This window comes from Pagrus pagrus (assembly GCF_965226575.1).
Source record: "Pagrus pagrus genome assembly, chromosome: 24".
Classification (NCBI taxonomy): Eukaryota; Metazoa; Chordata; class Actinopteri; order Spariformes; family Sparidae; genus Pagrus; species Pagrus pagrus.
In genome coordinates, this window is record NC_140206.1 from 16,267,038 (window position 1) to 16,810,838 (window position 543,801).

Below are 543,801 nucleotides of genomic sequence, written 5' to 3' on the forward strand. Positions count from 1 at the left end.
AGCACTGGTTATCTATGACTCTGGATGAAGATGGGACTTGGACTTTTTTTGATTCTTATGGATTTTCTCCTGATTTTGACTACTACCAGGGTGTTCCATTTTCGTGGGGCATATACACCAAAAGCTGCCTCCCCTTCTTTGGATCTGGTGTGAGATCTTTGTGGAAAATCGTTCCGACCGTATATTGTACCACAACCTTCAGCTTCAACACCCTTTTTCCAGAGTGTGCGGTCATCACTTTTTATCTGTACCATCGATCTTGCGGTCTGTCCTTTGAACAAGTTTTGTCTTTATACGATAATGATGCGATAAAAAATGACCTTGAAGCATTTGCCTTGGTGAAAAAATGTCAATGTTGTACTAGTTCTAATAATAATAATAATAATAATAATTGTGGTGTGCAAGATGCCTGCTCTTTAGAAACTTTTTGAACCAATGTTAAAAAAATAAAAACGCTGTACACGCTGCATTTGGCAAATAATAACACTTTGTTGAAAACAAATGATTTTGTCACATTATTCAAGGTTTAACCAACGAGGGGACAACGTCACTCTTTTCTTTTTTTTCCTTTTCATCACTCCAGACTGTTGTTCAGGGGTTATCCATCGAGGGGACAATATCACTCTTCTCTTTTCTTTTTATTCTTTCTATCTCACCACTCGGTTCTTCTTCAGGGTTTGAACAACGAGGTGACAGCGTCACTCTTTTTCTTTCTTTTCTTTTCCTCTCTCCACTCGGCTCTTCCCCGACGGTTTGAATCCCACGCTCAGGGGTTAGAAATAATTATTTTTCCACCGTACTTGGACACTGCCTGGGGAAGGAGGTCGATGCTCCCCCGCTTTCCTCCCCATTCTGGTTTAAACTCCCGCTCCGCTTTTAGACGTGTGTATTGATCCCGTGCTCTGGGGTTTTGAATGACTGATGTGGGGATGTTTAACTCTGTCAACGCAGATAAAAAACTTCTCCAACCGTTGGGTGTGCGGGTTTGGGTTTTTTAGACCACTGCATCAGGTGTTTCAGTAAATCAATCATATGAGATCCTTGCACTGGTGCTCCGGCCTCAATTTAGTTGTTGCGGGGATAGGAGAAACATTTTCGGAGCCTTTTTCATCCTCAACCTCTTCTGACCAGTCCCCCGATAAGATCCCCTATAAACGGCACGACTGTGGAGAGCAGGGGTAAAAGAAAACCCCCCAACTGTTTCATCAGAGTCTGTCGTTTGCGTGGCAATCCGGTCCTTTTATCGGCCAGCAGTCTGATGATTTTCTTTTGTCTTTTAAGTTATTGTATTGACAGCAAGATAAGGACAAGTTACCCTTCAGAATGTTTAAAGCAATTTCACACAGAGTCTGGATAAAGTCTGGAGAGCCATAACTCAGAATGTCTCGACGTTTTTGAGGCGTGGCATGGTACAGAGCTTTTAACATGGGAGCGTTCCTTTTTATTCGCTTTGACATTTTTAAAAATGTTTTTGGCAGGTACACAACAGGCCACTGCTGAGGTAGTACACCCGATCTCAGTCTGTATTGTTCTGGACAGAAAGGTGTCAGGTCGACCAATAAATACCCGTGAAGCTCCAAAGTAGCATCCGCAAAACTTTCCAAGAAAAATACTTTTTGGGTGAGGTACATTTGCTGAGTTCTTAAACAGAATCATATAATTGCAATTCAGGCTAATGGTGCGTGAAAATGTACCCTGGTAAAATACATTCTGGGTCAGCATCATAACGCTTATATTTTTATGATGTCTATACTGTGTGAAAATTTTGACCACTTCAGGATGATTGGAGGCCTGAAAAATAAAAATCATCCAGAATGACCAGATGAGTCTGATTGGATGGAAACAAGTTTTCATCTTCAAAAGAATCAGGCAGTCCTTCAACAAATTTTATTTTTTTATTCATCTTTTGCAGGTCAGCATACATGGGCTGAAACGATGTATAAATCCATACAATGTTATCGGGTACAGAATTCATACAATAATCAATACAATCAATACATGTTCACAATTTTCCAATACAGATTTTACTAAAAAAGTATTTCCACAACCACTAGGCCCTACAATCAAACATGAAAAAGGTGTACAAAGTCTAGGATCAAAGTCTACTATATCCATTTATTTATTTATTTTTTATATCCGAAAGGTGCTACCGTCAGGAAAGAGGCGCCTTTTGTCATACACTACTCTAAACTTTTTTTCAAATGAAGAGTTTTTTAAAAGAAAACCCCTTTTTTCACGAACAATTTTTTGATGAGGCGAGTAAATCACTCCTTTCTTATCTCCCTCAAGATAACCCTCCACCAGATCTTTAACGCTGTCAAAGTTGACCCGTTCGCAACACTCGCGTGTTTGAGTAATTCCCTTGGCTCGCTGCACAGTTTGGTAGGCATAACTCTTTTCAAATTCATGAATGCTGTCTCCCCCCAATTCATCTGTCAACTCCCCTAAATAGGCCCCGGTCTCCAGAGGAGCCTCTCCCTCTCTCACCGTGTAGATTAGACTATCGGTGTCTGTGTAAAGAACTCTCTCTTGCAGTCTTTCTAGGTAGCCGTACATTTTCAAGCGTGCGTAAGCGGTGGTAAAGGCGGCGATAAATACATTATTTGCACTACTGGGAAGCACCAGACAACCCTTGCTGTATTTCCACTGCACCATAGCAATTTGCTCGCTGAGAAAGGAGAAATACTCAACCTGGTACTTTTTCCTGAAAACACAAAGTAAAAAAATTCTTCACTTGTTCTCACCAGGGTGGTGTGAGTTCTATAATGCCTCTCTGCAAACTTTCCCCAAAGGCTATTTAAACAGAGTTTTGACATTTGTCTCTTGGCCGGATTTACCTCAATTTTTGCAGCATCCAGCTGTATCCCCTGATTTTCACGATATTGACGAATGTACTTTTCCCTGCTTTCTGCATCTACGGCTACTTTAGGATACCCTGAAGCTTCCTGCTTTCCCTTCAGAAAAGTTTGAACATACCCCGTAAAGATGGTACTGCTCTGCTCCTCAAAGTGCCACACCTCAGTAATCTTACCGACTCTGTACCCCAGCTGAAGAGCTTTGTTGAATTCGACCGTCACCCAGATCCCCGTCAGTGCCCTGGCTTCCTCATCGTGCTCGCAGGGTCCCTGCTGGTTATTGTTTTCGGCACATGTGCGACAGAGTGTAAACACTAGTTTACCTTTAGCCGTTCTGTAGGGTAACGATGGGAAATAGAGACCTCAAGGAGGGTGAACGACGGCCCTGATCAGACCGAAATAGTTTTGAACGCCAAAATCTCTGTGGATGATAACGGGGTGCCCTAAAGGATAAGGACACGCGCTGTTGACGTAGAGATAGAGAGATGTGACATCCGCATATAATACACGCTCACCCACCCCTGCTGTTTACCTCAACCTGAAGGCACTCGTCCTACCGCCAAAAAGAGCCTCTCGTGGGCTAAGAGGTTCGGGGAAATTGAGTTTTGAGAAAGTCTATTACCCTAGGGTGTGACTTTTTCATCTCATTCCACTCGTGCTCTCTTAAGACGATCGTGTTTGCTCTCTCAACATGCTTTAGATTCTGGTTTTTTTCCTCGGTAGCCCTGTGCAACTCCCCATAAGTAGTATTTGTCAGAGGACATACGGCGCTGGGTTTGAAACACGTTGGGCACCCGTAATAAAAACACCCCTGAAATTCCCAGATGTGCTCCTTACCGTTAATTACAGCAAACTCATCTACAAAGTACGTCCCCACCTTTTTTTCACCCTTGTTTAAAGTGGGTTGAATGGAAATCCCGCGTGTGTGAGACTCCCATTCTAACCATTGAATGCTGGCTAGGGAATATTTTTTACACTGGCGCATGTAGTTATCAGGCGACGGTATGGCTAAGGAGCGCTGTAGAAGGAAATTACAAACACCTTCATGCAGGCTGAAGCTATGGTGATACGGCTGAAAGGATCGACGCCTGTCTCACGCATAAACTCTTCTCTAAATTTGATACACTCTGTGTGGAGAATGTCGACGTCATTTCTGCAGTAATGTATCGCTTGTTGAAAATCAAAGACCCCTCGGCTCGCTTCCTGATACCACGCCTCAAACTTGTGCTGCTCGACGGCTGTCATGCGTTCTACACCGTAATTGTTCATCGAGGGGTATTTTCCAACGTACTCTGAATGTTATCTCGAACTCAATTTGTGTGGAAAATACCCTTTGGACCGATCGTTGAATCCCAGCGCTTTAGGCATGGCGCTGAGAGGCATGGTGAGGAAGGACAGCGAGTCAATGTATTTTAACCTGAAATCAGGATCTTCAAAACAGAGAACTTTGCTCCCCTGCATGATGATAGAGGGTGTTATGCCCAACTGCACCATACCTCTCAGAATCAAGTAGCTGTCAAAACCTCTCGAATTGTGGGCTACAAATAAAAATTTGTGAGAAACTTTGTGACGCAGTCCAATCCAAAAGCACACCACTCTTTCCCTTGCAGCGTCTTTGTACAGACTAGAAAGGGGATGTGTGTGTGTTTATCATCAACAAACGTCTCAAAATCATAGAATATGATTTTGTTCTTGTGCTCTAGCTCGCGTGGAAGGGTTTGGATGTAGTAAAGATGCTTGGTATCGGTTGCCTCCTTGCGGGGTAACGCCTCTCTACATATTTGACATTTTAGCGTAGGACACTTGTGCTTTTCGATACCTGTAGCCACAGGTATATAGTAGAATAGTTTGCATTTAGGGCATTTTTTTCGCCGATCACAAATGCTGACAAGCTTATCGTTTATCATTTGTTTTTCTTTATTTCTGAGAAGACATGTGGGGGATCGACACCACACGTTGCAATCCTCGCAGAAGACCGGTTCTCGTATTATTTTTACGCATTCAGAATTTGTGCAGACCAAGCAATACCCGGCGCAACTGTGTCTGTCGGGTTTGTCATACCCTGTGTAGCAGTAGTGGCAAATTTTCTTCTTCACCAGAAATCCTTTAACGTCGCTGATACCGCTGTAATGATTCTGAGATAAAAACAGATACAACGGTTTGTCTGATTTGGGAAAATCTGTCTCGAATCGTGATAAGGGATGTTGACCCTCTTCTCTACAGTATCACAATTTTACGTTGCACGTTTTTTTCAGAACTTGAAAATTAATGACATTAAAGATGCCCGGCCCACTAAGCAAAATCCCTACCGCGTTATTCCGGTAAAGTGAAAATCTATTTTCCAGAAAGACAATGACCCGAAGCAAACAGAGAAAGCTACACAGAAATGGTTTAAAGACAACAAGGTGAATGTTCTGGAGTGGCCCAGTCAAAGCCCAGACCTCAGTCCAAAAGAGAACATGTGGCTGGACTCAAAAAGTACTGTTCACACCTGAGCTGGAGCAGTTTTACAAAGAAGAAGGAGTAAAATTGCAGCGTCCAGATGTTGAAGCCTGATTGAGACTCCACACAGACTCAGTGCTGTGATCGATCCAAAGACTTGAAGGGCTGAATTCTTATACAATCACTTATTTTACATTATATATGTTTAATTCATTGACATCACTGTGTAGGAATCTGTTTTCACTTTGACAGTAACGAGGTTTTGTTTTGTCTTTTGATCATGACTCCATTTATAAAAGCAATACAAGTGTGAAACATCTAAGAGGGTGAAAACTTATCGGCTGTGTGTCTCTGTATCACTGATCTTCAGCTAAAACAACAGTTACATTTAAACTGTGTCTGTGTTATAAAGACAATAAAGCTGAACGTTGAGTCTTGATAAGGAGCTGAAATTCAGCGTGGCTGTTAAACTTTAACTTGAGACAAACTGATGAGGCAGCAACATGTTGATGTGAGCGTCTCCTCTCTGTCTGTTATATGACTGTATCACTGTGTCACTGATCTGGAGTCAGCTGAAGTGTTTCTTCACTCTGAGCTCCTTTAATGCTCAACACTCACATTTCATTTATTTCACTTTTCATCTCATAAGTAACTAAATGGAGTAAAAAGTCAAATATCTCCTCTGAGATGTAGCGCAGGAAAAGAACAACAGAGCAGAAATACTTCAAGTACTTCAACTACAGTAGTGGAGTAAATGTACTTAGTTACTTTCCACCTGTGGAACAAATCCTTCAAAATAAAAGCGTGTCAGTTGATGTAGAACAGACTGATATAAAGTAAATGTGTCTGATTTGATTATTGATCACATTTCAGTGAACAGTGACAGAAAGAGGCGACACTTCCTGTTGGAGGAGTGTTCACAGCTCTGACAGCTCATTTAGTGACACACTTACATTTTTATTCTTTCATTACAAAATAAAAGCTTTCATCTGCTCACCGTCCTCCGAATGCTGCTTCCTGCTGTCTCCACATCAACTACTGAAGACCAACTAACTCCACCTCTGCTCTTCCTGCACCGTTCTCCTCTCAAAAATGGAGGATGATATTTGTAATGGCGGCTGTTTGACCTCACAGCTGTGAGTTTGTAAAAATGAACAGTGGAGCGGCAGATTGTTGCTGTTTCTAGTGTCGCTAAGCTAACGACAGCTTGTTGCTGTTTCTAGTGTCGCTAAGCTAACGACAGCTTGTTGCTGTTTGGTTACACCCCACTTTTCCGAAACCCCGCTGTTCCGAAAATAGACTTCCATTCATCGTAATGGCGTGGTTTGTCATTTTTCCTAAAGACCCCGCTATTCTGAAAAGGATATTGTGGTACCCCTGACCCTAACCCCTAACCCTAACCATATTGGGAAGTAATTGGAAGTTGAAAGTCTGATTCGGCACAGCGGTGTGTCGGAGTGGGATGTGTCGGGATGGAGGGGTTTTGCAATGGAGGTGTTTCGGAATGTCAGACTGTTCCCTTGCTGTTTCTAGTGTCGCTAAGCTAACGACAGCTTGTTGCTGTTTCTAGTGTCGCTAAGCTAATGACAGCTTGTGTTAACGAGTCAAACATTTTAAATGTGTTACATTACCTTCAGCTCGAGGTTCACACGGACACAACTGTCTGCGCCACAACGTTCACAGTGGATGAGACTTTGGACCGGCGCAACCCAAAGAGGCTGTTAGAGTTACTCATTAATCACATCGTATGAATCATAGCTGTGAAGTGTCAGTGAAATCTGATGACGTGTGTTTAATGAGAGTGTAAAGGTCAAATACATGTTCAGTTGTAGTTACTTTAGTTCAACAAAGCAGCTTTAGAGACTTTTAAAGAGCAACATCACTTTAACTATTAGTTTCTATGAGGTCACTACACAACAACTCATACACGGGAGGCAACCGCCATTACGACATTAGGCCCTAATTGTCGGAATGGCAACACTTAAACCTTTAATTAAATGTCCCATCATTCCGACATTTTTTGCCTCCTAAGGTCGGAATGGTGGTATTTATTTCTTTTTTAAACGTGTTGCCATTCCGACAAATCTTTTAATAGGGTTAGGGTTCGGGTTAGCCTTGTTGGAATGCCGGGACGAAACTTTGTCGGAATGACGGCATGTCCTAATGGCGGTCTGTCAGAATGGCAGCATGTAACCCTCACACACAACTCACAAGTTGTCATGAAAAAAAATTCAAGTACAAACTTGTGTTATAAAATCCTTCAATCAAACACACAGTAAAGTTACATGTTAGTGTTTGTGACTGTGGTTCAGTTCAGGTCCAGTTTGAATGAAGTGTGTTTGACGATGAGTTAACGAGGCGATTAAACTCATCTCAGTTCAGTCACAGAGAGAAACTTGAGTTCAGACGGTAGACAGTTGGATTTTTGTGTTCAGAAGGAAAATAGGTGCCAGAATATTTCCTTTCTTGACATTTAGTGAGTTTATCTTGTTGACTTGTTAGACTCAGTAGTGAACTGGCTGCTTTTACATCTCCAGCTGAAACTACAGGCTGTCAGACTGTCACCTCTGAGCTACAGAGTGCTGTTAGGAGACAGGACGGACAGAGACAGAGACGTCTTTGACAGGACATCAACACTGTTGTTTCTTCACTCTGGTCAGAATGTTAGCTTGTTAGCTGAATGTTAGCTCATTAGCTGAATGTTGTTGTAAAGTTAAATCATATCTTACCTTTAAAGGACTGAAAGCAGCAGGTGAGAGCAAACACAGTCCGTCCTCAGCTGCTGACGGTCTCTCAGGTGTGCTTCATCACAGGAGGAGGATCCCAGGTGAGCTCTCACACTCTGTTTACACGCCCTGATGCCTGCTGGGTCCTAGTGCTCAACCCAGTGCACTTCCCCTCCACAAAAAAGTCCTGACTGTTGTGAAACACATCAGACCTCAGATCAGACTGAACTCACCTTCTTATCACAGTGTCATCATTCAAAGCACCAGGACTATTGTGGTGCTTTCAGACTTTTAACACACTTGAGGGTTTTTTTTTAACATATGTATATATATATTAAAAAAACCTCAAATGTGTTAAAAGTCTGATAAACATGTTTATCAGACTTTTGCTTGTTTTAAGTGAAGGACAAAGTTCATGTGAAACATGATGAGGAGCTAAAAAGGAGAAAATGTGTAAATGCAGTAAACATGAGTGATGCTGAGCAGTTGCCGTGGTTACAGATACATGTGATGTTCTGGCGCCGTTACTTTTGGTTGCACTGATCTGAACTCACAAACAGAAAGGACTCTTCCTTCTGCTGTATCTGTGTCAGCTGTTAGAACTTCACATGTCATCACATGTCAGGCATACAGTAAAATAAGCAACATGTAGAAGGATCAATACATTCATTAACACGATGGCAGTGTTGTCATGTCTTAGAGACAATCAGTGAACAGCTCTGTCACAGTTAGCAGATAACAAGTGTACATTTATCTCAGAATTCTTTGTCTCTGTGTGAATATGTGTTTTAAGTCAAAGCTAATCTTTGATGTGTTCTTGTCTCTAACTGGCGCAAACGTTCTTCCTCAACATGGCTGTCCTCTGAAGGTTGAGCTGCTCAGTTCTGCTTCTTTCAGCTTCTTTGTGTCATGAACACAAATAAAAGTCAGGACATTAAAGATGCATTATTAGTGATGACAGTAAAGCTTGTTGCTGATGTATTCATGGATTATTTGACTGTCTTCATGGAGCTCAGCTCCCTCTGGCTCCCACAAAACTCCAGACCTGGGGCCTCAAGTACTGTACATGTAAGACTTGCGTGGATTTCCTACTGAAACATGGCGTACGCTAGAATCCAGAAACTGTCATACGCACAAAAAAATCAGATGTATCAAAGTGTGCGTACACATGGATCCAAGCACTTCTCCTTTGTACATCCCAATCAACGTGGAATTGAGCGCATATGTAGAAGTGCTAAACTCCTCCCTGTCGACGCCCCCATTTAAATATGCAAATTAATTTAAATAGGGCCTGCACCAGGTATTCCCCTCTCTGCACCATCAGCTTTACACCATGAGTAAAGGGAAGAAGTGCAACTTCACTGTGTCTGAGCTCGACACTCTATTAAATGAAGTCGAGATGCGAAGATCTGTATTATTTGGTAGCCTCTCGCCAGGGATAAACACCAAAAAAAAAAAAGAAATGTGAGTGGGAGCGTGTGTGTGAGGCAGTGAACGCTGTGGGGTCGGAACAGCGCACTCTCACTGAAATAAAAAAAAATAAAAAATGGTCCGACATGAAGGTGGAGGTGAAGAGGTGGATTTCGGCCCACCGTCGAAGCTTGACCACAACGGGCGGGGGGACAGGAGGGGAGGAACTGACCCTCTTTGATCAGAGAGTGGCAGCTATTGTGGGTGACACAGCTCTAACCGGAGTTGTGGGGGCCCATGAAGGCGACACAGATCATCCCCAAGGCAAATGTGTTAAACTCAGAATTGTTGTCATTATACTGGTCGTACACTAGGCTGCTCACATTACACATGCTCGTGCGTAAAATTGCCGGGATATAAACACAATGACTCATGTTTAATTACTTAATTTTTTTATTATCATTTCTGAATAGACGATGAGCCAGGAGAGGGCACCTCCACCAGCACCGCGTGCCCTGGTGTCTGCACCGACTCCACCACCTCCACCGGCACCTCCACGAGCACCATTCTCTCCGGCGTCTCCACCGGCGCCTCCACCGGCTCCTCCGGCTCAACCAGCACCTCCACCGGCACCTCCACCAGCACCATGCTCCCCGGCGGCTCCACCGGCTCCACCAGCACCTCCACTGGCACCTCCACCAGCACTATGCTCCCCGGCGTCTCCACCAGCACCTCCACCAGCACTATGCTCCCCGGCGTCTCCACCGGCACCTCCACCAGCACCATGCTCCCCGGCGTCTCCACCGGCTCCACCAGCACCTCCACCGGCACCTCCACCAGCACTATGCTCCCCGGCGTCTCCACCAGCACCTCCACCAGCCCCATGCTCCCCGGTGTCTCCACCGGCTCCACCAGCACCACGCGCCCCGGCAACTCCACGGCAGCTGCTGACGTCAGCCCGACTGGCTGGTTCCTCACACAAGCTATACTGGAATCACAGGAGGAAATTGTGAGAGCAATCCGTGGCGTCAGTGATCGTCTAGATCAAATTATCAATGTCCTTGGAGATATTTGCAACGCAATAAATGCACTTAAAAAGTAAATTGTGTCCTTGCCTCTTTACATCGTTGAAATCAGATGCTGCCGGGCCCTTATCGCTTCCCGGAATGGGTCAAGGTTGACGGGTCCGGCATCCGGTTCCTCAGGTGGGGGGATGTGTTCTGGCAGTGGTATGCCATGGCGGTGAGCCACGTTGCGCAGGACACCACAGGCCAGCACAATGCGGCACACCTTCTCCGGTGTGTACAGCAGCAGCTGTGCAGCAGATTGGTCAGCATCTGTGTGGGCACGGACAACCCCTGGCTCCTGGCTGTGTTTCGTTCTAGAGCTGGCCGCAGCTCTGCGCACAGCTCCAGTAACACTGGCCTCGGCAAACTCAAACGACTCATGAGCCAGTTGTCGTCATTTGACAACAGATCTTCCCATTCTCTAAACACCCTCTCACGTCTGATATTACCATTTGCGATGTCTTCTAACAAGGCCAAGGCTGCTATTATTAATGCCATTTTTTCATCACTTTGCGCATGCTTTTATATCCATCCATATGATCGCAAACACGTGTGTGTTAGTTGTCCATTAATGTGTCTCTAATGTGCACATTACTCTAAGGACTAATTGTTTTCACATAATTAACAGTTTCCGAGCATCACCTCAAAGAGTCGCCGAAGGAACAATAGCTGTAGAAACGTGCGTACGCCAGCCATGAAGCTGGCGTGGGGCACCACACATTTCCACGGTCATTTCACTTTTGATACATCTGACCGTTGGCGTGGAAAATGATGTACGCCACGTTTCTGTGCGTACGCAACATTGATACATGAGGCCCCTGGAGTTTAGTTTTTTGTCTTTTAGGCCAAAAACTGGCAACTATACTGAATATATGCAAGGCTGTGATTTGTCAGTTTACACTTCATATACAGTGTATGTATAAATTAGGGCAACATGGCCTCAAAATAACATCATAATATTCTGAGGTTATATCCTGATACAGTATAACAGTATTTTAAAATCCCCCAAAGTGAAGATGATATTTTTGACCCAATAACTCGAAATCAATGTAGAGATGGTACTGTGAGGATGACTGTTGGTACTTTGACTACAAATTAATACAATCAGATGAATGAGATGAAATAATTATCATTTTCCAGATTCAGATTCAGATTTTTGTGTCTGATTGCTGATGAAATTAATTGATTTAAACAACAGTCCTTTGGCTCTAATGCAGCGTCCTATCTATGTCTGTGTTTGGCTAAACCAAATGCTGAACTGAAATTCTTACAATTTCTACAGAGCACTTTCAACTTGAATCGATAGCAGCAGTAGCAAATGGCTCAAAGTGGCAGTTAATAACCTCAAAGATTTTGGTTAATCAAATTTGGTTATGAATTTGATTGATAAATCAATTCTCACCACAATGCAACTGTTTGTAAGTAGAAATCATCGTCTACACCTGTAATAGACTAGTAGGGTCAAATGTAAAGACTTTTGGCTAAAAAGTTCAAGATGTGAAACTCAGATTTCAGCACTGTCCACATTATGCTGAAATTGATATTGCACGATTATGAATGATTGCCAACAGTACACTGCCTCACACAGGGCACCATATGTAAATATGTCAAGCAACATTATTAGGGAGTTTAGGGTTAAATTTGTCCATCAATAATAATTAATGATTATCAGGAATAATTATTAGTTATGATAAATAATAAGATTCAATTTTCATTCGATCACCGGTGTGAAGACAGAGTCCATTTTGAAATCCACAATGAACAACTTCATCTGTGGGTCCCAACACTGCTCTGAATGTTTTAATCAGCTCTCACTTCCTGTTATGTGATGTCGTCTTCTTATCGTCCTTTACTGGTCTCATTCTTTTATTGATCTCTTTATTTGCATCACTTTTTTCTTTCTTTTTCTGTGATGTTTCCTGTTTTATCTCTTTTATTCCTTTTGCTTGTGATGACTCATACTGACTGTGTTTGCTTTGACTGTTTATTCTGTAATGTTCTTGATTTTGCTTGATTGTCAGAGCACTTTGTAAACTGTGTGTTTAAAGCTGCTGTATAAATAAAGTGTATTACAGTAAAACTCATATATTTGTGTGAAGCCTCAGCTTAAGTATTTCTCAGTACTTTCTGAGTTTTCTCTGCCCTTTATTAGAGTTCTCAATGGGTCGGGTCGGCCCGACAAACCCGACGGGACCCGCGGGTTCGGGCCGAAAATATAAGCAAGTGACTCGGGTCGGGTCGGACCTCGGGCTTAATTTTTTCCACTCAGTGAAAAAAAAACAAAAAAACAATCGGGTTCGGGCAGATAATTCATGTTGATGGGCCGGGTCGGGTCGGGTTGTAATTTTCAGGCCCGTTGAGAACTCACACAGCAGCAATAATCACACAGAAATGAACAGATGTTGACAGTTTATGACGTCACTATGGACATAATTACATGTGTTAACCAACATGATCAAACTTTTTTTTCATCATTAGAAACACATGAAACAAGTGAGTCGAGTGTTTCAGGTGGAGTGTTGAGTACATCTGATCACATTTTACTGTCCATTTACAACTTTGTTCACAATGACTCTTTACAATTAAAGCTACAGACGAGTCAATGTTTTCTGTTTGTGACAAGAGCCAGAATTCAAAACACATGACAGAGAGTACAAGTCAACGCAATTTCCACAATTTAATGGAAAAAGTTTAAAATGTAAATGAAGAATCTTTACAATCACTTTGAATAATTTTTCACCCAGCTAACAGAAATACTACTCTACACCTAGCTAACAGTGCCTCTGCTCTACATCTAGCTAACAGTGTAGCTGCTCTATGCCTAGCTAAGTATAACTGTACTCAACACCTAGCCAACAATGTTTCGACTTTATAAATAGCTTACAGTGTGTAGCTAGCCAACATTCAGTTTGTAGCTAGCTAACACTAACCGCAGTCTGTAGCTAGCTAAGGACACACACATGAGCAGAGTGTTTCCTCCTCTCCTCCAACAGGTTGGTTTGTCAGCCTCCATAGTTTAGGTGCTGGGGTTGTGTTATTTTAGTTTACCGTGTTAGTTTGGGCCGGAGGTTTCTGCTGGTTCAGTTCTTCCTTTTCTTTGTTTTAGGATCAGTCTTCATCGAGGTGGTTCAGGGGGAGACGCGGGGAACGACGGCCCACTGTCTGGTTGGTCCAGCGTCTTCCCATCTTTTGTTCCTTTCAGCCCGTTTTTGTTTGTTCCTGGGTTTCTTTTGGGAATAATTTGAATGATGTAATAAAAGCTGTGAGTTAACTATGAACCTTGTGTCTGGTGTCCTTCACATGTTGCATCCTCCAGCCCCTTCTGAGCCTCAGCTCTGACTTTTATGAACGGAGGCCGTAACACTCACACAGAAACATTATGAAAGCAGCTAATTCAACATCCTGCTGCACGACTGCTGACTCAGACCAGAAGGAGACGCACGTTACGCCTGTTTTAAAGTCTTTACAGCGGCTGCCTGTTAAAGTCCTTCCGTGAGTCACCAGCTTTATGCTGACGACTGTCAAATACAACAAGTGCAGAACAAAGTGAAGTGATGTCTCAGTTTTAATGTGCAGAACAGAATCATTGATGACGAGGAAACGATCGATCTTTACAATCAGTTTGAATCATTTTGTACAAAGTTCACTGATGAATTTATTACAAGAAGCTGAAAGATTGATGTGACTGTGATCCTGTACAGACTCAACTGTTCAGCACTGACAATGTTTCTGTGACAGGAGGAGACTCTGCAGACTAAACACCACACAGACACACTGAGGAACCAGAACTGAACCAGAGCCCAAATCCAGGATAAAGAGGTTCAGTGAATGTGGTGTTGAAGGTGTGGAGGTGGATCAGTGAGTCAGAGGAGACCCTGTAGAAGGACAGAGTGCCAGCAGGACAGTCCACATACACTGCTACTCTACCAGAGGAGGAGGAGGAGGAGGAGGAGGAGGAGGAGATGTTTGTGTGTCTGTTATTGTGCCAGACATAGTAACGACCACCATCATTAAAGCACCTCAGACTCCAGGACTGATCATTCCGTCCAAACTCACAGTCTTCACTGTCTCCTCTCCTTCTGATTCTTCTGTAACTCACTGATATAGAAACTCTTCCTCTCCACTCGACCTCCCAGTAACAGCGACCAGTCAGACCAGTTCTACACAGCAGCTGAGGCCACCTGGTCTCAAACCTCTCTGGATGATCAGGATGTGACTGAACCTCCTCCACACTTGTCATCTTCCTGTTGTTGTCAGACAGTTTGATGTGTCTGCCGACTGTGTTTGTGTCGACTGTGAGCTCACAGGAATCTGATGGAAAAAAAAAGAAACAACACAGCTGCAGTTATTAATGTATCATCAGTGTGGTGATGACATCACAGATGTGACTGAGTGATGTCACAGTGTGAAGCTGAATCAAAGTAAAAACACACTCACACTTCCTCAGACCTGGTGTCAACCATCGGACTCCAGCAGGCTCCACCCTGAAAGGAGGAGGGGGGTCAGAGCAGCACATCCTCTTTCAGCATGCAGACATGGACATGACATGACTCTCATACACAGAAACACAATATGTCCATCAGGCCTGCTTCTCCCTGTTCTCCTGAACCTCTTCACCTCTGCCACTCTCCTCACACACTGAGAGAGCCACAGGATGTTGGTGTGTGTGAAAGAGGACAACAACATGTGAGGACACACACAAACCTCTTTTTGGATTCATGACTTCATCTTTATTTTATTGGATGTTGGTGCTGTTTCCTGTGGGCTACCTTACGCTTGCTGTCTGATCCAATGTCAGCTTGTGCTCATGTTTATATATTACAGGACTTTTGGATTTGGATGTCAGAACCTTTGAGGTCAGATTCCTGTTTGAAGCTTCCAGGGCTTTTCTGAATTTCACCTGCACAGTCTGCTTTTTGTTCTCGCTGTGTTTCTGCTACTTTGTTTTACTGTGCAAATAAACAAATTAGGGCCGGGACTTTAACGCGCTAATTAAGATGAATTAATTACACAAAAATTAACGCGTTAAAAAAATTAACACATTTTAACCGCACTTATTTTTGCACCGCGGAACGTTTCTCACTGGATGAGTTTCAGGCGTACTGATTATACTGGAGCACAATTATCTAACGAGTTAAAAAGCTGCCAACACTGATCACTGCCCATGGATCAATGAAGTTTTAATGTAGCCTGAGCGCAGCTCAAACCGACCCGGTGCCTCAGCACTGCCGGTTTACAGTATCCTCCTGTAGTTTAGCCGGTTGCTACTGTTTAAAAATCGCTCGTCTCAGTGGAGCTGAGAACAGCGGAGTTTCCAACTAACCCATTAAATCCATTATAAAAACAGCTGCCGACCAGTTTCACGATGGATTAGTTGGTTGACGCCAGCCAATGCCATGCCTGGCGTAGCTCAGGTGATGAAACAGGAAGCTACTCGGAGTCGCGCCGTCTCCTTTCTGAATCGGCTCCGTTAGCATTTGCAACATAGCGGAGGCCACGGAGGCAACGGGAGCTACACATGTTACAGAAGAGAAACGTGTACGAGCCAAGTCATCAAAAGTGTGGCAGCACTTTATATTAAAGTGTTCAAAGAAAACAGCTACAAGATGTGCAGAGCTGCTCTCACATGGCAGGTAGCAGCACATCAATGAGCACCTGAAGAGAAAGCACGTCGGAGCCACTACGGGTGAAGGAGACTCGGCACGGTAACTTAGTAAACCTTTCAAACACAGAACCTGTCTACACTGATCCGTAGTGTCTGTCCCTTTAGTCACTTATTGTTCAGTGTTTTAATGAGCAGCAGTGTTTGTTTGTTGGACAGCTGACTGACAAAAGTTTGGACAGGATGAACTTTTGGAGCTGATGAACTTCATCCATTAGTAAACCTGTTGTTCCAGCAAACACAAGATTAGGGCCCGGCTACATTACAGCTTTCAATTTAAAAAGCAGCGTTTAAGACAGAAACACCTTCACCTGTGCTCTCAGGTCTGTGATGGATCAGTGTCGCCCCCTGTTGGGTAATTAGCTGAAGTACGCTCAGAGACACTGGAGGACATAAGAGGAGTTTTTACAATATATATTTTATAATATATAATATTTCATGTCATAGTAAGAGATCGTCTGAAGTCAAGTCTTTATTTCTGCACAATAGAAATTTTGAGCATATCTGTTCTGTTCAAATATATATTACATGTCCTTTTTATTCTCAGTGCATGGCTCAGGCTGCCTTCACAATGTCCATTTATTCTTTTATTTCATTTTCTAAATTAAAAAATGTCTATTGGCACCATGTAACACAAACATGTGGCCAAAGCAAGCGCACAAACATTGAGAAGACAATGAAGAAGAAGATTCTGGTGTAAAGACGAGTACAGTAGATCAAAACACAACAGAGACATAACTATAACCAAAGCTGACAATAACAGCACAACACTAAATAATAAGTGTCATCACATATAACATGAACAACTCTCAGCTGACTGTCACTCACTGTCCCTCAGTTTGTGGCAGCAGAACATAGACTGCTGCTGGATCACAGCTCTTTGGGTTCTCCCCTAGTAGGACTGTTCATGTTTCTTCATCTACTGGCTCAACAAACCCTTTGTAATCTATTACATGTTGAACATGTGTTGATACTTTTCACATGTTGTGAGGAAGTGCTGCTCTGTTGTTGTTGTGTTTTATTGTACAGGCCTGATCTGTATTTGCCCTTTACATCAGCACATATTACCTCAAACAACGAGGCATGTACTGAGTTCACTGAGCTTCATGTGAATTGTGCTACTATGCATACTGATATTATATAATATTGTGTCTCTCACTTCACAAAGAAACAAGTCAACATGGGCGACTACGTTGTGAGGAAGGACGCCCCATGACACCACAGCCAGCAGCTGTTCTGACTGATGCTATCCTCAGTATGCTGCCAAACACACATGAGGCCACTATCAATGGTGGAGGATGAAGGAGTGCTATGTGCACTTTAGAAAACAAACTATATTTTACTTTTGCATTCTTCATGTAACAAACATTTTAGAGGTGTGAATCTTCACCGGCCTCACGATTCGATCACGATTCAGCTGTCCACGATTCTTGATTCATCTCAGTGTTCGTCATCCTCGATGATCTGTATCACTGCACACGGCTACTTTTCATCATTTAAATTCCCCTTTTATTCTGAAAGTCCTTCCAATAATCAGACTACAGCAGGCTACAAAATAAAAGCTGCATCTTTTCAGTAATCAAACAAAACATGTCTCCATCTGCAGCGTCTTTCACGTGTGTCTACAATAATATAGTTTTCACATGGCAGCTTTAAGATGAAACATTTACTGACTCTGCTGCACACACCTCTCTCAGAGTTGGACAGCAGAGTTGACAGCACCTCCTCAGATCTCGGCTGATCAGCTGGGCTGCTGTAACACTTATTATTTATGGCTGCAGACGTTAGCTTCAGGTGAAAATGGCCGACGTGATCAGTGATTGTTGTGAGGCAGAAGTCTCGTCCAGTTCCTGCTTCACAGCAAGTTCATAAAATCTGACGTGTCCCGAGATGTCCGTTAAAAAAAACACTCTTTTTAATCCCTCTCAGATGATCTCTGCATCCCTCCAACATCCCTCCTACATCAGCAACGTTAGTCAGAAGTCCTCCCACAGTTCAAAACATGGGAGCAACGTCACAACGTAACTTTATTGTCCAGCTGAGGCCGAACAATCAACAATCAACATGAGCTGCAGACTCTGGATTCTGCTCTGTCTCTGCATCGTGATGCATCTTATAATGGAGACATTTCCACACCTCTAATACATTTATGTTGCTTTTACAGTTTGAAGTTGTTTGAAAGTGAACTGAACAAGACTAAAGAGGAAAATGTGACAGCAATGTTTTATTTTTTAATAAAATACTGGAAATGTAAAATAAATCAGCTTTTGTCTTTTTATGTGATTAATGGGTTATGAAAATAGTTGTTAGTTGCAGCCCTATAATTAGTGCCAACAAACACTACTCTGTGTTGTGTTGGTAGGAGTGAGTCTCTCCGGTATGTGACAGAGCTACGAGCATGTTGCTGCAGTCACAGTAAAGTGCACGCTGTTATTATTGTAGTCGGCCATAAAGTGTGTGGATAGACTCAGTTAGTAACTGAAACCATGTGTGTTGTTTGCTGCCACAGAAGAGAAATTAAAAGTCCATTCATGCAACGTCGTCACGCCATCTTCCTGCAACACTTCCTCTATATCCTTCACAATAAAGGTCCTGCATTAAGTAGTTATTTGAAAGCTTTTATTTTGAAGCAGCAAAATCAGGAAACACTGGATTTCCACCAGCAGAACCTGAACACGACTCCAGAACAGCTGAAAGTGAAGCTGAGTCAGCAGCTACGAGCCAGGCTGAAGTACATTACAACAACATTAAACCAGAGGTCCACCAGCTACTGTAGAGAGCTGCAGCTCTGCACAGGTCACATATCATATTAATCAATGGAGCAGATGATTGATCACTGAATGTTTTCTTTTCTTTTGTCATTTCATTTTGCTGACGGTGCAAAACAATGAAGCTTTCCTGCCCCTGCAGGCTGTTATAATGAGAACTACCCAAAACAGCCCAAACTCAGCTGGAGCAGCAGTTTCCTCATGACAGGAGCCAAGACGGCACCACTGACCCATCTTAAATTCATCTATGCACTGCTGCTGTTATGGTGATGTGACGGGAATGTTCCACCTTGTGTCATCTAACGTTGTTATTGGACTGTTTTATATCTTCTGTTCACTTTAAACTGATGCCACAGACAGTTGTTACAGTCTGTAAATGTTTCACATTAAGGCACAGATACACTGTCAGTGATGATCTAGAATGCAGTTACTCCAGTGTTGATAAAGATCCATGTCAGAACCATTTTAAGTTCAAAGTCAAGCACTTTGGCAGAAACACTGATTCTCAAGTTCAGGGAAAGAGTTTCTATGACATTCAGTGATTCAATTCATTTATGTGTCACAGAAATCTTTTGAATTTGAGGTTCAGTATTTTCTGATCAGACATCTGACACAGAGGGTCTATTGTTATTATTAATATCATAACACAGCAGTGACGTGGTGGAAATTAGATTTAATGTTCATATTTTGATAACCCTCTGCAATCAGTGTGGAGTGTGAAGTAGTTTGGATGATGGTTCATCAAGCAGCAAAACCAGAGGCCAACAAATCAAACAGACACATTTTGAACAGGCACTAAACTAGTCTGAAAAAAGAGGTGTAACTTTAGTGTTTGTGCCAAGACTCTCCTGGTCTCTGATCTTCACCTCTCTTCACTTGTAACTCTTGGCTTCGTGCCATGCTGCCTTTTCTCCTGAACTGAACTGAACAACTGGAGGTGGAGTAAACGAAGCAGACCTCTCGACACTGAACCATCTACACTTGAGATACAGAGTCTCACACTGACTGTCTGTGGCTGCAGCAGGACTCTTCATACCTGAGAGTGTCCAGTCTCCAGCCTGGATCCTCCAGTCGAGCAGACAGCAGCTGCACTCCCGAGTCTCCTGGATGATTGTAGCTCAGGTCCAGCTCTCTCAGATGGGAGGGGTTGGAGTCCAGAGCTGAGGCCAGAGAAGTACAGCCTTCCTCTGTGATCAGACAGCCTGACAGCCTGCAGACACACAAAACAACACACATCACAGATCAGCTGAGGGTCCTGATGATTCAGTGCACATCTGTGTTTAAGGGTTTAACGTTTATTATATCCATCATCTTAGTTTTCACGAATTTACTAATCAGCACTAAAAACAGAGTATAACTGAAGCTGATGGAAATGCCATAAGTTTTGCTAGAATTTGGTCATGAGCCAACATATTGTACAGATTAAAATGATGACCTGATGATGGCACCACTAGTAAATTGGGACCAAAGTGCAGAATAGACTGACAGACCCCGTATATCCCATAATTCATCCCACTCCGTCCACTCGTCGTCACTCTAATGTTAGATGGAAAGTTCCAGTACAACAAAAACAAAGATGGAACAATCAATAAACACATTGTGATTTTCACACACTGCAGGAAGGAGTTTTTGTTTCACCAAAGCACCTCAAGCTTTAAGTATAATCTCAACGCCAAGCATGTATTTGTCAGGGCTTCAACTTCAGGTGTAACGCCTGGCTTGCAGCAGACCACCCTCACAGAACACACCGGCTTCAGAGTTCTCAAAGATGCAACTCTCGACGCGTTCTACAAGACACCGTCAAGAGGCACAGCAATGACTTAAATCCACGAACTCTATGAAGCTAAAAAGAAAACTAAGGAAGAGGATTTGGCTTCAGTGGATTATGTCACCCTGACAGGAGACCACTGGACCTCTGTGAGTAACAGTAATTATCTGGGTGCACATCACATCACTAAAACCTGGGAACTGAAGTCGTTGGCGCTAACTGTAATGAAAACAGAAGAGCATCACTTTACAGAGGCATGTGCACAACAGTTTCAAACAGTAGCACGCAAATGGGCAATTGAAGGAAAAATCACATCTATAGGGACGGACAGTGCACGCAATATGATAGCTGCGGCTAGATTACTGCCATATGAGCACATGGCCTGCATAGCTCACATTCTACAAAGAAGCATCACTGTGAGCCTCTCTGACGGTAGATTTGCAAATGTTTTGGCCAAGTGTCGGAAAAGCCACTGATACAGGACTCAACACTGGAAATGGTCGAGCATCTGCACCGCAATCAAGCAGCAATAAAAGCAACCCTGGACCAACAACACAACAAACTAGTGTGGGAGGGTAGAAGACACATGTCACATGACAAGATCAGGTCATGTGACCACCTGCAGTCAGGAAGTAATAAAAGTCAGCAGGCAGTTGTAGAGAGCCCTTTGGCTCTGGAGGAAGTGGCTGGGCATCTCGGCTCACACGGTGTGATAGATAGATTTCAAGGTAATGCAGGAGTTTGTGGTTGTTTCTGGCGTTTTAATGCAGGTACATGTAGTGGGCTGGTTGCTGTTTAACTTGTGTGGAAGCAACGTCGCGATTGAAAGCTTATATCCGTTTTCATATTTGTGTCTTCCAGTCGAGGGGTGACCACGAGAGCGACTGTGGTAAGGTCCGGTAATTAATGTATTAAGTTATGTTTGTATTGTAATGTATGCCCAAGTCCTGATATTTATAATGTTCTCTTTTTAGAGTCTCATAAATTGGGACCTGCCCTCTGCCCAAGCAGAAAAATTGCCACGTGAACAAGGGTGTGTTCATTTATGGATGGCAAAGTAGGCTTATATGTTATTAATCTTAAGTGTTTTTATTAAGGATGGTGCCTGGGATGTGTACTAATAGATTTTATGTTTCCCTTTTTAAGGACCAGCCCAGCCACTGTTTTCTACAGTTAAATTTCATTTTTGTGTGTTCATTTATGAGTTTAGTTCCTGATTTCTTAACGCATAGGTGTAGGTTTGAGGCCCATTTACTTTTTGGTTATGAAATGTGTGTTATTTTCCTGGATGGTGACTTGCAAGTTTAATTTTTTGTCTCCCCTCTTTGTCTGCAGCGTGACTGCTAAAGGCTGGGTCTGCACCGACACACTGCTCCTGTCTGTGGTGGGCCTGCACTGGGTGACACATTGTAGTGGTGTGTATATATATTGCCTAGTGACACTGCATGATATCTTAAAGTAATTAGATGTAGAGTTTGTAGTGCATGTTTGTGGTGCTAGACTTGTTGTCCCCTCTTCCTGTCTTCCACAGCCTCTACTTTCAGCTGGTGAGCACAGCAGGCCCGACCTTTTGAGCATAAGGAGACGTAGTCTGTCGCCATCCAGATTTTGTTTGTTATTTTGCCTCATTCCTATATTCTATTGCATTTTTGATAGACTGATTAGATTGTAATAAAAGTGACTATTTTCATACCGTACCAGTTTCTTAAGTCGTTCCTGTTCTGGGGAGGTATGGGCTACACAACACAAAGAGAAACCTATTACTAGTCAAGGGTTCCTCCTGTCCCTTAATAGGAGGTGGCGTTGTCGAAATGTTTGAGTAATTTGCAGTGCCAGGCACTACACTAGTTATGCTGACGCCACCAGAATGGGACAAACTGCGGAGACTAAAAACTCTTCTAGAGCCCTGTAGGTAAGGAATCCACATATAATGTGACCATTAGTGTAAGTTAAAAATTAAATTGAACTGATTACATTCAAATTGAATGTTAATTTATTTGTAAACATAACAACGTGTGTGTGTGTGTGTGTGTGTGTGTGTGTGTGTGTGTGTGTGTGTGTGTGTGTGTGTGTGTGTGTGAGAGGCCTACATCTCCTGCTCAGTAGTACTGCTTGCCCTCTGTCACTTGCGTCATGTAATGGAAGTCCGATGAAGACCCTGCATATGTGCTGATTTAAGACGACATTCAAGGAAGACCTAGCCTCCCGCCAAGAAAATACCAACAATGCATAGCTCAAGCTTGCAACGGGGTTGGATCCACGCTTCAAAGACTTGAAAAGCCTGCCCAAGAGTGAAAGAGAAGAGGTGTGGACCACACTTGGAGGCATGCTGCATGAACAATCACCCAGAAGGTCCCTGCAGACCTCAAGATGGGCCACCCAGAAAGACAATGAGCCTTCTTCTACAGATGGGCTCAGAATCAGATGAAGAGGTGCAGCCTGACAGAGCCATACAGTTACAGAGCAGAGCCGAGCATCAGTATGGAGGACTGCCCCTTGCAGTGGTGGGCTGCTCATCCAGGCCCCCATGACAAGCTGGCCCTGCTTGTCCACAAATATCTAACCACTCCTGCATCCATGGCTCCATGTAGAAGACTCTTCTCAGTTGCAGGCCACATTGTTCACAAGAAACGGTCAGCTTTACATGCAGAAAATGTTAACCAGTTAGTTTGCCTCAGCAACTGGCTGAAAGAAGAATAGGTACAGTAAAAGGGCCACATTTGATTGATTTAATTAATCTGATTTATATATATAAAAAAATTCTGAATAACACATCATGTATTCGCTAAGAGGCATAGGAGATAGCCAAATTGAGTTGAACAAATGTTAAATATATATATCCGCCTCCTGTCATTTATCTTTCCGTTCCAACAACAAAATGTGAAATTTATCCAGTTACCCTGTGATTAATCAGATTAAAAATTGTAATCATTTGACAGCCCTTTGTTTATTTATTTATATATATATATATATATATATATATATATATATATATATATACATACACACACATACATACATACATACATATAGTATATATTTAGATCTATATTTATATATATATGTATGTAAGTGAAAAGTGACAAAATGTTTTCTATTCCAAATAGCGGACCCTGTCTGGAGTAGACCTGCTCCAATTGTAAAGTAAATAAAGTAATGAATCCTGACCTGAGAGTTTCAAGGACACAGTGTGGACTCTCCAGTCCAGCCGACAGCTGCTTCACTCTTGAATCTTGCAGGTCATTGTTACTCAGGTCCAGCTCTCTCAGACTAGAGGACTGGGAGCTGAGAACTGAGGACAGAGCTTCACAGCTTCTCTCTGAGAGGTTACAGACACTCAACCTGGAGAGTGAACAGTGAAAAAAAGACATTTGGTGATACAGTATTTATAATATCATTGTATGCACATGTGAACTTACTTTCTGTTTTACTCTAAACATTTTGGAGATATGAAAAATCAACAAGCCTAAAACTAGACTAAACAGACATGAAACAATAATAAGTTGTATGGTGTCAAAACATCTTGACACCATAGTTCTGACATGAGAGACACTGTTTAAATTGAATGGAATTCAGACTTCGAAGAAATAACAGAAATAATTTGAGGCAAATTGAATTATCTGACCTGAGAGTTTCAAGTCTACATTGTTGACTCTCCAGTCCAACAGACAGCTGCTTCATTCCTGAATCCTGCAGGTTGTTGTTACTCAGGTCCAGCTCTCTCACACTAGAGGACTGGGAGCTGAGAACTGAGGACAGAGCTTCACAGCTTCTCTCTGAGAGGTTACAGCCACTGAACCTGGAGAGTGAACAGTAAAAAAGACATTAGGTGATACGGTATTTATAATATCATTGTAGCACACGTGAACTTGCTTGCTGTTTTACTCTAATATGTTGGAGATATGAAAAATCAACAAGACTAAATGTGGACTAAACAGACATGAAACAATAATAAGTAGCATGGTTTCAAAATATCTTGACACCATAGTTCTGACATGAGAGACACTGTTTAAATTGAATTGAATTCCAATGTTAAAGAAATAACAGAAATAATTTGAGACAAATTGAACTATCTGACCTGAGAGTTTCAAGTCTACATTGTGGACTCTCCAGTCCAACAGACAGCTGCTTCACTCCTGAATCCTGCAGGTTGTTGTTCCTCAGATCCAGCTCTCTCAGACTAGAGGACTGGGAGCTGAGAACTGAGGACAGAGCTTCACAGCTTCTCTCTGAGAGGTTACAGCCACTCAGTCTGGATAATGAATAATGAGCAGAACAAGAAAAGTGTTTCTATTTGGGTCAATAACAGACATTTACTGCATTCTGAAAAAACTTCTCCACACTTACAGAGCTTTGTTGGAGGCTTTGACCACTGGCAGCAGCCTCAGAAGAGCCTCCTCTGAAGCAGAGTATTTCTTCAGGTCAAACACATCCAGATCTTCTTCTGATGACAGTAAGAAGAAGACCAGAGCTGACCACTGAGCAGGAGACAGTTTATCTGTGGAGATACTTCCTGGTGTCAGGTACTGTTGGATCTCCTCCACAAGAGAACGATCGTTCAGTTCATTCAGACAGTGGAACAGATTGATGCTTCTCTCTGTAGACAGAGTCTTACTGATCTTCTTCTTGATGTAACCAACTGTTTCCTGACTTGTCTGTGAGCTACTTCCTGTCTGTGTCTGCAGACCTCGTAGGAGAGTCTGATTGGTCTGCAGTGAAAGACCCAGGAGGAAGCGGAGGAACAAGTCCAAGTGTCCATTTGGACTCTGTAAGGCCTGGTCCACAGCACTCTGGTAGAAATGTGTCTCTGTAGATTGACAGTCTGCTGTTTTTTCTTCTGACATCAGATTGACACCAGAGTTGATGAATGTCAGATGGACATGAAGAGCAGCCAGAACCTCCTGAACACTCAGATGGACGAAGCAGAACACCTTGTACTGGTACAGTCCACTCTCCTCTTTAAAGATCTGTGTGAACACTCCTGAGTACACTGAAGCTGCTCTGATATCGATGTCACACTCTGTCAGGTCTGATTCATAGAAGATCAGGTTTCCTTTCTGCAGCTGATCAAAAGCCAGTTTTCCCAGAGACTCAATCATCTTCCTGCTCTCTGGAGTCCAGTGTGGATCCGTCTCAGCTCCTCCATCATACTTGACGTTCTTCAGTTTGGCCTGAACCACCAGGAAGTGGATGTACATCTCAGTCAGGGTCTTGGGCAGCTCTCCTCTCTCTCTGGTCTTCAACACATCCTCCAGAACTGTAGCAGTGATCCAGCAGAAGACTGGGATGTGGCACATGATGTGGAGGCTTTGTGATGTCTTGATGTGGGAGATGATTCTGCTGGCCTGCTCCTCATCTCTGAATCTCTTCTTGAAGTACTCCTCCTTTTGTGGGTCAGTGAACCCTCTGACCTCTGTCACCATGTCAACACAGTCAGGAGGGATCTGATTGGCTGCTGCAGGTCGTGTGGTTATCCAGAGGCGAGCGGAGGGAAGCAGTTTCCCCCTGATGAGGTTTGTCAGCAGCACATCCACTGAGGTGGATTTTGTGGCATCAGTCAGGATTTTAGTGTTGTGGAAGTCCAGAGGAAGTCGACACTCATCCAGACCGTCAAAGATGAACACAACCTGGAACTCTTCAAACCTGCAGATTCCTGCTTCTTTGGTTTCAGTGAAGAAGTGATGAACAAGTTCCACCAAGCTGAACTTTTCCTCTTTCAGCACATTCAGCTCTCTGAAAGTGAATGGAAATGTGAACTGTATGTCCTGGTTGGCTTTGTCTTCAGCCCAGTCCAGAGTGAACTTCTGTGTTAAGACTGTTTTCCCGATGCCAGCCACTCCCTTTGTCATCACTGTTCTGATTGGTTCATCTCTTCCAGGTGAGCCTTTAAAGATGTCTTCTTGTCTGACTGTTGTTTCTGGTCTGTCTGGTTTCCTGGATGCTGTTTCAATCTGTCTGACCTCATGTTCATCATTGACCTCTGCAGTCCCTCCCTCTGTGATGTAGAGCTCTGTGTAGATCTGATTCAGAAGGGTTGGGTTTCCTGCTTTAGCGATCCCCTCAAACACACACTGGAACTTCTTCTTCAGGTTAGATTTAAGTTTACGCTGACAAACTCCAGAATTAATTCCTGAATAAACACACAACAAAGATCATCAGGGTTGGCAGTTCATGTGTCGGGATGATCTGTAGCATTCATTAAAAAAACAAATTAAGAGCTTTAGAATATCAGATAATTTAATACAACCCTGATTCTTCAAGGCTGGTGTTACGGCCTCCACTAGCAAGGATTAACCTATAGCTCAAAAACCAGGGGTTTGGAGGCGCAACATAGAATGGACACCACACAGAGGATTCAGATTTAAATCGAATGCTTTCATTGAATCGGTTAACATACAAATAAACAAACAAAAGGGGCTGAAGGTCCCGGCAAAAAGGAACAAAAGGATGGTGAGACGGTGGACCAGCCGTGCAGTGGGCCGTCGTTCCTCGTGTATCCCCCTTCACCTGCCTGCGTGGAAAACCTCCAACCCAAACTAACAACATACACCACCACCACAAAGCCCCCGCACCCTAGCGTGCGTGGAGGCTGAGAAATCAACCTTTACAAACAAAAGGTTCAAAGAAACTCCTCACCAGTGCGCTGCTGCTCGTGTGTGTGACAAGGCTCACCTGTCCCTGCGCCCTCTTATCCCTTCCCCCCCACTCCAACCAATCACCGATCACACTCAGGTGTGCTCAGGTAGAGAGGAAGGGGGGAATGAAAATTGGGGAGAGAGAGAGAGAGAGCGAGACACACACACTCCAGAGGCACACATAACACCCCCACCCTAAAATAGTGAATGGCGGGGGAGCGCCGCGAACCTCATTCACGCCACGCCTCATAGACCATGACAGCACGACAGAGTGTCGGGCAAGGCATTTTCCCGACCCTTAACGTGCCGGATCATGATGTTAAAAGACTGCAAAAACAAAGCCCAGCGCATCAACCTCTGGTTGGTGTTACACATCTGATTTATAAATACCAGAGGATTGTGGTCTGTGTAAATGATGATTGGTGCACTAGCAGAGCCAACATAAACCTCAAAGTGCTTGAGGGCCAAAACAAGCGCGAGAGCCTCCTTTTCGACCGTGGAATACACACGCTGATGTTGATTAAACTTTCTGGAGAAATATGAGACGGGGTGCTCAACGCCATCATCTCCATCCTGGAGAAGGACAGCATATAAAATGCTATATAAAGTACCACTAGTGGTACGTGGAGGAATATCCGAAATACCCTGCTTTTAAAAAAATTAAATAAAATGTATTTAAAAACGTATAATACTATCAAAATACTATGGCAAATGAAATGAAAACACCATAACCGTGAGATAAATGGAAATGGGTTTAAAATAAATTTAGCCCCAACTGTATTTTTTTTGTTCATCCGCTGGTCACCCTGCTACGTAGTTGGGTTGTGGCGCTCGCGCCAAGCCGTTACAGGGTCAAGAAAAAGATCGTAAGTGGAGAAAGCTAAAAAGAGTTAAAAACAATGCAGTCGTGGCTCCAAACAGGATCTCTTCGAGACAGATGTCTGGATCAGCGGGATAATAATGTTACGGCAGCAACGGCAGTGGATGACAGTGATCACAGCAGCATCCCTGAGGTATCCACAGCACCAACAAGCTGCAAACGGCGAAAAACTGTAAGAAAACATGACGCGGGTTACATTACATTTGGATTCAGCTGGTGCGGGACAGAGGAAGAGCCCAGGCCCAGTGTGTGGTATGTGTTGATGTTTTGTATGTTTGCTTTGATCCATTTTAACGCACAATAATAACCTCTGCGCTCTCAAACTCTTGCTTGCTACATGCAAATATATTTATTGAGCACAAAATATATTTTTGTTTGCTCAAATGAAATTGTGTTTTGCTCGTGCATAATTTGACTTCAAAATATAATTCATGTGCTTGCAAGGTATATTTTCTGTGCTCAAAATCTCCCATTGCTCCTTCGTGAATGTGGCACAAATATCACACCATAGTGGAATAACATTCCACTATGAAGTTACTTAATGGCCTTTCAGTAAGTTTTGTCTTTCTGTTATTTGCCTAAACTGTTTGTTAATAATCTGAATAGTCGTCACCAACATGACACTTAATCTTGTGTCAATGTCTCAGACACTACTGATAATGGGCCTCATTCACCAATATCTTAGGAATCTTCTTAGATTCTTTCTTAAGTTGTTCTTCAGAGGTTCCTTAAGAAAACCCTATGTCAGATTTATCAACGCGTTCGTAAGCCTCAGAATTGTTCGCAGCTGTGTTCCTACATTGATGAATGCCACCTCCTCGTAAATTGAGAGCGCGTGCAAGGTGAGTCTAATTAACATAGGATTAGCATAGGTAACCACCCATTAATGCCCATAAACGAAACTGCAGGGCCGTGTAGACACTGATGTCGTAGTACAGAGCAAACAGCAACAAAATGCCAAAAGCAAAAAATAAACCAGTTGGAGCGCAGCAGGTGAAGCGGAAAAAAAACTTTAAACGTGTGAAAGATGTGCACTGAAACTGGTCTGACTTTTTGTTTTGTTTATTTTTTAAAGTGAATTAGACTGAAATTGTGATATTAATGCATTTTCTTCACAAGCGGGCAATTAATTGCGCTCGAACATGAACAGCGCATCTGCAGTCTGGTCCCATCATTGCGTCAAGACGCACATCCTCACGGTGTTGGGGCTGAGGGGGAAGTGGCACACCACGCTTCATAGCGATGTTGTGCAGAACACAGCAGGCCATGATCATCATACAGACCTGTAATGGTGAGGGAGAGTCATAAGTTAAGATGCAAGGTGTTTTAATAAACGTGACCATAGTCCAAGCAGATTTTATAATAAAATAAAATATAAAAGACACTTTTATGTGAAATTATAATTATATTATAAAAGATACGTACCATGAGCCATGCGTCACCAGCTGCTCCTTGCTCAAGGTGTGTTCCCACGGAGCTGTTTTGGAAAATATAGGAGTTGTGCTCCTCCTGGGAACCGGGAGACCACGTTCAGTAGGTGGTTATTTGAGTCGCAGATAAGTTGTACGTTTATCGAATAGTATTGCTTGCGGTTGAGGTTTGGGAAGGAGTCTGGAGAGGGTGCCTTTATGCGTACGTGCGTGCAGTCTATTGCGCCAATTAGTGTTGTGACGTTCACGAACGAACCGATTCTTTTGAACGGCTCGTTAACATGAACGATGGGAACTGAGTCGCAGCTGGGAACCGTTCCTTTTCTTTTTTTTCTCTTATATATCACTGTGTGTTTCACGAAGATGCACACAAAAGCTCCTCCTTTGCTCCTCCCCTGAGTGGGACAGAGAACAGGAGGGGAAAAAAAGTTACATGGGGAGAGCGCAGCTCAACTGCATGGTGCTTTTTAGATATGCAATTGTAGCATGACGCCACCTGAGTTGTGCACGCTGCCTTTGCGTTAAGAAAAATAAGTCAAATGAGCCAGTTTTTTGAACGGGTCTTTCAAAGGAACGGCTCACCAAGATCCGGCTCCCCTCAAAGAGCCATAAATCCCATCTCTAGCGCCAATGGTGTTAGGGAGGCCAGCGATGTTATGAAATCCTATCTTAACTGCGACTTGATCTTCTGCTGTGTATGGAAACTTTATGTATTGTGTGGCCAGTTGATTTATTGCATCCACGACTCGAGGGAGAGCACGGCTGATGGATGGCTGTGATGTGCCCACCCTGTCCCCCAGCTCCCGTTGAAATGTTCCAGTGGCCAAAAAGCCGAGGGTCGACAGTAGGCTACCTGCACATGTGGGGGGACAGGGTTGGACCGAAGTGTGTGGCTCCGAAGTGGTTGCATAGATCTATAAGAACTGGTCGTGGGAGCCTAAAGCGTCCAAAGAGGAACTCATCGCTCTCTGAAAAAAGTTCTCTATCGTCTCGAGACTATCTCTCCACTCTGTTACATATTCCATATGTACGGGATATGACCCCCGCTGCTTGTCAGGGTATGTGGAAATTTCTTTAAGACACACCGGCTTGCCCGGCCACGCCCTATTGCGTAGCTATAAAGCACCTGCGCTGGCGTGTAATCACTGATTGTTTGATCTCCACTTGTACGTCAGGGTGCTGCGTCTCACAATCCAAATTGTTTGTAAGAAAGAGAAGCAAGGATATAGCTGTTGAATCCGCTTACCTGTGTAAGTCGGGGCGTCTGTCATTGGCAGCCTCCCTGGATTGCTGTATCTTGCTCTTTCTGTCTGTCTTTTGCCAAAACACCATCCTGTCTGGTCGAGCCGGAGGTCCTCTGGCTCCCAGCAGCAGTGGCTGTGTTGCGGGCTGACGCGCCTGGTCGTTCCACGGCGAGCATTGTCCGTGTGGTTGAGCTGGAGCTCTTCGGCTCCCGGCCTCGGCAGTATTCCTCACCGGCGTATTGTCCCCTCTCTCCAACAGTCAAGCACTCTCACCCCATCATAAGCATAGGGCTCATACAGCGGCAAAAACAGTTAGCTGCGGCGCTACGGGCTATCTGTAAACAGGAAGTGCGGTACTTCCTGTTTCCTGTCCCTGGCAGTACGGCACGCCAGGAGGGTCATTGCTGTGTGGGCTGTGGGGTGGCCATGCCCCTAGAGGATGGGCATGATAGCAGTGTGCTATGTTTGCATGAGCGTGCTTTGGCTCCAAGGGAAAAGCCTCAGCTATGCATGGACTGCTTTATTCCGCCTGCACATACGAGGGAGGCTCGGTGTTGCCTTTTTGCCTCGAAATGTCCAGGCTCTCAGGTTTCTGAGGGGCCTGGCGGAGTGGCTGCAGCCTCAGAGGGAAGGGCCCCCCCCCCCTTCCCTCCGGGGCTGCAGGTGTCTGGCAGGCTTCATTGCTTCCCCTTCAGCCCATGGTGATCCAGCCTCCTTTCAGTTCTTTCCTGCCCCGTCTTCAGGGTTGGACAGGAAGAAAGAGGTGGCTGAGGAGGAGGACGTGGATATAGAAACGGTCGCCTCCTCCGATGACAACGACCTCTCTTGTGCGCAGCAAACAGTGGGCGAAGCCACGAGGGGGGAGTTAGCCCACCACTTTGAGGCAGTGATGAAAGGGCCTCCAGAGCTCTGGGTGTGTCCCTCCCTGTGACTCCTAGGTCCACGCCATCTAGGTTTGAGGAGGATGCGGAGGTGCGCCCTGCATTAACCCAGGTGCTCCTCAAATCAAATCAAATCAAATCAAATTTTATTTGTATAGCCCAAATTCACAAATCACAGTTTGCCTCAGAGGGCTTTACAATCTGTACAGAGACGACACCCTCTGTCCTTCGACCCTCGATTCGAGTGAGGAAAAACTTGCCCCCAAAAAAAGGCCCTTTTAACAGGGAAAAAAAATGCGGAAGAAACCTCAGGGAGAGCCACAGAGGAGGGATCCCTCTCCCAGGATGGACAGACGTGCAATAGATGTCGCATGTACAGAGCAGATCAACGAGATCACAATGTATTCAATTATAAGCGATGGTTGACAGGAGTGAAAGTACATAAAGATGTATTACAGCAATAATGATGAAATGCACATGGAAATGTGATTACTAGTGATAACAGTAGTAGTGATTAATGGTAAGGATGGTATGTAGTAATGCATTACGATAATAGTAGTGGAATGTATGTAACAGAGATGTGACTAATATTAGCGACAGTAGTGGTGGGTGTCAGGCAGGGTCATGGCAGTAGGCGCATCCACGATCAGGCAGGGCCATAGCAGTAGGCGCATCCACGATCAGGCAGGGCCATAGCAGTGGGCGCATCCACGATCAGGCAGGGCCATAGCAGTGGGCGCATCCACGATCCACGACCCGGGCGCGGCCAGGATCCATGGCAGCCTGTAGGACTAGAAAGCACAAGGACTCCGGGGAAGAAGTAAGTCAGTGACATGCAGAGATGGGGCATGTATACAGGCATAATGTATACAGATGGAGAGGAGAGGAGAGGGGAGGAGAGAGAAGCTCAGTGTGTCATTGTCCCCCGGACTAGGCCTATAGCAGCATAACTAAGAGCTGGCCTGTCCTGGCCCAGCCCTAACTATAAGCTCTATCGAAGAGGAAGGTCTTAAGTCTACTCTTAAAGGTAGAGAGTGTGTCCGCCTCCCGGACCAAAACAGGAAGATGGTTCCACAGAAGAGGAGCTTGATAGCTGAAGGCTCTGGCTCCCATTCTACTTTTGGAGACTTTAGGAACTACAAGTAATCCTGCGTTCTGGGAGCGTAATGCTCTAGTTGGGTGATAGGGTAATATGAGCTCCTGGAGATATGATGGTGCCTGACCATTAACAGCTTTGTAAGTGAGGAGAAGGATTTTAAACTCTATTCTTGATTTTACAGAGAGCCAGTGCAGAGAGGCCGATCAGGAGTAATATGATCTCTTTTCTTAGTTCCTGTCAGTACACGTGCTGCAGCATTCTGGACCAGCTGGAGACTCTTTAGAGACTTGTTAGGGCAGCCTGATAATAGAGAATTACAATAGTCCAGTCTGGAAGTAACAAATGCATGGACTAGCTTTTCTGCGTCTTTTTGAGACAGGATGGGCCTGATTTTTGCAATGTTACGTAGATGAAAAAATGCAGACCTTGAAATTTGTTTTATGTGGGAGTTGAAGGACATATCTTGATCAAAGATAACTCCCAGATTCCTGACGGTGGTGCTGGAGGACAAGTTAATGCCATCCAAACTCGCTATATCATTAGATAATGCATCTCTAAGGTGTTTAGGACCAAGTACTATAACTTCGGTTTTATCTGAGTTTAACAGCAGAAAATTGCAGGTCATCCAGGTCTTAATGTCCTTGAGACATGCATGGAGTTTAGTAAGCTGATCAGTTTCATTTGGCTTTATTGATAGGTATAACTGTGTATCATCTGCATAACAATGAAAGTTTATGGAGTGTTTCCGAATTATATTTCCTAGAGGGAGCATATATAAGGTGAATAGTATGGGTCCAAGCACGGAGCCTTGAGGAACACCATGACTAACCTTGGTATACAGGGATGACTCATCATTAACATGTACAAACTGAAATCGATCCGATAAATAGGACTTAAACCAGTTTAATGCGGGTCCTTTAATGCCAATTAAGTGTTCCAGTCTCTGTAGTAGAATGTGATGATCAATGGTATCAAATGCAGCACTAAGATCTAGTAAGACCAGGACAGAGACAAGTCCTTTGTCAGAAGCGATTAGGAGGTCATTTGTAACTTTCACCAGTGCCGTCTCTGTGCTATGATGTGCTCTAAAACCTGATTGAAAATCCTCATATAAACTATTTTTATGAAGAAAGTCACATAGCTGGTTGGCGACTGCTTTCTCAAGGATCTTGGAGAGGAAAGGGAGGTTGGATATAGGTCTATAGTTGGCTAAAGCTTCTGGATCAAGATTAGGCTTTTTAAGGAGCGGTCTAATTACAGCTAGTTTAAAGGATTGTGGTACGTATCCTGTTAATAGAGACAGGTTGATCATTTCTAGTAAAGATGTGCTAATTAAGGGTAAAGTTTCTTTCAGCAACCTAGTTGGGATGGGGTCTAGGAGACAAGTTGTTTGTCTAGATGAAGAAACCATCGAAGTTAGTTGGTGGAGGTGGATGGGAGAGAAGCAGTCTAAATATAAGTCAGAATTTACAACTGTTTCTGAGGTTCCTGTGTTTAAAGATACAGTAGTGCCAGTTGAGGGCAAGCGATGATGGATTTTGTCTCTAATAGTTAAAATTTTATCATTAAAGAAGCTCATGAAGTCATTACTACTGAGCGTTGTAGGAATACATGGTTCAGTAGAGCTGTGACTTTCTGTCAGCCTGGCTACAGTGCTGAAAAGAAACCTGGTGTTGTTTTTGTTTTCCTCTATTAATGACGAGTAATAGCTTGCTCTGGCATTGCGGAGGGCCTTCCTATATATTTTAAGGCTATCTTTCCAGGCTAAGCGGGATTCTTCCAAGTTGGTGGAACGCCATTTCCTTTCAAATTTCCGTGATGTTTGCTTCAATTTGCGGGTATCCGAGTTATACCAGGGTGCTAACCTCCTGTGCTTTATAGGTTTCCTTTTCAGGGGGGCAATAGAGTCCAGTGTTGTTCGCAATGAGCCTGCAGTGCTATCAACAAGATGATCGATTTGTGAGGAACTGAGGTTAGTGGAGGAGTCCTCTATTATATTAAGACATGGCATTGAGTTTAGAGCCAGCGGTATAATTACCTTAAATTTAGCTACAGCACTATCAGATAGACATCTAGTGAAGGAGTTTTTGCCTAATGGTGTGTAGTCCAGTAATAGAACTTCAAAAGTTATTAAGTGATGGTCTGATAAAAGAGGATTCTGTGGAGAAACTGTTAGATTTTCAATCTCGATACCATAAGCTAGAACAAGGTCAAGGGTGTGGTCAAAACAGTGAGTTGGTTTATGTACACACTGAGAGAAGCCAATAGACTCTAATAATGAGATAAATGCAGTACTAAGGCTATCATTAACGACATCCACATGAATATTAAAATCACCTACAATAATTACTTTATCTGATTTGAGGACTAGACTTGATAAAAACTCAGAGAATTCAGATAAAAATTCTGAGTAAGGACCAGGTGCTCGATACACTACAACAAATAGAACTGGCTGTAAAGTTTTCCACGTTGGATGTGAAAGACTCAGAACAAGGCTTTCAAATGAGTTATAATTTAATTTAGGTTTAGGAATGATTGACAGACTTAAGTCATAAATAGCTGCAACACCACCTCCTCGGCCGGAGCCTCGAGGAATGTGAGTATTAATGTGACTGGGTGGAGTGGATTCATTCAGGCTGACATATTCTTCAGGATGCAGCCAAGTTTCAGTAAGACAGAATAAATCAATATTACAGTCTGAAATTAAGTCATTTACTAGTACAGCTTTCGATGACAGGGATCTGATATTTAGGAGTCCGCATTTAATTCTCTTGTCTTGTTTTGAGATTGCAGAGTTGCTGTTAATTTTTATTAGATTTTCATGCACAACTCCTCTTCTGTGGACTTTTGATTTGATTAATTTGATTAATTTAGGTGGTCGGGGGGCAGACACAGTCTCAATGAAGTTTTGGGTGTGCAACTGATCTAATGGAAGCTCAGAGAAGCGTGTAAGACTGCAGCTCTGCCTCCTGGCCTCAACTCTGGGTTGTCAGGCTGGTTGTTGGCTAATGAAATGGGTTAAATTTCTAGAGATGAGAGCCGCTCCGTCCAAAGTGGGATGGATGCCGTCTCTCCTAATGAGACCAGGTTTTCCCCAGAAAGTCCGCCAATTATCAACAAAGCCCACATCGTTTGCTGGACACCACCTCGACAGCCAGCGGTTGAATGATGACATGCGGCTGAACATGTCATCACTGGTTAGGTTTGGCAGGGGCCCAGAGAAAACTACGGAGTCCGACATTGTTTTGGCATAGTTACACACCGACTCAACATTAATCTTAGTGACTTCCGACTGGCGTCGCCGGGAGTCATTACCGCCGACATGTATTATGATCTTACTATATTTACGTTTAGCTTTAGCCAGCAGTTTCAAGTTTGATTTGATGTCGCCCGCTCTGGCCCCTGGGATGCATTTCACTATGGTCGCTGGTGCCGCTAACTTCACGTTTCGTACTATGGAGCTGCCAATAACCAGAGTAGGTTTCTCAGCGGGTGTGTCGCTGAGTGGGGAAAATTTGTTTGAAACGTGAAGCGGCAGGTGGTGTAACGTGGGCTTTGGTTTGGTATTATGCTTCCTTCGTTCAGTCACCCAGCCGCCCTGCTGTCCCGGCTGCTCGGGAGTTGCCGAGGGACGGCTAGCTGAAGCTACAGTTGCTCGGTCCGCACTAGCTAAGTGGCTAACTGCAGCAGTTACAGTTGGAGTTTCCATGCTGCGGAGCCGAGCCTCCAACTCACTGAGCCTCGCTTCCAACGCTACAAATAAACTACACTTAATACATGTACCAGTATCACTAAGGGAGGCAGAGGTGTAACTGAACATCTGGCACACTGAGCAAGAGAAAAGAGGAGAGCGAGAGGGAGAGAGAGAAGCCATCGCTAGCTGATAGTGGCTAAGCTAGGGCACGATAGATTAGCCAGCAGAGCTAAGAGAGCTACAAACAGCAGCAAGCCCGGCGACCAAGCTATAAACACAGAGTATTGTTGAATGCCTTAGTGGACCAGCAAGTGCCCGATCACAAGCGGGATCTCGGTCGCTGCAGAAGGAATACAACAATAATCTGCTCGGACGAGCCGGAGCAGCACAGTTACGCTATCAGTCAGTAACACAACAACAGGAAATGACGCAATGACGCAACACGCTTACCGTAGTACGTAGCAGCAGAGTTCAGAGGAGACGGAGTGTCCTCTGTCCTCCTCCTACCTGATTTTAAGGAACTGCTGTGTCAGCAGTTCCACTCCCCAGCTTCTACCCACAAGTGGTCTGCAATCTCTAACATGCGTGACAGGGACCAGGTTGCTTGTGGGACGCTTCCGCCAGTGGACCGAACTCTCATTCCACTGGTTTCTCCCTCCAGCTCCATCCTTGGCAACGCCACCTGCTCCAGCAAGAACTGCAGGGTAATGGATATTCTGCTCGCTAAGCTACATAAAGCTATGGCGGTGCAGACCAGGTTGGCCAACACTGGTGCTATCCTGTCTCTTTACCTCCGTGACTTGTCTCGGCAGGTTAAAGATGACACCAGCATGGGGGAGGAGCTACAGATGGCCTCCTCATGCCTCCCTTCCGTGATGAAGGAGCAGGCTGAGGCAGCAGGCAGTGCCTTAGCTTCTTTCTGGGTGGTTAGGCGCCACTTGTGGCTGTCTCAATCCCAGCTGCAGCAAGGGGATAAAGACTGTCTGCTTAAGGTGCCGGTAACCTACCGCTATGTCTGGGCCCCATGCTACTGCTTTGTTGCAGCAGGCACAGGAGAGCCAACGCTGTGCTAAGGAGGTTTCAGTGGGCCTTGCCAGGCGTGCTACAGGCTCTAGAAGGTCTGGATCTCGGTCTCAGCCGGCACCAAATCCTGAGGCCTCAACATGGGGTTGTGGGGACCTCAGACTCCAGTTGGATGCCTCCCGGCAGCATAGCCACCACCGTCAGAACAGGGGGAGAGGACCACCTGCCAAGGCCGAGGGGTCCTCCAAGCACCCTCAGCCCTCCTGACAATTATCAGGCCCTGGCCTATCTGCCTCTCGCAGGACGGCCTGGTTGGCCCCGGAGGCCGACCCATGGGTGGTCTCTACCATGACCCAGGGATACCATATTCAGTTTTTGCGCCGGCCACCGGTAACACGGCACCCACCTTTAAAACAGTGGCCAATCCTCACCAGAGAACAGTCCTGCAGGCGGGGCTGTCCACTCTGCTGGAGAAGGGAGCGATAAGGAAGGTGGCCCCTGGAGATCACCAGGCCAGGTTTTTCTTTTGCTACTTCCTGACCCCAAAAAGAGGTGGGGGGATCTGTCCAATTCTGGACCTCAGGGGGCTCAACCGGTATCTTCGTCCCCTGCGATGTCGGATTCTGACAGTCCCCAGGGTGAGGCAGGCAATCACTGCAGGAGACTGGTTTGCCACCATAGATCTCAAAGATGCTTATTTACAGATACCCATCTGGAGGGGTCACTGGCGGTCCCTGCGGTTCAGCTTCGCAGGCATGGTGTACGAGTTTCGGGTGCTGCCATTCGGTACTTCTCTGGTACCGCGGACCTTTTACTCGTTGCATGGATGCTGTTCTCTCCCCCCTGAGGTGGAGAGGCATCAGAATCCTGAACTACCCTGACGACTGGCTGGTTTGCGCAGTCTCGGAGGAGCAGTGCCGCCACCACGTGTGCGCTCCCCGCTCCCCCTCTCTCTCAGGGCCGTGCATGTGCCGGGAGTACTGAACTCCGCGGCGGACATCATGTCGAGGGGGTGTCCCCAACCGGGAGAGTGGAGACTGCGTCCTCATTTCCCGGTTTCTCCGGGGGGCCCAGAGACTTACTGTGCGCTCCATGGGTCCCGCGGTTCCTCCTTGGGACTTGGATGTTGTCCTTGGGGCCCTTCAGCGTTCCCCCTTTGAACCGAAGCTCGGGGGTGCTGACTTGAAGTGGCTTTCTGTCAAGACCGCCTTTCTGCTCGCCGTCACCTCGGCCAGGAGGGTGGGTGAACGAACTCCAGGCATGGTCAGTCCATAGTGACTGATGGTTCGAGCTTGGTTCTCCGCCCCAACCCAGCCTTCCTGCCTAAGGTCCTTACTGAGTTCAACCTGTCTCAGTCGGTTGAGCTTGGGTCTCTCTCCTCTCCAATTTCTGGCGAGGAGGCTGAGCAGGGCCAGTCGGCTCTGTGCCCTGTCAGGGCCTTAACAGAGTACATTGTCACCTTGGTTCTCTGAGTGAAGACACTATCTCTCAAGTCCTTAGGCCGCTCGGAGACCCGTTTCGATCAAACTATCAGTGATTACACGCCAGCGCAGGTGCTTTATAGCTATGCAATAGGGCGTGGCCGGGCAAGCCGGTGTGTCTTAAAGAAATTTCCACGTACCCTGACAAGCAGCGGGGGTCATATCCCGTACATATGGAATATGTAACAGAGTGGAGAGGTAGTCTCTTCACTCAGAGAACCAAGGTTACAATGTAACCATACGATCTATGTGATCCCGAAACATTTGCTCCCTCCGTAGGGCACGATCAGCAATCTCTTGCAGCAGCAATATGCCAATAATTGATGGCATGGTTTCCAATTCACTTGATTAATATTAAATCATTGGCACATTTAATTTATTTTAAAAATTTTAATTCTCTGTAAATTACCAAAAATATGAAATGAATAAATAAATAAATAAATATGACAGAATTATCACTGTAATATTGCATTTTATTGAACTGCACGAGAAGAAAACACAACCATGCCAACATGTCGGCACTGAAATGTGCGTAAGAGTACTCCTGAGAACACACCTAACACACCTAAGAATAGATCCTGGATAAATCTTCGTAAGTGGGACTTAAGAACAAATTTGTTTGTAAGAACGGTTCATGAATGAGGCCCATTGTTTGCTCCTGTAAACCAATTGTAGCCGGTAGTGAATGCCTCCTAGGCTACCGTAGATGTAGGTAAGCGTGGCACCTCCTATTTCTGCGTTTTTCAAATTGGTTGGGCGGACATATACGCTGCACTGACCTGATGAGACAGACTGCAACTGCTACAGCAGAGGCTGTGTGTGTAGAGTATGTGTGTTTTAGTTAAGTTAAACATTTAATGGTGTACATCCTCACCCTCTGTGTTGTTGTTGTTGTTTTTAGGTCCTGCTCCATAGCGACTCCCCCTCCCCTCCGTGTCCACATGTTGCGCGCTGCGATAATCAAGCAGTAGAGGTAAAGCCAACTCAATGTTTGATTACATTATGGAACCGCGACTATCACTTCGTTTTGTCCATTGTCATTTTTTTCTTTTGTCGTCAGGTTACTTTCATTGTTTCATTTTAGTATTCCTGGTTTAGTTACATTAGGTGGTTTTGTTTAGTTCCCTTTTGTTTCTGTTTTGGCATTTTCTGTTTTTAGAGATAACACTGTAGTTTATGAGCGATGTGTTTTTTTTTTACATATACTCTGTAAGTGCTGTCGGGCCGGTGGTGAGCGTGGTCACATGGACGGTGGAGGGTTTTGGTGGTAAGAGTCTCTTACCTGTGCTTCACACACCCCCAATCGTGTGTTTGATTATTTTTGCATGCCCTTCACAATTTACTTTATTCCCTTTTTTTGCCTTGGTGTGTGTGTGTGTGTGTGTGTGTGTGGCATGGGAGACTGGTGAGTACTCTGTCCCATTATAATTGTTTCCCCTGCTGTCTGCGACCACAGCCACTCGTCTTACTTCTACTTTTCAGTTTTGTGGGAGGGTTTCAAGTTTCTCGAAATAAGATAGTAGAGGGGCCCATGTATCATGGAATTTTTGGGTCGACCCTCCAGTGCAATATTTTATCTTTTCTAGTTTAAGGGATAGAATCAGGTCTTTCATCCAGGAGGAAGCTTTGGGTGGATGTGCTGATTTCCACTCCAACAGGATTCTTCTCCGGGCCAGGAGAGTTGAAAAAGCAAGCACATTTTTAATTTTATTTGTCATTGATATACCCTCCCCTGGGACTCCAAATATAGCCATTTCGGCACTGGGTTGGATATCTCTGCTAAAAGCTTCAGATAGAGTTCGAAATATCGTAGTCCAAAAATTATATAGTTTATTACAGGACCAGAACATATGGGCCAGGTCGGCCTTAGCAATATGACAACGTTCACATGTTTCACTGACGTTAGAGTATATCCTAGAGAGTCTGGCTCTACTATAATGGATTCGATGGAGAACCTTGAACTGAATCAAGCCAAGGCGAGCACAGGAGGTTGACCCATTCACTCTATATAATGCACCATCCCAGGTTGCATCTGAGATATTTATTCCAAGTTCTTCTACCCAATCTGCTCTGATCTTATCGAGCGTCACTTTATTGAATGATGTGATACTATTGTAAATTTTTGAGATGAGACCTCTATGGTGCGTGGGAATTTGCAGAATGATATCTATTCCTTTTTTTGAAGGTAAGTTAGGAAAGCATGGGCTGATGGTACGAACAAACTGGCGAATCTGAAGATAGCGGAACAGGTTAGAGTAAAATTGTAAATTAAATTTGGTGGAAAGAGAATCAAATGTAGCAAAAGTTCGATCTATGTAAAGAACGCTAAATTTACTTAATCCTGCCCTCTGCCACTGGACAAAGACGGGATCTAATTTGGCTGGAAGAAAGACATGATTATTGCAGATGGGACTATAAAGAGAGAAGTCTGTCAGATTGAAATTTTGTCTAAAATGTGACCAAATCTTTAAGGTGGAGATTACAATAGGACATGAGGAGTATTGTTTAGGAGAGAGGGGGAGCTTCGAGGAAACCAATGCAGGGAGTGATGATGATATACACGCATTAATTTCTGGTTGGCACTAATCAGCATCTGGTCTTTGAATCCAATAAACAATTTTTTGTAGGTTTGCTGCCCAGTAATAATACATCAGGTTAGGCAGAGCCATACCCCCCTCTGTTTTATACCTCTGAAGAAATATCTTACGAATTCTAGGATGTTTGTTACCCCACAAAAATGAGGACAACAGTTTATCAACAAGCCTGAAGAATGACTTTGGAAGGAAGACTGGAATACTCTGAAAGAGATATAAAAACCTCGGCAATATATTCATTTTAATACATGCTATTTTGCCTGCTAAGGATAGGTTCAGAACACTCCACTTCTGAAGGTTGCATTTAAGATTATTTATCAGGGGGGTAAAATTTTTGTCAAACAGACCAGAGAACGAACGGGTAATATTAATTCCCAGATATTTAAATCCTGATCTAGAGAGATCTATTTCGGCTTAACCACCAGGGGTGCTCCGTTGCGTGCGACCCTCTACAGCGTGCACCGTCTTTTAAGTGTTTTTTATTGTTTTACGTCAAGTATATGTTGTGAAGTTGTCTGTCAGCATCGGGTGAGTGTGCAACTACTTTCAGGGATCAAGATGTGGACCTCGGGATGGATTATGCAACTTTTTGCACTTGTTTTTATCTTGGAGCTTGTCTGTAGCTTCTGCCAAGGGGAGAGGGGTGCTCCTCGATATGGCGATCGCATTGTTGTCAACAGGAAGCTTCTCCTTTCACTGCAATTCTCCACGGAGGGGGAGATTCCGACCTCTATACCTGCGGAGATTTTTGTCGCTTTTCACCAGGGCTCAGATCTCCAAAGGCGACCCCCGCGGAGGAAAAGGGGCAGGAGAGGAGGCATTAAGCGCAGAGCGAAAAAGTGTTGCCTTGACGACCAACGCCGGCTTCCTGTCAAACGCGCAGTCCCTGAGGCGCAAAATGGACGAGCTGGAGAGCCTGGCAAAGTACAGACGTGAAATTAAGGAATGCTGCCTGCTTGGAATAACCGAGACATGGCTGACAGAGAGTGACCTGGACGACAAGATGGCGCTCACAGGATTTGGCTGCCCCATCAGGCTGGACCGCTCTTGTGATGTGACGGGGAAGAGTCGCGGAGGAGGTGTCTGTTTCTATGTAAACCAGAGGTACTGTAACACCATCACTGTGAGGGAGAAAATATGCACTCCTGACATTGAACGACTCTCCATCTCTCTACGTCCCTTCTACCTTCCACGGGAGTTCCCCCAGCTGTTCTTCACTCTGGTTTATATCCATCCCCGTGCCAATGCCACTGCAGCCATCCAAGTGATTGAGGAGTTAGCACATAGGCTGGACTCAATTTGTAGTGATGCTCCCAAGTTCTTCATGGGGGATCTAAATCATGGCCGCCTAGACAAAACCTTAAAAACATATGAACAGTATGTGGATTGTCCAACCACACAGAAAAATACTACACTTGAAATATGTTATGGAAATGTAAAGGATGGCTATAAGTCCATTCTCATGCCTGCACTGGGGGCTTCATACCATAACAGCATTTTCTTATTGCCAGTATATGAACCATGTGTCAGACGACAGGAGAAAATGATAAAAGCTGTTAAGCTCTGGACAGAGGACAGCATATCCTCCCTCCAAGCCTGTTTTGAATGTACAGATTGGCAATGCTTCTTTGACAGTTGTGGTGATAATATTGATGAACTCACTGATACAGTTTCGTCATACATCACATTTTGTGTGGAATCAGTGATTCCAACCAAGCTGGTTGTTGTTTTTCCAAACAATAAGCCATGGGTATCTAAGGATCTTAAGTCAGTCATCAATAAGAAGAAAAAGATCTTCTTTACTGGCGACCCTCACGAGATAAAAGCTGTATCTAGAGAGGTCAAGGGTGAAATAGCCAAAGCCAAAAGTAAGTATAGGGAAAAAATAGAAAATCAATTTGCAAATGGTGACCTCGGGTCAGCCTGGCAGGGAATTAAATCCATGGCTGCAATTAACCAGTGTGGGAATGAGCCCAAAAAGGCTATCAGTGTAAATGGGTAAATAGATTTTAGGAAAAACAAGGCAAACACCACAGTCAGTAGGATTCATGATGAGGATGTTGAGATTGTGAACTCTTATAAATACCTCGGCACCGTGTTTGACTCCCAGCTTAAGTTTAACTTCAATACCGAGTCAGTAGTCAGACGGTCCCAACAGAGAATCCACTTGTTGCGGAGGATCAGCTCCTTTGGCGTCTCAAAACCCATTCTGTGTTCTGTGTATCTGTCCTACATTGAGAGCCTCCTTACTTTTTCCTTCATCTGCTGGTTTAATAGCCTGGCAGTGAAAGACAGGAACTGTCTAAATAAAATTGTAAATGTCTGCTCTAAAATCATAGGTACACAAATGACAGATCTAAACTCTCTTTGGGAGAGACGTGTCCGTAAAAAGGCAAAAGGCATTATTTTTTTTTGTGATCAATTTTTTATTTCATTTTATTTCATTCCAACTCCATTCATCCATACCCATTACCCGCACCCTTTTCTCGGGGGTGACATTGATTAAGGATAGTTACATAAAATAGTAAATAAACAGAACAAAATAAAACACACAGTAACAGCAGTACATGGACACATTCATGAGGTTTTTGTTTGCTTGTTTGTTTTGTTGTTGTTGTTTTGTTTTTTTTGTTTGTTTTTTTTTTAAAAGTAAAAGGCATTATTAATCAGGAACACGCCCTTCACAAAGAATTTGTGCTGATGCCATCAGGACGGCGATATAAGCAGCCTCTTGGGAAGACCTGTCGGTATTCCAGGTAATTTGTGCCTTCATCCATTCGGCTGCTAAATGCAGAGAACTGAGCCAGAAATGTGTGCAATGAAATAGTGTTCTGTTTTATTTATTATAATATGTCTATGTATGTATGATTTATGTTTCATGAATGTTTTTCATGACGGTGACATCCACTGTAGAAACTGAATTGCCCTTTGGGGATAAATAAAGTATTCTTCTTCTTCTTCTTCTTCAAATCTGTTTCTGCAATTTGGAGGGCTAGGTTATTGATTGGAAAACATTCACTCTTTGCAAAGTTTAATTTATATCCTGAAAACCTGCCAACTCGGTGTAACATATTCACAATTTCAGAGGCAGATGACACTGGGCCTGAAATGTAAAGCAATAAGTCGTCCGCATATAGGGACACTCTGTGTTCTAACTGTTTTCTGTAAATTCCCTCAAAGCATTGTGAGGTTTTCAGCATAATGGAGAGAGGTTCGATAGCCAAAGCAAAGAGAAGTGGACTAAGCGGACAACTTTGCCCGGGTACCCCTGGACAGTGTGAAGGACTTGGAACAGAATTTATTAGTAATCACGCATGCTTTAGTTGATGCATATAAAAGCTGTATCCAAGATATAAGTTTGGCCCCAAATCCAAATTTTCCCAATACTGCAAATAAATAGGGCCACTCAACCCGATCAAATGCTTTTTCCGCATCCAAGGAGACCACCACCTCGGGAATCTCCAGGGATGCGGGAGAGTGAACAACACTGAGGAGCTTGCGTATATTAGAGAAAGAATGGCTCCCCCTGATAAAGCCTGTCTGATCTGGCAATATTATGTCCACCATAGCAGTATCCAGCCTAATAGCAAGAAGCTTGGCTAGTATCTTAACATCTCCATTCAGAAGATATATGGGCCTATAGGAGCCACAATCAGCTGCATTTTTGCCAAGTTTTAACAAGAGTGTTATATTAGCTTCTGTGAGGGTCTGTGGCAAGGCTCCCTGATCCAGCGAATGATTAAACATATCAAGTAGCAGAGGGGCTAATTTGGATAATTTTTTTTGTAAAATTCGACTGGGTAGCCGTCTGGTCTGGGGGCCTTGCCACTTTGCATTGCTGAAATAGAGCTGATCACTTCGTTAAGTGTGATGGGCTTATCCAAATCTGTCCTCTTATCAGGGTTTATAGAAGGGCCATCTAAGTTATCTAAAAAAATTAGCATGTCTGAGTCATCCTCTGGGAATTCAGATGTGTATAAGTTTGAATAGAATACCTTAAAAATATCATTTATTTCAACAGGATCAACTGTTAACTCACCAGAAGACTTCTGGATCTATGGAATGAGCTGAGCTGCTGATCTACATTTAAGTTGGTGGGCCAAAAGACGGCCTGCCTTTTCACCATGCTTGTATATAAAACCTCGAGACCTGAGCAGACATTGTTCTGTTTTCTGTCTTGATATTAGGTTATATTGCATTTGTAAGTCTAGTCTTTCTTTATACAGTTCAGGGGAGGGTGATGTGGAGTGTCTAAGGTCTAATTCAAGCATTGATTTTATGAGTTGTTCCTGCCTTGATTTCCTGGCTTTATTGCGTGTTGCTGTGTAAGATATTATTTCGCCCCTAATTACCACTTTCAGTGTCTCCCACAAGATAGACGGTGATACTGAGTCTGATTTATTTGCCTGTAAGAAATTATCTATAGCTGTCGATATTATTTCTAAAAAATTTTCATCTGCCAGTTAACCCTGTAAGACCCAGATATAGAAAAAAATGAGCAAATTTTTTTTTGACCTCTCAGATATTGTTTTAGGGGGCCTCTGATGTAGAAATTAAAGAGTTTTCAAATTTTTTACACTTTAGTAAGTTTTTAGGGAAATGTTGCAAATTTGCCACGCTGGGGATAGCTGGGAGCAGAATTTCTGTGTTTGTACTCACTTAGTCTGAACAGATATACAGAACATTTAAGTAGCCATGGTCTGAGTTTCCAGAGTTTGTCCTTCTTTTCCATCTCTGACACAGTCAAGTTGTTTGTAAAGTGTAATGAAGTCAACAGAGATTGGAATCTGTTGCGGGACATCACATCAGAAACAGAGATGTACTGTGTGTGATGTCTGTCTCCCAAAACGAACTCCCTGTATCTTTGTAGTTTTTTGTTTGTTTTTTAACTTCTAAATGATCTTGAGCTATTTTCCTCAGTGTTGCCCAAGTAGCAGTTTGTAGCATTAGGAGATAGAAAAACAGGTTCTGAATGTTCTGGAGTTGTTGGGGGGATGCCTGTTGCATTGTTCAGGGACAGGTGTAAATGGTCTTGAATGTGTCCCTGTCCCTGAACTCTAGCCATTTGCATTAGGCCCATCTTCAGGTACATGCCAAGCATCTTCTCAATTCCCCTATTATTGGTGTTAACAGATGTTCTATTTTTTTTGCAAGCTGTACTCATTTGTGTTTCTTGTCAGAGCCTCAATCATGTCTTCTGTCACAAACTTTTGGAATAGACAGGGTGGTAGACCATGTGTCGAGGGTAGAGATCTAAGTATTTCCATTAGTATGTCCATAAGTATTATCATTTCAATACAAATGCTAATCAAAATTCCACTACATTCAAACAATACTATCTGGCTGGCCTATTATGCTCTCTACTTATCATACTAAAAGGAACACATGCATCCCCCCAGAGTACTTACAGGTTCACATTCAAGACCATTTACACCTGTCCCTGAACAATGCAACAGGCATCCCATCCAACAACTCCAGAACATTCAGAACCTGTTTTTCTATCTCCTAATGCTACAAACTGCTACTTGGGCAACACTGAGAAAAATAGCTCAGGATCATTTAGAAGTTAAAAAACAAACAAAAAACTACAAAGATACAGGGAGTTTCAAATACCCTATACATTTTATTCATGTGTTTAATTTTGGTCTAAGCTAAACTAACTAAACATTTAACAGAAAAACACATTTAGAGCTTAGTTACATTGAATCATCTAACACTTTAAATTTCTACTACATTTTTTTTCAATTTGTGACCATGTGAGAAGTGCAGTGTCCTTATGTAATGTGTAAGGAGCACAGGCTATTTTGACTACCACCCTGATCCAACGTGGCAGAATTGCAACATGGAAGCTCTAAATCAAATTTAATGAATGTTTTCCAAAATAACTAAATATGTACACGTTCTACACATTGTAATAGACACAAAAAAAAATATCTAAGGAATTTTACTTACTTTAATCCTGACAAATCAAGTCATGCAAAAAAAGGAGATGAGCTCAGCGGGAAGTTTGCAGATAGAGTGAGTTCATGGCCAGATGACCGAACCTATAAACACTTATTCTATCCAATAGCATTGTGAGGACAAACAATAGGACCCATTAACTATGTAAATGTGGTCTTGAGAAAAAAAAACATTTGTAGGCATTTTTTTAGAATTGTTAAAAGTGATGTGGCAAATTTGCAACAGGGGGTCCTACAGGGTTAAGTTAAGTCCAATCTCCAATTAAGAGGAAAGCCTAAATCCAGCAATACTGGCGAGTGGTCTGACTCCACAATGGCCGAATATTCACTTTTCTTAACGAAAGGAAGCAGGGTTTTATCTATGAAAAAATAATCGATTCTTGAATATGATTGATGTACATGTGAAAAGAATGAGAACTCTTTATTACGTGGGAAAAGAAAACGCCAAGGGTCTATACAGCCTGCCTCATTCATAAATGTAGACAGGGCATGAGCCATCTTGGATGGAGACACTGACTTGGAGCTAGATCGGTCCAAGGTCGGATCCATAACACAGTTTATGTCACCGCCAAAGATCAAACGGTGAGAGTTCATGTTGGGTAAAACAGAGATCAGCCTGGATACAAAACTGGCATCATCCCAATTAGGAGCATATATACAAGCAAGTGTAACTTGAATATTAAAGGGAGTGTATAATGTTTTTTTTTACAGTTGTCTTCGTGTGTTTAATACATTTTATATATAGTGAATGTTTTTAACATATTGTGTTATTTTTAAACCAAAGTTTGGGCCTTGTGACAGCCCTGGTCACACAATACATAAACTTATGCAACCTGTAAACATTGTTGTTACTCAAGAGACTGTTACAGTAGTTTCACAAATTGTATCTGAAACAAATTTTGTATTTCAAACATATAATCATAACATCTAATAGTAAACTATTCAGAGCCTCTGAGATGACCTAACAACTGAAGGTGGACATATCTTTGGTTGTTGAACATAGATTTGTTTGAAAACTCTACATTATGTCATGTTAAATAAACAAAATGTCAGATATTTAAAGAAGGAAAGACTCCTGATGTCCCTGCAAGAAAGCAGTCCTGTTGTTACTGCAGTCAAACAGCATCTCCAGCTCACATGCTGGGAGTCCTGAAGTTCACTAATTATTAATGTTCTAGATGATGCAGTGATGTATTCTGCTTGATTTTGTGCCATGAAGCATCTCATACTGGTTTAACTGCTCCTGAACAAACACATTAACATCACTGTTATGTGCGGGCCTATGGGGGTGATCTTTGTGCCCGACTGGTTGCGTCCTCTCTCTCCCTCTCTCTCTCTCTCTCTCTCTCTCTCTCTAGTGCGCTCTGCGCCCTCCTTTTCTGTTTGTATCTATTTTTCTTTCAGGAAGACACACCTGTCCAGGTGTGTCTCGATTAACCTGAAGGCATATAAGGAGGAGCGGTGGAAGTTACGGGCGGAAGTCCCTGCGCACCTGACATCGAATGGAGATTCTTTTTCACTTTGTCTCCTTTGTTACTTTTCCCCACATGTTTTTAGTGTTGGGGTTTTTTCTTTGCTAATCTGTTTGTAGTTTTGTTTTGGAGATCACCAGCCGTCCAGTTTTTTCGTTTCTTCTTTGGTTAATTTAGGATTAGGATAATTTCCTTCTTTTTGTTTAGTTTAGAGGGGATAGCTGGGTGTGACGGCCCATTGCGTTGCTGGCCCGGCGATTTTCCCTTTTGGTTTTTTTGGCTGGGTTCGACCTTTTATTTGTTGGTAAGTAGTTTTACTTTGTCTTGGTTTATGAATAAAATTTCGTATATATATTGATTTGTTTATCCAAGTGTCCCTTTGAAAATGCTACACCCTCTTTACGAGTTTTTCCAATTGAGGGTCCGTAACAATCACAACATCTCATTGGTTATTTAAGGAATTCATAAAATACCACACTAATTATAAAACCATCCACATTAGTCAGTGACAGAAGAGTCTTCAACCAACGAGTAACATAAAGAGAATAAATCAGGCAGCTCCATCATGTCTCTGTCCTCTTAATAAAGAACAATGATTGATGACTTCAAACTTTTCTCATAAAAACAAGTTGTGGCCTTTAATTTTATTCTCTGGTGAATTCAATGAGCTTCCCTACTGAGACTCTGCTCCTGCACAAGTATTGTGTCACCAGTTTCCACCAGCTGTCTTTTCTCTGAAAATACAAAAAGTATAAAACTGTGACTGACCTTCTGATCCTGAGCTGGTTTCTTTCATGGGTATCTCCTGTAAAACCTTCTTGGTCACCTCCACAGCTCCATGAAGTTCATAGTTGTTCACCATCAGGTCCACTGTTTGCATCCTGTCTGCATTCTCCAGTTTGGACACTTTGATGGATTTGTAGTTTTTCAGGAAGTCGTGCTGCTGCAGAAACCATTTGAACTTCTTAAATTCATCTTCTGTTAAATCATCCAGAGTATTCAAGAGGTCCACTTTCTTCAGTGTGGCTCCCTGCTAATAAAAGGCAGTATTATCAACCTGAAGGAAAAGAAATATATCGGAGCAGCAACAGGAGTTATGATTGGCCGACACAGCAGTAGAGTCTGGCCAGTCAGAGCTGCTGCTGCTGCTCCGTGGGCTGGACTTAATGTAACTCTGAAGTGGTGCTCTGCTTACACGTCCTTCTGTCCCCAGATGTAAACAGCTGAACATCTGTTCCATGTTCCATCAGCTTCTGTTCCACCAGCTGTTACTTGACATGTGTCTCATGACACCAAACACTGTACAAGAAAGATGAAAACATGAAAGGTGGTGGAGGACAGGATGCTGGCAGAACTGCTGGCTATCACGGACAATGTCTCTCACCTCCTCCACAAAACTCTGGACAAGCAACAGACTCATTCAACCTGCTGCCTAAAGGAACGGCACAGGAAATCATTCCTACCTGCTGCCATCAGACTTTATAACGCACAAATACTCTTAAATTATTATTACTGTAAATACTGCACCTTATCCCCTCACACCTTATGTTCCACTTACCTTTACTCCTCTACTTCAGTATTTTATTTTATTTTATTTTACAACCTCTTGTTTTATTTTATAGCCACTTAAGTATTTTATTGTTTCTATAATTGTCCTTGTATTTTGATTGTATTTGTATTTAAATGTACCCGCTGCTACGATAACCTAATTTCCCTTTTGGGGATTAATAAAGTTATCCGTCTCACTGTATCATTGATCTGGAGCCAGTTGAACTGTTTCTTCAGTTGTAGTTACTTTGGTTCAACAAAGCAGCTTTAGTGACTTTTAAAGAGCAACATCACTTTAACTGACTCTTAGTTTCTATGAGGTCACTACACAACAACTCACAAATTGTCATGAAGAAACATTCAAGTAAAATAATTGTACATTTGACTCTTTACATGTGAAACACAGATCATTGATGTGCACATCACCTGAGATCATGGTTTACATCATGTCTCCTGTCAGAGATCAGCTGCTCCTCCTCTGATGTTCTGCTTCATATCAGTGTCAATTGAACGCAGCAAGACAGCAGAGGAAGCTGCCATCAGCTGCTGCACTTCTGCCATCAGTCCACTAGATGGCGTCATGGAGCTGCAGTGACCTGAAGTGATGCGTTCACAGACACACTGACTGAATCTGACAGGAAGCTTCAGTTTCTTTAATATTCAGTCAGTTCAACAAGTTTCAGTTCTGCCTGAATGATCCTCCAAATAAACTCTGAGATGCAACAGTTACATTTAAACTGTGTCCGTGTTTTAAAGACAATAAAGCTGAACGTTGAGTCTTGATGAGGAGCTGAAGTTCAGCGCGGCTGTTAAACTTTAACTTGAGACAAACTGATGAGGCAGCAACATGTTGATGTTAGCGTCTCCTCTCTGTCTGTTATATGACAGTATCACTGTGTCACTGATCTGGAGTCAGCTCAAGTGTTTCTTCACTCTGAGCTCCTTTAATGTTCAACACTCACATTTCATTTATTTCACTTTTCATCTCAAAAGTAACTAAATGGAGTAAAAAGTCAAATATCTCCTCTGAGATGTAGCGCAGGAAAAGTACAACGGAGCAGAAATACTTCAAGTACTTCAACTACAGTACTGGAGTAAATGTACTTACTTACTTACTTTCCACCAGTGGAACAAATCCTTCAAAATAAAAGTGTGTCAGTTGACAGAGAACAGACTGATGTAAAGTAAATGTGTCTGATTTGATTATTGATCACATTTCAGTGGACAGTGACAGAAAGAGCCGACACTTCCTGTTGGAGGAGTGTTCACAGCTCTGACAGCTCATTTAGTGACACACTTACATTTTTATTCTTTCATTACAAAATAAAAGCTTTCATCTGCTCACCGTCCTCTGAATGCTGCTTCCTGCTGTCTCCACATCAACTACTGAAGACCAACTAACTCCACCTCTGCTCTTCCTGCACCGTTCTCCTCTCAACATGGAGGATGATGTTTGTAATGGCGGCTGTTTGACCTCACAGCTGTGAGTTTGTAGAAATGAACAGTGGAGCGACAGTTTGTTGCTGTTTCTAGTGTCGCTAAGCTAATGACAGCTTGTTGCTGTTTCTCGTGTTGCTAAGCTAACGACAGCTTGTGTTAACGAGTCAAACATTTTAAATGTGTTACATTACCTTGAGCTGGAGGTTCACACGGACACAACTGTCTGCGCCACAACGTTCACAGTGGATGAGACTTTGGACCGGCGCAACCCAAAGAGGCTGTTAGAGTTACTCATTAATCACATCGTATGAATCATATCTGCGAAGTGTCAGTGAAATCTGATGACGTGTGTTTAATGAGAGTGTAAAGGTCAAATACATGTTCAGTTGTAGTTACTTTGGTTCAACAAAGCAGCTTTGTGACTTTTAAAGACCAACATCACTTTAACTGACTGTTAGTTTCTATGAGGTCACTACACAACAACTCACACACAACTCACAAGTTGTCATGAAAAAACATTCAAGTACAAACTTGTGTTATAAAATCCTTCAGTTTTTAACTAGAACCTCATCAAACACATAGTAAAGTTACATGTTAGACGGTCTCTCAGGTGTGCTTCATCACAGGAGGAGGAGCCCAGGTGAGCTCTCACACTCTGTTTACACGCCCTGATGCCTGCTGGGTCCTAGTGCTCAACTAGTGCCTTCCCCTCCACATCAATAAAAGTCCTGACTGTTGTGAAACACATCAGACCTCAGATCAGACTGAACTCACCTTCTTATCACAGTGTCATCATTCAAAGCACCAGGACTGTTGTGGTGCTTTCAGACTTTTAACACATTTGAGTTTTTTTTTTTAAACATATATATGTAAAAAAAAAAAAAATAAAAAAAAAAATAAAAACTCAAATGTGTTAAAAGTCTGATAAACATGTTAAATTGATTGTTTTAAATGCAGGACAAAGTTGATGTGAAATGAAGTGAGGAGCTAAAAAGGAGAAAATGTGTAAATGCAGTAAACATAAGTGATGCTGAGCAGTTGCCATGGTTACAGATACATGTGACGTTCTGGCGCCGTCACGTTTGGTTGCACTGATCTGAACTCACAAACAAAAAGGACTCTTCCTTCTGCTGTCTTTGTGTCAGCTGTTAGAACTTTACATGTCATCACATGTCAGTCATCCAGTAAATTAAGCAACATGTAGAAGGATCAATACATATATCAACACTTTATAGAAGCAGAGTGGAAACAATAAGTGGAGCTTCTGCAGCAGCTTCTTTACTCATTGTGATAAAAATACTTTCTCCGATTCTCCACATGATCAGTAGATGGCAGTGTTGTTACATGTTAGAGACAATCAGTGAACAGCTCCGCCTCCGTCACAGTTAGCAGATAACAAGTGTACATTTATCTCAGAATTCTTTGTCTCTGTGTGAATGTGTGTGTTTTAAGTTAAAGCTGATCTTTGATGTGTTTTTGTCTCTAACTGGCTCAAACATTCTTCCTCAACATGGCTGTCCTCTGAAGGTTGAACTGCTCAGTTCTGCTTCTTTCAGCTTCTTTGTGTCATGATCACAAATAAAAGCCAGGACATTAAAGATGCATTATAAGTGATGACAGTAAAGCTTGTTGCTGATGTATTCATGGATTATTTGACTGCCTTCATGGAGCTCAGCTCCCTCTGGCTCCCACATAACTCCAGACCTGGTGATCCTCAGCTGAAGCTGCAGACTGTCATCCTTCATCAGGTGGATTTAAATCACCACGGCTTCACCGTTCAGATCCAACCACAGCTTCTTCCCCTCATCGTCCTGTTGACCTGCACAAAGCTCGGATCAAAGTCCTGACCTGAACCAAAACAACACACCGGTCCGGGCTCATGCCACCACACTGATTGTATTCAGGTTCAACTCGTCAAGCAGCAGGTCTGTGGAAACAAGCTGAAAAGAAACCTGGAGTTTAGTTTTTTGTCTTAGGCCAAAAACTGGCGACTTTACTGAATATATGCGAGGCTGTGATTTGTCAGTTTACACTGTATATACAGTGTATGTATGAATTAGGGCAACATGGCCTCAAAATAACATCATAATATTCTGAGGTTATATCCTGATATACAGTATTTTAAAATCTCCCAAAGTGAGGATGATATTTTTGACCCAATACCTCGATATCAATGTTGAGACGGTATTTTTGAGGATGACTGTTGGTACTTTGACTACAAATTAATACAATCAGATGAATGAGATGAAATAATTATCATTTTTCAGATTCAGATTCAGATTTTTGTGTCTGATTGCTGATGAAATTAATTGATTTAAAGATTCAGTCCTTTGGCTCTGATGCAGTGTCCTCTCTCTGTCTGTATTTGGCTAAACCAAATGCTGAACTGAAATTCTCACAATTTCTACAGAGCACTTTCAACTTGAATCGATAGCAGGAGTAGCAAATGGCTCGAAGTGGCAGTTAATAACATAAAAGGGACTTCCGGTTATGGCGTTGAGGTGAACAGACGTGCTGAGCAAACGCTCCCAGTCTGGTCTGCTAAATCCCCTAGATTAGAGCTGTTTAAACCTTTTGGAATTTCAAATTTATGATGTCAGGGGATAAGACACGAAAGACTAGAGGCAAACCGACCCAGAACCAAGAAAAAGACGTGCTGTCTCAAACTTTGATTAATCAAGACCAAATCGAAGCCAAACTGACTGATTTAGAGGCACGCTCACGAAGAAATAATATCCGTGTACACAGGATTTCCAAGGACGTAAGGAAGGAAGGAAGCAACTTACAAGAGTTTATTGAAAACTTTATTAAAGCTGAGCTGTCGCTCCAGGACACTGAACTTGGTATACAGCGCTGCCACCGCGCACTGGGCCCTAAACCACCACAGAACGCCAGCCCCCGATCGGTGGTGATTTATTTTCTGGAGTACAGAACCAAGGAGCTGGGGCCTCATGTACTAAGACTTGCGTGGATTTCCTACTGAAACATGGCGTACGCTAGAATCCAGAAACTGTTGTACGCACAAAAAAAATCAGATGTATCAAAGTGTGCGTACGCATCGATCCAAGCACTTTTCCTTTGTACATCCCAATCAACGTGGAATTGAGGGCACATGTAGACGTAAGAAACTCCTCCCTGTCCACGCCCTCATTTAAATATGCAAATCAATTTAAATAGGCGGGGATTCCCCTCTCTGCACCATCAGATTTACACCATGAGTAAAGGGAAGAAGCGCAACTTCACCGAGTCTGAGCTGGAAACGCTATTAAATAAAGTCGAGACGCGAAGATCTGTATTATTTGGCAGCCTCTCGCCAGGGATAAATACCAAAAAAAAGAAAAAAAAGAAATGTGAGTGGGAGCGTGTATGTGAGGCAGTGAACGCTGTGGGGTCGGAGCAGCGCACTCTCACTGAAATTAAAAATAAAAAGTGGTCCGACGTGGCGGTGGAGGTGAAGCGGAGGATTTCTGCCCAATAACATGTGAAATAGATTTAGTTTCCTTCGTTCATGCACCACTTGATTGAATCACTATTACTTTTTTCAAAAGGAATAATATATATTTATATATTTATTTTATAATATAAGTGCCACCGTTAGTGGGAAACAAACAGAAGGACAAAACAACTTCATTACAAGGATTGACGAGACGGATCACACTTATATTAATGACTGCAGAAGTGCGCCGTGGCTACTGCAGTGTGACCAACTTTACGCACACGTTTAATGACACAAATACTGAACACAACGAGACAGTAAAGGGCTTGTTAGATAGCTCTGCTGCTCTATTTTCACCAGGGAAAAACAAATGCACATATTTGAATGCACGTGCCCAAAGGCATTGTGCTGGTTTACATTCGGGGCGCAATTAAACGGATTTACTCACCGAGAAGTCACCCATCGCGCACCGTGCCAGCCTCCAGCCTGTTACCAACCATGCAATTGGTAAGAATGAACGAGTCATGTTGAACCAGGCCACCTTGCCACGATGTTGGTGAGCTGCATTTGCGCATCACATATTTGAACATTTATTGAATGAAAATGTTTCCTGTTGACAAAAACAAATTCTTCCTGTGATGGCGCTTTTATAGCAACATGTGTGCAGTCAATAGCTCCAATTACATAAGAGAAACCGGCTTTTGCTGCAAATTGCGCTTTAATGTTGGCCTGTTCAACAGCATTGTATGGGAATTTGATGTACCAGGATGACATTCTTATGATCCCACACCTGTGTGGGCACGGACAACCCCTGGCTCCTGGCTGTGTTTCGTTCTAGAGCCGGCCGCAGCTCTGCGCACAGCTCCAGTAACACTGGCCTCGGCAACCTAAAACGACTCATGAGCCAGTTGTCGTCATTTGCCAACAGATCTTCCCGTTCTCTAAACACCCTCTCACGTCTGATATTACCATTTGCGATGTCTTCTAGCCGTTGTTAATGGCATTTTTTCATCACTTTGCGCATGCTTTTATGATTTATGATCCATATGATTGCAAACACGTGTGTGTTAATTGTCCGTGTCTCTGATGTGCACATTACTCAGAGGACAAATTGTTTTCACATAATTAACAGTTTCACAGCATCACCTCAGAGTGTCGCCAAAGGAACAATAGCTGTAGAAACGTGCGTACGCCAGCCATGAAGCTGGCGTGGGGCACCGCACATTTCCACGGTCATTTCACTTTTGATACATCTGAACGTTGGCGTGGAAAATGACGTACGCCACTTTTTTGTGCGTACGCAACATTGATACATGAGGCCCCTGGTGCTTCGCTCCGCGTGGAAAAAAGGAGATCCGCCTCGATCAGCAGAGGTTGTACTTTGACCAAGATTATCCGACAGAGATCCAAAAGAAGAGGAGCGCTTACGCCCCTATCAGGAAGCTTCTAAAGGAAAAGGGCCTCCATTTCCAGACCCCGCCACCGGCTAAGCTTCGGGTGTTTTTTGACGGTGGTCCCGTCATTTATAACAGTGCAGCAGAGGCCATGGAGGATCTGAGAAAGAGGGGGCTCGCGCCGGACGATAACATCAGGGAGAGACCCTCTACGGCGACACAGATGGAGATGCTGAAGAAATTATCCTGGGTGACGGTGGATGCCAAACGACGGGACCTGGACACACACGGCGAGAGGGCACGGAAGAAACTTAGCGGATTTCGCTGCAACATCGCGGACACAATCTCCACAGCAGAATGAACTCCACCCTAACAACTATTTATCATCCCTGTGGTAAGACCTGCCAACACAGCGACTTAAACCAGCATAACTGTAAAAACTGATCCTGCTCAAAACGAAGCACTGTGCCCATGCTTTCTTTTCATAACCCTGTCTCCCGTAATCTCTACTTATGTTTATCTGGGAGGAATGCTTTTGTTTACTGTTAACAGATCAAAATATCAGACCATTGGACTGGGAGCCTGTTTAAGCTATTCCGGGCGTGCACTGAACTGATACTCACTCCTGAGCTATCCCAGTTGGCACTGGAGAGCCCCTTCACACACTGGAGGTTTTTTCTCTCCAATTAGGACCCCTCCTTAAGAGGAAATTTTGATATGGAAGCCGCTTTTTCTTTAATTTCCTTTATCTGTGTATTCTCAAGTTATACGTTCTTTGTTACTATATTTGTTTATGTTCAAATGTTAAGGTCACTGTGAGTGCACATAATGGAGAGGACAACTATAGTTAATGATAAATGTCCCAGCAAGAATATAGAACCTTAACACTTAACGTTAATGGACTACGGAATCCAATTAAGAGAGGAAAGCTCATAGCTAAGATGAAGAGGGAACATCAACACATAATCTTTTGGCAGGAAACTCATCTGGTAAAAACTGAACACGAGAAATTAAAAAAAATGGGTTTTAAAAATACATTCTTTTCTTCTTATGCAAGTGGACATGCGAGAGGAGTCGCAATACTTATTGCAAATACAATAGACTTTCAACTCTCCAAACAGATCGTGGACAAGGAGGGACGTTTTGTTTTGGATAGGGGAATGTTAGACTCAAAAGAAGTAACATTATTTAATGTTTGGGGACCACCAGGACAAGATAGGATATTAATTAATAGAATATTTGATTTGATAGCTACAGAGGTATCCGGTGTCTTGATCTGTGGGGGGGACTGGAATGTACAGTTGCACCCCACCCTAGATTCCACGAACCCAACAAAGAGAATGAACTCGGAGTCTCTGTACATTAAGAAAATGATCAATCTGTATGATTGATGTATGGAGGGGCTTTCACCCATTTGTTAAACAATTTACTTTTTACTCCCACCCCCATGCAGTATATTCTAGAATTGATTATTTTTTTATGTCTAGAATAGACAGACACAGAGTCCTAGATTGCAACATCGGTGTTAGAGATGTATCAGATCACTCTGGAGTTTATATGAAAATAGATTTGGATGTCCCGCACAAAAATACCATTTGGAGACTTAATACTTCCTTGCTGAATGATAATCATTTTCAAGACCTCATTAAAAAAGAAACTAGGGATTACATAGAACTTAACAGTAATACAGAGGTGTCATCAAGTATCCTATGGGATGCTGCAAAAGCAGTATTACGCGGGAAAATTATAATGTGGACATCACAAAAGAAAAAAGAAAAACTTAAGCAACTCAATGACTTGACTAATAAACTAGACTCACTGAAGCAGAAGCATATAGAGACTAATGAGCCTGCCCTACTGGAACAAATATCTGTTGTAAAATCAGAACTAAATAAGAAACTCAGTGACCAGGTGGAATTTAAATTGAAGTGTATTAAACAAACTTATTATGAAAATGGACCTCGAGCGAAAACAATATTGGCTTGGAGACTAAGAAAACAGCAGTCTGAAAGATCCATTTATAAATTAAAAGACCCTGTTACCAACCAGATGTGTTTAAAGCCAGAAGAAATACATTAGGCATTTGAAATATATTACAGGTATTTATATGCTCAGCCCAAATTAGCGGAACCCACAATAATAGAACATTTCTTAGACTCTTTAGACCTGCCATCTATTGGCACAGAACAAAACAAGTGGGTAACCACAGATATTACAATAGCAGAGGTTGATAAAGCCATTTCTAAACTGAAAACAAACAAAGCAACTGGGGGAGACGGACTACCTGCAGAGTGGTATAAAACTTTTAGGGACTCCTTTACCCCACTGTTATTAAAATGTTTTCATTATGTGCTTAAGGGGGGCGAGACTCCACCATCTTGGAAACAAGCTATAATATCTGTAATACCGAAACCAGGAAAAGATAAGACAGAGTGCAGCTCATATAGACCTATTTCTGTTTTGAACACCGACTATAAAATATTTACCTCAATTATAGTAAGTAGACTAGAAAATATTATCCCTAACCTGATTGACACGGACCAGACGGGATTTATTAAAAATAGACGCACACAAGACAACGTCAGGCGAGCAATACACTTGATAGAGACTATGAGCAGAAGTAACACAAAGTCCTTAGCAATTAGCTTTGATGCAGAAAAAGCTTTCGACTCCGTGCGATGGGAATTTTTATATTTGGTTTTACAACGCTTTGGCTTTAATGATACAGTTATAAGATGTTTTAGATCCATATATAACTCTCCAGTGGCCCGGATTCAAATAAGTGGTAGTCTTTCAGGCACAATTTCTTTGGAACGGGGATGCCGGCAGGGCTGTCCACTGAGCCCCATCCTGTTTGCTCTATTTATAGAGCCACTTGCTCAGAAAATCAGGGAAGACCCAGAAATTATGGGAATTTCAACTAAGGGAAGAGAATATAAGACATGTTTATATGCGGATGATATTCTGGTGACTCTGTCTGATCCTGATACCAGTCTCCCTAAGCCTCGACCAATATGGTTTCTATTCAGGATACAAATTGAACATAGAGAAAACTCAAACTCTCCCTTTTAATTACTTATCCCAGGAAAACATACGTAAAACCTTTAAATTTAAATGGGAAGCTAGAACTATGAAATATCTAGGTGTTAATATCCCCAAGACTTTTGAAGACATATATGACGTAAATTATGGTATTATCACAAACAAAATTAAAAAAGACTTGGACGGATGGACCCCTCTGACACTTGATTTGTATAACCGAATAGAAACCATAAAGATGATTATTTTACCTCAACTGTTGTTCCTTTTTCAATCGCTGCCTGTGGAAGTGCCAACTAAACAGTTCAACATTTGGAATCGGACTATCTCTAGGTTTATATGGCAGAACAAGAAACCAAGGATACGCTATAAAACATTATACATGCCAAAGGATAAAGGAGGGATGTCACTCCCATGTTTGGAGGACTACTACAGAGCAGCACAACTGCAGTATGTAGTCTACTGGTGTAAAAGAGGATTACGATGCAAAATGGAAGGAACTAGAGTTGAACCAACTTGATATCCCACTTCAACCTTTGCTGGGTGATAAATCCCTCAAGACTATATACTCAAGTAAACTAAGTGACCTTACAAAAAGTCCCCTTAACATCTGGTTCAAAGAGGTTTGTAGTTCACACTTGGAGAGGAAAGCACGGTTACTAAGGTGGGTTGAACATGATAGGGATTTCAGACCAGCACAGCTTGATATGAGATTTAAGGAACTGACACGAAAAGGCATTACTTCGTACTGTGTAATTTCATCTGACACTGGCCTGGACAGTTTCCAGCAATTACAGGAAAACCATGATTTAGACAAAAAAGATTTCTACAGATATTTGCAGCTTAGGTGCCATTTCGATAGAAATATTAAAATCCCAAAGGAATGTGACTTGGACCTCATTGACATTCTCATTGATGCATATAAAGGTAAAATCCATAAGAAAGTGGTCTCTAGAATATACTTATGCCTGCAACTTCACAAAAAAATGTCAACATCACATATCAAATGTAACTGGGAGAGGGAAGCAAATATAACTTTGACAGAGGACGATTGGTTGAACATATGTGAAATAAACTCCTCGGTCACCAGTTCAGGGCAATGGAGGGAATTCGCATGGAAAAATATTATCAGGTTTTTTATCACCCCAAGAAGAAAATATCGACAGAGTGGCAGAACAGAATCTGGGCATTGCTGGAGACAATGTAATAATGTGATGGCTGACCACTGTCACATCTTCTGGTGTTGTCCAGTAATTCAGCCGTACTGGCTAGTTGTAGTTAAAGAAATAAATTCAATTCTTGGTTTTGATATTGAGTATAATTTCCAGACTGTATATTTGTGTAATCTACCAGCTGATCTAAATTCTCAGGATAAATATCTTCTTAAGATATTACTGACAGCCAGCAAGAAAACGATAACAAGGAAATGGCTTAACAGGGAGTCACCGATGGTGGGAGAGTGGTCAGCCACTGTAAAAGAAATATATGAAATGGAGATGTTGACTTTTTCTTTAAGATTGAACCGTAATAAAGCCCAGAAGTATTGGTTGAAATGGCTGTTGTATGTAAATGAGAAAACAGAATAGAACAGCTCCTTTCCTTTTTATTTTGTTTATTCTCAGCGCTGTGACTGATGTTTTGATGGACTTGCCCTGGAGAGACTTCCTTCCCTGGCCGGCTGGCCTTTACCTGCCTCCCTCTTCATCTTTCACTTATGGATTTTTGTAGCCCTATAGTACATAGAGCAATACTATTGTATGTTTCTTTTCTTCCTGGAACAATATATTTTATTTCCCCCGGTGACCTGTACAGGTCCTTCTCAAAAAATTAGCATATTGTGATAAAGTTCATTCTTTTCCATAATGTAATGATAAAAATTAAACTTTCATATATTTTAGATTCATTGCACACCAACTGAAATATTTCAGGTCTTTTATTGTTTTAATACTGATGATTTTGGCATACAGCTCATGAAAACCCCAAATTCCTATCTCAAAAAATTAGCATATCATGAAAAGGTTCTCTAAACGAGCTATTAACCTAATCATCTGAATCAACGAATTAACTCGAAACACCCGCAAAAGATTCCTGAGGCTTTTAAAAACTCCCAGCCTGGTTCATTACTCAAAACCGCAATCATGGGTAAGACTGCCGACCTGACTGCTGTCCAGAAGGCCATCATTGACACCCTCAAGCAAGAGGGTAAGACACAGAAAGAAATTTCTGAACGAATAGGCTGTTCCCAGAGTGCCGTATCAAGGCACCTCAGTGGGAAGTCTGTGGGAAGGAAAAAGTGTGGCAGAAAACGCTGCACGACGAGAAGAGGTGACCGGACCCTGAGGAAGATTGTGGAGAAGGGCCGATTCCAGACCTTGGGGGACCTGCGGAAGCAGTGGACTGAGTCTGGAGTAGAAACATCCAGAGCCACCGTGCACAGGCGTGTGCAGGAAATGGGCTACAGGTGCCGCATTCCCCAGGTCAAGCCACTTTTGAACCAGAAACAGCGGCAGAAGCGCCTGACCTGGGCTACAGAGAAGCAGCACTGGACTGTTGCTCAGTGGTCCAAAGTACTTTTTTCGGATGAAAGCAAATTTTGCATGTCATTCGGAAATCAAGGTGCCAGAGTCTGGAGGAAGACTGGGGAGAAGGAAATGCCAAAATGCCTGAAGTCCAGTGTCAAGTACCCACAGTCAGTGATGGTCTGGGGTGCCATGTCAGCTGCTGGTGTTGGTCCACTGTGTTTTATCAAGGGCAGGGTCAATGCAGCTAGCTATCAGGAGATTTTGGAGCACTTCATGCTTCCATCTGCTGAAAAGCTTTATGGAGATGAAGATTTCATTTTTCAGCACGACCTGGCACCTGCTGGTAAATGGTTTACTGACCATGGTATTACTGTGCTCAATTGGCCTGCCAACTCTCCTGACCTGAACCCCATAGAGAATCTGTGGGATATTGTGAAGAGAAAGTTGAGAGACGCAAGACCCAACACTCTGGATGAGCTTAAGGCCGCTATCGAAGCATCCTGGGCCTCCATAAGACCTCAGCAGTGCCACAGGCTGATTGCCTCCATGCCACGCCGCATTGAAGCAGTCATTTCTGCAAAAGGATTCCCGACCAAGTATTGAGTGCATAACTGAACATAATTATTTGAAGGTTGACTTTTTTTGTATTAAAAACACTTTTCTTTTATTGGTCGGATGAAATATGCTAATATTTTGAGATAGGGATTTTTGGTTTTTCTTGACTTTTTTGCCAAAATCATCAATATTAAAACAATAAAAGGCTTGAACTACTTCAGTTGTGTGTAATGAATCTAAAATATATGAAAGTCTAATGTTTATCAGTACATTACAGAAAATAATGAACTTTATCACAATATGCTAATTTTTTGAGAAGGACCTGTATGTTCAAGATTGTTTGTTTGATTTATATGTTCTGTTTGTTTTTGTAAAACTTTACACTTAAAAATAAAGTTAAAAAAAATAAAATAAATAACAAAATATTTTGGTTGATCAAATTTGGTTATAAATTTGATTGATAAATCAATTCTCACCACAATGCAACTGTCTGGAAGTACAAATCAATGTCTACTCCTGCAATAGACTAGTGGGGTTAAATGTAAAGACTTTTGGCTAAGAGTTCAAGATGTGAAACTCAAATTTCAGCACTGTCCAAATTGTGTGGAAATTAATATTGCACGATTATAAATGATTGCCAACAGTACGCTGCCTCACACAGGGCACCATATGTAGTACGTCAAGCAACATTATTAGAGAGTTTGGGGTTAAATTTGTCCATCAATACTAATTAATGATTACCAGGGATAATTATTAGTTATGATAAATAATAAGATACATTTTCATTAGATCACCGGTGTGAAGACAGAGTCCATTTTGAAATCCACAATGAACAACTTCATCTGTGGGTCCCAACACTGTTCTGAATGTTTTAATATGCTCTCACTTCCTGTGATGTGATGTCTTCTTATCGTCCTTTGTTTTATTTATCTCTTTATTTGCATCACTTTTTCTTTCTTTGTTTTTCTGTGATGTTTCCTGTTTTATCTCTTTTATTGCTTTTGCTTGTGTTATGACCCCGGCTCTTGGGAAGCAACACAGAAGTCAAAAAACAATCAGTGCAGCCAAAGTAACATTTATTGCACAAAAGAACAAACCATGGATAACATAGAAAACCCAAAGATGGAGGCTGGTGGCATTGCAGCAGGCCCAAGCTGCAGTGTGTGAGAGAGAGAGTGGGTGGAGCTTCCCAGAGCTCTTAAAGGCCTCCCAGCAGGTGCCAGAGATCAGGAGGGAACAACGGGGAGGAGTTTCTGATCACCTGAAAATTAAGAAAATAGCCTTGGACATAACACCCCCTCCCATAAGCAGGTTGCTCTAAAGCAACCTCACAGTTCGACTACCACATAAATGGCCACATTATAGCCTAAGATAACTATACTTACGACCTTGAAAGGGCATATTCGAGAACATTATCTTTCCCGCGCACATGCTGGATATCCATTTTAAACTCCTGCAAAACCAAGCTCCATCGCATTAGCCGGTGGTTGGAAATTGTCATCCTGTTAGGAAAAACCAAGGGGTTATGGTCGGTGTAGACCACTAGGGTCTGGCTGGAGGAAACATAGATACCAAAATGATCTAGAGCTAGAATAAGGGCCAACGCCTCCTTCTCTATAGTAGAATAGTGTTTTTGATGCAAATTAAACTTTTTGGAAAAGTAACACACAGGATGCTCTACCCCCAAGGAATCCTCTTGGAGGAGAACAGCTCCAACACCAGCATCACTTACATCAACCGCTAGTTTGAAAGGCCTGCTGAAGTCAGGGGCAGCAAGAACAGGAGCGCTAGCCAGCAGTGCTTTCAGGCTCTCAAAGGCAAACTGACACAACTCTGTCCAACAAAAAGGAACCTTAGGACTAAGCAGATAAGTCAAAGGGGACGCAACGGTGGCAAAATTCTTGCAGAAACTCCGGTAATAACCTGCCATACCAAGAAAACGCTTCAAGTCACGCCTTGAACTGGGCACACCAAAGTTCACAATGGCTTCCACTTTGGCCTCAATGGGACAAACCTTTCCACGACCAACCACTTTTCCCAAATATGTTACAGTGGCCTGTCCAAATTCACATTTGGCTAAGTTCAGGGTCAGTTTGGCAACAGCCAGCCTGTTGAACACCTCTTCTAGCTGAGCTACATGCCGAGACCAAGAAGAACTGTAAATCACCACATCATCGAGATAGGCTTCACAATCTGTGACTCCCTTCAGTACCTTATTAACCAAACGCTGAAAAGTAGCTGGTGCATTCCGCATCCCGAAAGCCGTGACCATGTACTGACAGAAATCATCTGGTGTCACAAAAGCAGAGATTTCACGAGCTCGCTCAGTAAGAGGGACTTGCCAGTAACCTTTTAAAAGGTCTAGCTTGGTAACAAAAATGGCAGATCCCACCCTGTCAATACAATCATCCAATCGGGAAAGAGGGTAACAATCAGGTTTGGTAACAGAATTAACCCTGCGAAGGTCAGTACAAAACCGTGGTGTATGATCTGACTTTTCAACAAGCAGGCACGGGGAGCTCCATTAGCTAGCACTAGGTTCAGCGATACCATGTTGCAGCATATAATCTACTTCATTACGCAAAAGCTGTCGCTTGACAGGATTCGCTCTGTAAGGATGCTGCTTAATAGGAGCAGCATCGCCTACATCAATATCGTGCTGAAGAATGTTTGTGCGTGTCGGCACATCAGAGAACAGGGCAGGATATTTATGTATCAACTCAGTGATGTCAGAACGCTTGGGGAAAACCAAATAAGAAAGATGGTCATCCAAGTTAGACAAAATTTTAGAGTTTGGCAACCTACCCTGAGAAAATTCTGGACTAACAGTAACATCAAGATCCTCTGGAACATCACTGTCCTCTGAAACAACAACAGTGTCTCCACCTACATGAATTGAAGTACTCAGCACAGCAACAGTTTTCACATCCAAGCGCATGGGCTGGTTTCTCTCACAGTAAGGTTTCAACAGGTTCACATGGCATAAACGCGTCTTTCGTTTACGATCTGTAGTCTTAACCAAGTAGTCACACTCACCAACCTGGTGGTCAATCACATATGGTCCACTATATTGAGCCTGCAGAGTGGAACCGGTAAGTGGCAAAAGCACCAAAACATTGTCCCCTGGTGAAAACACTCGATGCCTCGCCTTCTTGTCGTACCATCCCTTCATCTTTACTTGAGCCTCCCCCAAGTTTTGTTTAGCTAGGTCACATGCCTTAGATAGCTTAGACCGGAAGTTGCACACAAAGTCTAGGAGGTTTGTAGGAGGAGCCTGGTTTGTCAACCACTTTTCTTTCAACATTTTCAAAGGACCTCTCACAGTATGGCCGAACACCAGCTCCGCTGGGCTGAAACCAAGGGATTCCTGGGTCACTTCCCTTGCTGCAAAAAGAATCAAAGGGGTCCCATCATCCCAATCTTTCTCAAACTCCTTACAGTAGGCTCGCAACATTGTTTTGTGAGAGTCTGGTGGGACCTCTCCAGGGTGCCCTGAGACTCTGGGTGATAAGAAGACGAAGTACAATGCTGGATCGACAACTGTTTGAGCACTTGAGAAAAAATACGAGACATGAAATTTGACCCTTGGTCTGTCTGAACAAATCTGGGAAGGCCGAACACAGTGAAGAACTTTATTAGAGCCTTAGAAACCGCTGAAGCTGTAACCCTGCGCAGGGGAATGGCTTCAGGGTACCGAGTAGCCGTACACACGATGGTCAATAAGTACTGGTTACCTGACTTGGTGCGGGGGAGTGGACCAACACAATCAACCAGTATTCGCTCGAAAGGCTCCCCGATAGCAGGAATAGGGTGTAAGGGTGCAGGTGGGATTTTCTGGTTAGGTTTACCAACCGTTTGGCACACATGACATGTTCTACAGTACTGGGCAACATCATTTTTCACACCAGGCCAAAAAAATATGCCTCAACACACGGTCCAAAGTCTTCCTGACCCCCATATGTCCTGCAAGACAATGATCATGGGCCAAATGCAAAATGTCAGGACGATAAGCACTTGGAACAACAACTTGAAACACACTGCTCCAATCATCCTGACAAGACATTTTAGGAGATGTCCATTTTCTCATCAACACTCCATCATTCACAAAATAACCACATGAGGCAGCTATAATCTCATCCTCAGACATAGCCTCCCCAAAAAGGGAAGACAGAGTCGCATCCTTCTCCTGTTCAAGCTTAAGTTCTTCTCGAGAGGGGAACACTTTACTAAACCCTGGTGCCTCAAGCTTTACCAGGAAGGTGTCAGAAAGGGCAATCTCAGAATCCAAGTTTTTACCTTGGTCTTTCCTAGACATGGCACGTGTAGCAACACACACTGGGAAAGTGTCTGGAAATTGCTCCTCAAGCTCATCTGGGGTTTTGACAGCTACAGGGGATGGAACTACTTCAGGGGCAGCAAGCACCCTACCCCCAGCCAAGTCATTCCCTAGGATGAAGGACACACCTTCGATTGGGAGGTATGGGCAAATGGCCACAACCACCTCTCCCGAGACCAGAGCTGTTTGAAGGTTAAGAGTATGTAAAGGACAAGTCAGATAGCCCCCTCCAAACCCCTCAACAAGGACGCTAGAGCCCAAAGCAGACTCATCGGTAAACTGGAGGAAGTCCTTGAGGATCAAAGATTGAAAAGCTCCAGAATCTCTCCAGATCTTAATACATTTCCTGTTTGAAGGATCAGAACCAAAGGAAACAAAGCCATCCATAAGAAAAGCTGAAGAGCCAGCTAACTCTCGCTTTTCAGTTGGATGGTCCATAACTGGAGCTACAGCAGGACCTTTTACAGTTTCTATCAGAGCTACAGGCTTACTGGACCTTTGTTTCCTACACAAGACAGGACAATCAGCAATGAGATGGCCAGGCTTTTTACAATAGAAACAAGCCTTCTCTGAAGAAGCGCCCCCAACAGTTGGTTTACTAGCAAAGGAGGCAGAAGTGGACACAGGCTTTGAAAAATGAGATCTATGAAACAAAGCTCTCCCCTTTTGCTCGCCCTGTCTTTTGTCAAAGTCAGTCTTATGGGTTAAGATGAACTCATCTGCCAGAACAGCAGCTTTATCAAGGGTGGACACTTTTTGCTCATTTATATGTGTACAAATGACATCAGGCAGACAGTTTTTAAACTCTTCCAGCAGGATCAATTGTGTGAGATCCTCCTTGGTTTCAGCCTTCTGAGACTTGCACCATCTACTAAAGAGAGCCTCCTTTTCTTTTGCGAGGTCAACATAAGTTTATTTGTCAAGTTTATTGAGACTCCTAAAGCGGTGGCGGTAAGCTTCAGGAACGAGTTCATAGGCTCTCAGAATTGCCCCTTTATCCATTTCATAATTCGTACTTTGCTCAATGCTTAAAGCAGAGTAAGCCTCCTGTGCTTTCCCCACCAAAACACTCTGTAAAAGCAATGTCCACGTATGCTCAGGCCATTTTGAAAGTGTAGCCACACGTTCAAAATGTGGAAAATACTTCTCAACATCTTTCTCTACAAAAGGAGGAACCAGTCGAATGTTTCTAGCCACATCAAATGCAGACGAGTCAACATGAGAGGGACGCAACAAAGTAGCATGTTTAAGTTCCAGTTCCTTGAGGAAATGCTCATGCTCTAAGTGCATTTGCTTTTCTTTTAGTACCCGCTCCTCTTGCTTATCCTGTAGTTGCAATTCTTGTAAGGCCAATTCCTTCAGCCTCAACTCAAAAGCAACATCTGTTTGAGGAGGTTTTGAGAAACTTTCTTGAGAAGCTGATGGAGGCACAGGCTTTAACATGCCTTTCTCAATCAACATAGCCTTAAGAGCCTCTTCAATGTTCTCTTTCAACCGCTTCTCACCACTGGCAATCTCAAAGTCATAATAGCTGGCAAGTTTTAGGAGCTGATCTTTAGTAAACTGCTCAAGCAGCTCCTCTGAAGGTGCACTAACGAAGTTGTCAAGCGTTGCCATACTGGATAACTTCCTCACATTTACCAAAATTGGTTAACCGCACCAGAAACCTTATGCTAACCAATACACAGTGCACACAGCACTACTAAATGTCCCATACAAAGCAGCCAAATCACAAATGCTCTCTCTAATGGCCACCAAAGCCATGGTCACAAATATGTAGGCCTAGAAATAACCCATCAAGCTACTAATGTAGCACCAAATATTACTAAAACAAATACCATTAATTGAATGGCACCTGCTAGTAATCAAAACCTAAGGCAACTATCTCAGGGAAACTAGCCTACACAAAGTCAAGTTATACACCAAAACCTGATAGAACAACAGACTGCAAAACACAAGTTAGGGGACAGGACACTTTACCACAACAGTACCAAGCAAAGCACCATCTCTAACACCCCTAACTTAACAAACCCCCCCCAGTGAGTACAGCAAGCAAGCCTCTGAGTGTACTGAATATCAAAAGCAGCCCCCCTGGTACCTGCCTAACCCTCACTCAACCCTGAATATCTTCCGAGGCGTGCCGGGTTCGAGGCTTCTTTAAAAGCAGAAACTCAGTGAACCACAGCCAGATGGCCGGGAACCTGAACGCTTACCCCCACCAGAGAACATGTCTCCACCCAGAATTACCTCAAAAATAAGAAAGGCAAAAAAACAAATGAGTGAACCGATGGAGGAACTGATTACTCAGTCCGGCTGGCACACTCCCTACCTAACCAGGGAGATCACTGAAACTCAACACTCAGACACTATACTCACCGCATACTCACCAAGAGGACAAACACAGCAGCACACAGCCACAATGCTACACAGCACACCACTCACAGTATTACAAAGTCTAGGAGAAAGCAACTCCCGGACGAGCCCCCAATATGTTACGACCCCGGCTCTTGGGAAGCAACACAGAAGTCAAAAAACAATCAGTGCAGCCAAAGTAACATTTATTGCACAAAAGAACAAACCATGGATAACATAGAAAACCCAAAGATGGAGGCTGGTGGCATTGCAGCAGGCCCAAGCTGCAGTGTGTGAGAGAGAGAGTGGGTGGAGCTTCCCAGAGCTCTTAAAGGCCTCCCAGCAGGTGCCAGAGATCAGGAGGGAACAACGGGGAGGAGTTTCTGATCACCTGAAAATTAATGCCCCATTTACACGTTACACTGGATTACAAAACATCAAAATTACAGGACAACGTGGACTGGGAGACGTGCCAGAGCAAATATGCCGACATACTGGACCTCCTTTTGGATCAGTATCCGGTCGTGTCTCCTGAGTTCCCCCACCAAAAGGAGGACATTACCCGCGCAATAGTGACGACAAAGCTGAAGGCAGTACGGGGCAAGTAGAGGGGCATGGCAGGGTAGTCCTGCTGTATTATGAAATCTGTGAGCAAGTGTGGGGTGGTTCGCCGGCCACCACCACGTTGTCCAGTGGTGTCGAGACCAACGACCTGGAGCCCCCGTCCCATGCCTCGCCCGTGACCTCGAGTCAAGCCCCGTCGTCTGTCAGTGATGCCAGCAGCGTCTTGTCCGAAGGAGATCCTGATGAAGGTGTGTCACCACAGGAGAGGAGAGATCTTCTGAACGTATGTATATAATTGTTAATTCGTTAGTAGCGTATGTGATGTGGTGTGATACGTTTGTGTAAATGTGGCCTGCTCGACATTGTGTGTGTGTGTGTGTGTGTCTGTGAGCGAGAGAGAGAGAGAGAGAGAGAGCTTGCTAGGAATTCTACAGTCCATACTCCCATTACTGAGGTTGTACTACTCTTGTGGCAATGCCTGACACTGTTTTGTTTTTTTACCAGAGCCAACTACATTTGTGCAAGTACACTAATCTTATCCACTAAATGAAAAACAAGTTCCCTAGTTCCATTTAAAAGGCCATTCTCCAATCAGTACATGTAATCAAAGTGGACACTGGAATAGAATAGAATAGAATAGAATAGAATAGAATAGAATAGAAGACTGATGTTTGTAACACAGTTTTTTCTGCAAATTATGCTGTTGTAATTAATTTTGTTCTGATCTACCTTGTAAAGGCCAAACTCAGAGGACACCGCCAGGATCGTCAAAAACTTATCAGGCAATAGAACACACACACACAATGTAATGCCACTTACCATTAACACTGCAGATTTGTCCTTCACACCTGTTGAGGGCGCAAGGCAGTTCTCGTACACCAAGCACTTTTCAAGGAAGATTAGTCAAAATTTGACTTTGTCCTTGTGGTTGTTTCTGCAGGCTACAGCTACTTTTTGAATGTAAAAAGGCAAGTATAACAGCTTGTCTAATGTTTCAGCAATTACAATAACAGTTTACACAAAATGCACTGTGAAATTATAAAGGTTTGTCTGATGTCTTGGCAGCTGCAATAAGAGTTAACAGAAATTGCACTTTTTGTTGTTAAGTTTACAGTGGCATTTTCTTTTTCATACTGTACCATTGAGGTCAGTTGTATGGCAAGCACTTTGAAATTAGTTAATTTGAACAATGTTTGTATGCCTTAGAACTGCCTTACAATTTGTTTATTATAATGAAGCCTCCTGGAAATGGTACTTGAATGCTGTTTCATTTGTTTTGTAATACAGATATATGCAGTACAGAGGCATTTTATTTGTAGTGTTTACTTTAATGCCATGATAACAAAAAATTATTTTGTCTGATCTGAAGTAAACTGGTTGAAAAGCATTCACACTTGTGTGTGTAATTGTGTAACACTCGTATGGTAAAGTATGCTGTGGCAACTACAAAACCACTGACCATTTGGCCGGATTTAAATGTTGTCATTGTATGTTTCTCACTCATTCAGAGCGGAGATCAGAGCGGAGCAGAGCGGAGCAGAGCGTCAGAGCGAAAACTCAAACTTTTCTATAGTTTCAGTCCAATATCAAGGCTAATACCCATGCTTGCTCCCTCTCCATCTCATCGTTGATGTATGACTTTCTTTTTGTAATCGGCGGCCACACCATCTATCATCTCCACTCTGTTTGTACCAGTACCGGGACACTTGTAGCGGCGCCGGCTACGCTAATTAGCTCACGCCGCTAGGCTAAGCACCATAATCATGCCTACCTTCGCCGTGGAGCCCTGTGATGGGGGGTCTCTAAACTCCTCGCAGGGGTGTGATAGCTGTCTCCAGAAAACCCAGAAGATCGCCGAACTCGAGCGCCGGGTCTCCGATCTCTACTGGATACGGAATGAGGAGATGCTTCTGGACTCCTTGGTCACTGTAGGTGCTGGTCCTCCCGCTGGCCCGGCCGAGTTGGACTCCACCATCCCCGCCGCGGGCGCCAACCACCCGGGTTGGAAGAGTGCGGCTCCTGCTGCCGCACTTACTGTTACACCGGCAGGGCCGATCACCGGCACCCGGCCCCCCTCACCTCTCTCGGGGGCTAATCCAGCGGTTGCAGCGCCAGCTCCAGCGGTAGCAGCTCCTACTGCTACACCGGCAGCGCCAATCACCGGCATCCGGCCTTCTTCATCTCCCCCCGGGGCTACTCCAGCGGCAGCAGCGCTAGCTTCAGCGGTAGCAGCTCCGGCTGCTACACCGGCAGCGCCAATCACCGGCAGCCGGCCCTCTTCACCTCTCCCCGGGGCTACTCCGGCTACTCCAGCGGCTCCTTCAGCCCGTCATCTACGACTCCAAGCTGGGGAACCTTGGGAATCGTTGGGAGCGAAGCCAAAAAGGTTTCCCGCTACTTCGCTGGCCTTCACCCCAGACCACAGACTCAGCAGCTCTACTCCGAGGCACGGGTCCTGGTTTGCGGTGGGCGGAAGGAGGCCTACGACCCGCCCGCGACCTCCCTGTGAACTCCAGCTGTCAAACAGGTACAACATCCTGAGTATGGAGGATTTTCCTCAGCTGTCTGCGATCACCGACCAAGCGCCTCAGGCCGGCTTCCCCGGATCGGCAATTTCGACTCTTTCGAGCCATTCAGGTCTCGCCCTGGGTGAAGTGCCTCCTGACACCACGGCTTCTGGCGCATGTCGCTCCGGTCCGGCCCAAAGTATTCCAGCTGTCGGTGATCGGGCGACTGTCCAGTCCTCCGCGGGGAAGCGACATCATAAGGGGGGGGAATCCTCCCTTTCCCACCGACAAACAAGGCAGACGGAGACCGTAAACAGGTGCTCAGGAGGTTTCCGCCACTGGCAGCTGACAGGAGAACAGCCTCCAACGTCCAAGCACGCGCCTCAGCACCGCACCATCCCCGGCCGACTGGGAACCTCGCCCCGCCCCCTGGCTGCCGGCAGCGGTCAGTCCCAAGCCCCTCGTCCACGTCCCCCTCCCGCAACACTGATTGTGGGCGACTCAATAATCAGAAATGTTCATTTTTCCAACGCCATCACTCACTGTTTCCCTGGAGCCACAGTCCCGGTCATTCTGACACAACTTCCGGAGCTGTTGCGCTCTCTCCCGCCCTCCATCAAACGAGTCATTGTTCATGTGGGAACAAATGACACAACCCGTATGCAGTCTGAGCTGACCAAATCATTTTTCAATGACCTGTTTGGTCTCCTGAAAAACTGTGGAAAAATGGTATTTGTTTCTGGCCCAGTCCCCACGCTGTCCCGTGGAACCGAGCGTTTCAGCAGGATCCTCGGGCTCCACACGTGGCTTCAGTCTGCGTGTAGAGCGCACAATTTTAACTTCATCGAAAATTTTAATCTTTTCTGGAACCGTCCCTCCTTCTTTAGAGACGACGGTCTCCACCCAAGTGGCCTGGGTAGCCGCACTCTAGCTGCTAATCTGCAGCACGCAGTAGAGACCACTTCATCAGACTGACTGTCCTCCCCTGACAAAGTAGCAAACACCACGCCCCTTGCTCTTTCTCCTGATAGCACACACCTGTCAATAACTCCCTCACCAGCTGCGTTTCCGATCCAGACAGTTATCTCCACCAGGTTTCCCCATCATCACCACACATCACTGAGGGGATCACGGGACCGCAACAGGTGTCTGCGGGCAGTTCCGGCAACACCAGCTCAAGGAGAAACTGCACTGCCATCTCCCAGCCCACATACAACCCTCCACATGGCACTTTTAAACGTTCGCTCCCTGTCAAATAAGTCTTTTATTATCAATGACCTTATTTTAGAAAACAAACTTGACTGTTTACTTTTAACTGAAACATGGCTCAGCACTGATGCACCAGCCGTTCTCACTGAGGCTTCCCCATCAAATTTTAGTTTTTTATTTTCTAACAGGAGTGGTAGAAGAGGTGGCGGGACTGCAACAATAATTTCTAACTCTATAATAACAAAGGACATCACTTTTAACAACTACACATCATTTGAACATCATGCCTTTGTTTTTAGCAGTCCTCCGATTTTATGTATGACTATTTACAGACCACCGAAGCACCATCCCTCTTTTTTTAGTGAGTTCTCCGAACTTTTATCGATTTTACACTCAACATACAATAGGGTCTTAATAGCTGGTGATTTTAACATACACACAGATGATAATTCAGATCCCACTGCGACTGAATTTTTAAATCTTTTAAACTACCTGGATTTTAAGCAACATGTCACACAGCCCACCCACAACAGAGGACATACCCTGGACCTGGTCATAACATATGGCCTGTCCACTGGTGTGTCCTCTGTTGTCGACCTGGCTGTGTCCGACCATCACTGTGTGTTTTTTGATATCTCCATTTTTATCCAACGGGAGGCCCCGGTGAGAACAGTGAGGAAGCGCTACCTTACCCCCGAAGTGGCTGCAAATTTTATTGAAATTTTACACAACAGCACTGCCGACATTTTACCTGCACCCTGCGATTTTATTGTTGATAATTTTAACAGTAAACTGAGGTCAGCCCTAGACACAGTGGCTCCCATTTCCACAAAAACAATATCAATCAAACCTACATCACCCTGGATAAACACTGAAATAAAACAACTGAAAAGAAATTGCAGGAGCGCAGAGAGAAAATGGAGGCAGACAAAGCTAACAGTTCATTTTGAAATATTCCGGGACATACTCAAAACCTACAATAAATCAGTAAAACAGGCAAGAACTTCCCACTTCTCACGACTCATCTCAGACAAAAAGAACAACCATAAATTTCTCTTTTCCACTATTTCTCGTTTAATTAATACTGATTTTAAGAAATCGTCCACAGTTCCAACAGACGATCTATGTGAAGACTTTGCAGACCACTTCAGAGGTAAAATCATTGACATTAGATCCACTCTTTTAGAACAGAAGAATGCTGCTTTTAACAGACCTGAACCATCGCTTTTATCTGTGGAGACAATGGAGCATTTTGTCCTGGTTGATGCAGAAACGCTCGGTAGAGTTTTCTCCCGAGCTAACCCAACAACCTGCCTTTTAGACCCAATTCCCACATCACTTTTAAAACAATTTTATGCGTTCTTTGAGTTTGAACTTTTAAATATTGTGAATTGCTCTCTCCAGACGGGTGTCTTCCCCACTGCCTTTAAAACAGCAGTGGTGAAGCCCCTTCTGAAGAAGAGAAATTTGGATCCTGACATTTTTGCCAACTACCGACCTGTGTCCAACCTACCCTTTTTAAGTAAAATTGTAGAAAAACTAGTTTTTATCCAATTAAATGATTTTTTAAAGACCAACAATATTTTAGAACAGTGTCAATCTGGTTTTAGGACGAACCACAGTACCGAGACAGCCCTCGTGAAGATTGTGAATGATCTCAGGTGTAACATGGACTCTCAGAAACTCTCTGTCCTGGTTCTACTGGATCTAAGTGCTGCTTTTGATACAGTAGATCACCACATCTTATTAAACAGACTTAGCCACCTAGTGGGCCTCTCTGGTACTGTTCTTAACTGGTTTTATTCCTACCTCACAGATCGTCACTTTCTTGTAAATATGGATACATGTTCCTCAGGAACGCATAAACTTGAATGTGGGGTGCCCCAAGGATCAATTTTAGGTCCAATACTTTTTAATTTATATATGCTACCGCTTGGGGACGTCATCAGGAGGCACGGCATCAATTTTCACAGCTACGCTGATGATACACAGCTTCACATTGCCGTCTCTCCTGATGACTCGGGACCTATTGATTCCCTTTTAAACTGTATTCTTGATATAAAGTCATGGATGGCAGAAAACTTCTTACAGCTCAACCAGGACAAAACAGAGGTTTTAATTATTGGTCCTGAAGGCAAAAGAGAGAAACTTTTACCAAAATTAAATGCTTTTAAACATTCACAATGCGTAAAAAACTTGGGCGTTCTTTTCGACTCTGAGCTTAATTTTATTCCACACATTAGAAACTCTACAAAGATTGGTTTTTACCATCTCAAAAATATAGTCAGAGTCCGCCCGTTTCTCTCTCTGGCCAGCACAGAGGTGCTAATGCATGCTTTTATCTCCAGCCGATTAGATTACTGTAATGCCCTGCTCTCTGGTCTTCCAAAAAAGAGCCTTTCACACCTTCAACTGCTCCAGAACTCAGCTGCACGTGTGCTGACGAAGACCAGAAAGCGGGCCCACATTACACCCGTTTTAGAATCGCTGCATTGGCTCCCTGTGCGCTTCAGGATCGACTTTAAGGTTCTTTTATTAGTTTTCAAGTGTCTTAACGGCCTTGGCCCTTCTTATCTGTCTCACCTGCTTTTACCGTATCTGCCCTCCCGGACCCTGAGGTCCTCCGGTACTGGTCTTTTATCTGTTCCCAAGGTTAGAACCAAAACCTTTGGTGAAGCCTCATTTTATCATTACGGCCCTCGCTTGTGGAACAGCCTGCCGGAGGGCCTCAGGGCCGCGGAGTCTGTTGATGCTTTTAAACGTAGGCTCAAGACTCATCTTTTTAATCTAGCTTTTAACTGAGCTCCCTTTTATCATTGTTATTTTAGTTTAATTTAACTCATTTTACTCCATTTTATTTATTTTATTTATTTACTTTTAGTATTACTCATTTATTGTCTTTTATTTTCCTCTCAAAAGTTTTATTATTTATTTTTTATTTATGTATTTATTTATATTTTCATGTATCTATTTTAACACTGCATTTATGGGTTTAACATTCATTTATGTTGTTTTAGGACGCTCTTCCATCTCTTTTAATAGTTTATAGGTTCTTAGTTTCCAGCTCCATTGTTCTCCTCATGGGGGCCCTCCACTCCGGGAGCTCTGTCTGGCCTGCCTGCGGGGGTGCCATCCTGGGGATAGTCCGGGCCTGGATAGTCAGGGAGTCCTGCCCCAGGGCTTTATGGCCGTGGTAGGGGCCCCTGGCTGTCTGGGTCGGGATGGTCTCTGTGGCGGCGCCCCCCCTGTGGTCGTGGCCTTGGGGGGCTCTCGATGGGGATGGCTCCAACAGGTTGGCGTTTCCTCACCTGGTCTATCGGTGCTCAGCCATACTACATTTTATTTTGTATATATGTGTGTGTGTGTGTGTGTGTGTGTGTGTGTGTGTGTACGTGTGCGTGAGTGTGTGCGCATGTGTGTGTGTGCTCATATGCGTGTGTATCTGTGTCACATGAATGGGGATGTTATGCGGGGTTTGTTTCATTTTTCTTTTCTTTTAATGTACAGCACTTTGGGCTGCATTTTAACATGTATGAAAGGTGCTATATAAATAAAGTTGATTTGATTTGATTTGATTTGTTACTGTAAACCTGGCCAACTGAAGTGTTGAGTATCACATAAAGGGTCAAATACTAAAAAACAAAAATGTAAACAAGAATGCTGAAATACAAACATTAGCCTGTACAAAAATGTATAAATTTAAACAGAGTAGGCTACTTGTACATATTTGTTAAACCAGTTTAACACAGAAGCAATCCCTCCTCAGCATTTTCAACTGTAGGTGGACAATAATATATTTTAATTCAAAACAGAAAAATCTGGCTCTGTAAATCTATTGAACTTCTGCATGTTTATCCTGCAGGATGGTTGAGACCAGTAATTATCTTTTAGCAATCTTATCAACTCAAATTTTGTGGGGTCTATTGAGAGAACAGTTCCTTAAATCAAAAACTGCTAATTTACCTCACAACATTTCCACTTTTTTTTTTTTTAGAACAGAGGACGAAGTGTATGGAGAAACGAGGTGCTTATAACCTGCATACACACACAGGGTCCCTTTATGGGTCAAGAAACACAAACACACACACACACACACACGGGGTCATCTTATGGGTCAAGAAACTGTGTCAGGACTCTCTTGACTCTCTTCCCTTCAGCTGACATTCCCTCTCTGACAGATGGTGGATGGTCAGGTTGGTTGTCCCGGTCATACTGGATGGCTTCGTTAACCCTGATGTCATCCACAGTATCCATAGCAGCCTCACAGTAATTATGCAGGACGAAGCATGCATATACAACAAAGGGAAGGTCATTGAGGTTGATGTCCATGGCTCTCCTCAGGGCTCTAAAACGGCCTTTCAGCCTCCCAAATGCGCATTCAATAACCATCCGTGCACGGCACAAACACAGCCCAAAGTACTGCTCCTGAGCATTGTTCCCCCCATTCACATATTCTTTCATTACGTATGGCAGCAGGGGGTATGCAGGATCTCCAAGCACGGGTATGGCATCTTCATTCTCAACTATCTGCTTGGGACATGGTGGGATTTTTCCATCTCTCAGGTGGCTGTTGAGTGTGGAATTGGCAAAAATGCGTGCGTCGTGAACGCTCCCAGGCCATTTAACCACCACATCAATAAAATAATATTTATAATCACAGGTAGCCTGGACATTCAAACTGAACCTCCCTTTCCTGTTAACATAATCTGTGGAATTAACAGATGGCTGCTTTATCTCCACGTGTGCCATCCACAGCACCTAAGCATTGCGGGAGACCGTGCACTGCTTCAAATTTCTGCACTAATTGCGTGACAGAGTCTTCTGATGTGGGGAGTTTTATGTACATGGGACCGAGGTGGACAGCTATTGCCTCACACTTCTTACTATTATTGAAACTGTCGATCGACAGAGACCGAATGCGTTGGCTGTTTTGTGCAGTCTGCCCTCGTCGGACAGATAATACAGGGTGCAGGCAACTCTTTTTGTGACACTGACACAGGACCGCATGATGGTGTTCTCAGCCTGGATGTAAGGGCGCAGCAACTCGGAGAGTGACAGCAGCGATGCCCGCGACATGCGGAAATTTTCACGCCACTCCTCCGGGAGAACCACTTCATTTTCGAAGTTATCCCACCAGACAGCAGTGTGCCCAGGTCGGACCCAAAACCGGCGAGGCCGGCGGCGGCGACGCGGACGCACTCTCCGTGTCGGAGGGAGAAGTTGCTGCAACAATGCTGACCTTTGAGCACTAAGTCGTCTCCGCTCCTCCACATAGTACGGCACTTGTTTTTGTAAATGCAAACAAACACAAAGAGATTGCACCAGCATAAATATGACTGCTATTCTGCATGCATCCACGTTTTTCTTCCGTTTTTCTCCGTTTACATGCAAACGTGAAAACGAGTTTTCCAAAATCTCCACCCTGGCCGGAGTTTTTAAAAAGCATCGTTTTCAGGGGCGTTTTCTCTGTTTGCGTGTAAACGGAGGGTGCAAATGATGGTTAATGTCTCCGTTTCTAAAAATAACCGGGTACGTATAAACGGGGCCTAAGAAAATAGCCTTGGACATAACACTTGTGACGACTCACACTGACTGTTTGCTTTGACTGTTTATTCTGTAACATTCTTGATTTTGCTTGATTGTCAGAGCACTTTGTAAACTGAGTGTTTAAAGCTGCTGTATAAATAAAGTGTGTTACAGTAAAACTCATATATTTGTGTGAAGCCTCAGCTTGAAGTATTTCTCAGTACTTTCTGAGTTTTCTCTGCTCTTTATTCAGCATTATTCTGCTGGAGTTGGAGGACGTTGACGCCCTCTGCTGGTGAAAACAAACAACAGCTGTTGTGTATCCAGTGAGCTCATATCACACTGTTCAGTCTGTATATATCTCAGTCTGTTACATTTCACTGCACATATTTCATTGTTTGTCGTCCTGGAATCAAATGAGGGAAATGTTCAGTGGTGTTCTGAGGCGGCACAATCACTGACATCTTTTAAATCAGCAGGAAGTCTTTTATTAATGCTGCCACCACGCTGTTTCATTTCAACATGTCTCGTCTGTTTGATTATCCTCCATATTGCTCTTTATTTATTTTTTATTTATACATGTCTGCTGTTATTGGCCTCTAATCTGACATGTTTTAATTTTCAACGTCGTAAAGCCCTTTTTAACTGTGAAAACTGCTGTATGAATAAAGTTTATTATTATTATTATTACACATACAGAACTCAGCACCAGTGTGCTTCAACTAATAATGCAATGAACCGTCTCAAACAAATGGACGTCAGTGATAATTCATATTTACAGATTCAAATCCAACAAACATCCACAAAATACAGCCGGACTTCAACAGCCACAAAACACTGAGAGAAACACAATGATTGTCATTAACATGTGTTTTCTTCTCATATAATAATCACACAGAAATGAACAGATGTTGACAGTTTATGACGTCACTAAGGACATAATTACATGTGTTAACCAACATGATCAAACTTTTTGTTTCATCATTAGAAACACATGAAACAAGTCAGAGTGTTTCAGGTGGAGTGTCGAGTACATCTGATCATATTTTACTGTCCATGTACAACTTTGTTCACAATGACTCTTTACAATTAAACTACGGACGAGTAAATGTTTTCTGTTTGTGACATTTCACTAATATTTCTGGATTTTATTGGAACAAGAACCAGAATTCAAAACAACACATGACAGAAAGTACAAGTCAACGCAATTTCCACAATTTAATGGATGAAGTTTAAAATGTAAATGAAGAATCTTTTCAATCAATTTGGATTATTTTTCACCTAGCTAACAGTGTCTCTACTTTATACATAGCTTACAGTGTGTACTGTAGCTAGCCAACATTCAGTGTGTAGCTAGCTAACACTAACTGCAGTCTGTAGCTAGCTAAGGAGACACACACATGAGCAGTGTTTCCTCCCCTCCTCCAACAGGTTGGTTTGTCAGCCTCCATTGTTTAGGTGCTGGGGTTGTGTTATTTTAGTTTACTGTGTTAGTTTGGGCTGGAGGTTACCGCTGGTTCAGTTCTTCCTTTTCTTTGTTTTAGGATCAGTCTTCATCGAGGTGGTTCAGGGGGAGACGCGGGGAACGACGGCCCACTGCCTGGTTGGTCCAGCGTCTTCCCATCTTTTGTTCCTTTCAGCCCCTTTTTGTTTGTTCCTGGGTTTCTTTTGGGAATAATTTGAATGATGTAATAAAAGCTGTGAGTTAACTATGAACCTTGTGTCTGGTGTCCTTCACATGTTGCATCCTCCAGCCCCTTCTGAGCCTCAGCTCTGACTTTTATGAACGGAGGCCGTAACACTCACACAGAAACATTATGAAAGCAGCTAATTCAACATCCTGCTGCACGACTGCTGACTCAGACCAGAAGGAGACGCACGTTACGCCTGTTTTAAAGTCTTTACAGCGGCTGCCTGTTAAAGTCCTTCTGTGAGTCACCAGCTTCATGCTGACGACTGTCAAATACAACAAGTGCAGAACAAAGTGAAGTGATGTCTCAGTTTTAATGTGCAGAACAGAATCATTGATGACGAGGAAACCATCAATCTTTACAATCAGTTTGAATCATTTTGTACAAAGTTCACTGATGAATTTATTACAAGAAGCTGAAAGATTGATGTGACTGTGATCCTGTACAGACTCAACTGTTCAGCACTGACAATGTTTCTGTGACAGGAGGAGACTCTGCAGACTAAACACCACACAGACACACTGAGGAACCAGAACTGGACCAGAACCCAAATCCAGGATAAAGAGGTTCAGTGAATGTGCTGTTGAAGGTGTGGAGGTGGATCAATGAGTCAGAGGAGACTCTGTAGAAGGACAGAGTGCCAGCAGGACAGTCCACATACACTGCTACTCTACCAGAGGAGGAGGAGGAGGAGGAGGAGATGTCTGTTTCTCTGTTATTGTGTCTGACAGAGTAACGACCATCATCACACCTCAGTCTCCAGGACTGATCATTCAATCCAAACCAACAGTCTTTTCTGTCTCCTCTCCTTCTGATTCTTCTGTAACTCACTGATATAGAAACATCTCCTCTCCACTCGACCTCCCAGTAACAGCGACCAGTCAGACCAGTTCTACCCAGCAGCTGAGGCCAGGGGTCAAACCTCTCTGGATGATCAGGATATGACTGATCCTCTAACACAAATGTCATCTTCCTGTTGTTGTCAGACAGTTTGAGCCTTCTGCTGACTGTGTTTGTGTCGACTGTGAGCTCACAGGAATCTGATGGAGAGAAAAAGACACAACACAGCTGCAGTTATTAATGTATCATCAGTGTGATGATGACATCACAGATGTGACTGAGTGATGTCACGGTGTGAAGCTGAATCAAAGTAAAAACACACTCACACTTCCTCAGACCTGGTGTCAACCATCGGACTCCAGCAGGCTCCACCCTGAAAGGAGGAGGGGGGTCAGAGCAGCACATCCTCTTTCAGCATGCAGACATGGACATGACATGACTCTCATACACAGAAACACAATATGTCCATCAGGCCTGCTTCTCCCTGTTCTCCTGAACCTCTTCACCTCTGCCACTCTCCTCACACACTGAGAGAGCCACAGGATGTTGGTGTGTGTGAAAGAGGACAACAACATGTGAGGACACACACAAACCTCTTTTTGGATTCATGACTTCATCTTTATTTTATTGGATGTTGGTGCTGTTTCCTGTGGGCTACCTTACGCTTGCTGTCTGATCCAATGTCAGCTTGTGCTCATGTTTGTATATTACAGGACTTTTGGATTTGGATGTCAGAACTTTTGAGGTCAGATTCCTGTTTGAAGCTCCAGGGCTTTTCTGAATCTCACCTGCACAGTCTGCTTTTTGTTCTCACTGTGTTTCTGCTGCTTTGTTTTACTGAGCAAATAAACAAATACAATTTATAGGTAATAAATCATCAGAAAACGCTGGACGTTGCCTCTGCCGCAAAACCAAGTGACAGAGACTCCCGGACTGTTTCCCTCCAGAAGCTCACAAGTGTCACTGAAGCTGTTTGTGGTAGAAACAGCATCATTTCATGTGCTGACATGTTCATGTTACTGTAGTTTGGTGCTGGATTGATATCTGATGGATATTACAGCAGTAATAGTTACTGTGAGGAGAACTTCATGTCATGTTTGATGCCATTAAAAGCAGAACAAATGACAGAAAATGTCTCTTAGTTTGAAATCTGCTGTGGTAAACATGATGTGTCCAGATGTGACAGAGGAACATCTGACTATGAAGCCAGGAATCTGTCTTTCTGTCTGTCTGTCTGTCTGTGGTCCACATGTCTCCAGAACCGTTCATCCAATCTGCTGCTCTCACATGGCAGGTAGCAGCACATCACTGAGCACCTGAAGAGAAAGCACGTCGGAGCCACTACGGGTGAAGGAGACTCGGCACAGTAACTTAGTAAACCTTTCAAACCCAGAACCTGTCTACACTGATCCGTAGTGTCTGTCCCTTTAGTCACTTATTGTTCAGTGTTTTAATGAGCAGCAGTGTTTGTTTGTTGGACAGCTGACTGACAAAGGTTTGGACAGGATGAACTTTTGGAGCTGATGAACTTCATCCATTAGTAAACCTGTTGTTCCTGCAAACACAAGATTAGGGCCCGGCTACATTACAGCTTTCAATTTAAAAAGCAGCGTTTAAGACAGAAACACCTTCATCTGTGCTCTCAGGTTTGTGATGGATCAGTGTCGCCCCCTGTTGGGTAATTAGCTGAAGTACACTCAGAGACACTGGAGTACAGAAACTTGAGCATATGTGTTCTGTTCAAATATATATTACATGTCCTTTTTATTCTGTGCATGGCTCAGGCTGCATTCACAATGTCCATTTATTGTTTTATTTCATTTTCTAAATTCAAAAATGTCTTTATTGGCACCATGTTGTGACGGTTCGAGTTTTTGGGAGCTTTAATTGATTTATTGTATTATTGGTTTTAGGCGTGCCAGCCAGGTCTCTCTCCAGGCATTTAAGATGCGGCAGTCAGTTAGTCTTGTATTGGTTTGATTTTTATTTGTTTGTTTTAGTTAGGCCTATTTGATTTTTTAAGTTGTTGGCTTTGCCTCGAACCCACACAAAGGATGACATTAATACTAACACCCTGCACATTAAATGACACATACGGAAAAAACACACACACTCATATCAGTTTCAATGCAAAATCATATATTATCAAAAAACTCCCAAATTTCCCCCCCAAAGTCCAAACTCTGAAAATTCACACCAGGGCAAAAATCCAACTCAAAATTCCACTCAGGGTTTTTCAACAGTCCATTTTTCTCAAAAAAAAAAAAAAAAAAAGAGGGGGAAAAAAAGAAAAAAACAATTCCTGAAAACAACCAGCGCATTCGCTCCAAAGGCCTTCAAAATAAAATAAAAGTTGTACTCACTCACACACTCTGATTGGCTGTCACAGTCCTGTCAGTCAGTCCGTCAGTTCGTCAGTCCAGTCTAGTCAGTTCGTCTTCCGGGTTTGGCTGCTGGATGTCTGGCGTGAGATGATGACCGGCTTCTAGTAACAGCTGAGCAGTGCGATGGTGAGATGAATGGCCCGGCAGGAGAACGAAAACGGAATGAGATGGCGTGTGAACCGGAGCGGCTGCATGCGGGTGATCAGACGTGAAACAACGGGATTATACTGCCGTACTTTTCTCGGTCGATATGAGCTTCATGTGAATTGTGCTACTATGCATACTGATATTATATAATATTGTGTCTCTCACTTCACAAAGAAACAAGTCAACATGGGCGACTACGTTGTGAGGAAGGACGCCCCATGACACCACAGCCAGCAGCTGTTCTGACTGATGCTATCCTCAGTATGCTGCTAACACACATGAGGCCACTATCAATGGTGGAGGATGAAGGAGTGCTATGTGCACTTTACAAAACAAACTATATTTGACTTTTGCATTCTTCGTGTAACAAACATTTTAGAGGTGTGAATCTTCACCGGCCTCACGATTCGATTACGATTCAGCTGTCGAAAATTCTCAATGCATCTCAGTGTTCGTCATCCTCGATGATCTATATCACTGCACACGGCTACTTTTCATCATTTAAATCCCCCTTTTATTCACAAAGTCCTTCCAATAATCAGACTACAGCAGGCTACAAAATAAAAGCTGCATCTTTTCAGTAATCAAACAAAACATGTCTCCATCTGCAGCGTCTTTCACGTGTGTCTACAATAATATAGTTTTCACATGGCAGCTTTAAGATAAAACATTTACTGACTCTGCTGCACACACCTCTCTCAGAGTTGGACAGCAGAGTTGACAGCACCTCCTCAGATCTCGGCTGATCAGCTGGGCTGCTGTAACAGTTATTATTTATGGCTGCAGACGTTAGCTTCAGGTGAAAATGGCCGACGTGATTAGTGATTGTGGTGAGGCAGAAGTCTCGTCCAGTTCCTGCTTCACATCAAGTTCATAAAATCTGACATGTGTCCCGAGATGTCCGTTTAAAAAAACACTCTTTTTAATCCCTCTCAGATGATCTCTGCCTCCCTCCAACATCCCTCCTACATCAGTAACGTTAGTCAGTAGTCCTCCCACAGTTCAAAACATGGGAGCAACGTCACAACGTAACTTTATTGTCCAGCTGAGGCCGAACAATCAACAATCAACATGAGCTGCAGACTCTGGATTCTGCTCTGTCTCTGCATCGTGATGCATCTGATAATGGAGACATTTCCACACCTCTAATACATTTATGTTGCTTTACAGTCTGAAGTTGTTTGAAAGTGAACTGAACAAGACTAAAGAGGTAAATGTAAGAGCAATGTTTTATTTTTTAATAAAATGCTGGAAATGTAAAAAAAAAAAACCTGCTTTTGTCTTTTTATGTGATTAATGGGTTATGAAAATAGTTGTTAGTTGCAGCCCTATAATTAGTGCCAACAAACACTACTCTCTGTTGTGTTGGTAGGAGTGAGTCTCTCCGGTATGTGACAGAGCTACGAGCATGTGCTGCAGTCACAGTAAAATGCACGCTGTTATAACTGTAGTCGGCCATAAAGTGTGTGGATAGACTCAGTTAGTAACTGAAACCATGTGTGTTGTTTGCTGCCACAGAAGAGAAATTAAAAGTCCATTCATGCAACGTTGTCACAGCATCTTCCTGCATTTAACACTTCCTATAAATCCATCACGATAAAGGTCCTGCATTGTGTTGTTACTTGAAAGCTTTTATTTTGAAGCAGCAAAATCAGGAAACATTGGATTTCCACCAGCAGAACCTGAACACGACTCCAGAACAGCTGAAAGTGAAGCTGAGTCAGCAGCTACGAGCCAGGCTGAAGTACATTACAACAGCATTAAACCAGAGGTCCACCAGCTACTGTAGAGAGCTGCAGCTCTGCACAGGTCACATATCATGTTAATCAATGGAGCAGATGATTGATCACTGAATGTTTTCTTTTCTTTTGTCATTTCATTTTGCTGACGGTGCAAAACACTGAAACTTTCCTGCCCCTTGCAGGCAGCTCAAACTCAGCTGGAGCAGCAGTTTCCTCATGACAGGAGCCAAGACGGCACCACTGACCCATCTTAAATTCATCTATGCACTGCTGCTGTTATGGTGATGTGACGGGAATGTTCCAACTTGTGTCATCTAACGTTGTTATTGGACTGTTTTATATCTTCTGTTCACTTTAAACTGATGCCACAGACAGTTGTTACAGTCGGTAAATGTTTCACACTGAGGCACAAATACACTGTGTCAGTGTGTCAGTGATGATCTAGAATGCAGTTACTCCAGTGTTGATGAAGATCCATGTCAGAACAATTTTAAGTTCAAAGTCAAGCACTTTGGCAGAAACACTGATTCTCCAGTTCAGGGAAAGAGTTTCTATGACATTCAGTGATTAAATTCATTTATGTGTCACAGAAATCTTTTGAATTTGAGGTTCAGTATTTTCTGATCAGACATCTGACACAGAGGGACTATTGTTGTTATTAATATCATAACACAGCAGTGACGTGGTGGAAATTAGATTTAATGTTAAAGTGCGTGTAAAGCAGCAAAACATTTGTGTTATGAGTTTGTCACACCACAGTAACATGTATCATTGACCACTGAGATAAATTTGATGAAAGATTAAAAAAATCCCTAAGTATATAAAATTACAGTAGGTGTCAAAATCATGGAAAAACAAGCACTTCTCTCTGCTGTGAAATGCTGGGGGCGTGTCAATTACAGGCGCTGGAACCACGGCCACGCGCGGGAGGGGAGCCGCCTCCGTGTACTGCACAAGGACGTAACCTACAGCAACAATGGAAGCTAGTGCTAGCAGCATCATAGGAAGGACCCAGCCCTACCTGTTTGAGCCATCAGAGCCAGAAACTGACTCTGAGTCAGACACTGATAGTGCATGTTGTTGTTAAAAATGAGCAGATTCGTGCAACAGTGACAGTAATCCAAAACATCATCTATATAATATTGAAACGCTAAGATTTTACAGCAATGAGTACTCTTACTTTCCATACTTCTTTCATACAGTTACTTTTCTGATAGTTATTTTCATCAGTTGTGAGGGATAATAGCAGCTGTGGAGTAGCTTTAGTTTTGAAATACTGTAACTGAATCATGTATGCTGCATGCACAGAAAATGATAACTCAGATATTGACTCCGTCTAAGCTAGCTGCTCCCATCCGAGAAAAAAAAACGCACTTAGGGAGCTCATTTTATGTGTGTAAAATCACTTTCAGGATTTGCACCTTCAGCAAAATGCATTTAATTAAACGAATACAATATTTATGACGTAAGCACACACTTACACTCTCTGGCGGGCACGTAATGCCGGTGGCGGAGATGAGAGCACCTGCTGTCAGCGGGACGGAGAGGGTCGGTGGCAGCCACATAATGCCGGTGGCCGTGACGGTGGCAGCCGCTGTCGGTGGGACAGAGAGGGTCAGTGGCGGGCACATAATGCCGGTGGCCGTCATGGTGGCAGCCGCTGTCGGCAGGACAGAGAGGGTCGGTGGTGGGCACATAATGCCGGTGGCCGTCATGGTGGCACTTGCTGTCGGTGGGACAGGAGGATGCAAGCCGGGGACGGAGAGGGTCGGTTTGGCCCCACTGACCAGCATCGACGGACTCTTCAGAAAACCAGACTTTACCCGGTGATAGTTGCTGTAACTATCGGGGGTAAAGTGGACAATGCAAAGACAGGTGTTGGTGGTGATTTTGAACTGTCCACAGTAGCTCCTCTTGACAAAATCGATCCACCGTTTCCTTACGTTGTCGTCAGTAGGAAACTTAAATAAGCTAACTGAGCCGTTACCCTGCACACTGTGGCATCCAGGAAAGATGCACGAGCGACGTGGAGGAGACATGACTGGCTAGCTGACTGGTTGACTGGTTAGCTAGCTGCAAACTATTGTAAGCAATGCTATCCGAGACTCGAGAGCGAGCAGGAAAACCACCGAAGCTAATCGCTGAACATATTTATACTGCTTCTGCAGCAGGGCGGGGTTTATGCTAATCATAGCCGCGTTTTCTGACCCGCCCATTAAATCCTGAATACAGAAATTTTGAAACACAGTTTGGAAGCCTAGCTCCACAATTCAATTCCAAATGGTTGAATGGCTTTTTACATGTTTTAAGGAAATACATTTATGACCTATTTAATGTGTTTAGAAGAAAATGGCTGAATTTGCTTTACACGGACTTTGATGTTTTGATAACCCTCCGCAATCAGTGTGGAGTGTGAAGGAGTTTGGATGATGGTTCATCAAGCAGCAAAACCAGAGGCCAACAAATCAAACAGGCACATTTTAAACAGGCACTAAACTAGTCTGAAAAAAGAGGTGTAACTTTAGTGTTTGTGCCAAGACTCTCCTGGTCACTGATCTTCATCTCTTCTTCTCATCTTCCTCTCTTCACTTGTAACTCTTGGCTTCGTGCCATGCTGCCTTTTCTCCTGAACTGAACTGAACAACTGGAGGTGGAGTAAACGAAGCAGACCTCCCGACACTGAACCATCTACAGTCGAGATACAGAGTCTCACACTGACTGTCTGTGGCTGCAGCAGGACTCTTCATACCTGAGAGTGTCCAGTCTCCAGCCTGGATCCTCCAGTCGAGCAGACAGCTGCTTCACTCCTGAGTCTCCTGGATGATTGTAGCTCAGGTCCAGCTCTCTCAGATGGGAGGGGTTGGAGTCCAGAGCTGAGGCCAGAGAAGTACAGCCTTCCTCTGTGATCAGACAGCCTGACAGCCTGAAGACACACAAAACAACACACATCGCAGATCAGCTGAGGAGAGGGTCCTGATGATTCAGTGCACATCTGTGTTTAAGGGTTTAACATTTATTATATTCATCATCTTAGTTTTCACTAATTTACTAATCAGCACTGAACACAGAATATAACTGAAGATGATGGAAATGCCATTAGTGTTGCAAATATTTGGTCATGAACTAATATATTGTACAGATTAAAATGATGACCTGATGATGGAGGATCACCAAAGTAATTACAGTTCATCCTGAGGGGAGCATGAATGTCAAAAACCTCATGACAATCCATCCTATGGTTGTTGAGATACGTAAGTCGGGACAAAAGTGTGGAATAGACTGACAGACCCACATTTTATATAAAATGCATTCATAATCCCCTCAGGATGAAATGTAATTCTTTGGGTGATCCTCTGACTTTTCCTCTTCCATATATGTGGCGGACCCTGTCTGGCTGAGTATGATCAAGACCTGCTCCAATTATAAAGTTACAATGAATGAATCCTGACCTGAGAGTTTCAAGGACACAGTGTGGACTCTTCAGTCCAACAGACAGCTGCTTCACTCCTGAATCCTGCAGGTTGTTGTTACTCAGGTCCAGCTCTCTCAGACTAGAGGACTGGGAGCTGAGAACTGAGGACAGAGCTTCACAGCTTCTCTCTGAGAGGTTACAGTAGCTCAGTCTGGATAAAGAATAATGAGCAGAACAAAAAAATTATTTCTATTTGGGTCAATAACAGCACATTTACTGCATTCTGAAGAATCTTCTCCACACTTACAGAGCTTTGTTGGAGGCTTTGACCACTGGCAGCAGCCTCAGAAGAGCCTCCTCTGAAGCAGAGTATTTCTTCAGGTTAAACACGTCCAGATCTTCTTCTGATGACAGTAAGATGAAAACCAGAGCTGACCACTGAGCAGGAGACAGTTTATCTGTGGAGAGACTTCCTGATTTCAGGTACTGTTGGATCTCCTCCACTAGAGAACGATCTTTCAGTTCATTCAGACAGTGGAACAGATTGATGCTTCTCTCTGGAGACAGATTCTCACTGATCTTCTTCTTCATGTACTCAGTTATCAAGTGATTGGTTTTTGAGCTCCTACCCGTCTCCGTCAGCAGACCTCGCAGGAGAGTCTGATTGGTCTGCAGTGAAAGACCCAGGAGGAAGCGGAGGAACAAGTCCAGGTGTCCATTTGGACTCTGTAAGGCCTCATCCACAGCACTCTGGTAGAAACATGCTGATTTGCCTCCGAACACTTCCGACCACCAGGATGCTGATTGCTCTTCTTATGACATCAGATTGACTCCAGAGTTGATGAATGTCAGATGGACATGAAGAGCAGCCAGAAACTCCTGAACACTCAGATGGACGAAGCAGAACACCTGGTCCTGGTACAGTCCACTCTCCTCTTTAAAGATCTCTGTGAACACTCCTGAGTACTTTGAAGCTGCTGTGATATCGATGTCACACTCTGTCAGGTCTGATTCATAGAAGATCAGGTTGCCGCTCTGCAGCTGCGCAAAAGCCAGTTTTCCCAGAGACTCAATCATCTTCCTGTTCGCCGGAGTCCAGTGTGGATCTGTCTCAGCTCCTCCATCATACTTGGTGTTCTTCAGTTTGGACTGAACCACCAGGAAGTGGATGTACATCTCAGTCAGGGTCTTGGGCAGCTCTCCTCCCTCTCTGGTCTTCAACACATCCTCCAGAACTGTAGCAGTGATCCAGCAGAAGACTGGGATGTGGCACATAATGTGGAGGCTTCGTGATGTCTTGATGTGGGAGATGATTCTGCTGGCTTGCTCCTCATCTCTGAATCTCTTCTTTAAGTACTCCTCCTTCTGGGGGTCAGTGAACCCTCTGACCTCTGTCACCATGTCAACACACTCAGGAGCGATCTGATTGGCTGCTGCAGGTCGTGTGGTTATCCAGAGGCGAGCAGAGGGAAGCAGTTTCCCCCTGATGAGGTTCGTCAGCAGCACATCCACTGAGGTGGACTCTGTAACATCAGTCAGGATTTTAGTGTTGTGGAAGTCCAGAGGAAGTCGACACTCATCCAGACCGTCAAAGATGAACACAACCTGGAACTCTTCAAAGCTGCAGATTTCTTTGGTTTCAGTGAAGAAGTGATGAACAAGTTCCACCAAGCTGAACTTTTTCTCTTTCAGCACATTCAGCTCTCTGAAAGTGAATGGAAATGTGAACTGTATGTCCTGGTTGGCTTTGTCTTCAGCCCAGTCCAGAGTGACCTTCTGTGTTAAGACTGTTTTCCCGATGCCAGCCACTCCCTTTGTCATCACTGTTCTGATTGGTTCATCTCTTCCAGGTGAGGCTTTAAAGATGTCTTCTTGTCTGACTGTTGTTTCTAGTCTGTCTGGTTTCCTGGATGCTGCTTCAATCTGTCTGACCTCATGTTCATCATTGACCTCTGCAGTCCCTCCCTCTGTGATGTAGAGCTCTGTGTAGATCTGATTCAGAAGGGTTGGGTTTCCTGCTTTAGCGATCCCCTCAAACACACACTGGAACTTCTTCTGAAGGTTAGATTTAAGTTCACGCTGACAAACTCCAGAATGACTTCCTGAATAAACACACAACAAGCAAGATCATTAAGTTATTTATAAAAGACAATAAGACAATTTCCTTCCCCTAAAGATTGCACATACAAACAGATTTCCCATCATCATCATCATCATCATCAGACATCAGTAAATGTCTCATTGATCCATCATGTTAAATCTTTAGAGAAATCCTCTTACTGCTCTGCAGACAGTCAGCCAGCTCCTCCTGCTTCATTCTCCTCAGGAAGTGAAGTGTGATCTTCAGAAATGCCTCTCTGCTGCTCCTCCTCTGCTCTTCATCCTCACCATCCAACACCTTCTCATCCTCCCTCTGACTCTCTAAGCATTCTGAGCGATCTGAACTCAGAACCTTCTGGATCTTCTTCAGCTCGTTCTTCACAAAAGTCACAATGTTCTCCTCCAGCAGCTGGAACAGAATATTATGTGAATGACAACATTTAACATCATGGAGCCAAACATTAGATCCATGTTGGACAGATTCATCACTGGTCTGTAAAGTGCAGCATGGAGATTATTGTGAACAGACTGGATGTAAAAGTAGTTGTTGTTCATGTACAGACCATAAATATGGAGTCCAGGTGTGTTTGATGCTGCTGGGCAGACTGACCTCTGGGAACCTCTGAGCTCTCCTGGTCAACTCTGTGGAGGAATCATGAAGAATCAGCCACATCATGTCTGTCCACTCAGAGACAAACACAAGCTGAAGGTCCTTTGAGTTAAAGTGTTGATGACATCATTGAATTAGATGGTTTCCCCTGACATCAAAGTGTTGGTCGTACTGCTGATCCCACTGTGAATCAACAGTCAGTCAGTTTACTGGGTTGGTTCAGCAGCTTGTCTGATTTAGTCCCTCCAGCTCTTGACCCCTAAAATACTGTGGACAGCAACACACAGCTAACACAAGCTAGTTGGGTGCTAACTGTCCAGTGCAAATTGGTGAAAAGTCTCAATAAACTTGTATTCAGTTGAGATTCCAACATTGGAGAATGCAGAAATGATTCATTATTTATTTATCTATGAATCTGATACCAAAAAAACAGATACTGGTTTGTTTTTCGTACCTTTGATTTTATGCTCAGATCAAAAACAGGACATGAAAAACCGGGGGCCCAGGCCAAACTTGATATTGATATTTAATTTGTCTGATTTGTGTGACCCGAAAGTTACTCATCGACTTTTTCAACGGCCACACTAGAACCTACAGAAGCGTACTGCATTGCAAAACAAAACTGCTGTATTTCTGAATTACTGAGAAACCCCAACACCCTGTGAGGAGAAACTATAAAAGACAAAAACTGCCAACTGGGGATTTTTGGGTGAAAGGCACAGGGGGTGGGCATTGAGCGACCACAAAGCAGAGCTGAAGGGCCAGAGGGGATAAGACCTTGGACCTAATGTATGCCAAAGTTGAGGAGGCCACAGCTGCAGTGTTGTGAGGATCATGTTCTTTGACTTCTCCAGTGCCTTCAACACTGTCCAGCCACACTAGAAGGCACTGAAGCTCTGAAGGATGCAGGTGGACCAGGACTTTGTGGCACGGATTACAGACTGCCTGAGAGACAGGACGCAGTGTATCAGGCTGCAAGGCTGCTTGTCTGACATGATGACGAGCAACATCGGCATACCCCAGGGAACTGTACTGTCAGCATTTCTGTTCACCCTCTACACCTCTGACTTCTACTTCAACTCAGGAAAATACCACCTGCAGAAGTTCTCGGATGACTCCTCCATTGTTGGCTGCATCACAGGTGATAAGAAGGAGTACAGAGACCGAGTCGAGGACTTTGTGGGATGGTGTGACAGGAACCACATACACCTCAACATTGGGAAAACCAAGGAGCTGGTGGTGGATTTCCAACGCCGAAGGAGCCCCCACATCTCTGTTACAACAAATGGGGAGGGGGTGGAGATGGTTGACACCTACAAGTTCGTAGGGGTGCAACTGAATAACAAGCTGGACTGGTTAGACAACAGCCTTCGACAGGAAAGGACAGAGCAGACTGTTCTTTCTGAGGAGGCTCGGGTCCTTCATTGCAGCACTAGGCTGCTACGGATGTTCTACCAGTCTGTGGTCCAGTGTCATCTTTGTTAGAGTGAGCTGGGGAGGTGGCATCAGCAGCTGTGGTACAAACAAACTGAATATGCTGGACAGGAAGGCCAGCTATGTGGTGGGGATGGAGCCTGGACAGTCTGGAGGCCGTGACAGAGAAGAGAACGAGAGGAAAGCTGAAAGCTATCGTGGACAATCCCTCTCTCCTTTCTATGCTGAGCTGAGGTGGTTCAGGAGTTCAAGTCTGACCTGTGGCCTTTTACTGCACGTCTTCCCCTCTCTCATCCTGTCTCCTGTCATATATCAAGCTGCCCTATCAAATAAAGGCCAAAAAAATATTTAAAAAGAAATAATTTAATTACGTGAAATCCCAAAACTTAAAAAGGCAAAGCAGTCAAAACAAAACAGAAATCCACAAGTGTCAAACTAAACAAACCAGGGAGAACAGGTGAGACACGCTGGAGCAAAACAGACGCACCAAAGAAAACACTGGAAAAACATGCAAACTGGTGTTTGAAAAGGAAAAGTCTGAACTTCACATCGACTACAGCAACTGATTTAACAGTTGAGGACACTTTAAGAAAAGACAGGAGGAGTCGGCTGCTAACACAAACTGTCAGAGACTGAGACTGAGCTCACAGAGCTGATGGACACACTCCACCTTGAGATGATCCGGTTCTTCATTCAGGACAAAATAAAAGACAAACCTGCAACATCTTGCAGTCCTGGGCGGGTTGTTGTAAGTCGGGATGTGGGTCTCTGTTTATCCTTTTATTTATTTATATTTTTACTTTTTGTTCATGTCCTTTTTGATATGTTGTTTATATAAAAAAAGAAGCATTGTAAAAAACAATTTTGTGTCTTGATATTTTGACATGAAGCCTCATAATAAACCTATTTGAAACACAAAGTGTTTTAACTGAATTTCACAAACAAACACTATATGAAGTAAAAATTTGAGGTCCGACTGATTAATCAGCTGATTATAGCCGATCTGATAATAATCATTATTGGGCAGAAGTTGACCTTTAGACGCAAATGTTAACACTTTTATTTATTTTTGCATATTTAATAAACATTATAAAACAGTAAAATGTTCTGCCTTCAATTCATATCTTTGTCTCAAGTGTTGAACTATATTTAAGAGATCAAAAAAGAAGTTGTTTGTTTTTATATATTTTTTTAATTTAAAAAGTTTAATCGCCGATATATCAGAGTTTTTTACTCATTAATATGGGAGTAGGAGCCCTGAATGAATTAGTAGGGGTTAATATAGTTTATTAGTTATTAGTTAATATAGTCACCTGTTAATTTCTCATGGTCAGAGAGAGAGAGGGTGAGCTGGGTCGCCGTATTTTTTGTTGACCGTTATTTTTCTTTGATCACTGTGATTACTTTGATTATGAGTTTGTGCACTTTATCACGAGCTGATCATCGTTTTTTCGTTAATAAAAGGTTAAACTTATTTTCAAATCTCAGTGACTTCTTTGGTGAAGCGCGTCAGACAATCAGGCCCCACCTCAGTCTCTGAGCGACTCCTTTGGTTGTTGAAGTCACTACAATGGGTTTCGGTACCGTCCCCATGAAGTCCGGATGGGTCGGGCCCTTGTAACGTTAGATATAACACACAGCCTCTCCTCTCCTCAGCAGCAGGGGTCAGATCTCAGCAGGAGGTGAGTCACCGCTGTTTGTACACAGGAGGAACACTGTCGTCAGAGTTGTTGAGGGACAGACATGAAAAACTGTGAACCTGTCCTTTAATACTGATCCTGCTCTAACCTTCACCATCACTCTGAGGACATGAAGACCATCAGGACAACTGGTCAGACTGGATTTAATGAGGACAAACATCAACAGAGAGCAACATGAGGACAACTTACTGTCTGTCTGATGAACGCTGTTGTTTAAAATTAATAATAACATCCTTTGACCGGTCACTCTTGAAGGACACACAGCTGGGCTCAGGTCCATGTTCAGGTCCAGTAGAGGCTGGTCTCCTGTTGGACAGACAGGAAGACCACCAGAGAAGTTAATTCACTTTTTATTCTTCAGACACAGAAGCTGCTGGAGAAACTAGCAGCTATCAACAAGAAAAGGATCAACACACCAGAGTTCAGTAAACATGAAGCTGAATGATTTTAGTCTGTGAATCATGAATTCATTCTGACAGACAACAAACTTTACTGTCGGTACATCAGACTAACAAGTCTTTGGAGGATCTCCACTTGTTCTGTGTAGCTCAGACTTCTGAAGCTTCATATTATCCTCAGCTGAACTTTATAAAGTATTTTTACACAGAACAAGGACTGTGAAGTTTGTCCTCCATCATCACTCTGAGGACATGAAGACCATCAGGACAACTGGTCAGACTGGATTTAATGACAAACATCAACAGAGAGCAACATGAGGACAACTTACTGTCTGTCTGATGAACGCTGTTGTTTAAAATTAATAATAACATCCTTTGACCGGTCACTCCTGAAGGACACACAGCTGGGCTCAGGTTCAGGTCCAGCACCAGGTCCAGGCCCAGGTCCAGGTTCAGGTCCAGCACCAGGTCCAGCACCAGGTCCAGGTCCAGGCCCAGGTCCAGGTTCAGGTCCAGCACCAGGTCCAGCACCAGGTCCAGGTCCAGGCCCAGGTCCAGTGGTTTTAGAGGGAGGGCCTCCCTCCTCTCTGTCCTCACACTGATTCATGCTGCTCAACTCACACACACTTTCATCTGGGGAGGAAACACAAATCATTCATCTGCACATCAACTGAAATCAGCCTTTCCATCATGTCTCCTGTCAGAACATCAGCTGCTCCTCCACTGATTGGCTGCTTCATATCAGTGTCACATGAATGCTGCACTTCTACTGTCAGTCCACTAGATGGTGTCATGGAGCCATCAGACTGGAAGTGAGTCGTCTGCTCTGAACACCAGTTTAACCAGCGAGACACGACTGGACTCACTGTTCTAGAAACACCAGTAACAGTGGAGGAAAGTACATTTACTCGAGTACTACACGGAACTACGATCCTGAGGTACTTCAGTCACGTATTTCCACTTCATGCGGCTGGTGCTGAGGGCTCAGTCTATATGATGACGTCATAGTAAATGGTGGGCCACATTCATGTGTTTGGACTCATGTGAATCTCCAGGATAACATGTATCTGATCATTATGAACAAGAACCTGAACACCAACATATTATAAGTCACATCAGCTGCAGTCAACAGCAGCAGGGAGAGGAGGAGGGACAGGAAGTCCCCAGACTCCCTTGAAAAATCGCTCCATTTTGTGAGTTGTTGAGTTAAGAGGACCTTTATAAACTGTGTGAAACGCTGTCGATGACACATTCTGAATGATTCGGGCCTTCTTGTAAGTTCGGCCCATGTTACAGCCTCGTTTTAGGGGGTGCTGCAGCCCCCTCAGCACCTCCAGCTCCCGCATCCAGGCGAACAGCTGCTCTCCAGCCGCGTTTAGTGCGTCAGACAGCGGGAGAGCGGCGGCTCGTCTCAGCCTCCTCCACAGGCTGATTCAGGATGGAAAAGCTGCCTTCAGTCATCAGTAAGTGGAGCTACACAGTGACAACCACTCTGTGTTCACATACTGACCAACTAACTCCACTTCTATTCTTATTTCACAGACAAAATGGCGGAGAGCCGCTGTGAGGTGACTTTTATGAAGTTTGCTCAGTTTGAACGAGGATTTCTGCTGTTTTTAGCGCAACAAGCGGACAAAAGTGAACAGTGACAAGATGAGCAGAGTCATTAAAGTGTGAAACATCTCAAATGTCCGTTAAATTACCTTTAAACGGAGAGAAGAAGCTGCTGCGACACGAGGAGCAGTGAAAGTGAAGTTAACTTGAAACCTGAAACAGCTGGGGGAGGGGTTCGTTTTTTTATTATTACACATAAACAAATATATATATTCATACAATAAACAAACAAACAAAAAAATATATACATATATACATAAATATACATAGATAGGGGTATTAGCAAATCATATAATTGTTTGTAATAATAATATTATAAGGTTCTTATAGCTTTTCTGTCTTTCATGTTTTTTAGTAGCTGCATGTAAAATCTGGTTTCTATTTTAAATTCATAAAAATGTGTTTTTTTGGATGACCATTTGCATTTATGGATGTAATATTTTCCTTGTAAAATAAAAAGATTCAACAAAAACAATTCCTTTTTTTTTCATCATAAGTGAGAATTATATCTTCTTCTTTTTTTTAAGTTTAAGCTTGATGCCTGTCAAAGATTCAAACATGTTTTCCAGTTCCATCCAAAACAAATAAGTATAACGACATTCAAAAAAAAGATGACATGTTTTCCTCCTCCTGTTCACAAAAAAGTACAGTTGACATTAACATAAATCTGGAGATGGCCTGATTGACAGGATAAACTGAATGTATGATCTTAAAAGAAACTTCCTGTATCTTGTCTGTGACACAGTATCTGCTGCTTGAAGTCCACACTGAGTTCCAGTTTATGCCTATAAATGTTGAGTTCCAGAGTAGTTTAGTTGGTGGGGTTATAATTTCTTGGTAAAGTTTCCTTATGTGTCTATTGGTGCACTTTTTGTCTGTTAAATTTATGCCATCTAACATTTGCCTCAAAGTGTACATTTAGCTGTCGTCTACTATCTCCTCCCAATAGCATTAACACTTCTGCAGGTATAGCGTCAAATATTATGGCAAATTCTTTAGGTGTAATAGGAATTGCATACGTTTTTAAAAACTCAGTGTAGTTGTACAAATGTCCATTTTCATTCAATAACTGTGTCACAAACAAGATATTTTGTTCAAACCATCTCTTGAAAAAGAAAGATTTGTTCTTATATCGAATATTTTGATTATTCCAGATCAGACACTTGTGTGGTGAAAAATTATGTTTGTGGACTAACATCCAAGAAAGTAAAGCTTGTTTGTGAAAACTTGCCAGATTGACAGGAAGTTTATCAACACTATAATAACAGTTTAAAAGAAATTCAATCCCCCCGATCTTCTTGAAAATAAGTTCTGGTATAATGTACCATCATTTACTTTTTCCCTGCAAATATCTCTTCATCCAGTTTATTTTAAAAATTGTGTTAGATGTATTAAAGTCCAAAGCATTTAAGCCCCCTTGACAGTATGGGTTGCACAGTACTGTTCGTTTTAATTGGTGGGGCTTATTTTTCCATATAAAGTTGAAAATTTTCGTGTCAATCTGTTTAGCTTTTTTTGGTGGAACATCCAATACCATAGCTGTATAGACCAGCCGAGATAACCCTTCACTTTTAGATAACAAGATTCGGCCACTGATTGACAAATCTCTTAACAGCCACATATCATACTTTTTCAATCAGTCAACCCTTTTTTCTTGATTCTTGCATATCTTAATGCCCAGATATGATATAACATCTTTAATACAAATACCTTCTATTTCTGTCAGGTGACTCGTTCTGTCTTTTAAAGCAAAAAGATCACACTTTTTAATATTAACCTTCAAACCAGACACCAGAGAAAATGCATCGAGACAGTCAATTGCTGTTTTTTACCTCCTTTTCATTCTTTAAAAAAATAGTAGTGTCATCTGCTAATTGACATTCCAATTGACTTTCTGCAAGTTGAATGCCTCTAAAATAATCTTTATTAATGTGAAGTGCCATAGTTTGCATGATTAGAAGAAATAAAAAGGGTGCAATAGGGTCTCCTTGTTTAATGCCTCTCTCTATATTGAAGCTACTGGTGGTTCATTTAACAACTTCACTGAACTGCTGCACCTTTTATATAATGTCTGAACTGCAGATTTAAAATAAGAGCCAAAACCAAAAAAGTCCAAGGTATTAAACAAGAGTGTTCTATGGTATCAACAGCTTTATAGTAATCTATGAATAGTATAAGGCTGTTGTCATCAATAAATTCATGGTAGTCAATTAAATCAAGAATTAAACGAACATTATAACTTGTATGTCTACCACTCATAAATCCAGACTGGCACTCATCAATAATTGTTTGCAGACAAGGTTTGAGCCTTTGAGCAAAAATAAGTGATAATAATTTAACATCATTATTAATTAAAGTAATTGGCCTCCAGTTTTCAATACACACTGGGTCTTTCCCAGGTTTGGGGATTATTGTAATGAGGCCTTGAGACTGAAGGCGGTAGTCTTCCCACAGACAAAGCTTCCTTATAAACATTGAACAACAATTCTGAAATCTCTTCTTTGAAGATTTTATAAAACTCACTAGTTAAACCATCGTTCCCAGGAGACTTATCATCCTTTAACTTAGAAATACATACATTGATTTCTTCTTGAGTAATATCCTGATCACACATACTTTTCTGTTCTTCGTCTATTCGTTTTACATCCCCATCTATAGAACTGAAAAATGACAGGTTGTACAGGTTTTCATAGAAATTCTTGACAAAATTAGATATTCCCATGGCGTTGTCTGTAATCTGGCCATTGATATTTAATTTAATTATTGAGGAGGTTTCTGCATTTCTTTTTTCCAAATTGAAAAAATATTTTGTGTTCTTTTCACCTTCCTCCATCCATTTTCTTCTAGATCTTACAAAGGCCCCTTCGCTTTATCTTTATAGATCTGATCTAGTTGTAATTGTAATGTAATCAAATTTTCTCTATCTTGTTGATTTGTATCTGGATTTTCATATATCATAATTATCTTTTTTGTTATATTATCCTCCATTATCCGCTTGTCTTTTGCCATTTCTTTCCCTCTGTGGGTTGCTAGTCTTCTAATTTGATATTTCAAAAATTCCCATTGCTCTCCAAAGGAGTTCAGTGCTTTAGCCTTTCTCCAGTCTTCATTAATAGTTAACTTTGCCATGCTTAGAAATTGTTTATCTTCTAAGAGAGTGTTATTTAATTTCCAATAACTTGTTCTAATCCTTTGATCCTGATCTTTTGTGTTATTAAGATTAACCTTTCTGTTGTTGGAGCCAGAAATTAAATTAATATAATGTACAACTTCATGGAGAAAAGGTACAAAATCAGGTTTTTTACTGCTGAATTTACATTCATGAATGTGGCATTTTGCCAACAGAATGAATAAATTTGTAATGATGTCCATATTTTCTTTACTTTGACTTCTACAAAAGCAAAATACCACATTCTCCCACAATAAGGCAAAGTCTTTATGAATATGGTCGATGACAAATCTGCTGAAGTTTTGCCAAAATGTTCTGGTGTGTAAGCAAAACCAAAAGAGGTGCACAACAGTTTCTGGGTGGTCTTCACAAAAAGAGCAGTTTGTATTAATGTCTCTGTTAAATGTAACCATGTGATGATTAGCAGGGTGATATCTGTGAATTATTCTGAACCACACTTCTTTCACCTTGTTTACTATCAGGTATCTGTGAGGAATCATACAAACTTGTTTCAGTCAGTGTTGTTTACAGATCGGGTCCAATAACACGCAGCATTCGGAGCAGATACAGTTTCTTTCTGAAACAAAGCACCTATGTTCGTATTATTTCCAGGAAGTTTAGAAACACAGATTTTTCCAACAGGTGATTGAGCCACAGCGGGGAGGGAGACAGAAGTGGGTGGAGGTCTGCCAGTATTTCTAAATTAAAACAATTGCAAATTCTCGTGGCGTTACTGGAATATTATATGTTGATGGAAACTCTCTATAAGAGAAAAGTTGCCCCTCTCCGTTAAATCGCTGGCCCACCAGCAGAAAGTGATTCTGGACCCGACTCTCAGAAAAGAGCGACTTGTTTTTATACAGAATATCTGTTATTCCAGATTAGATACCTGTGAGCTGAGAAACTGTGCTGATAAATGAGAGGCCATGCTAAAAGGACCTGCTTATGGAAAGTGGACAGTCTCACAGGGAGTTTGTCCACATTGTGATTACAGTTCAAAATAAAGCTCAGACCACCAAAGCCAGAGAATATATAGTGGGGAATCAAAGTCCACACTGAGACAGCAGTGTTTTTTAACAAAGTGCTGAGCCCAATGTATCTTAAAAGTCTTGTTCAGTGTGTTAAAGTCCAAAAAGTTGAGCCCACCGGATTCATAATTATTCGTAACAACACTTTTTTTGATATAATGTGTAGGATTTTTCCAGATGAAGTCAAAAAGGTTTTTGTCAACATCTTTACAAATGTTAGTGTCCAGGTGTAAAGAGAGAGCTGCGTATGTGAGCCCAGATATCCTTCAGCCTGCTCCGGAACACTCTGCCTTTTAGAGATAAGTCCCTTTGCAGCCACTCATTCACTTTGTTTGGAGTTTTTTAATGATGGAGAAAAGTTTAAAGGACATCTCGCCTTCTGATCTTTAGCAAGAAGAATACCCAAGTATGTAACTTCTTCCTTGATCGTAATGTTGCAAATACTTTGTATATTACGATCTTTTAAAGGTACAGTTCACATGTATTCATATTCAGACACAGACCAGAGGCCTCTGAAAACTGCTTCATTACATGAATGGCGACAGGTATCTGACTGGCATCTTTTAGAAAGATTGTGGTGTCGTCAGCGAGCTGACTGATGATATCCCTACCCGCAGTAGAGATTCCTTGTATACCTGTTTACAACATGACATGTGAGACTTTGTGTACAAAGTAGAAACAGATGAGGTGAAATCGGGCATCCCTGACGAACGCCCCGCTTCAGATTAAATCTAGGGGAAGCTCCATGTTTCAGTTTAATAGAGCTATTGCCATTAACATATAAAGTTTGAATTGCTTTGCAGAAAAACATTTTGTGAGGAGAGAAAAATAAATTAGTGTTGTGTTGTATCAAAGGCCTTATAGAAATCTAAGAAGAGGATGAAGCCATCTTCAGATATCAGGTCAGAGTAGTCAAGAATATCTAATACTAGTCTAATATTATTAGAGATGTGCCTATTCCTCATAAAGCCTGACTGTGTCTCATCTATCATTGTGTCAAGAGGTACTTTTATTCTCCTGGCAAATATTAACGCCATCATTTTATAATCATTATTCAGCAGACAAATGGGTCTCCAGTTATCAATAAAAAGCGTCTTTTCTAGGTTTGGGGATCAATGTGAGCAGACCTTGAGTGAGACCAGGAGGAAGGGCATCATTCTCTATCTCTAAATCAATGCGAGACTGGCTGGATCCTGATCTGTTGCTCCAAGTGAAGGATCTTTCATCAGGGCATTTTTCTCTCCATACATCCACAATGTTACATTTTCCCATCAGTGTTTTAAGGTTTGTGCTGAGGGAGGAGGGCCGCCCAGGAGGCCACCTGTCAACAGCCTTATCTAGAGCAATATTAAAGTCTCCACCAATTAAGAGCAGAGAGTTTGGGTATTTGGTGAGCCGAAATATAATTCTTTCCTTTATTGAAAGATTTATTGAATCAACTTCCTGTTTTTGTTCTGACATGTACTTTCTGATTTTTCTCTGCTCTTTATTTATTGCATTATTTATACATGTCTGCTGTTATTGGCCTCAACTCTGACATGTTTTAATCCCGTTTCAACCTCGTAAAGCCCTTTTTAACTGTGAAAACTGCTGCATGAATAAAGTTTATTATTATTATTATTATTACACATACAGAACTCAGCACCAGTGTGCTTCAGCTAATAATGCAATGAACCGTCTCAAACAAATGGACGTCAGTGATGATTCATATTTACAGATTCAAATCCAACAAACATCCTCAAAATACAGCCGGACTTCAACAGCCACAAAACAATGAGAGAAACACAATGATTGTCATTAACATGTGTTTTCTTCTCATATAATAATCACACAGAAATGAACAGATGTTGACAGTTTATGATGTCACTACGGACATAATTACATGTGTTAACCAACATGATCAAACTTTGTGTTTCATCATTAGAAACACATGAAACAAGTCAGAGTGTTTCAGGTGGAGTGTCGAGTACATCTGATCATATTTTACTGTCCATTTACAACTTTGTTCACAATGACTCTTTACAATTAAAGCTACAGACGAGTCAATGTTTTCTGTTTCTGACATTTCACTAATATTTCTGGATTTTATTGGAACAAGAGCCAGAATTCAAAACAACACGACAGAAAGTACAAGTCAACGCAATTTCCACAATTTAATGGAAGAAGTTTAAAATGTAAATGAAGAATCTTTTCAATCACTTTAAATCATTTTTCACCTAGCTAACAGAAATGCTACGCTACACCTAGCTAACAGTGCCTCTGCTCTACACCTAGCTACACATCTTTTAAAATGGTTAAGGTTAGGGTTATGAGTTGGGGGTTAGGATTAGCCTTGTCGGAATGCCGGGACGAAACTTTGTCGGAATGGTGACATGCCTGAATAGTACAATGTCGGAATGGCGGTATGTCGTATTGGCGGTATGTCAGAATGGCAGCATGTAACCCAGAAATGCTACTCTACACCTAGCTAACAGTGCCTCTGCTCTACACCTAGCCAACAGAAATGCTACTCTACACCTAGCTAACAGTGCCTCTGCTCTACATCTAGCTAACAGTTTCTCTACTCTACACCTAGCTAACAGTGTCTCTACTCTACACCTAGCTAACAGTGCCTCTGCTCTACACCTAGCTAACAGTGTCTCTACTTTATACATAGCTTACAGTGTGTAGCTAGCCAACATTCAGTGTGTAGCTAGCTAACATTAACTGCAGTCTGTAGCTAGCTAAGGAGACACACACACATGAGCAGTGTTTCCTCCTCTCCTCCAACAGGTTGGTTTGTCAGCCTCCATAGTTTAGGTGCTGGGGTTGTGTTATTTTAGTTTACTGTGTTAGTTTGGGCCAGAGGTTACCGCTGGTTCAGTTCTTCTTTTTCTTTGTTTTAGGATCAGTCTTCATCGAGGTGGTTCAGGGGGAGACGCGGGGAACGACGGCCCACTGTCTGGTTGGTCCAGCGTCTTCCCATCTTTTGTTCCTTTCAGCCCCTTTTTGTTTGTTCCTGGGTTTCTTTTGGGAATAATTTGAATGATGTAATAAAAGCTGTGAGTTAACTATGAACCTTGTGTCTGGTGTCCTTCACATGTTGCATCCTCCAGCCCCTTCTGAGCCTCAGCTCTGACTTTTATGAACGGAGGCCGTAACACTCGCACAGAAACATTATGAAAGCAGCTAATTCAACATCCTGCTGCACGACTGCTGACTCAGACCAGAAGGAGACGCACGTTACGCCTGTTTTAAAGTCTTTACAGCGGCTGCCTGTTAAAGTCTTTCTGTGAGTCACCAGCTTCATGCTGACGACTGTCAAATACAACAAGTGCAGAACAAAGTGAAGTGATGTCTCAGTTTTAATGTGCAGAACAGAATCATTGATGACAAGAAAACGATCGATCTTTACAATCAGTTTGAATCATTTTGTACAAAGTTCACTGATGAATGTATTACAAGAAGCTGAAAGATTGATGTGACTGTGATCCTGTACAGACTCAATTGTTCAGCACTGACAATGTTTCTGTGACAGGAGGAGACTCTGCAGACTAAACACCACACAGACACACTGAGGAACCAGGACTGGAGCACCAGAGCCCAAATCCAGGATAAAGCGGTTCAGTGAATGTGGTGTTGAAGGTGTGGAGGTGGATCAGTGAGTCAGAGGAGACTCTGTAGAAGGATAGATTGCCAGCAGGACAGTCCACATACACTGCTAGTCTACCAGAGGAGGAGGAGGAGGAGGAGGAGGAGGAGATGAGTGTTTGTCTGTCATTGTGACAGACAGAGTAACGACCACCATCACACCACAGACTCCAGGACTGATCATTCCCTCCAAACATACAGTCTTCACTGCCTCCTCTCCTGCTGATTCTTTTGTAACTCACTGATATAGAAACATCTCCTCTCCACTCGACCTCCCAGTAACAGCGACCAGTCAGACCAGTTCTACACAGCAGCTGAGACCACTTGGTCACAAACCTCTCTGGATGATCAGGATATGACTGATCCTCCTCCACATATCTCATCTTCCTGTTGTTGTCAGACAGTTTGATGTCTCTGCTGACTGTGTTTGTGTCGACTGTGAGCTCACAGGAATCTGATGGAGAGAAAAAGACACAACACAGCTGCAGTTATTAATGTATCATCAGTGTGGTGATGACATCACAGATGTGACTGAGTGATGTCACAGTGTGAAGCTGAATCAAAGTAAAAACACACTCACACTTCCTCAGACCTGTTGTCAACCATCGGACTCCAGCAGGCTCCACCCTGAAAGGAGGAGGGGGGTCAGAGCAGCACATCCTCTGTCAGCATGCAGACATGGACATGACATGACTCTCATACACAGAAACACAATATGTCCATCAGGCCTGCTTCTCCCTGTTCTCCTGAACCTCTTCACCTCTGCCACTCTCCTCACACACTGAGAGAGCCACAGGATGTTGGTGTGTGTGAAAGAGGACAACAACATGTGAGGACACACACAAACCTCTTTTTGGATTCATGACTTCATCTTTATTTTATACTGCCACAGACGGTTGTTACAGTCTGTAAATGTTTCACACTGAGGCACAGATACACTTGTCAGTGATGATCTAGAATGCAGTTACTCCAGTGTTGATAAAGATCCATGTCTGAACCATTTTAAGTTCAAAGTCAAGCACTTTGGCAGAAACACTGATTCTCCAGTTCAGGGAAAGAGTTTCTATGACATTCAGTGATTAAATTCATTTATGTGTCACAGAAATCTTTTGAATTTGAGGTTCAGTATTTTCTGATCAGATATCTGACACAGAGGGTCTATTGTTATTATTAACATCATAACACAGAAGTGACGTGGTGGAAATTGGATTCAATGTTAATGTTTGATAACCCTCTGCAATCAGTTTGGCGTGTGAAGGAGTTTGGATGACGGTTCATCAAGCAGCAAAACCAGAGGCCAACAAATCAAACAGGCACATTTTGAACAGGCACTAAACTAGTCTGAAAAAAGAGGTGTAACTTTAGTGTTTGTGCCAAGACTCTCCTGGTCACTGATCTTCATCTCTTCTTCTCATCTTCCTCTCTTCACTTGTAACTCTTGGCTTCGTGCCATGCTGCCTTTTCTCCTGAACTGAACTGAACAACTGGAGGTGGAGTAAACGAAGCAGACCTCCCGACACTGAACCATCTACAGTCGAGATACAGAGTCTCACACTGACTGTCTGTGGCTGCAGCAGGACTCTTCATACCTGAGAGTGTCCAGTCTCCAGCCTGGATCCTCCAGTCGAGCAGACAGCAGCTTCACTCCTGAGTCTCCTGGATGATTGTAGCTCAGGTCCAGCTCTCTCAGATGGGAGGGGTTGGAGTCCAGAGCTGAGGCCAGAGAAGTACAGCCTTCCTCTGTGATCAGACAGCCTGACAGCCTGCAGACACACAAAACAACACACATCGCAGATCAGCTGAGGGTCCTGATGATTCAGTGCACATCTGTGTTTAAGGGTTTAACGTTTATTATATTCATCATCTTACTTTTCACTAATTTACTAATCAGCACTAAACACAGGGTATAACTGAAGATGATGGAAATGCCATTAGTTTTGCAAATATTTGGTCATGAACCAACATATTGTACGGATTAAAATGATGACCTGATGATGGAGGATCACCAAAGTAATTACAGTTCATCCTGAGGGGAGCATTAATGTCAAAAACCTCATGGCAATCCATCCAATTGTTGTTGAGATTAGTAAATCGGGACTAAAGTGCAGAATAAACTGACAGACCCACATTTTATATAAAATGAAATGTAATTCTTTGGGTGATCCTCTGACTTTTCCTCTTTTCCTCTTCCATATATATAGCAGACCCTGTCTGGCTGAGTATGGTCTAGACCTGCTCCAATTGTAAAGTTACATGAAATAATGAAATAAAGTAATGAATCCTGACCTGAGAGTTTCAAGGACACAGTGTGGACTCTCCAGTCCAACAGACAGCTGCTTCACTCCTGAATCCTGCAGGTTGTTGTTACTCAGGTCCAGCTCTCTCAGACTAGAGGACTGGGAGCTGAGAACTGAGGACAGAGCTTCACAGCTTCTCTCTGAGAGGTTACAGTAGCTCAGTCTGGATAAAGAATAATGAGCAGAACAACACAGTTATTTCTATTTGGGTCAATAACAGCACATTTACTGCATTCTGAAAAAACTTCTCCACACTTACAGAGCTTTGTTGGAGGCTTTGACCACTGGCAGCAGCCTCAGAAGAGCCTCCTCTGAGGCAGAGTATTTCTTCAGGTCAAACACGTCCAGATCTTCTTCTGATGACAGTAAGATGAAGACCAGAGCTGACCACTGAGCAGGAGACAGTTTCTCTGTGGAGAGACGTCCTGATCTCAGGTACTGTTGGATCTCCTCCACTAGAGAACAATCGTTCAGTTCATTCAGACAGTGGAACAGATTGATGCTTCTCTCTGGAGACAGATTCTCACTGATCTTCTTCTTGATGTAACCAACTGTTTTCTGATTGGTCTGTGAACTACTTCCTGTATGTGTCAGCAGACCTCGGAGGAGAGTCTGATTGGTCTGCAGTGAAAGACCCAGGAGGAAGCGGAGGAACAAGTCCAGGTGTCCATTTGGACTCTGTAATGCCTTATCTACAGCACTCTGGTAGAAACGTGTTGATTTGCCTCCGAACACTTTAGACAACCAGGATGCTGATTGCTCTTCTTTTGCCAGCAGATTGACACCAGAGTTGATGAACGTCAGATGGACATGAAGAGCAGCCAGAAACTCCTGAACACTCAGATGGACGAAGCAGAACACCTTGTCCTGGTACAGTCCTCTCTCCTCTTTAAAGATCTGTGTGAACACTCCTGAGTACACTGAGGCTGCTCTGATATCGATGCCACACTCTGTCAGGTCTGATTCATAGAAGATCAGGTTGCCGCTCTGCAGCTGATCAATGGCCAGTTTTCCCAGAGACTCAATCATCTTCCTGCTATTTTTATTCCAGTGTGGATCTGCCTCAGCTCCTCCATCATACTTGACCTTCTTCACTTTGGCCTGAACCACCAGGAAGTGGATGTACATCTCAGTCAGGGTCTTGGGCAGCTCTCCTCCCTGTCTGGTCTTCAACACATCCTCCAGAACTGTAGCAGTGATCCAGCAGAAGATTGGGATGTGGCACATGATGTGGAGGCTTCGTGATGTCTTGATGTGGGAGATGATTCTGCTGGCCTGCTCCTCATCTCTGAATCTCTTCTTGAAGTACTCCTCCTTCTGTTGGTCATTGAACCCTCTGACCTCTGTCACCATGTCAACACACCAAGGAGGGATCTGATTGGCTGCTGCAGGTCGTGTGGTTATCCAGAGGTGAGCAGAGGGAAGGAGGTTTCCCCTGATGAGGTTTGTCAGCAGCACTTCCACTGAAGTGGACTCTGTAACATCAGTCAGGATCTCAGTGTTGTGGAAGTCCAGAGGAAGTCGACACTCATCCAGACCGTCAAAGATGAACACAACCCGGAACTCTTCAAAGCTGCAGATTTCTTTGGTTTCAGTGAAGAAGTGATGAACAAGTTCCACCAAGCTGAACTTTTTCTCTTTCAGCACATTCAGCTCTCTGAAAGTGAATGGAAATGTGAACTGTATGTCCTGGTTGGCTTTGTCTTCAGCCCAGTCCAGAGTGACCTTCTGTGTTAAGACTGTTTTCCCGATGCCAGCCACTCCCTTTGTCATCACTGTTCTGATTGGTTCATCTCTTCCAGGTGAGGCTTTAAAGAAGTCTTCTTGTCTGACTGTTGTTTCTGGTCTGTCTGGTTTCCTGGATGCTGTTTCAATCTGTCTGACCTCATGTTCATCATTGACCTCTGCAGTCCCTCCCTCTGTGATGTAGAGCTCTGTGGAGATCTGATTCAGAAGGGTTGGGTTTCCTGCTTTAGCGATCCCCTCAAACACACACTGGAACTTCTTCTGAAGGTGAGATTTAAGTTCACGCTGACAAACTCCTGAATAAACACACAACAAACAAGATCATTAAGTTATTTATAAAGACAATAAGACAATTTCCTTCCCCTAAAGATTGCATATATAAACAGATTTTCCATCATCATCATCATCATCAGACTTCAGTAAACGTCTCATTGATCCATCATGTTACATCTTTAGAGAAATCCTCTTACTGCTCTGCAGACAGTCAGCCAGCTCCTCCTGCTTCATTCTCCTCAGGATGTGAAGTGTGATCTTCAGAAATGCCTCTCTGCTGCTCCTCCTCTGCTCTTCATCCTCACCATCCAACACCTCCTCATCCTCCCTCTGACTCTCTAAGCATTCTGGGTAATCTGAACTCAGAACCTTCTGGATCTTCTTCAGCTCGTTCCTCACGAAAGTGACAATGTTCTCCTCCAGCAGCTGGAACAAAATATTATGTGAATGAGAACATTTAACATCATGGAGCCAAACATCAGATCCATGTTAGACAGATTCACCACTGGTCTGTAAAGTGCAGCATGGAGATTATTGTGAACAGACTAGATGTAAAAGTAGTTGTTGTTCATGTACAGACCATAAATATGGAGTCCAGGTGTGTTTGATGCTGCTGGGCAGACTGACCTCTGGGAACCTCTGAGCTCTCCTGGTCGACTCTGTGGAGGAATCATGAAGAATCAGCCACATTATGTCTGTCCACTCAGAGACAAACACAAGCTGAAGGTCCTTTGAGTTAAAGCGTTGATGACATCATTGAATCAGATGGTTTCCCCCGACATCAAAGGGGATGTCAGGGGAACTGTTGGTCGTACTGCTGATCCCACTGTGAATCAACAGTCAGTCAGTTTACTGGGTTTGTTCAGCAGCTTGTCTGGTTTAGTCCCTCCAGCTCTTGACCCCTATAATACTGTGGACAGCAACACACAGCTGACACAAGCTAATACGATGCTTCCTGTCCAGTGAAAGCTGGTCGAGTTACAATAAACTTGTAGCAGGCGAAGTGAGTGAAATGTGAGCTGACAGCTGAGACAACTTTGTTTATGAGTGCAGTTTGACACACAGACACAAGAACACACAATCAAACATGAACATCTCTGATGTTTTTACTTCATCAAGCACTCTGTTCAACTTATATCTGCTTATTCATTATTTAAACTGTAGACTCCATCAAACCATGGCCCAAGTCTTTCATGCATTATGAGGTTTATTCAACTCCTCACTACCATTCAGTTCAATTGAATCTTCCTAACTACTAAACTCTCCACAGTCACTCAGTTGCTTCTGCATACACATTCAAGTCAGACATGCAGTTTAGCTCGCCGTCACTAGAGGACTGGGAGCTGAGAACTGTGGACAGACCTTCTAAAGTTGAAAGACAGCAGAGTATGCAATGATGAATAAATTGTACTTACATAGCTTTGTTGGAGGCTTCGACCACTGGCAGCAGCCTCAGAAGAGCCTCCTTACGTTGACAAACTCCAGAATGACTTTCTAAAAATAAACACACAACAAACAAGATCGATTTTTGATTTATAAATAAAACATGACAATTTCCTTCCCCTAAAGATTGCATACATAAATGTATTGTTGTCCATCTATTGAGACTTCAGTAAATGTCTCATTGATCCATCATGTTAAATCTTTAGAGAAATCCTCTTACTGCTCTGCAGACAGTCAGCCAGCTCCTCCTGCTTCATTCTTCTCAGGAAGTGAAGTGTGATCTTCAGAAATACCTCTCTGCTGCTCCTCCTCTGCTCTTCATCCTCACCATCCAACACCTCCTCATCCTCCCTCTGACTCTCTAAGCATTCTGGGTAATCTGAACGCAGAACCTTCTGGATCTTCTTCAGCTCGTTCTTCACAAAAGTGACAATGTTCTCCTCCAGCAGCTGGAACAAAATATTATGTGAATGAGAACATTTAACATCATGGAGCCAAACATCAGATCTATGTTTGACAGATTCACCACTGGTCTGTATAGTGCAGCATGGAGATTATTGTGAACAGACTGGATGTAAAAGTAGTTGTTGTTCATGTACAGACCATAAATATGGAGTCCAGGTGTGTTTGATGCTGCTGGGCAGACTGACCTCTGGGAACCTCTGAGCTCTCCTGGTCGACTCTGTGGAGGAATCATGAAGAATCAGCCACATTATGTCTGTCCACTCAGAGACAAACACAAGCTGAAGGTCCTTTGAGTTAAAGTGCTGATGACATCATTGAATCAGATGGTTTCCCCTGACATCAAAGTGTTGGTCGTGCTGCTGATCCCACTGTGAATCAACAGTCAGTCAGTTTACTGGGTTGGTTCAGCAGCTTGTCTGGTTTAGTCCCTCCAGCTCTGATTATCTCAATAATACTGACGACACCAATGCACAGCTAACACAAGCTAATACGATGCTACCTGTCCAGTGAAAGCTGGTCGAGTTACAATAAACTTGTAGCAGGTGAAGTGAGTGAAACATCAGGAAACCAGAGAATACTGGATCAAACCAAAGCTGAGGATGATTTCACACTGAACTCAGATTAAAGCTACAACCCTCTTCTACATGAAAGCAAACAGTCACAAATATCCTGACTGGACTTCATAGACTCTGGTAGCTGAAACATTTTACAACAAAGTCCATTTCAGAGTAGAAAGACTTTGGAAGATCCTCTCTTGATTTGTGTCAGTCAGACTGCTGAAGCTTCAGATTATCCTCAGCTGAACTTTACAAAGTGTCTTTACACCGTACGACCACTGTGGACTTTGTCCTCCATCACTGCCACTGAAACCACACAAGGAATCATTATCAAAGACCATGAACATCATGAGGACGACCGGTCTGACTGGATTCACTGAGGACATACATCAGCAGAGAGCAACATGAGGAGGGAACATCAACATTTAGATCATGTTGTCCAACAACTTACTGTCTGTCTGTATCATGCTGTCCTTTAGAATCAATGATAGCACCCTTTGACCAGTCACTCTTCAAGGACACACAGCTGGGATCAGATTCAGATTCAGGTCCAGGTCCAGGTCCTGCAGGGTCTCCCTCCTCTCTGTCCTCACACTGATCCATGCTGCCCAGCTCACACACACAGTGATCTGCAGAGGAAACACAGATCATTGATGTGCACATCACCTGAGATCATGGTTTACATCATGTCTCCTGTCAGAGATCAGCTGCTCCTCCTCTGATCTTCTGCTTCATATCAGCGTCAGCTGAACGCAGCCAGACAGCAGAGGAAGCTGCCATCAGCTGCTGCACTTCTGTCATCAGTCCACTAGATGGCGTCATGGAGCTGCAGTGACCTGAAGTCTGTGTGTATGAGTATGTGTGGTTCTGTAGGTGTCTTGGCATAGTGCTCATTGTCGGAGCCATTTTTAACCAGGGTGGCGCTGTGGGAACCAAGGTAGTCTACTTAAGTGTAGGACTAATTGTAACAGGTGTAACAATGAGGTCTATGTTTTATGACCAAGAGACAGTGAAGTTGGTGTGTTTATTTTGAGAGATGTTCTTTTTTTTTGGTTTAATGTGAAAATAAATGGAATGACATATCAGACTATAGTTTTTGGCAACTTGACCATTTTTTCATGACAAAAGCCGACACAAAGAGCCATGAAGAACGCCATCTACACCAGAGCCACATGTACATTACTGACCAAACAAAACAGTGGGTCAACACTTGTGTTAGCTGCAGTGTGCGGCACTATTTTCTAACAGTGCTCACATATTGTCTGTGTCTTGTCTGTCACTATGTCGCCGTTTATTGTTTCCACTGAGTAACCAAAATGCTGCCACCAAAACCGATTTACAAGTGCCGGGGGCATCTTCTCTGCTGATTTCGAGTTCAACACAAGGACTTTATATTACATCAGTTCGTCAGACTCTGTGATGCTGGCTGCTGCTCTGCCTCTGTTATGCCACATTTTAATATCGCGAGATCTTGTGGCACCAGATCTCGTCACACCCCTAGTATTCAACATCACTCATTATTAATTGGTTAATAAAAATTACTTACAGTTCGGTCCAGATGTGGACTGTAGTCCAGACTTTGATAAGTCCAGCAATAAAGGACCTCTGAAACATCTCCGGCGCTGTCAAAGTTACCTTCGTACCAGACACTTGGTCTGTCTTCCTGCACACAGGAAAACTGTGCAGTTGCATGTTACCAGTAAGCTAGCTGTGTCCTTTGTGATTTGGAAGTGTTTTCTTTTGGACACGTGTCGGATGCGCAAGAGTCAGCTTAGCTGTCTGTCTCCTTTTAATCCTGCCTGTCCTGAGTCCAGCACTGCTTCTTCTCCTCACCTTTCCAAGTCTGCTGCTCATCCACAATCCCTGCCTCTCTGCCTGGATCCAGGTTTAACCAAGTACCCCAGTAAAACCTCTGTGGAAAAGCTCTGTCGACCTCCACCGCTCAACCCAATTTAGCCTCTTATTAGCTCTACTCTCTGGTCCTCTTCACCCAGTAATCTTCACAGTTTTTGCAATAAAAACCTTTACTGCTCTTCTGGGTTTCTGGTTTGTCTGAATCTGGGTTTCTAGTCTATCACCCCCTTAACAGCAGCAGCTTTACCTTCAGTCTGAGAGGAGGACGCTCCTCTGCTCTCTGAAGCTTCTCCAGCACCTTTCACATCCACTGACACTGAGAGAGAAAGAGACATTATGTGATATATTTTCAGCTTGACTTGTTACTTCTACTACAAATAATATAACCAAAAAGGGCCTAACTCAGAAGAACTTTCAATAGTAATGTTTCATGATGTCCTCTAGCTGTCTTTTCCACACCTCAACTGTGTACAAATTGTTCCTTTCAGATATATGTAAAAAATCTATGATGTCATCAGTTGTTATAACTTGACTCGTATGTTTGGGATCACAGAGCGGGTAAACAAAGAGTTGGGTTGATGTTGAGATGTGTTGAAACTCTGAACATCTTTACTCTTCTTACATTATTTGTTAATTCACTTAAAGGAGACACTACAGTTTATTGTATTGAATGTTTTCGGCCTGCAGATCCTCTGTGGGCCTCCCCTCACACAAAGTCTGGACACCCCTGCTTAGTTTGGCTTAATTCCTGGATGTCTATGACATCATCATGTTATTCAATTCAAGAGACATTCAACAATTGAGCAAAAATATCCTGTTATTATTTATATTGTCTGACATGAATTCAAACATCACCAAATAGACAGCAAAGTGAGAAAACAGGAACCGATTCCCCCAAACGACTGTAACTCTGAACACTCTTTAACCAGATCACACAGATTTATCATATTCTTTGTGAAGTCCTTTTGATAACTAAGACAATAACTACTGTTATATTTTTCACCTCCATTCACTGAGCCTCTCCTCAAACTGTTCAGAGCCTCCCTGAGAAGATCCACCTCTCACTTTGAAGCCTCTGCTGTAGCTCATATGATTGTCTCCTCTAGTCCGGTGACACAGATCCTACAAAATTAATAAAACCCGTTCTTCCTGTTTCTCGTCCAACTGTGTTCTCTACTATTAACTACTCTCTCAGTGCTGGTTCAATAACTGGCTATTCAGAAAAAGTCCAGTGTTCAGACACCTTTAAAGAAAAGTCTTGACCAGCCCTTTCACACAATTATAGACCAATGTCAAAGATAAACTTTTATTCAAAATCCTCGGGAAAAAAATGTCCCAGACCAAATCCTGAAGTTGGTTGATGAAGTTTTTCTACCTTTGCTTTCACTCTGTTATAATTGAGTCAAACTACACTTGGTCTTTCAGGGCTTCCATACAAACCAGAGAAAACAGCAGCTTTACCTTCAGTCTGAGAGGAGGACGCTCCTCTGCTCTCTGAAGCTCCTCCAGCACCTTTCACATCCACTGACACTGAGAGAGAAAGAGACATTGTGTGATATTGTTTCAGTTTGACTTCATATTTGTTTTTTAAACGTGCCTGTGTTACATACTGTAGGTTACATAGTTTATTCTTGGACAGTTGATAAGTTACAGTGTGATCTCCACCAATTCATCTTCTTCTTCTTTAGATCAAATTATTCTGGACTGTGGTTGTTAAAAAAGTCTGTGAATAAAATCATTCAAACTATGAAATAATAAAGACTGAGATCAACTATAAAGACAAGTGAGCACATCTGTAGCACAGAAACATTTCAAGTCCCATTGATAAATCACTGAAATGTGATGAATCATAAACATCTACTGCACTTTAACATAGAGTTCAGTTTACTGACGTACAAATACTCCTCACAGTCGGTCAGTAATTTATAAGCATCACTCTGCTAATGATCTAATATAGTTCCCATGTTTGGTCTGTTCAGACAGCGAGCGCTGCACCCAGGAGCAGAGCTTCACAGCCAGCTCGCAATCTGCAGCCATAGTTTGTGTCTCTTCTATTTGTCCTGCATGCTGTGAGCGAATCTGGCCAGAAAACACATGATCATCTAATAGAGTTGTCACTAGACTGTCACTGCTGTTTGTAATTGCGTTTTTACATATTTATTCCTCAGAGATGAGCAAACACAGACACACAGGCAGCTGGCAGCAGAAAAGCTCCTCCTTGTAAATCATCACACGAGTCTGTGGACTTTTTAACTTCATTGTTGCAGACGAAGCAACGTCCTGCTTTTCCAGGAACACATAAAACGCCACATGCATGAGACTTTTCTAAAGATCAGCTGTGTGATTACAAAAGAGCAGGAGAGCAAAGAGATGCCCTCTGAACAGCAAGGAAACCTTTGATTAGAGCTCGACAGATTATCAGCCCAGCTGCTAACGTGAACTACTGCTGCTCTGCTGCAGCTTCCCCTCTGTTTGTATTCACCAGTCTGTGGTCTCACTTCATGTCCCGCCTATAACAATGTCTGACTGGCTGCACTTCACACGAGTAATAGCCAATCAACACCGAAGGCTTGGTGCCACTGCACAGAGGAATAGCTCTGCAGCCTGGAGCAGGGGTAGAAGCTCCGGTGAGGTAGCAGGTATTTACAAAGTTATAAACATCACAATCCTCTACAGCCAGTATTCCCAAACTGGGGTACACATACCCCCAGGGGTAGACGAAGTGACGTAGGGGGTACGTGAAGAAAAAAAAAAGTGGTTTGCATTATCAAAGTCAAATAGTACGATTACATTTAAAAATGTGTGAGCATCGGAGTGGCCACGCACTTCCAGGCAGTTGCTCCTGACGCCACTGCAGCATCCACCAGGAGGCTCTTGCTGCCAAGGGGATGTCTGCCACCTTGAAGGACGTTTTGGACACTACAGTGAAAATGGTGAACTTTGTGAAAGCCAGGCCACTGAGCTCTCACATATTTACTGCATTATGCAGTGAAATGGGCAGCGACCATGAGACGATATTACTGCACACAGACGAGTGCTGGTTGTCAAGAGGAAAAGTATTGACATGTTTCTTTGAGTAGAAAAATTAGCTTTCTTGATGGATCAAACTCTCCACCTGTCTGACCATTTGCATGATGAGGAGCTCCACCTGTCTGACCATTTGCATGATGAGGAGCTTCTCACATGACTATTTTATTTGGGGGATTTTTCTTGCTGGATTAAACTTAATCTCGGATTACAGGGGCTCTCTGCAACCATATTCAACTGGATTCATTTCTTGTCTCCTTTTCCTTCACTGAGGGGGTCGGGGAGTCTGGGGCCACTGGTCAGGTTGCCCTCATTTGTTTTGGGTGTGATTCTGTCTTTTTCATTGCAGATTGGTTTGGCAGTTTGGGTGGGGTCTCTGGGGTGTGCATGAGTCTTGGGATGTCCCCCCTTTGCTTTGATGGCAGCGTGTGCTTGGCTGGGCTTGAGGCCCCCCTGTTGGTGCATGGTGGGGTCAGGGTAGGGTGGGCTGGGGCTGTGGAGGGAATTTGTGGCGGTCCTGGCTCCATTGTATTCTTTGGTCTACAGGTGGTCCTGGGTTTTCTCCGCAGTCGGCTGGCCTCGGCCTTACTGGACCTTTGCGGGGTTGCTTGGAGGCCGAGCGTTCTGTGGCATCGCAGGAGTCTCTTGCGACGGGAATTGTAGTATTGTTCTCATTGTGGTAAGCACTTTGTGTATGAAAAGTGCTATACAAATGAAGATTGATGATGTTGATTGATGTTTATCTTTCTGAATGCTAACTAGGAACACAAAGACGACAGAGCAGGAGAGTGAGAAGATAAAGCAAATAAAAATTTTGCTTTACTTTTCCATCTGTACTCAGGGTGGAATAACATACCACCATGACGTTTCTTTATGGCCTTTCAGTAAGTTTTGTGTTTCTGCTGTTTGTTAATAATCTGAATAGTCGTCACCAACATGACACATACTGATACATACATAAACTTTATGCAACCTGTGAACATTGTTGTTATTAAAGAGATTGTTACAGTAGTTTCACAAATTGTATCTGAAACTGATTTTGTATTTCAAACTAAACATATAATCATAACATCTAATAGTAAACTATTCAGGGCCTCTGAGATGGCCTTCTAACAACTGAAGGTGGACATATCTTTGGTTGTTGAACATAGATTTGTTTGAAAAATCTACATTATATCATGTTAAATAAACAAAATGTCAGATATTTAGAGAAGGAAAGACTCCTGATGTTGCTGCAAGAAAGCAGTGCTGCTGTTACTGCAGTCAAACAGCATCTCCAGCTCACATGCTGGGAGTCCTGAAGTTCACTAATTATGATCGCAGTGATGTATTCTTGCTTGATTTTGAGCCATGAAGCATCTCATACTGGTTTAACTGCTCCTGAACAAACACATTAACATCACAACATCTCATTGGTTATTTAAGGAATTCATAAAATACCACACTAATTATAAAACCATCCACATTAGTCAGTGACAGAAGAGTCTTCAACCAACGAGTAACATAAAGAGAATAAATCAGGGAGCTCCATCATGTCTCTGTCCTCTTAATGAAGAACAATGATTGATAACTTCAACCTTTTCTCATAAAAACAAGTTGTGGCCTTTAATTTTATTCTCTGGTGAATTCAATGAGCTTCCCTACTGAGACTCTGCTCCTGCACAAGTATTGTGTCACCAGTTTCCACCAGCTGTCTTTTCTCTGAAAGTACAAAAAGTATAAAACTGTGACTGACCTTCTGATCCTGAGCTGGTTTCTGACAGCTTCTGCAGCAGGTCATTCCTGGGTATCTCCAGTAAAACCTGCTTGGTGACCTTCAGAGCTCCACACAGTTTATAGGTTTTCACCATCAGGTCCACTGTTGTCAACCTGTCTGCATTCTCCAGTTTGGACACTTTGATGGATTTGTAGTTGTAGTTTTTCATGATGTCGGGGCGCTGCAGAAACCATTTGAACTTCTTAAATTCATCTTCTGTTAACTCTTCCAGAATGCTTAAGAGGTCCTTATCCGTCCGTTTGGCTCCCTGCTAATAAAAAGCAGTATTATCAACCTGAAGGAAAACAAATATATCAGAGCAGCAACAGGAGTTCTGATTGGCCGACACAGCAGCAGAGTCTGGCCAGTCAGAGCTGCTGCTGCTGCTCCGTGGGCTGGACTTAATGTAACTCTGAAGTGGTGCTCTGCTTACACGTCCTTCTGTCCCCAGATGTAAACAGCTGAACATCTGTTCCATGTTCCATCAGCTTCTGTTCCACCAGCTGTTACTTCTTGAAATGAAGCTGTCGTCTCATGACACCAAACACTGTACAAGAAAGATGAAAACATGAAAACACAACTTAAAGATCAACACAAATAAAAGTGAATAAAACAAAAGTTCTTAGATGTTAACCAATAAAGCGTCCAATGTTCCACGGAGGACGACACGAGTCAGTTCTGTGCTGAAAAACATCTTCCTCAATGATCCTACAACGACGCTGCATTCTGACTATTTAAGTTGCGTTGGGCCCCAGAAATGATGCAACACGTCTTCCCCTCGTGTGAATGCAGGTGTAATTGTTTAAAGCTTTGATGGCAGGTTGTGCTTCGTCCTCTCATCCCATCAGGATCCTTCTGGTCACCAGAAGAGGAAAAAGCACCGTGACACTGAGCAGTAAACATTAGTGTTAGTTGTAAGTTTTTGAACTAAATGTCATCATTTTAGTGATTGTATTGTCTGTAATGAGTCCACACTTATTGTAAAAAAAAAGTTATGTCAATAAATTAGAAATAAAATATATATATATATATATATATATATATATATATATATATATATATATATAAATAAGTGATTGCGTAAGTATTCACCCCCTTGTGACTGACCTAATTCAACAGAGGTCCAGTTGGTGCTAGTAGTGTCACACTTAGTGAACTTGAGATCACCTGTGTGCAGTGAATGTGTCTCAGTGACTGTAGTATAAAGACACCTGTGTCTGAAGGTCCAGTCACTGTTAATCAGCATTCATGGCTACAATTACACCATGAAGACAACAGAACACTCTGTGAGAAGGTTACTGAGAAGTATGAGTCAGGGGACGGATACAAAAACATTTCCACGTCTCTGAACATCCCCCAGAGTTCAGTTAACTCCATCATTAAGAAATGGAAGGACTATGACAAATGTAAACCTGCCTGGAGCAGGTCGTCCTCACAAACTGAGTGATGGTGCAAGAAGGAGACTCGTAAGGGACCCACCAAGACACCTACAGTATGACTCCTCTGAAGGAGTTAAAGCTTCAGCAGCTGAGATAGGAGAGACTCTGCATACAACAACTGTTGTCGGTAGGGGTGTGAATCTTTGGGTGTCTCACGATTCGATTCGATTCGATTCCGATTCTTAGGGTCACGATTCAATTCAGAATCGATTCTCGATTCAACGGATTCTCGATTCAAAAATTGATAGTGCATAGTGTGTTAAGGCAAATTATGGCATCAAAACAATACAGTTTGTATAAGATAATGTGATTTTTAAGCAAACTGATTCACACAAAGGCAAACATTAAAAAAAGGTAAATTTTATTCATGCTAAACAAATAAAAACTTACTTACTGTACAAGAAATAACTTGCATAAATGAAATTGCCTAAATAAAAGCTTAGGCCAGCTGCCTTTTTCTCCCAGAAGTTACAAAAATAAACTGTACACAAATAACACAAATTGGTGTTTTGTGTGATTTTTCAAAATAGAAAAAAAAAAAAAAACATTTTTGAAGTTTATGAATCGATTCAGAATCGTGGATTATTAGAATCGTGATTCTTATGTGAATCGATTTTTTCCCCCACCCCTAGTTGTCGGGTTCTTCACCAGTCAAAGCTTTATGGGTGAGTGACAAAGAGAAAGCCACTGTTGAAGAAAGCTCAGCAAAGAGGTTTAGTTTTGTATATTTTTGTATATTGACCATGATTCCATTCATAAAAGCAATAAAAGTAAGAAACATCCAAGAGGGTGAAAACTTTGTATAGGCTCTATATTACACCTCTGTATTACACCTCAGTGTGCCCATCACAAGACCCCCTACAGTTCATATATCAGCCCCATGTTGGGGTCAACGATGCAATCATCTACATGCTGTAGGATGCCTACTCCTCCCCGGATAGACCCAACACCACTGTCCAAGTCATGTTCATCCAGCCCAGGCTGCTGAAGGCCAAACTGGAGAACATGCAGGTGGATTCTCCCCTCGTCACATTGGTCGATGACTATCTGATGGGCAGACTGCAGTTTGTGAGATTACAGAACCATGTGTCTGACCGTCTGATCTGCAGCATCAGCGACCCCAAGGGAACTTTGCTGTCTCCCTTCCTCTTCACCAGCTACACTGCAGACTTTAAGTACCGCACAAAGTTGTGTCATCTGCAGAAAGTCTCTGATGACAAGGCCATTGTGGGGCGTGTAGAGGGCGGGAGGGAGGATGAGTTAGTCAACTATTGTGTTAAGTGGTGTGGGGAGAACCACCTGCAGATGAATGTGGTGAACACAAAGGAGATCGTGGTGGACTTCAGGAGGAACAAGTCCCCCCCCCTCTCCAGTCTGCATCGGTGGGACAGATGTTGACATTGTGGACTCATACAAATACCTGGGTGTTCTGGACAATAACTGGAGTGGACTACAAACACAGAGGCAGTTTACAAGAAGGGCCTGAGCCGGCTTTACTTCCTGAGGAGGCTCAGGTCCTTTAATGTCTGCAACCGGATGCTCCAGATATTCTATCAGTCTGTTGTTGCAAGCACCGTCTTCTTCGCTGTGGTGTCCTGGGGTGCGGGCATCAAAGTGAAGGACGCCAACAGACTGAACAAACTCATAAAGACAGAGTCTGTTGTTGGCTCTGAGCTCGTCACCCTGGAGGAGGTGGTGGAGGACAGGATGCTGGAAAAACTGCTGGCTATCATGGACAATGTCTCTCACCTCCTCCACAAAACTCTGGAAAAGCTTCAGAGCAGCTTCAGCAACAGACTCATTCAACCTGCTGCCTAAAGGAACAGCACAGGAAATCATTCCTACCTGCTGCCATCAGACTTTATAATACAAATAATCTGAAATTATTATGACTGTAAATTTACTGCACCTTATCCTCTCACACCTATCTATCTATCTATTTATCTATCTATCCATCCATCCATCACTGTATCATTGATCTGGAGCCAGTTGAACCTCAATTTCCCAGCTTGGGATCAATAAAGTATATCTATTCTATTCTAACTGTTTCTTCACTTTGAGCTCCTTTAATGTTCAACACTGACATTTCATTTATTTTAACTAAATGGAGTAAAACAGTCAAATATCTCCAGCAGACAAATCCTTCAAAATAAAAGTGTGTCAGTTGATGTAGAACAGAGTGATGTAAAGTAAATGTGTCTGATCTGATTATTGATCACATTTCAGTGGACAGTGACAGAAAGAGGTGACACTTCCTGTTGGAGGAGTGTTCACAGCTCTGACAGCTCATTTAGTGACACACTCACATTTTTATTCTTTCATTACAAAATAAAAGCTTTCATCTGCTCACCGTCCTCTGAATGCTGCTTCCTGCTGTCTCCACATCAACTACTGACGACCAACTAACTCCACCTCTGCTCTTCCTGCACCGTTCTCCTCTCAACATGGAGGATGATGTTTGTAATGGCGGCTGTTTGAACTCACAGCTGAGAGTTTGTAGAAATGAACAATGGAGCGGCAGATTGTTGCTGTTTCTGGTGACGCTAAGCTAACGACAGCTTGTTGCTGTTTCTAGTATCGCTAAGCTAACGACAGCTTGTTGCTGTTTCTAGTATCGCTAAGCTAATGACAGCTTGCTGCTGTTTCTAGTGTCGCTAAGCTAACGACAGCTTGTTGCTGTTTCTAGTATCGCTAAGCTAACGACCGCTTGTTGCTGTTTCTAGTGTCGCTAAGCTAATGACAGCTTGCTGCTGTTTCTAGTGTCGCTAAGCTAATGACCGCTTGTTGCTGTTTCTAGTGTCGCTAAGCTAACGACAGCCTGTTGCTGTTTCTAGTGTCGCTAAGCTAACGACAGCTTGTGTTAGCGAGTCAAACATTTTAAATGTGTTACATTACCTTCAGCTGGAGGTTCACACGGACACAACTGTCTGCGCCACAACGTTGAGAGGAACTGAAGCCAAACTTTAAACAGGAAGTTAGTCAGAAAGTCAGATGACTGTTAAACATGAATCATGTGTGAAATCTGATGACTTGTGTGTTTAATGAGAGTGTAAAGGTCAAATACGTGTTCAGTTGTAGTTACTTTGGTTCAACAAAGCAGCTTTGTGACTTTTAAAGACCAACATCACTTTAACTGACTGTTAGTTTCTATGAGGTCACTACACAACAACTCACACACAACTCACAAGTTGTCATGAAAAAACATTCAAGTAAAAACTTGTGTTATAAAATCCTTCAGTTTTTAACTAGAACCTCGTCAAACACACAGTAAAGTTACATGTTAGTGTTCGTGACTGTGGTTCAGTTCAGGTCCAGTTTGAATGAAGTGTGTTTGACGATGAGTTAAAGAGGCGATTAAACTCGTCTCAGTTCAGTCACAGAGAAAAACTTGAGTTCAGACGGTGGATGTTTGGATTTTTCTGTTCGTAGGTGTCAGAATATTTCCTTTCTTGACATTTAGTGAGTTTATTTTGTTGGCTTATTAGACTCAGTAGTGAACTGGCTGCTTTTACATCTCCAGCTGAAACTACAGGCTGTCAGACTGTCACCTCTGAGCTACAGAGTGCTGTTAGGAGACAGGACGGACAGAGACAGAGACGTCTTTGACAGGACGTCAACACTGTTGTTTCTTCACTCTGGTCACAATGTTAGCTCGTTAGCTGAATGTTACTGTAAAGTTAAATCATATCTTACCTTTAAAGGACTCAAAAGTCCTGACTGTTGTGAAACACATCAGACCTCAGATCAGACTGAACTCACCTTCTTATCACAGTGTCATCATTCAAAGCACCAGGACAAACCACAGCTTCTCTCTGCCTGCTCACACAGGCAGCCATCTTGGCTCAAAGACCAGGCAGTTTCCCAGCTGACGTTTATGTGTGAAAGCAGTACAGGCCTTAAAGCAACATCATGTCACTGCTTTACCTTCAGATAACAGCTTCACCATCACTCTGATGCTGCTCTGACTTATAACAGGGTGAACCCTCATCGCCTGTTTCTGCACAAAGTAACTGGGCTGAGCAGGTAGCACAGGAGCCATGCTACACCTAGCTAACAGTAATGCTACTCTACACCTAGCTAACAGAAATGCTGCTCTGACTTATAGCAGGGTGAACCCTCTGGGATTTTAAACGTCTGTAAGGGAAATTGTCCTTGTTGAAGTTGGTTACACCCCGCTTTTCCGAAACCCCACTGTTCCGAAAATAGACTTCCATTCATCATAATGGCGTGGTTTCTCATTTTTTCTAAAGACCCCGCATTCCGAAAAGGCTATTGTGGTACCCCTGACCCTAACCCCTAACCCTAACCATATTGGGAAGTAATCGGAAGTTGAAAGTCAGATTCGGAACAGCGGTGTGTCGGAGTGGGGTGTGTCGGGATGGAGGGGTTTCGCAATGGAGGTGTTTCGGAATGTCAGGCTGTTCCCGTTGAAGTTTGACAGTTGCTGATTCTCTGAAGAGTTTCAAACTGGCTGTGATGAATCAGATCTCTTCCAGAGAGAAGAACCACAGAGTGTCTGGACTTCTATACAACAGAACCATGGGTACATACTTCATGACAGTTGTTCACAATGATCCTCTGATGTTTGTGTTGATGGTGTCTTCCAGCGGTCCTGTCGTCCTCTCTACCTTCCTGTTAACACCTCATGATCTCCTCTCACATCCTGATATGTTCCAATCCATTCACTGATACCTGAATCCAAAACCGTTTCATTCCCACAAGACGCCAAACTTTTATTTTCCTCGGAAATCTTCAGATGAATCAATAATATTGAGACTTTATTTCTTCCTGATGTGAAACAGCGACCTGCCTTCTTCTGTCTGGTTTCAGGATCAAAACTCATTCTGAGCAGATTTTTGAAACAAAAGTTGTTTTTACACTAAACTGGTCAGAATCTCACGGCTTCAACGTGTTTTCATTTGTTTCAGAAAATGTTTGTGTCGCTCAATAACAGCCATGAATGAGTCCATTCAATGTGTTTCTGATTTCTATAACTACAGTGTGAATATGTGAAGTGACTGAGAAACATTTTGATTCATCATTTGGGAAACAACGAGTCATTCATATCATATTTATCATTTATTGTTAATTTCTGATGAAACTGCAGTGAAAGAGTGGAGATAAAGCAGCAGTTTGTGGCTGTTAGTGGACTGTTAATAACCAGGAAGGAGAAATAAACCCGGCTTCCTCTGGTTCTGCTGCATCCATGTGAACTGTGATCGGACCATGTTACAGAACAACTCTGTGACTCAGTCTGACCACAGTAAATGTTCATTATGTCACTGAATAATGGACTTTTCTTTTTCTCACTATTATGTATGTGACACTGTGACTTAAAGGGCCTATTTGTGAAAGTGAAAGTAATCAGTAAGAGTGATGTGACTGCGTGAGGCTCCACAGCAGCCTCAGTTCAGAGGTAAGAAGACACGAGACGCTGCTGATCTTCACTCAGTCGACGTTTATGTAGCGTTTCATGCAACATTAATAAAGAGTTTTGGGTTAAATTTGGTTATCAGTAATAATTAATGATTAGATTAGATGGACTTTATTTATCCCACAACCGGGAAATTCAGCTGAAGATGCAACAAGTGCAGGAAAAAGAGTCGGACAAATACACATAAAGTTAAATAGAAAATAAATAGCAAAAATAAGATATTTACAAAAAACTAAGTGAGACTCATAACGGCAAAAAAAGTCATTGAGAGTATTTACCTCTTGTCTCTCCAGTCCTGGTCTCCACCGTCTCTCTCTCCCTCCACCTTTTCCATGAGCAGGTAGTGTCTTCAGTCGTCTCCAGACGTCCCTGGTGTTGTCCTGCTCCAGCTGCTGCTCCAGCTTCCTCTTGTAGCTGCTTTTCTCCTTCCTTATTTCCTGCCTGAGCTCCTTCTGGACTCTCCTCAGTTCCTCTTTGTCCCCCGATCTGAAAACCCTCCTCTTTTTGTCTAGTAGGGTTTTGATCCCAGAGTTCACCCAGGGTTTGTTGTTGGGAAAACACTGCACCTTCCTGGAAGCTCAGTGTTCTCCACACAGAAGTGTATGTAGTCTGTGATGCAGTCCGTCAGGCTGTCGATGTCCTCCCCATGTGGGCTGCAGAGTGCTTCCCAGTCTGTGGTGTCGAAGCAGTCCCTCAGTCTTTCACTGGCCTCCTCAGACCAAACCTTCACTGACTTTTTCTGTGGCAAATGTTTTATTCCCCTTCCTTTCCTCTGACCGCCCTGATGATCTGGAAGCCTTCCAGGGTCACAGTGAGTCTGGAGAAAGTCCGTTCAGCCACGTCTCCATGTAGCACATGAGGCTGCACTTCACGATACTCCCTCTGCAGCCGGGTCAGCGCCGTTAGTTCTTCCATCTTATTAGGGAGAGATCTGATGTTACCCATGATGACAGACGGTCAACATGGTTTGTACCGTATTTTCATCGCCCGACGCTTCACTCCAGCTCTGCAGCCTCTTTTCCTCTCGAATGGCTCTCCAGCTGAAGTTTATGATAAATAGCAGTATGCAGACTGCTAATGTTACAAACTGACCATCCATGGTTCCTCACCTGCAACGTGGGTCAGTGCAGCAGAAACAAAGAATAAAGAAATAATCTAAACACACTCAAAACACTAGAAAGACAAAGTAAAAGACGGAGCTGCTCTAACTGGCTGCCGATCTTGTGGCGCCATCTTTTGTTACATTATAACATATACATTACATTATCAGGGATAATTATTAATTATGATGAATAATAAGATCCAGTTTACATTAGATCACCACCCATGAAGAAGGGAAAAGAGCCAAGTCACCAAATCAGTCCCATAAAAAAGGTCCTAAACTGTTTGTAACTCTGTTTAATAATTAACTAAATAACTACAATCAAAATGACCATAACAGCTGTCATGGTCGAAGGTGTGTGTGTGTGTGTGTGTGTGTGTGTGTGTGTGTGTGTGTGACGTGATGCTATGTTATAGAAGTGTGTGAAGCATCATTCAACTACCGTCAAATTAGCCGAGTAGTAGCAAAGCAAACTACCAACAACCTGACCTGAGATTGCAATAACACCAAGCACATGTGCATTACACCCAGGGGCGTATTTAGTCATTTGGGGGCCCGAGGCAAACCCAGTCATTGGGGCCCTCCACGTCCTCGTACTGCAGTGACAAAAGTTTTATTCTCACCTCAACACAAGGTCTTCAATGTGGGCAGCAGCAGGTAGGTTCAGCCTGGATATTGTTGGATCAACACTGATCAACGTGACAACTAAACTGCTGAGTGAGTGATGGAGTCTCACAATCCAACTCTTCATCATCCTGAGGATCTGAGGAGAACCAGGACACCAGTGACCCCAGTTTCCATCCTGGGGCATAACGTGGACATCGTTGGACACTACAAATATCTGGGGGTGTTCATCGACAATAAACTGGACTGGACCAAGAACACTGAAGTCCTTTACAAGAGGGGACAGAGCCGCCTCTATTTTCTAGAGGGTCCGCTCCTTTAACATCTGCCGGACTGTGCTGAGGATGTTTTATGAGTCTGTGGTGGCCAGTGCTGTTCTGTCTGCTGTTGTGTGCTGGGGCAGCAGACTGAGAGTAGCAGATGATACAGACTCAACAAGCTGATCAGAAAGGCCAGCGACGTTGTGGGGGTGGAGCTGGACACTTTGACAGCAGCGTCAGACAGGAGGATGCTGTCGGAGTTGCAGGCGATACTGCAGTATGGCTCTCACCCTCTCCACAACGCTCTGGTCAAACAGAGCAGCACCTTCAGCCAGAGACTAATTGCTCCCAAATGCATCACTGAGCGCCACAGGAAGTCATTACTACCTGTGGCCATTAAACTTTACAACTCCTCCTTCTGATGATCGGACTCAAAGGGCTATATATATTTATAGATGTATATATATGTGTATCTATGTATATTTCCCATACCATATATATATTGCACTGTATATCTGTAAATACTTGGAGTGGTCATTGAACACTTGAGATTGTCTATTTTATTATTTAATTTATTGTCTACTTTACTATTTTATATTAATCTTTATCTCTTGTTTCCATTCATGCTATATTTCTATTTCTACTTTGCACGGAGCATCTGGAACAAAACAATTTCCCCCCGGGATTAATACAGTATTCTGATTCTGGTTCTGATTCTGATCCTCAGAGCAAGACTGGCTTTCCCCCGGGTCCAACACTGTCACTGCCACTTTGTCCTGCTTTTGAAATCTGTGACAATTATCTGACAGCTTAAGTTACTAGTTACATAAGCGTTTTTATACGTCCCCCCTGTCCAGTGAATAACATTTATCACCAAACAAAGATTTTCAATCAACTAAAAAGTGTGAATTTGAGAAAATTCTCCTATTTCCTGAGCTAGATAAAGTCCTTAAAATCCTTCTTGAGGATTATTATCTAACAAGTGAATCATCTCGACGCTTTTACTGTAACTAATAAGAGCATTAATCAACATTTAATATAGTTTACCATTCTGACCGCTTTAATCCTCACATCTCTGTGATGAAAAGCTTCACTCGTGTCACTCTCCACTTCATCTCCTCCTCAGCTGACACTGACGGCAGTGCTACTACCGACAAGAGCGTCTGGCTCTTGCTGTTGTCGAGTACCTACATTCGGTGTCACTGTGAAAAAGGTTGACACCTTTGGTAGTTTTGATAAAAAACTGTTTACTTTCCTCTCGCCTTTTCCTCTTCTCCGCTCCACTGGGGTAACTCTGCTTCATTTTTCTCAATTCAAAACCGGAGAGGCAAAACCGCGCTCACACCTTTGTTTTGCTACCGTCTTCCTGAGCCTGCACATGCGCAGTAACATGGACTAGTCCATTGCATGAGAAGGGAGGGGGGAGCAGTCGAAACGATCATGATAGATTAAGCATTTTTATGTATTTTTAAGCGTGCGAATTAAGACTAATACAATAATAATTGCTTTAAATCGAAGACAACTTTATTTATCAGATTTTATGAGATGTTTGGGGGGCCCTGGAAATCTCGGAGCCCCAGGCAATTGCCTGTGTTTGCCTAATGGTAAGTCCGCCTTTGATTACATCAACCAGAGTTAAACAGTACTGTGCTTAGCCGTGCTATGCTATGCTGTGTGCTATCTAGGCCCAGTTCAACGTCACCAGTCTTTGAAGAAAAGGTGCTGGTGGTTCCTGGCTGATGAGCCAAGCAGGAGAAGGTTGTAATTCCAATGTTGAACAATGCTGTTCTTTTAGTGCAAAGTCTGATGAAAGACAGACGACGGAGGAAACTGGTCGCTCCTTTCCTTTGCAGGGATAGCAGCTCTGTGCTAACTTGCTTGGTGTTCCTTGGATTGTGGAGTTAGCTGGTAAGCTTTGCATTGCAGCTGCTGGCGCTAACTAAGCTGGAATACTACTAATTCCTAATTCTTAGACTGGGAATTCAGGAAATCCACAATGAACGACTTCATATGTGGGTCCCAACACTGCTCTGAATCTTTTAATCTGCTCTCACTTCCTGTGATGTGATGTCGTCTTCTTATCATCCTTTATTTTATTTATCTCTTTATTTGCATCAATTTTTTCTTTCTTTGTTTTTCTGTGATGTTTCCTGTTTTATCTCTTTTATTGCTTTTGCTTGTGACGACTCACACGGACTGTGTTTGCTTTGACTGTTTATTCTGTAACGTTCTTGATTTAACTTGATTGTCAGAGCACTTTGTAAACTGTGTGTTTAAAGCTGCTGTATAAATAAAGCCTCAGCTTTAAGTATTTCTCAGTACTTTCTGAGTTTTCTCTGCTCTTTATTCAGCATTATTCTGCTGGAGTTGGAGGACGTTGACGCCCTCTGCTGGTGAAAACAAAGCACAGCTGCTGTGTATCCACTGAGCTCATATCACACTGTTCAGTCGGTATATATCTCAGTCTGTTACATTTCACTGCACATATTTCACTGTTTGTCGTCCTGGAGTCAAACGAGGGAATGTTCAGTGGTGTTCTGAGGCGGCACAATCACTGACATCTTTTAAATCAGCAGGAAGTCTTTTATTAATGCTGCCATCACGCTGTTTCATTTCAACATGTCTCGTCTGTTTTATTATCGTCCATATTGCTCTTTATTTATTGTATCATTTATACATGTCTGCTGTTATTGGCCTCAACTCTGACATGTTTTAATCCTGTTTCAACCTCGTAAAGCCCTTTTTAACTGTGAAAACTGCTGTATGAATAAAGTTTATTATTATTATTATTATTATTACACATACAGAACTCAGCACCAGTGTGCTTCAACTAATAATGCAATGAACCGTCTCAAACAAATGGACGTCAGTGATGATTCATATTTACAGATTCAAATCCAACAAACATCCTCAAAATACAGCCGGACTTCAACAGCCACAAAACACTGAGAGAAACACAATGATTGTCATTAACATGTGTTTTCTTCTCATATAATAATCACACAGAAATGAACAGATGTTGACAGTTTATGACGTCACTACGGACATAATTACATGTGTTAACCAACATGATCAAACTTTTTGTTTCATCATTAGAAACACATGAAACAAGTCAGCGTGTTTCAGGTGGAGTGTCGAGTACATCTGATCATATTTTACTGTCCATTTACAACTTTGTTCACAATGACTCTTTACAATTAAAGCTACAGACGAGTCAATGTTTTCTGTTTCTGACATTTCACTAATATTTCTGGATTTTACTGGAACAAGAGCCAGAATTCAAAACAACACATGACAGAAAGTACAAGTCAACGCAATTTCCAGCTAGCTAACATTAACTGCAGTCTGTAGCTAGCTAAGGAGACAAACACATGAGTGTTTCCTCCTCTCCTCCAACAGGTTGGTTTGTCAGCCTCCATAGTTTAGGTGCTGGGGTTGTGTTATTTTAGTTTACCGTGTTAGTTTGGGCCGGAGGTTACCGCTGGTTAAGTTCTTCCTTTTCTTTGTTTTAGGATCAGTCTTCATCGAGGTGGTTCAGGGGGAGACGCGGGGAACGACGGCCCACTGCCTGGTTGGTCCAGCGTCTTCCCATCTTTTGTTCCTTTCAGCCCCTTTTTGTTTGTTCCTGGGTTTCTTTTGGGAATAATTTGAATGATGTAATAAAAGCTGTGAGTTAACTATGAACCTTGTGTCTGGTGTCCTTCACATGTTGCATCCTCCAGCCCCTTCTGAGCCTCAGCTCTGACTTTTATGAACGGAGGCCGTAACACTCACACAGAAACATTATGAAAGCAGCTAATGCAACATCCTGCTGCACGATTGCTGACTCAGACCAGAAGGAGACGCACGTTACGCCTGTTTTAAAGTCTTTACAGCGGCTGGCTGTTAAAGTCCTTCTGTGAGTCACCAGCTTCATGCTGACGACTGTCAAATACAACAAGTGCAGAACAAAGTGAAGTGATGTCTCAATTTTAATGTGCAGAACAGAATCATTGATGACGAGGAAACCATCAATCTTTACAATCAGTTTGAATCATTTTGTACAAAGTTCACTGATGAATTTATTACAAGAAGCTGAAAGATTGATGTGACTGTGATCCTGTACAGACTCAACTGTTCAGCACTGACAATGTTTCTGTGACAGGAGGAGACTCTGCAGACTAAACACCACACAGACACACTGAGGAACCAGAACTGGACCAGAGCCCAAATCCAGGATAAAGAGGTTCAGTGAATGTGGTGCTGAAGGTGTGGAGGTGGATCAGTGAGTCAGAGGAGACTCTGTAGAAGGACAGAGTGCCAGCAGGACAGTCCACATACACTGCTACTCTACCAGAGGAGGAGGAGGAGGAGGAGGAGGAGGAGAAGAAGGAGGAGGAGGAGGAGGAGGAGGAGGAAGAAGAGGAGGAGGAGATGACTGTTTGTCTCTTATTGTGACAGACAAAGTAACGACCATCATCATCACACCTCAGACTCCAGGAATGATCATTCGCTCCAAACACACAGTCTCTGCCTCCTCTCCTTCTGATTCTTCTGTAACTCACTGATATAGAAACTCTTCCTCTCCACTCGACCTCCCAGTAACAGCGACCAGTCAGACCAGTTCTACACAGCAGCTGAGTCCAGTAGTCAAACCTCTCTGGATGATCAGGATATGACTGAACCTCTAACACATATCTCATCTTCCTGTTGTTGTCAGACAGTTTGATGTTTCTGCTGACTGTGTTTGTGTCGACTGTGAGCTCACAGGAATCTGATGGAGAGAAAAAGACACAACACAGCTGCAGTTATTAATGTATCATCAGTGTGATGATGACATCACAGATGTGACTGAGTGATGTCACAGTGTGAAGCTGAATCAAAGTAAAAACACACTCACACTTCCTCAGACCTGGTGTCAACCATCGGACTCCAGCAGGCTCCACCCTGAAAGGAGGAGGGGGGTCAGAGCAGCACATCCTCTTTCAGCATGCAGACATGGACATGACATGACTCTCATACACAGAAACACAATATGTCCATCAGGCCTGCTTCTCCCTGTTCTCCTGAACCTCTTCACCTCTGCCACTCTCCTCACACACTGAGAGAGCCACAGGATGTTGGTGTGTGTGGAAGAGGACGACAACATGTGAGGACACACACAAACCTCTTTTTGGATTCATGACTTCATCTTTATTTTATTGGATGTTGGTGCTGTTTCCTGTGGGCTACCTTACGCTTGCTGTCTGATCCAATGTCAGCTTGTGATCATGTTTGTATATTACAGGACTTTTGGATTTGGATGTCAGAACTTTTGAGGTCAGATTCCTGTTTGAAGCTTCCAGGGCTTTTCTGAATCTCACCTGCACAGTCTGCTTTTTGTTTCGTGTGTTTCTGCTGCTTTGTTTTACTGTGCAAATAAACAAATACAATTTATACGTAATAAATCATCAGAAAACGTTGGACGTTGGTTCCCGACCTCTGCCACAAAACCAAGTGACAGAGACTCCCGGACTGTTTCCCTCCAGAAGCTCACAAGTGTCACTGAAGCTGTTTGTGGTAGAAACAGCATCATTTCATGTGCTGACATGTTCATGTTACTATAGTTTGGTGCTGGATTGATATCTGATGGATATTACAGCAGTAATAGTTACTGTGAGGAGAACTTCATGTCATGTTTGATGCCATTAAAAGCAGAACAAATGACAGAGAATGTTTCTTAGTTTGAAATCTGCTGTGGTAAACATGATGTGTCCAGATGTGACAGAGGAACATCTGACTATGAAGCCAGGAATCTGTCTTTCTGTCTGTGGTCCACATGTCTCCAGAACCGTTCATCCAGTCTACTTTATACTTGGCAGGTTTGTTGCTGAGGACTCACAGAAGTGCAGTGTTGACTTTGATTTCAATGTTAAAAGTTTTTAGGGCTGCGACACCTAACCCATTAAATACATTATAAAAACAGCTGCCGTGGCACAGAGCGAGCTGTTTCACTTCATAGTCAAAGACGGTAGAGTGAAGATACGTCAGGAAAACACATTCAGTGCAGCAGTTCTGGTCTCCTACGGTGGGGAGCAGTAAGCCAGCCAATGGTGCGCCTGGCGTAGCTCAGGTGATGAAACAGGAAGCTACTCGGAGTCGCGCTGTCTCCTTTCTGAATCGGATCCGTTAGCATTTGCAATATAGCGGAGGCCACAGAGGCAACGGGAACTACAAACGTTACAGAAGAGAAAAGTGTACGAGCCAAGTCATCAAAAGCGTGGCAGCACTTTATATTAAAATGTTCAAAAAAAAACAGCTACAAGATGTGCAGAGCTGCTCTCACATGGCAGGTAGCACCACATCACTGAGCACCCGAAGAGAAAGCACGTCGGAGCCACTACGGGTGAAGGAGACTCGGCACGGTAACTTAGTAAACCTTTCAAACCCAGAACCTGTCTATACTGGTCCGTAGTGTCTGTCCCTTTAGTCACTTATTGTTCAGTGTTTTAATGAGCAGCAGTATTTGTTTGTTGGACAGCTGACTGACAAAAGTTTGGACAGGATGAACTTTTGGAGCTGATGAACTTCATCCATTAGTAAACCTGTTGTTCCTGCGAACACAAGATTAGGGCCCGGCTACATTACAGCTTTCAATTTAAAAAGCAACGTTTAAGACAGAAACACCTTCCACCTGTGCTCTCAGGTTTGTGATGGATCAGTGTCGCCCCCTGTTGGGTAATTAGCTGAAGTACGCTCAGAGACACTGGAGGACATAAGAGGAGTTTTTACAATATTTCATGTCATAGTAAGAGATCGTCTGAAGTCAAGTCTTTATTTCTGCACTGCAATAGAAACTTGAGCATATCTGTTCTGTTCAAATATATATTACATGTCCTTTTTATTCTCATTGCATGGCTCAGGCTGCATTCACAATGTCCATTAATTGTTTTATTTCATTTTCTAAATGCAAAAATGTCTTTATTGGCACCATGTAACACAAACATGTGGCCAAAGCAAGCTCACAAACATTGAGAAGATAAAGAAGAAGAACATTCTGGTGTAAAGACTAGTACAGTAGATCAAAACACAACAGAGACAGAACTATAACCAAAGCTGACAATAACAGCACAACACTAAATAATAAGTGTTGTCACATATAACATGAACAACTCTCAGCTGACGGTCACTCACTGTCCCTCAGTTTGTGGCAGCAGAACATAGACTGCTGCTGGATCACAGCTCTTTGGGTTCTTTCCTAGTAGGACTGTTCATGTTTCTTCATCTACTGGCTCAACAAACCCTTTGTAATCTATTACATGTTCAACATGTGTTTCTCTAATATGCTGATACTTATCACATGTTGTGAGGAAGTGCTGCTCAGTTGTTGTTGTGTTTTATTGTACAGGCCTGATCTGTATTTGCCCTTTACATCAGCACATATTACCTCAAACAACAAGGCATGTACTGAGTTCACTGAGCTTCATGTGAATTGTGCTACTATGCATACTGATATTATATAATATTGTGTCTTTCACTTCACAAAGAAACAAGTCAACATGGGTGACTACGTTGTGAGGAAGGATCTTCATCTCTTCTTCTCATCTTCATCTTTTCACTTGTAACTCTTGGCTTCGTGCCATGCTGCCTTTTCTCCTGAACTGAACTGAACAACTGGAGGTGGAGTAAACGAAGCAGACCTCCCGACACTGAACCATCTACAGTCAAGATACAGAGTCTCACACTGACTGTCTGTGGCTAAAGCAGGACTCTTCATACCTGAGCGTGTCCAGTCTCCAGCCTGGATCCTCCAGTCGAGCAGACAGCAGCTTCACTCCTGAGTCTCCTGGATGATTGCAGCTCAGGTCCAGCTCTCTCAGATGGGAGGGGTTGGAGTCCAGAGCTGAGGCCAGAGAAGTACAGCCTTCCTCTGTGATCAGACAGCCTGACAGCCTGTAGACACACAAAACAACACACATCACAGATCAGCTGAGGGTCCTGATGATTCAGTGCAAATCTGTGTTTAAGGGTTTAACATTTATTATATTCATCATCTTAGTTTTCACTAAATTACTAATCAGCACTGAACACAGAGTACAACTGTTTGAAGTTGATGTAAATGCCATTAGTTTTGCAAATATTTGGTCATGAACCAACATATTCTACAGATTAAAATGATGACCTGATGATGGAGGATCACCAAAGTAATTTCAGTTCATCCTGAGGGGAGCATGCATACAGTATCTGTGTAAATAACCCAGGTTGTGTTATTTGCTGAAAGTTTGTTTTATTGTGTAATATTTGGGTCATGCTTTTATTTTGAACGTGACTCCCATGTATACTTTTGGAGTTCCTGTTATAGCGGAAGGAAAAATGAAGTTGATAAAACGGCAAAGTTGAGAGAAATTAACAAGGTTTAAGGCATTAGCAACCCTCCGAAGAGGCACAAGGTTAGTATTTGTTGTTTTGTTGTAATTTTAGTACATGGTTTGTGTCTCTAAATCATTTAGAAGTGCAGAATTTCTTTGAATTGATTTGGTCAATGAATTAATGTTAGCTTATTTTACACTAGTATCTCATGCTAATATATTGCATTTCATTTTCGTTTTATGTGCTTTATTTCCAGCTCTTACGTTGTTGATTAGATTTGTAATAAATCTGGAAAACATCAGTAAGTGTCTGACCATCTTTCGGGGGATCTGCTACAATCTGAATCAAACCTCAGAACTATCCATCCAAATGTTGTTGAGCTATTTAAGACAAAGATGTTTGCTATTCCAAATAGAGGACCCTGTCTGGGTCTCAAACCTAGAGAGGGATGCTGTTTTCAGGGCATAAGTTCACTGAGGCGTCAGTCAGGAGGGCTTACCGTTGTTTAAATTATTTTATATACAAGTTGTCAGTGACAGTAACAACAACACAATGGTGGAAGGAGACAAAGACATACTCATCTTCAGTTAACAGCAGGAGCTGTCTGGCAGTTTTTCAGTGTGGAAGTGTGACGAGTCGGGTAGGACAGACGGGATGACAGAAACTCTCCCATGTATACATTTTTTTTTTGTTTTTCTCATTTAAGATGCTGATGACACTATCTGCTATCACAGTACTGTTGTTCGGTTTTGGGTCAGATTCTGGTTAAAACAAAACGCAGTGTGAATGGGGCTTCTGTCTCTCTCTCTCAACCCAACCAGTTGAGACAGATGGCGGCCCACCACTAGGTCCGGTTCTGCTTGAGGTTTCTGCCTGTTAAAAGGCAGTTTTCTTCTCACCACTGTGTCAAGTGATTGTTCATAAGAGAAAGGTTGGGTCTCTTAAATAAATTGAATAATATTACGAGTATGATCCAGATCTGCTTCAATTCTAAAGTTACATGAAATAATTTAATAAAGTAATGAATCCTGACCTGAGAGTTTCAAGTCTACAATGTGGACTCTCCAGTCCAACAGACAGCTGCTTCACTCCTGAATCCTGCAGGTTGTTGTTACTCAGGTCCAGCTCTCTCAGACTAGAGGACTGGGAGCTGAGAACTGAGGACAGAGCTTCACAGCTTCTCTCTGAGAGGTTACAGTAGCTCAGTCTGGATAAAGAAAAATGAGCAGATCAAGAAAATTATTTCTATTTGGGTCAATAACAGCACATTTACTGCATTCTGAAGAAACTTCTCCACACTTACAGAACTTTCTTGGAGGCTTTGACCACTGGAAGCAGCCTCAGAAGAGCCTCCTCTGAAGCAGAGTATTTCTTCAGGTCAAACACGTCCAGATCTTCTTCTGATGTCAGTAAGATGAAGACCAGAGCTGACCACTGAGCAGGAGACAGTTTCTCTGTGGAGAGACTTCCTGATCTCAGGTTCTGTTGGATCTCCTTCACGAGAGAACGATCGTTCAGTTCATTCAGACAGTGGAACAGATTGATGCTTCTCTCTGGAGACAGATTCTCACTGATCTTCTTCTTCATGTACTCAATTATCAAGTGATTGGTTTTTGAGCTCCTACCCGTCTCCGTCAGCAGACCTCGTAGAAGTGTCCGATTGGTATGCAGTGAAAGACCCAGGAGGAAGCGGAGGAACAAGTCCAGGCGTCCATTGGGACTCTTTAAGGCCTGGTCCACAGCACTCTGCAGGTACTGTGTCACTGCTGATTCATGGTAGATTGACTGTTCTTCGGACATGAGATCGACACCAGAGTTGATGAATGTCAGATGGACATGAAGAGCAGCCAGAAATTCCTGAACACTCAGATGGACGAAGCAGAACACCTTGTCCTGGTACAGTCCTCTCTCCTCTTTAAAGATCTGTGTGAACACTCCTGAGTACACTGAAGCTGCTGTGATATCAATGCCACACTCTGTCAGGTCTGATTCATAGAAGATCAGGTTGCCACTCTGCAGCTGCTCCAAAGCCAGTTTTCCCAAAGACTCAATCATCTTCATGCTCCCTGGAGTCCAGTGTGAATCTGTCTCAGCTCCTCCATCATACTTGACATTCTTCAGTTTGCACTGAACCACCAGGAAGTGGATGTACATCTCAGTCAGGGTCTTGGGCAGCTCTCCTCTCTCTCTGGTCTTCAACACATCCTCCAGAACTGTAGCAGTGATCCAGCAGAATACTGGGATGTGGCACATGATGTGGAGGTTTCGTGATGTCTTGATGTGGGAGATGATTCTGCTGGCCTGCTCCTCATCTCTGAATCTCTTCTTGAAGTACTCCTCCTTCTGTGGGTCAGTGAACCCTCTGACCTCTGTCACCATGTCAACACACCCAGGAGGAATCTGATTGGCTGCTGCAGGTCGTGTGGTTATCCAGAGGCGAGCAGAGGGAAGCAGGTTTCCCCTGATGAGGTTTGTCAGCAGCACATCCACTGAGGTGGATTTTGTGGCATCAGTCAGGATTTTAGTGTTGTGGAAGTCCAGAGGAAGTCGACACTCATCCAGACCGTCAAAGATGAACACAACCTGGAACTCTTCAAAGCTGCAGATTCCTGCTTGTTTGGTTTCAGTGAAGAAGTGATGAACAAGTTCCACCAAGCTGAACTTGTTCTTTTTCAGCACATTCAGCTCTCTGAAAGTGAATGGAAATGTGAACTGTATGTCCTGGTTGGCTTTGTCTTCAGCCCAGTCCAGAGTGAACTTCTGTGTTAAGACTGTTTTCCCGATGCCAGCCACTCCCTTTGTCATCACTGTTCTGATTGGTTCATCTCTTCCAGGTGAGGTTTTAAAGATGTCTTCTTGTCTGACTGTTGTATCTGGTCTGTCTGGTTTCCTGGATGCTGCTTCAATCTGTCTGACCTCATGTTCATCACTGACCTCTGCAGTCCCTCCCTCTGTGATGTAGAGCTCTGTGTAGATCTGATTCAGAAGGGTTGGGTTTCCTGCTTTAGCGATCCCCTCAAACACACACTGGAACTTCTCCTTCAGGTTAGATTTAAGTTTACGTTGACAAACTCCAGAATGACTTCCTGAATAAACACACAACAAGCAAGATCATTAAGTTACTTATAAAGACAGTAAGACAATTTCCTTCCCCTAAAGATTGCATATACTGTATAAACAGATTTTCCACCACCATCATCATCATCAGACTTCAGTAAACGTCTCATTGATCCATCATGTTAAATCTTTAGAGAAATCCTCTTACTGCTCTGCAGACAGTCAGCCAGCTCCTCCTGCTTCATTCTCCTCAGGAAGTGAAGTGTGATCTTCAGAAATGCCTCTCTGCTGCTCCTCCTCTGCTCTTCATCCTCACCATCCAACACCTCCTCATCCTCCCTCTGACTCTCTAAGCATTCTGAGCGATCTGAACTCAGAACCTTCTGGACCTTCTTCAGCTCGTTCTTCACAAAGGTCACAATGTTCTCCTCCAGCAGCTGAAGCAGAATGTTATATGAATGACACAATCAGACTAAAATGATGGAGCCAAACATCAGATCCATGTTTGACAGATTCACCACTGGTCTGTAAAGTGCAGCATGGAGATTATTGTGAACAGACTGGATGTAAAAGTAGTTGTTGTTCATGTACAGACCATAAATATGGAGTCCAGGTGTGTTTGATGCTGCTGGGCAGACTGACCTCTGGGAACCTCTGAGCTCTCCTGGTCGACACTGTGGAGGAATCATGAAGAATCAGCCACATTATGTCTGTCCACTCAGAGACAAACACAAGCTGAAGGTCCTTTGAGTTAAAGTGTTGATGACATCATTGAATCAGATGGTTTCCCCTTACATTAAAGCACCACATTGTACTGTTAAGAGGTTCTGGGGAAAGTAAGTTGAATGAGTCTCAGACCAGACCATTGAATACGCTTTGGGTTGATGGATTTGATTGACCTTTATTTAAACTCGAAAGAACCATTGAGGTTGCCCTCATTTACAATGATCTCAAGTTTCAAACAAGTTTAAAAAACAAAAGAAAGATTTAAAAGGAGAACACAACACAAATGAAAATCAGTTAAAACAGTTACAGCGAGAAGCACGGCCAAATGTCAGCCAAGAGCAAACAAAATAAACCAGAACTGCTCTGAGTCTGGGCCAGAAGCAGCCCACCAGAATAGAATGAGTTGTGGCCCCGATTTGGGCCAGTTCTGGTTCATTTTGTTTGCTCTTGGCTGACATCTGGCTATGCTGGCCAGGAGCTGACTGCCCAAGTACCATCATTCCACGTGGCATCTGGGCCAGATGAACGCATCTGTTGTTGGCCAGATCTGGGCAAGGTTCTTTGCTGGAAAACCATGGATTGTTCCCTCTGGGTTGGGAGATCCTGCCACAAGTAAAGTCTCAAGGTCTTGTTGACTGCCGTTATTTACTTTTAGGGCATTTAGCAGACGCTTTTGTCCAAAGCGACTTACAGTAATTCATACATTCATACACTGATGGTGGTGGCTGCCATGCAAGGTGCCGACCAGCACATCAGGAGCAGTTTGGGGTTCAGTTTCTTGCCCAAGGACACTTTAACATGCAGACCAGGGGAATCGAACCAGCGACCTTCCGATAACAAGACGCTGGCTCTTGTTACAGCATTTACTCCACTAGTTGCAGTTTGGTTGTGTGTCAGCAGACAGCCTCCTTGTATTGATGATTCCTGTGTTCTTTGAATGTAATTCCTGTGGTAGTAGTACAGCTATGTTGCAGTGACGTGCAGGGGCACTGGTTCTGGAGGCCTTGCAGTGAAAGCGCTCCTGTTTTTCTCCAGCTGCTGTGTTTCTATTGGCAGTCATGCATTTACAGTGGCTCTGACTCCCTTTGCCAGCAAATTGCTTCTGCGACTCTTGAGCTAAACCGTAAGCTGCCTCTTGTGACATCAGTTAGCCAGAGGTGATAAGTAGGGATGCCCAGGTCACAACATGCTTTTACTTCAGTGCAAAGAACTCCCAAGGAGCAATGCAACAGTAGCTTACAGTAAGTCTGTAAGGACAACTGATAATTACATAGCCTACAGAACATTATGTGACTTAAATAATATCAATAACCCGCTGCGGAGTAGGGCCAAGCTGGGCCCGCGGTGACAACTCACGACTGTGACCGACCCGTAAAGAGCACCGTCTCCCACACATATCAACACTCAACTCATGTCTGTGCCGGAAACATGAGGGAAAGACGTTTTTAAAGTCAGTGTGTTCAGCTCTCAGTGATTTTGTAGCTTCTGACTGAAACTCTAGTTTCTTTCATCTTGTTTGTACTCCCAGACATCTGCTGTTTTACTTTTTCGTCACGTTTGCTGTCAGATGTTTCAGGAGTCGTGTTTAGTTACTGCTGGTGAATACACAACTTTCCTGTAATGCTGCAGAAGAAGTAACAGTAAATGAAACGTGTTTATAACTGAACCTAAGTGGAGCCACTTTGTTAGCGGTCAATCAGTCATTCTGGTCCGTGTCTCTGTGATGTGTAGTTACATTTCTGGGAAGGTGTTTGGTGAAACCAAATGTTAAAAAAATCAACAGTAGAACTCACGGCTAGGTTTAATAGTGAAAGTAAGACACACTGAATCTCTTTAGTGTGTGAAGAGGACTAACCAGCTGTGTAGCTTTAAGAAAACCACTTATCAGTGAGGCTAATCTGAAAAAAGGCTTCAATTTGCTAGGGTGTGTGACGATTGGACTCTGGAGGGATGGGAAAAGGTCATATGGTCTGATGAGTCCAGATTTACCCTGTTCCAGAGTGATGGGTGCATCAGGGTAAGAAGAGAGGCGGTCAGGTTTAAGTTCAGCATCGTTTCTTCCCTGACGGCACGGACATATTCCAAGATGATAATGCCACGATTCATCAGGCTAAAACTGTGAAAGAGTGGTTCAGGAAGCATGAGACATCATTTTCACGAGTCCAGACCTGAACCCCATTGAGCTACTTTGGGATGTGCTGGAGAAGACTTTACGCTCCGGCCCAACTCTCACATCATCAATACAAGACCTTGGCCACAAATTAATGCAACTCTGAACAGAAAGAAATGTTGTGACATTACATTAGCTCATCAAAACGATGCACAGCAAATACGTGCCCTGATGAAAGCTAAAGACGATCCAACAAAATAGAGTGTGTGACTTTGTTTTTGGCCGGCCAGTGTATAAATCAAGCTTTAGAGCAGTGTGCTTGTGACTGGAGGGTCGTTGGTTCAAATCCCCGGACTGGCAGGATAAATGTGGGTGGGGTTTCTGAAAAAGCGAACATTTCTCTCTAAGATGTATTCTAGTGTAATCTAACGTTTGCATGACTCAGCACAAATATCCTTAAGTTATTTATATATTATCTTACATCAGGTGAATTCTGTACAAAAGTCCAAGAGTACATTTTAGAGTAAAAAGACATTTTGGAAGATCCCCTCTTGATTTGTTTAAGTCAGACTGCTGAAGCGTTATATTATCCTCAGATGAACTTTACAATGTACTTTTTAGACAGAACCAGGACTGTGGACATTGTCCTCCATCATGCGAAGCACAGATATCATTGCTAGTTTGAGACCCATGCAGTTGTCATTTTCACGCCACATTGTGTACATAACAAAAGTACTTGCACCACTCTGTGCACCAATGGTTGGTCTTATTGAGGTTTGGTCATGTGCATTGTTAGTGCATTGCTATCTCGAGGCAGAAGAAAGCCAGTGCACCATTGACCAAAAAGAAACCTGGTCTACAGTCAAAGATGCAGCATCTTTCCTGCTATTTACTCCCACATTATTCAGATGATACAATGCCCTACAGACCCTTTCCAAAAAATTTGAATATCATGGAAAAGGACCAAGGTACGTTTTATCAGTCTGTTTTCTGGAAATAATTGACACAAGCAGAACCCATTAAACAAGCCGTTTTTTCGTTTTTTCGTTTTGGGGCAAAAAACGAAAATCTAAAGTTCAGCTCGTTTTCTTGTTTTTTGGTTCTCACTTACAAAACAAATTTACCACTCAATATTTTGTTTCCGTTGGCGGCGGGTCCTCTGACTGGCTAATGTGCTTCCTTGCCCTGTGCTTTTCAAAATAAAAAAGTTCTTCCGTTTGATAATGTCCACAAAAATATTGCTGTATTATAGACACTAGCAGACACAGAGGTCCCCAACACCCACAGTCAAGACTGACCCGGCTTCAAATAAAAATAATAGTATTCATAATCATTTGAAAATGAGAACGAATGAAGTTATGATGACTTCAGTGCAGTTGATGTTTAGCCACAAGGTGGCGCAGTTGTTACATGAAGAGTAGACCTCAGGCCTTTACTACGAAGGAGGCTCAACATCGCCAGGCTCTGTGTTCATAACCCGGCTCAACAAAACCTAAAGCCCCGGTCAGAGCTAACTGTATCACGACGGTGGTCATTGTCCGGCTCTGAGCTTTGTGCTCTGTGCGCGTTCACATCAAAGGAGCTGCGATCGCGGGCTGCTGAGAGCTGAGAGCTGAGGAATAGGAGTGATCACAGCCAAATATGAAGTTTTTTAATTTCTGACAGCTGAACATTGCGCATCTTTTTTCTTGTTGAAAGTTATTTTATATTGTTTTCATATTATTATTTACTGACTGTGATTACAGAATGCAAGTGTGTTATATTGAAAGCGAGGCTGGGTGTGCCTATGAATATAGGCTACAGTGAGTTTTTTAAGGTGCTGTACAAGCAAATCATATCGTCTACTCTGTACAATGACAAAGAGCAAACTTACCTCTCTCAAATGCACATTCATGGAAGTCTTGTATTGTCATCCCAGGACAAAACACAAACAATGCAATAATGTAATAATATGCATCTTTAAATGCACAATAATGAGTCATTCAGAGAGTTATTAAATGTTTTTATTATTTAATTACACAGAAACCACATGGCAGGTGATATTTCCTTATCCATAGGCTACTCTAAGTACAGCAATGTGAGGGTTTCATACATGTAGGTTGGATCACTCTTCAGGAGGTGTCCTTTACTCTACCAGTAGAGAATGCTTTCCTGAAATTAGTAAGTAAGTAGAGCATTGCCTCCCTGGAAGTACAGACTAAAAACGGGTTAGGGGAAAATCCTAGAGGAAACACTGCATATATTTTGGAGAGGGGCGTCGAGCATGTGTCTTGTAAGTGTAAACAGTGAGTTACTTTTATCTGAGGAGCACACGTCATAATTGTGAAGGTTTTTTCAGTTGAGCTTGTTTTTTTCTTTTCTTTAATGTGTTTGGAAATTACTTGTAATGATGTTAACTAGATCTTATAAATGGCCTAAACACATCAAATGTGTATATACCCTATACCGTGTGACTATAAGACTTGAAGAATCTCCTCTGTGCAACTATTCATGTAGTCAGTCAATGATCAAACTAGTAGCATGAATATGAATTACAGTCCAAGCGGGTTAGGCAAGGCAAGGCAATTTTATTTGTATAGCCTGTTTTTACAAACAGTTTTCTCAAAGAGCTTTACATAGCATGAGCATCATAACAACATCCTCTTCCCTTAAACCCTCACATCCACTGAGGAAAAACTCCCAGGAAACCCTTTTAACAGGGGAAAAATTGGAGAAACATCAGGGTGAGCAACAGAGGAGGGATCCCTCACCAAGGACAGGCAGACGTGCAATAGATGTTGTATACGGACATGAAAACAGTTTATAACAGAGAATATGGAAAAACATGGAAATGGTTGACAGGAGCTGAAGAAGGCAGCTTCTGGTGGGCAGGAAAGGCAGGGAGAGCAGGCCAGCTTAATGGGAGTAGTGGGTGGCAGACTGTGTCGTGAACAGGGAGGGCAGGCTGGCTGACCCATGGAGAGAGCTGGTTCCACAGTAGAGGAGCCCAGTAACTGAAGGCTCTACCTCCCAGTCTGTTTTTAGAGATGAGTCGAAGTAAAAGTACCTGTGTAAAAAACGACTTTGGTAAAAGTGAAAGTACTGATCCAAATATCTACTCAAGTAAAAGTAAAAAGTACAGGCTCTGACACGTACTCAAAAGTATTATTAAAAGTAAAAAGTATTTCTATTGCACAATTCACTGCAAAGCGAATAACCACACCGTAATTTATCTGGAATCCATTTCATCAATTTTATTGTTTGAACAAACATTGTTCACTTAAGTTTACCTGCCAAACACATGATGTATCCTAATGTACTTTACTATAGTCAATCGTAGGCATTTGTATTGTACACTTCAGGTTTACACATCACACTTCTGAACATTAAATCTTGGACCGGGACTGGCTACTAAACTGTGGTGTCACAAATCATGCTCATAGGCCCAACTCTTAATCAACTTTTTTAATAGCACATCAGGCAACAATTGTTTCTCACTGTACAGGTGGTGTGTCATTGTGAGTGGCCAGGGACTACGTATGAAAATACTGTTTCCCTGCCAAATAAAATAAAAATGAAACAAATTTGCACACTGTGTAGTCAGTGAAGCTCAACTGAAAAACCCTTCATAATTATGACGCGTGCTCCTCAGATAACAGTAACTCACTGTTTACACTTACAAGACACATGCTCGACGCCCCTCTCCAAAATATATGCAGTGTTTCCTCTAGGATTTTCCCCTAACCCGTTTTTAGTCTGTACTTCCAGGGAAAGTATGCTCTACTTTCTCACTAATTTCAGGAAAGCATTCTCTACTGGTAGAGTAAGGACACCTCCTGAAGAGTGATCCAACCTACATGTATGAAACCCTCACATTGCTGTACTTAGAGTAGCCTATGGATGAGAAAATAGCACCTGCCATGTGGTTTCTGTGCAATTAAATAATAAAAACATTTAATAACTCTCTGAATGACTCATTATTGTGCATTTAAAGATGTATATTATTACATTACTGCATTGTTTGTGTTTTTTCCTGGGATGACAATACAAGACTTCCATGAATGTGCATTTGAGTGAGGTAAGTTTGCTTTGTATTCGAGCCGGCCTGTTATGAGCAAATTTCTATACTATAGATCCATTTCATAACATGTTCCAAGTGATACAATTAAGTAGGCTATAGGACAAAGCATAATACATCCCTGGAATGAGTGAAGCTTGCCTGCTGACATGTAAACAAAAATGACTGTCACAACTGCCATGAGCAAAGAGCAAAATCATTTGTTTCTCTGTCATTGTTCAGAGTAGACGATATGATTTGCTTGTAAAGCACCTTAAAAAACTCACTGTAGCCTATATTCATAGGCACACCCAGCCTCGCTTTCAATATAACACACTCGCATTCTGTAATCACCGTCAGTAAATAATAATATGAAAACAATATAAAATATCTTTCAACAAGAAAAAAAGATGCGCAATGTTCAGCTGTCAGAAATTAAAAACTAGCCTCATCTCTTTTCATATTTGGTTGTGATCACTCCTATTCCTCAGCTCTCAGCTCTCAGCAGCCCGCGATCGCAGCTCCTTTGATGTGAACGCGCACAGAGCACAAAGCTCAGTGCCGGACAATGACCACCGTCGTGATACAGTTAGCTCTGACCGGGGCTTTAGGTTTTGTTGAACCGGGTTATGAACACAGAGCCTGGAGATGTTGAGCCTCCTTCGTAGTAAAGCCCTGAGGTCTACTCTTCATGTAACAACTGCGCCACCTCGTGGCTAAACATCAACTGCACTGAAGTCATCAAAACTTCATAAGTTCTCATTTTCAAATGATTATGAATACTATTATTTTTATTTGAAGCCGGGTCAGTCTTGACTGTGGGTGTTGGGGACCTCTGTGTCTGCTAGTGTCTATAATACAGCGATATTTTTGTGGACATTATCAAACGGAAGAACTTTTATTTTGAAGAGCACAGGGCAAGGAAGCACACTGGCCAATCAGAGGACCCGCCCACCAATGGAAACAAAATATTGAGTGGTAAATTTGTTTTGTAAGTGAGAACCAAAAAACTAGAAAAGGAGCGGTTTTTTCGTTTTTTCCATTTTGCCCAAAAACCAAAAAACGGCTTGTTTAATGGGTTTTGCTTGTGTCAATTATTCCCAGAAAACAGACTGATAAAACGTACCTTGGTCTCAGAGGACCCGCCCACCAACGGAAACAAAATATTGAGTTGTAAATTCGTTTTGTAAGTGAGAACCAAAAAACAAGAAAAGGAGCCATCTTTTCGTTTTTTGCCCAAAAACGAAAAAACGAAAAAACGGCTTGTTTATGGGTTCTGCTTGTGTCAATTATTCCCAGAAAACAGACTGATAAAACGTACCTTGGTCTAAAAGTTTATTTATTTCCATAATTCAATTCAAAAAGTTAAACTTTCATAGATTATAGATTCAGGGCCCACAATTTAAACGATTTCAAGTATCTATTTGTTTATTTGTACATAATTTGGGCTTCCAGCTCATAAAACCCACGAAAACAGGAATTCAAAAAATTAGATTACTGTGAAGAAATCAGCCCAAAATTTAAATTGCTTCACTTTAGTTCAATTGTCTCAGTTCGGTTCAATATGGGGAAGACTGCAGACTTGACAACTGGCCAGAAGACCATCATTGATACCCTCCATAGGATGGGTAAACCACAAAAGTTCATAGCTAAGGAGGCTGGCTGTTCACAGAGTGCTGTGTCCAAGCATATCAATGGAAAGTCTAGTGGAAGGGCAAAATGTGGCAGGAGAAGATGCACCAGCAGAAGAGATGACCATGGGCTTCAGCGGATTATCAAAAAGAGAAGATTCAAGAATCTGGCAGAGATCCAGAAAGAGTGGAATGAGGCGGGAGTCACAGCTTCAAAAACCACCACATTCAGATGCATCCGGGAGATGGGCTACAACTGTCGGGTTCCTCGGGTCAAGCCACTTCTGAGCCTCAGCCAACGTAGGAAGTGTCTCAACTGGGCCAAGGAGAAGAAGGACTGGACTGTTGGCCAGTGGTCCAAGGTCCTCTTTTCCGATGAAAGTAAAGTGTGCCTTTCATTCGGGAATCAAGGTCCAAGGGTTTGGAGGAAGATGGGTAAGGAACAGAACCCAAGCTGCTTGAGGTCCAGTGTGAAATATCCACAGTCAGTCATGATTTGGGGTGCAATGTCCGTTGCAGGTGTTGATAAACTCTGCTTCCTTAAATCCAAGGTCACCGCAACAGTCTACCAGAATGTTTTAGAGGACTTCATGATTCCTTCAGCTGAGGATCTGTATGGAGATGCAGATTTCATCTTCCAGCAGGACCTGGCCCCTGCCCATACCGCCAGAAGCACCAAAACCTGATTTGATGCCCATGCCATCACAGTGCTTGACTGGCCAGCCAACTCACCGGACCTAAACCCCATTGAGAATCTATGGGGTATTATCAAGAGGAAAATGAGGGGCACCAGACCCAAAAACAAAGAAGAGCTGACAGCAAGCATCAAGGAAATCTGGGCTTCCATAACTCCCAGGCAATGCCACAGGCTGATTGCAGTGATTAAGGCAAAGGGATTCCCAACCAAGTATTGAAGATTGACATATCGTTTTGAAAGTACCATATTTGGATTGATTTGATGTGATCCTAATTTCATTCTTTTTTTTCTGCAAAAACTGAGAAGTAAATGGTGACTTCTTCACAGTATTCTAATTTTTTGAATTCCTGTTTTTGTGGGTTTTATGAGCTGGAAGCCCAAATTATGTACAAATAAACACATAAATACTTGAAATCGTTTAAATTGTGGGCCCTGAATCTATAATCTATTAAAGTTTAACTTTTTAAATGGAATTACTGAAATAAATAAACTTTTCTATGATATTCTAATTTTTTGGAAAGGGTCTGTACATAGGCAGGTTTCACACTCTGTTGAGAGAGGCTGCTTTCAGTCAGTTTAAACATTTCCATATGCGCAGTATGTCACTGCAGAAAAAAAAAAGCTGTAGTTGACAGGACAGAGGAAACTTTCCAAAGGGAACGGATTTAAACCTTAACTTCTGAAATTAATATTTTTCAGACAGCAACGATGGAGCTGCGGATCTATCAGAAGGACAGCTGCTCTCCTCCTCACCTTCTGTCAGCCAAACGCTGTCGTTTAAAATCAATAACAAAATCCTTTGACCGGTCACTGTTGAAGGAAACACAGCTGGGCTCAGGTTCAGCTTCAGGCTCAGCAGAGGCTGGTCTCCTGTTGGACAGAGGATAAGACCACAAGGGACAGAAATTAATGTTTTATTCTTCAGACACAGAAGCTGCTGGAGAAACTAGCAGCTATCAACAAGAAAAGGATCAACACACCAGAGTTCAGTAAACATGAAGCTGAATGATTTCAATCTGTGGATCCTCACTTTTCATAAAATAGACCAAACCAGGATAAAATGAGCTGTTTCTGAGCAGATTCTTCTGTTAATGACAGATAAACTGTCAGCTGCATCAGCACCAACACAGTCCACCTGTATTCTCACGTTTGCATGACTCAGCACAAATATCCTGACTTTTATTTATTAGGGATTTAATGACACATAACGAATTACCGTCATGGGACTGTGACGATATCAGCCAACCCATCACATGGTTATTGTGTTTATGGATTTCATGGATTTTACAAGAGAAATCAGTGCCACTGCATTCTACTATCCGTCCTGACTCGGGGGGGGTCACGATCTCGATTGTAAGTCGGAAATCGATCGAAATGACAATTTTGACCTCAGAAATCAAAGGTGGAATTGAGGATTTAGCCACACCCCCAGTGTCACGTCCGGCAGGCGTGCCAAATAGGAAAAAAAACAAACTACGGCTTGTTGTAGCGCAGCGAGTTAACGTTACCTCCTCTAACTTTAATCCGCAGCCAATTAAAAGAAACCATGGCAACTGCTGATATCAGAGAAACATCAACTGAACTCGAACCCCCTCATGCTTCTCTGAAATCACCGGTTGGGAAATATTTTGCATTTCCTGTGAGTTATGTCAAGAAAACCATAGTTTGTAAGCTATGCTATGCACGTGTAGCATATGTGTCCACTGGCAAATATGGCAGGACATCTCGGCAGTCATCATAAAGATGTAGACTGAACTGAGAAAACAACAGCTCTAACACAGCCAACTCTTCCGTCCTCAGTTAGAGACAAAATTCAACTCACGCTAAAGCAATAACTAGTGCTACAGTGGTATTTGTAGCATCAGACATGTGACCTCATTCAGTGGTGGAAAACCCCAGATTTAAGCATTTAATTAGCAAACTGGAACCACGCTACGAAATGTCAAGCAGGTCGCATGTTACCACAAAGGTGTTGCCCTCCATGTGTGATCATGTGAAGGAGAGTTATTGGAGGTCTGAGCAGATTTAGTGTCTTTAACGACAGACTGCTGGACCTCCAGAGCAACACACAGCTACATGACCATCACAACACACTACAGTAAGTGTGCACACTGCAGTTACAACAAGGAGCCACTAGGTGACTTCTCCTTTTGTCTACAGTTAGTTTCCAATTGACTGGTGAAACAAGTTATTGTTACATTTATATTGTTAATAAATTATTTAAATTAGACAATAAGGCCTGCAAACACTGCAAACGAATAACGGAGGTCATATCACTCATGACACCATGTAGACCATCTTTTGAAATAAGAATGAATAAATTAAATGAGTTTTCATGTCATAAAACTCACCATTAACAAATAATTACATTATAGTATAACGGAAAAGTCCATTTCCAGTAGTTCAACCCCAACTAAGTATTGAGTGCATATAGATGAACATAGTTTTCAGAAGGCCAACATTTCTATATTAACAATGCTTTAAAAAAAATTTAAAAAGTTCCTTAAATTTGTAATATTTAAATTTTGGGGGAATTGAATTTTAGGTCTTCATTGAATGTTAGCCATAATTATTACTATTAAAATAAACTGAATAAATAAAGACATGGGATGTTTCATTCGGTGTGTAATGGACATATATATAATGTATTAGTTTCACTTTTTGAATTGAATTAGTGACATAGGCCTTAATAAACTCTCCCATGACATTCTAATGCACCTGTACATCAGAAACAATAGGAGTGATAGGGACAGTAGGATATGCAATAATTAACTACTGCATACATCTTGACAGCTCTACTTTACACTGTTGATTTGTATAATCCCAACAGACATGTCCAGTGATTTTCAGCTTTCTGTGTTTACATTTGTCTGTTTTGATGATACAAGTCAGCGGTCCTGAAATGTGTGTTTCTCTTCTATAAAACACATTCTACATCGCGGAGGCAACGTCTTTCCACTTAGGGCTTCCTTCACCTTTGAAACGGGGCAGAGCTCCGTGGGAAACACCTGCCTGACACAGCAACGTAGGGAACCGGGGGTTGTTGTCCTTTAAAATCAATGAGACGAGGATTTGACCGGTCACTCTTGAAGGACACACAGCTGGGTCCAGGTTCAGGTCCAGGTTCAGGTCCAGGTCCAGGTTCAGGTCCAGGTTCAGGTTCAGGTCCAGGTCCAGGTCCAGGTCCAGCACCAGCACCAGCACCAGGTTCAGGCCCAGGTCCAGTTCCAGTGGTTTTAGAGGGAGGGCCTCCCTCCTCTCTGTCCTCACACTGATTCATGCTGCTCAACTCACACACACTTTCATCTGGAGAGGAAACACAAATCATTCATCTGCACATCAACTGAAATCAGCCTTTACATCATGTGTCCTGTCAGAACATCAGTTGCTCCTCCACTGATTGGCTGCTTCATATCAGTGTCACATGAATGCTGCACTTCTACTGTCAGTCCACTAGATGGTGTCATGGAGCCATCAGACTGGAAGTGAGTCGTCTGCTCTGAACACCAGTTTAACCAGCGAGACACGACTGGACTCTCTGTTCTAGAAACACCAGTAAGATAACGCCAGAGCGGCAAGAGACTGCTTTGTTTGGAAAACTGAGTGGCGCGAAGCGAGGGATCTATAGGTAGATATACGTCTGCCACATAGACATATATACAAAGACGCCTCACTGAGCGGGTTGGTCCGCTGCTGCGATACGTCGACGTCGTTGTCATATTGGAGGAGGCAGCTCCGCCCCGTGAACTTATACAAGTCAATGGAGTGAACTTGCTCCTTCTACAAAGTGCTGTAAGTTAATGTCTCTCATTTACACATTCACACACATACGAATATATTTGAGAAACAGACTGGAACCAAAAGCAATGTTTGTAATGTTCTCTGATGATTATAAACGTTAACTCCTTACATGTTGTTCAGTATACAGGTAGGCACCAAACCGACGTATGTATTTTTATAATGAGTGTTTACAGCTGCCAATGTATGTAACTCAGTTACTGTGATGATACGTGACAGTTAAATATTGAATTTGTGTCTATAGCCCTATTCGCACGGGACTAGTATTACCTGGGGACCTCATGTGATTTAGAAATTACCCCACCACGTCTGTGTTTCGTGCGGCGCATTCGCACGGGATAAGCGAAGTCTGTGTTTTAACTCGAATTTACTGACATTATTCCCCGGATATGATGTCAAGGCTCTGCGTGACCTATGTGTAACGATCACACCGGAGCCCTCGTTCGAGCAGTACAACAGTTAGATATGCATATTTTTATTAAAATAATAACTGGTGAGCCTGTTGAAAGATAGAAAAATCTTCCTAACCGCATGCCACCATGCATGTAATCATAGACGTCGGAACTAGGGGTGCGGGGGGTGCGGCCTCCCTACACACTGCATTACGCTTTAAAAAAATAAAAAAACTGAATTTAAACTCAATTTGTCTGACTTACATTTATCGCTTTCATATAATTAATGCATAGATCTATGCTTTTGATGTGCAGCCTGCCTGACTACATATAGTAGCCTAGGCATCTGGCATAGGCTGCTGTATGGAGTCAGGCTGCATATGGACCTGGTGCGCTCCGAAGTGGAGCGCAATTTGATCAGGAGGGACTCCGCATAGCTGCAGGGCGAGAGCAGGCAGTTCTTGAGGCGGCTCAGGGGAAACGAGTGGATGTGGGTTCCCCGGAACTGACCCCCTTTCCACGAGAGCGGCTAAGCCTTGAGCTGGACATACTGAGGGCAGGCGCGTAGGCAGGAGTGGGCCTGGCCGGGCCAGTGCCGCCCACATGAATCACTGGCCCACCCATCCACGTTTGAGGAATTTAAAAAAAAAATACATTTTTGAAAGAGACCAATTATGCTCATCAGGGAATTTTAATTCGACCTATTCTACAGTATACAGTACAGACCAAAAGTTTGGACACACCTTCTCATTCAAAGAGTTTTCTTTATTTTCATGACTATGAAAATTGTAGATTCACACTGAAGGCATCAAAACTATGAATTAACACATGTGGAATTATATACTTAACAAAAAAGTGTGAAACAACTGAAAATATATCTTATATTCTAGGTTCTTCAAAGTAGCCACCTTTTGCTTTGATTACTGCTTCGCACACTCTTGGCATTCTCTTGATGAGCTTCAAGAGGTAGTCACCTGAAATGGTCTTCCAACAGTCTTGAAGGAGTTCCCAGAGATGCTTAGCACTTGTTGGCCCTTTTGCCTTCACTCTGCGGTCCAGCTCACCCCAAACCATCTCGATTGGGTTCAGGTCCGGTGACTGTGGAGGCCAGGTCATCTGGCGCAGCACCCCATCACTCTCCTTCTTGGTCAAATAGCCCTTACACAGCCTGGAGGTGTGTTTGGGGTCATTGTCCTGTTGAAAAATAAATGATGGTCCAACTAAACGCAAACCGGATGGAATAGCATGCCGCTGCAAGATGCTGTGGTAGCCATGCTGGTTCAGTATGCCTTCAATTTTGAATAAATCCCCAACAGTGTCACCAGCAAAGCACCCCCACACCATCACACCTCCTCCTCCATGCTTCACGGTGGGAACCAGGCATGTAGAGTCCATCCGTTCACCTTTTCTGCGTCGCACAAACACACGGTGGTTGGAACCAAAGATCTCAAATTTGGACTCATCAGACCAAAGCACAGATTTCCACTGGTCTAATGTCCATTCCTTGTGTTCTTTAGCCCAAACAAGTCTCTTCTGCTTGTTGCCTGCCCTTAGCAGTGGTTTCCTAGCAGCTATTCTACCATGAAGGCCTGATTCACACAGTCTCCTCTTAACAGTTGTTCTAGAGATGTGTCTGCTGCTAGAACTCTGTGTGGCATTGACCTGGTCTCTAATCTGAGCTGCTGTTAACCTGCGATTTCTGAGGCTGGTGACTCGGATGAACTTATCCTCCGCAGCAGAGGTGACTCTTGGTCTTCCTTTCCTGGGGCGGTCCTCATGTGAGCCAGTTTCTTTGTAGCGCTTGATGGTTTTTGCGACTGCACTTGGGGACACTTTCAAAGTTTTCCCAATTTTTCGGACTGACCGACCTTCATTTCTTAAAGTAATGATGGCCACTCGTTTTTCTTTACTTAGCTGCTTTTTTCTTGCCATAATACAAATTCTAACAGTCTATTCAGTAGGACTATCAGCTGTGTATCCACCTGACTTCTGCACAACACAACTGATGGTCCCAACCCCATTTATAAGGCAAGAAATCCCACTTATTAAACCTGACAGGGCACACCTGTGAAGTGAAAACCATTTCAGGTGACTACCTCTTGAAGCTCATCAAGAGAATGCAGAGTGTGTGCAAAGCAGTAATCAGAGCAAAAGGTGGCTACTTTGAAGAAACTAGAATATAAGGCGTATTTTCAGTTGTTTTACACTTTTTTGTTAAGTACATATTTCCACATGTGTTAATTCATAGTTTTGATGCCTTCAGTGTGAATCTACAATGTCAATAGTCATGAAAAGAAAGGAAACTCATTGAATGAGAAGGTGTGTCCAAACTTTTGGTCTGTACTGTATATCCTATATATGTTTCTTTCTTTCTAAAAAACAAACAAACAAAAAAAAAAGATATTGAACCCCAGAGCACTACTCGCTGTCGTTGCCATGGTTGCCAACAGTTATGCGCGTGACGTGCAGCGAGCGGGGCAAAAAGCCTAGCAACTATGGTCAGTTAGCCAGCGGACTTTTGACTCTAGTCGACGGCTAGGAAAATGATGAAACAAAGTAATTTAAATGTCATATTTTAAACGACCCAGACTCGAAGAAGATGACACACCACTGCCTCCAACATCCGAGCCCACAGAGCCCGGTTTTACAGACTTTACCTGCAATACGGTTAGCCCACCAAGCCCGGTCGCCTGCTCCCCACCACCAGTGCTCTCTCCCGGCCAGCCTGACGTGGCTTTGCCTACTGATTTATCAGCTATTGAGGAACCACCTTCACAGCCACAACTGAAGGAATTTCCCTGCACAGTTAAAAATGGAAAATCACGGTGTTTCTCATCCAAGTGGTATGGAGAGTTTTCTTGGTTGGGATACAGTGTGAAAACGAACGCGATTTTCTGTAAAATGTGCAGACATTTTGCCGGCGGAGCTGACGGCCCATTTGTCAGAGAAGGGTTTGTAGACTGGAAACATCTGCGTCAGGCAGGCGAGAAGCACCAGAGGAGCAAGCCTCACTCCCTTTCACTTGAGAAATTTCAAAGCTACTGGGCTAATCAAAGTTCAGGCCGGGGAAATGTGCTAAACCAAATGAACCGTGATGCCATGGACTATTTGTTCATTGAGAGGAATCGAGACCATCTAAAAGTCGTTTTGGATATTGTACTGCTTTGTGCCAAGCAGGACATCCCCCTAAGAGGTCACAGGGAGGATGCGGATGCGCTTAATAGAGGAAACTTCCTTGAGCTGTTCAAGTTCATGTGCAAATATGACCCACAGATCCAAAGTCGTCTGGAGCAGCTGCCCAGAAACGGAACTTTGATGAGCCCCGATGTTCAAAATGAGCTGCTCGAGTCAGCTGCTTCTTTGTTGTTGCGCAAGATCAAAGCAGATATATGTGAACCGGGCACCTATTATGCCCTCATGGCAGACGAATACAAGGATGAGTCAAAACGTGAACTTGTAGCTGTTTGTGTGAGATACATTAACAGAGGAAAAATAAAAGAACGGGCAATTGGATTTGTGGACACAAATGACATGAGCGTGTAACCTAGATGAATAAGACAATAAACTGATATAACTTAAGATCAAACCTAAAAATAAGCAAACACAATAATTATTATGTTTAATGTAACAGGATGTCATAAAAGCAGTTTACTGTTCAATTTATTATTATTTTGTGTGTACTGCTCCTTTAACAAGTGCTGGTCAGGTGACTACAGCGCCGCTTGCAGGAGAGAGGGAGGATAATTAGAGCAAGAGCGGAATGCTACAGACGGCAGAAGGAAAAGTCGAACGAGAGGAAAAGAGAACGTAAATAGGAGTAAAAGCAGACTATTTTGAGGTTTTACACCTTGTTTTTCTTTTATTTCGGGAGGATATTGTACCGAACTGCTGTTCACCTTGCTGGATTCAGTTTTTTGCACTTTTGAATGAGGATTTGGTGAGTGGGAAAAAGCTATTTTTTCAGTGTGTGTATTAGCAGGTATTCCTTTGTCATATAAGTTCAGTGTGAAGACGATATTACTCGCAGCTAAGCTAAAGCAGCCTGAACAACTGTTATGCTGTGTATTTTGTATTTTCATTTGTGTAATGTGTAGCTAAGAGCTAAAAAAATAGCTTACACGGTCAAGTTGTCTCACGGTGGAGAAAAAGCGAGAGCAGAGCCGCCATTTTAGGGTGCGGTTTGTATTTAAGTTGATAGTTAATCTGTATTTCAGTACTAGTACTTTCTTTTCATTTAATTTCCTGATTTATGTGAAGCTAAAATGCCTGCATGTGCGTTGCCTTGTTGTATGGCAGGCCAGGTTTTTTAGTCGGGATCGCTGGTGTGTGAATACACCTTGGAGTCGTGGAAACAAGATGGCGAGCTTCCCATAGGAGAGAGAGTTGGAGTGGAGGATCACCTGTGCTGCAAAACTCACCTACACACGTGGACAAAGACACTGATTCTGACACTGGGATCGTGGTAGGACAGAACTGACAGGTTTTGCAGCAACACACAGTGAATTTCATTTGGACTGAGAAAGGACTTAACCAAAAGACTGGTCACATCAAACTGAAGAAATCTGAGTTATTGATTATATGGATCTGCGAGATCTGATTGAGTTGTATTGTTGATACAATTTTAATTTTTTTATTTGCATTTTCTTTTCTTTTATTTATTCCCTTTTCATTATTGTGTGCCAATTTGGTATGACATGAATGGGTTTTGTGAAAGTGATTTAAAGCTTAAATAGAGCTGGTTAAGCACATTAAAGAGATAGAAGAAAATTAGAATTAAAACTCATAAATAGGCCTTAACTAAGATAAAATTAGAACTTAGACTGAGTAAACTCAAAATAGATACCAAGAACTAAACAACCAACATAGGAAACCTAAATATAAAATTATATCTCAAATCAAATAGGTTGGATTGAATCCAAATAAGATAAATAGGAAAAATAACCTTATTTTTCTGAGGTTGGGTTTCATTTTGAATGGTTGGAGGGAGATTGAGCAATTCATGTTGTGTGTGTTTGTGTAAAAGTGTTTTGGTACCACTGTTACTGTTTTTCTAATAATTTTTCTATATAAAGTAGCCGGCAGTTAAAACTGACTCACTGGTCTGTGGTCTGTTATTTTTAAACACTAATATCACCACTCTTCCTGAACCTAGACTCTAGTCCTACACCTAAAGTGCTACAAGCGCAGTTGCTATTGCAGAGAAAATACTGCAGGTGATTGAACCACTACAACTTGACCCATCTCTGTGTGTTGGCTTCAGTTTCGACGGGGCCTCCGTTATGTCAGGAAACAAGGGAGGTGTGCATGTTATTTTAAAACAAACGTTTCCTCAGGCTGTGTATGTCCACTGTAATTCTCACAGACTGAATTTGGTGCTATGTGCAGCATCAAAGGTGTCCGGACATGTCAGCACATTTTTTGATACAGTGAACAATATACATAGTTTCATGACAGGCAGCAGCAAACACGCTCGGTTCGTTGAGGTGCAGAAGGAGCTCCATCCTGACCGCCAGTGCCTGGAACTCCAGCGCTCCGTGGACACGCGCTGGAGTTCCAGGTCTGGAGCAGTGAGCAAAATTTTAAGTCTGCTGGACGTCATATTAGAAGTCCTAGCCTGCTCCTGCAAATACAAACAAAAAAGTTTTTATTCCTCCTCGTCACGTTCGGGAAATTATTTCAGACGAGTGACTTCGCTACAAGGGGATTTCAAAGCCCGACACTTTGTGTCACTGAATGCATTGACCTCATTGAGGGACTAAAAGAGAACTTTGCTCAATTCAGACACGATTCAAAATGTGGGTATGAAGCGGTGATAAAGCTGACTGGAGAGTTGATGAGCAAATACGACATCACGAGCTGGGACATAACTGCTGGGAACAGAAAAAGGAGACTTCCTGCGAGGCTCACGGAATCTGTGGTCACGACAAGCCTGGGAAAAGCAACGAGTGTCAAAAATGATGATGACCTGCGACACCTCTGGAACGATATCCTAGACAGAGAACTGACAGAGTTGAACACTCGTTTCCAAGAGGACCAGTATGGGATCATGAGGACAGCAGCCACGTTTCTCCCACACTCCATGCGCACCACATGTGATCACTATCACATCTCAGTTGAGGATGCTGAATTAACAGTATTCATTGAGCAATTGCGCCGGAAAGTTGCCAACGGGCTGGAATTTCCATCCCTCATGGAAGTGTTGGACATATGTGCTCCTGACATTTTCCCTAACCTCAATAAACTACTGCGAGTCATCATCACACTTCCCATGACGTCTTGTAGCGTTGAGAGACTGTTCTCCACTGCAGGTCGGATTAAAACGCACCTCAGAGCATCCATGAGTACCACCCGTCTCAACAACCTGTCAATTTTGTCCTTTGAAAAGGAACTCTGTGACACTTTGGACTATGATGAGATCATCTCTATATTCAATGCAAGACCCAGGCGTTTGCGCCTTGTTTTGTAGGTCATGAAAACAACAAAGGTAGGCCTGCTTCATATTTGCCTGTGATAGCTGAGTGTTTCATTCTTTTTTCTTTTTCTTTTCTTTTTTTTTTTTTTACTGCTGATCGGTGAGCTGTCCATGGTGCTTAAGATTTAAGTCTGACAGTTTGTTTAATTGTTTTGCAGGCCATGAAAACAACAAAGGTAGACCTGTTGTTATAGCACTGCTTCATTTTTGCCTGTGATGTGAAGAGATTGCTTTGCTTTAAATAACGTGTAGAAATTAAGGAGTGTGTTATTTCGTAATTCAAGTGATGTTTAGCTGGGTGTTTGCATTTTATTTTTTTAACTGTTGATCGGTGAGCTGTCCATGGTGCTTAAGATTTAAGTCTGACAGTTTGTTTAATTGTTTTGCAGGCCATGAAAACAACAAAGGTCGACCTGTTGTTATAGCACTGCTTCATTTTTGCCTGTGATGTGAAGAGATTGCTTTGCTTTAAATAACGTGTAGAAATTAAGGAGTGTGTTATTTCGTAATTCAAGTGATGTTTAGCTGGGTGTTTTCATTTTATTTTTTTAACTGTTGATCGGTGAGCTGTCCATGGTACTTAAGATTTAAGCCTGATGAATTTTGTGTGATACAGTATGTTTAAGTGTTTTGGTAGGCCATGAAAACAACAAAGGTAGGCCTGTTGTTAGCACTGCTTCATATTTGCCTGTAATGTGAAGAGATAGTTTTGCTTTAGATAACAGTGTCTTGTAGCCAGTTAGTAGATTTTTTTTATTACTGATTGGTGAACTGTGCCTGGTACTTAAGATTTAAGCCTGATGTATGTTAAAGTATTCCCTGCTGTTTGGTTCATGTTTAGTTGCCAACTTTGTGCAATAAAGTGGTTAACAGTGCTGTGCGCTGTAAATTAAATGCACTGTCCTTTTTTCTGAGAAAAGATGGCCCATCCAATTTTGTACTGGCCCACCCAAGATAAAAATTCCGCCTACGCCACTGACTGAGGAATGTGTGTAGGGGACGAGAAGTAAGCACCATCCAGGATGTGTCCATCCTGCATACCTTGCAGCCCCAAACCCGCTCCATGCTGTCGGAGGTGGAGAAGCTCATTAAGCTGTGTCTGGCCCTGCCAATATCTGTCGCGGCATCCGAGCGCTCTTTCTCAGCCTTGCGCAAGCTGAAAAACCTGTCTGCGCACCATGACGCAGGAGAGACTAACACATTTGACCGTTATGAACGTTCACAGTGACCTTATGGATGAAAACAATGTCTCGACCCTCCTTAAAATCTTCATCCGTAGGTCAACTGACTTGTTTGAAGAAGGTCCACTTTTGGAAATGCATGAAAGCCCTGAGTCAGGAGCGCAGACTTTTCTTTTTTTCATTCAAGGGTACAAATAATGCTGTGATGTTCCTTAAATGGCTTGATTTAGTTATCAAAGTTTCATTTTCTTAACAATAAAGATGCCGTGTTCATCCATTCTAGTTCTCTTATAACTGCCTGCTATTATAAAATAACTTAAAATCAAATCCTTAATCATTGATAAGTGTGCGTGCTTCCCCCGCCCCTCCCAACAAAAATCAGCCCCCCCCCCCTCAAAAAATAGTTCCGACGTCCATGAATGCAGTCAAAACTTTCATTTATAATTGCCAACGCAACCTCAATAATTCTCGACCTGGAAAAAAATAAAAAACGACCCCAAATCACAGAGATGCCGATTCGCACGGGACTAATATTATCACATGACCTCTGTGTTAGGCGTAATATGTAATTTGCGGTGGAATTTTTACTTTACAAATTACGGACATGGCAGATTTGCACGGGATTAAGATCACAGACGACCTCCACAATTATTACAAATTACTAGAGGTCCCCAGGTAATACTAATCCCGTGCGAATAGGGCTTATGATAACCAGATCCTGTAAATGTGACATCTGTCTACCATACTGTCAACTTAAATATGGACAACTAACTGCATAATATATGAATCAGAATCAGAAATACTTTATTAATCTCCGACGGGAAATTGCTTGCGTTACAGCTGCTCCCATTCAAAGTCAATATGCAGAAAAATAGTAGTAGTAATGATAATATCTATCTAATATCTAATATCTTGATTTGCGGACTTATAATTTTTTGTCTCCATGATTGTTATTACTAGTACTTAGATTATCAAAAATCACTGTATTTATAAAAATGACGTTGGTGCTTTTTATTCTCACAAGCATCACATTTACATGTCAGGATCTGGTTATCATAGACACAGATTCAATATTTAACTGTCATGTATCATCACAATAACAGAATTACATACATTTGCAGCTGTAAACACTCATAAAACATTATAAAAATACATATGTCGGTTTGGTGCCTACCTGTTTATTAAACATATGAGGAGTAGTTAATGTTTATAATCATCAGAGAACATTACAAACATTGCTTTTGGTTCCTGTCTGTTTCTCAAATATATTCGTGTGTGTAAATGTGTAAATGAGAGACATTAACTTATAGCACTTTGTAGAAGGAGCTTTATAAAGTTCACTCTATTGATGTCTATGTATATATGTCTATGGTGGGCCATATGTTGCCACCCCTCAAAAATTCCTGCCCCCCTCTTGCCACCCCATAAATATTTTTCTAGATCCGCCCCTGTCAGTCACGTATTTCCACTTCATGCAGCTGGTGCTGAGGGCTCAGTCTATATGATGACGTCATAGTAAATGGTGGGCCACATTCATGTGTTTGGACTCATCTGAATCTCCAGGATAACATGTATCTGATCATTATGAACAAGAACCTGAACACCAACATATTATAAGTCACATCGGCTGCAGTCAACAGCAGCAGGGAGAGGAGGAGGGACAGGAAGTCCCCAGACTCCCTTGAAAAATCGCTCCATTTTGTGAGTTGTTGAGTTAAGAGGACCTTTATAAACTGTGTGAAACGCTGTCGATGACAAATTCTGAATGATTCGGGCCTTCTTGTAAGTTCGGCCCATGTTACAGCCTCGTTTTAGGGGGTGCTGCAGCCCCCTCAGCACCTCCAGCTCCCGCATCCAGGCGAGCAGCTGCTCTCCAGCCACGTTTAGTGCGTCAGACAGCGGGAGAGCGGCGGCTCGTCTCGGCCTCCTCCACAGGCTGATTCAGGCAGGAAAAGCTGCCTTCAGTCATCAGTAAGTGGAGCTACACAGTGACAACCACTCTGTGTTCAGATACTGACCAACTAACTCCACTTCTACTCTTATTTCACCGGCTACACTCCCACAATGATCCTATAACGACGCTGCATTCTGACTATTTAAGTTGCGTTGGGCCCCAGAAATGATGCAACACATCTTTCCCTCATGTGAATGCAGGTGTAATTGTTTAAAGCTTTGATGGCAGTGTGAATAACAGTAAATTGTTTTAGGCTGTCACCTCAGCCTTTCTGTGTAATGTTTGTGGAGCCAGTAAATGACCGTGGACTGCCATCTAGTGGCCAGTCTTGATGAGGGTAGCAAGGTATAAAAGGGAGGAGACTATGAGCCCTGTAAGCTCACCTGTGCATATCCTCACCTGTGCGCATCTCCATCACCTTTCTCCTTTGTCTCTGCTGGGTTGGCACGGCGTCTGTGCTGCTGAGTAGGGCTGGGCAAAACGATTATTTTTGTAATCGATTAATCTAGCAAATTTTTTTTCGATGCATCGATTAATCTAACGATTAATTTTTCAATTCGATTCTATTCCGATTCGATTCGATTAGCAATTATTTCCCCATAATTTTACCTATATAGCAATTTACATATGCTAATTTATGTATCTCAATGAAAAAACACAAATTTCTTCATTCCAATACATTTTTATTGCTCTTAATTACCAAATTCCAAAATAAAATTCAAGTAATGAATAGCAAGCGGCCTCATGTCTTTCAGCACTTTGAGGTGCTGGTGCATAGCCATCGTGCTTTTATGATTGGCCATTTCCATTTTACAAAGCTGACAAACAACAGAGTTGCTCCCTTTTACTGTAAAATAGTCCCATACCTTCGAAATACGTGTTCTTTTTTTGCTGAGTTCAGCGTCAGCTGACTCAGTAGCCCCATTCACACTGCCATTTGCATGCGGGGATCCTGCGCCAATTCTCGGCATCCGCCTCTGTGTGAAAGTTTCAGATGCGGCGAGGGGTGAAATTTCCCTCCGCCTCTGATGCTCCTCCGGAGGTATCAGAGGCGCATTAATGGCGAACCGAACCAGTGTGAACAGATAAGCCGGCGGCACGGAGTGAGGGCGTGTCGGTCTGATGGTGTTCACTGTGTGATAACTAAACAGGTCCAATAATACCGCAGTTATTCATGGATAAGTGTCTGTCAGCCTGTCGGTCCGACCGACTCTTCGTCACATTTCTGGCCGAAAAACAGCATCTGTCCCCGGCAAAAAACTTTTAACTTACCAAGTGTTTGTCACAGTGAAAAAAATCACCGGGACGGTCAGCCCTCCACCGAGACTTCAGTGAACTTTCCCCCAGAAAACAGCCTCCCTCCCCGGGAGTGAAAGAGTCAGACAGCGTCCTGTTTACTGATGGTGATTATTTAATTATGTAATTTAGAGAAAAACGTAACTTTGTCACTTTCCAGGATGTTTGGTGGGTCAGGATCTCATCACAGCACATTATAGCAGCATCCATATGATGATAACCAGTCAGCAGGTACATGTTTAGATTAACAGGAGGACACCGGGGAAACACGTTGAAAAAAAACACGTCATCACCATGACGTGTACCGTCACGCCTCTTTTGGAGCCGCGGCGCCGGCTTTCTGTGTGAATTACACTCTGGTTCGTCTTTTACGTCGGAGCTGCTTGGCTCTGTGTAAACAACCAACGGCGGAGAATTGGCGAACCGCCGCTGCGGCGATAATACGGCGTCTGTGTGAAAAGGGCTACTGGCGTTGCTGCTACTCGCTGCCACCATTTTTTGTTTTGGTCGGTTGACGCGTCGACGTACAGTTTTTGCGTCGACGTATTTTTTGCGTCGACGTAATCGATGACGTCGACGCGTCGCCCCAGCCCTACTGCTGAGTTTCTCTCTGTTTGGATTATGCGTGGCTCCCCGAGTAAGTTTGCTTTTAACCACGCAATGTAATCACGTACCATCTTTATGTTGATAAGGTGCTGCGGTCTGTTTTAAGTTTGTTTATTGTTATTAGGAGGATGGTTCTTCAGACGGCACCTTCAACACAACAAACAAATAGCTCCCTTGGTATAGTGGAACGAGGTATGTTGACTCAAATTTAGAATTACTTTTATTCTTGGGTGGTCTGGATTTATTTATCCTGAGGGATGCCGCCAATACTGTTTGATATGGTGAATGGAGTTAGTAATGATTGTAAATGTTTCCAATGAATGTATCTTTTAATTTTTCTGTTGAATGAGGGCTTGGAAATTGTGAATTAAATGTTTATGTATTTAATCTAATCTTCCTTTTTTCTTTCTGTATTTTTCTTTAATAGTTTTTACGGTGCTACAGCAGGCAATAAAATTTAAGCACCCGTTTGAATCTCTCCGCCTCATTTATGGACGCCAAGGGTCCGCTACAGTAAAAACTCGACCATCATGTCCGAGCCATTCTCCTTTGTCACCTGACGTCAGCAGCCGACGCAGCCTACAACCTGGGCATATGGACAAGACCAGTAAAGGAACAGTGCTCAATCTTTAAAGGTACAGCGAAAAATGCAGTGAGAGACACTGGACTGAAACAATTAAGAAACGGGAGAAAGAAAGAGAATGGAGCAACACACTGCATGTCGCCTTTTGAGTTAAATGTCAAGAAATAAACCCACAATCAGCTATAGTTTCAAGGGTTTAAGAGTTAAATGTCCAGTAAAGGTTACAGTAGCCCACGTATTTTCCATCCCTGAATGATACATTTATAATGTTTCTTTAAAGGTTGAAAGAGTAAAGTGCAATATAACCCTTTATGATTGTGGTAATTGAGTGTTCATTTTGGTCACAGTTTGATACATTTTTGTTAAGAATTTTGTGAATGTGTGAAGGGATTACTTTGTGAACTAAAAGGACCACAGCCTAGAATTCTGAACACAATCTTTTAATAAAACAAGCATTCAAAATGTCACTTAAATCACAAGGGATAGATAACATCAAGGGTCAACCATCCAGGTCCAGCTCCGGTGAAAGAACTTTAACAGACAAGGGTCGAGAGTTGCGGGAAGAGAAGGCTAAACAACATGAGAAAAACTTCAGTAAGGGATACAACTCTTGGAAACAAACAGCAAGGGACTCCAGAATGAAACTGAAGGTGTTTTGTGCACTGGATGACCTTGATAATATCCAACAAACCATAAAAACCACACATGACACAGTGTGCGAACTCTATGAGCCTATTAGACGCAACTGCATTTCCACCCCAGAAATTACTAAGAAAATGGATGCCTGCATCTCCCTCACAGCTGAGATCTGCGGCCTCGCTTGTAAAAGAAAAGAAACTATCGAAGAGGCGTTTAACGATGAATTGGAGAAAGAGAGGGTGAGGGAGATACTAAACAAAAATAATCATGGCTCCATTTTTGGATACACCAACACGGAGACAGTAATCTCAGAGGCATCCTCAGTCCATTCCTCTCCTCAATACAAACGAGCTGAGGCCAAAGCAGAGCCTTCACTAAAACTGGGAAAGGCAAAGGCAAGGCAGAAAACAGAGACATCCTCAATCCACTCCACTCTCTCCACAGTCTCTAGCAAAAGAGCCGAGGCCGAAGCAGAGCTTGCAGTAAAACTGGAAAAAGCAAAGGCAATGCACAAGATTCAAGCTCAACAAACAAAATTGTGCAAAATGGAAAATGAATGGAAACAGAGTGAAGCAAAAATGTTGGCAGAAATGAAACAGAAGGAGGCTGAAATGCACTTAAAACGAGAAAAAGAGAAGTTGAGGTTAAGACAGCTAGAAGCTGAAAACGAGGTGGAAGTGGTGGCAGCCCGGGTGAGAGCCTATAAAAATCTTGAAGGCAGTGTGAAGAATCATGGAGAGGAGAGTGAGCCTGCTGAGATCCTCTCTGTGCACCAAAGGGTGGAGTCCAGCTATTCACTAAACCCACGGGCCGTGCCATTCCAACCTCAGACACCTCCTGAAATAACAAACCAAGACACAGCCAATCTAGCCCAAGCCATTGCAAGCTCTTTAAGTGTAAGCAGGCTGTCTCCCCCTGAACCGATAACATTCTCCGGTGACGCTTTAAAATTTATTGACTGGAAGATCTCCTTCATGGCCCTTATTGACCAGAAGCTCCTCCCTGTTTGTGAAAAGATGCTTTATCTTAAACACTATCTTGCAGGAGAAGCACGCAAAGCTGTGGAGGGATTCTTTTACAGGAATTCTGAAGATGCCTATTACAGCGCTTTGGCATTGTTGGAGGAAAGATATGGAAATCCTTTCATCGTTCAAAAGGCCTTTCGTGACAAACTTATGAAATGGCCCAAAATCAGTGGAAGTGACCCCCCAGCCCTCAGAGAATTTGCAGACTTCTTAAAAGGCTGTGCTGAGGCTATGCCCCATGTTAAAGGGTTAGCCATCCTAAATGACTGTGAGGAAAACCATAAATTACTGAAGAAATTACCAGACTGGATCGTGCACCGATGGAGTAGGATTGTTGTTGATGAGTTGGATGCATCTGGTGACTACCCAAGCTTTTCACGTTTTACAGATTTCATGCAAAAGGAAGCCCGGATAGCATGCAATCCCATCGCCTCCCCATTTCTGATGAACTCCAAAGCCATGGATGACAGATTACCTAAAAGAGCAAATACTCTGAATACTAGCACCCAGTCTAACAACTCTTCTGCTGGGATGCATAGAACAGCCTATTTCAAATTAAAACCATCATTAAAACCACCAACACATGGCATAGCTAAGTGCCCTACCTTTGTAGAAAGACCCATTGAAGACAAAAGGGCATTCATTCGAGAAAACCAACTTTGCTTTGGCTGCCTGTGGAAGGGACATGTCATAAAGGATTGCAAAAGGCGACACACATGTAGTACATGTGGCCGACATCATCCAACCTGCCTGCATGAAGAGAAGAGGAATGTATCCATGGCAACCTTGGAGCAAAATTTTACCCCCACAGAAGATGGCAGAAGTCAGGAAGTCCACAATGTATTGTCCCACGCCGTCACTCAAAGTTCTTCCTCCACCTCTAACATCGTACCTGTATTTTTGTCATCAGTGAAAGAGCCACACAGAGAGCTGCTCACTTATGCTTTACTTGATACACAGAGTGATTCAACTTTTATTTTGGAAGATTTGCTCAAGGAACTTAATGTGAACGCGTCACCTGTTCAATTGAAGCTAAGCACAATGACAGCTGTCAACACCATCATAGCAAGCAAGATTGCACATGGTTTGCAAATTAGAGGAATCCACTCTGAAACTCACGTTCAGCTATTTAAGGCTTACTCTAGGGATTTTATCCCAGTGGACAGATCTCATATCCCAACTGACAAGACAGCGCGGCAGTGGCCACACCTGAGACACCTGGCTGACCAACTTTCACCACTGCAAGACTGCGAAGTGGGACTGTTGATCGGATATGATTGTCCATTAGCATTAGCACCTCTGGAGGTCATCAGGGGTGATGGAAATGAGCCCTTCGCACAGAGAACCGAGCTTGGGTGGAGTATAACAGGATCATCTAATCCTCATCTTGACAGACTGGGAAGCCAGAGCTTTGTACACAGAGTTGCAGTGAAGGAAATGCCAATGCCATCAGCCGCTGATGTTCTTAAAATTCTTGAGTCAGACTTTAATGAGAGGGGATATGAAGACAAGTATGTGTCACAAGACGACTTCCGCTTCATCCAACACCTTAGCGACAACATAAAGCAGAGAGAAGACGGACATTATGAGCTCCCTCTCCCCTTTAAGAGTAGCAATTTGCCCTCACTACCAAATGACAAAAGGCTTGCCATTGTTCGCCTGCAACATTTAAGGAAGAAACTGAAGACCAATAAGCAGTATTATGATCATTATAAGACCTTTATGGAGGAAATTATCAGCAGAGGTGATGCCGAGCCAGCCCCTCCCATGGCTGAGGGTGGGACTGTGTGGTACATACCTCATCACGGTGTATACCATCCGCAAAAACCAGATAAGTTGAGGGTGGTTTTTGATTGTTCAGCAAAGTTCCATGGAGTCTCCCTCAATGACACTCTCCTGACTGGTCCGGACCTCATTAACTCACTGGTGGGAGTCCTTTGTCGCTTCCGAAAGGAAGCTGTGGCCGTGGTATGTGATATTGAAAGCATGTTTCATCAGTTTTTTGTTCCACCCAGAGTACGGAACTATCTGAGATTTCTCTGGTGGGAGCATGGAGATTTGGAAACAGAACCCCAGGAATATCAGATGGCAGTTCACCTTTTTGGTGCTGCCTCATCCCCTGGTTGTGCCAACTTCGGCCTTAAGTATTTAGCACAGCAACACAAATCTGCTCATTCTTCAGCCTCAGCTTTTGTTGAAAAGAACTTTTATGTAGATGATGGCCTGACCAGTGTTCCTTCGATCAAAGAAGCCAAGGACTTGATTATTGAAGCTCAAAGGTTGTGCAAAAGGGGAGGTTTGCGTTTGCATAAGTTTAACTCAAATAGGCAAGAAGTTCTCAGCTGTGTTGATCTCTCAGAAAGGGCGACAACTGCTAAATCCCATGATCTCGGTCTAGATGTGACATCAGTAGGGTGTGCGCTTGGCATTCAGTGGTCAATAGAAGATGACACCTTCAGTTTCAAGGTCAACTTCAAGGACCAACCTGCTACTCGCCGTGGTATTCTTTCAGTTGTCGCCTCCTTGTATGACCCACTGGGCTTCGTTTCCCCTTTCGCTTTACGTGGAAAATGCATTTTACAGGAATTGTGTCGCATGGGTAAGGGATGGGATGAACCCCTTCCAGAGGATGTATATTCACAGTGGGAGGAGTGGAAAGGTGGTCTCCAGAAACTGAGAGAAGTCATGATACCCAGATGCTATCACCCACACAACTTTGGTGACATCATGAGGACAGAACTGCACCACTTCTCAGATGCCAGTCAAGTTGGTTATGGTGCATGTTCCTATGTAAGGTACATCAATGACAGAAATGAAATCTACTGCAGCCTTGTGATGGCCAAGGCAAGAGTAGCGCCCACAAAAATCATGAGCATTCCAAGACTGGAACTTTCTGCTGCTGTAGTTTCTGCCAGAACAAGTGCCATGTTGAAAACTGAACTGGAAATGAAAATCGATGAGGAGTTCTTTTGGACAGATTCTCAAGTTGTGCTGGCTTACATCCATAATGACTCAAGAAGGTTTCACGTGTTTGTGGCAAATCGCCTTCAAGTAATAAAGGAAAAAACAGATCCTGGTCAGTGGCATTATGTTGACACATTAGAAAACCCAGCCGACCATGCCTCTAGAGGCCTTCATGTCTCTGAAATCTCCTCAACAAGCTGGATGTCAGGACCCAAATTCCTGTGGGAGCAAGAAGTGAAACCTAGACCCAACTTCTCTACTGAACTGCTGGTGGGTGATCCTGAAGTTAGAGCAGTTCAAGTGAATGTAGCCACTACCACCACCAGTGACTCGAACAACACACTCAGCAGTTTGAGTAGATTTTCATCTTGGATAAGGCTCCTCAAGGTTGTTGCAAGAATTAAGAGGCTAGCATCTAAGCGAGGGCATCAAGGTAATCATGTGACTGTTGAAGAACGAGAGAGAGCAGCTGAGGTGGTCATTAGGCTTGCTCAGCAGCAAGCATTTCCCCAAGAGATAAAAACACTTGAAAGAGGAGGTAGTCTCCCTAGTTCTAGTCCTCTTTTCCGCCTTGACCCTATTGTGGATAAGGGCCTACTTCGGATTGGTGGGAGGCTAAAGCAATCATCTCTTAGTCGAGAACTAAAACATCCAGTCATCCTTCCAAAAAACTCTCACATTACTAAGCTCATTCTGTCCCATTACCATGACAGAATTTGTCATCAAGGTCGAAGTCAAACTCAAATGGAGCTCAGAGCCAATGGGTTTTGGCTTATTGGTGGGAGTAAATTCTGTCGCCCAGCTGATATACAACTGTGTAAGGTGTAGGAAACTCCGACGCCCAGTAGAGGAGCAACGTATGGCTGAGCTTCCAAGGGAACGAGTCGAGGTGTCAGCACCATTCACACACTGTGGTATGGATGTGTTTGGCCCATTTATCATCAAGAGAGTACGCAAGGAATATAAGAGGTATGGATTGATCCTAACTTGCCTCTCTTCCCGAGCTGTTCACATTGAAATGTTGGAGGATCTGTCAACAGACACATTTATCAATGCTTTAAGGTGTTTCATTAGCCTCAGAGGAGCGGTACGTCAACTCCGTTGTGACCATGGAGCAAATTTTGTGGGAGCCAGGAATGAGCTTAGAGAGGCACTCAAGCAGTGTGACATCACTCAACTTGAGGTTTACCTGGCTGATAAACAATGTGAGTTCATCTTCAACGCTCCCGCAAGCGAGTCATACCGGTGGTGTTTGGGAACGCCAAATCCGGACTGTGAGAAATGTGTTGAGGGCCACTCTTTCTCTCTGTCCTGGTAGACTTGATGATGCTTCACTTCGAACTTTGTTCTATGAAGCTATGGCCATTGTTAACAGCCGCCCGCTAAATACAGATGGAATCAATGATCCCACATCACTAGAGCCCTTGACGCCCAATCATCTTATTCTGATGAAGTCCAAAGTTGCTCTCCCACCTCCTGGGAAATTTGTAAAGGAAGACATGTATGCGACAAAAAGATGGCGACGAGTGCAATATTTGATTGAGCAGTTTTGGAGTCGTTGGAAGAAGGAATACCTTTTGAATATTTCTACACGGCAGAAGTGGCATGTGCCTCGGCGCAACCTCAAAGTTAATGATGTCGTCATCATCAAGGATGACTTTCTCCCCAGAAACCAGTGGCAGTTGGGACGGGTGGTTGAACCCATGGAAGGAAGTGATGACCTAGTTCGTAAGGTCAAAGTGCAAGTGGGAGATCGAAAATCATCAGGGAAACTTTCAATTATTGAAAGACCCATTCAGAAGCTGGTGCTCCTTTTAGAGAATGAGTGACTTGGTGTTTGCTATTATTAGACCAACCTGTTAACATTTGTGGTTCAATACAAGGATGTCAGAAATTATGAACCTGAGCTTTAGATTTGTCACTTATTATTTAGATTGATTGATTGGTGGGAGTGTGAATAACAGTAAATTGACTGCCATCTAGTGGCCAGTCTTGATGAGGGTAGCAAGGTATAAAAGGGAGGAGACTATGAGCCCTGTAAGCTCACCTGTGCATATCCTCACCTGTGCGCATCTCCATCACCTTTCTCCTTTGTCTCTGCTGGGTTGGCACGGCGTCTGTGCTGCTGAGTTTCTCTCTGTTTGGATTATGTGTGGCTCCCCGAGTAAGTTTGCTTTTAACCACGCAATGTAATCACGTACCATCTTTATGTTGATTAGGTGCTGCGGTCTGTTTTAAGTTTGTTTATTGTTATTAGGAGGATGGTTCTTCAGACGGCACCTTCAACACAACAAACAAATAGCTCCCTTGGTATAGTGGAACGAGGTATGTTGACTCAAATTTAGAATTACTTTTATTCTTGGGTGGTCTGGATTTATTTATCCTGAGGGATGCCGCCAATACTGTTTGATATGGTGAATGGAGTTAGTAATGATTGTAAATGTTTTCAATGAATGTATCTTTTAATTTTTCTGTTGAATGAGGGCTTGGAAATTGTGAATTAAATGTTTATGTATTTAATCTAATCTTCCTTTTTTCTTTCTGTATTTTTCTTTAATAGTTTTTACGGTGCTACAGCAGGCAATAAAATTTAAGCACCCGTTTGAATCTCTCCGCCTCATTTATGGACGCCAAGGGTCCGCTACAGGCAGGTTGTGCTTCGTCCTCTCATCTCATCAGGATCCTTCTGGTCACCAGAAGAGGAGAAAGCACCGTGACACTGAGCAGTAAACATTAGTTCATGCTCCAGCCTGCAGCTTCTCTCTCGTCAGTCTATCCTGCTTAGCCGGACACTGCAGCTCCTGATCCATCTGTTCTGCACTGCAACTTTATTCTTCCACATGTTGGAGGCAAATATTTTACTTTTTACTCAACTACACCTGTTTGATAATTTTAGTTACATTACAGATTACATGCTGCATCAGAGCCGAGACTGAAAACTGGTTTTCACTGACAAACTGAATAGTTAACAAACCTGAATAAACAGGTCGACTTGGTTTGTTGGCACCAGTTCAGTTTTAGGTTGTTTTCGACTCCAAGACTCAAAAACAAAATTGTTGTTTCTTCACTAGTTCCTTTGATTTTCATGAAGAAAGAAAATACAAGTAAAAACTTGTATTAAAGTAATGGACTGGTAAAATCCTGCAGCTGCACTGCAAACACTGTCAGTTGATGTAGAACAGACTGATGTAAAGTAAATGTGGCTGATTTGATTATTGATCACATTTCAGTGGACAGTGACAGAAAGAGGCGACACTTCCTGTTGGAGGAGTGTTCACAGCTCTGACAGCTCATTTAGTGACACACTTAGATTTTTATTCTTTCATTACAAAATAAAAGCTTTCATCTGCTCACCGTCCTCTGAATGCTGCTTCCTGCTGTCTCCACATCAACTGACGACCAACTAACTCCACCTCTGCTCTTCCTGCACCGTTCTCCTCTCAACATGGAGGATGATGTTTGTAATGGCGGCTGTTTGACCTCACAGCTGTGAGTTTGTAGAAATGAACAGTGGAGCGACAACTTGTTGCTGTTTCTAGTGTCGCTAAGCTAACGACAGATTGTTGCTGTTTCGAGTGTCACCAGGGTCCGAAATTAACACCCGCCAAGCGCCAATGGCGGGTAAATTATCTGTTTGGCGAGTAAATCGCGGAGGTTATCCGCCACTCTGGCGGGTAAATGTTTGTACCACAATAGTACGTAAAACTAAGAGTCGCACTCTTGGGACGCACACACACACAAACACACACAAAAACTGTGTGAAAGTCTCAGATGCTGCGAGGGATGAAATATCCCTCCGCCTCTGATGTGCCTCTGGAGGTGGTATCAGAGGCGCATTATTGGCGAACCGAACCAGTATGAACGGATAAGCTGGCGGCGCAGAGCGAGGGTGTGTCGGTCTGATGGTGTTCACTGTCTGATAACTAAACAGGTCCATCACTCAGCAAAATATAGAGAATTGTCCCACAAAGCAACGTTACAGGACCAAACAACCGTAGCGTAGTAACTGGTCGTGTCTTTGGCAACTTATATGAGGAAAAAATACCGCAGTTATTCGTGGAGAAGTGTCTGTCCTACTTACCCTTCGTCACATTTCTGCCAGAAAAACAGCGTCTGTCCCCGGCAAAAACCTTTAACTCACCAACTGTTTGTCGGGTGACAGTCAGCCCTCCCGATCGAGACTTCAGTGAACTTTCCCCCATAAACAGCCTCCCTCCCCGCGAGTGAGAGAGTCAGACAGCGTCCCGTTCATTGATGGTGATTATGTAATTATGTAATTTAGAGCGAAAAACGTAACTTTGTCACTTTCCAGGATGTTTGGTGGGTCAGGATCTCAATCACTACACATTATAACAGCATCCATATGATTATAAACAGTCAGTGTGTACATGTTTAGATTAACAGCTGGACACAGGGGGAAACACGCTGAAAAAAAACACACGTCATCACCATGACGCGTACCGTCACGCATCTTTTGGAGCGCCGGCTTGCTGTGTGAATTACACTCTGGTTCACGTTTTACTCCGGAGCTGCTCGGCTCTGCGTGAACAACCAGCGGCGGTGAATTGGCGAACCGCCACTGTGGCGATAACTCTGACTCTGTGTGAAAAGGCCTCGGCTCTGGTGATGAGCTGTTTGGTGCGTCTCCAGTATACCAAAGTAAAAAAACCGAGACATAGAACAATTGATTGCTTTAACTCCTGTTGATAGCAGATACATTCATCAATATATTAAAAAGAATTACGCTTCAACTTTGCTCTGGCCTCTTCTTTAAGTTTGTACTTTATCTCAATGAAATATATGGAAATTAATGTTTATGTAACACAAAAAGGTAATTTATTTTGGCCTGTAAAAAATATGCTTGGCTGGTGGATTTTTTCATCTACCAGTCCACTTGGCTGGTGAGTCAAAAAGTTAATTTCGGACCCTGAGTGTCGCTAAGCTAACGACAGATTGTTGCTGTTTCTAGTGTCGCTAAGCTAACGACAGCTTGTTGCTGTTTCTAGTGTTGCTAAGCTAACGACAGCTTGTGTTAACGAGTCAAACATTTTAAATGTGTTACATTACCTTCAGCTGGAGGGTCACACGGACACAACTGTCTGAACCACAACGTTGAGAGGAACTGAAACCAGACTTTAAACAGGAAGTTACAGTCAGGAAGTCAGATGACTGTTAAACATGAATCATGTGTGAAATCTGATGACTTGTGTGTTTAATGAGAGTGTAAAAGTCTAGAATAAAGAATATTTCCTTTCTTGACATTTAGTGAGTTTATTTTGTTGACTTATTAGACTCAGTAGTGAACTGGCTGCTTTTACATCTCCAGCTGAAACTACAGGCTGTCAGACTGTCACCTCTGAGCTACAGAGTGCTGTTAGGAGACAGGACGGACAGAGACAGAGACGTCTTTGACAGGACGTCAACACTGTTGTTTCTTCACTCTGGTCAGAATGTTAGCTCGTTAGCTGAATGTTAGCTCGTTAGCTGAATGTTATTGTAAAGTTAAATCATATCTTACCTTTAAAGGACTGAAAGCAGCAGGTGAGAGCAAACACAGTCCGTCCTCAGCTGCTGACGGTCTCTCAGGTGTGCTTCATCACAGGAGGAGGAGCCCAGGTGAGCTCTCACACTCTGTTTACACGCCCTGATGCCTGCTGGGTCCTAGTGCTCAACCCAGTGCTGCCTTCCCCTCCACATCAATAAAAGTCCTGACTGTTGTGAAACCCATCAGACCTCAGATCAGACTGAACTCACCTTCTTATCACAGTGTCATCATTCAAAGCACCAGGACAAACCACAGCTTCTCTCTGCCTGCTCACACAGGCAGCCATCTTGGCTCAAAGACCAGGCAGTTTCCCAGCTGATGTTTGTGTGTGAAAGCAGTACAGGCCTTAAAGCAACAACATGTCACTGCTTTACCTTCAGATAACAGCTTCACCATCACTCTGATGCTGCTCTGACTTACAGTATAACAGGGTGAGCACACACACACATGAGCAGCAGCACACCTGTGAGGAGTGTTTCCTCCTCTCCTCAAACAGGTTGGTTTCTCAGCCTCCATGCATGTTTAGTATGGAGGACTAAAAGTGCCATAATTAAATAAATAAATACACCATTAAATAATTAATTAAATGTGTCATTAATTCATTAAAATACCAATTCATTTTATGTAAAAAAACATATATAATTATTTCACTATTCAATTAATGATGTCATGGTCCTGTGTTGCAGTGCTTCATGAAATTATTTTATCTGTCAAACTCGCCCATCAAAGTCGGTGGGCGGATCCTAACACCTGATTGGTTACCCTGCACATCAAGTCAAGGCAAATTGATTTCAGATAATGGATTGATGCAATCAAACAAAACTTTATTGGCAACCTCTAAAAGTCAGGTGGAAGGCTCGGCCCCCTGCTGGCCCCAGTGTTGATACAGCGTGCGAGGTGCAGGACAAAATGTCAAAATCTTGCCCGGAGCTGCCGAGAGAAGCAGCGAATTTGATTGAGGAAGCTCTGAGCAGAACTCCTCCGGCTCCGGCAGCTCAGTCACAGCAGATACCTGCCGCTCCATCACGTACGCCTGTCCAAGGTAAGCTAAATAATTTAACGTTAGCCAGGAAAACGAAAACGATCCCGTGGTTATAACAAATAAACTGATGGAAGTGTTTCTGAAGCTCCAAGAAGGGGGAGGCTTTGAATTTCTAATTTCTATTTCTTGAATTTCTAGGATCTACTCGCAGTGGAAATCTTGCATTGCTTCCGTGTCCCAGCACTGGATACACCCTCACCTATCTGAAAGATCCATCGACGGTGATTGGACAGGCTACAATCTACATACGTCCACTTGAGCAGGATCGACCCTTAGATTGCTCACATCACGCCTCTGGTCCAGTCATCCCCTGCATCACTTGTCAGAAGGAAGTTCCCTGTTCAGAGATTAAGCTGCACAGATTGAGCTGCAATGGCTATGTACTTCCTAAAGAAATGCAAGGGTAGCATATTCATGTTTCTCTGGGAAAATCTCTCTAATAGAGTGTTGTGCACACAAATAAAGGAGTACGACCATCATTTCACCCATGCAGGAATCAGAAGGAGAACAAGAGGGAGGCCGAAGTGAAGGAAATGATAGAGACAGCCCAGTTAGTGACGGTGTTACAGTGAGGCCTGGAACATCAGCTGAGAGTGCAGGAGTACCAGCAGTGGCTGACAACCAGGAGCTGGATCACAAAGAAACAGACAATGTTTGTGTCATCACAAGAGGGTTGCTGTAAGATCGTGTGTAACATAAACTCAGCCAATAGAAAAGTAACACCTGCCAGATATAATTAGAGAGATAAGATAATGTAATGACACACAATAACATGCAGCTGGGTTATATATTCTAACTGTGAAACATATTTCCTTCTTGTTCAGAAGGCTGTTTTGCTGTTTTTACGTCGACTCAGCTTTGTAACAGATTGTGGAGATGTTGGGTCTCTTGTTTGTCAGTGACATGGACATAACTTTCCTCCTCTTCTGTAGACTGAGAGGAGATCTGCAGGTAACATGCCAGCTCACAACACGTCTCTCTGGAGCAGATGACTTTATTATTGCTGTTGTTGTCTAGAATGGACGCTTCTTAAAGAACCAGCTCAAGCTGCCAAAGGTTTCAAAGACAATCTGCATCTGGGAAACCACTGAGGATGAAGATGGATGTCAGGGACTCTGAGGAGGACAGGGAACGGGACCTTCTCTTCTTCTACAAACAGCAGCAAGAATGGGCATGTCCACTTCATTGTGCCCTTGTTGGTCAGTAGTATAAAGTGTGTAATATGAATGTATCAGTGAAGTTTATACCACTCAAGTATCTTATATGGAGTTGTTAAATGGGAGAATGGGATCCAAACAATTATATAATTGATGAGCACAAATGAAATGCACAATATTCTGCTGTTATCTGGAATAGTCAATATTAAGGATGCTCTTCTAGAATATTGACTATTTTTCCCCTTGCTTGTTAAATGTTACCTGATCCAGTTACCTGCATTAGTCAGCCACCGTTTTTCCACTGTTATTATCAACATCTTATTTCAGGTGATGTTGCAGTCGGAGAGGGAGTGATGCGCTACAAACTCCAGGTTGGATTCAGTCTAGATGTTGGTGAGTCTTTGACCATGTTGAAGGTTAATATGTCATTTTTAAATGTATTTCAGTGGTTAATTGTTGTGACTTTATCCGCTGCTCTCTTGGTACTTTACAGGAGGAATGGGCCCAACACTGCTGTTTGAGGGTGAAGCTGACCATCTTGTTCCAGCAGCATCACAGGTGCTTATTGAAGCGACCTCTTCCGGGTTGCAGGAAGGATGTCGGCCCACAGCTTTCTGCACGACGGCCCCCGTGTCACAGGATGAAGTCCTGCTGTAATTTATGTGCTGTTCAATGGGACCCTGAAACACCAACTGTTGTTACAGATGACTGTCCTGACCTGCACATCAGGAGCATCATAAAACTGCTATGTAACATAAAAAACCTTTGCCTTGCTAAATGATTGTTTGGGCAAATGTAATAACTTTTATGGTCTTGATTTGAGCTTGAACATGAAGAACTTACACCAGAACAGAAGGACACAGTTTCAGATCTTTGCATGTCTTGGGATCTCCCAGCAGTCACCAAAACAAATCGGAGACGGCCACATAACAAACTTCTGCTCCATGCAGGGAGTTCCTGCTAGTTAAGTGACAGAATTCATCTGTAAGTGATGAAATGATAGAAGATGTTGTGAACCCTGGCTTGGTATGTCGACACTGACAGAGATGGAAAACATGGAAAATATTAAAAATGATATTTAGTCTTTGCCCATAGTCGTGTTAAAGTTCTTCAGAACCAGCGTTTAATGCATATACAGTTTAAGTACTACAATATTTCTCACTCCTGCAAGTGTTGATAGAACAGCGGCAGATTTAACAAAACCCCAATTTCACAAATGTTGACACAGTAGGAAGAATTATTATAAAAACAAAATGTAATCTTTACTAAGAAATCCCACTACAGTACACTGAGAGCAGCTCAACAACACACATCTGCTTTAGTGAATGTGCCTTTTGATAATATACTTTAAAAAGCTGATACAGTTCACCACTGTTAACTTCAAGCTGCTGAAATTTAGAAAGTGGAGTTTCCCCATTCATCCATCAGTTATGTCTTAAGCAGAGCAGTTATGACAAGTGTGCATGAAGCACCACATATTCTCAATCACAGGCAGACTGGGCCTGCAGACAGGACGACTAGTTCTCCTTTAACTTGTAATCTAGGCAGAATGTGACATGTTGTCAAATGAAGGGACGTCCCAGGAAAAGACACATCTGAATAGCAGCATACATTATTTTACAATGTGTAAATGTCTTATTAAGGGTTGATATATTCTGTACTAGAGTTTGAATGGGTTTTTATAAAGCACTTCATTGTGCTTTTATGAACAGGATTCGGTCTGTAATATGGGTCGGGTCTGTCTCTTGGGTCATTGGACCATGCTCCAAATTAAACAGTTGAGAAAGGGACTGAAGGATGTGATGGTGAGGCCCCTGCTGACATCTAGGCCACATGTTGTCCCACTTCTTTTCACCAAAATGGCTGAAATGCAGTTCACAGCCCAGGTAAGTCAGTCATTTGATTATATTTGTGACTTTATTTAATGAATTTAAAGTATTTTCAATGACTGAGCTGGTTATTTTTCCGTTTACCAACAATGTGATCTGCATATTCCTTCACCAAAATAATTACACTGATGTGTGTTTAAGATGCTCCTAGAAAACATCACATGGCCAGTTGAGGACAGTGATGATGAAGACTTTGACGTAGAGTCCACGTGCCGCATCACTGGCTTTCTAAGGATGTTTTATTGAAACAGGTATAAACACCTTATTTGGCTCATGTATTGCTCTCTTTACAAATGCTTCCATGTCTCATGGATAGATATGATCAACTGAAGTTGAACTAAACGTTGTCTTGAATCCATGTTCTGACTTTTAGCTTCATCAGGTACACTGGCCCAGCTGCTGACACTCTGGGTTGGCTGGGAGAGGCTTCCTCCTGACCTGAACGTGGAGATGTCTGGTGGAAACCTTCCTACGTCCTCCACATGCTCTGAAACACTGAAGCTGCCAGCTCATTTCAAAACCTACATGGACTTCCAGAAAGCGCTTGTCTCTGCCATGAATAGTGCACAGACTGGATCTGGACTTGTTTCAGTGTTTTTCAGACAGATGTCATTGAATGCACTGTTCAGTAGGTGAGGTCAGCTGACACAAGTCCAGTGTCTTTGAACACATTTAACATACTGTGCAGTAGTTTACAATTGTTTTATTCAACATGTGTTTTCCATTGACTGAAACCAAACAGTTGTGCATCTTCAGGCGATTGTGAACACACAAAAACCACAACTTTATTCTAAAACAACTCTGATGACATCTGTAGAAAGATCTCTGTTTATCTGCTAATATCACTGAGCTGATGAGCTTATGGCTGCCATCTATAGGCCATAAAGAGTTTGGGCCAGGAACAGAAGACTGCCTTGGCCTTAATACATACAGCCTGAGACGTCTCATGTAGACTCCCTCTGCATCCACTCTGCGTAAAGACTCTTGCAGTCTTGAGACTGAGGGGAGGAAAATAAAATAAACAACCAAACACTCACTGGCAACTTCATTACAAACACCTGTTCAATCTACTTGACCAGTACTGGAACAAAAATACCTGCAGAGTCACTTATTGTGAGGAAAGAGTGGCGTCATAATAAAAGACAATATAGTGAAGTGTGTCAAACTGCGACACTGCAGAACCAGCACAGCCTCAACAACAACCAGAGTTCACTTCACTTTCTGAAAGAGAATAAACAAGTTGCTTAACCAAACTTCAGGATCGGATATGTTGATGCACGGCTGCTGGCTTCAAGTAAACTGCAAATAAAATGACTGATGCATTGCAAATGGAAACGTACAGGAACATTATCTTAACATTAGCTCGGCTCACTAATTTATAGTTCATATTTTAATAATAAATACATTAAAATACATTTAAATAATGCCCATATCATGATACTCACTGGGAACACACACACCTCCTGCATTCAGATGAGCACGCATTAGCTTGTAGCCGGTGTCTGGATGTCTTCTGTGGACTTATATATATATATAATATATATATAATACGGTCCAACTCCTCATCATTCACAGCTGAATAGAGGTCAGTCTTTGTGCACAAACAACAAACATCAACATGGAGTAATGTTACACTAAACGTAACATCCTTTCTGAGTGGATGAGATCAGCTCATCAAGTGGAAACACATGAATTTAGTGTAAATACCTTAAAGCGCTTTGTTTCATGCGTCTCCTGATGGTCCTCTTTGACACTCGAACATCGCTGCAGTTTGACAAGCTGGTAATCCACAAACAACTTGATGGTCCAGAACTGCACTCGGTCTGTCAAAGCCAAACGCCCTGGTCCCTGTGTGTGTTGGTCCCAGTGTGTGTTGGTCCCTGTGTGTTGGTCCCTGTGTGTATTGGTCCCTGTGTGTGTCGGTCCTGTGTGTATTGGTCCCTGTGTGTGTTGGTCCTGTGTGTGTTGGTCCCTGTGTGTGTTGGTCCCTGTGTGTGTCAGGCCTGTTGCGCCCTGGTACCAGAGAAGCACTGGAGTACTTCTTCTACATTTGCAGTCACTGTACGGTCAATATCTTGGTCGGAAAGTGCGGAAATAACTCAACAACTTCAATAAGTTCCTCTGCTCTACACGCTACATGCTCTGGGTCAGAGGGTCCTGCTTTCACATACTCTGCAAGCTCTAACATATCTCTCAGCAGTTCACTACAAAGTTCATGGGGATCCTCCATCAACGTAGCCACCATGTTTTCAAAGACTTCTTCTTCTTCCAGACCAATGAATTAGACTAGACTCAGTTAGCCCCACCCACTGACTTTGATGGGCGAGTTTGACAGATAAAATAAATTCATGAAGCACTGCAACACAGGACCATGAAATAATTCATTAAATAGTGAAATAATTATGTTTTTTACATCAAATGAATTGGTATTTTAATGAATTAATGACATTTAATTAATTATTTAATGGTGTATTTATTTATTTAAGGCACTTTTAGTCCTCCATAGTTTAGGTGCTGGGGTTGTGTTATTTTAGTTTACCGTGTTAGTTTGGGCCGGAGGTTACCGCTGGTTCAGTTCTTCCTTTTCTTTGTTTTAGGATCAGTCTTCATCGAGGTGGTTCAGGGGGAGACGCGGGGAATGACGGCCCACTGCCTGGTTGGTCCAGCGTCTTCCCATCTTTTGTTCCTTTCAGCCCCTTTTTGTTTGTTCCTGGGTTTCTTTTGGGAATAATTAGAATGATGTAATAAAAGCTGTGAGTTAACTATGAACCTTGTGTCTGGTGTCCTTCACATGTTGCATCCTCCAGCCCCTTCTGAGCCTCAGCTCTGACTTTTATGAACGGAGGCCGTAACACTCACACAGAAACATTATGAAAGCAGCTAATTCAACATCCTGCTGCAGGACTGCTGACTCAGACCAGAAGGAGACGCACGTTACGCCTGTTTTAAAGTCTTTACAGCGGCTGCCTGTTAAAGTCTTTCTGTGAGTCACCAGCTTCATGCTGACGACTGTCAAATACAACAAGTGCAGTGATGTTGATAGGTTTTCAATGTAGTGAGTCTCCGGGACCCACAGGTGGTGAGTTGAGTGGGTCCCTGGGAAATTCAATGGGTCCTGACTCCCCAGTTAAAAGAAAGGAATTCTTTCTTATATTATTCTATTTCTTAAATTTTATTGAGTGTTAAACTCCTTTGATGGTGGTATGATATGGTTATAATAAACGGATATATTCATGTATGTTCAAAATGTATCTGAAATTAAACAAATAAAATTCCAAATCTGAAAAGTTTATAGCAAAACAACTGTCACAGTGGCATGACATATGACATTCAAATCAAACAGCATTTTTGTAGCAACATAAATAGCACCAAAATAAATTACTAAAATTCAAATCAAAACAAAATGGTGTCTCTATGGTCTGTAGTACCAAAATAAAATTTCAATAAAAGTGCTGATTTTAACAAATCTGAACAAAACATTTTCATCACCATGACAGAGTCAATAAATTAATTGTCACCAAAATCTTTTCATCTGAACATCAGGGATGTGATTGGACAAGGATAAAGCAGGAAATTATACGGACCCATAGCACAACACGGCAAGAGTGCAGCCATTACACACAATGACATAATTTTGTCACTTTACATGAAAAGTGCAATATGCAAACATAGAAAACAATTAATTTAATACGGAAAAAAAACTAAAAAAGGTGCAGATATTATTTGTGTGTGTGTGTGTGTGTGTGTGTGAGAAAGAGAGTGTGTGTGTGCATGTCTTCATTTTGATCGTTCAAAATGTATGTCTGAGACAAAGAGTCTTTCAGTGTATTTTCACACAATGCATTTTAACTACAGTATCACATAAACAGTGTTGTTTTTGGCAACCATTTTAGATTTTGTCTTAGTCTTTTGGAATAAAATGCTTATTAGTTTTAGTCAAATTTTAGTCATTTCTAAATGTGATAGTTTTAGTTCAGTTCTAGTCGACGAAAACTCAAACAGGTTTTAGTCAGTTTTAGTTAAAAAAACAAAAGAAGAAGTATAGTCTTTTAACAAATTAATTTAGGTCAATAAGTATTGGAGAGTGCTGTTGGACAGAAACCTTTTATCTCCATATTTTTGCGCCCCCCTCCATGTTACAGGGCGTTTTACTTGACACATGCTAAAAAAAAAGGATGAGATATACAGCCTCACCCCACACCATGTTCTCTAATGCAGACATCAAGTTTAAATATTTGACCAACAGTGTTTTACAGGAGGATGATCTGAACAGCTGTTCTATTCACACTTGAAATGTTTTTTTGTCTTTTCAATGTAATTTTCAATCTATGAAATCAATCTGTGCCTTTTGTTGCCAAGCTTCTCTCAAGTTTTACTCTTTCTAATAATCAACCATCTACAGAACTTTTCAGTACGCTATTTTTCTACTTCTTCTCATCATCATTATTATTATTAAAAATAATATTGTTTACAGTGAGCCTCTTATCGTTTAACAGAAAAATACATCATACAAGCAGCAACTTTTGCAGCCTTGTCAGTCTGATGGCGAGTTATCACCTTTCTGTCATCACTAACATGTAAATGATCAAAGAAGCTCTGAGGCTTTGTTCTATATGTTATAATACAAGATTTCAGCATTGAGCTACAATCAGGCAACATTCATGACTCTGTACAGTCAAACTAACCAAAAACTTCTTATTGATCATCATTATAAAGTTTCAGGGCGTTCCTGTAACCATGGTAACTCACAGTGCCAGAGGGGAGGGAGAGACGCTGAATGAAGCCGTTTACACAGATACACTGCAGACAAAGTCCAGACTATAGTTGTTATTTCACACATGTAGCACACAACAGGAGACTCTCCGTGTCAGACGAGTTCTCACGTGCTGACTAAACTCAACTGATGACGTAGCAGCGCGACGAGTCCTTGCTAGCTAAGCAGCTAAACGTTAGCGCCGCTCCGTGTTGAGATCCCGCCCCGTGTGGGTCTCTACACTGTCATTGGTCAGGCAAGCACGCTGTTATCGATACAATTGGCTGTAGAGTGTGACAATCTGTCAATAAACATCAGCCAACAGTTCTCCTCCGATCTACGTTGATCTCACAAGTCGCCTCTGTGAAGTTTGAATGACGGAAATCCGTCGTAACGACGGAGAACTTTAATCCATGTTTTTAGGTTTTGATTGACAGATCACACGCACATTTAGCAGAATGCAATTTGAACGTTTGACAGCGCTTGTCCGGTCTGCTAACAACAAGGTTTCTTTTGCCAGTTACTGTGATTAAACACGAGCTGTTTAATGTTCACAATGTATCGTTTTTCATGGGAAAAATGAGGTGCGTCCCCGGGACGCATGGATGGTGAGTATAGTGCGTCCTTTCAGATTTTAATGCGTCAGGGACGCAGGACGCGTACCTAGCAACATCACTGCAAATACAACAAGTGCAGAACAAAGTGAAGTGATGTCTCAGTTTTAATGTGCAGAACAGAATCATTGATGACGAGGAAAACATCAATCTTTACAATCAGTTTGAATCATTTTGTACAAAGTTCACTGATGAATTTATTACAAGAAGCTGAAAGATTGATGTGACTGTGATCCTGTACAGACTCAACTGTTCAGCACTGACTATGTTTCTGTGACAGAAGGAGACTCTGCAGACTAAACACCACACAGACACACTGAGGAACCAGACATGGACCACAAGAGCCCAAATCCAGGATAAAGAGGTTCAGTGAATGTGGTGCTGAAGGTGTGGAGGTGGATCAGTGAGTCAGAGGAGACTCTGTAGAAGGACAGAGTGCCAGCAGGACAATCCACATACACTGCTACTCTACCAGAGGAGGAGGAGGAGGAGGAGGAGGAGGAGGAGGAGGAGGAGATGACTGTGTGTGTCTTATTGTGACTGACAGAGTAACGACCATCATCGTCATCACACTCCAGACTCCAGGACTGATCATTACATCCAAACACACAGTCTTCACTGAGTCCTCTCCTTCTGATTCTTCTGTAACTCACTGATATAGAAACTCCTCCTCTCCAGTCGACCTCCCAGTAACAGCGACCAGTCAGACCAGTTCTACACAGCAGCTGAGGCCAACTTGTCCAGGCGGTCTCAAACCTCTCTGGATGATCAGGATATGACTGATCCTCTCTCACAAATGTCATCTTCCTGTTGTTGTCAGACAGTTTGATGTCTCTGCTGACTGTGTTTGTGTCGACGGTGAGCTCACAGGAATCTGATGGAGAGAAAAAGACACAACACAGCTGCAGTTATTAATGTATCATCAGTGTGGTGATGACATCACAGATGTGACTGAGTGATGTCACAGTGTGAAGCTGAATCAAAGTAAAAACACACTCACACTTCCTCAGACCTGGTGTCAACCATCGGACTCCAGCAGGCTCCACCCTGAAAGGAGGAGGGGGGTCAGAGCAGCACATCCTCTTTCAGCATGCAGACATGGACATGACACGACTCTCATACACAGAAACACAATATGTCCATCAGGCCTGCTTCTCCCTGTTCTCCTGAACCTCTTCACCTCTGAAATGCCGCGCTGGTCAAAATGGAAAAAAAGGAGTGCTGAAAAGCAGAGCACAGGTGGCCAAAAACTAATCTCCAGGTTCATTTTGACATTTATAAAGAGAGACTTTACATTTTTAATTTAGAACTGAAAAAGTCAAGGCAGTCCTTCTTTTCAGACATTATCACCAAAAACAATAACAATGCATGTGCCCTGTTTGCTACTGTTGACAGGCTAACAAACCCTCCTGTGCCAGTAGCCTCTGAACATCTATCTACCAGGGCCTGTAATGAATTTGCATCCTTCTTCACTGACAAAATTCAGAAAATTAGACAAGCGGTCAGTGCTACCGTACCTGGTACAGGAGGCGTGTTATCCATGTGTCCACCGAAAACCAACTCAAACACCATGACACAATTTGACCAAATCAATGACAAAAACCTGCAAGAAATAATACAACATTTGAAATCTTCCTCATGCTGCCTTGATATTTTACCAGCAGAGTTCTTCAAAAAAGTTTCAGACTGCATGACTCCAGATCTGCTACAGACTGTCAACATGTCTCTACTTTCAGGCGTCTTTCCCCAAGCCATGAAAACTGCAGTTATTAAACCACTCCTGAAGAAGAACAATCTAGACACATCAGCAATGAATAATTATAGGCCCATATCAAACCTCCCTATTTTAAGTAAAATCATTGAAAAAGCTGTTTTTCAACAGCTGAACAATTACTTAATAGTAAATGGCTGTTTTGATGTCTTCCAATCAGGATTTCGACCACATCATAGCACTGAGACTGCTCTAGTCAAGGTCCTCAATGACATTCATTTAAACACAGACAATGGCAAAATTTCAGTCTTAGTACTACTGGATCTCAGTGCTGCGTTTGACACAGTCGACCACATCATACTACTGGACCGACTGGAAAACTGGGTGGGACTCTCTGGTACAGCACTAAGCTGGTTTAAATCCTACCTAAATGATAGAGACTTCGTTGTGTCTATTGGTAATTACACATCTTAACGGATGAAAATGACAAGCGGAGTACCCCAGGGCTCCATTCTGGGGCCTCTACTATTCAACATTTACATGCTTCCTCTAGCTCAGATAATGGAAAACAACAAAATATGTTACCATAGTTATGCAGATGACACACAAATTTACATAACCGTCTCACCAGGGGACTATAATCCCATACAAACGCTAAGTAGATGCATTGAACAAATCAATGATAGGATGTGTCAGAGTTTTCTTCAGTTAAACAAAGATAAGACTGAAATAATTGTTTTTGGAGCCAAGGAAGAACGACTCACAGTCTCTGCTCAGCTTCAATCTATAATGTTGAAAACTGCAAACCAAGCCAGAAACCTGTAATCTTCAGCAACCACATTAAGTCAATTAGAAAGTCAGCCTACTATCATCTTAAGAATATATCCAGGATAAAAGGACTTATGTCTCAGCAGGATTTGGAAAAACTTATCCATGCATTTATCTTCAGCAGGCTCGACTACTGTAACGGTGTCTTTACAGGACTCTCTAAAAAATCCATCAGACAGCTGCAGCTGATTCAGAACGCTGCTGCTCGAGTCCTAACAAGAACCAAGAAAGTAGATCACATCACTCCAGTTCTCAGATCCTTACACTGGCTTCCTGTCAGTCAAAGAATAGATTTCAAAATCCTGTTGTTGGTTTATAAAGCACTGAATGGTTTCGGGCCAAAATACATTTCTGATCTGCTGCCACGTTACGAACCATCCAGACCTCTGAGGTCATCAGGCTCAGGTCTGCTTTCAGTCCCTAGAGTCAAAACTAGACATGGAGAAGCAGCATTCAGTTATTATGCGCCACATATCTGGAACAAACTCCCAGAAAACTGCAGGTCAGCTCCGACTCTCACCTCTTTTAAATCAACCTTTCTGTTTGCCACTGCCTTTCACTGACGCAATTTTAAGGCTTTGAACTGCACTGTGACTTTTATTTTCTCTGTGACTTTTATTCTCTATTCTTGTCTCTAAGCTGGCGTAGGCTATTTTAGCCTACTTTCCTATTTCTTAACTTGTTTTAATGTTTTGTTTTAATGTATTTTTAAATGTTTCTAATGTAATGTTTCCATTGTAGCCTACTTTCCTATTTCTTAACCTGTTTTAAAATGCTTTTAATGTAATTTTTATGCACCTGTAAAGCACTTTGAGTTGCCTTGTGTCTGAATTGTGCTATACAAATAAACTTGCCTTGCCTTGCCTTAAGAGACAGAAGCCTCGTGGTAGCACGTTGTTCAAATCTCGTGTGTTCGTTCATTTGACGAGCTTTAGGTGACGTATTCACATCCACCATTTTTGGAATTCTAGACATATGATTCAGCAAAATCTATTGTCCTTGTTAGGGTTGTCAAAAGTATCGAAATTCAAAAAAGTATCGATACTAAAATGTTGTATCCGGATACGATACTCATTTTCAAAAGTATCGATACCACCCCACACACGCCCCCCCGGCGCCGAGCCGCCGACGCTGCATCCTTCTCGCTCTCTGCCTTCACACACACAGCAGCAGGCACCCTCCCCCTCACCGTGACGTGCACAATAACAACAGAGCATGGCCAGTGCTGCTGCAGGAGGGCCAAATCAACCAGTTTTGGTTGAAAATGAAAGAGGGAAAAGTGTTGTTTGGAGGTATTTTGCCTTCGAGTCTAACGAGCACGGAAAGCCGAAGGACGTGCATAAGCCTGTGTGCAAACACTGCTACAAGGCGGTGGCGACCAAGTCAAGTAATACTTCCAACTTCGCGAAACATCTTTAGGACCGACACCCTGGCCTTTACAGTGAATTTCAACAAGTTAGTGTCTTTCGTTTCAAACTTATTACTGATGTTATCGTGGCCGGTGGCCCGCATTGTTGTTGGCCGTGTTATTATTAGCCATTAGCCGCAGCTAGCGATTAAAGGCTGACGTCACGTTAATGATTATAAACAATGTAAAAAAAAAAAAAAATGAATCGGGCATGCCCATATCATGTTAATAGACACAGTGTCAGTATACTAAGTTAACATAGATGTTGGTGACTGAAAAGTGTTATTTTCTCTGTTAAAGTCCCAGAATGAAGCAGAGAAAAGTCAACCTGCAACCAAACAGCAGCACACACAGCCGACTCTACCATCTGTGTTTGACCAACAACGAAAATATGATGTCAAGTCCCCAGAATATTTAACGTGTGGTTCTGTTAATTGTTACATGTTGTAACAGAGGTTATTTTTGCATTTTTCTCGTTAATAAAAGTATTTCTTTTAAATTTTGGGGTCTTTTTTTTTATCCTTGAGGTATCGAAAATGGTATCGAGTATCGGATATTTTCCTGAGTATCGGTATCGAGTTGAAAATTTTAGTATTGTGACAACCCTAGTCCTTGTTGAATTCGTATCCAAGCGTGACTTCTCCAAGTCACGTTTCGGCCATTTTTGTAGTCGAACGAACGTGAGTTCCCCATTTCTGTTTCGGCCATCTTTGTAGTCCTTTCAACGGAACACTCTGGCTGCGTTCCAAAAACAGTTTGAGTCGCCATCGCTCACTGGCCCTCAGCCCTTGCTATGACGTCACACGGAGGCCACTTGGAGGGCGGAGGGAAAGTGGGCGGAGGAGGAGTGAAAGAGGTAAATGGAACACACCTGCCCTCGTTCACTAACAGACCAGACAATCATGGATCAACCACACGTTGTTGGAGTAGCGCTATACTGCCTATTCCAAATTACACAAAATATGCGGAGACTCATTTCATTAAGACGAAGACGTATTCTGCGCTTGATGGCAATACGTCGGCACCTGGTAATTATCAGAATTATTAGTTTTGTATCAAGTTTTATTCAGGCAATTCATTATTTATTTATTTTTCTTTACCTTATAATTTGTAGACAGTTTTGTTATTTAAATACATTTAACCTACTTTAAGTTTAGATGACATTAGTTTTAGTTTTAGATTGTTTTTTTTTTTCCTGATACTCATTAGGCCTGTTACCACCACCATCCTCCTCCTCCTCCTTCTCCTCCTCATTGTCTTTATGGCCTTAATTGTTAAAGATTGTTGTCGCCACCGCATGGACATATTTTTCGTGCACCACTGCAATGCATTGTGGGTGATATACAGCTCTGGAGGGACCATCGTTGTTGACTCGATCACTCAGCCCTCAAGGGTCGATCTCACCGGAGTTCACTTCGGCTGTTCAGAGAAATGGAACAGCCCTTATGATGGCGGTGGGGATTCCCCCGAGGGCAAGTGCTTAGGGCAAGTGAGCGAGGGCGACTCACAACCTGTTTTTGGAACGCAGCCTCTGTGACGTCACCCTCCAAGGGAATGTGACCACCATTTTGGCTCTCCGCCATCTTGTTTCTTTGACTACAACCGCCATCTTGGCTCCTCTTTCTTAGTCTCTGACACACACACACACACACAAACGCGCAGACACACACACACATTATTGATTACATGATTATTTTGTGCATATGTTTTGTAGCATTTATTGGTTGTGATGGTCAGTGCTCGGATTCATTTCCTTCACTGTTCCTTTAATTGTAAATATTTTACAAATATTTACATTTAAAGTGAACCCTTTTTATGAGACTAATTTTGGTCTGGTTATTGGTGCCCCGTTTTTAACGATTTGAAGATTAATTTTATTAATTTTTATTTTATTAATTTTAATAATTATTTTCAATAATTCCTAATAACCACACCTGCCCTACCATCCATTCCCAACACTTGATATTAGCAAATGTTAGAGAGACGAGTGAACTCTTTTTTTTCTTTCTTTTTTTTCTTTCCCCCTCTCCGCCTTGAAATAATCATGTATCATTGAAATAATAGAGGGGGTGGGTGGAGGAGAGAAACAATTGTTAAAAAAATAAATAAATATACAAATAATAAAGAGGGGTAAAAACCCTAGCGAATATGCAAAGAGGAATATTTTTGTTTTATTTTTATTTGCAAAAAAATTGTTATGATGGGGTTGGGCATCAACCGCTGGGCCTTGCCAACTTTCTCAGTGTCAAGTGTCCAAGTAGTTAGGATTTTAGTTTGTTGTTTTGTGCCACTCTATAGTCATGTTTTGTTGTTGTCTTTTTGTTTTTTTCTGTTTTGCCTTTGGTTTTATTTTGGGGGGGGGGGCAGTAAGGGTGGTAAATGTTTATTTCTTGATGGGCATATACACAGACAGGTTTGTGTCCTGTTTTTGAAAGCCCTGAACAACTTACGGTCTCTTTACATCTTCCTGCACTCAGAAATGATATTTTTAAAATGACAACATTACAATTTGCCAGCTTTAATACCAATGGGCGAAACAATCCTGTGAAGCGCACTGCTTGCTTAGACCTCTTATGTCGGCAGCAAGTAGATGTGGCGTTTATCCAGGAATCACATCTAGGAAATAATGATGTTAACCATTTTAGTAATAAAACATACTATGTAGCAGCCTCTAGTTCCTTTTCATCTAAATCTAGGGGCTCTCCAGTGGTGCTAAAACGCAACCTGTCACTTACTGTCTTGGAAAACAATGGGAGTGATGACGGTCATATAACATGTGTTAAAACAATTCTATCAGGCATAAAGGTAGAATTCTTATCCATTTATGCTCCAAATGTTTATAGTGCAGACTTTTTTACTTGCTTAATTGATTTGTTATCCAACATGCACGATTTTGCTTTAATTCTCGGTGCGGATATGAATGCCACCTACCTTACAATAGATCGTTCAAACCACTTAACTCAGCACTCAAACAACGCTTCGCTTCCTCAGACAGTCTTACTAAACTTTTGGCTGACTTCAGCCTCATTGACACCTTTCGTGCAATCAATCCAACATTATCTCTATATAGTTCTTCCCCTAATAGGCATAAATCATAGTCTCGTATTGATTATATTTTTATTTCTGCCTCACTGATAGGTAAAATCCATAGCGCAGTGATTCTACCTACTTCTCTTTCAGATCATAATATTGTACTTTCCAAGATAACTCTTAAAAACACACCCAAAAAAAACATACGGTGGCGTTTTAACTCATCTTTGCTTTGTAATGTTGACTTTTGTCAGTTTTTTAAAAATGAGTTACAAAAATGTATAAGTATAAATGAAAACTCTGTTAATGACCCGCGTTTTTTTTGGGGTGCTTTAAAGAGATTTATACGTAACACTACAATATCATTTTCAGCCTATCAAAACAAAACTAGATTAGAGAAAATTAATCAGTTAGAGACCAAATTATTTGATTTAGAAAACACACATCAAGTTTGTCCTTTTGATGATATTAAAGTGAGCCTGGATGCCACACGCTCTGAGCTAAACTCACTGCTGAGGCAAAGGGCAGAATTTTTAATGTTAATGTTTAATGGACCTAGGCCCAGTCATCTACTTTCCTTAAGGATCAAACAAAATGAAAAACTTTCAAATATAACAACTATCAGCTCCTCGGAGGGGATATTAACAGACCCACAACTTTTATTCTAACCTGTATAGCTCAGAGTTATCATTAAATATGTTGAAATGCAGTGAATTTATGGAAAATCTCAATCTCCCCTCCATAACTCAAGAGGAAGCAATTAAGTTGGAGTCCCCTATTACCCTAGATGAACTTAAAAATGCTGTTCTCAATATGAAAAGAGGAAAATCCCCTGGATGGGATGGCATCCCTCCAGAATTCTATGCTATGTTTTGGGAAGAACTTGGACAATATATGTTAGATATGATATTAGCGTCAGTTAAAAATGGTTCTTTCCTTAATGATGTAAATTTGGCTCTACTGATTGTTCTTCCTAAACCTAAGAAAGATCGCTAGATCTATTTTGTAATAACTGTAGGCCCTTGAGTATCCTGTGTACCGAAGTGAAGGTGTATGCCAAAGTATTAGTGTCACGAATTGAATCTGACTTAAAAAAATTAGTACATTAAGACCAGACCGGTTTTGTGAAATCCCGCCTAGCAGGTGATAATATACGCAGGCTATTACATGTGATACATTTCTCCCAAGATATCGAGGACCCCTGCGCAGTGCTGTCTCTCGATGCCGAGAAAGCCTTTGATCGGCTCGAGTGGCAGTACTTGTGGGAGGTCCTTAGTAAATTTGGCTTTGGGCGGGGTTTCATTGAAATGGTTAAGGTTCTATATTCTAACCCTACAGCTGCAGTTACAGCTAACAATATATTGTCCACTCCTTTTCCTATTTGTAGAGGTTCACGCCAAGGCTGCCCTCTTTCCCCACTCCTTTTTGCTCTTTCTCTGGAACCATTGGCTCAGAGTATTAGACAACACCCATTTATTGAACCTATCACCTTTTGTAATACACACCACCACATATCTTTGTTTGCTGATGACATTTTGTTATATGTTAATAATGCTTTAATTTCCATTCCCCATGTTTTGGAAACTTTTGCTCAGTTTAGTGCCCTCTCCAGTTATAAGATTAATCTCAACTAATGTCTTTAAATCCATCTGTTAATTTATCTACACTCCCATCTCTTATCCCGGTGGTTAATTCTTTCAAATACCTAGGTGTTGATATTTATCCCACCTTATCAGCTATCTCTACCAAAAACTTTCAACACATATTTAAACGTGTTGAGGAAGATATGGAAAAATGGACAAAATTACCTATTTCAATGTCAGCAAGAATATCCATAATTAAAATGGATGTTCTCCCAAGAATACATTTTTATTCAAATATGATTCCTCTCGCACCTCCCAAAAACTAATGGGACAATCTGAACTTCAAACTTTATATGGGGTGGTAAAAGACCACGTCTCAAGTTGTCTACACTACAAAGGAGCAAAAAGGATGGGGGTTTGGTGTACTCTCTTGGAATTATATAGGACTCTTGGTCCTATATAATTCGCCCAATATCTGTTTGGTTTGATCCATCTATGGTGGTCTCTTGGAGACCGATTGAAGAAAATTTGGCTTACCCACATAGGCTACAGGACCTTGTTTTCTCTGGTCTTCCTTCCAAGAGTGCTCAACGCCCACTTTGGTCCTATTATGTCTTTTTTATTGTCAACATGGCGAGCAATAGAGAAACAATGTCAGATTTCTTTAAAATGGCACACTCTCATAGCCCTCTTTTCAACAATTTTGACCTCACCACGGGAGGAGCCCATTTTAAGCTCCCTCAATGGTCTACTAAGGGAATCAATATTTTAATGGATATTTGGGAAGAAAATGGGATGAGATCTTTTGATGATATATGTTCCCTGTACAATGTCGCAAAGAGTTCTTTTTTCTTTTATCTTAGACTCAGACTAGCTATGCGCACTTGTGGCGTTCCATGGGGTGAAAATTTGGCAACTCATCCACTTTACTCTTTACTAAATGTCAGAGGTAAAACTAAAGGTCTAACATCCAAAATGTATGCTCTTCTAAATTCTGTTTGTAAATATTTAAATATTAACCATATTTGGAGTAGAGATCTTGATATTTCTGAGAAGGATATATGTTGGACAACTGTTTGGAATAATCTAGATCATGTTTCCAAAAATCCCAATCATAAATTCATATACTTTAAATGTTTACATAGGATGTATCTTACACCTAGAAGACTCCATCTAATGAAACTTGTATCCTCCCCAAACTGTGGTCTCTGCCTAAATCGTAATTTCTTTTTTCTTTTCCTTTCTTTCTACTTTTTCCTAATTATTACTTATTTATTCTAATTAATGTTATTGTTACACTGTCCAAGCATAGTCTGATGTTCTGAGCCTGTCCTTGTATTCATGTGTCCTTGCTGCCTGGGTTCTTGCCTTTTTTCTTTCTTTTTTTTTTTCTTTTGTCTTGTGTTTGTTTTGTGTTATATATATATATATACAGTATATATATATATATATATATACAATATATGCCTTGTTGTTGTTGTAGTTGAGCTCTTTCTGCTCTTGTCTTGTTTTTATGTTTTCTGATGGAAACTAATAAAAAGTTGAAAAAAAAAAGTGAACTGAACAAGACTGAAGAGGAAAATGTGACAGCAATGTTTTATTTTTTGATGAAAATATAAATAAATCTGCTTTTGTCTTTTTTATGTGATTAACTGGTTATGAAAATAGATGTTAGTTGCAGCCCTATAATTAGTGCCAACAAACACTACTGTGTGTTGTGTTGGTAGGAGTGAGTCTGTCCGGTATGTGACAGAGCTACGAGCACGTTGCTGCAGTCACAGTAAAGTGCACGCTGTTATTACTGCAGTCGGCCATAAAGTGTGTGGATACACTCAGTTAGTAACTGAAACCATGTGTATTGTTTGCTGCCACAGAAGAGAAATTAAAAGTCCATTCATGCAACGTTGTCACGCCATCTTCCTGCATTTAACACTTTCTATACATCCTTCACAATAAAGGTCCTGCATTATGTACTTATTTGAAAGCTTTTATTGTGAAGCAGCAAAATCAGGAAATATTGGATTTCCACCAGCAGATCCTGAACACGACTCCAGAACAGCTGAAAGTGAAGCTGAGTCAGCAGCTACAAGCCAGGCTGAAGTACATTACAACAGCATTAAACCACCAGCTACTGTAGAGAGCTGCAGCTCTGCACAGGTCACATATCATGTTAATCAATGGAGCAGATGATTGATCACTGAATGTTTTCTTTTCTTTTGTCATTTGATTTTGCTGACGGTGCAAAACACTGAAGCTTTCCTGCCCCTGCAGGCTGTTATAATGAGAACTACCCAAAACAGCCAAAACTCAGCTGGAGCAGCAGTTTCCTCATGACAGGAGCCAAGACGGCACCACTGACCCATCTTAAATTCATCTATGCACTGCTGCTGTTATGGTGATGTGACGGGAATGTTCCACCTTGTGTCATCTAACGTTGTTATTGGACTGTTTTATATCTTCTGTTCACTTTAAACTGATGCCACAGACAGTTGTTACAGTCTGTAAATGTTTCACACTGAGGCACAGATACACTTGTCAGTGATGATCTAGAATGCAGTTACTCCAGTGTTGATAAAGATTCATGTCAGAACCATTTTAAGTTCAAAGTCAAGCACTTTGGCAGAAACACTGATTCTCCAGTTCAGGGAAAGAGTGTCTATGACATTCAGTGATTAAATTCATTTATGTGTCACAGAAATCTTTTGAATTTGAGGTTCAGTATTTTCTGATCATCTGACACAGAGGGTCTATTGTTATTTTTAATATCATAACACGGCAGTGACGTGGTGGAAATTAGATTTAATGTTAATGTTTTGATAACCCTCTGCAATCAGTGTGGAGTGTGAAGGAGTTTGGATGACGGTTCATCAAGCAGCAAAACCAGAGGCCAACAAATCAAACAGGCACATTTTGAACAGGCACTAAACTAGTCTGAAAAAAGAGGTGTAAAGTGTTTGTGCCAAGACTCTCCTGGTCGCTGATCTTTATCTCTTCTTCTCATCTTCCTCTCTTCACTTGTAACTCTTGGCTTCAAGCTATGCTGCCTTTTCTCCTGAACTGAACTGAACAACTGGAGGTGGAGTAAACGAAGCAGACCTCCCAACACTGAACCATCTACAGTCGAGATACAGAGTCTCACACTGACTGTCTGTGGCTGCAGCAGGACTCTTCATACCTGAGAGTGTCCAGTCTCCAGCCTGGATCCTCCAGTCGAGCCGACAGCAGCTTCACTCCTGAGTCTCCTGGATGATTGTAGCTCAGGTCCAGCTCTCTCAGATGGGAGGGGTTGGAGTCCAGAGCTGAGGCCAGAGAAGTACAGCCTTCCTCTGTGATCAGACAGCCTGACAGCCTGCAAACACACAAAACAACACACATCACAGATCAGCTGAGGGTCCTGATGATTCAGTGCACATCTGTGTTTAAGGGTTTAACAATTATTATATTCATCATCTTAGTTTCCACTAATTTACTAATCAGCACTGAACACAGAGTATAACTGAAGATGATGGAAATGCCATTAGTTTTTCAAATACTTGGTCATGAACCAACATATTGTACAGATTAAAATGATGACCTGATGATGGAGGATCACCAAAGTAATTACAGTTCATCCTGAGGGGAGCATGAATGTCAAAAACCTCATGGCAATCCATCCAATGGTTGCTGAAATTAGTAAATCGGGACTAAAGTGCAGAATAGACTGACAGACCCACATTATATATATATAAAAATAGATTAGTGGTGTCATTGGTTTTGTATCGTTACTTTGATGAGTGAAGGATCTGTTAAGTTGTCAGACTGTGAACACTATCAGAACATCACACTCCTGTCCACGCAGGTTGTCTCACCTGTGCTTAGGCTGTGTTACTACCTCTGTTGGAGGATCAGAGGTAGAATGAAACTGTCCCCCCGTTCCACCTTTGTAGCTTTCACACCTACAGGAAGCTGAAGCACGCTCACCTCCCTCACCACCTGCAACTTCTATCGGTCAGCGATAGAAAGCATCCTGACCTACTGCTGCACAGTGTGGTTCTCCAGTAGGGCTGCACGATTAATCGTTAAAAAATCGCGATCTCGATTCACACATACACACGATGTCATTTCTACACACGGCGATTCTGAAGCATTTTATATGTCGAGCTGCATCATAAACAAATGCTCCCATTTTCCTCCCGGATTTTTTCAAGCGCCCCCAAACGCAGCACTGCCGCTGCCTCCTCCCTCGACCTATGGTAAAGCGTCTTTACAACACGTGATTCAGTGGAGGAAGCCCGGCTGCAGTTGAGTGTTTGGAAAGAGTGAGTGAGAGTTAAAGCGGAGGAAAGTCTGCGGTAAGGAGGGTTGAATGGATGGCGACGAAAACCCAAGTGGTAGTGGCGAGAGTCACCCACCCACCCGAACCGACCTCGTTCCCAAAAAAGGTTCGCATTCGGTGGTGTGGAAGTATTTTGGATTTAAGCCAGACGATGACAACAGTGTGAGGTGCATTGTAAAGTGTGTTTTGCCGTCGTTGCAGCACCGCACGGCAACACCACAAATCTCTACAATCACCTTAAACGTCACCACAAAGTACAGCATGATGAAGCCGTACAAGGCAAGAAACAAACACAGATGTCAATAACCGGAACCTTGTACAATGCAACGCCATACCCACCAAACTCCAGTAGACATAAGGAGATCACAGCAGCTATCGCATATCACCTAGCCAAAGATATGGCCCCAATAAACACTGTACAACATGAGGGATTTTGGAAGATGATAAACACTCTCGACCAACGGTACTCGAGGCCCGCCCACAGCTACTTTTCAAACGTTGTGCTCCCTGACATGTACAATAAGCAGCACGAGGCAGAATTGCAGGAAATCGATCATTTTTCCGCTAAGTCTGATTTATGGTCCAGTCAGATCATTTGAGCCGTATTTGAGCCTGATGGTTCATTTTATAGCGCCTGATTTCAGTCCTTTATAAAGTCACAACAACAAAAACAATAATGAACTGTATTGTATTTGTATCACCACAACAAAAATTATGGTAATAGTAATAAAAATTTTAAAAAGGCTAATAAGTTGATGAGGTATTAAGTCCATTTTTTTAAAAATTTCCTTGTGGATATTAGGGTTGTCACGATACTAAAATTTTCAACTCGATACCGATACTCAGGAAAATATTCGATACTCGATACCATTTTCGATACCACAAGGATAAAAAAAAAGACCCCAAAATTTAAAAGAAATACTTTTATTAACGAGAAAAATGCAAAAATAACCTCTGTTACAACATGTAACAATTAACAGAACCACATGTTAAATATTCTGGGGACTTGACATCATATTTTCGTTGTTGGTCAAACACAGATGGTATCGATACTTTTGAAAATGAGTATCGTATCCGGATACAACATTTTAGTATCGATACTTTTTTGAATTTCGATACTTTTGACAACCCTAGTGGAGATACAATGAAAGATTCAAGAGTTGAGCGTTCAGTTCTGAAGTGCTGTGTTCAGGGCCATATGCTCTAAGTTCTAAGGAAATCAGACTGTTTGATGTGCATATGATGATAAGGGGAAGTTGTTATCAGCCGCATGTCTCAATTTTTTTTTTTTTACTTTTGCAAAAATCATTTCTCTTCCAATGATAGAACTACTACTATGCCTCTGCCAAAGCAATGTTTTTTTTGTTTTGTTAAAGTTCATCAGTGCAAGAAACATTTTGTGAAAAAGAAATACACAACCTCCCCTTCACCCCTCACTCTCTAAAGACTTCACACCAGTGCAATAACCCCCCACTACCACCCCTCACACACATACTCACTTGTGTACATACAGTATTACCTACATACTTGAATCTTGTGTCTATTTATCTTGTTGTATATATTTTACTTTTTATCTATTTTGTTATACTTGTTTGTATTTGATATTTATTCATCAAACTAAGAGCTGCTATCTATGTTTCGTTGTTTTTGAAACAATGACAATAAACATCTATTCTATTCTACAGCGAGGTGGAATATCAGCACAAGATTCCTGTCTTGAAAAGGCAGTGTGAATGGGGCTTCTGTCTCTCTCTCTCTCTCAACCCAACCAGTTGAGACAGATGGTGGCCCACCACTAAGTCCAGTTCTGCTCGAGTTTTCTGCCTGTTAAAAGGCAGTTTTCTTCTTGCCCCTGTGTCAAGTGATTGCTCATAGGAGAAATGTTGGGTCTCTTTGAATTATATTAAGAGTATGATCAAGACCTGCTCCAATTGTAAAGTTACATGAAATAATGAAATAAAGTAATGAATCCTGACCTGAGAGTTTCAAGGACACAGTGTGGACTCTTCAGTCCAACAGACAGCTGCTTCACTCCTGAATCCTGCAGGTTGTTGTTACTCAGGTCCAGCTCTCTCAGACTAGAGGACTGGGAGCTGAGAACTGAGGACAGAGCTTCACAGCTTCTCTCTGAGAGGTTACAGTAGCTCAGTCTGGATAAAGAATAATGAGCAGAACAAGAAAATTATTTCTATTTGGGTCAATAACAGCACATTTACTGCATTCTGAAAAAACTTATCCACACTTACAGAGCTTTGTTGGAGGCTTTGACCACTGGCAGCAGCCTCAGAAGAGCCTCCTCTGAAGCAGAGTATTTCTTCAGGTAAAACACGTCCAGATCGTCTTCTGATGACAGTAAGATGAAGACCAGAGCTGACCACTGAGCAAGAGACAGTTTATCTGTGGAGAGACTTCCTGACATCAGGTACTGTTGGATCTCCTCCACTAGAGACCGATCGTTCAGTTCATTCAGACAGTGGAACAGATTGATGCTTCTCTCTGCAGACAGATTCTCACTGATCTTCTTCTTGATGTAACCGACTGTTTCCTGATTGGTCTGTGAGCGCCTACCTGTCTGTGTCTGCAGACCTCGGAGGAGATTCTGATTGGTCTGCAGTGAAAGACCCAAGAGGAAGCGGAGGAACAAGTCCAGGTGTCCATTTAGACTCTGTAAGGCCTGGTCCACAGCACTCTGGTAGAAACATGTTGATTTCCCTCCGAACATTTCCGACCACCAGGATGTTGACTGCTCTTCTTCTGACAGCAGATTGACTCTAGAGTTGATGAACGTCAGATGGACATGAAGAGCAGCCAGAAACTCCTGAACACTCAGATGGACGAAGCAGAACACCTTGTCCTGGTACAGTCCACTCTCCTCTTTAAAGATCTGTGTGAACACTCCTGAGTACACTGAGGCTGCTCCGATATCGATGCCACACTCTGTCAGGTCTGATTCATAGAAGATCAGGTTGCCGCTCTGCAGCTGCTCAAAAGCCAGTTTTCCCAGAGACTCAATCATCTTCCTGCTCTCTGGAGTCCAGTGTGGATCTGTCTCAGCTCCTCCATCATACTTGGTGTTCTTCAGTTTGCACTGAACCACCAGGAAGTGGATGTACATCTCAGTCAGGGTCTTGGGTAGCTCTCCTCTCTCTCTGGTCTTCAACACATCCTCCAGAACTGTAGCAGTGATCCAGCAGAAGACTGGGATGTGGCACATGATGTGGAGGCTTCGTGATGTCTTGATGTGGGAGATGATTCTGCTGGCTTGCTCCTCATCTCTGAATCTCTTCCTGAAGTACTCCTCCTTCTGTGGGTCAGTGAACCCCCTGACCTCTGTCACCATGTCAACACACCCAGGAGGGATCTGATTGGCTGCTGCAGGTCGTGTGGTTATCCAGAGGCGAGCAGAGGGAAGCAGTTTCCCCCTGATGAGGTTTGTCAGCAGCACATCCACTGAGGTGGACTCTGTAACATCAGTCAGGATCTCAGTGTTGTGGAAGTCCAGAGGAGGTCGACACTCATCCAGACCGTCAAAGATGAACACAACCTGGAACTCTTCAAACCTGCAGATTTCTTTGGTTTCAGTGAAGAAGTGATGAACAAGTTCCACCAAGCTGAACTTTTTCTCTTTCAGCACATTCAGCTCTCTGAAAGTGAATGGAAATGTGAACTGTATGTCCTGGTTGGCTTTGTTTTCAGCCCAGTCCAGAGTGAACTTCTGTGTTAAGACTGTTTTCCCGATGCCAGCCACTCCCTTTGTCATCACTGTTCTGATTGGTTCATCTCTTCCAGGTGAGGCTTTAAAGATGTCTTCTTGTCTGACTGTTGTTTCTGGTCTGTGTGGTTTCCTGGATGCTGTTTCAATCTGTCTGACCTCATGTTCATCATTGACCTCTGCAGTCCCTCCCTCTGTTATGTAGAGCTCTGTGTAGATCTGATTCAGAAGGGTTGGGTTTCCTGCTTTAGAGATCCCCTCAAACACACACTGGAACTTCTCCTGAAGGTTAGACTTACGTTTATGTTGACAAACTCCAGAATGACTTTCTAAATAAACACACAACAAAAAAGATCATTAAGTTATTTAGAAAGACAATATGACAATTTCCTTCCCCTAAAGATTGAATATATAAACAGATTTTCCATCATCATCATCATCATCAGACTTCAGTAAACGTCTCATTGATCCATCATGTTAAATCTTTAGAGAAATCCTCTTACTGCTCTGCAGACGGTCAGCCAGCTCCTCCTGCTTCATTCGCCTCAGGAAGTGAAGTGTGATCTTCAGAAATGCCTCTCTGCTGCCCCTCCTCTGCTCTTCATCCTCACCATCCAACACCTCCTCATCCTCCCTCTGACTCTCTAAGCATTCTGAGCGATCTGAACTCAGAACCTTCTGGACCTTCTTCAGCTCGTTCTTCACAAAAGTCACAATGTTCTCCTCCAGCAGCTGGAACAGAATATTATGTGAATGAGAACATTTAACATCATGGAGCCAAACATCAGATCCATGTTGGACAGATTCACCACTGGTCTGTAAAGTGCAGCATGGAGATTATTGTGAACAGACTGGATGTAAAAGTAGTTGTTGTTCATGTACAGACCATAAATATGGAGTCCAGGTGTGTTTGATGCTGCTGGGCAGACTGACCTCTGGGAACCTCTGAGCTCTCCTGGTCGACTCTGTGGAGGAATCATGAAGAATCAGCCACATTATGTCTGTCCACTCAGAGACAAACACAAGCTGAAGGTCCTTTGAGTTAAAGTGTTGATGACATCATTGAATCAGATGGTTTCCCCTGACATCAAAGTGTTGGTCGTGCTGCTGATCCCACTGTGAATCAACAGTCAGTCAGTTTACTGGGTTAGTTCAGCAGCTTGTCTGGTTTAGTCCCTCCAGCTCTTGACCCCTATAGTACTGTGGACAGCCACACACAGCTGACACAAGCTAGTTGGATGCTAACTGTCCAGTGCAAGTTGGTGAAGAGTCTCAATAAACTTGTATTCAGTTGAGATTCCAACATTGGAGAATGAAAAAATTACTCATTATTTAGTTGTTTGTTTATGAATCTGATACCAAAAAAACAAATTCCGGTTTGTTTTTCGTACCTTTGATTTTATTCTCAGATCAAAAACAGGACATGAAAATAAAAAAGGGCCTCAGGCCAAACTTGATTTTGATATTTAATTTGTCTGATTTGTGTGACCCGAAAGTTAATTACTGTCTTTTTTGTGTTGCTTTTGGGTGATTATCGACACAACGGCCACACTGGAACCTACAGAAGCGTACTGCATTCACTGGAGAAAACAAATAGATAGAAACCCCAACACCCTGTGAGGAGAATCTAGAAGAGAAAAACTGCCAACTGGGGATTTTTGGGTGAAAGGCACCGGGGGTGGGCATTGAGCGACCAGGAGGCAGAGCCAAAAGGCAATTGTTCACTGTGTGCACCGTCGTACTGCTGTGATGAACTCATGAGACACAGGTGTACACTAGGGATGGTAAGATTCACCGATTCGTATCGGTGCATCGGTATGAACATTTAAGATGCGGTTGCATCGATGACAAAAGTGTACATCGGTTAAAAATCCAACTGAGCAACTGTGGGCACCCTGGGTTATATAGGTAGCAGGGTAGGTGCAGGACCATGATGCACCTGGGTGGGCCTGTAGTTTCTTACCAGAGCAGGAGAGGCTGCAGGATTTGCAACAGGAAGAGGAACTTTGTTTGGACATTGAACTTGTCTTGCCTGCGTACAATACGAGCCCACGGTGCAGCAGCAGCTCTTTGTTAGCAGCTAGCATCTGTTAGCCTGAATAAAATCATCATCATGTGTTACACTCAACCAGTCATCAGACAAATGTTAAACTGGACTCAAGACATGAAGACTGGTTCTACTGGGCAGCTTCACATGTGACAATATAAATGTACGTAAAGAATAACAATGCTGAAAAAAAAACAAGTTTAAACAAATTTCTCTGAATAAACAACATAAAACATCAATCAGTCATATTTTCGTGTTATTAACAGCTCACCTCTTTACAGCAGGAGGTTGTTGTCCTTTAAAATCCATGAAACGATCTTTTGACCGGTCACTCTTGAAGGACACACAGCTGGGCTCAGGTCCATGTTCAGGTCCAGGCCCAGGTCCAGTAGAGGCTGGTCTCCTGTTGGACAGAGAAGACGACCCCCAGAGACGTTAATTCACTTTCTAGTCTTCAGACACAGAAGCTTGTGTCCAAAAATAGTGGAGAATATGTGGAATAAACCTCAGAGAATATTGGACCAAACTAATTCAATGAAGTGAAATGAAGAGTTGAAGACTGGTTCTATTGGGCCACTTTCTAAAGTGACAATATAAATTTAAGTGAAGAAGAACAAAGCTGAAAATAAACATCAGCTTTCAAAAAACATCTTTCTCCACAGTTAAAGCACGAATCAGTCACATATTAATGTTATTAACAGCTCACCTCTTTACAGCAGGAGGTTGTTGTCCTTTAAAATCCATGAAACGATCTTTTGACCGGTCACTCTTGAAGGACACACAGCTCGGCTCAGGTCCAGGCTCAGGTCCAGGCTCAAGCTCAGGTCCAACACCAGGCTCAGGTCCAGACTCAGGCTCAGGTCCAGGCTCAGGTCCAGTGGTTTTAGAGGGAAGGCCTCCCTCCTCTCTGTCCTCACACTGATTCATGCTGCTCAACTCACACACACTTTCATCTGGGGAGGAAACACAAATCATTCATCTGCACATCAACTGAAATCAGCCTTTACATCATGTCTCCTGTCAGAACATCAGCTGCTCCTCCACTGATTGGCTGCTTCATATCAGTGTCACATGAATGCTGCACTTCTACTGTCAGTCCACTAGATGGTGTCATGGAGCCATCAGACTGGAAGTGAGTCGTCTGCTCTGAACACCAGTTTAACCAGCGAGACACGACTGGACTCACTGTTCTAGAAACACCAGTAACAGTGGAGGAAAGTACATTTACTCGAGTACTACACGGAACTACAATCCTGAGGTACTTCAGTCACGTATTTCCACTTCATGCAGCTGGTGCTGAGGGCTCAGTCTATATGATGACGTCATAGTAAATGGTGGGCCACATTCATGTGTTTGGACTCATCTGAATCTCCAGGATAACATGTATCTGATCATTATGAACAAGAACCTGAACACCAACATATTATAAGTCACATCAGCTGCAGTCAACAGCAGCAGGGAGAGGAGGAGGGACAGGAAGTCCCCAGACTCCCCTGAAAAATCGCTCCATTTTGTGAGTTGTTGAGTTAAGAGGACCTTTATAAACTGTGTGAAACGCTGTCGATGACACATTCTGAATGATTCGGGCCTTCTTGTAAGTTCGGCCCATGTAACAGCCTCGTTTTAGGGGGTGCTGCAGCCCCCTCAGCACCTCCAGCTCCCGCATCCAGGTGAACAGCTGCTCTCCAGCCGCGTTTAGTGCGTCAGACAGCGGGAGAGCGGCGGCTCGTCTCGGCCTCCTCCACAGGCTGATTCAGGCAGGAAAAGCTGCCTTCAGTCATCAGTAAGTGGAGCTACACAGTGACAACCACTCTGTGTTCACATACTGACCAACTAACTCCACTTCTACTCTGATTTCACAGAGTCATTAAAGTGTGAAACATCTCAAATGTCCGTTAAATTACCTTTAAACAGAGAGAAGAAGCTGCTGCGACACGACGAGGATCAGTGAAAGTGAAAGTTAACTCTAAACCTGAAACAGCTGGGGGAGGGGTTCGTGGATATTGATCCATGGAGGCAGTGACGTCACTGTAACAATATGTTGGTCGTTATAAAGTGCCCAAAGGAAACGAGTCAGGAGGTTTAAATGATGGATGACGTTGATCAGCTGTTCCTCCTGTTGATGTTCAGACACATATGATTTCTGCTGCTGGAGGATCGATGCAGGTGATGTCACCAATATTTCCCTCATTAAGGTATTTGTCCCCTCCCATCCCGCCAGGTATTGATCAGGATGATGATCCCCACACACACACACACACACACGCACACAGCTCCTCAGTTTAATATCAGTGTATTTGTTCATATGCAGTCAAACAGAGTTGTTGGTGGGACAGATGATTGTGAGATGGCGGGTCAGAGGGTCCAGCAGCAGAGGACCACCTCCCTGTCCCTCAGGGGGACGAGTGCCACTGTTGAACCTGCCTGCCCTGGTCCACCTGGCTCTTAAAGGGGAGACCATACTTGGACTGTTTTTTTCTCAGACCAGACTGTTTTTCACGGAGACAACACGTCCAGATAGATGTGTCTGAGTGTCTTTGTGCTGTTGACTTTAACATGTTGGACATCTGGATCAGCTCCTGGTGTCCAACGAAGCTAATGGATGAAGCAGTTTGTTGGACCGAACTTCTGTCTCTGAACTCTGCATCTGGGTCCAACTCAAACTCCTTCACATGTTTCTGTGCTGATGTTTGAACAAACAGCAACAGTGTAGTTGTCAGGTTCTGGAGTGACGTCAGAGAGTGACTGAGCCTTTATTGTGAAACATGTAAACGAGGTGATGTGAAACACAAGAGACAGAAAACTGCACTTTAAACACATTTTACTGCAGGAATCAGTCGACCGGCCTCAGCAGCTTTAAACCTGCAACACTGTTGAAGGACAATGAAAGATAACAGATATAAAGTCTGCTGCAGAAATCTGTGTCACCATTGATTCAGATCTGTCATTCAAGCACACATGAACAAAGTGTCAGAACCAGGAAAGTTCTTTTAAAACCCACTTTTATAGACGAGCTTCTTTAATGACTTGATTTCTGATCTATTTATCAACTTTATTCTTTTTTTTTATACAACTTTAGCATTTTTCAATATCAAAAACATTGACATCATCGGTTAAGCATTTCTTACAAAAGTTGTGAACCCCCACCCCCCATCCAGGTGGCATCCCCACAAACACACCCACACAGATACATGTACTGTATCAAACAGGCAACAGACACCAAAAGAAGAAAACAAACAAACACAAATACACAAACAGACACAGACCTACAACAAAGACCCAAACCAATCTGTCTTGACCATTATGTTCATAACACCAACACTCTGGACCACTGGCAGAAGAAAGAAAAAAAAAAGAGTCCCAACAATCACACTGTCGGCATTGAGGAGACCAGGACGGCAGTCAAAGAGGAAAAATAGTAAATAAAGACAAGGGGTCAGGCAAAAGGCAAGCTCCTGATATGAGTTATGAACTGTGACCAGGTTTTGTCACATTTATCCTCCAAGCTGTGTACTGTATACCTCATTTTTTCTATAGCTAATCCTAACATCACCTCTCTAATCCAATGAACATAGGCAGGGGGGTTTAGCAAGTTCAGCTCATCCCTAACTACACTGAAGATAGCTATCAAAGGATCTGGTCGCAGTGTTTTGAAGGTATCGCTGAGAGTGAACGGCTGTGTCCAAATTCAGGGGCTGCAGCCTTCAATGACCTAGCCTTTGCGGTCCACGAGGGCCGGGTCCTTCGGACAGGTCTTTGAAAGCCTCGTCCACCGTTGTTAAATGGGATGGTCTAGCCTTCGGAGTATTTCCTGGTTGCCTCACCAGATGTTCCCGCCCCTTACGTCACGATTGTGAATGATGAGATGCATTAAAGTCTGTTTTGGTTCAAATCTACCAGACGTGTACACTTATTTGTGTGTGTATAAAAATTAATGATAAAATGTGTCAAATCTAAATTGAATCATTAACATTACAAAATAAACATGAACCCATTGGTGAATAACAACTATATTTACCATAGCATCACCAGCGTCACGTATTCTAACTGAAAGTTGAAATTTGGAGGTTTTATAGTTCCTTGAAGTTTAACATATCTGGCTTTGGATGTTTACATGACTAAAAACCGAGTATAAACCCATTACTTAAATTTAAATGTCATGTCTGCGCCACTTGATGTCGCCATTTTCTCTTGCTTCCTCTTCTGTTTCGGGACTGAGTAGCGGTGCGCAAAGGATCTTGGGATATGGGAGACCGCGAAGGATAGTAGCGGTGCGTCCTCCGAAAAGAGGGAAGGCCAGGCTGCATTTGTGGGCTGCGTTTGAAGGAGCCTCTGAATTTGGACAGCCTTCGCGCAGCGTTGTGACGTAATTGGCCTTCAAATGCGCACTTCGTGGGCTGCAGCCCCTGAATTTGGACACAGCCACTCTCATGTCATTTCAGACTCTGCCACTCCCTCCTGCTCTGCATTACCTGCTGGTTTGATTCACCTGGCCTGCCCTACCCCCATACTCACCTGCTCCTCATCAGCTAATCAGCTCCTCAGTATTTGTACAGATCTTTTCCCTCAGTTCTTCGCCAGATTGTCTCGAGTGTTCACCTAGCTCTCCAGCGTCCTGTCACCCTGATCCTGATGCTGCCTGTTCGAGTGTTGACCTGCCCTTTTGGCATCGAGGGCAGTTTGGTGCAATATAAGGGTACAATTTAGACAATCTGTCATTGGAATAATGCAATCTGTGAACAACCTTAAACTGAATCAAGCCATGTCTGATACACAGAGACGATGTGTGTATACGCTGTATGGTATTTTTCGAAGTGTCTTCTGGTATAACTTCTCCAACTTCTCCCTCCCGTGCCGCCTTGATTTTGTCCCATGTACGAGGACAACTATTCAGAATTGATGCATATATTTTTGATATTGCTCCTTTTCTTAAGTGGATTTACTTTAAGGCCTGAATACAGTAAGTCTTTAGGCGGTGGAGATGGATAACCTGGGAAGTTTTTAGAGGCAGAACTCCGAACCTGAAGATATCTGAAGTAATGAGACTTTGGTAAATTATGACCTTCACATAGAAATTTAAATGATGCAAAGCCATCATCGGTGAAGAGATCTTGAAACTAGACCAGCCACTTTTATGCCAAACTGCAAATGCCTGATCTATTAGAGATGGTGCAAAGAGATGATTAAACATTATTGGAGAGAAACTACATATATTTGTCAAATTAAAATGTTTTCTGAACTGGCCCCAGATCTTAATCGAATTTTGGACCACCAAATTAGAGTTTAGTTCAGGTGCTTTGATATTTAGTGGCAGTTAAGATTGAAATCGGGGAAACTGGGAGTGAAGCTCTCAGTTCCACATCAGCCCAGACCGGACCCTCCTTATCCGTGAACATGGTGATCCAGTATGTCAACTTAACAATACTGGCTGCCCAATAGTAAAATAAGAAATTAGGTAAACCCAGACCACCATCAGATTTAACTCTCTCCAGGCTTGCCTTCTTTATACATGCAGGTTTCTTATTCCATATGAACGAAGAAATAAAGCGACCCAGCTGGCAAAATAAGGCTCATTTGAAATAAATAAAGAAACCTGGGCATTACAGTTCTCTTCACTGCATTTATCCGTCCTGCCAGGGAGAATGGAAGTTGTGACCATCGATCCAGATCAGTTTTGACACGGTCTAAAATAGACCTGTAATTGTATTGACAAATAGCCTTTATTGAACCTGCTATTTCTATTCCCAGATAAGTACATTTGTCATTTTCAATTTTAAAAGGCACATTTTCTAAGTGATCTGTCTTGCCAGATTATTCAATGGAAATAATAAAGATTTTGATAAATTAACTTTATACCCAGATATACTACTGAATGTTTGCAGCAGGTGGAGAAGGTAGGGCATGCTCTGGATTGGGTCTGATATTTGCAAAAGCAGATCATCAGCATAAAGCAGAGTTTTATGGTTTGTTTCACCCCTGGATGTACTCTTAATCCTGCCATCTGATCTTATCCAGGAATAAAGACTGGTGGGAATAATATGGTCTAATTGCTGTGCAAGGGTTTTAGTTAACATGTTATAGTCACAGCACAGAAGACTTATTGGCCTGTAGGAGCTACACTGTACAGGATCCTTATCTTTTGTTAGTAAAACTGAAATTGTGGCCTGGGTAAGTGTTTGCGGTAATTTTCCATTAGCCAATGATTCATCATAAACTGATTTTAGGACAGGTGCGAGTTTTGCAGAGAATGTAAAACTCTCTCCAGACGACTTGATGGCATTTGCTATTTCCTTAAGCGACAATGGCTGCTCAAGTGACTGAGCATCCGGAGAAAGTCTCAGGATATCCATAGAATCGAGAACTGAGCAGATCTCCGACTAACTAATATCTACCTGCGACTGATATAGAGTAGAATAATATTGTTTAAATTGGTCATTAATGACTCTGGGCTGCTGTTAAGTTGAAGTGCAAGTAGCCTCCCCGCTTTATCTCCATGCTCATAATATACCTGTCTGGATTTAAAAATATTTTTTTCAGCTGTCCATGTCATAAGTGTATTGAATTCAGTTTCCAACAGTAATTTCTCCTTATAAAGATCTGGCGTAGGCAAAAGAGCATAGCGTCTGTCAATATCTGCAATTTTACCAGCCAGCTCTTTAAGTTGTTTGGACCACTCCTTGTTCATGTGTGCCACATAGGAGATAACTTGTCCCCTAATATAGGCTTTCATAGACTCCCACAAGACTCCCTTGACACATCCTTAGTGTCATTAACTTCCAAAAAGAAGTCAATCTGATTATTGAGAAATGTTCTAAAATGTTCAAAGTAATTGGGGGTCTAGATGCCACGTTCGTTGGGGCGCTACATTGGCTCCATTTGCACTGGACTGTGATCTGACAGCACTATACTGTGATATTTACTGCTGGAAATTAAGGGAAGTCTTGGGCGTCTTCCCATCTTTTGTTCCTTTCAGCCCCTTTTTGTTTGTTCCTGGGTTTCTTTTGGGAATAATTAGAATGATGTAATAAAAGCTGTGAGTTAACTATGAACCTTGTGTCTGGTGTCCTTCACATGTTGCATCCTCCAGCCCCTTCTGAGCCTCAGCTCGGACTTTTATGAACGGAGGCCGTAACACTCACACAGAAACATTATGAAAGTAGCTAGTTCAACATCCTGCTGCACGACTGCTGACTCAGACCAGAAGGAGACGCACGTTACGCCTGTTTTAAAGTCTTTACAGCGGCTGCCTGTTAAAGTCCTTCTGTGAGTCACCAGCTTCATGCTGACGACTGTCAAATACAACAAGTGCAGAACAAAGTGAAGTGATGTCTCAGTTTTAATGTGCAGAACAGAATCATTGATGACGAGGAAACCATCAATCTTTACAAATCAGTTTGAATCATTTTGTACAAAGTTCACTGATGAATTTATTACAAGAAGCTGAAAGATTGATGTGACTGTGATCCTGTACAGACTCAACTGTTCAGCACTGACAATGTTTCTGTGACAGGAGGAGACTCTGCAGACTAAACACCACACAGACACACTGAGGAACCAGAACTGGACCAGAACCCAAATCCAGGATAAAGAGGTTCAGTGAATGTGGTGCTGAAGGTGTGGAGGTGGATCAGTGAGTCAGAGGAGATTATGTAGGACAGAGTGCCAGCAGGACAGTCCACATACACTGCTACTCTACCAGAGGAGGAGGAGGAGGAGGAGAAGGAGGAGGAGATGAATGTTTGTCTGTTATTGTGTCTGACAGAGTAACAACCATCATTAAAGCACCTCAGACTCCAGGACTGATCATTACATCCAAACAAACAGTCTCTGCCTCCTCTCCTGCTGATTCTTCTGTAACTCACTGATATAGAAACTTCTCCTCTCCACTCGACCTCTCAGTAACAGCGACCAGTCAGACCAGTTCTACACAGCAGCTGAGACCACAAGGAGGTCTCAAACCTCTCTGGATGATCAGGATATGACTGATCCTCTCTCACACGTGTCATCTTCCTGTTGTTTTCAGACAGTTTGATGTTTCTGCTGACTGTGTTTGTGTCGACTGTGAGCTCACAGGAATCTGATGGAGAGAAAAAGACACAACACAGCTGCAGTTATTAATGTATCATCAGTGTGGTGATGACATGAGTGATGTCACAGTGTGAAGCTGAATCAAAGTAAAAACACACTCACACTTCCTCAGACCTGGTGTCAACCATCGGACTCCAGCAGGCTCCACCCTGAAAGGAGGAGGGGGGTCAGAGCAGCACATCCTCTTTCAGCATGCAGACATGGACATGACATGACTCTCATACACAGAAACACAATATGTCCATCAGGCCTGCTTCTCCCTGTTCTCCTGAACCTCTTCACCTCTGCCACTCTCCTCACACACTGAGAGAGCCACAGGATGTTGGTGTGTGTGAAAGAGGACGACAACATGTGAGGACACACACAAACCTCTTTTTGGATTCATGACTTCATCTTTATTTTATTGGATGTTGCTGCTGTTTCCTGTGGGCTACCTTACGCTTGCTGTCTGATCCAATGTCAGCTTGTGCTCATGTTTGTATATTACAGGACTTTTGGATTTGGATGTCAGAACTTTTGAGGTCAGATTCCTGTTTGAAGCTTCCAGGGCTTTTTTGAATCTCACCTGCACAGTCTGCTTTTTGTTCTCGCTGTGTTTCTGCTGCTTTGTTTTACTGTGCAAATAAACAAATACAATTTATACGTAATAAATCAACATGTGTCCCGAGATGACCGTTTAAAAAAACTACTCTCTTTTTTATCACTCTCAGATGATCTCTGCTTCCCTCCAACATCCATCCTACATCGGCTCTGCACAGGTCACATATCATGTTAATCAATGGAGCAGATGATTGATCACTGAATGTTTTCTTTTCTTTGGTCATTTGATTTTGCTGACGGTGCAAAACACTGAAGCTTTCCTGCCCCTGCAGGCTGTTATAATGAGAACTACCCAAAACAGCCCAAACTCAGCTGGAGCAGCAGTTTCCGGCACCACTGACCCATCTTAAATTCATCTATGCACTGCTGCTGTTATGGTGATGTGACGGGAATGTTCCACCTTGTGTCATCTAACGTTGTTATTGGACTGTTTTATATCTTCTGTTCACTTTAAACTGACGCCACAGACAGTTGTTACAGTCTGTAAATGTTTCACACTGAGGCACAGATACACTGTCAGTGATGATCTAGGATGCAGTTATTCCAGTGTTGATAAAGATCCATGTCAGAAACATTTTAAGTTCAAAGTCAAGCACTTTGGCAGAAACACTGATTCTCCAGTTCAGGGAAAGAGTTTCTATGACATTCAGTGATTAAATTCATTCATGTGTCACAGAAATCTTTTGAATTTGAGGTTCAGTATTTTCTGATCAGACATCTGACACAGAGGGTCTATTGTTATTATTAATATCATAACACAGCAGTGACGTTGTGGAAATTAGATTTAATGTTAATGTTTTGATAACCCTCTGCAATCAGTGTGGAGTGTGAAGTAGTTTGGATGACGGTTCATCAAGCAGCAAAACCAGAGGCCAACAAATCAAACAGGCACATTTTGAACAGGCACTAAACTAGTCTGAAAAAAGAGGTGTAACTTTAGTGTTTGTGCCAAGACTCTCCTGGTCGCTGATCTCCATCTCTTCTTCTCATCTTCCTCTCTTCACTTGTAACTCTACGCTTCGTGTCATGCTGCCTTTTCTCCTGAACTGAACTGAACAACTGGAGGTGGAGTAAACGAAGCAGACCTCCCGACACTGAACCATCTACAGTGGAGATACAGAGTCTCACACTGACTGTCTGTGGCTGCAGCAGGACTCTTCATACCTGAGAGTGTCCAGTCTCCAGCCTGGATCCTCCAGTCGAGCAGACAGCAGCTTCACTCCTGAGTCTCCTGGATGATTGTAGCTCAGGTCCAGCTCTCTCAGATGGGAGGGGTTGGAGTCCAGAGCTGAGGCCAGAGAAGTACAGCCTTCCTCTGTGATCAGACAGCCTGACAGCCTGCAGACACACAAAACAACACACATCACAGATCAGCTGAGGGTCCTGATGATTCAGTGCACATCTGTGTTTAAGGGTTTAATGTTTATTATATTCATCATCTTAGTTTTCACTAATTTACTAATCAGCACTAAACAGAGTATAACTGAAGCTGATGGAAATGCCATTAGTTTTGCAAATATTTGGTCATGAACCAACATATTGTACAGATTAAAATGATGACCTGATGATGGAGGATCACCAAAGTAATTACAGTTCATCCTGAGGGGAGCATGAATGTCTGAACCAAACCTCATGACAATCCATCCAATGGTTGTTGAGATTAATAAATCGGGACTAAAGTGTAGAATAAACTGACAGACCCACATTTTGTAAATATATACATATATACATGTATTAAAGCAAAAAAAAAAATCTCGTTTTTTTGAGCTGTAGCCAAGTCATATTCCCAATTTATAATTTGTGAAACATGTTACAGGGCATTTTACTTGACACGTGCTAAAAAAAATGAGATAAGATTTACAGCCTCACCCCACACCATGTTCTCTAATGCAGACATCAAGTTTAAATATTTGACCAACAGTGTTTTACAGGAGGATGATCTGAACAGCTGTTCTATTCACACTTCAAATGTTTTTGTCTTTTCAATGTAATTTTCAATCTATGAAATCAATCTGTGCCTTTTTTTTTTGCCAAGCTTCTCTCAAGTTTTACTCTTTCAAATAATCAACCATCTACAGAACTTTTCAGTACGCTATTTTTCTACTTCTTCTCATCATCATTATCATTAATTATTATTATTATTGTTAATATTGTTTAAAGTGAGACTCTTATCGTTTAACAGAAAAATACATCATACAAGCAGCAACTTCTGATGGCGAGTTATCACCTTTCTGTCATCACTAACATACTGTTAATAATCTAAGAAGCTCTGAGGCTTTGTTCTATATGTTATAATACAAGATTTCAGCATTGAGCTACAATCAGGCAACATTCATGATTCTGTACAGTCAAACTAACCAAAAACTTCTTATTGATCATTATAAAGTTTCAGGGCGGTCCTGTAACCATGGTAACTCACCGTGCCAGAGGGGAGGGAGAGACGCCTAATGAAGCCGTTTACACAGATACACTGCAGACAAAGTCCAGACTATAGTTGTTATTTCACACATGTAGCACACAACAGGAAACTCTCCGTGTCAGACGAGTCCTCACGTGCTGACTAAATTGATAACGTAGCAGCGCGATGAGTCCTTGGCAGCTAAACGCCGCTCCATGTTGAGATCCCGCCCTGTGTGGGTCACTACACTGTCATTGGTCAGGCGCTCACACGCTGTAAACGATACCACTGGCTGTAGAGTGTGACAATCTGTCAATAAAAATCAGCCAACAGTTCTGCGATCTACATTGATCTCATAAGTCACCTCTGTTAAGTTTGAATGACGGAAATCCGTCACAGCGACAGAGAAGTTTAATCCATATATATAAAAATAATATAAATGTATAAATAGATTACTGGTGTCATTGGTTTTGTATCGTTACTTTGATGAGTGAAGGATCTGTTAAGTTGTCAGACTGTGAACACTATCAGAACATCACACTCCTGTCCACACAGGTCGTCTCGCCTGTGTTTTGGCTGTTACTACCTCTGTTGGAGGATCAGAGGTGGAATGAAACTGTCCCCCCATTCCACCTTTGTAACTTGGAAAGATTCTTGAAAAGGCAGGAATCTTGTGTAATTGTATCTTGCCGATACCACCCTCCCTCCCCTTCAACCCTCACTCTCTTAAGACTTCACACCAGTGCAATAACCCTCCACTACCACCCCTCACACACATACTCCCTTTGTGTACATATTACCTACATACTTGAATCTTGTGTCTATTTATCTTGTTGTATATATTTTACTATTTTTATCTATTTTGTTATATTTGTTTATATTTATTTGTCAAACTAAGAGCTGCTCTCTGTGTTGCGTTGTTTTTGAAACAATGACGATAAACATCTATTCTATTCTACAGCGAGGTGGAATATCAGCACAAGATTCCCGCCTTGAAAAGGCAGTGTGAATGGGGCTTCTGTCTCTCTCTCTCTCTCTCAACCCAACCAGTTGAGACAGATGGCGGCCCACCACTAAGTCCAGTTCTGCTCGAGGTTTCTGCTAGGGGTGTCAACGTTTACAAGTTTTTCTACACGTGTACACGGGGCTTCTAACCGACGTGTACCCGGTTACACGTTGGAGATTTATGATCTCTTTCTATCGCAGTTGCGCTACATAACCACTAGAGGGTTCTGTCTCCATTCAACCGCCTCCTAATCCCATTAAAGTCTCATAGTGAAAGTAATCTGGAATTGGCGATAGAAAGAAACTAAAGAAGAAGCCAAAGTATGCTGAAGTGAGAGGAAAAAGCTTCACCTTAAATCCACAAAGCTAAAAAAGTAGAGGGGGAATCTCACAATTATTCACTGAAACTGTCGGGAAAAAAAAGTTTTTTTCCTCCTCTTTAGACGCGAGGATATGTGGTCAGGTCGTAAAAAGCCGACACGGAACACCAACCAATATTATAATGTACAACAACACGTAACAATAAAGGCTAAAATAACAAGCCATTAACAGTTTTTGTTTTCAGCAGGAAGACATTTGTGCATGGAGAAGATGATGAACGCCGCGCTCTTCTCAAGTCCTCGCAGCCTATTCTACACAGCAGCTGTCTTGCCTTTAAGTGCGCTTGCTGGTCTGAAAAACACAAATGGCTGTGGCCGCGGGTTTTTTTTATATATCAACGTAACATTGTGCCCCATGCATCGATTATGTATGCGGATAACTGCACTAGTGGGAACATTTAATTGTATAGTTAGTTAATGTTATTATCTGAAGCTTTCAGGCAACATTACTACCCCTAAATATACTATAGGCCTATATATTGGTGAGAAATAAACGAGGAGGAGGAAGAATGACGTGTAAACGGTTATTGATTTTTCTAAACGGTTATGATCTATTATCCGTGTACCTGTTTACACGTCTAGATGTTGACACCCCTAGTTTCTGCCTGTTAAAAGGCATTTTTCTTCTTGGCACTGTGTCAAGTCATTGTTCATAGGGGAAATGTTGGGTCTCTTAAATATCTTAAATATATTGAATTATATTAAGAGTATGATCAAGACCTGCTCCAATTGTAAAGTTACATGAAATAATGAAATAAAGTAATGAATCCTGACCTGAGAGTTTCCAGTCCACATTGTGGACTCTCCAGTCCAACAGACAGCTGCTTCACTCCTGAATCCTACAGGTCGTTGTTTACTCAGGTCCAGCTCTCTCAGACTAGAGGACTGGGAGCTGAGAACTGAGGACAGAGCTTCACAGCTTCTCTCTGAGAGGTCACAGTCACTCAGTCTGGAGAGAAAAAAAAGAAGACAGATAACATGGTAAATGTTGAGTTTTGGTGATACAGTATCAGGTTTCCCAAACTTAGTATTTGGCCTTTTTCATGTCTTTATATTAGGAGGATTATTTATTTATGACAGCTCAAAAACATGACAGGAAATGGGGATGAGAGAGGGGGGATGACACGCAGCAAAGGACCAGAGGTCGAACTTGAAACCTGGGCCGCTGCAGTGAGGACAAAGCCTCTGTACATGGGACGCATGCTCTACCAACTGAGCTACAGGAGCACCCCAGGGGGTCCCACATTTAACAATGATAACATTGCGACCCAATTCACAATAGGTCTAATAAACTTGAAAAGAGCAGATCTGTGCATAAATTAACACTCCAAACTATTTATCCACGTCCACTAATATTGTCTTCAATACACCAGCCATTTCAAAGAGATACTTTATTAAATAACTACTGTATTCACTAAAAACATATATGTGACAAATACATTATGAATGAGATCAAATAAATGCAGTTTTCAAAGAGAGACAGAGCAGTCAGGTCACTCAGTGTCTCCTGAAGCTGTGAGTTTTGTGTATGTCACATAAACTATGCTGGAATGTGGTTCAATGCTTCTTAGTGCCTAAATATTTTGGCACATGGTCACTGTAAGTCCTACAAGCAAGTGGGTGTTTTATCTGTGAATCAGTGAAATGATGAACTCAATCAGGATGTGTCTCAGTATGACGCTGTCCATCTCACTGAATGGAGCAGATATGGACTGATAGACAGACAGATGGAACATGTCACTTCATAGGGTTTCTTGACCTGCTGCTTTTTGTGGTTGTGGTTTATAGAAATACATAAATGATTTCACAACAAACAGTAACATGATCTGACCTCAAACTTTCCAGATTGCAGTGTGGACTCTCCAGTCCAGGAAACAGCTGCTTCACTCCTGAATCCTGCAGGTCGTTGTTACTCAGGTCCAGCTCTCTCAGACTAGAGGACTGGGAGCTGAGAACTGAGGACAGAGCTTCACAGCTTCTCTCTGAGAGGTTACAGACACTTAGTCTGGAGAGAAAAAAAAGAAGACAGATAACATGGTAAATGTTGAGTTTTGGTGATACAGTATCAGGTTTTCCAAAAAAATTTCTTGCAGTGACCCATTAAAAAAAAAAAAGTATTTATCAGCCTTTTCATGGCTTTACATTAGGAGGATTATTTATATAGGACAGCTCACAGAAACCTGGGCCGATGCAGTGAAGACAAAGCCTATGTACATGGAACACATGCTCTACCAACTGAGCTGCAGGAGCACCCCAGGTGGTTCCACTTTTTAAAAATGATAACACTGCGACCCAATTCACAATAGGCCTAATAAACTTGAAAAGAGCAGATCTGTAAATAAATTAACATTCCAAACTATTATCCACGTCCACTTATATTGTCTTCAATACACCAGCCATTTCAAAGAGATGAATCTAAATGTGTCTATATGTCTAAATATTTTGGCACATGATCACTGTAAGTCCTACAAGCAAGTGGGCGTTCTGCTGTGAATCAGTGAAATGATGAACTCAATCATGATGTGTGTCTCAGTGTGACGCTGTCCATCTCACTGAGATGGAGCAGAGATGGACTGATAGACAGACAGATGGAACATGTCACTTCATAGGGTTTCTTGACCTGCTGCTTTTTGTGGTTGTAAATAAAACACTGGGCCTAAAGTCCATTTCTCCCCACCATTGTAGCAGTCCACAGGATGGACCCACCAGAGTAGGACTGTCTCTGTGATCGAGACCTTGAGACCCGCTTGATTTACAAATCAAGCACTGGATACCAACAAGCTCCCCCATGTGGCTCAAAGGTGTACTGCAGATAGAGATCTTAAATTAAAGACTATGAACGAAAGTCTGTAAATATATTTGGCAACCCAAATAAAATCCTCTCTGGGAATGACTGGTATATATAATCTCTTGATCCACTGCTGTTCAGTTCTAAGTATGTTGTCAGCATGACAATGAATCAAAATTCAATCGAGAACAAACAGACATCCAGTTATCAAAGTCATATGATATCAAACATAAATGAGGTTCTCCATCCGCCTTGGTCATGCTGCGCAGGAGCTGAATTAATGAAAGGTACATTGAAAGAAAACAAGTTTGATATCAAAAAAATCTACCAGAAATACATAAATGATTTCACAACAAACAGTAACATGATCTGACCTCAAACTTTCCAGATTGCAGTGTGGACTCTCCAGTCCAACAGACAGCTGCTTCACTCCTGAATCCTGCAGGTCGTTGATACTCAGGTCCAGCTCTCTCAGACTAGAGGACTGGGAGCTGAGAACTGAGGACAGAGCTTCACAGCTTCTCTCTGAGAGGTTACATCCACTCAGTCTGGATGAAGAATAATGAGCAGAACAAGAAAATTATTTCTATTTGGGTCAATAACAGCACATTAACTGCATTCTGAAAAAACTTCTTCACACTTACAGAGCTTTGTTGGAGGCTTTGACCACTGGCAGCAGCCTCAGAAGAGCCTCCTCTGAAGCAAAGTATTTCTTCAGGTCAAACACAGCCAGATCTTCTTCTGATGACAGTAAGATGAAGACCAGAGCTGACCACTGAGCAGGAGACAGTGTATACATGGACAGATGTCCTGACATCAGGTGATGTTGGATCCACTCCACGAGAGAACTGTCATTCAGTTCATTCAGACAGTGGAACAGATTGATACTTCTCTCTGCAGGCAGAGTCTCTTCAAACTTCTTCTTGATGTAACTGACTGTTTCCTGATTGGTCTGTGAGCTACTTCCTGTCTGTGTCTGCAGACCTCGGAGGAGATTCTGATTGGTCTGCAGTGAAAGACCCAGGAGGAAGCGGAGGAACAAGTCCAGGTGTCCATTTGAACTCTGTAAGGCCTCGTCCACAGCACTCTGGTAGAAGTCTTTTCTTCTGTTAGATATCTGAGATGTTGTTTGTTCTGTTGCCAGCAGATTGACACCAGTGTTGATGAATGTCAGATGGACATGAAGAGCAGCCAGAAACTCCTGAACACTCAGATGGACGAAGCAGAACATCTTGTCCTGGTACAGTCCACTCTCCTCTTTAAAGATCTGTGTGAACACTCCTGAGTACTTTGAAGCTGCTGTGATATCGATGCCACACTCTGTCAGGTCTGATTCATAGAAGATTAGGTTTCCTTTCCGCAGCTGCACAAAAGCCAGTTTTCCCAGAGACTCAATCATCTTCCTGCTGTCTGGAGTCCAGTGTTGATTTGTCTCAGCTCCTCCATCATACTTGACATTCTTCCGTTTGGCCTGAACCACCAGGAAGTGGATGTACATCTCAGTCAGAGTCTTGGGCAGCTCTCCTCCCTCTCTGGTCTTCAACACTTTCTCCAGAACTGTAGCAGTGATCCAGCAGAAGACTGGGATGTGGCACATGATATGGAGGCTTCGTGATGTCTTGATGTGGGAGATGATTCTGCCGGCCTGCTCCTCATCTCTGAATCTCTTCCTGAAGTACTCCTCCTTCTGTGGGTCAGTGAACCCTCTGACCTCTGTCACCATGTCAACACAGTCAGGAGGGATCTGATTGGCTGCTGCAGGTCGTGTGGTTATCCAGAGGTGAGCAGAGGGAAGCAGTTTCCCCCTGATGAGGTTTGTCAGCAGCACATCCACTGAGGTGGACTCTGTAACATCAGTCAGGATCTCAGTGTTGTGGAAGTCCAGAGGAGGTCGACACTCATCCAGACCGTCAAAGATGAACACAACCTGGAACTCTTCAAAGCTGCAGATTTCTTTGGTTTCAGTGAAGAAGTGATGAACAAGTCCCACCAAGCTGAACTTTTTCTCTTTCAGCACATTCAGCTCTCTGAAGGTGAATGGAAATGTGAACTGTATGTCCTGGTTGGTTTTGTCTTCAGCCCAGTCCAGAGTGACCTTCTGTGTTAAGACTGTTTTCCCGATGCCAGCCACTCCCTTTGTCATCACTGTTCTGATTGGTTCATCTCTTCCAGGTGAGGCTTTAAAGATGTCTTCTTGTCTGACTGTTGTTTCTGGTCTGTCTGGTTTCCTCGATGCTGCTTCAATCTGTCTGACCTCATGTTCATCATTGACCTCTGCAGTCCCTCCCTCTGTGATGTAGAGCTCTGTGTAGATCTCATTCAGAAGGGTTGGGTTTCCTGCTTTAGCGATCCCCTCAAACACACACTGGAACTTCTTCTGAAGGTTAGATTTAAGTTTACGCTGACAAACTCCAGAATGACTTCCTGAATGAACACACAACAAAGATCATCAGGGTCGGCAGTTCGTCTGTCGGGATGAGACAGTTTTGTATTTATACTGACTTTATCTGAACAAACTTCTGACAGCTGAGAAGGCTGCTGCCTCTGACTCTACACATGCATGAAGTGCAGTTGCACGCTACCGGTAAGCTAGCTGTGTCCTTTGGATATGTGTCAGTAAAAATAAAGTGTCAGCTTAGCTGTCTGTCTTCTTTTAATCCTGCCTGTCCTGACTCCAGCACTGCTTCTTCTCCTCACCTTTTCAAGTCTGCTGCTCATCCATAATCTCTCCCTCTCTACCTGGATCCAAGTTGTGCTAACCCAAAATATTTTTTGTTTGGCCACTTTCAGTTTGTACATTTGGTTAATCCACAGCTAAACTGTATAGAATCTATGATGTCATCAGTTGTTATAACTTGACTCGTATGTTTGGGATCACAGAGCGGGTAAACAAAGAGTTGGGTTGATGTTGAGATGTGTTGGAACTCTGAACATCTTTACTCTTCTTATATTATTTGTTCATTCACTTAAAGGAGACACTACAGTTTATTGCATTGAATGTGTTCGGCCTGCAGATCCTTTAAATTACTGTAGCTCAGAGGTTTTACAGTCTCAGTCTGTGGGCCTCCCCTCACACAAAGCCAGGACACCCCTGCTTAGTTTGGCTTAATTCCTGGATGTCTATGACATCATCATGTTATTCAATTCAAGAGACATTCAACAAGTGAGCAAAAATATCCTGTTATTATTTATGTTGTCTGGCATGAATTCAAACATCACCAAATAGACAGCAAAGTGAGAAAGCAGTAACTGAAACCCCCAAACGACTGTAACTCTGAACTCTCTTTAACCAAGTCACACAGATTTATCATATTCTTTGTGAAGTCCTTTTGATAACTAAGACAATAACTACCGTCATATGTTTCACCTCCATTCACTGAGCCTCTCCTCAAACTGTTCAGAGCCTCCCTGAGAAGATCCACCTCTCACTTTGAAGCCTCTGCTGTAGCTCATATGATTGTCTCCTCTAGTCCGGTGACAGATCCTACAAGATCAATAAAATCAGTCGATCCTGTTTCTCGTCCCGCTGTGTTCTCTACTATTAACTACTCTCTCAGTGGTGGTTCAATAACTGGCTGTTCAGAAAAAGGCCAGTGTTCAGACACCTTTAAAGAAAAGTCTTGACCAGCCCTTTCACACAGTTATAGACCAATGTCAAAGATAAACTTTGGTTGATGAAGTTTTTCTATCTTTGCTTTCACTCAGTTATAATTGAGTCAAACTACACTTGGTCTTTCAGGGCTTCCATACAAACCAGAGAAAACAGCAGCTTTGCCTTCAGTCTGAGAGGAGGACGCTCCTCTGCTCTCTGAAGCTCCTCCAGCATCTTTCACATCCACTGACACTGAGAGAGAAAGACACATTGTGTGATATTGTTTCAGTTTAACTTCATATTTGTTTTTTTAAATGTGCCTGTGTTACGTACTGTAGGTTACATAGTATATTCTTGGATAGTTGATAAGTTAGAGTGTGATCTCCACCGATTCATCTCCATGTTTAGATCAAATTATTCTGGACTGTGGTTGTTGAAAAGTCTGAATAAAATCATTCAAACTATGAAATAATAAAGACTGAGATCAACTATAAAGACAAGTGAGCACATCTGTAGCACAGAAACATTTCAAGTCCTATTGATAAATCACTGAAATGTGACGAATCATAAACATCTACTGCACTTTAACATAGAGTTCAGTTTACTGACGTACAAATACTCCTCACAGTCGGTCAGTAATTTGTAAGCATCACTCTGCTAATGATGGCTGCCTTTTTTCTGAAAATACAACAAATATAAAACTGACTGACCTTCTGATCCTGAGCTGGTTTCTGGCAGGTTCTGCAGCAGGTCATTCCTGGGTATCTCCTGTAAAACCTGCTTGGTCACCTTCAGAGCTCCATGAAGTTCATAGTTGTTCACCATCAGGTCCACTGTTATACATCTTGTTGCCTTCTCCAGGTCGGCAGCTGCGATGGATCTGTAACCATCCAGGAGTCCAGGCTGCTCCAGATGCCTACTCCTTAAATTGCTCTTCTGTTAAATGCTTTAGCGTTTTTAAAAGGTTCACTTTTGTCATCGCGGCTCACTGGTAAGGTCAGGCAGCATTATCAACCTGAAGGAAAAGAAATGTATCAGAGCAGCAACAGGAGTTATGATTGGCCGACACAGCAGCAGAGTCTGGCCAGTCAGAGCTCCTGCTGCTGCTCCGTGGGCTGGACTTAATGTAACTCTGAAGTGTGCTCTGCTTACACGTCCTTCTGTCCCCAGATGTGAATGGCTGAACATCTGTTCCATGTTCCATCAGCTTCTGTTGCACCAGCTGTTACGTCTTGAAATGAAGCTGTCATCTTATGACACCAAACACTGTACAAGAAGGATGAAAACATGAAAGGTGGTGGAGGACAGGATGCTGGCAGAACTGCTGGCTATCACGGACAATGTCTCACCTCCTCCACAAAACTCTGGACAAGCAACAGACTCCTTCAACCTGCTGCCTAAAGGAATGGCACAGGAAATCATTCCTACCTGCTGCCATCAGACTTTATAACACACAAATAATCTGAAAGTATTATTACTGTAAATACTGCCCCTTATCCTCTCACACCTAATGTTCCACTTACCTTTACTCCTCTAGCTCAGTATTTTATTTTATTGCCTCTTATCTTATTTTATTTTATAGCTTCTTAAGCATTTTATTGTTTATAGTATTTTATTGTTCTATAATTGTCCTTGTATTTTGATTGTATTTGTATTTGAATGTATGCTCTGCTACGATAACCTAATTTCCCTTTGGGGATTAATAAAGTTATCCGTCTCACTGTATCATTGATCTGGAGCCAGTTGAACTGTTTCTTCAGTTGTAGTTACTTTGGTTCAACAAAGCAGCTTTAGTGACTTTTAAAGAGCAACATCACTTTAACTGACTATTAGTTTCTATGAGGTCACTACACAACAACTCACACACAACTCACAAGTTGTAATGAAGAAACATTCAAGTAAAAACTTGTGTTATAAAATCCTTCTGCTGTGCTGCAGATACTTTGTGAGTTTGGAGGGTTTTTTTCAGCAGAAATCTACCAGAATTAATGTTCTTTTAACATTTTGAAGGTATTTAATAAAAATATTTGTACATTTGAATCTTTACATGTGAAACACAGATCAGTGATGTGCACATCACCTGAGATCATGGTTTACATCATGTCTCCTGTCAGAGATCAGCTGCTCCTCCTCTGATGTTCTGCTTCATATCAGTGTCAGCTCAACGCAGCCGGACAGCAGAGGAAGCTGCCACCAGCTGCTGCACTTCTGCCATTAGTCCACTAGAAGGTGTCATGGAGCTGCAGTGAGCTGAAGTGACAGGAACTCTCTGTTATATGACTGTATCACTGATCTGGAGTCAGCTGAAGTGTTTCTTCACTTTGAGCTCCTTTAATGTTCAACACTCACATTTCATTTATTTCGATCAGAAGAACCGGAACTAAACTTTAAATAGGAAGTTACATAAGACTGGAGTGAACTGACAGCGACAGTTTTCTTAGTGGTTAAACTGTGTAACTACATCGTTACGTGATGCCCTGCGGCCCAAAAAGATTTTTCCTCACAAGCTAACATGGTGAAAGAAAGGGGCTGTAAGATGGTGGATACATTTGTTTGAGTGTCACAACCTCTAAGACATGACCCGTTTACTGTCAGAGTTTGATCCATTTGGTCCAACAACATTCAAAAAGTCTAGAAGAGCCACGCGATTAAATTATTTCATCTTCGTTCACGTTAGCTGGGCGCTAAACAGGAAGTTCAGTTCGGTTGGCAGAAGTCTCTACTGCACATGCTGCCTTGGCCACACGCAGGCTGTGTCCAAATTCAGGGGCTGCAGCCTTCAATGGCCAAGCCTTCGTGGTCCACGAGGGCCGGGTCCTTCGGACAGGTCTTTGATAGCCTCGTCCACCGTTGTTAAATGGGACGGTCTAGCCTTCGGAGTATTTCCTGGTTGGCCACCAGATGTTCCCGCCCCTTACCCTTGTGAATGAAGAGATGCATTAAAGTCTGTTTTGGTTCAAATCTATCAAACGTGTGCATTTATTTGTGTGTGTACAAAAATTAACGACAAAATGTGTCAAATCTAAATTGAATCATTAACATTACAAAATAAACATGAACCCATTGGTGAATAACAACTATATTTACCATAGCATTACCAGCGTCACGTATTTTAACTGAAAGTTGAAATTTGGAGGTTTTATAGTCCCTTGAAGTTTAACATATCTGGTGTTGGATGTTCAAATGACTAAAAACCGAGTATAAACCCCATTAATTAAAGGTTGAATATGTAGAATCTTTATTAAAAGCAATATTTAAAAAAAAAAAATACATCCACGGGGCGTTTTGAGGGGTACAGAATGAAAGTATTGCTTTTCCATAAAAATTTTTTTTAGTCTGAATTAATATTTCTAAATTTTTTGACGGGCTCGACAATGCGTTCTGTTTGCATTTTACCAGCCAATAGTGGCTGTAAATTGCGGGTTGCCAGGGTTGTCTATTGTTCCGGCGCAGCTACTGTAGGCTGGCACTGGGTGAGATGGAGTTTGCTAATGTAGCTGTTTGGGAGCCTCAGAGAAGACAGCGTTATTTATCTCAGCAGCTGAGTGACCAAAGAAGGGCAAAGTCGAGGGTCAACATAGGCCAAGCATGGAGTCGATGGACTGCAATGAAGGAGTTTAACGGCTTCAAAACGAACGCCGAAATGGCTACGTTTCTCCTCGACTGGTAAGGCAAGGCAAGGCAAGGCAAGGCAAGTTTATTTGTATAGCACAATTCAGACACAGGGCAACTCAAAGTGCTTTACAGGCGCATACAATTACAGTAAAACATTTAAGATACATTAAAACAAAACATTAAAACAAGTTGAGAAATAGACATTTAAACAAAACATTAAAAGAAGTTAAGAAATAGACATTAAAACAAAACATTAAAACAAGTTAAGAAATAGGAAAGTAGGCTAAAATAGAGAAAAAATAAAAGTCACAGTGCAGTTCAAAGACTTAAAATTGCTTCAGTGAAAGGCTGTGGCAAACAGAAAGGTCTTCAGCCTTGATTTAAAAGAGGTGAGAGTCGGAGCAGACCTGCAGTTTTCTGGGAGTTTGTTCCAGATGTGTGGCGCATAGTAACTGAACGCTGCTTCTCCATGTCTAGTTTTGACTCTAGGGACTGAAAGCAGACCTGAGCCTGATGACCTCAGAGGTCTGGATGGTTCATAACGTGGTAGCAGATCAGAAATGTATTTTGGCCCGAAACCATTCAGTGCTTTATAAACCAACAACAGGATTTTGAAATCTATTCTTTGACTGACAGGAAGCCAGTGTAAAGATCTGAGAACTGGAGTGATGTGATCTACTTTTTTGGTTCTTGTTAGGACTCGAGCAGCAGCGTTCTGAATCAGCTGCAGCTGTCTGATGGATTTTTTAGAGAGTCCTGTAAAGACACCGTTACAGTAGTCGAGTCTGCTGAAGATAAATGCATGGATAAGTTTTTCTAAATCCTGCTGAGACATAAGTCCTTTTATCCTGGATATATTTTTAAGATGATAGTAGGCCGACTTTGTAATTGACTTAATGTGGTTGCTGAAGTTCAGGTCTGAGTCCATTATTACACCGAGGTTTCTGGCTTGGTTTGCAGTTTTCAACATTATAGATTGAAGCTGAGCAGAGACTGTGAGTCGTTCTTCCTTGGCTCCAAAAACAATTATTTCAGTCTTATCTTTGTTTAACTGAAGAAAACTCTGACACATCCAATCATTGATTTGTTCAATGCATCTACTTAGCGTTTGTATGGGATTGTAGTCCCCTGGTGAGATGGTTATGTAAATTTGTGTGTCATCTGCATAACTATGGTAACATATTTTGTTGTTTTCCATTATCTGAGTTAGAGGAAGCATGTAAATGTTGAATAGTAGAGGCCCCAGAATGGAGCCCTGGGGTACTCCGCTTGTCATTTTCATCCTTTCAGATGTGTAATTACCAATAGACACAAAGTAGTCTCTATCATTTAGATTACCATCTGGTAAGCTAGCTTTCATGTTTACTTAGCTGTAACGGCTAACGCTAACGCTAACGCTAACTGTCAGTCAAACTGCTCTGCAATATGGTGCGATTTGCCGGAGGGGATGAGTTCAAACAGGCTGGAACAGACTGACCCGGTCTCCTGTAGGCTACTGGGCCGGGTCTGTCTCAAGGTTTGAAGCGGTCTCAATTAGAAACCAGTCTATTTAAATTTTCTACAAGTTATTGCGAATGTACAACATCTCTCAAATCCCACGATCGCCCGTTTAAACAGTTTCCAAGCTGCTTCATTGGTGTCAGAGTAAAGACCCGACCCAGTCCGATCCGCAGGTGTTAAAGCCTGGACCCGGACTCACGGGTAGTCACCGCTGAGAACTCGGACTGACCAAAAGAAAGAATCGAAGAAGCTCTGTTCTGGCTGCAGAGGTGGGTAGTAACGAGTTACATTTACTCCATTTGTTTATGTTTTGATGGAGACACTTCCAACACAGGCTCTGTCACATGACGTTTCACCGATCACGAACATGGCAACCCGACTGCTGGAATTATTTTTTGTTGTTGCAACTACGACCTCGAGACACTAGATGGCGGTGTTCTGCTCATTCTCCATATTAAACCTTTACATTTGAATGTCATGTCTGCGCCACTTGATGTCGCCATTTTCTCTTGCTTCTTCTTCTGTTTCAGGACTGAGCAGCGGTGCGCAAAGAATCTTGGGATATGGGAGGCCGCGAAGGATAGTAGTGGTGCGTCCTCCGAGAAGAGGGAAGGCCAGGCTGCATTTGTGGGCTGCGTTTGAAGGAGCCTTTGAATTTGGACAGCCTTCGCGCAGCGTTGTTACGTAATTGGCCTTCAAATGTGCACTTCGTGGGCTGCAGCCCCTGAATTTGGACACAGCCACTGTGGAAGAAGTCCGGCCGGAAGTCGAGCGTTTTTTGCTTCATGCGTCACTGAGCAGCTTTTATAGGAATGAACGGGGCCCCGCCTCCAACACTGTGTTCACTAGTTACAAAACTTAGTTACTAGTACAAAAACTGGAAGGCCATAAGTAGGTCAAAAAAAAAAATTCAATCAATCAATTATCATTTTCTGGTGTCTGATTAAGAGAGAAAACTGACAAACACTCGTACAGACACTGTCTTTTTAGATCTTATATCTTTCAAGGAGTCAAAAAATATAGAAAGCTCTTAAAAAAAAAAACAGGAAATCAGCCTTTACATCATGTCTCCTGTCAGAACATCAGCTGCTCCTCCACTGATTGGCTGCTTCATATCAGTGTCACATGAATGCTGCACTTCTACTGTCAGTCCACTAGATGGTGTCATGGAGCCATCAGACTGGAAGTGAGTCGTCTGCTCTGAACACCAGTTTAACCAGCGAGACACGACTGGACTCACTGTTCTAGAAACACCAGTAACAGTGGAGGAAAGTACATTTACTCGAGTACTACACGGGACTACAATCCTGAGGTACTTCAGTCACGTATTTCCACTTCATGCAGCTGGTGCTGAGGGCTCAGTCTATATGATGACGTCACACTAAATGGTGGGCCACATTCATGTGTTTGGACTCATGTGAATCTCCAGGATAACATGTATCTGATCATTATGAACAAGAACCTGAACACCAACATATTATAAGTCACATCAGCTGCAGTCAACAGCAGCAGGGAGAGGAGGAGGGACAGGAAGTCCCCAGACTCCCTTGAAAAATCGCTCCATTTTGTGAGTTGTTGAGTTAAGAGGACCTTTATAAACTGTGTGAAACGCTGTCGATGACAGATTCTGAATGATTCGGGCCTTCTTGTAAGTTCGGCCCATGTTACAGCCTCGTTTTAGGGGGTGCTGCAGCCCCCTCAGCACCTCCAGCTCCCGCATCCAGGCGAACAGCTGCTCTCCAGCCGCGTTTAGTGCGTCAGACAGCAGGAGAGCGGCGGCTCGTCTCGGCCTCCTCCACAGGCTGATTCAGGCAGGAAAAGCTGCCTTCAGTCATCAGTAAGTGGAGCTACACAGTGACAACCACTCTGTGTTCACATACTGACCAACTAACTCCACTTCTACTCTCATTTCACACACAAAATGGCGGAGAGCCGCTGTGAGCGGTTACCTCTGAGGTGACTTTTATGAAGTTTGTTCAGTTTGAACGAGGATTTCTGCTGTTTTAAGCGCAACAAGCGGACAAAAGTGAACAGTGACAAGATGAGCAGAGAGTCATTGAAGTGTGAAACATCTCAAATGTCCGTTAAATTACCTTTAAACGGAGAGAAGAAGCTGCTGCGACACGAGGAGCAGTGAAAGTGAACTTAAACCGGAAACAGCTGGGGGGCATGACGTGTTTCATGTAGCAAGGACTAAATATTGTTATTTAAAGTGTATTAATGATGTTGTTCAGCGCATTTATAGCAGCAGTGATGAGTTCAGTACAAACCTTCATGCTTCATATTAATCACTGTTAAAGTGAGTCACAGACAAACACAAAGTGATAAACTGCAGCAAACAGAGCCGGTTCTGATCCACACCTACTGTGTGACTCAACACACACACAATCAATCACACACATTCAATATCCAGATCCAGTTCAGCCCGTGGCCCGGTTCTTTCATTCCCTCTCTGTGATGTGAGCGTCCAATCAGAAGGAATAAAAACAGACTTATTTGAAACAAATGATGAAATAAGCCATCAGTGTTTCAGGTTCTGGTTCTGGATCGTCACCAACAGCTGTTTCTAAACCTCTATATTCCTTCTGCTCAACAGCACAGCTTTGTAAAGCGTCAGTGTGAGTCTGCCTGGTGTCCATCTCCACTAATACAACACTATTAGATGTTGGACCTTTGGCAGAACCGTCCGCTCTCTGATCCACACAAGTCGAGCTCCATCACTCTTCTGTCTTTATTCAAGTGTTCTGTCTTCAGTGCTGTAGGAAGCATTCAGTGACCCGGTTCTGGTCCACAAGTTGACACTGGGATCTGGCATCTGCACACTTACAGGAATAATAGTCACACAGCAGCTTCTGTGACATCATCTCACAGCTGACTTTACCGGCCTCTGATTGGTCCGCCAGCTTTATTGCAAAAAGGGGTTTATAATTCAGATGTGACTGATAGAAACATGTGCATGTAATAATGAACGGACATGTAACATATAAACAAGGAGAAACAACATGTTGCCAGGGGAAGCTTATAAGTTATATAGTGACAGAGAAAGAGGACCATATGGTGACAGTTTAACTGCCTTTCTGTTGTTGGAGCCAGAAATTAAATTAATATAATGTACAACTTCATGGAGAAAAGGTACAAAATCAGGTGTTTTACTGCTGAATTTACATTTATGAATGTGGCATTCTGCCAACAGGATGAATACATTTATAATGAAGTCCATATTTTCTTTACTTTGACTTCTATAAAAGCAAAATACCACATTCTCCCACAATAAGGCAAAGTCTTTATAAATACGGTCGATGACAACATTGTGGGTGGTCTTCACAAAAAGAGCAGTTTGTATTGATGTCTCTGTTAAATGTGAGCATGTGATGATTAGCAGGGTGATATCTGTGAATTATTCTGAACCACACTTCTTTCACCTTGTTTACTATCAGGTATCTGTGAGGAATCATACAAACTTGTTTCAGTCAGTGTTGTTTACAGATGGGGTCCAATAACACGCAGCATTCGGAGCAGAGACAGTTTCTTTCTGAAACAAAGCACCGATGAACACAGATGTTTCCAGCAGGTGATTGAGCCACAGCGGGGAGGCAGACAGAAGTGGGTGGAGGTCTGCCAGTATTTCTACATTAAAACAAGTTCTGGTGGCGTAACTGGAATATTATATGTTGATGGAAACTCTCTATAAGAGAAAAGTTGCCCCTCTCCGTTAAATCGCTGGCCCACCAGCAGAACCTGATTCTGGACCCGACTCTCAGAAAAGAGCGACTTGTTTTTATACAGAATATCTGTTATTCCAGATTAGAAACCTGTGAGCTGAGAAACTGTGCTGATAAATGAGAGGCCATGCTAAAAGGACCTGCTTATGGAAAGTGGACAGTTTCACAGGGAGTTTGTCCACATTGTGATTACAGTTCAAAATAAAGCTCAGAACACCAAAGCCAGAGAATATATAGTGGGGAATAAAAGTCCACACTGAGACAGCAGGGTGTTTTACAAAGTGCTGAGCCCGATGTGTCTTAAAAGTCTTGTTCAGTGTGTTAAAGTCCAAAAAGTTGAGCCCACCGGATTCATTATTATTCATAACGACACTTGTTTTGATCTAATGTGCAGGATTTCTCCAGATGAAGCCAAAAAGCTTTCTGTCAACATCTTTCCAAATGTTAGTGTCCAGGTGTAAAGAGAGAGCTGCGTATGTGAGCCCAGATATCCTTCAGCCTGCAGGAACACTCTGCCTGTTAGAGATAAGTCCCTTTGCAGCCACTCGTTCACTTTGTTTGGAGTTTTTTAATGATGGAGAAAAGTTTAAAGGACATCTCGCCTTCTGATCTTTAGCAACAAGAATACCCAAGTATGTAACTTCTTCCTTGATCGTCATGTTGCAAATAGTTTGTGTATTACAACCTTTTAAAGGTGCAGTTCACATTTATTTATACTCAGACAGACCAGAGGCCTCTGAAAACTGCTTCATCACATGAATGGCGACAGGTATCTGACTGGCATCTTTCAGAAAGATTGTGGTGTCGTCAGCGAGCTGACTGATGATATCCCTACCCGCAGTAGAGATTCCCTGTATACCTGTTTACAACATGACATGTGAGACTTTGTGTACAAAGTAGAAACAGATGAGGTGAAATCGGGCATCCCTGACGAACGCCCCGCTTCAGATTAAATCTAGGGGAAGCTCCATGTTTCAGTTTAATAGAGCTATTGCCATTAACATATAAAGTTTGAATTGCTTTGCAGAAAAACATTTTGTGAGGAGAGAAAAATAAATTGGTGTTGTGTTGTATCAAAGGCCTTATAGAAATCTGAGAAGAGGATGAAGCCATCTTCAGATATCAGCTCAGAGCAGTCAAGAATATCTAATACTAGTCTAATATTATTAGAGATGTGCCTATTCCTCATAAAGCCTGACTGTGTCTCAGCTATAACTGTGTCAAGAGGTACTTTAATTCTCCTGGCAAATATTAACGCCATCATTTTATAATCATTATTCAGCAGACAAATGGGTCTCCAGTTATCAATAACAAGCGTCTTTTCTAGGTTTGGGGATCAATGTGAGCAGACCTTGAGTGAGACTAGGAGGAAGGGCATCATTCTCTATACTCTCCGTAAAAACCTGCAGTAAAAATGGGCTAACTGATCTGAGAAGGCTTTATAAAACTCTGCAGTTAAACCGTCAGTGCCGGGAGATTTATTGTTTTTGAGCAGAGCGATCGAATCAGTAACCTCTGCCATTGTAAGAGGGCGTCACACTAATCTTTATCTGCCAGATCAATCTTTCTCACCTGATTTACTGAGTTTACAAACTGACTGGTAACTTCTTCATTAGATTTTCAGCTGTATAAACTGCTATAAAATCTTGAACAAAAATCTGAAATTGATTTCTCGTCATCAGTAATGACCCCATTAATATTTAAATTATGGATGGGATTGGTTTTGGATCGGTATTTTTCAAGACAGAAAAAGTAGGCAGAACTTTGCTGCACCTCCTCCAGCCATCTCTTCCTGGACCTGACAAAGGCTCCTCTGCTTTTTGTCCATACAACTCGTCTGATTTGTTCTGGAGGTCTAATAGAAGCAGCTCGTCCTCCTCTGAAGCTTCATCGGGGGTCTCTGATAAAAAGAAGACATTTTACTTGTGACTTTCTCTTCTTCTGCTCTTTTAGCTTTGGCAATAAATGTTCCTGTTTACTGTCTTAAGACTTTTCCTGACTCAAACTTCAGTAGTTCCCAGTCAGTGTTGTAGGATTTTTCCCTTTTAGCCTTGTTGTAAAAACGAGTAATTAAATGAATCATTTCAGTGTTTTAAGGTTTGTGCTGAGGGAGGAGGGCCGCCCAGGAGGCCACCTGTCAGCAGCATTATCTAGAGCAATATTAAAGTCTCCACCAATTAAGAGCACAGAGTTTGGGTATTTGGTGAGCCGAAATATAATTCTTTCCTCTGTTGAATCAAGTAACTTAAGTGGTCGTGACTTTCTCCCGTCATCTCGTCCTCGTCGTGTCGTCACGTTTCTGTCACGGACTCAACTTCCTGTTTGTGTTCTGACATGTTCTGTTCTGCTTCTTGTTTGGACCTCAGACGAGGTTCCTCGTGTTCCTCTCCACTCTTCACTCTTTATTCTGTCGTATCGTCGTCCTGACTTTCCTGCTTTTGCTTGATTGTCAGAGCAGTTTGTAAACTGTGTGTTTAAAGCTGCTGTATAAATAAAGTGTGTTACAGTAAAACTCATATATTTGTGTGAAGCCTCAGCTTGAAGTATTTCTCAGTACTGTCTGAGTTTTCTCTGCTCTTTATTTATTGTATTATTTATACATGTCTGCTGTTATTGGCCTCAACTCTGACATGTTGTAATCCCTTTTCAACCTCGTAAAGCCCTTTTTAACTGTGAAAACTGCTGTATGAATACAGTTTATTATTATTGCTATTACACATACAGAACTCAGCACCAGTGTGCTTCAACTAATAATGCAATGAACCGTCTCAAACAAATGGACGTCAGTGATGATTCATATTTACAGATTCAAATCCAACAAACATCCACAAAATACAGCCGGACTTCAACAGCCACAAAACACTGAGAGAAACTCAATGATCGTCATTAACATGTGTTTTCTTCTCATATAATAATCACACAGAAATGAACAGATGTTGACAGTTTATGACGTCACTACAGACATAATTACATGTGTTAACCAACATGATCAAACTTTTTGTTTCATCATTAGAAACACATGAAACAAGTCAGAGTGTTTCAGGTGGAGTGTCGAGTACATCTGATCATATTTTACTGTCCATGTACAACTTTGTTCACAATGACTCTTTACAATTAAAGCTACGGACGAGTCAATGTTTCCTGTTTCTGACATTTCACTAATATTTCTGGATTTTATTGGAACAAGAGCCAGAATTCAAAACAACACATGACAGAAAGTACAAGTCAACGCAATTTCCACAATTTAATGGAAGAAGTTTAAAATGTAAATGAAGAATCTTTTCAATCACTTTGAATCATTTTTCACCTAGCTAACAGAAATGCTACTCTACACCTAGCTAACAGAAATGCTACTCTACACCTAGCTAACAATGTCTCTACTTTATACATAGCTTACAGTGTGTAGCTAGCCAACATTCAGTCTGTAGCTAGTTAACACTTAACACTCACACAGAAACATTATGAAAGCAGCCAATTCAACATCCTGCTGCACGACTGCTGACTCAGACCAGAAGGAGACGCACGTTACGCCTGTTTTAAAGTCTTTACAGCGGCTGTCTGTTAAAGTCCTTCTGTCAAATACAACAAGTGCAGAACAAAGTGAAGTGATGTCTCAGTTTTAATGTGCAGAACAGAACCAGAAACCATCAATCTTTACAATCAGTATGAATCATTTTGTACAAAGTTCACTGATGAATTTATTACAAGAAGCTGAAAGATTGATGTGACTGTGATCCTGTACAGACTCAACTGTTCAGCACTGACAATGTTTCTGTGACAGGAGGAGACTCTGCAGACTAAACACCACACAGACACACTGAGGAACCAGAACTGGACCACAAGAGCCCAAATCCAGGATAAAGAGGTTCAGTGAATGTGGTGTTGAAGGTGTGGAGGTGGATCAGTGAGTCAGAGGAGACTCTGTAGAAGGACAGAGTGCCAGCAGGCCAGTCCACATACACTGCTACTCTACCAGAGGAGGAGGAGGAGGAGGAGGAGGAGGAGGAGGAGATGTTTGTTTCTCTGTTATTGTGCCAGACACAGTAAAGACCATCAGAGAACTCCAGACTCCAGGACTGATCATTCAGTCCAAACACACAGTCTTCTCTGTCTCCTTTCCTTCTGATTCTTCTGTAACTCACTGATATAGAAACATCTCCTCTCCACTCGACCTCCCAGTAACAGCGACCAGTCAGACCATTTTTACACAGCAGCTGAGGACACCAGGAGGTCTCAAACCTCTTTAGATGATCAGGATATGACTGAACCTTCTCCACATGTGTCATCTTCCTGTTGTTGTCAGACAGTTTGATCCTTCTGCTGACTGTGTTTGTGTCGACTGTGAGCTCACAGGAATCTGATGGAGAGAAAAAGACACAACACAGCTGCAGTTATTAATGTATCATCAGTGTGATGATGACATCACAGAAGTGACTGAGTGATGTCACAGTGTGAAGCTGAATCAAAGTAAAAACACACTCACACTTCCTCAGACCTGGTGTCAACCATCGGACTCCAGCAGGCTCCACCCTGAAAGGAGGAGGGGGGTCAGAGCAGCACATCCTCTTTCAGCATGCAGACATGGACATGACATGACTCTCATACACAGAAACACAATATGTCCATCAGGCCTGCTTCTCCCTGTTCTCCTGAACCTCTTCACCTCTGCCACTCTCCTCACACACTGAGAGAGCCACAGGATGTTGGTGTGTGTGAAAGAGGACGACAACATGTGAGGACACACACAAACCTCTTTTTGGATTCATGACTTCATCTTTATTTTATTGGATGTTGCTGCTGTTTCCTGTGGGCTACCTTACGCTTGCTGTCTGATCCAATGTCAGCTTGTGCTCATGTTTGTATATTACAGGACTTTTGGATTTGGATGTCAGAACGTTTGAGGTCAGATTCCTGTTTGAAGCTTCCAGGGCTTTTCTGAATCTCACCTGCACAGTCTGCTTTTTGTTCTCGCTGTGTTTCTGCTGCTTTGTTTTACTGTGCAAATAAACAAATACAATTTATACGTAATAAATCATCAGAAAACGTTGGACGTTGGTTCCTGACCTCTGCCGCAAAACCAAGTGACAGAGACTCCCGGACTGTTTCCCTCCAGAAGCTCACAAGTGTCCCTGAAGCTGTTTGTGGTAGAAACAGCATCATTTCATGTGCTGACATGTTCATGTTACTATAGTTTGGTGCTGGATTGATATCTGATGGATATTACAGCAGTAATAGTTACTGTGAGGAGAACTTCATGTCATGTTTGATGCCATTAAAAGCAGAACAAATGACAGAAAATGTCTCTCAGTTTGAAATCTGCTGTGGTAAACATGATGTGTCCAGATGTGACAGAGGAGCATCTGACTATGAAGCCAGGAATCTGTCTTTCTGTCTGTCTGTCTGTGGTCCACATGTCTCCAGAACCGTTCATCCAGTCTACTTTATACTTGGCAGGTTTGTTGCTGAGAACTCACAGAAGTGCAGTGTTGACTTTGAATTCAATGTTAGAAGTTTTTAGGGCCGCAACAACTGACCCATTAAATCCATTATAAAAACAGCTGCCGACCAGTTTCACGGTGGATTAGTTGGTTGACGTTACGATGCAGGCGCTATGGCATGGAGCGAGCTGTTCCACTTCATAGTCAAAGACTGTAGAGCCGAAGATAAGTCAGGAAAACACATTCAGTGCAGCAGTTCTGGTCTCCTACGGCGGGGAGCAGTAAGCCAGCCAATGGCGCGCCTCGCGTAGCTCAGGTGATGAAACAGGGCGCTGTCTCCTTTCTGAATTGGCTCCGTTAGCATTTGCAATACAGCAGAGGCCGAGGAGGCAACGAGAACTACAAACGTTACAGAAGAGAAAAGTGTACGAGCCGAGTCATCAAAAGTGTGGCAGCACTTTATATTAAAGTGTTCAAAGAAAACAGCTACAAGATGTGCAGAGCTGCTCTCACATGGCAGGTAGCACCACATCACTGAGCACCTGAAGAGAAAGCACGTCGGAGCCACTACGGGTGAAGGAGACTCGGCACGGTAACTTAGTAAACCTTTCAAACCCAGAACCTGTCTACACTGATCCGTAGTGTCTGTCCCTTTAATCACTTATTGTTCAGTGTTTTAATGAGCAGCAGTGTTTGTTTGTTGGACAGCTGACTGACAAAAGTTTGGACAGGATGAACTTTTGGAGCTGATGAACTTCATCCATTAGTAAACCTGTTGTTCCTGCAAACACAAGATTAGGGCCCGGCTACATTACAGGTTTCAATTTAAAAAGCAACGTTTAAGACAGAAACACCTTCCATTATGTAGTTATTTGAAAGCTTTTATTTTGAAGCAGCAAAATCAGGAAATATTGGATCTCCACCAGCAGAACCTGAACACGACTCCAGAACAGCTGAAAGTGAAGCTGAGTCAGCAGCTACGAGCCAGGCTGAAGTACATTACAACAGCATTAAACCAGAGGTCCACCAGCTACTGTAGAGAGCTGCAGCTCTGCACAGGTCACATATCATGTTAATCAATGGAACAGATGATTGATCACTGAATGTTTTCTTTTCTTTTGTCATTTGATTTGGCTGACGGTGCAAAACACTGAAACTTTCCTGCCCCTGCAGGCTGTTATAATGAGAACTACCCAAAACAGCCCAAACGCAGCTGGAGCAGCAGTTCCCTCATGACAGGAGCCAAGACGGCACCGCTGACCCATCTTAAATTAATCTATGCACTGCTGCTGTTATGGTGATGTGACGGGAATGTTCCACCTTGTGTCATCAAACGTTGTTATTGGACTGTTTTATATCTTCTGTTCACTTTAAACTGATGCCACAGACAGTTGTTACAGTCTGTAAATGTTTCACACTGAGGCACAGATACACTTGTCAGTGATGATCTAGAATGCCGTTACTCCAGTGTTGATAAAGATCCACGTCAGAACCATTTTAAAGCTATGGTCTACGATTTGAAAGATTGATCATTATTATTTACATTATTTAGATGGTGGTTATGACCCAATAGTACAACCTACACAATGTGAAGAGTAAAAAGGAACAAAATAAATCCATTCTCTCTAGCGCCTGCAAAACTGAAAAGAAATTGACCAATAGGAGCCATCCGGCCGGCATGGCTCCTATTGGTCAATTTTCCCATCCATTCCACTCGCTCACTCTCCTGCTCCTGGTCACGTCTCGTCCCGACCCACTTCCCCATTTGAAACTACAAGCGGACAAGAGGTTTGTTTTGCCCTGAGCAGTTCAGGTATGCAGGGAAAGCAGAGCGACAGCAAGCTGCCTCTGCTTGCCCCACCAGCAAAGACTGAAAGAAAGTCAAAGTCTGTCACTGAAAAGACACAAAGCGGAGATGTGAAATAAAGAGGTCTCAAACCCGAGTAAACATCGGGTCATCATTTGAACGGTGGCGAAAGCTCCGTGAAGATCTGGACCTGAAAAGCGATGCTGATACAGGGGAGTTTCTGTTGAACAGGTAATCTTTCATTGTCTTTGATGTTGTGACACAGATGACTTTCATGCCGATGCTAGCTTATAACTGTGAAAGCTGCCGTTTTTGTCTTTGTCATTAGGTGGTGTCGAAACAATTTAGAGATGTTAGCCTCTATGTTGGCCTTGTAAGCTAACATTGCTATCATGTTTACAACAAATCAGCCTATTTATTTGCTCGTGGCAGCTAAATGAAGCAGCAAGTGAAAAGTAAATGAAACCCTCCGCTTCATGTTGGGGTTTCATTCATCCTGTCCGGATTTATTTCTCCATAAAAACCTCTCGCCCGGTCACTACTCAACTGTTTTGCTATCCCTCCTCCTGGTCTTGACCATTTGTTTTCAACAAAGCCTTTGCTAAATCAATATGAGGGATTATCATATAGGCGTTACGATGTGTGTAATTGTGTGTCTTATTTGTCATAAACAAGAGATTACGGTTTACGGGGCACGTTTGTGTCGCGGTCAATAGGTAATTTGAGGGGGGATGAGGGGGGATGACGTCCCCCTTGTTAGCAAAATTACCCAAAAGCATATCCTTGTTAACCTGCCACCACTCTCCATCCCCTAGTAGCAAAAAGTGTGTTACAAATCACAAGCGGCCACGATCAGGTCCGGCGCACAGTGGAGTCGAGCCGTGCATGGCTGCCTGGTCGATTTTCGACGGAAGCCGCAACAAGCTACACAGAGCAGATCGCGCTGGTAGGAAGTCAAAGGAGACACAGAAACGATACAGAGCATCCGGTCAATTTTCGAAATAAAACACCCTGTGCAGACTCTCGATTGTATAAAAACGAAAAATGACCAGATCAACAAAATCTGAGCTAGTCAACAGAATCGTGCAGGAAAAAGGCTCCGCTTCTGAAACATTCCAGCTGGGTTCTCTTTATACATTCATGGTATGATGCCGTGCAGAGGGCGGAACGACACCTGTAGCAGACGTGACGTCATAGAGCAGCGTCCAGTCAGTGGATTCCCAGCGCATCTCTCCTTGTAGAGTAGGAGCACAACAAGTTTGCTATTTATGTTCTAAAACTAAAATGGGACTTTTGTAAGTATTTTATTGTGTCTGTTCAGAACATGGTGGCTTATGTTATGTTGGTAATTGTCATTTTTGTGCTGGTTTATAGTTTAACCATTAGTGAGGTAGCTGTTACATTTCGCGACACCAGCTGTTTTATCCCCTGTTGAAGCGCACTCTGCTGGACAAACTATATCATTACGTAAGTAATAAGTCAAAGTCAAAATCTATGTGACTGGCGGCTGGCCTGTGTATAAAAGGCTGGAGGGCTTTTAATGTGAAGGGCCAAATACAGAAAGTCGTGACACTCACTCACTGTCAGTGTTTTTTTTTTTTTAATGCGGCAGGTCCCTTCGACATCGCCGTTAGTTAACAACCATGTCAGGGAAGACCTCTAAAATTGACCCCAAGAAGGTGACATGCAAACTCTGCAAAAAAAACTTCGCCTATCACTTGTCCACGACGGATGTCACCTTAAACATGTAAGTAGCCTAGCTACCTGCCCATGGTGGCCCAAACGTTTGAAAGCAGAGATGAATACATATTATTATTGTTATATGTGCTAGTATTAGACTATTCGTGTGTACTGGGGAAGCTAAATTGTCCAGCTCACTGTGTTTTACTTATTGTGTAAAACTCTCTACAGGCGCATCCACTTTACTGCGGAGATGACACAGCGCCCTCAACCTCCACGGCATCCTCCACTTCATCAATGACGCAGCAAAAGCTCGTTATGAAACCCCCTCTGTCCGATAAAAGGAAAAGAGAGATCACGGAAAAAATAACGGTTTTCATTGCTCTCGACATGAGACCAGTAAACATTGTCAGCGGTGAAGGTTTTAAACAACTGGTTGAATTCCTCGAGCCAGGATACAGTCTCCCTAAACGTGATACTGTGATGCACGCGATTACAAGCAAATACAACACTACAAAAGAAACACTTCTGGACAAGATTGAAAGCTGTACAGCACTCAGCTTCACAACGGATATATGGACATCTAACCAGATGGAAAGTTACATGACAGTCACAGCACATTACATTACTGATGACTGGCGACTGCATTCATTCGTGCTGGAAACTAAAGTATTGGAGGTGAGCCACACAGCTGCTAAAATAGCAGAGCAACTCAGCGAGGTAATGGCAGATCCCTGCAGAAAAAGGGCCGCTCTTGTACATGACAATGCCGCGAACATGGTGTTGTGCGCGGATCAGTTATCTCATAACCCGTCCTGGGGTAATGTCCAGGGAGTTCGTTGTGCTGGGCACACTTTGCAGCTGTGCATCAATGCGGCTCTTAAAAAAGATCCGATCTGCTGAGTCATTGCAGCTGCCAGACGTCTTGTTGGACATTTTAAGAAAAGTGCCAAGGCTACAGCAGCTCTTACTGACAAACAAAAACAACAGAAAGTTGTTTAACACAAACTCATCCAGGATGTCTCCACGCGATGGAACTCAACTCACTCCATGCTGGAGCGTCTCCTCGAACAGAGGTGGCCGGTCACAGCTGTTCTTTCCGACCCTGTTACCACCCACAGATCTGACCGCGATCTGGATCTCACCACGGCCCATTGGAGGATAGCGGAGGACATCGTCTCGGTGCTTTCTGCCGGCCGGCTTGTTGGTCTTGGTCCTTGTTGTGGGAGGGGGTGTGTCGCGGGAGGCTTCGAGGGCAGAGCCATACGAGTTTGGAGGGGAGGGATTAAGGCGCACAGAGGGGAGGGGGGTGTGTGTGGGGGGGGGATGCTTTTTTCAAACCTTTCTCAGATCGTAGAAAAGAGCTTTAAGTTCAAAGTCAAGCACTTTGGCAAGAACACTGATTCTCCAGTTCAGGTAAAGAGTTTCTATGACATTCAGTGATTAAATTAATTTATGTGTCACAGAAATCTTTTGAATTTGAACTGAACAACTGGAGGTGGAGTAAACCAAGCAGACCTCCCGACACTGAACCATCTACAGTCGAGATACAGAGTCTCACACTGACTGTCTGTGGCTGCAGCAGGACTCTTCATACCTGAGAGTGTCCAGTCTCCAGCCTGGATCCTCCAGTCGAGCTGACAGCAGCTTCACTCCTGAGTCTCCTGGATGATTATAGCTCAGGTCCAGCTCTCTCAGATGGGAGGGGTGGGAGTCCAGAGCTGAGGCCAGAGAAGTACAGCCTTCCTCTGTGATCAGACAGCCTGACAGCCTGCAGACACACAAAACAACACACATCACAGATCAGCTGAGGGTCCTGATGATTCAGTGCACATCTGTGTTTAAGGGTTTAACGTTTATTATATTCATTATCTTAGTTTTCACTAATTTACTTATCAGCACTGAACACAGAGTATAACTGAAGCTGATGGAAATGCCATTAGTTTTGCAAATATTTGGTCATGAACCAACATATTGTACAGATTTAAATGATGACCTGATGATGGAGGATCACCAAAGTAATTACAGTTCATCCTGAGGGGAGCATGAATGTCAAAAACCTCATGACAATCCATCCAAATAATTGTTCTCCAGTATAATCGGTACGCCTGAAACTCATCCAGTGAGAAACGTTCCGCGGTGCAAAAATAAGTGCGATTAAAATGCGCTAATTTTTTTAACGCGTTAATTTTTGTGTAATTAATTAATCTTAATTAACGCGTCAATGCGCATTTATATATATATATATATACTGTATATATATACGTATATATATATATACATATATATATATGTAAATAAAATAATATAAATGTATAAATAGATGTGGTTTCATTGGTTTTGTATCATTACTTTGATGAGTGAAGGATCTGTAACGTTGTCAGACTTTGAACAGTATCAGAACATCACACTCCTGTCCACGCAGGTCGTCTTGCCTGTGTTTTAGCTGTGTTACTACCTCTGTTGGAGGATCAGAGGTCGAATGAAACTGTCCCCCCATTCCACCTTTGTAACTTGTAAAGATTCTTGAAAAGGCGGGAATCTTGTGTAATTGTATCTTACCGATACAACCCTCCCTCCCTTCACCCCTCACTCTCTAAAGACTTCACACCAGTGCAATAACCCGCCACTACCACCCCTCACACACATACTCACTTGTGTACATAATCTACATACTTGAATTTTGTGTCTATTTATCTTGTTGTATATATTTTACTGTTTTTTATCTATTTTGTTATATTTGTTTATATTTATTCTTCAAACTAAGAGCTGCTATCCATGTTTCGTTGTTCTTGAAACAATGACAATAAACATCTATTCTATTCTACAGCAAGGTGGAATGTCGGCACAAGATTCCCGTATTGAAAAGGCAGTGTGAATGGGGCTTCTGCCTCTCTCTCTCTCTCAACCCAACCAGTTGAGACGGATGGCGGCCCACATCTAAGTCCGGTTCTGCTCAAGGTTTCTGCCTGTTAAAAGGCAATTTTTGTCTCGACACTGTGTCAAGTGATTGTTCATAGGGGAAATGTTGGGTCTCTTAAATATCTTAAATATATTGAATTATATTAAGAGTATGATTAAGACCTGCTCCAATTGTAAAGTTACATGAAATAATGAAATAAAGTAATGAATCCTGACCTGAGAGTTTCAAGGACACAGTGTGGACTTTTCAGTCCAACAGACAGCTGCTTCACTCTTGAATCCTGCAGGTTGTTGTTACTCAGGTCCAGCTCTCTCAGACTAGAGGACTGGGAGCTGAGAACTGAGGACAGAGCTTCACAGCTTCTCTCTGAGAGGTTACAGTAGCTCAGTCTGGAGAGTGAACAGTAAAAAAGACATTTACAGTATTTATAATATCATTGTAGCACACATGAACTTGCTTTCTGTTTTACTCTAATATGTCAGATATGAAAAATCAACAAGACTGAATCTGGAATAAACAGACATGAAACAATAATAAGTGGCATTGTTTCAAAACATGAGAGTTCTGACATGAGAGAGAGAGAATTGAATTCAAACGTTAAAGAAGCAACAAATAATTTGAGACAGATTGAACTCTCTTACCTGAGAGTTGCAAGTCTACATTGTGGACTCTTCAGTCCAACAGACAGCTGCTTCACTCCTGAATCCTGCAGGTTGTTGTTACTCAGGTCCAGCCCTCTCAGACTATAGGACTGGGAGCTGAGAACTGAGGACAGAGCTTCACAACTTCTCTCTGAGAGGTTACAGCCACTCAGTCTGGATGAAGAATAATGAGCAGAACAAGAAAAGTATTTCTATTTGGGTCAATAACTTCACTTTACTGCATTCTGAAAAAACTTCTCCACACATACAGAGCTTTGTTGGAGGCTTCGACCACTGGCAGCAGCCTCAGAAGAGCCTCCTCTGAAGCAGAGTATTTCTTCAGGTCAAACACATCCAGATCTTTTTCTGATGATAGTAAGATGATGGCCAGAGCTGACCACTGAGCAGGAGACTGTTTATCTGTGGAGAGACGTCCTGACGTCAGGTACTGTTGGATCTCCTCCACGAGAGAAAGATCGTTCAGTTCATTCAGACAGTGGAACAGATTGATGCTTCTCTCTGGAGACAGAGTCTCTTCGAACTTCTTCTTGATGTAACTGACTGTTTCTTGATTGGTCTGTGAGCTACTTCCTGTCTGTGTCTGTAGACCTTGTAGGAGAGTCTGATTGGTCTGCAGTGAAAGACCCAGGAGGAAGCGGAGGAACAAGTCCAGGTGTCCATTTGGACTCTGTAAGGCCTGGTCCACGGCACTCTGGTAGAAACGTGTCAATGCAGATTGATGGCCTGTTGTTTTTTCTTCTGCCAGCAGATTGACTCTAGAGGAGATGAATGTCAGATGGCCATGAAGAGCAGCCAGAAACTCCTGAACACTCAGATGGACAAAGCAGAACACCTTGTCCTGGTACAGTCCACTCTCCTCTTTAAAGATCTGTGTGAACACTCCTGAGTACTTTGAAGCTGCTGTGATATCGATGCCACACTCTGTCAGGTCTGATTCATAGAAGATCAGGTTGCCGCTCTGCAGCTGCTCAAAAGCCAGTTTTCCCAGAGACTCAATCATCTTCCTGCTCTCTGGAGTCCAGTGTGGATCTGTCTCAGCTCCTCCATCATACTTGACGTTCTTCAGTTTGCACTGAACCACCAGGAAGTGGATGTACATCTCAGTCAGGGTCTTGGGCAGCTCTCCTCCCTCTCTGGTCTTCAACACATCCTCCAGAACTGTGGCAGTCATCCAGCAGAAGACTGGGATGTGGCACATGATGTGGAGGCTTCGTGATGTCTTGATGTGGGAGACGATTCTGCTGGCCTGCTCCTCATCTCTGAATCTCTTCCTGAAGTACTCCTCCTTCTGTGGGTCAGTGAACCCCCTGACCTCTGTCACCATGTCAACACACCAAGGAGGGATCTGATTGGCTGCTGCAGGTCGTGTGGTTATCCAGAGGCGAGCAGAGGGAAGCAGTTTCCCCCTGATGAGGTTTGTCAGCAGCACATCCACTGAGGTGGACTCTGTAACATCAGTCAGGATCTCAGTGTTGTGGAAGTCCAGAGGAAGTCGACACTCATCCAGACCGTCAAAGATGAACACAACCTGGAACTCTTCAAACCTGCAGATTTCTTTGGTTTCAGTGAAGAAGTGATGAACAAGTTCCACCAAGCTGAACTTTTTCTCTTTCAGCACATTCAGCTCTCTGAAAGTGAATGGAAATGTGAACTGTATGTCCTGGTTGGCTTTGTCTTCAGCCCAGTCCAGAGTGAACTTCTGTGTTAAGACTGTTTTCCCGATGCCAGCCACTCCCTTTGTCATCACTGTTCTGATTGGTTCATCTCTTCCAGGTGAGGCTTTAAAGATGTCTTCTTGTCTGACTGTTGTTTCTGGTCTGTCTGGTTTCCTGGATGCTGTTTCAATCTGTCTGACCTCATGTTCATCATTGACCTCTGCAGTCCCTCCCTCTGTGATGTAGAGCTCTGTGTAGATCTGATTCAGAAGGGTTGGGTTTCCTGCTTTAGCGATCCCCTCAAACACACACTGGAACTTCTTCTGAAGGTTAGATTTAAGTTTACGCTGACAAACTGCAGAATGACTTCCTGAATAAACACACAACAAAAAAGTTCATTAAGTTACTTAGGAAGAAAATATGACAATTTCCTTCTCCTAAAGATTGCATATATAAACAGATTTTCCATCATCATCAGACTTCAGTAAACGTCTCATTGATCCATCATGTTAAATCTTTAGAGAAAATCTCTCACTGCTCTGCAGACAGTCAGCCAGCTCGTCCTGCTTCATTCTCCTCAGGAAGTGAAGTGTGATCTTCAGAAATGCCTCTCTGCTGCTCCTCCTCTGCTCTTCATCCTCACCATCCAATACCTCCTCATCCTCCCTCTGACTCTCTAAGCATTCTGAGCGATCTGAACTCAAAACCTTCTGGATCTTCTTCAGCTCGTTCTTCACAAAAGTGACAATGTTTTCCTCCAGCAGCTGGAACAGAATATTATGTGAATGACAACATTTAACATCATGGAGCCAAACATCAGATCCATGTTGGACAGATTCACCACTGGTCTGTAAAGTGCAGCATGGAGATTATTGTGAACAGACTGGATGTAAAAGTAGTTGTTGTTCATGTACAGACCATAAATATGGAGTCCAGGTGTGTTTGATGCTGCTGGGCAGACGGACCTCTGGGAACCTCTGAGCTCTCCTGGTCGACTCTGTGGAGGAATCATGAAGAATCAGCCACATTATGTCTGTCCACTCAGAGACAAACACAAGCTGAAGGTCCTTTGAGTTAAAGTGTTGATGACATCATTGAATCAGATGGTTGCCCCTGACATCAAAGTGTTAGTCGTACTGCTGATTCCCACTGCGAATCAATAGTCCAGTCTGCAGTTCTGGCAGAACTCAGTCTGATGTGATGCAGCTGTCAGCGTTGATATTCACTTACTACTTACTTTATTTGGTTTATTTTAAGTTATTTAATTACAGTAGGTAGTTTATAGGCAGGCCAGGTAGTTTGTGTTTCTTTCCCTCACCTCGACATCAGGAAGAAGAAGATAAAATGCTTCATGCTGGTGCTGCTTGGTTAGTGTAAACAAACAAAGGCGGTGTAGAGGCAAGGCTTCGTTGCGTCATTATTGTTAAATCTCTGTCTGAAAAGGGACGAACCCACACAAGGCAGCTGGCCTGGTTGGCATACGTGGACAAGTCCTGTGGACCTGCGCCCCTCTGATGCCAACACACACACACACACACACACACACCTTACTGCCTTTGTTGCTCCTCACCTTTTTTGCCTTTACAATTTCTATTATATTCATTATACCTTTATTGATTGAATTTACAGCTATTTTAGTCTGTTTAATTTCATATTAAATTATATTTACTTATTTACTCTGTAATCCACGGATCAAGTCATTCATTGTGGATTAAAATGGACTCTGGTCTGAATACAGTTTCCCAGAGTTCTCCAGTCTTCACACTATATGAAAAGACTGCCAAGAGACCCAGCTTTGAGCGACTACTGGTCAGGGTGACAGACCCCCCACTGACCAGACAGTCAAACCTCCAGCTCCTTCCATTGTTCCCTCTCTTCTCCCTTCCTCTGCCCTCACTGGGCTGCCCCCCAGTTCTCTACTCCTGTCAGTCAAATCATTTCACAGTTTTAAACTCATGCAGTCATCAGACAACAGTCAGAACCAGTGTGTGGAGAAAATGTTAAACTGGAGTCCACAATGGCAGACTGGTTATACTGGGCAGCTTTCAGATGTGACAATATAAATGTGAGTGACGAAGAACGACGATGAAAACAAACTGACAGCTTTAAAAATCTTCTCTGGATAATTAACAGTAAAAACATGAATCAGTCAGATTTAATGTTATTGGCCGCGTTTCCCAGATTCGTTAAGAAGCTCTTAAGTGCTAAGATCTTCTTAGGAGCGCTCTTAAGAACGCTGTGAAAGAAGGATGTGTTTCCCAGAGTCGCTCTTAGCTTAAGAAGATCTTTCACTAAGAAGGAAATGTAAGATCGAGCTGACCCACTCTTAACAGCCTTCTTAGCGACCAATTAAATGCTCAGTGATCAAGCCGCGTCAGGGAAATTTATATCCTCCACTTTTCGAAATAATAAAACAATGTTCAATGTTGAAATGCGCTCATAGCTGCGGACCACTGGCGCAAGAAACAGGCTAATAGTAGAAAAAAAAAAAACGTTTTAATTAATTACACGTTTAAGTTTTCCACACACATCTGCATATATGAGTTTATAGTACTACACATAAAAAAAACAACCCAGAGAGGCTTCACCTGCTACTCTATATAAATGCGTTGCCAAAGTCCGCGTGTGTGAGAAACCATGGCTGCAATACAGCACATTCTCGCTGCGAACCAACAGCATTGCCGTGCGCGAAGCCAGACGGTTTACATAAATGCACACGTGCATCAACACTTCACCCCACTGGACGTGCTGTCAGACCGGGCGGTCCAGGCAAAGTACTGGCTGCCCCGTGCGGAGATCCAACGGCTGATCACTCTGGTGTCCCCACACATCCAGAGAGCAACCGGCTGCAATTTTGGCCTCAGCCCGGTGGTGCAGCTCCTGGCTGCGCTGCGTTTTTACGCAGTGGGGAGCTTCCTGGAGGTGGTCGGAGATGGCACCGGCCTCAGCAAGGCATCGGTGTCACGGAGTGTGGCAGCTGTGACACCGATTCTCCTGCGCCATGCCCGGACCCACATAAAGTTGCCCACCACACGGGACAAGTTCCGCCAGGTCCACCAAGGGTTCCACGCAGTGGCTGGGAGCCCCTGGGTGATCGGTGTGGTGAATGGCACCCTCATTCCAATCCACAATCCCTCCCTGGTGGATCCGTGCTGCATCAGTAGAAAGCACTACGCGGCCATCAACACACCCACACACACACCCCCCCACACACACATGATACATGCGTAGCCTAATTGCACCTGTGTGGGGGGACCACGGGGTGCTGTGTGTGACTTATGCGCTGATAAAGAGGTGGGTGATCGATTTGCCTGGCATCGATTGATTCAGTTTCAGCAGCAGCGCGGTGGACAGCTCCCACTAAGAGCTTCTTAAGAAGCTTCTTTGGCTTGATCTTAAGGTTCTCCTAAGAAGGCAGTTAAGAACGCGTCTGGGAAACACCCGTATCTTAGCGCTCCTTCTTAGCCGAACCCTTCTTAAGAGCCTTCTTAAGTCCTTAAGAACGATCGAATCTGGGAAACGCGGCAGATTCGTTAAGAAGCTCTTAAGTGCTAAGATCTTCTTAGGAGCGCTCTTAAGAACGCTGTGAAAGAAGGATGTGTTTCCCAGAGTCGCTCTTAGCTTTAGAAGATCTTTCACTAAGAAGGAAATGTAAGATCGAGCTGACCCACTCTTAACAGCCTTCATAGCGACCAAATGCTCAGTGATCAAGCCGCGTCAGGGAAATTTATATCCTCCACTTTTCGGAATAATAAAACAATGCTCAATGTTGAACTGGCGCAAGAAACATAGGCTAATAGTAGATGAAAAAAAAACAACTTTTTATTGAATTACACGTTTAAGTTTTCCACACACATCTGCATATATGAGTTTATAGTACTACACATTAAAAAAACAACCCTGTGGCATTTCACAGATATCAAGGAAACAGATGTAATTAAACTCAGCTGAACCTCATCCAGAGAGGCTTCACCTGCTACTCTATCGGCTATATATGCGTTGCCAAAGTCCGCGCGTGTGAGAAACCATGGTTGCAATACAGCACATTCTCGCTGCGAACCAACAGCGTCGCCGTGTGCGAAGCCAGACGGTTTACATAAATGCATACGTGCGTCAACACTTCTCCGCACCGGACGTGCTGTCAGGCAAAGTACCGGCTGCCCCGTGCGGAGATCCAACGGCTGATCACACTCCACACATCCAGAGAGCAACCCGCTGCAAAACGCAGCGCAGCCAGGAGGCTGCACCTCCGGGCTGAGGAGGTGCAGCTCCTGGCTGCGCTGCGTTTTTGCGCAGTGGGGAGCTTCCTGGAGGTGGTTGGGGATGGCACCGGCCTCAGCAAGGCATCGGTGTCACGGAGTGTGGCAGCTGTGACACCGATTCTCCTGCGCCATGCCCGGACCCACATAAAGCTGCCCACCACACTGGACGAGGTCCGCCAGGTCCACCAAGGGTTCCACGCAGTGGCTGGGACCCCCCGGGTGATCGGTGTGGTGGATGGCACCCTCATTCCAATCCACAATCCCTCCCTGGTGGATCCGTGCTGGATCGGTAGAAAGCACTACGCGGCCATCAACACCCCCCCCCCCCCCCCCCCCCCCCCCCCCCCCCACACACACACACACACACACACACGATACATGCGTAGCCTAATTGCACCTGTAGGGGGACCACGGGGCGCTGTGTGTGACTTATGCGCTGATAAAGTGGTGGGTGATCGATTTGCCTGGCATCGATTGATTCAGTTTCAGCAGCACCGCGGTGGACAGCTCCCACTAAGAGCTTCTTAAGAAGCTTCTTTGGCTTGATCTTACCCGTATCTTAGCGCTCCTTCTTAGCCGAACCCTTCTTAAGAGCCTTCTTAAGTCCTTAAGAACGATCGAATCTGGGAAACGCGGCCATTATCAGTTTACCTCTGTGCAACAGAGTTTTGTTCCCCTTTAAGTTCAATGCAAAGCTTTTAATTCACAAATAAATTATTGGATTCATTAGCTATTAAAAACAAGAAATTATTTTGTCACCCCCTTTGAATTACTTTGTACAGTGTCATCAGTTTTTAATGTATAATTTCATCAATGATCTTCCACATAGTTTTCATATATTTTTTGACAATTAGAACATTTCGATGTATTTCTGAATGTTTTGTATTGGTTTAAAATAGTGGAGATGGATCAGTGAGGTAATCCCAATAGAGTTTATGCTTCTTGGTAATAGAATGTTTCAAACCATCAGTTAACCAACAGTTTGCTTGGGTTGGTGCCTTTTTTTGTTTCTTTGAAGTGGAAAAGCCTCAAAGATCCAAACAAATATATCATGCAAGATTTCATATGCAACTTCAGTGTCTTATTCATCCTCAACAGCAGACCAATGGATTTATTAATATCACTGTTATTAAAATACTGAAGAACAACCTCATTAACAGGACTTTCTTGAGCAACTGGATAAAATAGAGGGTGATGGTCAGATAATTAACAGAACAAAACATCAGGGGTAAAATGTCTATGTTCAGGTGTAGAAATCTGTGTGCACCTTTTCATCAGATGTATAAAAACCCTCGTCTGTTCCTGTGTGTCTTTTCCTCATTCATCTCAGTCATCCCGAAATGTTATGCACAAGCACGAGCCGTCTGACCATCCTCACAATTCACTATAAATATCTTTAAACACGCCCCGAATGACCTGGTTTGCATATAAAGGGCCAGAATTTAGTTCAGTGTTGAGGAAAAATGTCAGAAGCAAGGAAGCGGTTGAAGATCAGGAAGCGTAATTCTGCAGACCATGAACTGGTTGCAATGATTGATCAAACTGACAGATGAAAAAGAGTTTTAGTTGAAGGCTTCAGTTTTGGCTTTAAAAACAAAATGAAGCAGGTGGGGTGGCACAAAGTGGCAGAAGTGATGAACCCTGTGAGTCCAGAACCACGGACTTTGGAGTGTATAAGCTACTGTAGAAGAAGAGGTGGTTCCTCGCACTCTCTCCGCTTAATGATGTCATCATCATGGGCGTGAACATCAGTACGGTCACTGAAAACTCGCTCCAGCCAAAATTTGTGCATTGGCGACCTCCTCTTGCAACACCAAGGCAGCTGTTGTGTCATGTGGCACAGCCATTACACACCTACAGCCCTTATATAGTGCCTACTACACCTGGAGGTGTTCTTACTCCCTAATTATACAGGAAAAGTATCTTTATTTATATATAAATCATTATTATAATTATCACAATGCACACTGACAATCAGATGAATGTTATTAACAGTTTATCTCTGTGCAGCAGAGGGCTGATCTTCTTTAAAATCAATGAGGCGATATATATATATATGACCAGTCACTTTTCAAGGACGCACAGCTGGAACCAGGTTCAGGTCCAGTCTGGCCTCCTGTTAGACAGAGAGGAAGACCATCAGGATGGAAATCCACCTTTTTGTCTTCAGACACAGAAGCTGCTGGAGAAACTAGCAGCTATTGTTGTAGAGGAAGTATTCTAGGATATAAGGATCCTCGAATACTTTCATAGAAGGATCAAGACACCAGAGTTCAATAAAATATGAAGCTGAATGTTCTCAGCCTGTGTGTCATCAGATCATCAACATCAAATATTCAACCAAACCAGGACTGAAAGGTCTCAGCACAAATATTCTGACTTTGTCCTCCATCACTGCCACTGAAACCACACGAGGAATCACTATCAAAGACCATGAACATCATGAGGACGACCGGTCAGACTGGATTCACTGAGGACAGACATCAGCAGAGAGCAACATGAGGAGGGAACATCAACATTTAGATCATGTTGTCCAACAACTTACTGTCTGTCTGAATCATGCTGTCCTTTAAAATCCATGTAGCGACCAAATGACCGGTCACTCTTCAAGGACACACAGCTGGGATCAGGTCCAGGTCCAGGTCCAGGTCCAGCAGTAGCTGGTCTCCTATAGATCCTGTTAGACACAGAGGTAGACCATCAGGATGGAAATTCACTTTATATTCTTCAGACACAGAAATTTGACACGTTGTGGTCAGCAGGACCTCATATTTCTTATGATATCATCTTTTGGGTGATGGCAGTTACTGTCTTTGATTTGGTAATGAGTGCAGTTTGACACACAGACACAAAACACACTATCAAACATGTACATCTCTGATGTTTTCACTTCATCAAGCACTCTGTTCAATTTATATCTGCTCATTCATAATTTAAGCTGAAGACTCCTTCAAACCATGGCCCGAGTCTTTGATACATCATCAGGTTTATTCAAATCTTCACTAGCATTCAGTTCAATTGAATCTTCCCAAATAATACAACTCTCCACAGTCATTCAGCTGCTTCTGCGAACAAATTCAAGTCAGCTAATCTAGATTAGCTTCCCCTCAAACAATGTAGTTTAGCTCCCCTCAAACAATGTAGTTTAGCTCCACCTCAAACAATGTAGCTTAGCTCCATCTCAAACAATGTAGTTTAGCTCCCCTCAAACAATGTAGTTTAGTTCCACCTCAAACAATGTCGTTTAGCTCCACCTCAAACAATGTAGATTAGCTCCTGTGAATAAACGGGTCATTTCTACATCAAGTACTGAAACCAGCTGGGACTGAAAGGTTTTCCTGTTATTGACAGATAACAGACTGAACTGTGGGTACATCAGCAGCAACACTGTGGGCCTGTTTTCTAATGACTCAGCACAAATATCCTGACTGGACTTTATAGACTCTGGTAGCTGAGACATTTTACAACAAAGTCCATTTCAGAGTAGAAAGACTTTGGAAGATCCTCTCTTGATTTGTGTCAGTCAGACTGCTGAAGCTTCAGATTATCCTCATCTGAACTTTACAAAGTGTTTTTACACAGAACGACCACTGTGGACTTTGTCCTCCATCACTGCCACTGAAACCACACAAGGAATCACTATCAAAGACCATGAACATCATAAGGACGACCGGTCAGACTGGATTCACTGAGGACAAACATCAGCAGAGAGCAACATGAGGAGGGAACATCAACATTTAGATCATGTTGTCCAACAACTTACTGTCTGTCTGAATCATGCTGTCCTTTAAAATCCATGTAGCGACCAAATGACCGGTCACTCTTCAAGGACACACAGCTGGGATCAGGTCCAGATTGAGGTCCAGGTCCAGGTCCAGTGGTTTTAGAGGGAGGGCCTCCCTCCCCTCTGTCCTCACACTGATTCATGCTGCTCAGCTAACACACTTTCATCTGGAGAGGAAACACAAATCATTCATCTGCACATCAACTGAGATCATGGTTTACATCATGTCTCCTGTCAGAGATCAGCTGCTCCTCCTCTGATGTTCTGCTTCATATCAGTGTCAGCTGAACGCAGCAAGACAGCAGAGGAAGCTGCCATCAGCTGCTGCACTTCTGCCATCAGTTCACTAAATGGTGTCATGGAGCTGCAGTGACCTGAAGTGATGTGTTCACTGACACACTGACTGAATCTGACAGGAAGCTTCAGTTTCTTTAATATTCAGTCAATATTCAGTTAGTCCAAAAAAAAAAAAAAAAAGATCCTCCAAATAAACTCAGAGATGCAACAGTTACATTTAAACTGTGTCTGTGTTATAAAGATAATAAAGCTGAACGTTGAGTCTTGATAAGGAGCTGAAGTTCAGCGCGGCTGTTAAACTTTAACTTTAGACAAACTGAAGAGGCAGCAACATGTTGATGTGAGCGTCTCCTCTCTGTCTGTTATATGACTGTATCACTGTGTCACTGATCTGGAGTCAGCTGAAGTGTTTCTTCACTCTGAGCTCCTTTAATATTCAACACTCACATTTCATTTATTTCACTTTTCATCTCAAAAGTAACTAAATGGAGTAAAAAGTCAAATATCTCCTCTGAGATGTAGCGCAGGAAAAGTACAGCTGAACAGAAATAGCTCAAGTACTTCAACTACAGTACTGGAGTAAATGTACTTAGTTACTTTCCACCTGTGGAACAAATCCTTCAAAATAAAAGCGTGTCAGTTGCTGTAGAACAGACTGATGTAAAGTAAATGTGTCTGATTTGATTATTGATCACATTTCAGTGGACAGTGACAGAAAGAGGCGACACTTCCTGTTGGAGGAGTGTTCACAGCTCTGACAGCTCATTTAGTGACATACTTAAATTTTTATTCTTTCATTACAAAATAAAAGCTTTCATCTGCTCACCGTCCTCTGAATGCTGCTTCCTGCTGTCTCCACATCAACTGACGACCAACTAACTCCACCTCTGCTCTTCCTGCACCGTTCTCCTCTCAACGGTTACATGCTGGCATTCCGACATCCCGCCATTCCGACATCCCGCCATTCCGACATGTCACCATTCCGAAATACCACTATTCCGACACATTTTCGCCCCGCCATTCCGACAAGTCTGTAGTTTCCAAATCTGCGTTACACCGAGTGTTGGTGGTTAGGGTGTGTATGTGTGTGTGTGTGTGGGGGGGGGGGTCTGTCCGTGGTGCTGAACTGCAAACGAAGATGAAGATACCCTGATTAGGCGTGTTGCTTAATGCAAAGGATTAAATGGTATTTACTTGCCACAACTGAACCACGTCACATGTCACCCACCTACCCCCGGACTATACGACAGGTGCCATCCTGGCCCTCGACCCCCACCAGGCCCGCTGGAGACGCACCAGAGGCGCCCCCCGCACCTGCTGGATCGACATCGTGGCCCAGGAACTAATGGCCTGTAGCCAACTAATCTTTTAACTATTACTACTATTATAATCATTGTTGTTGTTGTCATTATTATAATTAGGCTATTATTGTTATTATTATTATTTATTATTATTATTGTTATTATTATCTCATCTCATTTTCTTGTCCGCTTATCCGTGAGGGTCGCGGGGTGTTGCCACTTTATCCCCTCCTTTCAGGGGTTTGCGGGGCTACTGGAGCCAATCCCAGTCTTCATAGGGCGAAGGCTGGACGAGTCGCCAGTTCGTCGCAGGGCCCATTATTATTATTATTATTAATTATTATTATTAACAGTAGTAATTAGTAGTAATAGTAGTAATAAGGCTTTAATAAGGCTTTCTCTCTCTTCATGTTTACATTTCAGTACCACGGACAGTGATGAGTCACAGCCTCTACGTGCCTCTGATGATATTAAATTGATACTGTATTATAATTTAAAGCTCTGGTCTACGATCTGAGAAAGGTTTGAAAAAAGCATCCCCCCCACACACCCCCCTCCCCTCTGTGCTCCTTAACCCCTCCCCTCCGAGCTTGTATCGCTCTCCCCTCGGAGTCCCGCGACACACCCCCTCCGGCTACAAGGGTTTTTTTTTTCTCTTCAACGAACTTTATACGTCCCGCAACAAGCACCAAGAGCAACAAGCCGGCAGAAACCAAATACAGCCCAGCTTTGAATGCGGAGTAACGATGTCGGATTCACAGATAAAGTTATTACAATGCACGTTGAAACTCACGTAAATCTTGTAAGTCATTACAATGTCCACAGCTAAGCTCCACAGCCAGGCTAGCGTAACGTCATTAGCATGCTACAGCTACCTTAGCTACATTACCTTACAGCTACGTAATAAGTTACAACAGCTAAGTTAGCCACTTCTAAAAGTTATTGAGGGCCAAGAGACTAACAGATGCTGCCGTCAGCTTTCATCACAACGATCGCTTCCACATTGTGGCTGAAAAACAAACCTGTGTGAGTCTCGGAGCAGCTGTGTGTGTCCCAGCTGTTGTAGCACCAGACAGCAGCTAGGACACACACAGCTGGTCCGAGACTCACACAGACCGCGACACAAACGTGTCCGTAAACCGTAATCTCTTGTTTATGACAGATAAGACACACAAATACACACATCGTAACGCGTTTATGATAATCCATCATATTGATTTAGCAAAGGCTTCGTTGAAAACAAACGGACAAGACCGGGAGGAGGGTTAGCAAAACAGCTGAGTAGTGACCGGGCGAGAGGTTGTTATGGAGAAATAAATCCGGGCAAATAAGACAAAAATCCGGAAATAAATCCGAAACCCCTCCGCTTCACGTTGGGATATCATCCATGCCTTCATTCATCTTACTTGCTGCTTCATTTAGCTGCCACGAGCAAATAAATAGGCTGATTTGGTGTAAACATGTTAGCAATGTTATCTTGTTGTTAGCTTACAATGCTAGCATAGAGGCTAACGTCTCCGTCGAACAAGTAAACAAGTGTTGACAACACTGCGGAGACAGACACCGTCTAATAACACAGAAACAAACTAACGGCAGCTTTCACAGTCATCAGCAGCATCAGCATGAAACTTATCTGTGTCACAACATCCACAACAGAGACGAAGGTTACCTGCTCAACAGAAACGTCGCTGTATCAGCACCGGGTCCATATCTTCACAGACCTTTCGCCACCGTTCAAATGTTGACCCGATGTTTATTCAGGTTTGAGCCCTCTTTGTTTCTCATCTCCGCTTTGTGTCTTTTCACAGACTTTCTTTCTTTGACTCTTTGTCGGTGGGGCGAGCAGAGGCAGCTGAACTGCTCAGGGCAAAACAAACCTCTTGTCCACTTGTAGTTTCAAATGCGGAAGTGGGTCGGGACCAGACGTGAGCAGGAGCAGGAGAGTGAGGGAGGATTGGATCGGAAAATTTATCCAATAGGAGCCATCCGGGCCGGATGGTTCCTATTGGTCAATTTCTTTTCAGTTTTACAGACACTAGAGAGAATGGATTTTTTTGGTTCCTTTTACTCTCCACATTGTGTGGGTGGTACTATTGGGTCATAACCACCATCTAAATGATGTTAATAATAATAACAAATCTTTCAAATCGTAGACCATAGCTTTAAGGGTAAAATCTACAGTCAGTCACCGACACTGTATTTATGCTCACTTACTTACTTACTTACTTATGAGATGCACTGGACAAACATGGGCAAACAAACTGCTATTTTGTGCCGGCATATCATTACTGCAAACTCTTTTTCTTCTTTCTTTTTTTGGGGGGGTTGAATAGGCTTTTAAAAGATTTGTCGGAATGGCAACACGTTTAAAAAACGAAACCTTAGGAACACGACCTTAGGAGGAAAAAATTGTCGGACTGGTGGGACGTTTCCTTAAAGGTTTAAGTGTTGCCATTCAGACAATTAGGGCCTCATGTCGGAATGGCGACATGTCGGAGTGGCGGTTGCCCCCCCCCTCTCAACATGGAGGATGATGTTTGTAATGGCAGCTGTTTGAAGCTAACGACAGATTGTTGCTGTTTCTAGTGTCGCTAAGCTAAGGACAGCTTGTTGCTGTTTCTGGTGTCGCTAAGCTAACGACAGCTTGTTGCTGTTTCTAGTGTCGCTAAGCTAACGACAGCTTGTTGCTGTTTCTAGTGTCGTTAAGCTAACGGCAGCTTGTTGCTGTTTCTAGTGTTGCTAAGCTAACGACAGCTTGTGTTAACGAGTCAAACATTTTAAATGTGTTACATTACCTTCAGCAGGTTCACTCGGACACAACTGTCTGCGCCACAACGTTCACAGTGGATGAGACTTTGGACCGCCGCCACCCAAAGAGGCTGTTAGAGTTACTCATTAATCACATCGTATGAATCATATCTGTGAAGTGTCAGTGAAATCTGATGACGTGTGTTTAATGAGAGTGTAAAGGTCAAATACATGTTCAGTTGGAGTTACTTTGGTTCAACAAAGCAGCTTTGTGATTTTTACAGAGCAACATCACTTTAACTGACTGTTAGTTTCTATGAGGTCACTACACAACAACTCACAAGTTATCATGAAGAAACATTCAAGTAAAAACTTGTGTTATAAAATCCTTCAGTTTTTAACTAGAACCTCGTCAAACACACAGTAAAGTTACATGTAGGGCTGCCACAAACGATTATTTTGATAGTCGACTAATCACCGACTATTTTTTCGATTAGTCGACTAATCGGATCATACGTAAATTGAATGTATAACATACAGTTTATCGCACCAGCATGCAGCTGCTCTTATATAACAATCATTAGCTTTTAGCTTGAAGTGTTTAAGGTATATGCTAACTACTAGTGACATAGGCCTTAATAAACTCTCCCATGACATTCTAATGCACCTGTACATCAGAAACAATAGGAGTGATAGGTACAGTAGGATATGCAATAATTAACTACATCTGCATACATCTTGACAGCTCCACTTTACACTGTTGATTTGTATAATCCCAACAGACATGTCCAGTGATTTTCAGCTCTCTGTGTTTACATGTGTCTGTTTTGATGATACAAGTCAGCTCCTGAAATGTGTGTTTCTCTTCTATAAAACACATTCTACATCGTGGAGGCAACGTCTTTCCACTGAGGGCTTCCTTCACCTTTGAAACGGGGCAGAGAAACACCTGCCTGACACAGCAACGTAGGGAACCGTGCACGTCCGCGGCGCACAGCTCCACGGACATGCACGGGGGGAAAACGGCGTCGCCATCGCACCGAATGCACGCGGCTACGCGCCGCTTTGGGTTATGAGCGCGCATGTTGCGCGTCTACATTGGAAACTAATAGGTAGGCTATTATCAGTATAATCAGAGGCAACCATGAATGAGTTCGCCTCAGTTTCACGTGATTGTCACTGTCAGCCTGTTAATTTTACTGACCCGAGCTGAGACGCGCCCCCCCCTCCCCAAAAACAAAAACTCTTCGGATCTGAACGATTCACACAAGTCCCCCTAATTGGCCACGAAAAAAGCGAGTTGCGCTTTTCGGCGTGCTGTTTGCGTCCCTGAATATAACAAAAGTGCATTTTGTGCTCAGTGCTCACAACTGTATTCAACTTTACTACACTCTGACTCTATATAATCCCAAACTGCACAAGGCTCTTGTTCCTAAGGCTAATGAATCAAATCGTCATCGCTAATGTTAACGTGTACAGCTATCAATATGAGTAAGTAATAAGTTAGCTCTCTGTTTACGCTAATGTTAGCAGCTAACTAGCCAGTTAGCTTAACGAGACGACGGTCCCTCTTCATCGTCGTTGTCAGCCACAACGTGCTTCCTTTTCAGGAGCTCGTGCATGGCACTTGTGCTGCCGTGAAAGGCAAGTTCTGTCTTGCAGATATTGCATTGCCCACTTTTCTCTTTTGTTTTCTTAAAATGCTCCCACACTTTTGAGCTCCATTGCCGCCGGGTAGCCATGATACCAGAGAGCCCGTCTGGTGTAACTTCAGGTGACACCACGGCTGACCCAGATTACCACTACTGCGCATGTGTGTCAAGGACAGAAAGGCAGACGCGGCAGTGGAAGGTGCCGCAGCAGAGAGAGAAAACAAAGTTAAAAAAAAAAAAAACGACGCGTCAACTATTAAATTAGTTGTCGACGATTTTAATAGTCGACGTAATCGTGACTAGTCGACTAATCGTGGCAGCCCTAGTTACATGTTAGTGTTTGTGACTGTGGTTCAGTTCAGGTCCAGTTTGAATGAAGTGTGTTTGACGATGAGTTAACGAGGCGACTAAACTCGTCTCAGTTCAGTCACAGAGAGAAACTTGAGTTCAGATGGTGGACGGTTGGATTTTTCTGTTCAGAAGGAACATAGGTGTCAGAATATTTCCTTTCTTGACATTTAGTGAGTTTATCTTGTTGACTTGTTAGACTCAGTAGTGAACTGGCTGCTTTTACATCTCCAGCTGAAACTACAGGCTGTCAGACTGTCACCTCTGAGCTACAGAGTGCTGTTAGGAGACAGGACGGACAGAGACAGAGACGTCTTTGACAGGACGTCAACACTGTTGTTTCTTCACTCTGGCCAGAATGTTAGCTCGTTAGCTGAATGTTAGCTTGTTAGCTGAATGTTATTGTAAAGTTAAATCATATCTTACCTTTAAAGGACTGAAAGCAGCAGGTGAGAGCAAACACAGTCCGTCCTCAGCTGCTGACGGTCTCTCAGGTGTGCTTCATCACAGGAGGAGGAGCCCAGGTGAGCTCGCACACTCTGTTTACACGCCCTGATGCCTGCTGGGTCCTAGTGCTCAACCTCGTGCTGCCTTCCCCTCCACATCAATACAAGTCCTGACTATTGTGAAACACATAAGACCTCAGATCAGTCAAATGAGTTTTTTTAAAACATATATACATATATATTTTTTTTAAAAACTCAAATGTGTTAAAAGTCTGATAAACATGTTAAATTGCTTGTTTTATATGCAGGACAATGTTGATGTGAAACATGATGAGGAAAAAGGAGAAAATGTGTTAATGCAGTAAACATGAGAGTGATGCTGAGCAGTTGCCGTGGTTACAGATACTTGTGATGTTCTGGCGCTGTCACATTCGGCTGCACTGATCTGAACTCACAAACAAAAAGGACTCTTCCTTCTGCTGTTTTTGTGTCAGCTGTTACAACTTCACATGTCATCACATGTCAGTCATCCAGTAAATTAAGCAACATGTAGAAGGATCAATACATTCATCAACACTTTATAGAAGCAGAGTGGAAACAATAAGTGGAGCTTCTGCAGCAGCTTCTTTACTCACTTTGATAAAAATACTCTCAAGTCTAAAGATCGGAGCAGATTCTCCACATGATCAGTAGATGGCAGTGTTGTTACATGTTAGAGACAATCAGTGAACAGCTCCGTCACAGTTAGCAGATAACAAGTGTACATTTATCTCATAATTCTTTGTCACTGTGTGAATGTGTGTGTTTTAAGTCAAAGCTGATCTTTGATGTGTTTTTTGTCTCAAACTGGCTCAAACATTCTTCCTCAACATGGCCGTCCTCTGAAGGTTGAGCAGCTCAGTTCTGCGTCTTTAAGCTTCTTTGTGTCATTAACACAAATAAAAGTCAGGACATTAAAGATGCATTATTAGTGATGACAGTAAAGCTTGTTGCTGATGTATTCATGGATTATTTGACTGCCTTCATGGAGCTCAGCTCCCTCTGGTTTCCACATAACTCCAGACCTGGTGATCCTCAGCTGAAGCTGCAGACTGTCGTCCTTCATCAGGTGGATTTTAATCAGCACCACTTCACCATTCAGATCCAACCACAGCTTCTTCTCCTCATCGTCCTGTTGACCTGCACAAAGCTCGGATCAAAGTCCTGACCGGGTCTGTGGAAACAAGTTGAAAAGAAACCTGGGCCCTCATTTATCAATCTCAAAGAATGGCCTTTGCAGGACGGTGGTTTTTGGGGTTACGCGTTCAACTACAGTGCAAACGAAGCGTGTTTTTACCAGCTTAAAAAAGGGGAGAGTTATAACCCTTATGGGTTCAAGGTCACACTCACCTCTGGTCTGTCTTGAGCCTGTTGGGTTCAACCACTCTGAAACAAGAAACCCTTCAAAATGGACAGAGCGAGGAGAGAAAAAGAGCCGGGAACACAATTGTATCCAACATGGTGTGGGAGACCAAAAGTTCAGCCTCTAGCAGATGGTACCTTAGAGCTAGCCATCAGGAGCGCGTGGAAGCAGAGAAGATTGAGGATGATTTTGTCCTGGAGTACTTTAGCAGCGAATGTGGTGTATTTCAGACAGCATTGCGCATTCCTCTCGGGGAATGTCTGAAAGTGATGGAGGAAAATGGGGAGAAGCTTAGACTACTGTTTGTAGCCAGCTGGGTCTTTACAGACATCATGTGGGTAAAAAGGGTTTTGTAAAACGTAGACACTCCTTCTTTTTCCACAGCACCCAATCAAGAGTCCCTCCCTCCTCACCATCTAACATGTTTAAAAGACGCTAGATTTTTGCATCTGTTTCACTACTGCCTCAAGATGACCTCTCAGGAAACCCTGCTGGTGCTGCCGTCTCCTCCTCCTCCTCCACCACCACCTTCTCCTTCGTCGCCTCCTCCTCCTTTGTCGCCTCCTTCCGACCTCGGAGTCAGAAGGAATCCACCGAGTCCACCGGGTGGGGTGCGTAAACCCAGGCGTACAGCTCTATCACAACGGAGGAGGGTTAGTAGTCCGTTTCCAAACTGCCGCAAAAGGTTGTTTAGATGTTTGTCGGCCCCTGCAGTACTGTGCAGATCTTATCCTTCTTTACCATCAACCATTCAGGAAGAGAGCGATCCAGAGCCTTTGACTGACTCTCAAACGCTGCCGGGTCCAGGACAATCACCGGCATCACCAGCACCACCACCCCCACCCCCACCGACACCACCACCACCACCATCACCCGAGCAACGAGAGGACGACACCGAGGAAGAGGATGACTCTGAGGACTCGGGTATGGTAGAGGAAGTCTCAGAGTCCTCGGATGAGGACCTGACTGACGGGTGTCTGATCTCCATTCTCTTGAACACAGTGAAATCTGTGGTGGTGTACGTGTTGGAGCATGTTCTGCTGTCGTATCGAAAGGAAAAATGCAATGGTTGTATGGTGAATCATCCTAGCCAGCTACAGCACCCGTGTTTGGATGAAGAGGCCAACTACTTTTACCTGTCGCATTTTGAACGAGTGAACAAAAGACTTTTGAAAACTACAATCATCCCCGCCATCACGTACGCTTTGGCGACACGTCAGCTTCACGTCTCTGAATGCAGAATCTACGGGCTCGTGGAGGCTTTTCTGTATGATCTGAAATTTGCCACTCGCATTAGTGAGAAAATAAAAACTCTACTTGAGCAAATGGTGGGCGACAACAAAGCTAAGCAATTCATGTTAGCAAGGTCCCTTGAGATATGGGAAAACAAACCAGTGGAGCAGGAGGTGGAGGATGACCTGATGATACCATGCTAGCACCTAGGGTAATGTTTAAGTAAATGTTGTAACTCTGCTGAAAAAAAAAAAAAAAAATGGGGAATTTTCCTCAAAGAATGCTGACCTATGTAGAAGAACACATGATTGTTAATCGTTTAGTCTCTGTTTGGAATCATGTTATCAAAAACAAAACAAAACGCCACGCACTTGGGACATTTATTTACATTGTATGCTTTGTTTGTAGATTTAGTAAGTCGGCGTGTACAAAACAACATCCCAATAGATGTCTTGGCAGAATTGAGAAAGGTACACATCACTCTCAGAGACACCTTTGATAGCTCTGTACTGAGGAGAGCCCTGGCTGTCATTCAATCTGTTTATATAATTTTTTTTCAATATGTTACTTTAATTGCATAGTTTTAGCTCTTGTAATGCATAGATTTTTAGTTCATGTAATGCATATATTTTCTAAAATGCTTAGATTTTTTTTTACTCGTTACTTGGTTTTGCTAACGTCAGTTGCTTAGATTTTTTAAAACTCTTGATAGTTGATTTTCTAATGTCACTTGTATTGCTTTTGATATCTATTTTGATACAATGTGAATTAAAAAAAATATAAACGGGTCAACACATTTGTTGTTTTTTTCATAAACTTTGAAGAGGCGTGGAGTAAACACGTCTGAGAAACGTGTCATGAAAAAAGTGTATTATAACCCCTCTAACCCGGGGAGTTTTGGTGGGGTGAATAGACTACACAAGGCTGTGCAGGATGAAACTGGTAAAAAAGTAAAGATTGAAAAAGTCAAAGAATTCCTCTCAGAGCAGGACACTTATACTCTCCATAAGCCGGCCAGAGTACATTTTACCCGGAATAGAGTGTTTGTACCCCGACCTCTGGTTCAATTCCAGGCAGACCTTTGCGATATGCAGGCTTTGGTAAAGCACAACGACGGTTACAATTATCTCTTGACCGTTATAGACGTATTTTCAAAAAAGGCCTACGTAAAGGCTCTAAAGAGAAAATCAGCCCCTGAGGTCGTCAGGGCCTTTGAATCTGTTTTGCTAGAGAGTCAGAGCCCTGAAAAGTTACAGACAGACGCCGGTAAAGAGTTTTTCAACAGAAATTTTAAGAGTCTGATGAAGAAACACAGCATTATTCACTTTGCCACAGGGAGCGATCTGAAAGCCTTGGTGGTGGAGAGATTTAACCGCACGTTGAAAACGAGAATGTGGAGGTATTTTACAGCCAAAAATACACGCAGGTACTCGGACGTTTTGCAGGATCTGGTCAAAAGTTACAACGACAGCTACCACAAGAGTATAAAAATGACCCCTCTGCAGGTCACGGTTGAAAATACACCTCAAGTTTTCCAAAACCTTTACGGTTCTTTACCTCTCAGATACAAAGAAAAGTTTAAGCTTAATTTTAAGCAGGGGGATCTGGTGAGAATATCTAAACTGAGAGGCATACTTGATAAAAAGTACGAGCAGAGCTTTTCCGACGAGCTCTCTTTGACCCTGTTTACAAACTCAAAGATTTTGACGGGGAACCTATAGAGGGGACTTTTTACGAAGCAGAGTTGCAGAAAGTACAGGTACCTCCTGACAAGCTCTATCGAGTGGATGAAATTTTAAAAAGGAGAGTAGTGCGACGTGAAAAGCAGGCGTTGGTACGGTGGAAAAATTGGCCCGAAAAGTTTAACAGCTGGGTCAAAGTCAAGGATCTGAAAAATGCATAAAACCCCCTCTCTACCTCGCCTCAAACTTCACTCTGTTACTACCTGTACTCTGTCATGGACCACCAGCTCAAGGAGGGTTTTTACATCACCCTGCCCTCTAACGCGAGCCTCGACGTGTTTAAAAATAACACGGCCTCTAAATTTCAGGTGGATTTAGCCCAACATATAAATTTAGAGGGTCCCTGGCAGGTAGCGTTGACGGAAATCTCTTATCCTCATACCTGGTTTAACATACCTATAGACAAGGGGTTCTTTGAATGGAGAATACAACCTTACGAGGGTGACCCTGCAGAACCCCTAGTCAATCGTCAAAGGATTAGAGGAGGTTATTACAATGACCTGGGTCAATTTACAACCGAGATGAACGCCTTTCTAAAAAAAATTGCGGCGGATATCCAGCTACACTATGTGAACGTTCAAAAGAGATATGAATATCTCGCAGGGGGCGAATATCAGCTGCGTTTTTTTCCACCCGTGGCTTACATTATAGGGGCAAATCCCGGGGAATGGATTACTTTCAAGGACAGGATAGCTACCCACCCGGCCGATATAAAGGCAGGATTCTATCACCTCTTTTGTTACAGTGACATAGTGAGGCATCAGGTGGTGGGTGACGCTTACGCTCCTCTCCTGAGAATCGTCGATGTGAAAGGCAAATACGGGGATGTGATTACCCAGCATTTTAACCCACCCTACTATCTACCTGTGGCAAAAAACCACATTGAAAATATTTCCGTCGAGATTAAATCGGATCAAAATCAACCGATCAACTTCACCTTCGGCAAGACGTTGGTAAAATTACATTTTAAACCCGTGTCTTCTCAGCAATAAAAATTATGCATCAAACCCTCGACCCTTACCGGTTTGTAAGCTATTATGAAAATCAGGCCGGAGGAGCCCTCCCTGGTTTTTACGGAGCCCCCGTAATGTACGGGAGAGGAATAGGCTCTATATTTTCAAGGTTATTTCGTTTTGTATCGCCTCTGGTCAAGAAAGGTTTTGCTATTGCTAAACCCCATCTAAAAACAGCGGCTAAAAACATAGCCTCGCAGGCCGTCTCACACGCCATGAGTAGAATAGCCGGAGATTCTCAAGAAGGCTCAAGCGGTATTATGGTGTTGTCCAGAAGACCCAGGAAGAGGCCCCCGGGGGGCCGTGTTTTATCATCCTCTAAAAAACCCGAACGCACTGCAAAGAAAAAATCAGTAGGGAGAAACCGTGCCAAGGGAAGGAGGTCTGTCGCTGGCAGAGACCTAGGCTCCGGAGACATATTTCTCTAAGATTTTTTAGAAGAAAAACATAAATAAAAAAAAAATAAAAAAATGGCCTTACTGCATCATAAATCGGTAGAGTGCAGCATGGCCGAACTGGATTTATTTTCGGCTCCCATGACGCAGTTGTCTATCGACGAGAAACTCTACACAGAGGTCATGCCTCTGTCGGCCATTACAGACACGGGCCCTATAGAGTTTTTTTATACCCGGGGACGGTGAAAAATATTTGGATTTAGACGACACCTTGCTCCACCTCAGGGTGAAAATTACCAACGCCGACGGCACAGACCTGGCGGTCGACGCACCTGTGGGTCTAATCAATTATCCTCTGAATACAATCTTTAGTCAGTGCGACATTATTCTGGGGGATAGACTCATATCGCAGTCCAGCACCACTCACCCTTACAGGGCTGTGATCGAAGCCCTGCTCAACTTTTCAGAAGCCAGTCTACAAACAAAGTTTAGCTCCAGGTTATTTTACAAAGACACCGCTGGCTCTATGGACTCTGTGGTGACCATCGACGGTCCCAACACCGGTCTAAATCAGAGAGCCCTTTTTACAGCAGAATCCAATGAGCTCCACCTGTTGGGGCCTCTCCACTCTGATATATTATTCAGCGAGAGACTTCTTTTGAACTCTGTGGATCTGAGAATTAAGCTGACCAGAGCGTCTGACGCCTTTTGTCTCATGGGGGCGGCCAACACCACATACCGTTTGAAAGTACTGGGAGCCGCTCTCTTTATGAAAAAAGTCACAGTTTCCCTATGGAGAGAATTTTGTTCCTTTATTATTCAATCAAATAGAACAGATTTGAAACCAAAAAAAGAGATTTGAGAGCAAAAGAGAGTAAGTGGCAATCAAATTTTTTTTTTTTGAGATCGAAACAGAGCAGGTTGCAATTGAAAAAAAAATATGAGAGAGCATATTTCTTCAACTTCAATCAAAACTCAAAACCATTTTGCTTATAAATCAGTCCTCTTTGCTTTCAAGTTAAAAACCTTTGCTTGCAGATCAGTCCTCTTTGGTTGCAAATTCTAAAGTTTTGCTTGCGAATTCAACTGCACTTGATGGGCGGGGCCTACGCTGGTGGATGAGAGAAGAGTTTCTATTGGCTGGTTTGACCTGGCTCCAGCGCCAGCTACGCCTTCCGCATTACACCCACTTCCCCCTTGTGCTGTGCTGCTTGGAGGTAAGTTGATAGCCTGTTGCTCTTGAAACGTTTCCCATAAGTAATGAATTGCGCTATATATCGTTGGCTACAGCCTGCCGTACAGTCACAACAACAACAACAACAACAACAACAAGTAATGAATTATAATGCCCTGCTGCTGCAAGCACACTGATTAGCAGCATCATGGTTGTCTCTGCTAGTCACGGCCTGAGCAGAGTAGCCTAATGAGTGAGTGAATTACAGGGAGGCGTATACAACGTAGGGCTGTGATTTAAACATTTAGTGTTGCATGGTACTCGCGGTGCCAACACGTCACGGTTCCTACACAACAGTACTACCGTGGATTACTAAACTACCGCTGAACACGGTGCCAGTTTCCACTGTGTAGCGGGCTGCTGCTACTCCTCCTGGCTCCGTGTTCACTACAGCTGTTCTAATGTCAACAAACACACGTGGCGAATAATTTAACAAATTCACGCACATTACCAAACTCAGATTTATGTGTCTGTAATATTATGGAATGGATCTACAGATTCATTTAGAACACTACATTGATCTTCATTTGCTGTTGTTTTTTTTATTGACCATGTATTTTATTGTTATGCAATGTTACATAAATACTGTCAAAATAATACGTCCGTTTTTCTTTTAATGCCAGAATGGAAAACCAACAGCAGTCACAAGCTAGGGTAAGTCATTGCGTAATTTCTTTCTGTACAGCCTAAGTGACAGTAATGCATTGTACTGTAATGTACTAATGTCCTTTTACCAATGTCCATACATGTGAAATCCCTTTCCAGTATGATGCACGTGAAGCCACAGAGATGGCCAGACACCTCCTGTCTCTGATTTCAAGGGCAATACCAAATGAAAGCCAGGGACATGGACAGAGTCAGGGACAGGGACAGGGACAGAGTCAGCGACTCTCAGTCCAGACTGAAATGGCCAGGTAGACAGCTTTGCACCCATGTAAATTGACCACCTAAATGTGTCATGTAAATGCACATTTTCACGTTACATGCATTTTATCAGGATCAGTCTCTTGTCTTCATGTGGAGAGAACATGACCAAGTTAGGCTTTTAACACTGTACATTTTTACTACTTTTTCTACATTGTTTCTACTGTAGACATTATACTGTACCTGTAATTTCAACATTAATGCTATGGGATTATTCAGGTAAAATAAATTACATTACTCTGGCTTTGCCATGATGGTATCGCAATGAGGGAGCTGCGGATTTAGGTTGTGTGGTTTAATTTGTGTATCTGTATTATTTTCTCTGGTACTTGGATGTGGTGCATGGGGCTTGACGGTCGGCTTACTTTAAGTTGAAACTAATAACATTATTTTTCTATAATCACACAGGTCTTTCCCTGGATTCTTCCGAGGCAAGAAAAGAGCACTCCCCAGAGGTCAAATGCCTACAGCCAAGGCTGTGAAGATATGGAAGCCGTTCGATGTTTCCTTTTTTTTACTTGGATCTAATGTGGAAGTAACTCCAAACCCCAGGGAGGAGTTAACTTTTATGCAAGCTGGCCTGGGGAAGAGGACTGTGTCAGTAGATTCTGACATATCACATGTTGAGGTATTATGCATGTTGAAGCAAGTACATTGCCTAATTGCCTGTGTCATCAAGGGTTCTGTGCAATGCCTTTCATATACTGAAATTTGTCCCTCAAAAAATATTTCATTTTAATGTAGTTGTCCAGTTTACTGGTGAAGACATTCCCCAGGATGACACAGCTCAAGGACCGGTGGCTCCTTTTTAAAGCAGCAGGTACATAATTACTGTACTTAAAATGCAACTTCTTTTATGTTTGCTGTGTTAATACTGCAGAAAAAACATGAATACATCATGGTTTATGTCCTTTTATTGTTTGTCATTTTAATAGGTGGAAATGGAAGGAGGAAACTTTCAGTTATTCCTTTAGAGGCCGAGGGCTACACTGGGGCCATATTAAGAAGTGCTTCAGGGGGAGGGAAGTTTGTCCTGTTCATTGTTCCTCTTCAGGACGAACTTGACCTTACACCTCTCCCTGCTAGTGCTCCTGAGTTTGTCCTCATGCCAAAGGCTAGCTGCAAGGATTGCAACACAATGATGCCTCTGCAGATGCTGGCACTCCATGTTGACCAGTGTAGCCCTGAAACACAGGTGAAATGTCTTACTGTTAATTATCAAAGTTAGTACAAGTTTAATATGTGTGTATATTGACTGTTTGAGCCATCTTTAAGCTGTGAACCAAATATAGCTTATGTTGTAACAAATATGAAGTCTGTTGAATAGACTGAGTGACAGTGGCACAGTAGTCTGCTAAAAGTTACTGTTGACTAGTTTCGCTCTGACATAATATTAAAGAGCTGTTATTGCACCCGTTTTGTTTTACATCTAGGATGAAGATTTGATCTTTGTTGACCAATCTACATCTGGATCTGCCTCATCAACCTGTGAAGACCACAGCCAAGTAGAGCGCTTTTTTTTTTTTACAGTACTACTGTCACTGTTTTACTGTTTTGATGATAAGAGTTTGCCTGTAGCTTTTTGCTCAGCTTGTTAATTCATATGCCTGCATGCAGGAAGATGAGGTCCAATGCCCTATTTGCAACAACGCCTTCCCTGCCTCAGATGTAGAGGTTCATGCAAGTTTTTGTGGACACAGGTCATTGTTTTTTGGTACTCTGTAGATACATTTATAAGTTTGTATGTGTCATGTGAAATGTTGCATTTAATATTTTTTGAGATTTGGAAGGCCAGATGTCTGGTTTGTATACTAATTTTGACAGCATATTATCTGTGAAGATCAATAATGATTTACTTTATTGTTATAGTTCTGAGGACAGAGCCTGTAAAGGAGACACACTTCAGGCTGATTTGAATCTTATCTCATGGTGATATTATTATTATTTATTTATTTATTTTGTAATATCATGCTTTTATATGTGCTTAAAAACACATGTCCCAATATCTGTGTTATATCGAGATTTGATATATTCTTACAGTGAGGAGGATGTCATCATGTGGGTCGGATCTCAGGTGGACACCGACAAGACCTTTCATTTATGTGTGTCTCGGGAGAATGTGGTCGAAAGAGGTCTTAAGATGTGGAAACGTCAAAAAAAATGGCAGTCCAGTTAATCCCTTGAAAGTTACATTCCTGGGTGAGCCGGGGGTCGATACAGGAGCCCTAAGAAAATAATTTCTGTCTGGTAAGTACTGGACATTCATGAGTAATTTTGTCACAGGGTAAAAATCAAATGAAGAATCATTACTTGTGGCTTGTGTATCTTTTCTTTGTGGTCTTGTTGATTCTGTTGTTTTGTTTTCTTTGACTTCTGAGCTGAGGTGCGTTCTACAAACAGGCTTGACAAAACCAACTCTGAGTTGATTCAGCCTGAGATGGGAAACTCAGTGTTTTGTTTCAGAATAACAGAGCAGTTAATTAAATCGAGTCATATGACTTGAATAATCAGACACGTTCCTCTGTACTTGTTTAACAGTCTTCAAGATTTGACTTGCTTTGTTCTGGATTATAGCAATGGTGGCTGGGATAGAAAAAAGACTTTTTGAAGGTGATGGTGAAAAGGGAAAGATGCCCAAATACTCGCTCAATGACCTGGATGATGAGCTCTTCAGGTGCATATATATACACATATGATTCTGATTGTGAAACAGAACTGAGACTTCCCCTTGTACTTACATTGTTTAAACCATCCTGTTCTTGTTTGTAGGGCTGCAGGGGAAATTTTTGCAGTGAGCATAGCACAAGGAGGACCAGCACCACGGTACTTGCAAAAATGGTGTTACGACTTCCTTGTTTCTGGCAATCTTTCTGCTGATGATGTCTATGATACCACTCACTCACCACTGATACAAGCGGTAAGTTTTTTTTTTCAGACATTGTACCAATTTAATATTGTCTTAAAGTGCTTCACACATACTACTTAATACTGAAAAGAATAAATGTATAATTTAATGTTTTGTGTGTGATTATTTAAGATTGAAGAAGCAGATGACATGATAGCCCACATCCAAGACATCGTGGACTGTGGCTACACAGGGAAAATAGACATGGAGCACAAAGACAGCATACTGTGGTAAATACTACTGTTGATGTAACACATTGCAGTGTGACCCCAGATTGCCATGTGTAGTTTGTTTTCCCCTCAATAAATGTGAGAATACTGGCAAGCGCTTTCCAAAAGTCTTTTCCAAGGTGCTCTTTGGCTTGAATGTGAAATCTTTTTGACCATTTGAGTAAAGCCAAATGATCTCGAGGCACTCTGCTCCTGTTAAAATGTTGAAAGTTTATTTGTGTTAATATAGGAATACAAGGAAATAGTATTGCCCGCATATAGTAGCAAAGCCTTTTTCATGACGTTATTATTGAGCTTGCTGCCATAACGTCAATGGTGGAACGTAACTAAAATGTACCTTTCATCAAGTACTGCACTTCAGTACAATTTGAAGGTACTTGTACTTCACCTAAGTATTTCCATTTTTATGATAGTTTAATATTGTACTTTATATTCTTTAACTACTAGGCAATGCTACACAGAGGCAACAGTGTGAAGGTAATTTTTCTGTATTCAGGACAATTCGACTTCATGTGACGACAAAACGCATGCCCATGCTCCAACAACTACGTGAGGGCCTGAAAGTGTATAACCTCATCAAAGTGATACAGATGAGGCCAGAAGTGTGTCGCAGCCTCTTCATCGCTGGAGACAATGATTTGGTATGCTATTGTACAGTATAGCTTCAAGGTTTTTACAAGTTGTACTACATGGTAATTCCTTAGCTTACCCCTTGCTTCTTAAGAAGGTAATTATCAGGGAATCTCAGATTACCTTTTTTTTTTTTTTTTTTAATCTAGGTGGACTCACATTACATCCTTTCCCATCTGGCCCCGAACTTCAGCTCAAGTGGTTCAAGTAAGCATGTGAAAGAACGGAAAATCTTGGAGTACTTTCAGGACTTCCTTCTTGAACTTGAAGGTATGTACAACCTTCAATTTAACGTAAGTAGTAGAATGCCATATCACCCCCATCTTGTTTTCTCTGCACTGGCTTCCAGTTTATTTCAGGATTCGTTTTAAAATATTGGTTATCACCTATCAGGCCAGTCATGGACAAGCTCCCACTTACATTTCTGAACTCTTGAAAGATTTACCCTCTAAACATCCCATACTTGTGTACTTATTTACTTAGCCTAACTGTTTTTTGCTGAGAAGATAGCTCACAGATGTTTACCTTTTTAACTAGTAATGCAGTTTAAAATAAAATAAAAATCACAAGTATCACACTAATTTTCCTCCAGGCCTGCTGTTAACAAAAATTACATGAGCATTTACAGCAAACCAACCCAGGCTGCTGACAGAAACACTGAGCATTTCACCAAATTGTTGGCATATAAAATGACTGAACAGATTTCTTACGACTTAAGCTTTTTGTCTTTTCAAGATGCACACTCTGATCCTACAGAAGATACCCTGACTGTATCCTCAGTCATGCAGTGGATGACGGGTCAAGCCCACAGACATCTGCTTTTGGCGGAGCGGCAGAAATTCAGCATCACTGTGAAGTTTAATCATGAATGTATGAATGACATGCCGACTCATAGTATTTGCTTTCCAACTGTCAGTGCTTGCACTGACACTATCACATTTCCAGTCGCCCACATCAAAGACTATGAATCCTATCAGTCCTTCAAAACAGTACTGCAAACCGCAATCAAGTATGGTGCAGGATTTGACAGAGTGTGATGTGGTTTGTTAAAACTGTTGAGAATTTATTTGTGAAGAATAACTAAGTTAATTCAAGTTAAAGTGTAAGTTTACGCTAATATTGATGTTATTTTAGTACCCCCCCCCCCCCCCACCACTAGTACCCTCTCTATCATTCAGTCTCTGTCCCAAATGCCTGTTTTTCCATTATGTAACTTTGCTTTAGATTGTGTACTACTGTTTTTTCATAATGCTCTTTAATTCGCAGTGCAACTGAATTACAAGCAACCAACTACTACTACTCATGTAGAAGTTACCTGGTTGCTCCTCATTCAGTTGTACTGCAAATTGACATATTAAGATTTTTAATAGTGAAGCATTAGCGTTGAAACAGTATGTTACATTTTAGCTTCTGGAGGTGGAACTTCTTTACACTTTATATGCACTAATTTTAGTCCAGTTGTTTACAACCTAAGTCCCATGCCACTCCAAAAGGCTAGCAGAGAAAATTGAGGGCTTTTTTGACTTTAGGTGAAATATTTGATCATTTAAACATTTATTGACATGAAACCATGAAAGAAGTTTAGAATGAAAAATCATTTGCAGAGCTGTTAACAACTCAGACATCAGAAATGTAACCCTGAATACATGAGACAGAAAGGTTTCATATTTAACAATCAAATGTATTGGGATAGAAAGTATTATATATTATGTATTACATATATGTAATGTGGTGTAGTGGAACTACACATTAACCTAAAATGGAAATGCACTCGAGAACTACAAGTACCTCAAAAATAGGCTTAAATTAGACAGTGAAATGACATTGAACTGATGAGGAATAGCGATCAGTCAGTCACTCCAGCTGTTTGGAACATGGATTATTATTTTTCAGTTTACTACTGCTAACATTGGCCGCGTTTCCCAGATTCGATCGTTCTTAAGGACTTAAGAAGGCTCTTAAGAAGGGTTCGGCCAAGAAGGAGCGCTAAGATACGGGTGTTTCCCAGATGCGTTCTTAACTGCCTTCTTAGGAGAACCTTAAGATCAAGCCAAAGAAGCTTCTTAAGAAGCTCTTAGTGGGAGCTGTCCACCGCGCTGCTGCTGTGCTGAATCAATCGATGCCAGGCAAATCGATCACCCACCTCTTTATGTGTGTGTGTGTGTGTGTGTGTGTGCTGTCAGACCGGGCTGTCCAGGCAAAGAGATCCAACGGCTGATCACTCTGGTGTCTCCACACATCCAGAGAGCAACCCGCTGCAATTTTGGCCTCAGCCCGGAGGTGCATCACAGAGTGATCAGCCGTTGGATCTCCGCACGGGGCAGCCGGTACTTTGCCTGGACAGCCCGGTCTGACAGCACGTCCAGTGGGGAGATTAATACATCTGTTCCCTTGATATCTGTGAAATGCCACAGGGTTGTTGTTTTTTTTATGTGTAGTCCTATAAACTCATATATGCAGATGTGTGTGGAAAACTTAAACGTGTAATTCAATCTACCATTTTCTATTTTTTTTTCTTGCGCCAGTGGTCCGCAGCTATGAGCGCATTTCAACATTGAGCATTGTTTTATTATTTCGCAAAGTGGATGATATAAATTTCCCTGACGCGGCTTGATCACTGAGCATTCGGTCACTAAGAAGGCTGTTAAGAGTGGGTCAGCTCGATCTTACATTTCCTTCTTAGTGAAAGATCTTCTTAAGCTAAGAGCGACTCTGGGAAACGCATCCTTCTTTCACAGCGTTCTTAAGAGCGCTCCTAAGAAGATCTTAGCACTTAAGAGCTTCTTAACGAATCTGGGAAACGCGGCCATTGTGTGTTGACCATGAAATCTTGTCACATTTCTTCTGAACAACTGCTCTTACCTTGATGGCCATCCACATTTCTGAACTCCATCCATGAATTCCAAGAATTCCAAGAATTTCAAAGCTGTCTCTGCTTTGTTGTTTCCTGCTGTGTCCAGATAAAATATCTGTAACAAAGTGTGTGTAGTGGTTCATGTAGTGGTTCAAAACAAAAAATGGTGAACAAGGTTGTGAAAATAGATTACCTTCCTCGAGAAGCCATCAATTGCTCCATAAATCACAATGTTGTACCTACCAAAAAGTTGATTGTTAGTCAGCACTGATATTACAAGTGAGTGACATCAATTCACAATTGATTAGAAGAAGTTCAGTAGGCAGAAACACACCGGATTAACTTGTGATTTGTGTCGATGTGGACAAGTGACAGAGGAGCAGGAACGGAGTACGTCCGTCTTGCAATGCAAGACAGCTGGACCATTCGAGCTACTACTCCTGCACCATCCACACGCTGCAAAGAACTTTTTACTCTTCTCCATGGAATCCGGTAACCCATTGATCTAAGGGATCCTTTCACTAGCCTGTAGCCAGCATGGGGCAATCTTGCTTTCACTGACCTAACCTTTAAATCTAGAATATGATCAGGGATGTCTGAATACCCTTCTCTGACAGAGAGGTTATGCTCTTGCATTCGTCTGTAAAGTGTAGATCTTGAAATCCCATGGAGATTCGCAAGAGATGTCAGTGGTAACTCTGTACCAAGAAGATTCAGCAGCATTTGTCTGTCTATGTTAAGGCGGGGTCGCCCCACACTCCCACTCCATTCAACAACTGCCACATCATCAAACAGTGGAGGGGTCGTGCTGTGTGATAGATGATTTCTGACAACTTCAGACAGCTGTTGTACATGGTCCAACACAGACTCAGGGACGTCAAGATAAGCTGCCCCAGCTCGAATGAATTGCAACTCCTGGGTGCACACCAAATGCAGATACTCAAAATCAATAGGATCTCTGCTGATTACAGAAGTCAGTCTGTCCCTGACTCTGTACAGAAGCTTCTGTTGCATAGATTCCTGCAACAAGAAAGAAGAAGAACATAACAAAAAAGAGATGGTGGCATCACCTACACATACAAGTACTTCTGAGTATTACACTTTATTTTATTCAAACAAACATTTGAAATCATAATGTCTAGAGTCAAGGCATATAACAATGTAATCATACAAGAACTCAGATCATACAGAGCAAAGCACATAAGGTCTTAACAGTTGATTTCGGTCCTGCACAAGCTGTACAATACTGCTATTCCCACCACAATGACAATACATATATGTGCATGCATAGCCTACCTGGACTTGTGATCTTGCAGTTTGGTCATCCATTCTGTCATGAAAATAAAGTAAAGCATGATCATTGAGGGGTCATAATATCTGTATTTTTTGTATCACAACATAAATTAAACATATTAGGCCTACATTATAACGGCCTCTATTAATTATGAAAGGAGGCTTAAAATCACAGGGATTGACATGTCTTTTGGTCTGATTATACAGATTAGTGGTGCTGAAATGTGCGTTTCTCTTCTATAGCCTACACATCTCGGAGGTCAAAAGCATCATTCAGTGTCATTTAAGTCGGACCGTCTGACGCAGCTGCTCCTGTATAGACCAGTAATGCTGGCTGGTTAGAAATATGTGCGTCAATTTGTTAAATTATTCGCCACTTGTGTTTGTTGACATTAGAACAGCTGTAGTGAGAACGGAGACGGGAGGAGTAGCAGCAGCCTGCTACACAGTGGAAACTGGCACCGTGTTCAGCGGTAGTTTAGTAATCCACGGTAGTACTGTTGTGTAGGAACCGTGACGTGTTGGCACCGCGAGTACCATGCAACACTAAATGTTTAAATCACAGCCCTACTTTGTATACGCCTCCCTGTAATTCACTCACTCATTAGGCTACTCTGCTCAGGCCGTGACTAGCAGAGACAACCATGATGCTGCTAATCAGTGTGCTTGCAGCAGCAGGGCATTATAATTCATTACTTGTTGTTGTTGTTGTTGTTGTTGTTGTTGTTGTGACTGTACGGCAGGCTGTAGCCAACGATATATAGCGCAATTCATTACTTATGGGAAACGTTTCAAGAGCAACAGGCTATCAACTTACCTCCAAGCAGCACAGCACAAGGGGGAAGTGGGTGTAATGCGGAAGGCGTAGCTGGCGCTGGAGCCAGGTCAAACCAGCCAATAGAAACTCTTCTCTCATCCACCAGCGTAGGCCCCGCCCATCAAGTGCAGTTGAATTCGCAAGCAAAACTTTAGAATTTGCAACCAAAGAGGACTGATCTGCAAGCAAAGGTTTTTAACTTGAAAGCAAAGAGGACTGATTTATAAGCAAAATGGTTTTGAGTTTTGATTGAAGTTGAAGAAATATGCTCTCTCATATTTTTTTTTCAATTGCAACCTGCTCTGTTTCGATCTCAAAAAAAAAAAATTTGATTGCCACTTACTCTCTTTTGCTCTCAAATCTCTTTTTTGGTTTCAAATCTATTCTATTTGATTGAATAATAAAGGAACAAAATTATCTCCATATTTCCCCACCCGTCCGTTTAGGTCATGCTGCAGCATTGACGAAAGGTAACGCTCTCTACCCTCTGTCACGTGTGAACGTGAAAACCTACTCCATCCCGCAAAACTCTAGGATATGCAACCAGGAGAATCTCTTTTTGGGCACCATGCTAAAGTATGTGGTGATAGGCATGGTGCACCACAAAGCTTTTACGGGCCGCAGGGATCTGTCTCCTCTCAATTTTATTCACAACGATGTTGAATACTTGGCTCTGTGTCAGGATGGAAGACAGGTACTGGCCAAAGCTTTTCAACCTCAATTTAACAACAGCGTCTCTGTCAGAGAGTTTTACAACATGTTTACAGCTACAGGGAGACACTTGAAGGATTTACCTCTGAGCATCAACAGGAGAGATTTTGAACAAGGATACTCTTTGTTTGTCTTTAATCTCAACGCCGTGGAAGATGCAGACGCCCTATCGCCCGTTTCCAACGGGAATTTAAGACTGGAGATGAGATTCAGGGTGCCTCTTCCTCACACCACTACTCTGATTGTGTACGCTTGCTACGACTCTATTTTGGAGATCAACTCTAAAAGGCAGGTAATGGTGGATTATTACTAAAAAAAAGAAGAAGATGAACAGCCACCAGTTGGAGAGTTTAATGACTCGGCTGCTGGGAGATGCTTTCTGCGGAGTGTGGGCCTCTGACCAGCTACCCCTGCTGACGTCATCTTTTAAAACACCGGCTTACCTCATTGTTAACACACACCCGGCGCATGCGCCGGGAGAGCACTGGCTGGCCCTCACCCTGGAAGAAGATGGATCGGCAACTTTTTTTGACTCTTTTGGATTTCCTCCTTATTTTCCTCACTACCCTAAACACATTTTACAGTTTTTAAAAGACCGTTCCAGCGTTATTTTATTTCACAACAGACAGTTGCAGCATACGCTATCCTCCGCCTGCGGTCAACATTGTGTTTATTATTTATGTCATAGAGCCCGCGGGCAAAGTTTTGAAAATGTTTTAGCGTCCTATCGAGAAGACGAATTAAAAAATGACGATGCTGTAACAACGTTTGTGAAAAAATATCAAGGATGTGTAAAGCGACAGAGATGTCAATCTTTTCACCACACCGTGTGTCCTTTACAAATGTTTAAAGAGTGTTACAACTTGTGAAATAAAGACAAAAAAGATGAAAACTTTTGTTTTCGAGTTTTTATTGATGTTATCGTTAGTTACAACTTATGAAGTAAAACTAATCCAAGGAGATTTGTGTTTCCTTTTTCTCTCTGTCCTAGACACGCTCCGCTTGGGAGATAACTCAATTTTTCCCCGTTTTACCTCTCTGTAGGAAGTCCCCCTCTTTTCGTCTTTTTCTTCTTCTCCATCTCCGTACCTCTTGGTCATAGGCGTGCTCCAACTTGGGGGATAACACAATCTTGCTCCTTGATCCTCGCTCCTCGTCCGACCGCAGTCTGCGGTACTGTTCGCGAGCGTCAGGGTTATTCACGGCTGATAAAGGAATGTTTAACACGCTCAAAGTATTCAAGAATCCCGACCACCCTTTGGGCTCTGTTCTCCGGGCTCTTTTGTAAGATGATGACAAATGTTTAATAAGGTCCATCATATGGGAGCCTTTGATCATTTTTCCCATGTAAACAAATTCACCCTTTTCATTCCACCTTCCATCACCGTTTTTACTCATTTTTTTCAAGATGTAAGAGGCGTTTTTTCGATCCCGCTGGGGAAGGTTTTGTATTACTTCATCGACTGTTTCATCAGCCTTTTGTTGTTCTTGTTGTTGTTGTTGTTCTTCTTCTTCTTCTCGTTCAGAGACTTTAGACGGACTAGTGTGACTTTTCTCCTCTTTAACGCCTTGTTTGATAAAGGCGAGATATCTTTGCAACAGCGAATTGTATTTTTTAATTTTTTCATAAGGATTTAACCCCGGGTCATCTAATACAGCCCTCATTTTTTCATCCAAATCACTTTCGGCCGTGCGTCTCATGGTTTGAGTCTGAGTTTCACCGATCGCTGGCAAAGGGTTTGAATGAGTCAGACGACTCATTTGCTGAGCGTTCAACAGATACATTTTTTTAGTTGCTTTTTGTTGACTCGTCATATCGCCCCACAAATTTTCATCCTCTATTCACCAGACCTCCTAGAAGCTGTCCAAATATAGGTACCACGGCAGAGAGCAGCGGTAAAAGGAAACCTCCCGACTGTCTCGCCAATGCCACACGTCTGTTTTTCAGAGATGTTTTTTATCCGTCAGCAGTCTGATTGTTTTTTTCTGCCTTTTCAGTTTATTATATTGACAGGGTGTGAGAGGGACGTTTCCCTTTAACAGATTTAAACAGATTTCACCAAGACACTGAAGAAAGTCTGAAGAGCAGTGGCGGAGAATCCCTCTCCGCTTCCGAGGTGTACAGTGACATAAAGCGCTCAGCAGAGGAGCGTTTCTTTTTATGCGCTCACTCATGGTTGTGTGCGTGTGTGTGTGTGTGTATCTTGCTACTTGGCTTTAGGTAGATAAACCACGGGCCACTGATGAGGTAGTATTCCGGCCTTTAGTCTGTAGTGCTCTGGACAACCCGGCGTGAGATCTACTACTAAATATGAAAAGGGGCTCTGAGTGGTGTCTTCAAAACTCTGAAGAAAAAGCTTTTTCTCCCAGGAAATATCTGCTGAGCCAGCACGTTGATTTGCAGTTTGTCTCGTGGGTTGTTAAAGAGCACCAAGTAGTTGGTGTTCAAGCTGATGGTGCGACTGTATTTACCTTTATAAAAAAGATTTTGCGTGAGCAACATCACGCTCATATTTTTATGATGCCTGTATTGCGTGAAAATTCTTGCCACTTCAGGGTGCTTGGCTGCTTGTAATAACACATCGTCCAGTATAACAAGGTGGGAATGATGAAGTGGAAACAAATCAGGGTCATCAAAAGAATCTGGTAGTCCTTCGATGAATTTAATATTTTTATTATTTTGCTGCAGTTCATCATACATCGGTTGACAAGAAGTATAAATCCATACAATATTGTCAGGCACTCGTTGCATTACATCTTTACAATTTTCTAAAACATTTTTTACAAAATGCGTCTTCCCACATCCACTAGGTCCTACAATCTGACATGAGAAGGGCACACACAATCTAGGATCAAACTCTATTTCTTCAGCAAGCTGCAACATTTTTGCCCTCAAAAACCAAAAGGTAAAGTATGACCGGTAGGCAGCAGCCCTCTCTTGTCAAACACTACACGAAACCTTTTTTGAAATGAAGTGTTTTTGAGAAGGAAACCTTTCTTATCGCGTTGAATTCCTTGCTGAGGGGTCTCAAGAAAAAAAAAGCCCCCCTCCTCCTCCTCCTCCTCCTCCTCCTCCACTCTCTCTGCACCCTGTCTGCGTGAGCGTTTCACAAAACCGTCCACCAGTTTTTTTACACTGTCAAAGTTGATTTTTTTCGCAGCAGGCGTGCGTCTGTGTAATACCCTTCACTTTCAACACCACTTTGTTGTTTTTTGTCTGATAGGCATAACTTTTAGGACCCGCAGCTGCAAATTCCCTAATGGTGTCTCCCCCCAGCTCGTCCGTCAAGTCCCCCAGATAATTACCCAGTTCGAGCGTATTCTCTCCTGGTTTCGTGGTGTAAATGAGGCTGTCTGTGTCAAAATAAAGCACTCTCTCCTGCATCTGTTGTAAGTAGCCGTAAAGTTTTTAGACGCCCGTACGCCGTCGTGAAAGCGGCGATGAACGAGTTTCAGAGGACTGGCCAGCAAAAGTTGTCTTGAAATGTCTTCAGAAATCGCTCGAGTAAAATTGTGGTCTCTCTTATACCATTTTCTAAATCCTTTCATTTTCGAAAGAATTTGGCTTTCGTCTATTATCAGCAGTAAAAAAGAGGGCTGGCTTTTACCTAGCGATTAACAGGTCAAAAGTTATCTCGAGAGAAATTAGTCCTTCTTAAAACAATTTCATTTCATCGTTTGCTTTCTGTCAGAGTATAAACTCTCCTGAGTTTACCTATTGGTCAATGCTCATTATAACTTTTAACCCAGAAAAAAGGGTGGTGACCTTTGACCTAGCAGATGCTAAGGATAAAATCATCAATCGGGAGCCATTTTCTTCATTCAAGTTTACTTTTTGACCAATGCTCGTTACAACTTTTAACCCTGAAAAAGAGTGGTGACCTTTAACCTAGCAGGACAAAATCAACAGTCAGGGTCTATTTCCCATCTGAGTTTCCCTATTGTTCATTGCTCATTACAACTTGTAATCCCGGGCTCCTGGGTTTTTACCTAGCAGGTAATTAGGACAAAATCAGCTCTAGCCTTCACTTTCAAAATGTTCAGCCGTTCAGAGGTTGACTCATATCTTATTGTGACGAGACTTCATGTACATAAATGTACCAAGATGAACAAATTTAGATTAGGCTGTGATCCCTGCTTTATTTCCAAACTGTGAAACTGTAAAGTTTAGTTAAACGTTTGGATTGAATAAAAAGCTAAGGGGAGACTGCGTGTCAACCCCCCCCCCCACACACACACACACATACACACACACTCACTTTATCTCTGCGTACCCATCTCTCTCTAGCTGTCCTTTCAAAATAAAGGCAGAGGGAAAAAAAAACGACTCCTGAGCTCCTGTACTACGAAGGAGACTCAACAGATCCAGGCTTTGTGTTCATGCTGCAGCTCAACTAAGTCCCGGTCCGAGTTAACACTGTACTACGAAGCTGGTTATCAACTTGGTTTGTTAAGTCCGGCTCTCAGCTTCATGCTCTGTGCACGTTCACATCAATTAAGGCGTTTGGCGTCATATTATTCTACTTCCTCACTAAATGGAGCGACAACGGGCTGATTTCAGCCAAGAGCAGCAGGTTGTTTTGATGGAGAGAGAGTATGAGCGATACAAAAAAGCTTGATCGCAGCCTGAAGCAACAGTGTTGCTGCAAATATGACGAGAGAGGAGGCTGCTTTTAATTTCTAACAGCTCTACATTGCGCTACTTTTAAATATGCTAAAAATGCTAACGGACTTCGGGGTTTACTGACAGACATTTCACTGCACAAATCGTAGGAAAATAGACATCATACATTTAGATAAAATAAAAATCCTTAGGTCAATATAGAATATTTCTGGATAAAATACTACCAGCCGACTTTGATAAGATTTTATTGATTTATTTATTATATCCTGAGCTGTTGTCCATCTGCACTGTTTCTACCTGTCCTCCTCATCCTCTCTTGCTCTTTTCTTATTAAAAAAGTTGCTGATTTTCCGCGACATTATGAGGTCTGTGAAGCATAAAATATGGGTGAAACATGGGTTTTTTGTATGAAACTTTGTGTTTTTTATGCGAAATAATTCACCTCACCTGTTTCAAACGTGCCGCGGAGTCCTCCTGTCGCCAAGCAGCAAAAGAAACCACCGCGTCGCTCTGCGCCAGTGAGGTGCGTTCACGCTCAGCACAAGGTTTGACCGGAGCGGAGCTCCAATGAGCCCCGCGGGAACACAAGCAGCACGTCAACGTCATTTTGCCGCCCGGAGCTGAAATCAAACGCACCCTTCTGCTGCGGTTGAGTTGAACAGCGCCACTGAGCTTCCATAGAACTACATTGATTTTCAATCAAGATTCCAGCGCGGCGGCGGACAATTTCAGCGAGGCGGCCTCCTCAAAATTTATAATGCAGAAAAAAACCTGCACACACACACACACACACACACACACACACCGCTCTCGCTCTTAAAAGGACACATACCGATCTCATAACATGTAGCTCAGTAGAATTTATTGAAACACCCATAAAGTAGTAGTATTTCGGTCAGCTAAAAAAGTTGGGAAACCGTCAAAGTTTAAAATTTACAGTTCAAATGAACTTTGTACAAGCCAAGGTGAGGCGCCCCCTAATCGTGCCTGAGCGCCCCCCTCTCAGCCCTCACGCTCCCAGCGCCCCCCAAAATGTTTAGAGCGCCGCCGTTGAGAAACCCTGGTCTAAATGATGCTGTCAGATGTTTATGTGACAGCTGTGTGTATAGTTTGGATGGAAAGAATCAGTTTTCATGAGAAATAACCTTTGTGGAGTTTAAACAAAATGGTGACCTGTTCTCAGTGTGTGTCGAGTGATGGTTTCAGGAAGTGTTTAAACAAACGGAGAAGCTGGAATAGTTTTATGCTTCTCTACCTTCCACATCTGATGACAAGATAACAAACAAGTCGGCTTGGTTTGTTGGCATGACATCAGTTTTGACTTTAGTTGTTTTCACAGTGACGGACGACTAAAAGCAACTCAAAGACTCAAAAACAACACTGTTGTTTCTTCACTTGTTTCTTGGATTTTCATGAAAAAACAAAACAAGTAAAAACTTGTATTAAGTTGATGGACCTTTTAACATCCTACAGCTGTATTGCAAATACTTTGTTAGTTGTGACTTTTTGAGCTAAATGTCATCATTTTAGTATTATTATTTATTATTTATTATTATTTTAAAATTATAATGTAAAACAAGTGATTGTGTAAGTATTCATCCCGTTGTGACAGACCTAATTCAACAGAGGTCCAGTTGGTGCTAGTAGTGTCACACTTAGTGAACTTGAGATCACCTGACTGCAGTGAATGTGTCTCAGTGACTGGAGTATAAAGACACCTGTGTCTGAAGGTCCAGTCACTGTTTATCAGCATTCATGACTACAATTACACCAGGAAGACAACAGAACACGGAAGGTTACTGAAAAGTATGAGTCAGGGGACGGATACAAAAACATTTCCACTTCACTGAACATCCCCCAGAGTTCAGATAACTCCATCATTAAGAAATTAAAGGACTATGACACGTGTAAATCTGCCTGGAGCAGGTCATCCTCACAAACTGAGTGATGGTGCAAGAAGGAGACCTGTGAGGGAGCCAACAAGACACCTATGACTCCTCTGAAGGAGTTAAAGCTTCAGCAGCTGAGATAGGAGAGACTCTGCATACAGCAACTGTTGCTGGGTTCTTCACCAGTCAAAGCTTTATGGGAGAGTCACATAGAGAAAGCCACTGTTGAAGAAAGCTCATTAAATCTCCACTAGAGTTCATCCACAGACATGTGAGAGACTCCAAGGTCCACTGGAAGAAGGATCACCAAACACTGCACATCACCACAAACACACCATCTCCACCGTGAAGCATGGTGGTGGCAGCATCATGCTGTGGAGATGTTTCTCAGCAGCAGGTCCTGAAGGCTTGTAAAGGTAGAAGGTTCAACTGATTAACCCTGACCCTGGAGGACAACCTGATTCAGTCTGCAAGAGAACTACGACTTGGGAGAAGATCTATTTTCCAGAAAGACAATGACCCGAAGCAAACAGAGAAAGCTACACAGAAATGATTTAAAGACAACAAGGTGAATGTTCTGGAGTGGCCCAGTCAAAGCCCAGACCTCAGTCCAATAGAGAACATGTGGCTGGACTTGAAAAGTACTGTTCACACCTGATCCCCTCAACCTGGCAGAGCTGGAGCAGTTTTACAAAGAAGAAGGAGTAAAATTGCAGCGTCCAGATGTTGAAGCCTGATTGAGACGCCACACAGACTCAGTGCTGTGATCGAGCCAAAGACTTGAAGGGCTGAATTCTTATACAATCACTTATTTTACATTATATATGTTTAATTCATTGACATCACTGTGTAGAAATCTGTTTTCACTTTGACAGTAAAGAGGTTCTGTTTTGTACATTATCGTATATTGATCATGATTCAATTTATAAAAGCAATAAAAGTGTGAAACATCTACGAGGGTGAAAACTTTTTTAGGCTCTGTTGATCAAGATGTTCATGATGTTCATTAAGAGCTGATGTTTAACTTATTTTTTAAATCTATTAGAAATATACAAGAATTAATTATTGTACTTTGTAATAATATTTGTACATTTGAGTCTTTACATTTGGTCTGACAGTGTTTCTTCTCACTTTAGCAGTGATTTGATTGGTTGTATCCTGTCTCTGTTTTCAACATGTTCGTCATTCAAGGCCTCTGATTGTCTGATCACCATCACGTGTCATCAGCCTGAATACATCAGCCTGTATGAACTCTGTTGTTCATCAGATGCTGAAACAGGTGAAACACGTCAGATTAGATTGTACAGTGACAACTTGTTTTACAGGTTTTTAAAGAGCACCTGAATGCATCACCAGACAGGAGAATGAATCAGATCACAAGACAAAACAAACCTCTTTACCTTGGTTTGTTGGCACGACTTCACTTCTGACTTCAGTTGTCTTCACAGTGACGGTCGAGGAAACAAACATTCAAAATGGCGTCAGTGCTGCTCAGCTCCTCTGAAGAGAAAACAGAAGAAATGAGTCAGACAGTTCATTTGAATGTTTGATTCGTAGAAAACATGTAAAAAGGTTCATGAATCCTGTTGAACTTCACTATTTGAACGGCTGCTGTCAACACTGATTAAATGAATCACCTTTTGTTCCACTTTACTCCTCGATACCTGAGCATTTTATTTTATTTTATTTTATAACTGCTGAAGCATTTTATTGTATATAGTACTTTATTGTTTCTGTATTTGCCCTTGTATTTTGATCGTATTTGTACTTGAATGTACCAGCTGCTATGGTAACCTAATTTCCCCTCAGGGATTAATAAAGTTAACTATCTATCTAAATTAAACTTTAATTAGTCCAACATCTGTGTGTCAGAGTGCAGATTTACCTTCACTTGACCCTTTAAACCACATTAACAACATGTCAGCTCATCTGTCATTTTACATGCAGTCCTATAAAGTCACAGTGTTTTATAAGGAAACAGTGTTCATCAGCTAACAACACATGGAGCTGTGCTGTTGATCCACATGATCTCCTCGTCAAACACACAGTAGAGTTACATGTTAGTGTTTGTGACTGTGGTTTAGTTCAGGTCCAGTTTGAATGAAGTGTGTTTGACGATGAGTTAACAAGGCGATTAAACTCGTCTCAGTTCAGTCACAGAGGGAAACTTGAGTTCAGACGGTGGACGGTTGGATTTTTCTGTTCAGAAGGAAAAAAGGTGTCAGAATATTTCCTTTCTTGACATTTAGTGAGTTTATTTTGTTGACTTGTTAGACTCAGTAGTGAACTGGCTGCTTTTACATCTCCAGCTGAAACTACAGGCTGTCAGACTGTCACCTCTCAGCTACAGAGTGCTGTTAGGAGACAGGACGGACAGAGACAGAGACGTCTTTGACAGGACGTCAACACTGTTGTTTCTTCACTCTGGTCAGAATGTTAGCTCGTTAGCTGAATGTTAGCTCGTTAGCTGAATGTTATTGTAAAGTTAAATCATATCTTACCTTTAAAGGACTGAAAGCAGCAGGTGAGAGCAAACACAGTCCGTCCTCAGCTGCTGACGGTCTCTCAGGTAGTGATGTGCGGATCGATACTGAAATATCGATACCTCTGATACCAGATCTTTATGCTCTAAAATCGATTCTCAAATCAAAATATCGATACTTTTGATACTTCAGTCATTTGAGGTAATGTATATCCTTAACAGGAACACAGTGGAAAGTAACTAAACTATTGAGATCTTGTCTAAATGATACGCGGTTGGTGGGAACTACTTTTTCTTCCGCCTGGGTACGTAAGTGCGTAATGCGTAAGTGCGTAATGCGTAAGTGCAGCGGCACGCTGCTCAGTCACTCAGTGTCAGTCTGTACGAAATGGCAGACCGTAAACGTAGCCATGTGTGGAGCTATTTTAGCTCCACAAACAGCAAAGAGGCGGTTTGTGACGTTTGTGGAAAAATGGTCAAGAGTTGTGGCAACACAACAAACCTAGTAAAACACATTAAGTTAAACCACCACACAGAATACAGGGCACTGACGATGAGGCGGACAGAAGAGGAGAGCACAGCGTCAGGTGCTGCTGCTGTTAGGGCAAGACAGACTTCTCTGGCGGAGTCCTTCGGTGCTGCAGGCAGGCACTATCCAGGTACATAGGAAGAAAATGTGGAGCTTTAAGCGGCGCTAAGCACTGTTGCTGAAATAACATTTTATCTATAAAATATATCTATTATCATTTACAATCAATCTAATTTGCTTTAACTGTTAAATGAATATTTTAAAGTGTAGGTATTGACAAACTTGTGCAATTATTGTGGCATTTATTTATTTAATTAAATATTTTACTGGTAGTTTCAATTTGAGTCCACCCAGTATTATAAAACAGCTAGTGTTTGCATCCCCTTATTGTAGGCTATTTGGAGAGACTACATACATAGTCGAATCTAAATAAGATTAAGCATTCAGTGCAGAGTAGCCCCATCATTTGTTTTGCCCTGTGATTTTATATCGTTGAAGATGATTCTCCAAGAGCAGCAACACTCACAAGATGCCTGGGAGAGATGATTGCGAAGGATCTCCAGCCTCTGTCCATAGTGGAAGACCAAGGTTTCCAAGGATTTGTGAGAGCTCTTGACCCAAAATATAAACTCCCAGGAAGAAAAAAACTGACAGAGACTCATCTTGTAAAGATGTTTGATGAATGCAAAGGAAAAGTAAGTGCATCTTTGCAAAATGCTTCTAGTGTTGTACTTACCACTGATATGTGGACTTCAGTGTCCACAGAGGCATATTTAACTGTAACATGTCATCTCATTGAAAACTGGCAAATGAGGGAATTTGTTTTGGAAACCCACACTTTCCATGGGCAGCATACAGCAGATAATATCAGTTTAGCGCTTAAACGCATCACAGAAGAATGGGGCATAACTGACAAGGTTGTTGCAGTTGTGACAGACAATGGAGCAAACATGGTTGCTGCAGTGCGCAAGGCTGGATGGAGGCATTATCCATGTTTTGCACATACACTAAATTTAATTGTAAAGGACAGTTTAAAAACTGTCCCGGAAGTGGTGAAAGTGCTGGAGAAATGCAGTGCGATCGTGTCCTTTTTTCACCACAGCACACAGGCCACACAGAAGCTCAGGGGTATTCAACAACAGTTGAAAGTGTCAGAGCACAAGCTAATCCAGTCAGTAGATACCCGCTGGAATTCAGTTTTTTACATGCTGGAGAGGCTCTGTGAGCAAAATGAAGCCGTGACCACAGCCCTCTGCCTTTTAGGGAGGAATTCATTGTGCTTAAATGAGGGAGAATTATCCCTCATCAAGCAAACAGTTGATGCACTACGGCCATTTGAAGAAGTGACACGGGAAGTTTCAGCTGAAAAGTATGTTTCAGTCTCCAAAGTGATTCCGCTCGTGTCACTCATTCACAGGGCTGTAGCAGCCTGTGAACGTCAAGGCAGCTCCCTTGCCACACAACTGGCACAGCAATGTCAGCGCAGATTCAGGGGTATTGAGAGCATTCACTGTCTAGCTGCCAGTACATTTCTGGATGTTAGGTTTAAACATCTTGGTTTTCGAGACAAAAACAATGTGGAAGTAATGAAAAAACGTCTCCTCTCTGAAATGCAGGAAGTCTATCAGACAGGACAGGCAGCTCCCACTCTAGACCCAAGCTCAACAGCTACTGTTAGCTCTACCTCATGGCCTTCTACTTCAGGGTCCTTTACTTCAGGGTCTTCTACCTCAGAGCCTTCTACCTCAGGGCCTTCTACTTCAGGGTCCTTTACTTCAGGGTCTTCTACCTCAGGGCCTTCTGCCTCAGGGCCAAACCAGAGTCCTGCCACCTCAGGTTCAGCTGTATCAAAAGGAGGGATATGGACTGATTTTGACATGCAGGTTTTGTCAGGACAACATCACCGGTCAGCTGCCAGTGATGTGCTCACTGAAGTACGTCGGTACTCAGAAGAAAAGGTGATTGCCCGAGATAGGGATGCACTGGTTTGCTGGCAAGAACATGAACCAACCTTCCCAGCCCTGAGCAAACTAGCAGTGAGATACCTGGGAATTACTGCCACTTCTGTACCGTCAGAGAGAGTCTTTTCAAAGGCAGGAGAGGTTCTGAGCAAAAAACGGAACAGACTAAAGGGGAAGACAGTAAATATGCTATTGTTCCTCAACAAAAACTTGTGAATGAGGTAAAGTGTCTATGTTGGATGCTTTTGTTGAAGTGTTATTTACATGTTCAGTATTTTCATGTTAACATGTTCATGTAACGTGAAGTTTTCATTTTATAGTAGTTCTTAATAGTTAAACAATAATTTATTTTAATGGTTTTATTATTTTACTTCTTTTTTTTTTGTGTTTGAAACACCATTTTCACATATTTTGTATGATTGTGTCCTCTGTTTAGTTTTTCTGTTGTTGTATAAGCTCGGCTATATTGTAAATGAAGCCGCTACCTCAGTATACTTCAGAGTTTAAAGTAAGTAAATAAATAAATTACTCTGTGTTGTATTCTTATGAAGCTATGATTTGAAATACACTACTTTTTTTAGATTTACCAGACACATTAGGTGTATTTGCACAAAGTATCGGTATTGGATCGGTATCGCCGATACCAGCCTGAATTTTACTCAGTATCGGATTGGAAAGGAAATCGGTGGTATCGAACATCACTACTCTCAGGTGTGCTTCATCACAGGAGGAGGAGCCCAGGTGAGCTCTCACACTCTGTTTACACGCCCTGATGCCTGCTGGGTCCTAGTGTTCAACCCCGTGCTCCCTTCCCCTCCACATCAATAAAAGTCCTGACTATTGTGAAACACATCAGACCTCAGATCAGACTGAACTCACCTTCTTATCACAGTGTCATCAGTCAAAGCACCAGGACAAACCACAGCTTTTCTCTGCCTGCTCACACAGGCAGCCATCTTGGCCCAAAGACCAGGCAGTTTCCCAGCTGACGTTTGTGTGTGAAAGCAGTACAGAACTTAAAGCAACATCATGTCACTGCTTTACCTTCAGATAACAGCTTCACCATCACTCTGATGCTGCTCTGACTTATAACAGGGTGAACCCTCATCACCTGTTTCTGCACTAAGTAACTGGGCTGAGCAGGTAGCACAGGAGCCATGCTACACCTAGCTAACAGAAATGCTACTCTACACCTAGCTAACAGAAATGGTACTCTACACCTAGCTAACAGAAATGCTACTCTACAGCTAGCTAACAATGTCTCTGCTTTAAACATAGCTTACAGTAAGTAGCTAGATACTAGATACCAAGATACTCTTTGCGCCGTATAACGCTGGAACCAGAAGAAGCATGACGAGACGACCAGCAAGTTCAAGTGAGTCGAAGAAGCTCCACACACACTGTCTGTTGTTTGGCTGACCAGAAGCATACTGCTTAAAGCAGACCTTCTTACTTCAGGACTTGGAGAGCAAAAAGTGACATTTTCAGGTCAGTATGAAACCAGGAATTTACCAAAACCAACACAAGTTTGTACCGTCTGTGGCTCGTTGCAATTATTTGCAGTTCTACTCAGCATTTCTTTTTATAGTCAGAAGTATTTCCATATGTTCATATTTGACTCAAACTTGATTTTCATAGTGTGAATAATAGTTATCAGTCTTATTTGCAGGGAATGAAAACGATCCCGTGGTTATAACAAATAAACTGACGGAAGTGTTTCTGAAGCTCCAAGAAGGGGGAGGCTTTGAATTTCTAGGATCTACTCGCAGTGGAAATCTTGCATTGCTTCCGTGTCCCAGCACTGGATACACCCTCGCCTATCTGAAAGACAATCTGCATCTGGGAAACCACTGAGGATGAAGATGGATGTCAGGGACTCTGAGGAGGACAGGGAACGGGACCTTCTCTTCTTCTACAAACAGCAGCAAGAACGGGCATGTCCACTTCATTGTGCCCTTGTTGGTCAGTAATATAAAGTGTGTAATATGAATGTATCAGTGAAGTTTATACCACTCAAGTATCTTATATGGAGTTGTTAAATGGGAGAATGGGATCCAAACAATTATATAACTGATGTGCACAAATGAAATGCACAATATTCTGCTGTTATCTGGAATAGTCAATATTAAGGATGCTCTTCTAGAATATTGACTATTTTTCCCCTTGCTTGTTAAATGTTACCTGATCCAGTTACCTGCATTAGTCAGCCACCGTTTTTCCACTGTTATTATCAATATCTTATTTCAGGTGATGTTGCAATCGGAGAGGGAGTGATGCGCTACAAACTCCAGGTTGGATTCAGTCTAGATGTTGGTGAGTCTTTGACCATGTTGAAGGTTAATATGATGTAATTTTAAATGTATTTCAGTGGTTAATTGTTGTGACTTTATCCGCTGCTCTCTTGGTACTTTACAGGAGGAATGGGCCCAACACTGCTGTTTGAGGGTGAAGCTGACCATCTTGTTCCAGCAGCATCACAGCTGCTTATTGAAAGCGACCTCTTCCGGGTTGCAGGAAGGATGTCGGCCCACAGCTTTCTGCACGACGGCCCCCGTGTCACAGGATGAAGTCCTGCTGTAATTTATGTGCTGTTCAATGGGACCCTGAAAACGGCAACTGTTGTTACAGATGACTGTCCTGACCTGCACATCAGGAGCATCATAAGACTGCTCTGTAACATAAAAAACCTTTGCCTTGCTAAATGATTGTTTGGGCAAATGTAATAACTTTTATGGTCTTGATTTGAGCTTGAACATGAAGAACTTACACCAGAACAGAAGGACACAGTTTCAGATCTTTGCATGTCTTGGGATCTCCCGGCAGTCACCAAAACAAATCGGAGACGGCCACATAACAAACTTCTGCTCCATGCAGGGAGTTCCTGCTGGTTAAGTGACAGGATTCATCGCTGTAAGTGATGAAATGATAGAAAATGTTGTGAACCCTGGCTTGTTATGTCGACACTGACAGAGATGGAAAACATGGAAAACATTAAAAATGATATTTTTCATGTTAAAGTTCTTCAGAACCAGCGTTTAATGCATATACAGTTTAAGTACTACAATATTTCTCACTCCTGCAAGTGTTGATAGAACAGCGGCAGATTTAACAAAACCCCAATTTCACAAATGTTGACACATGAATAATTATTATAAAAACAAAATGTAATATTTACTAAAAATCCCACTACAGTACACTGAGAGCAGCTCAACAACACACATCTGCTTTAGTGAATGTGCCTTTTGATAATATACTTTAAAAAGCTGATACAGTTCACCACTGTTAACTTCCAGCTGCTAACATTTAGAAAGTGGAGTTTCCCCATTCATCCATCAATTATGTCTTAAGCAGAGCAGTTATGACAAGTGTGCATGAAGCACCACATATTCTCAATCACAGGCAGACTGGGCCTGCAGACAGGACAACTAGCTCTCCTTTAACTTGTAATCTAGGCAGAATGTGACGTGTTGTCAAATGAAGGGACGTCCCAGGAAAAGACACGTCTGAATAGCAGCATACATTATTCTAAAATGTGTAAATGTCTTTTTAAGGCTTGATATATTCTGTACTAGAGTTTGAATGGGTTTTATAAAGCACTTCATTGTGCTTTTATGAACAGGATTCGGTCTGTAATATGGGTCGGGTCTGTCTCTTGGGTCATTGGACCATGCGCCAAATTAAACAGTTGAGAAAGGGTCTGAAGGATGTGATGGTGAGGCCCCTGCTGACATCTACGCCACATGTTGTCCCACTTCTTTTCCCCAAAATGGCTGAAATGCAGTTCACAGCCCAGGTAAGTCAGTCATTTAGTATATTTGTGACTTTATTTAATGAATTTAAAGTATTTTCAATGACTGAGCTGGTTATTTTTCCATTCACCAATGTGATCTGCATATTCCTTCACCAAAATAATTACATTGATGTGTCTTTAAGATGCTCCTAGAAAACATCACATGGCCAGTTGAGAACAGTGATGATGAAGACTTTGACGTAGAGTCCACATGCCGCATCAATGGCTTTCTAAGGATGTTCATTGAAACAGGTATAAACACCTTATTTGGCTCATGTATTGCTCTCTTTACAAATGCTTCGATGTCTCATGGACAGATATGATCGACTGAAGTTGAACTAAATGTTGTCTTGAATCCATGTTCTGACTTTTAGCTTCATCAGGTACACTGGCCCAGCTGCTGACACTCTGGGTTGGCTGGGAGAGGCTTCCTCCTGACCTGAACGTGGAGATGTCTGGTGGAAACCTTCCTACGTCCTCCACATGCTCTGAAACACTGAAGCTGCCAGCTCATTTCAAAACCTACATGGACTTCCAGAAAGCACTTGTCTCTGCCATGAATAGTGCACAGACTGGATCTGGACTTGTTTAAGTGTTTTTCAGACAGATGTCATTGAATGCACTGTTCAGTAGGTGAGGTCAGCTGACACAAGTCCAGTGTCTTTGAACACATTTAACATACTGTGCAGTAGTTTACAATTGTTTTATTCAACATGTGTTTTCCATTGACTGAAACCAAACAGTTGTGCATCTTCAGCTTTCAGTGTGAACAGAACAGCATTCATGTTTTTCATCCTGTGGCCGATAATGAGACGGGAAGAAAAGGAGTGTTTAAGTTCAGGAAGCAGTTGAGCTGTGCAGAAACTCCATTTACCAGATCATAACAGTGATTATTGTAGAGCTTCAGAGTAAAACAGCTTCTTTTCTTTTCTTTTTTAAGGAAAGCAACAACTTTTTCAGTTCATGCTTGCTTGTTCTAAGATGCTAAATAAAAGCATGGGTTGGCCATCAGTCTGCTATGACTCTTGATAAAACCTGCACAGTCTCTACATATAATCTAAGTGCATCAGTTACAGAAACTCCTGGAGCTGGCAACATGGCAACCTCTTCATCTGAGAGCTCACGGGCCAGCTGAACCTCAGGGACCGACACAGTGCCTCCATGAAGACCGTGAGGTCCGTTCCAGTCCATCCCGTAGTCTTCATAAACCTGAATGGATGACGAGCATGATCAATCTTCTGCTTAAAACTAGTCTGACATGTCATTACACAAAGTATTTAAGATTGTTATTGTCGGTCACCAAGTCGATGAGAAACTAATGTTGCCTGTTCAGTTAGCACCACAGAAACTACAGCTCAGAGGTTGATCTTTGAAAGCTCAGGAGACTTTGAAGCTTCATTTAAAGCAGCACATTATTTTCTCCCATAATTCTTTTGGGGAAACAGACGGTTTAACAAAGTGTTAAAGTTGATCTTTCTCTAACCTCAGTAGGATCCTCCATAGGGCCTCGCTCTCTGTATCTTCTCCAGAGCTGCTGTGCTGACTGACTCCTTTCAGTTCTGAGACCATGAACGCTCCAAGCGTCTCTGAAAGAGTCGAGACTTTGCTGGATTTGTGGAAGGAAGATCCGGTGCAGTGCCAACAGATGGACTTCATTGTCTGGAGTCAGTGTTCCCTGATCATCCAGTGAAGTGAAGATCTGATAGAAGAGGTCCAGGGCATGTTCATCAACATCTTAACATTAGCTCGGCTCACTAATTTATAGTTCATATTTAAATAATAAATACATTAAAATACATTTAAATAATGCCCATATCATGATACTCACTGGGAACACGCACACCTCCTGCATTCAGATGAGCACGCATTAGCTTGTAGCCGGTGTTCGGATGTCTTCTGTGGACTTCACTTATAAATATAATATTTATATAATGCGGTCCAACTCCTCATCATTCACAGCTGAACAGAGGTCAGTCTTTGTGCACAAACAACAAACATCAACATGGAGTAATGTTACACTAAACGTAGCGTCCTTTCTGAGTGGATGAGAGCAGCTCATCAAGTGGAAACACATGAATTTAGTGTAAAAACCTTAAAGCGCTTTGTTTCATGCGTCTCCTGATGGTCCTCTTTGACACTCGAACATCGCTGCAGTTTGACAAGCTGGTAATCCACAAACAACTTGATGGTCCAGAACTGTACTCGGTCTGTCAAAGCCAAACGCCCTGGTCCCTGTGTGTGTTGGTCCCTGTGTGTGTTGGTCCTGTATGTGTTGGTCCTGTGTGTGTTGGTCCCTGTGTGTGTTGGGCCTGTGTGTGTTGGTCCTGTATGTGTTGGTCCTGTGTGTGTTGGTCCCTGTGTGTGTTGGTCCCTGTGTGTGTTGGTCCTGTGTGTGTTGGTCCTGTGTGTGTTGGTCCTGTGTGTGTTGGTCCCTGTGTGTGTTGGTCCCTGTGTGTTGGTCCCTGTGTGTGTTGGGCCTGTGTGTGTTGGTCCCTGTGTGTGTTGGTCCTGTGTGTGTTGGTCCTGTGTGTGTTGGTCCCTGTGTGTGTTGGTCCCTGTGTGTGTTGGTCCTGTGTGTGTTGGTCCTGTGTGTGTTGGTCCCTGTGTGTGTTGGTCCTGTGTGTGTTGGTCCCTGTGTGTGTTGGTCCTGTGTGTGTTGGTCCTGTGTGTGTTGATCCTGTGTGTGTTGGTCCCTGTGTGTGTTGGTCCTGTGTTTGTTGCTCTAACAGATCTCAGCAGCTCACTACAGAGGGATCCTCCATCAACGTAGCCGCCATGTTTTCTTCTTCTTCTTCTTCTTCTTCTTCTTCTTCTGGTTTCAAGACTTCAGACCAAAGCAATCCACCTTATTCCTGGGGTCGTTGCTGTAGAAACGATTATGGGTGCAACTTCCGGTTCTCACCGCAAGTAGCAGTGAGCCATTGTTTACTAGCGGTTTTCGTTTCCCGTAGCGGTCTATTTGAAAGTTGTCTTTTACTGTTTTCTTTTCTTTACGATGATCAGCTCCGGTGGCATTTAAAAATGTCCTTGCGCAGCTCGGGAACATGTTGCGCTGTTCGCGGTTGTACTAATAACCACACGAAGTTAAATCTGTGGCTACAAGAGCAATGTTTTGAACATGCACCCTGGGCTAAGAGAGAATGTTGTTGTGAGAATCGGTACAGTTTCCACCACCTACCGAAGGATGAGGAACCCAGAAGGATGCGGCTGAAAAATCTTTACTTGAAAAGAACACCTAAAACGTTACACATGTGCTCTTTTCACTTTGTTGACAAAAAATATTACAACTTACTAACTTATAAAATTATTATAATATATATTATATTACAATATTATAGTATATTATATTGTTATGAATTATTAATACTTACTTATTATTGTGCAGACACTGATACGCCTCAGAGCTTTTCAGATTATTCATTGCCTCCCTGTCCGAAGCGACAGAGTTAAGAAAGTAGCTAAAAATGCAACTGTGTGTTATCATAGGCCACTTCTTCATGTCATCCTCCCGCCCCTCTATATGAGTAGGCAATGAGATTGTAATGTTGTCTCGTTCAAGCTCTGACAGATGATGTTCCAACATGTTTTACCTCTCTAACCCTCATGTAAATCGGATTAGCGTCAACCGTTACCATGTAAACAAACGCAACCGGAAGTTGCGCCCATAATTCACGCAAGGCATCATGGGGGCTAGGAATAAGGTGGATAGATTAGACTAGAGTCAGTTAGCCCCGCCCACTGACTTTGATGGGCGAATTTGACAGATGAAATAAATTCATGAAGCACTGCAACACAGGACCATGAAATAATTCATTAGTGAAATAATTATGTTTTTACATGAAATGAATCGGTATTTTAATGAATTAATGACACATTTTATTAATTATTTAATGGTGTATTTATTTATTTAAGGCACTTTTAGTCCTCCATAGTTTAGGTGCTGGGGTTGTGTTATTTTAGTTTACCGTGTTAGTTTGGGCCGGAGGTTACCGCTGGTTCAGTCCTTCCTTTTCTTTGTTTTAGGATCAGTCTTCATCGAGGTGGTTCAGGGGGAGACGCGGGGAATGACGGCCCACTGCCTGGTTGGTCCAGCGTCTTCCCATCTTTTGTTCCTTTCAGCCCCTTTTTGTTTGTTCCTGGGTTTCTTTTGGGAATAATTTGAATGATGTAATAAAAGCTGTGAGTTAACTATGAACCTTGTGTCTGGTGTCCTTCACATGTTGCATCCTCCAGCCCCTTCTGAGCCTCAGCTCTGACTTTTATGAACGGAGGCCGTAACACTCACACAGAAACATTATGAAAGTAGCTAATTCAACATCCTGCTGCACGACTGCTGACTCAGACCAGAAGGAGACGCACGTTACGCCTGTTTTAAAGTCTTTACAGCGGCTGCCTGTTAAAGTCCTTCTGTGAGTCACCAGCTTCATGCTGACGACTGTCAAATACAACAAGTGCAGAACAAAGTGAAGTGATGTCTCAGTTTTAATGTGCAGAACAGAATCATTGATGACGAGGAAACCATCAATCTTTACAATCAGTTTGAATCATTTTGTACAAAGTTCACTGATGAATTTATTACAAGAAGCTGAAAGATTGATGTGACTGTGATCCTGTACAGACTCAACTGTTCAGCACTGACAATGTTTCTGTGACAGGAGGAGACTCTGCAGACTACACACCACACAGACACACTAAGGAACCAGGACTGGACCAGAAGAGCCCAAATCCAGGATAAAGAGGTTCAGTGAATGTGGTGTTGAAGGTGTGGAGGTGGATCAGTGAGTCAGAGGAGACTCTGTAGAAGGACAGAGTGCCAGCAGGACAGTCCACATACACTGCTACTCTACCAGAGAAGAAGGAGGAGGAGGAGGAGGAGGAGGAGAAGGAGAAGATGTTTGTTTGTCTGTTATTGTGACAGACAGAGTAATGACCATCAAACCAGCACAGACTCCAGGACTGATCATTCAATCCAAACCAACAGTCTTTATTGTCTCCTCTCCTTCTGATTCTTCTGTAACTCACTGATATATAAACTCTTCCTCTCCACTCGACCTCCCAGTAACAGCGACCAGTCAGACCAGTTCTACACAGCAGCTGAGACCACAAGGAGGTCTCAAACCTCTCTGGATGATCAGGATATGACTGATCCTCTCTCACATATGTCATCCTCCTGTTGTTGTCAGACAGTTTGATGTATCTGTCGACTGTGTTTGTGTCGACTGTGAGCTCACAGGAATCTGATGGAGAGAAAAAGACACAACACAGCTGCAGTTATTAATGTATCATCAGTGTGATGATGACATCACAGATGTGACTGAGTGATGTCACAGTGTGAAGCTGAATCAAAGTAAAAACACACTCACACTTCCTCAGACCTGGTGTCAACCATTGGACTCCAGCAGGCTCCACCCTGAAAGGAGGAGGGGGGTCAGAGCAGCACATCCTCTTTCAGCATGCAGACATGGACATGACATGACTCTCATACACAGAAACACAATATGTTCATCAGGCCTGCTTCTCCCTGTTCTCCTGAACCTCTTCACCTCTGCCACTCTCCTCACACACTGAGAGCCACAGGATGTTGGTGTGTGTGAAAGAGGACGACAACATGTGAGGACACACACAAACCTCTTTTTGGATTCATGACTTCATCTTTATTTTATTGGATGTTGCTGCTGTTTCCTGTGGGCTACCTTACGCTTGCTGTCTGATCCAATGTCAGCTTGTGCTCATGTTTGTATATTACAGGACTTTTGGATTTGGATGTCAGAACTTTTGAGGTCAGATTCCTGTTTGAAGCTTCCAGGGCTTTTCTGAATCTCACCTGCACAGTCTGCTTTTTGTTCTCGCTGTGTTTATGCTGCTTTGTTTTACTGTGCAAATAAACAAATACAATTTATACGTAATAAATCATCAGAAAACGTTGGACGTTGGTTCCCGACCTCTGCCACAAAACTAAGAGACAGAGACTCCCAGACTGTTTCCCTCCAGAAGCTCACAAGTGTCACTTAAGCTGTTTGTGGTAGAAACAGCATCATTTCATGCGCTGACATGTTCACGTTACTATAGTTTGGTGCTGGATTGATATCTGATGGATATTACAGCAGTAATAGTTCCTGTGAGGAGAACTTCATGTCATGTTTGATGCCATTAAAAGCAGAACAAATGACAGAAAATGTCTCTTAGTTTGAAATCTGCTGTGGTAAACATGATGCGTCCAGATATGACAGAGGAACATCTGACTATGAAGCCAAGAATCTGTCTTTCTGTCTGTGGTCCACATGTCTCCAGAACCGTTCATCCAGTCTACTTTATATTTGGCAGGTTTGTTGCTGAAGATTCACAGAAGTGCAGTGTTGATTTTGAATTCAATTTACAGGGACATTCTTAACTACCTCAATACCACTTGCACCTTATGTGAATACTGTCTACATCTCTTTTTATTTTATTCATAGCTTTATATTTCTCTATTTTAATCTTATTTTTAATTTATTTTAATTTTATTTTTTTTTATATTTTTATTTGTTATTTTTAAACTAGCTGACTGTTATGTGTTGTATTGTGTATACCTGCTCCACGTGCCTTGAATTGACCCTGGGGACAAATAAAGTTTTTTGAATTTGAACGTAATTTTATTGTCCAGCTGAGGCCGAACAACCAACAATCAACATGAGCTGCAGACTCTGGATTCTGCTCTGTCTCTGCATCATGATGCATCTTATAATGGAGACATTTCCACACCTCTAATACATTTATGTTGCTTTCACAGTTTGAAGTTGTTTAAAAGTGAACTGAACAAGACTAAAGAGGAAAATGTAACAGCAATGTTTTATTCTTTAATAAAATGCTGGAAATGTAAAATAAATCAGCTTTTGTCTTTTTATGTGATTAATGGGTTATGAAAATAGTTGTTAGTTGCAGCCCTATAATTAGTGCCAACAAACACTACTCTGTGTTGTGTTGGTAGGAGTGAGTCTCTCCGGTATGTGACAGAGCTACGAGCACGTTGCTGCAGTCACAGTAAGGTGCACGCTGTTATTACTGTAGTCGGCCATAAAGTGTGTGGATAGACTCAGTTAGTAACTGAAACCATGTGTGTTGTTTGCTACCACAAAAGAGAAATTAAAAGTCCATCCATGCAACATTGTCACGCCAACTTCCTGCATTTAACACTTCCTATAAATCCTTCACAATAAAGGTCCTGCATTATGTAGTTATTTGAAAGCTTTTATTTTGAAGCAGCACAATCAGGAAACATTGGATTTCCACCAGCAGAACCTGAACACGACTCCAGAACAGCTGAAAGTGAAGCTGAGTCAGCAGCTACGAGCCAGGCTGAAGTACATTACAACAGCATTAAACCAGAGGTCCACCAACTACTGTAGAGAGCTGCTCTGCACAGGTCACATATCATGTTAATCAATGGAGCAGATGATTGATCACTGAATGTTTTCTTTTCTTTTGTCATTTGATTTTGCTGACGGTGCAAAACACTGAAACTTTCCTGCCCCTGCAGGCTGTTATAATGAGAACTACCCAAAACAGCCCAAGCGCAGCTGGAGCAGCAGTTTCCTCATGACAGGAGCCAAGACAGCACCACTGACCCATCTTAAATTAATCTATGCACTGCTGCTGTTATGGTGATGTGACGGGAATGTTCCACCTTGTGTCATCTAGCGTTGTTATTGGACTGTTTTATATCTTCTGTTCACTTTAAACTGATGCCAGAGACAGTTGTTACAGTCTGTAAATGTTTCACACTGAGGCACAGATACACTTGTCAGTGATGATCTAGAATGCAGTTACTCCAGTGTTGATAAAGATCCATGTCAGAACCATTTTAAAGCTATGGTCTATGATTTGAAAGATTTGTCATTATTATTAACATTATTTAGATGGTGGTTGTGACCCAATAGTACGACCTAGACAATGTGAAGAGCAAAAGGAACCAAATGAATCCATTCTCTTTAGAGCCTGCAAAACTGAAAAGAAATTGACCAATAGGAACCATCCGGCCCGCATGGCTCCTATTGGTCAATTTTCCCTTCCAATACCCTCGCTCACTCTCCTGCTCCTGGTCACGTCTCGTCCCGACCCACTTCCACATTTGAAACTACAAGCGGACAAGAGGTTTGTTTTGCCCTGAGCAGTTCAGGTATGCAGGGAAAGCAGAGTGACAGCAAGCGGCCCCTGCTTGCCCCACCGGCAAAGGCTGAAAGAAAGTCAAAGTCTGTCACTGAAAAGACACAAAGCGGAGATGTGAAATAAAGAGGTCTCAAACCTGAGTAAACATCGGGTCATCATTGGAACGGTGGCGAAAGCTCCGTGAAGATCCGGACCTGAAAAGCGATGCTGATACAGCGGAGTTTCTGTTGAACAGGTAATCTTTCGTCTTTATTGCGGATGTTGTGACACAGATAACTTTCATGCCGATGCTGGCTTATGACAGTGAAAGCTGCCGTTTTTGTCTGTGTTATTAGGCGGTGTCGAAACAATTTAGAGACGTTAGCCTCTATGTTAGCCTTGTAAGCTAACATTGCTATCATGTTTACACCAAATCAGCCTATATATTTGCTTGTGGCAGCCAAATAAATCAGCCTGTCCAGATTTATTTCTCCGTAACAACCTCTCGCGCGGTCACTACTCAACTGTTTTGCTAACCCTCCTCCCGGTCTTGTCCATTTGTTTTCAATGAAGCCTTTGCTAAATCAATATGATGGATTATCATATACGTGTAACGATGTGTGTATTTGTGTGTCTTATCTGTGATAAACAAGAGATTACGGTTCACGGGCAAGTTTGTGTCGCGGCCGTGGTGCAACTCAGACAGCAGCTGGGACACAGCTGGTCTGAGGCTCATGCAGGTTTATTTTTCAGCCACAATGTGGAAGCGATCGTTGTGATTAAAGCTGACGGCAGCATCTGTTTGTCTCTTGGCCCTCAATAACTTTTAGAAGTGGCTAACTTAGCTGTTGATAAATAGTAACTTATTACGTAGCTGTAACGTAATGTAGCTGTAACATGCTAATGACGTTACGCTAGCTTGGCTGTGGAGCTTAGCTGTGGACATTGTAATGACTTACAAGATTTACGTGAGTTTTAACGTGCATTGTAATAACTTTACCTGTGAATCCGACATAGTTACTCCGCATTCAAAGCTGGCGCTGTATTTGGTTTCTGCCAGCCGGCTTGCTGCTCATGCTACTTGTTGCGGGAGGGGGTGTGTCGCGGGAGGCTCCGAGGGGAGAGCAATACGAGCTCGGAGGGGAGGGATTAAGGAGCACAGAGGGGAGGGGTGTGTGTACCGGGGGATGCTTTTTTCAAATCTTTCTCAGATCGTAGACCAGAGCTTTAAGTTCAAAGTCAAGCACTTTGGCAGAAACACTGATTCTCCAGTTCAGGGAAAGAGTTTCTATGACATTCAGTGATTAAATTCATTTATGTGTCACAGAAATCTTTTGAATTTGAGGTTCAGTATTTTCTGATCAGACATCTGACACAGAGGGTCTATTGTTATTATTAATATCATAACACAGCAGTGACGTGGTGGAAATTAGATTTAATGTTAATGTTTTGATAACCCTCTGCAATCAGTGTGGAGTGTGAAGTAGTTTGGATGACGGTTCATCAAGCAGCAAAACCAGAGGCCAACAAATCAAACAGGCACATTTTGAACAGGCACTAAACTAGTCTGAAAAAAGAGGTGTAACTTTAGTGTTTGTGCCGAGACTCTCCTGGTCGCTGATCTTCATCTCTTCTTCTCATCTTCCTCTCTTCACTTGTAACTCTTGGCTTCGTGCCATGTTGCCTTTTCTCCTGAACTGAACTGAACAACTGGAGGTGGAGTAAACCAAGCAGACCTCCCGACACTGAACCATCTACAGTCGAGATACAGAGTCTCACACTGACTGTCTGTGGCTGCAGCAGGACTCTTCATACCTGAGAGTGTCCAGTCTCCAGCCTGGATCCTCCAGTCGAGCTGACAGCAGCTTCACTCCTGAGTCTCCTGGATGATTGTAGCTCAGGTCCAGCTCTCTCACATGGGAGGGGTTGGAGTCCAGAGCTGAGGCCAGAGAAGTACAGCCTTCCTCTGTGATCAGACAGCCTGACAGCCTGCAGACACACAAAACAACACACATCGCAGATCAGCTGAGGGTCCTGATGATTCAGTGCACATCTGTGTTTAAGGGTTTAACATTTATTATATTCATCATCTTAGTTTTCACTAATTTACTAATCAACACTGAACACAGAGTATAACTGAAGCTAATGGAAATTAGTTTTGCAAATATTTGGTCATGAATCAACATATTGTACAGATTAAAATGATGAGCTGATGATGGAGGATCACCAAAGTAATTACAATTCATCCTGAGGGTAGCATGATTGTCTGAACCAAACCTCATGGCAATCAATCCAATGGTTGTTGAGATTAGTAAGTCGGGACCAAAGTGCAGAATAGACGGACAGACCCACATTTTGTATACATATATATATATATATATATATATATATATATATATATACACACATCCCATACACACACACACATATATATATATATATATATATATATATACACACACACACAAAATAATATAAATGTATAAATAGATTAGTGGTTTCATTGGTTTTATATCGCTACTCTGATGAGTGAAGGATCTGTTAAGTTGTCAGACTGTGAACACTATCAGAACATCACACTCCTGTCCACGCAGACGTCATCTCGCCTGTGTTTTGGCTGTGTTACTACCTCTGTTGAAGGATCCGAGGTGGAATGAAACTGTCCCCCCATTCCACCTTTGTAACTTGTAAAGATTCTTGAAAAGGCAGGAATCTTGTGTAATTGTATCTTGCCGATACAACCCTCCCTTCACCCCTCACTCTCTAAAGACTTCACACCAGTGCAATAACCCTCCACTACCACCCCTCACACACATACTCACTTGTGTACATATTACCTACATACTTGAATCTTGTGTCTATTTATCTTGTTGTATATATTTTATTATTTTTATCTATTGTGTTATACTTGTTTATATTTGATATTTATTTGTCAAACTAAGAGCTGCTATCTATGTTTCGTTGTTTTTGAAGCAATGACAATAAACATCTATTCTATTCTACAGCGATGGAATATCAGCACAAGATTCCCGCCTTGAAAAGGCAGTGTGAATGGGGCTTCTGTCTCTCTCTCTCTCAACCCAACCAGTTGAGACAGATAGCAGCCCACCACTAAGTCTGGTTCTTCTCAAGGTTTCTGCCTGTTAAAAGGCATTTTTCTTCTTGCCACTGTGTCTGTTGTGAAATTGTTTAATGTTGTTAAAAGCAAATTGTAATGCAGTGATACTGTGTCCTGTGTTAACAGGAAGTGACCCCTTTAAAGCTCTGGTCTACGATCTGAGAAAGGTTTGAAAAAAGCATCCCCCCCCCACACACACCCCTCCCCTCTGTGCTCCTTAACCCCTCCCCTCCGAGCTTGTATCGCTCTCCCCTCGGAGTCCCGCGACACACCCCCTCCGGCTACAAGCTTTTTTTTTTTTTCTCTTCAACGAACTTTATACCTCCCGCAGCAAGGTTTTTTTTTTTTTTTCTCTTCAACGAACTTTATACGTCCCGCAACAAGCACCAAGAGCAACAAGCCGGCAGAAACCAAATACAGCCCAGCTTTGAATGCGGAGTAACGATGTCGGATTCACAGATAAAGTTATTACAATGCACGTTGAAACTAACGTAAATCTTGTAAGTCATTACAATGTCCACAGCTAAGCTCCACAGCCAAGCTAGCGTAACGTCATTAGCATGCTACAGCTACGTTACCTTACAGCTACGTAATCAGTTACAACAGCTAAGTTTGCCACTTCTAAAAGTTACTGAGGGCCAAGAGACTAACAGATGCTGCCGTCAGCTTTCATCACAACGATCGCTTCCACATTGTGGCTGAAAAACAAACCTGTGTGAGTTTCGGAGTAGCTGTGTGTGTCCCAGCTGCTGTCTGAGTAGCACCAGACAGCAGCTAGGACACACTCACACAGACCGCGACACAAACGTGTCCGTAAACCGTAATCTCTTGTTTATGACAGATAAGACACACAAATACACACATCGTAACGCGTTTATGATAATCCATCATATTGATTTAGCAAAGGCTTCGTTGAAAACAAACGGACAAGACCGGGAGGAGTGTTAGCAAAACAGCTGAGCAGTGACCGGGCGAGAGGTTGTTATTGAGAAATAAATCCGGACAAATAAGATAAAAATCCGGAAATAAATCCGAAACCCCTCCGCTTCGCGTTGGGGTTTCATCCATCCCTTCATTCATCTTACTTGCTGCTTCATTTAGCTGCCACGAGCAAATAAATAGGCTGATTTGGTGTAAACATGTTAGCAATGTTAGCTTGTTGTTAGCTTACAATGCTAGCATAGAGGCTAACGTCTCCTTCGAACAAGTAAACAAGTGTTGACAACACTGCGGAGACAGACACCGTCTAATAACACAGAAACAAACTAACGGCAGCTTTCACAGTCATAAGCCAGCATCGGCATGAAAGTTATCTGTGTCACAACATCCACAATAAAGACGAAGGTTACCTGCTCAACAGAAACGCCTCTGTATCAGCACCGGGTCCATATCTTCACGGACCTTTCGCCACCGTTCAAATGATGACCCGATGTTTATTCCGTTTGAGCCCTCTTTATTTCACATCTCCGCTTTGTGTCTTTTCAGTGACAGACTTTATTGCTTTGACTCTTTGTCGGTGGGGCGAGCAGAGGCAGCTGAACTGCTCAGGGCGAACCAAACCTCTCGTCCGCTTGTAGTTTCAAATGCGGAAGTGGGTCGGGACCAGACGTGAGCAGGAGCAGGAGAGTGAGCGAGGATTGGATCGGAAAATTGATCCAATAGGAGCCATCCGGGCCGGATGGTTCCTATTGGTCAATTTCTTTTCAGTTTTACAGACACTAGAGAGAATGGATTTTTTTGGTTCCTTTTACTCTTCACATTGTGTGGGTGGTACTATTGGGTCATAACCACCATCTAAATGATGTTAATAATAATAACAAATCTTTCAAATCGTAGACCATAGCTTTAAGGGTGCTTTTATTTCGAAGTGACCCCTTTAAGGGCGCTTTTATTTTGAAGTGACAGTTGTAATGAGTTTCCCTTTTGTGTAATGTAAGTCTAAAAACAGAATATGTCTGCCTTTCTTTTTTTTAACTGCAGTATGTTTATCAGTAAAGTGTTCAGTTTTCAACGTCATCTGTCTGGCTGGTTAATGAAGCTTCCACGACATAACAGTGTCAAGTGATTGCTCATAGGGGAAATGTTGGGTCTCTTAAATATCTTAAATATATTGAATTATATTAAGAGTATGATCAACACCTGCTCCAATTGTAAAGTTACATGAAATAATGAAATAAAGTAATGAATCCTGACCTGAGAGTTTCAAGGACACAGTGTGAACTCTTCAGTCCAACAGACAGCTGCTTCACTCCTGAATCCTGCAGGTTGTTGTTACTCAGGTCCAGCTCTCTCAGACTAGAGGACTGGGAGCTGAGAACTGAGGACAGAGCTTCACAGCTTCTCTCTGAGAGGTCACAGACACTCAGTCTGGAACGTGAACAGTAAAAAAGACATTTACAGTATTTATAATATCATTGTAGCACATGTGAACTTGCTTTCTGTTTTACTCTAATATGTCGGAGATATGAAAAATCAACAAGAATAAATCTGGACTAAACAAACACGAAACGATAATAAGTGGCATTGTTTCAAAACACAAGAGTTCTGACATGAGAGAGAGAAGTGAATTCAAACGTTAAAGAAATAACAAATAATTTGAGACAAATTGAACTCTCTGACCTGAGAGTTTCAAGTCTACATTGTGGACTCTCCAGTCCAACAGACAGATGCTTCACTCCTGAGTCCTGCAGGTTGTTGTTACTCAGGTCCAGCTCTCTCAGACTAGAGGACTGGGAGCTGAGAACTGAGGACAGAGCTTCACAGCTTCTCTCTGAGAGGTCACAGACACTCAGTCTGGAACGTGAACAGTAAAAAAGACATTAACAGTATTTATAATGTCATTGTAGCACACATGAACTTGCTTTCTGTTTTACTCTAATATGTCGGAGATATGAAAAATCAACAAGACTAAATCTGGACTAAACAAACACAAAACGATAATAAGTGGCATTGTTTCAAAACACAAGAGTTCTGACATGAGAGAGAGAAGTGAATTCAAACGTTAAAGAACAACAAATAATTTGAGACAAATTGAACTCTCTGACCTGAGAGTTTCAAGTCTACATTGTGGACTCTCCAGTCCAACAGACAGCTGCTTCACTCCTGAGTCCTGCAGGTTGTTGTTCCTCAGGTCCAGCTCTCTCAGACTAGAGGACTGGGAGCTGAGAACTGAGGACAGAGCTTCACAGCTTCTCTCTGAGAGGTTACAGCCACTCAGTCTGGATAAAGAATAATGAGCAGAACAAGAAAATTATTTCTATTTGGGTCAATAACAGCACATTTATTGCATCCTGAAAAAAACTTCTCCACACTTACAGAGCTTTGTTTGAGGCTTTGACCACTTGCAGCAGCCTCAGAAGAGCCTCCTCTGAAGCAGAGTATTTCTTCAGGTCAAACACGTCCAGATCTTCTTCTGATGACAGTAAGATGAAGACCAGAGCTGACCACTGAGCAGGAGACAGTTCATCTGTGAAGAGACTTCCTGAACTCAGGTACCACTGGATCCCATCCACGAGAGAACAATCGTTCAGTTCATTCAGACAGTGGAACAGATTGATGCTTCTCTCTGCAGATAGAGTCTCTTCGAACTTCTTCTTGATGTACTGGACTGTTTTCTGATTGGCCTGTGAGCTACTTCCTGTCTGTGTCAGCAGACCTTTTAGGAGAGTCTGACTGGTCTCCAGTGAAAGACCCAGGAGGAAGCGGAGGAACAAGTCTAGGTGTCCATTTGGACTCTGTAAGGCCTTGTCTACAGCGCTTTGGTAGAAACATGTCTCTGCAGATTGATGGTCTTCTGTTTTTTCTTCTACCAGCAGATTGACTCTAGAGGAGATGAATGTCAGATGGACATGAAGAGCAGCCAGAAACTCCTGAACACTCAGATGGACAAAGCAGAACACCTTGTCCTGGTACAGTCCTCTCTCCTCTTTAAAGATCTGTGTGAACACTCCTGAGTACACTGAGGCTGCTCTGATATCGATGTCACACTCTGTCAGGTCTGATTCATAGAAGATCAGGTTGCCGCTCTGCAGCTGATCAAAAGCCAGTTTTCCCAGAGACTCAATCATCTTCCTGCTCTCTGAAGTCCAGTGTGGATCCATCTCAGCTCCTCCATCATACTTGACATTCTTCACTTTGGACTGAACCACCAGGAAGTGGATGTACATCTCAGTCAGGGTCTTGGGCAGCTCTCCTCCCTCTCTGGTCTTCAACACATCCTCCAGAACTGTAGCAGTGATCCAGCAGAAGACTGGGATGTGGCACATGATGTGGAGGCTTCGTGATGTCTTGATGTGGGAGATGATTCTGCTGGCCTGCTCCTCATCTCTGAATCTCTTCCTGAAGTACTCCTCCTTCTGTGGGTCAGTGAACCCTCTGACCTCTGTCACCATGTCAACACACCCAGGAGGGATCTGATTGGCTGCTGCAGGTCGTGTGGTTATCCAGAGGCGAGCAGAGGGAAGCAGTTTCCCCCTGATGAGGTTTGTCAGCAGCACATCCACTGAGGTGGACTCTGTAACATCAGTCAGGATCTCAGTGTTGTGGAAGTCAAGAGGAAGTCGACACTCATCGAGACCGTCAAAGATGAACACAACCTGGAACTCTTCAAAGCTGCACATTTCTTTGGTTTCAGTGAAGAAGTGATGAACAAGCTCCACCAAGCTGAACTTTTTCTCTTTCAGCACATTCAGCTCTCTGAAAGTGAATGGAAATGTGAACTGTATGTCCTGGTTGGCTTTGTCTTCAGCCCAGTCCAGAGTGAACTTCTGTGTTAAGACTGTTTTCCCGATGCCAGCCACTCCCTTTGTCATCACTGTTCTGATTGGTTCATCTCTTCCAGGTGAGGCTTTAAAGATGTCTTCTTGTCTGACTGTTGTTTCTGGTCTGTCTGGTTTCCTGGATGCTGCTTCAATCTGTCTGACCTCATGTTCATCATTGACCTCTGCAGTCCCTCCCTCTGTGATGTAGAGCTCTGTGTAGATCTGATTCAGAAGGGTTGGGTTTCCTGCTTTAGCGATCCCCTCAAACACACACTGGAACTTCTTCTGAAGGTTAGATTTAAGTTTACACTGATAAACTCCTGAATAAACACACAACAAAAAAGTTCATTAAGTTATTTATAAAGAAAATAAGACAATTTCCTTCCCCTAAAGATTGCATATATAAACAGATTTTCCATCATCATCATCAGACTTCAGTAAACGTCTTATTGAGCCATCATGTTAAATCTTTAGAGAAATCCTCTTACTGCTCTGCAGACAGTCAGCCAGCTCCTCGTGCTTCATTCTCCTCAGGAAGTGAAGTGTGATCTTCAGAAATGCCTCTCTGCTGCTCCTCCTCTGCTCTTCATCCTCACCATCCAGCACCTCCTCATCCTCCCTCTGACTCTCTAAGCATTCTGAGCGATCTGAACTCAGAACCTTCTGGATCTTCTTCAGCTCCTTCTTCACAAAAGTGACAATGTTCTCCTCCAGCAGCTGGAACAGAATATTATGTGAATGACAACATTTAACATCATGGAGCCAAACATCAGATCCATGTTGGACAGATTCACCACTGGTCTGTAAAGTGCAGCATGGAGATTATTGTGAACAGACTGGATGTAAAAGTAGTTGTTGTTCATGTACAGACCATAAATATGGAGTCCAGGTGTGTTTGATGCTGCTGGGCAGACGGACCTCTGGGAACCTCTGAGCTCTCCTGGTCGACTCTGTGGAGGAATCATGAACAATCAGCCACATTATGTCTGTCCACTCAGAGACAAACACAAGCTGAAGGTCCTTTGAGTTAAAGTGTTGATGACATCATTGAATCAGATGGTTTCCCCTGACATCAAAGTGTTGGTTGTGCTGCTGATCCCACTGTGAATCAACAGTCAGTCAGTTTACTGGGTTGGTTCAGCAGCTTGTCTGGTTTAGTCCCACCAGCTCTTGACCCCTATGATACTGTGGACAGCAACACACAGCTAACACAAGCTAGTTGGATGCTAACTGTCCAGTGCAAAGTCTTACTATCTCGCATGCCCGAGATACAGTAAGTCGCGCGTGCAAAATACATATAGATGAACGCATCTATATGAAATGGACTAAAAGAGCGGTCATGAGTCGTGCAGTAGCCAATGATTTATGTATTACATAAAGAGACTTGCTCCTTTTGTGATGAGATGAGAGACTTGATGTTTTGTGATGAGATTTAAATATGAATGTATTCATATTCTGGCTTATATGGCTTATAATAGCAGTCAGTATGAATCAAGTCATACATATGTATAAGTTCAGTTTCAGTTCCAGTTGTGTACTATTTACTCTCAGCTATTCCACCCCAAAGCTGATGTGTTACTATAAACTTTAACATGTAAGTTATAAGATAGTATGTAAAACATGCTGGAGTACTACCTCAAAGAAGCCAATATGCGTGCAAAAGTATTAAATAGGCTCTATCATAAGAGTAAGCACAACTACAAGCCAAGTATACTTAAACTTTCTGTATAAGGCAAGAATACTTAATTATACTTTTTTTAAGTATATCTTAATCAAAAGATTAAGTACAAGTATAGGCCAAATATACTTTTTTGTATATTTATATAAGATAAGCCAAGTATACTTAAGTATAATTTTGGTCAGTATATCTCTGATTAGTACGCAAAAAGTATACTCAAAGCATACTTTATTATTTTTTAGTTTAAAAGAAGTATACTAATAGCACACTTGAATAAACTTCTTTTTCGTAAGGGCATGACCGCTCTTTTAGTCCATTTCATATAGATGCGTTCAGCTATATGTATCTCGCACGTGTGAGTTAAAAAAAACCACATCCATCTCACCTCAAGGGCTCCGTATACCTGTATACTGAACATGTAAGGAGTAGTTAACGTTTATAATCATCAGAGAACGTTACAGACGTTGTTTTTGGTTCTTATCTGTTTCCTGAATATATTCGTACGTGTGTAAATGTGTAAATGAGAGACATTAACTTATAGCACTTTGTAGCAGGAGCTTTATAAAGTTCACTCCATTCACTTGTATTAGTTTACGGGGCAGAGCTGCCACCTCCAATATGGCGGCGACCTCGACGTATCGCAGCAGCGGGCCAACCCGTTCAATGAGGCGTCTATGTATATATGCTTCTCCCTCCATTTCATGGCGGGTGGCAACCAGCCAGCATTAAGGTAAATTACCACTATGTTACGTGCTCAAAAAACATAGGTGCTGATTGGCCAAAGAGGAGTCCTGTGTACAGTGGGTACTAGTTTCATTTGGATGATTTCACGCAAGATTCACGCGAGTCACGGGAGAGCCACACGGATTTTTTGTGGAGGAGTAATTGTGTTTTCACCAGAAGCTGCAATGTGCCCAAACAACCGCCAGGTGGCATCTGTGAGCAGCAGAACGCCATAAGACTCCATAAGACAGCAGCACGGAGCAGTGAACACAAATGGGGAATGCAATATAATAATAATACAGCATGGGCGAGCGGTCATAATAAGCTATAAATGCAGTGCATGCCCAAGCCCTTCAATAAAGATAATAAATATTAATCTGGCAGTGTTTTCAATTATACAATACCTTAGTTCTACTGTTTTGGTCTTAAATCCGTGCCTAATCGGTCCCGTTTTGCTTGCGAAAAGCTGGAAAGCTGATAGCTTGTTTCGCGCATGCGCACTGTGACACCGAGTAGTACAGTTACTGCTAGAGGCTGTGTTTACTGTACAGTATATGAGCATTTTGAATGGCAAAAAAGCTGTCAGTGAAGCAGCTTATCTGCCAACGCGCATGCGCAAAACTGACTTGTTTGAATTGTTCAGCGGGAAACTGTCAGTGGTTCATTTCATCGTGTAGCCTGGTCAAAATGAGTGAAACTCATACGGCCCGACCCCCCCTCCCGTCAAACGATCCGGTCTGACAGTGACATATTGCCTGTTCATTCATGAAAACCATCTCGAAACACTCTCAGTCAAACAAGGTGGGGAATGAGAAATCTGTGGCGCTACTAGCCTAGTTCGCTCATTTTAAAAACACACCGGCAGCAGTGCCTACTGATCTGAGACGTGTGTTACTGTAAATGCTGTGTGGAAAACCAGCTGTGGTCTGTGATTGAGGTGCAGACGAGTGAGTTTGGAGCTGACGAGAGGATCGCACTGACGACTGTTTCGTTACATTTTTCTCATTGAAAAACTATACAACTGACATTAAGATGATGTTCTGCATAAAAAAAATAAGTGAAATAATAACAATTCGGTTTTAGTAATCAACCGCTTATAGTGATCAAATGTACTCTGGACCAACGTGATCACTATAAGCGGTTTCCACTGTAGTAGTTAAAAACCATATTATATTTTTTATTAATAAATAAATACCCCCCTTACGGGCGCGCATGGTATTGACACTTAAGCATGACCACAGTAAAAGGTCACCGCTCGCCACTGTAATACAGTAGGCTATAGTTTTTCAATGAGACAAATGTAACGACGGCAGCTACAGTATACTTCTCACTCTCTTTTTTTGGTCCTCAGTCTCGTCAGCTCCAAACACACCCGTCTGTGTTTTTAAAATGAGCGAACTTCTGTACAGTAGTGCTGCAGATTTTCAAATCAAGCGGGGAGGGGGGATCCTTGTACCTGGGTTACTGTTACCAACGATACGGAAATAAAAGTTGCGAAGCTCCGGACAGAGTTGCGGTGATTGTATCCACTTTATGATTACATTATGAAAACACATGAGTCAACAAGGGATTTTCCAGATCAAATCCGTTGGATTATCACGCCTATTATCCATACGAGAGGTAGACTGCCGGTTCTCATGGCCCGGACTTCTGCCAATAGTTTTTTTTTTTTTTTTTTTTTGGGAGGGTGTGTGTGTGCCGAGCGGACCCGTTTAGAGAGACACGCGTCTGTATGGGACAGGCTTTTATTTAATTTAGAACAAACCTTATGCTCAGCAAAAATTTCTTAGGTCGCCGGATCTGAACAAGATCGAGTTAGTCTGTGCTTCAATGAAACGCTACATTCGCTGCGAGGCCGAACCCAAGAACAGAGATGAACTGATCTCCGCAATAGAGTCATTTTGGAAATATAAGCTCACCAAAGAGGCCTGCAACAAATACATAGATCAGGTCGAACAGGTCATAGCATTAAAGGGAGGACCGACTGGCATGTGACTGCATGGCAGACGGCGAAAAATGCCCAGGGCCGAAGGATCTCCTGCTGAAAGACTGATGCGCACACTACGCAGATCTGGGGACACACTCTGCTTTAAATTACCTACTGTATATCATACTGCACTGTTCTGTATACCTGTCGATTTTTTAAATAAAAATGTTTTATTCGAAGCACGTAGGCTACCATGTATATATCTTATATTTTTGGGATGTCTGAATTCCAGTCACTACACATCTTATGAACGTGATGTAAAGTAATAACTTTATTTTTTATATATATTTTTTTTAAATGCAGCCTCTAAAACTAGAATGAAAAATATTTTACTATGTTCCACCTTCTCGGCTCTATTGAAAGTAATGAGCTTAATAGACATATTAGCGCCTCCATTTATCTCTGACCAATAGGTGTGCTTGTAATAATTGCTGTGACGACAGCTGGACACAATGTAACACATTAGCGACACATTAGCATCCTCCATTTATCTCTGACCAATGGGTGTGTTTGTGGATACCTCACTCAAGTACATTGTCAGACAAAAGTCCTGCCCCCCACAGTACTTCACACAGCTGTTTGCTTTGAACAGAAAAAACGGTTCCTACAGTAGCTCTCTGGAGCGGGTTGTTCCACTGCAGCGAAACTAGACGCTCATTGGATAAATGCTGGGCTTTGTCCCGCCCATCGGACGCTCAGCGTCTCTGGGGGTCTATGGGGCAGTGGGCTGGCCCGGACGCTCGGCTTCTGCATGATGATTGGATGAGCTGTCTGAGGCGGAATCCTTTTTTGATTGACAGCTAAATGAGCGAATCAGCGATCTTGAAGAATAAACATCCACCGGAGCATTTTCCAAGTTATTCATTCTGTTGTTCTGAACTGATCCGGAGACTTTACCGATCCCCAGCGATTGTGTCTTTGTTAAAAACGACTAGCGTTGTGTTTGGGGACTCTGTTCTGTCACTCTGCGGTTTCCTTCCCCAACGAGCAGCGGCAGCTGCGGAGCTTCTCCCCCCCGTCACGATCACTCACACTCACAGGCGGTCACACTTCACAGTAGCCTACAAATGAGCTTCCCCTCCTTGAAAGACCAGCAGCCACCACTGTCATACACACACCCAGTCTCGCTTTCAATAAAACACACTCGCATTCTATTACAATCAGTGAAATATATGAAAACACAATTTAAAAAATGACAGTTGTTGTTGCTCTAGTTTTTTGTTTGGATAAGCTTCATATTTAAAAGCGCAATGTTCAGCTGTCAGAAATTAAAAGCAGCCCCCTCTTGTTATATTTGCAGCAACACTGTTGCTTCAGGCTGTGATCAGCTTTTTTGTATCGCTCGTAGCCTACTTTCCATTAAAACAACCTGCTGCTCTTGGCTGAAATCAGCCCGTTGTGGCTCCATTCTACGATTAAAGTAGTATCAACAAAGTCACTGTTAACAAAATCAACGTCTAATCTGTTCCTTCAAATTGTGTGTTTGGAGCAGCTGCAGACAGATGTGCATTAATGCTCCGCTCGTGAGTCCAGCCGCATCGGGTCCAGGCAGCTGGCACGAACGAAGCAGCTTAGAAACTGTTTAAACGAGTGATCGTGGGCTATAAGTGGATTGTTACATTCACGAGAACTTGCAGAAAATAGATATGAGACAATTTGATCAAACTTGGAGCCAGACCCGGCCAGGCTACAGGAGAGATCAAAAATATGGAGGGGGCCAGGACCCCCATGAGAACCACTGATCCTGTTGAACGTAACCACCGTGAAACAATAAAAAACAACAACATTGATCTGATTCACCAGCGTAGCGGTCCCTCTCTCCATTCACTCTCTAGCTCTCTCGACCACAGCTGCAAAGGAAGTAGCCTATGGCCTATGAACAGCGCCACTCTCCATTGCAGCTACGTTGTGGTCAAACGTGGAATTATCCCCAAATCTTTTGAGCTGCATTTCAGTACGATGCTTCCACCTAGTGGCTACAATGTGACCTACAATTTCACGCAACGCTTGAATCACGCTCCGTGAGGGAAACCTCCATTTGAAACTAGTACCCACTGTATCTGCGCTCGATTGCTCTTCCTCAACTACCCGGATGTCTGTCACAGTAAATTGAAATTGAATTGCAAGAACTGAATTTGAATTGTGAGAACTGAATGTGAAAATATATGTAATGGTATGGGCAGTCACATTTCTGCCTCCAAATTAAATTTGAGTGGGTTGGCCTATGAGGTAGGAAGGTGAGGCTATATCGGGAGGCTCTAGCCCTCCCTCTCTTCCTCTTGCTCCCTGGCCCTGAGCCCCACCCACTTCCTGGTTGCAGCTCTCCACTTTCCACACAGGTAAGGTGCATGGCTGCATTGCTGCTGCTCGTGTTCTGGCTCTCGTTGGATGGTGTTAATCTATTTTATTTTTTGTTCTTAGTGGGTATTTGTGGCCGCGGTTACTGTCCCCGTTCCAGTATGCACATGTGACTGGAGGAGTAAGGTACGTACTCGCAGCATCTCGTGTTTTGAGTCCTTAGTGTCGTCAGCTGATAGGCAACCTGTTGATTTTCCCTCTAGCTTCCAGACTCTCCATCCGCGGAATCGAGACGCTCCATCTCCCACGGAGCAACACATTCTCCCTCCGCGGTTGGTCACAAGGACGCCTGCAAAATCAGGACCTACTACTGCCTGGACACATTAAAGGTGACATATAATGCTCATTTCTGCTTGTTGACATGGGTCCTTGATGTCTAAATGGAATGATAGTAACATGCTTTGGTCGAAAAAAAACGAAGGATTGAGCACAGCAGGGTTGTTTACACACCAGTTTCACAGCCCTGCTCTAAGCGGCCGGTTTCAGTGCCTTTCCCTTTTATGCTAATGAGCTACTGCGTGCGCCGCCCACTTCTTCCTGCCGGCCGGAAGACGTGAGGACGGTATGGCGTGACCATGGCAATGAGCAATACACAACGCGAAGCAACTTTTCTGTGTCCATGTCTGCATATAACTGATAGTAGCACAGCAGACATGTAGCAGGTAGCCCCTGTCTCCGGCTCCAAAATAAAGTAGTGATTGCTTTACTGCAGATAACGTTTTGGTACTCTCAGGTCTGGTCTCTCATGCCAGCAGCTAATGCTACAGGCTGTAGCATTAGCTGTACCGTTAGCTGTAGCCTACAGCTAACGCTACGGCTAACGCTACACACGTATTACATGTATACCAACACACAGGAAAACGGTCAGAGGACAGTGACAGATCCATGAGCCAGAGCCATGACATCTGCCAAACTACAGCAGCTCCTCGGGCTGTCACACAGTCAGCAGTGCATTCAGACAAGACACTCTTCTAGAAGTTTGCTTACACACTGTCCTTTAGCACAACATGCTAATGAATTAACGTAGCACACTGGCTGTGAATAACAGACCAGTTCATACCGTTTCCTCTGCATGTTCACCGCGGAACAGCAGCGAAACGTCCGCGAACAACTGACACACACAACTGAGACGATGTCACACCGTCTCCTCTGTTTGTTCACCGCCGAGCAGCAGCTCACTGTCCGCGAACAACTGAGACATTTCACCCCGTCTCCTCCCCATGTTCATGGCCGAGCAGTGGTTCACCGGCCGGTTAGAAGCGATAAAATCTCAATATCCTAATTCATTGTCTCAATTCACCGTCATGTTTTAAAAGAGTGCTGATATGACAAATTAATGTTTCGTAACATTAACATTATCATGAATCCTAAGGCCAGTAAGCCCAACGTTGATAACTTCACATGTAATGTTAGTTCAGCCTCATATTTACATCCACGGTTAGCGTTAGCCCATGTGCTAAACGGCCAAAGTAACACAAACTATACTGTTTTTTAAATACTTACAGTTCCATCATCGACAGTGGGTATGGATCCATCTTTTAAGGGACAATCTTGTTGCCAGTCCAGCGTTATACTGACTGCTGAAACAGTTGTACATGGTAGCGGTCAGGCTGTCGCGTACAAGTTAACGAGAACGAGAAAATGGCGGATCCTCATTCAGGTAGCTGGCGTAATGTGGGAGGACATACCCAGCGTGAGGGCTGGATTATTCAAATCACCCGGACTGTTACGTAACAGTCTGGGTGAAATCCAAACGGCTCATTTAGAGACTCAATTCCTGACTCAGCCAGGTACAAAATATTGACTCAGTTGTCAAAACTCATGCTAAGGGGTGGGGAGGCACTCCGGATACGCAAATATACATACTAAAGCAAGGAAAAAGTGAGTTTTGCATAATATGTCTCCTTTAAAGATAAGTAGCCTGTGGGATCACTGCTGCTTCGCCGGGCCCTGAGTCGAGCCGCGACTCAGTGTAGACTGTCTGACTTTCTAATTGTCGGCGGAGCTCACTGCCGCTCCACGTTGCGCCTCCTCTGTTCGCTGCTGCGTTCAGCGCATAGACTCCGACACCTGTCGCCCGAAAACACTCCCGCCGCCCCGTCCTTTGCGGCCAGTTACGGGCAGGGCGGCCACACCACGAGGGAGTGTGTGTGTGTGTGTGTGTGTGTGTGTGTGATGACGAGTGTGTGTGTGTGTGATGACGAGTGTGTGTGTGTGTGATGACGAGTGTGTGTGTGTGTGATGACGAGTGTGTGTGTGTGTGATGACGAGTGTGAGTGTGTGTGGTGACGAGTGTGAGTGTGTAAATCAAGGTGTTATGATGGGGCCCAGGTGAACCATCAGATTTAGAATTCCTGTTGATTGTTTTCTTTATTTTCCCTGGTTTAGTATTTGTTTCATGATTACTTAATTAAGAAATCATTTATCTCTGGCCAGAGGTTATTTTCTTTGGTTCCTTTTTGGGTTCTTTATTTCTTTTGGTTTTGGTTAAGAACCAATAATCTATTGGGTTAATTTGTTTTCCCCTTAACCTGGTTAACCTTGTATTAAGATAAGTTGTTTTCTATTTTTGTTTTTCTTGGTTTTTCTTGGAAACTCTTATAATATTATTTGTTTATTTGACTGTGTTTATTGTTTGTGGCGGTTCCCTTATTAATTGTCCCTTTTTTGTTTCCTGTTCCTAGCAACTGAGAGCCAGCGGTGGAGGTGGTGTCCCTGGGTGATGGTTTCCCTCTGCGTGCTGTGACACTTTTTGGTTTGTTTTCTCTACACATAATCTGAGTTGTTTCACGTGTGAGTGGGGTGCTCTGTAACTTGAAGGATCTCCTTTCCCTCCTACCCCTTCCTGCTGTGTCTTCTCATAGTTACAGGAACCTTTTATTCCCCTATTCCCCCCTTAGACTTTTAAACTTGCAATATTTGTTGTGAAAATAAAATAGGTTGTTATAATTTACTGAACCACGTCTCCTGCCATTTTGAGTTACGTACCTGTGTCCTTTTTGTTTTGCTGATTATTGTTACACTCACTTAATTTACTTCAAAGGTCCTGGGGTGAAACTCCCCAGGTGGCGTTGTTGGTTTAGGTTACAGAAATCATAGATTTAAGTAAATTCCCTTTCTTAATTTAATTCTTTTTTTTGTCCAATCCTCGTACCGCCACATATATATAGAGTTGAATTTTCAGTGAGGATCAAATATAGTTTCAGAGAAACTGAATTAAATTTCATAATCTTACATTCAGTTTCAAGATTATTGGCATTCAGTTCCAAACTAATAAATTCAATTTCAAATTATAATATTCAGATTAAGTTTTTCAATGCAATGATTCAAATTAAACAATACAAATTCAAATTATGTGATTCAAATTCAGTTTCTAGTGGCACCTATTTCAGCCCATACTGTAGTTTCTTTCCAGAGCAGGAGATTTGTAGGGCGTCATTTCAGCGCAAAAAATTTACGTGCATAAAGACTAGGGTTATCAACGAATATTCTAAGTTCGAATATATATTCGAATATTAAAAAAAAACAGAGATTCGATTGTGAAAATTAATATTCGACTGTGGGGAAAAAAAACACATCGGCGGCTGCTTTGCGAGTGGGCGCACTGCATGACGGGTCAGGGACAGGTCACTTGCACAGCGTCACTCACTGCTGAAAGTGAGGCCTCGAGATAAAGTTGTATACTAGCTGTGTAAGCTACAGTTAGCCTACTATTCCACCACTAGCAACATGAGGGGACTTTGCGCATAGAGAGAGGGGGGCGAGTGAGAGAGAGGTCTACGGTCCTAAAAGTTTTACGGTATAGGCTCTTAGTTCATTTACTTATTTTGTAATGTGTAGGTATGTTTTCAAAGACATGTTAAAACTAAAAAACAAATACCTATACAAGTAGTTATGTCTCGTTGTATTAGTTTGTCCTCCTGTTATTGACATAATGCACATGTCATTTTGGAGCAATTTTAACAGCCCTAGTAAAGACCACTCTCTGTGCGCTCGCGGTCTCTGTGTACACGCTCGCTGTCACTCGCTGCACCTTCTACTCTCTCGCCTTTGCTGAGTTTTGGCACTCTGGGGGCGGGCATTGAATAGACGGCCCCACAACCCCCCCTCCTTTCTGATTGGTCACATTAAATGCCTACTGTCTCCAGGTCAGAGCCAATCCGAGGCAGAGTAGGGCGGGTCATCATTGCGTTGGCGGCAGAATTTGATTGAGAATTGCGGATCGAGATGTCAGAGAAAAAAGAGGTAAGTTGAGGAACAGACAAATATTTCAATTATGAATTTATTGAACAGCTTGGGAGTAATTGTGATGGTTTACTGACTTGCTACGAGGGAGAATGGAGGCTCTCTGCCTCCACTGCAATCGGTTTCGTTGAAATCAAAGCACATGGGTTAGCAAAATAGCAGCTAGACTTGCATAGTTCTCGATCCGCAATTCTCAATCAAATTCTGCCGCAATGATGACCCGCCCTACTCTGCCTCGGATTGGTTCTGACCTGGAGACAGTAGGCGTTTAAAGTGACCAATGAGAAAGGAGGGGGGGTTGCGGGGCCGTCTATTCAATGCCTGCCCCCAGAGTGCCAAAACTCAGCCAAGGCGAGCGAGTAGAAGGCGTAGCGAGTGACGGCGAGCGTGTACACAGACCGCGAGCGAGCAGAGAGTGGTCTTTACGCGCGCTTGTTTTGGTTTTTATGTACGCAGATTTTGGCGCTGAAATGACGCCACAGATTTGCAACAGGAAGAAGAACTTTGTTTGGACATTGAACTTGTGTTGCCTGCGTACAATATAGCCTGAATAAAATCACTGTGTTACACTCAACCAGTCATCAGACAAATGTTAAACTGGACTCAAGAGATGAAGACTGGTTCTACTGGGCAGCTTCACATGTGACAATATAAATGTACATAAGAACGATGCTGAAAAAAAACAAGTTTAAACAAATTTCTCCGAATAAACAACATAAAACATGAATCAGTCATATTTTCATGTTATTAACAGCTCACCTCTTTACAGCAGGAGGTTGTTGTCCTTTAAAATCAATGAAATGACCTATTGACCGGTCACTCTTGAAGGACACACAGCTGGGTCCAGGTTCAGGTCCAGCTGATGCTGCTCTCCCATACGTCCTGTTGGACAGAGAGGGAAAGGACCAATGAAGGAAATTGACTTTCTAGTCTTCAGACACAGAAGCTTGTGTCCATAAAATAGTGGAAAACATGAGGAATAAACCTCAGAGAATATTGGACCAAACTAATTCAATAAAGTGAAATGAAGAGTTGAAGACTGGTTCTATTGGTCCGCTTTTTAAAGTGACAATATAAATTTGACTGAAGAAGAACGAAGCTGAAAATAAACATCATGTTTCAAAAATCTTTCTTCACAGTTAAAGCACGAATCAGTCACATATTAATGTTATTAACAGCTCACCACTTTACAGCAGGAGGTTGTTGTCCTTTAAAATCAATGAAACGACCTATTGACCCGTCACTCCTGAAGGACACACAGCTGGGTCCGGTTCCAGGTCCAGGTCCAGGTTCAGGTCCAGTAGAGGCTGGTCTCCTGTTGGACAGAGAAGACGACCACCAGAGATGTTAATTGACTCTCTAGTCTTCAGACACAGAAGCTTGTGTCCATAAAATAGTGGAGAACATGAGGAATAAACCTCAGAGAATATTGGACCAAACTAATTCAATAAAGTGAAATGAAGAGCTGAAGACTGGTTCTGTTGGGCCGCTTTCTAAAGTGACAATATAAATTTAAGTGAAGAAGAACGAAGCTGAAAATAAACATCAGGTTTCAAAAAACATCTTTCTCCACAGTTAAAGCACGTATCAGTCACATATTAATGTTATTAACAGCTCACCTCTTTACAGCAGGAGGTTTTTCTTCTTTAAAATCAATGAAATTATCTATTGACCCGTCACTCCTGAAGGACATACAGCTGGGCTCAGGTTCAGGTTCAGGTCCAGGTCCAGTGGTGTTAGAGGGAGGGCCTCCCTCCTCTCTGTCCTCACACTGATTCATGCTGCTCAACTCACACACACTTTCATCTGGAGAGGAAACACAAATCATTCATCTGCACATCAACTGAAATCAGCCTTTCCATCATGTCTCCTGTCAGAACATCAGCTGCTCCTCCACTGATTGGCTGCTTCATATCAGTGTCACACGAATGCTGCACTTCTACTGTCAGTCCACTAGATGGTGTCATGCAGCTGCAGTGAAGAGCAGCCCAGCACACACACATTACATTCATGACACACAGCGACTGAATTTGTCATTGATATCTGAGTAACTTTTCACTGAACATTTCAGTTTGACATGAATGAGCCGCTCACCAACACTGTCAGCAGCAGAGCTGCAGCAGTGGCTGAGACACACAGCTCATGAAGCTGATCCAGTTTCTCAGAGAAACATCCTGAATACAGCAAGAAACAAACCCTGAAGTGACCAAAGACAAACTCATTGTTAAGCTGTCAAAAGAAGTCAACTTACAGTTTCTCCAAACAGTCCAAAGAATTGAAAAAGACTCACTCGACGCCTGTGAGCTGTTTCCTGGAACGAGTCAGAGCTGGACCTGTAATGGAAGCAGGCCAGGTAGGACAGGGAGTCGTCATGTGATTTTAAAAATGACATGATGTTCTGCTTTGCTTTGAGTCCATCACAAATCATGAGTGCAGTCAGATAATAAGAAACATTATGTCCCATGTCTATAGATACAATAATACTCATACAAACAGTACATCAACAATCCAACATCATGTAGATTTATCTTCTCTCCAAACTTCATCATGAATGGGAACTGAACATCAAACAGGAACAAACCCTGACGTGACCAAAGACAAACTCATTGTTAAACTATCAAACAAAGTCAGCTTACAGTCAGAAGACTCTCCCTCGACGCCAACAGTAAAGTAGAGCTGCTTCCTGGAACGAGTCAGAGCTCCACCTGTAATGGAAGCAGGCCAAGCCAGGGAGGAAGTAGATTTTCAAAATAATTTTCATTTTACAGAATTTTTAAAAAAGTTTAATTGTATGTGGTATTGATGGTTTATCAGTGTTCAGCTCTTGTCATCAGTTCAGTAGTTTGTGAAAGAGTCCAGAGAAAAACCACATCAGACTGACGGACTGGAAGTGAGTCTGCTGCTCTGAACACCAGTTTAACCAGTGAGACACAACTGGAATCACTATGAACTGAAAAGTACTGGGAAGTGAAAGAAATCCTGTTATTCAATCTTCATTTATAATTAATCGTTATATTTCATACTGTAGTCTGACACAAACATGTTAATTACCACGTTATACATGATTCCTGCTCGTCATGACAACATTCACTCAGCAAGTCCTGTTTCAGTGCAACTCCAGCCAGCTCAGAGTTCTCCTTTGTCAGCAGCGTAAGGTTAGCCAACTGACCCTCTGTGTGCTCTTTTCAATAACTATATTTATAATACTATTCATGTTTATTACCCACAGCAGAACAGTGGCACTTTTTAGGGGCTGAGTGTGGAGACATTTTCTGCACATAAGGCTGTTCAAGGACGTAGTACGGTGGCCCTGAAGTGCAAAACACAACGGCAAATCAGAAAGCACAACAGCAAATCAGAAAACACAACAGCAAATCAGAAAACACAACAGCAAAACAGAAAACACAACAACAAATCAGAAAACACAACGGCAAATCAGAAAACACAACAACAAAACAGAAAACACAACAACAAAACAGAAAACACAACAACATTAACCAAACCGGAAAAGGTAGGTACCCTCGGGCGACATGAATCGTCGCTGATTGGTCCGTCCTTTGAACCTGAAGGACAGGGTTTACATGTTTTCAAAACAAGAGCGCTGCCAGTGACGACATACACGCTGCTATTAAAGAATATTTTGATGCAGGACATGTATATGGGTCCGTGTATCATCTGATCATGCAATTATATTTAATGTGGCAAACGAAAAACGAAAATACGAGTCAATATTCCGTTTTTCTGTGTTTCTGTATGCACCAAACATTGAAAACTGGTGTTTGTTTTCCTATTTTCAGCCCAAAATGGAAAATATAATCAACAAGGAAACCGAAACGAAATAATAAATCTAATTTACATTTTCCGTTATTGTTATGCCATTTCCCACGGTACATTTCTGCTGTGTGGCCACGCTTTGCACATGCGCAATGTGTAGGGACTCGCTCGGTATCCATGGTGAGGAACAACACACCGGTCTGAGCGTCCCACGGTCCAGTCCATTGACTGTGTACAGTCTATGGTCCAGTCCCAGTAGACCACTGGAGTCCCACGTTCTAATGGCCTCACTCGAGCCAACCATGTCTCTAATTAATGACATGTTTATGAATGGAGTGATGTATCATGAGATCTTAGAAAAGCTGCGAGAAATGGGTATCCTGCTGGGAAGCTCTGAAATCACACAGAGACGCCGCATTATCGCCGCAGCGGTTCGCCAATTCTCCGCCGTTGGTTGCTCACACAGAACCAAGCAGCTCCGGCGTAGAAGACGAACCAGAGTATAGGCTGATTCACACAGAAAGCCGGCGCTGCGGCTCCAAAGGAGGCGTGACATACACGTCATGATGATGACGTATGTGTTTTTTTCAAGGTGTTTCCCGGTGTCCTCCTGTTGATCTGAACATGTATCCGCTGACTGTTTATAATCATATGGATGCTGTTATAATGTGTTGTGATTGAGATCCCGACCCACCAAACATCCTGGAAAGTGACAAAGTTACGTTTTTCAGTCTAAATTACATATTACATAATCAGCATCAGTCAACAGGACGCTGTCTGACTATTTCACTAGCGGGGAGAGAGGCTGTTTTCTGGGGGGAAAGTTCACTGAGTCACGGCCAGGAGGGCTGACCGTTGCGGTGATTTGGTCTCGTCATCAAAGCCACACTAAATAGAATTGCATGATCAGATGATACACGGACCCATATACATGTCCTGCATCAAAGTATTCATTAATAGCAGTGTGTATGTCGTCACTGGTAGCGCTCTTGTTTTGAAAACATGTAAACCCTGTCCTTCCGGTTCAAAGGACGGACCAATCAGCGACGATTCATGTCGCCCGAGGGTACCTACCTTTTCCGGTTTGGTTAATGTCGTTGTGTTTTCTGTTTTGTTGTTGTGTTTTCTGATTTGTTGTTGTGTTTTCTGATTTGCTGTTGTGCTTTCTGTTTTGTTGTTGTGTTTTCTGTTTTGTTGTTGTGTTTTTTGATTTGTTGTTGTGTTTTCTGATTTGTTGTTGTGCTTTCTGTTTTGTTGTTGTGTTTTCTGATTTGTTGTTGTGTTTTTTGATTTGTTGTTGTGTTTTCTGTTTTGTTGTTGTGTTTTTTGATTTGTTGTTGTGTTTTCTGATTTGTTGTTGTGTTTTCTGTTTTGTTGTTGTGTTTTCTGTTTTGTTGTTGTGTTTTTTGATTTACCGTTGTGTTTTCTGTTTTGTTGTTGTGTTTTCTGATTTGCCGTTGTGTTTTCTGATTTGCTGTTGTGCTTTCTGTTTTGTTGTTGTGTTTTCTGTTTTGTTGTTGTGTTTTTTGATTTGTTGTTGTGCTTTCTGTTTTGTTGTTGTGTTTTCTGTTTTGTTGTTGTGTTTTCTGTTTTGTTGTTGTGTTTTTTGTTTTGCCGTTGTGTTTTCTGATTTGCTGTTGTGTTTTCTGATTTGCCGTTGTGTTTTCTGATTTGTTGTTGTGTTTTCTGTTTTGTTGTTGTGTTTTCTGATTTGTTGTTGTGTTTTCTGTTTTGCTGTTGTGTTTTCTGATTTGCTGTTGTGTTTTCTGATTTGTTGTTGTGTTTTCTGATTTGCCGTTGTTTTCTGATTTGTTGTTGTGTTTTCTGATTTGCCGTTGTGTTTTCTGTTTTGCTGTTGTGCTTTCTGATTTGTTGTTGTGTTTTCTGTTTTGCTGTTGTGTTTTCTGATTTGCCGTTGTGATTTGCACTTCAGGGCCACCGTAATATTGAGACTGAAGTTGAAAACCATGAAGGGCGAGCTGCACTGTTGATCAGAATATATCAGTGCAGGTCAGGTGTGTACCTGTACACAGCACCAGTAGTCCTACAGCAGGAATAAATCACATAAATCACAGAATCAGTACAAACGATTACCTTTTTGGGAGCTTTGTGTCTCTGAGTGTTTGCAGCAGCTTTCTTTTCCTGACACCTCCTCTTCAGTGATTTCATGTGAGCAGCCTCTTCTGTAATAACAGATGGAAGTCTTACGTTATACGTTATATGCAGGTTAATTAACAGTATTAAGTATTTTATGCAGAATTGGAAATCTTTCATACTCCTGGTTGATTGTCAAAGTGGCTAAATGAAAGACCTTTCCCTCCCTCTCACCAACTCTGATCTGGCCTTTTATTTTAAACACTAGTTTAATGGAGCAATTTGTACAACATGCAGAGAATTCCGCTTTAAAACATTCAAACAATGAACTCACATTATGAACAGAGTGTCTACTAAAGTTAGCATGCTAACCAGCTAGCCCCGGCCCGTCCTGTCTCCTAATAGCACTTTGGAGCTCAAGGGGTGAAAGCCCCCGTAGTTTCAGCTGGGAGATTTATGCCTGCTAAAACTAAACTCCCATAACGTCAAGAAAGGAAATATTTTGACACCTGTTATCCTTAATAAAGAGAAAAATACAACCGCACACCGTCTGAATTCAAGTTTAAACATGTCGTAAAACATGCGTCATTCAAACTGGACACAAACTGAGTCAAACTCACCAGAACAGTGTTGGTTTGTCTCCACAATCAGTTCTGGTTTGGTCCAAATAAATCCTCAGTTCACAGAGTGAGATGTGAACATATTCCGGCTCTATGGTCCGTTTTCACCCACGGCTGATATCCGACTCTCTCTCTCTGTCCTCTCCTGTCCCCGTCTGCTGTGTCTTCTCGTCCACGGAGTCATAGTCCTGGAGCTGCTGTAAATCAACTCTGTACGGTATCACCTGTCTTCAAACTGACCTTTAGTCCAAATTTGGTGTCCAGTTGTGTTCACTCACATCAGGCAGACTCATCCAGTTAAGCTGAGTCCCCTCGCCCAGCTCGACTGTGATCCAACGTCTCAGTCGAGTTCAAGTTCAAAGAGACTCGATAAAAGATGAATGAAAAGTTCTGAAGAGCCTTTAAAAATGTGGCCCCCCGCTTCATAGTAGTGTTCTGAATGAAGCAGTTTGTTGGACCGAACTTCTGTCTCTGAACTCTGCATCGGGGTCCAACTCAAACTCCTTCACATGTTTCTGTGCTGATGTTTGAACAAACAGCAACAGTGTAGTTGTCAGGTTCTGGAGTGATGTCAGAGAGTGACTGAGCCTTTATTGTGAAACATGTAAACTAGGTGATGAAACACAAGAGACAGAAAACTGCACTTTAAACACATTTTACTGCAGGAATCAGTCGACCGACCACAGCAGCTTTAAACCTGCGACACTGTTGAAGGACAATGAAAGATAACAAATATAAAGTCTGCTGCCAGAAATCTGTGTGTCACCATTGATTCAGATCTTTCATCCAAAGCACACATGAACAAAGTGTCAGAACCAGGAAAGTTCTTTTAAAACCCACTTTTATAGAAAAGCTTCTTTAATGACTTGGTTTCTAATCTATTTATCTTCTTTATTCTTTTTGCTGCTCTGACTCTTTGAATCTGCTCTTCCTGTGATGTGATGTCGTCTTTTATTTTATTTATCTCTTTATTTGCATCAATTTTTTCTTTCTTTCTTTGTTTTTCTGTGATTTTTCCTGTTTTATCTCTTTTCTTCCTTTTGCTTGTGATGACTCATACTGACTGTGCACAAATCAACATCTACTCCAGTAGTAGACTAGTGGGGTTAAATGTAAAGACTTCTGGCTAAAGGGTTCAAGATGTGAATCTCAAATTTTAGCACTGTCCAAATTATGCTGAAATTAATATTGCACGATTATGAATGATTGCCAAGAGTGCACTGCCTCACACGGGGCACCATATGTAGCGCATTAATTATGCTAAACAATAAGATCCAATTTTCAACATATTACCGGTGTGAAGACTGGGGAATTCTGGGAATTCAGTCGGAGTCCATTTTGAAATCCACAATGAACGACTACGTCAGTGGGTCCCAACACTGCTCAGAATCTTTTAATCTGCTCTTAATGCCTGTGATGTAATGTTCCATTTGCTTGTAATCATTCATACTAACTGTTTGCTTTGACTGTTTATTCTGTAATTTTCTTGATTTTGCTTGATTGTCAGAGCACTTTGTAAACTGTGTGTTCAAAGCTGCTGCATAAATAAAGTGTATTACAGTAAAACTCATATATTTGTGTGAAGTATTTCTCAGTACTTTCTGAGTTTTCTTTGGCTCTTTATTCAGCATTATTCTGCTGGAGTTGGAGGACGTTGATGCCCTCTGCTGGTGAAAACAAACCACAGCTGTTGTGTATCCAGTGAGCTCATATCACACTGTTCAGTCTGTATATATCTCAGTCTGTTACATTTGACTGCACATATTTCACTATTTGTCGTCCTGGAATCAAATGAGGGAAATGTTCAGTGGTGTTCTGAGGCGGCACAATCACTGACATCTTTTAAATCAGCGGGAAGTCTTTTATTAACCCATTTAATCCCAAATTTTTTCCAGACATGAAAATATCCAAATCATGTACCATTGGTAACCCTTTGAAATAGTCAATCATTATTTTTGGAAATTTTCATGGAAAAATAGGTTAAAAAGTATATTTTATGGTCGGCCACAATTGTGACCGGTGGGATAATGTATATACTGATTTTATGTTTTTCTTGTTTCCATTCATCAAATTTCTTATAGTTCAGCTCAATTATATCTGGGTTGGAATATAGAGCTTTGTTACTGGCAGCACCAGTATCAGCATGTATTAAAATATGCTAGTGTTCTTTATCACATGTTAGTGTGACTGTTTCACATATGAAAAACATGAATACGACAAATGAAAGCAAAAACAAAAAGACGCCCATCAGCATTAACATTATTATCTTAACATTTATTAAAACATTCATATGGTAACTTTGTTGTAACATTTGACCTTGCACTTTTGTTTAATACGAGTTGTATTTTAGTGCATAATTCATTTTAACATTGTAATTGTAACATTTAAGTGCAACATTCACTGAAAACTATGGAGTAGTCATATGCGTCTTTAAAACTAAACAGACCGCTCAGAATAGAGGTAACTTGCATTCAAGTAGAAGCCTGCACTAAACAAAACTTTACTTACTGTACATACAGGCCTCAGAACTAAGTGCATGTGCATCACAACTATGGTCATTGCTTGACTGATATGAACTGACCTTTTCAAAAAACTCTTTTTTGTCAACATTTCATCCTATAGTATGTTTTACTCCTTATTTCTTGCAGACTTTTCTATTTTTCTTTTATTGGCTTTTCTAGCCCTTTTTTTTTTATTTTTTTTATCTATCCTGATCTCTTTTTCTACTGCCCATGGTAGGCCTTGAAACATTCAATGTGCAGTGGTGCTGTGCATTTTTCACATGCATAGGTAGCAGTGGCGGCTGCTGGTCTTTCAAGGAGGGGAAGCTCATTTTTAGGCTACTGTGAAGTGTGACCGCCTGTGAGTGTGAGTGATCGTGACGGGGGGGAGAAGCTCCGCAGCTGCCGCTGCTCGTTGGGGAAAGAAACCGCAGAGTGACATACAAGGGTTGCCAAACACAATGCTAGTCGTTTTTAACAAAGACACAATCGCTGGGGATTGGTAAAGTCTCCGGATCAGTTCAGAACAACAGAATGAAAAACTTGGAAAATGCTCTGGTGTGGAGGCAGTTTATTCTTCAAGATCGCTGATTCGCTCATTTAGCTGTCAATCAAAAAAGGATTCCGCCTCAGACAGCTCATCCAATCATCATGCAGAAGCCGAGCGTCCGGGCCAGCCCACTGCCCCATAGACCCCCAGAGACGCTGAGCGTCTGATGAGAGGGACAAAGCCCAGCATTTATCCAATGAGCGTCTAGTTTCGCTGCAGTGGAACAACCCGCTCTACGCTTCCCCATTGAAGTCAGTAGAAGTTGAGCGTCCGACTGTGTAAAGCACTGTGGCGCTGCGGGGATGAATGAGAAGGAAGTTGCGCTGGTTACCTGTGATAAGTAGCTGATTCTGAACAAAAGATGAAGGCTTTCTAGCGCGTATTTAGTCAATGAAATGTACACACAGCAGTACATATTTCACCACTTTTTTTTTTTTTTTTTTGGGTGACATTTTAGGGGAAGCTGAGCTTCCCTTGCAGTCTTAGAGCAATCGCCTCTGATAGGTAGTGCGTTTGTCACAATGACGACATCTCTGGAATCAGTGCATGGTGTTGATTGGCCAGTGAGAAGTTTTGTCATATCTTCCCTGATTTTCTACAGAAGCAGCCAGTGGAGACTTCCTTCCGTGGCTCAGTGGTTTTCTGCCAAACCTTTGCATAAGAGACTGTGCCACTGTACGTGAGAAGGTGAGCAGGTCAATGGTCCCTCCCATGACATCTCTGTAAAAGAGATGGCTGTTTGTTAGTGCACTGCTGAGGGACCATGCAAAGATGGGCCACCACCATTTTTTGGACCTGATCGAGATGTGGTATCTTGAAACCTGTAGATCGTGAAGGTCAACACCACCCATATGCTCATTGTATTGGTTGATGCATTTTGGTTGTTTGACTGTGTCAAATGCACGTCGCTGCTTGTTCCATCTCTTTACAGAGGTCTCACTGTATTTATCTTCCATGTTTGTCCCCACTGTGACAATGTTGTTGTCTTTCTAACGGACCAACAACTTCTCTCCCTCAGTCAGGACCTCAGAGGTTCCCCGGGGGAACTTCATGAATTTCTTCTGTGATGTGAATGGGACATCAAACAGACGATTTTGTCTCATTGTTCCAGAGCTCCCATACCCTCTTTTTGTCATTTCATCGAGGAGTGCAAGCGAAGTGAAGAGGTTGTCATGGAAGAATTTGCAACCTTGAGGCACTACAGCCCGCTCTGCAAGGCCAAGAACTACGCTGGGTCCCTGACCTAACCCAGTCTCAGGGAGGAGGGTGTGGGAACCACCATATGGCTCCATGTGATGCATGTAACCGCTGGATGAGGCAAGGCTCCATAGCTTGTAACCAAAACAGATTGGTTTACCTTTTATGAATTGCTTACATCCATGTCGGCCATAGTATGGGATCATACTCTCATCCACTGACAGCCATTCCTGAAATGGCATGATTTTATATGACTGATTGAGCTCAGCAAAGATGGGCCTGACTTTAAAAAATGGATCATCAGTGATTTGAGTGTTATCAACCACATGAACTGATGCCATTATTTCATCAAAGCGATTTCTTCGCATTGCATCGGAAATGCTTTCATTGTGTACATCATTGTCAAGTGACCAGTACATGTGTCTTCTTGGGACAGAGCTGTACCCAGATGTGATCAGTATTCCATAGAATGTTAAGAGCTCATCCATTGTTAGACTCAGTTGCTTGCCCTTGGTCTGGGTGGAGTAGAGGTTGGACATTTCAAGGGTTAGCTCTCTGAGGGTGGGTGGATACATTAGTAGGAAAACATCCATTGGGCTGGGGCAGTTTTGGTTAACACATTCTGCAGCATTTGGGCTGTATACTGTGTGTTTTGGAATACCTGCTGTGACAGGCCTCTTAGATCGTTTGAAGGTTCGGTTTTTATTTTTGACCACTTGCAACTTGGTCCTTGGCTCTTCTGTCTGGACCCTGTCTGTCTGGTGGGTAGATGAACTTGGCTCTTCAGAATCAACAGGGGGTGGAAGTGGGGTAGTGGTGAGGAGGGAGTTATCATCACTGATAACATCTGTTTCATAATCTCTTTGCATAAATTCAGCACTTGCATTTAGCAGCCTAGCAGGCAAATGGCCTGTCTCACCCTCAAAGTCCATGTCTGACCCATCACTGTCACAGTCACTGAGGACAGCGTCTTTCTCACTTTGAGGGACAACTGCAATGTTGCATGCCTTTTCTGAAGGGTCCACAAGGTCCAACATACAGAGAATTTCATTCAAAGTTAAGCTAAAAGGAAGAACAGAGTAGAAAGTTAGCTGGCTACACTGTGTTATCCCACCGGTCACTATTGTTGCCATTAACAACTTTACTCAGTCTGTGACCATACTGAACATAGTTGAGTTAATATAAATACACCTGTCAATACTAGACACCTTAAAGATGATGTGTACCAAAAATATTTGTCTTATCTTTATGTTAACCCTCTTTACCGACCTCTTTTGTTGGTGCTTTGATGCAGCCATCCTCCTCGGATGGTGCAACCAGGAAGTAATCAGCTCTGATCATGTGACAATTTACACTAAACATATGAAACTGCACATATGTGTTTGGGAGTGTTTTTAATATCAGTATTTTCTGGAAATAGGTTGATTCTCCATTCAGTAACATTTTTAGGACCTTTAAACTGGAAATGTTTTTTACGGTCACTTTTGTGACCGATGGGATTAATGCTGCCACCACGCTGTTTTATTTCAACATGTCTCGTCTCTTTTATTATCCTCCATATTGCTTTTTATTTACTGTATTATTGGTACATTTATTGATTGATGTCTGCTGTTATTGGTCTCAACTTTGACATGTTTTAATCCTGTTTCAACCTTGTAAAGCCCTTTTTAACTGTGAAAACTGCTGTATGAATAAAGTTTATTATTATTATTATTATTATTATTATTATTATTACACATACAGAACTCAGCACCAGTGTGCTTCAGCTAATAATGCAATGAACCATCTCAAACAAGTCACTCAGTGATGATTCATATTTACAGATTCAAATCCAACAAACATCCTCAAAATACAGCCGGACTTCAACAGCCACAAAACACTGAGAGAAACACAATGATTGTCATTAAAATGTGTTTTCTTCTCATATAATAATCTCACAGAAATGAACACTGTACGGACATAATTACATGTGTTAACCAACATGATCAAACTTTTGGTTTCATCATTAGAAACACATGAAACAAGTCAGAGTGTTTCAGGTGGAGTGTCGAGTACATTTGATCATATTTTACTGTCCATTTACAACTTCGTTCACAATGACTCTTTACAATCAAAGCTACAGACGAGTCAATGTTTTCTGTTTCTGACATTTCACTAATATTTCTGGATTTTATTGGAACAAGAGCCAGAATTCAAAACAACACATGACAGAAAGTACAAGTCAACGCAATTTCCACAATTTAATGGAGGAAGTTTAAAATGTAAATGAAGAATCTTTTCAATCAGTTTGAATCATTTTGTACAAAGTTCACTGATGAATTTATTACAAGAAGCTGAAATATTGATGTGACTGTGATCCTGTACAGACTCAACTGTTCAGCACTGACAATGTTTCTGTGACAGGAGGAGACTCTGCAGACTTAACACCACACAGACACACTGAGGAACCAGAACTGGACCAGGAGAACCCAAATCCAGGACAAAGAGGTTCAGTGAATGTGGTGTTGAAGGTGTGGAGGTGGATCAGTGAGTCAGAGGAGACTCTGTAGAAGGACAGAGTGCCGGCAGGACAGTCCACATACACTGCTACTCTACCAGAGGAGGAGGAAGAGTTGGAGGAGGAGGAGGAGAAGAAGAAGGAGGAGAAGAAGGAGGAGGAGGAGATGGATGTTTCTCTGTTATTGTGCCAGACAGAGTAACCATCATCATCAAAGCACCACAGACTCCAGGACTGATCATTCGCTCCAAACAAACAGTCTTCTCTGTCTCCTCTCCTTCTGATTCTTCTGTAACTCACTGATATTTCAACCTCTCCTCTCCACTCAACCTCCCAGTAACAACGACCAGTCAGACCAGTTCTACACAGCAGCTGAGGGAACTCAAACCTCTCTGGATGATCAGGATATGACTGATCCTCCTCCACACATCTCATCTCCCTGTTGTTGTCAGACAGTTTGATGTTTCTGCTGACTGTGTTTGTGTCGACTGTGAGCTCACAGGAATCTGATGGAGAGAAAAAGACACAACACAGCTGCAGTTATTAATGTATCATCAGTGTGGTGATGACATCACAGATGTGACTGAGTGATGTCACAGTGTGAAGCTGAATCAAAGTAAAAACACACTCACACTTCCTCAGACCTGGTGTCAACCATCGGACTCCAGCAGGCTCCACCCTGAAAGGAGGAGGGGGGTCAGAGCAGCACATCCTCTTTCAGCATGCAGACATGGACATGACATGACTCTCATACACAGAAACACAATATGTCCATGAGGCCTGCTTCTCCCTGTTCTCCTGAACCTCTTCACCTCTGCCACTCTCCTCACACACTGAGAGAGCCACAGGATGTTGGTGTGTGTGAAAGAGGACAACAACATGTGAGGACACACACAAACCTCTTTTTGGATTCATGACTTCATCTTTATTTTATTGGATGTTGGTGCTGTTTCCTGTGGGCTACCTTACGCTTGCTGTCTGATCCAATGTCAGCTTGTGCTTATGTTTGTATATTATAGGACTTTTGGATTTGGATGTCAGAACTTTTGAGGTCAGATTCCTGTTTAAAGCTTCCAGGGCTTTTCTGTATCTCACCTGCACAGTCTGCTATTTGTTCTCGCTGTGTTTCTGCTGCTTTGTTTTACTGTGCAAATAAACACATACAATTTATACGTAATAAATCAACATGTGTCCCGAGATGTCCATTTTTTTATCACTCTCAGATGATCTCTGCCTCCCTCCAACATTCCCCCTACATAGGCTCTGCACAGGTCACATATCATGTTAATCAATGGAGCAGATGAGTGATCACTGAATCTTTTCTTTTCTTTTGTCATTTGATTTTGCTGACGGTGCAAAACACTGAAACTTTCCTGCCCCTGCAGGCTGTTATAATGACAACTACTCAAAACAGCCCAAACTCAGCTGGAGCAGCAGTTTCCTCATGACAGGAGCCAAGACGGCACCACTGACCCATCTTAAATTAATCTATGCACTGCTGCTGTTATGGTGATGTGACGGGAATGTTCCACCTTGTGTCATCTAACGTTGTTATTGGACTGTTTTATATCTTCTATTCACTTTAAACTGATGCCACAGACAGTTGTTACAGTCTGTAAATGGTTTCACACTGAGGCACAGATACACTTGTCAGTGATGATCTAGAATGCAGTTACTCCAGTGTTGATAAAGATCCATGTCAGAACCATTTTAAGTTCAAAGTCAAGCACTTTGGCAGAAACACTGATTCTCCAGTTCAGGGAAAGAGTTTCTATGGCATTCAGTGATTAAATTCATTTATGTGTCACAGAAATCTTATGAATTTGAGGTTCAGTATTTTCTGATCAGACATCTGACACAGAGGGTCTATTGTTATTATTAATATCATAACACAGCAGTGACGTGGTGGAAATTACATTTAATGTTAATGTTTTGATAACCCTCTGCAATCAGTGTGGAGTGTGAAGTAGTTTGGATGACAGTTCATCAAGCAGCAAAACCAGAGGCCAACAAATCAAACAGGCACATTTTGAACAGGCACTAAACTAGTCTGAAAAAAGAGGTGTAACTTTAGTGTTTGTGCCAAGACTCTCCTGGTCGCTGATCTTCATCCCGTCTTCTCATCTTCCTCTCTTCACTTGTAACTCTTGGCCTCGTGCCATGCTACCTTTTCTCCTGAACTGAACTGAACAACTGGAGGTGGAGTAAACGAAGCAGACCTCCCGACACTGAACCATCTACAGTCGAGATACAGAGTCTCACACTGACTGTCTGTGGCTGCAGCAGGACTCTTCATACCTGAGAGTGTCCAGTCTCCAGCCTGGATCCTCCAGTGGAGCAGACAGCAGCTTCACTCCTGAGTCTCCTAGATTATTGTAGCTCAGGTCCAGCTCTCTCAGATGGGAGGGGTTGGAGTCCAGAGCTGAGGCCAGAGAAGTACAGCCTTCCTCTGTGATCAGACAGCCTGACAGCCTGCAGACACACAAAACAACACACATCACAGATCAGCTGAGGGTCCTGATGATTCAGTGCACATCTGTGTTTAAGGGTTTAACGTTTATTATATTCATCATCTTAGTTTTCACTAATTTACTAATCAGCACTGAACACAGGGTATAACTGAAGCTGATGGAAATGCCATTGCTTTTGCAAATATTTGGTCATGAACCAACATATTGTTCAAATTAAAATGACGACCTGATGATGGAGGATCACCAAAGTAATTACAGTTCATCCTGAGGGGAGCATGAATGTCTGAACCAAACCTCATGACAATCCATCCAATGGTTGTTGAGATTAGTAAATCGGGACCAAAGTGCAGAATAGACTGACAGACCCACATCTTATATAAAAATGAAATGTAATTCTTTTGGTGATCCTGACTTTTACTGTACATATACATATATACACACACACACACACACACACCCTCCTTGAACCGACACCTTATCGTGGAGGGGTTCGAGTACCTGAATGATCCTAGGCTCCTAGGAGCTATGTTGTCCGGGGCTTAATGCCTCTGGTAGGGTCTCCCAAGGCAAACAGGTCCTGGGTGACAGGTCAGATTAAGAGCGGTTCCAAAGCCCCAATGAAAGATTCAAAATCAAGGAAGTTTACGTCGTCCGGAATGGTGCCCCACCCTGGAGCCAGGCCCGGGGTTGGGGCTCGCAGGCAAAGACCCGGCCGGGCACAGCCCGAAGGAGCGACGTGGGCCCGCCCTCCAGTAGGCTCACCACCCTCAGGAGGGTTCAGAAGGGGCCGGTGCGGTGTGATTTGGGTGGCTGTTCTGGGCGGGTGCCCCAGCGACCCAATCCCCGGAACGTGACTTTAGCCATGGGGACATGGAATGTCACCTTGCTGGGGGTAAAAGAGCCTGAGCTAGTGCAGGAGGTTGAGCATTACTGGCTAGAAATAGTTGGGCTCACCTCCACGCACAGTCTGGGCTTTGGAACCCAACTCCTTGAGAGAGGCTGGACTCTCTTCTACTCTGGAGTTGCCTGCGGTGAGAGGCGGCGAGCTGGTGTGGGCTTGCTCATAGCTCCCCAGCTCAGCCGCCATGTATTGGAGTTTTCCCCGGTGAACGAGAGGGTTGTCTCCCTGCGCCTTCGGGTCGGGGATAGGTCTCTCACTGTTGTTTCGGCCTATGGGCCGAACGGCAGTGCAGAGTACCCGGCCTTCTTGGAGTCCCTGGGAGGGGTACTGGAGAGTGCTCCAGCTGGGGACTCCATCGTTCTGCTGGGGGACTTCAACGCTCACGTGGGCGACGACAGTGTTACCTGGAGGGGTGTGATTGGGAGGAACGGCCTCCCCGATCTGAACCCGAGTGGTGTTCTGTTGTTGGACTTCTGTGCTAGCCACAGTTTGTCCATAACAAACACCATGTTCAAGCATAAGGGTGTTCATCAGTGCACGTGGCACCAGGACACCCTAGGCAGGAGATCAATGATCGACTTTGTGGTCGTGTCATCTGACCTCCGGCCGTATGTCTTGGACACTCGGGTGAAGAGAGGGGCTGAGCTGTCAACTGATCACCACCTGGTGGTGAGCTGGATCCGCTGGCAGGGGAGGAAGCTGGACAGACTTGACAGACCCAAATGCATTGTGAGGGTCTGCTGGGAACGTCTGGTGGAACCCTCTGTCGGGGAGGTCTTCAACTCCCACCTCCGGGAGAGCTTTGACCAGACCGCTTCCATTGTTGACGCGGCTGTTCGAAGCTGTGGCCGTACGGTCTCAGGTGCCAGTCGTGGTGGCAATCCCTGAACCCGGTGGTGGACACCAAAAGTAAGGGATGCTGTCAAGCTGAAGAAGGAGTCCTATCGAGCCTGGTTGGCTCAGGGGACTCCTGAGGCAGCTGACAGGTACCAGCAGGCCAAGCGTGCTGCAGCGCGGGCGGACGCGGAAGCAAAAGCTCGGGTCTGGAAAAAGTTCGGGGAGGCCATGGAGGAGGACTACCGGTCAGCCTCGAGGAAATTCTGGCAAACCATCCGGCGCCTCAGGGAGGGGAAACAGCACTCCACCAACACTGTTTACAGAGGAGGTGGGGAGCTGTTGACCTCGACTGGGGATATCGTCGGGCGGTGGAAGGAATACTTGGAGGATCTCCTCAATCCCACTGACACGCCTCCCACAGAGGAAGCAGAGGCTGGGGACTCGGAGGTTGATACATTCATCACCCGGGCCGAAGTCACCGAGGTAGTTCGGAAGCTCCCCGGTGGCAAAGCACCAGGGGTGGATGAGATCCGCCCTGAGTACCTCAAGTCTCTGGATGTTGTGGGGCTCTCTTGGCTGACATGTCTCTGCAACATCGCGTGGCAGTCGGGGACAGTGCTTCTGGACTGGCAGACCGGGGTGGTGGTCCCACTATTCAAAAAGGGGGAGCCAGCCTAAGGCACACCACTGCAATATTCATGCCAGTGCAATATTCAGGGAGCCAGCCTAAGGCACACCACTGCAATATTCATGCTGTCTAATCAGCATCTTGATATGCCACACCTGTAAGGTGGGATGGATTATCTCGGCAACACAGATTTAGACAGATTTGTGAACAATATTTGAGAGAAAGGGATCTTTTGTGTATATAGAAAAAGTTTTAGAACTTCGAGTTCAGCTCATGAGAAATGGGAGCAAAAACAAAAGTATTGTGTTTATATTTTTGTTCAGTGTATATACATACATATATACACACACACACACGTACATATACATACATACATATATATACGTACATATATACGTATATATATGTATACACATATATATTTATATATACATATACACACACACATATATATATGTTTATGATCTATATTTATATATATATGATCTATATCTATATGTATGTAGGTTAAAAGTGACAAAATGTTTTCTATTTCAATAGCGGACCCTGTCTGGCTGAGTATGGTCTAGACCTGCTCCAATTGTAAAGTAAATAAATAATGAATCCTGACCTGAGGGTTTCAATGACACAGTGTGAACTCTTCAGTTCAGCAAACAGCTGCTTCACTCCTGAATCCTGCAGGTTGTTGTTACTCAGGTCCAGCTCTCTCAGACTAGAGGACTGGGAGCTGAGAACTGAGGACAGAGCTTCACAGCTTCTCTCTGAGAGGTGACAGACACTCAACCTGGAGCGTGAACAGTAAAAAATACATTTACAGTACTTATAATATCATTGTAGCACACGTGAACTTGCTTTCTGTTTTACTCTAATATGTCGGAGATATGAAAAATCAACAAGACTAAATCTGGACTAAACAGACATGAAACAATAATAAGTGGCATTGTTTCAAAACATGAGAGTTCTGACATGAGAGAGAGAGAGAATTGAATTCAAACATTGAAGAAATAACAAATCATTTTAGACAAATTGAACTATCTGACCTGAGAGTTTCAAGTTTACAGTGTGGACTCTCCAGTCCAACAGACAGCTGCTTCACTCCTGAATCCTGCAGGTTGTTGTTACTCAGGTCCAGCTCTCTCAGACTAGAGGACTGGGAGCTGAGAACTGAGGACAGAGCTTCACAGCTTCTCTCTGAGAGGTGACAGACACTCAACCTGGAGAGAAAAAAAAGAAGACGGATAACATGACATAAAACAACATATATATATATATATATTAGGGGTGTAACAATATATGTATTTGTATTGAATTGTTTCGGTACAGGACATTCGGTTCGGTACAGGGCTGTGCACGGGTGAGTTTCCGGAACGTCCGGAAGTTGCGTGTGTTTATTTTCTGCCTGCAGCTACACGTACTGCCAGTTTACATCATGGCTAACAGAGGCGAGAAACCAGAGCTTGAAGACCCTCCCTTGTCGCTTAAGTCTCCTGCTTGGGAACACTTCGGCTTCCTGGTTAAATATTGCAACGGAGAAAGACGAGTCCGGCACGGCGCAGTTCCGCCGAACAGCTGGAGAAACGAAACCGAGGAATTCCTGTGATAATTACATAATCACACACGACTGCAGTTATACGTGTTATAAACACAACAACACAAAGTGTTCCCGACCGAAGGATTAGAAGAAGAGCGCGTATTTGTCTCTTTTTTGAGGTTTTTGTGCTTGTATCAACGCGGAGTGTTTTATTTTGAAAATCAACCGGATGTATTGTTGTTGACTTCCTGTCTGCTCTGTGCTAAATTCGGCTGAATTTCTGCATTGTGCCGCATCACTTGAAAGGGCACCAACCAAGTGTGAATATCACTGCTACAAGAAAAAAAAATGACCCTAGTGCAAACGCAGCTGACTTTATCAAGCAGTCTCTCCCTAGCAACTCAACCCGTATGAACAACACACCAGTGCAAACCTGGCAGAGGGGCTTAAAGAGACAGTGACAATAATTTATTTAACTTATTACCAGGCAGCACTTTACAACAGTGATCTATTTCTTTATTTTATTGTCATATTTTGTATAATGTTACAATATATTGTTGGTTTACAAAAGGTCCGAAAATGAACCGAACCGTGACCTCAAGACCGAGGTACGTATCGAACCGTGATTTTTGTGTATTGTTACACCCCTATATATATATATATATATATATACAGTGGAAACCGCTTATAGTGATCACGGATATAGTAATCAACCACTTATATAGATCAAAAGGCTTGGGACAGAATCATTTCTATACAAATGCTGTTTAAATAATTCGTTTATAGTGATCAAGAAATCCGCTTATAGTGGTCATTTTTGGTCATTTTATGGATGAAAACATGCGCAAAAACAATTTAAAAACTATGTGTTGCCTACTTATTTTATTTTCAGCAGTGTCCCTTTGACGTGCACTGCTGCAGTAGCCTGCACATGTTGCTGCGCTGTGTCTTGTTGTGCTGTGTGCTCACCTGGCTGGCTGAGCCACATGGCTGTCGGTGCGGCGCAACTCATTATCACTGGCTGTGTGTGTTGTCTGTCAAAACATGGATGAATGAAACCTATCGACTTTATATCGACCGCGGACGTCAGGAATAGATTTTCGGCTTTTGGCTCATTCCGTTCATCTCCGCATAGCGCTCTTTTTCAGTTATTGGCTTAGAGAGAAAGAGAGAGAGAGAGGCGCGCACTGACAGCAGCGCGCGGTAGAAGTGAAACTCATACGGCCCGACCCCCCCTCCCGTCAAACGATCCGGTCTGACAGTGACATATTGCCTGTTCATTCATGAAAACCATCTCGAAACACTCTCAGTCAAACAAGGTGGGGAATGAGAAATCTGCGGCGCTACTAGCCTAGTTCGCTCATTTTAAAAACACACCGGCAGCAGCGCCTACTGATCTGAGACGTGTCACGTGAGTTACTGTAAATGCTGTGTGGAAAACCAGCTGTGGTCTGTGATTGAGGTGCAGACGGGTGAGTTTGGAGCTGACGAGAGGATCGCGCTGACGACCGTTTCGTTACATTTTTCTCATTGAAAAACTATACAACTGGCATTTAGATGATGTTCTGCATAAAAAAATAAGTGAAATAATAACAATTCGGTTTTAGTAATCAACTGCTTATAGTGATCAAATGTACTCTGGACCAACGTGATCACTATAAGCGGTTTCCACTGTATATATATATATATATATATATATATATATATAGATATAGATATATATTTATCGGCCTTTTCATGGCTTTATATTAGGAGGATTATTTATATAGGACAGCTCACAGTGATGACAGGAAAGGACCAGAGGTCGAACTTGAAACCTGGGCCGCTGCAGCGAGGACAAAGCCTCTGTACATGGGACGCATGCTCTACCAACTGAGCTACAGGAGCACCCCAGGGGGTGCATAAATTAACATTCTAAACTATTAATCCATGTCCACTTATATTGTCTTCAATACACCAGCCATTTCAAATAGATACTTTATTAAATAACTACTGTGTTTAATGCTTGTGCTACCAAAAACATATATGTTACAAATACATTATGAATGAGATCAAATAAATGCAGTTTTCAAAGAGAGACAGAGCGGTCAGGTCACTCAGTGTTTCCTGAAGCTGTGAGTTTTGGGTACGTCACAAAAACTATGCTGGGATGTGGTTAAATGCTTTTTAGTGTCTAAATATTTTGGCATATGATCACTGTAAGTCTTACAAGCAAGTGCGTGTTTTAGCTGTGAATCAGTGAAATGAGGAACTCAATCAGGATGTGTGTCTAAGGGTGAATTCCAATTCCTCGCTTAACCCTCAATCTTAACCCTCAATCTCAAAAACGCAGTGCAAGTGCTGTCCTCATTCTCAGAAAAATTAAGTTGGGGGGCAAGTTTAAGGGCTGTATAGCCCTCAATATTGAGATTTTCCGAGACTACCCTTGGGAGTAAGGGCTACCCAGGATGCATTGCGTATTTTGACCGGACAAAGATGGCGCCGAAAGCAGCAAAGCAAGTAAGCTACAAATGTAAGTATTTTCTTTGTTAACAGAGATATAAAATTATGAAAACCATTGTATTATCTTAGTTTAGGTCCATTTTATGGATTACTTACGTCATTGTTGCGTAACATTTATTTTTTATTTTACGATCTTTTGTCAATAGCCGGCTGGTGCGGACAAGCCATCGTTTGCTATCGCTCACTTTTCAATAAGCCGTGGTGTGCGGTAACTTTCAGCTGAATATGTCCGTGGTTGTGGTTGTGGTCTGACAATCTCAAAAAGAGGCCTAATGCCCACGCAAAAGACATCAGCATAGCTGCAGACGGGTTTTGTTTATGTTGTTGATACACGTCGTGTCTATATGCGTTGACGGTAATGGTCGAGTACGGATGACGTAAATGCGTTCTTCTTCTTCCTTTTTTTGAGTTGACAGACTGGATGCAGCTTTCGCGTTATTCTGCCCCCCACAGTCTGAAGACGTATCTGCATTTAAGGGGTGTCCCATTTCTAAGTGACAAAATAACCCTCAACACTTGGTTTTGAGGGCCAATTAAGATTAAGGGTTGAGCTTGAGGGTTAAGATAGGAATTGGAATTGGCCCTAAGTGTGACGCTGTCCATCCCACTGAGATGGAGCAGAGATGGACTGATAGACAGACAGATGGAACATGTCACTTCATAGGGTTTCTTGACCTGCTGCTTTTTGTGGTTGTAAATAAAACATTGGGCCTTAAGTCCATTTATCCCCACCATTGTAGCAGTCCACAGGAAGGAGTAGTACATTCAGAGTAGGACATTCTCTGTGCTCGAGACCTCCTGATTTAAAAATTAAGCACTGGATACCAACAGCTGCCCCAATGTGGCTCAAAGGTGTACTGCATAGAAATCTTAAATTAAAGACTATGAACAAAAATCTGCAAATATATTTGGCAACCCAAATAAAATCCTCTCTGGGAAGGACTGGTTTATATAATCTCTTGCTCCATTGCTGTTCAGTTCTGAACATGTTGTCAACGTGACAATAAAACATGACTGAATTGAGAATAAACAGACATCCAGGTATCAAAGTCATATGATATCAAACATAAATGAGGTTCTCCATCCTCATTGTTCGTGCTGCGCAGGAGCTGAATTAATGAAAGGTACACTGAAAGAAAACAGGTTTGATAGCAAAAAAATCTACCAGAAATATATAAATGATTTCACAACAAACAGTAACATGATCTGACCTCAAACTTTCCAGATTACAGTGTGGACTCTTCAGTTCAGCAGAAAGTAGCTTCACTCCTGAATCCTGCAGGTTGTTGTTACTCAGGTCCATCTCTCTCAGACTAGAGGACTGGGAGCTGAGAACTGAGGACAGAGCTTCACAGCTTCTCTCTGAGAGGTTACAGTCACTCAGTCTGGATAAAGAATAATGAGCAGAACAAGAAAATTATTTCTATTTGGGTCAATAACAGCACATTTACTGCATTCTGAAAAAAAAACATCGACACTTACAGAACTTTCTTGGAGGTTTTAACCACTGGCAGCAGCCTCAGAAGAGCCTCCTCTGAAGCAGAGTATTTCTTCAGGTCAAACACATCCAGATCTTTTTCTGATGACAGTAAGATGAAGACCAGAGCTGACCACTGAGCAGGAGACAGTTTATCTGTGGAGAGACGTCCTGATCTCAGGAACTGTTGGATCTCCTCCACTAGAGAACGATCGTTCAGTTCATTCAGACAGTGGAACAGATTGATGCTTCTCTCTTGAGACAGAGTCTCTTCAAACTTCTTCTTGATGTAACTGACTGTTTCCTCATTGGTTTGTGAGCTACTTCCTGTCTGTGTCAGCAGACCTCGAAGGAGATTCTGATTGGTCTGCAGTGAAAGACCCACGAGGAAGCAGAGGAACAAGTCCAAGTGTCCATTTGGACTCTGTAAGGCCTTGTCCACAGCGCTTTGGTAGAGACGTGTCTCTGCAGATTGATGGTCTGTTGTTTGTTCCTCTGACATCAGATTGACTCCAGAGTTGATGAATGTCAGATGGACATGAAGAGCAGCCAGAAACTCCTGAACACTCAGATGGACGAAGCAGAACACCTTGTCCTGGTACAGTCCACTCTCCTCTTTAAAGATCTGTGTGAACACTCCTGAGTACACTGAGGCTGCTCTGATATCGATGCCACACTCTGTCAGGTCTGATTCATAGAAGATCAGGTTGCCGCTCTGCAGCTGATCAAAAGCCAGTTTTCCCAGAGACTCAATCATCTTCCTGCTCTCTGGAGTCCAGTGTGGATCTGTCTCAGCTCCTCCATCATACTTGACGTTCTTCAGTTTGGCCTGAACCACCAGGAAGTGGATGTACATCTCAGTCAGGGTCTTGGGCAGCTCTCCTCCCTCACTGGTCTTCAACACATCCTCCAGAACTGTAGCAGTGATCCAGCAGAAGACTGGGATGTGGCACATGATGTGGAGGCTTCGTGATGTCTTGATGTGGGAGATGATTCTGCTGGCCTGCTTCTCATCTCTGAATCTCTTCCTGAAGTACTCCTCCTTCTGGGGGTCAGTGAACCCTCTGACCTCTGTCACCATGTCAACACACCCAGGAGGGATCTGATTGGCTGCTGCAGGTCGTGTGGTTATCCAGAGGCAAGCAGAGGGAAGCAGTTTCCCCCTGATGAGGTTTGTCAGCAGCACATCCACTGAGGTGGACTCTGTAACATCAGTCAGGATCTCAGTGTTGTGGAAGTCCAGAGGAAGTCGACACTCATCCAGACCGTCAAAGATGAACACAACGTGGAACTCTTCAAACCTGCAGATTTCTCTGGTTTCAGTGAAGAAGTGATGAACAAGTTCCACCAAGCTGAACTTTTTCTCTTTCAGCACATTCAGCTCTCTGAAAGTGAATGGAAATGTGAACTGTATGTCCTGGTTGGCTTTGTCTTCAGCCCAGTCCAGAGTGACCTTCTGTGTTAAGACTGTTTTCCCGATGCCAGCCACTCCCTTTGTCATCACTGTTCTGATTGGTTCATCTCTTCCAGGTGAGGCTTTAAAGATGTCTTCTTGTCTGACTGTTGTTTCTGGTCTGTCTTGTTTCCTGGATGCTGTTTCAATCTGCCTGACCTCATGTTCATCATTGACCTCTGCAGTCCCTCCCTCTGTGATGTAGAGCTCTGTGTAGATCTGATTCAGAAGGGTTGGGTTTCCTGCTTTAGCGATCCCCTCAAACACACAGTGGAACTTCTTCTTCAGGTCAGATTTAAGTTCACGCTGACAAACTGCAGCAAGATGTTCTAAATAAACACACAACAAACAAGATCATTAAGTTATTTATAAAGACAATAAGACAATTTCCTTCCCCTAAAGATTGCATATACAGTATGAACAGATTTTCCATCATCATCATCATCAGACTTCAGTAAACGTCTCATTGATCCATCATGTTAAATCTTTAGAGAAATCCTCTTACTGCTCTGCAGACAGTCAGCCAGCTCCTCCTGCTTCATTCTCCTCAGGAAGTGAAGTGTGATCTTCAGAAATGCCTCTCTGCTGCTCCTCCTCTGCTCTTCATCCTCACCATCCAACACCTCCTTATCCTCCCTCTGACTCTCTAAGCATTCTGAGCGATCTGAACTCAGAATCTTCTGGATCTTCTTCAGCTCGTTCTTCACAAAAGTGACAATGTTTTCCTCCAGCAGCTGGAACAGAATATTATGTGAATGAGAACATTTAACATCATGGAGCCAAACATCAGATCCATGTTGGACAGATTCACCACTGGCCTGTAAAGTGCAGCATGGAGATTATTGTGAACAGACTGGATGTAAAAGTAGTTGTTGTTCATGTACAGACCATAAATATGGAGTCCAGGTGTGTTTGATGCTGGTGGGCAGACAGACCTCTGGGAACCTCTGAGCTCTCCTGGTAGACTCTGTGGAGGAATCATGAAGAATCAGCCACATTACGTATGTCCACTCAGAGACAAACACAAGCTGAAGGTCCTTTGAGTTAAAGTGTTGATGACATCATTGAATCAGATGGTTTCCCCTGACATCAAAGTGTTGGTTGTACTGCTGATCCCACTGTGAATCAACAGTCAGTCAGTTTACTGGGTTGGTTCAGCAGCTTGTCTGGTGTAGTCCTTCTAGCTCTCGACCCCTATAATACTGTGGACAGCAACACACAGCTAACATAAGCTAGTTGGATGCTAACTGTCCAGTGCAAATTGATGAAGAGTCTCAATAAACTTGTATTCAATTGAGATTCCAACATTGGAGAATGAAGAAATGATTCCTTATTTAGTTGTTTGTTTATGAATCTGATACCAAAACAACCAAATACTGGTTTTTAATTTTTGTACATTTGATTTTATGCTCAGATCAAATATTCAATCTCAAGCTGCCCTATCAAATAAAGTCCAAAAAAATACTTTAATGAAGCAAAATTCCCCAAATCCAGAAAGGAAGTGAAAAAAGGCAGGCAGAGAAAAATCCAAAAGGCAAAGCAGTCAAAACAAAACAAAAATCGTAGATTTAGAGTAGAGAGTAGAGTATAACACATCACCGGAGAACAGGTGAAACACGCAGGAGCAAAACGGACTCACCAATGAACAGTGAGGGGAAAGCACTGGCTTCATAATGCGTTTCTTTGCAAGCTGGAGGTCAGATCAACTGAATCAAAGTGAGAATAACAACTACAAATTGTTTTAACTGCATGTTTCACAAACAAACACTATATGAAGTAAAAATTGGAGGGCCTGACCGATTAATTTGCTGGCCAGTTTTATCAGCTGAATATAGCCGATCTGATAATAATCATTATTGGGCAGAAGTTGACCTATAGACGCCGATGTTAACACTTTTATTTTTCCTAATAAAGTTCAGGGAACATGACCTGGTTTTACTTTGAAATGATGTCCTTGCACTATTGATCCAGTAGAGTACGCTCCGACTCCATCCTGACTCAGGAGAGTCTCTCAGTCACACTCACCTCACTGTCTCCTCCGATGTGGACCTGAGAGCAAAGCACAGTTTGCCTCCACACTAAGTTTATAACTAGTCTGTGAAATAAACAATGACTCCATGAGTTTCAATTCAACCCACTTGTCCGTGAGTCATGACGTGCTTCGTTGAGTTGGTCATACTTCTGTTTGTTATGTTAGCAAGGTAAAGTTAGGCTAACCTAGCTTAACATTAGTGCAGGCCAGTTGGGGAGAGGGGAGGGGGGACAGTCGTGCTCAGTGAAATGCATCGCTGGCCTGGAAGTAAATGAATAACGTAACAATAACTTCTCGGTCCTTTACTCTCCTGCAACAACTGTCATGTCTCTCTCATTGATCATGATTTCACTTTACCAGATAACGTTAACCTCATGACTGAGCACATTCAGACTATATTCACAGCAGCACCGGGTGTTTTTTACATTGGATTCACTTTGGTTACGTTGAGAGTTCCCCCTGCAACCAGCAGCAGAGGCATCAGTCACCTCTGGACTGTTAGTGACCGTTATACACTAAAAAAGAAATACCTGTACTGCAACAGACGTCATGTTTTGATAACGTTAAGCAAGAAAACATGTTTCTGGTCGGAGTTTGGTTCATACTGACTTCGTGGTTAATAATGACCTCGTGGTTCATGATGACTTTGCGGTTCATGATGACTTCGTGGTTCATGATGACTTCATGGTTCATGATGACTTCATGGTTCATGATAACCTCGTGGTTCATGATGACTTCATGGTTATAGACGTTCTCTACGCGCTCATGTCATGACAATGTCAGAATACATGGGGTAAAAGAAGGAGCTGAAGAAAGAAGGCATCAGCGATTACTTTCGTGGAAGATCTGCTGTTGAAAGGCCTGGAGCTCCCTTCTTCTACAGCGCTAATTATCGAGAGAGCACACCGGGCACTCGCCCCGAAACCTCCGACTGAAGCCACGCCAAGATCAACCGTGGTCAAGTTCTCAAGCTACAGAATGAAGCAGGAGGTCAATAAAATAACCTGACAGAAGAGGGGATTCGACTTTCAGGGCAAACGGATACATCTGGACCAGGATTACGCACCGGAGGTGCTGCAGAAACGGAGGGAGCATGCAGAGGCGAAAGTTTTGCTGAAGGAAAGAAATATAAGGTTTCAGACTCCATTCCCGGCCAAGCTGAGTGATTTACAATTCGGCTGAAGAAGCAACGGGTGACATGGCAGAGAGGGGGATACAGGTGACGGTTCTGAAAAAAACATCTTCCCTCCTGGACCAGATAGCCCAACTGACTTGGCAGCCAGGTGGAAAACGACAATCAGAATCAGTCAGAATCAGAATACTTTATTAATCCCCGGGGGGAAATTGTTTTTGTTACAGATGCTCCGTGCAAAGTAGAAATAGAAATATAGCCAGAATGGAAACAAGAGATAAAGATATAGATAACATAGTAAAGTAGACAATAAAATAAAGTAATACAATAAGATAAATAAAATAAAAAATAAAATAAAATAAAATAGACAATCTGAACTGTTCAATGACCACTCCAAGTATTTACAAATATACAGTGCAATATACATATATATATGGTATGGCAGATGTACATATATATACATATTTAAATATATAAAGCCATTTGAGTCCAGACATCAGAGGGAGGAGTTGTAAAGTTTAATGGCCACAGGTAGGAATGACTTCCTGTGGCGCTCAGTGGTGCATTTTGGAGCAATTTGTCTCTCACTGAAGGTGCTCCTCTGTTTGAGTGTTGTGGAGAGGGTGAAAGTCATACTGCAGTATCGTCCGCAACTTCAACAGCATCCTCCTGTCTGACACTGCTGTCAAAGTGTCCGGCTCCACCCCCACAACGTCACTGGCCTTCCTGATCAGCTTGTTGAGTCTGTTGGCGTCTGCTACTCTCAGCCTGCTGCCCCAGCACACAACAGCAAACAGAATAGCACTGGCCACCACAGACTCATAAAACATCCTCAGCACAGTCCGGCAGATGTTAAAGGAGCAGAGCCTTCTCAGAAAATAGAGGCGGCTCTGTCCCTTCTTGTAGAGGACTTCAGTGTTCTTAGTCCAGTCCAGTTTATTGTCGATGAACACACCCAGATATTTATAGTGTTCAACGATGTCCACGTTATGCCCCAGGATGGAAACTGGGGTCACAGGTGTCCTGGTTCTCCTCAGATCCACCACCAGCTCTTTGGTCTTTGTTGTGTTGAGCTGCAGGTGGTTCAGCTCACACCGTGTGACAAAGTTATCCACCACAGCCCTGTATTCAGCCTCATCACCCTTGCTGATACATCCAACAACAGCAGAGTCATCAGAAAACTTCTGAAGATGGCAAGACTCTGTCTGGTAGCTGAAGTCCGTGGTGTAAAGGGTGAAGAGGAAAGGAGAGAGGACAGTCCCTTGTGGAGCCCCGGTGTTGCTGACCACAGCATCTGACACACAGTCCCGCAAGCGCACGTACTGTGGTCGGCCAGTGAGGTATTCCACAATCCAGGACACAAGGGGGGGGATCCACCAGCATCGCCTCTAGCTTGTCACTCAGTGGAGCAGGCCTGATGGTATTGAAAGCACTGGAGAAGTCAAAGAATGTGACCCTCACAGTGCTCCCCGGCTTGTCCAGGTGGGCGTAGACACGGTTCAGCATGTAGATGATGGCATCTTCAACTCCAATCCGGGGCTGGTAGGCGAACTTGAGGGGATCCAGGTGCGGCCTGACCATAGGCCTGAGCTGCTCCAGGAAGAGTCTCTCCAGGGTCTTCATGATATGTGACGTCAGTGCCACCGGTCGGTAGTCTGAGAAACTACTGGGCTACAGCGTCTTTGGCACTGGAACGAGGCAGGACGTCTTCCATATCACAGGGACCCTCTGGAGGCTCAGGCTCATGTTGAAGACATGATGAAGCACTCCACAGAGCTGTTCGGCGCAGGCTCTGAGAACCCATGGGCTGACACCGTCAGGGCCTGCAGCCTTACCGGCGGGGAGTTTGCTCAGCTGTCTCCTAACATGAAGCGGTGTAAACAGTGCAGGTCGAGGAGGGGGAGAGTTAGAGTCCATAGTGAGAGGAGGGCAGGTAGCATGGGAGCCACAGGAGGTGTGAGGAGTGGGGGATGGGTGTGAGGATCTCAAAGAGTTGGATGGGGCGCTATCAGGAGGAGGAGGGGGGGTCTGAAGTGGTGGTGGCTGGAGACAGTCAACAGGAGAGCCAGCAGGGGCCAGGGCCGCAGTATCAAACCTGTTGAAGAACAGATTTAACTCATTGGCCCTAGCCACACTACCATCAGCTCCACTGCTAGTTGGTCTGAAACCAGTGATGGTCCTCATACCACTCCAGACCTCCCTCATGTTATTCTGCTGGAGTTTCCACTTAGCCTCTTTGATCTTGGCAGTCAGGTCCCTCTGAATGTCCTTCAGCTCCTCCCTGTTGCCACCTCTGAAAGCCCTCTTCTTCTGGTTGAGTATGGCTTTGATGTCTTTTGTTACCCAAGGCTTGTTGTTTGGGTAACAGCACACAGTCCTTGCTGGGACAATGCCGTCCACACAGAAATTGATGTAGTCTGTAATGCACTCAGTAAGCCCATCAATGTCCTCTCTGTGTGGCTCACAGAGTACATTCCAGTCAGTCACCTCAAAACAGCGCTGCAGTTCCTCGTAGCAGTCCTTACTGTCTTTGTGGTCACAGGAAGCCTCTTCACTAGAGGCACATAGCAGGGGGTGAGAAGCACCAAGTTGTGATCTGATCTTCCCAGCGGGGGGAGAGAGGTGTATGCGTCCTTTACATTAGCATATAGCAGGTCCAGGGTCTTCTCCTCTCTGGTTTTACAGGTCACATACTGGGTGAACTTCGGGAGTGTTTTTTTAACGGAGACATGGTTGAAGTCACCTGAGATTATAATGAGAGCAGTCGAGTGAGCAGTCTGTAGTCCGGCTATTGTCGAGTGGATGACGTCACATGCCGACGTCGGGTTAGCGGACGGGGGAATATACACAGCCACTACAATAGCATGTGAGAATTCACGGGGTACATAGTAGGGATGGAGACCCACAGCTAGCAGTTCAATATCTGGGCTACAAATGCAGTCTTTGATTGTAATGTGACCAGGATTGCACCACTTGTTGTTCACATAAACAGCAAGCCCCCCTCCTTTGTGCTTACCGCTCTTAGTGCAGTCCCTGTCAGCCCGGACAGTGTGGAAACCCTCGGTGGAAACATTGTGGTCAGGAACATCCGTGTGTAGCCATGACTCTGAGATAATCATCAGACTACACTCCCGGTATTCCTGATGACTCCGGGTTAGCACTGTAAGCTCGTCCATCTTATTCCCCAGTGATCTCACGTTGCCCATGATGAGAGATGGGAGACACGGCTTGTATGTCTTCCTCTCCATAAGTCTCCGATGTTTCGCTCCTTTCCTCCGCCGTAGCGATCCTTTCACTCTGCAACCCCGGTGTGTTTTCCTCCAAAGTTCAGCAGGGATATCCTCCATTACCGTAGCCAAGCCGGCCGGCTTCAGCTCTATCAGCTGATCCCTGGAGTAAACAATGCGGTGTTGCTGAGCGACGGTTGAGTGGCAGAGTAAAAGTAGAGATTCCACCACAAGCAAACCAACAAAAACTCTCCACACAAGCATGTTTCGAGAGAATGTAGCTTAATAAATAACTAAAGTAAAAACAGAACAAGCTAGATAAAGAAAAGGAAAAAAAAGTTGAAAAGAAAGTTAAAGTAAGCCGGAGCGACTGGAACAGGCTGCATACACCGTGGTGCATGCGCACTTAACCGGGAAAGCACAAGCTCCAGGAGAGGCTTCAGGGAACGACTCCAGCCATTAGAGAGGCCTTCATTTTGGAAGTCAAAGTTATTATTTGTGAATTGTGAATAAGTATTAATAAACGGAGCAGTATCAAACTCATCTGGCCTGGAGAGAGGGACCAGAGAGGTCCGTCCACTAAGTCTGTTACTGTTTGCAGTTTTTATCGAAGCACTAAGTCAGCGGATCACTCAGGATAATAATATTACAGACATTACAATGCTCGGCCAAGAACACAAAATCTCCTTATTTGCGGACAATGTTTTAGTCTCCTTGTCTCCCCCAGAGTGTTCGATCTTGAAATTGTTGTCATCTTTAGACGCCTTCAGCTCTGCATCTGGATACAAACTGAATATTTAAGTTTCAACTATAGACCGAGACAGATCATCAGCTCCAAGATCAAATTAAATTGGGATCTGGATCATATTAAATATCTGTGAGTCAACATCCCTAAAGAGCTAACCAATGTGTATGATTTACATTTTAACTTGTTAAGACAAAAGATAAAGGTAGACGTAAGGAGGTGGACTTTAATCCCAGTATTAAGTTTTGAGTCACGGGTGGAGTCAGTAAAAATTAATATACTGCCTCGGGTGTTATATTTGTTTCAGACTGTCCCAACTGAAATAAACAATTCAATGAATGGGACAAATTATTATCCAGATACATCTGGCAGGGAAACAAACAAGGATAAGATTTCAAACTCTTCAGTTGATTAAACACGAGGGAGGACTTGCACTCCCCTGAAAGACTATTATATATTGGCCCAACTGAAGATTTTGTTTTTTTGCTGCGATCACAATTACCAGGCGAGATGGAAAGAAGTGGAAGAGAAGATGTCCGGAGCTGATCCAATTCAGGCTCACTGAGGGAATAGAAAAGCAATTACAAGGAAATGTCTCCAGCCGAATGCTCCATCTACAGACAGCTGGTGCCACATTACATATATATATAATATATAATTACCTTTTCAATGAGGCTCCATCTACATGAAGTTGAGGAAATTTGGAAAAAGTGGAAAAGGTACATTTCCCTGAAACACCCTTCTTTTAACACTTGTTGGACCAACATGAAAAGAGAAAAGAAATGTTTACTCATCTCTTTATAACTTGTCTATTTGTCATTTATCTTCTCAAACTCGAGACACCCCATGTTCTGTTTGTTCTGTTGTTCTGTTTGTTCTGTTGTTCTGTTGGTTCTGTTTTGTGGAAAAATGGTTCACTATGTCAGGTCATATCTACGGATGAATGTTGAATGGTTGTGAAGATATGAAACCAAATAAAGGAGAAAATGTCTAATAAAAGAAAAACTGTGAACCTGTCCTTTAATACTGATCCTGCTCTAACCTTCATCATCACTCTGAGGACATGAAGACCATCAGGACAACTGGTCAGACTGGATTTAATGACGACAAACATCAACAGAGAGCAACATGAGGACAACTTACTGTCTGTCTGATGAACGCTGTTGTTTAAAATTAATAACATCATCCTTTGACCAGTCACTACTGAAGGACACACAGCTGGGTCCGGTTCCAGGTCCAGGTCCAGGTTCAGTAGAGGCTGGTCTCCTGTTGGACAGAGAAGAAGACCACCAGAGATGTTAATTCACTTTTTATTCTTCAGACACAGAAGCTGCTGGAGAAACTAGTAGCTATCAACAAGAAAAGGATCAACACACCAGAGTTCAGTAAACATGAAGCTGAATGATTTCAGTCTGTGGATCATGAATTCTTTCTGACAGACAACAAACTTTACTGTCGGTACATCAGACTCACAAGTCTTTGGAGGATCTCCACTTGTTTTGTGTAGCTCAGACTTCTGAAGCTTCATATTATCCTCAGCTGAACGTTATAAAGTATTTTTACACAGAACAAGGACTGTGAAGTTTGTCCTCCATCATCACTCTGAGGACATGAAGACCATCAGGACAACTGGTCAGACTGGATTTAATGAGGACAAACATCAACAGAGAGCAACATGAGGACAACTTACTGTCTGTCTGATGAACGCTGTTGTTTAAAATTAATAATAACATCCTTTGACCGGTCACTCCTGAAAGACACACAGCTGGGCTCAGGTCCAGGTCCAGGTCCAGGTTCAGGTCCAGGTCCATCTTCAGGTCCAGGTCCAGGTCCAGGTTCAGGTCCAGGTCCAGGTACAGGGGTTTTAGAGGGAGGGCCTCCCTCCTCTCTGTCCTCACACTGATTCATGCTGCTCAACTCACACACACTTTCATCTGGAGAGGAAACACAAATCATTCATCTGCACATCAACTGAAATCAGCCTTTCCATCATGTCTCCTGTCAGAACATCAGCTGCTCCTCCACTGATTGGCTGCTTCATATCAGTGTCACATGAATGCTGCACTTCTACTGTCAGTCCACTAGATGGTGTCATGGAGCCATCAGACTGGAAGTGAGTCGTCTGCTCTGAACACCAGTTTAACCAGCGAGACACGACTGGACTCACTGTTCTAGAAACACCAGTAACAGTGGAGGAAAGTACATTTACTCGAGTACTACACGTAACTACAATCCTGAGGTACTTCAGTCACGTATTTCCACTTCATGCAGCTGGTGCTGAGGGCTCAGTCTATATGATGACGTCATAGTAAATGGTGGGCCACATTCATGTGTTTGGACTCATCTGAATCTCCAGGATAACATGTATCTGATCATTATGAACAAGAACCTGAACACCAACATATTATAAGTCACATCAGCTGCAGTCAACAGCAGCAGGGAGAGGAGGAGGGACAGGAAGTCCCCAGACCCCCTTGAAAAATCGCTCCATTTTGTGAGTTGTTGAGTTAAGAGGACCTTTATAAACTGTGTGAAACGCTGTCGATGACACATTCTGAATGATTCGGGCCTTCTTGTAAGTTCGGCCCATGTTACAGCCTCGTTTTAGGGGGTGCTGCTGCCCCCTCAGCACCTCCAGCTCCCGCATCCAGGCGAACAGCTGCTCTCCAGCCGCGTTTAGTGCGTCAGACAGCGGGAGAGCGGCGGCTCGTCTCGGCCTCCTCCACAGGCTGATTCAGGCAGGAAAAGCTGCCTTCAGTCATCAGTAAGTGGAGCTACACAGTGACAACCACTCTGTGTTCACATACTGACCAACTAACTCCACTTCTACTCTTTTTTCACAGACAAAATGGCGGAGAGCCGCTGTGAGCGGTTACCTCTGAGGTGACTTTTATGAAGTTTGCTTGAACGAGCGGATTTCTGCTGTTTTTAACGCAACAAGCGGACAAAAGTGAACAGTGACAAGATGAGCAGAGAGTCATTAAAGTGTGAAACATCTCAAATGTCCGTTAAATTACCTTTAAACGGAGAGAAGAATATGAAGGTATATTTGGTGCAAAAGTCCTGAGCAGTTGTGACAGTGAATTTGTATCTGTAGAAAAAGAGTCACACATGTGTATCAGTAAAGTTGAAGTCACAGAGAAGGAGTTGCACACCTGTAGAATTTTTTTGTGTCCCACAAATACAACTCAACAGTTACACCTTCTCAAATTCTTCATTACAAGTACACAAATCCTCTGTTACAAATCACAAATCAAGAAATTCCTGCTCTCACACATTTTGCTCCAATAAATGCAGCAAAAATGGTGCAAAACACATTTGCACACCTGTATCAAAGAATCTGAAGCTGTGGACAAAATTTGAACATCTGTAAATCAGTATGTGAGTCCGTGTAATGAGAGTTGCACACCTGTAGAATTCTTTCTCACAAATATACATTTTTTTCTTGGATATTTTTTCAGCACACATACAAATCAGTAACTACAACTGCTTGAATCTGCTGCTACGGGTCACAAGTAAGTAACTACAACTGCTTGAATCTGCTGCTGCGGGTCACAGATGCCGTTTTCCTCTTTCAAATCACAAGTCGCCCGCGCTCTGACTTTTGCACCAAATATCTCAGCGTACTTGGGGCAAAAGTGATTTGTGTACCTGCAAACGCGATTCGTGTCTGTAGAGAATGGGGCGGGCTTTGTTCGGGGAACAGAGAACTCCAATTGGCCAGTTCTTCTTCTTCTTTGAGTCGTTATGGTGGTAGGCAAAGTTGCTTATACGCCATTGCCGCCACCTATTGGCTGGAGCGTGGAGCCGACCGTGGCATCTTAACAGGAAACATCCCGCCTAGCCATCAGCCAGAGCTGCGATCGCGCCTTGAAAAGAACGCCTTGACTCAGCGGAGCAGTTGGCGTGTGATGTTTAAGGTACGTATGTTTTCTGATATCACCACCGTTATACGTCTGTGTATCGTTTCATTATGCACTCCAGTCAGCTACGTTGGTGAAACATGTTTAGTTAAGTTAGCTCCCCTTGCCTCCCGAAACGTAACGTAGCTAGCTAACATATTATAACGTTAGCTATGGTATCTAGTCGTCTGTCGATATACCCTCATATTCAGTTATGTGCATTGATTCTGTTTTGCCTTCTAGAAAAATGTCAGATCAGGCCGGGTCTTCCCAGGTGAGTGTCATATCGTGAGTATTTACTTAACATGAATGATGAATGATGTTTCCTAAATAATTATAAAACAATAAGGTGAAGGCTAGTATGTGTAGGCAGTGGTGGAAGAAATATTATGATTTACTTAAATAGTAGTATTTAAAGAATAGTTTGGGTTCTTTGAATTGTGGTTGTATGAGGTACTTGTACACAGTCAGTGTATTACATACAATAGACTGTGGTACAGAGATGCAGACTGGAGTACCAACATCAAGCTGGACTGTGTACTGCTGTGTGGATGGCAGCAAAATATATTTTTAACACAAAAAAAGGCAAACCTAATAAAATCACTGTTTAAGTGTGGGGTATATTAAGAATTTGTTCAGTGCTTTAACTTAGTGTTAGACAGACTCTTTTGAAACGTTAACACACTTGTTAAATCACTTTCCCAGCACTAAACTCCCTTGACTTCAACATAATTTTAACCTCTCACACCAGAGGAGCTGCTGGTCTCTGACTGCCACTTTGATTGGGCTGTTTGTGTGACTTCAGTAAATTCAGACTCATTCCAACATCAAAATCACAAAATACCACAATTAAACTGACTGAGTGAGGCAGAAGTTGACCAGCAGCTTCTGAGCTCTGAGAGGTAAAATCACTGTTTTTGTCAAGGGACACTGGTGCTGGGGAGAGAATGAGTTAACAAGCAACACAAACTTCAAAAGGCTGTCTAACTACAAGGTAAACAGCAAACATATTCATTATATAAAGAACACTAAAACAGACATACATTTACATACAGACATTTATTAGGTTTGCCTTTTTTATGTGACTTTAATCCGTTGTTAGTGTATAGCCTCATTCACAAAATTAGACAAAAATACAAAATTCTATGTAACTGGAGACAAAACTTTGCTTTTGTTCTCTATGTAGATCACAACCCATGAAATATATAAAAGAGTTAATGAAATCTGTTGAGAAATGAAAACTTAATACTGCTTTTGTATCCAGATAAACAGCAGTTCCTCTGTTTACTTGTATTTGTTTACTGAACTGTGCTTGGATCATGTCTAAATCACAACCAGGCAGAAAAGATCTGGGTATACCTCCAAAGCATATAAGCACAAAGCGTGTCACATATTCCCCTCCCCCAGCCCCAAAATGTTAGAGACATCATTGTACCAGAATGTTTTGTTTCTCCTCCAGGAAATGGTGCTCAGCCAAATACTGGACAGACTCTTCAATAGATTGTCAAGTTGGCTTGATCGTGCCCCTCTGGACCGAGACTACCTTGACTTCATATGCTCACAGGAGCTGGTTCTTCTTAGTGCATTATCAAGCGTGCTAGAAATCCCTCAAGCAGTTTATGATGCCCTAATGGAGGTACATCGCCTAGTGTCAGGGCAAAATGAAAGGGAGACATTTGTAACAGTTTCTCTGGAGAGGGGAAATACTGGTCGTCCCACGGTTGCAATATGCAAAGAGTATGTGTCTGAGCTCCTTAACATGGGCCTGACTGTGAAGTATATTGCCAAGCTCATTGGGGTTTCTAGGTGGACGCTGCAGAGACGTATGAGTCATTGGGGTTTCTCTGTGAGGGGTCTGTACAGTGACTTAAATGATGATGAACTTGACGTGCTGGTGTCAGCCATCCACTCCAGCAACCTTCATGCAGGGTACAGAATGATGTTGGGACTGCTGCGAGCTCAGGGACATAGAGTTCAGTGGGAGAGGGTTCGTGCATCAATGCACAGAGTTGACACTGCAGGGATTGTGTCAAGAATGTCAGAGTTGCGGTGTGTGGTACGCAGAACATACTCTGTCCCAGGCCCCAGATCACTGGTGCATATCGACACAAACCACAAACTCATAAGGTTGGTTGTGTTAGTTAAATAGAAATCTATTGCAGGACTTGTGGTAACATACTAATAGTAATGTTTTTCAATTAAGGTACAATATGGTGATATTCGGAGGAATAGATGGCTTCTCAAGGAAGGTAGTGATAATAATAAGTTAAAGGCCCTTTTCACAGCATGTGTTTTTAAGGTAGCATAATCATTATATAATGACTAGTAAATTGTTAATGTTGTTAAAAGTTAAGATCATAAATGTCATATTTACTTGAATCATGCTTACAACATCAAAATTTTCTTAGTAACAGACATCAGTTTGTTTTTCATTGCTGCACCCAACTGTGTGACTAATAAGGTCAGGATAGTTGCTATAGTATGTATGATTTAGGGTATAATGGGGTTTTTCTGTATTATTTTATAGATTATGTATCTTGGTGTTGCCAATAACAACAAGGCCTCCACGTCCCTTGCCTTTTTCAGTGACGCTGTTGAGAAACATGGCTTACCACAAAGGTAAATCCTGTACATTTAAATTGATATATCCTACCCTTAACTATATCACACTAACTGTTCTTCATAGTAAATGCTGCATCTGAAGGAAGTGTAAAAATATGCTGTCCTCAGTTACACCACATTCAATTCTCTAGGGTTCGGGGTGACCATGGAGTGGAAAATGTTGATGTGGCTCGCCTTATGTTCTCTATCCGAGGAGCTGGGAGAAACAGCTTCATTGCAGGGAAAAGTGTGCATAATCAGAGGTACTTATGAAAACACACATACATACATATATCGTCACCCTCTTAAAATATTGGCCTAAGTCATTTTCAAGTTTTTCTAAAAACAGAAAAAACGGATAGAAGATATTTGGTTCAGTTTTTTCTGTTTTTAGAAAACTTCAAAATATGACATAAGCCATTACTTTAAGAGGGTGAGAATATGTAATATACAGTGTGTATAGGGTATACATGTATGTAACAATTCAGTTTACGCAAATAGAAGAGATGTCTGTTATTAAGAACATTTTGATGTTGTAGATGTGACTTTGGTAAATATGAAAATCTTGACCGTAACTTTGAACTAAAATTCTTTGCTGTCCTTATGTAACTTCAGGTTTTCATCATTAACAATTTACTAGTCTTTATACAGTGGTTATAGTACTTTTTAAAAAAACACATGCTGTGAAAAGGGCCTTCAAGTTATTATCATCACTACCTTCCTTGAGAAGCCATCAGTTCCTTCAAATATCACCATATTGTACCTTAATGGAAAAACATTACCATTAGTATGTTACCATAAGTCCTGCAATAGATTTCCTTTTAATAAACACATCCAACCTCAATTCATGCTAAAGCACCAGTGATCTGCAGCTGCATGTGGGTTGCTGGAGTGGATGGCTGACACCAGGGCATCACGCTCATCATTATTTAAATCACTGTACAGATACACACATATCAAGAAGCTTAGACACATATCTTAAATATTACAACCCCGTAATATGCAGGGAAACTGTTCCTTTTCATTTTGTACAGACGCTAGGCAATGCAGTTCAGTTAGGGCATCATAAACTGTTTTAGGGATCTCAAGGGCAGTATGGTGGCTAGCTTGCATGGGCTTCTTTCAGTTTTTCACTGTCTTGGCATGTCTTTCTTTTATTAGCATGGTACAATAATAACTGTATTCGGCTGACTTTATTACTTGTTTTTCAATGCAAGTATTCTCAATGCTGAAATAATTTGAATTCTAAATTATGTGCTTTTAACAGAATTGAACGTCTCTGGCGAGATGTCTTCAGAGCAGTCACGTGCCACTTCTATGACATGTTGCATCACCTGGAGGAGGATGGTCTCCTTGATCTCTCCAGTAGCACTCACCTCTTCTGCTGCCACTGGGTCTTCATTCCCCGCTTGCAAGCACAGCTTGATGTTTTCAGGGATGGCTGGGACAATCATCCCATTTCAAGTGAGAGAAATCGCACTCCCAACCAGCTTTGGCACATGGGACTACAGTGCAACTCTGAAGAGTACAATGATGAGGTAACTATTTCTGAAATATAGTCGGCACATCACGGAGTTGAGGCAAGAGAAATTGTGTTGCTACAAGCCAGCATGCAATGCACACATTGAGCATAATCTCATCACACTCATTCACTCTTTCCTCACCATGGTTTTGCTGAGACATGGAAACAGACACAGACAGTAACACAGAACACACACTGCTGCCCTGTTGACTCCCGTGATCATTAATTTAGAGGGTTAAGGGTTAGGTTCAGAAAGGGGTGAATCATAAATTATGAGGCTATCCTTTACCTGGGCGGACCACACCTTCCACTCAGACACCACTACGTAAATTTGCAGATATTACAGGCTCTGCTTACCTTTAAATTTTGGGCCTGTGGGTCTGATGAGAGGGTGTGGACGCCTCTGGTGGTGGGTTCCTCTGATTCTGTCCCCTACTGGCTGAAGGTGTGCTGAAGTGTTGTGTAAGAATATTGATGTCCCTTGAAACCTAAGTCCCAGGCCACTGGACCAAAATTTTAGGTGGTTTTAGCAATGTTCAATCAGTTCAGGAAAAAAGCTTCTCAATAGTGTTCAAAAAGATCATCAGGAGTCAGAGTCTTGAGCAGCAAAAAAAACTTGCCTCTGAGCTTCAATGGCTAGTGCATTAGCTTATATTCCCTTTAGATTTCACTTTTCCCACACCTATTGACCAACCTCTTAACATTCACATTGGCAGAAAATTGACATCTTTATAATTCTCTTTGGTCAATATCATTATTTCATTACATCATTACTTGTGGGGCATTTTAGGGTTTTTCCAGACCCTCAAGGAGAAATCCGGCTTTGCCCAAATGTGTACAGGCATATTTTTTTTTTAAAACCTCTTCCGCCATCCTCATTACACCGCTATGTCTTTGACTTCTTCTTGTCCTTATTTTTACTTACTTACAGCTGCATTTTTGACACCCTTATCTCTTTCTTGTGATTATTTTTTTAAGTAAGTTTTATATGAGTGCACTTTGTAATTTCAAAAGTTCACACATGGGGTCAGATTCACTCTGTGGTCACACAACAAGTCATACATGGTGCAGTGACGCTTACATAAGATATGTTTTGGATGATTACTATCCCTATATTAGGCATTTAACATTTTCTTCACACTATTGTATTACTTGATCAACACACAACATAATATTTGATTATTATCTGGCATTGCAGTTTATCTTTCTTCAGCACGTCACGTCTTGTCGAAAAATTATACCACAAAATAACTTTGTATCTTACAGGATTTGCGCATGCCACCAATTGACTGGGAGAGTAGTGGCCTTACACCCAGCAATCCAAACTATGGTGTGCACATCCCTGAGAGTGACTGCCCCCTGAGACCTGAGAACCTGGCTGGACTCTGTGCTGCTGTGGACCCAATGGGACCCTCAACGTGCATGGGGGTGGACAAATACTTAGCTGCACTGCAGTATATGCACAGCATTGGCTATGTGTAGCCCTGAACAGTGGACTGGACTGTGATAAATCAAAACAGAGTTGAATAAAGTTCAACAACATGGAAAAGCTAGAAATATGTTTAATGAAAATAGTGAATACTTAAATGTACACTGACTGCTTTAACAAAGTTTGCCCATAAAGCTTTTGTAAATAAAAAATAAAAATAAAGTTCCTTGTAGTTGCTTACATTAATGCAGTTAAATGGAAAACAAGAGGTAACTTGTGAATTTGTAAGTGTTAAAATTAATTATTTTCTCATTACTTATTTTGTATGTGTTTTGTTTCTTTCAAATGAAATGTCTTTCTTATGGGCACACATCTGTGTTTCTTTTTTCTTTGTAAGTTTGCAAAAAAAAAAAAAAAGAAATAAAAATTTTATCACAAAAAAAACCCCTCTTAACATTCTGTTCAGACTCTTGTTAACATTCTTAACAGGTGTAGTATTACTCTACAACAATCCAAAGCCACTGTCATTTGTGGCAATGCAGTTTTGTAAGTGAGAGCTAAACTCACTGTAACTGTTGTAGTTAACAGGCAAGCGAAGGGTACGGAAGCATGTGGATGAAGTTGGATGTTCTGCCTGCACCACCTCCACTTTCATGTCAGCCATGGGTATCTCCCATCCAACCCAGAACTTGACTAGCTGTTTCAGCTGCTCTTGGGACACTGAAAGCAAAGACAGCGAAAGAACAACAATAAAAGTTCTCGAACAATTGAAAACTGAGATAAGTGAGTGACTACATGCTACAGTACAATAGACAAATACTGTGCTAGTCTGTAAACAGACTATATAGTGTACAAGTACACAGGACAGAAAATAATTATGCATTTTAAACCTTATTACTGTGGGAGGGACATTGTGGAAAAAGGAAAAAGTATGCAATCGATATGCAATATACCTGTTCTCACAAACTCACGCAAGTACCCCATAATTCGGCATTTGGAATCAACCGAGTAACCATCGCTGTCATCATCCTCCAATGATCCTGCTTCAGGCCATTTGATTTGGTCTAAAACAATCTGCAATAATTAAAAAAACAGGATGATTATGACAATACACAAATTATATCACCATTTGCAGGTTTCATTCTTGTGTGGCTTCTTTGACTCATTTTACTTCAACGTATTCATTCAGACTGAGGGTACATAGTTTAAAATGGTCAGATGGTACTTAAGATATGGTTTATTATTGGGGAGAAAAATTACATGCACTACCTGGGCACTGCATACAGCCCTCAACTGACATGGAAAAACTGATGCCACAGTGTCTGGTCGAGATTGCAGCAGTGGCAAAATCAGTGACTCCTTCAGTCCCTGCCTGAGCTGCTTCAGTTGGTGCACATTTCGCCCAAGCACCTTAAAATAAATCATGGATAAATTATAATTAGTCTCTCCTGTCAAGACCATGTCTTTTGTTTAATTTCTGTCTGCAAATTATCTGCAATGTCTAAAGTTCTTCAATCTATCACATACAGTAATTACTGTCTATTGTTGTAGTCCTATGATGAAGATTCAGGGTGTTTGATAAGTTTATTCAGAAATGAAAATTTCAGTTGTACAAAAGCAAAAAGTTAAACTACATGGAATAAAAACAGCGATGGAAGATAAAGATAGAAGATAATCTAAAGCATTAGACTACAAAGAAACTTGCTCTACAATACTTAAACACCATAGCGACCAAAATCTAAATCCAAATCGTTCATGGATCGAGTGTTGGAACTGGGATTTACTGCATGCTGAAGCAGATTGTGAAGAAGCCAGGTGCTGTTGGTTTCTGTTAATACAGGGAGGTCCCATGCCATTGCCAACGCATTTATAGCTGCCCTCTGATCCAGAGTGAGTGCACTGCATTGGTTCTTGCATTCATCTCTCTTCCTGCTTGATTGTCCATCTTCATACAGCTTTTAAGTCAAAATGAGACCAACCACAATAACATTTAAATTGTATGTACATGTACATGTACATTGAGTGCTGTCCAAATTTTCAGTGACACTGCTGTCTATTAAATATAGCATATTGGGCTTGGCAAGAAACAATATATTTGAGGTTAAGTGCTTGAGAATATAATGTTATGATATGAGCATTTACATTCATATCAGGTGAATTGTATGGTAGTTATGGCTCTTTTTTTTACACTCACCACTTTTATGTGAATTAAAGTGAGTGGACAGCTGCTTGACGGCTGTTTGGCTATTTGTGTTTCAAAATTAAGATTGAAAAATACAACTTTTTCTACATCACCTGTTGAGGATGTAAATACCCTAATATTAAAGCTGACAATATGCACTCTTACATCTTTCATAGCTTCATTTAATACAATGTGCTGAGGTACAAAGATTCAAATGAAACAGTTGCTGATGGAGTGCATTGCACCTCTCTATACTTACCGGTTTTATGGTCTCCCTGATGTCCATGTCCGCCACATCTTCAAGGGTGATGGTGGATGTCTGGGGTGGATCACCCAACAGCACATGAAGAACTGCTGGGCTAACACCTGTCAGACGAGGGCCACCATGAAGGAAAGAATGGCCTATCATTCTTCCTGCCACAATAAACATCTCATTCTGCACCAACACTTGGGAGGTGGAAGGGATTAGGTGGTCAGGTTGGCCCTCAAACAGCAACGTGCCGCATGCATTTCCTACAGAGAAATAATCAAAAACAGAAAGTACAAAATAATCGTTTCTTTTGACTGCCGTTCAATCTTTATGCAATACTCCAGTGAGGAAGGAAGAAATACATACTTTATCATGAAAAAGTTTGACAAACATTAGGAATGTGCAATGAGACAGATAGCTTTTTGTTTTTTCTGACAATCTATAAAAATTCAGATTGAGAGTGAGCCAAAATTATTACCTATAATATGCTTCCGAATCTCAAATATTTAATAACTTTATTTACTCAAATATTCCTTAACTTTTATGTCTATTCACGTAGCAGATTTGTCCAGAGGACTTACCAAAATCAACTGTGAAACCATGGTGCAACTTGTGCATGACCATACTGAAAAAGTGTCGATTCACACCATCTCCAACGGCCACATCTCCTAAAAACACAGACAAAGTTTAAAAGTGTACACTAGTACTAATCATGCCTATTCAGGTATAATTTTACACACACACACACACACACACACACACACACACACACACACACACACACACACACACACACACACACACACACACACACACACACACACACACACACACACACACAAAATTTTGGCATTATGTTTCATTAAAATCAATATTAAAATATTTTTCACACATCCTCAGGGGAAAACAGCAAGAAACAGGTGAACAGACAACCATCATTCTCTTTACATGCAATTAAAACAGTAAGGCGTACAGCTTAGTTAAGTTACAGTACCCTGAAGTTTCGCTTGGAAAGGTCTTGCCCAGTCAATGTTGGGAGCCTTATAAAAGGAGAGGATTCTGCCCTCTTGGTCCTCTACATCTTCTGTGATGTCAATTTTAATTTTTAGGGTAGGCTCATCTTCTCTGGACTGTAGCCATTGCTTTTTGTACTGGTCTGCTGCCACTTCTGGATCGTCAATGCTTTTCCAAGCTGGAAATGAAAAAAGAAATTTTGTTTAAAGTGATAATCACACCCTAGCTATAACAAGATGTCTGAATCAATGTGGTCAACATTCCTTGCTCACTCAGTACACTTAACTCATTACTGCATGAGCAAATACACAAAGACTGGTTAGTGAAAATTCAACAACATTTGGTCTATATAGTCTACATGATCTGTATTTGCCCATGTGGACCATGTAGACTATTATAAAGAATGAAAACCAGGCTGACTCATTTTGCAACATCTACATTGCAAAGTGTATGGTGATGTAAGGTTGCATTTCTGAATTGTGGCATTTATTGTAAAAGCAATGTCATTTTAACCATATTACACAATTATGACTAATTGTATTGTATTAGAATTAACTCTGAATGAATAAATGCTAACCCAAATCATCTGTTTCGATTGGTCTGGACAATGGGACATCGTCAAGCGGCAGGGTAGTTGATGTGCAAGGTCTAGGGTCAGGTGTGCTGACCATGTGCATACTCTCAGAGTCAGATGGAGTTGAAGAAAACTCAGAAAACCTTAACATAAAGCATAAAGAAACAACAATAAGCAGAAATACAATAATGTATATAGTCTAAACATCACAGTTCAACCAAAATACAGAAGACCTCTGCAGACCTCATATGGCATTGTGCCATGAGGCCCACCTGATTGCACCCATTGAGCCAACCTACTACCTGCAACACATGCATATGAAATGAGTATCTAGAGCATTATGCTACAAATCAAGTAACCTATACATAAATGTTAAATCATTTGCCGTTTACAGTGCCGACTCTTCATTTAGTGTGTAAGGATGACTTTAAACTAAATTTAAGATTTTACAACAACATCTTACTATTTAGCAAAAACTCTGTTCACTTGTGAATGGCCTATCAACTGTTCATCCAAACTACTTCAAACTTGGCATGTGTCTTGCTGGTAACCCGAGGATGTGCATACTCATGATCATAGAAAAATTGGTGCGATTTGGACGTTACATGTGTGCGTGATATATGTATATGCCTGTAGCTTTTTACCTTCATTTGATAGTGCAGCCAAAGTGACAAGAAATATGGGAGAGGTGGGACGACATGCAGCAAAGGGCGCTGATGGGAATCAAACCCAGCCAACTCAGGCTTAGTACATGGAGCATTACGTGTAATTGAGTAATAAAAAAATATCTTTAAATTAAACATCAAAAGTGAAGAAGTAGTGTGAAGAAGTATTTTGGATGAGTAGTTCAAGAAAGTTACAATCAGCCTGTTACGAAAAGGCACCTTCTGGACAGGCACAGAACTAGTTTGTTATAATGAGTGGAATACCTTTCCCCACATGAACTTGCATGGTAGGCAACAGTCTCTGCAGGAAACTGCTTTCCACAAATTGGACAGGAGAAGTCCTGTGGGCCAAGCAGGTTACAAAGGAGTATATAAATGAACACACCTGAACTTGACAATACGACGGTGGTAAATGAACCAAAGAAGATAACATGCTGATGTCTGTGATATCAGTATGTGTAATTATCTAAAATGCTGCTTCAATATTATAACTGAAACATCAGTGACATCTTACCACACAAATGATATCCGAAACCTGTTCCGCTTCCTCTTCAGATGCACCTCTCTTTTGGGTAATATAAAACACAATGGTCAGCTCAATATTAAGTCACAGTACACAGGCAGTGCAGGAGTTCATACAATCACAGCTGAGGAACTTAAAGGTATAGAAGACTCTTTTTTGATTATTAAAGATGTTTATGAAAACTTACATTGTCTTGACAGGACTGAATATGGAACTGAATCAGGGGCAGAGGAATCAAGCAGCCACAGGTCATGCATTCGTTTTTTGGCATTTTTTCGAACTCTGCAGCATCATACGGCAGCGGGGTGGTATCCATTTTTTCTTGAAGAGGGACAATGTATAGCACATTTTTCCCACTGTTTGATGAAGACCGAAGTATCTTTGCAGTGTACCCTTGGGACCCCTGGGGCAGTGGAGTGGTCTTTCTTTGTCCACTTCCCCCTTTAGAAATGAAAACATTTTATTAGCTCATTCTAAGGGCTTAATCTTTCTATATATCATAGAAAACATTGACATTCCAGATAACATATCACGATACATTCGTAACGTTTAACAACCTTTTCATGCATATCTTTTATATATACAGCAGGTTTAGATATGTTATGCAACAACGGAAAAAGAATATCACCTGAAGCTTTTTTGAGCAGCCAACCACCACGCACATCTCGCATTTTGGGAAATTCTTCCAACAGTACTCTGCTTATCTGGAAAAAGTTAGCAATGCGGTCATTGTGGACGCACTTTTAATAATGTCATCAGCTGTAGACGGCAGAAAAAGATCATAGTCCAGTTAATGTGCTAGACAGAGATGGTTGACAATAATAATGATACTTGGGAAAAAATAGAGCATTGTAATAGATGCACAAACCATAACCAAAAGCATAACTAAAACAATGGAGAGGCCATGAGGCCAAGATGAAGCTGCCCAGAGAGTAAGAGATCAGCCTTGGAGAGCAGCCCATCTGAGACTTTTGCCCCTCCCACCTCTCAGGTGCAGCCTGTTACATTGATGACCCACCCAGGCTCTTGCAAATGAGCAGAGCAGCAGACAGGTGTGCCATCACAATGTAAATATCAGAGATTAGCAGAGCAAAAGTGATTTGATGTGAATGAGCTCTGATATTTCGTAATGTAACTAGCTGTCCTGCCACCTTGCTGGTTAATCAATATAACTGTGCCATCACTAAGAATAGCATATCATCAGGATTTAGTATCTTTATGACCGGTGTTTCTGTATTAGATGAAGTGAATAAGCTCAATGATGAATTAACTGCCCACCATCTACCAGCAGTATGGTGGCCACGGCAGAAATCACAAGATTTGAAATATCAGCTGAAAAACTACTATGATGTTGCTTGAGTTCATTGTTGTCTTATTCTTAAGGCTCACCTCTGCGTGATCTGCATTGTTAGGCACATTTATGGTCCGCCTTCCAAGACCTGCTTGCAGGAGCATTGCCTCATCCTTTGGTGTTTTGTCTGTGTTTGTAGGTTGTAGGCAGAACTGCAGTTCCATAAATTTTACCACCGACATACATGGAGGATCTGCTGACTTCCTTTTGCGTTTCTGGCCTCCAGAATACAATGCTGGGAAACATCTTGGATGAAGCATAGACAGTTATTGAGTGAACATCTAAATATCAAAGGACAACTTTTTTAAATAAATGTAATTGTTTTAATACTTAAAACCATAAAATTCAACATTACTGTCAGTTTAAATACATGCAGTATACTGGCAGTATTGCCAAGTTTTTAGTAATTCCTTCACTGACACATACAAATGCTACAAATCACTTGCAACAAAGTATGTAGTATGAAAGGATGTAGCAAGAATAAAAAAAACCTAAATCTTGGATAAATGCTTTGCATTGTGTTGCCTAATTTAGCTCAGATTAAATAGAGGCTTTCAACTGTTGAAAACTGTTAGAACACTATGAAACTTTTTCTTTAAAGATAATAAAACATTATATATTCTATCTTAGTCAAACAGTCACTTACCTTTGCATCTTCTGGTGTACAGTAGCTGGTCTTACAGGTCTGCTGCTAGTAGGCCCAGAGGCAGTAGGCTGAGCAGCTGTAGTAGGTCAAATCAAATCAACTTTATTTATTTATTTATTTTATTTATTTTTTTCCAGTGGCAGTAGACTGTGCAGCTGTGTGTTGAGGTGCATGAGGTCTGCTGTCCCTTTCACCTCTTATGCAGTGCAGAAGCGTACGAACTGCTGTCTCAATGTTTGTTGTGGGCTGGTAAATTTGACAGATGTGGAAATTACATTTAATTAGATGCATTTGGAAACTGTGCAAAATTTGCAAGACAGCATGTTTACACATAAAAGACTCACTTTTGCAAAAAGCTTTTTCTAATGTATTGTTGATTATATGGTAGGTGTGTAACGATTCATCTACTCAATCGATTACTCAATTTATGTTCCTACGATCCAACTTCATCGATCTGTGCTCGGCAAGTTGGCCTTCCGGGCTTGTATCGATACTTGGAAATTGCACATTGGATTTAAGCATGGCAAACTTAATGGATGTGTGTTTTTTTTAGCACTTTTAACGATAAAGACACATTAAACGTTACTCGATTCAGTCTGACTGTCTGTGATGTCATCGGCACACGCCGGCAGTAGCGCAAATCTCAGAGTGACAACAACTACTCTTTTTATGTTGTAAACAACAGCAGAAGTAGCAGATAAACCTACTATTAATTCAACCTGAAGAAATGCTGGTTGCACTTACTATACTCTTTTTATTAGGGCTGCCCCTGACCAAGGATTTTCTTGGTCGACCAGTGGTCGTCAATTCAGAGCGATTAGTCGACTAATCGACGCATATATATAATGTATATATTAAAAAAATTTTTAAAAGTCTCTGCGGTAAAGTGGATGCGCCTGTAGAGAGATTTACACAATAAGTAAAACATAGTGAGCTGGATAATTTAGCCTTCCCAGTACACACGAATAGTCTAATACTAGCGCACATAACAATAATAAAATGTATTTATCTCTGCTTTCAAACGTTCGGCTGCCATGGGCAGGTAGCTAGGCTACTTACATGTTTAAGGTGGTACATCATGTTCGTCGTGAACAGTGATAGGCGAAGTTTTTCTTGCAAAGTTTGCATGTCACCTTCTTTGGGTCATCCTTCTTCTTTTCAAAATGATCCCATATTTTAGATGTCTTTCCCGACATGGTTGGCTATTAATTGGTTGATTAATTGTTAACTGTCTAACCCCGATGGAGGGACCTGCCGTGTTAAAAAAAACAAACACTGACAGTGAGTGGGTGTCACGACTTCCTGTATCTGGCCCTTCAAATTAAAAGCCCTCCAGCCTTTTATACACAGTCCAGCCGCCAGTCAGTTTTTTTTTCTGCGACCAATCAACCAATGAAATTTTGGTCATCTAATGACTTTTTGGTCGACCAGTGCTTGGTCGACTATTTGGGGGCAGCCCTACTTTTTATATTGAAAATGAGAGCAGAAAAGGTTAACCTCCTGGTTGCACTTCATTCAAATAAAAGGTTAATACATTTGCCATTAATTGTTGTGTACTTGTTTATATCCATAATTTAAACCTGACACTTCACCTGCACTGTCCAGTATCCAGGTATTTATTTCACAGTCACACTGGTTGAATATTTGGCTAAAAAGTTACTGAATCGATATCAAGTCACTGAATCGTATCGGATCGTATTGTTCTAAGTGAAAGACGATCGTCCTTGAATCGTATCGTTAACCACGAAACGTGATATGAATCGAATCATTGTTAAAATGAATCGTTACAGCACTATTATATGGACAGGCCATATATTCCTGAGGCCTGAACAGACATGTCAATTGTACTTCAATATGGCATTTGGTAGTTCTACCACAATGCACCTACTACAAGGTGCACTTCCCTGCAGGAGAAATACAGTCATTAATGGGAAATTTAGATTTTAAATTAACTGTAATGTAAACTCTGACATCCCTTTACTTAACTATAGTATTCCTAACATCAATACAAAATATTGCAGTGCCGGTTCAAAATCTGCCTCTTTGTAACAGGCCAATTGTTTGACCTCTGGTGTTGCTGTTTGTAGCTTCCTTGAGAAACCGCTCATTCAAACTACTTCACACTGACACTGACTGTGCAGATTTGTCAAAAGGTTAACATTACAACTCCAATTAGCTGACGCCTTGTTAAGTATTTATAACCAGCAATACTGAGACAGAGAGAGGGGGTAAGGGTTAACCTGACATGTGTATTTCCCTGTTGTGGGAAGAATAACGGAATATCTTATCTTCCATGTAGAGAGAGGCTTAACCCTAACACTCTCTCTCTACATCGGTCTCACTATAGTTTTTTTTTATGATTTCTCTGATAACTCTTCACCACTAATGTATAGATTATTCTGAAGAATATTGTTTTATTACTCAATTAAAATAACAATTAATTTACCCCAAATAAATTGCAGAACTTATCTTGTTAATATTTCAGTAAAAAGTCAATCACCTGATCATCATCATCTAATGTCCATGTCACTGCTGTATATTTATAATAATAATAATAATAATAACAACAACAGAGACAAATTTCTGATCAGAAAAACACTGGAGCTCATATTCAAAAAGACTGCTATGACACATACAACAATGTAATTATATACAAACTTTCTCAGAATTGAAATGCAGAACAACTTAAACATGACACATTAATGTTTTTTGAGGTATACATGAGCAAGTTGTATATCTATGTATTTATTTTTCAACATTATATAAGAAACTCACGAGTGGAGGAGTGCGTGATTCAGGTCATTCATTGGGGAAATAGACTCACCAAGTCCAGCTACTCACGATCAGAAACACCGATGAAATACACTGTGGTTCACCGAAAAACACAAAAGTAGTGGCTACTTGTGATTAAAAACACCGGTTTAATACACTGTGCTTCACGGGGAAAATGGGTTAACTTTAGGAAAGCTAGGGAACTTTCTGTGGCCCACAGTTTTCAAATAGCCTTGTTATGTTAGACGCCTGCTAAATAAACACTGCAACTATAGTTATTTTAGGTTATCAGATCGTGCTGGTAACTCACTGGGAGTGAAAAAGAGTTGGTCTGTAGTGTACTGCGACTGAGCGGCGACCAAAAGGGGGAGTGTGTGTTCCCTTATTTAATCGAAGTAGATTAATATTGAAAGTGTCGCGTGTCCAAATCGCACTAAATTCCAACATTTCCTTGGGTCATTAGCGACACATGTACTAAGTGAGAAGTAGATAGGATGAACGGTTCTCTACATTCGCAATTAACAAACTACCACCAACAGAAATTTATTGCTTTATAACGTTCGTCCCCCCCCCCCCAAAAAAAAGGATGTTAACCATGGTTTTCTTATCATAGTAAATCACTCACCTGGGAAGACCCGGCCTGATCTGACATTTTTCTAGAAGGCAAAACAGAATCAATGCACATAACTGAATATGAGGGTATATCGACAGACGACTAGATACCATAGCTAACGTTATAATATGTTAGCTAGCTACGTTACGTTTCGGGAGGCAAGGGGAGCTAACTTAACTAAACATGTTTCACCAACGTAGCTGACTGGAGTGCATAATGAAACGATACACAGACGTATAACGGTGGTGATATCAGAAAACATACGTACCTTAAACATCACACGCCAACTGCTCCGCTGAGTCAAGGCGTTCTTTTCAAGGCGCGATCGCAGCTCTGGCTGATGGCTAGGCGGGATGTTTCCTGTTAAGATGCCACGGTCGGCTCCACGCTCCAGCCAATAGGTGGCGGCAATGGCGTATAAGCAACTTTGCCTACCACCATAACGACTCAAAGAAGAAGAAGAACTGGCCAATTGGAGTTCTCTGTTCCCCGAACAAAGCCCGCCCCATTCTCTACAGACACGAATCGCGTTTGCAGGTACACAAATCACTTTTGCCCCAAGTACGCTGAGATATTTGGTGCAAAAGTCAGAGCGCGGGCGACTTGTGATTTGAAAGAGGAAAACGGCATCTGTGACCCGCAGCAGCAGATTCAAGCAGTTGTAGTTACTTACTTGTGACCCGTAGCAGCAGATTCAAGCAGTTGTAGTTACTGATTTGTATGTGTGCTGAAAAAATATCCAAGAAAAAAATGTATATTTGTGAGAAAGAATTCTACAGGTGTGCAACTCTCATTACACGGACTCACATACTGATTTACAGATGTTCAAATTTTGTCCACAGCTTCAGATTCTTTGATACAGGTGTGCAAATGTGTTTTGCACCATTTTTGCTGCATTTATTGGAGCAAAATGTGTGAGAGCAGGAATTTCTTGATTTGTGATTTGTAACAGAGGATTTGTGTACTTGTAATGAAGAATTTGAGAAGGTGTAACTGTTGAGTTGTATTTGTGGGACACAAAAAAATTCTACAGGTGTGCAACTCCTTCTCTGTGACTTCAACTTTACTGATACACATGTGTGACTCTTTTTCTACAGATACAAATTCACTGTCACAACTGCTCAGGACTTTTGCACCAAATATACCTTCATAGAAGAAGCTGCTACGACACGAGGAGCAGTGAAAGTGAAGTTAACTTGAAACCTGAAACAGCTGGGGGAGGGGTTCGTTTTTTTATTATTAGCCTACACATAAACAAATATATATTCATTCATACAATAAACAAACAAACAAATATATATATATATATACATATATACATAAATATACATAGATAGGGGTATTAGCAAATCATATAATTGTTTGTAATAATAATATTATAAGGTTCTTATAGCTTTTCTGTCTTTCATGTTTTTTAGTAGCTGCATGTAAAATCTGGTTTCTATTTTAAATTCATAAAAATGTGTTTTTTTGGATGACCATTTGCATTTATGGATGTAATATTTTCCTTGTAAAATAAAAAAAACAAAAACAATTCCTTTCCCTTCAGTTTTTTTCATCATAAGTGAGAATTATATCTTTTTTTAAGTTTAAGCTTGATGCCTGTCAAAGATTCAAACATGTTTCCCAGTTCCATCCAAAACAAATAAGTATAACGACATTCAAAAAAAAGATGACAGATGTTTTCCTCCTCCTGTTCACAAAAAGTACAGTTGACATTAACATAAATCTGGAGATGGCCTGATTGACAGGATAAATTGAATGTATGATCTTAAAAGAAACTTCCTGTATCTTGTCTGTGACACAGTATCTGCTGCTTGAAGTCCACACTGAGTTCCAGTTTATGCCTATAAATGTTGAGTTCCAGAGTAGTTCAGCTGGTGGGGTTATAATTTCTTGGTAAAGTTTCCTTATATGTCTATTGGTGCATTTTTTGTCTGTTAAATTTATACCATCTAACATTAAATTTGCCTCAAAGTGTACATTTAGCTGTCGTCTATCTCCTCGCAATAGCATCAACACTTCCGCAGGTATAGCGTCAAATATTATGGCAAATTCTTTAGGTGTAATAGGAATTGCATACTTTTTTTAAAACTCAGTGTAGTTGTACAAATGTCCATTTTCATTCAATAACTGTGTCACAAACAAGATATTTTGTTCAAACCATCACTTGAAAAACAAAGATTTGTTCTTATATCGAATATTTTGATTATTCCAGATCAGACACTTGTGTGGTGAAAAATTATGTTTGTGGACTAACATCCAAGAAAGTAAAGCTTGTTTGTGAAAACTTGCCAGATTGACAGGAAGTTTATCAACACTATAATAACAGTTTAAAAGAAATTCAATCCCCCCGATCTTCTTGAAAATAAGTTCTGGTATAATGTACCATCATTTACTTTTTCCCTGAAAATATCTCTTCATCCCGTTTATTTTAAAAATTGTGTTAGATGTATTAAAGTCCAAAGCATTTAAGCCCCCTTGACAGTATGGGTTGCACAGTACTGTTCGTTTTAATTGGTGGGGCTTATTTTTCCATATAAAGTTGAAAATGTTCATGTCAATCTGTTTTTTTGGTGGAACATCCAATACCATAGCTGTATAGACCAGCCGAGATAACCCTTCACTTTTAGATAACAAGATTTGTCCACTGATTGACAAATCTCTTAATAGCCACATATCATACTTTTTCAATGAGTGGATTAAAATTCAAGTCAACCCTTTTTTCTTGATTCTTGCATATCTTAATGCCCAGATATGATATAACATCTTTAATACAAATACCTTCTATTTCTGTCAGGTGACTCGTTCTGTCTTTTAAAGCAAAAAGATCACACTTTTAAATATTAACCTTCAAACCTGACGCCAGAGAAAATGCATCGAGACAGTCAATTGCTGTTTTTTTTAACCTCCTTTTCATTCTTTAAAAAAATAGTAGTGTCTTCTGCTAATTGACATTTCAATTGACTTTCTGCAAGTTGAATGCCTCTAAAATAATCTTTATTAATGTGAAGTGCCGTAGTTTGCATTATTAGTAGAAATAAAAAGGGTGCAATAGCGTCTCCTTGTTTAATGCCTCTCTCTATATTGAAGCTACGGGTGGTTCATTTAACAACTTCACTGAACTGCTGCACCTTTTATATAATGTCTGAATTGCAGATTTGAAATAAGAGCCAAAACCAAAAAAGTCCAAGGTATTAAACAAGAAAGAGTGTTCTATGGTATCAACAGCTTTATAGTAATCTATGAATAGTATAAGGCTGTTGTCATCAATAAATTCATGGTAGTCAATTAAATCAAGAATTAAACGAACATTATTACTTGTACCACTCATAAATCCAGACTGGCACTCATCAATAATTGTTTGAAGACAAGGTTTGAGCCTTTGAGCAAAAATAAGTGATAATAATTTAACATCATTATTAATTAAAGTAATTGGCCTCCAGTTTTCAATACACACTGGGTCTTTCCCAGGTTTGGGGATTAATGTAATGAGGCCTTGAGACTGATGGCGGTAGTCTTCCCACAGACAAAGCTTCCTTATAAACATTGAACAACAATTCTGAAATCTCTTCTTTGAAGATTTTATAAAACTCACTAGTTAAACCATCGTTCCCAGGAGACTTATCATCCTTTAACTTAGAAATGCATACATTGATTTCTTCTTGAGTAATATCCTGATCACATGCACTTTTCTGTTCTTCGTCTATTCGTTTTACATCCACAAAAATGAGAACGAGTCACATTAATTAACTTTTTTCTTGTACAGGTTTTTATAGAAATTCTTGACAAAATTAGATATTTCCATGGCGTTGTCTGTAATCTGGCCATTGATATTTAATTTAATTATTGAGGAGGTTTCTGCATTTCTTTTTTCCAAATTGAAAAAATATTTTGTGTTCTTTTCACCTTCCTCCATCCGTTTTCTTCTAGATCTTACAAAGGCCCCCCTTGCTTTATCTTCATAGATCTGATCTAGTTGTAATTGCAATCACATTTTCTCTATCTTGTTGATTTGTATCTGGATTTTCATATATCATAATTATCTTTTTTGTTATATTATCCTCCATTATCCGCTTGTCTTATGCCATTTCTTTCCCTCTGTGGGTTGCTAGTCTTCTAATTTGATATTTAAAAAATTCCCATTGCTCTCCGAAGGAGTTCAGTGCTTTAGCCTTCCTCCAGGTTTCATTAATAGTTAACTTTGCCATGCTTAGAAATTGTTTATCTTCTAAGAGTGTTATTTAATTTCCAATAACTTGTTCTAATCCTTTGATCCTGATCTTTTGTGTTATTAAGATTAACTGAGATGTATATCAATGTATGGTCTGTAAGTACAGAGGGTTCAATATAAACATCCATAACTTCTTTCTCCATAACTGTAGATATCAACCAAAAATCTATTCTTGACTGTTTGCTCAAGTTTTTTGTTTGCCATGTAAACTGACTCTTGTCAGGATTTCTATACCTCCATATATCAAAACAATTTAAATTAGAGCACAGTTTATTAATTTCTGCAGTTTTATCAACTCTCACCGGAAGTGGTGGCCGACAGCCCAAAAGTGGATCTTTAATGGAGCTCCAGTCTCCTCCAAGGAGAATAGGAGTAATAGTCACACAACAGCTTCTGTGACATCATCTCACAGCTGACTTTACCTGCCTCTGATTGGTCCGTCAGCTTTATTGCAAAAAGGGGTTTATAATTCAGATGTGACTTATAGAAACATGTGCATGTAATAATGAACGGACATGTAACATATAAACAAGGAGAAACAACATGTTGCCAGGGGAAGCTTATAAGTTATATAGTGACAGAGAAAGAGGACCATATGGTGACAGTTTAACTGCCTTTCTGTTGGTGGAGCCAGAAATTAAATTAATATAATGAACAACTTCATGGAGAAAAGGTACAAAATCAGGTGTTTTACTGCTGAATTTACATTTATGAATGTGGCATTTTGCCAACAGAATGAATACATTTATAATGAAGTCCATATTTTCTTTACTTTATTTTCTATAAAAGCAAAACACAAGTGCACAACAGTTTCTGGGTGGTCTTCACAAAAAGAGCAGTTTGTATTGATGTCTCTGTTAAATGTAACCATGTGATGACTAGCAGGGTGATATCTGTGAATTATTCTGAACCACACTTCTTTCACCTTGTTTACTATCAGGTATCTGTGAGGAATCATACAAACTTGTTTCAGTCAGTGTTGTTTACAGATCGGGTCCAATAACACGCAGCATTCGGAGCAGAGACAGTTTCTTTCTGAAACAAAGCACCAATGTTCGTATTATTTCCAGGAAGTTTAGAAACACAGATTTTTCCAACAGGTGATTGAGCCACAGCGGGGAGGGAGACAGAAGTGGGTGGAGGTCTGCCAGTATTTCTAAATTAAAACAAGTTCTGGTGGCGTAACTGGAATATTATATGTTGATGGAAACTCTCTATAAGAGAAAAGTTGCCCCTCTCCGTTAAATTGCTGGCCCACCAGCAGAACCTGATTCTGGACCCGACTCTCAGAAAAGAGCGACTTGTTTTTATACAGAATATCTGTTATTCCAGATTAGAAACCTGTGAGCTGAGAAACTGTGCTGATAAATGAGAGGCCATGCTAAAAGGACCTGCTTATGGAAAGTGGACAGTTTCACAGGGAGTTTGTCCACGACAGCAGGGTTTTTTATAAAGTGCTGAGCCCAATGTATCTTAAAAGTCTTGTTCAGTGTGTTAAAGTCCAAAAAGTTGAGCCGACCGGATTCATAATTATTCGTAACACTTTTTTTGATATAATGTGTAGGATTTTTCCAGATGAAGTCAAAAAGCTTTCTGTCAACATCTTTACAAACGTTAGTGTCCAGGTGTAAAGAGAGAGCTGCGTATGTGAGCCCAGATATCCTTCAGCCTGCTCCGGAACACTCTGCCTGTTAGAGATAAGTCCCTTTGCAGCCACTCATTCACTTTGTTTGGAGTTTTTTAATGATGGAGAAAAGTTTAAAGGACATCTCGCCTTCTGATCTTTAGCAAGAAGAATACCCAAGTATGTAACTTCTTCCTTGATCGTCATGTTGCAAATAGTTTGTATATTACAACCTTTTAAAGGTACAGTTCACATTTATTTATACTCAGACAGACCAGAGGCCTCTGAAAACTGCTTCATCACATGAATGGCGACAGGTATCTGACTGGCATCTTTTAGAAAGATTGTGGTGTCGTCAGCGAGCTGACTGATGATATCCCTACCCGCAGTAGAGATTCCTTGTATACCTGTTTACAACATGACATGTGAGACTTTGTGTACAAAGTAGAAACAGATGAGGTGAAATCGGGCATCCCTGACGAACGCCCCGCTTCAGATTAAATCTAGGGGAAGCTCCATGTTTCAGTTTAACAGAGCTATTGCCATCAACATATAAAGTTTGAATTGCTTTGCAGAAAAACATTTTGTGAGGAGAGACAAATAAATTAGTGTTGTGTTGTATCAAAGGCCTTATAGTAATCTAAGAAGAGGATGAAGCCATCTTCAGATATCAGGTCAGGGTAGTCAAGAATATCTAATACTAGTCTAATATTATTAGAGATGTGCCTATTCCTCATAAAGCCTGACTGTGTCTCAGCTATAATTGTGTCAAGAGGTACTTTAATTCTCCTGGCAAATATTAACGCCATCATTTTATAATCATTATTCAGCAGACAAATGGGTCTCCAGTTATCAATAACAAGCGTCTTTTCTAGGTTTGGGAATCAATGTGAGCAGACCTTGAGTGAGACTAGGAGGAAGGGCATCATTCTCTAGACTCTCCGTAAAAACCTGCAGTAAAAACGGGCTAACTGATCTGAGAAGGCTTTATAAAACTCTGCAGTTAAACCGTCAGTGCCGGGAGATTTATTGTTTTTGAGCAGAGCGATCGAATCGGTAACCTCTGCCATTGTAAGAGGGGTGTCACACTAATCTTTATCTGCCAGATCAATCTTTCTCACCTTATTTACTGAGTTTACACACTGACTGGTAACTTCTTCATTAGATTTTCAGCTGTATAAATTGCTATAAAATCTTGAACAAAAATCTGAAGTTGATTTCTCGTCATCAGTAATGACCCCATTAATATTTAAATTATGGATGGGACTGGTTTTGGATCGGTATTTTTCAAGACGGAAAAAGTAGTCAGAACTTTGCTCCCCCTCCTCCAGCCATCTCTTCCTGGACCTGACAAAGGCTCCTCTGCTTGTTGTCGATACAACTCGTCTGATTTGTTTTGGAGGTCTAATAGAAGCAGCTCATCCTCTCTCTGATAAAAAGAAGACGTTTTACTTGTGACTTTCTCTTCTTCTGCTCTTTCAGCTTTGACAATAAATGTTCCTGTTTGCCGTCTTAAGAATTTTCCTAACTCAAACTTAAGTAGTTCCCAGTTAGTGTTGTAGGATTTTTCCCTTTTAGCCTTGTTGTAAAAACGAGTAATTAAATGAATGATTTCAGTCTGAACCTTTTCATGCTTTAACAGGGAATTGTTTCATTTCCGGTAGCAGATCTACGGATTGTATTAGATGCACTAAATTGGATGCTTATATGGATCGCTCTATGGTCAGTGAGGGGCGTGGCAAGGATGTTTCTGTCATTTTCTCTTTATCAATGTTATTGGATAGCAGCCAGAAATCAATGCGAGACTGGCTGGATCCTGATCTGTTGCTCCAAGTGAAGGATCTTTCATCAGGGCATTTTTCTCTCCATACATCCACAATGTTACATTTTCCCATCAGTGTTTTAAGATTTGTGCTGAGGGAGGAGGGCCGCCCAGGAGGCCACCTGTCAGCAGCATTATCTAGAGCAATATTAAAGTCTCCACCAATTAAGAGCAGAGAGTTTGGGTATTTGGTGAGCCAAAATATAATTATTTCCTCTGTTGAATCAAGTAACTTAAGTGGTCGTGACTTTCTCCCGTCATCTCGTCCTCGTCGTGTCGTCACGTTTCTGTCACAGACTCAACTTCCTGTTTGTGTTCTGTCATGTTCTGTTCTGCTTCTTGTTTGGACCTCAGACGAGGTTCCTCGTGTTCGTCTCCACTCTTCACTCTTTATTCTGTCGTATTGTCGTCCTGACTTTCCTGCTTTTGCTTGATTGTCAGAGCACTTTGTAAACTGTGTTTAAAGCTGCTGTATAAATAAAGTGTGTTACAGCAAAACTCATATATTTGTGTGAAGCCTCAGCTTGAAGTATTTCTCAGTACTTGCTGAGTTTTCTCTGCTCTTTATTTATTGTTTTATTTATACATGTCTGCTGTTATTGGCCTCAACTCTGACATGTTGTAATCTATAAATATAATAATATATATATATACAAAAATATAAAAAACAAAAATATACAAAACTCACCTCCTAACAATGTTGCCACTCTACACCTAGCTAACAGTTTCTCTACTCTACACCTAGCTAACAATGTTGCCACTCTACACCTAGCTAACAGTTTCTCTAATCTACACCTAGCTAACAATGTTGCCACTCTACACCTAGCTAACAGTGTCTCTGGTCTACACCTAGCTAACAGTTTCTCTAATCTACACCTAGCTAACAATGTTGCCACTCTACACCTAGCTAACAGTGCCTCTGCTCTACACCTAGCTAACAATGTTGCCACTCTACACCTAGCTAACAGTTTCTCTAATCTACACCTAGCTAACAATGTTGCCACTCTACACCTAGCTAACAGTGCCTCTGCTCTACACCTAGCTAACAGTTTCTCTACTCTACACCTAGCTAACAATGTTGCCACTCTACACCTAGCTAACAGTGCCTCTGCTCTACACCTAGCTAACAGTTTCTCTACTCTACACCTAGCTAACAATGTTGCCACTCTACACCTAGCTAACAGTGCCTCTGCTCTACACCTAGCTAACAATGTTGCCACTCTACACCTAGCTTACAGTGCCTCTGCTCTACACCTAGCTAACAGTTTCTCTACTCTTCACCTAGCTAGCAGTTTCTCTACTCTACACCTAGCTAACAGTGCCTCTGCTCTACACCTAGCTAACAGTTTCTCTGCTCTACACCTAGCTAACAGTTTCCCTACTCTACACCTAGCTAACAATGTTGCCACTCTACACCTAGCCAACAGTGCCTCTGCTCTACACCTAGCTAACAATGTCTCTACTTCATACATAGCTTACAGTGTGTAGCTAGCCAACATTCAGTGTGTAGCTAGCTAACATTAACTGCAGTCTGTAGCTAGCTAACACGTAACACTCACACAGAAACATTATGAAAGTAGCTAATTCAACATCCTGCTGCAAGACTGCTGACTCAGACCAGAAGGAGACGCACGTTACGCCTGTTTTAAAGTCTTTACAGCGGCTGCCTGTTAAAGTCCTTCTGTGAGTCACCAGCTTCATGCTGACGACTGTCAAATACAACAAGTGCAGAACAAAGTGAAGTGGTCTCAGTTTTAACGTGCAGAACAGAATCATTGATGACGAGGAAACCATCAATCTTTACAATCAGTTTGAATCATTTTGTACAAAGTTCACTGATGAATTTATTACAAGAAGCTGAAAGATTGATGTGACTGTGATCCTGTACAGACTCAACTGTTCAGCACTGACAATGTTTCTGTGACAGGAGGAGACTCTGCAGACTAAACACCACACAGACACACTGAGGAACCAGACATGGACCACAAGAGCCCAAATCCAGGATAAAGAGGTTCAGTGAATGTGGTGCTGAAGGTGTGGAGGTGGATCAGTGAGTCAGAGGAGACTCTGTAGAAGGACAGAGTGCCAGCAGGACAATCCACATACACTGCTACTCTACCAGAGGAGGAGGAGGAGGAGGAGGAGGAGGAGAAGGAGGAAAAGAAGGAGGAGGAGGAGGAGGAGGAGGAAGAGGAGGAGGAGGAGGAGGAGGAGATGTCTGTTTGTCTGTTATTGTGACTGACAGAGTAACGACCATCAGAGCACCACAGACTCCAGGACTGATCATTCAGTCCAAACACACAGTCTTTTCTGCGTCCTCTCCTTCTGATTCTTCTGTAACTCACTGATATATAAACTCTTCCTCTCCACTTGACCTCCCAGTAACAGCGACCAGTCAGACCAGTTCTACACAGCAGCTGACGCCACCTGGTCTCAAATCTCTCTGGATGACCAGGATATGACTGATCCTCCATCACATATCCCATCTTCCTGTTGTTGTCAGACAGTTTGATGTTTCTTTGGACTGTTTTTGTGTCGACTGTGAGCTCACAGGAATCTGATGGAGAGAAAAAGACACAACACAGCTGCAGTTATTAATGTATCATCAGTGTGATGATGACATCACAGATGTGACTGAGTGATGTCACAGTGTGAAGCTGAATCAAAGTAAAAACACACTCACACTTCCTCAGACCTGGTGTCAACCATCGGACTCCAGCAGGCTCCACCCTGAAAGGAGGAGGGGGGTCAGAGCAGCACATCCTCTTTCAGCATGCAGACATGGACATGACATGACTCTCATACACAGAAACACAATATGTCCATCAGGCCTGCTTCTCCCTGTTCTCCTGAACCTCTTCACCTCTGCCACTCTCCTCACACACTGAGAGAGCCACAGGATGTTGGTGTGTGTGAAAGAGGACGACAACATGTGAGGACACACACAAACCTCTTTTTGGATTCATGACTTCATCTTTATTTTATTGGATGTTGGTGCTGTTTCCTGTGGGCTACCATACGCATGCTGTCTGATCCAATGTCAGCTTGTGCTCATGTTTGTATATTAGAGGACTTTTGCATTTGGATGTCAGAACTTTTGAGGTCAGATTCCTGTTTGAAGTTTCTAGGGCTTTTCTGAATCTCACCTGCACAGTCTGCTTTTTGTTCTCGCTGTGTTTCTGCTGCTTTGTTTTACTGTGCAAACAAACAAATACAATTTATACGTAATAAATCAACATGTGTCCCGAGATGACCGTTTAAAAAAACTACTCTCTTTTTTAACACTCTCAGATGATCTCAGCCTCCCTCCAACATCCCTCCTACATAGGCTTTGCACAGGTCACATAGACGGCACCACTGACCCATCTTAAATTAATCTATGCACTGCTGCTGTTATGGTGATGTGACGGGAATGTTCCACCTTGTGTCATCTAACGTTGTTATTGGACTGTTTTACATCTTCTGTTCACTTTAAACTGATGCCACAGACAGTTGTTACAGTCTGTAAATGTTTAACTTCAGTGTTTGTGCCAAGACTCTCCTGGTCGCTGATCTTCATCTCTTCTTCTCATCTTCCTCTCTTCACTTGTAACTCTTGGCTTCGTGCCATGCTGCCTTTTCTCCTGAACTGAACAACTGGAGGTGGAGTAAACGAATCAGACCTCCCGACACTGAACCATCTACAGTCGAGATACAGAGTCTCACACTGACTGTCTGTGGCTGCAGCAGGACTCTTCATACCTGAGAGTGTCCAGTCTCCAGCCTGGATCCTCCAGTCGAGCAGACAGCAGCTTCACTCCTGAGTCTCCTGGATGATTGTAGCTCAGGTCCAGCTCTCTCAGATGGGAGGGGTTGGAGTCCAGAGCTGAAGCCAGAGAGCCTTCCTCTGTGATCAGACAGCCTGACAGCCTGCAGACACACAAAACAACACACATCACAGATCAGCTGAGGGTCCTGATGATTCAGTGCACATCTGTGTTTAAGGGTTTAACGTTTATCATATTTATCATCTTAGTTTTCACTAATTTACTAATTAGCACTGAACACGGAGTATAACTGGAGCTGCTGGAAATGCCATTAGTTTTGCAAATACTTGGTCATGAACCAACATATTGTACAGATTAAAATGATGACCTGATGATGGAGGATCACCAAAGTAATTACAGTTCATCCTGAGGGGAGCATGAATGTCTGAAGCAAACCTCATGGCAATCCATCCAATGGTTGTTGAGATATGTAAGTCGGGACTAAAGTGCAGAATAGACTGACAGACCCACATTTTATATACAAATAGATTAGTGGTTTCATTGGTTTTGTATCGTTACTTTGATGAGTGAAGGATCTGTTAAGTTGTCAGACTGTGAACACTATCAGAACATCACACAGGTCGTCTCGCTTGTGTTTTGGCTGTGTTACTACCTCTGTTGGAGGATCAGAGGTGGAATGAAACTGTCCCCCCATTCCACCTTTGTAACTTTCACACCTACAGGAAGCTAAAGCACGCTCACCTTCCTCACCACCTGCTGACCAACTTCTATCGGTCAGCGATAGAAAGCCTGCTGACCTACTGCTGCACAGTGTGGTTCTCCAGCTGCACAACACAGGACAGGAAGGACCTGCAGCAGGTGGTGAGGGCAGCGGAGTGTGTCATCAGGACGACACTACCCCCTCTCAGAGACATTTACACTGGCCGACTCCAAAAGAAGGCCAGCTGTATTGTTAAGGACCCCACTCACCCCGGACATTACCTGCCCCCCTTATGAGCAAGACATGCTCTAATTGTAAAGTTACATGAAATAATGAAATAAAATAATGAATCCTGACCTGAGAGTTTCAAGGACACAGTGTGAACTCTTCAGTCCAGCTGACAGCTGCTTCACTCCTGAATCCCGCAGGTTGTTGTTACTCAGGTCCAGCTCTCTAAGACTAGAGGACTGGGAGCTGAGAACTGAGGACAGAGCTTCACAGCTTCTCTCTGAGAGGTTACAGCCACTCAGTCTGGATAAAGAATAATGAGCAGAACAAGAAAATTATTTCTATTTGGGTCAATAACAGCACATTTACTGCATTCTGAAAAAAACTTCTCCACACTTACAGAGCTTTGCTGGAGGCTTTGACCACTGGCAGCAGCCTCAGAAGAGCCTCCTCTGAAGCAGAGTATTTCTTTAGGTCAAACACATCCAGATTTTCTTCTGATGACAGTAAGATGAAGGCCAGAGCTGACCACTGAGCAGGAGACAGTTTATCTGTGGAGAGACGTCCTGATGTCAGGTACTGTTGGATCTCCTCCACTAGAGACCGATCGTTCAGTTCATTCAGACAGTGGAACAGATTGATGCTTCTCTCTGGAGACAGATTCTCACTGATCTTCTTCTTTATGTACTGGACTGTTTTCTGATTGGCCTGTGAGCTACTTCCTGTCTGTGTCAGCAGACCTTTTAGGAGAGTCTGACTGGTCTCCAGTGAAAGACCCAGGAGGAAGCGGAGGAACAAGTCCAGGTGTCCATTTGAACTCTGTAAGGCCTTGTCTACAGAACTCTGGAGGTACTGTGTCAATGCAACTTCATTTTTTCTTGCTTCAGACTTGATGAGATGTGTTGGTTCAGGTTTGTCTCTGAATAGTTTAGACCACCAGGATGTTGATTGCTCTTCTTCTACCAGAAGACTGACACCAGAGTTGATGAACGTCAGATGGCCATGAAGAGCAGCCAGAAACTCCTGAACACTCAGATGGATGAAGCAGAACACCTTGTCCTGGTACAGTCCACTCTCCTCTCTAAAGATCTGTGTGAACACTCCTGAGTACTTTGAAGCTGTTGTGATATTGATGCCACACTCTGTCAGGTCTGATTCATAGAAGATCAGGTTGCCGCTCTGCAGCTGATCAAAAGCCAGTTTTCCCAGAGACTCGATCATCTCCCTGCTCTTTGGAGTCCAGTGTGAATCAGTCTCAGCTCCTCCATCATACTTGGTGTTCTTCAGTTTGAACTGAACCACCAGGAAGTGGATGTACATCTCAGTCAGGGTCTTGGGCAGCTCTCCTCCCTCTCTGGTCTTCAACACATCCTCCAGAACTGTAGCAGTGATCCAGCAGAAGACTGGGATGTGGCACATGATATGGAGGCTTCGTGATGTCTTGATGTGGGAGATGATTCTGCTGGCCTGCTCCTCATCTCTGAATCTCTTCTTGAAGTACTCCTCCTTCTGTGGGTCAGTGAACCCTCTGACCTCTGTCACCATGTCAACACACCCAGGAGGGATCTGATTGGCTGCTGCAGGTCGTGTGGTTATCCAGAGGCGAGCAGAGGGAAGCAGTTTCCCCCTGATGAGGTTTGTCAGCAGCACATCCACTGAGGTGGACTCTGTAACATCAGTCAGGATCTCAGTTTTCTGGAAGTCCAGAGGAAGTCGACACTCATCCAGACTGTCAAAGATGAACACAACCTGGAACTCTTCAAAGCTGCAGATTTCTTTGGTTTCAGTGAAGAAGTGATGAACAAGCTCCACCAAGCTGAACTTTTTCTCTTTCAGCACATTCAGCTCTCTGAAAGTGAATGGAAATGTGAACTGTATGTCCTGGTTGGCTTTGTCTTCAGCCCAGTCCAGAGTGACCTTCTGTGTTAAGACTGTTTTCCCGATGCCAGCCACTCCCTTTGTCATCACTATTCTGATTGGTTCATCTCTTCCAGGTGAGGCTTTAAAGACGTCTTCTGGTCTGACTGTTGTTTCTGGTCTGTCTGGTTTCCTGGATGCTGCTTCAATCTGTCTGACCTCATGTTCATCATTGACCTCTGCAGTCCCTCCCTCTGTGATGTAGAGCTCTGTGTAGATCTGATTCAGAAGGGTTGGGTTTCCTGCTTTAGCGATCCCCTCAAACACACACTGGAACTTCTTCTGAAGGTTAGATTTAAGTTTACGCTGACAAACTGCAGCAAGATGTTCTAAATAAACACCCAACGAAAAAGATCATTAAGTTATTTATAAAGACAATGAGACAATTTCCTTCCCCTAAAGATTGCATATATAAACAGATTTTCCATCATCATCATCATCATCATCAGACTTCAGTAAATGTCTCATTGATCCATCATGTTAAATCTTTAGAGAAATCCTCTTACTGCTCTGCAGACAGTCAGCCAACTCCTCCTGCTTCATTCTCCACAGGAAGTGAAGTGTGATCTTCAGAAATGCCTCTCTGCTGCTCCTCCTCTGCTCTTCATCCTCACCATCCAACACCTCCTCATCCTCCCTCTGACTCTCTAAGCATTCTGGGTAATCTGAACTCAGAACCTTCTGGACCTTCTTCAGCTCATTCTTCACATAAGTGACAATGTTCTCCTCCAGCAGCTGGAACAGAATATTATGTGAATGAGAACATTTAACATCATGGAGCCAAACATCAGATCCATGTTGGACAGATTCACCACTGGTCTGTAAAGTGCAGCATGGAGATTATTGTGAACAGACAGGATGTAAAAGTAGTTGTTGTTCATGTACAGACCATAAATATGGAGTCCAGGTGTGTTTGATGCTGCTGGGCAGACGGACCTCTGGGAACCTCTGAGCTCTCCTGGTCGACTCTGTGGAGGAATCATGAAGAATCAGCAACATTATGTCTGTCCACTCAGAGACAAACACAAGCTGAAGGTCCTTTGAGATAAAGTGTTGATGACATCATTGAATCAGATGGTTTCCCCTGACATCAAAGTGTTGGTCGTGCTGCTGATCCCACTGTGACTCAACAGTCAGTCAGTTTACTGGGTTGGTTCAGCAGCTTGTCTGGTTTAGTTCCTCCGGCTCTGATTATCTCAACAATACTGACGACACCAACACACAGCTAACACAAGCTAATACGATGCTACCTGTCCAGTTAAAGCTGGTCAAGCCACAATAAACTTGTAGCAGGCGAAGTGAGTGAAATGTGAGCTGACAGCTGAGACAACTTTGTTCATGAGTGCAGTTTGACACACAGACACAAGAACACACAATCAAACATGAACATCTCTGATGTTTTTACTTCATCAAGCACTCTGTTCAACTTATATCTGCTTATTTATTTTTTAAACTGTAGACTCCATCAAACCATGGCCCAAGTCTTTCATGCATTATGAGGTTTATTCAACTCCTCACTACCATTAGGTTCAATTGAATCTTCCTAACTACTAAACTCTCCACAGTCATTCAGCTGTTTCTCCATACAAATTCAAGTCAGACATGTAGTTTAGCTCCCCGTCACTCGAGGACTGGGAGCTGAGAACTGTGGACAGACCTTCTAAAGTTGAAAGACAGCAGAGTATGCAATGGTGAATAAATTGTACTTACAGAGCTTTGTTGGAGGCTTCGACCACTGGCAGCAGCCTCAGAAGAGCCTCCTTACGTTGACAAACTCCAGAATGACTTTCTAAAAATAAACACAACAAACAAGATCGATTTGTGATTTATAAATAAAACATGACAATTTCCTTCCCCTAATGATTGCATACATAAATGTATTGTTGTCCGTCTATTGAGACTTCAGTAAATGTCTCATTGATCCATCATGTTAAATCTTTAGAGAAATCCTCTTACTGCTCTGCAGACAGTCAGCCAGCTCCTCCTGCTTCATTCTCCTCAGGAAGTGAAGTGTGATCTTCAGAAATGCCTCTCTGCTGCTCCTCCTCTGCCCTTCATCCTCACCATCCAACACCTCCTCATCCTCCCTCTGACTCTCTAAGCATTCTGGGTAATCTGAACTCAGAACCTTCTGGATCTTCTTCAGCTCGTTCTTCACAAAGGTCATAATATTCTCCTCCAGCAGCTGGAACAGAATATTATGTGAATGAGAACATTTAACATCATGGAGCCAAACATCAGATCCATGTTGGACAGATTCACCACTGGTCTGTAAAGTGCAGCATGGAGATTATTGTGAACAGACTGGATGTAAAAGTAGTTGTTGTTCATGTACAGACCATAAATATGGAGTCCAGGTGTGTTTGATGCTGCTGGGCAGACGGACCTCTGGGAACCTCTGAGCTTTCCTGGTCGACTCTGTGGAGGAATCATGAAGAATCAGCCACATTACAGACCCTTTCCAAAAAATTAGAATATCATGGAAAAGTTTATTTATTTCCATAATTCCATTCAAAAAGTTAAACTTTCATAGATTATAGATTCAGGGCCCACAATTTAAACGATTTCAAGTATTTATTTGTTTATTTGTACATAATTTGTGCTTCCAGCTCATAAAACCCACGAAAACAGGAATTCAAAAAATTAGAATACTGTGAAGAAATCAGCCCAAAATTTAAATTGCTTCACTTTAGTTCAATTGTCTCAGTTCGGTTCAATATGGGGAAGACTGCAGACTTGACAACTGGCCAGAAGACCATCATTGATACCCTCCATAGGATGGGTAAGCCACAAAAGTTCATAGCTAAGGAGGCTGGCTGTTCGCAGAGTGCTGTGTCCAAGCATATCAATGGAAAGTCTAGTGGAAGGGCAAAATGTGGCAGGAGAAGATGCACCAGCAGAAGAGATGACCGTGGGCTTCAGCCGATTATCAAACAGAGAAGATTCAAGAATCTGGCAGAGATCCAGAAAGAGTGGAATGAGGCGGGAGTCACAGCTTCAAAAACCACCACATTCAGACGCATCCGGGAGATGGGCTACAACTGTCGGGTTCCTCGGGTCAAGCCACTTCTGAGCCTGAGCCAACGTAGGAAGCGTCTCAACTGGGCCAAGGAGAAGAAGTTCTGGACTGTTGGCCAGTGGTCCAAGGTCCTCTTTTTCAATGAAAGTAAAGTGTGCCTTTCATTCGGGAATCAAGGTCCAAGGGTTTGGAGGAAGACGGGTGAGGAACAGAACCCAAGCTGCTTGAGGTCCAGTGTGAAATATCCACAGTCAGTCATGATTTGGGGTGCAATGTCCGGTGCAGGTGTTGGTAAACTCTGCTTTCTTAAATCCAAGGTCACCGCAACAGTCTACCAGAATGTTTTAGAGGACTTCATGATTCCTTCAGCTGAGGATCTGTATGGAGATGCAGATTTCATCTTCCAGCAGGACCTGGCCCCTGCCCATACCGCCAGAAGCACCAAAACCTGGTTTGATGCCCATGCCATCACAGTGCTTGACTAGCCAGCCAACTCGCCGGACCTAAACCCCATTGAGAATCTATGGGGTATTAGGCTCGGTCAAGATGAGCCAGGCCTGCGCAGAATCGATCACCGACGACCACCGTACAATGCATGCCGGTTAGATTTGTGTCCGACTTGATCCCGACTTGCCCTGACGTCATTGACGCGCCTGCAACGATAACCTCGCGAGATCAAGGCGGCCGCAGTCTTTAGAGCCAGGCGCCGCAGTTGCTCTCCACCGACTGCAAGACATGGATCTATAATACATCCATGCTGCAAGACCTCAGGGCATGATGGGAAACGCCTGGCTGTCGCCTAATCAAAGAGCTGATTGGCTCTTAGTTAGGACTACGTTCAGTCGACAATTCTTATTTTCTGTGTATTGGTTATATTTAATGTTAGATTATATGAATCTCATGTGCAATGAAGGTTTAATCTGTTAACAGACATATTTTTTGTGTGGTTGATATACTGTATATAATTACAAATATAAATACATCAATGAATAAAGATTATAAGAAACCTTTGCTGCTTGTCCTCCCCATGTGTAGCCTATATATGTACAGTAGCTGTGAGAACGCTTGGACTGTTAATTCAGTAGTTCAGTTTGTTAAATTTAGGGATTGTATGATTTATAAATGACAGTGCCTTTATATAAATCTACTTTGTAGACAATTCTTGTTCAATAAATTACTTCCAAGGGCTGAAATCTGACCAGTCGTTCTGATTCTCACCTCAATCATAACAGTGGCATTGTTAAACAAATAAAAAGTTATGATTGACAAATTTAGACCACAGTGAAAAGAAGTTATCATTTTAGAAAAATCCACTTTGTATGACCTCAAAGTTTGTATTTCTATTTGTTACATTTGTGAGATTAAAGGATAGGTACCGTTTTTTACAACCTGGACCTTATTTCTGGCAAAACATATGGTCATTTACTCACCCAGATAACTTTGGTGTCATTCGGCGTCGTTCGGACGAAATTAGATCCAGTGTAGCGGCGATATATCCATATAATGGGAGAGACGGGGCAGCGACACACAGCCTCTATATAACGCATTATCTGCCACGAAACTAGTTCATTTCATCAATATTTTGTTATGAAATGCTAGCGCTATTAGCCTCTGAGTCCGGGCTCGTCTATTGTCAACATCCGGGGTCTGTAGGCTGATCTACTACCTCTGACCTGGAAGATGTCGTCTCTGAGCTGCGCGCGCACCCGCGACAGCGCGGCTTGTTTACCTGTAGCTGCTACTGCTAGTTTGACCCCGGATGTTGATAACGGACGAGCCCGGACTCAGAGGGGAATAGCGCTAGCATTTCATAACAAAATATTGATGAAATGAACTAGTTTCGTGGCAGATAATGCGTTATATAGAGGCTGTGTGTCGCTGCCCCGTCTCTCCCATTATATGGATATATCGCCGCTACACTGGATCTAATTTCGTCCGAACGACGCCGAATGACACCAAAGTTATCTGGGTGAGTAAATGACCATATGTTTTGCCAGAAATAAGGTCCAGGTTGTAAAAAACGGTACTTATCCTTTAAATATTAAAAATCACACCACATCCCATCTGCCCATTAAGAGGATTAACACAGTGTAATTTATGTGCAAAGTGGAAAAGTAGGGGGATCTCTTCTGCTTCAATTTCATCAGCGATCAAGAATGCATGTGCAGTTTCTTCAGCCATAGCTATCCGAACGTGTTGTGCAAACTACAGGTAGCCTAAGGTGGATCTAACAGGACGGACATATTTCTGTGACTTCCTGTATATTCTTTGACGGCGGCTGGAAACTGTCCGACTTGACTGCAGCTTTTTGCCACTGCCCCCTGCTGCTGCCGCCTGGTCTCGTCAACCTTCCAGGCGAGGCGCAGTTCATCTCGAACGAGCCTAATATCAAGAGGAAAATGAGGGGCACCAGACCCAAAAACAAAGAAGAGCTGACAGCAAGCATCAAGGAAATCTGGGCTTCCATAACTCCCAGGCAATGCCACAGGCTGATTGCCTCAATGCCACGGCGCATCGAGGCAGTGATTAAGGCAAAGGGATTCCCAACCAAGTATTGAAGATTGACATATCGTTTTGAAAGTACCATATTTTGATTGATTTGATGTGATCCCAATTTCTTTCTTTTTTTTCTGCAAAAACTGAGAAGTAAATGGTGATTTCTTCACCATGGGCATTTCAAATAATGTTTTGCCAGTGACTTCACTTATTATGTTGCTTATACAGCGACCTATTACCTAAATATAAAGATAATAATAAATTCATCATTTGTAAATATAAGCTATATTCATGTAGACATGTCTTGCAGTAAGAAGAAAAACTGAACGTCTGAGTTTCAAAATGCTCCATGTAACTTTAGACGTATTTGTAACACCTTTTATTTATTTTTGCATATTTAATAAATATTGTAAAACAGTAAAATGTTCTGCCTTCAGTTCATATCTTTGTCTCAAGTGTTTGAACTTTATTTAACAGATCAGAAAATAAGTTATTTGTTTTTATTTATTCTTTGAAAACTTAAAAACATTTAATCAGCTGATATATCAGTAATCAGAGTTTTCTACTCCTTAATATGGGTTTCGGTACCGGCCCCATGAAGTCCGGATGGGTCGGGCCGTTGTGACGTTAGATATAACACACCGCCTCTCCTCTCCTCAGCAGCAGGTCAGATCTCAGCAGGAGGTGAGGAACACTGTCGTCAGAGTTGTTGAGGGACAGACATGAAAAAATGTGAACCTGTCCTTTAATACTGATCCTGCTCTGACCTCCATCATCACTCTGAGGACATGAAGACCATCAGGACAACTGGTCAGACTGGATTTAATGAGGACAAACATCAACAGAGAGCAACATGAGGACAACTTACTGTCTGTCTGATGAACGCTGTTGTTTAAAATTAATGATCTCATGCTTTGACCGGTCACTCCTGAAGGACACACAGCTGGGCTCAGGTCCAGGTCCAGGTCCAGGCTCAGGTCCAGGTTCAGGTCCAGGTCCAGTGGTGTTAGAGGGAGGGCCTCCCTCCTCTCTGTCCTCACACTGATTCATGCTGCTCAACTCACACACACTTTCATCTGGGGAGGAAACACAAATCATTCATCTGCACATCAACTGAAATCAGCCTTTACATCACGTCTCCTGTCAGAACATCAGCTGCTCCTCCACTGATTGGCTGCTTCATATCAGTGTCACATGAATGCTGCACTTCTACTGTCAGTCCACTAGATGGTGTCATGGAGCCATCAGACTGGAAGTGAGTCGTCTGCTCTGAACACCAGTTTAACCAGCGAGACACTGTTCTAGAAACACCAGTAACAGTGGAGGAAAGTACATTTACTCGAGTACTACACGGACTACAATCCTGAGGTACTTCAGTCACGTATTTCCACTTCATGCAGCTGGTGCTGAGGGCTCAGTCTATATGATGACGTCATAGTAAATAGTGGGCCACATTCATGTGTTTGGACTCATGTGAATCTCCAGGATAACATGTATCTGATCATTATGAACAAGAACCTGAACACCAACATATTATAAGTCACATCAGCTGCAGTCAACAGCAGCAGGGAGAGGAGGAGGGACAGGAAGTCCCCAGACTCCCTTGAAAAATCGCTCCATTTTGTGAGTTGTTGAGTTAAGAGGACCTTTATAAACTGTGTGAAACGCTGTCGATGACACATTCTGAATGATTCGGGCCTTCTTGTAAGTTCGGCCCATGTTACAGCCTCGTTTTAGGGGGTGCTGCTGCCCCCTCAGCACCTCCAGCTCCCGCATCCAGGCGAACAGCTGCTCTCCAGCCGCGTTTAGTGCGTCAGACAGCGGGAGAGCGGCGGCTCGTCTCGGCCTCCTCCACAGGCTGATTCAGGCAGGAAAAGCTGCCTTCAGTCATCAGTAAGTGGAGCTACACAGTGACAACCTACTACTAAGCTACATGACTTTGAAACAATGTCATAGAATGAAAACTCAATAGAAACTTCCTTCTTTCAGTTTAAATATATCTCACAACAATAAACAAAGGCAGTATAAAGTGACTTAAGCCAGGACACTCAAGTGTCGTAAGCAACAGGGACTACAGAAGATCCCATTTTTAAATAACTACAACCCAGAAACAGGAGAAATTACAGATAATCTTAGTCTGCAGCAATAAAGTGGCTCCTGCTCTGATAAGCAAATAGTAAGTTGTTAGCTGTTAGTTGTTAATGTCTTAGCTTCATTGTGGAGAAAGGTGCTGCATTTTTCCTGTTTTTCAGTGCTCGCATGTTGTTTCAGGTGCGCGTGGTGTGCGCGTATTTCAGATGTACATACCCTGCACAGGGCTGGCAAGTCACCCAGGACAGGTTGAATCCCTCTTTTAACCCGCCCTCCTTCAGTCTTTATTGTATTTCGCCCACTTGGTCCCAGGGTCGGGCATTGTTGCTATAAAAACCCTCTCCTACCGTCAATCAGTCGCACTCTTTCATTTAAACGTCACCGACGTGTTTCTTCTTACTTCCTGAACAGAAAAAAGACTGCCCTGCTCAGCCTCTGCTCTGATTGGCTAGTACTCGTTGCCATCAGGGCCAGAGCCAATTAGAATAAGCAACTAAACTTTAGAGACAAGCCCAAGAAAACCGCGACCACTAATATTTATAAGCAACTTCACAGAAGAAGAAGCCCAAAGTCGCTTATAATAAGCGGACTTGGCAACACTGCTGTCTGACTGTTATATGACTGTATCACTGTGTCACTGATCTGGAGTCAGCTGAAGTGTTTCTTCACTCTGAGCTCCTTTAATGTTCAACACTCGCATTTCATTTATTTCACTTTTCATCTCAAAAGTAACTAAATGGAGTAAAAAGTCAAATATCTCCTCTGAGATGTAGCGCAGGAAAAGTACAACGGAGCAGAAATACTTAAAGTACTTCAACTACAGTACTGGAGTAAATGTACTTAGTTACTTTCCACCTGTGGAACAAATCCTTCAAAATAAAAGCGTGTCAGCTGATGTAGAACAGACTGATATAAAGTAAATGTGTCTGATCTGATTATTGATCACATTTCAGTGGACAGTGACAGAAAGAGGCGACACTTCCTGTTGGAGGAGTGTTCACAGCTCTGACAGCTCATTTAGTGACACACTTACATTTTTATTCTTTCATTACAAAATAAAAGCTTTCATCTGCTCACAGTCCTCTGAATGCTGCTTCCTGCTGTCTCCACATCAACTACTGACAACCAACTAACTCCACCTCTGCTCTTCCTGCACCGTTCTCCTCTCAACATGGAGGATGATGTTTGTTATGGCGGCTGTTTGAACTCACAGCTGAGAGTTTGTAGAAATGAACAATGGAGCGGCAGATTGTTGCTGTTTCTGGTGTCGCTAAGCTAACGACAGCTTGTGTTAACGAGTCAAACATTTTAAATGTGTTACATTACCTTCAGCTGGAGGTTCACACGGACACAACTGTCTGCGCCACAACGTTCACGGTGGATGAGACTTTGGACCGGCGCCACCCAAAGAGGCTGTTAGAGTTACTCATTAATCACATCGTATGAATCATATCTGTGAAGTGTCAGTGAAATCTGATGACGTGTGTTTAATGACAGTGTAAAGGTCAAATACATGTTCAGTTGTAGTTACTTTGGTTCAACAAAGCAGCTTTGTGACTTTTAAAGACCAACATCACTTTAACTGACTGTTAGTTTCTGTGAGGTCACTACACAACAACTCACAAGTTGTCATGAAGAAACATTCAAGTACAAACTTGTGTTATAAAATCCTTCAGTTTTTTAACTAGAACCTCGTCAAACACAGTAAAGTTACATGTTAGACGGTCTCTCAGGTGTGCTTCATCACAGGAGGAGGAGCCCAGGTGAGCTCTCACACTCTGTGTACACCATGCTACTCTACACCTAGCTAACAGAAATGCTGCTCTACACCTAGCTAACAGAAATGCTACTCTACACCTAGCTAACAGAAATGCTACTTTACACCTAACTAACAGAAATGGCACTCTACACCTAGCTAACAGAAATGCTGCTCTACACCTAGCTAACAGAAATGCTACTCTACACCTAGCTAACAGAAATGCTGCTCTGAGTTATAGCAGGGTGAACCCTCTGGGATTTGAAACGTCTGTAAGGGAAATTGTCCTTGTTGAAGTTTGACAGTTGCTGATTCTCTGAAGAGTTTCAGACGGGCTGTGATGAATCAGATCTCTTTCAGACCTGCAGCACAGAGAGAAGAACCACAGAGTGTCTGGACTTCTATACAACAGAACCGTGGTTACATACTTCATGACAGTTGTTCACAATGATCCTCTGATGTTTGTGTTGATGGTGTCTTCCAGCGGTCCTGTCGTCCTCTCTACCTTCCTGTTAACACCTCAGGTGAAGAGGATCTCCTCTCACATCCTGATGTGTTCTGATCCATTCACTGATACCTGAATCCAAAACCGTTTCATTCCCACAAGACGCCAAACTTTTACTTTCATCACAAATCGTCAGATGAATCAATAATATTGAGACTTTATTTCTTCCTGATGTGAAACAGCGACCTGCCTTCTTCTGTCTGGTTTCAGGATCAAAACTCATTCTGAGCAGATTTTTGAAACAAAAGTTGTTTTTACACTAAACTGGTCAGAATCTCACGGCTTCAACGTGTTTTCATTTGTTTCAGAAAATGTTTGTGTCGCTCAATAACAGCCATGAATGAGTCCATTCAATGTGTTTCTAATTTCTATAACTACAGTGTGAACATGTTAAGTGACTGAGAAACATTTTGATTCATCATTTGGGAAACAACAAGTCATTCATATCATATTTATCATTTATTGTTCATTTCTGATGAAACTGCAGTGAAAGAGTGGAGATAAAGCAGCAGTTTGTGGCTGTTAGTGGACTGTTAATAACCAGGAAGGAGAAATAAACCCGGCTTCCTCTGGTTCTGCTGCATCCATGTGAACTGTGATCGGACCATGTTACAGAACAACTCTGTGACTCAGTCTGACCACAGTAAATGTTCATTATGTCACTGAATGATGGACTTTTCTTCTTCTCACTATTATATATGTGACACTGTGACTTAAAGGGCCTATTTGTGAAAGTGAAAGTAATTAGTAAGAGTGATGTGACTGCGTGAGGCTCCACAGCAGCCTCAGTTCAGAGGTAAGAAGACACGAGACGCTGCTGATCTTCACTCAGTCGACATTTATGTAGAGCTTCATGCAACATTAATAAAGAGTTTTGGGTTAAATTTGGTTATCAGTAATAATTAATGATTAGATATGGACTTTATTTATCCCACAACCGGGAAATTCACTTGTTACAACAGCTGAAGATGCAACAAGTGCAGGAAAAAGAGTCGGACAAATACACATAAAGTTAAATAGAAAATAAATAGGAAAAATAAGATATTTACAAAAAACTAAGTGAGACTCATAACGGCAAACAAAGTCATTGAGAGTATTTACCTCTTGTCTCTCCAGTCCTGGTCTCCACCGTCTCTCTCTCCCTCCACCTTTTCCATGAGCAGGTAGTTTCTTCAGTCGTCTCCAGACATCCCTGGTGTTGTCCTGCTCCAGCTGCTGCTCCAGCTTCCTCTTGTAGCTGTTTTTCTCCTTCCTTATTTCCTGCCTGAGCTCCTTCTGGACTCTCAGTTCCTCTTTGTCCCCCGATCTGAAAACCCTCCTCTTTTTGTCTAGTGGGGTTTTGATCCCAGAGTTCACCCAGGGTTTGTTGTTGGGAAAACACCGCACCTTCCTGGAAGCTCATGTTCTCCACACAGAAGTGTATGTAGTCTGTGATGCAGTCTGTCAATCTGGAAGCCTTCCAGGGTCACAGTGACTCTGGAGAAAGTCCGTTCAGCCACGTCTCTATGTAGCACATGAGGCTGCACTCACGATACTCCCTCTGCAGCCGGGTCAGCGCCATTAGTTCTTCCATCTTATTAGGGAGAGATCTGATGTTTCCCATGATGACAGACGCTCTGCAGCCTCTTTTCCTCTCGAATGGCTCTCCAGCTGAAGTTCATGATGAAAAGCAGTATGCAGACTGCTAACGTTACAAACTGACCATCCATGGTTCCTCACCTGCAACGTGGGTCAGTGCAGCAGAAACAAAGAATAAAGAAATAATCTAAACACACTCAAAACACTAGAGAGACAAAGTAAAAGACAGAGCTGCTCTAACTGGCTGCCGATCTTGCGGCGCTATCTTTTGTTACATTATAACATATACATTACATTATCAGGGATAATTATTAATTATCATAAATAATAAGATCCAGTTTACATTAGATCACCACCCTTGAAGAAGGGAAAAGAGCCAAGTCACCAATCAGTCCCGTAAAAAGGTCCTAAACTGTTTGTAACTCTGTTTAATAATTAACTTAATAACTACAATCAAAATGACCATAACAGCTGTCATGGTCGAAGGTGTGTGTGTGTGTGTCTGTGTGTGTGTTTGACGTGATGCTACGTTATAGAAGATGGTTAGTTGCATGTAAAGACTGAGTCTGTGTGAAGCATCATTCAACTACCGTCAAATTAGCCCAGTAGTAGCAAAGCAAACTACCAACAACCTGACCTGAGATCCAATAACACCGAACACATGTGCATTACATCCAGGGGCGTATTTAGTCATATGGGGGCCCGAGGCAAACCCAGTCATTGGGGCCCTCCACATCCTCGTACTGCAGTGACAAAAGTTTTATTCTCACCTCAACACAGGGTCTTCAATGTGGGCAGCAGCAGGTAGGTTCAGCCTGGATATTGTTGGATCAACATTGATCAACATGACTACTAAACTGCTGAGTGAGTGATGGAGTCTCACAATCCAACTCTTCATCATCCTGAGGATCTGAGGAGAACCAGGACACCAGTGAGCCCAGTTTCCATCCTGGGGCATAGCGTGGACATCGTTGGACACTACAAATATCTGGGGGTGTTCATCGACAATAAACTGGACTGGACCAAGAACACTGAAGTCCTTTACAAGAGGGGACAGAGCCGCCTCTATTTTCTAGAGGGTCCGCTCCTTTAACATCTGCCGGACTATGCTGAGGATGTTTTATGAGTCTGTGGTGGCCAGTGCTATTCTATCTGCTGTTGTGTGCTGGGGCAGCAGACTGAGAGTAGCAGATGATACAGACTCAACAAGCTGATCAGGAAGGCCAGTGACATTGTGGGGGTGGAGCTGGACACTTGGACAGCAGCGTCAGACAGGAGGATGCTGTCGAAGTTGCAGGCGATACTGCAGTATGGCTCTCACCCTCTCCACAACTCTGTGGTCAAACAGAGCAGCACCTTCAGCCACAGACTAATTGCTCCCAAATGCATCACTGAGCGCCACAGGAAGTCATTCCTACCTGTGGCCATTAAACTTTACAACTCCTCCCTCTGATGATCGGACTCAAAGTGTTATATATATTTATATATGTATATTTATGTGTATCTATGTATATTTCCCTTACCATATATAAATTGCACTGTATATCTGTAAATACTTGGAGTGGTCATTGAACACTTGAGATTGTCTATTTTATTCTTTATTTTATTGTCTACTTTACTATTTTATCTTTATCTTTATCTCTTGTTTCCATTCATGCTATATTTCTATTTCTACTTTGCACGGAGCATCTGGAACAAAACATTTCCCCCCGGGGATTAATACAGTATTCTGATTCTGGTTCTGATTCTGATCCTCAGAGCACAGAGTCCCCCGGGTCCAACACTCTCTCATTCTGAGAATCAACGCATAAGACAGTGTTAATCTTGTACCCGGTAACATAACGTAACTAAATGCTTTCCCTCAAGTACTGTACTTTAGTTCAATTTTGACAAAAAGTGAGTATGTAATTTAGGCCACTTTGTCCTGCTTTTGAAATCTGTGACAATTATCTGACAGCTTAAGTTACTAGTTACATAAGCGTTTTTATACGTCCCCCCTGTCCAGTGAATAACATTTATCACCAAACAAAGATTTTGAATCAACTAAAAAGTGTGAATTTGAGAAAATTCTCCTATTTCCTGAGCTAGATAAAGTCCTTACAATCCTTCTTGAGGATTATTATCTAACAAGTGAATCATCTCAACGCTTTTACTGTAACTGATAAGAGCATTAATCAACATTTAATATAGTTTGCCATTCTGACCGCTTTAATCCTCACATCTCTGTGATGAAAAGCTTCACTCATGTCACTCTCCACTTCATCTCCTCCTCGGCTGACACTGACAGCAGTGCTACTACCGACAAGAGCGTCTGGCTCTTGCTGTTGTCGAGTACCTACATTCAGTGTCACTGTGAAAAAGGTTGACGCCTTTAGTAGTTTTGATAAAAAAATGTTTTACTTTCCTCTCACCTCCTCCGCTCCACTGGGGTAACTCCGCTTCATTTTTCTCAACTCAAAACCTCTCAAAACCGGAGAGGCAAAAACACCTTTGTTTTGCTACCGTCTTCCTGAGCCAGCACATGCGCAGTAACATGGACTAGTCCATTGCATGAGAAGGGAGGGGGGAGCAGTCGAAACGATCATGATAGATTAAGCATTTTTATGTATTTTTAAGCGCGCAAATTAAGACTAAAACAAAAATAATTACTTTAAATCAAAGACAACTTTATTAATCAGATTTTATGAGACGTTTGGGGGCCCCTGGAAATCTCGAAGCCCCTGGCAATTGCCTGTGTTTGCCTAATGGTAAGTCCGCCCTTGATTACGTCAACCAGAGTTAAACAGTACTGTGCTTAGCCGTGCTATGCTATGCTGTGTGCTATCTTGGCCCAGTTGATGTTTCCAGTCTTTGAAGAAAAGGTGCTGGTGGTTCCTGACTGATGAGCCAAGCAGGAGAAGGTTGTAATTCCAATGTTGAACAATGCTGTTCTTTTAGTGCAAAGTCTGATGAAAGACAGATGACGGAGGAAACTGGTCGCTCCATTCCTTTGCAGGGATAGCAGCTCGGTGCTAACTTGCTTCATGTTCCTTGGATTGTGGAGTTAGCTGGTAAGCTTTGCATTGCAGATGCTGGTGCTAACTAAGCTGGAATACTACAAATTCCTAATTCTTCGACTGGGAATTCTGGGAAACTGAGTTCAGTTCAGAGTCCACTTTAAAATCCACAATGAACGACTTCATCTGTGGGTCCCAACACTGCTCTGAATCTTTTAATCTGCTCTTAATTCCTGTGATGTGATGTCGTCTTCTTATCCTCCTTTATTTTATTTATCTCTTTATTTGCATCACTTTTTTCTTTCTTTGTTTTTCTGTTTCCTGTTTTATCTTTTATTGCTTTTGCTTGTGACGACTCACACTGACTGTGTTTGCTTTGACTGTTTATTCTGTAACGTTCTTGATTTAGCTTGATTGTCAGAGCACTTTGTGTTTAAAGCTGCTGTATAAATAAAGTGTGTTACAGTAAAACTCATATATTTGTGTGAAGCCTTGAAGCTTGAAGTATTTCTCAGTACTTTCTGAGTTTTCTCTGCTCTTTATTCAGCATTATTCTGCTGGAGTTGGAGGACGTTGACGCCCTCTGCTGGTGAAAACAAAGCACAGCTGTTGTGTATCCAGTGAGCTCATATCACACTGTTCAGTCTGTATATATCTCAGTCTGTTACATTTCACTGCACATATTTCACTGTTTGTCGTCCTGGAGTCAAATGAGGGAAATCTTCAGTGGTTTTCTGAGGCGGCAGAATCACTGACATCTTTTAAATCAGCAGGTAGTCTTTTATTAATGCTGCCATCACGCTGTTTCATTTCAACATGTCTGTCTGTTTGATTATCCTCCATATTCCTCTTTATTTATTGTATTATTTATACATGTCTGCTGTTATTGGCCTCAACTCTGACATGTGTTAATCCCTTTTCAACCTCGTAAAGCCCTTTTTAACTGTGAAAACTGCTGTATGAATAAAGTGTATTAGTATTATTATTACACATACAGAACTCAGCACCAGTGTGCTTCAACTAATAATGCAATGAACCGTCTCAAACAAATGGACGTCAGTGATGATTCATATTTACAGATTCAAATCCAACAAACATCCTCAAAATACAGCCGGACTTCAACAGCCACAAAACACTGAGAGAAACACGATTGTCATTAACATGTGTTTTCTTCTCATATAATAATCACACAGAAATGAACAGATGTTGACAGTTTATGACGTCACTACGGACATAATTACATGTGTTAACCAACATGATCAAACTTTGTGTTTCATCATTAGAAACACATGAAACAAGTCAGAGTGTTTCAGGTGGCGTGTCGAGTACATCTGATCATATTTTACTGTCCATTTACAACTTTGTTCACAATGACTCTTTACAATTAAAGCTACAGACGAGTCAATGTTTCCTGTTTCTGACATTTCACTAATATTTCTGGATTTTATTGGAACAAGAGCCAGAATTCAAAACAACACATGACAGAAAGTACAAGTCAACGCAATTTCCACAATTTAATGGAAGAAGTTTAAAATGTAAATGAAGAATCTTTACAATCACTTTGAATCATTTTTCACCTAGGAGGAGGAGGAGGAGGAGGAGGAGGAGATGAGTGTTTGTCTGTCATTGTGACAGACAGAGTAACGACCATTAAAGCACTGCAGACTCCAGGAATGATCATTCACTCCAAACACACAGTCATCACTGTCTCCTCTCCTTCTGATTCTTCTGTAACTCACTGATATAGAAACATCTCCTCTCCACTCAACCTCCCAGTAACAACAACCAGTCAGACCAGTTCTACACAGCAGCTGAGGACACTCAAACCTCTCTGGATGATCAGGATATGTCTGTCTCGTCCACACGTGTCATCATCTAAACTCACTGTATTTAACAGGCCAAACTCACTGCATTTAACAGGCCAAGCTCACTGTAGCTCACTAACCATAACCCTCACTCAACAAACTATGGCTTGACAGCTAGTTTTACAGCTAATTTTTCCATCTTACTGGACATTCCTATCAAAGAAGTGGTTATACCTCATGAGGAGGAGTCTTTCAAATCTTTTATCAGACAATCTGTTCCTCCTCAGGGACTGCCCAAGCTAAAGCGCCTCTTAACCGGTGCACTAGAGGGTGTGGCTGTGTTGAATTTCATGGACATAGTCTTAATTATGGGGAAACGGTTCAGGATCTGTGACCCTGACTTCAAATATTCAATGACCTCAGAGTCGGAGGTCCTGCTCATTGCGGAGTAAAGCGCGGCATTTGGTGGTCAGCAGTGTCCTTAAAGCATCTCTGCTCCCCTCTTCTTTCAGCCACCGCACTTTAAACTTTGGCAGTGTCACAGCAGCAAGTAGAGCATGGTTGCTGTCAAACACCGATGCAAATCGAGTCTTGATGGCCTGCAGATGTACATTTTTTAAAGGTCCCATATTATACTGTTTTTCATCAATTCCACACAGCTGTCAGAAGTCCAACAACACTGTATTCGAAATGTATTGCCCCCAAACCCATCAGTGGTCCTGAATATCAGCTGTCTAAAAGTGGCTCTACTGAGCTCTGCTGAGAGCAGGCTGTTTCTGTGCCTGCAGCTTCACGCTAGCGGTAGCATGTGCTAATGTTTACGGTGGATGTATCACTATGCCTCGCTGAGATGCTGTTGTTCAACCATACCAGTTTGACCCAGAATCGGACCAGAAGGAGAGGCTCAGAAAAATACAGACTCTGCGGCTGCAGCAGGACTCCCCAACACAACCACCCAGCTCCCATCCCCCACTGACCTGCAACAGGTAACAGCTAAAAACAGCTCGCGAAAGCTGTGTTTGTCTCCAACACAGTCTCCAAACTCTTGGATACTGTCCGTATAGTCTCTGTCTCCAGTCTGCACGTTTCCAGCCTTTTTACTGTGACAACCAAGCTCCCTCGTAATATTATCAACATTAAACTCGCTTCAAACGCCACTGCATAGCAGACCGAAGCTGAGCTAACTAGTTAGCCAGTTTCAGGCTGACTTCACCATACTCATAGGCAACTGTAAATACTATCAAAACGTGGCGACACTTACCTGTGGCTCGGGTGCAGTTGCTGGGTCCCGTATGGTTGGGACTGATCCTTTTACGAGGGTCAGTGTCGAGGCAAAGCCAGCTTTGTACTGACCCTCATTACTGAAGCAGTCCGATGTGAAGTGGTTAGCACACACAAACAGACTCACAAGAACTGTAGCCGGCACGTTGTCGTTAAAAATGAAACGCAACCACTGTCTCTTCTGTAGTTGGGACAGAGTATAGGCACTTACGTTGATTTTTACAAACAAAAACAGAGCACTTCTCGGTGCGCTTCGACATGGTGCTTTTGATAGCGTAATGGCGGATCTCAGAGACGGTAGCGCTGTACCTGGTGGGTGGACACTGTGGGTGGAATTATTCGGCCGGTCGTCGATGTCGACGACCGGCCGAAATTTGACTCGCTCATCTGGAAACTGCAGGCAAGACACCGTCAGAAATCTGTATCTCACTCAAAAAAGCACGGATGGTCTTTTTTCAAAGTTTGTATGCGTGTGGCAGCACCATAGACCCAAAATAACACCCCAAATCCCAGAAAAAGTGAGTTTTTCATAATATGGGACCTTTAAAAAAACAGAGTTTGGCTATGTATAGTGTAATTTTTGCCGTGTAGTATTTAATTTACTCAGTGGGAGTCATCATGTGAATTAATGAGGAACTGTGACATATCTCCCGTGTCACTATAAAAACAAATAAAACATAAAATAAAACAATGGATTTGGATTTCAGATTTACATAATAAAACAAACATACCTGTAATATCACATTGGGCAGCCCCTCTGTCACCCCAGAGAGCCCGTTTTGCAGTGCCAGTGTCTTTGACATCAAAATCTCCAGCGTTGCCAGGAGACTCCCATAGTAGCAGTTATCTTCACCTTGCAGTATGTCCAAAGCCACAGTGAGTGGTTTCATGACCGTGCAGTATTCCTTAAGAAACTGATACTCCCGTTCAGTGAAGGCTTTAATTTCTAGTAGACTGCCGAGGGAGTTCAACTCTGGGATGGGAATGTCAGTGATGCGGGACAAGGCATCATGGAATGAGTTTCTTCTCTTTGTTGTCGGCACCTTGAGTTTTCTTCTACATATATCCACAACAAGCTCAGAGGCCACAGTAGAAAGGCTGGTCTTAGTCCAGAGGGCAGAGCACTTCATAGTTGCACTTCTGTACACTGATCTGGACTCAGGGTTCGCTGCCAGCCATTTGTCAACATCATTAGTAGAAATCAAGTTCAGTGTGTGTGATGCACACCTCAGGTGAGGGGGTAGAGAATACTGTCCGTCTGGGGTACCACTGGAGAGGACTTCTTCAACATCTGTGAACACCACATCTTCATCTCCACTGCCCTCCTCGTCTGAATCTGACTTCAGATTCAGATTCAGACAACTTTATTTATCCCGAGGGGCAATTCGGTTCAGCAGACTCAATTTCGTTGAAAGACAGATAAAAGGAAGAAGAGGGAGACAACAAATCCATGTCGGGTAATCAGTATGTGGCACAGACTCTCACAGCACATCAGTAAATAAATAACACAGTGATACATGGCACCATAAATTAATAGCAACAGTAATTACAATAAATATAAAGTGCTTCTTGATTTCACATACCATCGAGGTTAAACAACCTGATGGCAGAGGGAATAAAGGATTTCGCCCGACGATTGGTCCTAACAAGTGATGCGACAAGGCGACGGCCTGATGGCATTAAGACAAAGTCAGAAGACAGGATGTGGTCAGGTTGGGAAACTATTCCCCGTGCTCTTTTGATCACCTGTCTCTCCCACAGAGAACTCAGGTCTCTCTGGCGGATGCCAATTATCTTGGAGCAGACCTTCACGATATTATAGAGGCAGTTCTTGTCCTTGATAGAAAGACCAACGAACCAACAAATAAAAGGAAATGTTAAAATACTCTCAATAAAAGACTGATAAAACACACCCAAGATCTCCTTACAGACATTAAAAGAGTTTAGCCTTCTCAACAAGTAGATCCTCTGTTGGCCCTTCTTCATAATATTCTCAGTGTTTACATCGAACTTCAGTTTAGAGTCAAACACCGTTCCTAAATACTTATAGGTGTCAACAATGACAACCTCGTTGCCCTGGATAATACTTGGTTTTGGTTTCTCACAACATTTTTCTTTTCTAAAATCAACAAGTTCTTTTGTTTTTGACACGTTGAGATCAAGGAAGTTTTCCTCACACTGGTTTACAAAGTCAGGTAGTGTTCTGCCCTCGTCAAAGAGTCCCCTTCCTTACTAGACAGACAGATAACTCCTTCCGCACACTGTGGTCAATGTTCAATGGGTTTATTGAGCACCACTGCTTATATTGACAGCATTTGAATGGAGTAAAACTGAAATGAAGAAAGAAAATAAAAACAATGATGAGCATAATAAGCTTCATAAAGGCCGTCTCTACGTACATGGCTAACAATTTAGCTAGCTAGAAGCCGTTAGCGTATCAAGTTGTTAGCTTGGCAATGAAACCACATGAACAAAACGTGGCCTAACAGAGTCATCTACACATAACACAAACATAATACAAGGAACAAAGCAACGTAGACGATGCTTCTTAAAGTAATCCCGAACAGAGGATGGATGTAGATCCTTCTGCTACCTGACTCCACAATGTGCTCTCTATTAGTGTAAGGGAAAGACAAGATGGCCGCCTACAGGACACTGAAGGTAAACAATGAGGCCATAATAACAAACAGAAATAGCACCACCTAGTGGCCGCAAAAGGATGCCACCACGAACAATACACAAACAATACACACAGGCCAGAACAGGTAGAGCGCTGCCATAATCAGACTCTGAGCCCTGGAGGAGAGATAAAAGTACGGTATCGTCTGAGAATTTCACCAAATGACTGCTTTCTTTCTGAGACCTGCAGCTGTCTGTGTATAAGATAAAAAGTAGAGGCGACAGGACACAACCCTGGGGTGAACCCGTGTTTGAAACCAGTGGATTAGACATGGTGCCATTTACCAGGACTCTCTGTTTCCTGTCTGTTAAAAAGTTTAAGCGCAATGATAAAATTTGGTCAGGTAATTTAAAATAAGATGAGAGCTGGTCTATCAAAATATGTGGCTGCATCTTATTAAAAGCAGAGGAAAAATCTGCAAATATAAAGCCTTACATGAGATTGGGGTTTCTCCAAATGTTTGTAAGTTCTATCAAGACTGAAGGCTTTTGCATCCTCTACCCCCTACTCGCCTGATAAGCAAACTGTAAGGGATCATGCTTGTCAGATACCAGGGAGATAACCTCATCTTTTAGAATTCTCTCAAAAGTTTTAATTACCAGAGATGTTAAAGCAACAGGTCTGAATTCATTTAACTCTCTAGGTTTTGTTGATTTTGGAATAGAAATTATCGTTGATGTTTTCCAACTGGAGGGAAGTTGACAATGATCAGCACACAATTGGAATAGACTCGAGAAGATTTCACTGAGCTGATTGGCACAGTGTTTTATTGTGCGCCCACAAATTGTATCTGCTTTCCTTACATTTATTTTCTTTAGTAAGGCAGTGACCCTATCTTGTGATATTTCAAGATCCCTTTGAGGTACAAGAGAATCCCTCCACTTATGGACTTCAGAAGTAAAATCAGACCTTTCAAAACGAGAGAAGAACCTGTTAAAAGTACAAGGCAAATCTGCATCATTTATCCCCTCAATGCTGACCAGTTGTTTAGTCTCCTTTGTACACTGGTTAATGCAGGCCATTGATTTCAAGCCCTGCCAGGCTGATCTAATATTTCCCCTGCTGAATTGCATTTCTATCTGGTTCTTATATTTTATTTTAGCCTTGGCAATTTCCCTCTTCACTTCTCTGGAGACACACTTTTTCTCAGAAGAGTCTCCTGTATAGAAGATCCTTTTCTTTTTGTTAATGACAAGTTTAAGATCTCTAGTAACCCAAGGTTTGTTGTATGAATGAATAACAACCTTTTTTGTTGGAATAACAGAGTCTGTACAAAAAGAAACATAAGAGGAAACAGTGTCGCAAAGTTCATCAATGTCGTCACAAGTGCTGAGAAAACAATTCCAATCAGTGCATTTGAAACATGCTTGAAGTGCCGAAATATTGTCCTCAGACCAGATTTTAACTTCCTTCTCGGTACACTGGGGCCATCTGAAGAGCGGCTTGTACACAGGCATTAGATAAACACTTATGATATGACGCTCCGAGGGAAGGCATGGGCAGGGATTTATAAGCTCCCTTTACAGACCCATAACACAGGTCTATTGTGGAGTTTTTCAAAGTTGTCGTACAAGTTACATATTGTTCATAAGTTTTCATAGTTTTGTTTAATGTGCAGTGATTAAAATCTCCAAGGATGAACTTGGGAGCTTCGGAGCAAATTGAGTCAAGTCTGTGTGTGACATCTGCAATCAGCTGTAACGCCGCTGATGCGTTTGCTCGTGGATGGATGTAAACAAGTGTGAAAAAAGAGTTGTTGAAACTCCCGGGGCAGATAATAGGGTTGGAGTGAGACAGACAGTAGTAGTAGACAGGTGTGCATATCTTTTCCCGAACCACGGCCGTATTACAGTACCTCTGATTAATGTAGAGGCACACTCCTCCTTCTCGGCTTTTACCAGTAATCTCCGATGACCTGTCGAGCCGAAGTGGGCTTCCAAACCCGCTTATAACGAGGTCCTCAGCTTTATCCGAGTCACCGAGCCACGTTTCAGTGAATGCTAACAGGCACGTCTCTTTAATTTCCTTCTTGAATTTGGCCCACACCTCCAGCTTGTCCACCTCATTCCTGATTGACTGAACATTGGAGAGTAGGACCGTAGGCAGCGGAGGAAGCCGGGCGACGGTTGTCCAGGCTAAGCCTTTTCAGTCTCCGCCGGACACCACCTCTCCTTCCTCTTTTCCGGCGGGGGGTCCGGTCTGAGAGTGTTTTATCCAGACTGTGCGGGTGACCACAGCTCAGCTGGAATTCCCACCAGTATATCTCCCTTAGTGGAGGTCCGCATGGAGAGAAGGAGCTCTCGGCTGAAGAAGGAGCTCTCGGCTCAAACATCTTGAACGCTTTAATAAAATTTGACCCATTCTCAGTTACAGTAGCGGTCACCTCGTGTGACAGACCAAACGTTGAGTGAACCTGTTCAATTTCACTGGCTATAACATCATACGTGTGTCGTCCTTTTATTCTTTTGCAGGCAACTGCAGCTTTCTCATGCTGGAAATTGCTTGGGTTAATCCAGTGGGCTGTCATACCTAAAAAGCTTTTATTGTGGCAAGTCCAAATGTCAGCAGTAGTTGATACATACTCTAAGCTCTCAAATGTTTTCTTTAGCTCAGTTTCCATCTTGACATAACACTGGTCCAGGTAGCTTGTAAAGGTTTTCCTGTGTGATGGCGGGCGTCCGCTCCGTGTTAGGTGTATTTTGGTCAGTATGTTTCGAAAAGACAGCGATTCCACTGTGGAAACAGGCGACATTTCCTCCACAATATACATGGCTACGACCCTATCTATCTCCGCTTTTGTTGTGAATGTTTGCTCAAAGTCAAGCCTTGCCTGTTTTGTTGGTGTCGGACTCGGCAGCATCTTCTCTTCAGCATCACTCTCGGTCCGATCTTTAGCAGCCACTAGCTTCATGCTATTATGTTGCCGCTGCAGGTGCTTGGTCAAGTTAGAGGTTGTGTTGGCAGCGGTGGATGACTGTTTCTGCCCTGGGCACAGCTTACATTTCACAATCAAATTTTTTTCTTTTCTTTCTATTAGCTCGAGGTAGTCTTGAATTTCCATCTCTCATATGATGATGATGTCTCCATTCTGTTGGACTCGCCTCTACTCCGTTGAGCGTTGCGTAAGCACGCATAGAAAGGGTTTTCGGTCCTCCCGTAAAGAAGCGCAAGTAACAAGATCATTTTTGATTCGTAACTGTAATGTGATTACTGACGTTATCAACAGTAATGCGTTACATTACTGCATTACAGACAATTGTAATCTGATTACAGTAACGCGTTACTCCAACACTGGTCACCAGCTTCATGCTGACGACTGTCAAATACAACAAGTGCAGAACAAAGTGAAGTGATGTCTCAGTTTTAATGTGCAGAACAGAATCATTGATGACGAGGAAACGATGAATCTTTACAATCAGTTTGAATCACTTTGTACAAAGTTCACTGATGAATTTATTACAAGAAGCTGAAGGATGATGTGACTGTGATCCTGTACAGACTCAACTGTTTAGCACTGACAATGTTTCTGTGACAGGAGGAGACTCTGCAGACGACTCACCACACAGACACACTGAGGAGGAACCAGAACTGGTCCAGATGAACCCAAATCCAGGGTAAAGAGGTTCAGTGAATGTGGTGTTGAAGGTGTGGAGGTGGATCAGTGAGTCAGAGGAGACTCTGTAGAAGGACAGAGTGCCAGCAGGACAGTCCACATACACTGCTACTCTACCAGAGGAGGAGGAGGAGGAGGAGGAGGAGGAGATGAGTGTTTGTCTGTCATTGTGACAGACAGAGTAACGACTATTAAAGCACCAAAGACTCCAGGACTGATCATTATATCCAAACACACAGTCATCACTGTCTCCTCTCCTTCTGATTCCTCTGTAACTCACTGATATAGAAACATCTCCTCTCCACTCGACCTCCCAGTAACAGCGACCAGTCAGACCAGTTCTACACAGCAGCTGAGACCACAAGGAGGACTCAAACCTCTCTGGATGATCAGGATGATCAGGATATGACAGAACCAGTAACACACATCTCATCTTCCTGTTGTTGTCAGACAGTTTGATGTTTCTGCTGACTGTGTTTGTGTCGACTGTGAGCTCACAGGAATCTGATGGAGAGAAAAAGACACAACACAGCTGCAGTTATTAATGTATCATCAGTGTGATGATGACATCACAGATGTGACTGAGTGATGTCACAGTGTGAAGCTGCTTTGTTTTCATGAATCAAAGTAAAAACACACTCACACTTCCTCAGACCTGGTGTCAACCATCGGACTCCAGCAGGCTCCACCCTGAAAGGAGGAGGGGGGTCAGAGCAGCACATCCTCTTTCAGCATGCAGACATGGACATGACACGACTCTCATACACAGAAACACAATATGTCCATCAGGCCTGTGTGGCAGCACTTTATATTAAAGTGTTCAAAGAAAACAGCTACAAGATGTGCAGAGCTGCTCTCACATGGCAGGTAGCACCACATCACTGAGCACCTGAAGAGAAAGCACGTCGGAGCCAGTACGGGTGAAGGAGACTCGGCACAGTAACTTAGTAAACCTTTCAAACCCAGAACCTGTCTACACTTATCCATAGTGTCTGTCCCTTAGTCACTTATTGTTCAGTGTTTTAATGAGCAGCAGTGTTTGTTTGTTGGACAGCTGACTGACAAAAGTTATGACAGGATGAACTTTTGGACCTGATAAACTCCATCCATTAGTAAACTTGTTGTTCCTGCAAACACAAGATTAGGGCCCGGCTACATTACAGGTTTGTCTGAAAATCGAAATAACTAAAACTTATCAAAATCAAAGAGGGCCACTTCGGCACCATGGGGGTGAATCGTATGCAGGCAAGAAGTCATAATGTCCATTCAGTGCTCCGAGTTTCTTTATGATGATTTATTTATCCCAAAACAAGCAAGAAAAACAAAATAACAAACAAATCCTGTTTCCTGTATGCCTTTCTTGCGCTGGTAAAAAACCATGTGCCCACCCAGGCGCATTCTGGTCCTCCACCTCCATTCATACCTATATAATCTCCGGTTCCCAGCGCTACCGAATTTACAAAGAACACAAAAACTAAATAAGCTAAACAAAACAATGATATTTACCTTAAATTACTAGTAATAGAAAATAGTATCACGAATTGAATCAAAATAAAACCATACTAATCAAACATTATCAATAACAAATCAATAATTAAATAGCTCCAACAGTGTTGTTTGCTGCCACAGAAGAGAAATTAAAAGTCCATTCATGCAACGTTGTCACGCCATCTTCCTGCATTTAACACTTCCTATAAATCCTTCAGAATAAAAGTCCTGCATTATGTAATTATCTGAAAGCTCTTCTTTTGAAGCAGCCAAATTAGGAAACATTGGATTTCCACCAGCAGAACCTGAACACGACTCCAGAACAGCTGAAAGTGAAGCTGAGTCAGCAGCTACAAGCCAGGCTAAAGTACATTACAACAGCATTAAACCAGAGGTCCACCAGCTACTGTAGAGAGCTGCAGCTCTGCACAGGTCACATATCATGTTAATTAATGGAGCAGATGATTGATCACTGAATGTTTTCTTTTCTTTTGTCATTTGATTTTGCTGACAGTGCAAAACACTGAAACTTTCCTGCCCCTGCAGGCTGTTATAATGAGAACTACTCAAAACAGCCCAAACTCAGCTGGAGCAGCAGTTTCCTCATGACAGGAGCAAAGACGGCACCACTGACCCATCTTAAATTCATCTATGCACTGTTGCTGTTATGGTGATGTGACGGGAATGTTCCACCTTGTGTCATCTAACGTTGTTATTGGACTGTTTTATATCTTTATCTTTAAATCTTTCACTTTAAACTGATGCCACAGACAGTTGTTACAGTCTGTAAATGGTTTCACACTGACACACAAATACACTTGTCAGTGATGATCTAGAATGCAGTTACTCCAGTGTTGATAGAGATCCATGTCAGAACCATTTTAAATTCAAAGTCAAGCACTTTGGCAAAAACACTGATTCTCCAGTTGAAGCTATGCTGCCTTTTCTCCTGAACTGAACTGAACTGAACAACTGGAGGTGGAGTAAACGAAGCAGACCTCCCGAAATTGAACCATCTACAGTCAAGATACAGAGTCTCACACTGACTGTCTGTGGCTGCAGCAGGACTCGTCATACCTGAGAGTGTCCAGTCTCCAGCCTGGATCCTCCAGTCGAGCAGACAGCAGCTTCACTCCTGAGTCTCCTGGATGATTGTAGTTCAGGTCCAGCTCTCTCAGATGGGAGGGGTTGGAGTCCAGGGCTGAGGCCAGAGAAGTACAGCCTTCCTCTGTGATCAGACAGCCTGACAGCCTGCAGACACACAAAACAACACACATCACAGATCAGCTGAGGGTCCTGATGATTCAGTGCACATCTGTGTTGAAGGGTTTAACGTTTATTATAGTCATCATCTTAGTTTTCACTCATTTACTAATCAGCACTAAACACAGAGTATAACTGAAGCTGATGGAAATGCCATTAGTTTTGCAAATATTTGGTCATGAACCAACATATTGTACGGATTAAAATGATGACCTGATGATGGAGGATCACCAAAGTAATAACAGTTCATCCTGAGGGAAGCATGAATGTCTGAACCAAACCTCATGACAATCCATCCAATGGTTGTTGAGATTAGTAAGTCGGGACCAAAGTGCAGAATCGACTGACAGACCCACATTTTATGTAAAAGGAATTCATGCTTCCATCAGGATTAAATGTAACTCTTTGGGTGATCCTCTGACTTTTCTTCTAGCTCCATCATCAGGTCATCATGTTAATCTGTACAATATGTTGGTTCATGACCAAGTATTTGCAGAAGTAATGGCATTTCCATCAGCTTCAGCTTCTTCAAGTATAAGTAAGTGAAAAGTGCCAAATGTTTTCTATTCCAAATAGCGGAACCTGTCTGGCTGAGTATAGTCTAGACCTGCTCCAATTGTAAAGTTACATGAAATAATGAAATAAAATAATGAATCCTGACCTGAGAGTTTCAAGGACACAGTGTGAACTCTTCAGTCCAGCTGACAGCTGTTTCACTCCTGAATCCTGCAGGTCATTGTTACTCAGGTCCAGGTCTCTCAGACTAGAGGACTGGGAGCTGAGAACTGAGGACAGAGCTTCACAGCTTCTCTCTGAGAGGTTACAGTAACTCAGTCTGGATAAAGAATAATGATCAGAACAGGAAAATTATTTCTATTTGGGTCAATAACAGCACATTTACTGCATTCTGAAAAAACTTCTCCACACTTACAGAGCTTTGTTGGAGGCTTTGACCACTGGCAGCAGCCTCAGAAGAGCCTCCTCTGAAGCAGAGTATTTATTTAGGTCAAACACATCCAGATCTTTTTCTGATGACAGTAAGATGAAGACCAGAGCTGACCACTGAGCAGGAGACAAGTTATATGCGGAGAGACGTCCTGATCTCAGGTACTGTTGGATCTCCTCCACTAGAGAACGATCGTTCAGTTCATTCAGACAGTGGAACAGATTGATGCTTCTCTCTGCAGACAGAGTCTCTTCAAGCTTCTTCTTGATGTAACCGACTGTTTCCTGATTGGTCAGTGAGCTACTTCCTACTTTCTGCAGACCTCGGAGGAGAGTCTGATTCTTCTGCAATGAAAGACCCAGGAGGAAGCGGAGGAACAAGTCCAGGTGTCCATTTGGACACTGTAAGGCCTCGTCCACAGCATTCTGGTAGAGACGTGTCTCTGCAGATTGATAGTTAGTTGTTCGTTCTTCTGACAGCAGATTGAGTCCAGAGTTGATGAACGTCAGATGGACATAAAGAGCAGCCAGAAACTCCTGAACACTCAGATGGACGAAGCAGAACACCTTGTCCTGGTACAGTCCACGTTCCTCTTTAAAGATCTGTGTGAACACTCCTGAGTACACCGAGGCTGCTTTGATATTGATGTCACACTCTGTCAGATCTGATTCGTAGAAGATCAGGTTGCCGCTCTGCAGCTGCTCAAAAGCCAGTTTTCCCAGAGACTCAATCATCTTCCTGCTCTCTGGAGTCCAGTGTGGATCTGTCTCAGCTCCTCCATCATACTTCACATTCTTCCATTTGGCCTGAACCACCAGGAAGTGGATGTACATCTCAGTCAGGGTCTTGGGCAGCTCTCCTCCCTCTCTGGTCTTCAACACATCCTCCAGAACTGTAGCAGTGATCCAGCAGAAGACTGGGATGTGGCACATGATGTGGAGGCTTCGTGATGTCTTGATGTGGGAGATGATTCTGCTGGCCTGCTCCTCATCTCTGAATCTCTTCTTGAAGTACTCCTCCTTCTGTGGGTCAGTGAACCCTCTGACCTCTGTCACCATGTCAACACACTCAGGAGGGATCTGATTGGCTGCTGCAGGTCGTGTGGTTATCCAGAGGCGAGCAGAGGGAAGCAGTTTCCCCCTGATGAGGTTTGTCAGCAGCACATCCACTGAGGTGGACTCTGTAACATCAGTCAGGATCTCAGTGTTGTGGAAGTCCAGAGGAGGTCGACACTCATCCAGACCGTCAAAGATGAACACAACCTGGAACTCTTCAAAGCTGCAGATTTCTTTGGTTTCAGTGAAGAAGTGATGAACAAGTTCCACCAAGCTGAACTTTTCCTCTTTCAGCACATTCAGCTCTCTGAAAGTGAATGGAAATGTGAACTGTATGTCCTGGTTGGCTTTGTCTTCAGCCCAGTCCAGAGTGAACTTCTGTGTTAAGACTGTTTTCCCGATGCCAGCCACTCCCTTTGTCATCACTGTTTTGATTGGTTCATCTCTTCCAGGTGGGGCTTTAAAGAAGTCTTCTTGTCTGACTGTTGTTTCTGGTCTGTTCGGTTTCCTGGATGCTGCTTCAATCTGTCTGACCTCGTGTTCATCATTTACCTCTGCAGTCCCTCCCTCTGTGATGTAGAGCTCTGTGTAGATCTGATTCAGAAGGGTCGAGTTTCCTGCTTTAGCGATCCCCTCAAACACACACTGGAACTTCTTCTTCAGGTTAGATTTAAGTTTACGCTGACAAACTCCGGAATGACTTTCTGAATGAACACACAACAAAGATCATCAAGGTTGGCAGTTCATGTGTCGGAATGAGCTGTTTTGTATTTATACTGACTTTTTTTTGACAGTTGTTATAACTTGACCCGTATGTTTGGGATCACAGAGCGGGTAAACAAAGAGTTGGGTTGATGATGAGATATGTTGGAACTCTGAACGTCTTTACTCTTCTTACATTATTTGTTAATTCACTTAAAGGAGACTCTACAGTTTATTGTATTGAATGTTTTCTGCCTGCAGATCCTTTAAATAACTGTAGCTCAGAGGTTTTTAAAAGTCTCAGTCTGTGGGCCTCCCCTCACACAAAGCCTGGACACCCCTGCTTAGTTTGGCTTAATTCCTGGATGTCTATGACATCATCATGTTATGCAATTCAAGAGACATTCAACAATTGAGCAAAAATATCCTGTTATTATTTATATTGTCTGACATGAATTCAAACATCAACAAATAGACAGCAAAGTGAGAAAACAGTAACCGATTCCCCCAAATGTCTGTAACTCTGAACTCTCTTTAACCAAATCACACAGATTTATCATATTCTTTGTGAAGTCCTTTTGATAACTAAGACTATAACTACTGTTATATTTTTCACCTCCATTTACTGAGCCTCTCCTCAAACTGTTCAGAGCCTCCCTGAGAAGATCCACCTCTCACTTTGAAGCCTCTGCTGTAGCTCATATGATTGTCTCCTCTAATCCGGTGACACAGATCCTACAAAATTAATAAAATCCGTCCTTCCTGTTTCTCGTCCCACTGTGTTCTCTACTATTAACTACTCTCTCAGTGCTGGTTCAACAACCGGCTATTCAGAAAAAGGCCAGTGTTCAGACACCTTTAAAGAAAAGTCTTGACCAGCCCTTTCACACAATTATAGACCAATGTCAAAGATAAACTTTTATTCAAAATCATCGTAAAAAAGGTTACAGACCAAATCCTGAAGTTGGTTGATGAAGTTTTTCTATCTTTCTTTCACTCTGTTACAATTGAGTCGAACTACACTTGGTCTTTCAGGGCTTCCATACAAACCAGAGAAAACAGCAGCTTTACCTTCAGTCTGAGAGGAGGACGCTCCTCTGCTCTCTGAAGCTCCTCCAACGTCTTTCACATCCACTGACACTGAGAGAGAAAGAGACATTGTGTGATATTGTTTCAGTTTGACTTCATACTTGTTTTTTGAAATGTGCCTGTGTTACGTACTGTAGGTTACATAGTTTATTCTTGGATAGTTGATAAGTCAGAGTGTGATCTCCACCAATTCATCTTCTTCTTCTTTAGATCAAATTATTCTGGACTGTGGTTGTTAAAAAAGTCTGAATAAAATCATTCAAACTATCAAATAATAAAGACTGAGATCAGGTATAAAGTCAAGTGAGCACATCTGTAGCACAGAAACATTTCAAGTCCTATTGATAAATCACTGAAATGTGACGAATCAAGTGATAGACGGGTAGACGGGGTAGACGAAGTGACTTAGGGGGTACGTGAAGAAAAAAGTCAAATAGTACGATTACATTTAAAATGTGTGGGCATCTGTGCAGACGGCCCAGGGGCCATGATGGGGAAACTCGGAGTGGCCACGCGCTTCCAGGCGATTGCGCCTGACGCCACTGCAGCATCCACCAGGAGCTTAACATGAGCTTAACATTTTCTTGATGGATCAAACTCTTCACCTGTCTGACCATTTGCATGAGGACGAGCTTCTCACATGACTATCTTATTTGGGGGATTTTTCTTGCTGGATTAAACTTAATCTCGGATTACAGGGGCTCTCTGCAACCATATTCAACTGGATTCATTTCTTTGTCTCCTTTTCTCTCACTGAGGGGGTCGGGGAGTCTGGGGCCATTGGTCAGGTTGCCTCTGTGTGGCATTTGTTTTGGGTGTGATTCCGTCGTTTTCACTGCAGATGTGCTTGGCTGGGCTTGGCTGGGCCTGGGCTCTGTGGATTTGTGCGAGGCCTGATGGCTCGTGTTGCCCTGGCATGATTTAGTGGTGGTTTGGGGGGCGTCCCATTCTGTTGCAGGGTGTTTGGCTTTCTCTGTCTTCAGGTCCCCCTGTTTGTGCATGGTGGGGTCAGGGTAGGGTGGGCTGGGACTGTGGACGGAGTTTGTGGCGGTCCTGGCTCCATAGTATTCTTTGGTCTACAGGTGGTCCTGGGTTTTCTCCGCAGTCGGCTGGCCTCAGCCCTACTGGACCTTTGCGGGGTTGCTTGGAGGCCGAGCGTTCTGAGGCATCGCAGGATTCTCTTGCGGCGGGAATTGTGGTATTGTTTTAATTGTTCTCATTGTGTGAAGCACTTTGTGTATGAAAAGTGCTATACAAATGAAGATTGATTGATTGATTGATTGATTGAGGCCCTTATCTTTCTGAATGCTAACTAGGAGCACAAAGACGACAGCAGGAGAGTGAGAGGATAAAGCAAATAAACATTTTGCTTTACTTTTCCATCTGTACTCACGGTGGAATAACATACCATCATGACGTTTCTTTATGGCCTTTCAGTAAGTTTTGTGTTTCTGCTGTTTGTTAATAGTCATCACCAACATGACACATACTGATCATCATCACATCTGATAGTAAACTATTCAGAGCCTCTGAGATGAGCTTCTAACAACTGCAGGTGGACATAACTTTGGTTGTTGAACATAGTTGTTTGAAAAATCTACATTATGTCATGTTAAATAAACAAAATGTAAGATATTTAAAGAAGGAAAGACTCCTGATGTCCCTGCAAGAAAGCAGTCCTGTTGTTACTGCAGTCAAACAGCATCTCCAGCTCACATGCTGGGAGTCCTAAAATACAGTAATTATTAATGTTCTAGATGATCGCAGTGATGTATTCTTGCTTGATTTTGTGCCATGAAGCATCTCATACTGGTTTAACTGCTCCTGAACAAACACATTAACATCACAACATCTCACTGGTTATTTAAGGAATTCATAAAATACCACACTAATTATAAAACCATCCACATTAGTCAGTGACAGAAGAGTCTTCAACCAAAGAGTAAAGTAAAGAGAATAAATCAGGGAGCTCCATCATGTCTCTGTCCTCTTAATGAAGAACAATGATTGATAACTTCAACCTTTTCTCATAAAAACAAGTTGTGGCCTTTTATTTTATTCTCTGGTGAATTCAATGAGCTTCCCTACTGAGACTCTGCTCCTGCACAAGTATTGTGTCACCAGTTTCCACCGGCTGTCTTTTCTCTGAAAATACAAAAAATATAAAACTGACTGACCTTCTGATCCTGAGCTGGTTTCTGACAGGTTCTGCAGCAGGTCAATCCTGGGTATCTCCTGTAAAACCTGCTTGGTGACCTTCAGAGCTCCACACAGTTTATAGGTTTTCACCATCAGGTCCACTGTTGTCAACCTGTCTGCATTCTCCAGTTTGGACACTTTGATGGATTTGTAGTTGTAGTTTTTCAGGATGTCGCGCTGCTGCAGAAACCATTTGAACTTCTTAAATTCATCTTCTGTTAAATCATCCAGAGTATTCAAGAGGTCCACTTTCTTCAGTGTGGCTCCCTGCTAATAAAAGGCAGTATTATCAACCTGAAGGAAAAGAAATGTATCAGAGCAGCAACAGGAGTTCTGATTGGTCGACAGAGCAGTAGAGTCTGGCCAGTTAGAGCTCCTGCTGCTGCTCCGTGGGCTGGACTTAATGTAACTCTGAAGTGGTGCTCTGCTTACACGTCCTTCTGTCCCCAGATGTGAATGGCTGACCATCTGTCCCATGTTCCATCAGCTTCTGTTCCATCAGCTGTTACTTTTTGAAATGAAGCTGTCGTCTCATGACACCAAACACTGTACAAGAAGGATGAAAACATGAAAACACACCTTGAAGTGTAACTAAACCCCCAAACCACTTTTTTCTGCTGAAAACAAATGTATTTGGGTATGAAGTAGTGTTGTTGATGTATTCTGGTCCAACTCTTGACATTTTAGTCACAGTATTTCAATTTGTGTATTTTGTTGTAAAAATGTAAGAGTGACTGCCCTCTATGGGTTGAAACCCAGCTATTACAATCAAATTTTGCTATTGGCTGAGATGGAGGCTGATGAGTTTTGGAGGCAGCTTACATCACGAGCCACCACTGTTCGCCCCGCCCCTCTGTGGGTTTTTGCGTGTGTGAGTGTAGTGGGGGGAGAGTTCTGTTGGAGGCTGCACAGAGTGACTGGACGTGTCTTAACTGCCCCCGCCCACAATCTAGGCATTTTTTGAATTTCCAGCCCAGATGCACCTCAGCCAAAACCTAGGGGTTTAGTTACACTTTAAAGATCAACACAAATAAAAGTGAATAAAACAAAAGTTCTTAGATGTTAACCAATAAAGCGCCCAATGTTCGATGACACAAGTCAGTTCTGTGCTGAAAAACATCAATGATCCTATAACGACGCTGCATTCTGACTATTTAAGTTGCGTTGGGCCCCAGAAATGATGCAACACGTCTTCCCCTCGTGTGAATGCGGGTCTAATTGTTTAAAGCTTTGATGGCAGGTTGTGCTTCGTCCTCTCATCTCATCAGGATCCTTCTGGTCACCAGAAGAGGAGAAAGCACCGTGACACTGAGCAGTAAACATTAGTTCATGTTCCAGCCTGCAGCTTCTCTCTCGTCAGTCTATCCTGCTGAGCCGAACACTGCAGCTCCTGATCCGTCTGTTCTGCACTGCAACTTTATTCTTCCACATTTTGGAGGCAAATATTTCACTTTTTACTCAACTACATCTGTTTGATAACTTTAGTTACATTACAGATTACATGCTGCATCAGAGCCGAGAACTGAAAACTGGTTTTCCTGCATTTCACAACTGACAAAAAGTTAACAAACCTTCATCTGAACAAACAGGTCGACTTGGTTTGTTGGCACCAGTTCAGTTTTAACTTTGGTTGTTTTCACAGTGACGGTCGACTCAAAGCACACGAGGAAAAACTGATTACATCACAGAAACATGAAGAGACTCAGTCTGACCAGAAGTCACGGATCATAGAAGAGTTAGTGGATTAATTCATGAAAATACAGATGTACAAACAGGAAGTAACAGTGTGGAAAGAATGAAGCACTGCTGTTATCAGGTATAAAATGCAGCTCCATGACAGCAGAGTTTCTTCATCACAGGTGTGTCCTGTTACCTGTCAGGGTTCTGACCTGTTAAAGTCCAGATGAGCTCAAACAGGGCGTCAACCTTCGTCTGCAGACACCGACAGACGCTGCTGGTGTCTGTTCATCCGACTGACAGCCGTCACATCCTCAGAACTTTAAATCAAAATGGAGACACGTTAATTTTGAAATTGAAATTTTATTTCGAAACAACCGAAAGGAAGTTAATGCGCTATGTTCGCAGGATTTTTCCGTGCACTCTGCCTGGGTACCTGGTTAAGATGGATGAAGCGAGAAATATCAGTGTAAATGTGGAAGTATAAAAGCACCGTAAGGTTATGAACATGCCTCTTTATGCAGAAGTTCATTGGTGGCGTACATAATCTCTCTGTTCACAGCAGGAGTATGTTGTTATGTTTGGGAGTTTCAAGTTAAAGTCGGAAAATATCAATGTCCTGTAACATTATCTGATATTGACAGGAGTTTTTGGTTTCTGTAAACAGTGTTCACCATAAAGAAGACTTTCTACTGTATGGATTTAGTGTTTCAGTGGGAGAGGGAACAAGGTATGAAATATGTTATTTATTTTGTTGTTGGCTTTAGTTAATTACTTACCTCAGCCAAAATTTGCAGCTATTTTGTTTTGCAAATATGCACTGAACACTTTGTTTTCTTATGCTTATTCTTATGTGTTCATGATGGTCATTAAGAGCTGATGTTTAACTTTTTATTTCAATCTATTAGAAATATACAAGAATTAATTAATGTACATTGTAATAATATTTGTACATTTGAATCTTTACATTTGGTCTGACAGTGTTTCTTCTCACTTTAGCAGTGATTTGATTGGTTGTATCCTGTCTCAGTTTTCAACATGTTCAGCCTGAATACATCAGTGCCTGTATGAACTCTGTTGTTCATCAGATGCTGAAACATGTGAAACATGTCAGATTAGATTGCACAGTGACAACGACTTGTTTTACAGGTTTTTAAAGAGCATCTGAATGCATGCATGAGTTCAGATGCGGGACGGTTGGATTTTTCTGTTCAGAAGGAAAATAGGTGTCAGAATATTTCCTTTCTTGACATTTAGTGAGTTTATCTTGGTGACTTATTAGACTCAGTAGTGAACTGGCTGCTTTTACATCTCCAGCTGAAACTACAGGTTGTCAGACTGTCACCTCTGAGCTACAGAGTGCTGTTAGGAGACAGGACAAACAGAGACAGAGACGTCTTTGACAGGACGTCAACACTGTTGTTTCTTCTCTCTGGTCAGACTGTTAGCTCGTTAGCTGAATGTTAGCTCGTTAGCTGAATGTTATTGTAAAGTTAAATCATTTCTTACCTTTAAAGGACTGAAAGCAGCAGGTGAGAGCAAACACAGTCCGTCCTCAGCTGCTGACGGTCTCTCAGGTGTGCTTCATCACAGGAGGAGGAGCCCAGGTGAGCTCTCACACTCTGTTTACACGCCCTGATGCCTGCTGGGTCCTAGTGCTCAACCCCGTGCTTCCTTCCCCTGCACATCAATAAAAGTCCTGACTGTTGTGAAACACATCAGACCTCAGATCAGACTGAACTCACCTTCTTATCAGTGTCATCATTCAAAGCACCAGGACAAACCACAGCTTCTCTCTGCCTGCTCACACAGGCAGCCATCTTGGCTCAAAGACCAGGCAGTTTCCCAGCTGACGTTTGTGTGTGAAAGCAGTACAGAACTTAAAGCAACATCATGTCACTGCTTTACCTTCAGATAACAGCTTCACCATCACTCTGATGCTGCTCTGACTTATAGCAGGGTGAACCCTCTGGGATTTTAAACCGTCTGTAAGGGAAATTGTCCTTGTTGAAGTTTGACAGTTGCTGATTCTCTGAAGAGTTTCAGACGGGCTGTGATGAATCAGATCTCTTTCAGACCTGCAGCACAGAGAGAAGAACCACAGAGTGTCTGGACTTCTATACAACAGAACCGTGGTTACATACTTCATGACAGTTGTTCACAATGATCCTCTGATGTTTGTGTTGATGGTGTCTTCCAGCGGTCCTGTCGTCCTCTCTACCTTCCTGTTAACACCTCAGGTGAAGAGGATCTCCTCTCACATCCTGATATGTTCTGATCCATTCACTCATACCTGAATCCAAAACCGTTTCATTCCCAAAAGACGCCAAAGTTTTACTTTCATCACAAATCTTCGGATGAATCAATAATATTGAGACTTTATTTCTTCCTGATGTGAAACAGCGACCTGCCTTCTTCTGTCTGGTTTCAGGATCAAAAGTCATTCTGAGCAGATTTTTGAAACAAAAGTTGTTTTTACACTAAACTGGTCAGAATCTCACAGCTTCAATGTGTTTTCATTTGTTTTAAGAAAATGTTTGTGTCGCTCAATAACAGCCATGAATGAGTCCATTCAATGTGTTTCTAATTTCTATAACTACAGTGTGAACATGTTAATTGACTGAGAAACACTTCTGATCCTTTAATGACTGTTTGATTTATCATTTGGGAAACAACGAGTCATTTATATAATATTAATCATTTATTGTTCATTTCTGATGAAACTGAAATGAAACAGTGAAGATGAAGCAGCAGTTTGTGGGTGTTAGTGGACTGTTACGCCAGGTTCAGACAGGACGCCGAAGCGCTGCAAAGCGCCGCGCTCGGAAATTCTTGCGCAAGCCGCGGCCCTTCTGTTCACACCAGACACAAATTTTTCCGCGCCGGTCGGCAAACAGCTCTGCTCGTCAGCTGTTCTGTAGTCACACTTGGAGCTGTTTTTTCACCATAGGAAAGTAAATAACCGCATAAAATCACAACGCCATGTTTTCCTGTTTTCCTTAGAGTTCTGCTGAAAAGTCTAAGTGAGATCTGCAAATTGTGTTTTACCATGTGAAATGGTTTAAGGTATTGACAACAGACTGCACAATTAGCTAAATGAGTTCAGGCAACTGCGAACTTTGTTCAGCCAATGGATTTTAGTGTTTTAGCAATTGAGAAAAACTGTAATAACGAAGGAGAAGAAATAAACGAGGCTTCCTCTAGTTCTGCTGCATCCATGTGAACTGTGAGTCGGACCATGTTACAGAACAACTCTGTGACTCAGTCTGACCACAGTAAATGTTCTTTATCTCACTGAATGATGGACTTTTCTTCTTCTCACTATTACGTATATATGTGACACTGTTACTTTATGGACATGACTTAAAGGGCCTATTTGTGAAAGTGAAAGTAATTAGTAAGAGTGATGTGACTGTGGTAGAGGTAAGAAGACACGAGACGCTGTTGATCTTCACTCAGTCAACATTTATTTGGACCAAAGTGTTAAAGACAAACAGAGCGAGCTGTCCCAGATGAAGCTGCCTCAACATGCAGAGTGATGGCCGTCTTCAGAGGGTCAGAGAGCAGTTTGATACCGTCTGTCAGGACGCTGTCAGCTGAACTTATAGGCTTTAATCCTTCATGACAGAAACTACTAGAAAGAACTCAAATAAAGACAAAGACAAACGTCACATTACAAAGACGCTGACACACATTAATAAAAAAATAACTGAAAGTGTACAATGAGGTTTACTTTTTCCCTTCGTCACTCCATTTTAAAAATGTTTCCTACTTTAACAAAAACTGTTAACTGTGTTTTAGATATGAAGAACTTTTTACAGCTCAACCAGGACAAAACAGAAGAGGTGATTGCTGGTTCGAAGGCTCAGAGAGAAACTGGCCTCCAGACTGAGCTCAGGACTCAACCTGAGCCACCAAGCCACAAATCTAGGAGTGATCTTTGACTCTGATTTGAATTTGAAGGCATTTTATCATGGAACAAACATTTCCACAGTGAGGCCACTTCTCTCTGAGCAACAGAGAGACACTGATGACACTCTGATAACGAGCAGGCCAGACAACTGAAACGATCTCCTTTCTGCTCGACCAAACAAAACAAGAAACCGGCTGCAGCTAATTCAACATCCTGCTGCACGACTGCTGACTCAGACCAGAAGGAGACGCACGTTACGCCTGTTTTAAAGTCTTTACAGCGGCTGCCTGTTAAAGTCCTTCTGTGAGTCACCAGCTTCATGCTGACGACTGTCAAATACAACAAGTGCAGAACAAAGTGAAGTGATGTCTCAGTTTTAATGTGCAGAACAGAATCATTGATGACGAGGAAACGATCGATCTTTACAATCAGTTTGAATCATTTTGTACAAACTTCACTGATGAATTTATTACAAGAAGCTGAAAGATTGATGTGACTGTGATCCTGTACAGACTCAACTGTTCAGCACTGACAATGTTTCTGTGACAGAAGGAGACTCTGCAGACTAAACACCACACAGACACACTGAGGAACCAGAACTGGACCACAAGAGCCCAAATCCAGGATATAGAGGTTCAGTGAATGTGGTGCTGAAGGTGTGGAGGTGGATCAGTGAGTCAGAGGAGACTCTGTAGAAGGACAGAGTGCCAGCAGGACAGTCCACATACACTGCTACTCTACCAGAGGAGGAGGAGGAGGAGGAGGAGATGAGTGTTTGTCTGTCATTGTGACAGACAGAGTAACGATTAAAGCACCTCAGACTCCAGGACTGATCATTATATCCAAACACACAGTCATCACTGTCTCCTCTCCTTCTGATTCTTCTGTAACTCACTGATACAGAAACATCTCCTCTCCACTCGACCTCCCAGTAACAGCGACCAGTCAGACCAGTTCTACACAGCAGCTGAGACCACAAGGAGGACTCAAACCTCTCTGGATGATCAGGATATGACTGAACCGGTAACAGACATCTCATCTTCCTGTTGTTGTCAGACAGTTTGATGTTTCTGCTGACTGTGTTTGTGTCGACTGTGAGCTCACAGGAATCTGATGGAGAGAAAAAGACACAACACAGCTGCAGTTATTAATGTATCATCAGTGTGATGATGACATCACAGATGTGACTGAGTGATGTCACAGTGTGAAGCTGAATCAAAGTAAAAACACACTCACACTTCCTCAGACCTGGTGTCAACCATCGGACTCCAGCAGGCTCCACCCTGAAAGGAGGAGGGGGGTCAGAGCAGCACATCCTCTTTCAGCATGCAGACATGGACATGACATGACTCTCATACACAGAAACACAATATGTCCATCAGGCCTGCTTCTCCCTGTTCTCCTGAACCTCTTCACCTCTGCCACTCTCCTCACACACTGAGAGCCACAGGATGTTGGTGTGTGTGAAAGAGGACGACAACATGTGAGGACACACACAAACCTCTTTTTGGATTCATGACTTCATCTTTATTTTATTGGATGTTGCTGCTGTTTCCTGTGGGCTACCTTACGCTTGCTGTCTGATCCAATGTCAGCTTGTGCTCATGTTTGTATATTACAGGACTTTTGGATTTGGATGTCAGAACTTTTGAAGTCAGATTCCTGTCTGAAGCTTTGAGGGCTTTTCTGAATTTTTTAGGGCTGCGACAGCTAACCCATTAAATCCATTATAAAAATAGCTGCCGACCAGTTTCATGGTGGATTAGTTGGTTGACGTTACGATGCAGGCGTTGTGGCACGGAGCGAGCTGTTCCACTTCATAGTCAAAGACGGTAGAGCGGAAGATACGTCAGGAAAACACATTCAGTGCAGCAGTTCTGGTCTCCTACGGTGGGGAGCAGTAAGCCAGCCAATGGCGCGCCTCGCGTAGCTCAGGTGATGAAACAGGAAGCTACTCGGAGTCGCGTCGTCTCCTTTCTGAAACAGCTCTGTTACGCGTTTGCAATATAGCGGAGGCAACAGGAACTACAAGCATTACAGAAGAGAAAAGTGTACGAGCCAAGTCATCAAAAGTGTGGCAGCACTTTATATTAAAGTGTTCAAAGAAAACAGCTACAAGATGTGCAGAGCTGCTCTCACATGGCAGGTAGCACCACATCACTGAGCACCTGAAGAGAAAGCACGTCGGAGCCACTACGAGTGAAGGAGATTTAGTAAACCTTTCAAACCCAGAACCTGTGTACACTGATCCGTAGTGTCTGTCCCTTTAGACACTCATTGTTAAGTATCTTTAATGAGCAGCAGTGTTTGTTTGTTGGACGGGCTGACTAAAAAAAGTTTGGACAGGATAAACTTTTGGAGCTGATAAACTTCATCCATTAGTAAACCTGTTGTTCCTACAAACACAAGATTAGGGCCCGGCTACATTACAGGTTTGTCCGAAAATCGAAATAACTAAAACCTATCAAAATCAAAGAGGGCCACTTCAGCACCATGGGGGTGCTCCTAGTGCTCCTAGTTTCTTTCTGATGATGTATTTGTCCCAAAAAAAGAAAGCAAAACAAAATAACAAACAAATCCTGTTTCCTGTATGCCTTTCTTGCGCTGGTAAAAAACCATGTGCCCACCCAGGCGCATTCTGGCCCTCCACCTGCGTTCATACCTATACAATCTCCGGTTCCCAGCGCTTCCCAATTTACAAAGAAAACAAAAACTAAATAAGCTAAACAAAACAATGATATTTACCGTAAATTACTAGTAATAGAAAATAGTATCAAGAATTGAATCAAAATAAAACTATACTAATCAAACATTATCAATAACAAATCAATAATTAAATAGCTCCAACAGTGTTGTTTGCTGCCACATAAGAGAAATTAAAAGTCCATTCATGCAATGTTGTCACGCCATTTTTCTGCATTTAACACTTCCTATAAATCCTTCACGATAAAAGTCTTGCATTATGTAATTATTTGAAAGCTTTTATTTTGAAGCAGCAAAATCAGGAAACATTGGATTTCCACCAGCAGAACCTTAACACGACTCCAGAACAGCTGAAAGTGAAGCTGAGTCAGCAGCTACAGTAGGTACTACTTCAAAGTGGCCATTTCACTCGCGGGGAGCGAGATGTAAGTGACAACTGTAGCCAGTAGGTGGAAGCATAGTACTGAATTGCAGCTCAAACGATTTTGGGACAATTCCACATTTGACCACAGTGTAGCTGCAATGGAGAGTGGCGCTGTTTTAGGCTACAGGTAGAGTGAATGGAGAGGGGGACTGCTAAACCGTATCAGATTGATTCAGACTAGAGCATGACACGGGAGTGGATTTTCACTCCCATCCCATCCCACTCCCAGAGAAAAAATCCCATCCCATCCCAATCCCGGGCCGGAGTAAAAAAAAAAATCCCATCCCGTCCCACTCCTGTAGAAAGACTCCCGCTCCCATCCTGCTCCCACTCAAAATGACTCCCACTCCCATCCCACTCCGTTTTTTAGTGGCCGGCCCGGCCGGAAGTCAAAGCACTGTTGGATGTGTAGTTCTAACGCAAGTCAAAATAGTTTTGGCTCACTGAAAGATGACTACAAAAATGGACGTGTCTGTCCTTTTGGTTGTTTAACACGGCTGAAAATCATCGTCTATTAATGGCGTTCCCGCTCCTGCCCGCTCCCGTTGATTTTTATTCCCATCCCGTCCCAATCACGGGATTAATAAAACTTTGACTCCCATCCCGCGGGAATCCCACGGGAATCACGTGACCCGCGGGAATTCCCGAAAAATGTCATGCTCTAATTCAGACTGACTGTTTCACAGCAGTGGGACACCTCAATTATCTGGGTGACCTTGGATAATCACTTGTGCTTTCTTTGTTTTACAGTAGAGCTAAACTATGGACATTAGTTGTTTTTTAAGGAACATTTGTTTACTGGTAAAATTGCCGTCCTGAATAATTGTCCCAGTCCGCCCCCGTGAGCCTATATCACGGCCTGACTGGATGTTGCTTAAATATAAGAATAGCCTATAATAATATCTGATACCCTAAAGACATCTGAGGTTGTGATTTCGCTCGCTCGCTGCAGCCACGGCTAAGCGGAGGCAGAAGCAATTACGCACAGCCTACAGAAGTTTCAACGTCCATACAAGCATTTAAGAAATGATTCTTATCAGTTCCATAATTCAGAGAGGATTTTTACTCAACGAAAAAATGTATAAAGATCAGTTTTTAGGTTGAAGACACGACAGCAGCACGTATGTCCAGACGCTGATGTGTGTCATCAGCGTCTGATGACACACATCACACTTCGAGGCGGAGCGGCGTTTTGATCAGGAAGGACTCCGCATAGCTGCAGGGCGAGAGCAGGCAGTTCTTGAGGCGGCTCAGGGGAAACGAGTGGATGTGGGTTCCTCGGAACTGACCCCCTTTCCACGAGAGAGGTGGAGAAGCTCATTAAGCTGTGTCTGGCCCTGCCAATATCTGTCGCGGCATCCGAGCGCTCTTTCTCAGCCTTGCGCAGGCTGAAAACCTAATGCTTTCATGTGTCTTATTGATCACCGACCCGCTGCCCCAGCTGACACACATCAGCGTCTGGACATACGTGCTGCTGTCGTGTCTTCAACCTAAAAACTGATCTTTATACATTTTTTCATTGAGTAAAAATCCTCTCTGAATTATGGAACTGATAAGAATCATTCCTTAAATGCTTGTATGGACGTTGAAACTTCTGTAGGCTGTGCGTAATTGTTTCTGCCTCCGCTTAGCCGTGGCTGCAGCGAGCGAGCGAAATCACAACCTCAGATGTCTTTAGGGTCTTTGACGTGTGCGCAAAAAAAGACCACAGTTAAACATAAAAGCAAAACGAAAACAGATAAACATAAAATGGGAATATCACAGATAAATACAAAATACAAAGAATAAGACCTTAAAAGACATTTAAAAGGCTTCATAGTGAAAAAAATCATTCACTCATCCACCATCAACATCATCAACAACCCACTTAGTTTGTCCTTGCTAGAGGGACCCTGTAGCGACAGGCTGAAGGAAGGAGTTGGAATGAGGTGTGGAGTGGGTGAGGTATTATTAGCTACATTCTTGTATTCAAGCAACAACGAACAGAAACATAAATCAGGCAACTCTGTCCATTCCCCGTTCATGGTCACTGCTCCCTGCTGCTGCATGTTGTCGTCCTCCTGCTCACAGATGCCACCTGGTGGTTGTTTGGGCACATTGCCGCTTCTCATGAAAACACAATTGATCCTCCACTAAAAAGGTGCGTGATTCTCGCGTGATTCACGCGTGAACTCGGCCACAACGAAGTAGTACCTACTGTACGAGCCAGGTTGAAGTACATTACAACAGCATTAAACCAGAGTAGGGATGTTATGAGAACCGATACTTGCGATACCTTTCGATTCTAAAATGTCAAAACACTGACGATGGCCATGTCTTTGAAGTACCGCTTGCACCGATTCCAGTGTCAGCATCGGTGCGGTGCCTCCTCCAGAACTGATGGGGGCAGTATACGCCTCAGAGTGTTGCAGTCGATACTTACATTTAGAAGTAGTAGGTCAAGAAACAGTTGCAACTACACGGCATAACAGAAAACACATGTGGAGGATGCGGCTGCAGCAATAGCCCCACCTCAACTTGTTGATTTAAAAAAAGGCTCAAAAAGTTGTGTATGGAAGTGCTTTCCGTATGAGGCAGATGACCGTCGCGTTATCATTAATCTGAAGAAGCCATTATGCAAACGATGCTACCGTGGCCAAGGGAGGTAATACTTCCAATTTAGCAAAGCACCTGAAAGACCGTCATCCGGATTTGTTTAAAGAATTCAAGGTGAGTTCTGATTCATATTAACAACATCCAAAGAATTAACGTTTTCTGTTTGTTTTTTTTAATCTGTCATACTGAAATACATGCTACATGATGTTTGGGATGGTGGGCACATTTGTTATAGCTTATGTTATGTACGTAGCTTATGCTGTAGTTTTAACATTAGCCTAGCACCATAGCACTAGCTACCTCATAGTAATGCAGCCTCAGTTAGAAGGAGAGAGAGAATGAGAGCATGTCTCTTGCAAGTATCTTGTCAAAACTAGCGAAATTCACTGAATATCTTAGTTTAATATAGTTATAAATGAATATGCAATTGGTTTGTCAAAACATGATTTCTTTAGTCAATTAACTATATTAACTGAAATGTCAATTTTCCTTTCCCAGTTTCAACCAGGGGATGACGTCCAGGACCAGGACAACTTGGCCAACTATAACCGAGGCTCTAGAGAAGCAATGGAAATAAGAGAGAAATTCAAATGAGGCCAGGAGATTGGATATAAGTGTAGGAGAGTTCATATGTATGCTCTATTGCACTGTTTTGTATGTCTTGTTATTTTTAAAAAATATTTTAATAAAGAAGTTCATGTTTCAAGTTAAAGTACATGGAATCTTAGAAAATCCTTTCTTTTAACCATGGTATCGAAATTGGCAATCGAGAATCGTGTAATTTTACTGGTATTGGCACCGACTACTGAATTTTTGGAATCGTGACACCCCTAAACCAGAGGTCCATCAACTACTGTAGAGAGCTGCAGCTCTGCACAGGTCACATATCATGTTAATCAATGGAGCAGATGATTGATCACTGAATGTTTTCTTTTCTTTTGTCATTTGATTTTGCTGACGGTGCAAAACACTGAAACTTTCCTGCCCCTGCAGGCTGTTATAATGAGAACTACCCAAAACAGCCCAAACTCAGCTGGAGCAGCAGTTTCCTCATGACAGGAGCCAAGACGGCACCACTGACCCATCTTAAATTCATCTATGCACTGCTGCTGTTATGGTGATGTGACGGGAATGTTCCACCTTGTGTCATCCAACGTTGTTATTGGACTGTTTTTTATCTTCTGTTCACTTTAAACTGATGCCACAGACAGTTGTTACAGTCTGTAAATGGTTTCACACTGATACATTACACTTGTCAGTGATGATCTAGAATGCAGTTACTCCAGTGTTGATAAAGATCCATGTCAGAACCATTTACAGTTCAAAGTCAAGCACTTTGGCAAAAACACTGATTCTCCAGTTGAAGCTATGCTGCCTTTTCTCCTGAACTGAACTGAACAACTGGAGGTGGAGTAAACGAAGCAGACCTCCCAACACTGAACCATCTACAGTCGAGATACAGAGTCTCACACTGACTGTCTGTGGCTGCAGCAGGACTCTTCATACCAGAGAGTGTCCAGTCTCCAGCCTGGATCCTCCAGTCGAGCAGACAGCAGCTTCACTCCTGAGTCTCCTGGATGATTGTAGTTCAGGTCCAGCTCTCTCAGATGGGAGGGGTTGGAGTCCATGGCTGAGGCCAGAGAAGTACAGCCTTCCTCTGTGATCAGACAGCCTGACAGCCTGCAGACACACAAAACAACACACATCACAGATCAGCTGATGGTCCTGATGATTCAGTGCACATCTGTGTTTAAGGGTTTAAGGATTAAAATGATGACCTGATGATGGAGGATCACCAAAGTCATAACAGTTCATCCTGAGGGAAGCATGAATGTCTCAACCAAACCTCATGACAATCCATCCAATGGTTGTTGAGATTAGTAAGTCGGGACCAAAGTGCAGGATCGACTGACAGACCCAATTTTATGTAAAAGGCATTCATGCTTCCATCAGGATGAAATGTAACTCTTTGGGTGATCCTCTGATTGTTCTTCTAGCTCCATCGTCAGGTCATCATTTTAATCTGTACAATATGTTGGGTCATGACCAAGTATTTGCAGAAGTAATGGCATTTCCATCAGCTTCAGTTATACTATAAGTATAAGTAAATTAAAAGTGACAAAATGTTTTCTATTCCAAATAGCGGACCCTGTCTGGCTGAGTATAGTCTAGACCTGCTCCAATTGTAAAGTTACATGAAATAATGAAATAAAATAATGAATCCTGACCTGAGAGTTTCAAGGACACAGTGTGAACTCTTCAGTCCAGCTGACAGCTGCTTCACTCCTGAATCCTGCAGGTCGTTGTTACTCAGGTCCAGCTCTCTCAGACTAGAGGACTGGGAGCTGAGAACTGAGGAAAGAGCTTCACAGCTTCTCTCTGAGAGGTTACAGTAACTCAGTCTGGATAAAGAATAATGATCAGAACAGGAAAATGATTTCTATTTGGGTCAATAACAGCACATTTACTGCATTCTGAAAAAACTTCTCCACACTTACAGAGCTTTGTTGGAGGCTTTGACCACTGGCAGCAGCCTCAGAAGAGCCTCCTCTGAAGGAGAGTATTTATTCAGGTCAAACACATCCAGATCTTTTTCTGATGACAGTAAGATGAAGACCAGAGCTGACCACTGAGCAGGAGACAGTTCATCTGTGGAGAAACGTCCTGATGTCAGGTGCTGTTGGATCTCCTCCACTAGAGAACCATCATTCAGTTCATTCAGACAGTGGAACAGATTGATGCTTCTCTCTGGAGACAGAGTCTCTTCAAGCTTCTTCTTGATGTAACCGACTGTTTCCTGATTGGTCAGTGAGCTACTTCCTGTCTGTGTCTGCAGACCTCGGAGGAGAGTCTGATTCTTCTGCAATGAAAGACCCAGGAGGAAGCGGAGGAACAAGTCCAGGTGTCCATTTGGACACTGTAAGGCCTTGTCCACAGCATTCTGGTAGAGACGTGTCTCTGCAGGTTGATGGTTTGTTGTTTGTTCTTCTGACAGCAGATTGAATCCAGAGTTGATGAACGTCAGATGGACATAAACAGCAGCCAGAAACTCCTGAACACTCAGATGGACGAAGCAGAACGCCTTGTCCTGGTACAGTCCACTTTCCTCTTTAAAGATCTGTGTGAACACTCCTGAGTACACCGAGGCTGCTTTGATATCGATGTCACACTCTGTCAGGTCTGATTCATAGAAGATCAGGTTGCCGCTCTGCAGCTGCTCAAAAGCCAGTTTTCCCAGAGACTCAATCATCTTCCTGCTCTCTGGAGTCCAGTGTGGATCTGTCTCAGCTCCTCCATCATACTTCACATTCTTCCGTTTGGCCTGAACCACCAGGAAATGGATGTACATCTCAGTCAGGGTCTTGGGCAGCTCTCCTCCCTCTCTGGTCTTCAGCACATCCTCCAGAACTGTAGCAGTGATCCAGCAGAAGACTGGGATGTGGCACATGATGTGGAGGCTTCGTGATGTCTTGATGTGGGAGATGATTCTGCTGGCCTGCTCCTCATCTCTGAATCTCTTCTTGAAGTACTCCTCCTTCTGTGGGTCAGTGAACCCTCTGACCTCTGTCACCATGTCAACACACTCCGGAGGGATCTGATTGGCTGCTGCAGGTCGTGTGGTTATCCAGAGGCGAGCAGAGGGAAGCAGTTTCCCCCTGATGAGGTTTGTCAGCAGCACATCCACTGAGGTGGACTCCGTAATATCAGTCAGGATCTCAGTGTTGTGGAAGTCCAGAGGAGGTCGACACTCATCCAGACCGTCAAAGATGAACACAACCTGGAACTCTTCAAACCTGCAGATTTCTTTGGTTTCAGTGAAGAAGTGATGAACAAGTTCCACCAAGCTGAACTTTTCCTCTTTCAGCACATTCAGCTCTCTGAAAGTGAATGGAAATGTGAACTGTATGTCCTGGTTGGCTTTGTCTTCAGCCCAGTCCAGAGTGAACTTCTGTGTTAAGACTGTTTTCCCGATGCCAGCCACTCCCTTTGTCATCACTGTTTTGATTGGTTCACCTCTTCCAGGTGGGGCTTTAAAGAAGTCTTCTTGTCTGATTGTTATTTCTGGTCTGTTTGGTTTCCTGGATGCTGCTTCAATCTGTCTGACCTCATGTTCATCATTAACCTCTGCAGTCCCTCCCTCTGTGATGTAGAGCTCTGTGAAGATCTGATTCAGAAGGGTTGGGTTTCCTGCTTTAGCGATCCCCTCAAACACACACTGGAACTTCTTCTTCAGGTTAGATTTAAGTTTATGCTGACAAACTTCAGAATGACTTTCTGAATGAACACACAACAAAGATCATCAAGGTTGGCAGTTCATGTGTCGGAATGAGCCAGTTTTGTATTTATACTGACTTTTTTTTGACAGTTGTTATAACTTGACTCGTATGTTTGGGATCACAGAGCGGGTAAACAAAGAGTTGGGTTGATGTTGAGATATGTTGGAACTCTGAACGTCTTTACTCTTCTTACATTATTTGTTCATTCACTTAAAGGAGACACTACAGTTTATTGTTTTGAACGTTTTCGGCCTGCACATCCTTTAAATAACTGTAGCTCAGAGGTTTTTAAAGTCTCAGTCTGTGGGCCTCCCCTCACACAAAGCCTGGACACCCCTGCTCAGTTTGGCTTAATTCCTGGATGTCTAAGACATCATCAATATGTTCAATTCAAGAGACATTCAACAATTGAGCAAAACTATCCTGTTATTATTTATATTGTCTGACATGAATTCAAACATCAACAAATAGACAGCAAAGTGAGAAAACAGTAACCCATTCCCCAAAAACGACTAACTCTGAACTCTCTTTAACCAAATCACACAGATTTATCATATTCTTTGTGAAGTCCTTTTGATAACTAAGACAATAACTACTGTCATATGTTTCACCTCCATTCACTGAGCCTGTCCTCAAATTGTTCAGAGCCTCCCTGAGAAGATCCACCTCTCACTTTGAAGCCTCTGCTGTAGCTCATATGATTGTCTCCTCTAGTCCGGTGATACAGATCCTACAAAATTAATAAAATCTGTCCTTCCTGTTTCTCATCCCACTGTGCTCTCTACTATTAACTACTCTCTCAGTGCTGGTTCAACAACCGGCTTTTCATAAAAAGGCCAGTGTTCAGCCACCTTTAAAGAAAAGTCTTGACCAGCCCTTTCACACAATTATAGACCAATGTCAAAGATAAACTTTTATTCAAAATCCTCGGAAAAAAAGGTTACAGACCAAATCCTGAAGTTGGTTGGTGAAGTTTTTCTAGCTTTCTTTCACTCATTTATAATTGAGTCAAACTACACTTGGTCTTTCAGGGCTTCCATACAAACCAGAGAAAACAGCAGCTTTACCTTCAGTCTGAGAGGAGGACGCTCCTCTGCTCTCTGAAGCTCCGCCAACATCTTTCACATCCACTGACACTGAGAGAGAAAGAGACATTGTGTGATATTGTTTCAGTTTGACTTCATACTTGTTTTTTGAAATGTGCCTGTGTTACGTACTGTAGGTTACATAGTTTATTCTTGGATAGTTGATAAGTTAGAGTGTGATCTCCACCAATTCATCTTCATCTTTAGATCAAATTGTTCTGGACTGTGGTTGTTAAAAAAGTCTGAATAAAATCATTCAAACTATGAAATAATAAAGACTGAGATCAACTATAAAGACAAGTGAGCACATCTGTAGCACAGAAACATTTCAAGTCCTATTGATAACTCACTGAAATGTGACGAATCAAGTGATAGACGGGTAGACGGGGTAGACGAAGTTACTTAGAGGGTACGTGAAGAAAAAAAAAAGTGGTTTGCATTATCAAAGTCAAATAGTACGATTACATTTAAAATGTGTGGGCATCTGTGCAGACGGCCCAGGGGCCATGATAGGGAAACTCGGAGTGGCCACGCGTTTCCAGGCAGTTGCTCCTGACGCCACTGCAGCATCCACCAGGAGTCTCTTGCTGCCAAGGGGATGTCTGCCACCTTGAAGGACACTACAGTGAAAATGGTGAACTTTGTGAAAGCCAGGCCCCTGTGCTCTCACATATTTACTGCATTATGCGCACAGACGAGTGCTGGTTGTCAAGAGTAAAAGTATTGACATGTTTCTTTGAGTTTAAAAATGAGCTTAACATTTTCTTGATGGATCAAACTCTTCACCTGTCTAACCATTTGCATGATGACGAGCTTCTCACATGACTATCTTATTTGGGGGATTTTTCTTGCTGGATTAAACTTAATCTCGGATTACAGGGGCTCTCTGCAACCATATTCAACTGGATTCATTTCTTTGTCTCCTTTACTTTCACTGAGGGGGTCAGGGAGTCTGGGGCCACTGGTCAGGTTGCCTCTGTGTGGCATTTGTTTTGGGTGTGATTCTGTCTTTTTCATTGCAGATGGGTTTGGCAGTTTGGGTGGGGTCTCTGGGGTGTGCATATGTCTTGGGATGTCCCCCTTTTGCTTTGATGGCGGCGTGTGCTTGGCTGGGCTTGGCTGGGCTGGGCTGGGCTTGGGCTCCGTGGATTTGTGCGAGGCCTGATGGCTCGTGTTGCCCTGGCATGATTTAGTGGTGGTTCAGGGGGCGTCCCATTCTGTTGCAGGGTGTTTGGCTTTCTCTGTCTTCAGGCCCCCCTGTTGGTGCATGGTTGGGTCAGGGTAGGGTGGGCTGGGACTGTGGACGGAATTTGTGGCGGTCCTGGCTCCATAGTATTCTTTGGTCTACAGGTGGTCCTGGGTTTTCTCTGCAGTCGGCTGGCCTCGGCCCTACTGGACCTTTGCGGGGTTGCTTGGAGGCCGAGCGTTCTGTGGCATCGCAGGAGTCTCTTGCGGCAGGAATTGTGGTATTGTTTTAATTGTTCTCATTGTGTGAAGCACTTTGTGTATGAAAAGTGCTATACAAATGAAGATTGATTTATTGATTGATTGATTGAGGCCCTTATCTTTCTGAATGCTAACTAGGAGCACAAAGACGACAGAGCAGGAGAGTGAGAGGATAAAGCAAATAAACATTTTGCTTTACTTTTCCATCTGTACTCACGGTGGAATAACATACAACCATGACGTTTCTTTATGGCCCTTTTTAGTAAGTTTTGTGTTTCTGCTAACTGTTTGTTAATAATCTGAATAGTCGTCACCAACATGACACATACTGATCATAACATCTTATAGTAAACTATTCAGAGCCTCTGAGATGAGATTCTAACAACTGCAGGTGGACATAACTTTGGTTGTTGAACATAGTTGTTTGAAAAATCTACATTATGTCATGTTAAATAAACAAAATGTAAGATATTTAAAGAAGGAAAGACTCCTGATGTCCCTGCAAGAAAGCAGTCTTGTTGTTACTGCAGACAAACAGCATCTCCAGCTTACATGCTGGGAGTCCTAAAATTCACTAATTATTAATGTTCTAGATGATCACAGTGATGTATTCTTGCTTGATTTTGAGCCATGAAGCATCTCATACTGGTTTAACTGCTCCTGAACAAACAGATTAACATCACAACATCTCACTGGTTATTTAGGGAATTCATAAAATACCACACTAATTATAAAACCATCCATGTTAGTCAGTGACTAGAGAGTCTTCAACCAAAGAGTAACATAAAGAGAATAAATCAGGGAACTCCATCATGTCTCTGTCCTCTTAATAAAGAACAATGATTGATAACTTCAACCTTTTCTCATAAAAACAAGTTGTGGCCTTTAATTTTATTCTCTGGTGAATTCAATGAGCTTCCCTACTGAGACTCTGCTCCTTCACAAGTATTGTGTCACCAGTTTCCACCGGCTGTCTTTTCTCTGAAAATACAAAAAGTATAAAACTGTGACTGACCTTCTGATCCTGAGCTGGATTCTGACAGGTTCTGCAGCAGGTCAATCCTGGGTATCTCCTTTAAAACCTGCTTGGTCAACTTCACAGCTCTACGCAGTTTATAGGTTTTCACCATCAGGTCCACTGTTTTCAACCTGTCTGCATTCTCCAGTTTGGACACTTTGATGGATTTGTAGTTGTAGTTTTTCAGGATGTCGCGCTGCTGCAGAAACCATTTGAACTTCTTAAATTCATCTTCTGTTAAATCATCCAGAGTATTCAAGAGGTCCACTTTCTTCAGTGTGGCTCCCTGCTAATAAAAGGCAGTATTATCAACCTGAAGGAAAAGAAATGTATCAGAGCAGCAACAGGAGTTCTGATTGGTCGACAGAGCAGTAGAGTCTGGCCAGTTAGAGCTCCTGCTGCTGCTCCGTGGGCTGGACTTAATGTAACTCTGAAGTGGTGCTCTGCTTACACGTCCTTCTGTCCCCAGATGTGAATGGCTGACCACCTGTCCCATGTTCCATCAGCTTCTGTTCCATCAGCTGTTACTTCTTGAAATGAAGCTGTCGTCTCATGACACCAAACACTGTACAAGAAAGATGAAAACATGAAAACACACCTTAAAGATCAACACAAATAAAAGTGAATAAAACAAAAGTTCTTAGATGTTAACCAATAAAGCGTCTAATGTTCCACGGAGGACGACACGAGTCTGTTCTGTGCCAAAGAACATCTTCCTCAACGATCCTACAATGACGCAGTATTCTGACTATTTAAGTTGCGTTGGGCCCCAGAAATGATGCAACACATCTTCCCCTCGTGTAAATGCAGGTGTAATCGTTAAAAGCTTTGATGGCAGGTTGTGCTTCGTCCTCTCATCTCATCAGGATCCTTCTGGTCACCAGAAGAGGAGAAAGCACTGTGACACTGAGCAGTAAACATTAGTTCATGTTCCAGCCTGCAGCTTCTCTCTCGTCAGTCTATCCTGCTGAGCCGGACACTGCAGCTCCTGATCCGTCTGTTCTGCACTGCAACTTTATTCTTCCACATTCTGGAGGCAAATATTTGACTTTTTACTCAACTACATCTGTTTGATAACTTTAGTTACATTACAGATTACATGCTGCATCAGAGCCGAGACTGAAAACTGGTTTTCACTGACAAACTGAGGACAAGTTAATAAACAGGTCGACTTGGTTTGTTGGCACGACTTCACTTCTCACTTTAGTTGTTTTCGACGCAAAGACTCAAAAACAACACTGTTGTTTCTTCACTAGTTTCTTTTGAAAAGACAAAACAAGTAAAAACTTGTATTAAACTGATGGACCTTGTAACATCCTACAGCTGTACTGCAAATACTTTGTTAGTTGTGAGTTTTTGGGCTAAATGTCATCATTTTAGTGATTGTGTTGTCTGTACTGAGTCCACACTTATTGTGAAAAAAAGTGATGTCAATAAATTGGAAATATATAATGTAAAATAAGTGATTGTGTAAGTATTCACCCCCTTGTGACTGACCAAATTCAACAGAGGCCCAGTTGGTGCTAGTAGTGTCACACTTTGTGAACTTGAGATCACCTGAGTGCAGTGAATGTGTCTCAGTGACTGTAGTATAAAGACACCTGTGTCTGAAGGTCCAGTCACTGTTAATCAGAATTAATGGCTACAATTACACCATGAAGACAACAGAACACTCCAAGCACCTCTGTGAGAAGGTTACTGAAAAGTATAAGTCAGGGGACGGATACAAAAACATTTCCACGTCACTGAACATCCCCCAGAGTTCAGTTAACTCCATCATTAAGAAATGGAAGGACTATGACACATGGACATCTGCCTGGAGCAGGTCGTCCTCACAAACTGAGTGATGGTGCAAGAAGGAGACCAGTGAGGGAGCCACCAAGACACCTATGACTCCTCTGAAGGAGTTAAAGCTTAAGCAGCTGAGATAGGAGAGACTCTGCATTCAACAACTGTTGCTGGGTTCTTCACCAGTCAAAGCTTTATGGGAGAGTCACAAAGAGAAAGCCACTGTTGAAGAAAGCTCATTAAATCTCCACTAGAGTTCATCCACAGACATGTGAGAGACTCCAAGGTCCACTGGAAGAAGGATCACCAAACACTGCACATCACCACAAACACACCATCCACACCGTGAAGCATGGTGGTGGCAGCATCAGGCTGTGGGGATGCTTCTCAGCAGCAGGTCCTGAAGGCTTGTAAAGGTAGAGGGTTCAACTGATTAACCCTAGTCCTAGAGGACAACCTGATTCAGTCTGCAAGAGAACTATGACTTGGGAGAAGATTTATTTTCCAGAAAGACAATAACCCGAAGCAAACAGGGAAAGCTACACAGAAATGGTTTAAAGACAACAAGGTGAATGTTCTGGAGTGGCCCAGTCAAAGCCCAGACCTCAGTCCAATAGAGAACATGTGGCTGGACTTGAGAAGTACTGTTCACACCTGATCCCCTCAACCTGACAGAGCTGGAGCCGTTTTACAAAGAAGAATGAGTAAAATTGCAGCGTCCAGATGTTGAAGCCTGATTGAGACTCCACACAGACTCAGTGCTGTGATCGAGGCCTGTAGCGCCACATTATGTAATAACGCCCCATTATGTAACAATGTAATACATTTTCACTTCATTATGTAATAACGCTGCATTTTGTAATAATCTGCCACATTTTGTAATAAAATTCTTGAACGCAATATGTAATAAACTTAGCCGCATTTTGTAATAAGTTCTTACATATTGCATCATTAATTACAAAATGCAGGTGTTGCACTTTTTTTTATCAAGAAATTGTAAGAATTTGGTGCATTATGTAATAAACCACCAAAATAGATGTCTTAATTACAAAAAAACATTATACCATCAGAACGACATTGATTTTAAGCATACGAGCATGAATCGGGTTTCTGGGGCTGTGTCTATATGTGCTGAATGTAACCATCAGAATATAACTTTTTATTCATCTGATTAACCGGCTTTATCGAGGCTTGCTCACTATCTATGTCTCTCGACCAAAGCTCTCTCTCTCCCTCTCTCTCTGTGTCTGTCTGTCTGTCTGTCTGTCTCTCAAACCATCAGACACAAACCAAATTAAATCTTCGTGTCACTGTTTTGTAGCGTAAATTGTGAGCCAGACACAGATGTAGAAGCTGTGTTCATGAAATAACCAAAGCCAGAACACAACAGGTAGAGTGTCTGGAGGGACACCTAGGGCTCCACGGGCCTGACATCACGCTGCGGCCTCCAATCAGACGCTCGGATCAGACAAACCTCCACAGTCAGCATGAAATGTCAATGACAGTATGTCAATGAAACTGAGACTATCCAGGTGGATTCATGGATTCACTTCCTCATTCACTCAGTTTTTTTTCATCAAGTCTAAAGTAAATTTTTGTTAATAGTCAATTGTCTATAGCCTTCTTTTTGTAATTACATAAACATGATTAGAGATATATCTTTTTGATGCGAAAGATTATTTACGCTGTTTTTAGTTGGTTTAGTTTTGATGGTCATTTGTTTTTATCCACTATAGGAAAGGACATCAATGTTGCATTAAAGAAATGGAGCTGGAATAAAGTTTTTTTCTGTTCCATATTTGTTTTTGTGTTTTGTCTGCTTTCTGTCACGTATAATATTTGCATAACATAATCCAGATTGCATGTGTGTATGTCTTCCAACATTTCAGTGCACCGATAATGTTCGTGCCAGTAATCATTTAGTGCAGTTTTTTTCTCTATGAGCTTTCAAACACATTCTCTATGAATTCAGTTATATTTGATTTAGATTTCACCAATGAAACATCCTACTAGTTTTTAAAATTAATTCACATTTACGATTCATGCTAGTATGCTTAAAGTCAATGCTGTTCTGATGGTATAATGTTTTTTTCTAATTAAGACATCCATTTTGGTGGTTTATTACATAATGCACGAAATTCTTACATTTTCTTGATAAAAAAGTGCAACACCTGCATTTTGTAATTACTGATGCAATATGTAAGAACTTATTACAAAATGCAGCAAAGTTTATTACATATTGCGCTCAAGAATTTTATTACAAAATGTGGCAGATTATTACAAAATGCAGCGTTATTACATAATGAAGTGAAAATGTATTACATTATTACATAATGGGGCATTATTACATAATGTGGCGCTACAAGGCCAAAGGCTTGAAGGGCTGAATTCTTGTACAATCATTTATCTTACATTATATATGTTTAATTCATTGATATTACTGTGTAGAAATCTGTTTTCACTTTAACATTACGGAGGTTTTTTTTGTTTTGTATATTGATCATATCGAAGCATCCTTGAGCAAGATACTGAACCCCAAAATTGCTCCTGATGCGTAGTTGGCACCTTGTGTGGCAGCCTCTGCCATCAGAAAAGGGCCCTGCGATGAGCTGGCGACTCGTCCAGGGGTGTACCCTGGCATTTGCCCATTGAAAACTGGGATTGGCTCCAGTAACCTCTGCAACCCCCTGAAAGGGGGGGATAGAGCGGCAACATCCCCGCGACCCTCACGGATAAGAGGCAGAAAATGAGATTAGATGAGATATTGATCATGATTCCATTTATAAAAGCAATAAAAGGGAAACATCTAAGAGGGTGAAGACTTGTTATACTGTAGGTTGTGTGTCTCTGTATTCCTGATCTGGAGCTAAAACAACAGTTATATTTAAACTGTCTGTGTTATAAAGACAATAAAGCTGAACGTTGAGTCTTGATAAGGAGCTTAAGTTCAGCGCAGCTGTTAAACTTTAACTTGAGACAAACTGATGAGGCAGCGATGTGTTGATGTGAACGTCTCCTCTCTGTCTGTTATATCACTGTATCATGGATCTGGATTCTTCTGAAGTGTTTCTTCACTCTGAGCTCCTTTAATGTTCAACACTCACATTTCATTTAGTTACTTTTGTAGGAACACATGTACATTGCCTCTGCATTTCATTGAGGTTCTGTCTCTTGCATTAATTACTCCTTTCATCTGCAAGCTGACTGTTGTTCTCTCCCCTCTTCACCTGGCTAGGAGGACTTGTTTTGTTTACAATAAAACCGTCAAATAGATGAGTCCCAGGAGACCATCTATGTTGTAAATAACGATAGATGACAGGACAGATACTCCTTTCTCTCAGGTCAGTCGAGGTCAACATGGAGGAATCCACTCTCTGAACATCAAGAGGAACAGAAAACTGTTTTGTGACAAAGATGTGTTATAATCGAATGTTTTTGCAATTGTAAATAAGACTAACAATGGCTGATTTGCTATGTTCTCTCCTGATCTAAATGAACATACACACACACACATTCCCAGAGTGAAGGTCTGGTAAACCCCCTTCTTCGTTACTGATCTTGATCGACAGCTCAGAAATTTACGATGTGTTCTCTTATCGGCCACATTCCAATCTATAATGGTTTCTGCACTCATCCAGATTTCAAGCAAGTTCTAAATAGTTATTAAGCCAGGACCTCATTTTCTTAATTTTAATAAACTATTAAAATTGGAAGAAAAGTTATTAAAACTGATTTTTCTTACATTTCTCTACGATTAAGATTGACTAAGATTGAGATACAGTATATTTAGTATAACATATTATATTATAGACACCGATTCAATATTTAACCATCATTTATCATCACAGTAACAGAGTTACATACATTGGCAGCTGTTGGCAGCTGATAAAAAACATTATAAAAATCTGGTGGTTTGGTGCCTACCTGTATACTGAACATATAAGGAGTAGTTAACGTTTATAATCATCAGAGAACGTTACAGACGTTGTTTTTGGTTCCTATCCGTTTCCTGAATATATTCGTATGAGTGTGAATGTGTAAATGAGAGACATTAACTTATAGCATTTTGTAGAAGGAGCTTCATAAAGTTCACTCATTGGCTTGTATTAGGTCATGGGGCTGAGCTGCCTCCTCCAATATGGCGGCAACGGCGACGTATCGCAGCAGCGGACCAACACGCTCAATGAGGCGTCTATGTATATATGTCTATGGTGTTAACCAGTCAAACATTTTAAATGTGTTACATTACCTTCAGCTGGAGGTTCACACGGACACAACTGTCTGCATCACAACGTTCACAGTGAATGAGACTTTGGACCGGCGCCAGAGGCTGTTAGAGTTGCTCATTAATCACATCGTATGAATCATAGCTGTGAAGTGTCAGTGAAATCTGATGACGTGTGTTTAATGAGAGTGTAAAGGTCAAATACATGTTCAGTTGTAGTTACTTTGGTTCAACAAAGCAGCTTTGTGACTTTTAAATACCAACATCACTTTAACTGACTGTTAGTTTCTAGTTTATAAAATGTTTCCGTTTTTAACTAGAACCTCGTCAAACACACAGTGAAGTTACATGTTAGACGGTCTCTCAGGTGTGCTTCATCACAGGAGGAGGAGCCCAGGTGAGCTCTCACACTCTGTTTACACGCCCTGTTGCCTGCTGGGTCCTAGTGATCAACCTCGTGCTGCCTTCCCCTCCACATCAATAAAAGTCCTGACTGTTGTGAAACACATCAGACCTCAGATCAGACTGAACTCACCTTCTTATCACAGTGTCATCGTTCAAAGCACCAGGACAAACCACAGCTTCTCTCTGCCTGCTCACACAGGCAGCCATCTTGGCCCAAAGACTAGGCAGTTTCCCAGCTGACGTTTGTGTGTGAAAGCATTACAGAACTTAAAGCAACATCATGTCACTGCTTTACCTTCAATAACAGCTTCACAATCACTCTGATGCTACTCTTATAACAGGGTGACCCCTCATCGCCTGTTTCTGCACTAAGTAACTGGGCTGAGCAGTTAGCACAGGAGCCATGCTACACCTAGCTAACAGAAATGCTAATCTACATCTAGCTAACAATGTCGCCACTCTACACCTAGCTAGCTGTGTCCAAATTCAGGGGCTGCATCCTGTGAAGGACCCGGCCTTTGCAGCCTTCGAAGGCGAGTCCTTCAGAGAGACCTTCGAAGGCCACATCAACCGTCGTTAAATGGGACGGTCTAGCCTTCGGAGTATTTCCTGATTGCGTCACCAGATGCTCCCGCCCTTACCCTTACGTCACGATTTCTGCCGCCCAGGACCATGGAAGAAGAAGAAAGAAAAAAGAAGAGAGTTGAATATGTTTGAGCTACAGGATTTTATGGTTTTCTTTTTAATCCTCCTTATTTTGGAGGAAGAGGAGATGCAGCTCCGTTGGCGCCGCCGGCGGCTAGTGTATCTCCGGTTGAGAGAGGAATGTGGAGAGGTAAACCTGTTATTTGAACCCACAGTAATGTTATCATTATTACCATTATTAGCTAGCTAACAGTTAGGGGTCATTAACATACCAATATATTAGGTAAATGCTAGACATATAAACTGTATAACGGCACATATGGTTAATACCATATAACCTTGACAATTGGTTAATAGTTAAAGAACCCTGGCCCTAATTTAATATTAAAATATTTTGTCATGAATCATCAAGACATTGAGGAGCCCAGACAGACTGATAAGTGGATCGATAAACAGATTTAGCATTATCTATCAAAGCTCTAAAATGAACTAGAATTATCTGATTAACTAAAATTATGTAGCTATTGTCTAATTAACCATTTTTCTTTCCTGTTCTGCCCATCCTTTCCCAATCCAGACCAGACCCCTGTACTGCAGGGTCAACATGGCCGTTCCTGTCCTCGACAGGTTTTTTGAGGACGGGGACACCAGGCATGATTTCCGGCTGAGCAGAGAGTCACTGGCAGTGCTGCTGAACCCTCTCCAACAGGATCGGAGACATGGATGGGGTGCCACAATAGAGACCTTGGTGTTCCTTTTCTGGCTGGTGAGTGGGGCATCATACAGGGTGGTCTCAAGGGTGTTTGGGATGCCGCACTCCACCGGGGTAGAACGTGTTGGAGGCAGCCAGTGGTGCTCCATGGCGGGACCAGCTGTCTGCGGAGGTGTCCGCCCTGGAGGAGGTGATCCGTGACCACGACTATCTTTAGCTGGTAAGTGAAATAATCCTAAAGGCATCATTTCCATCTAAGGTGTTTGGTAGATAGTTTTGTTCGTCATAATCAGTCATCATTATTATCATTATGATCACATTATGAAATCATAATTCTTGCCTCTTTCTGAAAAAATTCTTAGTGACATGGCAGCCGTCGATCGAGTCAGCCCTGCAAACCCTGTTGATGGACGATGTGGTTGACAGTGGAGACTACACCCCAAACACCCTGAATACAACCCCAGATGATGTCCCACTGACACCAGGGTCTTTATTGTGGCATCCCATCCAGCCCAGCAGCACTGCCAGGGACTCCTGCTCAACCTATTGCTGTCAATTATTTCAAGTCAAATCAAATCAAATCAAATTTTATTTGTATAGCCCAAATTCACAAATCACAGTTTGCCTCAGAGGGCTTTACAATCTGTACAGAGACGACACCCTCTGTCCTTCGACCCTCGATTCGAGTGAGGAAAAACTTGCCCCAAAAAAAGCCCTTTTAATAGGGAAAAAAAAATGTGGAAGAAACCTCAGGAAAAGCCACAGAGGAGGTATCCCTCTCCCAGGACGGACAGACGTGCAATAGATGTCGCATGTACAGAGCAGATCAACGAGATCACAATGTATTCAATTATAATGGATGGTTGACAGGAATGAAAGTACATAAAGATGTATTACAGCAATAATAATGAAATGCACATGGAAATGTGATTACTAGTGATAACAGTAGTAGTGATTTGGTTGATTTGTTTAATGTCGTTACGTTTCAGTTCAATTAAGTGATGCATTAAAGTCTGTTTTGGTTTAAATCTATCAAACATGTACATTCATTTGTGTGTACAAAATTAACGACAAGATGCGTCAAATCTGAATTGGATTATCAACGTTGCAAAATTGACATTAACCCATTGGTGAATAACAATTATATTTGGTATGTTGAAGGTGCAATATGGGACAGAAAGTGAAGGAAGAAAAGTTTAATGTTTTGACTTGTTAATATTATGTTCATAATATAAACATTGTGAATACTGAATGGAATGGACAACAAATGACAGGTGAAAATATTTTACTCAAATAAAAAAAACATCTCATAAACAATAATAGTGAATAAATAGAACTCATAAATTAACAATAAATGAAAAGTGATGACTGAACAAAAGAAAATAAAAAATTAACGGTCGGCCATCCACTCGAGCAGAGAGAACAGTCTGTCCACCCTCTCCCTGCTCTCGCGCTCTCTCCTCTCATTGGACTCCCTCTGGAGCATCATGTCCTCCCTGAGGAGCTCTAGGAGTTCATCCTCCTTTCTCCTCTTCCGACTTGGCCCTGGCTCTCCTCCTCTCTCCTGGCTCTCCTCCTCCTCCTCCTCGTTCTCCTCCTGGTCAACCGCTGCACTTGGCCTTGGTGTGTCCTCAGGCATCAAGGCAATCAGGACAGGGGGGGCAATGGAAGGCCTTTGTCCCAACACCTCGTCCATGAGGACAAACCAGAGCCAAGTGGCAGCGGTGGAGGTCCCGGCTACCCCCTCTCCGGTCGCTGGATATTTGCAATCCTCAGTGCAATTTCCAGCAAAGTATTCATTAATTTGCATGGTTAAAGTAAATAAAATTTAGTTTCCACATCATCATTCACACCTGCACCTACCTTATATATTTTTTTTAAGGTTGTCCCATTTTATTTTTTGGCCTGTTGGGGCCCGACCTTGCCTTGCAGGACCATTTTTTCCAGAATTGTTCTGAATACAGACAGAAGCAAGAGAAAATGTGAACACAGGACCACATTCACACAGTGATGCAAAGATTTACAAAAAGTGACACCAGGACTATTACGGCTAACTGAGACCAATAAATAAAACAATCAGCCGTGGTGGGCTGAACACGGGAGAAATTGTTGACGCGCACACTTCGCTTTATTCTTGCTCTCAAAGCGCTTTTATTTCCATATCAAGGCAACACACAGAAGCTCCAACTGTTTACAAACGTCCGTTCAAGGATAATAAGGAAAAGGGAAGCACAATGTGATGTGATAGCGCAGCGGTCAACAGAAAATTTCACCCCCGTGGCTCACCCCTCGCCATGTTCAAACGCCAACTGATGAGACCAGGTGAGTGCAATCACAAGTAACCACGGATCACATGCCCACAGTGACACACCCCTACCCACGCACCAATGCAGTGTCCACATCCACAAACCAAGCACACACACAGACTTACATACGGCTCCTACATTCTGGCCCCTAATTATTTAAGGCAATAATTACACAACTACTAACATGTAGGAGACAACTTAAAAGGTTAGCAAGATATCAACATCACATTCAAAATATCTCTTACCCATGACCTAAGATTTATGGCAAATAATCCCAGTAATCATACAAATCAGTCCAAGTCCATTCACGTGCACAAATGTCCAAATCAATACAAACTGTCCATATTCAGAGTCAATGCAGCTCTTCTAGCTCCTCCAGATAGCTGCTCCTAGTCTTGATGCGGACCCGACGCACAAGTCCTCCTCTGTCAGGGTCTGCCCGCACAATCCTTCCAGTAAGCCATGAATTACGGGGAGCCGAGTTGTCCACGATGGTCACAACATCCCCTGGCATGAAGTTTCGTCCAGTGCTCTACCACTTCTGGCACTCCTGAAGCTGGGGCAAATACTCCTTGACCCAGCGTTTCCAAAACAAGTCGGACATATACTGCACTTGTTTCCACCGTCAACGAAAGTATATGTCCTCCCTTTGAAACACTCCTGGTGGCAATGCAGGTTTGGACTTGAGCAGCAGCAGATGATTCGGGGTCAGTGCTTCTAAGTCATTTGGATCAGTGGATGCTTTGGTTATAGGGCGTCTATTAATAATAGCCTCAACTTCACAAAAGACTGTATAGAGACACTCTTCATCCAGATTCTGTGTTCTCAAGACAGAATTCAACACTTTCCTCACAGATCTAATTAATCGCTCCCACACTCTGCCGTGATGTGAACCAGTGGGCAGGTTGAAAATCCACCTGATTCCCTTCTGTAGGAGTGTGTCATTGATCTGGGCATGGTTCCATTTTCCGACGGCTTCCCTCAATTCACGTTCGGCTCCGATAAAATTTGTGCCATTATCGGAACAAACCTCGAACACCTGACCACGTCTTGCAATGAACCGTCTAAGGGTGTTCACAAAGGAATCGGTGTCTAAAGATGATGCCAGCTCCAGGTGTATAGATCTCATCGCCAGACATGTAAAGATGACACCGTACCTTTTCGCTGTTCCCCTTCCCCGCTTGACCTCAAACAGTCCAAAGCAATCCACTCCCACTCTGGTGAATGGAGGCTCATCAGGTTGAAACTCTGTCCTGGATAAAGTCTTCCTTATTGCAATGCTAGCACCAGGAATCCAATATCTTTGGCGTAACTTTGCCAACATGTGGTTACGTCCACCATGACCTGTCTGCTGATGTACATGATGTAAAATGAGGTCAGAAATGTGAAGATCCTTGGCCAGTATAGCAGGATGTTTTGCCTCATCTGGCATGGCTGTTTTGCTAAGTCTGCCTCCAACTCTTAGAACACCTCCTTCAAGTATGGGTCAAGCTTGCAAAGGTGACTGGTCCTCTTCACACTTTCTCCCTTTTGCAAACTAGTTATCTCTTCTGGAAACCGCTTCCTTTGACAAAAACAGACAATTGCGGTTTCTGCCTTGTCAAACTCTTCAAGTGAAAGAGGCCCGAGGGCAGCACGAGCCTTGACACTCTGCATCTCCTCTTCTATCTTCTTCTTGAGCTGTTCTTCATCCAGGCCAGATTGAGCAAGAACAGCTTTCAATTGCTTCCTCCTTCCAACAAGATCCCACAGCCAACTCTTGAACCTGAGAAATTATTCATAAAACTCCATTCAAAAAAATGATGTCCGCCTGCTCATTAGCTTTGATGGCATTCACGGAGATGACAGTCTTGATCTCAGGATCTTCTGAAGAGACATTTCCAGACAAATCAGGATTTATTGGCCACTTCATTTCAGGTTCGACGAGAAACTTAGGCCCAGACACCCAACTATCGCTCTTCAGGAAGGACTCAACCTATTTTACCTATTTTACCTTGTTGCACCTTTGGCTCCAACCCATTTGACCATGTGACTTGTGACTGCAGCTCAATCCTTTTCACCTTAGGTCTCGCATCCAACAAATGTGAACGTGGCTGGTCACCTATTGGAATATACTGAGATGGCTGTTTAGCTACCACAGGCACAAATGTCTCAGCATCAGCATTCAATGTTGGAGCTCTCCTTTGTTCTCTCTCCAAATATGAGTTCATTCCGTTAGTGTCATGAACTAGACACAGTGAAGGCAAGGACCCAATTGCACGACTCGGCACGGTTAAATGTTCAAAAAGCAGGGTTTATTACGGGCAGGGTTCGGTACACAGGCAAGCAGTCAGAGGTATCCAGAGAACGTCAGGCAAAAGGCAAGGTCAAAAACAAGCAAGGTCCAAAACACTAGAAAGCTATGATTTAACTGTGAGTAAAAAGGCTGGGACGCGATCTGAAGAGAATCAACGAACTGGCGACGAGACAAGACACAAAGGGGGAATATATGCAGGGTTGATTGGGAGTGATGAGACACAGGTGAGGGAGGCACAATCAGGGATCAGGTGCACACAGACAAGGAGGGGGCAGGGCAGACAGGAACCTGAAACAGAGACAGAGGTGAGTGATCACAAAACACAGGAAGACAAGACATGAAATAAGAAAATAAAATACAAATCCGGGGAACATGACAGTTAGATTTAATGCTGGAAACTCTAGAGCCTTCTGAGGCCTTTAACACTTTGACTTTAGCTATTGATGCAGCTAATTCCATTTCCAAATCAAGCTGTTCTTTCTTTTTTCTGAGCAGCTCTTCTTGCTCTTCCAAAGCATGTTTGTCCTTTAAGAGGCGTTGGCGAGCAAGGAGGGCCGCCATGTCTGCCTCAGCTTTAATACGTACTGATGAGGTAGATGAAACACAGGACTTACTTCCTGCTGAACTTCTTTTCTTTGAGGTTCTACTTGCAACATTGGAAATGCTGTCCCTCGGTTCAACATCATCTACTGTCACTGCAATTCCCGCACCATTTTCAGAGTGTTTAGATGAATCATTTCCATTAGTTTTTACATCAAATGGTTCAACGTAAGGTGGATGTAACTGAGGCAAGGTGACGACATCATCTGTGCTCATTTGTGCCACACTTTGACTAGATTGTCTACTTGCATCAGAAAGCCACCCTTTTACATTGTCCATAAAGCCACTGTTATACTTAAGTATACTTGAAAACCAGGTGTTTTGTTTTTCTTGTTCCTCTTGAGGAAGCAACTGAATCACAGCTTCATGAAGTTGGCTTGCATCCTCAAGCAACACAGATAAGTTTACAAGATGAGACTGAACACTTGGAGCATTATCTTCATTTTGCATAAGTTCTTTAATTGTCTTTATAGCAGCTTTAATTTTATTAACCTTAGCTTGACGATCTGTTTGAAACGTTTGTATTTGATTTTCCAGTGCTTTCACAGAGAGTTTTATTCTTCGTTTTTCAACTCCCACGTTAACATCAGGACATGAAGAAGATCCACTTAAATCCATGTTCACTTGTGAATTATCAAAACATCCATGCACAGCCCAAACATTATAGATCACACACAGCGCTTTGATGGCATGAATAAGTCACAGGAAGCCTTGCATACACATGAGCGATAACGATCCACCAACAGGCAATTGCGTCACGTATTCCCCGCTGAACTGCCTATAGAAAACTATCTAAACTCACCCTAGTCTTCTGTGCATACTAGCAGTGGGTACTTATACCTATATACCGTTAGTCTTGAACAAGACAAACTGTCTTAGAAAAAGATCTACGGCGGCAATCCCTAGCCAATGGCTCCACCCGCTTGATGACACGAAAATAACAAACGGCTTAAAACAAAAAAGGAGTACAACCACCTTATGTGGTTACACTGCTAAAGCCCACCAGGGGAAATATTTAATTCGCAAATATGATTTATGATATGATTTACTTACAGAGTTCACTGTAGATGTCATTTTCAGGCTGTTTAACATGAGTGAGGTGTTTTTCATTGAAGACGTGTGACTTTTAATGCTCTGAATATGGATAAAGTCATAATCAGAATAAGAGTCAAAAGGTTTTTACAGAGAGAATGTTGGATGCCTCTGTTTATCGCTCCATAAGTCAGGAAATACCATCAACAGCCATAAAAAGAAATAACAATTTTCTCCACATTTTTAGGAATACACAAGGATAAAATACTGTACATCAGGCTGTGAATGATATATGAACAAACTCCTCTGTAAAAACCTTCAGAAATAGGTAGTGGTGTATGTAAGTGCTGCTGAAGTTGAGATATCTGCCTCAAAACTGCATTTAAAGATGTATGAACATGTTTGAATGTCCTGAACAGAAATCTGAACTGAAACAATCATACATGTGTGTTTTGGACAGTCACTTCCCACTGGTCTGGAAGAAGACATGTGATAGAAACAAAAAAAGCTCCAAATCAGCTATAAAAAACATTGATATGAGCCCATACTGAAAGCAATAATTCAGGATGGAAGCTTGACCTACGTACACTAGGTGGCACACAAGTTTCAGGAATGTCTTGGCTCATGCTGCCACCATGTGTCGCCTTTAAATCCAGCCGCTCCTCCTGTTGACTTTCACATGACAGTAGGTCCAGTCTGCAGGTTGAGGCTGTGGCTTTTTGTATTTTTGGCCTAACATGTTGCTTAATGCATACAAATGCTACTGGTGCTGTTAATTCTCCCTACAACAACTTTAAACTGTAGAAAGAAAGGTGAATGTACCGACCTTCAGCCAAACTCCATTCAAAACTAAGTCAACTTAAGGATTTCTTACCTCTCAGCAAGGACCAGTGCTATTGTAGGCTATGAATTGTATAAGTATGAGTTAAGAAAGACCTTGTGGTGAATTCGGCTGCAACAAGTAACACTTTATTGGAACAATATTGCAACTTTAATATCATTCTGCTCATATAAACCCAATGGACATAAAAAACAAAACAAAACAAAACATGAGAATGGGACACGAAATTACCTTTTAAATGCAGGTCAGACTTTTTCTTATTTATTTTTTTAATAAAAAGTTGATGTATGTGTGCACATGTGTGGTAGAAGAAATAATACAATCCAGGTTGGGCTGAAAATCCAGGCCTGTAGGCTACCGCCCCTCTGACAGGCTGCCACACCCACACACATAGACAGTCAGTGGAGCTACAACTGCTTAAAACTCCACTCAACAAGTCACCATGAAGTTCTGTTTAAGGATCCTTCTGTTTCTTTTTCTTCTCACTGGAACATTAACACAAGGTAAGCTCCTTTCTACTGTATGTTGTGTACTGATTACATTATGGTTATGGTATGTATTTACAAGGCCTGCCTTTTAAGGGGACGCAGGAAAGACTAATTTAAGGCTTGAAGTGCCAGCCAGAGCTGTTATCTAACCGAGGACATTTTGTTTCAGCCTGACAAAAGCTGCAAAGTTTCTCTCTAGTTGCTGCAAATCAGTAGTTTTGAGGTCATTACCTCATCTGCCATCATGAGTTTGCCTCAGCTCTCTGTGGCTCTGTTCTTCATAGCCTGAGGACTCCGTGAGAGGGCAGCAGCTGTAGGAAAGGAAAGGAAAGGAAAGGAAAGATGTGTTGGGTTAATGACATGTCTGTGACTGAAAAAGCCTTTTATTTGATTTATTTCATTTTTATTTGAGTTAACACTGTGTTAACTCAACTCCGAGGCCAAAGTCCTCTTTATTTCAATTAAGCCCAACTCACATTTTAAATAACACATATTTAAATCTGCATATTTAAATGTTTTACAGACTATGAAACATCAGCCGACTATCTGTTTTCCTTAATGCTACTGTTCTTTTGTACAACCATGGTGTTGGGAAATACATAACTGAATCATTGTTGTGAAACTGTTTTCCTTAGACTATGATCAAAATCTATAATCATTGCATCCCTGGTACACAGCAGACAGACAGTTAGAGTTAGAGTCTAGCTGCTGAACAAGTGGACAATCATGCCTCAAAGCTGCTCGGTGTATCAGTCAGCACTGTCATAGCAACCTGGTGGCTGCAGAGTCATAGGTACTGAGCTGGAGCTGTTCAAAATGATCTATAGCTGGTTCAATGTAGAAAACAAATGATGTTCACTGTCATGTTGTCTCAGGTTAATCTGTTACAGTCAGTGTTGATTTGTAATGGTGTTCATTTTCTCTCACTCATACAGATTTTGACCTGTCCGATGCTTTGGATGGCTTATGTAAGTGACTGTCAGTGATGGAGCAGCATGATGATTCATTAATGTCTGAAGTCCATGTATTTATTTATTTGTCATTATCCACTGTCAAGTGTTAGGAGTCATATATACATTACCCGTAAACTAGAGAGCAAGGGTGAACGCATGCATTCATGTGTTTGAATTCAGGTGAACCTCTGAGTGAACTCAGCACTCAGCAGAGACTCTGGTTCTCTCTCCTCTTTTTCCTCTCTCCTCTCTGTAACATTATGTCCATGAAGTAAAGTACATTTCCCCTCTAGCTCCAGTCAGCAGTCAACATTAATGGTGATTTAATTTAATTCACCTTAAATTTGGTCTTGTTCGCCGACTGCCCTAGAGGTAGCGACAGGCGACCAAAAGAAGCGCACCGTTAGCTTGATCAAACCGATGGATTTCTCTTGTTTGAACGCTATTGGAAACATTTGGGATAATGTAAGTAAGCAACTCAATAAACTATACAACAAAGGTATAGTTGTTTTCAGAAGTTTTAATGCAGTTGATAGAAACAAAATAAGACTCATCAAAGCTGCTCGGTGTATCTGTCAGCACTGTCATAGCAACCAGCAAATACCCTTTATAACTCCTCGTAACACCCAAACACAGAACACATGGGCTTCCTCTGTCAAGGAAAACACAGAATACTACTGTAGTGACTGGTGGCTGCAGAGTCTGTAGCTGTTCAAAATGATCTATAGCTGGTTCAATGTAGAAAACAACTGATGTTCACTGTCATGTTGTCTCAGGTTAATCTGTTACAGCCAGTGTTGATTTGTAATGTTGTTGTCTCCCTCATACAGATTTTGACCTGTCCGATGCTTTGGATGACTTAGGTAAGTGACTGTCAGTGATGGAGCAGCATGATGATGATTCATTAATGTCTGAAGTCCACGTATCTATTTATTTGTCATTATCCACTGTTGAGTGTTTAGAGTCAGGGTTGGGTGGTGTGTTGAAAGTTTTCCTACTGGTCACAGTCAGCCCTACAACCAGCAACTGACAGTGTATTTGCTCAGGTGTGTGTCCACCAAAGTTTGCTGGTTTAAGTCTAATATATAAACAAAATAGACTCACATAATGTCAAGAGAGGAGATAATATTATACAGGATTTCTGCATTAAAATTGGGTACTTGCATTATCCCAAATATTTCTACAATGTTCAAACCAGAGAAATCCACAAGTTTACTCAAAGTAAGGGTGCGTTTCATTTTGTGAGAGTAGGAGGGAAGATGGTGAATAAGACTAAACAAAACTAACTAATTAAACTTGAAAAGTTTACCTTGTCTGCAGACATTTGTGCCTGAGTCACATCAGACTGTATCAATAATGTTTATTCGTGTTTCTTATTTATTCACCCAAACAGCCAGATCACTTGCTGTACATTACCCGTAAACTAGAGAGCAATGGCATGCATTCAAGTGTTTGAATTCAGGTGAACTCAGCACTCAGCAGAGACTCTGGTTCTCTCTCCTCTTTTTCCCCTCTCCTCTCTGTAACGTTATGTCCATGAAGTAAAGTACATTTCCCCTCCAGCTCCAGTCAGCAGTCAACATTAATACTAATTTAATTTAATTCACCTTAAATTTGGTCTAGTTCGCCGACTGCCCTATCCTGGAGGGAGTGACAGACGACCAAAAGAAGCACACCGTTAGCTTGATCAAACGTATGGATTTCTTTTGTTTGAACACTATTGGAAACATTTGGGATAATGTAAGTAAGCAACACAATAAACTATACAACAAAGGTATAGTTGTTTTTAGAAATTTAAATTAAGTCGATAGAAACAAAATAAAACCATCCAGCTGTCCCAACAATTAGCAACTCTGGTTTGGTTGAAGTAGTAAAGAACACCTGACTCACTTGTTCTTTTGAGGCAGACCATTAAACAAGCCCAACCCTATAGAGAAGCCAGTCAGCATAAGCATCACACTGTAAAGTATTGGAACAAGCAGATACAAGGTTTATGTGATACAGCGATACATATCTTTGAAGCACCTGAAGGGGATGTGGAACTTCAGTCTAGACCTTTTGAAACAGTCAATAAAAATCATCTAAATCCACTCACTAGCTTTGTTCCTGAGCTTTCATTCACATCACAGTCAGGGGTTGGGTTTTTTCTTAGATGGAGATATCGCCGTTGTATTGGACCTCACTATGAAAAGCCCGTTCTCACTCCCAATATGTCAGATACAGCAGCCTGGATAGAAGCTCTGTGTGACGCTGTGGTTACCCCTGTAGCCTCATGTCTGAAAGATCCACTCTAGTGCAGTAGTATGAAGAGTACAAACAGGGGGGTGGTCCAGGTGGTTTGGTGGGTCCTAACCATGACCTTCCCCCACGAGTCTGGGGTTGGCGTCCTGGGTGTGACCAAGTAACAACACTGATTTAGTTTTGCTACTTTTGGCTATGATCTGCTGTGAAAAACGATAGTTTCCAGGTGAAATCTAAGATGACACTGATGCTGGATATAAATGTTAACTTGTTGTCAGATAGTAATTGTGCTTTATTGTCTTCCTTCCTCAGCCCCACCAACACCTGCAAAACCCAAAGATCTGCCGAAGGCCCCAGAGAAGCCTAAAACTGATGGTTTGTATCCTTTTACCTGTTACAGAATAATATCTATTAATAAAAAGACAGGCTTTCTTGGAAGCGTTTAATCCTGATTTTTATCAAAGTATACTTTCTGCAGTAACCTAAAAGAAAGCTGTGGCCTGTACATATGCAAGGATCAAAGTTGAACCAACGCATCAGGCTGTAGTATCAGGGGTATGGTCATTTCACCAGTTTTCACCATTGGCTCGTTTCAAGGTTTCACATCTAAATATAACTTAGATGTGACTGCTGTCTATAAAGTCCATGCAACACTGTATACCAACTTTACAGTCATACTGTTCACTGCATCAACCACAATAACACCACGACCCAGATGTTGTCATGCATTGGAGTGGCAAAGCTTCCTGTGGTTGTCTGTCTTCTGTTACATGAACGCACACTCAGTCCAGAGAGTGTGCAGTTGATGTGGCCTGAAGAGAGATCTTTCTGTTAAGGTGTTGCCAAATTCCCTCGCCTTTTCTGGAGATACTCAGGACTCCCTGAGAATGAATTCTCGTGACTAGAGTATACACTGTTACTCCAAAATTTCCACATATACTTGAAACACACATTACACAGACAATCTCATGCAGCCATGCTCTACTTTAGCACAGTGCTGCTTTGAGCTAAATGCTAATGTCAGAATGCTTACATACTCAAGAAAGAATGACAATGTGGATATGGAACATCAATGTCCAAATCAAAAATGAATAAAAAAACAGATAAATGACACTATAGATATATAAATTACATTTTGTCGGCATGCTAACATGCTGATGTAAACATATTTAATGCAATCCATGTTCACCATCTTAGTTTGCTACTTTATTCATCAAACATAAAGAAGGGGTGGGGCTGAAGGGAATGTCAGTATCACTTGGATAAAGTTTGTGTATGTGTCTCTTATAGGTGGCTTTGGACTGGACTTGGCGGATGTGTTTGACCCAGGTAAAGCTGTTCCAATGTCTCTCTGATATGAATATGATGTATGGTTCTAACTAATAATAGGTCTGAGCAGCGTGAAGTCTTCATTGCTGATGCTTTCATGTTTTTAATGCTAGTTTTTCAATTCATACATAAAAGTGCAAATATCATATGCTTTCTATTTTAATTCACAATAGCCATCAGCTGTATATTTAAGACCCTTTAACAGAATGTAGAATAACAACCGGAGACATTTTTTAACATGGAGCTGTAGTTAAATAGCTGATGACAGTTAAATTTTGCCGACAAAATCCTAGCCCCATGCAAACATTGTCTGGTGCCACACTCCATAATGTATCTGCTTTCTTTTTGTGTTTACCTAATTATGAATGCTGACACTATCTCTGTACCCACAGATCCCACGCCCAAACCTGACAAGCCTGCTGTGAAGCCTCCAAAGAGTGGAGATGGAGGAGGAGGTAAGTCAGCTCTTTTAATGCTTTTTTTTCGATTTTCTCCATTTACATATGCAGAGCCAAACCGACAATGAATATATCCCACTGATTTAACATATCTGTGTTTTCTAGGTGGCTTTGATTTGGAGGATGCGTTTGGCCCAGGTAAAACTGCTGGATAGTGTCTGACTGATGCTTTCATGTTTTTACTATTTAAAAGCTTGTTTACATTTATCTCTCTAAATATATATTTTTTGACAATTTTCATGCTAAAAGATCTGCTAAAAGTGCTGTATAGACCATTGCAGTTAAAGAGCTGTTGAAAAAGAATGAAGACTAATGACATTAAACCCAGGTCAAGATAGTAACATACAGTATTGATGGATTGATGCAGTTTTGAATTAAGATAAACTGTATAATTCCCATCACATCAGATTTATTGTTGTATTTTGAAAATTTACTTATGCCTATATATTTTTTATTATAATTTTCCAGTGTATTTAATGGCATAATTACCTTTTTTTTATTTTGGCTGTTTCAGTCCTCCATACCTTCGTACTAGTCTTTTCATTTTCACTTCTGGTTAACTGATGCTTATTTACCAACATATACTCACTGCCACACATTTGGGTCCCCTCTGGTTCTGGAGCCTGGATCGTAGCTTCATGGTAAACTTTAAGACGGACGCAGGTGTTTAAGTGACTAGAGCCTTTTATAACTTTCTGTTTCAATGGCAGCTAATCACACATCAGCAATAATACATTCATAAAACCAGCTTTTTAGTTTGTGGAAGATCCATCTGGCTGTTTTATATGTTTGTCTTATGTAGCAGTTATGTCTGATCTGTCATATTTGCTGCTCAGTGGATGAGAATGTTGTGGAAGGTACAAGTTATTAAAGATAAGTATACAATACTGAACATCCAGGCAGTGTTGCACAGTACTGTATTACTAACCCCACAATAGTCAGACTTAAAGGATAAGTACCGTTTTTTACAACCTGGACCTTATTTCCAGCAAAAGATATGGTCATTTACTCACCCAGATAACTTTGGTGTCATTCGGCGTCGTTCGGACGAAATTAGATCCGGTGTAGCGGCGATATATCCATATAATGGGAGTAACGGGGCATCGACACACAGCCTCTATATAACGCATTATCTGCCACGAAACTAGTTCATTTCACCAATATTTTGTTACGATATGCTAGCGCTATTAGCCTCTGAGTCCGGGCTCGTCTATTGTCAACATCCGGGGTCTGTAGGCTGAGCTACTACCTCTGACCTGGAAGATGTCGTCTCTGAGCTGCGCGCGCACCCGCGACAGCGCGCCTTGTTTACCTGTAGCTGCTGCTGCTAGTTTGACCCCGGATGTTGATAACGGACGAGCCCGGACTCAGAGGCTAATAGCGCTAGCATATCGTAACAAAATATTAGTGAAATGAACTAGTTTCGTGGCAGATAATGCGTTATATAGAGGCTGTGTGTCGGTGCCCCGTTACTCGCATTATATGGATATATCGGCGCTACGCTGGATCTAATTTCGTCCGAACGACGCCGAATGACACCAAAGTTATCTGGGTGAGTAAATGACCATATCTTTTGCTGGAAATAAGGTCCAGGTTGTAAAAAACGGTACTTATCCTTTAATGTTGGCAATGTTACCTTTATGCAAACCATGGATATGTTGAAACTTTACATTTCTGTATGTTGCAGCTTTACGTTTTGGGGAATTTGTTCCCAGGTTTCTTTAAAAATATCCGTCAAATATCCACCAAATGCCGTCTTTGGCTCTGCAGCCTTCTTGTCTGTAACTCCACAACTGTCAGGGAGCTGAAGCGTGGTGAGTCTGAAGGGTCATTGGATGCATCTTAACGTCGAATTGTAACAAATCAGCTGTATGTAAAAAGCGTTTCACAGCGAATGTTGAGGCAATTTCATGTCCTATAAGGCAAACACACTGGAAGTATTCAGACACATTGAGGTTTCTTACTAGTAAGATAACTAATGTCTTTGACTATCGGCTGGACAACATTTTATAATGGCTGTGTTTGCGGACACACACCGTGATATTCCATTAGCAGCCACAGATCCCTGTTTCCTCCAGCTTAGAGGTGAAAACTCAACTCCTGAGTTTTACAACATCATGGGATGCATCGTGTGTTGTAACTAAAGAAGGGAGTGGATCTCAAGCTGGGTGTTGACATTGTTTTAAAATATTTTTCTATTTCTCAAACAGGCTTTTTTGATATTTTTCACAGCTTCAGGAGACATTGACATTTGGCAAAATGTTCATGAACGTTCATCCTGGATAGCTTTAAGATTGGGTCAGGGTTGACTGTGTGATCAGTTTTTACTTAATTCATTTTAGGAGAAATATGCAACTGTAACTGCAATCAAGTATACTATAAAGGTCATGAGGTGCACAATATGACAGTGTTTCTCCCCTGATAGATTTTCTATACATTAGCTGAAAGCCAACAAGCAGCAGCACGCACCAATGGTTTGTGTGTGTGCGTGTGTGTGTGTGTGTGTGTGTGTGTGTGTGTGTGTGTGTGTGTTTGAATCCAGATCAAACACTCCCGTAACTCATTTTTTTCAATCCTAAAAGTCTGATGTGACTCTGGGTGTTTATTCCTCCAGAGGGTCTGCCTCTGCACCCGACCCTCTCCTCCAGACCTAGCTGGCTCTGGCTCATTCAGTCTGGCATATTTTTATGATTCAACCTTATTTTCATACAAGAGCCCCTGACATATGACACATTGTGTTCAATATTGTTCCAACAGAACCCACTGATTGCCCCACTGAAGGAGGTGAGTCCACACACCTCACCTCTGCTGGTCGTTCATTTACATTACAAAGTTTCAAACATGTTTCTGATCTGAAATGACGCTACTTCAGTTTTACTTTGACAGTATTGTCAACTATTCCTAAATGAATGACATTTTCTTTGACTCTACCTCAGTTATCCTGAAAGATATGGACCGAAAGCTGAACAGAATCATTGAAATGCAAGAAAAGCTGCTGAAGGCGCTGGAGCAGCAGCAGCGGCCTCGCACCTCATCTCGCTTTTGGCCAACACGCTGAGTGTGGAGATACAGGAGGATCTGTGAGTAGAAAATAATTTCTGATTATAGCGGATCACTCCTTCATAGAAGCAGATTTCCTTTCATCCGTCCTCTCGGCTCACTTTTACTGTCTGAACCTTGCTTTTGTTTTAGACCTGCAGAGGACGAGTCAGATGATGACGCCTTCCTGAATACGCCTGGACATCTTATTCCTTTTTTCCTGTTCAATAAACATTTATAAAACTTCAATTTATATACTCATCAGAAATGTATTATTTCTTTCATTCCTATTATAATTACTAATGTAATTTAGATGCAGGGATTGTGATACATAAGGATGGCAGGGTGATGATGACTGGTGGGGGATACTCTGTTTGAAGATGCTTTATTACACTTCATAAATCAATAAAGATGATCACATACTGTAAACATTTGTGTATATTCATTTGCAGTGAAATAAATAGTAAACCATATCATTTGGTTTAAAAAAGTGGTTCCAAACTGAGGGAATGGGTCCCCCTGGTGGGGTGCAGAGTGATTACAGGAGGGGACACACGACTCAGTAGCAGTCCAATTGTTTAAGATTTGCTGTTTTTCTTTGTTTTGGGCTGATTTTCAAATCCCTCTGGACTAATTGCAGGGGATTCAGATCACATGTGTGCAGGGTGGAGACTGACTCCTGATTGAGGAGTGGAAGCAGCTTGGGGCGTTCCCCTCCCAGCCAATCAGGGTTTGATAGGCTTTTTGTGAAGGCTTTAAAGATGTGGGGAATGACACCCAGGTGGCTCTCACCCTCATTCTGAATCTGTCCCTGACCCACTGAGAAAGAACTTAGATTGCCAGCCAGAAACTCTGGTCTGTTTAGGCCCTATTGTGTTTTCTTGGCTGCCCACATCATTCTAGTGAGGAAACTGGGTTTATTCTTGAACCCTCTTAAAACCTAACCCCCCCTATACACCTTCAGTTTGACATTTTATTTCCCTGGGGCTTGTAGGAGCACATTTGTTTATTGTTTTATATTCCAAGTAGTGGGCTTTCCCCCTTAGATTTTCATGTTATTTGTTTATATATTTATGTAGGTTGGGCTGGCCTGTAAGCATTTTACAACCATCAAAGAGACAAAAGTGGTCTGATGTTTGCAAAAATGATCAACATTTAGGTTTGTGTATTTTATTCAAAAAGCAAATTAACATGTATTGCAGGGCTGACTTAGAAGAAAATCTGGTGATGCTCATCAAGCCAGTACGTCAAAAAATGACATGAAATGACACATTGAAAAATGAAGAAATGTATTGTTTTTGCAAATTTTAGCTTAGCTTTAGCATTTTGTATTGGCACAAGAGAGGAAGGACAGGAGTGAAAGGAAAAAATGAGATGTGGCTTCTGAATGTAGTTTTCTGCCTTGACAAGTGACACAGAAGAAAACCCTGATAACAGTCACTATGGTTTCATTTCATTGAAGGCCTGAACATGTAACTTAATGATATGACTTATTCTGGGTGATTGGACCTCCTCTAAGGTCTGTGTGGGTGGACTGTGTACAGACTGATACATTCCCTCTGACAGCCCTATCAGCTCTGTTGCACCTGCTAAGATGGAACAAGCCGAGTCTGTCCCAACAGTATTGATATCTGCAAGGAGTGAAGTATGTAGTGCCAGTAACTGGCACATGTCAAGTGCTCATGATGCTCAAGTTAAATAGGTAAATAACTGACTCAGTAAATAAATTCATATGCCACTAAATGCATCAAAATGATATGAGAAGTAAATGTACAGTAGGCATTCATTAATTTATCAAATGTGACATAAATTAATATTTAACTTTTAATTTGCCTCCTTATTTATTTACCTTTGTATTGATCCCCATATATATTTACTTTACCATTTAATTTTCCATTTTCATTTATTGATTTATAATTTTTTAAAATGTATTTACGTATTAACCTCTGTATTTATTTTTGTATTTTTTAAAAATGAATGAACTAATATATAAAATGATAACACTAATGGAATAAACAGGGGAATAAATATGGTAAATAAATACAGGAGCAAATTAAAACAAATATAAATGTATTAATGCCTAAATGTATTTTTAGTATTATTTTTTTATGCACATTTAATGACACATTTATCTATTTCCTTTTTTTCCCCCTTTTGGCAGCTCCAATCTTCATTAAGACCGCAAGCATGTTTAAAGTGTTCACTGTGACATGCTTGGTCAATGCAGGTGAACTGTGGGATGTAGGCTCGTCATCAAGCTCTGCTGAAGCCTGACAACGACCCCTTCATCTGAATCAGGTGTGTCCGAGCAGAGACACACCTACAACATGCAGGACAGGGGCGCAGGAAGAGAGTTAGAAATCAGGTGACCTCACATGCAGCAAAGTTTCACCTGACTTCAACATGAGCATGTCAGAGCAAACTAAATAATTGGAAACACCTGTTGGGGGTTGACACCTTTTAAGTTCCCCAGTAAACCAGCATGCACATACAACAGGAACACAGATTAAATGCAGTGATGAAGTAGCAATTTAAAAAGAAGGAGAAGGACAGCACTCCCATTTGGCCTTCTCAGTGAGTACAGACCCTTTCCACTCCAGGCATTTGACTTGTCAAAGCATCAGAAGAAGCAAGGGTGTGATTACTAATGTTACCAAAGGCTCAAGTGTCCCAGTAGTTTGAGTTAAATACTACCACTGAACTTGGTGTACTCTGTGGAGACGGTTATCTAACGAGTTTCCCCACATCCTCTCACTTTAAAACTCTCTCATAGAGCTTTAGTATGCAAGTCAAAAGATTAATCAGAATCACAGTCACGTCTGGTCCTTAACAGCTGACTGGAGGTGGACTTCTGTGTCATGCTGGTGAATGATGACTGCTGAACTGAGGAAAGTATTTTTTCTACCAGCATCCTTTTTACTTTACTTCAGTACGTAGACAGATTCCCTCTTTTTTCACCTAAAAAGAATAAAATTCTTAAATTTACCAAAGCATGGAACTCCTTTACATCTCCATCTGATAATGTAGCATCTTGATCTGTTATGATTACACCCTTATGACTGTGCAGGACAGTGGAGCACACTGACGACACCGGGTGGACTGATTGAGGCAGGACGACAGACAGCAAACTAGAAACAGTGTGAGGAAAACAAAGACTGTGAGGACGCAACGCAGAGAGGGAACACTGCTTTGATTCACACTGATTTTACAGAGAGAATTTTGGATGCCTCATTTTATCGCTCCATAAATCAGGAAATACCGTCAACAGCCATAAAAAGAAATAACAATTTTCTCTACATTTTTAGGAATACAACGTGGATAAAATACATCAGGCTGTGAATGATATATGAACAAACTCCTCTGTAAAAACCTTCAGAAATAGATAGGAATAAAACTGGAAGGTGTGGTGTATGTAAGTGCTGCTGAAGTGGAGATACAGTATCTGCCTCAGAGTCTGAGAAAACTGCATTTAAAGATGTATTGTAGGGTGAAAACTAACTAATACATATCACCATGAAACTTCCCCATTGATCACTTACATCAGGTCAATTTCTGTGAATGTCCAGAACAGAAATCTGAACTGAAACAATCATACACGTGTGTTTTGGACAGTCACTTCCCACTAGTCTGGAAGAAGACGTGATGGAAAGAAAATAGCTCCAAATCAGCTATGAAAACCAGCGATATTAGCCCACACTGCAAGCAATCATTCAGGATGAAAGCTAAGCTTGACCCACGTACACTAGGTGGCACACACGTGTCAGGAAAGTCTTGGCTCATGCTGCCATGTGTCACCTTTAAAACCAGCAGCTCCTCCTGTTGACTTTCACATGACAGTAGGTCCAGTCTGCAGGTTGAGGCTGTGGCTTTTTGTGATTTTTGGCCTAACATGTTGCTTAATGCATACACATGCTACTGGTGCTGTTAATTCTTCCTATGGCAACTCTAAATTGTAGAAAGAAAGGTGAATGTATGAACCTTCAGCCAAACTCCATTCAAAACTAAGTCAACTTAAGGATTTCTTACCTCTCAGCAAGGACCAGTAATATTATAGGCTATGAATTGTATAAGTATCAGTTGAGAAAGACCTTGTATTGAATTCGGCTACAAGTAGCACTTTATGGGAACAATATTACAACTTTAGTAGCATTCTGCTCATATAAACCCAGTGGACATAAAAAACAAACAAACAAACAAACAAACAAACATGAGAATGGGATACAAAAGTAGCTTTTAAATGCAGGTCAGACTTTTTCTTTTTTCTTTTTTTTATAAAAAGTTGATGTATGTGTGCACATGTGTGGTACAAGAAATAATACAAACCAGGTTGGGCTGAACATTCTTCTCCAGGCCTGTACCGCCCCTCTGACAGGCTGCCACACCCAGTCTGTTGCTCATAGGCAAAGTTGACTCACAGCAAAGTGTAAGAGGACACCAGCTGGGGTTTGCTGTGCTGACTGCACCTCAGAGCTGTGCCGGACAGCTACACACACGCACACACACGCACACACACGCACACAGACAGTCAGTCAGTCAGTTGGTGGAGCAACTGCTTAAAACGCCACTCAACAAGTCACCATGAAGTTCTGTTTAAGGATCCTTTTATTTCTTTTTCTTCTCACTGGAACATTAACACAAGGTAAGCTCCTTTCTATGCTGTGTAGTGATTACATTATGGTTATGGTATGTATTTACAAGGCCTGCCTTTTAAGGGGATGCAGGAAAGACTAATTTAAGGCTTGAAGTGCCAGCCAGAGCTGTTATCTAACCGAGGACATTTTGTTTCAGCCTGACAAAAGCTGCAAAGTTTCTCCCTAGTTGCTGCAAATCAGTAGTTTTGAGGTCATTACCTCATCTGCCATCATGAGTTTGCCTCAGCTCTCTGTGGCTCTGTTCTTCACAGCCTGAGGACTCCGTGAGAGGGCAGCAGCTGTAGGAAAGGAAAGCAAAGGAAAGATGTGTTGGGTTAATGACATGTCTGTGACTGAAAAAGCCTTTTATTTGCTGCTCGAGTTAACACTGTGTTCAGCTGAATCATAAACAGAGTTTACCTTACACATAGATGGACCCTGCCCAGAGGGCTCAGCCTTGATTCAGGGCTGCTGTAACAGAGAACAGATGCAGGCTGTGTGCTTCATTGTGTTGGGTGACTGAGGTCATATAAGGTGAACAATAATTTCAGATTGTGCAGTTGTTCTTTTGGAAGTACTTCAATACACAGCTCATGAGTCCATTTATTTTTAAAACCTACACTATCAGTTAGTTTGGCACTCAGCAGTGTTCACACCTCCTCCGAGGCCAAAGTCCTCTTTGTTTCAATTAAGCCCAACCCACATATTAAATAACACATATTTAAATCGGCTCGATCCAGATTCTTGACTGGATCTGCATTCAATTGTTCTCACCTGTAGATACAAGCCATCTGATGTTTTTCATCAAGATCCGTGCAGTATTCACAGAGACGCTAAAGAGCGAAACACTGATTGGTGAATGCAAGATCACAACGTCCTGGACGGACTGATACTTGCTTGAAAATGATAAACCCAAAATAGTTTTCTGACCATCAACAAATGGAGCATGTGTGCCGGCAAATACTGTCCAAATGCTCCTCTGTTACTTTTCACCTGAGGCTTTTCATGGTTTGGACTCGGCCCATCAGTAAAGGTGGGGTGTATGTTTCTGTAGGAAGACAGTTGATTGTTGTCTCTCAGTATTGACGACCTGAGAAAGAGACTCAACATGAGTTGTCTTTCTTCAAAATAACTCTCCACATCTTTTAAGGAAATCCTGTTGCTCCAGGATACGATGATACAGACGATAGTGTATCTGATATGACCGTGTTGGTGCTGAAACATCATCATTAATTTAGCTCCAGGTGTGTCATTTCCCCTTATGGAAAAGTTTAGAAGTCTGCTGGGGTTCGTATCTGGTTTTGAACATATTGTTGTACTCTTCACTTATTTGTTCGCTTACTGACGAACTGTTAGCTCCTGCTTTTTTTCAGTTTTCTCCTGCAGTTTGGTCGAGTTAAGGCAACAAGAACACTTTGTTAGGTTTACAAAAACGGATGGTTTGTGTTGAAATAAACCCTTCAAACAAGTGTTTACAAAGTTTTAGTATTAAAAATGGCTACAGCCGGGGCAAATCTTAGTTCCGAGGGTAACTGGTTCCAGTGGTTGGCAACATAATGGCTACAAGCTGTATCACCATGATTGGTTTTTACACCAGCTGCTGCAGATCTGAGAGACCTGCCCGGCTTGTGCTCCGTTAGCATATCTACATTATATACTGTATGTTGGGCCCAGAACACTGAGGGACTTGTAGATTATAAGCAGGGCCTTGAAATTAATTTGGTGTTTAACCGGAAGCCAGTGCAAAGATCTGAGAACTGTAGAAATGTGTTTTCTCTTCTTGGTGTTCGTAAATAATCCAGCAGCAGTGTTTTGGATGGTCCACAACTATCTAATGGTCTCATTGGCGACGCCAGATAGAAATGCATTACTGTAGTCCAGCCTGCGTGAGATGAACGCATGGATGATCTTTTGTAAATCATGCTAAGATTCTCATTTTCGACATGTTTTTGAGATGGTAGAATGAAATTAGGATGAACTATTCAGCTGTCCACATACATTTGGCCAAGTAGTGTAATTTAAAAAAAAAAAAAAAAGAGATTTAAAGACTGAAACAGCAGCAAAAGTGCAGTCTAAAAAATACAAATGCACAAACAGGCTTACATAAGACCATTTACAACCAGCAAAGACTCAAAGAGAACTGAAAACTCATCAAGTTTATTTTTAATAATTCATGCACAGAGAACTTCTATACTGTACTATGTACATTCTTCATTGTACGCTCTGAACTACTTCCTGTAAAGGGGGATGAGAGCTGGTGGAGGAAACCACAGGCACGCAAATGAGAAGTAGATGGCACGCAGTCTGGTTAGTTGGACTGGTGGTTTGTAGCTTAGTCACGGCGGGTGGCGCTATTTTGCTGAGATTCAAAATCTTTAAATTTGACCATATTCATAAATTGTCATTCTTAGTTTTTTAGTGAGATCTTTTCTGTCAGCATCTGGAACACCATCTGGAACACAGTAAGAATGCTGACAACCACAAGAGAAGTATTTTTAGTCTGAGGAACGGAAAAAAGGAAGTATAATATCAGATTAAAATGACATCACTTGGCCCAGACAGTCTATAGCCTGAAGATGAAATCTGAAGATTTAATCTTCTTTATCCAATCAACATTGATGCTGATCAAGTAAAACAACACATGTGGCTTACATGTTACAGCCACCAGTAGATCTCTTTAATAGTTTTCCCTGGCTCAGTATGTAGCACCAGCAGCTCCGGAGTCTCTGAATCTTTCCGTGGAAGTTGCTCATAACTCTCTACCTCATAAGATCACATTGAAAATTGACAAATTGTCAAAGAAGCAGTTGTTAAATATGCAAAAACATTGTCTTGTCTTGCTTCAAACCTAGCGAACCTACAGTTGTATCTCTTTACCTGTCCTTGAAGTATCAGAAAGTAAAATGAGAGAAAATCTATATTAGCAGTCAGCTGTTTTCAGCTGTACACAGCAGACAGACACAGTGAGAGACTAGCTGGTGAATATAATGGAGCATTTAGCAGCTAAAGAGCCAGGTATTTCCCTTTAAGTGTTTTTTGCGACCATAAACAGAGCTTAAAGTATGAGTTCATGCAAAAATACAAATTTGGTCATCATCTCCTCCGTCCCATGCTGATGGAAAGTCGGGTCAAAACATTTCTTGAGCTTCACAGCAAAACAGTGATGCAGCCTTCTCCTTAACAACTGAGGTAGCTGGGGACCTGTTTTAAAATGGGAAAACAACCACAAAACCACATCAAATGGCTCCATACAGCTCATCCAGCATAATCCAAGTCTCCAGAAGACCCCCAGATCCCAAATTGATTTGAAAAGACCAGAAATGTTTTATGGACTATGAAACATCAGCCGACTATCAGTTTTTCTTTTATGGGGAAAAAAAGTAACCTTTAAAAATGCTACTGTTATTTTGTACATCTATAAAAAATACATTACTGAATTATTCTTGTGAATTCTGTTTTCCTTAGACTATGATCAAAATCTATAATCATTGCATCCCTGGTACACAGCAGACAGACAGAGGTAGAGTCTAGCTGCTGAACAAAGTGGACAATGTAGCAGCTAGAGTCAGGTATTTCCCTTCAGGGGATGGTGGAGACCAAAAACAGAGCTAAAAGGCGAGTGAACAATAGGATAATATTCATCAGGTTGCCACAGCAACAACTCCAAATTCATGCTAACGTTGCTCAGAGTATGTTGGATGGGTAAATAAGCACCCTTTTGCTAACACGCTAGCCAGAATAACTTTATGAGGTGATAATATGTCAATGTTGTGATCAACATTTTTCACCATTTTCTGACATTTTATAGACCAAACAACTGATCGATCAGTGGAGAAATCAACAGTTTAATTGACAGTGAATGTTATGGTTAGTTGCAACCCAAGAAAAAGCCTTTCTGCTGGCTGTATTTCACAATATCAGCCACTGTAACACATCCTCCTGGGCAGAGTGTTGGTGTGTTGGCACGTTCTTTTCTGTGGGGAAACGAGCCACTAGTTTCAGAGGTGACTCATGCCTCAAAGCTGCTCGGTGTATCAGTCAGCACTGTCATAGCAACCAGCAAATACCCTTTATGACTCCTCGTAACACCCAAACACAGAACACATGGGCTTCCTCTGTGGAGGAAAACACAGAATACTACTGTAGTGACTGGTGCCTGCAGAGTCATAGTTACTGAGCTTGAGCAGTTCAAAATGATCTATAGCTGGTTCAATGCAGAAAAACAACTGATGTTCACTGTCGTGTTGTCTCAGGTTAATCTGTTACAGCCAGTGTAGATTTGTAATGGTGTTCATTTTGTCTCCCTCATACAGATTTTGACCTGTCCGATGCTTTGGATGACTTAGGTAAGTGACGTCCACGTATCTATTTATTTGCCATTATTATTATTATTGAGTGTTTGGAGTCAGGGTTGGATGGTATGTTGAAAGTTTTCCTATTGGCCACCGTCAGCCCAACAACCAGCAACTGACAATATATTTGTGCAGGTGTGTGTCCACCAAAGTTTGCTGGTTTAAGTCTAATATATAAACAAAATAAACTCACATAATGTCAAAAGAGGAGATAGTATTAAAATTGGGTACTTAGATTATCCCAAATTTCCAACAATGTCCACAAGTTTACTCAAAGTAAGGGTGCATTTCATTTTGTGCGAGTGAGGAGGCAAGTTGGTGAATCAAATCAAATCAAATCAAATCAAATTTTATTTGTATAGCCCAAATTCACAAATCACAGTTTGCCTCAGAGGGCTTTACAATCTGTACAGAGACGACACCCTCTGTCCTTCGACCCTCGATTCGAGTGAGGAAAAACTTGCCCCGGAAGAAACCTCAGGGAGAGCCACAGAGGAGGGATCCCTCTCCCAGGACGGACAGACGTGCAATAGATGTCGCATGTACAGAGCAGATCAACGAGATCACAATGTATTCAATTATAAGCGATGGTTGACAGGAGTGAAAGTACATGAGAAAGTGAATGAGACTAAACTAAACTAATGTGAATTAAACTTTAAAGTTTACCTTGTCTGCAGACATTTGTGCCTGAGTCATGTCAGACAGTATCGATAATGTTTATTCGTGTTACTTGTGCTAGTGTTTATTCGCCCCAAACAGCCAGATCACTTGCTGTACATTACCCGTAAACTAGAGAGCAATGGCATGCACAGAGGATGTGTTTGAATTCAGATGAACCTGACTGAACTCAGCACTCAGCAGAGACTCTGGTTCTGTCTCTCCTCTTTTTCCTCTCTCCTCTCTGTAATGTTACGTTCATGAAGTAAAGTACATTTTCCCTCCAGCTCCAGTCAGCAGTCAACATTAATGGTAATTTAATTTAATTCACCTTAAATTTGGTCTCGCTCGCTGACTGCCCTATCCTGGAGGGAGAGACAGACAACCAAAAGAAGCACACCGTTAGCTTGATCAAACCTATGGATTTCTCTTGTTTGAACACTATTGGAAACATTTAGGATAATGTAAGTAAGCAACTCAATAAACTATACAACCAAGGTATAGTTGTTTTTAGAAATTTTAATTCAGAATCTTAAACACAAAGTCGACAGAAACAAAATAAAACTCATCAAAACCATCCAGCTGTCCCAACAATCAGCAAATCTGGTTTGGTTAAAGTAAACCCATTATCCACTGAGTTATATGTGAAAATATTTTTGTAAAGAAGACCGGGTTGAGCGTGGGTACCGAGCCATTTAAAGGCTGGAGGAGGAGTTTTATTTTTTAAACAAGTAGATTTTTGGCAGTACACACTGCTTGTCCCCATCTCTCAGTCTAAACGAGTGTGTCTCTTGAACACCTGACTCAGTTGTTCTTTTGAGGCAGACCATTAAACAAGCCCAACCCTATAGAGAATCCAGTCAGCATAAGCAATGCACTGTAAAGAAGTATTGGAACAAGCAGATACAAGGTATATGTGATATGGCAATATCTTTGAAGCACCTGAAGGGGATGTGGGAATTCAGTCTTGACCTTGGAAACAGTCCAAAAATCCACTCACTAGCTTTGTTCCCGAGCTTTCATTCACATGTCACGGTCAGGGGTTGGGTTTTTACTCAGATGGAGATATCTCTGTTGTATTTGACCTTAGTATGGACAGCCCGTTCTCACTCCCACTATGTCAAACACAGCAGCCTGGCTGGATGTTCTGTGTGACGCTGCAGTAGCCTCATATCTGAAAACTCCACTCCAGTGCAGTAGTATGAAGAGCAAGAAATGTACAAATATGGGGTGGTTGAGGTGGTTTGGTGGGTCCTAACCATGACTTTCCCCCAGGAGTCTGGGGTTGGAGTCCTGGGTTTGACCAAGTAACAACACTGATTTAGTTTGTATTTGATTTTTTGGTCAAACTATTTCAGGTGAAATCTAAGATGACGCTGATTCTGGATATAAATGTTAACTTGCTGTCAGATAGTAATTGTGCTTTATTGTCTTCCTTCCTCAGCCCCACCAACACCTGCAAAACCCAAAGATCCGCCAAAGGCCCCAGAGAAGCCTAAAACTGATGGTTTGTATCCTCTTACCTGTTACAGAATAATATCTATTAATAAAAAGACAGGCTTTCTTGGAAGCGTTTAATCCTGATTTTTATCAAAGTTTACTTTCTGCAGTAACCTAAAAGAAAGCTGTGGCCTGTACATATGCAAGGATAAAAGTTGAACCAACATATCAGGCTGTAGTATCAGGGGTATAGTCATTTAACCAGTTTTCCCCATCGGCTCGTTTCAAGGTTTCATATTTAAATATAACTTAGATCTAGTGACTGCTGTCTATAATGTCCATGCAACATTGTATACCAACTTTTACCAGTCATACTGTTCACTGCATCAACCACAACAACACCACGACCCAGATGTTGTCATGCAGACAGGTGGCAAAGCTTCCTGTGGTTGTCTGTCTTCTGTTACATGAATGCACACTCAGTCCAGAGAGTGTGCAGTTGATGTGGCCTGAAGAGAGATCTTTCTGTTGAGGTGTTGCCAAATTCCCTTGCCTTTTCTGGAGATACTAGGGACTCCCTGAGAATGAATCCTCGTGACCAGAGTATACACAGACAATCTCATGCAGCCATGCTGTACTTTGGCACAGTGCTGCTTTGAGCTAAATGCTAATGTCAGAATGCTTACACACTCAAGAATGACAATATGGAGGACCATCAATGCCCAAATCAAAAATGAATAAAGGAACAGATAAATGACACTATAGATATATAAATTACATTTTGTCGGCATGCCAACATGCTGATGTAAACATATTTAATGCAATCCATGTTCACATCTTAGTTTGCTACTTCATTCATCGAACATAAAGTAGAGCTGGGGCTGAAGGGAATGTCAGTATCACTTGGATAACGTTTGTGTATGTGTCTCTTATAGGTGGCTTTGGACTGGACTTGGAGGATGCGTTCGGCCCAGGTAAAGCTGTTCCAATGTCTCTCTGATATGAATATGATGTATGGTTGTAATTAATTATGAGTCTGAGCAGTGTGAAGTTTTAATTGCTGATGCTTTCATGTTTAAATGCTAGTTTTACAATTTATACATAAAAGTGCAAATATAATATATTCTTTCTATTTTAATTCAAAATATAACATATGTAGCCATCAGCTGTATATTTAAGACCCTTTAACAGAATGTAGAATAACAACCGGAGACATTTTTTAACATTGAGCTGTTGTTAAATAGCTGATGAATCTGCCAGACAGTAAAATTTAGCTGACAAAACCCTTGCTCCATGCAAACATTGTCTGGTGCCACACACCATAATGTATCTGCTTTCTTTTTGTGTTTACCTAATTATGAATGCTGACACTATCTCTGTACCCACAGATCCCACGCCAAAACATGACAAGCCTGCTGTGAAACCTCCAAAGAGTGGAGATGGAGGAGGAGGTAAGTCAGCTCTTTTAATGCTTTTTTTCGATTTTCTCCATTTACATATGCAAAGTCAAACCGACAATGAATATATCCCACTGATTTAACATATCTGTGTTTTCTAGGTGGCTTTGATTTGGAGGATGCGTTTGGCCCAGGTAAAACTGCTGGATAGTCTCTGACTGATGCTTTCATGTTTTTACTATTTAAAAGCTTGTTTACATTTACTTAATTGTTGCCTATATCTCTCTCAATATATATTTTTGACAATTTTCATGCAAAAAGATCCCCTAAAAGTGCTGTATAGACCGTTTCAGTTAAAGAGGTGCTGAAAAAGAATGAAGACTAATGACATTAAACCCAGGTCAAGATAGTTACATACAATATTGATGGATTGATGCAGTCCTGAATTAAGATAAAAGGTATAATTCCCATCACATCAGAGGTAAATGAGACTGACTGTAGTATCCTATTATAAATAAAAGCCTGAATTTAGTCCAGTGTATTGTCGAACTGGCATCTCTGTCATGTTGATGTGGCCTGTCCAGCTTTTCTTTAAGTTCCTTATCACTTGAAAAAGGTTCCATTTGGCTAAGTGCAAAAACTCTCTGGTGCCACACACCATAATACAGCTGCTTCCTATATGTGTTTACCTGTTTATGAATGCTGACACTACCTGTACCCACAGATCCCCCAACCCCCAAACCTAACAAGCCTGCTGTGAAGCCTCCAATTAGTGGAGGTGAGTCTACAAATGTTTCTGACTGAATGTTTTAATCAATGAATGTATTCTAATAAGTATTATGTGTCTACACCTGATATATCTCATTCATCCATTGTTGTAGTTCATATGATTTATTTGGTAATGTGACGTTTCTGAACTGTTGTTTTTGGTTGAATTTCTTTCAGGTGGTGGAAGTTTTGATGACTCAGACTTGTTTGATATTGGCGGTGGTGGTGAATACAAGCCTGATCCAGGCCGCCCAGGTGGGAACCCATCAGGAGGTAAGACATCAGTACCATCCAAAACATTTCTCCATTTTGATTGGACTTCTTCTGCCACAGCTCTTTTTAACCTTGTTCTGCTTGTGGTGCCAGCTGCTCGAACACATTAGACTGTCTTCACACTGCAGGCTCTCACAGTTAAATATACACTGTTGATTTATTACAGCGCCCCCACATCCCAAAATTACATCTCAGTGTGCTGTTGACGCTTTGCAGTCCAACACAGTTTACACTTGAGTGCAATGGAAGAGAATTTTGATTATATGGTGATGATTATATGATATAACGTGTTCATATTGAATACATACAGACACGTTTAATGCTTGTGTTTACATTAGTGGCCATGGCTTTTCATAGAAAAAGGAGGCCTTTTGTTCAGTTTTTCCACAATGTTGGGGATTTAAAGGCGTCTGTTTCCATTGTACATTCCAACCCAAAGACACTGCCTGTTGTTGTGGACGGTCCTTCTTTGTGTCCGTTGTTTAGTCAGAGCATGGAAGTAATTATTTGTTCTTCTACCAAAGAAAGAAAAAGGAATAAAAAACCCACAGGCCTTCCAGCGTAATTAAAGCCACATGGTTGCTTTTCAGATCTGATTCTGCATGATCGTATACATGAAGCTGCGACTCCAGGAACCTGTTATTAACTGCAGCTTACTGCACACACAGTCTCTGAGCTGGGATTTTATTTCTGGCGAATAAAACGTGTAGAAGAGGAAGCACAGTAACTGCATTCTGTTTAGAGAGCCAATGCAACAGTAATACCCAGAGTTTCACTAAAGCCCACCCTCAGGATTCTGCTGTAGGAAGTATTAATGGAAGTACAATAAAGTTTCTAACTTGACCATTCTCCTTTTTTTCTTTTTTTTGTAAATCCAGGTGGAGGTGACCCTGGCTACGATCCTAACAGTACGTTTTATTGTTTTATTTTTAATTCTACTGTGTCATAAAAATGGTTGTTAGCTTTAGTTAATGGTCATGAGGAGAGCCACCAAACTGTTGTATAATGTATTCTGTGACTAAAAACTTTGGTGAGCCTCTGACTTTTTATTAAGTGACATCATCAAATCAGAATATTGATTTATCCAGTATTCTACCATCCTGACCTAAAAACATTCCCCTCAACCTCAACCTTAGATGCATAAAATGGTAAACATCATGAGCATGTTAGCATTAGCATTCAGATCAAAACTAGAAAGCATCTTGGACTCTGGGGACGAAGCGGTTACATGGCCAACGCCTTAAACCTCTTGGCCAACAGGATGAGTCTATGAAAAACATGTCATTGTTAGGATATGTAGTATCTGGTGCTTTTGGAGTTTGACTCAAACCAGGGTCTAAAGGGCTGTCCACACCAAGAACAATCACTACTGATGAATGTTATCATTCCCTCAACAGTGGTGCCGAGCACTCGCTCCAGCTTTATCAGCAGTTTAGGAAAAAAGATATTGATGACATGCTGTACGTTGCACAGAGAAACAGAAACCGGGCAGAAACAGAACCTTCTTGGTTGAGTTACAACAACAAAGAGGGTTCTGTTTTATGCAATTTTTCAAAGATGAGAGGAGTCAAGATAATTCAACACTTGTTACAAGAGTTAAACAAATTAATATTTTTTTAGGGCTGTTAATATAACGTGTTCATTTCGTTTAAATAAAACCAAAAAGAAAAAGAAAAACAACAAAAATAACATGCAGATTCATCTGGCTCCCTGACACCCCTTGACCAGCAGCTTTGTAAACATGATGGAGGCAGATGACTAAACTGAGCCATATATTCATATAGAAGGACTGATGAACTGCTGAGCAAATTCTCTGCAGGGGTGCTTACCCTACGCCATAGCCTGATGTGCACCTCCCCAGAAATGCACACACGTCACAGTGGCGCGGACCTGTGCTCAGCGACGGTACTAGTAACTGGGATTGTGACCTGTAGTTTCCCCAATAAACACACTACACTCTTTGGCTGTTGCAGTCTCTCCTGACTGGATGGCTCTTCTTGGATTATACCCCTCCTCTGGAGTCTCCCTGCAGACACTCTGCCTGTCCGCTCTCTCCAGCCCAGATACACTGCTGTGAGCTGAAGGAGTCGGTGTGTTTAAAGGGGAAAGTACGGCTGGCAATCCGCTCACCACTAACCAGACTAACCAGGGTACATGTATAAATGCACCATTCAATGTAGGTCACTTGCGTAGGTTACAGCATCGGCTCTGTGTGGAGCCTACACGCAAACAAAAATTGACTTTTCATTATAACACCAAAAGCCAAAATTGGTGGATGATCTAAAAGTCTCAGATTCTACTGTAATTTTTTTTAGCACAAGATTAAGTTATTTGTCAAGAATTGTAAAACGTCAGGAAAGATCATAAAAATACTAAAACACACTGAAGTGGGGCTTCAAAAAACACCCAGATGGAAGTGTTTTTTTTTGCAATTTATGCATCAAGGAATTTTTGTGCCATCGATGTACTCAAAGCTTAAAATATCAGCTCTTCTTAAAGTTTAGAATGTCCATTTATTCATTGATTCACTTATTCACTTATCTGCCAAAATACATTTGCACTGAAATATTTTTAAATGCTGATCTACTTGACAGCCCTAATTTTTTTATGAGTAAACATCAGTTATCTTGGTGATGGTCCGTAACATCAGTCTATAACATCAGTATAGACGACAGGAACTTCAGAAAACCCCATCATGTAAAATGTTGTTTCTATGTGTAGTTAACAGCCTTATATGTTATATAAGCATGTAAAAAGATGCAAAAATAACCAAGGCTGAGTTAGTTAAAAAAAATTATTGTAATCACTCCTGCAATATTATTTTGTAGAAAAATATCCCCAAATCAAGCTAATTAATGACCCTGTAAATTCAGGATGGATTGGCTGTCAGTGTTTCTATAATCCATCAAGTCAATCTGAAAGTGATCCCGAAGATATCGTTAACCACTGTCGTTGTTGTTATCGTTGTGGTGTTAACTTCTCCACCCACTGCAGTCAGAATAGTTTCTGAAAAGATCAATTTCTAGTCATTGTCGTAGTGTTTGTCTTCTTTGTGTGGACGGCCCTGGAAAGTCAGGATATCCAGATATATTTTAATCTGTCTCTTGTGAATCCTTCAACTTTATGGGAGTACAAAAACAATAGCTGGAGTGACCCTTCAATCATGTGTATGTGCAGGTCTCTTCAGATTTGACCATTGATGCACAGTTGAGTGTGTACTGTATAAATCTCGTCCTGAACACTGGAGATTGATTTGTGTTCTCTGTTCCTGACAGGTGGAGCTGATCAGCCTCAAGGTAAATGCATTTCCAATCTTGGTGCACTTCCTGTCTTTGTGTCTTTGCTTTGTTAGTATCAGTGTGGGTCTCATTATGTCTTCCTGCACAACTCTAAATTCTTTGTTGGGACATTCCTGTTTCCCATCTTAGAGGAAGTTGTGTTCACTCCATCAAACAGCTTTTTTTTGTGTTTGGACATGCTGCCTTGGCATATTGATTTGTTGTTATGTTTGTGGCTTTGAAAGCAGCTCATTACTTTGGTGTCATAACTTTATTGATAGCATCTTGACAAAGGAATTGTCACTAAAACTTTGATCAGTTGCATTTAGTTTGAATTCATTAGACAAAATGTAGGATTGATTGACAGCTGGCTTCAGTTTCACACTGGTACATTCTTCTTGTTGGTCCCACTGGTCTGGTTTATTTGGCTAAAACCCTGCTACGATTGTGTGTCGTTGCAGATCCAGACCTTCTGTGGGGCCAAATCCTGAAGATGCTAAATGCTAACATGCCAGAGGAATTCTATATGTGGATTTCCAACTTAAAGCAAACCATAGCACCTTTGTTAGAGAGGGTCTTGGATCTGCTGCATGCTATGCCATGAATCATCAGTCCATAAGCTCTGATCGCCTCTCACGTCTGAGGTTGCACTCGTCTAGTGGTTTACAAATGTTTGGCTTAATGTCTGACTCAGTCTCCGAAAAAAAATGTGGTGTTTGTAAAGTCAAGAATCAGAGAGGATTCATGTTTGGATACGTTTGGATACTTTTCTATTGTTTCTTGCAGTTTTTAAAGTTGTATTGAGGGGTTGTTTTTTTTTTTTGCAGTGCAGGTCTAAACTCTGTTACTAACATTCAGGATTCAGTTTGCTGGATGCACTTCCTGTGCCCTTTATCCTCTGACTTATGAGCAATCAGAGCTGCAGTTTAATTGCCATTATAAAATGTTGGCAGTAAACGTTTCTGCAAACCAACGATACGTCCACATTTGTACCTGTCATAGGCTACAAACCATATTCACATTACATGTTTCTGCCAAGACAGTGACTGCAGTTCAGACTGCATGCGAACATTTGCAAATGTGACACTGCTGGATATTTTTAAGGACACCTCAGGACATTTCCCAGATGGGGTTAGGTTTAAAAATTTACTCAATATGAGTAATTACAAGTTAAAGGAGTAAAATCGATAAAAAGGCAAAATCACAGAAAGAGAGAAAGAAAGAAAGAAAGAAAGAAAGAAAGAAAGAAACACAAATAAAGAGATAAATAAAAGAAAAAAATCAGTAACGTACAATAAGAAAAAATCATTCCATGAGAGGAATTAAAAACAGATAGATAAGAATGATCTTTTCCTGACCCTAACCCTGAGTTGCTTTTAAGCCTCAACCTAACCAGACCATCAGCGCAGCATTGTCACAGCATAAAGTAAAAAATTGAACCTAAAGAAACTTAAAGTCGCAACATACAGAAATTTAAGGTTTCAACTAGGGCTGTACCATATTGGAAAAAAACTGACACAGGAAATCTTTTTTTTTTACGTGACATATATTGCAATATGATCAGAAAAATAACTCCATTGTTGCGCTCATCGTGATGTCGATGATGAACCGATATATCTTGCATTCCTTGTTTCTACTTATCTGTGGGTTGCAGAAACGTACATTGTCGACATTTATTCTGGCGATTGGTTTGCTCTGCTTCAGCTGGAAAACCTATGAGATTGGTGTAAAATATATTGAACCACCATTCTAAGACTGGTAATGCTTGTAGCACTGAACCACCCAGACAGTTAAAACCAGCAGCGCTGCAAGAAATCTTATAGCATCGGCTTTAACCGTTTGATTCTGGACTTACCAGACTTCCAAGGGTTGGGTGTGTACAGTACATACATTCCTTTTTCATTCACTCTCCACCCAGCTCTAATGCTCATAAAGTGCCATTAGTCATCATATACTTTTACTGTACAGCATTAATATTGCAGTGGAGTGTGAACTCATGTTACCTTTCTTTTTAATGTGTGGAACAGACTGCACCACACACACATTTATTAGTGGATCGGGTACTTTTCTGTAAATAGAATGAGTTCATGTTGGGTTTTTGGATGCGTGTACTTCATTGTTGTCCTGTTTTTCTATTTAGCACAAATGAAGCTCATATGACAGAAAATGAAGTGTGTGATCTGGTGATTAGAGCGCTCTGACTGAAGAGCTTCAGTAACCCTGCTTGTGTTTGCATCTTTACAAAGCAAAGTCATGGTTTGTGAGTGTTTCATGTTGTCAGCACTTCATGCCAGGGCGCACCTTGGTTTCTGCCTGTGGCCTCAGAGTCAGTTTAACTCCTTGGATCCTCCGCAGTCAGTAGCAGTCTGCACACATTCTTAACATACCAAACATTCACAGCACTGTGCTGAGAGAGCCAACATGTAGACCAGTGGCCCGCAAAGATGATCTTCTCCACATTTAAGATGTGATCATTTGATCAGGTGATGGTTTCCCTTTTGGCACTTCTAAGTTTCTGAGTAGTTCTTTGTGCAGGATATTTATTTTTGGTGGGTTCTTTGTAGTTGAATAATTTCTGTCCTTCGAGTCTTTATGGATTTTGTTACATTGCTGCATGATTACATTGTAAGAAGGTCATGAGATGTGTGATACATTCTGAATAAATGAAACCAGTGGAGCAGTCAGCCTTCAGTTCATAATATGATTGATATGATCCATGCATGCAAGGAAGATGGAGACCCAGCTGACCAAAGCAGGTATTATGGGAAACTGGCACAGGTCCCCAGACCGTCAGGGGCCCCCCAAGGGCTTCAGTGATTGATTGGATTAAATTTGCACCCTGTCTTGTTTTAGTTTTAAAACCTTTGATATCAATATAATGCTCATGTGGTGATTATTATCAACGCTTTGAATGTCATTCTTAAGCATCTTAACTCATAAATCACAGTCAAACTGAACACAGATCATAGTTATAGAATCACTGTGTGTCACTCTTTCCAGTTGTGATAATTTTCATCCACATCTGCAGTAATTCAGTTTAGTGTTGCTGGTTTCCATGGTAACAATGTCCACGCCTAGGTGACTTGTGTTCATGTGCTCTCAGATTTACCAGTAAGACAGATTTCTCAATGGAGAAATTCACATGAATCCCCTCTGAAATCAGAACAGCTGGGAAAGTCTGAGAACATTTTGGTACATGAGTTATAGGAACATGATGGACAAATGTAAACATTGGGTTGATGGTAAGAAACTTTTACCAAACTCATGTATTAGTAGTCATATGTATCGTTTCCTATGCTTTTCCTCATCACTCAAATATTGGAAACAACTAACAGCGCGTTGTCAAAACAGTTTTCCAACAGCATAAAGATGGAAAACAACCTCTTTTTGGTGTCCATGTTGCTGTCACATTTCAACATGACGCACATAAACACATCATAACTGTTGCATCATATCACCTGTAGCAACTGCAGTTCCAAGACTCTTCACATGTTTATCCCAAATCCATATAAGGATGCATAGGAAGGATAACATCTATGAGTACAATATGTATCATATCATATGTATCATATATGTGTGTGTGTGTGTGTGTGTGTGTGTGTGTGTGTATATGTAAACAGTGTTTATTACACACATAGTATATGTATATGTATGTGTGTATGTGTGTGTGTGTGTGTGTATGTATGTATGTATGTATGTATGTATGTATATATATATATATACACATACATATACTGTGTGCAGTGTGTGTAATAAACACAATAACATTATATGAACTACATATGATGAAATGGAAGAGAATATCCTGATATAGCATATAATCCAACAGTATGAAAGCACAATAATAACAGTAGCAATAAATGACAGTATTGTTATTATGAATGTCAAATAAAATATTGTAATGAATGTGTTACTTAATAACACGCAATAACACTTCAGTGATATTTATGGACCTCAAGGCTCACCCTCCCCTGTAATAGTGTGATCATACAGCTGTATTCATGTTATGGGGCAATTAGCTCTCAAAGAAAAAATTCCTTTTTGCTAGTCTTAACTCCCTTCCCCTGGAAGTACTGTCCGACCAATAACAATCAGTCCCATCAGTAGTTATGAAACCTAGTCCAGCAAGCAGGGCGACCCTTAGTAACGACCTAGCAACAGAGATGTTATCTAGTCCCTGCAGTCCCTGTTGAGTCAGCCTTGAGCTGACGTAAATGCTCTCCAGAGGTCGTGGGATTTCCCAAACTGAGTAAATACCAAACATATAAACACAAAACTGCCTCGCAAGCTCAGTCTTGTTGTTACTAAGATACCTGCTAAAAAAACAAACATTTCCATGGACATATTTAACTAGAATTTGCTCACATGTTGTGTATTAACTGACATATGTTATGTCACAGAACAAAACCTGAAAATCTCTTCGGGTTGTGGAAACCACAGAGCAAGTGCAACATTAAGCCAAGTACTGGTCTAGAGTTATTGTTATCCACAGAATATGATTTTTATATCCAGAGGACAGTGACACACTCCTTTATGCACTCATACACAGATACTACCTAAAAGAGAGAAACAGCTGAGTGTTGAAAGGGTTAATATGCATGTGTGTGTGTGTGTGTGTGTGTGCGTGTGTGTGTGTGTGGCAAACTACAGGCAGGATAGGATTCAGCCCCTTGGGGTTAATGTGGCACTGAATGATGATTGAAAAAGAAGCAGCTCCTTCAGGTGTCCTGTTTGTGGGTGGGAGCAGACTGCGTCCACATGCTCAGCATTTCCCAGCAGTAAGTCATGCTGTAGGCTGGTATCCTCCTCTACTTTTCTGCTTGTTTTCGTGCCCAGGCAACGCCCTATTTTAGTACAGGGCACCATCACAAGACACACCTCCCCCTCATGACTCACTGTGGTTTCAAAGTCATGCCGGTTAGCTTATTATTCATGCAGCCTTGTGTCTGTTACAGTGGGATCCCTTTGTGTGTGTGCTGCCTCTGTGCCACACCCTGCCTCGGAGCTTGGGTGTGTTTGGTTTTCACCCTTAATCCTTTTTCTAGACTCTGTTCTTTCTTTTATTCACGTGTTTGTTTTACCACTGACATCCATTCTCCCTCATTTGACACCAACACTTAATGTATTATGTATGTTCTGTCTTTTACTTTACTACACTTGAACTGCAGCTTTACCTGAGAGCGAAAACTTTCTGCAAAAACTTTCTGTCATCAGAAGCTACTGACCGCCACCTTGTGGAAAACTGAGGTTATGGCAGCTCACAGTTTAGGAAACAAGCTGTTTATTTATGAAACTTTCATCAACTATTTATTGAAGAATTACACAAAAAAAAAAATGCCATTAAGTTCACTATTAAGAGAGAAAAAGTCTTTCCTAAAAGTGAGATACAAGAAGAACTGATCACATGATTAATCACGTTTACCAGGACAGGAAGTCAAACTTCTGCCACATTATTCTTTAACATAATTTCTCACAGTTTGTCTAAAAAGGGTTTTTGTGTGTGTGATTATCTCAAATCTAACATGAACTGAACACTCAAATATATTAACATGAAGAGGAATGAAATTATGGAAGAATTGTTGAAATGTAAAACAAAAAGAAAAGCAAACTTCAGTATGGAGGATATTCAGCTGCTGGTAGAAGTAGAGACAACATGTTGTTGGGACAATGAAGATGATTAATTAATTAGTTGTCAACCATTTTCATAACCAATTGAACAGTTTGAGTGATTTCTCAAGGGAAAAAACAAATCCAGAACACAAAAAGTACCACACAAATGTCTGTCTTGAAGGTAATGACAGTATGTGTCGGCCTGTAGATAAGAGGAATAAACCCTAAGTGATAATAGCCGAGGGCTCAAAGGGTTGATAAATCTTCACGTTGTTGTTTGTATTAAGGTGCAAAGATGAATCGATTAGTTGTCAACCATTTTGATAATTGATTAACTGGTTGGGTAAGTTTTAAGAAAAGAAAATGTAATTCTCTTTGGGTTGTGGACAAAACAAGACAATTGAGGACGTCATCTTTGGCTTTTTACAACATTTTCTTACATTTTATAGATCAAATAACTCACAATTAATCAAGAAAATATTTGTTAGTTGCAGCCTTAGTTTGCTATGGTGATTGCAAACAAAACAAAAGTACTGACATCCTATCATGTGTGTTGTGTAGTTAAAAACTCAGCTGTAAATAGTTGGCTCAAACTACCTTAATACTACATTCTGAATTAGACACATTGCATCAGATAACAGTCTGATTAAAACAGGCCCAGAAGAGCCTGGTAGTTCTATTTGAACTGTAAACTGAGTCTATAAAAGCCCATTGTGCTGTAACAGTGTGTTCGGTCCTGTTTGTCCTAGAAGCTGGGTCAGGACAGATTGCAGGAATTGCCAGCGCCATAGGGGTGGCTCTGCTGGGAGCAGCGTCCAGTTACTTCGCTTATCAGAAGAAAAAGCTCTGCTTCAAGCTGCAGGGAGGTCAGTATGTTTTTCTGAATTTCCATATTTTATAGACAATATATCATTTATAAACAATAATAGAGCGAAACGTAAAATGAAGTGTAATACTGATATCACAGCAGGTGTTGTCACTGATGAAATGTTCTTTATTCAGGCCAAGATCCAGAGATGGGTAAAAGAAATCATGGTAATCAGTCTGATCCTCAAGGTACGTTTCTTTGTTCATTCCAATGACTCACCCAAGTATATTTGGTGACCCATTTAAGCATTGTATACTACTGTAAGAATGTTGCCATATGCAATCGATCAACTAGTGTACAAGATGGTTGACAAATAAAAGTCAGGTATGCAGTGTTAGGAAGGTTTTGCTCCACCATGAGCCTCCACAGCAGCTTCAGTGCTCCTAGTCAGAGATTCTAACACCATTGCTTCACATCTCCAATTGGCGTTGAGCATGTATAAACATGTCTTTATAAAGTGAATTATGCACAAATAATGGGCGCGACTTCCGCTGCGTCCTGTCACTTAACTGGAACAAAGCGACTGGTGCAGCATATCATTCGTTCCTGAACATCTAGGTCAGAGACTTCGTCTTTATATCGTGTGAATACTACTGTTATTACTGTCAGCCCACTTAGCTTCTTAACTTCGTAACCAGTCTCCTCGCTGTCAGATAAATGTAGTGCAGAGAAAAGTAGAATATTTCCCTTTGAAATGTATTGAAATAGAAGTATAAAGAATGGGATAGAAATACTAAAGTAAAGTACAGGTAACTCACAATGTTTTTGTTCTTTTATGTTAAAAGTTTGCAGGCCTCAAAATCAAATTTGCATACCCCAGAGATTAGCTTCATCTTATCACTTCACTGTATCTATGAGGGGACATTCTTAAAGATACTCAAGCAAAGTAACCAAACCCAAATATGTGTGTAGCCTGACACCAAGTGGTCACCTGCAGGTAGTGACTGTTTACTTCAGTTACAGACTCTTTGCATTCACTGTTCTGTGTTTCTAATTCCAGTGTTCAGCAACCTGCTCAGGACGTCCTAGACACCTTGTGCACCCTCGCACAAGACAAGTCAGTGACCTCCTCTACAAAACTCAACTGTGTTCAACTTTCAATCATATTGTTGCCTTTGCTCTGAAAAACGAGACTTTTCCCGGGTCTTTAAAGTTAATTGTGTTAATTTTTTCACTCAACAAACTCATATCCTCGTCAGTGGAGCTGCTTCGATTCCGTCGGTTAGGGTGGTTTTGCAAAGAGCTTTGTGCCCGTGTGCTTTGTCTGTGTGTGACTACTGTACACATGAATACATTGTTATGTCTTCCTAACAACTAATTCTAACACTCTAGATACTGCAAATAAGTGCGTTTAGTTTAAGGTAGGTGCTACATGTGTTGGGTTTACTGCATCATACAAGCTGCAGCTGGCATCTAAGAAGGATCGAACAAAACTTGGGTGTTTTCATCTAATCGGCTCAGAATGTATGTAGAGTATTTTCTTCTTTTTGCCTTAAATTTAAAAAAACGGAAGAAAAAAAACTGTGGTGTCATTCTTATCTGTCTCTGCGATATCTGCCTTTATCATTTTTTTGTGAACTAACCCTTTAACGCACACATCAGTCTGCCTAAAGCATGTACTGTAACTTCTCAAATAAAAGCAGGTATTTGAGTAAAGTCAGCACAATTAAAACAAAGGCGGGTCACTTATTAAAGGATAACTACCGTTTTTTACAACCTGGACCTTATTTCTAGCAAAATATATGATCATTTACTCACCCAGATAACTTTGGTGTCATTTGAAGTCGTTCGAAGGAAATTAGATCCAGTGTAGCGCCGATATATCCATATAATGCTAGTGACGGGGCATCGACACACAGTCTCTATATAACGCATTATCTGCCACGAAACTAGTTCATTTCACCAATATTTTGTTACGATACGCTAGTGCTATTCCCCTCTGAGTCCAGGCTCGTCTGTTATCAACATCCGGGGTCAAACTAGCAGTAGCAGCTACAGGTAAACAAGCCGGCTGTCGCGGGTGCGCGCGCAGCTCAGAGACGACATCTTCCAGGTCAGAGGTAGTAGATCAGCCTACAGACCCCGGATGTTGACAATAGACGAGCGCGGACTCAGAGGGGAATAGCACTAGCGTATCGTAACAAAATATTGGTGAAATGAACTAGTTTCGTGGCAGATAATGTGTTATATAGAGGCTGTGTGTCGATGCCCCGTCACTCGCATTATATGGATATACGCGCGCTCCACTGGATCTAATTTCGTCCGAACGATGCCAAATGACACCAAAGTTATCTGGGTGAGTACATGATAATATATTTTGCTAGAAATAAGGTCCAGGTTGTAAAAAACGGTAGTTATCCTTTAAGGTTAATTATAACGGATGCAAAAAACTTGAAGCAGAGGTGGAATCACTTGAACCATAGTGGTCATCATCGTCATCACTCTGCTGCACTCAGTGTTTCTTTCATCCACTAGTCACTGCAGTGACTTCTATTTTGCTGTTTTTATTAACCATTGTTAATAAAAGGCACCCTGTGGAGTTTTCTTGTAAATAAACAATTAGTTTTATGCTGTGGGTCGGTGGAATCGTATAAAACGTGTAAGACTGTGTGAGAATGCAAACAAAACAGTGACCTTTTCATGAAAACATGCCTCTGAAGACGTCACAGGGAACCTTTAAGCAACTGCTAAAGAAATCAAGACTTCCTGCAGATGTTTACAACTAAAAGCCTCACAGAAACAGGAGGGCTTTTGTTTTTTGGAATGCTTTAAATGTGAAATGTATGTTGCAGGAAGAGTTGACAGCAATTTACAGAAAACTGTAAAATTCAAGTAATTGGAAATAACTAGTGAGTAAAAGCTTTAATTTTACTAGAGAAGAGGAACTGAGAGCAGCAGAGCGGTGAGTCTGACATGACTCTGTTGTACCGACTCAATTACTGTTTTACAGTGGAGTGAATTTATCAAGAAAACCTGTTTACACAGAGGAAATGTTGAGTTTGCAACAACAGCAGATGAATTCTAAAATGGTGAAATATATAAATAAAAGGGGTGGACTAAAGGTTATTTGAGAATTTGCAGTGATGCTTTTTTCAGCGCAAATCAACGATGTTTCAAGTTGTATTGACATAATCATCATGTAACTGGATCTGAATCCAGCAGAAGGAGCTTTCTAATGTACCATGCTGATTGTGATGCGAGCACATGGAGGTAATGAAACACAAAGCAGAAGCTTGCTACATGTATACATTTAGATATTGTGCTTAGGATCTTCTGTATCACATATAAAGTTGTATTATACAGTTTACATTAGCATCAGCTTTTTGTTTGTTGTCATATTGAAGATGGATCCGAAGTCTGTGCACTGCAGAATTCATCTTTGTCTGTTCAACGAGCCTTAAATCTTATTTTCTTAAAGCTGCTCAAATCGATGGACCAGATCTTATGAACCAGATGAGAAGAAAAGAAATACTGTGGTACTTACAGTCACCAGGTGGACACAAACATGATTCCAATGGGCTGCTATTGTTGCTCTGCTGGATGTGTAAACAGGCAGCTGTTTGCTAACATTGCAGCTTTATAACATTAGCGCAACATGAAACAGCCAGAGTTCTTGCACAAGTTGATTTTTGTTAGAACAGTGTTGACATATTTGCTCCACTCTGACATATTGTTTGGCTCGTTTTAAGAAAATAAGGTTTTCGGGAGTCGGACAGACAGAAATGATCTGGTGAGATGGGGGATTTTTTGTGTGATATCTGTATTTTATCAGCTTGATTACTTAGCTTCGATGCTCCTTTTTGCTTGCTGATGCACTCGTGCAATTATGATCAACAAGTTCTCTGCATTATGTTCTTCATGTTCCTCACACTCACCTGGATCATTTGAGTCACTTAGAGTTTCAATGAGTATTAAATCAGAACTGTTGCACCAGGGGTTTCTGCTTGGAGATCTGTTGTTATTGCTGACAAATTCAAATGAGTTGCACCCTTGTGAGCTGTAAATACTTGAGTATAATGTGTATAGATGCCTGCTGACTGTTGCCTTAGGCTTGATGCTGCAGTGTACTTTGAGCGCCGTGATCTCAATTTGAAGTGTATTTTTGTATTCACACTTGTCTCAGTTTTACAAGCATAGACCATATCCAGGTATATTCCTTCTGATTGTTGGATCAATGTTACTTTTGTGAGTGGAAGTGTGTGTACATGTTTTCAATAAAGTGGTGTTGTACAGTTGATCTGTGTTTGTCATTTTGTCATCGCCTGCTTCATATTTACTAATTTCAGTTGAGCATGGAAGTTCATCCTCCATCTTGAGATCAGTGAGTATGATAAAATAATCTGAACTCAGGGTCCACTCACTCACTGTTAAGGTGGTTGTAAAAAAATAGTTGATTGTTATATAAATGCTGATACCATATCCATTAGATTTGGATTTAATCTGGATTTATTTTTTGTGCTACCGGGCTAGCCGCTGAACGACAGGCTCAGGGACTGCCTGCTTGTGCCACTGGGTTAGTTATTAATTTATCAATCTGATTTTCAATTCACATGCATTTTTATAATTATTATTTTTTAATTTCATCCCATAGTTAAGGTCCAGTGTGTAGCAGGTACTCTTCAACAGAGTGTGCCATGTGGCACAGTCATGTTTCTACAGTAGCCCAGATCGTTTCCATGGTTGCAATCTGCAACCATACCACACAATGCCATTCAATTCTGCACACTGGAACTTAAGTGTGTGACAAGAGCCTGCCCATTGACTGCAAATGAAAATCTGACACATTTACATCAAATTGAGGTTGATTGGTGTGTGTGTGTGTCAAGATGACTGTCTGAGGGGGACACTGGAGTTTAAGAACACCTCTGTGGACCGATACACTAACATGTGGAAAGTGAAAGTTAAAACATTGCATCAGCAGATGGCAGGTTGTGAAGGTTGAGCCTGTTGCACAACACTTGGAAAAGCTCTCTTTCTACTAGTTGAATGACCAGTTGACCAAACAGAGGGGAATACACAGTGGGCAGCTCTTTACTCTGTGACTCTGCTCCAGTCATAAACAGAATGGGATATGACTTCATCGTGCGGCGTTGAGTAGTAATTCATCCCCTCAGTATTTAAGGTTCCAGTATCATCTGGTGGAAAGGTGCTATCTGTATGAGAGACCATCTGCATCAAAGTTCAGCAAACACCTGCTCGCCTAGTGGGATAAATAAAGTCCTGGATTTGCAGGAGACACCACACATCAACAATGTCAGGTAGGTGGCTTTATTTAATCTGTGTATAAAATTTAATTGTACTCCTCTATTGTTGAATTCTATTGAGTAATAAATGGCGTTCCATTTTGCTCGTTCACCTTCAGGTTAAGTAAGCTTCGTAAATAAAAGACTGGTGTCCCAGAATTACCCGCTGTTTCAGCCGTGAACCTTGGGAACAGGATAGTAATTCTCCCCGGTTGTTAAATTATACAGAATACACTGTAGTGACCCAGTTTTACTTGAAATGAGAAAAGACTCCTCTACACTTTGCTCAAACTGTGTGGCAATTGAAATGTAACACCACACGCAGCCCAGAGATGGCTGCAGACAAAAGGTTACATGCCTCTGCATGTGACTGCAGGCCAGGAAAATGAAACTCTGAAGCGCCTGTCAACACTACACACTTAATACTGCACGTAAAAGTGTTTTACCCTCACGGTGAAAGCATAATGGAAAGAAAAGAAGGCCATTAGTGGCCTTTTGTGTGAAAATGTTGTTATAGATAGAGTCTTGCGGTGGGAGTCATTTCTCACAGAACAAAATTGGTTAGTGTCCGTAGTTCCAGGCACTTTGGTTCATAATCAGACATGAAGGTTTGGACAAATGCCGGCCTTAAAGCTTCTTTCATTATTCAGAGTTTTCTTGTGGGATCAGGAGTAGAAATCAAATTCTGCTTCTGGCTTAAAAATGAAAAGAGGGAAAGATTCTCTGACTCTCTCCTGGAAGTTATAGCGACACCCAAATGAAACGCACTGTTACCTTCAGGAAAATTACAGATTTGATTGTTGGATTTGGGATAATGTTAGTACACAACTCAACAAAGGTCTAGTTGTTTTTAGGCAGCATGATGCAGAAACTGTATCTCACTGTCTCTAAGTCAGATAAAAATCAACCCATTTGATTAGTGTCCGATTCTACCTGATTAACATGCAAACAATGTTGCTATGGTCACTGTGAAGCTCTGATGCATTAACCCAGTGGTCGCCAGACGGGGAGAGGGCAGAAAAAAAGGGAAAATATATATGTGGTAAAATTCCAGTTGTTTTTTTTCTCAGCAGGCAGTTTGACTCAGGTATAAATGATAACTTTAATTATGCTCTAATAGAAATGCTGGAATAGAGTCATCATTGATTTTATTGAAACATTGCTGTGAATACTCTTGAACTCATTTAAAGACACACCAACAAAACATAAAGGGGAAATTTAGGAATCACTGCAAAAAAGTGATCAGATCTAGAAATCCTGCCATTATTTAAAGGCATAATATGTAACAAAATATGTACAAACCAAGAACTATGTATTTTGTTGTTTTGACCACATTAATTATCCCGAATGTTTCCAACAATGTTAGAAAACCAGAGACATCTGTCATTGTATACAAGGTAACAGTGCTTTACATTTGGCCTCCTGTTAATAGCATAATGTCATATTCCCTTTACTGCCTGTAGTTGCTATAACTTCTGGGAAAACCCATCCTTGAAGTCTTTGATGACAGTTTTTTGTTGTGGATGGTAAGTCACATGATGCATAATAAATATTTTTCTATAAGATTACATTGTGAAAGAAGTGGCTGTAAAACAGCGTCACAAGGCAACAAATTGACTCGTTTCACTGTCAGAATTTGGTCCATTTGTTCCAATAACCTTTTGAAACTTACGTGTTAAGATAAACACTTCTAGAATAACTTACTGACCCTAGCTTTAAGCCCTGGACATGCCCTGAACGTTTGAACATAGCTGTCAGCTCCCTGCATACCCTCCAGCAAGCACCACACTACGATGCACTGATTCTTCCATGATATATGAGGTGTTCTAAAGAAGCGCATGATAAGTTTCCATCTGCACTCTCACTGTGTATTTGATCTGATGACCATGTGCTGACCTCATTCTAAGACTCTGTTACAACTGCTTCCTCCATGCACTATAATGTGAATTTAGTCCATTTGTTCATCATGCTGTAGTCCCTAAGAGAGGAACTACTCCATCCAGTCACAGCTGAGATAGATAATGATATGAAAGCTGATATCTGCCTAATGTCATCTGACCATTCTTTAGCTGGAGAGGCCTTCGTCACTCTGGTCACCTCGGACTCATACTGCATGGGGGCCGTAGTGGTGGCTAAAAGTCTGCGGCATCACGGGACGACTCGCAGTATTGTTGTCATGGTCACGCCAAACGTCTCAGAACAGAAAAGGTGGGTGATGGTTCTTGCTGTGCAGGACAACTGTGAGCTCCAAAGTTCAGCTGAAATGGATGAAGTGTTGGTGTGAGCCCCTAACTCTTCAAACTTTATATCTCATTAGGCTCTCCCTTGGCAATGTGTTTGACAAGGTCATCATGGTGGACGTGATGGACAGCGAGGACCATCCCAACCTGTTCATGCTGGGACGTCCTGAACTCGGCATCACCTTCACCAAGATCCACTGCTGGACTCTGACCCAGTACAGCAAATGTGTCTTCCTGGATGCAGACACACTCGTGAGTCCACTGAGCGTACAGTAACATGTTGACTGCACTATATAGAATATCTGTGTTTCAGATTGTCATGAAGTGCTGATCTTGGTGAAAATTAGTTAAGTCTATGTTTGAAGTCAATTTTATTTATCTAGCACCAGATCATAACACTATGACACTGTTCACACAGAGCAGGTATAGACTGCACAAAAGCTGCCTTTTAACAAGCAGAATGGCCATGGCTGGTTGGGTATATGTGCCTGAGGCTAATCTCCCATACTACTGGAACAATCATTAGTTTTGGAATATTCTTTTTAATTAACCCCCCCTGACAGATTAACCGACTGATAAGGGCTGCAGGTGATCAGTCACCTGGCTTGACACCCAAGCAGCAACCTCAGGTGCCTCAGGGATGGTGACTAAACAGCCGTTGTGAACCTCCATGTGGGTGGTACCGGCCATCTCTATCTTGGGAGTGCTTTTTCTCCATCTAACTACTAAAAATCTAAAAATGAGGTGGAGCGTGGGTGGAGCTGTGTGTACCGTTAAGGGAAACTTGGATATTGCGTTTCAGGCGGGGCTCATCATTCCAATGAAAGCTGCATAGTGGCACCTGTTGCCAAAAAAAGTTTGACTTCCTGGGTATAAAATTACCCGCATATTCCGCCTTGCACAGCCAAGTCCAAATGGAACTTTATCTTCCCAACATTTATTTGACAAAATGGATCAAACGCATCCACCGTTTTACAGCCGCTTCTTTCACAATAGAAGCTGAAGGGAAACGTCTTTTTGAGCATCACGGTACGTTGTAGTGACACAATTTAGCCACGATGTAGAACTGGCTTCACAGCCTGGTGTTGTTCCTAGAGGCTTGCTCGTTACTGAAACACACCCACCCAGTATGATGCTATAAAGCTAGCTAAGGCTAAGTCAGCTTGCCGCATGTTACGCACATGAGTGAACACGTGAGAAGATAAATTCAGTTTTTAATCCTAAAATTGTCATCCTCAGTGTGAGAGGGGGACACAACTGTTTACGGCACAAAGTATTATAGTATCAGTATCAGTATCACACAGTGGGAGAATAACAGTGTCTAAAAGGTTTCGAACAACTAAGAACAAACCAAGAGCCATAATAATACACATAAGCTGTTTACCCTGAAGAGACGTTATTCCTCATTTATTCTTTTTATGATGTTTCACATATTTAAAACCAGAGCTTTGATCACTCTTCAAAGGAATTATTCCTAGAAACCAAAACACGGAGCTCTGTCGAATAACACGATACTGCAGCAAGGCACAAACTGCACAGCTCGTCCTATTCACTCTGTCCATCCCCACATCTAAAGCTATCTGTAAACCAACATGCTGTTGGGCCATACATGCTCTGACCTGTTGGCCAATGTCTCAGCGTAGGTCAGTGAAGCCAGATCAATGGCCACACAGGACATGTTTGGAGCATGATGTTACCTTCAGTTCCTTCTCTGTTTGGTCAGTGCAAACATGTTCTCATGTTAGCAGGAGCAGGCGTGTTTGAAAACTGAGCTCAGTAAACACAGATGAACATATAGTCTCAAGGTTATACCTGCACTGACGCACATACATCCACAGAGCTGATGGTGGAAGTCCACATCATGGACTATACGTTCTCTGTCCTGCATCTACTCGTGCTCATGCCACATGGGGTTGTGCTTACCCTACATTCATGTATATATACAGTACAGACCAAAAGTTTGGACACACCTTCTCATTCAAAGAGTTTTCTTTATTTTCATGACTATGAAAATTGTAGATTCACACTGAAGGCATCAAAACTATGAATTAACACATGTGGAATTATATACTTAACAAAAAAGTGTGAAACAACTGAAAATATGTCTTATATTCTAGGTTCTTCAAAGTAGCCACCTTTTGCTTTGATTAATGCTTCGCACACTCTTGGCATTCTCTTGATGAGCTTCAAGAGGTAGTCACCTGAAATGGTCTTCCAACAGTCTTGAAGGAGTTCCCAGAGATGCTTAGCACTTGTTGGCCCTGTTGCCTTCACTCTGCGGTCCAGCTCACCCCAAACCATCTCGATTGGGTTCAGGTCCGGTGACTGTGGAGGCCAGGTCATCTGGCGCAGCACCCCATCACTCTCCTTCTTGGTCAAATAGCCCTTACACAGCCTGGAGGTGTGTTTGGGGTCATTGTCCTGTTGAAAAATAAATGATGGTCCAACTAAACGCAAACCGGATGGAATAGCATGCCGCTGCAAGATGCTGTGGTAGCCATGCTGGTTCAGTATGCCTTCAATTTTGAATAAATCCCCAACAGTGTCACCAGCAAAGCACCCCCACACCATCACACCTCCTCCTCCATGCTTCACGGTGGGAACCAGGCATGTAGAGTCCATCCGTTCACCTTTTCTGCGTCGCACAAAGACACGGTGGTTGGAACCAAAGATCTCAAATTTGGACTCATCAGACCAAAGCACAGATTTCCACTGGTCTAATGTCCATTCCTTTTGTTCTTTAGCCCAAACAAGTCTCTTCTGCTTGTTGCCTGTCCTTAGCAGTGGTTTCCTAGCAGCTATTCTACCATGAAGGCCTGATTCACACAGTCTCCTCTTAACAGTTGTTCTAGAGATGTGTCTGCTGCTAGAACTCTGTGTGGCATTAACCTGGTCTCTAATCTGAGCTGCTGTTAACCTGCGATTTCTGAGGCTGGTGACTCGGATGAACTTATCCTCCGCAGCAGAGGTGACTCTTGGTCTTCCTTTCCTGGGGCGGTCCTCATGTGAGCCAGTTTCTTTGTAGCGCTTGATGGTTTTTGCGACTGCACTTGGGGACACTTTCAAAGTTTTCCCAATTTTTCGGACTGACTGACCTTCATTTCTTAAAGTAATGATGGCCACTCGTTTTTCTTTACTTAGCTGCTTTTTTCTTGCCATAATACAAATTCTAACAGTCTATTCAGTAGGACTATCAGCTGTGTATCCACCTGACTTCTGCACAACACAACTGATGGTCCCAACCCCATTTATAAGGCAAGAAATCCCACTTATTAAACCTGACAGGGCACACCTGTGAAGTGAAAACCATTTCAGGTGACTACCTCTTGAAGCTCATCAAGAGAATGCAGAGTGTGTGCAAAGCAGTAATCAGAGCAAAAGGTGGCTACTTTGAAGAAACTAGAATATAAGGCGTATTTTCAGTTGTTTCACACTTTTTTGTTAAGTACATATTTCCACATGTGTTAATTCATAGTTTTGATGCCTTCAGTGTGAATCTACAACGTCAATAGTCATGAAAAGAAAGGAAACTCATTGAATGAGAAGGTGTGTCCAAACTTTTGGTCTGTACTGTATGTATAATTTACTTACTTTTACTTTTGATGCTTAAGCACATTTATTGCCAGAAAATTGCTTTTGGTACTTGAAGTTTAGGACATAACGAGCCAGCTGCAGTCGCCTCGTTTGAGACGATCTCATCCACTGCGGCGCTGCTTAAAAAGCTTCGGGAAGTGTCTCTGCACCACATGACTGGAATTACAAAGGAGGAGTCTTTATCTTTTTTAAGTAAGAGAGATTGATGCTTGTGCCACAGCACCAGAAAGTGGGTCATTTCATTAAACACAGACAGAGGAAGTAGGGCCAGTTCACTCCATATCTTAAAGAATTCTGTTTTGGAATAATTCACTTGGATCTCATGGAACTCTGCAATGATTTTATAACATTTGTCATTTTCTCTGAGGTATGGTAACTTTAAATAGTCTGAAATATTTTGATCAATAGTTGGAAAATCTAAATCATTCAAGCGCTGAAACATTTCACAACATTCTGAGGGAAATTCAGATTTATGAGGGAGGCTATATGGGAAGCCGTTTGAGCATTTTTTTACATATCCAGAATATCAGACACCAGTCTCCTCCACTAGTTTGGACTCTGTCTGCGCTAGTTGGATATTCTGTCATACTAGTTGAACAAAAACTCTTTTTCAGGAACTAGTAGCACTTTTGTCCAGCGTCCGACAGAAGCCTTGCTGGTGAAGCCCGATGCCACACGAGTAGCACCAAAGTCCCAACAAGTCAGCTTTTAGAAGACCCAAAATGTGGCTATTTGACGTCCTGGGAATGAGACCAACAATCAACTGTCTTTGTGGTGCATTCAGGAACAGCTGGGACAAATCCTACTGATTCTACCTTTACCTTTAATAGTCTTTGAATTATATTAATATGATGTGATGTCAGGAGAATACTTTTTACTCTGATACTTTGAATACATTTCAGAGCCTGTACTTTTTGAGTTGTTTTAACACAAGTATCTGTACTTCTGCTTGAGTAAAGAAAGTATGTACTTTTGCCACCTCTGCTGGTTAACAAGTGAGGCTAAAAATGTTACACTAGGCGCAGAGATTTTATCTTTACTAGTTAGTGACTAGTGGTGAGGCTAAGAATGTTTACCAGTTGAACTTGTACAGTAGTCACACTGGTAAAGCTTTTTTTTTTTTGAGCTGAATCCATGTTTGACTAATTAACGTGGCAGCAATTTTGCAGCGCACTACTTCACTAGTAAGACGTTCAGTGTAACTAGTTTGTGCCAGAGTGCTGCAGGGTCGACGCTAACCCAAAGGTTAGCATTGCCCTGATTCCCTCAACATAAAGCCTGTGGAATATTTCTCTTAAAATTTTGATTATTGTAAATAACATGCTTGATAACCTCCAGGTCTGATATGAAGATATTGAAGTGTGTGAGTGAGTCCTTATGCTTGTGTGGCTAAAAGGTCAAATTCTGACTGTATGTTAGCACCAGTTCTCTAAACAGAGAAAGCCTTCATCTGGATAATCCTGTTTCAATGTTGTATTTGGGTTTATTGTGTGAACTGACCCTTCAAAATAGTCAGCCAGTCTGTCTCTTGGCAGTTGTAACCTATGTGTGTTTCAGCCACACATATGCTCTTGCCCACACGCCCAGCGGCCCGGCGTTCACATTAACCTCTGATTGGCCTGTTTTCTCTCAGGTTCTGTGTAACGTGGACGAACTGTTCGAGAGAGAGGAGCTGTCAGCGGCTCCTGACCCCGGCTGGCCCGACTGCTTCAACTCTGGCGTGTTTGTCTTCAGACCTTCGCTCCACACCCACGCCAGCCTACTGGATCACGCCCGGCAGCACGGCAGCTTTGATGGTAATACGTGACTATGGCTGGCTTCAGAGCAGAGAACGCTGTGTGCTCTGAACGCTGACAACTCAACAGGATGCATTCAGAGCAAATTAAAAGGAGAGGCCAAAGATGTTTTTGGTCATTGCTTATTACCCTGTCTGAAATGAAGTGCTCCATTGTTCAGTGCAGACATGTATGATGGTGATATTTAACACCTGAAATTATATGAATATTACTGAATAATTAATGTTTTTCAGTAGGCTGTTAAGAGATAAATTATGATATAGCGCCCTCTCTTCACTATAAATATATCTTGACTTTCTCTGCTCTGGTGCCCCACTGCATACAGCCGGTGCCCTTTATATTTTTTTGGCCCCTGCTCTTTAAACATCTTGAATCAGCCACTGGAGGGCTGATTGATCCGCTGTGTTTTAATGGACAGAAACATCTGGAGTGGAAGTGTAACTGATGCATATTTCACATAGGAGCTGAATGAGAGGATGGCACAGAGGCTTAGCTTTATGCAAATGTGATTCATTTCTATTATTTCCCTGTGTAACCTAAATAGCAATATTATAACAATATTGGCTACATCTGAATTTATTTTTCTCCGCAATATTGGAATTGGCATTGACCTCAAAAATCCAGTATCCATCCTTCTCTTTAATATTAAAGCAACATTATGTAGAAATTTGAATTTTATTTGATTTGGCGCCCCCCACAGGTTCTGAGTGCAACACCCCTGTGGTCAATACAAACAGTTTGTCAGATGTAATGTAGGCGCTAACTACAAACAAAACTCACGACATCATAGCAATGTGATGTGTCTTCCTTAAAGGGACAGTTCATCCCAAAATTCAAAATACATATTTTTCCTCTTACCTGTGGTGCTATTTTTCCATCTAGACTGTTTTTGGTGTGAGTGATACAAAGCACTTCAGGTAAAGGAAAATATGTGTATTTGTAATCGAGGTGTACTTTTGTGTAATTCAAATATATCTCCTGATAGAATGATATGGAACATATAGACAGCTCATTTAGGAATACAGTGGCAGTTGTTTATTCTCATATATTGTATATTTGTTGCTGTCAGGAGGGGACCAGGGCCTGTTGAACAGCTTCTTCAGCAGCTGGCCGGTGGAAGACATCAGTAAACACCTGCCGTTTATCTACAACCTCAGTGGCAGCTCCGTCTACAGCTACCTCCCTGCTCTCCAACAGTGAGTGTGTCTGCAGTGCCCGGGGCAGCGTCCCATTATACTCTCTACTGGGCTCACACACTTTTGTGTTGATGGATTAGAGTTAACCACATTATCAGGCTGACAGGCTCTCTATGGCATGATTAACGATTGTTATTCTGTTCTCTTCATCAATAAATTAGGAGATAATTTTGGTTCATTAGAACTAAGGACTAACTTTCATAGATTTGGCATCATTTCAGTCAGTAATAATAAAACTGAACTCGCCAATTTTCACACATCTATGTCACATCTTTATACTAGACATGCGAGATGCTATAGTGATAGATAGAATGTCATTTTAGCTGGACCACAACAAGTACATATTACAAGTATAGTACTTTGTGACATTTAAGCTTGAATATTCACTTTAGCTGCTCAGCTAAAAGTGTTAGCGTGCACCCTGCTGAAGTGGGTGCGAGTGCTCGACTGCACATTGAGGGTGTAAATCAAATCAATTTCGATATCAGGACTATCTTGGACTTGGATTACACCCAATGAGCTATATGGAGCTATTTTATTTTATTTATTAATGAATGTTGAATCTGAATCTGTTTTAAAACAAGTCCCTAGCTACTTCAGTTGTTTAGCAGAATGCTGCAGCGCTGTTTGGCTGTAAAGCTCCAGAAATGTTTTGTGGACTACGAAACTTCACCTGACTTTCCATCAGCATGGAGGGAGGAGATGATGACTGAACATACATTTTTGGGTGAACTGTTCCTTTAAGATTACAACGGTGGAAGGAGTAACAGAACATGTATTCAGAAGTGGTATTCAGGTGCACAATATCTCATGAGAATCTAATGGACAAAGCTCACATGACTTTGGTTCTGTGTGTACAGTCTGTCCATATTAGTGCAGCTGTACCACAGTCCTATTTTTACAAATGCAAAAGTATTATATGAGAGTTCCTCAGCCTCGGGGTCAGAGGCCCACACAGGATCTGTCTGATATTCAAATTGAGTTGTAGGATGTTTCTACGGGTGTGTTCATACAGAATGCCAAGTGAAGTTTCAGTAGGTGATTATTCGCACCAGACAGCAAATCCTGCCCGCAGATGTTTGCTGTAGAGTGATTGTGTGGCAGCTCAGCCTCAGCTTGACCTCAGACATCACAGGGAACCTCCAGTTCAGCGTTTTTCCACCTTGATTTCTGTATATTTATGAAAAAGATTCATAAAGCCTCAGGATGAGCACTAATTTATCAGTCAAGCTTAAACATTTTTTAATTGTCTGGCATGACTCGGTCTTCACCTCAATTTATACCGCCCAGAGTAAATTTGAGTTTACTAGCATCTTCTTGCATCTATTTACTGACTATGCATGTAATCGTGCCGTGTCTAAAATTTACACACTTTAGGACTGATGCTCTTTGAGTTATTTGCTGGTCCCTTAGAATTAGCTTTTTATATCTGCAGAGAGAGCAGGTCCTCTTCCACAGAGTCTGCCATGTTTGTACAGTAGCCCAGAATGGACAAACCAAACACTGGCTCTGGAGTGCCTTTCATACTTTTTCCTTTTTGTTTTCTTTTTGTTTTTAGTGGCTGACGTGAGGGGTTATTTTTTTGCTGCGATCTGCAACCTCAATGCGACTAAATCCCACAAACTGGTCCTTTAAAAGCTCTGTTGTTATCACTTTGCTCACATGATAACATATTTTGATTAAAATTAAATTACATGAGTGCAGGGGAAACACCCTTATAAAAATGCTTGGACATAAAAACAGGGTTAGGGTCCTGTAAAATATGAATCTTGTCCTAAAACACTGTGCATCATTCACCACACATTTCAGCTTTCAATCGTACCTTTGTTTGTACCATCTTCAACCAACTGATCTATGTTTTTCGATCTCGATTGATGCTGGAGGTGTTATTTTGTGTCTGCAGGTTTGGACACAGTGCAAAGATCGTCCACTTCACAGGAGCAGTGAAGCCCTGGAGCTCCGGCAAGGACAGAGGCCACTCACACTCTATGGGACGCTTTGTATCTCTGTGGTGGAAGGAATACCTTCACCGTGACCCGACATCATCAGAGAAACAGACCGGTGAAGTGCTGGAGAAACTACAAGAGGTTTGAACATCTATGTGATGTGAAATATTTCCTCTCTCTGATTGGTTGCGGGGTCAGGGGAGCAATATCTAGCCCAAAAGTAGTGAGTCGGTTCAGTGGTCAGATGCTCTTTGACACAGCCACAGTGTCAACCTATAACACCAGTGAAGTTTCTGAAGAGACTCAAAGGCCTCTGATTCAGGTCTGTTCATTTCCAACACTTTGCTCAGTTTGATTTATGATCTTATCGATATGTGTTTTGAGTATGAATTTGACAGGTGGCCAATTCTTACATATTGCACCTTTAAATAATGGCTTAAGTTAACTACACAAAAACAATGTTAATACACATCAGATCAGATCAGTGATGGAAAGGCATAGGTCTTATTCATGTCACACAATCTGACTTGTTATAACAGCAGAAGAACAGTGACTAATAACATTAATTCCATTCCCTGTAAGTCATGAAGGGTCCTGAAAAAGACTCACTTAAATAGAATATATGAGTCATGTTATTGTAGCTTGGTTTTCCCTACTGTAAAAGGTCAAAATATCTGCTCTGAAAAGGGTCTATGTGTCTTGAAGTTGCTCAGTTGTCATGTAGAAAGGTCGGTTGTCATCACGTGGTCGAAGTATGGAACTTGCTGTGCACCAGACAAATCAGGACTTAACATTTTTTCCAACCTGCTACTAGAAAAAGTACAATGAAATACCACTCAAAGTCAGAATTCCCACTTGTAAACTCAGGGCAGATCCGTCCACCCCGGCTTCCTGAGGGATTAGTTGTCCGATGTCGCACAACAATGGGAGCATACAAGTGTACATTCGTCGAAGAGACATCATTTTGTCACAACAAGACAAGTCTGGCATTGTGAACCTGGAACGCTTGGAGGTCTGAAGTTGGACATTTCAACTAGGAAAATTCCGACCTCTGTTTTTGACTGGAACACATAAATAGCATCTCCTGGGAAGAGGTCAAAGGTCATGGAGCAGGAGTCAGTAAATAACAAGAGTAAGATCGAGGAGGATACTACCACCTGCTGTCAAGTGACTAATGTTCCATACTGTGATGACAACTGAACCATCTTCCAAACAACTGAACAAATGAAGACTGTGGGACACAATTAAAAGCTGTAGACAGGATTCATTAATAATTTGAAACTTTGTCTCCACATGTGTGAAATTGTGTGTGGATGTGTACAACCCTCAGCTGACCTGCTGTGCTCTGACTAATATACTCCATGTTAAACCATAAATGAAACAGCATTAATGAAGTGGATGTGAACCGAATCTCCTCTATCCCTAAAGTTAGTACCCCATTAAATCATAATCTCAGGAACCTTTCTTTGCACATACTGTAGAGACATTAGAGAAATATGTGACCTGTAAAATAAAGTGTCATTTTCGTGGTAATACACAGTTAAAATGTTTATATGTAGTTGTTTGACTGATGAACCCCATATAATGCTTCTGATTTTAAATGTGCTCTTCAGCTATATCACTCAGTGTTGTTGTGCAGGAAGTCGACCATGTGCCACGTTGAGTGAATGCTCTGCAGATTTTCACTCCAAAGCACTCAAGCAGCACATTTCACTGATGACTTCCCCCTCTTTAGCTGAAGCTTTGTTAATCAGTCACATAAGCCGCTGCAGAATTTGGCCGGAACATAAACATGCAGACTGGCAGCCAAACGCGACACATGGCTGCCCAGCCTTGGTATTGGTTGTCGTCCCAACACTCAACATCCTCCCTTGTTTTGTAGGTCCAAGAAGCCAAGATGCCATTTAGAGAAACTCTGGACGGCTCCACTTCACTGCTCGCACATTTTTCACCCCGACCTAAGAGGCCTCAATCACCAAAGACGGTGAGATGAGGCACCAAAACATTGATCTGTTTACCCTTATCATAGCTGTTCTTTTGTGCTGCTGTCAAATACTTTGGGATTGCAGGTTCGGTTGGCCGCCAACCAAAAGCGTCAGTATTTAATGAGTTGGGAATGAGACTCGAAAATCAACTATTTAACGTTTAAGTTGATTAAATAGTCAGTAGCTCTACAGTGAGAGTGTTAAGAATGTGTCAGCTAATGTTCTGTTCATTCTTGTGTCTTGCTGAAGAAGCTGGGTGCAACAACACGAAATTTCTAGGGGAACCTCCGTGATCTCTTATGTTTGTGAAACTCCTACTGTTTTTTTGTATGTTTGTACATAGTATGCTAAAAAAAAATGTTAATTTTAAGAGATCAGACAGTCACTATGAGCTGCAATAATACAGCTCTATTTATAAATTTTTACATAATTCATAATACTTGCGGTTGCTAACAAGTGGCTAAATGAGACTACAGAGGTTGTCGGGGACATTAAACGTCATCACTGCGAACGCGGAGACTCATCTACTCACTAGGCCCACTTTAACTACTCTAACTATGACTTTACAGTTATTGAAGTGTGTAAAGCAGTGATTCCCAAATTGTACGCAATAAGCGTTAGGGTTAGATCTGTCACACGATACTCTACACTGCAACATTTATGTGATCAGTTTTATAACAAATAGCGAAATAATGTTATAGTAGTTCAACATTTTGAAATTTGCATGTGTGCCATCAAATTCACACTCTGATCCAGAACAGGGACATGTTAGCGTAGCTTAGCACGAAGACTGGAAGCAGAGTAAAACGCTCAAAAGACAAAAAGGCCCTTCCAAGAACTTCAAACAGAGTTTATTTATTTACTCAAGTATTTATGATTCTGATTTGAAGTCACACATGTTCTCTGAAGCCAAGTCAGTAGCCAGTTGAAATATTTGCTAATCAATCCATTAATTAGCTTAATGACTAACCTTATTAGCATAGCCTCTTGTGTTTATAATATATCACAGTGATTATTATGGTGGGTTATTAGGCAGCTCAAGTGCCTCTTGTTAGTTCCAGTAGATGAGAGTGTTAATTTATGAGTATTTCTGCTTGACTGCATTTGACTCCAGCAGAAAAAAGAACACAGGGACACAGAGCCTATTATCTGCCACAGGCCTCTGAGCTTCTCATTGCATTTCTGTCATTTGTTTAATTCATTTCAACTTGATGCATTGTGTTTATACAAGCTTGTAAGATTAGCCCGAACAGACACACGCCCTCCAGTATGACAACAGCCATGAACATACATCAACAGTGTTATCAAGCACTCAGCAGAGAGAATAGAGCAGAACCGAGTCTTATTTAAACCTCTGCTCCTGTGTGATTTGACTCCTTGTAGCATACAGCCATTACTGTAGTGCATTCATGACTGACGTGACGATGGTGTGTGTAGTCTTCTAGTACAGATGACACATCACTGGAGAGCGGGTCAGCAACATCTGAGGACAGACAGAGAGCGGAGATCCAGGTACCAGAGGAGCCGGAGGTCAAGGACCGGACCTTGGACTCAAATCCTGTATGTAAACCTTCTATACCATTATGATCCATACTGATCCAAATGTGCATTTCAAAGTAGGAGTTATTTCAGGTACCCAGAGTTCTGGGAGAAAAAGTCTGGTTCATAATATAATAAACAATGTTAGATGACTTACTGTAGAGTTGGAACGATACAAGACTGTGTATGTAAAAAACACAGATAGAGAAGTTTACTACATGCCCCAGGGTGCATTTCGGTATGCATCTCCCAAACCCAGAACCTAACATGTTGTTACACGCACCTCTAATGACGCATCACACTCACGACAATCTGCAGCTCAAATTGATTCAGGATTCTGGGACACTTCTGAATTAATTCAGCAATTATGGCGCCCTGTTTTGGTCCCAACTTCAATCACTGATAGATTTGCTACTATTCTAATTAAACAGTGCATAGCAACATTGGTTAAGGCCAGTGGTGGAAGAAATATGGAGATCTATCTTTTACTTCAGTGTACAAGGAGGTGGAGTGTTGAGGATGGGTTCAGGAGCCTCACAGCCTGAGGAGAGAAGCTGCTCTGTAGTCTGGTGGTACGGCAGCAGATACTTCTGTATCTTTTGCCAGACGGATGAGAAAAAAAAAAAATAAGTGAGAAGATTGGCTACTTGTATGTGGTTACTATGGTTATTCTTAATGCCTCTCACCGGGTTGGATTCTGACTAAAAGCCTTTTCCCACCAGTGGGATGCGAAACTGCAAAAAAATCTGCATGCGATTTATGAAATACACATCAGGATCAGATTTGGTCACTGACGCCTTGTGAATGAGCTCAGTAAGTTCCCCCTGGACCCAATCTTGCCAACAGCCCCATGACCAACATATAACGTAATCAAGTGAATAACAGCTACATTACCATCTTCATTGTATCCCAGCTGCTTGGAGAACTCAAGACATATATATGCCAAGTCCTTGACTTGGTTGTTGAGGTAGTGGTTGTGGTGTTTGTCATACAGTGTTGGATGTTGTGAGACCAAACCAATGATATTTTCTCTCATTTTGACCTGGACATCAGCTGAATCAAAGGTTTTCATTGGTCAAACGTTTATTTCCGCAGCCAGATTGACATCCTGAGACAAGACATGGTGGGGCTCATTCCACTTTTGTCCACCAGGGTCGCCAGAAGAGTATTCATTCTGCAAAATGTCTCTGTTCAGAGTAATTAATTAACATTGAAGCAGCATTTTAATGTCAAAGTGGAGCTAACGTTAACAACTTTGTATGCTGGATATATTGGGCAGTTTAATCTAAACTCAGCAATGTATATTTGATATGTTTTCCGTACAGAATACTGACTAGTAACTAGTAACTAAAGCGGCCAAGAAACACATAACAGTGTTCTTACAGCATGAGGTGTGTTTTCAGGTGTGTGTCCCACTGTATCTGCATGATTTTATTTTTATACACATAAACAGGCATCAGATGAATTCCTCGACTGACAGCAGGGATGATGTGACTGTTCATGTTGACTCTTCTAAATGCGGCTCCTTCTCCACAGCTCTACTTTAGTTTGGTTTCAAAACCTCAGCGCCGGGCTGGGAGCATATTTGGGGATATGGAGGCGCATAAAAGACATTATCATACCAAGTGACATGTTTGCTTTTCCTCATGAAAAATGTGAATGTTTCAAAAAAATGACATTACTGTTGTGTTTAATGATACACCCCCTAATTCTGTGCCAGTAGTCCCCCCAGATCCATAACTGTCCTCCAGTCCCACTTTCCAATATGCCTGCTTTATAATCAGTAATAAGCCATTGATAAAGTTATTTTTTGACAACAATTGATCAAGTCTGTAGTTATAAATGAAGTCTTTCTTATTAACACCCCATTACTTATCTATGAAGCATTAGTTAATGATTTATTTGCATTAATAAAGCAAAGAAATAAAGAATAATGATAATCCACCGATTCTGAGATTTTAAGTGCTCGGCTGCACATTCTGAGAGCCTGAAACTATAACCTGAAGCTCAGCCTGAATACATTCTGATGTTTCTTGTGATAAATTCCCTTTGAAGACTGATTTGTTATTCTCCCGCTTGATCATGGCAGAGGGCTGCAGACACGGCAGAGCGGCTGGAGCATCGCAGGCAGTGGGAGGCCGGGCAGGTTGACTACCTGGGCAGACATGCCTTCAATAACATCCAGAAGATGCTGGACCGCTTCCTTGATTAAAAAAATCACACAGACACCTCTAACCCAAACTGACCCGAGTCCTCTGGTTCATTTTCATTTGCTCCGAGGTCGAGTTCAGACTGAACTCAATGGTGATAGCCTGACTGAATATCTGGGCTGTGATGTCGGGATTTGACATGATGTGATGAGTTTCACAGGCAGATAAAAATACAGATTTTCTACCACTAGACATCCCAGTGTGATGTCTACCACTTTAAGACTGACACCGACACAACCTGAAGCAGGGTCTCTAACACTGATTCGTGTCACTGTCAATAAACTCTATAAACCAATACTGAGCAGTACACCAAAATCATTGTAAGGTACCTACTGAAAAAGTCTTGGTAGATGGTGGTAAGACTGTTTTTACAGAGCTGAGGTTTGCTTTTTGTCTAGTTGGAATTTCAATTGTGCATTAAAAGTTAACACATATTAAAGGATCAGGCTGGTTTTATTCTTAAATTTGGTCAACAAATCCCATGAAAAGACCCAAACCAATGATGTCTTTATCTGCCTCTCAACGAGCTTCTACTGGAGACACATTACTCAAACAGGAAATGATGCATCATTGGGGACTACTTTCAGCAGGGGATTAATCCATTTTTGGTGCTCTAGTGAATATTTGGGGCAGCAGGATGGTGTATGTGGGATTGAGTTTAAATAAACTACAGTGTGTGTGTTCATGGTAATGAAGGAAGATGTCGCTCAGTGCAACGGGTGGCTCATTGATTTGTTTTTAGTAGTTTTTGGACAACAGTGAAGCTCTATGGCACAAAGAGATGAGATATATCAGGCTTTGGATACACATAGAGGACAAGGAGACATTCATTATTGGTTTGTCTAAGTGGTAACATTATAATAACAATCATTAATAAATGACAAATTTATAGTAAATTAAATTCTAAGTGTTGGTGGGGGCTTAACTACTCTGTAAGGACACTCCCACACAACTCCCCTCCAGTTAGTTAGAACTGAAGAAGCCTCTTGGATGAGAGGTGAAACGTCTTCAACAAACTGAAACAAGTCCAGTTGCCTACGATACAGCACTTAGAATGACCTGGATGACTGAGAACCTCCACCAACATATTGGATAAAATGTCCCTTAAAAGAAGCTTCATTTGAAAATATGCTAAACTCACTACAACTAACCGAGAAACTCAAACAGCTGTCTCAGAAATATTGTCTCCACTCGACTTGGAACCAAGTGTTGTTTTCCAACAAATCTTCAGGAACATTGATGATAAATGTATGATTCATAAAATAAAGTATTAACAAGTATCCTTTTTGATGTACTACTTTACAAAAGTCAAATAACTACTTGAGGTTAGTGACTCAATGTCTCTAAATTGTGAATGTTCCACTCATGCAAGCATGTGATATTCTTTATTTCTTTTTTAACAGTTGCACGCACAGACAAACACACACACACACACAGACCTCTGCTGTTGTTTACTGCTTAAGTCTGTGCCTTAATTCTTCCACCAGGGGGCACTGTGCCTCTTCTATCAGAACTGCCTCCATCATGGCAGCAAATCAGAGGCACAGGAACACAGATTAATAGATGTCTGGCTGCAGTCAACAGTATGCCGTGTGATCCTTATCCACTGGGCACACGGTGCATGTAATTTTCATAGGTATTCCTCCCATAATGTTGTGACGTAGCGATGGAAGCTAGTGTGCTGCATATAAAGCAAAAGGCGTGAGGTGAGCTGGGGCCAGGCTGTGCCTTCAGTGAAAAGGCCTGATGATGAGTGCTTTGAAAGGCGACCTGGCACGACGCTGCTCTCGGCTGAGCAGCTCCCGCTTGACTCTGATTCATCAAGATTAAAGTGTGAGCACAGATTGGGGATAAGTTGCTGGTTTCCCTTGACCGCCTCATTCATTAAACCCTGAAAAGGCAAAATGAATCAGAGATCAGTCCATGCAGACACTGACATCCTTGAGATGATGGTGTTAGAAACAGATTGACTATCAGCAGGAACACAGATATCTTTATTTGGGACTTTATTGTGTGCCGTAGACGCCCAAGAGGCGGTTTTATTCCCGCTAATAGGCAACAGCGGGGCTGACTTTCTAGCTCTCCTCTCAGGTTGTATAAATCTGTGAAATCAGTTTGTCTAATGATTATCTGGCAGACTGGAGTCTAATCCCGCCTTCGTGTTGTGTGTGATTTAGCATAAATATGACCTGTCAGCAGGGTGAAGTCGTTCATGTCAGCCTCCTAGTGGTAATTACAAGTAGGGATTGACAAAGTGTGTCGACACACACTGCAAACACTGATATTAATAAAGCGATGTGGCAGTCCAGGATAATCAAAGGCAAAATTACAAGTTATACATTCACAATAATAGTATTTAAACCAGTTAGGAATGTTAAGTAATTCATTGATGGTTCAGCAAATAAAAATGGTCAACATGTCCCCGTGAGCCCCATAAAGTGGGCTACATGGCTTTAAAATGGACAGTAGGTCACACCATACATAGGGCAGATAATAGACCAGTTCGAAATTAATTGATGGCCATTTTTCTGTAATGTAAAGCTAATTTATGTGTCTATATGTGCAACACATTCTCACTCCTAACACGTCAAATACAGCAGCTTGGACAGTGGCCTTAAAGGTGCAATATGTCTATGTTCAGCTGTTTAGCTGCCAGTCCACAAGAAACGTTACGAGCTCAGCATCCCTTTACTCGCAGAGTGCTGTCTCTAGCAGTGAAGGTGATGCAAATGTTAACTTTTGTTTTGCTTCTATTTCCAACACACCCTCAGGCCAGCATTCCTTCTTCATCCTCTTAAGTTGGACTGAGGGCAGACTGGACGATACAGTGACTCACTATCATCTCTTGAGGTACAAAGTGGTGTTATGAGACAGGACTAGTTAGCATGCTAACTTAAGTAGATATCTCTTCAACACAATACATAGACATCTTTGACAAGACACAAAACTATAATTTCTTCACATTCTGTTGATAATATTATTTTTGGATGTTTTAAACTAAAATTCTTACACATAGCTCATTAAATGTTGAGGCTGGCACATGCAAAATAAGAAGAAATGACTATATGAATCCAGCAAGGATCCTGCTGGGTCTGGTGATGTCTGATCCAATACAACATGAATGTAGATTGTTCACTGGCTTTAGTGAAAGAGCTGCTCTGGAAGCACGGATAATCTTATTAGTTATAATTCTTTAGGAGATGCCAAACAATCACAGAAGAAAACAGCTGTGTCCAGGTAACCTAATACTGATGGTGCATGAAAAAGTTACTGCAGTGTTTTGGTTTACGCCTCCATAAAGTAGCGGGACTGAGACATCCTGTCGTAGTTCCAAGACTCCTGGAGCCTACATTTCCCATTATTCAACCAAACAACTTCTATCATCAGCTCTTCCTGCCTTGTAAACACCCAGTTACTTCCCACATTACCAGTTTATAACGCAGATATTCACAATCTACAAGTTGAAGCTGAGATAGCCCTGGTGATCACTATAACATCTCCTCCGCAGTAGACATTATAGACAAGTGTTTTCACAGACTGAATAATATTCCTCCGGATGTGAAATATTAGTGGACTAGATAAAGTCATTTATAAGTTTGAGTAAACAAGACATATTTTAATGTTGAACCCATCTGCAATACTTTATTCTTCAATCTTCTCCCTTTGTCTCCTACATTGAGATTTCTAAATCATTGGCCCTGCATGTGGGTTGGTTTGATTTTCATTCCCCTGCTCTCCGACCTCTTTTGCTCCTCAACTTGTTTGATATATGGTGCTAACAATTACCAAATGCTGAGGGGAGGCAAAGGAGGGCCTGATTATTTATTTGTACAATGAGTCACAAGCAAATGAAAATTATATCGTAAAGCTTGAGAAAAGCCTTCTAGATAAGTCTAATGGCTGACTTCCAACAGAACAGATGTTTGAATTCACTGTAGATGAATAACTGTTGACACAAGGACAGTTAAAAGCAGGTGTCTGGTTTATAAGCTTATAAAGCTAAGACGTGAGATTGAGAGAGGCTTGTGGAACAGCAGAAGAAGGGAAAGTCGTTCACAGTGGCCATCAAGAAAAGCTAATTAGCCAGTATGCTACATTAACTGACCTTTAACATATTGAATGCTGCATTCATGTACATCTGAACAAGATTAATAGCAGTGCTATTGCATGCTGGCAGCTCCTAGAGGCTGTATTTTGTTGCACTGTAGCTAAATGTTAACGTCAGCATGCTAACATGCACATGATAACAATGTTAACATGTGGCTGTTTAGCAGGTATAATGTGCACCATGTTCGCATCCTAGTTAAAGGCGCAATATGTAAGAATTGGCCACCGGTCAAATTCGTACTTAAAACGAACAGGGGGTAGCATATCATAAGAGTAACAGCTAACTGCTGCTAATGGTAGCTGCTGTTAGCTAGTTGGCTAAGTTAGCTGTGCAGCTAACAGTCCAGACTGGGAGCACGGGGACATGTTGGTTTTTTACACCACAAGCACCGCAACACAATAGACATCATAACATCAAAACTGTTATTTCTTCACATTCTGTTGATCCTTTTATTAAATTTGAATTGTTTTCAACTGAATTCCTACATTGTGCCCCTTTAAGCGTGTTACAGTTGCATGTAAACATTTGATAATTAGCATTAAACACAAGGTAATGCTGAGGTTCATCAAAATGTCCTTAGATATGCAGCCATAAACCAAAGTTTTGAACAAATTAAAATTTTGACCTGATAGCAGTTCATCCTTAAGGGAACATGAATGTCTGAACCCAATTTCATGATAATCCATCCGAATCTTGTTGAGATCACAAAAACCACAAATGTTAACCTCACGGAGGCACTAAGTGAAAGGTCAAAGTCAGACCCTGGAGAGCCAGGGTCCACCCTCTGGGGACCATGAATGTACAGTACGTACTCAATAAACAATAGTAATTACACAATTAAGATATTTCAGCGTGGACAAAAGCTGTGATCATCCATCAGTTAGACTGAAAATGTGATCCACAGATCCACAGGCCTAGAATGGTTATAAAAATGTTCAGTTATTTTGACCACCTCTTGTCAGCAAAAAATACTTCCTATTTTCTGACAGACTCTCCTCACTGAAGTAGACAATTTTGGCCTCCAGAGCAACTCAAACGCAAAGAAGCATTAGAAGAAAACAACAATCTGCAGTTTGTTTGAATAGAATCTTCAAATATATAACTCACTGAGAGCTTTCAGCCCCTCTTACGTAACCAGCCTTGACACCACACTGACCCCACAAAAAATTTCACCATACTGACCCAGTCTATTTGTTTTGACAGTGTGGTACTGAGACCCACATGTGCTTCCAAGAAATTCCACCTTTGTCTGGCACATAAACGCAAATCTCCAGGAGGATGACACTGAATGCCACGGTTGGCAAAATAACCAGGAGCTACGAGTGCAGTTTGGTCTAGACTGGTGAAGCACCTGGGATCTATTTCCTCTGTCTCGCCCTTCACTTGTTTATTCTTTATTTTCAACAAAAGCATGCTCTTTTAGTGTGTTTAGATGAAGAAATAGTCTCGCTAATGTCCCCATCTGGAACTCCTCTGTGGCTTGATGAGTACACTGGCTCTCTGTGTGATGGAGTGCTTGTGATTGGGGAATGATGGTGGATGAAGCTATGTGTGAGAGTGAGATCAACGGAAAAAGGAAGGAGGGAATTTGTGTGTGTGCAGGTGTAAGTTACATGTCTATGCCAGCTGATTGTGTTCAGATACACCCAACATGGACCAGACGGGAATGTGATAACTGTCAGAGACTCCTCCATATGTTTTTGGGTTTAAAAGCTTTGAAGCGCTTCCTCTGCTCATCATGTGTGGTAGCTGTCGAATGATTCATACTCAAAGCCGTTTAGCTAATTTGATCAGCAGTTCAACTGGCGGCCTCAGATCCTAATGACCCACAATTTCTGCGATCAGACTAATTGGGGATTGCAAGAATAATGACAGTCAGCTGTGGAGGGGACTCTGGTCTGTGCTCACTTCAATGCTCCTGATGGGGCGGAGCAGCTGGGTGGAGTTTGTCCTGTCAGTGGCAGGCTGCCGACTGAAACTGGGCTACAAACCAAACCAGATTCCCACAATTAGACAAGAAAGCACTCTGCAATTCAATGGACAGATGCATCTTCAGCATCATTTGAGGTCAATTTGCTACCTCTTTTCTTGCCGGGATACATTTTTCAGTGAGCTCGTAAAAAGAGGATTTCACAGTTGGTGTTTCGGCTACTGGGATCCAGAACATCAATTCTGTGTATCCTTTCTAACCCAGGCAGAATAAATTAAACAACATTCAGCAGCATATTGGCCCTACAGACACGCTCACATCTGCCCATGGAGTTTGACACTGATTCCCAAAGTGGGAGATGATCCAAAGGTCCAAAGTTTACAGCACAGCAGCTGGAACCTGAGAGATTCATTGGGAAAGTCATGAATCTGGAATACTTTTGAAACAAAGTGGGTGAAATATAGTGACATTCAAGTAACAAACTCTGTGAGATTGGGATTCTGAGGCTCTAAGTGACAAGGAAAGGCTCTTATATATACATTTCTTGGTCACATATTGATTTACCTCTAAACAGAGGTTTTTCAAACTGAGGGTTGAGCATTCTCTGTAGTTTCAAAGTATTATTGTCCTTTTATCAGCTTTTCTTAACTAGCTAGCTAACATTACATTGTTTTTGCTGATTTGTGCATGATGTCATATGACTTCCAAAATTTACCTAAAGTCCAGCAGTGAAGTTTCTGCTCTTGGTACAGCTCCTCTAATATCAGAGCAGACTGGCAAGGTAGGAGCATGGGTTTTCTAATGTTAGCCTATAAAGCACCACTAGTGTCCAGGTCATGAAGCAGTGATCTTTTTTATTTGATGAATGGATTGTTAAAGTGAAGTTGTGAGTGGATCTTCATCAGATAAATCACCACAGCTGAAGATGGCATGTTGGAAATGTCCGGTCGCCATCAACGACTACTGATGTTGAATGACGGTCTTCAAGAGTTGTCCCATTTCAACCATTAACTCTGTTCTGAGGGGCAAGAGGGCACTCGAATAAGAGGGATAGGGGTAATATTGGAATCAGTTTTCAATCCTCGATGCTAGATAAATGTTATTTGATACTGCGGAAGTATATAGGTTTGATCCCCAGTCCTTGAAAGACAAGAAGGAGAATACTGTAGTCGGTCGAGAATGTTCCTTGGAAATCAGAAACCCTCACATGTTTGGTAGAATGTCAGTAGACTGAACTCTACCCAGTGTGGCTGATTTACTGAGCCACAAAATACCATCAATACCACAAAATTCGACTCACCTCTTTTCAATTTAGCAACTTATTTACTGAGACTGAAGATCATTTGATTTGTGAACACAAGCGTTCATGAAGACAGCTAGGCAGCCATAAAGACACAACAAGCGATATATCACACATGCACGCTCGCACTCAAATCTGAGGCTGATGGAAATGTTGTCAACATCACAGCTGCCACGGGAAAAAAAATAAAAGGGGTTCGCTCAGCGCTGCTTTCATTACCAATCTCCACATCTACTCTGTGTTCTCCTGCACTGAAGAGAGAAACCAACGTCTTGTGATGGACAAGTCCTTTCAACTTTTCCTCAAATTGAGTTTCTCTGCTGCTCAGACATGAAGCGCCTTGATGTTCAGATGTATTGACTGTGGCGCTGTAGGACACAGATTCTCCACAGCCAGAACTCCCTTGTACCGTCTTTGATTCATCAATCAGCTACAGCGCCATGTAAAACTCTCCAGTCATTCATAGATCATAGTAGGTTCCCTCATTGAAGCTCCTTCTTCATTTTGTTGCATCTGAGCTGAAGAGGATATTGATTAACACTAAACCCCTACAGGGGTGACTTCTTTTTCAGTTTCCTATGATGTCTATTTCCTTAATAGACTATCTGTAATCAGAGCACATGAGCACAGGAAAGTGACTGTGCATATGATCAGCATAAAAATCAGTGTGGCATTACTTACTGCTGATGACTGTTTCTTTCAGTAAGGAGAGCAAACAGGTGGGCACAAGATGTGAGCTGTTCCGAACTGTATTGAAGCCAGTTCTGGGTCACAAACAGACAGCTTTGTAGCACAAACAGGTCATGACAAAGAGAAGGGCCATGAGCAATCTGGTTCAGCTGTCAGGCTTGTTTAGCTACAGAGAGGAAAAACATGCATCACTGCAGACTAATCAGTTGTCAGGGTGGAAAATGTTGATTTCATCTGCAAGAAGGAAGATGTTAGCTGGATGAGGCAGGTTTAACAAAGAGGGTCACAGACACTGGAATTTCTCAAAGTGTCACTCTTTCAGGCCGAATCTGCTGAACTAATTTGGGATTTCCTCATGGCGCCAGATGTTTCTTCTTTCTGGAAGACGAGACTGCGGCTGTATTCCCAAAGCGATGATTGCAAGTTTCTAGGTTTCATGAGTAATGGTGACCTACTTCCTTCGTCCAAAATGCTAAGTCGAGCATTTTTCTCAGATTTTTATCTATGCTCGGCTCTGAGGCCAGCTCAACAAAACCTACGTTCAAATTTGAATATTTTCATTGTGAAGGTTGGAAAACACTTCTACTTCTGAGTTACAGTTAAAATATTAAATGGATGTCATTTATGGTGCAGTGGCAAACATTCTTGAGTCATCATTTCTCCATTCTTATGCTTTCCCTGCCTCAGCAATAAAAAAAAGGTATTGTTTTTCACTCCGTGCTTCTTAAAAACAGGTGAAAATCTTTTATTAAAATATGGGTAAATTCTTATGCATCACAGCTTGTCAAAGACAAATAATTTACAAATGAGGACATAGAACCTGCTGCATCAGCGTTTTTCAGAAGCAGAGTCAAAGATGGCGCACACTCCAGTTATGGGATTATCTGACTCCAGTTATGGAAATACACACAAAATACTTCAGATGGGCTTTTATGAAAGGCACTGGAGTAAAAAAAAAAATTGCCCCTGCCCTAAAAAAAAAGATCTTAGCAATATTATACATATTTTCAGTCAATTAAATAATATTTTCCAGTTAGAGAATACTACGTTATGAAATTCTTTACAACTTGACATAATCTGTCATTGTCAGAAGCAACTGTACTTCAGCAAGTCATCAAAACAAAGCTTCACATACAGCTGAGGATGCTACAGAGAGTCTCTGCTCACTGCTCAAGACATGATCAGACAAATCACTTGTTTAAATGGGAAACACCTAGGGGCAGAGTGTGATGTAACTTTGTAGGCTGTTACTTAATAATCACTTGCTGTGTAGGAAAGGGAAATAGAATTGAGAACTCCGATTGTCAATTTGCTTTACATAGATTGAATAGTTTATAAGATGTATAATGGTGTATTACCAAGCAGATTTTGCAGTTTTACTTCATTTTCTTCCTGAAGTCTTTGGTCCAATGTGTATCTTACAAGGCCAGGCCCATTTTTGCCTACACATATTTTTTAGCCATTTGTTGTGGTTTATAACTCTTCTAAATTTAATTCCTACACTGAAGTTTACATATTAAAACTTGATGACTTGATTGAAAATTATCTATTTGCTTTACTTCTATTTTATATGGCCTACTGTTTTTCCCATAGAGTAACTGGTTGACAAGGCATGGCCTATATGACAAACTGCCATGATTCTTCAACACACTGCAAACAAATTTAGATGATGCACTGGTATATGAAGTTACTACAGGGGGGCGGCCAAATTACTCTTTGATAATATTTGGAAAGTTTGTTTTTTTTCCAAAAATGTAAACCTGTCTGATCTAATCTAGCATATTTTTTGCAAAGAAAAAATAACTTTTTAGTTTACACTGATTGATGACAATCTACCCATAATTCCTTGTGCAATCATGTGAACAAGTTTACCTGACCACATGATAAATCACTGCGCAACACCTCTTCATAATGGCAAACCAGCCAGCTACTGTAGCTATGGCTTATTGAAACATTTTGTCCAGTGATGTGTATCATTATCCCAAGTGTCCGCTGTATCTCATTAGCCACAATAGATTGTTTTGTTAGTTATCAAGCAAGAGACTCTGATGTACCCTCCAGCTCAGAAACCACTGGAGAAATTGCAGAAGGTGAGGCTAGGTGTAGCCATGCTACAGCTGCTGCAAACATGTTAATACGTGGCACTACAGGCCACCCTACTGTACATGTTATTCTGGGCCCACTTTAAAAAGCAACAGATTATCATACGATATATGTAGCAGGGGGTCCCTGCCCCGTCTCTCTGCTGAGGGCTCCTTGGCCTGAAAAACATTAAACCCCTGACTTTGTGGTGATTATCCTATTAAACTGAAAAATTTAAGGCCTTGTCCTGCCTTGGTGAAGGTAAGTATACTTTCAATCAAAATCATCTTTGGCAATGCCCTTTAGGTGCATTTTATATAGTAACAGGAATTCTACCATACTAGAATAAAAAATTCTAGTATGGTAGGACTGTAGAGACACATGTTTTTCACCCGTGCGGCCCACCTCCCTGAGTGATTTGAAATATATAGGAGTTTAGAAATGTGCCCCTATACTACTACTTTATTTGAATTTCTCCTTTTGGCCTGCCTATAGCCAATCAGGTAACTCAACTATTTACCAGCGCCTTTCACTTGTGGAATGAGGGATCATTTACAGTCACCAATGTTAATTATTACTAGTAGTATATAAATGATATGGTAACGAGTGGCATGTAGTACTGCCCAAAGAGACAATAAAGGTCATTAGCCCAAAGACAAACTGTAAAATACAACAACTGAAAGGTGACCCAAAATAATAAGAACAAGTTAACAGCATAGGCAAACTGGGACATATGACTTTGTCAAGCCAATGCATTAATGTAGTCTGTTTTCCTGCATAATCAGTATTTCTTTGGCGAACATTGCTATTATGCTCAAAATTGGAAGTCCATTGATATTTCCCAGTGGTGTGGATTACACACAAAATTGTGAAAATTATAAACTGTGGGCACAAAATACCGCAAAACTTGGCCTCTATACAGGAGACACTCAAAGCACCAATGCAAGTTTCAATCACGTCATTATTACATCATTGTGACAGCAGTTTTTACAACATTTTAATCATTAAAAACATTAGCTGTTTTTAACTAGGCAGTTGCTTGGGCATACAGTATGGAAATGGACCGTGATGAACAGTGACATTTTTCAGAACACATTGAGAAATGTAGCTTTAGAGTCTATGCCAATGGCATTTCTGGCTGTGCATCGGTAGACGCCACTGTCTCTTTGTGTCGGGTTCTGGATGATGAGGGAACCTTGCGGATGGAGGTACTTGTTTCCAAAAAGGCGTGGCTGTGCACTGACGGCCAAGCGGGTTTTATCGGGGGTTTCCCATGCTACGTCTACCTTAGGGATCCCAGTTGCTACACAGTTCAACTGAACAGCAACTCCATGTTTAGCATAAGTCACAGAAGGCGGACCGTTTGTAATTCGAGGTGGGTACGCAATCACAATTACTGATACAGAAAGCAGAGAGCTGCCATACTCATTTGCAGTCCGGCAAACATAAGACCCCCGATCATAGACTGATACTTGTTGGATGGCAAGTGTCCCATTGGGCAGTACAGCATACCTTCCAGCTCTCTGTGGCCTGTTGAGGACAACTCCACTGGGTAGTGTCCATGTTAGTCTGAGGGGTTCGCCACTAGTTAGACAATGAAGCAAAAGTCTTTCCCCATTCATGATGTTGACAGGAGTGTTGTATCTGTTGATGATCTCTGGCTTTCTTCCTGGTGACAATGTGATTGTACGCTCCACAAGCCCTCGAACATTGCGTCCCAGACAGCGATACATACCAGCTTCCGCTACAGAGGGGTTGCTAATGATCAAGGAGCCATCTGGTCTGTGGAAAAACTTAGAGGATCGAGTACCACTCTGCAAAGGTGTACCGTTAGGTAAGATCCAAGTGACATGAGGTATAGATAATCCCTCAAAAGAGCAATTTAAAATCATGGCATTCCCCACAGTCAGTGACAGGCTCTCTGTTTTGTGACCTCTAATTTGTGGCCTCTCAACAACCTCCTTCACATCCAAATTAACCACCAGCCTGACCTCCCCTCCTTCATTACGGGCAATACAAACCAGCTGCCCTGAGTCTGTTCTTTTGGGTGACCGAATTTCCAATGTACCATTTAGATGAACTGTCATTCGGTTGCTATAGTACGGTGCAGGAAGGATCACATTTCCTGGTAAAACCCACATGACGCGAGGGATGGGGGTTCCCTTTGCCACACAGTCCACAAACTTCCGTTGATCTGGAACTGCAGTCACCTTGATGTGGTTGGCAGTTCCACTTAAGCCGTTGATTACTGGAGTTGCCACCAGGACCTCCAATCTGATGACTTTATGGTCTTGTCCAGCGTTGTTCCTGGCCATGCAGGTGTAGTTACCTCCATCAGAACGTTGGACCTTTTGAACCACCAATGTCCCATCATCCAGGATCTGGTATTTGTCTAAAGCAGGGTGGATCACTCTATTTGTAGGAGATATCCATGTGATTACGGGTATTGATTCTCCTTTGGCATTACATCTCAGTGTAACAGTCTCACCGTAAAAAACCCTGACAGTCTTTTGGTCTTTATCCTGGATTTGTGGTGGCAAAGTTGCAACTTTGACCTTCACTCTAACCTTCATCTCATCTTTGCCAAGTTGGTTCTCAGCATAGCAGGTGTAGTCGCCTTCTTCTGGCACTCCGACATCGTTTAAGTACAGCGTCCCATTGTCAAACACCACATACCTGTACACAGTTCAGAAAGAAAAGGAAGGAGAGGGAGACTTATTGTAACACTTTGATGACTGCAGCTGTCAGTTAAGAGTTATGTGCATTAATGGAATTACATTTGCAGTGTAATTATATGCAATTATGTAGTTGTTAAGATTTGGACATTGCACATTATGACTTATTTTGGTCATATGTAGCTTTTTTATCTTACTGAAGGAAAGAACACTTGGCAAACAAATAAAATAATAATACAAAAAAAGGCTCCCTTTACAGTACATGATGTTCCTTTTTCAAGAACTGTATATGTACAAATAGAAGCTGCTAGTGAAGATGAATACCAGAAATGTAGGTTCTGTATTTACCTTCAAGGCTATTTTGAGACAGATGACTACAAAGGTACTGCTGTTTGCTGCTCTGTGAGCCTTTTCTTCTGTGGTCAGCCAGCTATTACATGTCAGAAAGAAACATGTATAGTCGAACAACCTTAACAGACTGACAAGTAGTATTTACAGTGTGCTCTACATGTCATAGCAGGACACAATAAATACAGCTGAAATACGAAGGAGTTTTTGTGTTGTAGCAGCAAATGCCAAAATTGGTTCTTGAAGTAATTTTCTGTGGAAGTGAGGAGTCATTAATCTTAGGGTGCTGAGCTGCCAGTGTAGCACAGAGTCAGGGAATAGTTGCCGATAAATGGACATTTGAAATGAATGTCTTAAATGTCTTAGTTGATTAAAAGCAGAATTATTGTTAAATAAGACAATGACAATGCTAAGGATTTGAGTTTTCTGGACCACCACTGGCTAATAGTGATGGATTGGTTTAAGAATTAATAATTCATTTGAATTATATATTTAAAACAAAAGGTCAAACTGGGGTTCCAACAAAATCTACACTGCAAGAACAAATATGTCAAAAAAAACCAAAAAAAAAAAAACCCCAAAAACATAATGTTGATAACATTTTGACACATTTGACAATTTTAGCACAATGTGTGATTAAAAAAGAATGCTTCTGGACAGACTGACACACTACATGTGTTAAGTCCTTGGGGAAGGACAGTTTGTGTTTATAAAAAAATGCATATTTTTTAGAAAGCAGCACATAAAAAGCTCTAAAATGAATAAATATAATTCATAAAATACATATATGCATCTTAATATATTTTTATTCAAAACTAAAGGCTGATTTTTTTTTTTTTTTCAGTAAATCATGTCATGCCACTTTGAACTGCTGCAACCTCTCCTTTCACTCTTGCCTGACAAAAGAGGAATTAAGATGCTGTCGGATATGGAGCCTCCTGTAAGTTAAGTCTTTCATTTGCTGACCTTCACATTTATAAGCTTGCTAATATGCAATAAATAACCTTTAAATTATGTTAGGTTAAGTAGCTAGGCTTTTTAATGATTCTAACATGCTGTTGATTAGAGTTAGTGCAAACTTTGCTAAGGTTGGTGACCTCTGCATGCAGAGTAGCATTAAACTGGTCAGGCTGTGTTGACTTTTAAATGGGAAAATTTAAGTTTAAGGCAATTAGTGGCTCTGGCTAGGTTAGCTTACATTAGCTACGCATTTTCTTTTGCCAAAACAATGTTGTATGTGTTAGTTACAACACAGAGTAGAGTAGATAGTTGCCATGATGTTAGCCATGCTAGCTAAGTTAGTCAACTGATGAACATCTTAAAAACATTGTTAGGCTCAGGTAGTCATGTAGCTCAAAGAGAGTCAGACAAAGTGAATTTCCCTTTATGATACAGGTCAATGGAAGTGAAAGTTGATTCTAAGAATCTCTCTTACTGAGCAGCTCATACCTGCGCCTGCGCCCCCCATTGACACTATCTCTTTGTTTGACTGGGTTGACCATAGTGCCATCCGGTAGTGCCCAGCTGATCTCTGGGTTAGGGAGACCAGAGGCCACACAGTCCACCTTCAGGTCTCCACCATAGACCACCTCCTGACTGGATTGCTGCTGCTTCTGCTTGATCTTGGCTGGCCTGGTTAGCACGTTGACCCGCAGCAGAACGTAGTCATCACCCATCTTGTTACGTGCCACACACAGGTAGTCACCGCTGTCCTCATCAGTCACAGATTGAACAGTTATACTTCCATTGGTGAACACCTTGATCCTGGGGTCGAAACTGTAAAGGTAATAGAACTCTCATGTAGGCATTTATTTATATACGTAATAGAGAATGTAGAAAAATATTAATAAGCTTGTGCATTACTGACCTGTACTGAGCATCCACCAGTTTCTTAGAAGGTGTCCTCCAGATGATCCGGGGCTCTGGCTCTCCTCTTGCCACACAGTTGAGCAGCAGCCTCCCGCCATAGATCACATCTGTTCTCTGAGGAGATGACGACGTGATTCTGGCCTTGGCAGAGGACGGATTCCTCCTTATGCTCAAGATCACTGTTCTCCTGCTGGACGCCACCGTGTTACTGGCTGAGCACTCATATTTCCCAGCATTCCCCGGGCCTAGTGTCCTTATATAGAGGGTCCCGTTGGGAAAGACAATGAGGTTGTGTCCAGTAACAAACTGGGAAGCAGTGAGCTGTACACCATCAGGTGTGATCCAGTGGACGACAGGCTGAGGGGAACCTGTGGCAGTGCAGTGGATGTAGGCAGTGCTGCCCTCTAGGAGGGTGGTGTTCTCATGTTGGGTCTGCTGAATCACAGGTGGCAATGCTGAGATGTAAAGCCGAACTGAGACTGTGTCTGCCCCGGCTGCACTGCTGCCAATGCACTTATAAATCCCTCTGTCTGTGTAAGAGGCCTGACTGATCCGGAGGGTTCCGTTACTCAACACAGTCACACGCTGTTGAGGGGCGACACTAAGTGGTGCAGCAGCCATGTGGACATGGTTAGGGAGCACCCATGTGACTCGAGGCATAGGGTGCCCCTCCACTATACACCCCAAATCCACTTTGCCACCTACATGCACAGTTATGTCCCTGTGCCGAGGGAGGAGGACCCGTGGGTGCTGAGACAGGACCACAAGGTTGATCACCATCTTGTCTGTGCCGTACTGGTTTTGGACTGTGCACAGGTACTGGCCCCCATCCATGGGCTGAGTGTTCCTGATGAATAATGTACCATTTGGATGGACCTCAAACCTCTGGGCCCTGGTGTTCTGAGCAATACTCGCCCCTGCATGAATGGAAAAAGAGAGATTTTAAATATGACAGCTATTTCTTACACATAGTATACAGTAAGTAATAGCTGACATTTTAAGGTGGGGTGAGCAATTCTGGAAAAAGATAGTCGGTTGTTTCAGTCCCAGGTCGTCAAATACCAACGCTTTGTGTTGATTGTTGTCGGTATTTAACAACTTGTGGATGGGACTCAGCAATCAACTGTCTCCAGAATCGTTCACCGCACTTTTAAGCATTGAATTTAAAGAAAATAAACAAGGGACTGTAGGTAAAATGAGTATTGTAGTATTGAGTTGGTGGGTAATGGGTGCACAAAAATACAAAAAAAAAAAGTATGGGTGCCATACCTAACAAAGAAAAGTGTACAATGTTCAAGGAGGATACTTACTTTTGACAGGCAGGGAAACTTTGATGCAAAGTCCTCATCCCAATTAATACACATAAGTTTAATTACTTTACGTTACTTATTTGTTTGTCAGGGAGCACACCTTAACCCAGCTTTTAATAGTCAAATATTATTTATTCCAGACAGTGACGATTTCCATTAAATGAGTGCATTGTCCTAAATATATCATGCTTGTATTTTTAACCATTTTTTCATGGAACAACATTCATATCGGACACATTGGATTCCTCAGGTGGTACAGTAAGGGATTGGTGTTGATGTGAGTAGGTAGATAGTTGTTTTACAACCATATCTTCATCTATTTTGGTTTGCAGTATAAAACAATATCATATCAACATTCTTCCTGGCAAAAGCTTTTAGCTTGATTGCTACCAAATACCACATATACAGTTTCAAAAAAATAACTCAGAAGCAAACTTACATGGTAAATCTAACATAATATGACTGTATTCTTTACATTAATTGTAAAGATTTGCATATATTTTCTAACTTAGTGTGGTAATAGGGTCCAAAATAACTACAGTATACCTTAAACTGTTAACAGTGTGAAATACATTTTTGCATTAGGAGCCTGGCTTTCTCCAATTAATAATAGTAAGTGGACAAGAAATTTAAAAAAAATGTTGTGGTTTCACATTTTATCTTTCCCAACCTTATTCATTTTGAAATGCCTGCTAGTGCAACAACCAGCTCTAAATGACTTAAAACCGTGAAACAAAAACATGTATTGGCCAGTGACTACAATATCTCCTGAAACTGACCGGTAAACCCATCTTTGATCAAGCTTGGAAAACTAAGCTTAAAAAACTTACAGGAAAAAAAAATATGGTCAAACTATTTGATTAATTCATATTTTTTTTCTCTTTTCCGTAGCGTTTCTTAAGAAGAAAGTAACAAGGCTGACCTGAAAATGAAAAGTAGAGTTATGAGGTTGAGTCATACATACCACTTGCAACTTTAGTCCATGACAGGAAGGGGATTGGCTCACCCTCAGCCTCACAGGGAAGCTGAGCATCTGTTTCAGCTTTCACAGTGAAAGTCTGGAAATTGCTCTTAGTTATCCTTGGCTTCCCCCTTGGAACCGATCCTTGTCCAGGTAGCTGGTGCTTTCTGGACACATCCTGAGAGCTTGTTAGCAGTCCCTCTTTGAATGGATCAGTTTGGTTTGCAGCATTTGTTGGGGCAGGAGTGGCCATTTCCTTAATTGTCTGTCCACTGGTCAATTTTAGGGCTGGGGAAGTTGGATTTATACTAATAAATGGAGTCAGTTTGTGGTCAGCTTCTGTTACAAGATGGAAGTCTTTTGTTCTCTGGGGCTCTGATGTGGTGATAGGGTGGATATGTTGGCTTTGTCTGTGGTTGTCTGCTGTGTTGTGGCTCTTGGGAGCCTCCTGAGTGGTAGCCATCAGTGAAGGGTCCATTTTGGCTCCAGTGGGAGACATTTTAGGTAGTGTAACATATGGCGCTACTCTGGATGGAATCACAGCATCAGGTCTTGAAGTAAAAGAGGGATTTGTTGTTACGATACTTGTAATAAGAGCATTCGCATTTATTCCTATAGTTGTAGTTTCTTCAAGATGTGTATCTCCCTCTGATTCACTGCTTGGGGTTTTATTTTGACCAAAAGTATGATAAGATGTTTCAAGTAATGTAGGATCCTTCGTGGTGACCTGTTCTGTGTCCAAATCACCCTCAAAAAGCATGCTTGGTGTTGTAATTAACCCTAGAGAAGTGTATGCAGAGGTTGTCTTGATTTCAGGCTCAATTAAGGAAGCAGCTGAGGCGGATGGGGATGGCAGCAGGGAAAACTGCATGCCAGTCTCCTTGAAAAGCATATTTCTGTCATTTTCATGGGGTATGTATTGATGGCCTGATTGATTCAGCCCGACATCTGTTTGCACTTGCGTTACACTGTGAAAACCCCCCGAGGAATTGTTTGTGCGTGGCACAGGTCCAAGGTCTCCCGTAATGCTTACCCTTTGTGTCTCTTCTAAGGGTTTAACAGGTGGAAGGAGGCTGCCTGTAAACCTCTGCTGAGTGGTTGATGTGAACATTTCCAAACGTTCTGCAGGAGACACACTCTCTGAGATTCCCAAGGCTGTTGGAGAACTCGTCTTTCCGTGACCCACTCCTGGAGAGGACATTGGAAATGATGGTGCCACTGATGTGCTTTCGAACAGTGGTTTGGCCAGGGCTAGAATGCTGTCATTTGTTTCGGGGGGAGAAGCTGGTAGTGAAGAGGGTTCGGTGGCTGCCTTGGCATCATGCCCTTGGTCTTTGCTTTCCTCATGACTCAGTCTGCCTGATGACGCTGCTTGGCTGCCCCTGAATGGAACAGTGGTATTGAAACTGGCTAATGTAGCATCTAATGGTTCTATTTTTAGCTGTGAGGAGGCAGTGGTCCTGACTGTTGCTAGGGGAGCATTTGTAGGTGTGGTGGCTATTAACTGGGTGGGTTTATTCAGCTTTTGTTTCCTTGTATTTGGCCTTCTCCGACGACCCTCATTCTTTCTCTTAGAGTTAGGTTGGCGTTGGCGTGAGGATGATTGTCCTTCAGACCCCATCCTTCTTGTAGTGGTGGGTACTTGTATAGTTGTTAGAGCTGCTGTTGTGAGCATTGCTTGAGACTGCAAATCATCAAGTGTTGTGTCCTTTGGCTGAGCATGCAACTCAAATCTTGTTGTAGTCTCATGAAGATATTTTCCATTTTGGTTGTCTGAAGGGATAATTTGACTTCCACTCAAAGAGAGTTCTCGGTCATAATTGGAGCTGGCAACAACATTCGGCATATCCACATTCTCGCTCCTCTCCGATGCCTTGGACCACTGCGCTGTTTTGACTCTATCAACATCTGTATTTGTGCTAGGGTTCTCTTGTAGAGAAAAAGTATTGCTGCTGCTTGCAATGTTTGTGTTCGCCAGCCAGAAAGTGACAGCGTGTAGGGGAACAGATGTGGTCTGTGGGAGGAAAAACACACTGTTTGAAGTTGTGTGTGTGTCCAAGTTCGTATCAGGGCTTGTGTGTTGTACATTGTATGTAGTCTGTGTCGTGTGTGGCTCTGCTGTAGAAGGTATGTTATGTGCATGATGACTGTTTGATGTCATATCCTGTGTATCATGTGTAGTATCACTATTAGATGTCACATGTGTGTCTTGGCCTTGTGTACTGTGTTTATTAGTTGTGTGTAGTACTGGAATGTGTGGTGTTATGAAGTAATCCCTGCCCTCTTTTTCCTGCACAGTCACGCCATCAGATGATCCCTCAATAGTTTCTTGTGACTTTGTAGTCTGCTCTTCCAGTGTCATCTGTGTCGTATGCTGAACTGGGAGTGGTGTCACAGTATTCTGAGCATTTCTGTCCCTGATCTTAGCCAAAATATCAGCCCATTTCTCTGGGTCTATTTTAGTCTTTGACATATTAATCTTCCTCCTGCTGTCAACTATATTCTTCCTGTCTTCAACACGTGATCCTGTTGGTTTTCGAAGCACTGTTGGCCTCCGCCACATATTCCTTGATGGATGGACGCCCCTCCTGCCTGGGGCCACACCTCCTGGAACTCTCCTCCTCAAGGGATCCAAGCGGCTTAATGGAGGCTCCTTCTGAGTACCCTCATTGTCCCCTGATGCCTCCTCTGTATCCATTGTGGGGACTTTAATCTGAGTGTTCACCCCTGAGGCTGACTGAGGTCTTGCTGGGAATTTCCTCAAAGGCCTTATCAGCCCTTTGCGCCTGATGAGAATGATTTTTGTAGCCAGGGTATCCACACCATGTTGATTTATAGCAATGCATTTATAATGACCACTGTCCAATAACTGAGTCTGTGGGATATGTAGAGTGCCGTTGGAAAAGACCAAAGCTCTGGAGGAGTTGGCTTGGAAACTAACTATGTTGCTGCTTGGTAGAATCCAGTTAATTTCAGCATCGGGGGAACCAGATGCAACGCAAGGCAGGGAAATGGGGTTCCCTACAAATCCTTCAATAGGTGTAATTGAGGCATCCTCTCCTTGGAGAGGGCTAGAGGATTCCTGTACTGTCAGATGGAATGGCAGGACAGCAAGATCTCCATGAACCTTGGCAATGCAGTAGTAAATTCCTGTATCTGTGTGGCTGACAGCTTTAATGACCAGCTGTCCTTCGCCCGACACAGACACCCTGTTGTCCGGACTGCTGTGTGCTGCCTCCATCTTGGAGCCGTCTGGCAGCATCCAGTGGATGACTGGTTGGTCAGAACTGTGCACGTTACAGTCCATTTGACTCGTGCTTCCCAGGATAGCACTCAACGCTTTGCGAGTTGCATTTGTTGACTTAATCATGACCCATGTCCTCCTCTGTCTCCGCACCAGCTCTGCTTCCACTGTCTCAGTGAAGTCTGTGCTCAGGATCAATTTTACCATCTTGGCTGATGATTGAAGTCGGTTCAGCTGAAGGCCTGCAGATGTCTGCATCAGCCATTCTGGCTGAGCCTTGATATTAACTTTGACACCTGTGTAGTACAACGCATCCTTCTCAGAGTCCTGTCTATACACATAGGTTGGATGAGGCTCTTTTCTGAGCATAACCCCCCTTTGTAAATGGGCAGGTACATTGCTGTAGTATGCGATAAGCCTCCACAGTCGCTCATACTTTTCTCTATCAACAGGGCATTCTATATCCACTGACAAAGTTATGTTAGAGGCCAGCTGGAGATGGTTGACCTGCTCCCAGCTGATCTTGGTAACCTCTCTCGGCTCATTAATGCTACACTCCAAATCCACCTCATTCCCATGTTCATCTGACAGACCCAGAGAGATGTTTCCAAGTGCTTCACTGAAGTCCTCTGTGGTCATGACCTCACTTTCCATGTCATCAGGTGGGGAAGTCCTCTGAGGAGAGCTGATGACAGGGCTGCTGCAGACTAAGCTCTCCACCGCCTGGAGCTCTTTCCTCTGGAGGTGCCTGGGAGATGAGCACATAGGACACAGCTGGCCACTGGGAAGTGCCTTGTCCTTTTTACATTTCAAGACACCTAGAGAAAAACAAACAATGCTGTCAAATAAGATCTTGGAGCAGTCTTGAATTATCATCTGTGAACATTCCAACATATGAATCATTAGATTATCAGTATCACTAGTGTTTGAACGCAAGAATAAAGAATAATCAAATAAATACATTTAAAGTCAAACCTGGTGAGGTTTTATTCCAGTCATGTAGCCACCTCATGTTGCAGTCGCAGGTCCATGGGTTTCCATGGAGGTACAGGTTCTCCAGTTGAGGCATGGTGGCCACCAGGTGGGAAGGCAGTGACATCAGCCCGTTGTCTGACAGGTAGAGATGCCTCAGGGTGGAGACATGGAAGTAGTCCATCAGAGTGAAGGTGGTGAAGGTGGCTGGGTGCAGCTGCTGAAGTCGGTTGCCTTCCAGCTGCAGCAGCCGCAGGGAGGTGAGGCCCTGAAAAGCATCTGGGTGGATGAACTCCAATCGGTTGTGGTCCAGGTGTAACCTGGCCAGGGCCCAGAGACCCTGAAGGGTGTGTCTGTTGATCTCAGTCAGCTTGTTGTAGCTCATCTTCAACATCTAAACCAATAAGCAATGAGGAGACATAATTAGTAATCATGACATTATGAACCTTTTTAACCCTGCCACACCACCTTACAGATAAGATCCCAAGGATTCATATATTGGTTACATCATGCTGAACAGGGGAGCCATCTTCAACAACACATTGAGAGTATTTCTAGTTAATGTGATAATGCAGCAATATTTTACTCAATACAATACGATAGTGGCTGTGGCTCGGGATGTAGAGCTGCCATCAGTGTATGAGTTGCGGTGTGAGTGGGTCAATGTGACAACTGTTGTAAACTACTTTGAGTGGTCAGTAGACTGGGAAAGTGCTATTGAAATGCAATTGCCCTCCAATACAAGCTAAATATAGCAACAGTGAAAGTCAAAGGTGGAAAAAAAGCCGGGCATCATTTCTAAAATGGATGTTGTACATGAGACATTTGTCATTTTTAGAGTTCAGTGGGTACTCCAGGTCCAGGGTTATTTTATTACATTTTTCTTGGTGAAGAATAAAAGTCAAAAGTTATTGTAAAATGGTTGCCTAAGAGATAGGTAATGGGGAGACTAAATCAATTGGTTGCTGTTCCTGAACTATTTCAACATTTCAAATATATTCATGAGTGTGGTCTCCTCTGAAAAAGTGAGAGAAAATGTGTTAAACATGTTTCTTTCCAACCAATTTTGTTTGAAATGTTTTGTGTGTCTGAATTTTTATTGTTGGGTGAACTGTTAAACTGTTAAAGGTGAACCTTTAATTTTAACTTTCTGTATTGTCTTTCTAAGTTTTTCTAGTCGGACGTAAGGAGCACTTAGTAATGATACTAATCCAGAAAAAAAAAGACAGAATGTGCACAAAATATGGGAAGAAGGCCTTTCAAAAGACGCACACAAACAAATTAATATAGATTTACCATTGGGGTTCAGTGTAACATTTCTATGGTGTGTTCAGCTGGTGTACCTGTAGTGAGCTCAGGTCCCTGAACACTCCATCAGGCAGACTGTGGACATCGTTCCCATGGACCATCAGAAGCTCCAGCTTCCTCAGACCAGCCAGCGATTTGTCTGTGATCTTATTAATGCTATTGAACCTGAAACAACAGGAACAGAGTGGGCGGTTTGAAAAACACTAAACCCAAATTAAGGAGAAACAATACATGAGCCTGCTTATTGACATGCCATAGAATTAAATCCTTCTTTAATCATGCATTAAGAGTGTAATCCAATCTCTCACAGTATAGCAAAATAACAGGCGTGCCAAGTCAGTGCTGAGGAATGCCAAAAGGACTGACCCCAGGTTCATGCGCTCCACGTGTTTGGACACAGCAGCTGGGATGGTGAGGAGGGAGCGGAAGGTGCAGTGGAGCTCAGTGGGCTGGGGGCAGGAGCAGGGCCGGGGACACGGGGCAGAGGAAACAGGGGGCAAGGTGATCATCAGCAGCAAAGTGTGGAGGAGACACACGGCGGCAGGGTCCATCTTCAGCGGGGGGGTGGGGGGAGCAGTCACAGCAGCAACTACAATATCATCATCATCATTATTATCATTATTATTATTATTATTATTATTATTACTATTATTATTATTAAAGATGCTGCTTTAAAAAGGAAAAAGGGTGATGAAGAATTAATTTCTTGTGAAAATAAAACTGGAGCTGGAATAAACAGTCTCAGGTGACAAAAAAGTCATACTAACCCAGCAGTCAGGTTATTAAGTAAAAGTTAATTTGCTGGAGCACTGATGCGAGTTTGGCTCAGGTTTCCAGTGAGACCCTCTGCCTCCATCTCCGCGTGAATGGATGACGTCCGATAAATTCGGCTGCGCTCGCCGCTCTGCAGCGGAGGTTTCAGGCAAAGTGCTTCTTAAATACTTTATAAACCTCAGCTCATATCTTTGTAATGAAAAATAGATGCTCTTACCTCAAAACCTTGATAGCCTTTCTCTGGGGAACTCCTCATATTCCATTTCAACATGGATAAATCCGAATAAAAAAAATAAAAAAAACCGGAAACCTGATAGAAGAGCTCAAAGTTGGTGTTACAAACAGAGAAAATCCGAACGAAGGAGAAATTGAGCGCAGATTTGAATGAAAAGTCCTTAAAGGAAAAAAGTTTGTGCCTAACACCGAAATGCCCCGTGCGCTCTCCAGCCCGCAGTGAGTGAAGGAGCCTCTCCAGCTGCGAGCAGCGCGCACGGCGGAGACGCAACAGGAGGAGCCACAAGTTTTTCCTAAACGACAGAAGAGGTGGAGGAGAGTTTCAGAGTATGGTACTGTGGTGGAGCAGAACACACTGCGACGCTGCTCAGTGTAAGAGTGCTTGGTTAGTGTTGCTGGGATATATTCAATGAGTCATATTGGAACTATGAGACATCAAACTAACCTCAGAGGCTTCAGGAGCAGCTGGATGGGAGAAGATGAGGGAACACACAAAAACTGAGCTTTGGGATAGATGCTGACCCATCCTACAATCCCTGAGCGTCATTATTTGACGAGTTGGGAATGAGACTCAAAAGTTATCTTTTCTTACAAATAGAACCTTGAAACTAAAATTGTGGTATGTTACAAATTACCCTTTTAATAAAAACTGAGCAAAGTCAAACATCGTGTGTGTGAACTTGTTCTGTAATCTACACTACATAGAAAAGAATAGAATAGAATAGAATATCTGTATTGCCATTGTATAGGTATATATTACATCCATCTGTCATGTTGAACCTGAGTGTATAAAGGAAAGGATCAACTCAAAGATTATAATAGCATAATAACAACTGGACTTTGTGTTGCATTTCGTTCTGACTAAAAGGTGTTAAACTGCTGCTCTTCCCTCCTCTCCATCTCTGACTGTAAAGCCTGTAAAGAGAGGGGGGGGATGGCTGATAAAGGTGAACTTCAAAGCCCTGTCATTAACACTGACTCACATACACAGCATGCAGTCTAGACACAAACCCACTGAAAAAAAGCATGGCACATGTACAGACAGGGTACAACAATGGGCCACACATAAAAAAAAAAAAAAACAGCACAGCCTGAGGGAAAGTGAAAAATCTGTTACTGCGCCATTTTGTGAAACTTGATCCTGAATATCTGTCTGATATCAGCTCCAAACCGACTCCAAATCTGATTTAATATCCTGCCATGATATCATGTGCTGGAAATTTGGGCTCATTTATGTTGATGTTGAATTTCCGCTCATCCTTCTTGAAACACTACCTGTGCTGTTTGCTTTGGCCCCTGAGCTTCCCTCCTCTACTCTGGATGTCTCCATCACCTACGTGCTGCAGTCCAGAGGCCCCGCGGCGGCTGAGGCCCCGCTTTGTGACAGTGTTTAAGTTGGAGGAAACTTTAGGTCAAAGGTGACTGAGGGAGGGTTAGTGGAGGGCCTCCTGTCCTCACTGCTGGACCGAGAGCCTCCATCCATCACAATGTCACTGTGGGCCTATATAGCACACCTGCATCAAAGGCACATGGAAGGAAGGTCACTGAAGCTATGTGCCCTGAGGCACCACCTGAGGGGTGCCTCTGTGAATCATCACATCATTTTATCTCAAGAATGAATATTTCATCGAACCCCAGAAACAATCTGCGCATAGATCTAAAGCTTACACTTGACATTCGAAATACAGGTGATTTCTTTTTGGGTGTTAAAGGTGAAAAGGTGCAGTACCAGCAGGGGGCAATTATGACGGGAGCAAAAGATGAACAGAGTAGAAAAGAGCTGGTTCAAGAATAGAACTTATATCCAAGCGGCCAAGGTTTGAGTCTTGTGTCAAGCCAATAGTGGAGAGTGATTGTTTTGATCTAAACCTTTTGGTGCTTTTATTTTGAAAGTCTAACCGAAAATCGCATGTTTGTTATTGCTACATAGAGAGGCAAAGTTCTGCCTCTTCCAGTGTGGCAGCATTTTTTTTTAAGTCATGTGACTGTGATCTAGCCATTCAACCACTTCCTAGCTAACATTACCGCTTTATTTACTACTACACGATATGATAGGAAAGGCATAAATTAATTCTAAAATATCAACTCACATTTGAAAACATTTATTTAAACCTGGGTTAACACGAGTATTGTCTAGGCTGACGATCAGCTCTGGCGACCCAGGAGCTGATCGCCTGCCTAGACAATACTCGTGTTTCCAACAGCTGCGCTGCGCCACGGCACGTTTCAGCAGCGTCCCAGAAGCAGCTCTCCACTCTGCTCCACAGAGAATACGCGTTGAGTCTATTTTTGACAGAAGCAAACTGCAGCCACATCTGCAGATCGAGCCAGACAGGAAGTCAGACAGCAAAACAGCATATAGTGCAAGCCCGGTGACACACTCTGGGTGGGATATGAAGCCGCATGGAGGACGGAACAAAACAGAAGGGGCACACGGCAGGTAACAGAGACGTGCCCAGCGGAATCAAAGGGCGATGCTCTCAAGATGGGTACCACTGATGCTCTGGGTGGTTTACCTAAATCCCTGAGTTTAGATAGCAATCTTCAGAAACATCAGAAAACATTCCGGAACGGAAATATCGATATATCAAGATTGATGTGCACACCACTACAATGGACATCTATGCCTTCCAAAGTGGTTGTAACAACCAGCTGTACAAACTTGTACAAACGTTTTGAGCTAAACTTTCAAATCAGAGCCAGGGGAGACACTTGCAAGCACTAGCGCTAGTTCAGCTTGCCCACATCGGTTGCATGACCCTAACTCTGAGTCTTTTCATTGAATACTGCTGCGTGGGCTGTAATATTTTTTACTTCATAGAGGAAAGGCCTGACAGGCACTCTGAAATATCATTATCTGTCCTTTCAACTCATCTGGGGATATTAAAAAAAAAGAAAAAAAAGGAAAAGCTGCACTAATTGATTCTTTTATATGAACAATGAATTAAATTATAAATGAACGTGATGTGAAAGAGGTTGCTAGTAGTGACGAAGCCAAAGAGAATTATCACCAGCTGTGCAGAGCTTCTTAGCCTCGGCCCTGTTGAGCCATTGGTAAGATTTTACGGCCCACAGATTTACTGTTTTTCATTCACTCTCTCTTCATCAACCCTCCAGCAGCAGCAGGTAGCTGTAGTGAAAAGCTCTAATAAACCCACTGTACACTATCTGCTCATCACCAAACAGCAGACGGACCCAGTTAGCTGCTGAACTTTATAGAGTATTTAGCTGATCAAGAGCCAGATACTTTTCTCAGAAGGTTGTGTAGACCAAACCAGAGCTAAAAGGTAAAAGGAGGGTGAATATTGGAATGAAATTCAACAGATGGACAAAAACTCTATTCCAAATGATGATTATGTTGCTCTCTGTGTGTCAGATCACATCTTACTGCATTCCAATTTACACCTGTATTAACACTGAATTTTCCTGGATATTGGGTTCACTAGCTAAATGTTAGAACAGCCAAAACAATTTTTTTTTTTGACTTGGGTTTTACTTTTGCACATCAGGCCATGAGCTCTGCTGACTGTGATAACATTGTATTCAGCAGAGTAATTGCTGAGATCTGAGAATGCGAAAGCTAAAATGAGGTTCAACAGGGCAAAAAGCACAAGAAGTCAGATGGTCAACCAAACCACTAACTAAACCAGTTTATTTGGAGGCCAAACTGGAAATGTACATAACCTGACTGTCACTTATCCATCACCATGAGTGCACACAACTACAGTGAGGAGAATCAGTCTTAGTTCACGCAAGAAATAGGTCTTCAAACTTTTATTAATGTTAGCAACAGACACTTTGGGTCGTAATTTTACCAATTGCTTTGTTTCCTTACCATTTAATTTTGGTTATCTTGTAGCATATGTCTGCTTGCTCTTTTGGGAACAATCTTTAATGATGTCACTGCGGTCGCACATTTCAGTTATTACTTTGTGGTTTAGAAATGATCACCCCATGTTTGAGTTTGTGCATGCACAGGAAAAGCTGAGCCTCTATTGTACTGGTAGTTACCGAATATGAAGTCAAGGCTCCGCGTAACACCAACAGAAGCAAAGCGTCTGTTCTTCAGCAGCCACATATTACTATGATTCAGAATTGATTTACCCACTTTCTGCACAAGTCTGTACACAAGCATGAATACACATTCACAGCTGTACTGACAAAAAATAAACACAACCTCAAATCAGCGACATGGACTTGATAGGTAAGTAAGTGATATGTGTGATATGATAGGTCCAACAGGAATTAGATCACAGACGACCTCCAGGATTATTACAAATTGCTAGAGGTCCCCAGGAAACACGATGGTCCCATGGAAATAAGGGTTATGATGTTATCATTAGTGATAGAGCCAATGGCCAGAGCTACAAAAATCAACCCAAGGTTTTAAGGGTAATTAGATAGAAAGTAGGTTATTACATCACTTTGTTGAAAAGCTGCCTCAGTCCATTTCTTGCCACTCGAGGCATATCATGAGTGTAAAGTCATTGATTGGTGGACTACTTCAGCAGTTTACAGTCGAGTTTCAGCGGATCGATCCTCAAAGCTGGCTAAGTGGTGGGAGAGAAAACAAAGAGGTGTCAAAGCACATTGCAGAAAGTGTGACATCCTAAATGGATTCTGAGCATAACTGTGCTGCTCAATGCAAAAATGGCCAATTTCCAAAGCAGGATCCAATGAACTAACAGTGAAAGCGTTCACAGCCTTCGCTTCCAATACAAACAACATTATTCTCCATTTTCCAGCAGTTCTCTTCCTGGAACTCCTCGTCACTCCTCAGAGTTATTACCTGAGAAGAAGAAGCAGGCCGTTAATCAGAAAATGAATGCCAACCAAGCAGCTTGACGGATTGCTCTCAGGATTGATGAGGCTGTCTGCTTCCAGGATATTTGATTGACTTTTACCATGAGTGGCTTCCAATGAGCAGTGGAAGGTAATGTGAAATTAACAGCAGACAGCAGACTCTCTTCTGGAAGTTATAGCACCAAATGAAACGTAGGCCTGATGTTACCTTGAGTAAATGTGTGGATTTCTCTGGTTGTGAAACATTATGGGGAATATTTGGGATAATCTAAGTGCAAAACTTAACAGAATGTACAGCAAAGGTTTAGTCGTTTTTACACAGTTTAATGTAGGATTCAAATATATTATATCTTAAAAGGTGCAATATGTAAGAATTGGCCATCTGTATGAATTCATACCCCCAACAAATAGGGACAGCGTGTCTCCAGAGTAACTGCTAATTGCCGCTAACTGTATTCTGCTTATACATCCATGACTGTTGCCACTGTTGGTTCAGTTAGCCATGCAGCTAGCTGGATTACTGAAGATGTGTCGATGTTTACGACGCTAGCACAGGAGCTTTGGACTGCTAGGAGGGAGAGCTTATCAGGCCCAGGACTAGCTCGTTAGCATGCTAATTTCAATTGATATTGGTGTAACACAATGCTTAGACGTCTTTGACATAATGTCAAATCTTTTATTTCTTCATATTCTGACGATAATTTTAGTTATATTATGAATGTTTTAAAATAAAATTCTTACACATTGCCCCTTTAATAACCTGCATCATCATAATGACCATGGAAATATCAAGCTAATTTAAAGCTGCAGCACTTGCATTAGCTGTAAGCCAGTTAATACCTTATGTAATTTTTCTCCAAACTTTGTGAAAAATGTAAATTAAGCTGTGTGAACCAATCACGACCTAGATTAACCCAGTCAGAAATGAAAAGACAAAACAGGCAGCAGAGCCCCAGGTATTGACAGCAGTATCTTTATCTGTTGAAAAAGCTTCAATGAACTGAGAGTTGAATGACAAGTGTGATACGGCAGTCCCTGATGGAGAGCAGCAAATAGATATGTAATTTCATAACAACGTTGTGATGATTATCATACAAACTGCCTCTGGCTGACATGCTGTCAATCACAAAGCAGACCCTGCAGAGCTGATTGATGGATCGAGTGTGAATCTAACACTTCTACATTCCCACAGTGGAGGGAGTGTTATGACATCTGTACTAAGACTGAATGTCAGTGTAAATTACAGCTGTGCAGCGATCAAATAGACTTCTGTCCGTAAATAAAAAGATAGATGATTTCTGGAGTTTCCATGTATTTCCTCAGTGCAGTGAATGAAGGAGAAAATACATCGACAAGAGCCGCAACAGTGCTCGGTTAGACTTAATAGCCTTAGTTTGGGAGTCATTACATGATTTGATTGGAGCTTTTTAATCAAATCACGATTAGTTTTGCTGAGTTCTGTGTTTCATCTTTACAATGAGGGATTCCTTCCGTGAGGTTTGGTCCATGATGAGAGGGTCAGGGACCACAGGAATGTGCTTCAATTGCTAAAAGTATATACAGCCTGAGACCCAATCCGTAAAAACACATAAAAACACTGCAGTTGGAAAATTCTGTCAACAGTGATTTTTTTCAGGAGAGGAAGAGTGGTTACTTTAATCTGGGGAAATGAACCAGAACAGAGGGTTTCTTACATTTTCTGATCATGTGGGTCCTTTAATTTTAATGACTGGACCAAATTCTGGAGAAATTACTCTGTTTTCAGTTTAACTATGTAAAAGCCAAGCTGTTTTGAATAAATTATCCCATTACTCTCACATTAGAATAAACGATAATTCAGCCACCCAAAAGTGGCCGAATTTCCAAAATGTCCTCCAAGTTGGCTGCTACTGTTTTAAATCTTGACTGTGAACTGTGAAATGAGGAATTTAGTGCTACTGCTGGACTATTTAATATGAGCATGGACTATAATTTTAACAGAATGTCTCTTCGTCATCTTGAGTCCAAGAATGTTAAACAGCCCAGTTATTATATGTGAACGCACTGGCTCACACAGTCATATGTTAATACAATATACTGTGATGAGAGATTACTGGAGATACTTTACCTGAGTTTTTATATTTTCTACTACTTTATGATTCCACTTCTCAATGTTTCTTTGATATCTTTAGTTAGTACTTTGCAGATTCAGATTATTCACTGCTGATAGGCTGTTACTTGTGACGTGTAATCAATCAGACAGTGTTGTGGGCGGGACATTGCGTTAGACTACATACTGTAGTGGTGCCTACAAACAGAGAATGCTGCATCAGAGCCAAAGTAGTGCATTTTTAAATCAATTTATGTTATTGGCAATTGGACACAAAAAAACACAGATATTGATAATCAATGCTAATAATAATAATGCTGAATTTCAGCCTCCGATAATTGGCCAGGTCGATAATCACTCCACCCCTACAGCAGCCTGTTGATAACTAAGCTATCTGGCCATCAGTAACTGGAGCTCAACTGCTAAATCCTACTGATTCTGTTCAGTTTAAAGATTCACCCCCCCACTTGTGGGAAAAAAGCTTAACTCTTGTGGGTATCTCTTCTCTGTCTTTTTAGTCAAACTTTACTCAGTGTTCTTGAAGTTTATCAAAACATTTGTTTAAGAGAGGGTGCCCTTCACAAGAAGAAGAAGAAGGTAAAGTAAATGGTAAAATAAAAGGTATGTGTGAATTCCATTTTTTTTAAATCTGGGCTCTAAATTGAGTTGTGTTAAAATGATTCAAACTTACCAATAGTTCTGGAATAGGTCCAGTAGATCGCCTCAGATGGCAGTCCCTGCACAGCTTCTATGGCTGTAACATAACCCTAAACATCCACTAAAACTGCTCATTTATGCCACTTAACTGACAGGCTGAGGTTGTTATTGCCTTCATTGGTTACCTTGCTCAACCATTAACAGGCGGAGTAGGGTGGGTCTTGTGAAAAACGCAGTGGTATACACAATAACACGTCAAAGTAATGTCCACTAGAAGTGCTTGTCTTTCTACAGGGCCCCCAAGAGCCCACATAGGCAGAAGCTCTGTCTGTGCACTCAGCAGTACAGAGATGAGGCCTTTGTGCATGTTGTCTCTAAGACAACAATATCTTGACAACCTCCGCTGTATGATCGACACTGATCCTTTGAGGTTAACTATCTGTTTGTTTTTTACTTGACATCGGCACAAGGAGGATGTGGGTGCATGACATGATCCATAGGAGACAAAAAAACGGTTAATATTATCGCCTAGGCCAAGAAAAAAGAAGAGAGCCACAGTGATGTCCCCAGCGCTTGTCTGAAAAGTGCTTGGAGCAGCTGCAAGAGAAAGGCAGAACGCTTTGAAAAAAGGGCCCTAAGGGTCATGGTGAGAATCTTTTTTCTGAAAACCTTTGTTACCTCACAATATGTTTTGCGTCCTCTCAAAATATTTTGCCTTACTTTTTTTTCCCTCTGAGCTGTTTTTTTATGGATCCTACCTAAGATTCCTGGCTGGCTGTGTTCTTTATGCTTGACTCAAACTGTTGACTCAAACAGAAACTCTGGTCTGTTTTTTGTGTTTTTGAGCTGTAGGGAGCAGGGGGAGGGAGTTCAGTGTGACCACGGGGCCGTCACTCATTATCCAGAGCCGCTCTTCAGCCGAGTTTCTCTAGGCTTGTGTGGTAGAGTGGACAGGCGAACTGTCTGCTGCCACTGATTCAACTATAATAAATAAATTAATAAATGAAAATGTTATGTTCTTTGAGGGCAGCATGGTGACTCGTGACTAGCACTGACCTCTCACAGAAATATCATTGGGTCAAATCCATCTGGCTTTTCCATGTGGAGTGTCCTCGCCATGTCTATTACCACTCTTCCTCCCACCGCCAAAAGCAAAAATGAGTTTAAAAATACCCGAAATCCTCCTCAAGTAAATGTATGTTTTGTGAAAGATGAATTAATGGACCACACTGAATAAAACTTTATGGCGTGTACTCAATGACACCTTCCCCCGCTCTGATGAAGGCTCCTCTTTTGAAGATAAATGTGCGCAGCCCGCATGCATATACATGCATTAATATGTCTACGTCCACAGGATTTAAATGGAGGCACTGCCGTTTATTTACATGTTGCCTTGGAAAATCATAGAATCAGAAATCCATTGATGATAGCACTTAAAATGACCATGACCTGGTTGACTCAGAACCTTCATCAACATTGATGATAGCTTTTCTTGTATCCATTAACGAGGTAAACCCAGAGTGAGCATACTCCGATTTGAGTGAATAAAGTTAGAAAGTATAATTTCCATCTCAGGGTTCATTAACTCGGTTCAAGGTTGGGCTCCATTGGACCAGAGAGCTGGTACATACGAGGTACTGTGGCATACTGTCGGTTTCACTTAAGACCACAGTGATGTTGCGTGAGACTCGTGAATTGCTGGTGATGGTTACAGACTATACTGTAAATCATTCATCATTCTATTTTAAAATTGTTTTCTGTCATCTGTGATCTAATTACAGATGTTCTTTTCTGGAACTGTAATGAAAGACAGTTACCTTTTTGTTTCCTAATTATGTAATCTTGTTAGATGTATTCCATTACTCCCCAAGCCTCAAAGTAAGTTATAAAAACACATGCTGTATTCTATGTGTTGTCTGATTACCCACCTGGTCGATTATCTGATCTGATATTCAGCATTTTTCTCATTACAGGACTCAGTGGGGTTTTTTTGTTTTGTGTTTTTGTTGTAATATATTTTAAGAAGCACTGCTTTGGCTGTGATGCAGCCTGTAATCTGCAAAGTAACTATTGACTTAAGTTATCAAAGTGATGTAGGGAATAAAAAGCACAAGATTATCCTCCAAGCTATTGTTCAGTTCAGTTCAGTTCAGTTCAGTTCATTTAAAACCTTTATTCAGGACTCAGATAATCAATTGAGGCCTTTATTTTCAGTGATCATGAGCATGAACAGAGACATCAAGCTGGTGGTGGATGGTTATTTAGTAAAGAATGAACACATGTAAGCGACACAAGAGAATTCAGTTTTAGTTGATGTTGCAAGAGATTCCACGTGACTGCAGCACTAACACTAAAAGCAACTCCAAGATCAGTCCTGGCACGAGGCACCTGAAGAAGAAGCCAGAACAGCTCTAAGACGAGAACAATGTCTTTTTAATAAGGCAAACTTTTATTTTAAAATCCTCAAACAATAATGGATAGGAAGGGGAAACAATCTGAGGATAAGCCAACAGGAGAGGCAGCGTAGGTCTCGGGGAAACAGGTCAAAAGTGAGCGTACGACAAGTGGAATTAGCAACATGACAGACAGGACACAGGCCAGGCACATCTGGCTGTCCTCAGCAGCTGAAGTCATCTGATCTGAAAAGAAACACAGTTAGCATCATGTCAACAGCCATCTACAAACAATAAAGTAATGCAGGGCGCATAATGATGGTGACAGCTGAAAAGCTGAATAAGTCTGTCCTCCAGCTCCTCGACTAAGAGCCTCCACTGACACAAGAAACACAGGCTAGCATTAAAACAGTCCACCTTTTCACCATGACAGTCCTTAGCTAGACTAAGCTGACAGAACTAAAATATTAGATTTAGCTTACCTGGATTCTCTGAAGGTTTTTCATCTTCTGTCACTTCAATCCAGCTTCTATTATCAACTCTTACACCAGTGACGGCTGCAGGTGATCACACAACAGGTGTGTGAACAGCTGTGAACAAACTCCTAATCAAGGGCAGGTACTCCAACTAAAGAGACACCAAAGGCATCATCATTGATATGTGATGGCCTAAATCTTGACTCTCTTCCATGACAGCCCACATTTCCCATCATGCCAAGTGTTATTATCTTATCAAAACAACTATTAAATAGCTCTGTGTTCCAACAGAAATCACTGTTATATAGTGTCAACAACCCATGTCTCTCCCCCTCACTCATGAAGTAAAAGAGAAAAGAAATTGTGTGGTATCCCTTGCCCGCTTCATCCAATCAGGATGGAGAACTCCTTAAAGAGGCGGTCCTATCTGTTCATTGAACACGCAGAGAGCAGGATCTTCCTGTGCAAATGTGGTGTCGTAGAGAGGAGGGAGGGGACAGCTAACTGTTCTGAATATGGTGGTTTATGTTGGCAATTGTAATTTATAGGCTGATACATTTATTGACCACAGCTGTATTATTCTAAGCTGTTTTCTGGTACTTGACCCCTGTATGACATGTTGTGGATGGGTGAAAACCACAGAGAGCTGCCTATCTTTTAACTTTTAATAATGCCAAATGCTTATTCAGTCAGGTCAAATCAAATCAAACTGGTTTAAGCCTGTAGACTTGAGAAGCAAAACCCAAACCCATTCGAAAAACAGGTAAACGTGCAAGGTTGAGGAGCTTTAAATACCAAAGTTTAAAAAAAAACTTGAGGAGCTCTTTCTTCCAAAGAGGGTTCTTTGAATGGTTTTTCAAAAAAATTGTTCTCCAGAAGCAAAAAGCAAATTATTCTGGGCAGTGCCATTGAATATGAGAGTTGCATTGCACCATTTGCTCTTTGAGCAGCTCTTGTCGCCACGCAGTTACGTGGTTCACATAGCTTTCAATAGTTCCAAATGGCGCTGGTGACCGAAAACGTGGTGACAGTTTTGAAATACTATTTATTTCCACAACAGCAGGAAGAAAAGCAGATCTGGGGCCTGTTTAACAAACTCTGAGCTTAAATCTAATAACCGAGGATGAACTTTTCATGCCAACTGAACACCAACAACTGCCATTAATTTAAGGTTTAATATAGTCTGACTATCATCTGACGATGATAAAGGCCGATAATGAAATCGTTGATGTTAATGTTTCAGTTATGATCTAGTGAGCGATCATCTTACGACAAACTTTAAAAGAAAGCTGTTTATGTAAAATACCATTATTGCATAGATTGATGACAGGTCAGTTAATGCGTTAAAATGTCAACAAAATGAAGTCATTTCATCATCTTCCCAGCCAGCGTGCTTGGGAAACACTGAAAATGAATGGGGTTCAGAGCTGGAACTCTTCAGTGTTTGGAACTATCGGCTGCCCCATGATGCACGTCACTTCAGCGTTCTCCGACTACAACAGGAGCCAGTGGGAGTGCAGCAACCCTCATATTCAACTGCACTGGTTCTGGATAGAACCTCAGCCCTTCAGGAAGAACCCTACATTTTTTTAACTCAGGTTAATTTGACTGAAAAAAAAACAAAAAAACAAAACTCCTCCTAAAATTGAATAACAAGAAAATAATATTATATAATCTGTGGCCCATTTCAGAAAGCCCAACAGTTTTTAAACACATGTATACATAGTTATATTTATAAAGTTGCTTCAAGGTTAAATTGGGATTCTTGCACTGTCTTTGCTTGAGCGAGGAGCTGAAAAGTAGTCTGTTTCTGTTTTGAGTAACCACATTAACTACACAATAAGTTCAGTGGCCATGTGAGGCAGATAGGTTAAATATGAATATTGTGTTTATTATGTTGTACATTGTAATCCAGATGGCATATTGATAATGGAAATAGTTGTATATGAACACACTATGTTGGACCTGAGGTAGTACAGATCATATAGTTGATCATACAGTTCTGTATATGGACCTTCAAACCATCAGCAGATGGCCTGTGGATGAGTAGACCCTCTGTACCCAACCAGCTACTGTGACACAGCTAAATAAACTGAGTTTAATAGAAAGCCTAGGCGTATTTTTCTGACTGTGTGCCTGTGTGAGAGAGAAACAGACTGAATGAGAACTGCAATAAAATAAATCTCTCACTGTCAGACATATGGCTTTCATATGTACTCAGGGTGACTTTCTGCGATCTAACGACGATTTGGTTGGACAAAAGCCCACAGATCTCGGGCCAGAGCGCTTGGATACAGTTTGGACATTACGTAAACACCAAGGGAAGCCTAATGCCTGGAAAGTTAGAAGGTGAAATCCTCAACATCTGCAGATGCATCCCGGGCGGCAGTGTTCGAGGCTGACGAGTCAGCAGAAGGTAAAGGGATTAGCTCTTCATCCTTCTTCCCTCCAGACTGTTTTCAGTGAGAAAGGCAGCGCAAGGTGAAGCAGGATCCCTCAAGATTTATTCACACGCCCACTCCATTTCAGCCTCCGAGAGCCGAGGCAGAAATTGGGAAATAGGTACAGATATAAGAGCCTCATTGAACTTTTAGTCATTACAGAGAAAAGGCAGCTTTACAGTCTGAGGAGTGGAGAGGAAAAAGTAACTCATTGCCGGATGGAAAATCCTCCGTGACCTCGTCACCCCTGGACATATTTTCGAACGTTAACATGTGTCAGCCTGTGCAACACGACCTCAACTGATTTTCTCCCCCCCATGTCCTCCTTGCTGAAATGGGTATGACCTCATGTAAGAGCCTGACCCAGCAGGTGATGGCGGGGGAGATTGATGAATGTCACTCAAACTCAAGCTGTGATATTTTTTTCTACCAGACAGGACTCATGAAAGAGTGGTATTTAGTTCCAGTGGTACAATTCACAACTCAATTAAATGACCTTTGAATGTTTTCAATGTTTTTCTTATTTATCTTTTATTAATCAACCAAGAGGACGCAGATGTTTCTATGGAGCCTATTATAGCCTTGCATAAAACTGAAAGGCTGCTAGTTTATCATTTAGCATCACAGCCATGTTTGTCAGTTGCTAAAGCTATCTGTCCAATCCAGTCTGGGGAAGTGGGGAGGGAAGGGAAAGTATAAACAAGATCTTGTTTAAAATGGGACATACACATGTGATCCATATGACAACAGTATGTACTCATTTTAGTCAAGGATCCTTTATCTTAACCTGACATGCCAGATGGTTTGTTTCACAAATCCATCTGGGAAGGAGCCACTAGGAAGTGTTTGGAAAAGGACAAACTGCTGCGAACAGTTCTCCATGCTAACCTCTTCAGGGTGCCAGCATTGTTTACAATGTCGCTGACTGGTCCAATCATTTTTTGACCGGCCACAAGTGCATAGCTTGAAGCCTGGCAAGATTACATACCTGTGATCTTGTGTATCCAGCTGCCCTGCAAGCAAACCATTACCCTGTGAAGCAGCTACAATTATGAGTTCATTAGAGCTCGACTGATATGGGATCTTTGAGACTGAGACCAATTCAAGAGGGTAAAAAAATCCATCAATTTGCAACTTCAATCAGAGTTTGATTTACCAATTGGCTCCACTGGTGGTAGCACTCTCCTACTGTTGATCTGATCCATTGAAGTTAGCCTGTGGTAGAAGATGATAGACAGATGGTTCATCCAATCATCTGCCAGTACCTGCCCTTTTCAAAAAGGTGTCATATGATGTTTGCAAAAAAACACAATTTTGTGAAACAACCCATCTGGGCACTCATTTTAGTCAAGGATCCTTTACCTTACCTTGCCACGGTAGATGGT

At 42.3% G+C, this 543,801-nt stretch overlaps 12 protein-coding genes and 3 long non-coding RNA genes across 22 annotated transcripts; 4 read left to right on the forward strand and 11 right to left on the reverse strand.

Moving 5' to 3' along the window:
- Nucleotides 1-14,137: 14,137 nt before the first annotated feature.
- On the reverse strand, nt 14,138-393,658 carry LOC311253568 (NACHT, LRR and PYD domains-containing protein 3-like). 2 transcript variants are annotated; one of them, XM_084347631.1, is made up of 18 exons: nt 393,494-393,658; nt 392,055-392,262; nt 388,011-388,089; nt 387,746-387,856; nt 344,705-344,795; nt 342,752-344,528; nt 342,481-342,654; nt 338,277-338,450; nt 337,847-338,020; nt 334,698-334,871; nt 107,705-107,878; nt 107,008-107,181; nt 89,773-89,946; nt 89,073-89,246; nt 23,867-24,040; nt 19,967-20,140; nt 14,938-14,984; nt 14,138-14,811 (listed from the first exon to the last, which is right to left on the reverse strand). In XM_084347631.1, exons 2-18 carry the CDS (start codon nt 392,234-392,236, stop codon nt 14,255-14,257), a joined length of 4,584 nt encoding a protein of 1,527 aa, XP_084203757.1. In that variant the 5' UTR covers nt 392,237-392,262; nt 393,494-393,658; the 3' UTR covers nt 14,138-14,254. The 2 variants fall into 2 exon arrangements, with proteins under 2 accessions (XP_084203757.1, XP_084203758.1); XM_084347632.1 differs by lacking the exons at nt 14,138-14,811; nt 14,938-14,984; nt 19,967-20,140; ... (9 more) ...; nt 342,752-344,528; nt 344,705-344,795 and adding exons at nt 380,815-381,616; nt 381,743-381,789; nt 382,801-382,968; ... (3 more) ...; nt 386,561-386,639; nt 387,382-387,460 and having other exon boundaries at nt 387,628-387,856.
- LOC311252940 (protein NLRC3-like) lies at nt 90,389-92,508 on the reverse strand (the record flags this gene model as incomplete). The annotated part of the gene is made up of 3 exons (XM_084346604.1): nt 90,389-91,837; nt 92,124-92,244; nt 92,446-92,508. The coding sequence occupies 3 exons, from the start codon at nt 92,506-92,508 to the stop codon at nt 90,549-90,551; spliced, it is 1,473 nt and encodes a 490-aa protein (XP_084202730.1). The 3' UTR covers nt 90,389-90,548.
- LOC311253571 (neoverrucotoxin subunit alpha-like) lies at nt 105,164-106,077 on the reverse strand (the record flags this gene model as incomplete). Its single annotated transcript, XM_084347636.1, has 2 exons — nt 105,164-105,872; nt 105,999-106,077. The coding sequence occupies 2 exons, from the start codon at nt 106,075-106,077 to the stop codon at nt 105,322-105,324; spliced, it is 630 nt and encodes a 209-aa protein (XP_084203762.1). The 3' UTR covers nt 105,164-105,321.
- Nucleotides 131,649-174,286, reverse strand: LOC311253569 (NACHT, LRR and PYD domains-containing protein 3-like). The gene is made up of 10 exons (XM_084347633.1): nt 174,258-174,286; nt 151,256-151,586; nt 149,034-149,150; nt 139,676-139,754; nt 139,289-139,532; nt 137,327-139,109; nt 137,057-137,230; nt 135,433-135,606; nt 132,575-132,621; nt 131,649-132,448 (listed from the first exon to the last, which is right to left on the reverse strand). The coding sequence occupies exons 2-10, from the start codon at nt 151,558-151,560 to the stop codon at nt 131,856-131,858; spliced, it is 3,516 nt and encodes a 1,171-aa protein (XP_084203759.1). The 5' UTR covers nt 151,561-151,586; nt 174,258-174,286; the 3' UTR covers nt 131,649-131,855.
- LOC311253574 lies at nt 156,039-157,562 on the forward strand. Its single transcript, XR_014621716.1, has 2 exons — nt 156,039-156,407; nt 156,767-157,562. It is a non-coding gene; the product is annotated as an uncharacterized lncRNA (long non-coding RNA).
- On the reverse strand, nt 184,487-245,249 carry LOC311252941 (uncharacterized protein; the record flags this gene model as incomplete). The annotated part of the gene is made up of 16 exons (XM_084346605.1): nt 184,487-185,064; nt 185,191-185,237; nt 195,926-196,099; nt 199,042-199,215; nt 199,312-201,106; nt 201,281-201,509; nt 201,664-201,742; nt 203,531-203,751; nt 210,885-210,901; nt 211,015-211,061; nt 212,677-212,850; nt 217,127-217,300; nt 218,458-218,631; nt 218,728-219,926; nt 244,467-245,047; nt 245,213-245,249. 16 exons carry the CDS (start codon nt 245,247-245,249, stop codon nt 184,487-184,489), a joined length of 5,700 nt encoding a protein of 1,899 aa, XP_084202731.1.
- Nucleotides 296,661-331,243, reverse strand: LOC311252942 (uncharacterized protein; the record flags this gene model as incomplete). The annotated part of the gene is made up of 13 exons (XM_084346606.1): nt 296,661-297,410; nt 297,537-297,583; nt 302,113-302,286; nt 305,609-305,782; nt 306,035-306,208; nt 306,460-306,633; nt 306,731-308,495; nt 308,664-308,892; nt 309,047-309,125; nt 319,926-320,048; nt 320,424-320,481; nt 330,822-330,914; nt 331,168-331,243. 13 exons carry the CDS (start codon nt 331,241-331,243, stop codon nt 296,845-296,847), a joined length of 3,732 nt encoding a protein of 1,243 aa, XP_084202732.1. The 3' UTR covers nt 296,661-296,844.
- On the forward strand, nt 354,375-361,220 carry LOC311253572. 2 transcript variants are annotated; one of them, XR_014621712.1, is made up of 5 exons: nt 354,375-354,850; nt 354,894-355,255; nt 355,481-355,511; nt 359,106-359,376; nt 360,627-361,220. It is a non-coding gene; the product is annotated as an uncharacterized lncRNA (long non-coding RNA). The 2 variants fall into 2 exon arrangements; XR_014621713.1 differs by lacking the exons at nt 354,375-354,850; nt 354,894-355,255; nt 355,481-355,511 and adding an exon at nt 357,922-358,101.
- LOC311253570 (uncharacterized protein) lies at nt 360,888-367,589 on the reverse strand. Of its 2 annotated transcripts, XM_084347634.1 has the most exons (13): nt 367,387-367,589; nt 366,626-366,701; nt 366,185-366,438; nt 365,989-366,039; nt 365,739-365,815; nt 364,813-364,952; nt 364,216-364,413; nt 363,803-363,889; nt 363,231-363,484; nt 362,574-362,744; nt 362,059-362,199; nt 361,743-361,863; nt 360,888-361,509 (listed from the first exon to the last, which is right to left on the reverse strand). In XM_084347634.1, the coding sequence occupies exons 1-13, from the start codon at nt 367,528-367,530 to the stop codon at nt 361,292-361,294; spliced, it is 1,932 nt and encodes a 643-aa protein (XP_084203760.1). In that variant the 5' UTR covers nt 367,531-367,589; the 3' UTR covers nt 360,888-361,291. The 2 variants fall into 2 exon arrangements, with proteins under 2 accessions (XP_084203760.1, XP_084203761.1); XM_084347635.1 differs by lacking the exon at nt 362,574-362,744.
- LOC311253573 lies at nt 368,153-372,526 on the reverse strand. 2 transcript variants are annotated; one of them, XR_014621714.1, is made up of 4 exons: nt 372,053-372,526; nt 371,648-372,009; nt 371,392-371,422; nt 368,153-368,240 (listed from the first exon to the last, which is right to left on the reverse strand). It is a non-coding gene; the product is annotated as an uncharacterized lncRNA (long non-coding RNA). The 2 variants fall into 2 exon arrangements; XR_014621715.1 differs by having other exon boundaries at nt 371,392-372,009.
- Nucleotides 393,659-409,337: 15,679 nt separating the features above from the next.
- On the reverse strand, nt 409,338-417,035 carry LOC311252975 (NLR family CARD domain-containing protein 3-like; the record flags this gene model as incomplete). The annotated part of the gene is made up of 7 exons (XM_084346638.1): nt 409,338-409,995; nt 410,135-410,181; nt 412,057-412,230; nt 412,904-413,077; nt 413,174-414,947; nt 416,017-416,085; nt 416,789-417,035. 7 exons carry the CDS (start codon nt 417,033-417,035, stop codon nt 409,379-409,381), a joined length of 3,102 nt encoding a protein of 1,033 aa, XP_084202764.1. The 3' UTR covers nt 409,338-409,378.
- A 7,353-nt stretch (nt 417,036-424,388) lies between these two features.
- Nucleotides 424,389-445,295, reverse strand: LOC311252976 (NLR family CARD domain-containing protein 3-like; the record flags this gene model as incomplete). The annotated part of the gene is made up of 8 exons (XM_084346639.1): nt 424,389-424,933; nt 425,060-425,106; nt 431,052-431,225; nt 431,774-431,947; nt 432,044-433,820; nt 434,890-434,958; nt 437,369-437,657; nt 445,014-445,295. The coding sequence occupies 8 exons, from the start codon at nt 445,293-445,295 to the stop codon at nt 424,389-424,391; spliced, it is 3,357 nt and encodes a 1,118-aa protein (XP_084202765.1).
- A 7,313-nt stretch (nt 445,296-452,608) lies between these two features.
- Nucleotides 452,609-485,860, forward strand: cd99 (CD99 molecule). 4 transcript variants are annotated; one of them, XM_084346800.1, is made up of 14 exons: nt 452,609-452,724; nt 453,645-453,677; nt 469,674-469,706; nt 471,814-471,876; nt 472,745-472,783; nt 473,198-473,260; nt 473,368-473,400; nt 473,931-473,984; nt 474,152-474,247; nt 475,126-475,155; nt 477,523-477,543; nt 483,888-484,001; nt 484,138-484,191; nt 485,004-485,860. In XM_084346800.1, exons 1-14 carry the CDS (start codon nt 452,664-452,666, stop codon nt 485,030-485,032), a joined length of 723 nt encoding a protein of 240 aa, XP_084202926.1. In that variant the 5' UTR covers nt 452,609-452,663; the 3' UTR covers nt 485,033-485,860. The 4 variants fall into 4 exon arrangements, with proteins under 4 accessions (XP_084202926.1, XP_084202925.1, XP_084202928.1 ...); XM_084346799.1 differs by having other exon boundaries at nt 483,885-484,001; nt 485,004-485,859; XM_084346801.1 differs by lacking the exons at nt 452,609-452,724; nt 453,645-453,677 and adding an exon at nt 465,172-465,368 and having other exon boundaries at nt 483,885-484,001; nt 485,004-485,857.
- Nucleotides 485,861-489,176: 3,316 nt separating this feature from the next.
- On the forward strand, nt 489,177-506,095 carry gyg2 (glycogenin 2). The gene is made up of 9 exons (XM_084346691.1): nt 489,177-489,261; nt 491,316-491,454; nt 491,564-491,738; nt 496,714-496,876; nt 497,946-498,072; nt 499,976-500,159; nt 501,901-502,002; nt 503,441-503,563; nt 505,632-506,095. The coding sequence occupies exons 1-9, from the start codon at nt 489,255-489,257 to the stop codon at nt 505,752-505,754; spliced, it is 1,143 nt and encodes a 380-aa protein (XP_084202817.1). The 5' UTR covers nt 489,177-489,254; the 3' UTR covers nt 505,755-506,095.
- Nucleotides 506,096-514,520: 8,425 nt separating this feature from the next.
- mxra5a (matrix-remodelling associated 5a) lies at nt 514,521-529,738 on the reverse strand. The gene is made up of 8 exons (XM_084347700.1): nt 529,541-529,738; nt 528,916-529,138; nt 528,585-528,714; nt 527,245-527,635; nt 523,029-527,087; nt 520,753-521,671; nt 520,335-520,661; nt 514,521-518,538 (listed from the first exon to the last, which is right to left on the reverse strand). The coding sequence occupies exons 2-8, from the start codon at nt 529,098-529,100 to the stop codon at nt 516,948-516,950; spliced, it is 7,602 nt and encodes a 2,533-aa protein (XP_084203826.1). The 5' UTR covers nt 529,101-529,138; nt 529,541-529,738; the 3' UTR covers nt 514,521-516,947.
- Between the last annotated feature and the right edge of the window lie 14,063 nt (nt 529,739-543,801).

Coding starts and splice junctions, on each gene's coding strand:
- LOC311253569 (XM_084347633.1), bottom strand. CDS start 151,560: ATGAATCAGTGTGAGGACAGAGAGGAGGGAGGCCCTCCCTCTAAAACC. Junction 139,533..139,675: donor ACCTGGACTCCATATTTATG/GTCTGTACATGA, acceptor TGTCATTCATAT/AACATTCTGCTTCAGCTGCT. Junction 135,607..137,056: donor TGTAGACTTGAAACTCTCAG/GTCAGGATTCAT, acceptor GTGTGTCTACAG/GCTGTCAGGCTGTCTGATCA.
- LOC311253570 (XM_084347634.1), bottom strand. CDS start 367,530: ATGTCGGTGGTAAAATTTATGGAACTGCAGTTCTGCCTACAACCTACA. Junction 363,890..364,215: donor TTTCCAAGCGAAACTTCAGG/GTACTGTAACTT, acceptor CTGTGTTTTTAG/GAGATGTGGCCGTTGGAGAT. Junction 363,485..363,802: donor TGGTTTCACAGTTGATTTTG/GTAAGTCCTCTG, acceptor ATTTCTCTGTAG/GAAATGCATGCGGCACGTTG.
- LOC311253568 (XM_084347631.1), bottom strand. CDS start 392,236: ATGAATCAGTGTGAGGACAGAGAGGAGGGAGGCCCTCCCTCTAACACC. Junction 338,021..338,276: donor TGTAAACTTGAAACTCTCAG/GTCAGATAGTTC, acceptor TTCACGCTCCAG/GTTGAGTGTCTGTCACCTCT. Junction 89,247..89,772: donor TGTGTCCTTGAAACTCTCAG/GTCAGGATTCAT, acceptor GTGTGTCTTCAG/GCTGTCAGGCTGTCTGATCA.
- cd99 (XM_084346799.1), top strand. CDS start 452,664: ATGAAGTTCTGTTTAAGGATCCTTCTGTTTCTTTTTCTTCTCACTGGA. Junction 472,784..473,197: donor GGAGGATGCGTTCGGCCCAG/GTAAAGCTGTTC, acceptor CTGTACCCACAG/ATCCCACGCCAAAACATGAC. Junction 475,156..477,522: donor CCCTGGCTACGATCCTAACA/GTACGTTTTATT, acceptor TGTTCCTGACAG/GTGGAGCTGATCAGCCTCAA.
- gyg2 (XM_084346691.1), top strand. Junction 496,877..497,945: donor GCAGCACGGCAGCTTTGATG/GTAATACGTGAC, acceptor TGTTGCTGTCAG/GAGGGGACCAGGGCCTGTTG. Junction 503,564..505,631: donor GGACCTTGGACTCAAATCCT/GTATGTAAACCT, acceptor TGATCATGGCAG/AGGGCTGCAGACACGGCAGA.
- mxra5a (XM_084347700.1), bottom strand. CDS start 529,100: ATGGACCCTGCCGCCGTGTGTCTCCTCCACACTTTGCTGCTGATGATC. Junction 527,088..527,244: donor CTGGAATAAAACCTCACCAG/GTTTGACTTTAA, acceptor GTTTTTCTCTAG/GTGTCTTGAAATGTAAAAAG. Junction 520,662..520,752: donor CTGGTGGATGCTCAGTACAG/GTCAGTAATGCA, acceptor TTACCTTTACAG/TTTCGACCCCAGGATCAAGG.